A 576,716-nucleotide genomic window follows, 5' to 3' on the forward strand; every position below is an offset into this window, starting at 1 on the left:
TACAGATGTGTTTATAATCTTCATATATCATTTAAAACCAAATAATATTATGACACCAGGTAGCTTTTCTTGATATACATAAATCTAGGAATGGTGTCCATATTCTCTTCCCCTGAGGCACAGAGAAGTTTAGATCCTCAACTTCTTTTCAGCTGCAGCCTAACTGCGGTAGCAACCGAGTACCTGAATTTGCATTAATAAAAAAATCATCACATTTGTGTGCCTGTGCAACAGCATAACTACCCAGCAGTATAACAAACAGCCTGTGGTCTGGGGGAGGCAATGCTCATTCTCACAGGTTGTTTCTTCTCAAGTCTGTCTGTAACAGATGAACACATTGGACTACTGTCCCCTGTTGTCAAGTATTTGGGCACAGGGGAGAGCTATTCATGCACAGGGAAAAGTAGTGGGGAGGAAAGGAAGATGCTGATGAGTGCAGATCTTGTATTTCTTAGAGATATGGCCACCAGAGGAGTATGCCCTGACTGCTCTGAATTAACTGTCACCTCTTGAGATCTCATCTGAAACAAAGAAAAACAGTTTCATTTGCAGAGGCAGTGAATATATCTGCCTTATCAAAAAGATGACTTTTATGCAAGGTTACATAAAAGATGTTAAATACTCCACTGCCATATCAACATTAGCTCAATATAAGCAAAGTTCTTGCGGCATAGGAAGCACATCTTGGGTAATGTGATGTACTTTCACTGTCAGAGAGAGAGATTAGCACAAGCCAGGAAAGGCAGATGCAAGTAGGATAGAATGAGGTAGAAGGTGGCAGAAAGAGCAGGTATATCTTTTAAAGGGGGAACACGCAAAAAGTGGCAACAGTAATGGGCAGAAAAAGGCATAACTTTCCTGGAATTCTTCCTGCACCCGTTGCAGTAATTATATGACAGGACGAAGCTGCCAGCAGCAATGTTTGTTTTCTATGCAACAGCCAGGCTGTGGTATACATAATTAGCAAGCAGATGGCTAGAGTCCCATGGGGACCACAGTTTGTGACGACTTTTGCACTCCACTGCTTGTGCCATAACACTCTTTTTTAAATAGTGCATGTGCCAGGTCTGGGTAATGGTTTAACAGATGCTTCATCTTGGTTTCAGGACAGCAGATACAGGAAAGTTTCTCTGAGAGCCAGGAAGGAGATGTTCATGATGCTATGGATGTTCCAGTATGTACAACCTTGTACAGGTGTACATACAATCCTTTAGCCCTGAGAATGCCAGGGACATATAGATTTAATGTGGGAGTTGAAGGAGGAGGAAGATGCAGAAGATAGTGGGCTTGTCTCTTCCCATGAGAGCCCAGTACTTTATGGCTCACCTTAAACAGTGAACTGACTGGTTTCCTCAATTTTTGGATTGGAGAATTTGGATCTGAGATCTGGAGGCCAGATGCTGTTTTAGAAGATGCTGGAAGGTTGATCAGGCACAGGTACAATGTGCCTTCGTTACATTGGCCCTCTTACAGAAATGTGAAGGGTCCTCCATTAAAAGTATTATTAGTAACATCCTATGTCTATTAGTATTTTATCCATATTTCAGAGTATCTTGATCAACTACAATAGCTCTCAAGAATAAAAAGCTTGCACAGAGAATGAAAGAGGTAAGAATGAATTGGCAAAGTACAGTTGGTCAAGAGGCTTTTGGTATGCTTAGATACAATACTTGTGTAAAATAAAGTCGTGGTCTCTCATTTAAATCTGTGACATGTATCAGCATTAACCTGACCTGTGTGTATAAGCCATTACATTCAGATGGCTCTGCACCCTTTACAGACTGCTCTGGCTCTCTGCTTTTCCTCACAATTTCTGTTCAAACCCCCAATTACTTTCTCCTCTTTTCTTTTCAGCTGTATTTTACCTTGAGTTCATCAGCTGAAGTTTCACCTTTTCTCCATGTTCCCCACATTGGCCAAAGCTTTGAGGTGTAACTGTCTCACCCTTTCCTTAAAGTGAGTACATCTAATCTCTAAAGTGAGTTGGATTAGAGCACAAATTACAACAATATAGCTCTGAAAATAGACAAGATTTAAATATTCTGGGCAAGACATTAAAATACAAGGCCCTCCCCTTTAGAGGTCCTTCCTTCCAGCCCTGATCTTTTTCTAGCAATTTTCAGTAATTTTATGGTTGTAACAAACTCTATCAACTCTTCTGCATCACCAGGAAATGTCTTACCTTACAACCTCTCTTTGACCCAGCTCTATCCAGTGTTTTTTCCATCCTGCTTCCTGCCCCCCCACCCCAGTGCACACCTCAATATGCTCAATGTTAACATCTGAGAGGGAACACCACTCTGATTCTCAGGCAAAGGTAGAGGCATTTGCCACTTTTCCAGGCCAGGACACCCTCCCTCCATCCCTTCCCTCACTTACCTTTATCTCTCACTGTCTTCATGCAGGTCCCTCTTGCTGATCCAACATTTTTATTTCCAGTTTTCCAACCCTTTCCCATGCCCCCACCCTCCATTTGCTCCTCTTTTCTCCATCCCTTTCTCACTCTATTTCCCTTCATATTCTTTGTTCCTTACCCTTCTTCTGTCCTGGGTCTCTTTCAATTGTCACTTAAACATTCTCCTGATTTCCATCATAATTTTGTATCTAACAGGGAGGGTCTTACATGCTTTAAAAACCATAAGCAAGTCTAACTTCATCCTAGTTAGAAAAATATCCTTTAGTGAAATCCTTTGATTTTGTAGTGCTACCTACCAAACTGGCAGACTGGTGTAGGTCTGCAGAAAGGACCTGGGGCTGTTGCTGGGTTGGGAACTACGATTCCGAGAGCACAAGAAAAGACTGTTCTGCAAATCTGAGCTTGTTGCAGCTTCTTAGGTAAGAAAGGGTGGGCTCTTAGACCAGCTACCTCTGTGCTGGGAAGGCAGTAAGTATTTCATGCAATGGGAGTTTCACAGATGGCATAGATGCTGAAGAAGTAGTCTTAAGCTCTTCTTGCTCTACTTTTGACACCATCAAGTTCCCCCTTCAGATGCACAAAAGCTGCACCTGAATCATTAAACAAGGCTGCATATGAACAACAAAGTCCGTCGCTCAGAAGAAAGAAAAGGAAGACAGCCTCTTCTCTTTGAGTACTTAAAAATTATCCTACACATTTCTCTGTCAGGTGCAACACTACCAGACTTGAGTTCATGGCCTGCAGTAAAGACCGAGTATGACCTAGTTTAATAAAAGGGAACTGTGGAGAATAGCTCCCTTTTTTGGAAAAAGTCAGGAAGTTTTCAACTAACAGCAACCAGCATTAAAAATTACAAGAACAAAAGAAATGTTATTACTTTAAAATTAGCCACTGTCTAAACATTTTTTTCTGCAGTTGAAAAAAACCCATTTTTTCCCAATCAGCAGGAATTTTCTTCTCTTTTGAGCTACATACTGCAGAAAATAATTCAGCTCTGTCATTCCAAGCGTGAAGTGGATCAAACCATCTGAAATAGTTAATATAATTTAGTGCAAAGCAATTACATCTATCGCCATGAGAAGCACAATTTACTACCGCAGGGAAGTGAAAAAGTCCAATATGTCATAGTGAAGTGCAGTTTAAGCTGCACATAAATGAGACCTTCCTCACATCTCTGCATTTTTCTCTTTGGAAAGGGGACCAGAACTCAGGATCACACCTCCCCAGATGAGTGCCCTGCCTGCTGGGTTACAGAAGCTTGCACCTTAATCTGTGTTTACTCTCCCTCCTCAGCAAATCTGCCTCCTCCCCTCGATAGTAGCACAACCTCAGCAGGAGGCCAAAAAGTGCTGCCATTCACAGCAGCCTCTTGAGATGAAGAAGGAAGCTTCGACGCTGCACCCAAGGGCTCCGGCACATGCCGAGGCAAAGAGGAGTAGTTGCTTAAAGAGCGTGCAGCCCCCCTGGCTATCTGCCCTGCCCCTCCCATTCTTCCCACATTGCTGCTGCTCCAAGGCTGGCATACTAAACTAGCCCCCTTCAGGGGCTGCTGGCATTAGAATGCCACACTGTGACCTGTGGTGCAAGCACATATTCTCCTCTGCTGCTTCTTCTCAGGGGGTAGCCCTGAGCAGAGAAGGGGGACAGGCAGGAAACGATACCATCTAAAAACCTAGCTGCTCTAGGAGCTCGCTTGTTAAAAGAACATTTCCCCCTCTGGGTCCAGTGCTATAATCAACAGGCAGTTAAATAATGGGGTCACTCTGCCTCTCCCCACTTGGAAGTACGTATTTTAATAGAAATGGAAGCTGCCACATCACTTTGTGAAGAGACTGGTCTGACTGCCCTCTAAAAATGCACTACAGCATCAAGCCTTTCCCTGGACCAAGCAGCCTTCCTCCCGATTGGAGGCCCTCTGCCTACATGGAGAGAACATCAGCATATATGGAAATTTGGGGTATTAAGGACGTTTAAAGATTTACAGCCTTCAGATTTGGTGACAGACAGAAGACTCTTTCTGTGGTTGCTTTTTGAATCTCTACTTTGTTTAGTTACCTAAGTCTCATTTCGGATACACTTCTGTGATACTAGGATACCTTTTGCTTCAAAGACTAAGAGATGGGGTGACTGAAATGTGTTAACTACTTATAGGTTGTCTTTGATTATACTGTATTGGCATTACTTAAGAAAGAAAGCTCAGCTCCATTACTAGCACATACTGTTTTTCTTTTAGGTTTAAATTCAGGATTTATTTTTAATTCAGAATATATTCTCTTATTTTTGAAATACTGTTATTTCCTTTAGGAAGAATTTCTTTCTACAATTAATAGTCCCTACAGGTAGATGATTCCACTATTAACAATATGAGTATCACCTATATGGTGGTAAATGTGTTTTCTTCTTAGGGGCTAGATATACTAGAAGACTTTAAAAAAAAAAAAAGTTTATAAAACTTTTCTGAAGTGCCTTTTTCCAAACATCTGCCCAGTAGATTTGACAGTGATCCTAACATGTCATGTGTTTCCTCTGTTAGCAAAGCAAGGAACAAGTATACAAGAAATCTCAAATTACAAATCTGAATTATGCCCAGCTTTGAAGGCTGCAAACATTTTGCTGTTTAGCACCTTTCAGTTCAGGATTTCAGCATTGATCTCTCACTGAAACAGATGTATATCATGGTCATTATGTCTCCCAGTAAATCTCAACTGGCTGCATTTAAACCATGAGAAGCGGGAGTGCTTCTAATTCCTTTTTCCAGATTATAGACAAAGGCCAGACCCTGACTCTGTCTTGTCCTGTCTAGGACTGAAAGCACGTGTTACGTATCCCTCTCTCCATACCTTGATTTCCACAGCCAAAACTGGTCTTCAGGGCTGAAGGAAGCTGCTGTGGCCAGGTCCCCTCGCTGGTTGATCACAAGAAGGACGGCAGGCTGCATCATGGATCACACCTAGGCTTCGTCACAGGAACTAGATCAAGCCAATGATGATTTATTAAATGAAAGGTGAAATGTGACTAAGTCCTTTACTGATCCAATTACAAAACTTTAATTTTAAAAAGTAAGAAACCCACCAAATCACTGATGATAAAATATAAACCTCAAATAGCTGCTAACAAATCCCTTATATTTATTTCATAAATGAGAAAAAACCACTGATGAGCAATAAATTATTTATTAAAAAACATCTATACAAAATAACACTCTTGGAGATAAACACGTTTACATTTTTAAAGTGCATTTCTTCATTGCTACAATATTTGATTTACTAATTTACACTGTGCATTCATAATCTATAAAAAAAATATTTGGTGAATATTTTTCCAGTTGGATGTTAATAACGGTGACAGGGAGCACATATTCCATTATAGAAATCACTTTTGAAGTGTGTACATATACAAACTATTCATATCCAGATGTAAAGACAACACTGTGACAATAGCAAGAGTATCACTTGAAAGTGGAATTACAGTATACTGTACGATAATAGGTTTTCTTGTTATAAAAGGTTATTTAAAAGTGCAAAATATATACACTCTGCCTTTATATTACTTCCTATTTTAATCTTTACTACTTATTAAATCCCTTTCTGATCTCCTGAACTGAACAAATAAAATTACAGTAATTTTACACTATGTAAATCTACAATCATGCACATGTTGCAAGGCTGCATTTCCAATAAAAAAAAAAGAACAAAAGCAAAGCTACACACACAAAAAATACTGCATTTCAGATGCCCTTTTTAATTTGCCAACTGAAATATATAAAATGTGTAACAAAATATATACCATTTAGATGTGAAACATATGAGTATGAAAAAATATTGTTAATTTTTCTTTGTTTGTTAATTATGGGATTACCTGTAAGTAGTTCCCTGTACTAAGATGATCACATTTATGGCATCATTTTGTTGCACAATATTTTGGCCCTCAATACAACCTTCCACTAAAAGGGAAAAAAACCTGCAATATGCAAAAACTCATAGAAAATCAACAAACATTGAATTGCCACATGGCCAAGGTGAACAACATTCAAACAGTCTCTATGTGTCTGTATAGAATTTTGATATCTCTTTAGGTTTGGCTCTATTATGAACTGCTGAACTAATGCATTTTTAGGACAGAGCTAGTGGACTGTCGGGAAACATTTAGTAAGATATAGTTATTGGCTGCAATAGAGTATACTAATTCAAATGTTTTTTTTCTTAAAAAAGAACTTCTGAGTTTATGTTGTGTAAAGCTTTAAAACTGAAAATCTTGTGTTTCCTGGTGTAGCTCACTTTTTGTTTTTTTTTTTCCTGCACCAGACACTTCAATATACTTGATCTTTCAAAATTTATGTCAATTACTGAAGAAAAGATGATCTTTCCCTTTCAACAAAGAAAGATCTACTGGGTGCAAATAAGAACAAATGGCAATTAGAGGGGAAAACCTGAGTGTTAATGTCACCACTGATGATTTAATCCTAGAAGCCCTGAGTTCTTAGGGAATTCCACCGATGCCCACTGACTTTCAAAGGCATGTCTGAAAGTGGTTTAAAACATTTCCTATAAAGTGTCCACTGGATATTCATGTATCTTTTTCTTCTTTGGGTGAGAAAAAGAAGACATTAAAAAGAATATCCGAAATATACACTTTTTCCAATGAACAACAGTACGCAGCAATCAGTCTTGTGCTGTATTGTGGGTTGCTGATCAGAATGTGAACCAACTCTAGACATCATTGTTGGTGACACTGATACACAGGAGAAAAGCACTAATTTCATTAAAAACCTCCATACTTCATGTCCATAATGTATTTGTGCAAGTTTTCACCAAGAAGTGGCAATTGCCTTTTACTTTGCAAACAAGATTGCGTGATGGAGGGGAGGAGAAGCAATGGCTGCATATTTCAAACTGATCATTTTGGGATGGAAATACACACTGCTGTAGTGTGTGGTTCTGTTACTAATGGTGTTTGCCACCCACAGTGGACAAATTTACTGTGGTATTTGAGATAGAAATTCCTGGAAATATTGGTATAAAAGTACATGTGGGAATGCTATTAATACAAATTTCAAGGACACATAACAACTGCTTTTCTCAAATACATAGAAGTCAGTTAGCTTTCCCTTATTTTTACTTACCACTTTCACAAAGAATAATGTCTTGTCTCCATTTTTTTACAGCTAAGTGAAACCTGAGCACATTCTGAGAACTTTAAATCCCCTTAATTTGAAATCAGAAGTGATTTATGGAATGTTATCTTTACCAACCTAAGCCATTAGTCATGTTTCTGTTGAAACAGGAGTAGTATTAGACTAACGTACTATGAAAGATGCCAAAATACTTGAATTAAAAATTAAAACTCCCAAACTTATTGCATAACATTTCATTAATTTTCTTGGATTTTCCAGTGCATATAAAGGGAAATACAGATTTGAGCATCTAACATTATAAATTGTTATTCCTGTTTTTATAATAATGGCTTATATAACAAATACTCAATCTTTTTAACATAATTCAATAAAGATAATACAATAAGCATAAATAATTAATAATTTATGTACATCAGATGGTATCATGTCAAAGTAAAATTTTCAAATAACTGACATTTTGTATGTCAATACAGTGAGCTATCAGAAAGGTCAAAAAGGGGCTAAACTCCTATCTCCCTCTGTCTTTGAGAGATTTAAGTACTCCAAAATATGGGCTGGAAACAGCGCAGAATGTTTGGTTTCCAGGGGAATGAACAGAGGCACTAGACCAGATATTAAAAAACCCCAACAACCCAAGGATGCTGATATAGGTGAATAAATACAGCCAGTAGCAGAAATATGACTAGTGAACAGGCACCTGTGGGATGAGCGAACACAAAGGAATAAGATCAGAAAACTTTCAGTGACCAACAGTGAATCAACCTCTTGAAGAATGGAATTTCATCCTCTGAGAGAATGTTAATAATGTCCCCCAAAAGGGATGGATGACATTATAATCTGGGGAGCAGGGTAGTGAGATATAAATTTACATGCTTCAAGAAGAAACACAGAAAGTACTTCCAAAATCACTCACTAGAACGAAAACAAAAAAAAAAAAACCAAAAAAACCAAGACTTCACTTTCTCTGATAGGACCAGTGTTACTTAATAATTGAGCAGTATTCTCCTCATGCTATGTAAGGTATTGTTGCGCAATTCTCTTTTCGTGCTCTTCATGTGTTTGTAATCATGTACGCTGCCTACTCTAGTCTGCGCAACAGCTGCTTAGGACACACTCAGCGTATCCCCAAGCACCTGGCTGCATGCTGTTCCAGTGGAGCTCACTAGTTTGCTTTTTTTTCTGTTCACATCCCTCTGTTTTTCATTTGAGAGAGTGTTTTTACAGTTTAAATATAATTTTCTTTCCCACCATTGAGTTAATATTTAAAATTACTTCTAAGTATCAGTGGTCTAATTGACTGTTTATGCAGTAGAGTATGCAGTCCTGCTCTTTATTACAAACATTGCACACAGCTATGGCATATAGAAAAGTGATTCAACAGAAATAAGGATATATATAAGAGGAGGTTAGAAGTACTTATATATGCTTTTGCAAAGCTTTGTGGTCTACAGACAAGAGCCTTGTGAATGCAGTTATATGTCATTTACAAGATGGTTTTACTTAAGTTTTGTTTTTCTAACTGTAATCACATGTTGTATCGTGAATATTGTTTTCTCACAAAAAAATTAAGTATGTAAATATTAAATGTTTGAAACTAAATGGCAAGTCATTCCAGATGAAGTACACTTGTCTCTCATTATGAACATTAAATTGGTCCATTTTTGCCTGTACACAGTGAACAAGAGACAACTGCACACATTTTAGGCAGTGAATTAACCGAAGATGTTTCACTCTGGAAGTCTTCTGCATTAGGCACCATTTTCAAAGAGGAGAAAACAGTGGTGGGTGCTCGATTATCATGGTAATGAACAAGCTCAGGAAGCACAGCTGAAATCATGGAATAATACAGAACCAAGATGATTAGGGAAAACAGAGAGAAAGAGGAGAATCAGATACCTCTCATTTTCTGTACTTCCTGACAGCAAATTAGTTTCTGCCCTGATCTGCAGTATGGGAATTGTTAACGAGAAGAGGGTATTTCTCCGTGCCTGGCTGGTCAGCCTGAAAGCTCTGCTATTATTAAAATGGAAGAACCTGGAAACATCTTTATAATCTAGGGCCTGTTTTCTGAAATGAAGCATGGTAGCAGGAAAACTGACAGGTTGAGAATTCCCCAAGTGCTGGATCCCAGAGCCTCAAGTCTCTGCTGTCTGGGTTTAGGCAGATTGATTGCTGGATGGGAGGAATTGCCACGTGTACAACAGTTGTGCTGGGATGCACGGAAATCTACTTTGTTAATTCATCCCACTAAGTACACTTCCAAATTCAGCTTATAAATCATGTTAGGGTATCAGAAAAAGTTTTGTTTGCGGAGGCAAATCAGTTCAACCAGGGAAAAAAGCAAACAACAAAAGTTAAGTATAGACAACCAAAAAAAGTAAAAGAAAAAAACAAATTAACATATGCTTCCCTACCAAGATTCATCCTCCTTTTCCTTCTAACCTAAAATCATACCTTTGTTTCAGAGATTTAAATACAGTTCCTGGTCTCCCTTCCTTTCTCATCTCGCACGACCTCTCCAGCAGTACTGTAATATGTTGCTGACTAACTCAGAGTTTTACTGAATACCTTCAGGATTTAGATGCTTTAGAAAAATATATTGGAGAAAGAGTCTCTCCTGCAGAAGGTCTGTGCTTTACTTTAACGCTTCTTCTATTGTCAACAATATTTCTGCCTCTTGGCAATCTTGTGTGTGCTACACAAAGCCACTGAATAAGTCATTGTGCCTTTTCCAGTTTAAATGATCTGTTAATCAAATCATTTTCTGTTCAGCTCAAGCTCAGCCTTCCACTACTTACATTTGTGCAGGGACAATTGAATTTGCCCTTTAAAGCTATTACAGTGACATCATGTTTCCTATTCCTCACTGAATTTTGTCAGAATGGTATTTACTGGAGTGAATCATTTTATGACAGAGAACAAGGGACCCAGCAGTCTGCTGAACACGTTTCACTGCTGGGTAGTGAAACGACTCTGTGTGTGTAGAAGGCTGGGGCTGAGGCCACGCTTGCTTGCTAGCACCTAGCTGATGTGAACTGCTTGTAATCCTGTTCAACTATTGGAGGCTTGGGGGGCATAGAAAAGATTTAGGAACTCTGTGCTAAATGAAAGAGTTTTTTTCCCCTTAAAGACAGCTTTTCAGAATATTTGACCCATTTTGTTTCATTTTTAATTCAAGGAAGGAAAGCATTTTTCTTCTGGGACTAAACATAAAACTGTTTCTCACTCTCAAACAAAAATCTGAGACAAAATACATATAAGAAATAGTGAATCTTTGCTTTCTGATGCAGCATAGGGAATGTGCAGGATTTAGGGCCTCCAGCAGTAAGAGTGGTAATGGCTTTGGATAAGGCCACAAAGGAGTTAGGCATGTATTTTTAAAGAGAGAAACATTAAGCAATGATGCAAGTGAACAGGCAGATGCTCTGAATGACCTCTCACATTTGAAAATGCTACAGTATTACAGTTTAAAGTCTGACTTTCCTACTCTGCATAAGTATGTTGCCACGAGTACAAAATAAATGACTTTGATATGATTAGAAATTATTAGAATTTAAAAAATAAAAAAAGATAGCTTTTAATAGACTTCTCAAGTGCATCAAGTGTGCTTATTTTCTGATTCTTCTACTCATAATGTAACTACTTCTGCTTGCTCTTGTCACACCAAGAATATTTTGCAGAAATTTTTCTATATTCTTAATTTCGTTTCAAACCCACCACTGAAGCATACTTCTAACAGGGCTAATCTATTTGACCTGAAAAGTCAAAGGATAGATTCACAGATAAACAACCACAGGTAAGCAAGCTATTACAGCTTAATGACTTCCTCTCATCAGCTGGGGCACAGCAATCATCTATACACATACACCCAGCCTGTTGCGGATACTACATGAAACATGCTCAGTGAACAACTGTGAAGGTCTAAGAATTCAAAGTGGGTGTCTGTAATGAGTAGATGGTTGCATACTTAGCAATTTTAATTATTAGGTCCATTTGGGGGAATCTAAATAATCACTTACATGTAATAATAGAACAGCTAGATCTTTTTCCCACTGCAAGATCTGTTCATAGCAAGGAGGGAGCTGGTTATGGATCTCGTGTCTCCCAAGCTGCCTCTTGGGTGTTTTAACAGCCTGGAGTCTGGTCTCCAATGTTGTCACTAACTACAGTTCACAGAGAAACTACAGTTTTATTGATACCCGACCCTGGTTCCTAGTTACGTAAGCTTTTTTTGGGAGTTTTAAATACATCATGTTCTTGTTTTTTGTTAGCTGGTGGTTGCTCTCTGTTGGGAAATCCTACAGGCAGTCTGCAAACAGATTGCAAATAGCATACAGTGAATGGTGTTGGGTTATACTGTCCGGTGCTAGAGTTGAGCTTTTAGAAATCTTATATGCGGTGCTTTAAAATGATGGGGACAAGAGGTCTGTCTACACAAGAGATGATTGTTTGAAGAGTTGAATCAGTCTGGGAAACTCCTTCCTAAGTATTTGATACCGGTCCTTGGCTTTTCTAGGTTATGCAAATCTTAGTCAGACACAAAATAGTAGTTCTTATAGCCATATGGTTTGGATAACTTCTGAATATAACAAAACCACATGTTTCATACTGAGATATTATCTCTTCCTTATGCTATAAAAATATTCCTAGTTTTTGCAATATTTAATGTAACGCCCATTCCCTTGGTTTCAATTTTATTTGGAGTTCAAACTAATTAAAGTACATCTGCACACAGTTCTGGCAATTTCTAAACTCTGTGGTGTCAAAGAATAGTGAACACTGACCTGCCCTGTGTAAATACTTGTGGGCGTTTTTCATACAACTTGAACTCCTAACATTCGATTTTGGAGGGGACATTTTCATGCCACAGGGACATAATTAATCCAATTTATCTTCTAGAAAATGCTGGGTGTGCTTTGAATGTCAAATTAAAAAACGAATGTGGGAAAAAGAAGAGTAGGATGGAGCATACCACTAAAAATTCCAAATCTTAACTTTCTTCTTTTTTTTTTTTGTCAAAAAAAAAAAAAGAAGAGAAACAAAAATAACATCAATGAAGCAAATTGTTTGAGAACAACAAAGATTTTTTTTCAGGTAGTTGAATTTTTTCAGACAAAGAGATGAGAATGTAACTATAAAAGAACAAAGGTTGATTGATTTTTTTTGAAAGAGCTATGACAAATGAACGTAATGTAATCTTTCAGAAAAATGACCTTGAAAAAAAGTGAAGTGACATGATAAATCAAAGGGTAATGTATATCGCAGATAAAGATGCACCAACAAAATTGAAGCGATTGATTAGGAAGCATTAGGGAAAAATGGGACCCACTATTACACACAGTTTAACATACATGCACTTTCAGCCAAAATGCTTTTGCAAGCACTGTTGGAAAAGTTGTACGGCTATGGATGGTAGAGAAAATACTGTGCTTATTAAAAAGTATATTGAAAATAATTTTTAAAAAAGAACGCCTATACCTTGCCTACTTGCCTGTATTGTTAAGAAACAAAATATCAGTCATGTCAAACTAGAACATTTCCTTTGAAGGCAAGGGAGCTAAGCAATTCTGAGTGCAAAGAACCATTTGATGATGTTTGGCAAAGCTATTTAGATAAAGAAAGCAAAAAAACCCCAGGAAACTTACATGCCTCTTAGCTAGATTAAGTAAAATCATAAGAGAGCATGCCATATAAATGGATTTACTAATGATGAAAAGGCACCTATTGTTGAGGGATGTATACTAATTAGCAAAGGAAAAGACATACTTCACTGTGCCTACTAGAATATACCAGACACGAATGAAGTATGGTGCAAGTTTTTCCAAGAGGAAAATCAGTAAAAGATCTTAATGATTACAGCAGAGAAACCCTGTTTACATCCTTTTCATATGAGCATTCAAAAACTATGGCTTGTGGGATAATTTCCTGATTGCAATTGCAGACCTTTCTCCACAAGATATAAAAACAGTGTATGAGAAACTTATTGAGTGATTAAAGGGAAATACAAAAAATATCGAGGGAATAGAAATGGTTAATGTGGCAACAAAAGGCATTAGAAGTATTTGGCTTTATAGAATTAGGATGGAAAAGATTGTAACGGAACAAAGGAATATTTAAGAGTATTTTGAGATCTTTGTAAAACTCTAAAAAATTAGAGTGCAAAACAATGCCACAAGCAAGTAAACTCAGGGAGATTAATAACAGGACTGGGAAGAAGTTAACTCTGCATAAGTTAAAATGACTGTGAACTCAGAATTTGGCACTGTCATAACAGCATTCTCACCTAATGTATGGGTGAGTTAATTCAAACCCCTCAGTGCCTTGATCCAAACGAAGGTGAAGGGCAAATTAAATACAAATTTGGTTATGAATCTAATTCCTTTTCCTTTCATCCTGCTATGAATATCCTGGTGATGGGGAGAAATAAATCTGTAATAAAGCTAAAAATGCTGATAAAAACATCATTGACTGCCACAAAGAATTGAAGCCCAGAAATTTCTTTGACATTCAACCCTGCAGCTGTTTTGATGTTACTAAGTTTCCTACTTCTCTCTGACTGCATACATTTTCCCCATTTGAGTTCTATGAAAGTACTAGTATATCTCAAACACCAAGATGCAATATGTTCTAGTAAGTGCTGGGGCTTTTGTGGAAGCCACTGTGCTTTTAGTAGCAGGCAGATGGGGAAAACTGCTACCTTTACTCTGAAATTCGTCATAATATTGAATATAGCTGGAGTACAAGACAAATGCAAATGATAGCACTTCTCCAAGTCTTGGTGTGAAACATTTAAGGCACAAGGTTTTTTTCCAGTTTTATCCAACAATAAAATAATCTGACTAAACACATTGGTTCAGTAAAGCATTTCTACTTTAAAACACAGGGAAAGTTTTACCCCTAAAGCCAATTAAATATTCTTATTAACTCAGCTGGGGAATATTTGTCCAGCTTCTGTGCAAAAAGAAAACAGTGAGCTGATTATGTACTCATGGATGTTGTAAGGCAGTAATTTAGCTCTGTTCTGAATGTTAATTGAACAAAGTGCTTTAAGACACAGTAGAATGTCTCTAATATTTATTTTTATGAGTAGCTTGATATTCCAAGAATCAGTGTATCCGCTGGGACTTAGAATCCGTCTACAACTTAATACAATTTCTCCTGCCTCATTTTAGAAATATTTTCTACTAAGCACTACGTAGTAACTGCTAGCTGTAAAAATAGGCTAAGGCTTTTTCTTCCCCCCTCTGCCTGTTTAAGGGGATGACAAACTTCTGATTTACACTCTATTCACTTCAGGATTGTTTTATTTTATTCTCATAATCCTCCAACATTGCTCATGATTGCTACTTTTTATTGTATTAGTATATAAATCTGACACTAATACTATATAAAGGAAATTGAGCTGTCAAAAAACTATGCTGTAGCATAGCAAAATGTAGGCTAGTCGATGGAGAAAGATGTCTGTGTTTTCAGAACGTGATTCAATCCACTAGCATCTATTGCAGGAGGGAGTAAAGCACTCCCTAGAACTGCCAGTCTCTTTCCACCGATTACAGAATTGAGACCAGCTGATTAACACAGCCTGTACACCTAATTTCTACATTAATTCATTAATAAGCATAGAGTATGATGTTTTCATCGTATCTGAGGATTTAGAGATGTGTAAAAACCTGGCAGCTACCTAGCTTAGGAATATAAAAGAAATAATGTTCCCAGAATAATTTGTAACCAAGAAAAAAAAATAAAGTTCTTCTTACGTTTAACTTCCTTCGCCTGCTTGGTTGTCTGGCAATCCTGCAGATCTATGCAGCTGAGACCCTTCTGCCACTCACAGCTCCTCATGTAGTGTAGACTTGCACAATAGGTCATGTTTTTGCACTGAAAAAAGTCTGCGATACATCTAGACTAGAGGTCTGAAAACCTGCATAACTGCAACTCCTACAGGGTACCATGGCAGCCTTTCCAAATAAGAGATTACAGCTTTCAGTCCAAATAGTTTGAGTTTGATTCCTTACTGAAAAGTCAGCATTTTTTTCTGCAGGAATGAATCCTTTTACTGACAATGTAGGCAGCTGTGCACCAAGGGAATATTAGAAAAGAAAAGAGTTTTTCTTCCCTGTGGATTATTTAAAATTGTACATCTTTTTGCCATTTTTCAGGTTAAGTCCCATTTAAGTCACTGGGACTTACAACAACAGTGGATTTTGGTTCAAGTCCGTGGAATGTAATAACTTCAAATTTAATGAAAAGATTTTACTTGTAGAGTTTTTCTAGTTGAACCAGATTAAAACAGATCTGCAATTTCATCTTACATGCTACACAAATCCCTTTTGTACTTTCTAATAAATTTACTACAAGGTCTTCTACTTCACATAAGATAACCTCTTCTCTACATGCTTCAACACAAAAGTACCTAAACATTTTTGAAGTATAGGTTAAGAAACAAAATACATGATTACATGATATATTTTACATTATTTTCTTTGAAATATTTTCCTGCTCGGCAGCCATTACAGGCTGGATCGATGGGCTGAGGCCAATTGTATGAGGTTTAACAAGGCCAAGTGCCAGGTCCTGCACTTGGGTCACAACAACCCCAGGCAACGCTACAGGCTTGGGGAAGAGTGGCTGGGAAGCTGCCCAGAGGAAAAGGACCTGGGGGTGCTGGTTGACAGCCGGCTGAACATGAGCTGGCAGTGTGCCCAGGTGGCCAAGAAGGCCAATGGCATCCTGGCCTGTATCAGAAATAGTGTGGCCAGCAGGAGTAGGGAGGTGATCGTGCCCCTGTACTCGGCACTGGTGAGGCCGCACCTCAAATCCTGTGTTCAGTTTTGGGCCCCTCACTACAAGAAGGACATGGAGGTGCTGGAGCGTGTCCAGAGAAGGGCAACAAAGCTGGTGAAGGGCCTGGAGCACAAATCTTATGAGGAGCGGCTGAGGGAACTGGGGTTGTTTAGCCTGGAGAAGAAGAGGCTGAGGGGAGACCTCATTGTGCTCTACAGCTACCTGAAAGGAGGTTGTAGCGAGGTGGGTGTTGGTCTCTTCTGCCAAGTAGCTAGCGATAGGACGAGAGGAAATGGCCTCAAGTTGCGCCAAGGGAGGTTTAGATTGGACATTAGGAGAAATTTCTTTACTGAAAGAGTGGTCAGGCCTTGGAACAGGCTGCCCAGGGCAGTGGTTGAGTCACCATCCCTGGAAGTATTTAAAAGACGTGTAGATGAGGTGCGTAGGGACATGGTTTAGTGGGCATGGTGGTGTTGGGTTGACGGTTGTACTCGATGATCTTAGAGGTCTTTTCCAACCTTAATGATTCTATGATTCTAACTCAATGAGTAGCAATTTAAAGTAAGAGAATGAAAGAAGAATTCCTCTATGAAATTCCAAGAGTGATAGGTACTTTTAGCTTGCATGCCTAAGTAAAGGAGGCTTTTAAGATTGCACAGTCTGTCTGTCTGTCCATCCCTCCCCTGCTTCCATTTTTGCAGTGCTTTGGTCCATTTCCCATGCATTGGAAAGAGGGACAGAAATCACCGCTGACTTCTCTTCCCTCTCATGAGAGAGTGGAGGAAAGGGTTTCCTTTCTAACGTTCACCCTCTCTGCCCTTAGAAGCTTACTGGAGGACACGGGCAAACTATATTAAACCAATTATCAACCGCAGCAGTCAACAAAACGCAGAAAAATTGCATTGCCATTACACACACCCCACTTTGAACACCGTAATAGAGGAGATATGCAGGTGGGTGGGGAGGTGTTATAAAATACTGACAGTGTTTCAGTAGAAGCATTTACGGAAATCTATTTAAAAAGAAATTCAGGCAGTTTTAAATACTGCTTATGCCACTACAAAGATCACATTACACATTAAAGGTTCTGTGGAAAAGGCATGCCTTGTCTGAAGTTACTTATGAATCAATCTAGTTCAGATAGAAGACAGGATTTTAGATTTATGACTGCAAAGTTTGTCAGAACTTAGCCCTCCCCCCAAAAAAATTATTGTTTAAGCCTCAGGCCTACCAGCTCAAGGGTAGAAATCATTTTGAAACAATTCTTCTAAGATCCTAGTGTGAAAAGAATTAAGTCAGATTTCCAAAACTTGAGCTTTGGATCAGCACAGCCTCAATGTTATAATTCTATCCTTTATGATTATATGCAAAAATAAAATTAAATAATATAGGTCAGATACAGTGGGTGAGGCCCTGCCCCCACTGAAGTCAGTGAAACGCTCTGGCAACATCTAATTTTATAACTAAAATTGTCAGGGCCTGTCTTCTATCCCTGAGGCCATCTGGCAGGGTCTGGCCACATCCCCTCTATTAAATGCTCTGGGGTTTTAAACGGGGTAGCACAACCAAGCCACTTACTGGGAACAGACCTGATCTGACTCTAGCTCGATGGTGCACAGGATTTTTTCTGCAGATTTTAATCATTGTAGAGCGAAGAATGCCAGAAACTATTTTAACAAATCAATAGTATGATCCAGTGACCAAGCCCATGCTGTACCACTCCTTAATTTCTGTGTCACTGATGACCCCTTGCTCTGATTTATATCAATGGTACTACTCATTTGCTCAAAATCATGTTTGCAAATGGGATTATTTTTAGTTTTTTAACCAAGTTTTGAGTTTAAATTAAAGACATCAAGATAGTCTGAACATATAGAAATTATCCTGGTTTTACTCTGTTTCTAGTCATGAGTGCCTACCTTGATTTTGTGATGGTGCACAATTTCCTAACTCTATGTTTGTATGCTTCTTTCCTCAGCTGCTGTCTATGGCTCTGCTGTAGCAAATGCCTCTCTCCTCCTACCCCTCATTCAATTCTGGTACCACTTCATCTCCCTAGAAAAACTAAAGGAAAACTATTCACAAATGAATAATGAGGTAGTAAGACTAAAGCTTAATATATCACAAGTATGTAACAAAGCATACTAAAATTTGTTTTTGGTTTTGATTAGCAATTAAATATTGGACATTCCAGCTGCCCAGTCACCATAAAACAACTGTCCTCTGCCTCAGTGTGCAATTCCTGAGTGGTGACTGTGGAAGGTACCTACCCACCAGCAGATCTATTTGCCGTTCGTGAATCCTACTATTTTGAGGTCTTTAATGAGCTGAAAAGTGCTGCAAATACTCAAGACGTTTAACAGGGAAAAATATATACATGTTAAATGACACAGACTCTGAAGGCAATGATAAAATAATATGCTTTACTGACAATAAAAAAATGTAATAAATGAACATAAACAACCAAACAAATTGGAAGCACAACATTTTCACATATAAGGTATACGTTACCCTGTTAAGAGAACTACGAAGAAATGCAAGGTGCTATGGAAGTCCTGTACAACCTATATAACAGCTGAGTAACTAGCAGTCTGTTATCTTTTCCCAGGCTCTTGCAACTTCCTCAGAAGACTGGCCTTTAGTCCATGCCTTGAAATTGTTGCACAACGTGAAAGGAAGGAAAGAGCAAGTGAGCTAACAAGGATCTTCAGCTTCCTCATTAAAAATACATTTGGAGAATCATTTCTAAAATACCACCCTAAAATCCAGAGGGTGAATTTATATGAAATTTTTCTCTAATATTCCTTGAGATTGATTTAGACATATCAGAAGAAAATTGCCATCGTGCAAAAATGGTAGAGAACATAGCTCACCAAAAGACTAAAAGATTTTAGAAATTCCATGAAACAAATCACAAAATTACTTCAAATTAGTATAAGCAACTTCATATAAAGGTGGCTCATGAAAATGTCCAATATCCAGCTGCTCTTGCAAAAAAAAAAAAATTTAATAATGCTTATTTTGAATCGCAGAACTTTTTCGTACAAATGAAAGATTATTTAATAAACTAAGCTTAATTGCTTTTAAGTTTTTATTTACAGTATTTGGAGAGATTACGCTGTGTTTTTAATCACATGATACTTAAAACATTAAGTCTAGAGGCCTGACTGTAGTATCAGTTCAGTATTAGCCGGTACAGTTTTCTACTGTTCCATGTTAGCGTTGAACTTCGTATATGAGAAAATAGCAGAAAATCAAAATTGAAGGAATTCCATCATTCTTCATCCTACAGACACTCTGTCATTTATAATAGTTCATGCTAATAACTGAGAATTGATTGTAAGAAAGCTATTTTAATTTTAATGCTATAATTTGTGAACGTTAAAATCTCAGTAAATACAAAGAGCTAAAAATAAAATGGAAAGCTGAAAATTAAATGAAACATTTTGAATAAAAGCATGTGTGAGAAAGACAATTTTTTGACTGATTTTTAGGAAAAACTGTAATATAAAATTGAGATGATATTTGTTAAAAAAATACCATAATGGCTATAAATATTTATTTACAATTAATAAAAATATTTCTTATCTTTGCTAAATACTGTTTTAACAGGAGTTAACGCTCCTACTATGCCTCCTTGCAAACAACATTAGAACTGTAAACAACACTGGAATTGCAAACAAAGTCCCTACTGTTCAAATGAATTTCTCTATGGATAACACTTGGCAACAGGTAATCCTTATGGTAGGATCAAATCACCTACTTTAGGCACTATATTTGTGCCAAAGCTTTAGGTGGACAGATAAGCACCTATTTAAAGTAAGTGCCTGAGGCCCCATTGCAGTCTGCCAAGACAGCTAACTACCTTAAGACCTGAGAGGGGGAACTTCTCTGACTAAATTTAAGCACTGAAGTTATGTAAAAACACTCCTCACCTGAGAGCTTTTAAAGGCACCTACCGCTTTTCCTTAGGATACAGTAACTTTAGGCTTTTACTTTAGCAGGACACTTTACTAGACTCCTAAAATTTAGGGAGGACTTCGATGAATTCGCTCCATATCCATTGTATCTATTTAGGATATTCTTCTCGCTTGATTTTTTTATTGTTTTATTTTCTTGAAAAAAAAAAAAAATTGCCTGATGCTGCCTCAAAACTGCACTTGAGAACAACTGAGACTTCTATCACAGAAACCTGCAATATTTGGTATTACTTACAGGGAATATGCCCTAAGATTAAAATGTCTCCATTTTATATAATTTTTCAATAGCAGGAAGTATTTATTGTGCATATAAGAAGATGATTTCAGAAGGAAGGTCAGGAATATGTCAAAAGTAGAACCATATTATTTCCTTAGCAAGGACAAAACTCACTTTGCTTGTGTATAAGTCAAGGTTAGAGCTGTAGGAAAAAAAAAAACGTAGATGACCCAGAAAAATCTTTATGTTTTGTTGTGTTCACCCTATAATGGGAGCATCCTCCTCCAAATCAAAACTGTTCTTAAAGAAGCTGTTCTCAACCACGGAGAGCATCGTATCAAAGGATTGCGTCAAGGCAATCTATGAATGAATAAATGAATGATTCATGGAAGCTTTATTAATAGATAAGAAAACCCTATGGCAAGTTTTCTAAAACTGAGTGCCTATAGTTGGGCTCCTTAGCAGACTCTAAAGCTCTTCAGTTGATCTACCACGATATGTAGATACATACTTAATATTACCTTGTGCATACACTACTTTATATGCTTAGAATCAAGTGTGTGCTTAAGTCTTTCCCTTGATCTGAAATAGAGTACTTAGTGTTTTAACAGAGCTAAACTCTCAGGCTTTGAAAGAACTGGACGGCAGAACTATTATTTTTCAAACATATCAAAGCAAGATAGAAGTCCAATTCCTATGATAGTCGTTTTCAATTATTACTTCTTTCCTACAGTGAAGGCTGTAGAAATTGTCTCTGTGCTCAGCACTTTTCAAAACAGACTTAGAGGCCAAATTTTGGACAGACACTTTTCAAATGTTATTCCATGTTTCTATGTAATATGGGGGAGTATGTATGACCATGAGAGCAGAAACCAAAATGACATCACAAATATTATTGAATGAATATTTACTTAGAATTTTATATTAATGCTGAAGATGACAAACTGATTCAGTTTGACTTAATATTTGTTAACTCATAGATTTAAAATTTTTAACGAATTGTGAAAACTCTTAACGTTACAGATAACACAACTATAGACTTCTTATAAAATCACAAAGTTGCAATATTGTGCATGAAATAACTAATTTCTTTAAGAAAATAATTTATTTTCCATAGTCACAACATATAATCTGATATCAGTTACTGTACATGTATTTTCTTGCAATGCTCTGACTGTCTATGAATACTGGATCCACAGACGCCACTTTTGCTGCTATAAAGGAGTGAATACAGTGTAAAACTGCCGTCAGATCCTGAAATTCAAGTTCCTGAAAGAGGAAGTAAGAGAAGAAAAAAAGAAGAGGAAATGTGAATTCATATTCAGGTTTATAAACATTTTACATAAATACAGAACAGACTAGTCAGCAAACAGCAATGGACTTTAAATGAAAATTTGAATCTTTATAGGGAACTGTAAAGTTAAAAGTGTTAACAATAAAAGATGTATATCCGTACCTCGTTCACTGTCAGTGCCGCATGTCAATTTAGTTTTCACTCTGTGCTACTTTATTGTTTACGTTTTACTCAGCTTGGACAACTAAAGCGTTCAACTTGCAAGAACATTGAAATATTGCAACATATTTAAAAATATTTGATAAGTTAAGGATGTTTGGGGATGATGCAGTGTCAAGTCACAGCCGGGGAAGGTGAGGAAGACGCATACTTTGGCAGCCTCTGAAGGAGAGTCAGATAAGCAAGCTGGGAGGCCAGAGGCAGGGTGGAAGCTAAGGTAAAGTCACACCACAGCCTGCGTACAGAAATATGGCTAGGTTTGAAATTCATATGCCCTAATTCACAAAGAAAGGCAGAGTTACTCCTAACCAGTTCTCAAATTCCCTTGACTTTTTATAACATATTTCATCTTCTGTGCACAAGTTAAACTTCTTTTTCCCGATCTCCCCAGACAGAAATGGAGTGATATTCTGACACAATGACAACAAATATAATAAACATGTTCAATTTACGTGATACTACTATTTGTAAAGTAGTTGGTTATTGAAAAGCAGCTGGTAAATATATTGTGGGGACATTTGGGACAGTTTTTGGTTTGGGGAGAAGACATTTGTTTTCAACAACATGTTGGCTACAAAGTAGTTTATTGAGGCACACTTCATATGCTTGCCTTTAAACAAAAAGCAAACCACTGGACTTCTGCTTTTCCTATCACAGTATTTTATGGTATGTTCTCAACAAAATTGCCTCAAACAGAATATCTGGAATTCAAGGTTACTGTTCCGGAAAAGCTCACCATCACACCATTTTGCTATCAAAGGCCATGTATTTACTAGGCAGGAGTGGTTTTACTACAATGAATGTCTTTAATTGTTCATTAGTATTTGTGAGGCATGATTTTGTGACCCTGCAGTGGGCGTAACTGGGAAATTTTTGGTGGTGAGGGGGGCTGCAGGGCGGCCTCTGTGAGGAGAGGCCGGGGCTGCCCCGTGACGGACACAGCCGGTTCCAGTCGGCTCCAGCCCACCCACCGCAGGGCACGGCTCAGCCCCACAGCCGAGCAGGGGGCACCTCTGGGAAAACTCATTTAAGAAAGGGCAGTAAATTCCCAAAAAAGGCAACAAGGCCAGTGCAGTAGGAGGTGCTCCATGGCAGAGCAGGTAACACCCCCGAAGGGACCGCAGCTGATGGAGGAGCCACACTGGAGCAGAGGGAACGAGTAAGAATCAACGAGCAGCAAAGGAAAAGAGAAACAAGGAGTGGCAGAAAGAAACCATTACACCCTGACAATATTTGAGGGCTCTACTTCATGATTATGAGGTTCTACTGATTTTTTTTAAAAATTGCGCACAGTTTCTTTACAACCTCAGGCACATATAGTTTATTGTCTCAGGGATTTTATTTCCCACTAAGCAAATTTATTATTCCCAAAAAAATGTAATCTTCTGTTACTGTCTACTCTCTCCAGCATAAGGTGACAATAAGAAATATTACTGGACAGTAAGAGTAATAGAATGATATTCAACAAGCTCCCAAGATATGCTCTTTCCGTGGTGTAACAGGCCTTACAAATGCCTTTATCCTCTATGAAACACCTACAAAAACTACAGGGAAAGACCTTCCCAGATACGGTAGCCTTGGAACAGCAAAAGTTTTGGCAGCAAGCTGTCCTCCTTATAGTGCTTGCTCAGTGCACACAGAAGCCTAAGAGAACAATACTTTCAGCCCCTAGGTCCTGCAAAGAATATGTAAGCAGAGATTTTTAGATGCGTATAATAATTTGTCTTGGGTGGGTCATCATCAGACAAATTTTAACTCCTTCCAGAACCTAGAAACACAAGAATTTCTCAATCAAACAGCTTTAAGAATGTGTTAACATAAATGAAATGACTCTCCCCTCCCTTCAAAAATTCTTCCCTGAAATTACTGACTGGTTTTCCTACAACTTTCCAAGAAAAAATAGCTGAATTCAGAAACAATGTATAGACATTTTTGATGACAATAGTTGAAGTAATAAACAATTTAAAACAGATTATTATAATACGATATGTTATACAAATCACAAACTGACACGTCCAAGATTATAAAAGAACAGCAAATACAAACCACTCCTAATTAAAAAAAAATAAGGGCATAAACCAATATAACCAATAAGCAGAATGAGCTATTTATTATCATTCATACCTAAATAAGGAGAAAATAAGGTAACATTGAGGGAAGAGGCAAAACTCTCTCAAACTTCTGCTTTTGCATACTTGCTAGTCAACAAATTAAGAAATAATTATCCTAAAAGAAGAAAAATCTATTGAGAACTTGTATCAAACTAAGCACTTAGGTAACTGTTAATAACTGGCATTTGGTTGCTGAAGAAATCATTTGGGCCTCATACTCAAAATTAGATCTCGTTGTGAAAGAAAAATGAAGCGTGAATATTGGTTAAAATCCTTTGAGGAATTTAAGCCCATGTAATCTTTATTCTGATTTTTGGGGCATAACAAACCTGCTTTTTCTATTTCGATTGATAGTTATTTGATAGCAAGTATGGGGATAAGTTTCTTAAAATATATTTTGTTCACAATAGAAGTCTACTGTACATATTAATATAAAATGAACATAAACACTTGCAGAAAAAAAACAGTGCTGTTATTTAACTCTCATTGTCTAAGTTTTATAAAACTAAAATGAAGTACACATTCATAATTATTAATGAAATAAAACTCAATATGAAATAATACGGGCCTCAGTATATCAGTTCTTGGCTCGAGTGAAAGGTTTACATCTCCTGAATTATCAGCTTTAAAAAAAAAATTCTAAAATATAAACCCACTTACATTGATCTTAGATTTGCTCCAAAATCAACTGAAATCATCCAACAATTTCACCTCAGGTCCTGACATTCAACACACTGACCGGATGCAGCCAAACAAACAGAGAGAAGACAGCCCTTTACAAAGCTTTCCGTTCCTCTACTCTGGCTTTATACACTTCTAATCTATACGTTTATCAAGATAAGCAATCAGAGGTAACCTAACACAGATTGTAGGCAGGGTTTCAGACTGTTCTAACAATGTTATGATGTGAAGAGTTTTGGGATAAGAAAAGAGCAAAGACAGGAATGTCTCATCACTGGGAGTCAGTCCTTCCCAATGCCCCTACTGCAGAGTCCTCTTTGTTTCTATCAGAGCTCAAAGTATGGATCAAACTGCAGTAGCCCCTCTTGTGTATCTGAGAGAAGTTGCCTAATCTGTTGTGAATAACTTTTTGAATGCTAATAATATGTTCTTATTTCTATAAAAGATAATCTACATACAGTTGAAAGAGGAGCAGTATTGCTAAACCTATGTTTTATGTGAAGACAACACTATTTTCTCCAGTTAATAATGCAGGTCCCTCAGTCAGGGGGATTATTTTCAAGAGTGGTGCTGGTTTTGAAAGTTGTTACAGAGCTGGGTAGCCAAATAGGTGTCATGTAAGCACTCCTCATGCAGTTTTCCAGCTGGTTCGCTTCCCTCATGCTGTCTCATGTCTTCACTATTTTATATTAGGTTATCTGTGGGGGTGAGCGATCATCTGGGATCATAGAAGTGGAGCAGAGCTCTGGAGGTGTCCTCTTGCAGGGCTCAGTTAGATGTCATCAGCTATGGTGGTATCAGAGAGGTGGTGTCCACCTGAGACCTCATGCACCAGAAACTCCCAGAAATGCAGATGATCACACTAGTATTTGACACAGGAGACCACAAATGGGGGTGAGGCTGCGGTGTTTTGTGTTTGATGTCTGTGCTGGCTGCCTTCACAATCCTGAAGCTAGCTAGTCAGGCGTAGATGTTGGGGAATAGTCACGTATATCCAAAGCAGAAGTTGGGGTACAGATTTGTGCAGGCTCTGGATAGAGGTTGCTCAGAGAACTGGTGTTCTGATGGTGGATATGGCTTGCATGCAGATTACAGCAGTGAAAGAGGAAGAGTACTGGGGGTTAGTTTGGAAATACGGATTTGGTAAAAAATAGGGATGGCTTTCTGTCTTGCGGAAAGGTAGATGTTGCAGAGCCAGAGGACATGATGACAATGTTTCTTAGCAAGAGACCATCTAGAATTCGGTTTTTAGGGTGGAATTTGGCCTCTTCGGGTTTAGAATGTAATGTGAATTTTTCCTAGAAAATACACCAATGTTGCTTCTTTTAAACAAATACATTGCTCCGATAATTTATTTTTCTTTTTTTTAAGTAACATTTCTCTCCATACCCAGCCAGGCAGATGACTGATCATTTTATTTGCTCTATATCATCTAACACCACCCTTCTGCTTGCTTGCCTTATCTGTGATTGCTGCTTTTTTCTTTAATTAAGATTATCAGTTTATTTTAGGCGTATTTAGAAGAATCTGTGCATGTCTAACATTTCAATAACCAAAGCTATTTCAGTTTACTGTATGTATCCTAATTTGTGGATTAAGTACAACAAAGGCACTAGAAGGAAGACAGCAAGAGAAGAACATAAAAGATTGGATTAAAGCAGTGGGAGGACAAGACTGCAAAACTGCCTGCTGGTAGTGAGAATATAAAAAATGTGCACACTGCACTGACCTTGATCACTATATGTGCACAGCCAAGTAAGAAAAATGTATGTTCTTGTTTCGTCCACCCACCTATGAGAGTTGGATTTATTGCATATCATAAAGAGCTTGACAGGCCTGTTGCATCATTACCACGCACACACTTAATTTTATTGATTACTTCCGAGAGCTGTTGAATCACTATTTGAACGAGTCATGAGCCTGTATCACATAAAAGGCAGATAATGGAGACACTGACAGACAGTGTTATTGTGCCCTGTGCATTTCATGACTTCTTTAAGGACATTGGTAAGCCTCGCTGTTTATTAGTTGTTGACAAGAGCACAACTATTACTACTGTATTCTTCAGCATATTATTTCAATCAGATTGAAATGATAACCGTATCTTTTGTAAAAAAAGAACACATAAAGATATCTAGGTTTTAGCTCCAGTCCACATGGAAGTCAAAAGAGGAGAGGAAATTCTAAATTCAGTTCTGTATCTCAGCAAGTATACCAGGGCTTGGTTGCCATATCATGGTTGAGAAGAACAAATATATTAGTATTGTACAGCTTGTTAAGACTGTTATAAACACGCAAAGATGAATTATCAGCTACCGTATGAAAGCTTCTGCAGCTATAAACTTTTATTTGGCCTCCTCTTTGTGGCTGTCATTTGCACAAACAGCAGAAGGATAAGCTAAAATGGTGCTCTTACTCTGCAAGCATAAGAACCAGATCTATGATGCCAACATTCAGTGCCAAATGAATTGCAACTCTATCTATCAATTGTACTTAAGCCTTTTAACAGTGTTCTACAGGGATCTGGAAGAGTCAGATGGCTTTTCAGTTTCAGCTTGAGTGATTCCAAATGCCACTGTCTACTGCTAAATCTGGAACTTTTAAATGTTGCATTGGCAGATGCAAACTTTGCTAATGCACAAGAAACCCATCTGAAAAGTTGTTCTGGAGATGCTTGTCTAGGAGCAGCCAACTAAATTCACCCATTCCAGCAAATATTAAAATACATTTCCAACAGCAATCAGACTCTCCAAAACTGTCACACAGGCAAAATCTTAACTCTTATCTACCATCACCTTGCAAATGTTTTTCAAGCTCTCAAGATGTTCAGTAGTAAACTGCCAGACTTCAGCGACAAAAGACCCATGTTAATAAAAATACAGAAGGGCTTGAGTCCTAGATTACGCTTTATTGATGCTAGAGATTAACATTGCTGTAAAGAGAGAGCTTGGCTTGCATTCTCCTTAATTTGCCATATCTCTCAACAGTGCTAATATGGAATAAATGTCCTCTCAGATGAATACAGTAAATCTAAAGAAAGAAATACGGTTGCTCACCTGTCCTTGATCACTCTCAAGGATTTGCTGCAAAACTGCTGCAGTCTAATTGCAAAATCAGATCACATTGTACCACTGTACCACTGTGAAATTACAGAAGAGTTGAGGCTTGAAGTCAGTGAAGAAAGAATACTGAATGCACTCAGATAAATATGCTCTTAAGTTATATGTGTAACAGACAAGAAATGTATGAGACCAGCAACATTTAGTTGAAGCTTCGATATGGCTCACAATAGTCTAGCGACACTATGATTACTTTTCTTTCTTTCTTCAATGAAATATTTGAGACCAAGTTAGTAAAAGAGAAAATGTAGTGAAGAAAGATATATAAACTCTATTTCCATTCTTAGGGTGAATGAATTGTTAAAATATAATTCCATCTTTTCTTTTCCACATAGTATAAAAAGAACTAAAAATAAGATGAGAAGAAAAGGGAAATGCTCAATTAAAATATGCTTGGGAAAAAAAAGTCTTATCTTCCAGGTAGCTACAGTTTTCCGCAACAGATTACTTTTCAAAAGAAAATTTTGGTCAAAATGGTTTGCTCATTCCTGAGACTCTGAAATTTGGCAGGAAGATTAGTTTTGCATCATTTACTATTCCTAAGAGAACTGCTCACATTTGTTCATTAGAAAATGTACTTGGAAAATTTGTATTATATAAAGATATAATTTTCACTGAGCATGCTCCAGTTTCAGACTTCCACCAGGTAGGAAATTAAAGAGGTGTGAATCTGGATCAAGCAAATTTGAGTATGTTATATTCTTCCATTTTGCAAGCAAATGATGGAATCTACTTTTAGAATTTCTTTTTCAATCACTCTTAACTTTTTTATGGTAACTTAACTTAGGTACTATTTACCAAAATTATTTGTGAGAGCATCATATAGGACTATGTTTAAGCCTTAATAAAGTCAAGACAGAGCACATGTTTTGTTTCCCTCCAGAGTAGTTAGCCTGTCATAAAATGGAAATGAGGCAATTTTGCTATAGTCTCTTCTCAAAAATCCACCTTGAGTGTTTCCTATCACTTTCTTATTCTCTCTATAATTACAAATTATTTATTTAATAATCTTGGTGTTTATTTCATAGTCTTGTTATTTTTCTACTATTGAAGTTAGGCCGACTGGTCTATAAGTCTCTATGTCTCCCCTTGATCCCCTTTTTTTTAAAAGCAAACAAAAAACCCCAAAAAAGCTGTTATGTTTTCTCTCTCTGTAGTCTTACCCATCTACTTGAACTTCTCAAATACGACTTTCACTAGCTCCTAAATACTGCAAAAACTAACATTTAAAAATATTTTAACCACCTTCCTTCCATATTCTGTTTTGCGTTTATAACCCCTTGATCTTACTTGTAATGTGGGATGTAATTTCATTTTTTTGATAACTGGAACAAACCAAAAAGCATGTAACCTATCCTTCTCATTCGCTATTTGTTGAGTTTCCACAATAAACTGATTTATTACTTGCCTTCATGCCTTCAGCTCTCTCCTATTACTATTCAAAGATTTTTTTTTTTGCTTCTTGTTTTCATGTCTTTTTTTTAGTTGCAACTGTTAAGAAAAGACAAAAGCAAGTATCTCTTTGCATATGAACTTCTTATGTGTAAGAGGTGCATGTGTGGTCAACATCCTCCATCTGGCTGAAGAGCACACAGGTTTAAGAGCCCCCCACCAAAGGGACATGAAGAGGCATCTCCAGCTCACAGAATTCCAAACTGCTGATCCGAGGAAGAGTTGACCATACAAACTCCACATTAATGCCACAATCCAGGAATACTTCAAAATCAACCACTCTCCTCCCCCTTTCAAAATGATCGCAGAGCTACTCCTTCATATAAATCCATTTACATGCTATGTTGCAATTTCAGAATTTTTAAGTCTCTCTTCTAAAAAAATACGTCTGATTTCCTACAGAAATAAAGTGATGAAATCACATATGTGTGCATGTGTGCAATTTTTGCCCTATTTGTCGAAGAGGTGGACACCTCAAAGGAGCTGAATTTCAAGAAGCGTGGCACAAGTTGTTGGCAGGGATTGGGATGTCCTGTTACCACCCTGCAGGGAAGTGAAGGCAGGGAGAGCATCGTCCTTTCCTGCCTCGACTAGCAGCCGGGGCAGGTGTTGCTTGGCCACCCATTAGACAAGGCTTATCTAACCAGGTAATACACACATTCCTACAAAACAGCTGCAACAGCTTTTTCCCCATTGTCAGGCTGGATAAAACCATGCTGGGAGTTGGCAGTAATATGAATGCATTGCAATGACTTGTGGGGGATTTCAAGGAGTCAAAGTGGAGTTATTACTGGAAGTATTAAAGGCAGGGAAGTACTGAAGCGGGAAACTATGAGGGGAAGTTGTAGGGAAGATGAAGGACCTGAAGGAGAAACAACTGACAGGAATCTAGGCCTTATCAGCTCCTTCGAACAGAAGACTTTTTAAATGGAAAAATGTATTGTTCTTCACCTAAAACTGAAGTGCACAGGAAGAAGCACTTGGCTTAAAATTTATAGAAGGAGAAAAAGCATCACCTCTAACTAGTCACCAAGATGCAAGAATAGAATTCCCAAATGTGATTTTTTTTTGCCCAAGAATTTATAAGCATATAAAATTAGACATAATTCGGAAAATTCTTTTGCAGCGTTAACTCTACTGTTTACTGCCAAGTGAACATAAGTCATCTGTATCAAGCTTTATTTCACATGTAGTGGCTCATTTACTCAGGAAAAATGAAACTTCTATTATTTGATGACATTTTCTGTTTCTCAGTATTGGCTGCATTTCACCGTACAGCACCATCTGGCTCTATGAACAGTACAACAAGCTGAGGCAGATACTGTACTATACTATGGGTATTAGTGTTGGTTATTTCCCGACTAGTCTGTAATTCTGAAGTCTAAGAAATAAAACCATTTAGGTGTTAGGCATATACCTGAATATATATACCACTTATCTGAAGTGGAGAGGCTGCACAGGTGTATCCCAATCCCTTTTAATGTGAAATCCTAGTGGGTACACTGCACTGTGCAGAGGCACTTGTAAAAGGTATACACTGAAATCCTGATAAATCCTCAGCTACTTAATATCAGCCTTTCCTCTGGCCTTTAATGAGCTTTTCCTGGGCTCTTCCAGCATTTATAACAAATATGTACATTTAAGTACATATATACTTAGAATTCTGTATGAACCGAACGTATCATCTTCCATCTGATAATTTCAAGGCACCTCACAAATATTCACGAAAACTTTGCCAACTACAAGGTGTTTTCATTAGAGCTACGCAAAAGAATAATTTTTAATGTTTTAACAAATCTGCCTCCTGGACAAAAGTTGCTGTAAAATTATCATTAGGACTCACTTTTATAATTATTTTACAGATAATCAAATTTTCATAAAAATGCTAAAATTTACAATTTTTCTATCTAAAGAGTAAAATACAGGTAAAATCAATTAAAAACAATTGAAGTGAGCACAGAAATAAAAATAAAATAAAATTTAAAAAAATCAGGTTGTTTACCACAACAGAAAGAGGAATGATCCAATATTAAAGCAATGGAATTCCATTGCAAGCAATGGAATTGGAGCCCTTGGCCACTCACACACGTGGATTATCTAATGATTTAATACACAGATTCAGAGATTCAGATTATGGTTTTTGCACCAGTACCATCTTCCTGTCTGACCTGGAACAAGTTATGTGAGCTCTCTGCAACAGATGATCACACATAAAATGATGATAGTAGTCCTTTTCTGTCTCCAAGGAGTACTGTGAGAAGTGAAGTGTAAATGATCTGCTACTATGGTCAAGTTATTATAGTATTGTACCTTTTGTAACAGATATTATAATATCTTTTACAGTAGAGCCAACAGACAACTCAGGTTAAGTTTGCTGATGAAATACTGAATAATTTACTAATATAGATGTACAAAGACATATTGCATTTGTTGTAACTTCATGATAAACAAGGAAGGTTAGAGATTTTCTTCTTACAACTTTTTTTAAACATTAGAAGGACAGGTAATATATAACCTTTGTGTATGGTCACTATAAAAAAGTATCACTTCATAAGTGACTTGACCCTGTACAACCCCAGGTAAGAGTATTTGAGAATTTTCATAGATCTTCAGATATTTTTCTGTTGTTTTCATTGGCTTTTGTCCACTAAATCCCAATTGAACGTCACTCTTACCTTCCTCTTCTCTGTCATATCACATCAAAGTTCTCCTCATTCTTTTTAAAACCGCATAATTGAAAAATTATCTTTCTATTTATTTATTCAGCATCAAGCTTGGGATGACAGGGCAGAACCAGCGCAGATTAAGGCATTACAGCCAAGCCTCCAGATGATGATTCAAACTACAATCCTGAATTGATTCAAACTACAATCCTGAATTAGGAACTGCTGAAGTTCAGTTGGGAATCTGAATTTTAAGTTTCACAATTTTATTTGATGATTGCTAGAGGAAAAAGAAAGATACACCAGTAATACTTCATCTATAGTAGTGACTGGATGTCTCCACAGCTTAATTCCATATCCTGCAAAGCACTGAGTGCTCTTAATTCATGGTAGAACCAACAGGTTTCAGGGATTGCTTGGCCTCTTGCAAGAATATTCCCTTTTTTAGGCTAATAAATGTTACACAATCTTCTATTTTATCGGTAAACCTTAAGCACATATTTGCTTAAAATTTTAAGTCTACTATATAGCAGCTTAAAAATGTATTTAGCATTTAAATAGTTTTAGTTTTCTTTTATCCTTTTTAAAAGTAGTTTTTAGATATTATATCTATTATAGGTTGACTAAACAACTTCACAGAAATCATCTTTCTGAAACAGTAAAACACCATCGTAACACAACTCAGTAACAGGCTTGTACAAATAGTGTAATAAATCTATAGATACTACATCACTTCCGTTTATTATGGAGTTTCTAGAGAACAGGAAAAAAAAAAGATAAACTCTGATGTGGAGTTCACCATATGCATGTGCAGTAGTAAATCGAATTTTGATGGCTTGATAGTAATTCCATTTCATTTTTTACTAAACTGAGAAAGAGGATGTTGCTTACCTTTGTCTCAATTTGTTTGGTGTCTAGATTCTGAAAAAGCAGCTTTACTCTTGTTTTCCCATCATCTGAAGAGCCTTTGAGCTGAGAAAATTTAAACCTCCACAGCACGTTCTAAGGAGAAAGAAATTTGATTAAGGACTGTGTTACACACTCTTACCTAGAACTATACATTGATGATCAAAGTTTATGTATTAAGATAAAGCATTAGGGCAGTAAACATAGCACATGGTAACAGGCTGGTTGCAGAGCAAATAAAATTAACATCTCTGTATCATATGTGAAAGCAAAAGAAGCAATATTAATATTCACTAATTAAACAATTATTTAGAAATTCTCTGAAATGTAAATGTTTCAGTTGCTGACATAATATCAAAATCCATGGCAAAAGCTTAATTTTAGAAAGATCCATGAGGATATTTTTATCAGTTTCACTTATGAATATAATTCCGTACCATATCTCAATCTTTCATATTTCAGTTGGCTCATCTGCATAACATATGTAATAAGGTCTTACACAGATGTTGCAAAGCTGAATTTACTGATGTGTGTAATGTGGTTTGAAATCCTCAGATAAAATAAGCTATAGAAATGCAAAAACGTTATTATTGAACGTAGTCTCGCAAACCACAAAAATATGTTCCACATTACATAGCTGTCTGTAAAATATATAAGAATTCTAGGCTTCTTGGTCTCCTACAGGTTTATGCATGGCATCTTACTACTGTTGGCAAATCCTAGATTGACAGGTATGTTTTAATAGTTATGGAGATACTTTTTTAAAACAAATATTGGGAAATTATTTTTGAAACCAATGTAATTTTCTGTATTTATTTGAATGTTTTCTACTGATCGCCTGAAAATGTGTAAGTTTAAAAAAACACAAGGTAACAACTTGCATCCGGACTTCCTGCTGATGTTTCCTTAATGCCTATAATCTTAATGAAAATTCTATGCACATGTTGAAATGTGATTCAGTCCCTGGACACTGCTGAGAAAACACAATTTAAATACTTTGAAGGCTATTTCAAAAGCACACACAGAAAAAAGTTTGCTATGTTCCGTTTTCCAATATACCTCATCACAAAATATTTTTTTCCTGTAGACCAGAGCTACCAGTGGTCTTCTGAACTCTACTCAGTTTGAAAGGGAAAGCCCTATAAATAAAAAAGTATTTACAGAAGGCACAAAAAGCCTGATTGCATCCCCTGATTCCGTGCAGACATAAACGTCATTGAATTCTTAGACAAATACAACAGATGAAATAAAACCCAACTATGCTACAGCATTGTGATGGTGCTTAAACTTTACGTTCATGAACAGATTTTAACTGGGTCCAGGGGGCCTAATTAGACCACCTGAAAAGTGTTCAAAGCTTAAACGAGTTTGGATCTAAATAGGATAGATTAATGTTTGCTATATAATATAACTGCTAGGGTGGAGATGAAACAAGAACTTAGCAACAATTTAGCAGTAATAGGCATTGCTGGAGTCATCATCGCTCTCAGCAGTTGACACTGAGTGGAAAAGAAGAGAAATAGATGGCTCTGGAAGGTGGAAAAAAATGCACACTTTGGGATCCCTTTATCTTGGATGAGCGGCTGGAGGCACAGGATGGGGAAGATGAACCAACCAAGCCAACAGGATAAAAAGAATCTCTACGATCAGATATAAAGCAGCTGCAGGCCACAAGAGTATCTCTGTGATGGGCCTAAAATGGTAACAGTTGAGTGAGTTAAGCCTATGATGACCCTGGAACAGAACATGCAGTAAATGAAGTAATTCTTTCAAATAAGTTTAAGAATCCCCCAAAACTGTTCTAGAAAAGAGTTTTCTAAAAGACACTTAAACTCCTTGTGTTGGGTTTCCATGGCAAGGTTTTGGTAGTGGGGGCCTACAGGGATGGCTTCTGTGAGATGCTTCTAGAAGCTTCCCCCATGTCCAATACAGCCAGTGCCAGCCGGCTCCAAGACAGACCTGCTGCTGGGCAGGGCTGAGCCCATCAGTGATGGTGGTAGCACCTCTGTGATAACATATTTAAGAAGGGCAGGGGAAAAACGTGCAAGAGGAATTGCAGCCAGAGAAAGGAGTGAGAATATGTGAAAGAAACAACTCTGCAGACACCAAGGTCAGTGAAGAAGGAGGGGGAGGAGGTGCTCCAGGCGCGGGAGCAGAGATTCCCCTGCAGTGTGTGGTCAAGACCATGGTGAGGCAGGCTGTCCCCCTGCAGCCCACGGAGGTTAACGGTGGAGCAGATATCCACCTGCAGCCCGTGGAGGACCCCACACCAGAGCCGGTGGATGCCCGAAGGAGGCTGTGACCCTGTGGAAAGCCTGCACTGGAGCAGGCTCCTGGCAGGACCTGTGGCCCCATGGAGAGAGGAGCCCACTCTGGAGCAGGTTTGCTGGCAGGACTTGTGACCCTGTGGGGGACCCACGCTGGAGCAGTCTGTTCCTGAAGGACTGCACCCTGCAGAAACTGGGGCAGTTTGTGAAGAACTGCAACCTGTGGGAAGGACCCCACGCTGGAGAAGTTCATGGAGGACTGTCTCCTGTGGGAAGGACCCCACGCTGGAGCAGGGGAAGAGTGTGAGGAGTCCTCCCCCTGAGGAGGAAGGAGCAGCAGAGACAACGTGTGATGAACTGACCGCAACCCCCATTCCCCGTCCCCCTGCACCGCTGGGAGGGAGGAGTTAGAGAAAATTGGGAGTGAAGTGGAGCCTGGGAAGAAGGGAGGGGTGGGGGGAGGGTGTTTTAAGATTTGGGTTTTATTTCTCATTACCTTGCTCTGATTTGAATGGTAATAAATTGAATTAATTTTCCCAAGTTGAGCCTGTTTTGCCCATGACAGTAATTGGTGAGTGATCTCTCCTTGTCCTTATCTCGACCCATGAGCCCTTTATTGTATTTTCTTCCCCTGTCCAGCTGAGGAGGGAAGTGATAGAGCGGCTTTGGTGGGCACTTGGCGTCCAGCTAGGGTCAACCCACCACACTCCTAAGCAAAAGTTCTTGCCCTTTTTATTTCGTCATTTATAATAAAAAGGTCCTTTTTATATTATTTTCCAGACTGTAAAGAAGAACATTTTTTAATGAGTACATGAGCTGGTTGCCCCAAATCTGAGATCCAGGCTTAGAGTTGTAGAGCAGATGAGGGACTGGCCTTTATTTTAATAAGCCTGTATGAACACCTGCTGTGGTGTAAAAGCACTCTTTGCATCAACAAGTGACTTTAATTTGATATTCATTATCTTGAAGAAAAAACATTTTTTTCAGCAAAATTGCTGTATCCCTGATGAACTGTTAATTGCTTGACCACTTCAACAATCTATTCAGTGTTGGTAGGAAATACTCTGAAAAAGCTATGAGTATGGGGCAACATAGTCAACTCCAGCTGACAATTATGGGAAGTAAGATGAACTGTGGAAGCCACACATTACTGCCTCACTCAGGCTTGAGGATGCAGAGGACATCTCCATCTCCCACACAGATGAACGATAAATGTACTTGAGCTGTCCACAATTTTTGCAGTTTAACAACAGAATCAATCTATCTGATGGTATTCTGTATTTCTTCTTAGGTAAGCAACAAAGGTTGATCTAAATCCTCATCATCATCAATACTGAAGGTAGGCACTGTGGCTCAAAGTCCTATCAATAGAGAAGTTCATAATTTTAAAGGTGGGAGTACACCCAATCAATCTTCACATTGAAAAGAAACATTTTCTATAGCCCAAACTAATGAGATTACTTTCTACGTTAATTTGTGGCTACACACAAAATGTGTACAAGTTACAAAAAGCACAATTTCAGAATGCAGTATCACCTGAGGCAAAGAAAGGTATGCAAATGTATTTCCTGAAATTTTATACACCTAATACAATTAGTCTAAATTTTCAAATAACAATAATCTTGGTCATTATTTCTCTGCACAAAGATTTCAATAAACTTGTGCATTTTGGCCCAAAACCCCCAAAATACCAACACACAAAAACTAGATCCTGTGTCAATATTTCAAAATGCAGTATGTTTCTCTAACTCAAAATGACTGACTGAATTTCTTCAACATACATTTTAAAATTCCTTTCAGTTTGGAGTTGAAGACCATATTTCAGAGGACAGACCTTCTACTGTACAGCTCTATTGATGCAGAAACATTTTTTTAATGTTTACTTCTACTGGCAAACAAGTGTATAAATCCATTTAGAATAATTTAAATCCATTTAGAATAATTATATATAAAATAGTAGAATTATAGACAGGTCTTGGAAGTTGGCATGTTTCATAAACCATCCCCTGTAGGCACTTTATATACAGCCACTGTTTTGCAAGATAAGTGAATTTAATCTTATAGATTATGACTTTGAAATGCATTTGCCCTTGTTCTGTTTATTTTAGACATGGCCTAAATTTCTTATGATGGAAGAATAATTAATCCTATTTTATATTTGTAGCTTCAAAACAAATAGAATCAGGTGACACTTTGTTCTTTTCATGACTGGTAATCTTTTAAAAATCTCGAAGTTTCTTCATTATAAGAAACCAAGTTCTCTGCTAAATATAACCTTCCTTTGCTTTTATTACTTGAAAAGGAAATTACTTTTTTTATATCTTTCTCCAAAATTTATCTTTATGCTAAGGCACAACTGTAATTGTCCCTTTCAAGTCCCAAACTGACTACATTTCAGTAGTGCTATGTAAATAAAAAGTACAGTACGTTTGAGGAAGAAATATTCGACATCAGTATAAAAAATTATGGTTACTGGTAACTTCAATAACAGTAAAATAAAATAGAGTTATGTTTTCTTTTCTTTTTCTTCTTACCTTTGTTTTACTGTCAAAACAGGTAAATCCCAGAGCAAAGTCGACTGTGAAACACAGGGTATCCCCTTGCCAACTGCACATATATGTTTTAGACTGGAAAAAAAAAGGATGATTTTTGAGAGAACAACCATCATCATCATTTATCATATAAAAATAACATTTTATGCAGTTTTCTTGTGTGGGAAGACACTCAGCTGGCAACACTGGTACTGCTTTATATTATTACATTTTAAAATTGTCAAAAACTTCTGACTGTAAGTCAGTATCAGATCTGTCAGCTAGACATTAACTGGAGGTCTTCTATATTTCAAGTCACTCTTCTACAAAATAAATACCATATTCTTGGAAACCATCCCTTACAAAATGCAACACAGAACACACAAAGCCAAATCTGACTATTTCAAACTTTTGGAAAACTGCTTAGACCTGACCTATTAATGACTTCTGACATCATTTCCAGCAAATGTGCAGGTAACAGTGCCTAAATGTTTAGTCATTGTAATCTAATTATGAAAAAGCTATCTATCTATTTGACCTCTCTGTCTGATTTAAACTTTATAGTTAAACTTTTTGCAACACTTTTTTATTTGTAAACTTGGGTGACATGCCAGTGCAGCACTATGTTAGTTAATGTTAGTTAATGTAATTTAATAATAAGAACTAATAACTATCATTAGTTAGCACTGATACTTGCTAGACAGTGCTATGTATACACCAATTCTTTGATCACCTTTCAGGTTGGAAAGCAAAAATCAGTTTTATTAACAAAACCCAGAAATTCCGTTTAAACTTCTGAATAAGCTTTACAGTAAAAAGTCATTTAATATTCTTCTTTACATGTGTTTTTAAGGCTAGCTAACTTGGGTATATGATGGATTCTGAAAGCACATGAAAAAGCTTCTGCTGCTGCTGTAATATGAAACAGCTTGATGACATTCACCATTCACCATTAATGGCAAAAAGCCCAATGCCTTCAGCATGAGTAGAAACCAGATCCTGTCTCCCGCCCTTCCTTGCCATATCTTACCAGCCATTTTTAAAATGATAGCCTTGTGCCTTATGAAATCTTTCATTTTTTTTTTCTTCCAAGGGAGCATTACTTTGCTCTCATTGATATTTCATAAACCGCAATGTTGCCTCACACTTAGACATTTGTTTACATGAAATTTTTGTATCTGGATAGTTTCTTTAAATTCCAAAAAAAACCTTTAACACAAGAATGGCCTAGAGGAGATTGAAAGCATTAATAAACTTGCTTAAGTTGAAAATTGTCCTTTTAATTGTTTTTTAAAGATTTTTAGTATAATCGAAAACTTCCACATTTAGTAATTGTAAAGGTTTCCTCACTGCACTATTAATAAAAATATTTAGAGTTATACTAAAATAAGCATTTCTGAGTTACAGATATGACATTTTACAGAGGATTTTGAAAGGACTGGGAATGAAATTAATTTATTAGTACAGATTAGTATTATAATCAGCTCAACAATGACAGAGGTGTATTTTATTTCTGAATAAATTATTTTGCTCATTGGTGTTCAAAGATCATATTATTTGGCATTTAAAAAGATTTCAGTGATTGATATTCAATTTAAATATCCCTACATTTTATTCAGTAATTATAAGATGGCATTAAGCACCAGTCATAACTTATTCTCCATTATTTTCCAATTAAAAAGGTTATACTAGCTGAGCCTGACTCAGCAAAGCAATTTTTAAAACATATTAAATTAGATTCCCCCAATGGATAAGCATCTAATTGCTCAGCCATAAATGGTGAATACTAAAATGAACTACGCACAAATAATTAGCCTGGAGTATTTTACAAATATTTGAAAATATTTGCAAATAATGGAACTGGTTTGGAAATTATTCACAGATGAATACTAGAAACAAACAGAATATGTTGTATTTTCACTGTGATAAACATTACAAATAGATATATACGGTTTATACTTACAAAATACACTAATAATATTTTCTTTACAGCAGAATTAGTTTGGGTTTTGCCGTATGAATTTAAAAGCCTCAATGACTTTGAACAGGTTCTCAGACAGCTCTGTGATAAGGACCCCGATCTCCACTGATTAACACTAGTACAGAGCACTATCCCTTTTCATTCTTGCCTTTGGAATAAGTTTCCCATACACTTGCAATTGTGTGATCACCCTTGGTTATCTACAATTGTTTACATCAAAGTTTAACATAAGAAATCTAGGTTTAGCTGTCTTTTAGTGAATTTTGCTGTAAATAAAATAGCACTGCATATTAGCCAGCTTCAGAACTCACAGTTTAAGCAACAGAGAGGAAAAGAACAGGTTATTTAAAAAACCTTCCTTACTGATTGGAAATGAGAGTTTTTCTGAGCTTAGGTCTAATACTAGCTTATCACAAAACACTTGTGGATTTTCAGCAGAGGTACGAGAATCTTCAAGGTTATCTAACTTAAGATATGCATTAAAATATTTTCCGATCATACAGCTATACCCTAATAGCCACCTTAATTTACATAGGTCATACATGTATGAAAATTCAAAACATTAGCAAATGTGGTAGAGTGACCATCTTTGGCTTGCACTCCTCCAGACAGGATGTAAAAGTTTTTCCAGCTCTAACCTTGGTGATTCTGAACATTATGGGGATGTAGACTGGGAGTTTAAGCCTGATGAGATTCTTTAGTCAAAGTATTAAGAATTTAGCTGTTAAAAGGAAGGCCTCATGTCTGAACTGCAACAGCTAAGAAAATTGTAGTATACATCCTAGATCAATTATTTACTGTTTTCCAAGCAATGGTGAAATGATCTGTAGAATAATTATTTGTAATAAAAGACAATTACAAAAGTCTTACCTGTGTAATTTTTCAGGTCTCTGTATCTCAATGCATATACCTTTAACTCATGAAAAGATCATTAATATTACTGTCCAAAGAGGAAGAACAGCGTTTCTGACTCATTCATAGAAGGAATTTCTTAGACCTCCTGTCCCTATTCAGAAGCATAGCACTGGTTTATCTTTGGCCCTGGTATCTGTCCTCCCAGACTTTGAGAGGGCTTAATAGTTACAATGACTACATATATACACTCACTATCTTTCCCATAGACATAGAGATTTCCCAGAAATAATTCACCTTTGATCTATCCTCCTCATTTAGCAGACAGGATCCTGGGGCTCCTGCCCTCCCGATGGCGGGTTCCATTGGAGCTATTCTGCAGAACCAATGGATGTTCCCACTGTTTCTTTGGGCAGATTTGTGGTGGCCAGCGTGACACTATCATGCTAGCACTGCACTGTAAATGTAGGCAGTATCACGCAATACTAGTATCATTATGCACTAATTAGCATTATCTCACATACTGACAATACCAGCCTTGAGCAGTCCTGAGCACATGTACTCTCTGCCTATCTCTGCCTATCATGCCTCCACACTGGGTCCCCTTCACCGGAGTAGCTCATGTGAGAGCGAGCAAGCCCTTTTGCTCCAAAAGCAGAAGGGGAAAGTTAAAAGCAGGCCACAGCATTTCCTTCTTGCTAATGAAATTCCTGCCTCTCCTCAGCAAATTGCTGACACAAAGCCGAACTCTTGGCTGTGCACGAACTGCAGGGGACTGAGGTTCCCGGAGGGAAGTAAGAAGGCTGGGTAGGGCAGACAGTTAGGAAAAAGAGTCCTAGAAGCTAAATGATGGGAAAAGAGGGCCTGCATCTAGGAGCAGGAGGTGTTGGTGAGAGTGTCTTCAGAATGAAATTCAGTCCCTACACTTACCCTAGGGCAAGATTTCAGCCCTCTAACAAGGTCACATCAGCTGGTCAATAGTTTGGCTCTCACTCCCATCTACAAAACTCTTAACACTTCCATCCCAGTGTGATCCTACAATTAACTAATATTGTGAGGCTTGGGGAACTTAGTCCTTTTTTTTTGTTGTTGCTATCCACATCAATATCTTCCATGACTACGCACACATCTTGGAATCCGCAGAAGGTAATTAGCATGGAAGGCTTGGGTTAATGACCTCTTAATGGAAAAAACAGAAAGGCTTCTTTCATGCTTACCTTCCATCAGTTTTTACAACAGGTAGAGGACAAAGGACAGGTTGCTTCAGTACTCTAAAACCAAGACCAATGTAGGAGTCTGTCTAACAATGAGGAAAGACTTCACAAATATGCTCAGTGACAGGCCAATTAATTTCAAACCCAGCTTTTATGATCATCAGTTATGATGACTCTTTCCCTCAGAAAGAGGGAATGCGTTTGTGAAGAGATCTGCTAGCCTAACAAGAACAGCTTTAAACTTGGTTCATGGATGTTAGGTACCCAAGTCAAGAGGTGAGTAAATGCTAAAACTGGAGAATGAATGCACGGGAAAAGACTACAAGAAGACTTTCTTATTTCCACTCAGAGAGGAGGGCATAAATACACCTCAAATATCTGTACAGTGAGAGACAGAGCCTGGGGAACAAACAGAAAGGGGGACCATTTCAGGTGTAGTCACTGCCCTATGACATGGTTGGAAGCACAAAGACTTGGTGGGTAATAGGCACCATCGCAGCCCAGACACAGGCTGCTTAGGAAGGAGAGGCAAGAAAGAAAAAGAGGACCCCTCCTCTTCTTGAGTTGCCCCCTTCTATGTGTAGGGGTCCTTGGCCACACAGAGCCGTAGGATGAAGGCAGAAGGAAGTGAGCATGCCTGTCAGATCAGAGGCCTTCTGATTTTGGCACAGACATGTGGGTCTCCTGGATAGGCTGAAGCCATAAGTAAGTTTGGTTGCTTCAGGGACTGTGCAGTCCAAATAATTCTAAATAAATCTGGACATGCAATAGATTTTTCTGGTTACTGGAATATGAGCTTATTGAAATGCTTTAGCTGGGGGGCCTAAATTTGCCTAAGTTCTGTCATAGGTGTCCAATGTAGTATCTCTGGATTTTTTTTGAAGACATACAATCTTTTAATGTTACTCTGATGTGGGATTGTATTCTGTCCAAGAAATAGGGGTTCCACTTGTTTATGTTTTTCAGTAAAATTCTTTAAAATCATGATTACTAATAATGCCTCTCAGTTGAGATGTTACATTCTGAGATTACCAACAAAGATTCATAGTAATAAACCACCATTTTATATCACTTTTAAAGAATCAGGGTGGTCAGTTACCAACCTCTTCAGTCAGTATTCCTTTTCCTAAGATTTCCTTTATTTCCTTGGCAAATAAAGTTTCTAAGGAACAAATGAGATTCAGTGATGTTGCTCATGTAAGGGCAACACAGAAAAATGACATAGTGTATATTCCTTTTAATGGAGTTTACTTTTATAACTCTAGTGCTGTTGTTCCTAATGCCTCATCAAGCTTACAGTTTCAAAAATTCAGCTGATGCCTGGCTACATTGTGGTTAATTATTGTCTTGAATGAAGAAAAACCTCACTTTTGCTTCAACTACAGCATTCATATGCAATATATTCATCCATTTTGGACTCAAATATGTTCTGTTGAGCTGGAGTTCTAGTGTTTTTGATCAGCCAAAATATAGAAAAAAATACTGGTCTTCTATTCTAAATGAATACAAATTTGGTACGTACATGATTTTGCTTGTTTATTTTCCAAAAAGCAATTGCTTTTGGAAATTAAGCTCTTTACTGCTTAAACTACACATTTCCCTGCTACTCTGTCAACTACTTTATGGATGTATACATAGATTTGCTCTAAGACGGGCTGTAAAGGTTTATTACATGTAAGTGGGAACACGGACACTATTTCTCACAGAATGTCATTTCTCTGTATAGAATTCAACACATACTTTCAAAAAATAAGTGATAAAAATAACCAGACAACACAGCATTTGGGCAGGAACCATATCCATATCCATATGCATACAGTATACATATTGCACACTGTATTCATATTATTCACTTATGCACTTTAAGTTAAAATATTTGCTATGCCTCTGTGTGGAAATAATATGCCATCAATATACTAAATGCTAAAATCTTAATAAAACTTTGACTTCGCTTAGAACAAGGGAGTATTTCCACTAAAATTAAATTAACATTATTTTATTAATCTAATGAATATATTTTTGGAATACTGTTTTCCAGAGACAAGTCATCCCTTTTACATGTAAAATAAAACAATTGATGAGAACACAGTTTTATTTGTTCAGTAAAAACAGTACCTACTTCATATCTTATAAAACAGCCATCATCATCTAGTTCTGGTCTTTTTCCTTTTTTATAGTTAACTACCAATGAATATAATTACAATAACAATAGTGCATGCATTTAGCAAGTTTAATTTAGTGATGACCCCAAAATCTACTAAAGTTAATGGCAAAGCTCTTTTGAGCAATTCAAGATTTGTCTGTTGTTATTTAATGTAAAAAAAAAAAAAAAAGCTAATTAGTCACTAATTAAGTGACTAAAATCTCGAACAGAATAGCTAGAAATACCCCAAATTGAGCACTTTTCCCTATTAAAGGAGTTGACTTTTCAACAAAGCCCATGATCTCACAAAGACTTAAGAGAGTGAATTGTATACAAATGAGGAGGAGAGTGGAATTCTAATGGGCTAAATGTATATGAAGCGATTTGTTTGTCATTCTCTATTAAACTGGAGATTAACATAATAATTGAATTTAATTATAAGAGTTTTCCCTAGAAATCAATTACTGGTCAACATTTCAATCACATTAACAGAAGACTCCAGTGTTGCCAATTTGAACTGATAAAATTTTAATAGCATCCAAATATCACTGATACTTGTTTCTTCTTATTTCTGAGACTAAATCCCACTTCAAATTACATTTAATTTTTTTTTTAGTTTTTCTGTCAGTGTGGGCATCTGTAAAAAATGGAAGAAAGTTTGTAGGACTTGTCAGAGGAACTTAAATGCTTGAAATAGAGAAGGACCTAAATGATGTGCTTTTTTATTATGCATTAGAAATAAAATAATGCACAACAGCATTTAAAATACAGTGGGGGTAAGGAAAAAAAATTATACCAATAGCAGACAGTTTGGAACATGGATTCTTGCATTAAGACTTTATACAACAGCTTTTTACAAGCTATTAAATCATACAGGAGTGACAGTAGTAAGGTTTCTTAATGCATCCAATGTATTTACCAAAACATAGAGTTTGGTAAAAGCCTTAATATGGGACCAGCTAGGTCAAGAATGAGCTTTTTTGAAAATTCCACTTTTAGCATAAAAAAACTCTGAGTAGGATGTGGAGATGATGATAAGAGCAACTAGAGTTGTTATGGTTGTACTGAGAAATATATCTCAGCCCACATACCGAGAGTGTACTAGGAGGCATACAAAATTAAACCCCTTAATTCTGAAGACAGCCTGCAAAATCTTCAACAGTCTTTCCGCGTAGAATTACTTGTGCTAAACAGAAGTGCTTTTTAAACTCTTTGAAATTCAAAACAGTTGAATTAAAAATGCACATACTTTGGCTTTCTCATATTTTAAAATTCTAATTGTTATTTTAGGATAAAATATTTTATATTGTATATCACCATATTTTTTTAAAGCAAAGCTTTCAGAAGACATTTATAAAGTACATTGAAAGCATTCTCACTCTGAATCCACATTACATATGAGAAAATGAAATGACAATGAAGTCTGACATTCATCAAAAGCATAAGAGTTTTCAGAAATTTCATCCAGAACAGATTTCCGAAGCTCAGGTGTATTCCTGTTCCAGATAACTGTGCAAAAGGATCAGTGAAATAATTTCTGTGAGAGTGATCGAATGAATACCATTGTCACTTACAAAATGTGGCAGATCCACTCATTTGGCCATACCTTTAAGGAATTCATCATGTCACAATTAAAAGGTTATAGAACTGTGATAATTATGGATAAATACAATTAAAACCACTTTATTGAAACAAAACAGATCTGATTAAAAATCTTGTACATTCCTTCAAGATCTGCAGTTGCTGCAATCGAAGGAATTGCATCTTAATGCCCTAAAATGACTCTTTTTTTACACACTTGATGGGGTATTAGTATAAAAAAGGACATTTTCTTGTAAAAGATGGTGCTGTAATCTGATGATTTCAAGAAGACATTATAATTGGTTTTTTTAAACATCGATGCACATCTGCGGTTCAGAATATATGTATGCAGAAGACACACTGGCACTAAAAGTAAGATTTTTCAAAGGACTCAAATAATTGTTCATTATACATTCACCAAACTTCAAAGAAAGCTTCTATTGATTTCAGTAGAAGCGGTGCTAGCTCAGTGCTTAGTGCTTTAGAAAATAGCACCTATGCTTAATATATTCATGTTTTAAATGCTGGCTTTTTCAGGATACTGCTATGATTGAAACTTTTGCCTTTAGGTCATCTATTACAATCTGATGCACACTCATAAGTAAAATTCCAGTCACACAACAGCTGTTCTAACTGAAATAAATATCTATCTGCTCTAATCTATTTGCAATTTGTAATGCTCATGACATTATAGCAGCTAACTGCAAAAATGGTTTTCTTAGTAGAGCTCTCATTGGACAGACTGCCTTTTCAGAAAACTTCAGCATAACTGGGATTAAGCATTAAACCACTATCACACAGAGACTAGGGCTACATGCACATGTGGCCTGAAGCAAATGTTCCTCTTCAGGGAATTGTGTTCCTATAGGGAGACTGATAGGTCAACTAATTTCTCCTAAACCGTTGTGGGTTCAGCTATTACTCGGCAAGATGAGCAGATAATGCATTTATGGCTGCCTACTCATGGCCTCTGTGATATGAACCTATGGCTAATGTAAATCTGACAGAAGAGAGAAGACTTGCTACCTCCTCTGCTGAACAGGCAGAATTGGCTTAAATTGGTTGTAGGAAAAGGGAGTGAGAGAAATGGAGATAGGAGGACAAAATCAAAGGCCAGCAGCTTAGCAGTGGTCATCCTCTAGCGGTGAAAATTCAAAGTGCATTCTTTAGCCTTGGCTTCTGTCAGCAACAGATTGTGCTTCCTCATCTCTGTGCCTGAGCAGCAGCTTTGTGGTTTTGTAGCAACTCATTTTTCCATAGAGAAAAGCAAGATACAACAGTGCCTTGACTGTTTAACAGTTTCCTACCTGTAGATTGTCCCAAGTATATTTTCACATACCTGAGGAAGATTCTCAGTAGCAATCGTAGTAATCAGCCTGGCACCATTCACCTTAGTGGAACTCTACTGGTTTACTTCAGCAAAGGCACTGAATTGTTTTTGATACAGTTTATTATTATATAATAAAGGTTTTTTCTTTTCTGGTGATCTACAAATTCTGGAATTTTGCAGTTGAAAAAGGATTTTAATTAGAAATGTCAACAAGAGACATTACTGAGTACAAAATTCAGTTCTGAATCAATGATGCTTGGTCTGGGATTTTGTTTTTCTACCTGATTCTTATAAGGGAATCACGGGCAGAGAATAATAGGGAACACCAACTTTTGAAAACATAAAATAAAATATCAAAATTCTAAGGTAATATTACTCTATAAATTTGAAATTCCATTAGAGTAACTTCTTGACAGCTTTGTAGTTTCATCCTTATTCAAGTCTATAAGATCCTCTAGAAAATAATAACAAAACTAGACTCACACCACATAGTTGTTATCTAAATCTTTGGCTTTATAAATAAATATGAATATATTAAGAGATATATATATAAAAGTCTTTGGATTTACCCTTTCAACATGAATAATTTCTAATTTTAAGAACATACTACCATTTTTAGAAATATTGGTGTAGCTTCATGAAAATCAAGATTTTGTATTAATCATGTTTAAAATACAGAATATGTAAACAAGATTTTGTTCAATAGCCTTGTAAATTGGTACATTCTCTTGCTTTTTTAAAAATTATAATAGGTGCATTGCTTGATTCTTACCTGGTATCTGAATTGTTGAATTATTAATAATTTTTACAAATGTATTTACAATTAATCCGTACGGTTCTCAGCATCTTTCTTTGGGTTGGAGAATGGTGAGTTTTTTGCATCAGTGTGAAAATGAATTAGAATCTAATAGCATTTCTAAAGATGACCAGTTAAATTGGAATTGTAATGAGCTTTCTGTACATAATGAAAACAATCTAAAACTTAATTGTGTAATTAAACCGAGTGCTTCTCGTAACAAACTGATAAGTATCTTTTAATGACCCTATAAATCTAACCTAATCTAACTGCTATTTAATATCTCACCTGAATTTAAGGATATTCACTTTGCTTATTTGTTTGTTTCAGCAATTAGTTCTGAAATTAGCATATGGTGGCGTTTCCATTTTTAAAGGGATTCCTATATATAATTCTGTTTCATATATGCTTTTTCATCATCACAGAATATAAAATCAAGATAGCATTGCCAACTGTATTTAACATTTTTGCATTTTAAATATATTATTTGGAGCTCACAAGGATTATACTGTGATCAACCAATCCTGTTTTATTCTTCCTCTCAGTTTACCATGAAGAATTAATAGATTCATAAGCTAGAAATGACAATTACTTCTTATTCAGACTGCCTAATTTCTGCTAGATTTGCTTATTTAGGTGGACTTCTTTTGCTCAGTCTCAGAGGGTGATTTAGACTACCATTTCTCAAGCATCACTTAATTCCCAAAGATGCCTAGAAACAATGAGTGTGTTTGTTTTGATCGCAGAGTTACTAAGACACCCAAAGTCTTCTGAGTATCTCAGAAATCAGGTAGTCGGAAGAGTTAGGCTAGCTGTGATAGAAAGATGAGTGAAAAGATACCTAATCTCTGCTGAAGTCCCAGTGGGGACATAGTTGCTAAGATCTATTCTGATTACATCTAACTTAGCTGTAGTAAGATCAATTAAAAATGCCACTGGAGAATGACTAAAAAACACCTTTTGTGTAACGTTGCAGGAAGAAGACCCAGGAACTAAACTTCTTTTAGGCTGCCTGGATCAAAACATCACAAACTCTTTTATTCAGTTTTTCTCTAAATCCAAAATCTTCAATTGGACTTGTACCTTTCATGCTAAAAAATAGTTTCAGATGGGGCTAATTCCACACTTCCTTGCATCACTGACCAGCTCACATCACTGTTCACATTCTCAGTGGCTTGCTGAACACTCAACTTTAAGCATATATAAAGGAATGTTGCTAAAATGTGCATTGATGTTCAGTGGCAAAAGTTGTTTAGAAGCCATTTGAACTTTTATGTAAAGGAATTTCTCCAGCTGGCTCCTAATTTTGAAATCATGGGTTTGTTATTATCTCCAGTGGACTGAGAATAAAAGCCCAAATACATAAATTAATTTTGGCTCTTTCTGGAGCTGCTCAAAATATGGGAGCTATTTATCCATTTAATTTGGTGAAAACGTAGGTTTTAAAATGTCGGTGCAGTTTTGCGCAGTTCTTTCTTTTTGATCTCTCATCGTTATAAGTGATTTTACACATGATAGAAGCAAGTGGGTGATTTGAAATATAAGCATTACTTTCCATGTTATAAACCAGTTATGGCTTATGACAGGTTAGGAAGTAGTACGTATGCATACAGTCACTAATATATTGATATTTTATACAATATTGTCAACTGAACGCTTTTAAAGGGAAATTATGAGAAAGAACTTGGAGAGGTTATTGAAATCAGCTGAAAGCAACCTATTCACGTCTGTATGTTTTCAGTTAGTTCTAGTGAACCCTTTCAGAGGATTTTTAACAGAAATATGCATGCAAAATTAAGTTACAGTCCAGAACAAACAGCAAGCGGTTGTAGGAATGAGAACATTGCATAGATTATTTCCTGAGCTGCAGAGGAGGGATGAGAGGGAAGCACTACATGGATAAGTTATATAATGAAAACTTTAAAACCATAAATGTTTCCTAGAAAAACAAGAGGTGAAAACCAAAACCTGTCAACAGTACGGATCCTGAAAGGATTGGTACAATAAACAATGTATGTTTCATGGAAAGCAACTTCATCTTTCTCAGACAAGAATATTATGAATGGGTTAGAAATTAATTAAAACTGATGAACTGGTAAAAACTATGACAAGATATTACAAGGAAATTAAAAAAGATGAATAGAAGAGAGGATATAAAAAAGTAACCAGGACCAGACACTTAATCAGAGATAGTCCATCAAGCAAAAAGGGAAAGAGATACAAAGCTGAGAAAAAGATATTCTGTAAACCACTTCTTCAAAATAATTACGTGATTTTTTTTTGGTTTTGTTTTGTTTTAATTGTCAATAAGGTGGTTGTAGACTCCTCAGGCATTTCATATAGATCATCCCAAAGAACATACAGTGTATAGAGGGAAATGTTAAAGTCTGGAACAGGAAGATGGCGAACTAAGGATACTATAAGATATGTTACTCTCATGTCTTTCATCTTTCATAAGTGTGGAACATTGCTCATGCTCACAGATGAAAACAGAGATTGGCCAGACCAACCGATATTGAAAAGGAATTCATTGTTGCTTACAAAACAGAAAAGGAATTGATTAATTGCATTTATTTTAACTATTGTTTCTTTTTTAAGGAATTTTAATCATGGTGGTTTAGCAGCACAATATTTGTGGGAAGAAAAATGAAATGGGAATCCTATAGAAACAAAGCTCCAGGTTTGCATGCACAATTATTCCCAATAATTATTTTTGCATTTATCCAGGAACAGACATAATCAGCAAGCAATTCTGAGCCACAATGAGCCAGTCTGGCTTACATGTTCAGCATCAAGAATCTCACTATAAAGAATGGTTTGTTGTTAACTCTTAGGAAGATAAGTAAATATTAAAAATGCATACAAAAAGATAAAACATCCATAGAAGCAGATACATGTTAACTGAAATGTAAAGAAGGAAAACAAGGGATAATTGCATCATATATTTATGTTCATTATAAACTGTTTTTGGATTTCCAATAATGTTCACATGACATGGATTTAAGTGAAATATTATTACAACATTTGTGAAAAATTTTTTTTTTTGTTATTTTTAATGTATATTCCTCACAGGAGGAATTTGTATCATTCCAGAAACATGAATTTTACTGCTAACATTTCTCTTAGCACAATACATTCATATCCCTGTCCTCAACAAATACATATTATATTTTTATTTCCAGGGTTTTTTGTCTGTCAAGATCAGTCATTGAGTTACAGAACAAAATGGAAAGAAGTTCACTAGAAGTACTTACCTTTAAGCACAGAAAATAACTATGCAGCAAAACTTCTTGATTATTTTGTTATGATTGAGTGGAGTCTAAATTCTGATCTATTTTAATTTTTGCAGTAACTCATATTAAACAACTTTTTTTGTTCAAGCAAAGTAAATGGTCTCATGAAACTAGGTTATTCAGCTGTATGAGGATTTGAAAGAGCTTGCAGTATCTGCATCACAGCTGGAAGCACGAAGGGAAAACTTTCTTTCCTGTTTAGAAGTTGCTAGATAAACAAGGAGAGCATGTAACCATGTCTCCTCACTATATACACCAACTGCAGGTATTTCAGTGACAATGCAATAGATTATTTTCCCCCTGCATGTTTTTTTCAGTCTCCTGAGAGCTCTTCCATCTTGTGAAGCAGATTCCTCTTCTCTGTCTTCTGCCATCCATGTAACAAATACAAAGTTTTAAGATGCCAGAACAGTTAGCCTAACTTTTCTACAGCTGACAGTAAAATGTATTACTGTCACTCTTTCCTCTGTCCACTACCAAATACTATTGCAATATCCTTCTCTGTCCTTCTGTGGAAGAAGACTGAAGACCCCAAAGATCCAAATCATCCTATCAAGATGTTTCTGCGTTAATTTAACAATCATATCCAAGACTCAGATGAGTCAAGATAATTTCCTTTGCAAAGAACAGTTTGAGGAGAAGGAAGAATATTGAGAAAGTAATTTATAAAAGACAACATTGAAAAAACATGGAATAAAATCCCATAGTACTGACAAGACTACCCTGAAGGGTCAAAGAATTAGTAAGAAATCTGGAAAAAGTGCTAGCCTTTTATTTTTGAAGACTGTCTACATTGTAAAAAACTTAAAAAAAGAAAAAGAAAACGAAAAATTACTTCATCTGAGCATCATTAATTGGTCTTGCACTGTTTAGGATGTTCCAAGTGAGACAGAGAGGCTTGCTGGGATTTGTGGGAGATGATTGAACTTCTAGTTATGATTGAGAGGACTTCACTGCCTATCTTCTTCCATTGCAATGCTGACTTTTGTTACCAACCTCATGGAAATACTTTTTAACAGCACTTTTTCTGCCTTTCAACTGCCTTCCTGCCCTACTTCTATTGCATTTTTATTGTCCCCATCTGTCCAAATTATGCCATCAGTGACTTCAATATTTTTTATGGGAAGAAAATATAGATATTTTTAGCACATGGATTTAACATAAGTTTGCTTGCTATAATTGTTTGTAAACAGATTCATTGTATCAGGATCACTGAATTTCACAGTTTCTTGGTAGACTCCTTTTTGTAAGCATTTGCAGCTTGAAATATGGCTTTAAGATAGCTGAAAGGGGAATGATATTGTGAGAGGGATTTCCTTCTGCCTTATTGCATTCTTTCTGTCATTTAACACTGCTGCCATTTTCAGAAGAAATGTATAAAAAAAAATCACACAACATGGGCAGTATAGAATTCAAAAGCACCTTTGAACGTACCATTGCACCTTAACATTTCTTTTCACAAACTGTGTAAGGACAGAATTTTCTCAGAAATACAACTCTTCTTATAGAAACACCAAACATCAAGAACGTGTACAGGATAAGGTTAACAACAACTCCGTGAAAGACAAGATCCTAATGACCCACAACAGTAAACAGAACCAAGCCACATTTAAATAAGAATGGCTGAAATGACACAATGCAATCCAACACCTGCCATGAATATTGTCCAATCATTTATGAGTAAAATGAATTTCCAACTGCAATTATGGTTCTTCTCCAAAAGAAAGATTTTTTATGGACAATCTAACCTACCAGTGACAACCTTCAATCTTCTGGATGCTGAAATGCCAGTTCGTTTTCTATGGCTTGAAATAATCTATGTAATGTTAAGTTGCACCTCATTCATACTGCTCTTGATATCCTTCTGAAAAGAAGGACATTCAAAGCAGCATTTATGTTTTGAAGGAAGAAGAAAATAGTGGAGTCAAAAGATTTTTCACTGCTGGAGAGTGGCCACAGTGCTTTGCATCCTACTGACATACTGGTTTACAACAAACCTGAATGTATGCAACTGAGTGAGAGAAAACTAAGACATGGGAACACACATAGAGACATAAGCAGTGTAATCAGGATTTTAATTGAATGCCTCTCCTGGAGTTTCAGATAGGTTAAACCACAGATGGAAGAAATATTAATGTCTTTTGTGTGATACCGGTCTAGAAGATTGTTGAATTCAAATGACAAAAGATCATTGCACAAGCAAAGAATCATCCCTTAATTTTAAGATTGTTAGGTTGTAAAAGAACAATAAGTTTTGAGATTTAACAATAAATACTTCAGAAATCGAATCAGCTACAGAACCAGCTAATTTCTACCCTTGTTATACTTAATTTTAACTATATATTATCTGCTTTTTATATGCATAATAAATAGGATCATTGAATGGTTGGTCAAACAGTCGTATCATAACTTCTTGAAGAGTCCATGTGAGAAAATACTTTATGCATAGTCAATATGAATTATTAATCCCTCCCTGATGCCCAGCAATTTTTCAGGAAGAATCAATTTTTTTCTGAAGAACTGCATTCCTTCTCAGAAGTGCAGGAGCAACAAAATCACCATTACAAAATGTTTTTTGTTACCTCATCAGTCTGAAGAGGCTAAGCAAGCACCTGCAAACCTGTTAAGAATCCCAGAGATTTGGAAATCTAGAAGAGCTGATTCAACACCTGTGCTAGGTGTTGCTCATGCTCCTTGCAGGCTGTGCTAATGCAATGCTGTGATCCAGTGCTCTCGCTATTGTAAACATCTTTAGGTGGTCCTTGCGAATCCGAACATACGAGGTCAAGTTTGCATTTGTGCTAAACTGTGTAAATATGTTTTTAATTGGAGAAGGCCTATACGTCTAATCCATACATTCCCATACCACTGGTCCAGTTCACCTAGGAGCATGGATCTAGATACTCAGCAAATAACTTGTTTATATAACAGTATAGAGGTTCTTTAAGTTGCAACTTATATCAAAATCAATTTATCTTCTCTGTTTTCATACCATAAAATGTCTCCTTTAGAAGAAAGTATCTGCTTTAGGATAAGCACAATCATTCTTTGGACTCCACTCACTGATTCTAATCAGAGCTTAGTCACCACAATGCTAACAGACACCCACATTTAGACAACTATACCAAGAATCTTGATCTTAAATTTAAAACCATCTAATAGGAAGTGCACCCTCAGATCTGAGAAAATAATTGACTTGAAAGAATTTTACTAGCCAGTAGAAAGTGATAATCTGATGTTTAATTTTGAGAATTTACGACTGTCATAAACTTTCCCCTCATTTTTACGCTGAGTCTTCAAACTCTTCCAATGTTAACAAGGACAAACCCGATTTACAATTAACAATGTAAGAGCAAAATATTTCTTCCTTGAAAACAGAACTATTCTGTAAAACATTACAAATTTACCTTATGTGAGTGGAAAATAAGCTTTCTGGAAGAAACTGTTTAAGGTGGACTAAAGAATCTCCACAGAAATTGTTTTCTAGTGGTAAAATGTATTCATTTCCAGTTTGTTATAATCAAGGTCAACTTGAATTTTCAAATCGTCATAACACGCTCAGAGACTGTTATTACATAGTCATTGACATACAAATATGGATGTGATGATGAAGCTTTCAGAAGCCTTCAGTGTATTAAAGTGTACTCAGGTCCTTAGTCATGGAGCACATCAATCTGATGCAATTATTAAACACACAAATTATCTAAAAATTTGTTATACTTATTTTACTGATGAAATGGCTCCAGGATTTAAATTATTCATTACTTACCCCTGTTCTTTGAACTTCCAAGAAAATTGCTCTTTGAAATGATTTCTCCCACATTGCCAACTCGCTGCCCAGCTCTACATTGAAATAATGACTCTTGCCATGTCCAACCATAACACTGAAACAATATGGCCTCTGGTCTTCAAGATCAAAGTCCTGATGAATACCTAAGTACAAGTTTGCTTGTAGCCAGCAATCATCAGCAAGCCAGAGCTGAAAGACATGTTTCAGTATGTGATTCTTCATCTAGCAAAAACAAACAGTTAAAGCAACGTTGTCTTCTATAAGTGATAAGTACTTGGATACGTTATGTCATTATGTTAATAATTACCTTGAAGAAATGTTCTGAGAATTAAGTAATAACTTCAAAGACAACTTCCCTCTTTGCTTCTTATTCACTTTACCCTGTATCATGTAATCCGAGCTACTTCTGCAGTTCCAAAATACTGTGAAAGTTACCTAAGCAATACATACATAGATACATACATAATTTAAAAGGAGTTTGTAGCAATATATTGTTTACAGTGAAAAAGAAGGAAATCTTTGAATTGTTTGAATACAATTCAAGAGCTGTGTACCAGCTTTACAGGAGAATATAGCTACTCTGTTCTAATTGGGTTCCAATATGCTAAACACCAAGGGGTGCAGTCATTTATCAAGCTCTCAAGGGCTAATTCTGGAAATGACAATGTGAGCTTTCAAATGTCCCCTAATAGCTGCCAGTGCTGCTCTGCAACTACTAGGGGCGTGAAGTGACATCCTGCCATCACCTTCAAGATGAAGAAGAGAAACTTCATATTAGTCTTCCATAATAAAAAATATTCCTGTAACGGTATGTTTTGTAAATGAAAACAAATTCTTACAAGAAACTTCCCTAATCTTTCAAGACTTCATTGATTAGCATAAATATAAAGAAAAAGAAAACTCAATAAAAAAGGTACTGCTTATACATCTGAGTACTTTCACTGACTGAATTCCAAATTACACATTTTTTAAAATTTCTGTTTATCAGATAGGGCCCTTTCCTATCTCCATTTCTCTATGATGGCATGGGGCAGAAAAAAATGAAAGAACAAAAAAAGTAATTTGCAAAGAGAATGTTATTTCTTATTTTCTGAAGTCACCTGCAAACAGAATTTTCTTTCTCGAGCACTCCAGGTTAGGTTTAGAAGACTTGCCTCTAGTCAAGCGGATCTGAGGCAAAAGCAGTCATGTTTGACTGGACTTAGGTGGCTTTGAAAAGACCAGAATGCAGCTTTGCAGTGGTACCCAAGTTCTAGAATCTTGTAGTCAGGATAAGCCTTATAAGGATTTAGAACTTATTTTTCCACAACCTCTAATAGTCCATCATAGCCTATTGAGGCTACAGTTGAAACTCCATGCACATGAAAACAAACAAACAACTGGAATTTGAGCATCCAAATGTAACGTAAAATATTCCAATACATGTAAAATAAATGCTTAAATGTTCAGGATCTTGTGTCCCTCTTGTTCTAGATGCACACACAACCGCCCTTGCAGGACAGCAGTGAAGATCCACTTTTTAGTAAAGAAAAGCAGAGGAAACAAATGCTCTGCTAGCACACCCTCCTCTGTGTACTGCTCTCATATTCACAAATAGCATGAAAATATCAGATGGGAACTGAAAATTTTGCTTGTGTTGGTGAATTACTGAATAACATAAAGCTGGCAAATGTAACTTTATGCAATTTACTCAAGTCTAGTCTGTTAAGCTACGGATGTTTTGTGGGGCACCTCAGAAGCAGGACATAATGCCACCAGGGTACACAGCACTTTGCTGTCAAAAATGGCCCTGCAGCTACCTGAGGAGAGAACAGTCTTGAGAAAGTTCAAAGTTATTTTACGATGCTCCTTTGAACTGGTGAAAAGGAAGATGATCAAAAAACCTGCGTATCATCTGGTGTTCAGCAGCCACGGAGCGACAGGTATTACACCTACATCTGCTTCAAGACTCAGTACTGCTCATCCTGGCTCATAGACTACTATATTAATATTTTTTACTTTGTATGTGAAAATGTGATGTGTGAAAATACCGAGCAATAAAAGAAAATAAAATGGTTTTAGGACAGGTGGCTTTTAAAAATGCACCTAATATTCTTGCCCCTGAAAAATACAGGTTTTCAGTAACAGTTCCAGTAAATATGGATTATGAGGCAAGGTATAGGAAGAAACACACGAGATAAAAGAGATCACATTTTCAATCATCTGGTTGTTACCTCTAAATGTCCGTGAATATGCAAGTATGTGATATATTGATGAATTTTAATTCATACACTTGCATATGCATGTCTGTGTATGCAAGTGTGTATTTGTACGTATGTATAGAAACACACAAATCTAAAATATAGCAAACATTTTGTTTTAAAATGCCATTTCCATATTGGATTCTTATTTTCTCTGTTTAACTCTTGTGTCATTATAAACATAGATGAGAAGCTTACAATTAGGTGAGTAACAAGTGCACCTTGCCTTAAAATCCACCCTTCGTGGGAAGATACAATAGCACTCTCCACAGCTTTGCACTAGTTCTAACCAGCTTCTGAAAATCCTTAAGAACACCCTCCCCAAACAGCAGTTTTTACAACATAAACTCAATCTCTAAGTCTGCAATGTAGAAACCGTAATGTCTTAAGATTTTTTTCTATCTTTTTGGATTTGCTCAGTTTGCCTCATTGTCATGTATACCAAAGAATCAACAGAAAAGAGGTTAAAGTGTCGAATTTGAGCTTTTGCACTTTAGCTAATGTATTCATGAAGACTGGCAATTAGGCATTCATTTATTAAAATGTCAAGAACATTAAAGAGTTGAATCTTGGGTAGTTTATTTCATACTTCTATTTCTTAATGAAAAAGTATCGCAGAATTTGTTTTAAGGATAGATTGCCCTTGAAATTACCAGAATATTCAAGGAAGGACTGAGTTTCAAATGAATAGTAACATTTCAAGGAGAAAAAAACAAAACCCAAACCATAGCAAAATCTTTTCAAAAGGCATAATGAGTATATATTTCATTGCTGCCTGACTTATTTAACAGGAAAAAGTAAATTTTAAAAAAGATTAAGGAGACAGAACAAATAATCTGGGACTGAGCCTCTGCTCTTTGCTGATGTCTCAATGATGGGCAGAACCTGAAGTTGCTCACGTGTACCCAGCTGGAGACATGGTCACATTAAAAATAATACTATGCCCAAAAAAATATGGCTGTGCTCCTGCAGCCTGCGCTCTGGAGCTGAGCTCAAGTCCTGAACTCCACGACTGCTATTTTCCTGGCTGACATGGCACTGCCCAAGACCCTTCCCTCTCCCCACTTTTGCCAGAGAAGGCAACCTTCCTCTCCTGCCCAGTGACAGCAGGCTTACAACAGAGAAAAAACAGGCAGTGATGGGCTGCAAAACTGACAGCTGACATCAGCAGAAGCTCTTTTAGCAGCCACTTAATGGAACTGACACCTCTGTAAAATGCAGGTGTCAGCTCATGTTTGAGAGCTATTTTTCCTAGATTTCTGTCAAGTTCTGTCTGCTCCTTGCTCTGTTGGCTGTAACTTCATCATGTTTTCAATTTATCTTTTTTTTTTTTTTTAAATCACAGTCAACAAAATTGGTGTAGGAAACATGCTTATGTTGTTGAAAGTCAGTTTGGGACAAATAGTTTGAGCCGTCAGGACATGGAAACTCCCTGCCATCCCATTCTTTGAAGAATTTGGTCACTTAGGGCTACAGAGAACTCCCCTTTATGCTGAACGGGACAGTAAAAGGGAATGGAGTGTTATCATCAGGTCTATGATTTTTTTTTTTTTCTTCTTTTCACTTTTCCTTCTGTAAATTGTCCTGAATAACTGTGTTGCATCAGAAAACAAAACAAAACAAAACAAAAACCAAAAAACAAACTTAAGCAGTTCTTCTTTGGCGCAATGTTAAGCCAGGATCTGTACAGGTAACAGAGCGACAACCTTGCTTCTCCACAACATTAGTACATGGTCAAGGAGGAACAGCAGAGAGAAGGACAGCAGTTGGTGAGAACTAAAGCTGATATGTGATTTTTTAGTGAAACAGCATTTTATCTGAAAAGACTGATCTTTTTAGGTTTTTTTTTCCCCTGATAATACGTTTGTTTTTACTTCTCAGGCAAGTAGGCTCTCATCTAGCCTTACCTCACCTGCAAAGCAGTTTTTAATTAGCTGGTAGAGAACTAAATTAATCTTTCTGATGCAACTTATTAGAAAATATCTTCTGTAAGTCAATTATTTAAACAGACTGCTAAGGTTTTGCCCAAAATCCTTGCTTGGGACAAGCTAAACAGAAAATGTGACACTGTCTCTAGGTGGTGGAAAAAAATGAAGAATTCTATGGTACACAAATGCACCATGTTGCCTTGTAAGGTAAAATATACTATAATATTTGCAAATTACACATGATCTAAAAAGGACATAATTTTATACTTCTAATTACTGAAATTAAGTGAAAGTATCTTTATATATATAAGGAATTACAGCAAAAGCATTTTTCATCACATTCACTCAAAAATCTGAACCACTAAGAAAAAAGCAATATCCAGCTTCATTATGCTTAGCTGTGTGTCTCACCTGTACTTCATATAACCAGCTCTAATATGGAAAAATTTCTTCAATATGGAAGCATTTTAGTAACTTGCTCACTTGGAGCTTAATCCATTTTCCATATTCTCTTATACTTGCATAGCTAATGCACTAGCCATTACAAATAGGTTTTTTAACAACAGATAAACTATTTGAATGTTGGCTACTCCTAGTTAAGATTAACTTGAGCTTATCATTAACAGGAAAAGGCAAGCTTTCTTTACTAAATAATATCATTATAATCATTAGGAAACCTACCTTGTGAATTTTAAATAGAACCTCACAGAGGTTATAGATTTTTTCAGCTCGTACCCAGTCTAGTGTGCTTACCTATAATATCAAAAGAAAATATTAACAACACATTTTTTATTCTAAAATCATGTACAGATGAAAAAAATTAAGAAGATTTCACCCATCAATATTCTACTGGATGCTCTAAACATAGGCATATTACTACTACTACTACATTTAATATCCAACATTTAGAAAAGATGTCAGATAGCATTCAATTGTTACAGAAATAGCATCTACAGGAGTCTTACTGTAATTAAAAGTTACTAAATAATTTCATTGATTTTTTCCCCACTATTACTACAGTATGATGGAAACCTCTTTGTAATCTCTGTGGTAAATTACATAAGCATATTCATTTTCCAATATGCTAACACAGAAAACCCAGAGTCTCAAACCCAGAGTCATTCAGCTTCATGTCTCAATTTAAAAAAAAGAATCTTACAATCAACAGACCAAGATGCGTTCCTAAATTCAGATTTGAGTTTACATACATTAAGGCACCAGTATCTTAATATTTATATTAAAAACTGAAAAGAACTATGTGACAGCAATATTTGAAATTAAGAAGAATGTCAACTGTGTGCTTAATAATGAATATGAAAAGACATATTTTTTTGTTTTCTTTTGATTTTGTTACTTTATCCTGTTGACATGACAGGCTGTTAAAATTTGACAGTTAAAATGATAGTTGAGGTTTTTCCCTAAATTCTAGTTCATGATATAACGTAATAATCTGTTTGCTTTTAAAACCAGTACCTAGGCTATGTAGTTCAAGAAAAAAAAGAACCTATACATAAGAAAAATACAAGGGGAATACACATTATTTTGATTATATATTTTAGAGCAAAATCCTAGCTCTTGGTGAATGCACAGGAATGGCTGCATAGATATGAAGAATTTGACTAAGTAGATAGGAAGAATTTCACTAAGTTGTAACTCCGAGGCTTTAGCATATGGAAATCAGTGTTTGGTGACTCTAATAGCAAACTTGGATACTTTAAAACACTAGGGCAGATGCAGTTTTGTCCTGTTCCCACTACCCTCCAAAAAGGAAGAAAGCAGAAAAATTAAATTAAATTATTTAGGTAAAGCAAAATTTGGCTGTAAAACATGTGGCTTCTGTGGATGAAACTTAACTAGGAAAAAACTATGAAGTTCAATAACAGATGCTTTTTCTCTGTATTCACAGTAGCATATAATTCACCTGTAATAATCAATCTTGTTCCTGATGTTTTGCATGAAGATCAACATGATTTTTTAAAATTTATTTTTAAGTTGAATTTCGAAGTCTTCATAAATTCTAAACCATTAAGCAAAATGGTAATAAGATGGTGAAAATCTAGACCACTACAACACTTAGCAGCAGACTAATGTGACTTCTACTGGTTATTAAATCTTACTTCAGAGTGTTGTTGGAGGAGTAATGTGAACTTGGTGTTAGCTTCCTTCTAATCTTGTATGCTCTTATGTCCACTTCAATTGAAACTAATGAACATTGTTATTGATTAGACCCCACAGCTATGTGTTTCAAAGCAGTTTCAGAATTTACCCGAATTCTTTCTTCTTAGTGTGGAAAGCATTCCACCAAATTTAGACATCAGAAGTAACATCTTAACAACCTAATCTAATTCTTAATAATCTAATCTGAATTTCACTATATTGTGAAAGAAGAAAAAAGAAAGAAAAAAAGGCAGTGCTTTCTCTCAGTTTCTCTAACTTTAGATTAGATCTTTAACTTCTAGATGACTAAATTTAGATGAGATGAATCACCTATTGCAAATGGCGTTCAAGACCTCTAGAAGAGAAAGTTCTATCACCACATCTTTTCAGGATATAAAGAGACTTATATTCTAGGGTTCTCCATTTGACAGTTTTTATATTTTAACAATCAAATGACAAAAAACACTTGAATACAATGCATGTGGTAGAATATGTAAAAGCATGTTATATACTTTCTCTTTCTGTTTTATTATGAGCAATTTCTCATCATAAATTAAAGCTACCCTTAAAAGTACTTAGCACTACTTTAAAGGAACTTTGTCAAATTTAAATCTAATGTTATCTTTTTTAGAAAATTAACTTAAAGTAATTTTAGATATTATATTATATTATTATGTCCTCCCATCACTTCATAAAATGTAGCAAGTTTTAGAGTCATACATTTCTAATTTTTAGATTTCTGTTACTCTTTTCCTCCTAGTAAGGTCCATTCAATATTTTATTTGAGTTTTGCTTTTTAATTATTGCTAAGAGTAAGCAATAACACAAATGTAGAAACAACTGAAACTGAGGAGTTATAAAGCCGATTCATAAAGTAGCATTATACATTTAAACATGCTCACATAGAGCAAGTACTGCAGCTCTTTGCTTAATCCTTATTTACAGAGAAATATTTTTTACTTTGATGGCTGTTTTGAAAAGAAAATAATTAAATAATACTGGGTTTAGCCCGTTACTGTTGATCCTTAAAAGGGATCTTCATGCTTCTTGCAAAATAAGGTTTACAGCCCAGAATGGTGGCTAATTCATTATTTGGTCTTGAATTTCTTGAAGGGAAAGATTCTTTCCAATCTCGGTTAAAAGCAGGAGAATCCTTCATTCCTATGAGTGGCTAGACAAGATATAAAAGCATAAGCACTGACTTAATCTGCTGTTTATGAAACTGAATTTAGTGACACAGGCTATAACCTAAAAGCTGTTGAGACATGACTGAACTTTCATTTGCTAATATCATTTGTTTTGATTCCTGAGGATTAATTTAAACTGTTGGGGTTCTTTGCTGCTATTAATGATGCTACGATGGACAATGGTGACACTGCTATGCTATTAAATTCACTCTGAATACTTCAGCCTTCTCCCCATTATCCTGTGCATCTCTTTCATCCTTTGACTCTCTGTAACCTCTTATGACTTTTTCAGCAGAGATAGCTAGTGATGATGATAACTGTCAGCACCTATATAAGCCAAGATTTTCTTTTACTGTGTATGTCAGAGAAAGGCTACCATACTTAAAGCCAAGAGTGAAACAGTCTGAATATCATAGTGTGCAAGGAGAACATGAATAACATGTTGAGAGGGATTTTGAGGAAGGGAAACAAACATGCTACAAAGGGGTACTAGAATCCAAAGAGACAGCTGACATTATTTATAGTTTTCTCAGAACTATCATAGTATGTCTAAGTTTAAAATGTTATTGTTATGGGCTGCATTGCTTTAAAAAAATTACAAACGATCATATACTTCAAGTCAATCAGAAAAATTGGAAAGAATCAGAAAAGTTCACAAAAAGTGCAATATCCTTCATTTGCTTTAAAGGATGTTTCAGTTTATTGCAGGCTTATCCATCATCACACATTTAATAACTGGGTAATGATTGGTAACTAAAATAAATGAAATACTGAAATATATTCCTTAGGCAATAAAAATTTTTTTCTCATTCTTTCTCCTTGGAATTGTTCCTGTAGGTATTCTATACATTGCAATTTCTTGGGTTTATTTTAGCATGACAAGATAATTATTTTTTAGTAAAGCATTTGACAAAATGTTTCGAAAAAGGTATATTCAGAATGGGTCACTTAATGAGATATACTTCATTCATATGAATTTAGTTTGGACAAAGTGTCAAAAATAGTGTCAAAATACAAGAAAGTACCAATTAGCATTCACCGAGCTTCCAATTTAATTTGTGTTTGTCTAATACATGAATTTATGACCAACAGTAGCTGAATGCTATTATTATTATTGGAAGACCAACTCCTTAGCTAATTCAGTGCATTATGTGATGTATTGAATACCTGGTTTTGTAGATATTTGGCTATATGAATGCTTTCAGAAAGATTGTAAAATAACACATTTGTAAACTCACTGATAACACTGAGCTGATCACAGATAGAAAAATAGAATCATAGAATCATAGAATCATACAGGTTGGAAAAGACCTCTAAGATCATCGTGTCCAACCGTCAACCCAACACCACCATGCCCACTACACCATGTCCCTAAGGGCCTCATCTACACGTCTTTTAAATACGTCCAGGGATGGTGACTCCACCACTTCCCTGGGCAGCCTGTTCCAAGGCCTAACCACTCTTTCAGTAAAGAAATTTTTCCTAATGTCCAATCTAAACCTCCCTTGGCGCAACTTGAAGCCATTTCCTCTTGTCCTATCGCTAGTTAATTGGGAGAAGAGACCAACACCCACCTCGCTACAACCTCCTTTCAGGTAGTTGTAGAGCGCGATGAGGTCTCCCCTCAGCCTCCTCTTCTCCAGGCTAAACAACCCCAGTTCCCTCAGCCGCTCCTTATAAGGCTTGTGCTCCAGGCCCTTCACCAGCTTCGTTGCCCTCCTCTGGACGCGCTCCAGCACCTCCATGTCTTTCTTGTAGTGAGGGGCCCAAAACTGAACACAGTATTCGAGGTGCGGCCTCACCAGTGCCGAGTACAGGGGGACGATCACCTCCCTACTCCTGCTGGCCACACTATTTCTGATACAGGCCAGGATGCCGTTGGCCTTCTTGGCCACCTGGGCACACTGCCGGCTCATGTTCAGCCGGCTGTCAACCAGTACCCCCAGGTCCTTTTCCTCTGGGCAGCTTTCCAGCCACTCTTCCCCAAGCCTGTAGCGTTGCCTGGGGTTGTTGTGGCCGAAGTGCAGGACCCGGCACTTGGCCTTGTTGAATCTCATACAGTTGGCCTCGGCCCATCGATCCAGCCTGTCCAGGTCCCTCTGCAGAGCCTTCCTACCCTCCAGCAGATCAACACTCCCGCCCAACTTGGTGTCGTCTGCAAACTTACTGAGGGAGCACTCGATCCCCTCAGGATCCTGAGTTAGGAACCTGAAGTTACAATTTTAAGTCCATAATGAGAGACTGAAATAAGTATGTAGAGATACAAAAGTGCTAAGTCTTGCAGAAGTACTTTTTAATTCAGCATGAGTTTCTGTAAGTTCCTCATGTTTTAAAAACTGGCATTACAGTGGATTTCCGAAAATAAACAAACTACTAAAATCTAGTTTTACTTAGTTAGACCAAGTGATCTCAGCATCAGTTCAGGCTCATATTCCAAATATACTTAGTTTTAAATGTGTGTGTTAATCATTGATTTTTCTTTAAAAAGTTATGATTTAAAATAGAGAGAAAACAATAAAGTTAAATTCATTTTAACACATACATGTAGTAAACAACAAACTGAAAAAGTTAATCCCTAGAGAAGACAATTCTGCAATTATAAAATAGGCATAAAAGACTTTCATGCCTATTCAGAGATCAGCACTGAAGGATTGACTAGACATGAGAAATAAATATGGAGTGCATATAAATGAGAATCACACTTCAAAACTCACTAATGTCAAAGCGAACATAACATACTCTGACTTCCTATGAACACTGAATCTGATTCTAGAAATCTCAAGTGTCCCCCAAAATATTAAAACAGTTTGAATACATTTAAAGAGTAAAACTTAAGGAAAAAAAAGATCAAAGTGGCTGTAATACTTATTAGTGGAATACAAAGAATGCTGCATTATCTGACAATTCAGCAGAAGCATCCAGCCCACCTAGAAGTATTAAACAGGTCTAAGCAAAAGATGAAATACTTTTAGGTCAAGAGTAATTAATTTCACTGGTCTCTTCACTCTTCAATGAAAAAAAAGAGCCAAGTATAATTTTAAAAAATTAAGAGATGTTAAAAAGGAAAAAAAAATCAAGAAATGTTCTTGAGATGAACTATGATATAGCAGTAAAAGAAGCCTAAATATGTCCAAAACAACTCAAACTTGTTGGTACAAAACACACACTAAAAAGCAGTCAAAATAAATAAAAGAAATAGAACAAAATAAATAAACACTTGTGTGTAGAGTTAGAAAGTTCACCAAAAGCATTCATCATCAAGTCTATGCCCTCCAATTCATTGCCACCTCTTTCCTAATATGTTACATTGACATTATGTGCAATGTAAATTACAAATACAAGTCTTTAGAACTTACATAGCAGTACTCTAACATTCAAATCACTGCTCGTGCTAATTACATTATGCAAGATTTTCTTCCCTATAATGTTTTTCAAAAGTGGAACTATATCTGTTACTTTCACATTATTCTTGTATTTATTCCTTTCCTTAAAACTATAAGCAGCATATGCAGTGATTGCCTAGCTGCCTTCACGTAAACCACTTCAGTGTTATTTATTTAATCAAGTTGAAAAAGATAGTTTTGTAATTAAGGGTAACACAACAGCTCCAAAGATATGGCTACTTTAAGACTTGAATTTAAAAACCATATTGGACTATGAGGAAGACATAAAAAATCAAACAGTACAATCCTCCCCTACATAAAGCCCATATTCCGTAAAACCAAAACATTTCATTTTTCTGGAAATTTTCAGTGACATAAAAAAATAGTTTGTTCTTGAATGACAATTTTGAATAATGTCTCTCCAATTTCTTTTAGGATATGAATTCAGAACCTTTTTCAAGATCTGAAAATTGACAGAAATTTATTAGATGCTTTTAGAATGTAATAAAATACTGTTTGTATATTAACATTGACAGAAGAATTTCTATTTATGCAATGGTGTTTTTCACATGTGCAGTTTTCAGAAATGTGTCACAACTCTAATATAGCAATCTGTAAATGAAATCTGTAAATTTCTTAAATACAGCTAGATAAGCCACTTTAGGGATGCAGAAAGACTATTCTCTGTTAATCATACCGTTCTTGGCATTTACTTCTATGGTGAAGCTTATACATTTTTGGAAATACCATCTGAGATATTGTTGAAATGGAGTATAAATAGAATATTACTTGCCATAGTAATTTCTTTCATATTATAATATCCACATTTTTTCCACAATTTTCTTTATTTTTGCCCATGGGTAACTATGTTTTCCATTCTTACGGAAGTTAGCAGCTGTATTTACATTCATATCATCTTTTATACACAATGAAGTAGAAAAATGTCTCCCCTATGAAGAAAGGCTGACAGAGTTGGGATTATTCAGCCAGGAGAAGAGAAGGCTTCAGGGAGACCTTATTGCAGCCTTTCAGTACTTAAAGGGGGGTTATAAGAAAGATGCCAGCAAACTTTTTAGCAGGGCCTGTTGCGACAGGACAAGGGGTGAACTTTAAACTAAAAGAGGGTAGATTTAGACTAGATATAAGGAAGAAATTTTTTACAGTGAGGGAAGGAAGAAATTTTTTACAATGAGGGCGGTGAAACACTAGAACAGGTTGCCCAGAAAGGTGGTAGATGTCCCATCCCTGGAAACATTCAAGGTCAGGTTGGACGGTGCTCTGAGCAACCTGATCTAGCTGAAGATGTCCCTGCCCCTGCCTGTGGCTGGGGGGTTGGACTAGATGACCTTTAAAGGTCCCTTCCAATCCAAACTATTCTATGATTCTATGAAAAAGAGTAGAAATTGTACCAGATCCTTTTACAAACAGCTGTAAAGTTATGGGTAAGGTCATTACAACTAAAGATAACTGTATGACTTGTAGGTAATCTACTCTGTGCACATTACAGTGATACACTGATACACTACATTGATTCAGTATGCAAATAGCAATACCATCACAGAAACATCTCTAAAATAAAACATAATGTTAAACTCGTATCTTCTAAAGATCAAGCAAGTTAAAACATCTGTATTTTTGTGATAGAACGATCCATTTTTTAATGTTTCACTTAACACAGTAAAAAAAAGTCAGTGGGAGTAATGGTAAGAGCAGTACCATTAAATATCTCTAAAAATAGTGAAACAGCTCTATGCACAGCTTTGTGTGGGGAACTGTGTTTCCAGTACAGAGCTGGGACATGTGACACAGAACCAGAGTCAGGGCACAGCGTGGGTTGGTGGCTCCCTGGGTGCCATAAGAGCTCCCCTGGGGTCTGGCAGGGCAGGGTCCTTGCCAGCCAGGGCCCATCCCATCACCCTGTAGTGGGTTGACCCCATCCAACAGCTAAGCACCCACACAGCCGCTCGCTAACTCCCCATCCCCCCTGCAGTGGGATGGGGGACAGAATAGGAAGAGCAAAATCAAGAAAACTCGTGGGTCAAAATAAAGACGGTTTAATAAGTGATGGAAAGAGGAAAAAAACCAAGTTGATGCAAAGGTGATCGCACCCTGCCCACCCCAAGCAGACCAATGCCCAGCCAGTCTCCAAGCAATGGCTACTTTTGAAGACCAAATCCCTGTTTTTTATTGCTGAGCATGATGTTTTATGGTACATAATATCCCTTTTGGCCTATTTGGGTCAGCTGTCCTGGCGGTGTCTCCTCCCAACCTCTTGCCCATTCCCAGGGTAAGCAGTGTGAGAAACAGAGAAACGCTGTGCAAGCAAAGCTCAGCAACAGCCAAACCACTGGTGTTTTACCATTGTTTTAGCCACAAATACAAAACCCACTGCCATATTAGCTACTATGAAGAAAGTTATCTCCATCCCAGCCAGGCCCAGTACATGCCCCAGGAGCAGGGCAGCCATGGGGACTGGGGGCAGCCCCAGCTCTGGGCACCAGGCACCTCCCTGGTGACAGGGACGGGCTGAGGCTGGGCCTGGATGGGGGCCTGTGGGTGGGCCTGGCTTGTTGGGGCCCATGGCTGGGCAGGATAGGGCTGTGGGGAGCTGGAGACTGGCCCTGCTGTGTTGCTGGGGCAGGGGCTGATGGCCATGGGGGGGCTGCAATGGGGTCCTGGGCTGCGGGAAGGGTGGGGGGAGCCCCAGGGAAGAGGGTCAGGGATAGTCAGGGCTGGAGGTACCCTCAGGACATTGATAACTATCTTTGAAGTGTGGCTTTTGATCCAGGTTTGAATTCTCCAGGTGGGTGATTTTTGGAAATTGCCAATTTCCTGGGGTTTTTTTCCCCCTAATATAAAGCATCTGTGGGATGATTAAATAGCAAGAAAACTGGTCAACAGGTTTTATGATTTATAATCTGTGTCAAACTTACTGGTGTATCTGATTACTGAGATGACATAACACATCGACCAAAGTGGTCCCCTTTGTTCATTTTTTTGAAAAGCCATTGTTTCTATGAAAAAAATTGTGCAGAAACACAATAGAGTGTAGTAGATACTGACAAGTAACAGTACGAATACTACCAAACATTCATTCTCACTTGTCTGTTCTTAGTAGAGTGCTGAACATGATAAATGAAGTAGTTTATCCCCAATTAGTATCATGTAGATGGATAGTTTTAATTATATCAAAAATGTTTCTTCAAAAACAGGTCTGAAAACAATAATTACAATTTATAAAGGAAAAGCATTCATGTGGTGTGTTATTTATTTGTTTAATATTTTTGTATTGGTTTTGCATTTTAATTGGATTGTAGTAATTGAATCAAATTTTAGTTCCTTGACTTAACATATAGACAAATAATTTTTTGAAGGGGGAAAAAAAAACTTTTCCCAGATGTGTTGTCTCATTTTAAAAAGGGACTACTGGCCATTTAAAAATGCTTGGAATCATTGAATTTAGAATTTCAATCTAGAGAGAGATAAAATGTTACTGATTGCTTCTCAGTGAGGTTCATAAATAAGGTTTGAAGAGTATGTACTTCCCAAAGGTACTGCAGATGGTACATGTGTGAAGGATCAGATTTTCTTTGGATTAGCTGAAGAAACTGGAGATTGACCACCTTCTGAGCAAAACCGTAAGGAAGCTGTAAAATTGAAATTGCATTCTAACTCCACATTTTATTCTTTTTGATTTGTTTAAAGCTGGAGAAAAAAGAAAGAAAGCATAAAAAAATACTATGTGGTAAGTATAGGTCACTTTTTAAGAGTCTACAATTCTACAGCTCAATTCGGTTTCATTCTTTTAAATTAATTTTTTTTTTTTAGAGAAGTATTAGAGAAGTCATCTGTTGTGAAATAGAAGTCTCATTACTAGCTATGTAAATTATCAAGGCAAGATGATGTCATTTGTTCAAACTGTACAATTAGCATTGGATTCTCTGTAACAGTTCAATCCCTTGCATGTGTGCAAAATCCACAAGTATCTACTGATAGCATGGATGATGTATTTCGTGATGTATCTTGTCTTTAAGAAAACAGAGTAACTACCAACTCATTAAATCTACAAAATAGTTTAGAATAAGTAAGATAAGAAATATCGGGCCTAATGAACCAGAGAAAAATCTGAACTTAACAACTTTAAAAAGTAAAACACTTACTCCCTATTAGGAATTCTTTGAACTATCCAGGTACAGTAAGATTTTCAGAGGACCTTGAAAGAGGTTAAATATCTAAAGCTTACTGAAATTCAGTGGCATCTATGGCTTTAACTTCTTTTGAAATCTCAGCTGACAACTTCATTTGGTAAGGAAAAACAAAGCCAGACATAACAAACAGATTTCCATTTACAATGAAACGGTCACAAAAAAATTTTTCTTTTACCGGTGGAGTACTGAAAATGTAGAAGGATGAACCCTTCAGTGCCAGAAACTTGAATTTGTAGAGCTGAGATGAATCAGTTCCTTCAAGTCTCTCATTTACCCATCCCATATGTATGACCTGTAAAGAAAATAATTGAAAATTAAAGCTTTGTTTTTCAGTGGTGCATAAGATATATCTGAATAGGTCAAGTCTTTCCACAAGGAAGAATGATCATATTAGAATAGGACGCATCATCCCCTTTTTCACGTTTGCCTTCCCACCACTAGCATACTATTGAAGTGTATGGTATCATGCCAGTGTGTCAGAAGTCCTTGAAGAGACTTACAGAACACGTTGAATCTTGTCTGAAATAATCACCATTTTAAAAGCCACCTATGTATGTCTCAGCAGACTCTCACTTGAGCCAGCAGAAAAACTAGGTGTACTGAAATAGTTCAGCCAGCAGTTTATAAAAAACATGATCCTAAATTATCTACAGCACAGTCAAAACTTGGACATACTGAAATTTCTGTTACATGTACCTCTAAAGAAATACAACTGAAGAAATCACTAGATTTACATGAAAACAAACAGCTTTTTGTATGCTCACGTTTGCCACTGTTAACAAAGTGTCTTTGTCACACTGATTGTCTTTCACAGTTTATATACTTTTTTTAATATACACTTTATCTTATGACAACAATTTATGTTTTCATAGAATTAAATGTCAAATTCAGTTGTTACACAATTTTGCTCTGAGTATTACAATACATATCTTTGTATTTCAGATAAATTAATTATAAGAAAAAATAAAATAAAGAATTAAGACTGCATGCTTCCTTTTTGAGGTAAATGCAAATTTATAAAGGAATAATGCCATAGTGTGGTAGTAGAATATCATGATATATAAAAATAACAAACGTAAACATTTTGGGCTTCTTTTTGCATACATTAAGAGGAACGTATTGCCCTTGAAACAGGTACTCGAATCTAGACTGATTCACCAATCTGAATATACAGCTATTGCTGATAAGCTTGCTCATTTTCAATTAAGGCTACACTTATGGAAAATATTGAGTTACACAGAGGCAGAAATGTCATAGCATTTGTGAATATACTGAGCCCACAGAGCTTTGCTGGAAGTCAGTGGAAACAGCCTGAAGAAGGCATACATTAATTTGCATGAAAACTTCAGCATTTGTTCTACAGATAGATTTGGGAAAAATGTGATGATCTCAGGAATGCTTTTCTATTGAAAGCTCAACGTGCGTACCTGTAGTTATTACCAACACAGCACAAAGGTGGAAAAAATGGACAGGGAGTAGCTAATAGTATAGATGCATGCTCATACTCTTATATCATGAAAATATCACACATTGTTTTCTAATTTTGTTATTTAATGTATCAATTATGTCTCTTACCAATCAACTTATTCAGAAATAAATAATAAATCAATATGTTGAGCCAGACAATCCTTCTCTATACTCTTTTACCAAGCTCCAGCATGAACATTTTAAGGAGATCTAAGAAACAGCACAATAAATGCAGTAGCCTTTCCAATTCTCACTTTGCCATTGTGTAAATTTAATAACTCTCACCAAAACAATGTTTCTATAGTACTCAGCAAACGTTTAAAAACAGGATGTTCAGACACTTCATTACTTTAACAAAATATACTATAGTATTGTTGATAATCTACTACAAACTATATTATATATTGAGTTTATCAGCGTGGTAATATAATATCAAATAATACAGACAAAAAGAATAATGTCCAAATCACAGGGCACAAACAATACAATATTCTCCTTTCCATTCATAAAGTCATGTTTGCTGACTTGCAAATGGACACCATTTATTAACCTGTAACTATTAAAATCTTTACTGATTAAAAAAAAAATTACTGATTAAATTGATAAATCGATAAGCAAAGGATATGGCTCTCTATTTTGTTCTCCATTCATCATCATTATCATCACCATTTATTCTTACAGCACCACTCACCAAATAATTTTGGAATTATCCACAATGCCAAATGGCAAAACTAAGTCACAGATAAAGTCTGCAGCTTGCCCAGGTTATTCATCGAACACTATATATTAAAGCAAACATGACACATTCTGAGAAATATAACTATGTATCTTCTTGCAAACCAAAGATGTTGATTTAATATATTAAAAGAAGGAATATATGAAGTTCTTAGTTGAAACTCAGGGCAGGATGGTATCAGAAGACTGGAATTCCACTTGTCAAGATTGTGTTTTCACTTCAAAATACACACGTGATTTCTTGTGATTGACAGGAAAAACTTGACTTATCTAGTTGACAGAAACAGGTTGGCCCATAAGCACTGGTCCTAAGGTACCAACAGTAGTGCAAAAGACAACCATACTTTCTTTGCATAAAATTCTAAATTTAGAAAAAGGGCACTGAATTTCTCTAACTGAAGTAAAATGAGATTTGTTTTTCAATGAAAATGTACTTTATGTCAAAGTTTTCCATCTGTGAAATGGGAATAATTTCCTTTACTTATTTTATGGAATTTGTATGAAGGCCCTATCACTGTTGTATTCTTATCTATGGCTGCAAGATGTGATAGGAGTGCCAAATGTTACAGCCTCAATTTCATGGAGCACTTAATCTTCTGGATAATTCTCTTGAGTATGTATTTAGCTACAAACACAAGACTGCATTTTCTAGCCGAGACATATTTTTTGGGCATGTGTTCTAGATGTTTTACTGAAATGGAACTGTGGTAGATCAGAATCAAGAGACTTGGTTTGAAGTATACCCTTCTCCACATGACAAACAGATTTTTATAATTATTAACAGCTATAAACTCAATGTTAAGCTGTTCTGCATGCTGAAATCTCTTTCAACCTCAGACAAAAAAAAGAATGATACAAAGCCACATTCACTCAACTAGATTTTGGGGGGTTGGTCTTTCTACTCACTGAATTATTACAACATCGTAATATCACTCTTTATTTATATGGATTGTGATAAGGTCACTTATTCATTCCACTTCATCAAAGTCTACACAAAACCAAACAGCAACACTTCAGTTACATTTTGAATACATTGCACTGAATATTACTCTGCTTGATTGAAATGACTAACAAAAACTCCAATTCCAGGAAAAAAGAACTGCAATCAGAAAAAACCAAATAATAGATCATCAAAGCAAAGAGAAAGTTTTAGAACCCTTAAAAATATAAAAAGACCATTTTTGTTTCTAAATTTGATTATAATTCCCAAGATATATCAGAAACTGATTAAAAGTTTTTCAATTTTCATTTTCTTTAAAACCATTACTTAGCTTTGCATTGTCAACATAATTTGTGGAACAAGGAAACAGTTATATACCTCACAACAGAAATAAAAAAAAATGGTCTGCTGATTTATATCTTACATAAGAAAATAAAAACTTATCAGGAAAAACTAGCTAGTATATAATAGTTTGATGTCATTTAGAAAAAAAAAGTAAAAACCCTTCCAAAAGCCTTTTAAATTCCAAGATTATGGTTTGTATTTTAGCACCATGAAACACTTACCTAAGTATCAAAGGTGCTAGTAAACAAAATGTTGCAGCATTTCCTGAACTTTCTAAAAGACACCTATAAAATGAATGCCTACATCAACTTGTTCCATTTTTTTTTAATGAAGATGTGAAAAAATTCAACAAGTAGCACATCTGTAGATCAATTTAAAATTTGGAGAAGAGTACCTCTGCAGAATACTGACTGAAGTCTCAGTACATATATACATTTAGGAGGAGAAATATAGTACAGCTAGAAGACACACAAGCTTTTTGTTTGCTCATTTATCTTAGAATTTTTGTATATTTAGGAGAAAAACAAGGGTTGAGTTGATTTAAATATGGATTGCTCCACCAGATATGAAAAACTGAATGAGATACTTTCTTGGGGAAGAAGCAATAGTCAGGCTACGTAGCTGAAGAAGGATTGCTACTGGAAGATAAGTGGTGAGCTCAATAGGTTTAGAGCTGCATTACTGTCATTTGTATGGGTTGGGGATAACAGGATGGCAAGCTAAAAAGTAAGTACTAATGAATATAAAAAAGAAAGAGTAAACAACAAAGCAAAAGACATTTAGGAGGAGAAAGAAATCAATTTAGTATGACTAAAAATAAAGAAACAGGAGAAAATATGAAATTAAAATGAAAAGAACAAAAGGAAGGACACTATACAAGTATATAAAGAAGGGAAAAATCAATGGAAAAATATTTGGGAGGAAAAAACAAAGAAAAGAGAATTCCAAATGTATACTTGCCTATAAAGACACAAAGTCCTTAAAAAAGTAAAGATGGAAAATAGAAGAATTTCCTTTCTCAGAATCAGTGTTTGATTAACTTATGCATATATTGAAAAAAATAATAAAATTATGCATCTTTTTATAGAGATATTAAAAAATCTAATACATTTTTTATTTTCTTTCCACACATCTTTCTTATTGACTGGTTTATTTAACGGTCATTTAGACCATAGAAATGGAGAAAGAATAATTATTCAGTTCAACAAAAGTCTGGATGGGATAAAAGCAACTAAGTGTTGGTAGTCTATAACAAGCTGTTTGTGGTTCATAAGTAGGCTAATGAGATTTTAATTGGGTCTCAGTACATGGGTGGGAATATTAGTCCCGGGATAAAAACTGTTCTGTTATTTGGATTGGAACCTGCCATTTGAAGTTTTAAGGAGTGCTCATAAGGCATAACACTACAAACTGTCCCATTCTCAGCACTGCTTTCACCACTTTATTCCCATACCGCATAATCAATTTGAGACTGCTTTTTGAAACTGCATGGAAAATTACCCATACATCTGGAAAATTACCCATACGTCATCAATGTATTATTAAGTTTCTAACATGTTCTAATACACTTTCCAAAAGTTCCTGTAGGAACAAAGTGAGCAATGGCACTCATTATGAGGAAATAAAACAAGTCACTAACAAAATGTAATCCAATCATAGCAGATAAATGAAAGTTCTTATTTGCACTTAGTGTTTTCCTACAGCAATAAAGTATCTAGATGCTGCAATGACTGGAAACTTAACATGTGTTACATTTAATAAAGCAATCAGTACATATTGTATATAGTACTTTTAGTTAAATAGTTATGAAAAGTAAATGATGCAAAACACTCCAGAAGGAAATGAAGAAAGAAAATCAAGTAGATCTCTGATGTATGGCATGTCAGAACAGATGGGTACGCTTATGTAATTAAAGTGGGATAAGAATCTACAACAGATGCCAGCTTGGCCTGCAAGTTAAGAAACAGTGTCATACCATAAAGCACAAAGGAACAATACAAAATTAAGAAAGCAAAGAGAAGTACATCTTGAGGTAGCTTAAGTACTTTTTTTTGGTCTTTTCCAAAGCAAGTGGTAGACTGCATGTTTTGAAAAGTTGGGGGGTGTGTGGAAATCAGTCTTTTCACATACATAATGATTAACTAAAAAAAAAAAAATTTGGAATGCTAGAAGTTTTGATGCATTACAGTAATGGTTTCCATTGTACATTAATTGCATTCAGTCATGTCTGAATGGCTGCTATTTAAAACATAATGTTTTAGAGATGAAACTACAGAGGAACTTAGAAATGATGACACTCAAGTGTTTTATGTGCTTCAGCTCAGGAATGAAATTTGTAAGCCCAAGCCGGGCACAGATTGAACGCCACAAATAGCAACATGTCCATACTAACCCCAAGGGAACTATGAAGACAGGTATGTATCTGAACTTGTGTATCTGCACAGGAATTAGCTGCCTGTGAAAAATTTGGATTACTAGTCCTTTTGGGCAGTGATAATTGTTTCTCCTCTTTGTTTGCTTGTTTTAACAAGGAGGCTGGGAAAATTGGGGCTGATATCACTCACCTTTTCTCATTATAGCCTTCTTGTTCAACTTAGGATTCAAAACACAAAACTCACTCTTGAAGACAGGTACCAGTAAGTTGCCTTACTAGTTATGCATTCTTATATTATACTAAATCAGTAGCACTATTTGTACAGCAGGAACTAACCAAACTAAATAAAAGTGGAAAACTCAGGTCCTTCACAATTTTTTTTTGTCTTATATGTCTACTTTATTTTTTAGCAATATTACAACAACAATAAAACACACCTAACAAGCTATTCTGCTCCTCACCAAATAAAGACTAAATTGTTTCTTCTGCAGTTTGGGAAAATAAAAAAAGAAAACCTTTCAAATTATAGCTGTTTGCTATAGCTGTTGCAAAAGAGTCCTCAAAGAAGAAAACTCAGTCTGGAAATTCAGTCTCAGTTTTCTTCTACATGTTATCCCCCAATCAATAAAATGATAATTCTGCTTAAAAATCTGTTAACATAATTTTAATTGGAGAATAATCCTGAAGAAGGACTGATCTCATAGTAGTAATCCCATGAAATCACAGTTCTGTAATTTGAATGGAAAAGCAATGGGTTCTAAAAGCTGTGAAGAGCAGATGCCTGTGCAGAAAATTATATACTCCAAAATCTTTCTCACAATCCACAAGGCAGAAATATACAAAGAAAAGGAGAAAAAAGAAGAGTTGTTAATATTTTTTTTAAATACTCTAACAGCTAAGGGAAGCTCAGAAAGACAGTTTAATCAGAGACCATGATTTTTCACCGAAGACAGAATTGACTTATACCACTCACTGCCAGAGACACCATAGACCCAGCTGATCGCTGGAAGATGTGGCCAACATATTAGGGTAAGAAACACTACTTAAATATACTCTTTTGTACATTTTTCCTCAAATAGGGATAGGTTTCCTTTGTCTGACACATTCTATAGAGTTTCTAGAATCCGATGTTTTGAAGTCTTACAACTTCAAAGAGTAAGCTAATATAAACCATTTCATTAACACAAAAAAATGGGACATACAAATACCATGAACATACTGTGAATGTATTTGTTTTATAAAGCATAGTGAGATTTCATTAAATATGTTCAGAAATGCGACCACACTTTTCAGAATTCTATTATGTATAGATTTGTTTTGTTGAGTTTGGCAAATCTCTCGACTTTTTTTTTTTATTTTGCAGTTTGCTTGTCTTTAAATTCAGTATAGTAGTAATAGTTATTTATCTCACAGGCACTACATATGAGCTAACTGACTAGAGGTCTTCCGTTAGAGTAAGTTTTTTCAGTGGAAGACCTGAAGTCCCAGAAAAAAATCTCTGAAGCAGACCAACCTCCCATATAAATAAAATTAAAACAATTACCAAGGAAGATCTCAATTCTATCTCTACATAGTCACTTTATGCTTAAAGGAATTTAGTCCTGCTCCCTTTTTACAGATGTAAGTTGTAAAATTATAGTCTGCAAGACTAACAATTAGGAGAAAGTAATTTTATTGCTATATGATATATTTTTAAAACATTTTTCACTGTTTTTGAGAAAATGAGAAAAAAAAAAACCAAACCCCCAGAAACTGATCTTACAAGAGTATGTGCAGGATTTCTTTTATTCTGCAGGATGAAGCCAATTGAACATGTTCATGGCATACCTGGGGCAGCAGTTCTGCTATGAGGAACAATGGAAAAACCCTCCATATTTGAAAAGTTCCTTATTTAGAATTAAGATCATATAATTATCAAAAACAGAGTGGAAAAGAGGCTTCTGAGAAATTTAATACATTACCCTTTCCAAAATGCAGTACCCATGATACCTATTTTGTTTCTAAAGAATGCTTCCTTAATGTCCTAAGGATCTCCAGTAATGGAGACTTCATAATTTCTCTCAACAATCTATTCTAGCACTTTATTATCTTGATTAGTGGTGAGGAAGTCTATTCCTCATGTCAAACATGAATCGCTCTTGCTGTAACCACAATTTAAGACTTTTTTTGCCCTATCCATTAAAGACGCAAATGATTTTGGCCTTAGACTGGAAGAGTAAAAAAAGCTTATTCAGTTCATAAATGGAGCAAAGATCCGTGAACAAGAATATGTAGCTTGTTTGGCATCATTCCTTGCTTCTTTTCACATGTTTTTCTCTGAGCATGAAGTTATAATTCCTGAATATTTTTTTCATTCCTCCCTCTCTGTCTTCCTTTCAAAGTGTCTGCAGAGGCCACGGAAAATCTTTGGTCAATATCTTTTTGGAAACATAGCGCACAAAATCAGGTGCAGTACTCCTGCCAAGGCCTTACAGCAAAAGGAACACTTAGCATGTCTTGCAGTAACTCACTTAGGTACAGCCCGTGATGCTTGCCCCTTTCTCAAACGCCACAAAGGAGACATGGTTGTTATGGCATGCAGGTAAATGGTCAGCCCCGGCATGATGTTAAACTGTCAAGGTAACAATGTGAGAAACTGTTGGACATCATTGCATACAATGCAAAGGGAGAAGTTGGCTGGCTATCTCAAGGCTGTGGCTATACTAATAAAACAATGAGGAGATAAACTAGCAGGTGAAATATATGAAAAGGAAGTGAAGAATGGGTGAAGAATGTCAAAAGGTAATGAAAAAGGGGTGCTGACTTACAGACAGTGATGGTGGTATCACAGATTAAGGGCGAAATAACCAAATAAGCATGTAAAAAACAGAAAAAATAAGGGCCAATGGAGAAGGAGTAAAATGTGGGTGGGTTCCTTATTTGGGAGGGGGAAAAATGGGGGGAAAAAGGAATATAAGGTAAACCATATGAATAGGGCTTTTGGGGATCTCTGTTGATCAGCCCCGTGTACCTGATTACCACAGGCTTATGTAATAATAAACCATAATAATAAATCATAACAATGAACCTGTTGTTTTTCTTATTATCTCTATCTGACTGGCTTCTGCAGTCAGGGGCATCTGGGATAGCCTCCCTAAGTGCTAGCAAGGCAATGGAGGATGGACCAAACCTCCCTAAAAGAATTCATATCCCCAGATACTTTTCAAGTATTTTCCAGTAACAACTTCTCCAGTTGTTTCCCACAGCCTCTCACATATGCTTGATTATTCTTGCCTATGTGCTGTACCCTAATTGGCTTCCACCCTGTTTTTCAGACTCATTCTTCAATATGTCAAGATCACTGTTATGTATAACACTGTATTTTAAAGCTTCATGTCCGCAAAACTAGCAGGCTTACTTTTACTAACACACCGTAAAGGAAGTATTCAAGGGAATTGGATCCAGGACAGACCTTTTCAGGACTTCTAGTCAAATGTCAGTTTTGCAAGTGAATCATTTATACCTATTAATGGATTATCCAACAAAGTCTGTACAACCAAATCCATATAATACTTGTTTAAAATATTTAAAAATACTATGTCAAGAAATGTCATAAACCTTACTGGAATCAAGATACGTTGCAGCAACCACCTGTCACCCATCCACAAGATGTGTTATACTACCACAGGAGGAAATTAGATTGGTTGTCACTATTCTTGACAAATCCTTCAGGGCGGTCATTCATCTGTTATCTTGCAGCTGCATACAAATATTTTGTTTATTTATTTCAAATTTCTTTCTAGAGATTGAAGTTAAATTGACTAGTCTCTAATTCTCCAACTTCTCTTTCTTTTTCCATTAACAGCCATGATGTTTGCCCTTTCCTAATCTTTTGATATGTCACCTGGCAGACACAAATTCCCTGAAATATCTTGATAATAGCTCTGAGATTACTTTGACCAGTTTTTCAAATATCACCAGGCATTAAAAGCATACATACCACCAAAACTTCCCTTTGTATTGTAATCTGAGATTTTACTGGGTTTTGCTAGTATTATTTGCAATAACCATCTTTTGCAGTTGACCTTTTTAGTGAAGGCTGACCTCTGATATGCTGAGTAGAAGACAAACATTTTCCTTTGTCTGCTTGCTATTAATCTACTTAGAGGGTGATTTTTTGTTACTGATCTACTTCTTGGTGGTTGCATCTTAATCTGTGTCCTGGCCTTCGTGGTACTATCACATGCTATGCTTTTAAAATCATTGCCTCTAGATTTCATTTTCCTCTGGAGGTCAATGAAGAGGTCACTGCAAAAAAACCAAAACAAGGGAAGAGACATCCTAGGAAGTAGTGAAAATCTTTTTTACAGCATCACAAGAAAAAATATACATAGTCTTAATTAATATCTGATCAATATTTTCCTATTTCTACTGAGAAGAAACTGTATTGTTTAGTGGAGGAAAGGAAATGATCATATTGGTCTTAAAAACATAAAAAAACACCCAGCAAACAAAATAAAAAACCTTGCAAGTAGTTTTTCTGTACAGAGAGCCTAATTTACTGTTTCATAAAAAATATAGAGCAATTCAGCAGTGTGTATCTTTTTGAAAATTGAGTCCCAAATCTAACTACCTACTGAAAACACAGAATCAAGTGCTTTCAACTCTCTAGAGCACTGTAATAAATTATATCAAGCAGAATCAAAAGTTATAGTATTTGGAGAATGGTGGCTGTAAACATCCTCCATGCTCAATAAAATAATGTAAAAACTGGCTCAATCCCCCTCTCTACTTGTGGAGCACCAATATGCTCTAAAAGTAACCAGTGCGTAGATGCTGTGTGCTTCGTCGTCTACACAGGTTATATATACATTTAGAGCCAGAGCTTCAGCAGTGGTACTTATTTAATACCTTTCAAATTCATGTAATCCCTGCATATTTGTTAAAACCTTGTAGTCCTTGACATGGACTAACTAGCGTGACATGCCCTGGGATAACCAGAACTCTCCAAACAATTCCCAAGGACAGTCTGGGAGTTAAGCATTGGTGGGAATCATTTCCAATAGGCAGTTTAAATGCAGACACCCTGCTTTGGTGGGAGAAGAGAATTTAAGAGTATGGAATTAGCCAGACCACGCCAATTAGCTTCATGACCTGATATTGTTTAACAGTACAAATATATTCATAATAACTACAACTACTACTACCTTTCCTACTACCTCTTTCTAACTTTGGATCATAGACACAGGGCAAAGTCCAAACTCTTTGTTTGACATCTTCTTTTGGCAAAGAGACCCATAAATACAGCTGGGTTTAGACCTTTCACCTTCCAAATTGCTTAGTTGTATACCCATGGAATTCATCATGTTCTGGAGAGTCAGTTTCCAGTAAAACCCTTCAGGGGCAATATGAAAGGCAAGGAAGAAGGCCAGATTTAGCAAAGTAATTTTTTACATTCTTGACCCTAAATCCCAGTTTGTTAATGATCTATGAAAAACAGAATCTGAATGAAATCTATCCTGATCCAACCTCGTCCCTTTATGAAACATTAAGTTGGACTCTAAAGGCAATGAAGAAAACTCACTGCAGGCGACACAATAATGAAACTCTGAGGACCCGTTTAATTCTTCAGGAATGTCCATATTCAAAAGCAAAGATAAATTTGCAGCTATCACCAATTTTACTTCAAGGCAGCTCTTCAAGTGACCTTCAATCTCTAAATTTTAAACCACTTGCATTTACAAGAACTATTCAGGTTTGTACAAACATTATGTAACTGACATTAATAGGCTCCATTAATCTAGGGCAGATCAAGTCCTCTTCTGTTTTCAGTTACCATTGCCAACTTTTATTTTATTCCTTTGTGACACATATATATATATATATATATATATATATATATATATGAGAGATTCATATTTTGGTTGCTTTTAAAGCAAATTTTCACACGACATTTTAAAATCTGAATTTCTCACATTTGCTCCTTTAGTATTTTTATGTTTGCCAGTTTCATTTACTTGATCTGCCCAATCATTATAAACTTTAATTTTTCTCACTTTTTGGCAAAGAACAATCCAATGTTTGTTGCTGTCAGTCCCACCTTAAATTTTCAACTCCTGAAATTGAGGTCCTAATTGTATCTTCTCTTCTTTTTATATTTGCAATTGAAAAAGTGGGATACATTTGTACTACCTAACTTTAGGCACCTACTTTAGATGATACACTAAGAGGCTACTTTTCTTAGGACCTCAGTATAGTCAAGACAGAAAAAGGGGCTCCTATAAAGTATGATTTAGATATCAAGTTCCACATTTGAACAACTCTCTGGAACAGAATAATTTTCTGCACTGACTATCTAGGCAGTTTACGGAGACTAGCCCATTTATTTAGGAAATCAAATTAGGTAGTGAGTGATAGGTTGTATGACTATCCTCAATATTTTTTAAAAATTGAGGAAGAATATCTCTTCCTTTTTTCAACTAAACCTATTATGTGTGCCCAAACTGATATGAATAAACTTTAAATAGTTACTAAAGTACTTGTAGTAGAGACTTCATCCAACAAAAGATATCCAGATTCAATACCTTTTCCCTTGGCATTCATAATCACCTGGTTTTCATATCAGTTTAATTAATAATTAAAAACTATGGCAGAGTGAGTAATTAAATGTTCCCTTCTTATACAGAATAGGTATTTATTTTGGTTTTGGGGGTAACTTGATTATCTACTATACATAGAATTAAAGTCTGTAGTGGTTTTTGAGGTGTATTTTTCTCAAAGTACTGACCCAAATATAAGAAAACAGTTTCCTGTGTAAGAAAATGTCAATGGTTAAATATTTTTAATAACTTCTAGAAGAGTCTATAAATGTCCAAGTACATTTTACAAATAAGATGATGAAGTGATGACATATGAAAGAATATACAAGCTGTCAAACTAATAAATATTTATTTCATGCCGATATGAAGAATTTTTTGACTCAGTCTTTGACTTCTGTAATAAAATTCCATAACAAATTCTTGCAGCAAAACAGTATAAAAGACACTTAATTTTCACTTTTATAATCTACAAACCCAGCATTTTTGGAAACAGCAGGGATTGGACTCTTTGTTCCTGAGTAATGATTCAATGCCAGATTGATGCAATGAAAGGACACGTAAGTGAAACTTACTAGTTTTATAACACAAGCTTCAAAGTACTTCCCAGAATTACAGAATTAGCCTGGAAAATGTTACTATTATATTTTACAAAGTAAATTAAAAAACTCTTTGCAATGCTACAAGAAGTAAGAATACTTCCCAATGCAGTAAATTCATCTGGGTCTTCAGGACATTTGGCTAGTTGGAGCAGAAGAAATATCTCATCAGGCTCCTGAGCTCCAAAAGTCACAGACCAACAGTCACACGGCATGACACATGCAAAACAAATTGGACTTGTATGCTACCTGTGCACCACATGTGATGTAAATACAGAGTTAACTTGTCAGACTCACTACTGCAATATTGCATGCAAACAAACAGTATGCTTTCCAAGATCTGGTTATGAGTTCCATTCTCCCCCTCTCATTTATTTCATGGCTCCATCTAATCCACTTTTTAGGTCTACAGCGGAAGATTGTACTCATTAATGTGGATTAGTAAGAATCTGCTGTATTAAGTAGGTCATTTCAGAACTTCAAACCACAGAAGACTTGGTTTTAGAATTTTAAAACTGACTAAATGTGTGTATGTAAGCTCTACAAATTTTGCAACTTAACGCAATGACAAGAACTTAAAAAATTGGATAATATAATGAAAGTCTTACCTGGTCTGAGGGAGAACAGCATTTATTTGCCATTTTCATCTATGAAAGAGAGATGGAAGAATACACAGAGTTATTAATATGCTGAAGAGTTTCTGTGATGCAATTAGCATTGTCTTAGTTATTGAATACTGTATTAATACTTCCAAATTACATTTATAAGAAATTAAATCATTCAGTGCATAAATACTAGATTTTTACTATTACACTAAATTTACAAAACCAAGGACTCAAAAGATGGATAGCCCTTTATCAGAGTTTTCATTAAATCCTTCATAAAGATTTGCATTTATGAATTTAACTTTGACACTCAGTGAAAATATTATACTGTACTGTAGAGACCTCACTTAGGTCTCAGTTAAACAATTGCTTAGGCAGATCTATAAATGAGGCATGGGATTAAGTACTTGCAAAATGAAGGCCATTTGAAGGCCAGAGTGTAAGACCTGTTTAAAGATGAAGGGAATATTGTTTAGGCTTTCCTTTTAGTTTACTCTTCAAGATACATATCTTTCTTTTTCCTCTCTGTTCAGATAACAAAGAGTTTTGTTGATTTTGGCTTTTCTTTGGCAGTTACAGTTTGCATAGATGAGTGGTGCAGAAACCCTGACAGATATTCCCTTCTTTAAAGTGAAACTCTTCTTTAAAGTGCAATATTAGTAAGTGTAGTAACGATATGGAATCTAAACAGAAAAAGATTAAATGACTGGAAAGATAGATTCCCCTATATGCAAGGATATAAGCTGCAAACTGTTCTACAGTTGATGAGTACTTCCAAAGGATCTTGTTGTCAAAAAGCCTGTTTTATAACAAATGAAAGGCTTGTGATACAAGACCAAAAGCTATAGCTATGCACAGGGAAAACTACAATTGCCACAGGAAAAGAGCAGAAGAAATCCAGGGCTATCGCTTGTATCCTTGTCATACCAGATTTGTAAGATCAAATCTGTGGATAATCTTTGGAAGCAGAGTGTGTCTGCAGCCATGTAGCTCAGTAAATATGGTGATCCATTGCCTGTTGTGGTGGGTTGACTCTGGCCAGCAGCTGAGCACCCACACAGCCGCTCACTCCCTTCCCCTTCCCCACAGGAAGGCTGAGAGAATAGAAAGAGCAAAAGCAAGAAAACTTGTGGGTCAAGATAAAGAGAGCTTAATAAGTGAAGGAAACAGCAGAAAAACAAGTGATATAATGGCAATCACTCACTGCTTCCCACAAGCAGACCAATGCCCAACCAGTCTCCAAGCAGCAGCCACCTTGAAAGACAACCCCCTACCTTCTTTGTCCACTACATCACTTCTATTGCTGAGCACCACTTTATATGGTATGGAATATCTCTTTGGCCAATTTGGGTCAGCTGCGCCAGCTGTGTCCCTTCCCAATTCCTTGCCCATCCCTCGCTGGGGGGGTGGGGCGTGTCAGAGTGAGAAAAAGTCAAAGCCTTGATGCTGTGCAAGCACTGTTCAGCAACAGCCAAAACACTGGTGTGTTATTAACACTGTTTTAGCCACAAATACAAAACATAGCACCATATGGCTGCTATGAAGAAAGTTGCCTCCAGCCAGCCAGACTCAGTACACCTGTAAGAGGTCAATGTGTTATGCCAATGACACAGGCCTCAGGATGTGTCAGGGTTTGTCCGGACCTGTCTTGGACTGTCTGGAGCTGTATTACAGCTTGTTTAGCCGTAACATAAACATCTAATGACCATGAGACTATTGCCTACTTTGTTTTAGCAAAGTACAGCTGTGGGATGTAATTATATAAACATATACAAAAGCTACAGGTGTGTATATATATATATAAAGTATATAAAGTATATATAAAGTATATATACACACACACACACACACTTGTAGCTAATAGATGGCAGTAACAAGTCATTATTCTGCATAGAGTGAATTATCTATGACTGTAAACAAAATGACCCTAGAATAAAATGCGATGTGGAAGAGTACAGGATGACAGCAGGAGCCTTGACTGTACGGACACAGGGTGATACCAAGGCTCAGGGCTGTAGGAGCTCACTAGTCAGTCCTAACCCATCATGGGCCATCAGGGCTCCTTCTCCCCCATATGTTCACTTTTGCAGCCCATTTGAATTTAATTGTGTGGTCAAATGGTGTAGGTGTGCTGGTGGGTCAGACAGAGTGCTGGGAGTGACTGAGGCTCTGGGGGTGAGGTGGCCAGACCTGCTGGGAGCCTGGGGCATCTGCAAGGCCTGGCTGTGACCTTGGGTAGAGTGCTGGGAGAGCCTGCCAGCCCCTTGGAGGGGCCTGCCATGCTCCCCATCACCTCCCTGTCACCCCAGAGGAGGAACGGGGACCACCGCAACAGAGGTGGGTCACAGCCTGCAGGGCCAGGCACCTGCACCATAGCACAGATGAGGACCGATGATGAGGATAGAGCTGACATGGAGCTGCCAAGCAGATGTGGGGGCCCCCAGCAAGGTTCCTCGCAGCTCTCGCACACAGCTCTGCCTACAGAAGCCTGACCTCAGGCTGCACGGCTGCACCGTGCCAGAGGCGGCCTGGAGCACCCTGGGAGGGGGAAGAGGTGGCACAGCTTCTTGGTGCTCTCGGGGCCCCAACAATAGTAAACCAGAGAGAACTCAAGAACTCCACTCTGTAACTTGGATAAAACAAATTGGTGACATGCCCAGTGCTGCAGAAGGAAGCAGACCTCACCAGTCTGATTCAGTAATAGACTTAATTCTGAGCAGTTGTGCAGGACATAATGAAAAGGCACCTGGAATACTCTGCCATCACACCCTGCCCATATTCAGCTCCAACCTTTCTCCAGTGCTTCAGAGACAAATACATAAACAAAGTATACAGAAGCCATGTAATACACACAGAAAATATTTCCTTGCAGGTGGCCGAAGACATGCTGAATAATAAGATTACTACAGCATAAAACAGTGCAAATAAGCAGGGCTAGCAGTGATCCTATCTCCTTTCACCCTCCTTTTTGTTTCAAATTACTTAAGCTCTCTATGTGATAGGAAGAAAATTTGTTACCCTACTTTTTATTTTATTGTGTTCATATGTGCCTGGAAACATGTGTGTGAGACTGGCCATGCAGTTTTTCTGTAGAGTGAGGGTAGAGTATTGTGAAGAGCATCCTCATAACCAGTCCAGCTTCCCATTGGTAAGAGCAATAGGGAAGAATGCTTTGGACTCCACAGCTATTCACTGCACAGCCTTAGCTCATTCCCTATTCAAAGCAAGGATGGCTGTAGCCCTGATGTAACTGTGGGGAGAGGAAAGATCTCCTTCTGCATCACATTCCGTCCCTATGTCACGGGGCTGAGGAGAGAGAAGTATGCACTCTCCACTTCACCTGGCACCATATGTTCTCCACATGCCTCCACAGCTGGTGCAGAGAGACAGGAATGCAAATGGGATATGCTACACCTTGCAGGCAGCACACGAGCTTTCAGCACTGCGGTACAGTAATGGGAGCTGGAGACAGCAGAGGAACTAAAACCAAAAACCTGGATCTGCAAAGACTGCAGGCAACTTGGAAAAAGAACTATTAAGCAACTGCAATTCCTATACTCTGTTCTAAATGACTACATATGGGGCAGGAACAGAATGCAGATGAAATCGTTCAGAACCACATACCTAAATCTAAATACCTCCGAGGCTGGGATTTATCTCACATAACTTTGGCAAGCCAAAAAAGGAAAGAGTTATACATCTGATATACCTATATTCTATTTCCAGACAGCAGAGAGAGAGAAGGATCTTGACAGGCACCTATTTTTTTTTCCTGTACCCATAAGAGGATCCTATGCGACTGATTGTTGCTTGGCTAAATTTAGGTGATGTGATTCCTACTCACTGACTTCCCTTTACAACCTCAATGGTTTGAACTGTGGTACTTTCAAATGGAAATTTTTGAGTTTAAAAACAACAACAAAAAAGCAGCAGCAAAGAAATATTATCAACTGTTTTCACCCTGGGAATAAAATTGTTCGTATAATCATTGAGGCAGTCAAATTTGTACACTTCTTCCTACACACAAGAATTTTGTTTCCATGTACATATACCCCATATTCTGCTGTATAAAGAAAGCAAGACCTTCTCAATCCTCTTTCTTTTTTTTATATGCATGTTCAAAGCTCGTATTTCATAAATGTCTCCCTATTCAAACAGAAATTTCACTCCACTGCGATACAGAGTATGACTTAGATGTACATGTACATGAAGGTGTAAAAGAAAAGGTTTACATACTATGACATACACAATTAAAAAAGCTGTCAAATATGATCCAGATTAATAACCCTATTTTGAAGGCAAATTTTAAGTTTCTACCACCCTCCAATGAAACTGTTGGAATGATTTATAAAAATCATAAATAATGTTTAAAGTGGAACAACTGCATCTTAACTCGTTCTCTTACCTGCTTATGAACTACTTATTTATTTGTGATTTTTTTTTTAAATAACACCATTAGAATATACTGGAGAAAAAACCCAAACCTTCAGAACATTATAAGAAACAAGTCCCTATAATGTAAATGAGCTGGTAGCATTACCTTTAAGTGTTTCTACTGATTATTACTACATTAATGTTCAGTGTTATAGAATCATAGAATCATACAGGTTGGAAAAGACCTCTAAGATCATCGTGTCCAACCGTCAACCCAACACCACCATGCCCTCTACACCATGTCCCTCAGGGCCTCATCTACACGTCTTTTAAATACCTCCAGGGATGGTGACTCCACCACTTCCCTGGGCAGCCTGTTCCAAGGCCTGATCACTCTTTCAGTAAAGAAATTTCTCCTAATGTCCAATCTAAACCTCCCTTGGTGCAACTTGAAGCCATTTCCTCTTGTCCTATCGCTAGTTACTTGGGAGAAGAGACCAACACCCACCTCATTACAACCTCCTTTCAGGTAGTTGTAGAGCGCGATGAGGTCTCCCCTCAGCCTCCTCTTCTCCAGGCTAAACAACCCCAGTTCCCTCAGCCGCTCCTCATAAGGCTTGTGCTCCAGGCCCTTCACCAGCTTTGTTGCCCTCCTCTGGACACGCTCCAACACCTCAATGTCCTTCTTGTAGTGAGGCGCCCAAAACTGAACACAGGAGTCGAGGTGCGGCCTCACCAGGGCCGAGTACAGGGGCACGATCACCTCCCTACTCCTGCTGGCCACACTATTCCTGATACAGGCCAGGATGCCATTGGCCTTCTTGGCCACCTGGGCACACTGCCGGCTCATGTTCAGCCGGCTGTCAATCAGCACCCCCAGGTCCTTTTCCTCTGGGCAGCTTTCCAGCCACTCTTCCCCAAGCCTGTAGCGTTGCCTGGGGTTGTTGTGGCCCAAGTGCAGGACCCGGCACTTGGCCTTGTTGAACCTCATACAGTTGGCCTCGGCCCATCGATCCAGCCTGTCCAGGTCCCTCTGCAGAGCCTTCCTACCCTCCAGCAGATCAACACTCCCGCCCAACTTGGTGTCGTCTGCAAACTTACTGAGGGAGCACTCGATCCCCTCGTCCAGATCATTGATAAAGATATTGAACAGGACCAGCCCCAGTACTGAGCCCTGGGGAACACCGCTCGTGACCGGCCGCCAACTGGATTTAACTCCGTTCACCACAACTCTCTGGGCTCGGCCGTCCAGCCAGTTTTTTACCCAGCGAAGAGTGCACCTGTCTAAGCCGTGAGCCGCCAGCTTCTCTAGGAGAATGCTGTGGGAGACAGTGTCAAAGGCTTTACTGAAGTCCAGGTAGACCACATCCACTGCCTTTCCCTCATCCACGAGGCGGGTCACCTGGTCATAGAAGGAGAGCAGGTTGGTCAAGCAGGACCTGCCTTCCATGAACCCGTGCTGGCTGGGCCTGATCCCCTGGTTGTCCCGCACATGGCTCGTGAGCACCCTCAAAACCAACCGCTCCATGATCTTCCCTGGCACCGAGGTCAGGCTGACCGGCCTGTAGTTCCCCGGATCCTCCCTCCGGCCCTTCTTGTAGATGGGAGTCACATTGGCAAGCCTCCAGTCGTCCGGGACCTCCCCAGTTAACCAGGACTGCTGGTAAATGATGGAGAGCGGCTCGGCAAGCTCCTCCGCCAGCTCCCTCAGTTACGTTTCAAAGAAAATAATTAAGATCCATGAGAAAAGCTCCACATATTTAATAGCTGGCTATCTGAATGGTGCAAAACAGAGAGAGAAATATAAATTATTCCAAAGAATTCTCTCTCAAAAAACCATCTCCAGCACAGCATTGCCACTTCAGCCTACAAAGAACCCTCTAGCTGAACAAATTAAGAACAGGAGCAGTGAGAAGCACATGCAGATCAACTTGTTTCCTGTGCTTCTTGTTTTGTCATGGCAGCTTCACTGCCAGTTCCTGTTCCGTCTCTCCCCTCAGTTTCTTCAACTGTACCTCCTTCTGCGAGAAAAGAGGTGTACGAAGAAATAAATGTGAAGTGCTGATTCATCTCTATTTTCTTCTGCCAAAGGTAAATATGAAGAGCTTTGAGAACATTGAGGAGACTGGAGATTGAATCACAAAGGAAGATGACAGGGAAGTTTCACACTGGTAGAAAAGTATGTGAAAAACAAGAATATGAACAGAGTGATGAATAATTTGAGGCAAGGGTCCTTAGGAAAAAAAGTAATCCATACTGCTTGTAAAGCTGACAGTTACTAGGAGATTTTCCGAGCCAAGCATACAAGGCATATATCAGTAAGGAGGACTGAAAAGATATCCTTACATCTTTCTCCATGTTGCAGTATTCCCTGTGCTCCTCTGTCTTATAAGAATTAAGTTTCTCCAGGCTAGTATCAGAATCGTTATTTTTCATCTACCAATTAACACTTTCTAGATATGCTAACATGCACGGGTAGCATCCTTACGCAGTGACGACTTCTCACTACTGAAAGATGACTCCTCCTTCACACTTGATCTCCAGAGAGCTTGCCTTTGCATAGAAGTTAGATGTTTCAGTACTTCAGAAGAGTACTCTGACATAAGCAGAAGTGTCACATTGTGGCAGAGCTATTTCTGTACTGCCTACATTACGATTGTCTTCTGGCATCAGCAGGAGATCTGACAAAGAGCTGCCAGTTGTTGAACGAGACTGTATTAGGGTAAAATAGCAAAATAAAGTATATTAGGGTAAAGTGATACATGAAAGAGGGTATACTGTAAGAAAACAACTGATCTGTATCAGGAGCTCTTTAAGAACTGAAATTCTGAAAGAAATGGTTCAAAACGGTATGCAAACGTGTACGACAAAGGATGTATATAAGAGTAGCACAAATAGGCACAGATGAAGTAAGAATGACTAAGGTGCAAGAAGAGTTGCTAAAGTCAAGAAACAAGTATCAGCACGAACAAAATCTAAAAATGTGTGGAAGTAAAAACTGAACAATGGAAAGTATTGCTTAAATACTTAGTAATAGGTCAGGTAAGAATGCTGACATTCTTTATGCCAACAGTATCAGCAAGAAGGTCCATTGTGACCACGTATCTAGCAATTAATTTCTGTACAGAGATGATGGCATAGGACAGAATAGGAAATGAATAGTTTAAATATTTGGAGAAGCAATTGAACTTAGAGTCAGCAAGGACTCAAGAAATTAACCCGTAAGTAGATAAGGGATTATCTGAAATAATCTCTGAACCAGTAGTGGTTATCTTCAGGTACTCCCAGAGAATGGGGGAGACACTCTACAGAAGTGGAGAAGTGCAGAAACAGGAAAAAGCTCTGAGGAATTACAGATCCGCTCCCTAGCATCAATTTCTGAAGTATGGTAATGAAAGAATCTGTGGGAAACTGAGGGAAGATTGGCCAGGAAGATTGTAAACATGCTCAAGTGACTTGCAGCTGGGATGTCGAAAAACACATATATGATACTAATTTTTGTTTGGCCTTGTGTGTTGGACAAGTAGAACATCTGGATTTAGTAACACAGGCCTGTGGTAGACTCAGAGGCACCCTATCGAACATGCTTGAGATTCCTGCCCTGCTGTGGGAAAGATCAAAGCACAGTGGTAAACTACACCTGCGTGAATCCCTGATATACAGGTGAAAACAGCAGGTTCAGGGATCTTAGCTGAGGACCGAGCTCCGTGGTTCCTGCGTTCCTGCTTGTGTGCCTCTGCCTGGGTGCTGCTTCGGGGATCCCCCAGTTCGCAAGGTAACTAAAATAAATTTACTCTTTGCATTTCATCCCTGGTTTTGTGGTTCCTGCGTCCTGCCTGTGTCGGCTTACACATATAGCGTAGTCGGCAGGATCCAGGAACAGCCATGACATGGCTGGCAAAAAAGTCAGGGACTGGGGAGGCCACAACAGTGACTCCCCATATTCTGGGATGGCCCAGTACTGAGCACTGGACCCCTGTGGCCACTTTCCTGGCTACATGGGCTTCGCCGGAAGCATGGTCTGAAATAGATGACGGGGCAGTAGTTGCCCCCCAGACAACTGAAATGGCTATGCGCGCATTGCCATGGAAAGTGGCATCGGATTCTTCTCGCAAGTTGGTGGGGAGATTGGGATGGTTATTAGTTACCGGTCTTAGAGCTCTTGACCATGAAGTTGTTGCATTACAGAGTACAATGAGAGAATTGGAAAAAGAACTTTACAAAGGCCTTTACAAAGGCCATCATGCAAGAAGTAATTACTACTCAAGCAGAGCGGTGCCATGGGCTGCAAGATACCGTAGAACGGTTGATAGTGCGTATTGCTAATAAATGGGGAGAGGGAGTGAGCGAGCGGCTGTGTGGTGCGTAGTTGACAGCTGGGGTTAAACCATGACAGTCCTTTTTGGCGCCCAATGTGGGGCATGAAGGGTTCAAGATAATGACAGATTTGATTGGAATGTGCTAGATTGAATTTATAGCTGCTATTGCTGTTTAGCTATTAACCGGCAGGCTTCTGTGTTTGCATGGGGCGTGAGTGGCTGCTTTTTGCTTTCGCTGCTTGCTGTACTGCTGTACTGCTTACCACCTTACTCTGCTGTGCCTGGGAACATTTTGGTAACAGCAATGGCTCATGCGTTGGTTATGGGATCCAATCCAGACAGGGCAGCAGTAATGAGAAGTATCAAAATGCAGTTTTTGAGATGAGCGCCCGCCTCACTAAAGCCCTTGATTATACCAGCAGTGACAAATGCTACGGTTAATGTAGGCGCCCCAGCAAATACCTTGAGGAAAATTGGGGCTGTAACTTTGGGACCACCTGTGAATAAAGGAAAGCTGGCAAAACCGAAAGGAGTTACATCACGGGTGATGAGGAACCAATGCGGAACGATCTTGTACAAGTTGGTGTCCTACAATCATAAATAAATGGGATTACAACGTCAGAAATGTTTCGCCGATGGCAAAAATTAGCGCCTATGCAAAAAAAGCTGACCACCCCTGGCCTCACCACCAACTCTGTGCCCACCCTCTCCTCCAGCCAAGCGGCCAGGTCCTGTGCCTTCCCCTCGGCCTCGGCCTCCCGCTTGAAGAACCGCTGCTCCCGGTGGAAGGCCTGCCTCCGGGCGCGGCAGCCAGCGCAGCACACCGCCAGCCCCTCCCGGGGGCACCCGGTGGGGGTGGAGCCTCGGCAGGAGGAGGCGGGCTGAGGGCCGACAGGGGCGGGGCCTCGGCTGGCAGGGACAGGGTCTCCTCAGCCTCAGCCCCGCCCACCTGCCCCTCCGGGGGGAGCCCCGTGGGTAGGCTCCATTTGGGCCCTTCCATTTGGGGGGCGGGGCACTCCCGCCCGCACTTGAAGTTGAAGTTGCTGAGGTCGCGGCCGGGGCCCAGGAACCGGCTCAGCTCGATCTTGCTGTGAAATTTCTCTCCTGGGGATTCTGGTAGTATGTGTCAGTGCAGCCGCAGGTGGCCCCGGATTTTTGGAAAGCTTCCTGCTGCTTCCAGCTGGGCCTCAGGGCGGGGCACTCCTCCCAGCCCTGCGCCATGCTCTCCGGGGTGGGGTGGCCATATCACTCCTGCTTGTGGCGCAGCAATGGCTGCCACTGGTGCGAGGGCACCGCCGCGAGGGGCGGGGCAGGGCGGGGCCACAACCTATTAGTCTAGGCGTGAAGATTCATATAACAACCCCTGAGAGCGCCGTGTGGCTCTGTACCCCAACTCCTCTTATTTTACATCCTCTATTGATACCACATTCTCGAGTTCTTGTATTTCAGGTATCTTTGATGAATACCTGTGCCTTATCTAGAGGAGATCACACTGGAATGGTGTAATTGCTATCGCGAACCCAATATCGAATTGAAGTTCGATCTGAAAAAGCGCAAGCCATACCTCTTCAATCTGTGTGGGCAATTACCCCCGAGCACAGAGTCATATTAGCTGAAGGAGCTGGAGCAATGGTGTATGTGTTACTGGAAGGAGATGATGTTCCTGGTTTTGTCCCTTACCACAGGTTGGCTCGTTGTGCTTTGCAATCTTGTACTACAAGCACATGCCCTGGACACATTTCTGAGAGATCAACATGTAAATCCTTAGATTTGGTTAGCCTCTGCTGTAACTAACTCATCTGCCTTTTGTATTAAGAGAAGATGAACAGCTGCAGGTCTTTTGATAGCGTGTTTCATTGGCATGCCAACCCCAGTAGCTGTATTACAGAATTATACTATGCTAACTGATTTTGATATTAATGTTTCTCATTGCTATTTTTTTGGCCAATGAACATTACAAAATCGATTGGTGGTGGACTATCTTCTTCTTCGACACCATAAACACTGCTCCGATTTTTAAGGCTGATGAATCAGCCAACGTAGAGGACGACATTCAACATTTTCAGGACTTAATGCATGCAATGAAACAATCTACTGGTGGTGCCTAGCTGGCTGAGTGGTTTAATTCCCGGACAGGATGAGGGGGACACCTGTTTCAAAGCATTATTGTAGAGATATGTTTATTCCTTTTTCTATATATGTTTATTGGATGCCTCTGTAAATTACCCTGCTCTACACCCTGCAAGCCCAAATGGACACCTCCTGTGGTTGTTCCTTCATCGTGCCTGTGTTGGCTCACAGAATCATTTTGTGAAAGGACCGTATTAAGGTAATAAAAAGCATTCAGAATGGATTTTCAAGAAGCCTAATCCAAAGGCCTTGACCTAAGCACTGTGGATGTCAAACAGCCTGTGTGCTCTGGCTGCCCAGAGGCAGGGAGCGCTCTCCAGCCTTCTTTTGCTGTACACTTTAGTTGCACTCCAGCCTCACAGTCCTGGTCTTAAAAAATGCTTTGCAATAAAAGGGATTCTCACTGACTATTACATCTCCTGTTCTGATGATCAGTAATTAAAATAATGCTCTGGCCAGACCTTTTCAGTTTTACCACAGGCTGCACATCTGACAAAACATGTAGAGCATTAACTCCAAGCAAAAAGTTTACTCGCTTCTCATATGATCTGTATAGAGTTTACTCTGTATCTCACCAAGAACACAAAACATGTGAATTTATCATGGCTGTTGTTTCTTAGACCCTTCCCTGGAACAGCCACTTGTATGAACACCAGATGGACTGCTTTGTTTACAGAATTCCCTATTGTGATTGATAACGGAGAAGACCAATGCAAGTACTCAGTATATAATAAAATATTGCTGCAGACAGGGCACAACACAGTGAAGATACTATGTCAGGACACATGCTAGTGCACATAGTGCCTTTGAAAAAAACAGACTAGAACCCTACAACTAATAAAACCTGCTTGCATTTACAGCCACTTTTGTTGTCTTATTCATCTATATCCTTGGAGTGGCTTTTATTCAGTGGATTTCTTTAGAAAGCAAAATAATTGGACTTAGTAACTATGAACTGGAATTACTCTAAAAATATTACCATATACTTCTTTTTGCTATTCACACAGAAGGAACTATGAAATTTCATGAATAATTTACATTGCTTTCTTAGAATTATCAAATAGTAATACCCTGTAAATGATGTAAATCACTAAATAGAGAGTAGACAATAGGGGAAATTTATAAAGAATGCATCATAAGGAAAAATGTTCGATTTTGTCAAAGACATTGCTTAAGCAATTGAATATTTAAAAACGATTAACGTAATAAATGAACTATTGTGATCAAATGTGATTCCAAGCAACTTTTGAAGACCAGAAAAAGAAATTCTATTTATAATCTGTTTTGACCAAAGATTTATGTTGAAATCCAATACAAATTCTACAAAATATAATCTGAAGAACTAAGCAACAATTAACCTAGAGTATGAAATATAAATTAAAGACATGCTACTAAATCATAATTTTCAGCTGTTCTTTTCTGTTTTCAGCTGTTCTTTCTTGGAATAATAATGTGCTGTCCAAATAATAATTTTCTGTTTCTCCAGGGATTATTTAATACTTCTGCTTGTAATAGCAAATGCTACTTATGAATTTACAGGAATAATTTAAAACAGCATAAGCACCTAGTTCTAGGGAGAAAGATGGAATAATATGACCTTAAATAAATCAAGTCCTAGACATCTTAGAGAGGTAAAAATACTGTCTCCCAATAAGTCACACTTCACTAGCTACAGAATTTCCACATGCCTACTTCAAAATCAACAAATACTAATTTCAAGCACATTTTAATTACAAAAATGTAAAAATGAAATATTTGGTCACATCTAAAGCTCCGTGAAATGACCAGAAAGGATAAATATTTTGCCTTAAAAAGTCTTTAAAATAATAAATGCAATCTGATTTTCTACTACTCTCTGTTCTATAATAACACTGCAAGTTTTGAAAACGTCTTGATACTTTTGATTGACCAGACAACCTCTCCCTGTTCTTTCCTTTCTCCTTTTCCTCCCCTATACACGTGCAGTTTATATATTGTATCTTAAATGTGAATTATTTTCTACCCTTGGAAAATTAGAAATAATTTTACAATAGCATTGACAAGAAAATATGCAGAAAGTAACATACATTTTGAAGTGTCAAATCACTGATGTTAGTTGATATTGCTCTCAGCCAGTCAGCACTCTCCTGGGCTGTATAAAACTGAAGTATCCCAGTACTAACTCCATCGAGTGCCAGCACTTCAAATGCATTAGATCTGCAGTAAGAAGAAATATATCCGTAAAGGAAGATACGTCAATTTTCTGAAACTGCCCAATATTTCTCAGTGTTCAAGTGACTTTTACACCTTTTGAGAAGTTTTGAGTCTTAACTTTACAAATCAAAATAAAGGCAACAAAAAGGAAGATAATAATGGGTAGTACCAGGAGCAACACATACAATACGTACTTTCTCTGTTCCAGCATATATATGTGCTGATCATTTACTTCCCTTGAGAATACATATTATGTTCATAATTACTGCATTTCAGGTAATGTATTCAGGAAGTATGCATTAGATCTTTTTGAACAAACATGAAAATTTTTTAAACCAAAATGACTATTTTCTTTATTGCATTTTGGTTTCATTTACTAGGAATGTATTAAGTTGCAAAGAACTGCCTTCCCTAGTTTTTAATTTCTTGGATTCCTGTACTTTTCTACATAACATTCTAAGCAATGTTTCCTTTAAGCTCTTTTATAACAGGAATTTGAAAAATGTACTTAGAAGTTTCTTTAAATAATTTTTGAATGTAGGGCCCTTTCTCAAAACAGCATTGACACATTGCTAATGTGCAATTGCATTTATTCATTTTTATGGATCTTTTATGTGTTTATAGCAACTTTATTCTGCAAATGCCAATGCTTTCCTTACTATCTGCAGTAAGTTAAGCACTGTGTATGTACCTCTGAAATCCCCCAGATTTGGATGCTGGTGGGATATGCTGTTTTAACTATGAGATTTTTCAATAGGAACAATAAAAGTTCATTAAGTAGTGGCATGAAAGTACACTGGTCTAAATTTTAAACATGACATGCAATAGTTTCAGCAACTAAACTTCAGAAAGCTACATAGATTATTTAAGTGTCCATGAGTGTCACGAGAATTAGATTTTAGTCATATATTATTGTGAAAGACAATTACAATTATCTGAATGATTGTGCATATGTTTGTTTTGTATATAATTTGGAGAATATCATGCTACCTTCTACATTTACAAATTAGATATTTATACTTATATGCTATATTGCTTTCTTTCTGGTACTAACCTAGAAGAAAGCAAACGACCGAATCAAGAATACTGCTCTATGAAGTTACTGAGTTTTCTCTGATCTAAGGTGAAGTCCTCTACCGCTTAATTTATGATATATGTCAACATGAGCATTCTAAATGACACATAGAGGTTAATAGGCAGTTACTCCTTCATGACTTACTGAAAAAGTTATTAACCTAACATTTGTCATTTGTAGGGAGTTTGATGGTGAACATGAATACTGAACTCTATATACTTGCTAAAAAAGGTCATATACATCACACACAATATTAACAAGACAAAGTATCCTAATAGATATATATACATTAACTGATATGCCTTACTGGTAAAAGAGTCGTAAAGCGTTATACTTGCCGTTCGCAAAAATAATATTCTTGGTCTGAAGACTTAAATATATATCAGCCGATTCCCTTGTTTTCCTTTCATGATTGAATTATCATGGTAACTACTAAAACCTGATGGCAATGGCACAATTCTGTGTCACTTTCATTTCAGTAAATCTGTTTCACCTCTTCAGAAAGAAAGAAAAGGTCAAAACAAATCCTTTTATTGTCTTCGAGTAAACTGTCTGAAATAACCACCTCTCAAGCATACTGTTCCTTTTACCTAAGGCTCTGACAAAGATCCCAACAGTGCTGTAATGGAATGACTTATGGTATGATCTCTTCAACATCCCACTGAGACAGTGAAGATCTGTCATCCCCTATGCATTGATACACAGTGGAGCATGGAAACAGACTTAATTTGGTGCCATGAAGAGAAGCCATTCACAATGACTAACTTAGACATCAAATTCAAATATCAAAGCTGAGATGCTAGAATCCTTACAGAGACAGAGAGGACAATCCAGAGCATTTAACAGAGCCAAGAAATAGTACGTGCTCTCCACTGAATCCACAGGGTGCCTAGATACTAGCTCAGCTTCAGTAGATGCATAAAGGCATGCAGTGCGAATGCCGTATCCAAGTGGCACAGAGTAATACAAGTGGCTAATGAAAGATCACAGAAGGGATCTCCTCAGCTAACAACTAGTGCAACCAACACAGGCAATCAAGATTAAAAAACAACAAGTTTTATTATAAAAATTAACCAATCTTTTATAATTTGAAACACGGTGCTGGCAATAGTGCAGATTATACTAAAATTCCTGTTTTCCTTTACCTTATTAACATATGGTGATCAGTTATAAAAAACAGTTAAGAAGATTCAAACAAATGCATCTAGAGATCTGAACACTTCACTGACAGGATATTTGCACGGAATCAAATAGGGTGTGAGGGATCCTGCAAGTCCTCTAGTCCAGCCTACTCACTAACTGGTTTAAAATACAAATCTCTTTCCCCAGGAAGACCAACACTGGACACAGTATTTTAAATGCAGGTATTTCACATGTGGCCTCAGGAATGCAAAGTAGAGGAGAATAATCACTTCCCTTGATCTGCTGACTACGTTATTACTAATGCAGCCCTGTGTGGTTACCCTTCATCACTGAAAGTGTGTACAGCTGACTCATGCTCAATGTGGTGTCTGCCAAGATCCCCAAGCCCTTTCCTGCTGTTCCCTTGTCCCTGCAGACTGACACGAGGATGTCCTTCCCCAGGAGCTCTGTCTGGGATTCAAGGCTTCTGATGTGCCAGAGGTGGTCACACTGCGTGGCACAGGGGACTGAGACCTTTGGGGCACCACTGTCCCCACTGTGCTGACTGAGGCAGTAAGCTAGTTTTACCAGAAAGCAGTTCAGTGCATTAAATGAAATAGGAAAAGAGCGAGCCAGGGTTTTTCAAAGTTTACAGATGCCAGCCACAAAGTCTGTGCTAGTAATACAGTGATTTTGCTCTCAACCTTACTAACTTTACTGTGATTATTTCTTACCTTCAGTTACAATAGTTTCCCTCTACAGATCTCATAATATATTGTTACATGTATCACGCTGTGGTCTGAAAGGCATAGTGTGTATAAGGCTACAAGTAAAAACAAATATCCAAACTAAAAATAAAAGCTTAACAAAATGAATGCTGAGGCTTTTGTTTTTGTTTTAAGTGAAACAATCAATGCAAGCACCAAGAGAGCACTGGAATTCAGGAAAAAATAAATTCTAGAGGCTTAAATACCATGCCTTTCTCCATTTCCTCAAAACGCAGAAAAGAAAAAAATAGAGAGGCACAACTAAGCACCTACTCCTGTTAGCTGACAAGGGTGAGCTTTCCATTTAATACCAAAGAGTAAGTCTGAGAGGTCTCAAGATGCTATGAAGTCATCTCATCGCCACAAAATAAGATGACACGCCTTGGCATTTTTTTTTTCTCTGAAGCTACAAGCCCATTTTAAAACACAGTTAGAGGAAATTCCCATCTCTTCTACTCCTGCTATTACTGTAGTGACTATTGCAACTAGAACCAGAAATTAATGTTTGCTTTTCCTAAATTCTAGACATTTGGGCCGAATTACCCTCACATTTCTTATTATTTTCAAATTTGTCTCCCAATCTGTAACTTTCTTTCCTGCAAGCATTTCCACTAAGGAGCATGAGGCACTGTTTTCTATACTCAGCCTCTTCTATCTCACTTTCATGGTGAAATGATGAATGGACCTACATTCCTGGTCTCTTTTGGGTTTTGTTTACTGCATTAATTTCTTTTAATAAAGTAAACACTGTCTTTGTGAGAATGGCAGTCAGAATAAGAGATGGTAGACTTAAGTTCTCTTCCTGACATTGACACTTTTAAACAATTAATATTAATTAGTATTAATAAAGCACATTTTGCCCTACGAGCAGTTAGCTACTATAGAGGTGTTAAATCCCAAAACTTTTCTAAGAGAAAATGTATTTTGAGTGCCAGCTGAAATGGGAAAAGCTGAATTTTTACTTTATTGGAGGCTAAGAATTTCAGCAAAATATATTTTAAGATTTTCAGTATCTGTGGCATGTGAAACCATCTTTCCATTAGACTTACTTCAATGTTTTATCGTATTTCCTTAATAAAAACCTAGATGCTTGTCTGACAGCAGCTGTTTTACCTGAAGTTTACCACCATGCTGATACAGACAGACAGATTTGATCAGCTTTGCATCTTCCCAGGTCCTAAATCAGTCTTCCTTCCTCTTTGTATGATTTTTTGATGTCTGACTTGAGTTTTTATTGCTTTTCTTACAGCATTTTCTAGAGGCTTGTTTATAGTACTATATGGACCTCTTGCTAGAATTTCTACTTAGCCTGAAGTTTTGTGGACTATAGGTAGATCTGAATGGAAATTCCCCCCCAAAAATTATCTGAATTACTTAATGTCTTTGAAATTCTGTGTTAAAAATAATGGGATTTTGTATTGTAAATAACATATGGCCTCGTATCTTAAAAAATGTTCAAATTTGCTTATATAATTGGACTATTAACAGAAACTATGTAGCTAAAAAGATATCAAAGTATTAAACATAAACTTGGATTGCATTTCATGTTTTTTTTTTTTTGTGAACATTTTGCTTCCAGTATTGTAACTTCAGTTTATTTTGTATTAAACTTGGAGTAATGAAGTAAGATAACTGAAGTAACACAGACATTATGCTTCTACAGATGTTTTCTTAACTGTTGTGGCAGTAGAAGCAGCTGTATTCCATTAGATTTGTAATAACTTGTGCGGAAGAAAAGGATAGTGGGAGAGGGGGCAGTTTTAGCATTCATGAGACCTCTTATCCTGTTCCCTATGAAGTCACACAAAGAGTTAAACTGGCACTGCTGAGGAGAAAGAACAATTGCCAGCCGAAAGAGGAAAGAGAGCAGGATACAGGTGTGAGGTATTTGGCTTTGCTGCAGACAGAAAAATCTGAGGAATTACAGTCTCAGCATGCTTTATTTGTATGGAAGAAAGAGGTGGAGGAGTCTTGCAGGGTAATAAGAGTAGCTTGAATAACTGAAAGCTATGTGCAGTATCAGTGTACTGCTGTCCTCTCTTGAATGCAGAGGACCAGTCACTGTGGTGGGCTGGAGAACGGAGTGTATATATACTTATTAACATGTGTTTTATAATTCCAACACAATTATCAGTTAGTGGTAATTCAACTGAGATGGATTTCACCCCATTCAAGCATATAAAGTTCTGTTGTCTAGGTATATGGATGACAGGCAGCAGACACAAGCTGGAACATGGCAAATTTCAGTTCAACATTAGATTTTTGTTTTGTTTTTTTCCCCACGAAGGGGATCAAATACTGGCACAGGTTGCCAGCAAGGCTGTGGAGTCTCCACCCTGGGAAGTATTCAGGAATTGACAATATGAGCAATATGATCTCATTAGACGTGCTTTGAGCAGGGAGCTGGACCAGGTGACTTCCAGGATCCCTTCCAGCCTGAATTATTCGATGATTCTGTAAGTGAGTCACGCTAAACTCAGGAACTATTTTGTTTTATCATAAGCAAGTGCACAAGATAGGTGAACTGGATCATTCTCTGGAGATGCTTATTTCTCTCCATTGACTCCAAGGTGAGTCCAGGGATTTAGCACTTTTGTAGGTGAATGACTATTAGATGTCTACAGTCAGGTGAGATAAATCGCATCCATTAAACTCCAATCCCACAAAGATTTTAAGCATGTGAATGGTCCCACAGAATTTAGGTGGAATGTCATTTTGCCTTAAGTTATTGACATGCAGATTGTCTTTTTAGATTCAGAGCATAAGTCACATGTTAATTCTACTCAGGAAGTACAAGAAAATATTAGAAAATATAAATTAGCAAATCAAACAAGATTGATTTCACCATCTTATTGAATGCATTGGCAAAATTATTATTCAAGTTAAAAACCCTTCAGCTGTATTTTTAAAAAGTCTTAACTTTTGCAAGTATTTACAATTTATTTTAATCGCTAGGATAATAAAGATGCATGTTATTTTCTAATTGCTCCTTAAGCACAATGGAAGTGTGCAGGAGAGGTTAAAACTTTAAATAATAAATCATCCCACTGTATTTCACAGTATTCCTTGTAGGAAGACTGGATTTATCTTAATGATGTCTTCAGAGCTGATTTGATATGTCAATGGCTTCTATCTCCAGTATAATACATAAGTGTCTCTAGGAGTTTTTTGACACATATAAGATGGCTAACAAAATCTATATTTGGATAATAATTATTGGACTGCCTGCCACTGTAATGCCAGTTCAGGTTCAGGTTCAAGCTCTGTAAATCTTTTGACATGAGGAGAGTCTATAGCTCACAACAAGAAATCTTTGTCATGACTACAGAGGTCTTCGGTGTCATTATATTTAAATTACATACAAAAGATTACTTCTTCAAGATGTTCGATTCTCCACATGATTTAAATATCCAATTTATACTGTCTATGAAATTCAGACATGTTTGTTAGGGAAAAATAGATGTCCATGTGCTTGACTTACAGTTAGTAATGTGGTGGACTTCTTCGAAATCTAAATACCCTCTGCTTTCAGAAGAAAGAGCAATATAGCTTCATTATTATTATATTATTATATTATTATTATTATTGATATCATAACACAATGCAAATCTTTTTTTTTTCCCATAACACTCCTCTGAAAGTATGTATTTCTTGAATAAATAGGTATTTTGTAAAATAACAGCAATAAAGGTAAATAATGAGCATCACAGATTTCAACATATTCAGCTCGCCCCAGAATTTTTTTTCTTTTTTGGTGTCAACGTTAGTGGGAAGCAAGCAGGTCTGCGCCTGAAACTCAAGGCTATTTATCCTGAGGCATTTATTGAAGACATCTGGGAGTAGAGTCTTGCTGAGCTAATCCTGGTGGATTAGAATTTAGTATTTTGTCAGCAAGCAGAAGAAAAGACAAAACAAGTCTCAACTTATCCAGAAACAAACAAAAAGTAGTAATTCTTTGAACTCAGTGGTAATATTAATATGAACAATTCCCTGAGAGTAATAATCTGTTTATCTTTTTGGGGGGACAGAATTTATTTTGCCTTTTCTTCTGTTTGCTGGCAATATGCCATGGTGTGATCCACCATTCTGTCTTCTAAGGGATGCTATTTACTAGAACAAACAAGAGTGAAGAGGTGTCACATCGATTTTCCAGAGCAACACGTCATCTTGGGGGGAAAGGGGAAATGGTTCCTGAATACACGCATCCTGAAAAGAATGGAAGTGCTTCATTTTTGCCTGTGCACTTAGTTCCAGTACACATTTGAAAACCAGAAGCTAAATATTGTGAGGATGAAGATTCAAAAAATAAATGAGCTCACTCTCCTTATGTTGGCTTCACGCTACTGAACAGAATTAAAAGGATGTGTTTAAGCATATGAATACATTGCCCTAAAGCACAAAGAAACAGCAATTTCCTTAGTTTTCATGTTGCTGATTTCTGATACACTTTTAGACTGCAAGTATATTGCATCCAAAAGTATGTCTAATTTCAGGCTAAAACATTTTGCGTCACTTCTCACATAAGGAACAGGTGCTAAAGTGGTCCCAATCTCTAAGAATCAATATTCAGTGACGATCTTTTATTCTGTGTGGCATAGCTCCTGTCTAGCTTCTTTTTCCTGCCTATACCTTGATTTTTCTCTGATTTAGCAGCTAATTCTAGCCAAGGGTAAGCCAGTCTCTTATTGTGGAGAGATCTGCAGAATGCCTGGTTGCTTCTTGGGTATCTTTCTGTTTCCATTCTGTTGAACAGATCTTATTCTGTAGCCTGCATTTACCTGATCCCTTGCAACTGATTTCCAGAATGTCTTGCTGCTTGAGCAGAATTGTGACAAACATACTGGAAACATTTATTTTAATGATGCTTTTAAAGAAAAACACACATAGCAGTCTTCAGGCAGTCCTTAAAAAACTGTACATAGCACATTTTTTTAAAAAAATCCACTAACTTCATGGCTTATTCTTTTTACATATCACTTGAACAATGTAGTAAAAAACAATAAATTGTCCTGTGCCTCATATTCCTAAATACATAATAAAGTGCTTTCTGGAGTGCTTCCAAGATCAACACATTCAGAACAAAGGTTACAGAATGGACTCCCACACAGGCAGATGCTAAGCTAGTTCTACTACTTCGTAACTTGTCAAAAAATCAATATGCATGGTAGAAATAAAAAAACATTGCCCACAGCAAAATATATCAATTTTATTACAAGGCTATTGGGTCTAAAAGCCATTGAAAATGAATGTCACTTTCCAGCTCTATGCAGAATGGGAAAAAAAAAAAAAGTTGAAATTCCTTAAGTGCCAAAGGAAACCTCAGTTGCCAAATCCTAAAATACTACAGCTAAAAACAGGAGCAGCAAGTGACAGTACAATACCTTTTGAGAAAAGAAAATTTCCAATAGAAAATTTTATGTTTTAATTTGAATAACCATGTGCTGGTTTTGGCTGGGGTAGAGTTAATTTTCTTCATAGTAGCTAGTACGGGGCTATCTTTTGGATTTGTGCTGAGAACAGTGTTGATCATACAGGGATGTTTTCGTTACTGCTAAGCAGTGCTTGCACAGAGTCAAGGCCTTTTCTGCTTCTCACACACCCCCTTCCCACACACCCCCAGCGAGTAGGCTGGGGGTGCACAAGAAGTTGGGAAGGGACACGGCTGGGACAGCTGACCCCAAGTGACCAAAGGGATATTCCATACCATATGACGTCATGCTCAGCATATAAAGCTGGGGGAAGAAGAAGGAAGGGAGGGACATTCGGAGTGATGGCGTTTGTCTTCCCAAGTCACCGTTACGCGTGATGGAGCCCTGCTTTCCTGGAGATAGCTGAACTCCTGCCTGCCAATGGGAAATAGGGAATGAATTCCTTGGTTTGCTTTGCTTGCATGTACGGCTTTTGCTTTACCTGTTAAACTGTCTTTATCTCAACCCACGAGTTTTCTCACTTTTAGTCTTCCAATTTTCTCCCCCATCCCACCCGGAGGGAGTGAGCAAGCGGCTGTGTGGGGCTTAGTTGCCGGCTGGGGTTAAACCACGACAAACCAGAATTATGCATAGATTCTAGACGGAGCCTTAGCAATGTTTGTATAATGGTTTTAATGCTTCTTACTTCTGGAAAGTGTTTTTCCTGCTATACTCTAAAATACCTATTTCTCCTTTGTAAGCCTGCAGGACAGCAGCGTTTCCGAGCTATTCTCTGCCTAACTGCTGTCCCCAGTCTTTGCCTTTCTCTACTGCCATCTACCAAAAGGCTCCACTAGGCTCCCATGAAAAACTATTTCCTAGTTTTTTGTTGTAGTAACAATCCTTAATGTCATCCCCCTGCACTTTGTACTATTGTGTTGCATCCCATTTCCAGTAGTTCCATCCTTTCACAACATATTGTGCTCTTCTTCTGTACTGATGATGCTGATTCTGTGTCACCAATGATTCTAATTAGTGTACTGTTTTCTGCATCATCAATGAAATAGCCCTTAAGGCACCCTATTAATAATATCCCTCCAAACCTATACTTTATTTTTCATCTTACCTTTTACCAGATGTTCATCTCTGCCACTGTCTCCCACCCTATTGCTCCAAATCAGTTTGATGGTGGTATCTTTCAGGTACATACTAGTTCTTCTTACCGTCATGTTCAACGTAATCGTTACTGAAAACCGTGAGCAAATACTCATTCAGTTTTTGTAACTCAGAGAGATTGTGTTTAATTCCTATACCTTTCTAAAATGGTTTATTCCATTTCTTACTTTCCAATTTATCTAATTAAAGGCATTTTGTTAACTTGCTGAGATGCTAAAATGGAAAAAAGAATCCTTCAGAAAGATTCTGTTAAGAAACCAGTACACCAATTTAAACCACCCCCGCTGCCCCCCAAAAAAAACATTAAAAAAAAATCACAAAATACTCTGTAGTAATTGCAATGGCCAGAATACCGAGAAATAAGATGTGCCAACCAGGCACGAGGCACTGCTGGACTTGCTACTCACAAACCAAGAAAACCTGCTTTGTAATATCTCGGTTATTGATAGCCTTGGCTGCAATGATCACAATATTGTGGAGTTTGGGATCCTGCTGAGCACGCTGAAGGTTAGTACTAAGACAAAGGTTTTAGATTTTAGAAGAGCAAGCTTCAGCTCGCTCAGAGCTCAGCTGGGAGGGATTCCATGAGAAGCTTCCATGGAGGATAAAGGAGCCAGTGAGTGCTGGGAGTTTTTCAAGAACGCTCTCCTGGAAGCACAAAAATAGTTCACCCCCTTTAAAGGTAAGGGAAGTAGGCGGAGCAAGAGGCCCCCTTGGCTTGCGAGCTTCTGCGTCTGCTCAAAACCAAAAGAGAAGCATACCAGAGACGGAAAAGCGGATGAATACCCGTTGAGAATGACAAGGGCATTGCCAGGGTGTGCAGAGATGCAGCTAGAAAAGCAAAGCTGAGTTCGACTTGAAATTGGCCAGAGATGTCAAAAACTACCAGAAAGGATTCTTCAGGTACGTAAATAACAAGCAGAAGCAGAAAGAAAATATTAACCCACTGCTAAACAGGAGAGGTGAATTAGTCACCAACAACACTGAAAAGGCAGAGGTTCTCAACACTTTATTCACCTCTGTCTTTACCAGCACAGTTGGGCCCCAGGCCTTGGGAACATAAATCCAGGCTGATGCAAACACAGACCCACCACCAGTGAAGGAAGAGTTGGTATGTGAACTATTACAGGAGCTTGACCCCTATCTTTGAGAAGTTGTGGAGATCGGGGGACATCCCAGAAGACTGGAAGAAGGCTAATGTCACCCCCATCTACAAGAAGGGCTTAAAAGAGCATCCAGGAAATTATAGGCCCATCAATCTTACTTCAGCCCCTGGCAAAGTTATGGAAAGAATCCTCCTGGGGGCTATCACAAGTCAAATGAAACACATGATTGGGGAAAGCCAGCACGGATTCACCAAGGGCAAATTGTGCTTGACAAACCTGATCACCTTCTGCAACAAAGTAACCTGCTCAGTTGATGTGGGGTGAGCGGTGGACATTGTCTACCTGGATTTCTCCAAGGCTTTCGATATGGTTTACCACAGCCTCCTCCTAGAGAAACTGATGCGTTATGGGCTAGACAAGTGGTCCATGCGGTGGGTGGGGAACTGGCTGACAGGCCACACCCAGAGGGTGGTGGTAAATAGCTCCTTTTCAAACTGGCAACCTGTCACAAGTGGGGTCCCCCAGAGATCAATATTGGATGCAACGCTGTTTAATATCTTCATCAGTGATCTGGATGATGGGATCAGGTGTACCCTAATGAAGTCTGCCGACGATACCAAACTAAGGGGGGAAGTGGACACTTCAGGAGAGAAAGCTACCCTGCAGGAAGACCTGGATAGGCTGGAAGAGTGGGCTAACAAGAACTTTATGAAGTTCAACAAAGACAAATGTAAGGTCTTGCACCTGGGAAGACATAATCCAGGAATGCAGCACAGGCTGGGACCTATCTGGCTGGGGAGCAGCTCTATGGAAAGGGACCTGGGGGTCCTGGTGGACAACAAGGTCAATATGAGTGAACAGTGTGCTGCTGAGGCAAAGAAAGCCAACAGGATGCTGGGTTGCATCAACAAGGGCATCACCAGCAGAGATAAAGAAGTCATTACCCCACTCTACTCGGCGCTTCTCAGCCCACACCTGGAATGCTGTGTTCAGTTTTGGTCCCCGCTATACAAAAAAGATGTGGACAGGCAGGAGAGGGTCCAGAGAAGGGCCACAAAGATGATCAAAGACTGGGGAGCCTGCCATATGAGGAAAGTCCGAGAGAACTGAGATCATTCAGCCTTGAGAAAAGAAGGCTTAGGGGAGACCTTATCACCATGTTCCAGTATTTAAAGGGTGGCTACAAAGAAGATGGAGACTCCCTTTTTACAAGGAGTCACATACATAGAAAAGACGAGGGGTAATGGGTACAAGTTACTCCTGGGGAAATTCTGATTGGACACAAGAGGAAAAATTTTCACAATGAGAACAATCAGCCATTGGAATAATCTCCCCAAGGAAGTGGTGGATTCCCCAACATTGGACACTTTTAAGATTCATCTGGACAGTATGCTGGGCTATCTTGTGTAGACCATGCTTTTGCCCAGAAAGGTTGGACCAGATGATGCTTGAGGTCCCTTCCAACCTGGTATTCTATGACTCTATGATTCAAGTAAATATTCAGAGAATGGCAAAATTAGCAAATTAGTCAGCAGGATCCATGATACATTCAGGGGAATTGTCACGGATTCATTCAAATGACTTTAGATTGATGGCTGAAATGTGAAAGGAGGATTGTTATCTAGACATGTCACCATTTATACTTTTAGTTGCCTGTAGGTTTTATTTCATGCAAATCAGACACTTGATTTTAGAGAGCAATTACTGAAGACAAATGTTGGGATTTATGCTTATACGAACATGGGGAAATGTAAAAGAAAGGATACAAGTGGGATAACAGCAAGAATATGTACATGCATTTCAAAGGAGGAGAGAATAAGAGCAGTCTGGTATCCCTCAGGCAAAAATAAACACCTTTAGTACGAACATGGGAAACACCTCATCCGCAGTTAATCTCAAGGTGGTATTCCTTTAATGCTCATATAGATATTCTTGTTGGTTTACCAAAACAAGCAAGGAGCATTTAGTAGAACTAAAGTATCATGGGATGGTTATAAGCTTTATAGAACAATTTCATCTTCCTTTAGAGTGTTTACAACAAAAAGGAAAAAAAAAACAGTAATAAAGGAGTGCTATGTATACTAAATATATATGGGAGCGATGTGCATCACAAGATAGTATGTGTCTCCAAGACTGAAACTGAAAGCCCTAAGCTCCTGAATCCTTACAAGAAAAATATACCTGTGATGGGTTGATCCTGGGCCAGCAGCTAAGCATCCACACTGCCTCTCACTCCCCCACCACTCTCCAGAGAGAATAGGAAGAGCAAGAAAACTGGTAAGTTGAAATAATGATAGTTTAATAAGCAAAGGGAAGAGGAAAAAAAACAACAAACCAACCCACAACAAAACAAGTGATGCAAAGGCAACCACTCACCATCTCCTACAAGGAGAATGATGCCCAGCCAGTCTCCAAGCAATGGCTAGCTCGCCCCAAACCCCCTCTTCTCAGTTTTTATTGCTGAGCATGATGTTACATGGCACGGAATATCCCTTTGGTCAATTCGGATCAGCTGCCCAGGTTGTGTCCCCTCCCAACTTCTTGCCCACCCTCAGCCTACTCGTTGAGTGGGAGCAGAGCAGGAAAAAGAGAAAGCCTTGATGTTATGAAAGCACTGCTCAGCCACAACCAAAACACTGGTGTGTAATTAACATTGTTTTAGTCACAAACCAAAACATAGCACCATATGGGCTGATATGAAGAAAATTAACTCCATCTCAGCCAGACCCAGTACAATATCAGAAAGTGTTTTACTTCAAAGAATTCTCAAAATGCACATGCTGCTGTTTTGGGAACTGAAATCCCTTGGGATTGCTCCATGTAATGCATGGAGTGCACAGAACAGGAGTGAAACTGCTTCAAACTATCAGGGTGATAACCAAACTCAGAGGTTTAAATGTTCTATCTTCTTCCACTTATCCTTTAAATTTAAGATCATTGATAATAAGTTGATGATGAGTTGATGTCTAAATGTGCACACAGAGATTTGCTTACTTAATTCACAGGAGAACTTCTAAGCCTTGAATGGTTGGAGGCCTGTGATAGATGGGGAAGGGTTGGACCACATGAACTGGTCAGTTGAAGTAGGAAGGAAGAAAGTGGTGGAGGAAGTGATGAGAGACTAAATAAAATGTAAGTAAGAGTTCAGACAGCGACTGTGGAAGAACCTAAAACTTTTCCGGACAATTTATTATTATTCACCTGCGATGCTTTGCCACAAAAGCTGGGAGAGGAGTTGCCAACAGATTTAGGAGACTAATTGCTCTAAGCTAAAAGCAGCATAACTGTCCTACTAGAAAAATAATGTTTTTCAGGTCATTTTCAGGAACAGGTAACAAATCTGGCATAGATCAAGAAAGGTATACCCATGAATTTCTGGTCTCTCCTGGTAGCAGGTGACTTGTATAGCTGATGCTTCAATAGAGATTCCAATTCTCTCATTAACAAGAATTAGAAGCAAACAAATATAGGGCAACCCATAAGGAAAATGGAAAATAACAACAGTGAATGAACTCCTGTTCTCATACATATGGAGAACTGTGGACCACAACTACTGGTAGATTTGAGGCAGTCCTACCACGCAGAATGGTTTGCAGAAAAAAGCTGATGCGTGCTGCGATGTGTTAAACCTTTCTCAAGCACATTATTTACTGAAGCTTTATTAAACTTCACTTTTGCTTTCATCTTTCCTGAAGTCCAGGACAATCATCTCTGACATCCTATTGCACAGCTACTTTATGAACTATTACTTAGGTCTCTGAGATGCAAAAAGATTTTATGATAAAAAATACAGTATTTTGTACCATATACTTTGCCAAAATCTCTTGTTTCTGTATGACAATGATATGCAGCACAGTCATGATGATTGTGCACTATGTTATCATTTGTAAAGTAAAAGGAGAATTAATTGACAATATTAGAATTTGGAAATATAGAAGTATTCTATTAGAGATATGGAATGAAATGTAGTACCTTAAATTTAGTTCAAGTAATGCCAAGCTTAACCTCTGTACTAGCTGCTGATGCTAACTGAATTCCCGAGATACAACAGATTATAGAAACGTATTTATAGGAGCTATATTTATTGTATTTTTTTACTTTGTCTTTGGTAATCACCATTAATCTCAAGAGAAGATGGACTGCATAGTTTTTAATAAAACGACTTTCATATCTCCACTCAATGAATTCTTATATAGCCAACACTCCATAGCAAAATATTAGGTACAGATAGCTAACCCAGTGCTTCCCCTTTCAGATTACAAACCTTAATTTATCTGTTCCAGCTTTGTACCTCGAGATTCGAGCCATTGACAGAGGAACTGATAAGGTGTCTAGCCAGCGCTTCTCGTATTTTGGTTCATTAGCTATGGGTGAAGAAGGTGATGATGGAGCCTGTACAGAATAAATGAGAATCAGTAAGTGCAGTTTATCAGACAATATAGTGAAACAACCATGAATATGCAACTCTTGCTCTGCTTGTCTCAGAAGTGAATAATCATAGCAATAAAACTATTCAAGAAACTCAGGATTTAGTACAGAAATAAAAAGAAGCATTCATGTAAAAAAGAATGCTAGCTATCTTGGTATTATGCTTGTGACAATTTTAGTATTGCCTTAACATTAAAGACCTTTATATTTTTGTTAATATTTATAACTGCCAATAAAAAGGAAATAATTGTTAGTCATAAATGTCCTGAATTTTCTCTAAATGCAACATAAAATACATTTTTGGTTTAAATTAATTTGGTCTGTGCAACTCTTCTACATGTTTCAAACAATCAGCAGAGAAAAAGACACAAATAATATCCTAATGTAAAGACTACATCACAGAATACTGGTTTCTTATTTGTGCATTGTGACTTTTATCCATAATGTTGTTTAATAGTTTAATAGTAGATCTGAAATTCTGATTTCTGTGTTATCACTATCCATATACGGACTGATAAATTTTGAAATTTCATCTTTGAAGTTTCCTTCAAATGCTTCTACTAGAAAGGCAAGATTTTTGATACTATCTAAGCAGTAAAGGATGGCCAGATCTCAGAATAGTGAAAATATATAATTTTACAATCTACTCATTTCATGTAACTACAGCATACAAAAGAAAATAACCCTAAATCAAATGTGTACAAATGCAAATTAAGTTAGGGGAATTAGCTTGGATATATAGCTATTGTTAAAAGGGACTACTCAAACCTAAACTAGAGCTTATATGCAGACTGTTCAGCATGCTTATATATGTAGCATCTTATGTATCACAACTAAATAGTGCATGAAGGCACCAAGAATGAAACATGATAAAAAGAAAATATTTATGAAATTTTAAAAGTTGTCACAGAACCACTAGCACTAAAACATTCAGGAAACTGCAGAGAGATATACATCTTAGTCGATAGACACTTGCAGAATATGCAGTTGTTTTCTTGTGAAATAATATTCAGAGGTTTACTTCATTGTATCAATGACTGAAAGTACAGAACTATGCCCAAATTGTCAAAAAAGATGGTAAGTGTTTTTTTTTCCCAAATGATTTCAAGACAGTGTTTACAGGCAAAAATCAATTAAATTAGAAACAGATTAGAAAATGCTGGAAACTACTGCTCCGTGTACCAACCCAGACTTAGGAGCATGATTATGAGCTTAAAAAAATGCTTATTAAATAAATAATAGAATGAGCTAGGAGTTTCTTATAGAAAGCATAAAAATAATAAATTGAAATGTTTTTATTAGTACTTATATCTCCGCACTACCATGACAGCCAAGCATTTCACTTTTATAAAGATAGCAATACTATTTACAGAGAGGCAGCTGAGAAGGATTCACAGACATAGATATTTAGGTCAAAGTTAGGAATTTGTGATGTCTCTGAACCAAAATTATTTGTTCCAGGTTGTACAGAGAACTTTCCGGTACAGAGAACTTTCCGGGGTTTGAAAGCTGGTTATTTTTATACGAGCTGTAAATATGTACTGAGTAGTACTTACAAAAGCAAATAAACCACAGAATGACCTGACTTCAGCTCTGTCATGCCCAGGTGTTCAAAAGCCATAAAACTCAATCAAAATAAAGAGCATTCTGGGAATTGTTCTATTTCTATTTCTTTTTCTTGCTCGTAAGGATTTAGGGTTAATTTCTTTACCCTAAAGCTCTTTCTTACAGTCAGCAAGGGCTGATCTTTCTATTTACTTCTTTGAATAAATCAAAATAGTGAGTGTCACATCCTAACAGGATGACTGAGAGTTAGTGATTGAGGGACACTTTTCTAGTAAATGAAAAATTTGTAATGAAATTGCCAGAGTTCGTAACACTAAAGAATCTTTTAGACTGCAATCTCTTTGGGGAAAGGAATTTCATTTGGAGTATTTGCAATCCCTAGAACAATCCACCTTTCCTTTGATTGAGATCTCCTGGTGTTGTTGCAGTATGAATATTTCATAATTAAGTCCATAGACTGATTCTATTTCATAGAATTAGCCACAAAAGGCTAAGGTGTCTCCAAAGCTTAGCATAATTTAATAATATCATAGTGAAGAATCTGATGCATATTTTAGAATTCTGTACAAATTAAAATAATTGACAGAAGAACATGCAATCTGAAGTTGAAAATGATCAACATAATCTAACATGCCTGTCTGGAAACTGAAATGTCTAAGAATAAAGCAGAAGGTAGCTTATTACATTCAAACATAAATGCTTGAATATGATCACTGAATTTAAATCCAAGAATCAGAAAATAAAGGAACATAAAAATTCCTCATGCACCTTCACCTATTGTTCCCATCCTCTCAACTCTCAAGATACAGAAAACATCTAGACAATTTAAATACAAAACCATATCTTTTTCTTGTGAACTATTAGCTGTACTTCTTTTAGCAGGCTGTTGAACAATATTCTGTAATATTCTAGGCAATTTAAGAGCATTTGGCAGCAAAAAATTCATGAGTGGGTCACTCTGGCAATTTAATGTTTCCACTTGGTCCCTTATACTTCAATCAAATGCTTTAGTAGGATACCAGTGTAAAGAAAAAATATCTCAATGTAAGTAAAGATCAGAATTTCAGAAAATCTACATCACAGCTATTCATTAGATTCATGAATTGAAGGGGGAAAAAATGATCAAAACCACTTAGTCAAAATCTATTAACCCCAAAGTTAGATACTACAGTATAGAAATATTCCTGCCAAAATGCTAAACTGCTACAACTGATGTAAACTCCTAAAGAAAATGTGGCTTTTCCAGACAATTTCAAAGTTTTGATATTTGAAAAACACACTAGAAAGAGTAGTTTATTTTTTTCCCCCCAGTTATGGACTACTTATACCTGCAGAAACCCTACTGCATGATCTGAACATTAATGATCAAGAACAGGCAAAGGATATGAAGGGGTCAAACTGGTCCAAGTTTCAAATGTCTGTTTCTTACTAAGCCATATTCATACCAGTTTATGGTGGAGCAGAAAGTTGGACTGACCCCTCTTTATCTTCTTAACAATAAAAGAGGGTATACATACGGCCATAAGACCATTGCATAGAAACAAAATACTATCATAGGACCAGTAGTTCATTTTGTTCAGTTTGCCCTGCATGTATTAACACTTCAATCTGAGACAGATCCTTTGCTGTATCCCCTTCTCAACACATAGATAAAAATAACAAACTGGGGAAGAAGCAAATCAATACAACTTTTGCAAACAGAGGTCACACCTCACAAATCTTTTAGAATTGACCAAATTGTTAATTAATATAAGAGAACCAATTGCTAAGGCATACTTGGGTACCCAAAAACCTTTTGTCCCTCACAAAACTTTCTTAACTGATTTGCTGTGAAATAAGGCAAAGTCCTCACACAAATTAATGATTAGCTAAGATATAGCAAGGAAAACAGAGCAGTTAAGAACGAATTTTCACTGCGGAGGGGCGCTATCAGTGGACTCCCACAGTTACATATGCTGTTCAGCATATTGATTAATGGTCTGGACAAGATGGTGAACACCAGACTGACCAAGTTTACAACACACAACAAGTAACATAGAACAATAAAAAGAAAACCAAACTGCAAAAGCTGCCGAAGAAGCTCATGATACTGAACGACTGAGAGATAAAAGGACTGCTAAAAATATAGTAGATAAACATATAGTAATGCACATGAGGAAAGACAATATTAACTTTCCCCATACCCATATCCCCATGGGATATGAACAGGTGATTAACACTCAAAAATAAGATCTTGCTTTTGTGGGTGTCCTGGTTTTGGCTGGGATGGAGTTGATTTTCTTCCTATTAACAGGTATAGTGCTGTGTTTTGGATGTAGTGTGAGAATAATGTTGATGACACATTGATATTTTGGTTGTTGCTAGGTATTGTTTACTCTAGTCAAGGACTTTTCATCTTCCCATGCCCTGCCAGATGTGCAGGGGGCTGGGAGGGAGCGTGGCCAGGATGGCTGGCCCAGCTGGCCAATGGGCTATTCCATACCATATGACGTCATGCTCAGCATATAAGGCTGGGTGAAGAAGAAGGAGGGGGGGCGTTCGGAGTGATGGCGTTTGTCTTCCCAAGTAACCGTTACGCGTGATGGAGCCCTGCTTTCCTGGCGATGGCTGAACACCTGCCTGCCGATGGGAAGTAGGGAATGAATTCCTTGTTTTGCTTTGCTTGCGTGTGCAGCTTTTGCTTTCCCTATTAAACTGTCTTTATCTCAGCCCACGAGTTTTTCTCACTTTTACCCTTCTGATTCTCTCCCCCATCCCACCTGCGGGGGGTTGAGCGAGCGGCTGTGTGGTGCTCAGTGGCCGGCTGGGGTTAAACCATGACAGTGGGAAAAGTAGATGTTGAAAGGAATGGAATGGTTTCCATGAAAATAACGATTAAGTAAACAAAGATTCATTAGGCTGGAAAAGAAGTAGCTGAGGGAATTGTATGACAAAGGTATGTAAAAACATAAATAACAGAGAAAGGGATTAGGAAACCATGGTTCATTTGCCCTTTTCATATAAGAAGCAGGGATGTTGATTAGAGATAAAATACAGTAGGATAAAAACAAAGAAAGACTGAATTTCTCTATATAGCAAACTCTGGCTCAGGAAGCCCCTATGCAAGAAATCATTGGAAGTGCAGGAAATATACCATATAAATAATTTTACATATTTCCTCTGTTCTTGTATTCTTGAGGGCGTCTGCTGGGGACAAGCTATTTGGCTAGATGGTCCTTTGGTCTGACCCAGTGTACTGAGCTGGCTGACCTTCAAGCCTTCTGTCTACTAAACAGCTGCTGCTGCTCACGTTGAAAACTCTCCATACTGTTCCTCCAACGCACTAAAAAAATTTGGCTGTTTAGAGATCATCTCTGCAATCACAGCTTTTATCCTCTGGTTCATTTCACACCTTTGGCTTTCTGCTGAGAACGCCAACAATGTTGCCAATTAATGCCAATTTGTTTGCAACACCTGTCCATTAAGAAATGGATTGAACACAAAAATCTCATTTTTGACAGAACACTGAACAAGAATCAGGTTGTAATGACACATAATGACGACCCACCTGGGACAGCTGTGTACTGTTGACCTGGAGGAGGGCCTGATTCTGTATCCCATTAGCAATCATTGACCTATGAAGGACAATGTAGGCAAGTGCTTTGTTGCTTTTTTAAACAGCTATATAACAACTCATTATAGGGCAACCAAGAAGTCTTCCCATAAGTAGAATGAGTCCAGAAAGTCCTCCACTAAGTGAAAGACCTAATCAGACATGTCTCTATAATTAAGTTTCCACTAAGAACATAGGAAGGAAGGCAAAAGATCACAGCTGGCTGGGATTGTCAATTTTTCATCTTTTTGTGACATACGATTTGCAGAGCTTGGGAAATTCAGTTATTTTACCTTACTTTTTTTTAAACTGTAATTGATTCTAAATCTCTGCAAGAAAAATGTCATGTCCTAAGAAGAAGTGTTTCTGAATCCTCCCTAGTAATTTAATTTGCAATTTCTGCTGGGGCCACACTTTGAAAGTAGTCACAGTGATATTTTAGGTTGACATATCGCTCTTTCATTAAACATGGGCTTCAGGCAGGTTGAAGCTGGGTTAATTCACTTTTGGAGTCAGAAATACTCAGGGCCATATTACTCAGCATGCTTAATCTTGCTTTTAAATATACTTTTCATCTCATACTACAAACACTATCTGGTTTGCAGAAAGGCAAGTCTTCATAGTGGATGTAGATGAAGGATTATACCTGGAGCAGCAATATATCTTTTGCAAACATTCTCATACAACAATTAAGCAAAGAGGCAACAATAATTGATACAGTTTATTTTTAAAAGACTAATCAGCATCAATGATTTCTTCCCTTGAAACAAGCTACTTCTTTTCTTTGCTACCATGATGCCTTGCTGTTGTCACCAGCATTGAGAAATAAAGAGAGGACAGGAGAACTTCTTACAAATATCTGAGCTTTCAACTGTAAGTGTAACCACTGCAAATGATTTCACAAAAGACTTGTGTTCTATAAGCGTTTCATTTTCTATCAACACTACTTAATTTTTGCAGTTACTTGCTAAATTGCATGTTTGAGGGTTTTAAAAGACTGGGAAGGTATAGACTTGTAAATTTAACTTTCAATGAATTTAATTTATATGAATTAATAAATTTAATTAATTGTTATTTTGGTGAAGATTGAAAGGTAGAACAATCTGAAAGGAAATAAAAGGTTAGCAAATGTGACGCCCATCTACAAGAAGGGCCAGGAGGAGGATCTGGGGAACTGCAGGCCTGTCTGTCTGACCTTGGTGCTGGGGAAGGTTATGGAGCAGATCATCTTGAGTGCCATCACGCGGCACGCACAGGACAACCAGGTGATCAGGCCCAGCCAGCACGGGTTCATGGAAGGCAGGTCCTGCTTGACCAACCTGATCTCCTTCTATGACAAGGTGACCCCTTTAGTGGATGAGGGAAAGGCTGTGGATGTGGTCTGCCTGGACTTCAGTGAAGCCTTTAACACTGTTTCCCGCAGCATTCTCCTAGAGAAGCTGGCTGCTCACGGCCTGGGTGGGTGCATTCTGCGCTGGGTAAAAAACTGGCTGGATGGCTGGGCCCAGAGAGTTGTGTGATGAATGGACTTCAATCCAGCTGGCAGCCGGTCACAAGCGGTGTTCCCCAGGGCTCAGTTTTGGGGCCGGTCTTGTTCAATATCTTTATCCATGATCTGGGTGAGGGGATTGAGTGCTCCCTCAGTAAGTTTGCAGACGACACCAAGCTGGGCGGGAGTGTTGATCTGCTGAAGGGTAGAAGGCTCTGCAGAGGGACCTGGACAGGCTGGATCGATGGGCTGAGGCCAACTGTATGAGGTTCAACAAGGCCAAGTGCCGGGTCCTGCACTTGGGCTGCAACAACCCCATGCAACGCTACAGGCTTGGGGAAGAGTGGCTGGGAAGCTGCCCGGAGGAAAAGGACCTGGGGGTGCTGGTCGACAGCCGGCTGAACAGGAGCCGGCAGTGTGCTCAGGTGGCCAAGAAGGCCAATGGCATCCTGGCCTGTATCAGAAATAGTGTGGCCAGCAGGAGTAGGGAGGTGATCGTGCCCCTGTACTCGGCACTGGTGAGGCCGCACCAGTGTTCAGTTTTGGGCCCCTCACTACCAGAAGGACATGGAGGTGCTGGAGCGTGTCCAGAGGAGGGCAACGAAGCTGGTGAAGGCTCTAGAAGCACAAGTCTTATGAGGAGCGGCTGAGGGAACTAGGACTGTTTAGCCTGGAGAAGAGGAGGCTGAGGGGAGACCTTATCGCTCTCTACAACTACCTGAAAGGAGGTTGTAGCGAGGTGGGTGTTGGTCTCTTTTCGCATGCTAGGACGAGAGGAAACGGCCTCAGGGGAGGTTTAGATTGGATATTAGGAAAAACTTCTTCACCAAAAGGGCTGTCAAGCATTGGAACAGGGAAGTGGTTGAGTCACCATCCCTGGAGGTATTTAAAAGACATGTAGATGTGGTGCTTAGGGACATGGTTTAATGGTGGACTTGGCAGTGTTAGATTTACGGTTGGACTCGATGATCTTAAGGGTCTTTTCCAACCTAAATGATTCTGTGATTCTACGATTGTATGAAATAAGAATCAAGTGTGATACTCGTTAGGAAAAAATGTAACCTTTTACTGATCATTTGGAATTTATTCATTTTTTTGCTTTAAAGGATTTATTATTTCAAAGTGTATCATTAAAGTCTTGAGCCTGTTCTGTAAACTGGTATTTCTACCAAGCACATATATATGTAAGAGGCATGACTAATTCTAGATTACTGTCTTTGTTGATACTGGTTCAAAAAGAGGTTATTATGATGATGCTATTATTTATATCTCGAGGTATTTTTACTATTTCCGCTTTAGTGAACATTGCTGAGAATTTCTGAGAAGAATATAAAATATTTCTCTGTAAAATATGTATATGAAAATGCTAGCAACATTAATATATTTGATATTTATATATTGAAATATTTTCCTAGTTAAAACAACTCTGAGGTTAAAATAATAGAATCATAGATTCATAGAATCATAGAATATCTCAAGTTGGAAGGAACCCATAAGGATCATCGAGTCCAACTCCCTGCTCCTCACAGGACTACATAAAACTAAATCATATGACTAAGAGCATCATCCAGATGGTCCTTGAACTCTGAAATGCTAAAAAACAGCTTGTCATAGCTTAATTTCCTTAAGCTATAACTGAAAACATCGGCCAATAAGTTTTAATGTATTTTGGTGAAAAATTCTAGATTAGTAAATACTAAGTTTCTTGCATCTTTTTGATGCAAACTGGAGTGCATCTTGTCAAAACTCCATTACTAAAAATATTACAGCATACTCAAAAGAAAGCCCTCAATATAATATACTTTTCAAAGTAGGCAGATTTGTCTTACACTTATTCTGGAGGAAGAGAATTAGAGTTATATAGTTTCTTGCCACAGCACCAGCAACCATTCAACTCACAGTGAATTGGGTGAGCTCTCTCTATACTTTTCAGTCAGGTCTGTGACTGAAATATATGTATATATTGTGTATACATATAGTATATATATTTTTATATATAGGTAGGATTAGTTTTCAGTCGATCAATGAACTGATCTGACCAATGTATGGCTGAGCATTTGCTAATACTTATTCCAGGGACAGACAGGAAACAGAGGCTGTAGACTGGTTGGAGAAGGAAACAAGACCGATTCATTTAGCAGTAAGAGAGTCTCACATTAGCTTACTTTAATTGTGGAACAACACAATTAACAAGTGTTCAGCTGGGAGTAGAGACATGAGTGAAACTCTTGTGATGCCCAGCTAAAGAAACACATTATTGAGATATCTACTTGTAAACAGGAGTCAATTAGAGCATTTGACTTGTCTTAGAATTCAGAGGGATTTAATGATGATATCAAAATACCTGCGTTCCTTTGATGCAGCATCAATTCAGGAGAGGGTCTGTGTTTATTTATTTTTAATGGAATTCTTAGATGCAGGTGCACAATTCTGTGACAGCTTTAAGAAGACAGTAATTATCTGGTGAAGTATGCATCACCAAATCATTTAATATATAAAGACTTCTATACAGGAAACAAGATCTTCCAGATGAAGTAACAATTTGGACAAGTAATTTGATGTCTTTAAAATTCAGTGAAAGCAGCAAATTTTAATTATACAGCTCTATTCTACATTATTTTAGTTGACAGACGTTGTTTAATTAAATGGGAGGATGGTGAAACAGCATGTGAAACAAGGATACTACCCCTCCCTTTCTATCACAGAAAAGAAACTTTTAATTCTAATGCTACATCACATGCATGCTTTTGAAATTTAATGACTGCTCTTGAAGACATTTAATGCTTTTTAATTAATGGATGGTTTTGCAGACACTGAGCACCTATATGTGGTGTTTACATGGAGAGTCTGTATAGCAGTACGTGTTAGGGACTTACGCTGCCCTGTACACTGCAGTTGCTATGAATTTAAATCAATGGGATTATTATTCTATCGGTGAGGAACAAATTAAAAACCTTTCAATTATATAAGTTTCTCTAGAAGTGATTTACAATGGAAATATTAATGAATATTTCATTACAGCTGTGCTGCTAGGTGCTATTACATTATTATTTTTTTAATGAACCAATAAGGTACAAGCCTGACTAAGGTATTTTTAGAGAATACACATGGACTATTTGACAGAATCTTGCACCTTTTTCTTTAATTTGTTTCCCTCAGGCTAGTATGTAATTGGTTCCTGAGTAACCTCAACAACCTTGCCTGGAACACCTTTCGAGATATATTCTTCCTTTGGGGGGTAGGGGACAGGGGCCAGGGTAGTTTATATTAAATCTCAACACAAAAAGCAGGATGTAATTGTGACTCTTCTCAAACTATAACAGCAGTCAGAAATCAAAACCCAACATTAAAGGTATATAAGGAAAAGAATAGAACAAAATACAATGTTGAGATTATTATGGCGTTACACTATAAATGCAAATGTACCCAAACAGACAGCTTTTGGCAGCCTTTCATATCCCCAAATGGGGTGTGCTGTCCTTGCTTAGAAAAATTAGCTCAAGGTTAGGGAAATTCTTTAAACTCCACACACACTGCACATCCCTCAGGATAAATCTGAGGCTTGACCCTTGCTTGTATCACTAACTAGGAGCTCAGCAAGTATCAATTTGTTGCAGGAATTTGTGGAATGACACTGGATGCAACTTTGTGGGAGAACTCATTGCCTCAATTTTACTATCATTTTTCACTATAAGCCATTTATAGCATGTACCTGAGCTGCTGGAGTTCATCTATGCTAGATGAACATCAAATCTAGAAGCAAGTCATCACTATATGCCTCGCTGTTTCCACGCTGATCGTTACCAGGGCCTGGTATTTGGAACAGTAATCGAACACTAACTGGGGCAACAGTAGATGGATCTTTCTAGTTAAAAAAAAAAAAAAGAAAAAGCTTGCTTTCATTTCTTCTAACACTTCAGCTTCCTCATTCAGTCTTCAATCTCATGAATGCCACCACATGTACTTCCCTCTAACCAAGGACTTCTGATATTCCCTGCTAATACACATGAAAGATGGCTCCTCTTTCTGTTCACCACGTTGGCAACAGGTGAGAAATCGTCATAATTTCATTTACTCATACAACAGAGTTTCAAATTTCTAACTTCTCTTTATAAACCTGAAGTGGTCCATTTTGCACCTTTCTAGTCATAGACAGGAGAACAGATAATAAGAGAAAAAAAAGAGATGATTTTGTCCAAGAATCAAATGCAAATTTAATTCTTCCGCAGCTCTCATTCTGCACTCCTGAATATCATAGGCCAAACAGAAGAGCATCATTCATTAATAAATAACACCGCTCCTCAAAACTCCTTTGTCTGTCTGGGCAAATGAAAGGTACTGAATGCACTCGGTGCAACCTACAGAGCAATACAACTCTCCCTAAAGCAGATTCCTGGTGACTAGTCAGACGAATTGCTCCCTATGATTCATCAAGTAAGCAAAGGCATCAAAATATTTTAATCACAAGTTTAATTAAAAAAAAAAAAAAAAGAAATGCATGAGGATAAAGAAAATGACCCAATTTCTATCAGAAATTATAAAAGAAGTAATAAATTGGGCTTTATTTCCTAAGCCATGTTCTTTTTGCTGCTGCTGCAAGCTAATATGAACAAACTCGTAAGAATTGTAAGAAACAATGCATTCACATGAAAGGGCTGTGTATGGGAAAAATATCTGTAATTAAAAAATGAAACCAGATACGTGACAAATGCAAGTTACTGTTTCCTACTTGGCATATTAGTTCCATTGTGATCCTGCTGCACTTTTTTCTGAAAGACAAATAGCAAAGCTGTAACCTTTTATCTGACCTTTCTTGGTCTTTGACTTTTTTTCCAGTGGAAACAGACTTGGATTTAGGCCATCCCCACTTAAAAAATTGAAGCCGCCTTCTTTGACAGTGTGTGAATAGCAGATTAATTTTCAGTGTTTTAAGTAAATACTTTTAAAACTAGTATTAGATGTCATAAAACAGCAAATATTGTTCAGTGTTTATTTATTTAGCAGCTAGTAAGACTTCCTCTGTATTTTCAATGCCATATTTCCTTTCACCAGCTTTTGTTAAGGCTCTAACTTAAAAAAAAGAAAAACCACCTAAACCCATATTTGACTTCAACTTTACTGGGAAGAAATTACCAACCTGATCAATCATATGTTAAATACTACAAGAAATGTCTGCTGAAAGGATTAGCAGTGACAGTGGGGATCAATACAACTAAAGATAAGACTCTTAAAGATATCTTTATTCACTTCATTAATGTCATAGTGAAAGTCCCAATCGACTCTAATCAGAATTAGAAAAACACAGCAGTTTTGAACAGCTAAATCTAAATTAAACAATTGCAATACTGAATATCAAAAGTATTTCCTTAATAATTCTATAGTAGGGGAGTAGGAAGGTGTTATTTAATAGACTTTTTCCAGCTTCTATTGCTATGATTTCTGAAAAGTGTAATTAGAAACAGAAAATTTGGATTATTTTTCCCTGTAGGTGGAAAGGGGACAGTCACTTCATATTTTATTAATTGAGAAAAAGGAGCACACTTATTTGCCGTGTGTTTATCTCATTTCATAAAGGTCCTCAGCAGAGCAGCAGTCCAAAATATTTAAGTGTAGCTAGTTGTGTTCATCTATTTTAAGTTTCTCTTCGGCAAATAAATGGAAGACATTGTGATGATTACTTTTATGAGAGTAACCAGCGCTGTACCTCTAACTGAGCTATTTTTTGTATTTATTAATTACATTAATGACATTTTCTGCATGTACATTACCAAATGATACACTGTGAATTGGAAGTCAATTTAAAGTTACATTGCTTTCATATTCAGCGAGAAAATAATGGATTTTCAGATCAAGAGTTGGCAGAGTCTATTGGTATCACATGCTAAACCATTCTAATAGAAAAGGTATTGATCTGAAATCATGAAACTTTTCTTCTTTAAAGTGAGCTACAGGATGATAAAAATGAAGAATAAAATAAAACTTTAGAATGGACAATAGTGTGTTTATACTGACTTGGAAGACACTACAGGAATGTTAAAAAAATAAAACTATTGAAGCTTTCAGATGTAGGGCATCAATTCAATCTCAATTCAATGGTCTGGTCACACACCACTAAAGTATCTATCAGAATAGCTTTTACTCTCAGTAAGAGGGTATCCACCCCCCTTTCTTGGATTCTCTTCTCTTTTTGCCTGTACACGCTTGGGATTGAGTCATATCATTCTCTCACGCTGGAACCAGGACTGCTATAGACGTTAAAGATTTAGCATCCTACTGGTCCCACAAAGAATTTAGCATCTGTATTTTTTCTTTTTAAAAAACTGTACTTGTTGATGAAGTAGGCAATGTCTTTTTTAAAGCAAAACTTTTTAATTTAACAGATGAAACAAAGCCACCAAGAAAAAATATTTTAAAGCTATTTAGAAAATTTTAAGTGCCTGTTTAGTTTCAGGTAACCAACTAAACTAAACATACACTATCAAAACTAAATTAGAGTTCTTAGCTTACACGAACACACACAAAATCATGATTTACTCTGGTCTCACTTCACTTACTAGAACATCACTTTTAGACAATTCAGGGAAGCCGGATTTTCAAATGAATGAAAACCTACTGCATTCTCCCTTTGCATTGTAACTATCATATTATTCAATGATGTCTTAAACAGGAATTTGTTTTATTTCCAGTCTCTTTTTTTTTCACCCCCAATTTCTCCAGAGAGCTGGCCTGGACATCTAGGATATTTGGATACCTAGGAGAATATCTCTACAGTATTTTCTTCATTGTTTTCTAGTTAGAATCCTTCAGGTAAGCAACCTGTAATCACTAGCCTAGAGACCACCTCCTCTGAACGTTTTATGTTCCCCTCTGAAACTTCACATTGTGTTTAATAAACCACTTATAAGATATAGATGAATGTATCTGCCACTACCAATCTCTATAGTATTTGTCACAGTGCCCAGGCACAAAATAATTAGGTGTGAAGAGAGCACTTCAGCTCATTTCTCTGTGTTCCAGAGAACCCTGTTAAAGTGCTATGCTGCAAACTGCTTTGATATTATGGGGAGGATGTATATAAATCCCGAAGATGATATCACGTCACACATAACAGATGCTTCAGAGCAGAGGTCATAAAGATATATCTAACAGAGGCAAGCTAGCACCAGAACAGAAAATGCTATAATCATATTAGGCAGAAGCAGCTTGATGTTAACATAGCTAAACTACTGTCTATATGATATAAGCTTGTGTCGCCACAACATATTCTATTGAGTCACGTGAATGTTACAGCCTGAATACAGCATTAGCTCAAGTGTCTCTGTATTATTGTTTTTCAGAACAGACATGCTGAATGACAGCTTGGTAAAACTGGCATAACAGTAATTCCTCACCTTTCATTCCTGTCCTTTCCTTTACATTGTGTGCTTTTTGGCGCAGCATTTCCCCTCATAAATGTATGTGCATTGTCTAATATGGCATGGATCTGACTGTGGTTAGGAAGGTACATACAAATGCAACACAAAGTTACAAGATGCAATATTCAAAGTAAGTCAGATCTCCCCTATCAAGGTGACATTAAAAAGGCATTTAAATATCCTTAGCCCTACTGGGCAATATCATTATAGGAAATGTCAGTTCTGCTCTTCCTTTACCATAAAAATGAAAATATCTCATTAAAAAAAGTAGAAGCACTCACTAGCTGGTAGTCGAAACACATTTATAACCACTTTTGAAGATCTGATCACAGCTCAGTTACACTCACAGCTCACTTTGATAAAAGTTTGACCACACACCTCCAGCGGACCATCTCAAAAGCCAGTCATTTCTGCTCAGAATACTTAAAATCTTGCTTTTGCATTTCACAATAAGAATCTGGCAATTTTTGATTTTGTTTCCTATGAAGGGAGATCATGACTTTTTTACTAGGCTAGATATAAGGTAGATTGTTTTGCTTTATTTCACTTCTAGGTCATAGTGTCTGAGCATATATAGTTCCTCATGTGACTTTATGTCAAGCTTCAGAAAAATTAAATGCTGTATAAAAACAAGCTAGTACCTTAGTATTCCCCTTTCTTTACTTTCTGATTTTCCACTTACATTTCAAGCTTATGCAGAGTCTTTTGTGTGCTACCTTGGAAACTAACTCTAAATTACTCTGTTACAAGTCTAGAAAACTCCAGCGACTTATTTATGTTTTTATAATGCGTAGAATTCAAAGCGTGCAATTCCCACAGTACAGTCATAATGATTATTGAAGGTTAATATGGCATACTCATTCTAGCACTTAATATGCATTAATTTACTAAAACATGCTAATGCAATCACAGGCAATCATCTGACCATAACCCTCTTCTTACAATGTAAGCTCTCTGCACAAAGGACTTTGTCTGCAGAGCACCAGGTAAGACAGGCATTGCAGAATGCTGGACCCTGGGGACAGATTGTAGTTATTTAGTAAGACAACAATACAAAGTAAATAAAGGTAATAATTACCCGGATCATTAAAAACAAATAAACATGAAACTTTCTGTATCTATGCTCAGTTTGGACCCCAAGCACTAAGATACAGGTATCAGTGCAGAAAAGCATATTTCTATTTATTTATTTATCATATAGAATCATAGAATCATTAAGGTTGGAAAAGACCTCTAAGATCATCGAGTCCAACCACCAACCCAACACTACCACGCCCACTACACCATGTCCCTAAGCGCCTCATCTACACGTCTTTTAAATACTTCCAGGGATGGTGACTCAACCACTGCCCTGGGCAGCCTGTTCCAAGGCCTGACCACTCTTTCAGTAAAGAAATTTCTCCTAATGTCCAACCTAAACCTCCCTTGGCGCAACTTGAGGCCATTTCCTCTTGTCCTATCGCTAGTTACTTCGGAGAAGAGACCAACACCCACCTCGCTACAGCCTCCTTTCAGGTAGTTGTAGAGAGTGATAAGGTCTCCCCTCAGCCTCCTCTTCTCCAGGCTAAGTAGTCCCAGTTCCCTCAGCTGCTCCTCATAAGACTTGTGCTCCAGGCCCTTCACCAGCTTCGTTGCCCTTCTCTGGACACGCTCCAGCACCTCCATGTCCTTCTGGTAGTGAGGGGCCCAAAACTGAACACAGGATTCGAGGTGCGGCCTCACCAGTGCCGAGTACAGGGGCACGATCACCTCCCTGCTCCTGCTGGCCACACTATTTCTGATACAGGCCAGGATGCCGTTGGCCTTCTTGGCCACCTGGGCACACTGCCGGCTCCTGTTCAGCCGGCTGTCGACCAGCACCCCCAGGTCCTTTTCCTCTGGGCAGCTTTCCAGCCACTCTTCCCCAAGCCTGTAGCGTTGCATGGGGTTGTTGTGGCTGAAGTGCAGGACCCAGCACTTGGCCTTGTTGAACCTCATACAGTTGGCCTCAGCCCATCGATCCAGCCTGTCCAGGTCCCTCTGCAGAGCCTTCCTACCCTCCAGCAGATCAACACTCCCGCCCAACTTGGTGTCGTCTGCAAACTTACTGAGGGAGCACTCCATCCCCTCACCCAGATCGTTGATAAAGATATTGAACAGGACCGGCCCCAGTACTGAGCCCTGGGGAACACTGCTCGTGACCGGCCGCCAACTGGATTTAACTCCGTTCACCACAACTCTCTGGGCTCGGCCGTCCAGCCAGTTTTTTACCCAGCGAAGAGTGTACCTGTCTAGGCCGTGAGCCGCCAGCTTCTCTAGGAGAATGCTGTGGGAGACAGTGTCAAAGGCCTTACTGAAGTCCAAGTAGACCACATCCACTGCCTTTCCCTCATCCACTAGGTGGGTCACGGGTCATAGAAGGAGATCAGGTTGGTCAAACAGGACCTGCCTTCCATGAACCCGTGCTGGCTGGGACTGATTCCCTGGTTGTCCTGCAATATGTATATAATATATTTATATTATCAGATATATATATATATGTATCAGATGAAAACAAGCCTTAAGGAATAGTGTAGAGAGACAGTGCTCAAAAAAGTGCAAAGCTTGGGAGAAGTACAAGAAGCAGCAGACACTGACATCTCTGGCTAAGTGGGAAAGAAAGTGAAAAACAGAGGAGAGGAGAAGCCTTCACTCCATTCACTGGGCATTCCTTCTGTAAAATTTAATATCCAACTGAAAGACTAGAGCTTCAATTTGTTAGGAGCTAAACAAGTTTTGATCATGAAGGTCCATGTCCTTGTATAGCTAGTATTTACATCTTCAACCTTCATTTTTAGACGAGCAACATTGTCACCTACTAAGACATCCTATATTCTTGGGCTTTGGTGACTAGTATTTTTCCTGGAGGAAGGAATTTCCCCCCCTCAATGCTGCAATTAATTCAATCATAGCTGTTCACTGCAGAAAAAAGAACTGAACAGCCTCTGGATTAAAGAAACAGACCTTTTTTTTCCCTAAGTCTGCTTTCCCATTTTATTTCTTTCTCTTTTTCTCCCTTTCTTTCCTATCATGAAAGTTTTCTTCAATAATTCAACTTTACATTATTTTCTGAATTCCATGTACATTTCAGCATCTCTAGCTGGGCTAAATCCAATAGTACAATACTACAATTCAGCAAAGTAAAGTATGACAAAAGTTTACATGAATTCATGCCTAAACAATGATTAAATCTTACTATACTCATTCCTACAAGCTTCTCAGTTGCCTCAGAGTAAGAACCTAGCAGCCCAGGGCCCCATGTCAGCTAATTTGTAAGTACAGAATTTTGCAGTATATGCACTTAAATATCAATCAAACAAACAAGCAAACAACAGCAGCAAAAAAAATACGGGTAGTCTCACAGTCCAACACTAGCATTTGGAAGCTCAGAATGGGAAGAGAACACCAGGTTTTTATTATTCATTTGCTTACAGTGTTAGTTGAGTTTCCATTTAAATGTAAGCCACTGTCAAAGAGAGGTGATGAAGCTCCACTGCTGTGATCACTGGATGGTCCAGGGGAACCTGCAAATCAGATAATGAAAAATAATTGCTTATGTTAAAAATATATGCATATATCAGACAATATATCTATTCCAGCTGTAAAACACAGGAAGTGTTTTTAATAAAAATCACCAAACCAAGCCAGAAGTACTACTTGCATGTTAGAATGACAGCCAATAAAATGTCCATATGCTATACTTTATGGCTAGAAAGAAAAAAGGTAGGTAGAAGTCATTTTACAGAGACTGTGCTCATGGGAACTACTTGTATGCTTAACTGTTTGCAGGATTAAGCTTTTTTTCGCTGACAATGAGATATTCAAAACCAAGTAAGAAATTCAGTTACACAAATCTCATTACTTTAATGAATAAATTTCCTATTGAGTGTTGAAAGTCTCACCTTAGAGACTGCATTTATAAACAAAACTAATAAGAAACTCTAAGGCAAGTACTAACTGTACACATACATACACTTTATTAATGGATATATCTTTCTCTTAAAATGCCAATTACTTTCAAGAATGATACACCTTCTCAAACTAAGAAATTAAAAGTAAACAGTCACCGTGAAATGTTGATACTATGTTAATATGTTAAGATTACACAGTTATATTCCTCAAGATATCTCTTCCTTTAGCAGTTATGCATCATGATCCTGCTTTAGTACTTAAAGTGACTCCAGGAAACCTTAATACTTTTGTAACATACAATAATGGAAACAGCACAAAGTCACATCATTGTGTAATTTTTGCTTAAATGTGAAATGTTAACATATAGTAATAGTAATATACAATTACTGTCAGACAACACTTGGTCTTATCAATAAAGAACGTAAAATCAATTTCACAGCATTATATTCATCATCACTGAAAACTCATTTTTCCATCTGAAGAAGTCACCTGAAATTGCTTGTAAATAATTTCACATTAATAGGTCTGTCAAGTCTAAGATCACAAAAGTCAAAAAGTCATTCTTGGTCATATATTTTTGTATGTATCTATTCCACATATCTGGAGGATTTAGCAAAATGGTACTTGATTTAACAAAAGCTCATTTTCTCCATAACAAATCTCAGTCAGTTCAGTGCTGAGGTCTCAGAATTATACACTCAATTCTGAAGTTTCAGCATGTTTTTATTTGGAGTCCTTTCTGTACAGCGGTAGATGATGTCAGCAGAAGGAACCGTAATGCTTTGCTTGTATGGGTCTAACCCAAGCGCCGACTTTGGTAGCTAGTTACAACATTTTGTAGCTACTATGTACGTACAGCAGACTACAAAAATCTATGTTCAGACTCATAGATGACCACGGTGACTTGCTGGAATAGAAGATAATTTCCCTTTTTTTTTTAATGAACATAATGAAATAAAAAAGTTGGCATTAAATTCTCCACTGAAGAGTCTACCTGTTGGGGAATCCCAGTCTTCAGCAGCAGACAACTATGAGTTGGTCCATGAGCCAATCAGATTCTTAAAGTGGAATTATCCCACCACTTCCGCAATTTGAGCATATCAAAAGACATGAATTTAGGTATTTTCAAATATCTAAATCCAGGTTTTACCATAATACAAAATACTACATTACAATAATTTATTTTTTTTTAAGTAGAGAAAACTGACATCCATTGCATGGGAAAGTTAAGAACAAAAGGTTAAGGAACAAATTTCCTTCTTTCCATGGTGTCCCTGCAGATTTGCTTTTCAGTTCAGCAGCTTTCTTTGGTTTTCTGAGTCACAACAAACTACACAGCTTCTCAGGTTATGCCACCTGCAACCACTGCAAGCAAGTTCACAAGTCACTTAGTCTGCTCCCTGCCTATTCCGCCTCACTCACTCATAGACTGCTCCTTCATGGCCTCATTCAGCATTTTGAAAGCTCCCACTGTATACGCTCAACTGCTTTCATGGAAGATGCAGTGCTCTCGTCTCTCCAAGGAGCTCTTTTTGCCTCCCCACATGGCAACCCTAGAGCAATCAGGTAGTCTTTCCTCCCTGTTCTTAGAACAAAACACAGTATGTAGACACACAGGATATACATGATACAAAATATACTAACACAAAATAAATCTTGTACTATCTGCTTCTGTAGCCCTTGCCCAAGTAGATGAGACTCCAAATCAAGTATTAGGCACCAGTCCAAACTCTGGAACATTAGTTTGAGAAAGACTATCAAAAGAAAGTGTTAATGTAAAATAAAACATCTGCCACAGGTAACTCCCCCGTCCATGACCACAATACAGTATCCTAATGGGTACTGATGCCAGAAAAAAGGTATTTGGTATGTGGTGAGATTTCCAGCAATCATTATTGCCTGGCTGTCCTCTTATCCCACCCAAATCATAGTTAGATAGCCAGCCTATGAGAAATGCAAACCTACACTATGACAGGCTTCATCTGTTTAATTTGCTTATTCTGAGCTGTGGCGTTATTGTTCTCTTGAGAATCATAGAATCATTAAGGTTGGAAAAGACCTCTAAGATCATCGAGTCCAACCACCAACCCAACACCACCATGCCCACTACACCATGTCCCTAAGGGCCTCATCTACACGTCTTTTAAATACTTCCAGGGATGGTGACTCAACCACTGCCCTGGGCAGCCTGTTCCAAGGCCTGACCACTCTTTCAGTAAAGAAATTTCTCCTAATGTCCAACCTAAACCTCCCTTGACGCAACTTGAGGCCATTTGCTCTCGTCCTATCGCTGGTTACTTGGGAGAAGAGACCAACACCCACCTCGCTACAACCTCCTTTCAGGTAGTTGTAGAGAGTGATGAGGTCTCCCCTCAGCCTCCTCTTCTCCAGACTAAACAGTCCCAGTTCCCTCAGCCGCTCCTCATAAGACTTGTGCTCCAGGCCCTTCACCAGCTTCGTTGCCCTTCTCTGGACACGCTCCAGCAACTCAATGTCTTTCTTGTAGCGAGGGGCACAAAACTGAACACAGGATTCGAGGTGCGGCCTCACCAGTGCCGAGTACAGGGGCACGATCACCTCCCTGCTCCTGCTGGCCACACTATTTCTGATACAGGCCAGGATGCCATTGGCCTTCTTGGCCACCTGGGCACACTGCCGGCTCATGTTCAGCCGGCTGTCAACCAGCACCCCCAGGTCCTTTTCCTCTGGGCAGCTTTCCAGCCACTCTTCCCCAAGCCTGTAGCGTTGCATGGGGTTGTTGTGACCAAAGTGCAGGACCCAGCACTTGGTCTTGTTGAACCTCATACAGTTGGCCTCGGCCCATCGATCCAGCCTGTCCAGGTCCCTCTGCAGAGCCTTCTACCCTCCAGCAGATCAACACTCCCGCCCAACTTGGTGTCGTCTGCAAACTTACTGAGGGAGCACTCGATCCCCTCGTCCAGATCATTGATAAAGATATTGAACAGGACCGGCCCCAAAACTGAGCCCGGGGGAACACCGCTCGTGACCGGCCGCCAACTGGATTTAACTCCGTTCACCACAACTCTCTGGGTCAGGCTGGGTTAGGAAGGATCCTGTGGGAGAGGAAAAGATCGTTGCCTTATCTTTACCTGAGCAGTAGCTGAGTATACTCAGAGAAAAAAAAAGAAACAAAAAACTTGCCCTGTAAGGTGAGAAGGGGTCAGAGAGAGAGAGCGCAAGGATATAGGTGTCTGCAGTTCACAAAAGAGACTGAGACGCCCCTGGGGGTAGCAAGAAAAAGAAAGGCAGAACTCCTGTGAGGTGAATTTTCCCTCACTCCGAGGTGAGGGAAAGAAACTTTGTAAGGATCACAGGGGATTTTGCAGAGCTAGCAGTAACTCAGGAAATCACCAAGGTAGCTGACACTAAACCTAAAGCAAGAACTCATTTGCGGTGGTACAGGTAGGAACTGTTTATAAATTCTTTCATATTCTTTTTGACAGAATCACTGAGATTTTTCAATTTAAAAGGTTAGGTATTTTACTACTTATTTTAATAAAGCCTGGGTTTTATTTTTAACTTTAAAAGCCTTAAGCTTCCTAGACCTAGAGAGGTCTCTATTAAAGTTCTGGTAGAGTCCCATCAACAGGTGGTTTTTATTTCAGTCAGTGAATTACATTAAATCTCTAAATAACAAACAAAACCCCCAAAACACAGGACAGCAGATCAATGTAAAGCAAGTAGTCAGCAAGACTTTATCCTTTACAACAATTTGTCTTATGATCATCATTGCTGAATGATACTGGAGACCTCTTGTGTATAAATAAATCTCATTTATCTAACTTGCTAATTATGTCATAAGCAACCTCCAAAAAGTCCATTCCAGAACAACCACAAAATTAAAATCAAAAGAAACACTCCTGGTGATTTTTAATTACACTGCAAGCTTTGTAACTTCAGAATATTCTATATATTTGGTATAACTATCAAAAATTCTGAAGAGAGCCTGTTTTAACATAAAATGTCCTGAAGAGTATTCCCAGCAGCAGTGAATCTTATCTAAAGGGTCCTACAAGCCCTGCTCAACTCTAGGATGGGTAATGGACTTAGCTTCAGAGAATCCTTAATGACAATACCCAAGAGCTGATGCCATAATTATTCTGTAACAGGCTAACAAATAATCTTCATAACCACTAACAACTTCCTGACCCAGCTCCAAAACCCAAAATTCCTTCCTTTGGTTTCCAGAAACACAAATCTATCCTCTCTCTAGCAGACAGTAACTTTAGAGCAAACCACAGGCCATGGGATGAGGAATCATCCTAGCCATGGAGCCAGACAACCCAATGAAGGAGACAGTTAATGAACCTACTGGCCCATGCTAACTTCTGATCCAGGCCTGATAGCTTTTTGAGAAAGAAGTATTTGCCCTATGAAAAATTATGCCAAGTATTCTGCAATATTTTATAAAATTGCTGATCAAATTCCTATGGCAGAGAATATTTGCTGGCATAATTTAATTTACTATTATGGACAGTCTCATAATAGTCTAGAAAGGGCCAAGAGTCCCAGGCAGCTGTGAAAAAGACAACGATCAATACTGGCATACCACCCTGGTTAGAGCCTCCTCCAAACACAGAAACAAGCAGTCCTTCTCTCATCCTTAAGTGCCAGTTAATCAGTATCCATGTCTAAACCCATGCCAAATCCTATATTTGTTGTTCACAATCCATGAAAGAGTGAAGCAAGCAGAAAAATGTGGTGAGAACTGTAGGCAGGTATTTGCTAGCCATGGCATGAGATAGCGTAGGGATGGAAGAAGTATGAGAAGGAAGCAGCAGAAGCAGATGCTACTCCTGATGATGTACCTATAAGAAATAGTAATAATACTGGTTAATAGGAAGAGACAGTATGGTTGCATTTAAAGTGAACACACCACAGTACTAAAACTGCCAGCATAGCAGCTGGTCTGACTGAGTGCTTGAAGGTAGGGGATCATGTGCCTGAGTCTTCTGGGATGCTAGGAAAGGCCAAGATACTTCAGATTTATGCATGTATGCACTTAAGTCTTGCCTGCAGTGTGAGTTGGGAAGTCCTTTATTGCATAGTAGGATTGCTACTTAGCTTGTTATATGTGCCACTGATGCTCCATGACTGGAATTCCCTTTTGTGCATGGGCTTGTGAAAAGCTCTTCTTGAAATGGGATGCTTTGTCCCCACCACTGCCATTCTCCTTAACGACAGCGTATGGCCCTAAACCAGACCTATTTTCCATATTTTTCTATACCTTATTTGCTTATTTCCTCACCACAAAAATGAGTATTTATGTCAAGTCACATACCTATGATCATCTCACTCATTGAGCTTGGTTTCAGCTGGTATTGGATGGTTGCACAGAACATCCTGGAGAGGAGCAGGTGAGCTCTGTGCTGAGGTCCATGTTCAGTTCAGACGAAGGGTCATTTCTTAAGTTCCTCAGCTCTCTGATCATACTTAGCAAGTCCTTTTGTTGAGCATTTACTATAGGACTAAAGGCGTAAGATCATACATGGGATTGGGCAGGGTAGTACAATGCTTGCCAAAGACTTCCTCATGCTCTGCGGAAAGGAGGCAAGTCTAATAAGCTGCCCAAAATGAGCAGTTTGTATCCAAGATGTCTCTTTCATTTAAGAAGCATTGCTTCTCTGCTGTGCTTTTTGATAGTCTGTGATAGCTTGTCTAAAATGGCACTGTCTTCCCTATTCCAAACAGGTTTTCTTTGAACAACAGTGATCAGGGGCAGACTCCAAATGGTGCTAGCTGGCCACAGGCCATGAAACAAGCCCTTTGAAAGAGAATGGAGGTTTTTATAAGGTGAAAGTTCCTGGTTCAAGTGTTCACGGAGGTTATTTACCTACAGAAGTTTTGCACACACCTCTGGTCAGAGGAAGACAGAAGACGACCTGGTCTCCCTGCTAATCACTGCTTTCTCTTTCCCGAAACAGCACTTTATGGAAGCAGTGCCATGATCTCAGCTTCCCAGACAGGAATGGTTGCAGTGCCTCCTGGTGAGAAAGGCAACACAGGAGTCAGCTAAGTTCCTCTTCTCTCCCATGATGTACCAAGAGGGCACCAATATTCCTGGACCTGCATGAACTCCTTGTGAAGGTGGCAGCTATCTCACATAGAGTGTGTACTGGGTGTAAGTGGCAAGGTTTTGGGAGGTGGAATGGCCCCAGGGGTGGGAGATAGTCAGGGGCTGCCCTGTGCCAGACACAGCCGGTTCCAGGCAGCTCCAATAGACCCACCGCAGGACACAGCTGAGCCCAGCAGCCCAGCTGGTAGCACCTCTGGGAAACTATTTAAGAAAGGGCAAAATGCTGAACAGCAGAGAGAGGAGTGAGAAAAAAAGTGTGAGAAAAAATCATACAAACCTCAAGGTCACTGAAGAAGGAGAGGGAGGAGGTGCTCCAGGCGTCAGAGCAGAGATTCCCCTGCAGTCCATGGAGAGACCATGGTGAAGCAGGTATTTCCCTGCAGCCCATGGAGGACCACGTCAGAGCAGATACCCACACTGCAGCCCATGGAGGACCCCATGCTGGAGCAAGCGGTTGTGCTCTGAAGGAAGCTGCAGCCTGTGGGGACACATGCTGGGGCAGATTTTTCCTGAAGAACTTCAGCCCATGGAGAAGACTCATGCTAGAGCAGTTTGTAAAGGACTGCAGCCAGTGGGAAGGACCCATGCAGAGTAAAAGTGTGAGAAGGAAGGAGTGGCAGAGAAGAACGTTGTGTACTGACCCCAACCCTTCATTTGCCATGCCCCTGCACCACTTGCAGGGGAGGTAGAGGAGTCAGGAATGAAGTTTAGCCTGGGAAAAGGGGTGGGGGGAAGGTGTTTTTTCAATTTATTTGTCTTTGTTTCTCACTGCCTGAATCTATTTTAATATGCAATACATTTAATTAAGTTTCCCCAAGTTGAGTCTATTTTACCCATGATGGTAATTAATAAGTGATCTCCTTCTCTCTATCTTGACCCAAGAGCTTTTTCATTCTATTTTCTCCCCATTTTCTGTTTGAGGAGGGGGAGTGAGAGAGCGGCTGGGTGGGAGTTTGGCCCTTAGCCAAGGTTAACTGACCACAAGTGATAGAGTCCAAGTGTGTATATGATGTCAGTCAACAAGATGAGATAAAATTGCTAATAGGATTGTCCACAAATGAATAGGGTCTACAACAGAAACTACTGGTAAGACACTGCTAGCTTGCCAAAGTCACATCTAAGCTTGGACACAGTTATTCAAGGCATTATAGATATTAGTGTATAGTTGTCTGATGCCTTAGGATAGAAAACCTGAAGTTTCATTATAAAAGACACTGACCAAACAAAGATCTCCAAATGTAAAGATAAATTTCTTCAAATTTAGATTCCATTTTCAAATGGAAATGATATGCAGTAAGAACTGAAATAATGGTTTTAGCATGAAATGTATAGTTCAGCTTAGTAGAGGCCCATCAAGTTTGCTTTTAATAGATGTAAGAATCTAGATGAAATGACAGACACTCTTCTAATGACAAGAGCTAGACCTATGAGACCTATGATTCTGCTGAAATCAAGAAAAAACAAGTATATAGTTGAGCCCAACTTACCTAAATCCCCCAAACAAGACACATTTTAAATCTGTTTTGCTTAATTTGGAAAGAGAATCATATGTAAGATCAACTGGTGCAAAATTATTTGGTCTGATTAAGTTAGCTGATATATTATGTACACTTTTCTACTTGAAACATTGATTTCAAGTGAGTATCTTGAATATTTATATTTGCTAACCAGAAGAAACAAAAATTTCCCTCATCTGCATTGTTCATAAACAATTTAGTATCGCTGCTCCTAAATTACTCAGTTGTCACATCGTAATTCTGCCCTCTGACAAAAATGATCAAAATATCAAAGTAATTTACGAAATATGCACAATTAACGTTATCCATTTGTTTCGTAACTGTCCTGAAAATACCTTTCAGTGTGGATGTATGATTCAAATGTTTGTAAACACTATTTTATTGTATTCAGGCAAAGCGTTTGTAGAAAAACTTTCAGATATCACCTGATGGTACTGCATTTTAATGAGGTTTTCAGTTTTATTTTGAATAAACTACACAGAAGCAGTCATGCAGTATGCATTAGATTCTTATATATTAAGCAATAAAGTACACACGCAATTTTTTATTTCTTCCTGTAAAACACTCAAGGAATGAATTCCTATTTCTGTCACTGTCATCTTATTATGAAAATACTGCAAAGAGGAAAACAAATTACTCCTATCCATTAATTTCCTCTTACCTAATGGGAGCTTTAAAAATGATGGAGCTTCCCTGAGGTACTGAACAGTGATGGTAACTTCATCGCCAGCATTTCGCAGTAGGTGTACCTGTCAGTGTGACAAATAACAGCTACTTTAAACCAAAGAACCACCAGTCATGGAAAGCACATTACTTAAAATGAAATCAACATCTCTGTTGATCTATAAGAAACTCAGTATGAACATTTCTGACTGGGAATGAAGAGTATCTTGAGGGTCAAGCCACACCAACAATGCATAAGAGTAGATAAGACCAATGGAATAACCTGAATAAATAATTTGGTGGACAACCTGACTTTATATACCAGCTGAACACAACTTCTACAAGCAAATTCATTTTATAAAACTGTCATAGGGTGTTTGTGTAGATATAATACATTAATTGTGTGTGTATACACATAAACAGACACATAAATATATATTAATACATCATACATATCTAGATTTTAAGTATTTGGTTTGATTCATTTAGGTGATAGATTAAGCACATTTCTCTGTTTCAAATACAGTCTTCATTTTTGTGACTGTCTTCATTATCTGTAAGTATTTGCTAACCAGAAGGGAACAGGTATACACACACATATGTGTAGAGACACATATTTTCAAACATCAGAATTCAATTAAAGGCATAGCACACTACTGCCCAAGGAGCTTTTTTAAATGCAGAACTTCAAATAACATCTTTGATGGAACTTGATTTCTATTACAGGGCAGAGGTATTCCCCAGTTGCATACCCATGACACTCAGGAAACAGGTATTGCGTTTGGTTTGTATGTGGCCTGCACGCAGGGTCTGCAGCCCTGATCCCGTTTGTCAGAAATGGATGCTTACACCTGTGGCCTCTAATCTGAGCACAACCAGAGCATGCATGTATTAAGCAGAAAAGTAACTAACCACAGCAAACTAACTCCTATAGATGTATTTACCGGTCTAGTGTTGTTCTTGGAGGAAGCTGGTGCTCGTGTGGCTTCAGACCACTATTTTAGCACAACGTCACATTGGCCAACATCATGAGATGCAAGATTACCTCAAACATTATAACTCTTCCTCTTCTGCACGTGAAATAATGCTTCCACCAGTGACTGATGTATTCACTACATGAAAACATCAAGCTTATGCCTGATGGATATGAAAACCCAGGACAGGTGAAGAAATCAAGTAAGCAGTCACACAGGCTAAGAATTTTAGGCTATAAAAATATGCTGGAGAAGAGTGAGCAAGAGAACTGATGATAAAACCCCCAACACTAACACTGAAGAAAACATTGTCTGGACAGGGACATGTTCTGATTTCGTTGATTAAGTGAGCAGTCATATGAATCACCTATATAAAGTACTGCTGCTGAAAGCTTAGTTTGCTGTACCTGTAAAATCCATATATTTAATAAATACTTACAGTGTCTGCCTCTATCCCCCCCACCCATCTTTCAGTCCGTCAAACAATGACTTCCATTGCTAACAACCTGCAGTAGCACTAGTGACCACAGATCAGTCCCTGCGAGGGAATGGTAACATTTTATACTCACTAAATTAGGAAATCCAGCTCTGCAGGGGAGAAGCAAGAGCTCAATAAGGTCAGAGAAAGCACAAAACAAGCAGTCCGATCAGATTAGAGAGCTTGAGAAATGAGGGTCCAGAAGCAAAGGGATAGGGAATGCATAAGAGAAAAAGGTTAAAAAAAAAAAAAAAAGGAAGAAGAAGAAAAATAAAAGTGTCTACAACTTAAGCAAGTTTCCAAGAAAGGACCTGCATTTCCTTTCAGGTTCTTCCTTCCTGATGGACAGAATCCTCCCTCTCCCAGGGCCGCATTTCTCTGCTCTTCTTGTTCTCCACTCAAGCATTTTTACTTTTTTTTTAACAGGCTCAATCCACATTTAAATTATTTATTACCAAAAATACAACAGCTAGTGCTACCTACTCATCCCCAGTACTCTGATATGAGGTGTTCTACTCAAGTCAAAGATTTTGTGGACAATTGACTACAAGAGAACCTGAGGTCTCATTGTGGAAAAAAACATTGTGGAAAAACCCATTATGATCCTTGATTTCTAACTAAATCCTCTCAGGATGATCACAGTAGGAATAACCAGCAACTGAAGCACAGCAAAATTAGAATGCTTCTTTAAGGTCATACAAGAGTGTGTCAGGACTGCAAAGCAAACCAACGTGTCTTGAGTTCTAATGTATAAGAACAACTATGTCTCCTGAAACCCTCTGCCTCTTATTTCCTGCAGTATTTTAGACATTATTTATTACTTACTAAGCACTGAAGATGATTGGTACCTCTGCTACTTCTACCCTACTGTTACAAAGATAGTTCTTCCCTTTATCTGCAGCCTATTATAGCTATAAAATATATATGAGTTATATATATCACAGTCTATTTGATATATACAAAGGCCTATTTTATATATATTAAAATAGACATATATACACATATGCAAAACTTTTAGTCAAGATTCAGTTATCGCATTATTCTTAAATACTTCTGAAATTCTGCAGTAACTGGATGCTTTGTTTTAAATTTAGCGCCTGATTTAAAGATTCTGGATTTCTACATTATCTTTAATCATAAGTTCTAGATTATCTTTAAGTGGGGTAAAGCTCAATAGTTTAAACCTAATTAAACTAAGTTAAATTAAAATAGAATTAGAATACTAAAATAGAATGTTTGTTTTGTGTATTTAGACCAGCTACTTTGCACAAAATGCTCAGAAACTCATGAAACCTATGTCAACTCACATAAACCTTTCCTCAAAAGTAATGTTTTAATATTAGGGTGTTTATATATATCTATTATCATCACATAATATTTGGATGCACTAGCAAGATTAAAAATGAATATTCCTGAACATAGTTCTTTTTTGGAATACATCCATGATGAGTTGAATGGAGCTAAAAAAAAGCACGTCTTATAGACCTTCACTATCATTCTGCATATATAGGTGAGCTACATATATATATACATACATATATATACACACACACATATACAGGTTATGCTTGCTTTGTTCAAAAGCTGGAACAGACTCTTATAATAGTCATATTGGACCATATGTGAAAACATAGTTCAGATATACATACAAATTTGTATGTATTTCATATATATGTATATCTCTATATAAACTAATCTAGAGATGAAAAATGCCTACGATAAAAATTGAAGAAACTGTCAGTATATCCTTGTATATATTTAAATTAGACTGCAGTCACTTTTCAGTCTCTGGTTGATGAAGTTGTCTTCCCAAACTTCATTAATATCCGCATTAGGCCTTGAAATGAATTAATAGAATCACAGAATCATAGAATCATTAAGGTTGGAAAAGACCCAGCCACACCACCTAATGACTTTGCACTGTTTATGCTAAGCTAAATTGCAATGGAGCCTTCACAACTACATCAAACGCTTTTAAATGTGACCAAAATGTTTACAAAAGACAGTAAATCTTTTTTTTTGCCACACTGTACTGATAGAACCACTAAATTTTGGAGTCATCGACCAATAAAGCTTAATTGGAAATATTTTCTATGAGTATATGTATAAAGTTAACAAATAATGAATTACTTTATTGTCTTAAAAAAAAAGTAATTAGTTATGAAATTACATGTAAGCACTTGAAACAGCAGACGTGCTTCACTTCGTAGTCTTGCACGTGACAGTGAATATTATTATAATTAAAAAAAATAGTAAGTTGTTTAAATTCGTGACCCCTACATGAAAGTTGATTTGGTCCCAGAAGTGGAAACACATTTGGCCTGATCCTTGAAAAAAATCCAAGCTCAGGCCAAGTACGTATGGCCGCAAAATGTTCAACAAGTAAATATCCTGCAGGCAGCCGCACTGACATCTGCAGCATATAGGGGGTAACAAATGACCTGATTTGAAATTAGGAGGGTAACGCGCGTTACTGGTACGTGTACGGGGTGCAGTGCCCAGGCGCTGGCAGGGGGGCTGCAGGGCAGCCTCTGTGAGGAGCGGCCGGGGCTGCCCCATGCTGGACACAGCCGGTTCCAGCCGGCTCCAGCCCACCCACCGCAGGGCACGGCTCTGGGGCGGAGGTAGAAGACTCGGGAATCAAGGAGTGAAAAGCGGTGGGGGGGAAGCTGTTAGTTCAATTTTTTTGTCTCTGTTTCTCACTACCCAAATCTATTTTAACTGGCAATAGAGTTAATTAATTTTCCCCAAGTCGAGTCTATTTTGCCCATGATGGTAATTGGTAAGTGATCTCCCTTTTTTTTTGACCCATGGGCTTTTTCATCCTGTTTTCTCCCCCTCTCCTGCTGAGGAGGAGGAATGAGAGAGCAGCTAGGTGGGCATTTGGCTGCTGGCCAAGGCTGACCCACCACCGTGGGTTCGAGAGAGATTTACACAAAAAAAAAAAAAAAAAAAAGTTAAAGGAGTGTAGCAATGCTATCCACATAGTCTAGGTTCAGCCTGGGTGCAACAATGCCAAAAAGGTGATATGGTAGGAAGAGAAAAGGACACCCAATGTATTCCCTTCCAAAGAAAAAACATCAGAAAGTCAGTACCAGGGCAGGAGGAGGTCAGAGATGTAGTACAAGATCCTATCACCGAATGCTGCTGTTTCTTGTGATACCATTTTACTTGTCATTGTGTGATAAATATATTAATAATGCTGACTTCAGCTTACAATCCGTGTAGCAACATCAGTATTTTGTAAAATCCAATAGATGATTTCAATACCAACAAATTTATAATATAGTCACAATACTGTACCGAAATATGTAATGGGAAGAAATATAAACCAAATAAAATTAATACTTTCTTATTTACATTTGACTTTTTAGAAAAGCCACAAATGTGAACCATTTTAATTCTTTGACTTGGGTATAACAAGGAAGAATTTTAACTTCCTAATAGATATAAACATTTTGAAGAGAACTTTCAAACACAGTATAAGAACTATGTTTCCTCTTAATTAAGCAAAGAATGTTCACACACAAACATTTATATTTGTCAAGAGATGAGAGGAGACAGCATGACAGACGTACTGCCTAATGTACTTTTGGAAGAGCTTAGTCAAATATTACAAAGATACATTCAATCCAGAAACTGTACAGAACAAAACAAAACAGTAGATCAGAAACTGCTGCAGAGCGTGAAATTTGATTTTTATTTCAAATGATATTTTGAAAAGGAAAGAACTCTAATATTAATGCTTTGGTTTAAAATTACCAAGCAGTAATACCTTAAAAGATACTCATACTGTATCATACTCTCCTGGAGCTACTTTGTATTCTTAGGCAGTGTCTGAAGAAGTGGTAGTATTGAACCACACACATACTAAGAAAAAAATTAATCAATTTCAGTGCTCACAAGAAGGTATTAACAGCATGGAAGGTCACTAAATAATGCACTGCTCTGTGGTGCTGAAGCTGTTGCACAAGTCCAGTAAGTCCAAAAAGACAAATCCAGTAGCTTTGGAGTAACATTCACTGTTGCACTGTTGCCTTACTGTAGCATTAATATAAAAGGACAATTGTAAAAGTGAGTGGGTTTTTTTTTTTTAAATAGTTGATTAAATACATTTACTGCCGCTAACTCTGTGTTTGTATGCACTTGTACGTTCATGTGTGCATGTGTGTGTTCATACTTATGAAGGAGAAAAAGACATCAAAGGAAATGCTTGCTTTTCATGCTGGCTCTAATTTGCAGATTTTGCATATCTCTTAAGTGCGTTCATCAAGCCAGGGTTTATTATGCTTCTCTTTTTCACATGCATTTCTCAAGAATAGAACAGAGAGAATGTTAAAAATATAAATAGGAGATTCTAGATCTCACTTAGCTAAGTACAGTCCAGAGGCTGCACAGAAAAATATGACTCATATTTTAAGAAAACCAAATGACTTTTGCTGCCTCATTTTTACTGTCAACACCCATTTTAGGGAAATCCTATATACCTAACTCAGGCAGGCAAGTCAATGGCGCAATTTGTAGCTGATGTGCATTCTTTTTAAATTCTGGTGCCTTGTGTTTACCGTGGCTTGCTCTAAACCTTCAAACATATCTGATCATTAATATTCACACTGTTCAGAGATTTAGACAGGGTTTTGGCTGTTTGAATCAGGTTCTGTCTTATCAGAAGTAAGATCAGAACTGTAACGGCAATTAAAATTGAAAAGGAGCATGACTTTGATGAATGAATTCACCCATATGGTCCTTTAGTTAAGATCTGTTCCAGGAGCAGAAGTCACATCATTTAACTTTGGCCATTTAAAAGATTCAACTCTGAAGTAGTTGTCAATATTTTTCCTAGAAATCAGTAAAGATCTTAGGATAAAAAGGAACCATCACCGGCAGGCATCTGTCTCTAAATAAGGAGAGTCTGGATGATAACCTTAAACTTTAAACATCTGAAGTTAGATGAAACGAATCCTCTCTCGCATCTATAGATGAAAATTTAAGATTAAACACCTAACTCAGACTAGAAGTCTGAAGCAAAAATTCTGAAGTAAAAGGAAGTGAATCTCCTGATGAATGTCTGATCTTGAAGTACAGCATTTCACAAATAAAACACTTGAAATTCACACGAAGTGCAAGCCTTGGGATTGACAAGCACCTGGGTGGAAGATTATGTACAAGCCTATAATGCAGCAGGCAAACAACCAAGAAGTTGTAGTAAACATATGAAGAGAATTAGATCATAACATGTAATAGTAAAAAAACCAATGAAATCTAGAGAACTAAAAGTTTTAAAAAATTCTTAAACCCTCAGAATGAAAAAGGAACAATCGTACTTAATACTTAAAACGCCTCCTAGACTAAAGCATGTTTGGAAGTTTTTTTTGAAATTTGCAGTTTCAGCTCAACCCATCTGAGTAGATCTGCAAAATCTGATATCGTGCTTTTATGTCTACGAGTAGGCAAGGAAGATGCATGAAAAACAGAGACCTCACAGTACAAATAGTCTTTAAAATGACAGCGGAAGCAAAGTGGCTTTAAAAAAAAGTTTATACAATTAAAATTGGATTGCAAACAGTATTGGAAAAGCATGAAGCAAAATTAAGTTAGTTCAAGAAATAATGATTTCTTGACACTTGTCTCTTTTCCATTGGTCAATTATGAAGTGGTTTCCAATAAATATTTCTGATTCTTATCTTCCTTAGCCTTGCAGTATTCAATGAGCAATACTCTCTTCCTTAATGCTTAATTGGCTACTCCAAAACAAGCATTTGTGTCTGAACAATTTATACAAATATGCTAGGAAAGTGACAGTCAATTTATTAATTCTGCAGTGACTTGCAACACTCTTCCAGTCTTTCCATTTTCACTTAGGTATCTTATCCTCTAATTAGAACTAAAATGATTTTTACAGAAATCTATCATAGATATCCTGCACAATTATATACCATGACTCAAATAACTTTTCCTTATACTTTATTTTACCAGTATTATTCTCTGACATTTGTGTATGTGCCTGAAGAGATTTGTAGGTTTCATAGTCATTGAGCAAATCACAGAACTAATTACACAACTTGGTATAATATTGCTAATGAGTCCTTTTTTGAAAATCTGTCCACCGCATACATGTTAGTAGCTTCTTGTGGTTGTATTTCCTCAAGATTGTGATGAATAATTAGCTTAAATTACTAGTTTTTATATGGCTATTGGAAGATAATCCACATACATATATATATTTAAAGAAGAGTATATATTTAAAAGAGGGATATGTTTCTATATCACTCTGGCTTCTTCCTATCATGATATGAAAGATTCAGGGCATTAGTTTTGTGACAGATCCTTACTGTTCTGTAATCTGTCTTTACAAGTGGATTGACTTCTCCCCCCTTTCTGTTCTGCAAACTGAGCCTTAGAATATTGTAACTAACAATTTCAGAAAGCCATCAGCAGCCTGCACAATATACGCACATGCCCAAACATAAGATATGCATAAGAAAAGCTATAAAGTAGATAATCACTAGCATGACTGTGGCAGTGGTCTCTTACCTCTGTTGTTTATTCTACACTTTTTATCTGATCATTAGATGAATACTTATGTTACTACAATTTTGAGAAATATTATTTTACCTGTCATTTTGCAAATATATAATATAGTCTCTATTTTAATGAACTAAAATTTAAAAAGATGAGACAAAGCATGGGAGAAAAGTGGTGAAGTAAAAAATTATTTTTATGGAGTAGTTTCCGCCCAGAACATTGACACTGCTGTAACATAGCAATGATAATGATACAGTACTGCACTGTTACTGATACCACCCATAGATAAAAGTATTGTACTCTCATCCCTCCACTGAAATGTAAAGCCTTCAAGCAACAAAAAAAAGACAGAGCTGACCAGCATCAGACATGTATGGACACTTCAAAATTTTCTAACTACCAAGAAAGATACAGAGAATAATGTTGAATTTACCAAGGATGCTATTAATGATCACTTCCAAAGTAAAATGAATTACACTCTAAAGGATGGCATGACTGCAGACACAAGAAAGTTAACTGCAAGGTTACAGTTACAAAGGGAAAGATGGCCCTTATTGTGAATGGTTTTTCAACAAGCTGATAACTATATACTTTATGTTATTATGAATGAGTAATACAGATTATTAAATTACGAGTCTGTCATGGTTTAACCCTGCAGGCAGCCAAACACCATGTAGCTGCTCGCTCACCCCCCCACCCCCCGCCCCGCACAGTGGGACAGGGAGAGAATCAGAAGGGTAAGAGTGAGAAAAACTCGTGCATTGAGATAAAGACAGTTTAATAGAACAGAAAAGGAAGGGATAATAATAATAATAATAATAATAATAATAATAATAATAATAATAATGATAGAATATACAAAATGAGTGATGCACAATGCAATTGCTCACCACCTGTGCTGACCGATAACCAAGCAGCGATCGCTACTTCCTGGAATGTGCCTACCATTCATATGCTGAGCATAATGTCACATGGTATGGAATACCCCATTGGTCAGCTGGGCCAGCTATCCCAGCTATGCTCCCTCCCAGCCTCTCGTGCGCTTGGCAAGCCATGGAAGGCTGAATGTCCTTGACTAGCAGGGTACTTAGCAACAACTGAAAACATCAGTGTGTTATCAACGTTCTTCCTATACTAAATCCAAAACACAGCACTAGGAAGAAATTTAACTCTATCCCAGCTGAAACCAGGACAGAGTCCCATGCAAAGTTTGTAGTTAAAAACAGCACTTGCATACCACTGAACTGGGCTTGCTATGTAGTTACCAATCAGAGGTAGAAGAGATTGGAAAATCTTGCTGAAGTGATCAATTTCCTTGAATAAAATACAGAGATGTTATACTTCAGAAGAAACTATAGGAAGACAGAAAAGAAAGATCTTAGGTGGGCAGGCAGCAATTCTCCAACCTGGGCTGCATGTGCATTTTGTCAGATATATCTTACTGGGACAGATGTCAGTGAGTAGGTGAAACATTTAGACTTCGATGAACGAGATTTCTAGCGCACCATGAGCTCTGCACCCAAATCACACTGCTGCTCCACTCCTTGCCATAATCTAGGAGCTTTCTCATGACATTCTTGTGCTTCAGCAGGAACTGGGGTTCACAGCAAGCTTTCACCACAGCTCATAAGGCACAACTCCCTCTATGGCTATAGGTGTATAAAAACCCATCAAGTATAACACAACTGCACTAAGAAAAGCCATAAAGTTTTTTGTTTGTCAAAGAATCAGATATAAATTCAGAGGCAGAAAAGGTATTCACTGGAGACAAAACACACAGAAAAGTAAAGCAGAAGAGGGATTGGTCCTTCTCCCATTTCTCCTTGTGCTTGTTTGGTTTTTTTTTATTATATTCACATGGATTTGCGACCACTGACATCTTGCCAAACACCCTTTGGTTGGGTGAATATCTGAGGAGTCCCTGTCATGGAGGATATGTAACAGCAATTGGTATGTATGTCCCAGACTGGGCAGTGAAACTATAGAGAATCTGCATCTTCCAATTCAAAAATAAAATTCTCTGAGAAACGAAGTCCTACGTATTATCACATTAAAAATGTACCCTCCCCACTACCTATCTATCAAGAAAATGCAGCTTATGGAAATTTTCACAGATTTAAATTAAACTGCAATTTCTCTTAGTTCACTCAATTAGCACTCTTCTCTTATTTCCACCTACAAATACAGTAAAAGATGTTTTTAACCACAAAGCTTCATTATTCATTTAAACAAATAACACTGCTCCTGTATGATATAATTACCAGGAATTATAGTCAAAAAAGGAAATTATTTAAATGTTTTTTCATTATTTTGTACATTATTTTTTCTAATTAATTACACAGTCTGTGTTTCATTTCAAAACAATGCTTACACAAGTATCTGGGATATGAAAGATACCGATACATATTGTGCATTGGAAAATACATTCTGAGCCAAATCAGCTGTTCCCTGAAGCAATGGAAGTTTAAATAAATTCACTTAAGGCCAACTATTATCTGAAGCATGAAGACCCATCCCTGAGAAAGTAACTGCCACCCTTCAAAAAATTCCAAGAATATCAGAGCATTACAGGGACTTCTCTCTGGAAATTCAGGTCAGTCTCAACTGTTATCAATGTGCTATAATTGAAAAGAGTTCAAGGCCACAGAACTCATAATTTTAGAATATGCAGTATGTTTTATTGTTTATCTACTGTTAGACATTACTTGTAAAAAGAAAGAATTGTCTCAGGTATCACAACAGACAGAAATGGCCAAATTACCAGAAAAAACCCATACAATTCTTAGATTGAAACTTTATTATATCATTACTGACATATCTGGTATGCCAGCAACACATACTATAGTATCAAAGTGCCACTTCCAGTTCAAATATACATACACATATCTGACTGAGCGTGATTGGAAATGCGTATGTTTAAGTGGAATCAGAATCTGTAGAAATGCAAACATTTCTACCCGAAATGCAGGCCTTTTCAAGCAAACAAATTGGAACAATCTAACCCTGCAGGTTCCTATTCTTCAAATATATTTGAAAATATTTCTAGATGATAGTTAAGTGATTGTGTCTAATTGGCACAGATTGAGCTAAAAAGACTAAATGCAAGTTTTCATGTAGCTGTCACTGTTCCAATTTTCTTTGTCAGTGTTTTCTTGTATTCATAACATACTTGCAGAGTTCTCAGAGAAGGATTTTATCTGACTAGAAGTGCCTCTGAGGAGAGAGATATCAGTCAGAAAACTTCTGCCATCGTCCACTGGCAATGGTATGAAATGATGATGAAGGTAATTTCAGTTGAGTGAGACAATATTTAATGAAGGCTGCCTTGTGCTACCGAGTCCAAAAGCTAAACCAGAAGCTTTTGAAGTTATCGAACCCAGCAGGTCATAGGCTGCGTTCTCTGATTTAAGAAATTGTTGACAATTTGGGCACTGCTTCCTTTTCTTACAACAAACTTTTCCACAATGATCCTTTTGTACTAAGTCTTCCTAGCCTAATAGACATTTCACAGACATCCAGAGTTAATACAGGACTAAATGTGTAAGAAGCACTGAGAACTGCTTTTGGTGTCTACACATTCACTGCTGAAGTACAAGATAGAAGTCCTATGGACTGATCAGCTCAACAGACTGCCCTTCACTTTAGATCAAGCATAGAATTTATTTGTAATCATCCATATGTTCACCGTTTCAGGCTTAAAGAACTGGGGCACCTAGAAAATAAAAAACATTCCTCTTGTACACTGAAATTCTTAGAGCATGTAGAAGAACATAATAGGACAGTAGGAATATCTATGGACAAAATTCAGCACTTTTCATAGTAATAGTACCACTGTATGTCAGTCTTTAATGCTTTTGTTTCCACAACTCCCCAAGCATGAAAGTGCTACTATCACCATAAAACAGCAGATCATCTGCAATATTCAGTACGCATCAGAAAGAAATTTGTGTTAGGCAAAGTCCCATACCTGAACCTTCTGCACACTATCTCAGGACTCCAGCCCATGATTCCTTGCAATTGTGCTACTGTACAGGCCAATATTTATTCAGCACATGTCACCATAAAGTATATTTATTTATTCAATACTAAACATTCCCTGTACTGGACAAAATCGTTCTAAGTGATGAGGGGAACATCATGCAAATCTCATCGACATGTTACAATCTTCTGAAGAATTAGTTTCTCTTCCCCCAGAGTACTGATTACAGCTAGAGCCACATTTGTTTAAATACAGGGCTATACTTTTTTCTGTTAGACTTTTTGCTGTCTAATACCATATTAGACAAAAACCAACAACAGCAAAAAAACTTTTGATTTCCTGATCCAGTTCTTTAATAGTTTTGATGCAATGTACTAGCTTATTTGCCATCTGAAGTGTATGAATAGACTCCTGCTCTATGAGTTAAGTGCTTTGTCTGCTATCTACAATAAGGAACAAGAGCAGGTACCATTATCCAGCCTCAATTCAGTGGCTAAACAAATGTGCCTGAAATATTACCGACACCTATAAGACTCGTTCACTTGTTTAGATCACACTCCCATTAAGTCAATGACTTTCTGAAGAGAAACAATACTTATGTACAGCTCATACAGTGATCTCAAAGAAGTTTGTTAAACTTCCTTTTGATCAGAAATATAACAACTTTATTAATGAGTTTATTTTATGTGGGTGTAAGTCCTCTATATAACTTACATTTTCCTTACCATTTCATGAAATTTACAAAATGCAGCGTAAGTCTCATCTTTTACAAACACATTTATTTAATTAATCTATTCAATATCACAAAGGTGTACACTAACTCTTTATTAGCTTGCAGCTTGGTCCTTTTAATAACATTGAGCTAGAGTATATAGCACTCTATATTCTGATGAAATCCTGAGAGTCACCCAATATAAGGTAGTGAATTTGTCAAAAGCACAAAACATTGTTTAGATAGGAAAAGGAAGGGGGTGGGGGGAGAAATGAGAAAGAGAGGATACTGCTTCAGAGAAGCTAGCTCAACCAGAGTGGAAATGCAGCAGAGTGACCAAAAATGAAGACATAGACTAGTTCGTGCACAGGATGCAAGGATCAAAGGAAGCAAGAGTGGACAGGTCTTCCCAGCGATTGTCAGGGATAACAAGGGACATCATACAGCACTGTTACTGAATCTATCAAGTCCTGTTGGGAGGAGGAGGTGGAAGAAAGAGCTCCTTTATTTACGATTAAAGAGGCTAGTATAATTTGTTATAAATCCTTTGTAGGTCTTTCAACATTTATAAATGAAATAAATATAAAATGAAAAGGGTTAAAAGAGACACAGATTTTTTAAATTTTTTTTTTTTAATCTTAACTCCTTTTACCCTTAGGAAGTACTGCTTGAAATTGTAGCTGTCCAGCCGCACTCTCTGTTCTTTATCTAAGAAGTGCTACATTTTATATCCATAGCTTACCAAAGACTTAAATTCTTCCTATAGCTCTTTTGTAAAGATTCTTCCATCAGTTTTAATTATAGTAATTCTCCTTTTGTGCTCAAAGATTATGCACATTGTAAATGCTCATAATGCCAGAGTACTTGCTGCTTCTCTATTAAGTGATTGTGAAATAGGTGCAGGTAAAATAGTAGTACTGCAATCTGAACTACTTAATTGTGGATGCTCTCTTAACATGTTCAGAGCTTGAAAGAAAGTCGATTTCCACAAGTACATTACAGAAATTATGCAATATTTTTAAGTATACATTTAACACAGGTACCATAATGTGTTACTCCATTTTTTTAAATCTTTCTCTGAAATTTTGCTATCCTTTAGAAAAGCACAGTAAAGGTGCAAAAGGGTACAAATTTAAATGGCAAAAATATGTTTTAAAGCATGTGAGTTTTATCATTTGCATGTAAAAGACACTGGTAGACCAAAAGTATACTATAACTTGCTTCTTAATGAAGAATGCTGCCAGATGCATTCAGTGATGAAATAATCACATTTCTTCAAGCATCTGGAAACAGCGAAGTTGAATCATACATCCCACAAAATTTTAAAGTTATACTGTAATTTGCTGACTTTATGTAGCTTTATTTTTATGCAGTGCTAGGATACAGAATACATATGGCAAATTAGCACCTGGAGAAATGAAATTAAACTCAGATCTTTTTCATCTAAGCAAGCTGAAAAACTCTTTTTAATTATTTGTCTCACTGTCATGATAACAGGGCTGCTGTTCTACTACGGCCAAATCCCCAACAAAATAGCTCAGACAAATTCTATAGGGTAACTGAAAGAATAGGAAAACCACGAACAGCAGAACTTCCCTCTGCTCTCTAGGAAATTAGAGTCAGTCACAAATTACCATTCTTGCTATTAATGTTTATTTTTTTCTCTCTGTTACTGGCCACCTACATAGCAGCAGCAAATTTTCTGAAATACATGGTAAGTCTTAACTAATGAAAGCAACTACGTTAAACCAATTAATAAATGCTCTCCAATAAAAGAGTTCATTCACTTCTTTCAGCTCCTGCTTCAGCTCTTTGATGCATGCAGCTGTTCTGCAGCTATCTACTCACCATAACAGGTATTTGCTGTCCACGTAATAGATAACTAAAGCATTCTTTTGGGACTGACTGAGGCAAAGACAAAGGAACTCTGTGAGAACTACCAAGATGAAATTAAGAAAGTAAAATCTTCAGAAGCTTGATATCTTTTTTTTGTCTCTCTAGTCCTAAAAATACATTAAAATGCTTTAACTAAACGGAAACTTTCACGGTTAAAGAGTTTCTTCATGAAAACTTATTTATAGAAATGTTGCAGTTTCTCATACACCTGTATCTGAAAACTGCATTGTGTTTGAAAGTGACTTACAAATCTACATGCCTGCTTTGGCTGATCCCAAATGTAAATCTCCTAATAATGGGGAAAGCAAGCGGTTAGAGTCTGAGATCATTTCAGCAAGTTCCCTCTCAATAATATTTAGGGCTGATGGATTCTACCCATGTTGTTTCTGTTGGTATGTCTGTGTGTAACTGGAGATGATAGCCTCTTAGCTTGGAGCACATCGAAATCTTATGCCAGTCAAGATAAGACCCCTTAATTCCATGCCCCAAACTGCTCATTTAAAGAAATAATGGTAACAGCAACATATTGGGAAGACAATACGCCTATTCACAAATTAAATAAATCGTTTCATACACAGAAACTAGTCATAGAAAAGCTGATAGATAAAAAGCTCTACATTTCTTTTCCAATATCCAATAACAATGTAGGTCAGTGTTGGCAACCAGCTAGAGTAAGAAAAGTACAAAATGCTAAAGATTTTGGCTTTGTTCTTTTCAAACACCTTTTTATTTTAATCTTTTTTTGAGGAAACAACTTTGAAACTATCTAAGAAGAAAATTCAGAAAATGATCAAACTATCTTCAAAAGATTAAAAGCATTTCACATAAAAATACTTTGGAAAAATAAAGGGAGACTCAGTGGGTACCCATAAGGATGGATCCCCCTAAGTTATTTCACAACATAGTCCTGCCAAGTTGTTCTAGAGAAATCTCCGTCATTTTCCCCTTCCTCTCTCTTCAGCTCTCATGAACAGAGAGGATCTGGAGAAAAGAAGTGGTAATGTCAAGGTTGTGAAAGTATGTACCTCGATTTTATTTCCTCTACAAGTTTTGATTAATTAAGCTCTCTAAAAACATATATATGAGAAGGAAAGCCACCTTAACTCTAGGTTAGTCAATTGCATATTTTAAGTTTGGTTTTTTTTTTTTTTTTTTATTTTTATTTAATAGTTACTTGAGTGAGATCAGGGAAAGCACCAGAAAAAGCCCTTTCAAAAAGTCGCTGGAACAGATTTTCCATGCTTTCCTACTGCTCTTCCTTTTCTTTCCTCGCTGACATTTTCCTGAGACTTGTTTGTCATCTCGCTGGAAGCACAATGGCTGCTTTGTTTGATTATTCTATTTCACATTTCTTTAGGTTTCCCCTGACAAAACATACACCCCCACAGAAATGTACACACACTTCTTCTCTATGTGTTCAATATAATTTTTACAGAGATTGATTTCTTACTTCCACTCTACTGCATCTGCATTACTTGAACACATGGCAATTCCCGGAAAGAGAGTGTGATGTTGAGGTGACTTAGGACACTACTGTGCAATACCACATACTTTTTTTAACTTGCATTCAAGTACAGTAAGGTGTAATTCCAGCTAAACTTTGCAGTAATGTATATAGACTATTTCAGAAAGTGTGTACAATTTTATTGCTTTTTTTTTTCTTTTTGGTAACTGTTTATTTTTAAAATGCTTTTTAGTAGCATCCACCTGTTCTTCTAGTGGGTCTAAAAAAAGAAAGAACGGGAGAAACAGATTGCTTTTGTTAGGGTGTGTGAGTGAGGCAGCAAGGGACAGGGAATACAGAAGCACAACTTCACTTAGATGAAAACCATTTATAACATCACTTTTAAACTCTCAACAGAAATAATTTACTAAATTTACTAAATGAAGAAATCTAAAAGCAAATTTTGGAGAGTACCAAGAAAATGGGAGAGTCATGCAGCTGAAGGAAAAAAATCAAACAGTTCCATGACATTCAAAGGAATCAGACAGTCTTCACGTGATGTGAGAAAATCTCAGTTACTGGTTCTTCTGGATCTGGTAGAATTGCCGTTCCAATATTAGAAGAATATTTCTTCTATGTTGACAGAACAACAAAATTGCAGTACAAAGGACTAACTATTCCAGTGAACAATGCAGAGTATTGCTGAAAGTACTGACAATATTCTTCTTGGCAGCATTAAGATAGATCTCCAAGAAATGAAACATCCACAGTCTTTCTATGTAGAAAAATACTTGTCTTTTCTTTCGTTTAACTGGTCAAACTCTCATTTTATACTTGTCATATTTCAATTACACTGTTCTTTTTGACTTCATAACATTTTTTCTGTTGGGTGAAAGACCATGTTCAAACTGAAAAGCTTCCTGCAGGAAAAACTGTAAAAGTTCAAGGAATAACCTGAAGTTAAGTGGCAGTCTTGGGTCAGAAATGTGTGTATGTGTGTAAGGGTATCTATACATTTTAATGTAGCAACTACCTGGGCAATCTAGCAAAACAACGAGCATTTCTCTTGAATTTTGATTTGTACTGCTGATTATTTCTGGCAGGAATCTTAAGGTATTAAACACTCTATGGATATTAAATGAAAACTTTATTTTTACTTTCTCCAAATGTCATAAGGTTGTTGCCTCAAGTATTACTGAATTACATAATCAAATATTAACATGTAGTTAAACCTACAGAACATAACATTGCAGTTTTCACATTGTAAAAATATATCTTAATTTATTTAAAGATAGAAGTACGTTAATGATTTTAATAACAGCATAAATCAATAAAATCTACTCATTAATATGACTATGAGATATTACTACACAGTAAAATTAGCAAATCACAAGAATGTATTTTTGCTACTTCACAAGCATCTGTCCATTTGACAAGTAATTTTATAGTTCTTTTTATGAATTTATTGATTTTATTAATTCATCACTATAATTCCATGGTTTTTATTATCTCATAAAATTTGATATGAGATTTTTGTTGAGTAGTTAAGCATTACGTACCTTTTTAGGTATGTATCTTCCAGTTTTTTTCTTTCTGATATTATATGGATAAAATTCATAATCTATGTTCCACCACTTATAACTGAATTCCAGAAGCCCATGCAGAGAACTTTAATTCTAAAATAGCTAACACAGAATGGATGATGGAATAAGGGATGAATGAAAATAAAATTTCAATATCTCAAGGAAGAGAAGCAATTTTCAGATTTATTCCTGTGTCTCAATCAGAGCAATTGAAAGGGACTCAACTTTTGTAGGTCTTACCCGTGCATGCACTGAAAAATAGAAAATCTAGTTAATGTTTTGCTACCTATTTCTAAATATGCACTTGTGTGAGAACATGGGGATTCCTGATGGGAAATGTATAAAGGAACACAGTTATTTTATTTGGTGAAATGATGTAACAATTTCAGTTGTGCCCTATTTATATTTATGTACCATACACATTATTGTTGTGGGCTGTGGTGCACTGCACAGTGCTGCTGTTTCATGTTAAGAATTCTCAAGCGTTACGGAAGTACAGATAGTAATAACAATAGCATACAATGTTACACTTAAACTGTTTCTAAATGCTGGGACAAGAATAGGAGGAATCAAGAAAGCTGTGGTGTTATATGTTTTTAAATTTCATCTTATTCTGTAAATCATTTTAAGATGCTATTTATCAAATTTTGTGGAAGTTTTGTTTATTAGGAAGCGAGAAATGTCCTTACACATTGGCTCTTTTTGAATGTATCTATAGGACTAAGATGCACTTCCTGTCTTCAAGCCTGAGTGCACATATTGGACACATCCTAATTCCTAGCTGGTACTCCCAGAGGATATAAGGCTATAGGTAATAAATAATCATAATAAAGAAATCTTGTACCTAATAAGACCATACCCACATGCAAGAAAGAGAAGAATACAGAAAACATACAAAGATCTCAACTTCAAGCTCAGAGGAGATGAAGGCACACACCTCTGTATCTTGGTTTTCATGGGAAAACCAGTGTGTGTGGATTGCTATGACACACCGAAAAGGCCCCTTGCCCAGGATTGTACCACATGCTGTGGAATGCAGTCACAGTTCCTGCATAGCTTTTGAATCTGGTGATGTTCAGTTTAGAGGAGTCTTGAGACGGAAGAATGGAATTATGGTGACCAGTTCTAGCATGATATGCTGACTCTTGCTGGTGCATTAATTTTCATGGTAATGGTCAAGAAATGGACCAAGGTCTTCTAGTGAGTTTTTTATTTGCTTAAAAGGAAAAGTATTAAAATGTTTTTTACATTGTTTTATAGAATTAAGATGGCAAGGACTTCTCTTGGGAAAAAAATAAAATAGGGAACTATTTTCTTCTTCTTAAGAATGCTACTTCTGTAGCATTTTCAGTGCTTAGATGCTTGCAGACAAACCTCAAATAAAAAAGCACGTATCAATAGTTAATCTATATTACCTATCAGAGTTTAGACAAGACGTAAGCTAGAAGTTGCTGGCTAAATTTCCAGAACATTTTTACCATCACATGTTCTCCAGTGGGCCTAAGATTAATATCTTAGACCAATGTTCTGGCAGCATTCCTTGCACTTTCCTCTCCACTTCATACTCTGCCCCAGTTGGAGACTACTTCCACAGCAACACTCAGACTAATGCACTGAAAAGCACAGAGGATGGGAGATGGCTGGGAACCTGTCAATTTTGGAAGCCACTGAAACAAATCACCGGCTCTTGAGAGTGTGTATCCAAATGGCTCCTAGCAATAACATGTTTCATAGCATCTGTTCCCTGTGCTACCTACTCTCATCCGAACCACTGATACCTCAGCCCCATCTTTCTCCTATATATCATTTCCAGCAATTCTATGCCATATAGTCTTGATAGGCCACTGCCTCTGCTGCAGTGATGAATGCTGATTTGGTAATGGATAGCCTAAAGGTTAGCAGCTTCAATACTTTTCTAAGGATTCTTACCTAGTCTTATAATTATGAAAATTTTATTGGATTTCATTTGAAAATGTAGCGGACACTTGCCATTCTCACCGACTTAAAGAAAAGCAACAGTCAATAACATGCTTTTTTTTTTTTCTCTTTTACTCTTCCAGTTATTTCATGCACTTTTGAAATAAAGTTTACGACAATGTTTGGTCTAACCTGAAACAAAATAATTTATTGAAGAGCGGTTAGTTTTTAACTGGTTTATTTCATTTATCAGATTGACTGTATGCGGATAAAGCCAGTTCACATTCACTCCATGTGCAAGGCAGTGTAGATAAAAATTGTTACCCCCTGTTGCCTGTTTATTGGCAGTTATCAGTCGATTCACTGACAACTGTATCTCAATAGCATCTTTAGAAACCATAAATGACATGGCCTTTGTCAGTCTTCTCAGCAAGGCAGAAATTACATGGGGAAAGGAACTCAACTTGCTTTTATTACTTGGAGGTGGTCTCTCTAGGTCAAGATAAAATGCAGCTGCATGATCTTGTGATCCCTTTCTTGGTGTTGATTAATACCATCAGGCCGAATCTCTAGAATAATTACAGACAATCTCAGTAAAGCACAGAGTCAGGTCTATTGTGTATTGCTGAACTGCCCTTCTGCTGCTTGTATTGTTATCGCACGTACAAAAATCTCAACTTCCTGAAAGTTATTCCCCACAAAACAGTAAGTTACATCCCTTAAGGATTGTTTTGCAGTACCAAGAAGCGCTCCAGAACTGTCGATGTAACACAGCTATGCTGCAGTGGTGAGGAATGACAGAGAAATGCATAATGCTGCTCTTTGCCCTGTACATGGGAATCCAATAGAAGCATTAAACAAAACTTCCTGGAACAACTGTAGGCCATATGGCTCAAGGAAGCTCCAGAAGGAAGAGAGATCTCAATGGGTCAGGAGATAGATCTGCAAAGAGACTTTTCTACTACCACAACCCACTATCATAATCAGAGTGGAATTAGATAAATGGGTGAGGTGATGGAGGAAGGCCCTGATTCTGTGAGATTTGAGATGAGGTGGGCTATTGCCAAAGTTCCTGAGAGAATGGAAGATGTTTTATTTTATTTTTATCAAAATTATGCCATTGCATTTTTATGAAATAATGGTTGAGATTTCTCATCCAAAATAAAAATCTCCTTATTTGAATATGGTGTTTTTGCAATTGAAAAGAAATGCTCCAAAAAGAAAGGTTCATTTAATGTCCCTAAGCTTTCAGCTTGTAGGAATCAGTTGTTTGTCAGTAGCTGCTATTTGTAAATGGAATATGTCAATGATGATGCGCTTGGCTGCTAGCTGTCAGGAGGTTAATATTTCTCATCTCATTTTTGTTGCGATTACAGAGGTCCAGAATGTGTGCACTTGCACACAAACATGGCACATAAACATCTAAAGTGAAATTTATATTGAATTTAGGAACAAGTCTGAGCAATGAATTTAATTTTAAGAAGAAGGGAAGCTTTCAGCTTACATTCTTGAGGGTCCACGGATCCCTATGTCTTTTTGTTTGATGAAAGCGGATGTGTTTAAACTTCCCGTATGGCACAGATCCAGAAATGCAATAATGTTTGCTTGAAAAAAGGGCTTCTTTCATATGTAAGGTTTTTAAGGTATGCAAAATAGGAAATCCCTCCTCTAAGTTCCATTTAGGGTTCAGAGACCACATAAAACATCAGCTTTGAGTTTTACATACAATGCAGTAGGTTTGGGCACCTAGAAACAACTCTGAAGAAGGTAGTGTTACAATGTATTAGGATATTAATATAGTAGCTTAGGGATTAAGGGTACTTGTCCAGAAAGCGGGAGGTTAAGGATGGAGGACTCATCTAACCTTTAGGAAATCATACCTGCATCTTTTACCTCTGTAAAGAGTGCCCTACTTTCTAAGTGTGTCAGTCAGGTTAGGTGAAAAGCACTCCAGCAATTCTGTTCAAAAGACACTCAGCAATGAAGCTTGGTTAGTCTCAATTCACACTGGGTTGCAGTTTACACTTACCATTGTTAACATCATACGAAGTATTTAATCGATGGGAGCCTCTCAAAGATTATTGAGTAATTCTTTTGCCTTGCTTTATTTTCATCTGGCACCATGATCTCTTACATATTCAGTCATCTACTTCAAGATGGGACTTCTAAAACATCATCCTCCAATATAGTTTGAACACATTTCTTCTTGCTGCTTGCATTCTGGGTGGCAAAGACCTCTTTTGTAAATACCTAACTCAAGATTACGAATTGTATTCTATGATCCAAGTGACTATGTACTGGGTCTGGCTGGGATGGAGTTATATGGTGCTGTATGGTGCTGTATTTTGGTTTGTGACTAAAACAAAGGGGACACAGCCAGAACAGCTGACCTGAACTGACCAAAGGGATTTTCCATGCCATATAACATCATGCTCAGCAGTAAAAATTGTGGAGAGTTTTCTGGGGGAAGCAGCCATTGCTCAGAGACTGGCTGGGCATCAGTCTGCTTGTAGGAGGTGGTGAGTGATTGCCTTTGCATCACTTTTTTTGCTTTTACCTTTGTCTTTTCTTCACTTATTAAACTATCTTTATTTCAAAGGTTTTGTTGCTCTTGTTCTTCCTGCTCTCTCCCCTGTCCTGCTGGCAGGGTGGCTGTGTGGGTGCTTAGCTGTTGGCTGGGGTCAACCCACCACAGTACTAAAAGAGATGCTGGTGGCAAAGGTAAAGATACTGAATTACTTCACTAGTGCCAGCCATAGTGTGAGCCATTAAGAGACAGAAGCAACTACATGCTTCTTGGGTTTTTTGGTGTTATGGTGTTGGTTTTTTCCTGTTTGTTTGTCTTTTGGTGTTTTGATTATTTTAATTTTTTTTAATTGTAGCTCTAACAAATGTTTTCAAGAATTTTCTTTGGGTTTTTTATTTTGTTTTGTTTCACAATGGCATGTCTGGATACCTTGGTGTTTAGACTTTTTCCCCTTTTGTTCTTAACTTGTACCATTTAGGAATATCTGCTGGTTCAACCTTATAGCATGTGAGGAGGTGCACTGAATAGGCACAAACTCGGATAACCTGCATTTTACTAAATGGAAGACTACGTGTAATTGTTTGTCAGTTTGGCTCACAGGTGTTAAAGACTTAAGACCCACTGGGGTAAACACATGGGAGAGAAGGCTACAAGATCTGGGAATTGTAGGAAAGGAGGCCAATTTGTTCTGTCTGCTACCTACCATCTTCACAACTGGCACTATGGAAATGCTTATGTGGATAGCTGATCCTGATTGTACCAAATACATAGTTTTGTTTCTTGACCCTTTAACTTCTAGCAAGGTTAAAAGGTGATTACTTCTCTGCAAGACAAACAACTAGCTGGTCTGTCACAAACAATTTCACAACAAATTGGCACTCCTGTTTTTCACTGCTTATTACTAGAATTTGCTTTTCTTCACAATTCTTCAAGCTGCTATTATCACACCTTAGTTATGGCTAAGGGTATGGATAGAAACATAAATAACTCAAAATCAGGACTTAGGAAAATCCTGCTTTTACAGGCTGTAATACAATAGACTGTGGAAGATTTAAAATAATTTATTTTCCTTGAAAAATAAGTTTATTTTTAGAAATAGTGTATTGGTGTGGAGAGACTGTGAATACAGAAAATGTTAATTCGGAGATTAATATAGTTTCTGTATTGCTCATCTGAGAGGAAAATTAATTTTGTTTCCCTGGTGGCTAATCAGGTTATCACCCTGTACAACACAAAAGGAACAGTCAGTTCTCCTGAGGGGAGAGAGAGGGGGAAGCAGAGAGGAAGAGTAATTCGGTTGAAATTCACGATGAAGGGATACCACTTGGTATCCACTTGGCTGGGACTTTGGTTTTCAAGATATTGACAATAAACTGTGAAAGGAAATGAAACACAAGGTGACAGTTTGCTGATTCAACAGAATTTTTCAGGTTAGTAAGGATCATAGAATCATATAAGAATCATAGAATGGTTTGGGTTGGAAGGGACTATAAAGAACATCTAGTTCCAGCCCCGCTGCCATGGGCAGGGACCTTGCACTAGATCAGGTTGTTCAAAGCCTCATCCAACCCGGCCTTGAACACTTCCAGGGAGGGGCATCCACAACTTCTCTTGACAAGCTGTTCCAGAGTCTCATCACCCTCACAGTAAAGAATTTCTTCCTAATATCTAGTCTAAATCTACCCTCTTTCAGTTTAAAACCATTACCCCTCTTCCTGTCACTACACTCCCTGATAAAGAGTCGCTCCCCATCTTTCCTGTAGGCCCCCTTTAAGTACTGGAAGGCTGCTATAAGGTCTCCCTGGAGCCTTCTCTTCTCGAGGCTAAACAGCCCCAGCTCTCTCAGCCTGTCATCAGAGGGGAGGTGCTCCAGCCCCCTGATCATCTTCGTGGCCCTCCTCTGGACCCGCTCGATCAAGTGAAGAATAAGGGAGAGCTGTGAAGACTGACAGTAGGACTCAGTGATTCGGTGGCAATACAGTAGAAGGTGATCTCCTGTACGGATGGCAGGATAGACCGGTTGTCCAGATTGTCTTTCTTCTACATACTACCTTCTGTGAACAGCCCTCTTGTCCACAGTGTTCTCTGCAACAACATTTGAGGGAAACCCAGGAAAACCCCCATTAAAGGCTACTCCTGAGAATACTTCCTTGTCTGGCATTTTGTGGTGCGGGCTGGGTGCTCTTCTCTGTACTTAGTGGAAGAGGGAAATAAGATTCAGAAAGATTTTAGTGAGTCCCCGAGGTGAGAACTGCCCTATGATGAAATGCACTAGAAGCACCTATTTGTATCCACCATAAGCAAAACGTAGATGACATGATGGTTTTTCATCACTGGAACTTTTCAAGATTTGATCGGGCAGGGTGTTAGATAATCCCATCTAGGCTCCCCTTCCCATGAAAGATTGGGCCGGATGATCTTTTGAGGTCCTTCCCAACCTGGGCTGTTTTATGATTCTATGCTTGGGCCCCTCACTACAAGAAAGACATTGAGGTGCTGGAGCCTGTCCAGAGAAGGGCAACGAAGCTGGTGAAGGGCCTGGAGCACAAGTCTTATGAGGAGCGGCTGAGGGAACTGGGCTTGTTTAGCCTGGAGAAGAGGAGGCTGAGGGGAGACCTCATCGCACTCGACAACTACCTGAAAGGAGGTTGTAGCGAGGTGGGTGTTGGTCTCTTCTCCCAAGTAACTAGCGACTGGACGAGAGGAAATGGCCTCAAGTTGCGCCAAGGGAGGTTTAGATTGGACATTAGGAGAAATTTCTTTACTGAAAGAGTGGTCAGGCCTTGGAACAGGCTGCCCAGGGACATGGTTGAGTCACCATCCCTGGAAGTCATGTAGATGAGGTGCTTAGGGACATGGTGTAGTGGGCATGGTGGTATTGGGTTGACAGTTGGACTCGATGATCTTAGAGGTCTTTTCCAACCTTAATGATTCTATGATTCTATAATTAGTTCAAATGTAAGTTTGAATGAAATGAATTTCAGGATAATAAATGGTTTATTTCCATTAGCTAGAAAAGGCAGAAATGAGGGTCTAGTTATATAAAATGAAGAACTAGGTGCTAAATGATATTTTCTCTTACTATATCTTATTCTTACATTTTTATAGTAAATCAGTGTGTTTCACACATTTTCAGTATTTCACACAAATGTTATTCTAATTGGAATTTTATTCACTGACCCAGGAAAGTACTTAGAAACATTTCTTTCTTTTTATTTATGAGTAGTCTCACAGAAGGGAATCACTAAATAAACAATATCCATTAAAACAGAGGATCCATTCAATGGGGATTGGTTTAGATTTTCAGAATTTGAACTGCTTTTAGCCAGTAGTTATCAAGCATTTTTGTCAGATCTTTGATAGCTTCAGATGTTTATTGTAATACTATTTAATGTGTTGTTGGCGTGTGTGGCAGGGAGTGATGAACTTGTGCTTCAATAGGCTGATTCAGATGGCAATCAAAGTTTTTAAATACCTGAGCAGGATCATGACACTCACCCCACATATTCTAATTTGTAAGTGCTGTTTTTACAGTAGTTTAAATCAGATTCTTTACTAAACTAATTCAATCCCTGTTCGTGCAATGCTAAGAAGGTGAGAATTTTATTACCATTTAAATGTACTACCACAGCAGGTGAACCCTTTAGGAGCACCTGCAATCCCAATGGATCGAACTATACCAAAGGCATAATCCATAAAGACTATATGTGCGCACACACACGTATGATATATATACATATGACATGTTATATATACATATACATTTATATATGTAAAAGACTATTCAATTTATTTGCAACCCCTGAAATACTAATTGTGATCACCCAAAGGACATTCCAGCACCTACAATAGCATCATAAAAAAGGTAATGTACGTTTTTCATATTTTCACCATTAATTCTTAAATAGTAAAGGACTTTTAATTTTTTCTTTGCATTCTATTTTATTTCCATGGCAAGCAGCCCAGCATACAGTTTACAGGGAAAAAAAAGAAAAGATGATGTGTTCATTGATAAAACTGATATAGTTCCTATTCTGGGAAGAGCAGTTGCACTCCACTGAACAGAACAGAGGTAACTACCAGGATTTTGCATTTTTGCCTTATTTTGTGCTTTAAAATACTTATTTTACCTAAGGGGTGTAAAAGCTATAATAAACAATGATGGAGACTCAACATTGGAATAGTACATTTGTGTCACAAGTGCATGTATCTTACTAGGAAGAAGAGTCACAGTAAGAGTGCAGAAACTATAACAAATACTAACAGCCAAAATTAAGCTTTTAATAATCACATGTATGACAAACCTGACTATAGCACTATGTCTTTATAGTAAAAAAGAGTAACCTCATATGAAGCAAGGCTAGAGACAGAACAGTACAGACACAGGATATTCTGTATACTATTAAAAAATCAAAGTGGAATGACTTACCACTTCTTCATGGGTAGCACTTTCTACATTTATACCATTAACCTAAAAACAGATACGATAAGGAGAAAATGATTTGCAATGTGTAAGTTAGTTAATGAAATAAACATAAGGCAAGTATGAAACAAGTGTCTGTGGAAAAAGTGAATGTTTACTGACCTGTATTATTGCATCTCCTATAAATAACATTCCTGTTTGGTCAGCTGTGGGATTACAGAAGGAGTACAATTTAATTGAAAGTAGTACTGAAAAATAATGCTATAGTCTCTTCCAGCAATTGGTTTAGCATGCTGTTTGTAACCTTCATCTGAAACTGATTTGGTTGTGAAAATACCAATGGCATAGCAATCAGTATTCGTCCTATAAAGGTAATAGATTCCTAGCAATTTTAAACAAATTAAGAGAGTTATTTTCCATGCACAAAGAACTTATTTAATATGGAATACAAATGTCATTTCTCACTAATGAAGGATTTCATTAAATTATGTGGAAAGTGTGATTCACACTTTTCATTACTCTTCCACAAAAGGGAAATAGGAATTTCTGAAACTACTTAGCAATTCTTTTCCCCCTGAACAAATTTACAGGCACCGCTATAATTAAGGAGGTTCTGCCTAGAATTTAATACAACTCTTTAACACGAAGTTTGAGTTAGCTTTGTTCCTGTGAATAACAAAATACATTATTCCAGTCTGTAATTTGCATGTTTCCTGCCTTACAGAGTTAATGGGAATAATGTAATGAAACTGCAACAGATACAAACAATGACATTTTGAGGCGTATTTTTATGACATTTTTAAATTTTTTACTTTTTAGTGGAATTTGAGGACGTTTATCCCTTGGAATGTATTACTTAATTGAAAGTAAGGATCTGATCCTGCAAAGACTGATATGATTAAATAAGGCATATTAGTCTTACAGGGTCACAGCTTGAGGCATTGAAGAATGCAATAAATGTTAACAAAGACAGTATTTTGAGAGATGGAAATAGAGGTAGAAAAGAAAGAAAAAACTGCATAGAGTATTCTCACCATTTCTGCGATATAGCTGTTGCCACTACAAATGTACCTTTGGTACAAAATAGCTTTTTTTATATTAAATTTATCTTTCTAATAGATTCTTCATCACTCTTTTGGCAGATAAAAGATAACAGTTCATTAGTCATACTTTTATCAGTACTTAGGAAAGATTTCACTATTTGTTTTAAATACCATGCTACAAGTTGTATCGAAGGTCTTTACACCACTTCTTACCTTGTTTTGTATTTAAAAATATGCACACAATTTGTAATAGCTGGTATAGAAAAAAGACATCCTATGTATAGAAATGCAACTGAATTAAAGCAGTTAAAAAACATCACAAAGCAATGTGAAGTAGCCTATATTGGGTGCTGAACATTAGCTTGGGCATCTCAATACTAAACTTCTGTTTAAGATATTAGTAATACATATACCAATAGTGAAAAACATGTGAATCATTTTTAATTCAATGCTTATGTTAGGCCATTGGGCTGCTTTAGGAAACTGGAAGCATACTTGAATTGGAGATAGAAGGAAGAGGGTGTGTTTGAAATTCCAGTTGCGGGAAAGTATAAAACGATAAAGTCAAAGGGCGCATGCCTTGCCCACTGACTCAGAACTGAGTGGAGAAATTTTGAGTATGGCTGTATTAGCAAGTGATGAGGCAGAACAGAGATAGATCAAGAATCAAAGCAGCTGGGGCTGAGGCTCCTTACGCCCACACTGTATGGGTTTCAGAGATTTTAATTCAGATCAGTTAGACTGGTCTCCCAGTCTGAATGCTCCCAGGTGATGTGAAGCTGCCCAAGGAAAGCTAGCGCACAAGACTCTCTGTTTTGTGGGCCCCTAAGCAGCCCACCTTAAAGCACACCAGTGCCACACAGTGATGCACTCCTGCTGCCAGTAGTAGCTGTAACAGGCCATAATACGCAGAAGCAGACCTTCCTTACAAGTAATGCAATGGTCCCTGCAACCTGAATCAGTGCAGAGCCTGGACATCAATTGAACGGGGTGTTACACAGGGAGAGTGGGTTCTCAACCTGCTTCAGGAGGACACCCCTGATACGCCAATCCTAGGATATTATTCTGTCTGTGTGGGATCGCAGTAGGACTCACGCTCCAACTCACTGCAGCAAGGCAGACATGTTTATTTATACTTCAACAAGTACCAGTCAATTAATCTGCAGGCCACAAATGTGATGAGGATGGCACATGTGGGCAGCAGGCAGCATTGTTCTCCTGAGGCCCTGTCTTGTTGGCTCTTCTGGGAGGCCAAAGCAGCTGTCACCATTGGGAAGATCAGTTGGAAACAGCAATATTGAAAAAGAAGCACAGTAAAAGAAAGAGGGGTGGGGATGCGAGAGATGAGTTTGGAAAGAATTTCTGTAGGAGGTGAAAACAGAAAAATGTAGGGCTGGTAAGAAAAGAGCATACTGAGCCAGAAAATGCTTGAGTGAAAGATGAGATCCTGATGGAAGAGTGCGTCATGAAGATTTGCAGGCAGGTAGGTATCACCATCCTCCTGGATGTTCAGCTATCCATGACCCACTGCATAATGACACAACAGGACGGTTGTGTAATTTTGTCTTCTGAGAAAATTGCTTAGTTCTAACAAAAGTTATAATAAAATATGTAGACTAGTATCCATGCAAAATAGGAAAGGTAAAATTCCAAACACAGGTAAAATTCTTGAGATAGGGCTAGTTAACAGCTCAAGGCTTGAAGATGAAAAGTATTGACATGAAAAGGTATATAATCTCAAGGAAGAAAACCAGGTAACTGGAGGATGGTAACTCAGCAGCACCAAAGACAAATCCCTTCCAGGGAGCAACGGAGGCTGAACCTTTCCCACCTGACTGCCAGGACAGCAAAGACTCATTGGTCATTCCACAGGGGTGATGAGTACTGCAATATCCCCTGCTACCTACTGTATGTGTTAGCCAATAAATTTTATAGTTTAAGAGCACAAAGCAATTATATCCTGCCTGCAGAGCCTCTACACACAATCAAAGCTGTCCAGATAAGTAAATAAGAAAAGGAGCATTATGTGGTCGATACCAAATGCTCTATGAACTGAAACAAAGCACAGAAAATGAGGACAATTAGGGCATTTGCTCCAAAAGTGCATTGTGCTCGAAACTAACCCAATAATGTAGACACCTCCATGGCTGCTGCCATCACGGCCAGTGACGGTAGTCTGGCGAACTGTGCTTGCAAGTCTGTGATGAAACACTTCGGTTTTGGCCAATTGTATATAATTTAAAATCAATGATGACTTCTAACAAAAATATTTTCCACAAATCAATATGTAGAGGACATGTCACTACTATGCAGAAGTTACAATATAGTTTACAAGTATATTAGAAATAAAGTGATTGGAAAAACTCCTTGGAAAGAGACAAAAAGGCAGTCTTGTTTCTCTCAGGCATACTTTAAATCTGAAGACAAGACATCTGCTGATGTTTTCATTAAGTCATATGTTCTCTATATGACAAAAACATTAAGTAAAATGTTCCAGGCTATGTGGGACTTTTTCTCCCACTGGTAACATCCTCATACACAAGGGTGTCTATGAAAGGCTGCTCTGCAATTACCAGTCATTGCGTGAATCAGTACTAAAAACAGAACACTTGAGAAAAAGCTTTGGGATACCAAGGAGCATATAACCTTATTCAGAGAAACAGTAAATATAACTTTTTTATAATCCAGTATGCCTCTTGAAGTTTTACTTGAAATAATATTTTAGTAGCAGTGAATTGAACATAGTCAAAAAAAGACTTTGAAAAAGAAAATAGGCACAAAAGTAGTGATAAGCAGAAATGTACCAGGCTGTAAAAAAAAATGAAGTGTGTGCTACAACAATTAGTGCTACATCACCTTTACTCTACATCTTAATTATCTTTAAAAAGGCTTAATATTGATTAAATGCTGTACATCATTGATTAAATTCACAAGTGATACTGAAGTAGGAGGAAACCATCAGGGAAACACAAGGGAGCTTATGTTGAAGAAATGATAAGAAAATAACCATTAAAAAAAAAAAACTTATTTTTGAGAATATTAGACTTGAAAAACTTTTCCAAAAGCAAAGGATCCATCATTCTAGTATTTAAAAAAAAAAAATCAGGCAGAGCCATGAACTATGAAAAATTATTTTGCACTCAGTGAGAAGGGAAAAGAACCAGTAATTCTTTCTAGCTTTGCCTTGTTTCCTTTTCCTATCCATTAGGGCCGAAGAAGGGATGTATTAAATTTTCCAAAATTTGCAAGACTGTGAAATGATAAATTTACTGAACAGACTCTTGGAAAGTTCTGACTTACCACATGTTAAATGATGCACAACTCTATGCAGATCTGAGTCTGTGAATAATTTGATGTCCTTGTATTTTTCAAGATTGATCACAATACATATTTTCACTCAATTTTTGTTGAATTCCTGAATCACAAGAAACATACCAGGTACTGTGTCCTCTGACATTATTAGTGATGCATAAAAACATGCTGCTTAAAGCACACAATGAGCTGCATTGACTTCATGGACCTCTCAATTCATAAGCTTAACTTTAAATATATGTGTAAGTATTTCACTGCATAAAGAAAATCTACAGGAATAGTTAAGAAACTAGATGAAATAAAAAGACTGGAGAAATTGGTATATAGGATGCAAGAGACTTCTCAAAGCTATCCACATGTATTTTTCCCTCCTCTGACATAACTACAGTCAGGACTGTAAAGATACACCTGCTGCAATTTGCTTTTTTTTTTTTTTTTTTGAAGACAAGCAGTTTGACATTTTTAATCTATGTTTTAAAACACAACTATATTAACTCAAACATTGAAAACTGCCTTGTTAGGGAAGTTTTTAAAACTGAACATACTGCTTACAGGACTTGGTTAAATTTCATTTCTTTGTTTAAATTAAAAAAAACCCAAAACAACAACTTTCCAAATTTCTATTTTTGACCATGAGTTTTCCTTAGTTTAGTTTTCTTCCTCTTTATATGTGTCCAGTTTATCATCTAAAGAAAAGCTGTAAGTCACTCAATAATACAATGCGTTTCATCAAATACCCATGTCATTATTCTAATGTGCCAGGTTCCCCACACTGAATTAAGTGGTAGATGGGGAACTGGGACTTCTCTCTCCACTTTTTCTCAGTGCCTATGGAGCAAGTAGAAAAAGATTGTTTCATGTTCCTAAACATATTGTAGCTACCCATCAAGAAGTCACATCCAGATCTAAGCGTACACAAGCCTGAAGCACTGAAGCTCAACACATTGCAAAATACACAGGATGAGAGAGGTGAGACAGGTAGTGGACACAGGAGTAGGCAAAGACTGGATGTAGCAGGGAGCACAGGTTTGGAGAGATAATAATGGGCCTTATGTGAATTAAGGAGTAGGATATTCAGCAGTGCTACTGAAATTGCCATTGATCCTCTCAATACCCTGATCATGAATGCCTTAACGGCAGAATGAATCTCCTGCTGACTCACAGAAAATCAGTGAATAAAAATGCTACTCTGGGAATAGGTTATGGGACTGTTGAAAAGCTGAGGCCATCCTGCAGAACAGTATTTTAGCTGGCACTTTGCATAGCTGCATAGAATACAGCGTTGTATCTGCAAAGTTAACACAAGATAAAACTGGTTTTCTCTTCAGCTTGGACTATATGAAGAACAACATGAACTATAACAGTGCACAGGCACCACGAGCATCACCAGGACAGACTCTACCTTTCATCCAAGCATCTGAGAAAGAACTGATCACTCTGGACATGTTTTCTTTACAGTTTGGCATACGGCAACACGTGCATGCAACTTATACCAAGAATTGTCTAGGACAATATACATGCTAGCAACTGTCAATTTCTTCTGATTTTGTTCCATAAAAGATATACTAACAAACCCAGTCTTTTTCTGCTCTATCCACTGCACCAGATAGGGTCCTGTAGACAACGTAAGGCTGTGTTTTTCTCGTAACACTGTAATGGCTGGTAAAGTCACAGGCAGGGATCCTAGCTGGAAAGCTGATGCGTGCAAGAGGTGGGGATAGAGACTGAATGGGTACATTGGCCAAAAGACAACTACTGCAGCTGCTCTTAGAAGCGCTAATACGGGAAAATCTAGGAAACCACAATTTATAGTAAGGAATTGGCACTCCTGTGTTCAAAAGTGAAAATTATTATTTTGTTCCATATAAAAAACATGCAGTTATTAGGATGGCAAAATCAGGGGGAGCATACAAAAAAAAATTATATCCTTTAAAGAAATGAACACAACTAATTAAATGTCATTTCTTGCTGCTCTGTGGTGACAGTGAAGCTGAAAGCAAAAATCTGGACTGCGTATTTAAATTAGGAATTGCCTAATTTTACTTTCTGCTTCCCTTCTCTTTCCCACTGGCACATAATTCAAAATAGTTTTATAGCTCTTATTTATTTAGTTACTGCCCCGAGATTACTCAGTACTAAGAAGCTACACAGACAGAAGCTAAATGTATAAAGGCAACTAGAGGACAAACATATGAATCTGTAAAATCAAGAGACATTACCTGACATAATATTGCCAAGAAAAAGAGGAAAAAAACTGTATCTAACTACTGTAAGTTCTGACCTTACACTACAACAAAATGAATCTCGGTATTAAACCTTTTACCATATCATGATATGTAGTTGCATCAGATTCCAAAAACTAGACAGAATTAGGATACTTGAATACTTGGATAAGAAACCCATAAAATAATTGCTGCTGCAAAAAGTGAGTCAGTAAGTTTTCTGAGTCAGTAAGTTTTGCTCAAGACATGAATTCATTGTTAAACTAATGCCTTACCATGAGTTTAAGCAAAAGTGTACTTCCAGAAGACACTATGCTATTTGAGATGCAACTGGAATAAATTATGAAGAACATGAGATGATTTATCACTTTTTACAGTGATAGAAATGTTTGTCTCAATAGTTTAGCCAAATTCCATACTAGCTTATGACATTAATTTCTGGCTTTATTTCACTGAAAATACCACTATTGGGTTCATCATAATCTCTTAGAATCTACTGTTAAATAAATTGATATTATTTACTGGAAAGGAAATGGCTTTTGCTTTGAGAAAGAGAAAGGCACTTAACTCATAACAACGGGACATGTTCCTGGAAAAGACCCATTTACAAAGTGTATTGTAGACTCCGTCATATTTTGGGTATACACAAGTACTGCTCTTATTGCCAAAAGGACATTGAAAAGGACCTGAGGGTCCTGGTGGACAACTCACTGGCCATAAGTCAACAATGTGCTCTCATAAACAACATCCTGGTCTGCATAAGGAGGAGTGTTGTCAGCAGGTGGAGAGGTGATCCTTCCCCTCTACTCAGCACTGGTGAGACACACCTGGAGTGCTGTGTCCAGTTCTGGGCTCCCCAGTACAAGAAAGATGTGGTCTTACTGGAGCAAGTCCAGTGAAGAGCCACAGAGATGAAGAGACTGGAGCACCTTTCATGTGACGAGAGGCTGAGAGAGCCGGGACTGTTCAGCCTGGAGGAGGGAAGGGTCAGGAGGATCTTCTCAATGTGTATAAAGACCTGACAGGAGGGGATGAAGAAGAGGGAACCAGACTCTTCTCAGTGGTGCCCACTGATAGGACAAGAAGCAATGGGCACTAGCTGAAACATATGAAATTCCATCTTAACACAAGAAAACACTTTTTTTTACTGGGAGGGTGACCAAGCACTGGCACAGGCTGCGCAGAGAGGTTGGAGGTATTCAAAAGGCATCTGAAGACGTTCCTGTGCAGCCGGCTGTAGGTGGCCCTGCTTGAGCAGAGGGATTGGGCCAGATGACCTCCAGAGGTCTCTCCTAACCTCAACAATTCTGTGATTTGCAAAGGTGCATACAGGAATATATTTAATATGCTTATATATTTTAGCATATTTGTTCAAAATACCATTAATTTGAAATAACATTAACCTATTAAGAAAGTATTTGTTATAAATAAAGATACTCTGAATGAAAAGAGAATTTAGTTTAATTCTCAGGTGTTGACTCTTCTCATGAGAATTATCCTTCATACTCTACGCAGCCCATCTCAGTTTCTGGATCTTTTTGCTGAGAGAAACCTGGGCTTTAATTTTCTAATTCCCATTGCTACAGAAGCAACAGTGACACAGGAACTGTATTCATAGAAAAGAATAAGCATCATGAGGAGCAAAGAATCAGAGACTGGGAGCAGACAGATTTTCTTAGAAGTTCTGAGTAAAACTTGCCAGGGAAAGTAAGAAGAATCATCCTCCAAAATTACACATGGATAGCAGAATCTCATCTGGAAAAAGGTAACCAAGTCAGGTTCCGCTGCAAAAAAACCTAAAGTGATGGACATTTCTAACCATATATATACTTCCTATTTTTAGTGTTTTATCTAGTACTATGCTGTCTCAAAACATGATTTCCTCTGTTCCATTATTGTCTTTTTTCTTCTCTTCCATTTTATCTACCTGTATCTGTCTATCTTTGTGATTTCCTCTCTCTCTCTCTCTATTAATTTTCAGTGTGAGTGTCCCTTATGGGCAGTTCTCTCACCTCATTCTCCACTCTATTCTCAGCTATGATCAGCAAGTATATAATTATTTCTGGAATTATGACCATCTTATGAGATTTTTTTAAAACAGAATTAGCTTAAACTGGGGATTTTACAGTTAGTAACAAAGTACATTGAAAACACGCGACATGAATTGCTAAAACTTTTACCTTTTTTCAAATGAAATGTTTTCATTCTAAAGAAATCAGAAAATATTGAACAGGAAATATGTTACAGAGTTGAATCTATTTTGAGGATAGGTGTTTGATACTGGCTTTGCTCCTTCACCTTCTCCTTTTAGATGACCTCAGCAAAAGATAGGTTTTCAGAACATACTGTTCACTAGAATTTTTTACGGATAAAACCGTTTTTCTGTCAATGGCTAGCATTGAATCCAACTTGAAAGGAAAACTACTGTAAAAACAAATTTCTAATATTTTTCACTGCAAACTATTAATGGGATAAACTTAGCTTTATTACAAATAAATATTGCTTTATATTTTATATATGTCAAAAAGTAAAATGAGGATGATATACAAGAACAATTAGCAATCCCAAAAGCATACCAACGGGCATTAAGGAACCTTAACCTTAAAAAACAAATCCTTTTATTCCCTGCCATGACTTTTAGAGGGCAGATAATATTATAACTGTTTTCTGAGGCCAATTTCAAAATATCATTTTGTTACTATTGCCTAATAATTCAGAAAGCCTATGTTACAGCCAAAACTTGCCATTTTTTTACTGACCTGGTGGGGACAATGGCTGCATGTATACCAAAACTGAGCGGACTAGAATCTGGAAAAGTCCCGGGTGTGACAGTATTTGTAATTAAATGTGCTTTGAAAGACAGTATGGAAAAAAGCTTTAAAGTTCAGTTTTATTTCTACCCATCTATCTCTTAGCAGTAACTAAAGCAAAAATGATTAAAAGGCTTTTGGATGGTTTTCTGATTGCAAACAGGTTTGTGTCATGAGTTGCATTGCCAGTTTATCACATGATCTGTAAATCATGTGATTTACATGTAAATGAACTGTGATTAAATAGACTTTAGACCTACTTTAGGAAACAAAAGGAGAAAAATTCAGATGGTCTGAGTTTCCTGCAGAAGTCCAGGTATTTGTATGTCTCGGTGCAAGATCCCTAAGCCCAACCAAATGGCAATGTGGTTCTTGTAGGCGTTTCCAAAGAAGTAACATTACAGTATGAACTCAGTGAAGAAAACCTAGACACAACAGATTAGTTCTTTAATTAAGGAAAGAGGCCTAATGTAGCTCAGACTAGCTTGTAGGTGTTGCAGAAGAGAGAGCCCACAGGAATGGTTATCATGATAAATTCTTACTAGAGAAAAATACTTCCAGTTTTACATGTATTTAGTAAAACAGTTCTTCATCATTTGATTTTGCCTTTATAGAAAAATATCAATTCTCAAAGTAAGGAAACAAAATTGGAACATTAATAGTGTAACTACTTTAAAATTTTGCCTTTTTAAGAAAAGTCACGACAACTAAGATATGACTACAAGAAAGGCAAAGCAGATTTTTTTTTTAAATGTATCTTCAGAATATTTAAAGTGCTACATTACTACTGTCATTTATTACTTGGGATACTTGCCTAACCACAGCTAATAAGTCTCTTGAGTTTGAAAATAAAAGTAAAAATACTCGTGCATCTTACATGGACAGAATTCAGAAATAAGTAGCAATAACTAAGAAGCCAAAGCAATAGTTATAACTATCAGTAAGTTATATTTTGTTTAAAAAAAAAAGTTCTACTAGCCAAGAATAGCTAACAGTCCATTAAGAGTCAGTGAAAAGCTATTTAAAATTGCAAAAATGTGGTATTTCTAGGAATACGGTTAGTAGTGTTAGAAGCTCTAGGTACTCTATGTGTATAATCAATCTAAACTTGATAATATTTTCAGAATTATTACAATATTTTTTCAGGTAAAAAGAGTTGTGTGCATTTTAAAATTAATTAATCACTAAGTGAATAAATTGACAAAGGAATGTAGTACAATGCAAAGGAAGATTAATCTGATCACACAATTGCAATATTCTAAGGCATAAAGTTAACTCTAATAGGCATATGATTAATATCACATGCAAAAGGCTTTCTGAGCTGAATAACATAATATAAAGTTAGACAAGTTATGAATAGGTAACGTTATATGAGGAAATAAATTATAATCATCTGGCATCTTCAATCTTTTCTTCCAAAATATGTTACTAAGTTTCCATTAAATTCTATTATAGTATGCCAAAAAATTTTAAACGCTGTAGAGGTGATAACTGGAAAACAAACTTGGAGACTAAGGGGGGATGCCAAAAGTAGCAGAAATACATGCTTTAAATGAGTCACAAGAAAAGAAGAGACATAGTTCCAAAAATAGCCTAAAAAGTCTTTAGTTCAGAAACCAGTAAGGGAAAGATAAGAACAGTGAAAAGACCAAAAATAGACCTTTTCTGAAATTGTCAAAGGATGTTATTAAATTTCTTATATTATTCCATGTGACATTATCTCTAAGCAGAAGGATCATTACATTTGCTCTTTCCATTAAATATTCTATATGATTCTTGACTGCTTCAGCCCCAAAATAATCTGAATGAGTTTTACTCTGATTTTAATTAGTATTTTTCAGTGCAATGGGAATCTTTGTTACAGCTAAAAGATGTTTTCTGTCTAGCTGCTTGCTTCTCCAGTTTCTGTTCCAAAGCACTGTGATAAAAGGAAACTCCAAATTCAAAGTCCAAAACACCATCCATCCTCAGAGGGACTTCAGGTAGTTCACTCCTGAACATATTATCTGAATGAAAACATACTACATAGTTCTCTAATTTCTCTGCACAGAATAATTATCATTAACCTTTTTCTTCAACCTAGACTATAGTGGTAACAAATTCCAATAGTAAGTTTAAGTGCTATTTCATTAGATTTCTGCAGTTCATAAAGGAACTACATTGTCAATCACAGGTAGGTGAATGGAAGAAAGAACAGAAACTGTACATGTCAGTGGCATCCTAAGGCCACAGTTTATTCACTCAACTGCTATTTGGAACAGATGACAACTAAAAAATATAATGTATTTTTCATACCTTTTTCTAGTTTAGACTACAAGAATGATAACCATAATATTATAGGTCCACTGAAATTACAAATAATGTTTTTCAGATTTTATATCTACCTTTTTGTTTCATAAACTGCAAAATGCACCTTCCAAAGAGAATATTCATCACAAAACCCAATAGAACTGAAATACAATTTCCAGAAACATTTTATATTTTAACATAGTTGTTAAGCAAAACTAATTATCTTTTATTGAAAGTTGATTTTCACATTCATGAAGAAGAATTTGATCATTAATATACTTTTTGAATACAATTTCTTTATACACTTAACAGAAAAGCGTTACTCAGTATCCGGAACCTAATGCACACATTTTTAGACACACACACACATATATATCTATATGTATACATATATAAAGCCTCATTTTGGGAAAGTACATAAGCAACTGCCTAAATCTAGAGCTGGACAGCTAATTCACTGTTTCTGTTTTTTAGCCAAACCAAAGGAATGAAAACAAATTTCAAATTGACCTAAAATTGTAATGCTTTGGTTTTCTCTGTAAAAAATGAGTTCTGGATTCATCAAGCTCTTAAATCCTATTAAAAAAATTAACACAAATTCTAAACAAAACAAAATTTCTAAGTGAAACTTACAAATATTTCACCCCACATTTTCTTCTGTACAGGAATTATTTATGAATAATTTTAATGCATAAAAATATGCATTTCATTGTAACAATGAAAACATTACCATCTTAAAAACATTTACTAGATCTGATTTTAAATATATGACTGTTCAGTTAAATAAACACTTAAAAAGTAACTCTTTGCATCCTTCTACCCAAAGAATTCTCTAGATTTAGGTCAATAATCTAAGTCTTTTGCTTCAGCATTTAACCCTCAAAACAAATCTCAATAGTATAAATTGTTCTAGAACCTCAACTCAAGAATTCATCTACCTGTATGCTTCTCACTAAATATACGACTGCTATTTGTCTCATTGGACTTTAAGTATGTTCTTAATAGTAGGTTGAATAAAAATACTTTCCTGAATCGGAAATCAAAGTACCTTCCTTTTACTTGTTGACTGATCTTTAACAGTTCATGAAGATGTCCTTTCTATTAAGAGGTACTGCCTTTTGCAGCCTGCCTAGTCTTGAGGAGGCAACAACAAAAAAAGAAATCCAAAATGCTAAGAATGTTCTTCTATGCCTTTTGAAAATAAATCTAGAGCTGGAGGCATAGGTCCAAGAGAGAGAACAGTGAGTAGATGCTATCTTCATATATCATTAGCTTTCCAGTAATAAAGAAAAATAACACTGGCAAAGATAATTAAAAATCAATGATAAAAAACATGAATAATCCTAAAAAAAATTGAAGAAATTTGTAAGTGATATTAGGAAACAGTGTACAAATTCGACTGGACATTAGGAGAAATTTCTTTACTGTAAGAGTGGTCAGGCCTTGGAACAGGCTGCCCAGGGAAGTGGTTGAGTCACCATCCCTGGAAGTATTTAAAAGACGTGTGGATGAGGCGCTAAGGGACATGGTATAGTGGGTATGGTGGTGTTGGGTTGATGGTTGGACTCGATGATCTTAGAGGTCTTTTCCAACCTTAATGATTCTATGATTCTATGATTCTATGAAATATTAAATAACATCCAGCTTCAAATGTCCTATGTTCAAGTGAGGCCTTTCTTATGTTCAAAGATGGCCTTGTGTTCAGTCTTCACCTTCATTAGCATAAGGCATCATGCAAATTTTTGATCCATTCTGACTTCCTTAAAAATGCAAATACCTCCATTTGGGCTTAACTCATCCTTAATCTTGACCTTGCTGGCTCAGTGGAATGAATCTCCAAGGCTGACGAAGCAAAGGTGAGTACAGCTGTAGGGATGAAGAACATCAGCTACAAATACAACCATGCTGTGCAGCTTAACTGGTAATCTCACATCATGCCCACCAACTTGTTCAGACTAGGCTTGGTTACCCTAGTTGTAGCACCCTTGTGGATGACTGAAGTCAACACAGAAAAAAACACCTATGGGGGAAGTATCACATATGCTTCTATACTAAATCATCTTTGCTCAGCATATAAGTGTAAGTGAAACTGTTAAAAGCCCTCATCAAACTGCCACCATGTCCTCCAAACAGATGGTCCTGAATGCAGGCAGCCAGGATGTGATACTTGGACATGGTCTGTGTTTGCAGAGCACATGGTTTTAAGCCAAGAATGTTTCAGTGGCTGAATCTCCTGAGTTTGTTCCAATCCTGCCAGGGTATACAGCATCGCCAGTCAGAAATGGACTAAACACATGAAATAAAAGATTTTTCAATACAGCAGAATGTGAGTTATAAGTCACCTTTTATCACAGAAGGTGGGAAAATGCTTTCAAATTAAGGTTTTAAGCAATTTTGGCTCTCAAGAGTGGACCTTTTTTGAAACTGGCAAAATGCAAACTATCCCTATTCTACCAGGTTTTATTTAATTTTATTTAACTATTTTCATGACGTTTCAGCGAGCTGAACCCACTGTTCTGTTTCACTGTTGCTGCTTGTCTGACTCCACCTTATATGAGATATGAGCAGAGCTCGCAGCAGTAGCCAGGTTATTACAGCAGGTCTCACAAAAATGGAAAGTTGCATTAAGGTAACAAAATGTGTTTGCTAACTTGATAATTCTGCAACACAACACAGAAATTTGATTGCTTGATGTTTGTACAATTAAAATTTCCAATACTATATGCAGTAAGTCACTTGTATGTATGTGAGGTTCAATTTCAAAGTTCGTTTGTCTTTACAGTCTCCACCCTTTAGATTCCTCAAGTTCATAAGGACTATTTAATATTAAAAATGGGAATAATAGATAACAGAAAGAAAGATGTAAACACATGAAAGCTCGTACACTTTATCCAGTGTAAGGATTCTTTAAAGTATATTTAATGGATCTGATGAAATATCTTATGGATTCACTGTACAACAAGTAAGCCTGAATAATCTGATCCTTTCAAAAGTCAGGATATTCAGTTACACATCTCTGAGAACAGGACTCTACATCTATTTGACTGTAAACCTACTGCAGTCTTTACCATAAATAAATTGTTAATACTAACTGTAACACATATAAAAAATAATACACACCTAGAAACTATTAAAAAAGCACCACTGTACAATGATTGACTCTATCTTAAGCCAGTTTCAAAAGGAAAAGCAGTACTGTATTAAATTACCTAGAGGAAGCATGAATCAGTCTTAGAAAATCTTACTGAGAAGCTTCAACATCAATAGTACTTTTCCATAATCTGGGAGATTATTAGTAATGTTGCTAATATGCTGAGTCAACCAGATGATTTGACATATAGGGAGGAGAAAAAAATCCTTGCTTTGGAAGTGAAATAATTACCTACGGGATTAAAATTACTCTGTAGCTAATTATATCACTTTACTTTTGAATTTATAAATCACAGAATCATAGAATGGTTTGGGTTGGAAGGGACCTTAAAGATCATCTAGTTCCAACCTCCCCTGCCATGGACAGGGACACCTTCCACTAGATCAGGTTGCTCATTGTGTTTGCATTTACTTGTTCTCATTCTGCCTGGCACAGGACTTTTGTCCCTCTGCAATTAACTTAAGCAAAAGCTTTGGTGGTATGAAAAAAATGTAACCTTTGTTAGAATCCACAGAAATGTACAAGGCCTAAACTCAGTGATGAGTCATTGGCACTAGCAAAACTTGCTCTTACTTAATACTGCTGAGGAGGGCATGTGCTCAGGAAAAACTCAGGGCATTCTTTACTGCGATTTGTAATACATTGGACATTAGTCTCCAGCACTGAATGACCACTTAATCTTGTCTTTCAGAAATGTAAAGTTATGCTCTCGAATTGAGTTTCTGTGTGTGTTTCAGTGAACTTGTTCAGGAAAGTCTTAATGAACAGAGTGATCTAGGATAACTTCATTTGAAAGTTATAAACACAGTGATCACAGCTGAGAGGTCTCTAAGCCAGTCAAACTGTAAGAATAGTATTATTACCACTGTTGATACAGAAGTGCTTGCGTTGAATAATGAAATCAAATACAATTGAAATGTTCACCCTGTCTCAACAACTGAAGTGCAAATGCTTCAGCTGCTGCTTAGGTCAATACCAACAAAACCACTTCTCCTTTATTTGAAAAATTTAACGAGTACAAAGATAGCTACTAATTACATTATTTAGGATAGCACAAAGGTTATACAGATATAAAAAAGAAGCAACTGTTTTATTCTATTATACTCCTAGCTTTGGAACTATAAAATAGTACTGTATCCAAACAAAGTAAGGTTGGAAATAGGATTTTGCAGTGCTGTCCTATAATGGGCATTAGATTTCACAAAAAGTATCATAACATTTTAGGAAATCAGTAATTTAGTCAGTAGGGAGAATTTTACTCACGTAAGTTTGGATATTTTACTCAAGGACCCAAAATAATAAAATCCCTCATAGTAAAATTCCTGATAAGAAATCCCTTTTTTATCAGGTACCTGATATATCTTCAAATGTTACTGCATGATACAACTTTTTCTTTTTTTTTAAAATTCAGTATATTTGCTTGAAGCAGCAACTAATCTCACTGCTTAACTCAAAGTCATCTTTGAAGCTAGCCTATCAGTTTCACCATTATTAGTACCTTGTATAATGAAAGTCTATTGGTGATTTATTCACACTATGAACATACAGATGTTCAGTCCAAAATGTAGTTAGAAATAAATCTCTATGAGTCTCATCTTTCCATCATGCTTAACACTTCCTCTCATTATATCCAACACAAATATTTTTCTAGATATCCTTTTATACACAAAAATATATATATATATTTAAGTATGCATATGTGTGCATTCATATATATATATATGGGGAGAAAGAATGCATATATTTTTAGAACACTGTTGTTATTTTCCCTTAAATAATATTACCGGATTGTTTCCTCTAACATTAAAGCACTAGAATCTTAAAACAGAAATATTCCCTCAAGGTCATCTGTGAGTTAAATTTGGACATATTCTCTTCATTACTATTAATTACCAATTAAATATGATACTATCAAAGTAGTGCTGTGGATAGCCTTTGTTATTATCTTTTTCCTATTCTGAATAACAGCAACATTTTGCGATTTTTGAGATCATATCAAAAGAAAAAGATTTGCACTATAGGAAGGTTCTAGATTTCCAAAATTTTTCTCAAAATCTTTTGATTCTTTTTATAAATATTCATTTTCCAGAAGAAACAACTAAACAAAAAACTCCACACTGTTTTTTCTTGCACAGACATTCAGTAACCAGAATGGCAGTGCAGGAATCAACATGCCACAAAAAGTGTTCATATCACTTATCTCTGATCTTTAGCATCTGCAGCGCTAAATGAATTGCAGAATCACTCAGGCTGGAGGGGACCTCAGGAACTCACCTGACCCAATCCCAACACACGCTGAAAGCAGGACTGAGATTCTCTTCTTCACGCCAGTGGCGCAACTGATACTATATAGACTACTTTCTCCATACCTTGCCAGGTGTGTCAGCGCCTTCATGCCATTCACTGATTCAGCCAGGAACATTGCATATGGGCTTACTGTGATACAGCACTGCCTCTGGTTACACTCACTCCAAAGTGAGTAGCAGTTCCTCACTTCCTTGGGCAAAAGGTTACAAGATCTTAAAATAAGTATCTTCTGAGGAGAGATTTTCAGATTTGAGGTAAACAGCTGAACCCATAAAATTGTTGTTGCACTTGTTACTCTACAAATAAATGCAGTTCATTAAAAACTACCTTCAATGTACAAAACTCAGCACGTAAGTATTTTATATACAAACTCACTACTAACCTTGATTAAAAGTACTACATCCTAAGAGGGCAGGAGATAGCTTTCCTTGTTGGCGATTAATTTCCTGAATTACTTTCTTTAGACCTGAATGCTTATATTCATTTTATTATTATGTAGTATTTATTTTCTTAGTATGGTTTATTATGCTGTGTATTCAAGGAACCTATTATTGTTCCATACACAATAACACAATTGGCATAAAAACACCTTCTCTTCCTCACTGCAGAAACAGTATTATAAAAAGAACTATCATACTGAAATGCATAGAAGTACTGTATACAGGAAACTTTAAGCAGTCTTTCCGACAGGGTAATAGCATAGCCAATTCATTCAATATTCACTAGGTATTAGCTGAAAATGGATTACCAAGTTTGGGTATTGCATTTCAAGCAAAATAAGGACCCACTGAAGAAAATGCAGAGGAGAAAAACAAGCACAGTCTGCAATCTAGTAAAGCATGAGGCTGAACATGGTGTCAAGCAAATGTGCTTCATCTCCACTGCAACAAAGCAGGAAGAGAGGCTGATGAGTTCAAAAGATCATGTCAGTGGCTCTGAGTCCTAAGACATGCACTGAGGGTCACAGTGCAGTGCTCTGTCTTTTCTTGCAGGAAAGGTTACATGAAATGGGTAGATTTATTTTAGAGAAGAGAGGAAACACATAGAAGCTTACCATAGAAACGCAACAAATCTTCAAACATGTAAAAGAATGCCTCAGCAAAGAAAAGAACAAACCAGTCCCCATGTCCATGTCCACCAGAGAAGAAAATATGACTTTGTTTTTCATCAGCTAAGACCCTTAGTTCACCTTGCAAAGCACTGCCCACCCAAGTGCAATGGTTCTTCTTTTCCTTACTGAAGGGCCCCTTTGTTTTAGAGAGCAGTTCTCCAATTTGCCAAGATCAGTCCAAGGTCTAACACAGTCCCCCAAAGGTTCCTTTTGCTAGATAAATGTCAATGTAATACTTAACTGGGTTAGACTACACCGACTTAGATCTTGTGTTATCATCACCATAATAACACTACAAATCACTCTCTGTTTGCAACTAGGCACAATTAGTCATACCATAGAGCAGTGAATCACTGTGTGGGGGAAAAAATATGTCTGGATTATATTTTTTTATCCTCTGGGTTATAAAGTTAAGTACATCAATAGATTTCCTATGTCATAGTTTTGTTTTCACAAGTAACTTTAAATATTTTGTTTACAACACAACTGTCTTACTGCAGTAAAAAATATGTTTTCTGTAAGTATTACTTACCAGTAAAATTTCAAGTACAGGTCCTAAAGTCTTGAAAAGATTAGAGATTTTAAATTCAACACAAAGGCACATGGACCATTTGGACATTTATAGAAAGGCTTAAAGATAGCGTGAGGCTGAAAGAATAAGTCATACATACGTTTTAATTCTCAGTTTAAAGAACACTTAATTTTTCAAAAAAACCCACATATACTACAGTACTATATAAGTAAATAACATAAATATACATTACCTGCTTGGTCTTTAAATATTTTTGATATGACGACAGGCACTTTGTGCTCAGCACCACCCTGTAAAAGATGCGTATTAACCATGAGATCTCAATTAAGACTGAAGTGAATTAGTCATACTGAAAATTAAAAGAAGAAACGAGAAGTTTTCCATACCTTTATGCTTAAGCCCAAGCCACCAACTGGTTGTCTACGAAGTGTAACAGTTCTGTGCTTTAAAAAATTGCAGAAAAAATAAATTTAGGTGAAAACACAGTATCTGAATAAGCATAGAAGATGTTTCTAAACTGTTTTTTACTTTTAAAAAACTAATTCTCGAAGGTACTCTAGAATCTGAGTGATCAAGTTCAGTTCTGAAGTATCATTCAGCACTGATTTACTGGCACTTATTTAATTCTTTAGTATAGAGAGCAGAACTTGTGTGCGAATTGCGGATGCAGACTTTTAGTATGTTTTTCTATCGCTGAAGTGATATTCTTCCTAAACAGAAATTTTTGCATGCTTTTGGTTTGTTTGGACAAATGTTTTCATGAGAAAACTATATGAAGAGCTTTGAGATGTGCATTTTCATAGATGATTTACCTTCTTTAAGTGCTATCATGTATGCATATGATATTTATTCTCATTTTTCAATCACAAATACCGATGTTTTCTAATCCGTATCTTCAGACCTATACCAATTTTTTGCAGCATTTGCCAAAAGACTTCTAGTGATAGTTTGCTTCAAATGGTTATTTTCTTGCATTTCATGTTTAAGTGCATAAAGAAGATAGATAAACATTTATCAATATTTTTCTACAGCAACCTATCATATGTTTAATAGTATGCTGAATTTGACATTTCATTAATGTGTAAATCTTGGTGCCTGACAACATAATAATAGCACTTCATCTCTTGACAATAATTATAGAGTTGAGGGGAACTTTTTTGCAACATGCTGAACAGTATTGCATAGAATGCTGTCTTTCACCACCTAGAACAGTAATTCCTGAACATGTAAGATTTTGTTTTGTTTTGTTTTTCTGTACAACAGAAATTATATATTTGAATACTCCTATATGTATACTTCCTGACTGGGTATTTCATGATTTCACTAACTCCGATAAATGTAAATTTTGATTTCAATAGTCAAGCCCATAATCTTATATTAAGAAGTTATTTTTAGCTTTTTTTCTAACACTCACCTTACTAGACACATGTTCAGATTGACTCAGGGGAAAGGGGAATACAATAAATCATAAACTTCAGTCTCATTTTAGGAGGGTAAAACTAATGCATATGGTAAAAAAAGTTAAGAATACTTTCATACTTTTCCAAAATTTCTCTCTTCTATTCCCATGAACATTATACTACACCAGTCTGTGCTAAAAATGGAAAACTGTGATATTATGACACATGATACCTGATAAGATTTATATGATTCAATTTCAGATTATATAATTCAGCTTTACTGAAATCTGTGCTAATTCAAATTGTTTCATAAGTTCTTTTCTTCATTTTGAACTGCATCAAAACTTTTGATCAAAATTATCATAGGCACTGGGAAAGTTCAGATCCAATCTGAATCAGAGTATGTCTCTACCTTTAAATTCAGTGACTCATTCCTGAGAGTCATTTTCTATGACATAAATCCTCTCTGCTTATTTAATTCATGTTTCTCTCCACCTATACTTACATCCTGTAAACAAATTATCCCAATATATCCCATCACTTTGGGATGATGGAATAAATATTTTTACAGTTTAGATTAGCTTTAGCATTATTGGACAACAAATATAAATACACTACATGGATAGCTTTAGCCATTTTATAAAAGACAAGCAAGGTATTATTTATTGGCATCTTACATATTCAATATTGCCATCTTATACATTCAATAACTAACATGTATTTTTATGCTTGATAGGTACATTTCAAATGATAATACTGATGATATAATAGAGTTTGTAGCCCTACGAAGCAATCTATTTGCATAACATATTGTAATAATCTTGATATTTATATTTTCATAGTTCATAGAGTTGCTTATTACAGAGCTTCAAATATTCCTATTAAAGGACACTTTGAAAGAAGGTATTAAACATGTACCTAAACGTTTCCTACATAGCAGCTTTTTTAATTAAAGCTACATTTAATAAATGCAAAAACTTCCTACTTTTAAAGATGTTCAAACTGCAAAATAAAATGCTAAAAGCTAATCAAGTGTCATAATCAAGATCATTTACACAAACCTATTTCAATCCTATGATCATATATCATTTGCTATGACTATGACTAGCGGTCATACAAGACCAAACATCACATTTCATTTTCTATAGATAGATTTTTGTTACTGATTTTGAATTTTAAAAAATTGAACAGTGTACAATTCCAGAAGATTAGAAGAAAGCTAATACTGGGTCAATATTGAAAACATAAATAGAGTCATGGATCTTCATTATATTACAATGCTTTAAGGTCAGATAATCATTAATCTGGCAATGAACCATCCATTCCATTATGGAATAACAGTAAAACCAGTTCATAAGGATTTAAAGAGGAATAATTTTAAAGGGGAAAAGTGTTATGGAAAATATCTTTTCAAATGACATGAATACTTGCTATGAAATTTCCAATCTTGATGACAGAGTATCAGTGTTGTAATAACCCTTATAAGGCAGTGATCTGATACCCCACAAAAACTTGATTAAAAACATAAAACTATTCCAACTAATATGGTGTATTTTAAGCACATGTAAATTGGCTAACTAAAGGATTCCAAATCAAAAAGTAATTGAGATAAAGCTACTATTTAGTGGATATGCTTCTTGTGGGATGGTGACAATACCTGGGTTATCTAAAAAAAAAAAAAAAAATCAGTGATCAAAAAAAAAATCTAAATTAATTGCAATAATGTTTGTAAGGGACACCACTTGTGATAAGGTAATGATGAACAGGACAGGTTCTAAGCATGCAGCAATTCAAAATCAAGGTCACTTAAGGTCATCCTTGTAACAAGGAAAACAGCTCAAACAAATGGAGAAAAGTACTCCATCTGGCAAAAGGTGGTCTTGCAAAAAAACTAAGTATGTGAGTCATGCTGAGTATGAGAAAAAACTACATTCCTGCATAATGCCATGGTCAAAATCAATAGTGCAATCCTACATCATCAGGAGATTATTAAGAAGGAGCAAAGAGACTATAAATTATTTCTGTATCTGGCAGTGATGCACACACTTTAAATAATACAGCTAGTTCTGATATTTTTTTTTTTTAATTTTTAAAATAGTAATATGGCCTTGAGACCTTACAGTGTACAGATATTTTTTTATCTTTATTTAAAGCACGATCTGTCATGTTATTTCATGAACACAATTTAGTTCTAAGTGTAGTATTACTAAAATACTCATGGGCTTTTTTTTATGCTAGTAAGCAGTACAATATTCAGGTACATCCACATAAATGAAATTAGTTTCACAACCTGCCAAAAGTGTCCACATTCTACAGAGCAAGAATGGAGGCAAACAAAGATTTAGGGACAATTAATTCTGTTTCAGTGATTTGAAATGCCTAAATGCTTTTTCTAAGTATTTGTATGAAATTTATCTGTTTAAAGTATCTTGTTGACCAGCTTCAGCCTTAGCTTTGAATGTTCAGGTTCAGCATTTTAACACATCATAATTTCACATTAGAAGGTAAGATGCACCTAATTCCTGATCAGCAGTGTTAATTTGGTGTTAGTTTATGTACATGACACATCTAGGGTTATACTGCACCTCTACTCAGGGCAAGGATCATTCACCACTAGATATTGAGACTACCCTTTTCTTCCTGTAACCCCTCAACTCATTCCCTGCATAGCTTCCAACACAAAAGGCAACACAAAGCTAAGATTCAAGAGACAATAGCCTGCGTATTTCTAACTTTCTAATATTTGACTTTGCAACTTTATTTTAAAGGAAGAAATTAAAAAACAATTTTGGGGGAAAAAAACCCACAAATTCACATAGTTCACTATAGACTAGTTTCCATTTAGTCCTTCATTTGGACCCTTAAATATATATATAGATGATCACTGCCTGAGCCAAAAAAAAAAAATTTGTGGGTAATTTAGAGGAGATTCAACATTAGATACCTGCTGAAAGCAAGACTCTACTGAATTCAATTTCGGGTTTTGTAGGGAAATGTGCTAAACAGTAATTATTCTCTTTTATTTGATCTCTTCTCTCTGTCCCCTCTAACTTATCCTGTTGTGGTCCTGTTCTCTTCTCAGGACCCTTCTTTGCTTTTGCTCTTCCCCATCTCGTAACTCAAACTTCTGGAAGGTATTTTTCATTTCTCCTTCAAACCAAAGAACAGACTATTTGTCTTACAATTCCAGTCTCACAAGCCACGCCTATGCTAAAATAAAGCAGGCTGGAGGTTTTTCTCCCATCCACACTGCTAAATTTTGTTTCCTTGAAAACATTATAATGACCATCCAAACTGCCTAACTGGGACACTACATGACACATGCCATCTCCTGATTTAGTCTGAGGCATTGTTTAAGAGAGTCATAACTGACTTTGGCCAAAATCGAGACAGAGAGTACACCAACACCCAGTAGATACAATTTGGTACAAGTCAAAACGTAACCAGGGAGCACACTCACATACAGTATAGACAATTGTGGTCAATGTTTAATGTGTGCTACGGCTGTGTTTTATTTTCTAGTAGAGATGAAGTCACATAGACTTGTGTATGACGGATCTCACAATAAATAAACAGAAAGAAAGAGGACACCAATATACATTAACTACATGCACAGATTTAAATTAAAGTATTTCTAATTATCCCTACAAGTACTGGTAGCATTGGTAGTCATGTACAATAAAAACATGCATGTAAAATGACATACATCTTAGTTTTAGATTTTATTTAAATTCTGATAGAAAAGCATGTAACATTCTGACAGCTGTCATAGAGTGAGACAAAGTCCTTGGTCCAAAGAACATTAAAAAAATTTCTCTTAATATACTCTGTATGATGATGCTTCTATAGCTGGCACTATAGATAGAATTGTAATAGTGTCACACTAATAAATAATTTTATAAAATATATAATAAATATAGTAATACTGGTACAAACAAATTCTTATAATTGTGAGTCAAAAGTTTAGCCAAACTCAGGTTTCATGAAAGTAAATGCAACTAACAACCCCACCTGCCAGAGCAGAATTTGCTGGTTGTGCACGAGTGACTACTGGTAACACAAGTCCTGAATGTGTGTCCTGAATTACTTTACTATTAATTCCGTCTGCTTGCCTCTGCTTTTTCCTTCAGGCTGTCAGCTGTGCAGAGTTGGAAGAACAAGACTAACTGATGATATTTTATCAAGAATCTTTTGTATTAAAACCTTTCTATACAAATGTGGATTAAATACCCAACCAACAGGTTTCAGCATAGTTAAGACCTCTGTGAAAACACAACGGTGTGCACTTACAGTATGTTTCAAATGCAGTCTAAAATAGAGAACTGATGTTCATTTATAGTGGTGACAAAATAAAGTTTCCATCAAATATTTGATTCTAGGCACGTACACTGAAATTCATAAAATGATCTATAGGGAACAGAAATCGGTAAGAATGCTGATGCCCAGCCACGGGTGTAAAGCAAGGAGGCAAAGGCAATGACAAAAGCAGATGTCTGGTTGTCCAGAGAATGTGTTAGTTGGGAAAAGCCTGGCAGACCTTTACTGTTTGCTGGTGCTCAACAACAGAAAGAGAAAGCTGCAAATCTCTTGAACACAGAAATCAGCTTCAAAGGGCTGTCCTTCCATCTTTTCTCATAGAGGAAATGAAGGCAGAATCATGGAAGATGAGAGTTATCCAGGTTCCTGTGTTAGTATCAAAGATCTCAGTACCCTCCCCAGAGAAAGAGGGCATACATACCCAGCTCATTGAGAAGATTTTCAGGAACATCATACAGCAGAACCCGCAAGACACATCTTCTGGTAGGATGCAACAAGCTGATGATGTGGGAAGTAATTCCATTGGTAGTTCTCATAATGGATGACATCAATGTATTTTCCTAATGCGAGAATGCCCTTCTTAAAACAGCGATCCCAGACAGTTGTAATGGTGGTAGATGACCACCAGGCAGATAGACAGATATATTTATAACTCCAGGCAGAAGAGTCCAAAATGTTTGACCAAATATGTGCAAGGTGGCACATCCCACAGGAATCCTGCTCAGCCCAAGAAGCACCAGGGAGGTTTGGTCCGCATTTGTACCAAAAATGTAGGGAAGTACAGGAAATAAGTCCTAGGGATGAAAATTAGGTAGCAAGAAGGGAAGCTAGAGACCTGGACTTCTATAGTGAGGTTCTCCAGAACTCTTCCAGTAGTCCCTGCAGATCTGGGGAGACAGGCAAGGTTTTAATGGCTGCCTAAAGAGATGACTCAAGGAACATGGATTCAGGTTCATCAGAAACTGGGGGCATTTTTTCAACAAAGGGAACCTGTACAGGAAGCACAGACTTCATTTGAACTGTAAAGGACCCAAAGCTGCTGGTACTTAAAATTCAGAAAGGCCACAACTAAAGTTTTAAACTGTACCGTTGGAAAAGTTGACAGGTACGGAAGACAGTATAATTATGGATGATGTTTCCATTATGGATATAAACAGAGATATTCTGTATCCTGAAGTGAAGGACAGGTCAGGCAGGGAATAATACAAACAGGAAATGTAAAACAGACTGCCAGGAACAAAGCCAAAATTGCACTAAATCTGAACTAAACAGAGGTATAAGCACTCTGGAGAGGTAGAAAAAACTCTAATATTGGGGTGCAAAGTATATAAGAAAGGTAGAATAGGCTAAATAAACATCTGAGTAAATGCCTTGTGCTACAGAGAATTTAGACTCAAATAAAACTAATAATCCAATTACCTCAACAAGTAAAACAACAGATTCCAGGTTAAATGCAAGCAAGAGTCTGTATTAGTGACCACTCAACTAGGATGATAATAGTGAGATATGCAAAGAGGCAACAGGAATGAGAAATGTAACGGTGGTAACAGACTTCACTTAACCTCTGGTAGATTGGACAGATACACATAAGGATATAATGCAGGCAACAAAAAGCAGGTCTCTATCAGTCACTGCTTCATGGAGCTCACAAGATTAGACTCTATACTTGCCTTAGTCTTGAGTATAGCATGCAGGATTTAGTTAAAATTTTCACAGCTGAAAAGATACTCTGTAATAGCAAATGCTATGTACTTTACATTCAACATTTATGCAACTGTGATCCCAAGAAGGGAACTATGCAAAAGTGAGGAATCTTGTTGAAAGGTAAAATAAAGGGGGCAGCTAAGAAAATTAAAACTTTATAAGCAGTGTGAAGAGTACTTAAGGGTACCACACTGGAAGCACAGAGCCAATGAATGACACTTATTAGAAGCACTTAATTAAGAGAAAAAGGAAAACTGCATGGCATAAACTGCATTGCATAAACATGCAAGAGGAGGTTAAGAGAGGTTATTACATGTAAAGACTGATGGACATTATATTCAAATGAAGACAAAAAAAAGGAACATAAGCAAATATAATTGAAAAACAGAATTAGGCAGTAACAGTAAAGAGAGTTCTAGCAACTGCCAAAAAGAATCAAAATTAACAATAAATCTTCAAATCTATCAGGAGCAGGAGGTCTGCCAAAGAAACTGCAGGGCCGATTTATGATCAAGATATAAAAGGCATACTCAAGAGAAAATAAGGCTACTGAAGGGAAGATAAATGAACACTTTTCATTAGTGTGAAAGAAACTAGAGACGTTCCTCCAACATTCTTTGTAGCACAAAGGATGTATGGATCTGTCTGAATTTGAAACCACTTTAGAAGCAAATTGACTAAATAACAGTAGCAAATCACCAGGGTCAGATAGCATTCACCCTGATCTTAAAGGAACTCAGGGATGAATCAAAGCAGGAGCACTGGAGTGATACTTCTCAATAAAGCCTTGATACATGAAGACTATGACATTGAAAATAAAATCCCATTTTTTTATAAAAGGTTCCAGTTAAGGTTTAGGAAACTTAAGGCCTGCACTAAACAAATTAGAACAAACTATAGGGGAAAAAAAGATCTCTAGACAGTGAGAGAAACTGTAGCAACAGAATTGGCAGGCACTTTGATGAACTTGATCTATCTTGGAAGAGACCGTGTATTTTTTAAAGATGAGTTATGGAAACAAAGGAACCATGAGGGAACAGTCTTGCACAGTTATATTGCTAATTAAAATTAGTTAGAAAATAGATAGAAAACAAGGGGATGAATTAAATGTGTAATTCTCTCAATGGAGGAAGGTCACCAGTGAAGTTCCACTGTTGTGTATGTTGCAACATGCATTATTTAAAATACTCGTGAAGAATTAAAAAAGAAAGGTAGGAGCAGTAAGATTAACTTCGCTGCTTACTGAGACAGGAAGAATAAGTGAACTGAAAATATTTGCAGAACATCTTACAAAATAGTAACCAGACAACAAAACAGCATACAAAATACAATAGCAGATCAAAGCTAGTGAGAGAGATTGTTTTTCCCAGGTACATTATTTATATAAGGAATTAGGATTGATTCTGAATCAGTCATTTCTATTAAGGAGTAAGACCTTGGGGTTAAAACAGATGGTTCCCTGACATCATCAGTGCAGTGTTCAGTACTGGTCAAAAAGACAAATCAAATTTTTGGAAGCCTTAGCAAAAGAATAGAGACAAAAAACATCATTATACCACTGTAGAAATCCAAAGTTCACCCCACCTTGAAAATTGTATACTGTTTTGGTCCCTTCATACCTGAAACTGCTAGAAAACGTTCAGAAAAAGCCGATAAGGATGATGGAAGCACAAAACCACTCCTGTACAAGGAATAACAGAATAGGCTATAACTCTTCATCCAGGAAAAGGGACAGACTAGGAATCAGGAGGCTCTTACAATACAGTAAGTTGCACAGAGGACAGTGAATGGGAATGACTGTTTTTATAGCCTTTTCCACTACAAAAACTAGGAGGCATCAAATTATACTATTAGGAACTAGAATCAGAACAAACAAAAAGAGGCAATTTCTTTGTGCAATGTGTAATAGATTCTAGAGTCTGGTGAGAAAAAAATTCTGGACATTGAATGTCTACATTTATTCAAGGGGATATTGGATAACTATAGCAAAAAAAAACCCGTTAAGATCTAACACAAAACTGCATTTTGCTCAAGAAGACACCGAATAACTTGGGGTAGGGAAAGTGTTAAGAGAAGCATCGCTCATTCTTGCCCTGTTTGGCTTTTCTAGGGAAACATTAACAGCTGCTGTTGGAAAAAGGACAGTGGGCTCAGTAGATTTTAGGTCTGACTCAGTTCTGAACTTCTTATGCAGCGAAAAAATTTCATGACTACAAAATTTGGACAGAAACGCACACTAGCTTTGCAAGCAACTATGAAAGAAAATTCTACTCCAGAATTTCTTGCCAAAACTGAATTGCAGTATTTGTGGAAAAAAGCCCTATCTTTTTGTGACATTAATGATAATGTCATTATCATTATGCACATATGCAGCTGAAAACCCAGTGTTTATGTCTCAGTCAAACATACAACCAACTTATTTCACTTTTTAGTTGCCTGCAGGTTATATGTAATTTTTCTTTTCAGATTAATTTATTTATGGTTTGAGGCTAAAGTGAGGCAGACATCTGTATCGGTCTTCAAGAAAAAAAAAACCTAAAAAAAACCCTACAGAGCTACAGTTGACTATATGATGGCTGTGTAATTTTATTTCGTTATAGGCAAGCAAAACCCTTTAGAAAGTGTTACTAATTATCAATCTGAACAGGAAAGCTGAAATTAATACTTTTTTTGCTTTTTAACTAGCATTTTTGCTTTGCTAATGATATCCTTTAACAGTATCTACAGTTTATTAAAACTCTTCATTCTAAAGGCTTTCAAAGTACTCGATGTGTATACTAGAACGATCACTCATTCCAGTTGTGTTACAAAACAGAAGTAATTATGTACCTCCCACAGCACACCACACAGTAGGCCTGTTTTGTTTTGTTTTCTGTTTCTAGGAGATTAGAGGAAGAATAAGTGCCCTGCATGAAACTTCAGGATACATTTAAATAGACAGAACGTAATTATTAAAACTGTAATTGGCCAGGATACCAACATGAAATATCCCTATCTTTCTGAGGCCTTTTATTGCAAGTTGTCAAGGATCTTATTATCATCCTTACGTCATGGATTTTATTATTTGTTTCTCAAAGGGATACTGGCTCATATCTACTGCTGTGTTTAAGAACTGGGGTAACAATTTGGCCAGGACATTCTCTAGCATCTAAGTACTGAGAAACAAATGCATTGACCAGTGTCAAATGTACCAGCAATGGAAAGAGAAGGCAGATTTACCCGCTAAATGTTTGACAGGCAGTTTGATCTGCTTGGATGTCAAGCAGTTCTTTGAGCAGGTAGGCTGGCTGTCACATTTGGACTTAGTCTATGGTGGAAGAATATGTATTTTGGAAATGTATTTTCCCGTTGAACAACAAATTGTAAACCTGAGAAGGCCACTAAAATTTTCACTTTTGTAATGCTTTAATTATTAAAGGTAATTCATACTGACTAATTGCACATGTCTGAGTAAATCTTTTGTCTTGTTCTGATGCATGAAAACACTGGAGCAGATAGGTGTTGACTGAACAAGCTTGCATATCGACAAAGACAACTGAACTGCACTTAAGAAAGCAGCCTACTCTTTGTGAAAGACTAAGATTTACAGCCACCGAGCCACTACCTAGGTACAAAATCAAAAGCACTTTTTAGGGATGAAATTCGCATAGCTGCAACAGTGGAAGGATAAAATTTAAATTTTGGAAGAAACATTTAGTTGTGATCAATCTGTCTTCCTCTCCGTCACTATCACACTCATGGGATAATGTTTACTCTGCAGGAGGGCCAGAGCATGACCAGTGGGTTTGTATCTTGTCAAAGCATACAGCTTGGAGATGGGCTTTATTTCAAAACAATATCATGTTCTGTGCACTGTGGCAAACAACTGCACTGCAGAATAAGCTGTTAAAAATGTGAATAGGCAGAAAAGATTTTGCCCCAACTTCAGATGCTGATAGCCGTAGTCCACAGATCAAAGCAGTGTGAGTAATATATTCTTAAATTCAGCCTGTATCTTTTGCTTACGTGTAGTTCCAAAAGGTGTTAGAATCCAGGGAAAGTCAATTCCAGAAGAGCTCTGGACTGAAACAACACATATAACTATATAGATAGGGGGAGGAGCGCCTTAAAAGGTCTCAGTCATCAATATTGAAATATTGAACCAGTGAGACAGAAACTTTCAAGAACTCCAGGAAAGATGCCAGGCAAGAATATATTGAAAGACAGATACAATACAAACTTTAAAACATATAAGACAGACATCATACAAAAGAACACCATGCCAACAACTGTATAGAGAAGAGACTGCTTGGAAACAGGAGGTGTAACGCTGCTTATAACAGCTACTAAGAATGATATAGCTGAAAAAAAATCCTATAGTTTTAATAGTTCTCTAAATTACATTTGAAGGTATCAATTCATTTTGAACTTATATGGTCAAATACCCATCTTTCAGGTATGAGATAGCTCTTGACAGAAAACTTTCTAGATTCTTTTAAAACACAATGACTCAACAGAAAATTGTGACTCTGGAAAGGTCTTTTATGTCTTTGTATTCGTTCATACGAAGTGACATGACTGGAGCTTAATGGGCAACATGAGAAGGCAATTACAGTCCTTATTTTTGGTACTGTTTTTTAGTGAGATTTTATATCCACCTGTCTCCCCATTATGTCATTATTACCAGGTTGTTAACACCTAGGACTGGCTCTTGTGGTAAAGGATCTTTCATTATGAAAAAGATTTTTTTTATATATCTATATATCTATCTTAACAAACAATGTACTACAGGGATTTCAGAAGGAGATTCTGCTTGAAGCACTCCACAGTCATTGATATAAACAGATAAATTTGGAAAAAGATTCTATGTATCATATTTCCCTTTTCTGTGCCAGTCTACCTGAAAATATTAATGAATGCATATATTATTTCCAAACATCAAACTGAACCACATGGTAGAAAATGCCAGGACACTTGAAATAGTCCATCTTCTTCAGATTTTGTTGAAACTATTCTAAGAAACAAGCCCATTCGCAACAGCTAGAATAGGTTAGAAAATAAAGATCACCAACACTTTGATTTATATTTATTCTTTTCCCTTCTATTAATCAGTAAATGTAAGACCACTGTACTGGCTTTAGCAGTGCCCTCCTGAGCTGCCCCGCCCCCCTGCCATGGGGCAGGGAGGTCATGTGAGGAAACACTGTGCTGGCTCCTCTCCTGGGTGGGCATCTCCCCCAGGGCTTGGATGGGGCTTGGATGCCGAGTGACTTATCTACATTAAATATAGCCATGACTAAACATGCCTTGGTACCTGAGCCCATCTAGTCCCCATGCTCAAACCACAACAGACTATTAACTTAACGGGTAACAGACTATTCCTTAAGCAAGGTAAGTGGCTAAATAGGAAGACAGGAAAATGTGAGCAAAGAAATCATTCATTGCTGCATTGTTCAGAGTAGTTCAGAGCACTTTTTGTTAGATAAACAAACTTTGTTCCCACTACTACAGTTGCATCTGTCATTTATTGGAAAGAGTAGTCTCAAAAGGCCTCCTTACTTGCTGAAAGTAAGATGTCAAATTTACTACAGGTACTAGATGGCAGGTTGACAACAGAAAATAAAAGCCAGTCTTAGGCAATGATGGCAATAACAGCAGAGCTTGCTACCCAGGCCCTTGGGAAACATGCAGGGGAAAGGAAGAAGCAAAACAAGAAAGTGCAAGATGAAGAAAGTGGAATATGGGGCCGGATGGGATACACCCGAGGGTACTGAGGGAGCTGGCCAAGCTGCTCTCCATCATTTACCAGCAGTCCTGGTTAACAGGGGAGGTCCCGGACAACTGGAGGCTCGCCAATGTGACGCCCATCTACAAGAAGGGCCAGAAGGAGGATCTGGGGAACTACAGGCCGGTCAGCCTGACCTCGGTGCCGGGGAAGATTATGGAGCGGTTCGTCCTGAGGGCGCTCACAAGCCATTTGTGGGACAACCAGGGGACCACGCCCAGCCAGCATGGGTGGGATGAGTCTCACCATGATAGTGATGATGAGGTCGAGTACTTGTGGGTAAGGATGAGGGGGAAGGCCAACAAGGCAGATATCCTGCTGGGAGTCTGTTATAGACCACCTAGCCAGGACGAGGAGGCAGATGAAATATTCTACCAGAGGCTGGCAGAAGTCTCGCAGTCGCTAGCCCTTGTTCTCATGGGGGACTTCAACTTTCCAGACGTCTGCTGGAAATACCACACGGCAGAGAGGAAACAGTTGAGGAGGTTCCTGGAGTGTGTGGAAGATGATAATTTCCTGACACCGCTGGTAAGCGAGCCCACGAGGGGAGGTGCCTCGCTTGACCTGCTATTCACAGAGAAGGACTGGTGGGAGATGTGGTGGTGGGAGGCCGGCTTGGGCTTAGCGACCATGAAACGATAGAATACTCAACATTTGGTGAAGTAAGGAGGGGGGCCAGCAAAACTGCTACCAGGGACTTTCGGCGGGCGGACTTTGGCCTGCTCAGGACACTGGTCAAGAGGGTCCCTTGGGAGACAGTCCTGAAGGGCAAAGGGGTCCAGGAAGGCTGGACGTTCTTCAAGAAGGAAGTCTTAAAGGCGCAGGAGCGGGCTGTCCCCATGTGCCGCAAGAAGAACGGGCAAGGAAGACGACCGGCCTGGCTGAATGGGGAGCTCTGGCTGGGACCCAGGAAAAAAAGGAGAGTTTATCACCTTTGGAAGAAGGGGCAGGCAACTCAAGAAGAGTACAGGGATCTCGTTAGGTCATGCAGAGTGGAAATTAGAAAGGCAAAAGCCCAGTTAGAACTCAACCTGGCCACTGTCATGAGAGACAACAAAAAATGCTTTTACAAGTATATTAATGACAAAAGGAGAGCCAAGGAGAATCTCCATCCTTTATTGGATGCGGGGGGGAACGTTGCCACCAAGGATGAGGATAAGGCTGAGGTACTCAACGCCTTCTTTGCCTCAGTCTTTAATAGTCAGAGCAGTTATCCTCAGGGTACTCAGCCCCCTGAGCTGGAAGACAGGGATGGCGAGCAGGATAAACCCCCCATAATCCACGAGGAAGAAGTTAATGACCTGCTACGCCACCTGGATGCTCACAAGTCTATGGGGCCGGATGGGATCCGCCCGAGGGTACTGAGGGAGCTGGCAGAGGAGCTTGCCAAGCCACTCTCCATCATCATTCTCCATCTCCATCAACAGGGGAGGTCCCGGATGACTGGAGGCTTGCCAATGTGACACCCATCTACAAGAAGGGCGGAAGGAGGATCCAGGGAACTACAGGCCGGTCAGCCTGACCTCAGTGCCAGGGAAGATTATGGAGCGGTTCATTTTGAGGGTGCTCACGAGCCATGTCCGGGACAACCAGGGGATCAGGCCCAGCCCGCACGGGTTCATGGAAGGCAGGTCCTGCTTAACCAACCTGATCTCCTTCTAGGACCAGGTGACCCGCCTCGTGGATGAGGGAAAGGCTGTGGATGTGGTCTACTTGGACTTCAGTAAAGCCTTTGACACTGTCTCCCACAGCATTCTCCTAGAGAAGCTGGCGACTCACAGCCTAGACAGGTGCACTCTTCGCTGGGTAAAAAACTGGCTGGACGGCCGAGCCCAGAGAGTTGTGGTGAATAGAGTTAAATCCAGTTGGTGGCTGGTCACGAGCAGTGTTCCCCAAGGCTCAGTTTTGGGGCCGGTCCTGTTCAATATCTTCATCAATGACCTGGATGAGGGGATCGAGTGCTCCCTCAGTAAGTTTGCAGACGACATCAAGCTGGGCAGGAGTGTTGATCTGCTGGAGGGTAGGAAGGCTCTGCAGAGGGACCTAGACAGGCTGGATCGATGGGCCGAGGCCAGCTGTATGAGGTTCAACAAGGCCAAGTGCCGGGTCCTGCACTTTGGTCACAACAATCCCATGCAACGCTACAGGCTTGGGGAAGAGTGGCTGGGAAGCTGCCCGGAGGAAAAGGACCTGGGGGTGCTGGTCGACAGCCGGCTGAACAGGAGCCAGCAGTGTGCCCAGGTGGCCAAGAAGGCCAATGGCATCCTGGCCTGTATCAGAAATAGTGTGGCCAGCAGGAGCAGGGAGGTGATCGTGCCCCTGTACTCGGCACTGGTGAGGCCGCATCTCGAATCCTGTGTTCAGTTTTGGGCCCCTCACTACAAGAAGGACATGGAGGTGTTGGAGCGTGTCCAGAGAAGGGCAACGAAGCTGGTGAAGGGCCTGGAGCATAAGTCTTATGAGGAGCAGCTGAGGGAACTGGGACTACTTAGCCTGGAGAAGAGGAGGCTCAGTGGAGATCTCATCGCGCTCTACAACTACCTGAAAGGAGGTTGTAGCGAGGTGGGCGTTGGTCCCTTCTCCAAAGTAACTAGCGATAGGACGAGAGGAAATGGCCTCAAGTTGCGCCAAGGGAGGTTGGCAGGCTGTGAATCTTGTAATTAACCAGGTAAACAATCAAAGAATGTATTGAAAAATAATGTAACAGCTTTTCCATAAAACTACATTGAGGGTGGAGTGTCAAGCAAAGAATTTTATTACAAATAAGATTTGCTCTACTGTTGGTTATAACATGTCTGGCCTTCAGGAAAAACTTTTTGCTCAAAGGGTGCCTGTATAAACTTCAGTCCCAAGTCTGTGTAATTTTACTAGACTGTTTTATATTCTTAGAAATAGTTGCATTGCATAAAAAGGCAGCATAACTCGGAAAGTGGAACAAATTATTATGACTATGGAAATGTAAGTCAAAAAACCTCAAGAAAGGGAGGGAAAGACACAAATTAGTCCTCCATGGCATCATGTGATGCCTCATTCTCCACTTCCATGAAGAAGAGGCAAGCTGTAATAAGGAACACGCAGACAGAAAGGAAAAGATTATTCTGAATGGGAAAGAGAGTTTTGAAACTTAACTCTTTGCATTGCACAGGATCTCACCTTTTCCCAAAAGGAACAGGAAGAATGCAGCTATAAAAATCGACCGAGGCATGCCAGTCGCTGTTGAGTTTTGTATAGAGACAAAGCAGAGCTTTTCACATGCTAGTGAAGATCTGGGACAGCTGCACAGAATCCTTACTAAATATGGTATAATAATATATTTTTATTGGTTCATCTTATTATAACTGTTTCCACTACTGTAGATCAAAGATTTTTTTGGGGGGAGTGTTTTTGTTTTTTTTTTTAAATAGAGTAAAATGAAGTTACTAATTTTAGTTTCACAGCCTGCCAACCTAAAGGAGAATTATACAAAAGACAGAACCAGATTGTTCTCATGGATGCACCAAGGAAAAAAGATGAGAGGCAACACTCACAACCTGCAGCAAAGGAAATTCCAATTGAGCATAACAACGTGAAATAATTCCACAGTGAAAGCAGTTAAGCATTAGAAGAGGCTGCCCAGAGAGGTGGTAGCATCTCCATCCTTGGAGGTATTCTAAACGTGAATGGACAAAGCTCCAAGCAACTTGCCCAAACTTGGAAGCTATCCCCGCTTTGAGCAGTGGGTGGAATTAGATGACCTCAAGAGGTCCCTTTCAATCTAAATTATTCCATGTTCTATTCTAGTAAAGATGACTGTGACAAACCCCACTGTAGTTTATGCTCCAGGGTGTGGTGATCATATTAAACGTGTCTGAATTAAACACATTCAGTCTTGGTATGAGTTCTCAAGAATCCTCGGGAACTCCTCCACTGAGTTGTAAGATGCTTAATTTGGGACAGGGGTTTTCTTTGGCAAGTGGTATGAGAGAACTCGGGACTCAGACTGTTCTCAGACTGATGATACAGATTAAGTTTATGCAGATAATCCACAAATACGGATTTCCAGAGATACTAACAACATACATAAGACCCTGTGGCAAGATATGATTATACTTCTTTCTTTTTGCATTAAAAATAAGCTGATTTCTTTCAAGTAAAAAGGCATCCTACAACAATGAATTATAGCTAAATCTTGCCAGAACACAACTGTTCTTTATTTGAGTAATTTCATTTGCATTCACTTTGCGTAACATTTCACATGTTGGCTGGCATAAAAACAAAGATGAACAGTAGAGGCTGCACCCATCAATATCCTACGCGCCATAACTGGAAAGGCATATGCTTCCATCACAGTCAGATATTTTGCCCCTAACTGTTGAAGATTTTAAACTGCTACACAAGCTCCCACAATATATACAGTTCCAATTTACCAATCCTGACAGTCTGTCATGGCTCCATGTATAACAGATTAATTGGAAATTTAATAAAGGACACATATGTTGTGTACATATGCCTCGTTTACCATGAGTAACACCAATGTTGTGCTGCCTTTCTTTTCTGTCTTGTTGGTATGAATGCTTACCCTCAGCTGGACTCTTCCCATGTCTCAGGGAGAGATTATTTTTCAGGGATACCCATAATGTCCTTGGCATTGTTCTATTCTGTTACATTCATTAGCCTTTTTACTTAAACTACTTACTCTTTTAATCTTTAGTAATAAAGTTTTTTGACATACTGATGAATACTTGTATTTATTATTTATTTTGTGATACAAACTTTTAACTGTTCTCAAAGTGACAGAAACACAAGCTTATGATCTTTCATAATAGAGATCCTAAGGAATTACTTGATAGCTATCTTCTAAATATCTAGGTCAGTTTTCCAGAGCATGGAAAACAAATAACAAATGGTTAAATAATGTATTTTTTCTGTACAAGTGATGTTAGTTTCAAAAGGAAGAGTCTTTCGTTAATCACCCACTTGAAGTTTCCAGAAAGATAGAAAACGTTAATCATTAGCTTTCTTAAAAGTAATTTTGGACTAAAATGCCATACCAACGATGGTAGAACAGGCACTGAGCAAGGAGTAATATTAGTAGTTACCTAGACAGAAAATTCCTTGGGTTAAAAAAAATTAACTTTCAGACTTTAATGCAGACCGTTCCCTAGAGGTTTGCTAAAATAACATTCTTCTCTGTCCTTATTAGCATCTGAGTTATAAAGAAAAAGTCGTAACAGTCTCATCAGCGATTTAAACAGTACTTTCAGGCACTGTTTCTATTTTTGGAATCAACAAAACAACTAATCTTGCTATTTTTCTTCCCTTTTCACCTACCTTGCTTCATTCTGATAAAGTCCAGCTAAGACGCGGCTTTGAAGCAGGACAATTAGGTCCCCAGGATGCAAAGGTTTTTGTTATTTTAATTCTACTAGACTCACATAAGCCTCTGAGGAGTCGTCTTCCAATCAAGACGCCAGGAGCCTGCATTAGAAACCTATTTGCCCAACCACTGACCAAGTCAGAGACAATTCAGCTCTATGAGGACTGATTTTGAAAAGTCAGACGCATTTCTTTTCTTTTTCTTACTTTGCAAGTGGAATTACCAGGAAAAAAAGATACAGAAATATAACACAAAGTAAAAGAAAGAAAACTTGCTTATGAAAAGAGGAGAGGCATAAAACTGTGGGCTGACAACAGGAGAAGGATGATAGCAATATACATGGAAGAAAAACAAAGAATATTAAGGGAGTGCGGCACTGTATGTAAGAAATTAATTTTAGCATGCGGAATGACAAAAAGTTAAAGCAAAATCATCCCTTAGTGAAGCATGAAGTATAAAAATGAATGCCTCCCTGAACTGAAAAAGGATCTCTCCCTGTCTGTCATACAATTAATTCCCTTCTGTGAGTATTTTTAAACTTTAAATCTGGGGGCATAAAAAAACCCCTTCTGTTAAAAATACTTAGAAGAGAGTGAAAAATGTCTATTTATTTTCAATACACCATTTCTGTCAATACCTTTGCACTTGGCTTCTATGAGTGTGCACCAATTCTGATGCACTCATACATTCTCCTTTTTCCTACGAATCCGAAAACCCCAAACATAACACTGTGTCTTGAAGACTTGCTTAGAATGCTTGGATTTGCCAAGTAGGAAGTTCTGAAACACATCCTGGTGGAAAGATCACACGTTTAATCACATAGATATAAAATATATAAATATTATATATAGTTACATATAAATTATTTCTTTATAAACGTAACAGTGTAAAATAAAACACTGGAAAATATTGTTTCCCACAATGGTTCCACTTCCAGAAGGATTTTTATAGATATTTAAAAGCCATCTTGTCTACTGTGAAAAATGTGAAAACTAAGGAAAAGAAACAGTTGCCTTTACATCTTGAATTTCACGAACCATGCTCTTCTCTCTCATTACTCTACATCCAAGTCCAAGATAGCAAGAACTAGTGAAATGGGCCATTAAATTACAGAAAGCCAGCTCTACAATTTCTCATCAAAGGTGAAGCTTTCTGAGTGCTTAAAAGTAGCACCTAAATGAACGGCAGATGGCAAAATATGAAACAAGAATAGATCTAGATGATGGCAGTAAAAGGTATTTTATAGTGAGAGACTTTTATCCTTGGGAATAATCTCTATTGCTGAAAGTCCAACCCAGGACAGTAGCACTAGTGATCACTGATGTCTTTGCCAGTCCTCACTGTAGCGTTCAGAACGAGATGGGACTAGCAGAGCTAATTATGCACAGCTGCAAATCCTGTCCTCAGTAGTTCTCAGGATCAACAAATCTGTCAGTGAAAGGGAAGCAAACGCATCCCATGAATGCTGTCCCACAAAACTGGCTGGAGAACAAAGTATTACCACAAGTAGACACAGAACTTTCTTTTTCAATAATTTTTCACTCACATATCCCACCTAAGAAGAAAAGTTACTCTAAAAACAAAGATTTTTTTTCCCCTCCTACTGTAGCAGGTGCACCCACTCTGATAAAAGACCAGGGCCATTAGGGCCACAGCGTCCTCACTTTTCACACCCTTACTTTTGTGCCTTTAGGGTGGCGTGTGCCGACCATCATGTACACATTTTGGTCGCGTGTGCACCTTGGGTGAAAAGTAGCGAGGTAAGGCCCCCAGCCAATCAGAGTTGACCACAGGTCAGATTCGACTGGCTATAAATGGAGCCCTGCCAGAGCCGGTCCTCCTCAGAGCAGTGGGTCTGCGGTCGGGGACTCTCCCCTTGGGTTGGGATGCCGCCCAAGGAAACTTCCCAAGGTTGAGAGCCCTCATCTTACATAGGTGAGTGAGTGTGCACATATTCGATCCTCATTTCTAAAGACGTCCGTAGTATCAATTCCTTGTACACCATCCTGAACCTGTGTTTTATTGATGTTGTCAGAGTGTTAATTTGATTATTGATAAGCCTCATTTCTAGTTAGTTTTCTGCTAAACAACTTTGGTTTAAATAAAGTTCATTTTTCTATCATCTGCCTAATTTGATTTTGTGAGCCTCCGTGACACCTACATATTTGAGTTGACTACAGAAAGAAGGCAAACAAGTTATTTCTATTTTTGTTGCAAATGAACTAGTTTGATGAATGCCCATGTGTAAAATAAAGATTAACTATGAATACCTGAGAAAGAAAAGGTATAGAAAGAAGGAGAATAAATCAGTAAGACAATGTGATTGTTTATGACTGCTATAGAATTGACTTTCAGGTTACAACTTTCTATTAATATTTTGCATCATACAGCACAGGGATGAAAATTATTTTCTTGAACCACTTGAAAAGTAAAGCATTTATCTCTTTGGAATTTATCTTGTCTAGCTGTAAATGTAAAACTTCAGAATTACCAAAAACAGTGCTAGAGAAGTACCAGCGATTTCAGCCTGATTTCAAATTCTAGTTTTGAGCTCCTATATACTATCAATTTATATACCATAAAAACGACAGTTTTCATCTTCATGTTACCCTCGATTGGCCTTTATATTAAATGCTAGTGTTCCAAAAGTTTTTATTTGGTTTAAAGGATAATATAGAAAAAGCAAATATTGCCATGAAGCCACAGTTTAGGGTGGCTTTTCCATTTTTCTCAGATTTAACAACAGAAGCTCAGGAGGATTGAAGATAACACTTCCAGAAAGCAACATCTTGAGGAGATCTTGCAAGGGACACAGAAAAACAACAGATCAGAGCCTTAAAATTTAGTTTTCAGATCCTTCGGCGAGAAAACTTAAGGAAAATAAGGACGTAACGTTAACAATGTTTTCCAGGAAAGGTCATCTTGGCAGGACTGCCCACGCTATCTATCAACAGTATGAGGTGGGAGAAACCCCTTCTGAATGGATTTCATATCTAGAGCCACACAATACTTTGGAAACCTAAACGTTAATTTAGGTATGAATTATACTTCAAATTCCCTCACTTTTACACATTAACACTACTTCTATAACCTGGAAAAACTGTCTCCATTTGACGTAGTCCCAGGAGTCACTCCTCTCCAGGCCTACCCACTGTGTAATCACTACTGGTCATGAAATACAACCAAGGAACTTCAGCTCATCTTGTATGCAGTGGCTGCATATCCCAGTTCTGCCTCCTCTGCAGGGATTCTTACTTTCCAGAATGTCTTTCAAAATCCAGCTCCTCAAGTATTATCAGAGCTTGTCTTCCTATCCTGTCTTCCACCAGGAAATTCCACAATTTAGGGTACCCATAAAATGTAGGAGTAAAATGCATCAAAATCAAACTCAACCCAAAGTTTGATATTAAAAGGAAGAGTCACTCCTGGTGGGTTGTTTGGGGTGGTTTTTTGTACTGTTTTAGTTTTGGGGAGGTGGTGGTGGGGGTGTTTGGTTTTTTGGGTGGGGTTTTTTGTTTTGTTTTTTGGGTGTTGTTTTTTCCTTTTTTTTCTTTCTTGAGTGATCAAAGAGTGATGATAAATATATATACAGGTTTGATACAACATTATCTCAGATGGCGCCAGCCTGCGCTGATTCAATCAAGAAGTAATCTGGGACTAGGTAGGATAGAATTTAGATTCTTTTTCTATGAAAGTTTATACACAAGGCATTTAAATACCATTGAGTCCAGAGCAATCATGTATACTTACATGCACAGACATCATATATTGCAGTCACATATTTTAGTATGACTCTTGCAACCACAATTTGCATACAACTTATAGCACTACCAGCAATGTTTGCAGTTAAAAGCTGCAGTTTTTCATGCTTCTCGGTGAAGCAGAAGTATATGCAAGCTGATTATTTTTGACCGAGGCTTATACTTATTTCAGCAAACCAACCAGAAATGGACATGCCTTTCACTTCACTGAGTGGCCTCCCACTAGTTGCCAACTGACGCAAACTTTTGAACATTTTTAAGAGCAAGTCATGTTCCACAGAGTTCCTGTCCTGGTTCCGGGTGGGACAGAGTTAACTTTCTTCTCAGTAGCTTGGGGGGTGTGCTATGTTTTAGGTTTAGTATGAAAGGAGTGTTGATGCTTTCATTGTTGCTGGGTGGTGCTTGCACCGGGGAGGGGGAGCACAGCCGGAGTGGTGGACCCAGCTGGCCAAGGGGGTATTCTATACCATGTGACATCATGCTCAGTATAAAAACCAGGTGTGTGGGGGGGCTCGCCCCTCGTTCGTGACACGCGGTCGGCGGTCGGTGAGCAGTTGCATTGTGCATCGCCTGCTTTGTATATTCTGTTATTGTTGTTGTTTTCATTGTTATTCTTACTGTCGTACCTCGTTTTATTTCAATTATTAAACTGTTTTTATCTCAACCCGGGAGCTTTCCTACTTGTACCCTCCCGATTCTCTCCCCCATCCCACCGGAGGTGGGGGTGAGCGAGCGGCTGCGTGGGGTTTATTTGCTGGCTGGGGTTAAACCACAACAGTTCCATGGACAAGTTTTGAAACTAGTACATAATGTTTCTAACTACTAAAAGCTATTTCAAATTATTTTTTGTGTGATATTAAACAATTTATATAAATATTTACTATGACAGGAATGAAACGTATTTGTGTTATATAGGCAGACTCCCTCTCTCTGACATACTCACATATGCATATACGGATACCCGCTATATACTTTTTTGGCTCCTAATTCTTAGCAGAGTATCACAAAGTCACTTGATGTCACCTAGTGCCAGATTTTATGTTTACATGACATGTGCAATACAGCAAGCAGACAGAAAGGCTCCCCCTTGGCCCTCTCTGAGGAGGCTGCCATGAATTGTTCACTCTAGCAAATACCAGCACAGTTAATGAATTTTTTTTTACTCAATAAAATTTGGGATACCTACACTTAGTTTTAAGAGGAACGCTGTATATATGAGGAAATAAAATACACTATTTTGGGACATCCATAACCTAGACACCACTGCTGTACTGCTTATGCAAAATGCCACCAGTTTTTCTAGTGGCATTATTAAATGGTGATACAGAAGATTCCCCTATAGCTTAGGAGCACCACATGTTTTGAAAACGCAGCATAACTGAATTTTGGGGGAAAAAAGTACCACATACATGCTGGCACTGATTAAGCCCCATCTGTGCCTGAAAGAGAATTAAAGTGAAATAAGTGTCTGTCAAGTGTTCTCTCAGCCAGCTCTATGCCCTTGAACAGACATCCTGTCAATACTTGATACACAAATGAAGAAAACTGGTGTATTAGTTTCCTCTTAAAACGCTTTCAATGGGAAATACTCTTTTTTCTTCATTTAATGGCCTGACAATATTTGGTGGAAGAATGCTGTAATCTCAGTATTTATAGACATCTTCTGTCTTGTTAAGGTTACATATGTCAGAATAAAGGATATATAGCACTGGCCAAAAAAAAAGTTTTTATACGCAAGAATATAGGCATGCACAAAAAACTCAACAACTGATCATAACATGTATTTCTATTACCCAATAAAAACTCTTTCACTCTAATACCATAAACTCATCTCTGCAGAAGACATTAAAGTGCACAGTCGAAAGCATAGAGATATAGAAGCACTTACATTTGCACTGTGATCACTTCCACTGACACAGACGACATCTTGTTTTTGAATTGTTAATACCTCTTTTGTAAGCTTCAGTCGGATGTCATAAGCATTTTCAGATACTTCATCATACAACAATGCAATACCAGTTTTAGTCTGTGAAAGCAAAGCACAGAAACAAAAATTTAAGAATATGAACGTTTCATAATGATAAATAACAACCTCTATCCCATTCAATACCTAAAACACATATAAATGAGCATTGTTTACAGAAAGTGGAAAACTGGTCTGCTTTTCAGTCTTCAAATGGATTAGACATAAGAAGTCTCTTCTGTACTGTAAAATATGGGCTAAATGGTCTTTGAAGTAGACATTAATATGTAAAAAAGACTAATAAAAAAGAATATAATTCTCCATTGTAATGTTCCACAAAGGATTGTTGCCATTGAATTATGTCCTATTTGTTTTTAATTGTACGACTTATTATGAAACTGTATTAGAAGCAGATAGGTATGTATAAATGTAAGTGAACAAATTTTCTAGTTTCAGCAAGAAATGGAGAAGTGCAGTGTTGTTCCTGACTTAGAGATGTTCCTTCCACTGTGTCAGAAAAAGTCCTGTACCCTTCATAAACATTGCCTTTAAGATACAGAGTTCTATTACAGTAGAAAATTATGTTTTCATATTGTAAAACACACAAATAAATACAGGTGTTACAGGATTTCTATTTTTTTAGGTTAAGATGGACATACATTTCTGAATTGACATCATCACTGGACTAATAACTAGTAAACTCTATAGGATAGTCAAGTATTTGGTATAAACAATGTCTTCTCCATGAGTAGTAGAAAGGAAATTATATTTTAATTTTTGGTTTATTTTCTTACATGCAAATTTCCCACTAATATTCAGTCAGATACTTCCTTAAACAAAAACTGTGGAATTAGGACTGCTTACAGCTATTTGTTAAAATAAGCAGACTAATGCAATTTCAGAGCTTTACAGTCATTGCACAGAAGAGAAAAAGCAAAACACCTGTTCTGAAATGGATGATCATATTTAAAAGTAATATTTGTTTATTATTTTATAATGTATATAACAGCATCATCACAACACTGCACTTTCCTCTATGCAAGTGAAGAATAATCAAGCATAATTTAAGGTTTAGCTGCAGCATTTGTTTTTAAAAGATGATTTAAAATCAAGTTGTCCATCTATGTTTTGTTAAATAGTAGACTGTGTAAAGAACAGAGCAATGGAATTAAAGAAGAAACATGTCCTGTGCACTGAATGAATGCTTGAGGGATTTCAAAATAAAATTAAACATGGAACATGATCTTCATAATAATAATTTCATTTCTATAAAATTAGGGAGAAAGGTCTGTGCTGATTGTCAGTAAAACCTTTTGGTCTGTAAGGGCAGGATCAGTTTAAGCTTAAGGCGCTTAAATTTAGATGTGGTGTAGCTCTATGCAGCAACCAAGTGTCAAAGCCTCCCTTATAGTAGAAATGAAAAATGCAGCCTAGAGAGCAATTCAATTTACCCTGAAGTATCTACACAGCAGTTGCTCAGCTGGATTGCTCATGTGATTCTGCTGTCCCTGGGCTCAAAGCAGTTGTCCCCATGTAGGCCACTGCTGCCACTTAAGACACTTTAGGACATCTAAGACCTCCACACATGTAAGGCTGATGCAGGTTTTTCAGGACATCCGGGTCCTTCTCTAGCTGGAGGCGAGACCAGATTTCCATTATTATAATGGGATACAGACATCAGCCATGCCAGCAGACACCCGCATGTAGGTATCTTCAGCTTGAAATGGATCTCGCCAAAGGCTTACAGTGCAGAAATCCACATCTAGGACTGTCGTTTAGATTCTGTCAAGCCAGTGGTGAGCAACCATTTGCATGGTTTTGCAAATCATGCAAATCTGAAGCATGATTTACCTTTTATACATCCATATAGAAGGGAACAAATTGCATCATAGCTCTCTACTTTGACTTAAAAAATAAATATAAATAACAACTCAGACACAAGTGTCTAATTCTGGGCAGATAAATCTTGTCTGTAGTGTTTTCTGGGAATGCCTAAAGGAAACAAAGTTCAGTGAGGGTGTAAAGCCTTAATCATTCTCACTTGTTTGGAAACCAACATTTCTTCCTTTTCCCAAGGTTTTGAAATTTTTTCAATTTCCAGCATGTGTGGATATTTTATCAATACAATTTTGTGAATGACAACATATGAAAACTGTGCCAACATCATCTGCTTAAAAGCCATGCTGCATAACAGCAAGTATTTTCAAAGAGCAGAACAACTGCCTTGAAAAACCACTGTCCCTGCATTTTGCTGCTGTTCAGAGGTTGTGCATCGCTATCCCACCCGGACTGGCAACCACTGTTACTTTTGGTGACGGACCAGAGCATGCTTTACAGAAACACCGAGAGAACAGATCTCTAGAGAGCTCTTTATACAGCCTAAACCCAGACCATTTTTCTGGCTAGTTATCGTTACGTATGTTTAGAAGTAACACAATGAAAAAAACCCTGAACTTTCATTTGTAACAGATGATGAAGTAACGAATGAAATATGTAGAGTGACCGATTAAATAGCTTAGCATTTTCCATCACACTACTTAAACTGAAAGTCTCACTGAAGCTCATCTGTTCCTACTAAAATCCAATACCTACCTCACACTCCATCTAACTCCTGACGTGATCCGAGATGACGTGCAGCAATACCTTATTTGCTTTCAGAATCAATAAGATTAATCTAGATTTCTCTCAGTCTTTCAAGTCGGCTTTTTTTAGACCATTATAAATGGCTTTGAAACAGAGTTCAGCACATTCCCTTGTTCTTTGTGTTAAAGAGATGGCATACGTAACTCTTAACAGGCAAATCCCAGTCCAGACAAAATGCTTCTTCAAACAAGGATCTTTTAATGTACATGCATATCCAGCATTTTAACTATGCTATGTTCATCTTGATTTCTCATCTAAAAACTGTCTATACAGTAGCCATTCTAATAACTACTATCGGACAATGAGGACTCAAAAGTGGAAATAACTCCCCAAAATGATGTAGTAATGTAGAGATCATATACCAAATTTACATATGTTTTATAATAAAAAACATGCAGAAAGTACATAGGGAGTTGCATCTCAATAGGATTTAAGTGCTTACAATGAGAGGTAGGGGAATATAAATTTAAAATCACTTGGGCAGATGAGGAAATTAAATGTTGATTTTCATCTCTCTGACAGTTTCCTAGACACTGGCCTCAGGAAAAGGGGTGTGTGGTGTGCATGTGCACGTCCACGTACGTGGTGGGAGGAAGAGAAAAGGAGATCAGTAGCACAAGCATCACAGTAGCTATGACTTTTAAGAAAGCTTAGTCATTGCTGGTTTTGAAAGAAAAAAACACTGAAACCTACTTTCTCAAGCAAGCTCAAAAACTGTCAATACCACAGAGAAGGAAACATCACTCTCTAGAGGGAACTAGAATTGCAGATGAATCCTTTTATCAGTTCTATTGTTGACTACTTAAGGCAGGTCCCTAGCCAGTGTACTTGCTTCAGAGCGCTCCCCATTATGCATAATGTTTTGGGACCCTACTCAAAATACCGTAACTCTTTCAATGCACTGTATCTGCAGCCTAAAGCTCACAGTTGCAAACTCTGTTTCAAAGTAGGCATTTCTAAGCCAAACTTCGGTCTTAGTGGCATAAAATACTTGTCTTCACTGCTGTGAGTTTTATTTTGAAAAAGCTTGCAAAAAAATGAGGCAGAGTTTAAAAGTGGTGTTGAGGGGTACTAGGTTTCCTATAGAAACTATTTACTTGTTTACGTCCATTTGTTTCTCAAATGCACTAGAGCAGTATTTGTCAGGCTTTTCATCAAGACTCTTACATAGATGATCAGAAAATTCAGATGAGATTCATAATAAAATCATATAATATATTTGTACGCATTCAGAGCAGATGTCAGAGTACATGCAGTGCAGTGGTACTATTTTGATTTAAACTGTGAAGTTCTTGGTAACTCCAAACCTCTCTTTTATTCCCTCTGCCTAAGTGTATTTTAGCAATTGTGATTACTACTGTTGCCAACTAAACGGACTATTAGTGTCTTAGACACTTATAAAAATGGATTATCTGGAGTTTCCCCTACTTTATCCAAAAAATCCTCTGCATTGAGTTACATTGATCCTCCAGCAGAAATCACTGTTCGCTGATCTTCATCCTTAAATATATGCATAGCTTCAATGGCATGACAGTTCAATTTTTAACTGCTGAAATGCATTTATAAATGATCTTTTTTCATTTGTAAATAAAATTCTTTAAGCACTATATTTGAAACTTTTTTCCCCACTGAAATTCCACATTATATTTCCAGACAAATATTTTATCAGCACTATTTACACCTCAGAGGTCTACTGATAAAATCCTCTAATCCCATTTCAATTTTTTTCATAACAACAACTCTATTGAAATTCTGCATCTGTGGTATACTGATGGTTGGAACACTTGCTGAAGACACATGAGAATTGGAGTCACTGATTTTTATCCTACATCACTTCAGAGTAGGCAGAAAGAGAACTACAGGCGGTCCCACATAGCCAGTGCTCTGACCACTAAGTTACAGCAGGGTCAAATTTACGCTCTCTCTCGTAACTGGTTTGATATGTTTTCTACACCACATCTCCTATCGTGATCAAAAGACAAAGACATTTGCTCAGAGAAGAACAGAATTCAAATTTAAAATAGCCTTGACTAACATAAAAAAAAGATTTGAAAAATGGGATGAAGTGTAACAGAAAAAAAAGTGCAAGGTGCTACACTCTAGGAAGAACAGTCACTTGCGTGGAGGAAGAAAAGCTTTTCTTTCCCATTTCTTAAGGAAAGGAAACAGGTAAGTAGCAGTGAGGATTGACAGCAAAATATTGGCATCAATATCTTGTTGTTGCAATAAAGGCAAACAGATACTTTGACTGCTCTCCTTTGGATTCTTTCCTACTGATTTGCTTTTTCTCAGTCTCACAAGACAGTGCCCAAATGTAAACACAGTTCTTCAGCTGGGTAGTACAGAAGGTTCCTTAAACACTGATGAATGTGAGGGAGGAATAATTTCATGACCATGAAGTAATCCATCACCAGTGTTGCATTTAATACATCCCAGTATATTGTTTCCTTTTATACAGTATTATGTTAGCGTTGATTCATGGCTACACTACATAGAAGAGGTAATGAACTGAAAAGGGTCATGAGAAATACAAAAAAATTCAAAGTGACCAAAGATCTGGAAAATAGGACCTATGAGTAATTCTGCACAAATCTGGGTTGTTTAGTTTAAAGATAGAATACAAGAGGACATAATGACAGTTTTAAGTACTTCAGAATCTATTGCAAAGACAAATGGAACAATCAGATAAGAAAATAATTCAGAAATCTCCTTTTAACATATTCCAGCTACAGGGAAACTAAAGTCCTTGAACAGATTGCTGGGACAGATTACGGACATCCATCGCTAAGGGATTCTGAGAAAAAACTGAACAAACATCTGCCCAAATCATACAGTACTAATCCTCTCACAGGGCAAAATCCCAGAAAAGACAATTTCTTTCAGATCTATTTGTCTCTGATGCTAATATTCAGAATTACGTGACTTCCTGCATATGACTGAACCTCTGCATCCAGGAGAAAGCCTGACTGGCTTTAGAAGGACACCTATACTGAACAACTTGCAACTGCCATAGGAGAGATGAAAAGTAACTATTAAGACCTGAAGAAGTTTATCATTTAGGGGCCTTAACAATGGATAAGTGACATTTACAATAAAATTTGTTAATAATTATCATTTTTATAGCACTTAATCTGAAGGAGGACTGTACCCTAAGAAGGACTGTACCTTTGTCTTTCATAATGAGAAGATAATTCCAGGCTTATGGGGCCTTAAGTGAGAACACAAATACAGGCTTTTCAATGGACCAACATGGGACAAATGGATAAGGACAGCAGATATGTAGTGAGAGCGGTAACACAGCTGTGAAACGCAGAAAATTAATGATTCCAGTAGCACCATAAGCACACAAAGAACCATTCAGTAAAACTAAAAGCAGATACAAGACAGAGATTAATTAGAACTTTCTGAAATTAGTTATACGGAGCTCCCTTACAGAGTATCTTTTTCCTGTAAATACACATGAAGTTGTCCTTTTTCTCAGTTTTAGCATACTACGGCTTTTACACCTACTGACACTGTTTCACAACTGCTGAGACAAAAATCCTTAACCTTAATATTCTTTCCTTTAAGAAATTCTGACTATAAGGAAGCACTTAAACAGACTATTGGGACAGGTTACGGTTCCCCAGTACTAGGAGGGTGGGGGTTCTACAAACAAGTCAGAAGAACCATCTGTAAAAATGCTGTGGAGCACAAAATGGTATGGATTTGTCTCGTATCTCAGAGTACTTCAAGACTTCTGTAGATCAGGAGAGAAAACATCATTTTACCATCACAGGTAGGAAGGGACCTTGAGAGGTTTGAAGCCCAACCTCAAAGCAAGGCACCCATGCCGTCAGCCTCTAAGGATGGCTCAACCTTGCTGAGCAACCAGCTCTACTGCTTGACTGTCCTCATGAGGAAAAGCTTTTCCTTGTATCCGATTTCAAGTTCTGCTTGTTGTCTCCTGCCCACCCATGCACCATTGTGAAGAGCCTGGCTCCATTTTCTTGATATCCTCCTTGTTGACATGGAAAGGCTGCCTTTGGGTCCTGCTGAAGCCTTCTCCAGGCTGAACAAGCCCAGCTCCCTCACAGGGCAAGTGCTCCCAGCCCCAATCAGCTTTGTGACTCCGCAGTGAACTTGCTCCAGATTATCAATGTCTTTTTTGTATTGGGGGAACCAAAACTGCATGCAGTATTGTAGATGCAGTCTAGTGAGTGTTGAGTAGAGAGGGATAATCCCTTGCCCTGATCTCATGGTTGTGCTCCTCTTAATACAGCCCAGGATGCTGCTGACTTCTGTGCTGCCAGGGCTCACTGCTGTCTCAAGTACAACTCACTGCCCGCCAGGACTCCCACCACCTCTTCAGCAGAGATGCTCTCCAGACAGGCAGGCTCTAGTCTGTATCATTGCCAGGGGCTCTTCCTTCCCATGTGTAGGACTTGGCATTTGACTTTGCTGAATTTCATGAGTTTAGTTCATTAATTTCTTGAATTTCCTGGCAGTCCGTTTCTTAGCCTGCCTGGGTCTCTGTCAATGGTGTACTGACTGCACCCTCCAATTTGGTGTCATCAGCAAACTTGATAACCAAGCTCTCTGTGGCCTCCTCCAGGTCACTGAGAAAGATGTTAAAGAGGATGGTCACAGGATAGACCCCTGAAGAACACCACTTGCCACAGGAATCCAGGTATAGGACAACCCGTTAACCACTACCTTCAGTCTGAGCATCCAAGCAGTTGTCCACCCACCCATCTAGACTGAGGCTATAGCAATAGAGTAGCAAACGGGTGTATTTATTTCCTTATGTCAAAATAGTAATAAAACCAATAATAAAGTTAGTAACTGACATTTTTTTGTTTGTTTTGACACATGAATGCATAAAGAATTTGGCAATCTAACTAAAAAAAAGATCAGAAGAAAAATCATTATCACTGCTTATAGTCACTACATTTACTACAGGTAAAAATTCAGAAGTCAGAAGATTATATAGAAATTATTTGGATGAGGTCAGTGCTTTGGATCAGACACGTTTCTGCTCTAAAGTACTTCTGCCCACCATCACCAGTATCATGACCATCCAATTTCTATGTATAGAAGGATGCAGCAATGCCATTACATTGGCAGTGGCCCAGCAGTGCTGCCATTACATCCATTAGGCCCAGCAGTCCTGCTTACCCGATCTAGGAGCCCAAGGGCCACGACTATGATGGACACACCTATGGTCGTGGCAGGGGCCACAACCCCCATTTCAAACCCTCCACATGCACACAGACACGTAGCCCACCACCAGCTGCTTCCACCTCCCTTACCAACAAGGAGAAGAACTGCAGCGGGGACCGCAGCACCAACATCTCGCTGCACCATTGCAGCTGATGAAACTTGTGGCTGCCCCAGCAGTCCAGCCCTTCAGCTTTCGTCTGTGTCTGAAGGGAAATATTTTAAAGTAGCTTGAAGGGAAATATTTCAAAGTAAAGTAAAACCAAGTTAAGTCTGAATTTCATTCCAGTTGGAAAGCAACTGCCAATGTTCATTTTTAACAGTGGATTATTTTCAATATTGCAAAATCAACAAAAAAACCCCCCTTTTAATCTAGAATAATATGAAACCAAACTGACTTAATAGCTGCCTAACTTCTAAGATGTACTTGGAACATACGCATCTTCTTTCAGCTCCTGTTTAAAACAAGCAAACCCTCAAGCCAAACTCACCAAAAATTCAGGAAAAAATCCCCAACTGCTTTGTAGCCTCAATGAGTAAGCAGCTAGTAAGAGTACTTATCTTTGTGTCAAAGTCTCACTATTTTTTAAAATACTCTGGAGAATTTCAAGACTGACATTAGATTGTGCATTTTTATTAGAGCTGTAACCCTGTTTCATAGTGTTCACAATTGCTGTTCTCAGTCAGTGAAGAAGATCACAAATTTCTGATAACCCATTTTAAAGAGGTGATTCACATTCACAACAAAGCCAGTGGAATATATCTGATGGACATCACTGATTCCAGGATAAAGATACTGAATTACAATATATTGTAAATTCTCAATGCAGTATATGATAAGAATCAGCATCAGAAATCAAGATGGTCAAGAACAGATATTTAAGAAACATCTGAGTGCATTTTTCCCAAAAGCACAGATTATATCTGAAATATGCACCTTGGAAATAACTGTTTTCATAAAGATTGTTCTGCATTTATTAATGACAATATTACGGATTGGCATTTCACTACATACAGTTATAAAAGGTATATTAGCATTACAAGTTTTCAGAAGATTTTAACTGCAGCATGACAATATCACTTTCTAGCAATTCAGAACAGAGTTTTTTCCTAAATTTTTAAGTGGCATATAGAAATCTACAAGCAAGAATATTAACTCAAGGTAACAGAAATTTGAAAAGTCTATTTTGTTGCTTACGTCACAGCCTGTCCACCAAAAGCTCTGTTAGAAATAGCCTTAGGGGTAGTTAGTTGGGATTTTCTGTTAATGACATTAGCCTTACAAGAAAAGTGATTAACAGTTGGCTCTCAATCTGTGTGATCTTAATCATTATAAAGTAAGCAGTAATGTCTTGTTTAATTACTGCAAGCTTAGTGTGTCATGAGCTAATTAGATATGATTGATTATTGTCATGCTCATGCACCTCTCAAAACATCAGACACAAATATTTGAATCCTGTAATGCATGTTTAGAAAATGGAACTATCAGAATGTCACGTTGAATAAAAATTTCTGCTTAAAAATTCTAATCAATGCTAAATAATAATGCCACATAGTTGAATATGTTAGAATACAGATTCTATCCCAGAAAACAGCCAAGGCACAAACCATTACAAAAATTGCCTAGTTTTATTTTGATTTAGATAACACCTTTAAGTAAATTGCTTGCTTATTACTACACCTCATTTTTCAGGCAACTGGACAGTAGCACAGAATTAAATAGCCTAAGAATATAAAGATGCTCCTATGCTTACAGCAGGTTCATACCAGTTAAACAAGAAAGCATAAATTTCACACTTCAAACTAAACCACTTAGCAACAGACAAAAAAGACCACAAGAACATTCTCTTTGGAGATTATTTAAGAAACAGCTAAGAGATTATCAGAAAATTAATGCGATCATTTCTATTGCTGGTACCATGCAGCTTACCCTGGTAGAACTTCAGCTGATTAATAAATATTCCTGTTGATATATCAAAAGGTAAATGAAGAACTGGGAGTATAATTAAAAAAAACCCCACCCATTTTCTTAATCTACAATAACCAAGTATGGCCAATATAAAGGCAAGATGGTTTTTTGTAATGGAATAGCAGGTTTTGATTCATCCCACTCTTGCTGTCCTTCCCCTTTACACTGATACAGCTCTACCACATTCATTATTTTTCAAGCTTTTGCATAAAATTGGGTTTTCTTCTATTCTATTAAACTGTGTTTTGTTGTTCTGCCAAAACCAACTAAGCAAAGCCATATCTAACTGATTAATTTCTGAATAACGTGGCTATAAACATTTCTAGCTTCCTTCTAAATTTAAAGTGGCAAAATTAAATTCTATGGTTTCATCACCCTAATGTGAATTCTGCAGTGGCAAAGAAATCCGTATCACCATTATAGTAAGAACTTCTCATACTGTATTGATTTCTAGTGCTACTGGACGTAGCAAGATTTAGGCAAAGATTAATCACAGGAATACAACAGGATTTAAAATAGAGTTCCTAAGCATTAAAGTAAGTCTAGGGAAAAAAACCCACAACTTTTACTTACATCTGTAGTTATTGTTTTTACAGGCCAGTTGCTCAAATAAACACAGAGGTTAGAACTGAAAATCCTTTTAGCCATGCATTTGGCTGCTAGCTTGGAAAGAAACAAGACAGTCCAATTTCATGCTTTACCCAAAGGCTTAATGGCATGTTTAAGTTTAACCTCTGTTAAACCTTCTTCTTCTAGTCTTGGTAGCAATTCTCAAATGTAATTGTGATGATCAGTAACTTTTTAATACTTTCTGTATTTAACGAACAGAACATTCCTGAAGTACATAAAACTGGCTGAAACACCGAGTATGGGGGATAACTTTTCAATGAGAAAAAAAACCATTTTAATTACTGAAATTAATAAAGAAAAAAATTATAGAGGAGGAAAGCATAAGCTACATAACAAGATGAAAAATAAAACTGGATTAAATTTATGAGCCTCTATAAAAAGTAGTGGAATTGGCAGAGAATGGCCAAGTAAGACAGGAGCCAGGCAGGATGATGGCAAGTTTCTAAGAAGTTACACTTTAGATGGCAATCTCATATTCAAAAGCAGAAGTCAGAGCAGCAGCTAGACAGCCATTATTAAAAGGCGGAGAAAAGTCTCATTTATAAACTGATTGCATGTTATCCCATGAAAAAAGATGAAACAGTCTGTTTGCACGTAAATTTCAAAACCAAAATGTCCTGTAACAAGAGTGCATTACTGACAAACACCTACAGTTACATTCTGTTCTTAACGGAGGTTCCTTGGGAATAACGTCAACAGAAAAAATCCAAAAGGTACATATACAATTTGTATATAGTTGATTAGTATGTTATAAACTTTACAAAGAATGGACTTTTTCAAATGGATATACAAGATTTCAACCAGTTAGTTTCTGAGCTTGCTGGGACTTCTCCATGGTACTTACTGAATTTATTAAATCATCATATCAGTTAGTGGTAAGCACACCAAGATGGGCTAGTCTTAACGGAATCTTCTGCAACAAGAAAGCCTTTAAACAAGCAACTATTATATTAAACCACTGTTAAGTGCAAGTCACTTCCATAATCTCTTAGAATCGAGCCTGAACTAAAAAGTAGTGTTGAGAATCAACTATAAATAAATAGATAGATGTTGACAAAATGCAGAATCTGGAAAGATACCTGCAAATATCAGACATGGAAAATAAAAGTCAATTCCAACTAGGAAAAAAAGTACTAAAGCTTACCGCTGGGGACAAAAACTAAAAAAAATGAAGAAATAACTAGATTCAAGATCTTAAATGGGTATCCTGGAAGCTTATAAAGAAAATATCAGAAAAGAAACAGGAAATCTGGGAACAACTGAAGGTCTTCTGGAATACTCAGTAACTGAAGAAAAATTGCAGGTAATGTAAGTATTGAAAATTAAGTGAATTCTCTGAAATAGACTTCTTCAGATGAAGATTTCTTAAGATGAAGAATATGCACTCTAAACCATTCTTCAAAGGCAATAAAAACATGTAATCAGAGGTGGCAAGTAGAGATGCATGTTCATGTCTAATTTTAAAAACAATAAATGGTCTGGGATGAATAAATGTTTGTGCAGAATTCAAAGAAACTCCTATTTTTAAAGCATACGGAGTCTAGTCTCATTAGCATCAAGACAAAAAAGAAGATTAGTGCTAAAAATAAAAGTATTCTGGAACTGGTGCTAAGTCTGATTTTGGCGGTTGCATATAAAACTTATTTCATATCTTGCTTAACTTGAAGAATTTGCTGATTGACAACCAGTGCAGGCAACTGACTGTGATAAACAGGCACCATTTGGCTTATGCCTATGGAGGTACATTTACACATCTGGATATATGTACCAAAGCACAAAAATAAAACTGGTAGGAAACAATCAAACAATAAACAACTAATGCTGAGTACAAAAGCATTTGAAGGTAAGCTGCTTGACAAAAAACTTGGACATTTCAAGGGTTTTGACAAAATTTTGACAAAAAAAGCTGTGTTTCAGAGTGATAAACTTGCAGCAGAATTTGCTTTTTATCCATAACTGTCCCTCCAGTGTCATCTGTCCCTCGCTACCGTTAGTCACAGAGCACTGGACTGGCACAATATTTGGCTGACACCACATGGAAAACCCTCACTCCCGTAGGCTGGGGGTAAAGATGATCTATATCATCTACTGCAGATCGATGCCAAGATCTCTGAATTAGCTCTGACTGGATTCATAAGTCAGCACGGCACAGTAAAGGACTGGGCAGTCACTCTGCTGGGCCTGCAAGCAAGATAACATGAAGAAAGCAGACAACAGAAGGAGAAGTATATCAGCTTTACTAAACACATGTTGAAACAGGAGACAGTTCCTGCACAAAGTAAAGCAGGAATCAGTGCTTAGCAGGGAAGAGCATTAAACAGAAGTCATCTAGACAAGAGGCACCAGAATTTTTAACTCAAGGATTTTAGGAAATCTTGAGTTAACCTTGCTGTCAGAGAAGGGCATTCACCAGAACAGTATGAGCAGGACAGGGGAGGAAACTCATATTATTGAGAAACGGCAGGGAGAAAAGGAGGGGACTGAGGGGATTTATTTTAAGTTCAGAACATGAAGCAAAGAACTAAAACAGAGTCAGAAACAGACAAAAAACTACAGTTAAATGGAGAGAAAGCAGATATTTTAACTGTTCCGTTCCTGACAACATCAGCAGCATCATGAAGTCATACCAGTACTGTAGTAGAACTACTGCCAGATTATCCTAATGATATTTCACAGCAGAAATGCCAAAGGAGATAACACCCATGTCTGCACAAGTATTTTGGTGATGGGACAGTATGAATACAAAATCCTGTGTTGTGTGTATTTGAAGCATATTTGTGAAAGGCCTGTGCTCGTAAAAGGTGTATGACCTTAAACACAGTATCAACAGTTTCACATTTTTACGCAAGTATAAAAGTTAGATTTGCAGGGCAAGAGACAAGATTGTTTTTACTTTGTGAAGGAAAGCACGAGAGTAGAGGTATGGATGCGGAAAGACGGGGGAATGGTTCTTGGCATAACACAGCGTTGTTAGAGAAGTGGAAGAGAAGACTTAAAATAAGAATAGAAAAACTAAGAGGAATTAACAGTAAAGGGAAAAAAGGATAAAAATGGAAAAAAGGGATAAAGATAAAAAAAGATAAAAATGAAAGAAAAGGAATATTGGGGAAAAAATGATAAAAGGCAATTTTTAAAATCGCATGCTTAAGAGAAAGAGTAGCTGACCATCGACAAACACATGTATCTTTTGCAGGGCCGATCACCATAGGTTACTAATCCATAAAAGAATCTGACATATTAACTCTGCTCAGAGTATTAACAATCTGTGTGAAAAACGGAAACAGAATTTACAAAAGCTGTACTTCGCAAAACTGCTACCCAAAACAATTGAAAGCGCAGCTAAATAACAAGCCCATAAAACACAGCTGGTGGTAAACAGGATCCTGCCTGATTACCATCCTCCTGATCCTGCAGGTTTACCACCGCTCCTCCCACTGCCAGAAGGCTCACTGGGATGACCATTAACGCAGACTGCGCCATCGCTTCCTACTTCTTCCTTCTCAACACATGCCAGCACGCAGATGGACGCGCGACCATAAGGATCACTGTTACAGCTGATCATCTAGTATTTAACCCCATTTACCCTTGCCACAACTGTACTATTTACATATGTGTGTTTTATATTCCTTTTACATACTGTCATATTTTCTATTACCCCTATTCTGCACAGTAGAAAAACAATGTACTTTTCTATACAAATGTTAAAAGGTGAAACAGTGAGAATATTTACTCTTTCAGTCCTTCTGTAAACATCTATTTCCTTTGTAAATAGATGTAAACATCTATTTGACTTACTGGTTTCAGACCTAACTATTCCTACAACTGAAAACTTACTGTAGTTTTTTTGTAATGCCTTTGCACATAAGGCATCACATGCAAGGATTTTCTGGTTTGCATATAAGGATTTTTTGATTAGAAGGGGCAGTACAGGGCACTTCCCCTGTTCCTGCTTAGGTTTTCTTCATTTCATAAATGTCAAAGGCTTACTTTAGCCTTTGTTACCCTCCTTTGATTTCTGTGCTACAGGGATACACATTTTCTGTATTCAGATTATTTGCACTGATGTTAACGGGCCATTAAAAATCCTGGGAGTAATCTTAAATAATCTCTCTCCTTTCCTTGTACCTGAAACTAAGCTATTGTTTTCCCCTTATAAAAGAGAAACAGCATTCTAGCACAAATGCTTCAAAAAAGCCTAGGGATTTAATTTTAGCCCAAATGAAGTTGAAGTCAATTGAAAATTCTCAGTCAAGTAAGGCTTTAATTGTAAAAATAATTAGTTTAAATTTTGTCACAAATGTTGACAGCTTTTCAAGTTGTAACAATCATAGCATAGTTATTACCATAACTATAAAAATTCATGCAGAAGTACATGTTTCAGGATTCTGCAAAGTTTTTTAGATTAAATCCATCTGAACCAGTTTTGTCAACTGATATCAAGACTCCACAAACTATGCTGGTTTTCATACCTCATTAACAATTCCTTCAAGTTCCTGAACAATAAAGGGTACATTATCAAATTATAAACATATGCAACTTCATCATTTAGAAATAAAAATGATATTAAAAATTTAAGTTGTATCATTTTAAATTTTACTATTTTCAAGACAATCTGAGCATATCAAGGGCCAAATTAAACACTAAACATTCCAGATTAGAACAATCAAAATATTTGCTAAAAAGAATGAAGAAACAATCACACAAAAAAGTAGCTTTAGTAGCTGTCTAAAAAAAAGGTGAAAACTGAACATAAAAATGAAAACTATACGAGACAGTACAGGAACCTTTTAAAAAGCTAGAGTTGAGATATAGAATAGATTTCTATGGAGATGCTCCAAACAAAGTTATGAAAGAAAAACAAGGGGGAAAAAAAAAACCAAAACAAACCACTAAGCATACTGAGTAATCTATTTTAAGATATGCATAAAATCCATGTTAGTAGCCCACTGCATTGCTTGTTTTCCTGATTGTGCTACTTTTCTTGAGAATGATCAACTAATAAAACAAATGCAATATGGATTTTTTTTTTTTCTGAAATCTGATTATTAGAAGCATGGACATGCTAATCACGTTCATTCTTCTGCTCTCACAAGTGGGGTTTTTTTGTTTGTTTGAGAATGTAAACTTAATAAAAGAAAAACTTACAGGAAAACACTAGGGCAGAAACACAGAAGGGTTAAGGTTGGAAGGGGCTTCTGGAGATCATCTAGTCCAACCCCCTGCTCAAATCATGGTCAACTACAGCAGGTTGCTCAAGATCATGTGCAGTCAGGTTTTGAGTAATTCCAAGGATGGAGACTCCACCATCTATCTGTGACCTGTTCCAGTGTTTGACCACCCTCACTGCAAAATAAACAAACAAACAAACAAAATTATCCTCTTTCAACAGAATTTCCTGTATTCCAATTTGTGCCCATTGCCTCTTTCAGTGGGCACTACTGAGAACAGTCTGGCTCAGTCTTTATTGGCCCCTGCCAGTCGGGAATTTATCCATGTTGGTAAGACTCTTCTGAGCCTTCTCTTCTTCAGGCTGAACAGTCACAGTTCTCCCAGGCTCTCCTCATATGTCAGATGCTCCAGTTCCTTTATCTTTGTGGCCCTTTGCTGGACTTAGTCCAGCATGTCCATTTGTCTCTTGTAATAGGGAGCCAACAACTGGACACAGGACTCCAGATGCTGCCTCACTATGCAGTGCTGAGTGGAGGGGAAGGATCACCTCCCTCAACCTGCTGGCAATGCTCTGCCTAATGCAGCTCAGAAGATTGTTCACCGCCTTAGCCACAAGGCTGCATTACTGGCTCATGTTCAACTTGGTGTCCACCAGGACCCCCAAGTCCTTTTCAGTAAAGTTGCTTTCCACACAGTCAGCCTCCAGCCTCTATTGGTGCCTGGAGTTATTCCTCCCCAGGTGCAGGACTTTGAATTCCCCTTTCTTGAACTTCACGTCAGCCATTCTCCAGCCAGTGCAGGTCCCTCTGAAAGGCAGCACAGCCATCTGGTGTTATCAGCCATTCCTCATAGTTTTGTATCATCTGCAAACTTGCTGAGGGTTTTCTCTGTCCCATCATCCAGGTCATTACTGAGGATGGTAAACAGCACTGGACCCGTTATTGATGCCCTCAGTACAACACTAGTGACCAGTCTCAAGCTGGACTTCATGCCACTGATCTCAACTCTCTGAGTCTGGCCATTCAGCCAGTTTTCAATCCACCTCTCCATTCATCTAGTCCATACTTCATCAATTTGTCTATGAGGATATGATGGGAGACAGTGTCAAAAACTTTGCTATAGTCAAGATAAACAACATCCACTCTTAAACCCCCATCCACCAAGCCAATGACTTCATTATGGAAGGCTATGAGGTTGGTCAGGCAAAATTTCCCCTTCATAAATCAATGCTGAGTACTCCCGATCACCTTCTTGTCCATCATATGTTTGGAAATGGATTCCAGGTGTATTTGCTCTATCACCTTTTCAAGGATCCTGCCAAGGATCCAAGTTTCTCACCCTTCTTGAAGACAGGCTTTCCTCCAGCCTGCAAGAGCCTCTCCCAATTGCCATGACCTTTCAAAAATTATAAAGAGAGGCCTTGCAATAACATCAGCCAGCTCCCTCAGCACTTGTGAATACATCCCATGAGGTCCCATGCACTTTGTATGTCTGGTTTGTTTAAGTGTTCTGTAACCTGATCCTCCTCCACTGAGAGAGTCTTCCTTGCTCCACATTTTCCCACTGGTATTGGGCACCTGGGATTGCAAAAGCATTAAAAACCATTAAAGGTGAAGAATGCATTGAGTACCTCTGCCTTTTCCATGTCCTTCATCAGATTCTTTGTCCCACTCAGCAGCGTCCTTTTGCTGCTGATGTACCTGTTGCATCCTTTCTTGTTGCCCTTCATGCCCCCATCAGATTCAACTCTAGGTGGGCTTTGGCTTTCAGAACCCAATTCCTACATGACCATACAGTGTCTCTACATTCCTCCCAGGTCATTTGTCCCTGCTTCCACCTCTTGTATGCTTCCTTTTTGTATTTGAGTTCAGTAAGAAGCTCCTTGTTCATCTTTGCAGGCCTCCTGCTGCCTTTGCTTGTCGGGATGACCTATTCTTGAGCTTGGAGGAGGTGATCCTTGAAAGTCAATGAGGGGTCTCTCCTGGACCCCTCTTCTCTCCAGGACTGTATGTATCCCATGGGATTCTTTCAAGCTGATCCCTGAGCAGGCCAAAGCCTGCTTGCTAGAACCCTGAAGTTAGGATCCTGCTTTTTGGCTTTTTCTCTCCTCTGAGAAGCTTGAACTCCCATCATTTTGTGGTTAAGTAAGAGAAAATGAAGTGACTGAGAGTATCATCATCAGATATGGAGATACTACAAATGTTTCTTAAAACTATCTTAAAACTTAAAGGAAAATGCCGATTTTCATCTGGAAACAGGCAGTTGATGAAGAATTGACAGAAGCTCTTGCATTTGGAAGAACTATGATCTTCTACCATTTTTAAGTTTAAATTTAAACTTAAAGTTATTTATATTATTTACTGCTACGGCTGAAAAGGTAAATCAAGTGAAATGATGCAACTGAATTAATAAATCCAAAACAATCTATTAACTTGAAATAGCCACATGAAAGGCTGTGAAAAAATAGTTATTCTCTTAGACGTTTACCGGTCTAATTTAAAGAACAGCCTACAATATAACAGTGGTATAGAGATCATGCAAATATATAGGCAGTAGAGTGGATAATAAAGTATAATGTTCTAAGGTCTGATCCCTTACTTAATGCATACTCCCATTTTGGGGGAAAATCCTTCCCCCAAAAGTTGTCTGTGAAAATGCTGTTTTCCACTCTGGTCAAAATTATGGGGATGGGTCTTCCTACAAATTATGGGGATGGGTCCCCTCACTACAAGAAGGACATGGAGGTGCTGGAGCATGTCCAGAGGAGGGCAACGAAGCTGGTGAAGGGCCTGGAGCACAAGTCTTATGAGGAGCGGCTGAGGGAACTGGGGTTGTTTAGCCTGGAGAAGAGGAGGCTGAGGGGACACCTCATCGCGCTCTACAACTACCTGAAAGGAGGTTGTAGCGAGGTGGGTGTTGGTCTCTTCTCCCAAGTAACTAGCGATAGGACAAGAGGAAATGGCCTCAAGTTGCGCCAAGGGAGGTTTAGATTGGACATTAGGAAAAATTTCTTTACTGAAAGAGTGGTCAGGCCTTGGAACAGGCTGCCCAGGGAAGTGGTGGAGTCACCATCCCTGGAGGTATTTAAAAGACGTGTAGATGAGGCCCTTAGGGACATGGTGTAGTGGGCATGGTGGTGTTGGGTTGATGGTTGGACACAATGATCTTAGAGGTCTTTTCCAACCTGTATGATTCTATGATTCTATGATTCTACATAGTCACGAGTCAGTCATATAAAGACAAACTGGGAGAATGCTACAATTGTGGATGCAAATACATGACTTGAGAGATTATCTTATCGTGCCATTCATATCATTATGGAAGAGAAACTAGACATACTGAAGTCCTGGCTACAAAAAGAAAAAGAGGAAAAAATGTCTGCATAGAATTAATTCCTCTCCCTGCTGAAGCCTCAAAGCGGTTCCTAACTAGTTTGGTTACACCATAATTTTGAAATACCAGTATCTACAAAGTCAAAATAGGCACCAACTCTTGCCATTCTCCTTCAGGAAATAAGCAATGAACATACTGATATGCGTAGTCCTACTGTTTCAATAAAAGAGACTATAACATTTTCAATACGTGCATATATACGCACACACACGTCTGCATCTACTTTTTTCCCACACAAAGATACACATATATGGGATATACATAGGGTAAAGTAGCTAAGCTTTATATGAACTTCTTAGGATAGTGAAAAAAGATTAGCTCTTACAAGATGATGAATTACACAGACCAGTTTACCCTGTTGAAAATTTTGTCCACTGAGAGCACCATATTGCTATGACTAGACTAGGTCAGCCACTTCAGCTCTTCACGTAGGGACCTTTGTCTAACTGCATATGAGGACAGGAATTCCTAAGTTTGAAATCACACCTGCGGACTCCTGTGGATTGTTATAAGCATTATGTTTCAGTTTCCACGTTCTTACATGAAGACAATGCATACATTAGTGCATTGTTTTAAATAATTTTGAAATCATAAAAAATATGCAAAATATGGTATAGCTGTAAAAATATTTTCATAAAATTTTCAATTTTATTTCTAAAAGCCACTTCTAAGTTCATAAATTGCCTGCCAGTTTATAAGTGAAAGGCAGGTTTTCCTCCATGTTATACTACTGTATAATTGTGCAGAATTCTTACTTTCTTCCAAGGGTCATAAATTGGCTCCCGTCATACAGAAGATAATGGATAAGATGGATAATTATCCCTCTCTGAAATGGCTCAGTCTATGGTACTATGAGCTGAAGGATAAACCAACTAGCAAAACGTGAACCTGAAGAGTCTTTTTTACATTAAGTAATAGTTAGGACTGTCAGGTAAAACGAAGGATACAGCAGTTGAGAACAAGGTATTACTCAATAAAGAGTAGATTGGAACCAACAGTTAAATCCTAAAACATCCCGGTGGAGTCTTGGTTTGTGCTAAGCAGCCTAACTGCTATTGACCATTTCCCTGCTTCATCATCAGGAAGAGAATACTCTAGACTAGATACAGATTTTTCATATAGAGTATGCAATTAAGTAAGTGAATAAAAGAGGGCTTTCAGGAGTTAGGTAATAGAAACCTGTTCAAGTTAACTTAGGGTAAAATTCTGAAATAAACCTGCAAGGAGACACAGATTGCCTGGTTGCTCTAACACACTAGCAAAAACTGGCAAGTCTCTTCTCAGTTTTTCAACCAGGTGTCTCTATATAAAGTATGAGCACAGAACATATGGAAACAAGCCCTGTGGCATAAGGGTATTCTCTCACCCATTAAAGATCAGGTTTTGGAAACTCTGGCTTGAGGAAGAAATTAGAACAGCTTATTTACTGTTAGGCAGCAGCTTTAAAACAGCTGACGGATAAAATTGCAGGTTCCCAGGCTACAGAGGGGCACCAAAACGGTATACAAAGTGTCAGTGGCATCTACTTAATGAACTATTTGCCCTTCTGACAGATATTTATTTACATTTTTTAAAAAGGGCTTTCAGCATAAATGAGTATTTGATTAAAGGTGGGAACTGTGATAAGAGTTAGAAATTATTAAAAAGATCTAGGAACATTTTCATAAGTATGTATCTTACAAAATGCAGTTCCTATTTAAATAAGACATTATTGAATTGCAGTTACAAAATTAATTTTTCGTTTTCCATTATATGTGTTCAACATATCTTAGTACTGGAACAGTTAATGGTTTGTGAACAGCTTCAGTGCCTTTTACAGTCAAAAGCAATACGAACAAATCTTTTAAAGTTACGGAGGTAGAAAAGGGATTACTAATCATCCTGCTAAGTGGATTTACTGATTGTACATTGTATGCAGTAACTGGAACCTTAATTATGGACCAAAAGCCCTTGTTCTCTCTGTACAGAAGGTACTAAGATATCATAGCCCAAATTCATCACATCAAATTGTAGGTACTTTGCTGAAATCCCTAAGATAAGAACATATTTATACTAACCTCCCTGAGATTTCAGTGATCAAAGATAGTGATCTCCAAAGGACTCAGAGATTAACCACCCTCTGAAGGTGCCTCTTATTCAGCTATAGATCCCAAACCAGTAGCCCAACAGAGAAATGCTGTAATAGAAATTTTTGTAAACACTTCCCAAACATTGAGTAGTTGAGCTTTAGGGAAGCTCTTTTTTATAATGAGCCCATTCAAAAATAAAACTTAAAAAAATATTGTTTGAAAATATACAGTTGTGAGGAAAACAGAAGTTGGCATTATGATCTGATGATTGGCAAAGGCCAGCTTCATTACCAAGCGAGACGGAACAGGTAAGACAGCAACAAACACTGAACAAAGAGGAAAGTGGTCTGTGTTTGACACAGTACAAAAAGGAAGAAACAGTATAGAATAGAAAAGGGAAGAAGAAAGCAATGGCATCTCACAGCCTATTCATAAATCACAGGCCTCCTTAGCTCAACCACTTTGTGTCCTCTTCACATAGAATCCATCTGACTTGGGTCTGCCACGGCTGAACATTCCTAATTGTGAAGATCCGGTAAAGAGGACAACATATGGTTTTCACTTTCTTCAGACATGTTTAAGTCACGCTTACTGCGTAGGGGAATCTTCCCAGGGTAGAAGATGAGCTGCGAACCCTGTCGTAACTCCAATTAAACCAATACAACTATGCTAGTTCCACCGGCAGTGCACTTTCTCTAAGCATATGTAGCCAGTGACAACCCTCTCATCATTCAGAAAAATAACCCTGAAAAACTTCAGCTGGACGCAGTGAAATGCAAGTGAAAGCTTGAAGACTCAGTACTGTCCCAGCTGTGACATCCATGCCATCACCAGCATCATAAACATACAGTCTTAACACATACAAAAATTCAATTTTTAAAACTATGAAAATTAATAAGTAGAAATCTTCAGAAGTTACATACACATATAAATAGCCACCGGCTACCATAAATGTAGCTTACACTTCTAGCTGTAAAGGCTTATGTACACTTAAAATGCAGGTGTCCACAGAGTTTCTCAAAAACCAGCTACAAATTAAAACATTATATAATTCTAATTTTCATACTAAATTTGCTTATACAACTTCCCAACTTAATGACACCTAAAGATGTAAAAGTGATGGTCAGATGCCATAAGCTGTCCTAAATAAAAATGAGCATTCCCCAAAAGATAAATTATCTGTTAAATTAAATTTTCTTTGGTTTATACTCAGAAAAGCAGCAAGTTTCCGCCCTGGCAATCTCCAATAATATATTCTCTCCTGCTTTTCCTAACATCTTTTTACCAAAGCCTTTATTTCATTTAAAGACGGTGTCTGCATAGTTACCTACACCTACTCCAATGTAAGTTGTCTCTGTTTTGTTTTTGTCCTGGTTTCGGCTGGGATAGAGTTAATTCTCTTTCTAGTACCTCGTCTGGCGCTGTGTTTTGGGTTTGGTATGAGAGGAATATTGACGCACATTGATGCTTTAGTTGTTGTTAAGTAGTGCTTACACTGGTCAAGGACTTTTCGGCTTCCCATGCTCTGCCAGGTGCATGAGAAGCTGGGAGGGAGCACAGCCAGGACAGCTAACCCAACTGGCCAGCGGGGTATTCCATACCATATGACATCATGCTTAGTATATAAACTAGGAGGCGTGGTCTGGGAAGGGGGATTCACGGCTCGGGGATGGGCTGGGCATCAGTCGGTGGGTGGTGAGCAGTTGCATTGTGCATCTCTTGCTTCTTATATTCTATATTGTTGTTGTTGTTGTTATTATTATTACTTTATTTTATTTCAATTATTAAACTGTTTTTATCTCAACCCATGAGTTTTCCCACTTTTGCCCTCCCAATTCTCTCCCCCATCCAACCAGAAGGCGGGGGGTGAGCGAGCGGCTGTGTGGTGTTTAGTTGCTGGCTAGGGTTAAACCACAACAGTTTTGTTTTGTTTTTTTTATATTATCACAAAATGTCTCTGTCCTTAATTGCATAGGGTGGGTTTTCTTTTTTGGCAGACTTCTTTCCACAGTCTGTAAAAATGAAGTTGTTTACGAAAGGACACAGTTATTTGCCTTTCAACATGCTGGTATTTCTGACTCAGTCCTCTCCCTGTTAAATTAGAGATAATTCATATTTCAGAAGTACAAAAGTGCATGTTTTTTTAATCGGGACATTATTTTGGGGAATTGTGTCTTGTTTACACCAGAAAACCACCCCAAATTATTATGTAGGCAGAAATAAAAGTATAGGCATTCTTCTGAATATTTAAATTTGTCATGCATGAAATCAGAAATGTCTTCCTATTATAATTTGTGTTATTCATATAATTGGCACTGAATTCCAAAACAGGAGTGCCAAATTAGAATATAAGCAGATATACTCCTAATTTTTTTTTTTTCCCCCACTGTAATGCTGAGCTACTGGCATCATTCTCTCTGCAGTACTTATACTGCCTCAAGGTGGGTATTTTCTTACAGGTTTTGTTTGTTTCTTCCAGGGAAAACAATATCTTTTTGTGTGCTTGTTTGATATCTTTCTATAGCCTTGTTTTCATACATCTTGAGATAGGAAGTAGTTTGGCAAGAAAAAAATAAGCAAAAAGAGACAGAGAAAAGAGAGATCATCATCCCTATTGAAACAATACCACAGCTTACAACCAGGGGAGACTCACTTCTTCACAGACAAGGAACTGACAGAATTCTTTTTGGAAGATACTGATGACACAGCAATGGGGTCCCCACTCTAAGAAAGAGTAACCCTCCTTAGGTTGGCAAATCCACCCTTGCAACACAGCTACTGGGAAGTAGAGATCACTTCTACTTGGAATCAGTAAGTTTAAGCTGATTCTTTTAAAGACGTTTGTGTGAGGGGAGAAAATAAGATCATAATAAGCAACATATACACAGACATGAATTGTGTTCTCTTAGACTACGTAATTTTGAATGTGAATTTCATTAGTGCCAAAACACTTCTTACATCTGAGACTGGAAAGAATACAGATTTAGAATACTGAAAAATATTCTGTGCTCTGCAGCCTGTTCTCAGCTATTAAAAAGGTTGTGGAAGACCAGCAGTAGGATTTGGCCCTTTACATTTGTGTTTTCACGTTTTCTGTTTTAGGCTAATACTGCTTTCCACAGTGAGACATGAGGAACAGCATTTGATGAAACGGGTAGACAGGTTGCTTAGCTTAATGCTCTCAGATGCATTATTATGCATGACACCTCATTCCTACCTGGTAGGATAGCCAACAGCAACTGATAAACATGTAATACTAGCATCTGCAAGCACACAGCCAAAATTCATTAAAATGAAGCTAACAGCTCTCTGCTGCTTTCATTTATCACCTATTCCATTTTTTTCTATCTGGAACCACTTCGCTAGTTAAATTGCAGTAGTGTCTACAGTAGAAACCCATAGCACTAAGGAACTGATTATGAATATTACTCTATAAGAACTACCTCTTGTTTGTATAATAAAATTTAAGTATTCATTATTTGATATTCATCTTTCTAATGATAAGAAATTTATCATTATACATACAGTGAACACTTTTTTCCTCCCCATTTGCTATAGTTGAAAGTCGCTATGCACAGCAAAAATTTCAGCAAGCCTATTTTTTCTAAAATGCTCCCAGTCACCAACAGAGAATTTACTTCAAGTATTTAAAATTTTCTAAAAATTAATTATTAAGAAATTATTTTATTACTAAAAGGCACTACACATTACTCAGTTGTTAAAACATCAGTATCCTATGTCAAAATACAGTGGGATGATCAAATTATTGACTGGGGAAAAAAGAAATAAGTTGTGAGTCATTCTTGTACACAATACAAATTGGACATCGGTTTATTTAATTTATCTTCTCAATATTCCAACACCGCAATACTAAAAAAAATCACCATCATCATCATGTAAATGTGATCAAAACTGCCTTGCATCAGTGACTGCTGCCTACCTAGGTAAAAGGGATCTATCTTTCAGTACTTGTTCTGTGCCTTCAGAATCACCAACTATTGGTAATAAAGATATCATGAGGCATATAACAATGGTTAAAGGACCAAGGGAGATTATCTAAGACGCTATAACTTCTATATGAAACAAGGAATAGGTAGCATGGATAGAAATGTAGAAAATGCAATTAAAATTAAGGATAGTTTCTAACATTTCAATATACCTTTGATTTTGGTTTCCACCTTGAGTGATGTACAGAGATTTTGAATTATACTCCAACATGCAATTTCCACATTTAGCCCACTGTCTGCCAACACCTCCGTAACTACTTTTACACTGCATTTAGGTAGCCAACAAGTTAGTAGCACCAAGCTAAAAACTTAATTGTTCACACACTACAACGTTTTCTGGCAAAATGGGGAAGACAGGATAGACTCTGCACATAAATTCACAAACCGAAACATATGGTTTTAGAATGGGGAGAAGAAAGCCACCTCAGATCACCTACATGCTCCACCCTCAGTCTCTCCCCCGTATATCCACTTCCACACGGTGTAAAGCACATCAGTGTAACTGATACCCCTGTACCAGTGCTTCATTCCTGCGACAAAACTTCATAGGTCTTCATCAGGTACTGAACCAAAGCTCAGATCTGATGTGCAAAAACGAATAAGAAGACACAGTATACATGCTGCCTGAATATCTGAATTTTGCAAAGCAGTCTCATGGATTTATTTCAGTAGTTTAATTGTAACATAACGGTAGCTTACTGTGGTGGGTCAGACCGGAGGTCAGATTGAGCATGTGTTGACAAATCATTTTAGGGGATTAATTTAAAAACAAAGTGAGCATTATAAATTTTATATAACACTAACCTTAGTAAGGTCAGGTTTTACAGTCAAGTAGAAATCTTTCCCTATCTACAGATAGGCAAATTCCTAAAATCATGGTAACTAATTCAGTTATTATGGGGATATATAATGGCTAAAATGCAGAGCTGCCACTGTCCTAAAAAATACAACAATTTGAGTATGTTTACACTGAATGGGAAAATAAGGCGACCTGTAAAAAATAGGTGATCTAATAAAATAAATGACCTGTCAGTGACTCAAAACTTGCTCAAGACCTAACTCAGCAAACCACTTTAGTACATACTCAGGATTTAGCAAGAGCATTCCTGAAGTCCAGTCCTACTGCTGAAATCAACAGGTTACTGCAGGCCACCACAGGCCACCTGTGCCTGGCCGGGTGTGCCATGCGTGGGGTCCTCCACGTCGGTGGTCCTGCAGGACCTCGAGGGGACTTCTGCACCAGGACAAGCCCCAGCAGGCTGTGGGGAGCAGCAGGGGCACACACAGAGCTGGAGCATCCACACCTCCAGCGGAGATGTGAATGTGTAGTGTGTAAATAAAGGCTGATTAGAATCTTGTGGGTCTCTTAACATTTTGGTAAGTGTCCACTATTGTGGTTTATCTGCTGTATTGCTGATATTGATCCTGAACACACAATATACCAATCATCAGTTAATTATGTACCATTAATAAATAAACTGCTTCATTCTTGGTTTGATTTAAACAATGCAAATGAGAGTTTTTCCTGCAACACCTCTCCAAGCTCAGTCTCTGCCAGCTCCTTGTCAGACATACTGACACTGAAAGGATAAGGACAGCCAAAAATGACAGACCTTGTTGTTTTGCTTAAACACTCAGGAGCAAACTATGCTAACGAAAGAACAAGCCTTATACTAGAGAACATACCCTCTAAAAACACATGAGCAAATTAATTGACAGTAAACTACTTCAGGGTGTTCAGAGCTCCTGTTCTGTAATTTTGCACTCCACTTGATGGATTGTTCATAAAGCTAAAGCCTAACAGAGAGAAAAATAGCTGGATAGGAGAGGGGAAGGATGCTGAAAGGAGAAGCAATGACAAAATGCAACTAGATGGCAGATCACCAGCCTAACAAGGACAGACGAGAGAGGTCACGAGTCCAAAAGAATGAAAAAAGACCAACGTAAGGAAAAAGTAAGATTAAAGTCTATCTTGTCAAAGTAGCTATTAAAGAAAAATTAAAAAATCTAACAAATAGGAAAAACATTAGAAATTAGCAGAAATCAGACTGTAAAAATCACAAAAAGCTGAGAAAGGAAAATAAAACCATAATGAAGACAGGCTTTTAAAATTATGACAGTAGCCATCAGATAGCAATACAGTACAACTCATGACACCTCAGGCCACTGACATTAATTATTAACAAATCATGGAATAGCAGGAAAATTCCAAATTACTATAAAAAGCACAGTGTCACCCTTTGATAAGCAAGTAGGATATCCCAGGTAACTACAAACTGATTAGCAGATATTATATACAGGTAAAATAATCATCGTCCTCTGACATTAACACATCGGAAAACAAAAAAAGTCAGTCACCAAGGTTAAAGGAAAACCAACTTCTCAAAAAATCCCGTATTTCTTAGAGAAATTCACAAGTTAGATTAATAAAGGTGAGTGCATAATATAATTTACTTACCCTATATATGGTGGTATACCTGAAAATCTGCAGTGGCCTTGTAAAGCAAGTGGTTCCATGAGCAGCAAAACTGATGTTATTTGGTTTTACACAGATTTCCATCCAATATCCTTATAAACAGCCTTTTTTTATGTTCCCAGTTCACACTGCTCTCCCTTCCCACTATCCCCCAGCATTCCTTGGGTCCCACTCCTTACTTTGGGCTGGTCAAGCGGCTGGACACAAGCATATGCACCAGGGTGTCCACAAGAGTAAGCACCACACAGCCACACCATCGGGCATAACAGTCATGTAAAAGCACTTTATTTCCCCTAGTAAAGTAACTAGTTGAGCTTTCTCTAACACGTTAAATTTTTACATATTCTGTATTTGTTTGAAATTAACTATTAAACAGTTATGAAGGAAAACCAAATGAAAGGGGGAAGATGGATTAAGGGACAATTAGATCAATGGACTGAAAATTGGCAAATTCACATATACCTAATATTTAGGGTAAAAACAAAGGCTACCAAAATAGCTTGGAAGAAACAAAACATAATTTACTGAACGATTAATAAAGAAAAAAACTTCATTGGGCAATTATAATTGAATAGTGTGATTTTTAATAAGTTTTGAGGATATATAAAGTTATATATCCAAGAACATGTATAGCACAATCGAGAAGTTACTTTGGGAAGAAGCAAGTTATAATGGTTGTACAACTCAACATTAACATCCAATGCAAGACACCTAAAAGAAATCTTTTATATAACGAGTGACAGCAGGTAACTACATATCTCTGCATAGCACCTGTAAAGCCTAAACCACTCCATTAATTTATGATGTTCTGTGTTAAAAAGAATTAAAATTAGAAAAAACAGGAAAAAGCTATAAAAAATGCATTTCTTCAAGAACTTAAGAATGAGAAAAACATGAGAAACTTCTGGAGTTTAATCTTAGTCTATTAATCAAAAGAAGTTTAGAGATCTTGACTATTTTGCATAAGTATCTTTAAAGGTGGGAGGAATAGCAAGACCAATGGCTGGCATTTAAAAGTAAGTGAAAGAATGTTTGACAGTAACGTAACTGAAATGTGCAGACAGATTTTTCTTCCAGGGGTTGTCTTGTACCCAACCACAAAACAAGTACTGAGTTTAATACAGAGGTAAGTGGGTACAGGAAAACGCTATGATATATGTGAGATCAGAATAAATGACTGATTGTCCTTTACACCGAAATGCTATGAAATTCCAAAAGTAACTAGTGTCTTCTGTGTCAATCTTCTACTAATAGCTTTAATCCAGAAAAACTACAGAAAAAAATCACTATGCACTAGTTCATAGTTATCTCTTTCCTTTTAATTCTTATAATTTATACTGGAGAGAAGAGCTAGGAAGATATTACTTCAAGTAAGTTTTAATATCAAAATTACATTTAGAATTGCACTTACGATAAAAAGAGGACTGTTATTTCTATGCTTAACAACATGGTCAAGTGAACTTGACTCAGTTTTTTTTAATACTATTATCTATAAAACACTATTTTTAATACACTACCAAAGTTGTGTTTCAGACAGATACAATGAAACAGTGGTTATATAGATTATTCACGGGAGTACATGAACTACGCCACTATAACGTACTGTTGTCCAGATTTACGGTGGCTCCTTGTAAGAAGAATTTAATAAAAACTACTTCACTTTGGTGTCACAATGTTTTTCTAATAACATCCTTAAGTCACTACAAAGACCTTTTTTTTTAAAGCCATAGTGTAACTCATTCTTTCAGCTTTACTTCCTATGTACAAAGCACCTTGCTGATTTCTTTATAGAGCTATCACATCAGCAATGCTGGCGTGTTCCAGGACACTCTAACCTCACCCTGGCTACATGAAATACATAAAATAGAAGTTCCTGGACTGCCTTCCTATGTATCTTAAAAACATACTCCAATACCATTCAAGACTCAATAATCAGTAACCACTAAAAATTTCAATTTAATAAACTTGAGAGATGGTATTTCAGAAAACCATTCAGATATATTTCCACTTTTTCTTTGACTTTATATATAAATGCACGCTTTCTCATAAAATTCTTGGAAGATCAGAGGTTCAGCAATTCAAGTTCAAAGTCCCAGTAAACCATACTCCTGTCAAGAGGCTGAGATAAGTAGCTAGGGCTTAACTTCCAAAATGGGCGTCTCTTATTTTTTCAGTATTTATGTGAAAATTCTGTGGGTCCTGTCCTCATTCCTGATGCTCACCTGAAAAATGTCAAATGTCTGCTTTCATGACCAGAATTTTTCCAGAATCTGCTAATTTTTTTTTCCCATTTTTATCTTCTACTTTGCGAAGCTCTGCCAATTTTTCTCTTCATCTAGCTATCCAAAACTGAATTAAGAAACGAAAGGTGCAGTTAAAAAAAAAAAAAGATGGTTTCTCCAAGAAAGAAACACTACAGAAGTTCATAAATCTGTGGAAGAATGATGATGAGAGTGATTTCAGCATGAATGCAAAAAAATAATAATTTATACAGTGATCACTGTGCAACTGAAAGCACCAGGCACAAACAGGTGCAATACACAGCAGCAAAAGTATATTAAAAAAAGAAACTTGATTACAATTGATAATAAACCTATGTAGGATTATATTGCATCAGAGGACAACATTTTTCCAATCTTGTACACAAGATTTAAAATACTAGGGAAGACTGATTTTCATATGAAGCCCTCAAAAACTGTTGCATGAAGCTTCTGCTTAATAAAGCATTACATTAGTCATATTAAAAAGCAACCTAAGCAGTGAAAAAAAAACAAAACTGCATGCTTTGAAATTACTTTGCTTCACTTCTAGATGTTTTGAAATTGCAAATTACTTGATCAATTGCACATACCACCAAAATGTATATTTGGACAAGTTCCCTAACCTTAATTAATCCACTAGCAAGAATCTTCCTTCTTTAAAGAAAATTCAGGGATTTCTCTTTTTTTTATTTTATTACCTCAAACCACCTCTTTCCAAAATAAACTGGTCAGAGGAAAGACTAGAAAACATAAGTTGTCCCTTAATTGTCCCATAGCACTTATTTGCTAGCACTATGTAAAACTGTACAGCATTATCTATTAAGGATTAATTCAATTTGATATCATGAGCTCAGTTCTGTCTATACATATTGCTGATAAAGCGGGATCATTATTTCCCCTCTTTGGAGCCCAATTGGTTTAACTTCAAAAGGCTTGTTAGCTCGTCCATTGGGCTTATGCTGTGGTGACCGCAGACACCGGCTCTGAACTTTCAGAAACACCTTCTTACTTTAATTGGGTTAGAGATTGAAAATAGATATTCTTACGTACTGTAGGCATGTCCTATTTAATAAGCACAGGGAAAGTAAATGCCTTCTTTTAAGATCTAAACAATACCACATGTTTAAAAGCAGAAACCACCTGATGCGAGCTGGTATAACAGCAGCTTCCTTTAGGAAATTTATCCTCTCCTCCTGTAACACAGGGAGTGGAACTGTTTGGGTTTTTTTTTTTTAATGAAGACTTTATGTCAGCATTTTTTTAGATGACTGCAGAGATGCAATGATACAACCTTGGGAAACCATGCTGACTAACATTAGATGAAAAAGACGCCAGAGTTAAAAAAAAAAAAAAAACAACCCACACATTGAAGAGCTCAGGAATATCCCTGAATAAAAAACCTGAAAACTTAGATTGTCAATATTTCAGCAATACTTCAGTAAATATCCCTATGAAGTGATTTACCATTGCATTTTACATTTTCTGAATTCCTTACACAAACAAATAATTGCCATACTGAATTTTGCCTTTACTTATTTTTGTAATCTTTATCTTTTCCTTTTGTTTCAATTCATCTTTATTGTTTCTATAAAAAATAGAAAATAAGTTGACATTTGAAATAAAAAAAGTCAATTAAATTTTATTTATTCCTATCTAACTTGGAAATAAAGACTAAATTTTGTTGGCAAATTTTTAAACTGAGTACATGTCCAATTTGGAGGATATTCCTCACCAGCAGGGGTCAATTCTAATAAAAGTCAAACCTTGACAAGGTTGACAAGTGTCATTTTCAGTAACAGGTATTTGAAATACATATTACTTAGATAAGGTATTGAAAATGTAAGCTGCATTTAGAAACTAAATCTGAAATAAAGATGGAATTTTTAAATTTTAAGTGATAGGTAAAGTGCAGTACTGCAGCCAAAATACATATTCAGGGAGTGAAGAAAAGTAGGAACTGAATGGAACAGACACATACTTCCTAAAACACCTGCCTATTCGCTATTATTTGCAAGACAGATGGGAAATGAAATATGGCTGTACCGTACTATTTAAAATTGTTGAGACCTCTTAGAAAATTATTAGTTTCCTTTAAATACAAATAAACTTTTACTGAAGATCTTGCCTTAGGAAGAAGAAAAAAGTAAGAACACTGCTCTGTCAAAGAATCTACGTGTTATGATTTATATACATATAGTTTTACGAGGTATGAAAAGAAGCTGGAAAAAATATGTCTTCGTGGATATTATGTTTTTACAGAACAGCCAAAATATGCCAAAAGTTGCTCAAAAATCACATTGAATAGCCAGTCCTGTACATTTCATAGAGGTTATGTTCACCCTGAAAGGTCATTATAGTGAATATGGACTAAGGAACCCTGCAACTGAGCAGGACAACAAAATGCAAAAAAAAGGAGTTAGGCACTTGGATGGATTGTGTCCACTGCTTCTCTCAACAGGGCAGACAAAGTATGTCAAAGCAGAAGGAGGACTGATGATAGTCTTCACCATTATTTCAATTACACAAACAGCATTATCCTACGACTGCAGGAAAAAGGAAACTACTTTAACTAATAATTTTCTAATCCGCATATAAAACACTGACATTTTCCACTCATGACCTCCAGGATGCTGTCATGCAGGTGGCAAGAGTCCATATCTGAAGCCCAAACCAACAATTTTCTGTGAGAGAACAAAAGTCAAGGACAAGCCCCTTTCTTACTCCGCAAAATCCCCCGAAAACCTGTGTTTTCAGTTCTCGCTTATCTGCACTTCAGTTGGCTGCTGGCTGCTACTCCAGTCACTAGCCTTAAAAAACAGGGCTTTTCTCATGGGCTTAGAGATCCTTTAAGTGCAGGAGGAGCAAAGACATGTAAGCCAAGGTGATGCACCACCATTCCCTTTACAGCTTTTGAAGTCTGCCTGAGGACAGAAGGCACAGCAACCCGGTTTATCTGCAGATGTTCCCAGATCACATCCATTAGCTTCACAGGGCTTCAAACTCTGAAAAGTTTTAGTGAAAGTCTTTTTCATTGATGAACATCATAGTCAAGGATAATCTGAAACCCATCACTGCTCAGGAAAAAGAGCTAAGTGCTTTGGACTTAATTCTATCATTTCTCTTTTTACACCTCCCTGGTATTTTTATTCACGTGGTATTCGCTGGATAACCAAGTAAGTTACAATAAGTACGTTAGGAAAAGACAGATCAGATAAATCTAGCTGTTATCAAAAGAAATAATAAGTTGTTTTCTGCATTGAAGGCATTTAGTCTAGAAGAATTTGCGTTATAGCTTAATTTAAAACTGTCTTTTCAAGAAGTAGCTTGCCATACTTAAAATGAATCATTAAAAAAAAGGAAGAGAGCAATCCAGTGTGTGTTGAGGCAGTTTTCAGTTCTGCTTTACCTTTACGCACACAATCAAAAATACTAACAATGTAACTTAACATCTCAGTATGAGAGCAATTAGAGATTAATAATAACATGGTCAAGAAAGAACTCTTGGTATATAATACAGTGGAATATAATTGGCTTTCATATTTCTGTCACTTGATCAATTTGTAAAAGATCACACTGAATCAAAAAGTCATCCACCAAAATATAATGAAGACATTGCAGCAGGAAACAGAGAACCAATGCTTCACTGACACTGCAACAGCACTATAATTATCAGCACTCTTCTCTTCATTAATCTTTCTCCTTCCAGAACAAAACACTTGGATACCCCTGTTTTATACCCATCCATGGTGACAGCTGCCTGTATTTGCACAACCATTTGCACTTTGTCTAAAAGCTGTGTTAGAAAGTTGTAATGGAGTTATTCAATGAAAATGTTACTATGAGCTAGCTGTCACCTCGTTTGGGCACATGACATTGTCATCTCATACTCCTGTGCTTGTTTTACTGTCTTTTTATACTGCCAGTCCCCAGTGTGGGAGGGAACCAAAGAATCTTTTACCCATTAAGATTTTTCACGGACCAACGTTAATTAGCCTTATGGTATTTATTTGTATAATCCAACTTTCAATTGAAAACACTTTAAAGGTCAAGATGCTTCCATGAGCCTCCGTGTGACCAGACCAAAGTTTGGAAACTACCGCTGCAAGCACTACAGCCAGAGCTTCCCCTTCAGCGCTGTCCTGCAGCGGGACGCCGCTCTCCTCGAGGGACCGCGGCAGCCACAACACTGGGCTTCACAGCCCTTCTGTGCCACTGCAAAAAATGCCCAGCATACTCCCCTAAAACAGGACAGGGTGTGTCTGGTAAAACTGCACTTCCATGATAGCACGAATAGATGGTATTATTCACCTGACTCTTTTAAAATTAACTTCTAGAATGAAAAGGAATTATTTTGTCACACATATGGAAAAACTCACCTATATTACTCTAATACACTGATCTTGAGTACCTCCATTACTAAATTAACAGACAGATTCAAATAATAAGAAAAGTATTTTCATAGAAGTAAGATGTTTTTAGCAATATAAAAAGGAATTATAATAAAAAGTTAGGTATACACTGAAAAGAGGATAGTGTACTTCTTTGTAAAATGTACTAAATCCGACCAAACCACTCTTCTATTAAATACATCACAAAGGATCTAAAAGACCATATTAAATATTTGATATAAGCTTGTAAAGAAAAAAAAAACTTCAATCTGCAATACGGAGCTATGTGCTATATCACCATACAATAGAAAGAAACCAGCAGACTCTTTCTACCTTTTCTTTTAACTGTCGATACTAATATTTTCTATGCTCCAACATGGTTTTTCAAAGTGTAACTAATGCTGCATTCTTCAAATTAAAGTGAGAAACACTGATTATATTAGATTGTATCATAAACTTTGCATTTTCAAAGTGTTTTACCATCTAAGGCTAAAAACCTAGCACCAGCACTCATAATACACAAATACAGTAATATAATGCTGCACATACAGAAAATACAGTATAGCGTGATCACTGTATGCCCTGCTAAAAAGTAAGATCATTCTGCGCGCGTGTGTGTGTGTTTTACAGTAATGCCTGGAAACGTTCAAGGTTTTACTGGATAACAGTTCACAAAAATGCATACATAACAGTTCCTGTTCTGGAAAACATACTACTGCAACATCATTAAAGTTGGAAGAAAGAAAAATAACAAACACTAACTAATTAATAAATTGCTAATTTTCTGTCACAAGCTTCAAGAACATCTCCTAAATTATACTACCCTTCCAAACACATCACCATTTTCATTACTGGAATGAGGACATGCAAAGTCTCTAATTTAGTCATCCATATTAACAAATTAAAACCTACTGAATCAGAAAGCATAATTTAAATATACTGCAGCCCTACCGAAACAATAGTAGGGTGAAAATGGCTACAGAGAGCCTGAGAAGCAACAGAGAAAGTTCAGCCACAGCCTTTAAAAGTCTTATTCCTCAGGAAAAATGATTAAACGTTACAACCAAGTCTCACTCTGCTACTACCATATTAGGTATCTCCTTCAACTCTACTGCTTTTTATTTCAACAGAAAAAAAAAAATTACTTTAAAATTGTCCCCTCCCAGTCACAACCTGAGCACTGCTATTCTCAGCATGTGAAAACATGAGGAAGTCTAGATAGGAGTCTACAGTTTAACAGCTCCTCCACAGCAGTTTGCTCACTATTGGCTCACTATTGGTATACTATTACCCTCAAGTAAACAGAGATAGGTTATGAAAAGAGATAAGCCACCATACATTCATCGTAGTGCAGAACGACGATGAGGCAGAGTTACTGTGGAATAAATCACCCATTTTAAATTCACATACTGTTTGCACCTTCAAGGTTAAAAAAACTATATTCAACTGTAAACAGCAGGTTGTATAACAACAGTTAATACTCCAGTAGGAAATAATACTGAAAACAGTAATTCTGAGTTTACAGGTACATAGCAGAAACAATCAGTGATGTTGGTCTCAAATATTTATTGAGCCTTTTATCATTCCAGCTCTAACTACCCTTTGCAAAAGTAGCAATGCTGTAATAGGCACTATTTTGAAATAATTTATGAACAAAACAGCTCTTTGTGTATATCTGACATCTCCACAAACCATAATTAACAAAACTATTTTTGACATAGGTGTGAATGCAGGTGTATGCACTCTGTGAAGCCCCCCCTCCCACAACACATGTTCATACAGCCTCCAAAAGCCTATATAACCCAGACAGAAATGCATTATTCAGCATTTGCTGGATTCACCAGCAAGTTGTCTAATTTAGACCTAATAATGTGAGGCTCTATCACCCTAATGAGCATCAGTGAGAAGCTGATTGACAGAAGAGAATGAAAGCAGCCGCAGAGCAGCCCAACAGATGGGGGAAATCAGCATGTTTCAAGGTCGAGAGAGCAGCTCAAGTTTGGATGGGAGCATCTCCTATACATACTGAAGTTGTAAAAAGGTTCTGCACCACTAATTTATATAAAGCATGTGTAACTGTAAAGCTTTAAGAATTACTTTTGATTGCACAATACAGTATAAAACATGCAGAGGTTCTTCTGAATAAGCATGATCTATCTCTACTCTCCCTGTCCATACCCAAATGGACTAAGCAGCTTTAATCTTATTTCTGGTAACTGATTATTGCAGAGCCTCATAAAGAAAAACACCATAATACAAATGTCGTGTATTAACGTGGCAGGCAGCCAAATACCACGCAGCCGCTCGCTCACTCTCCCCCCACCACAGTGGGACGGGGAGAGAATTGGAAGGGTAAGAGTGAGTAAAACTCGTGGGTTAAGATAGACAGTTTAATAGAACAGAAAAGGGAAAATAATACTAATAATGATAGAATATACAAAATGAGTGATGCACAATGCAATTGCTCTTCACCCGCGCTGACCGATAACCACATAGCGATTGCTACTTCCTGGATCACGCCTACCATTCATATACTGAGCATGACGTCACATGGTATGGAATACCCCATTAGCCAGCTGGGCTGGCTGTCCTGGCTGTGCTCCCTGCCAGCCTCTGCTTGGTAGCATGGAAGCTGTCCTTGACAGGGTACTTAGCAACAACTGAAAACATCAGTGTGTTATGAACATTCTCCTCATACTAAATCCAAAACACAGCACTAGGAAGAAATTTAACTCTATCCCAGCCAAAACCAGGACAACAAACATGAAGTTTCACTTCAAAGAACAATCTTAAAATGTCTTGCGTTTCACCAGTCAACCAACACGTCTTCACAATCCCTGAAGGAAATAATGTGCAGAAATCTTATTGAGTGTACACCGAGGGCTAAGGATCCTGTATGTGGCAAGTAGTTTAGCTGTTTAAATTTACAGAAATATTAGACTTTTTGAACTTTTATCTTTCACTCTTTTTGTGAAATATTGGTACCGCTTTTGTCAATGGCAGTATTCTCATTGAGTCACGATCTTGCTTTTAGTACTTATATTGCTAATGTTAAGATTTTGCCGATGTTTGGTTTTAGGCTTTATTGCCTATAAACAGATGAGTTTGATTTGCTGCTCATTTTATAAGAAAAGACCTAATAAGTACCTATTAAGTTGCCCCGCCCCCAGTCAGGCTCTGATTTTAAGTAAGTTTCAAACCCCTAACACATAAGAATCAAAATTAAAGGTATTGCAAAGGTAAATATGTAAAGGTTTGTAAAGTCCCAGACAATATTCAATGTAAAAAAAAAAAAAAATTTAAATTGTTGGTTATAGATGGAGCCGTCTGACACAACAGATGCCTGTTTTGGCATTTCTGAATGAACCAGCAAGTACTCAAAATTTTACAAGATCACCCAGTGTTATGCCGACCAGACCCATCCCAGAGTGAAGTCTGCTGCCTCCCTGAGGCCCAAGTTAGAGACATTACTAGGAAACTCCTTGGTCTGGTATGGCCTTCTGATTACTACCCACTATTGGTTATACAGGCTGGCAGCGAGGAGGTTGCAGAGAGAAGTCCAGAAGCAATCAAAAGGGACTTCAGGGCACCGGGGCAATTGGTGGAAGGATCGGGAGCACAGGTAGTGTTTTCCTCAATCCTTTCAGTGGCAGGGAAGAATACTGAAGGGAACAGGAAAACACACCTGATGATTAACACCTGGTTCAGGGGCTGGTGCCATCGGCAGAATTTTGGCTTTTTTGATCATGGGGAGGTCTACACGGCACCGGGCCTGCTGGCGACGGACAGAGTTCAGCTGTCTCACAGGGGGAAAAGGATTCTTGCTCATGAGTTGGCGGGGCTCATCGCGAGGGCTTTAAACTAGGTTCGAAGGGGGAAGGGGACAAAACCAGGCTCACTAGAGATGAGCCTAGGGATGGCACGCCAATGTCAGGGGAGAAATCGGCAGCCCAGCTCAAGTGCATCTACAGCAATGCACGCAGCATGGGCAGCAAACAGGAGGAGCTGGAAGCCACTGTACAGCAGGATAGCTATGACTTAGTCACCATCACAGAAACATGGTGGGATGACTCATGACTGGAGTGCGGCAATGGATAGCTAAAAGCTCTTCAGAAGGGACAGGTAAGGAAGGAGAGGCGGTGGGGTGGCTCTGCATGTTAGGGAATGTTTCAATTGTCTAGAGCTCAACGATTGTGATGATAAGGTCAAGTGCTTGTGGGTAAGGATGAGGGGGAAGGCCAACAAGGCAGATATCACGCTGGGAGTCTGTTATAGACCACCTAACCAGGACGAGGAGGCAGACGAAATATTCTACAAGAGGCTGGCAGAAGTCTCGCAGTCGCTAGCCCTTGTTCTCGTGGGGGACTTCAACTTATCAGACATCTGCTGGAAATACAACATAGCTGAGAGGAAACAGTTGAAGAGGTTCCTGGAGTGTGTGGAAGATAACTTCCTGACGCAGCTGGTGAGGGAGCTGACTAGGGAAGGTGCCCTGCTGGACCTGTTGTTTGTGAACAGAGAAGGACTTGTGGGTGATGTGATGATATTGGAAGTCGTCTTGGTCATAGTGATCATGAAATGATAGACTTTTCGATTCTGAGAGAAGTAAGGAGTGGGGTCAGCAAAACCGCTACCATGGACTTCCGGAGGGCAGACTTTGGCCTGCTCAGGACACTGGTTGAGAGGGTCCCTTCGGAGACAGTCCTGAAGGGCAAAGGGGTCCAGGAAGGCTGCACGTTCTTCAAGAAGGAAGTCTTAAAGGCGCAGGAGCGGGCTGTCCCCATGTGCCACAAGAAGAACGGGCGGGGAAGACGACCGGCCTGGCTGAACGGGGAGCTCTGGCTGGGACTCAGGAAAAAAAGGAGAGTTTATCACTTGTGGAAGAAGGGGCAGGCAACTCAAGAAGAGTACAGGGATCTCGTTAGGTCATGCAGAGAGAAAATTAGAAAGGCAAAAGCCCAGCTAGAACGCAATCTAGCCACTGTCATAAGAGATAACAAAAAATGTTTTTACAAATATATTAATGACAAAAAGAGAGCCAAGGAGAATCTCCATCCTTTATTAGATGCAGGGGGGGAACATTGCCACCGACGATGAGGAAAAGGCTGAGGTACTGAACGCCTTCTTTGCCTCGGTCTTTAATACTCAGAGCAGTTATCCTCAGGGTATTCAGCCCCCTGAGCTGGAAGACAGGGACGGCGAGCAGGATAAAGCCCCCCATAATCCAAGACGAAGCAGTTAACAACCTGGACACTCACAAGTCTATGGGGCCGGATGGGATCCACCCGAAGGTTCTGAGGGAGCTGGCGGAGCAGCTTGCCAAGCCACTCTCCGTCATTTACCAGCAGTCCTGGTTAACTGGGGAGATCCCGGACGACTGGAGGCTTGCCAACGTGACGCCATCTACAAGAAGGGCCGGAAGGAGGATCCGGGGAACTACAGGCCAGTCAGCCTGACCTCGGTGCCAGGGAAGATCATGGAGCGGTTCGTCTTGAGGGCGCTCACAAGCCCTGTCCGGGACAACCAGGGGATCAGGCCCAGCCAGCACGGGTTCATGGAAGGCAGGTCCTGCTTGACCAACCTGATCTCCTTCTATGACCAGGTGACCCGCCTAGTGGATGAGGTGGTTCTATCCTGTTCTCATTTTACGTTTTAGTTTGCTTATTCTGTCTAACAGAAGCACAGCAAGCTTGACAAGCTTCTAGGGGTGAACTGCAGCCATGCCTAATCATGGGCTCCTCTTGGTTGCCTTGTCCTGCATTCCTAGTTTCCTTTATTTCTACTACTTCTCAGTTTCATACTCCTATATTACAGAATTCCTTTTTCTGAGTTACATTGGTCAGACTTTCTATCTGCTTTGCTTCAGCCTATCATTTTTCCTATCTTTTGCCTTGCTCTTTCTTGTTTGCCTTCCCCCGACTCCTGCCACCACTTTTGCTGTTTCACAGAGGGTGCTGTCCACGGAAAGTATTAGCCATTAGCTTTATCTAAAAACTGCAAGCAATAAAATTCTGACTTTTCATATTTGCTAGGAAATGTGGAACAGAATTGGTGTAGGGAACTTTTTGAAGGGAGTTTAATGGAATTCTAGTAGAAGATCGTATCTGAAAAATAAGCTTCCTAAAGCCCGTGTCACAAATCCCCCCCACTCCCTATTTATTTAAGTGTGACTTAGTTTGTGGTGCACTATTAATTTCCACACCGGCAATTAAACAAAAGGAAACTACTTTGGTGCCAGTATTCCTCAGTATCTGTATTCTAGCACACCTCCTACTACATTCATGATCTTTTACCATTCATGATCATGCAGGAGGAGGAGTTTGCCAAATGAATTAAAATAATTTCTCTCTAGTTGTCTTCGCAAAATGTAAAAAAAATCTTTGGTGGGTCTAGGGGGAAATTAACTAGAATTCAAGGAATAAATACTGGAGTTGCAGTACAGATGACTGCTTAAAGGGACTGTAATAAGTCATCTATACCCGGCGTGCTTTTGGAATCAGGGCTCAGGATGGGCTGCACTTGTACCTAGTGTAGCTGCTAGATGGCTTCTACATAATAACTATTTTTTCCAATGTTGTCACTTTTCTGCCCTCTTCTTCTGACAACAGGAGAAAATCAGCATAAAACAAACACAGAAATTACGAACTGATAGTATCAGACCACCTACCTAAAGTGAAACCATTACAACAATAATTAAGCAAACAAGAATTAAAAAGTAGAACTCACCACACAGAAAATAGCCACTGTTTTGAAATAGCAGTGGCCTCTGCCTCTTCCAGTTAGTTACATGATTTGCTATGTAACTGCCTGTATGATCTACTGTGAAGAAATTTAAGTCCTACTTCAGTCAGCATCAGTTTTTCTGCATAAAAAAATATTAAGCCCAGATCCCTATTTCCCTACTGGGGTGTTTAACTTGGTGAAACTAGTAAGATTGAGGTAGTAACTAGATGGCAAGGCACCTAATGAATTTATTTCTGTAATTACGGGAACTGCAAAGTTTTCACAAAATGTTTGTCCGTAGGCTTCGCAAAGAGTATGAAATACAAAGGATTATATTTCTATACTCTGATGATCTCAGTAGTGCTTCTTATTTAAGAAGAGACTGTAAAGAGGTAATTAAGTAGGACATATGATTTGGAAAGTCTTTTTTTTTTTTAGTTTAGAGGTGTATGTTGGATCTCCCAAAGAACTCTCTAGATTTTATTATTTCCTGATGAAAATGTGACTCTTAATAATATATATAGCTAGTACTTCCTGCAAAATTGTGCCATTTACTAAAAAAAGCCTGTAAAATTTTCCATTTAGAAAAAAGGAAAGAGCTGTTTTGACAGGTTTATGTTGCGATGTCTGACTAACTTACATGGCAGATAGAGGCACTATGGAGTGATTCAAGTTGTGTTCTCAAGACCTGCAAGGAGTTTAAGGGTTTTTTTGTTGTTGTTTTTAAGTAAAGAACATTCTTTTTTCTCAAATACTTTTGATATAACTTTTTTATATTTTAAAATACCATTTCACGAAGAGACAGTCTCTTTCTTTGTGGAAATTGACTTTTTACTTCATTGCTCTGGGGGAGACCCAGTTAGCACATGAATTCAGCAAAGGCCACCACAGTGGTTGGGGTGGGCCCTGTGGGGAGAGGCTGAGGGAGATGGGCTTGTGCAGCCTGGAGCAGAGGCGACTTCAGTGGGACCTAACAGCAGCCCCCAGTGCCTACGGGGAGTTTAGTGAGCAAACTGAGCCAGGCTCTTCAGTGGTACACAGCAGAAGGACAAGAAGAAATGGGCATAAATCAGAGTAAGACAGGACACAAAGCAACACTTTTCCCCTGAGAACAGTCCAGCAGTGGACCTGGCTACCCACGATGTTATGGGGTCTCTATCCTCAGAGGTTTTTAAGAATTGACTGAAGAAAGACCTTAGAAATCTGGTCAGATCTCAGAGCTGACCCTGTTTCAAGCAGGAGGTTGGACTAGACCCTTTCCTGAGATTCCTTCAACTTGAATTACCCTGTCAACCTACAAAAATTGAGAAAGCACTCTTCCAGATGTGTCTGTGAAAATATGCTAAAAGAAACAATCAAAACCGGCAAAAACCTGTTTAATATTAAAGTGACCTGCAAAGTTTGTAGAGTATTTTATGATATTCTGATATCTAAGAGTTATTTTATCTACACATCCTAAAACTAACCTACTAGTAATTTGGTATCATTGGCATATAGAATTGTGGTATTTCTCTCAGAAAATAAATTAGTCAAACACAACCTCACTGCACTGAGCTCTTCACAATATAGCAGACAACTAGAGGCATCCTTTAACTTTATTTTCATCTGCAGCTTTTCTGCAACTGAGCACTGAACATGAGAGCAACTTTCCAGTTAACTACAATCTGATACCAAGTAGACTCAGGTATGGTAACAGCACTGGTGTTTCACACTAATCATGTGATGGTGGGAGCTGATGAGCATGCAGAAACCACTACAAAAGCAAAGCACTGCTTCATTATCCCCTGCCATGTTATGTGTGGGCAACCCTTTATATCATTGTAAGCATCGCCGGTAAGCCCCGTCCACCCCCTCATTGCTATCACCTTTAAAGACTGAAGTTCAAAGCATATTTCTCACTTTCTTCTTTAACTCAAATCTTAATGGCCTCACTGGATCTGTGGCAGGTGATGAAAATACACAGCTGCTTAATAAATGAAGCTGGTAAAAACTTTTTGCCTTCAGACTACAGCACTTCAGAGAAGCACAGTTAAACTTACCAGAGCAAAAGGTGGTCTAAGCTATTTTTCAGGGCCTTAAAAAAAATCCTGAATCAGTACCTACTCCTTTGCAATTAGTCCCACCCTCTTGAAAGAAGTTTTCCACTAAGTTCTACCACTTTATCTTCCTTAATTCCTGTAGGAAGCAAGCACAAACCACAGATACCTATTCAGCAGCAAGTAGGTATCTGTGATCCATTTCTTTGTTGAAACTCGGACTGCCCCGATTCACCACGGGATGTGCTCATTCTAATAGTTATATGAACAGCTCACCCAGCTATTACAGCTGCCTGCTTTTAGTGTCTGAAGAGCCTCTCTGAAGAGCTATTTTTTATCCAAGCCCAGCAGCTAGTGTACAGAGAACTATTACCTCCTGCCTCAGACCTTTTGCTGAGCAAAAAAGCAATGTGAGACCTCATGAGATGGCTTCTCTTTACCTTAATAATTGTAGGAGCTCATCTTGTACCTATTCTGTTTGGAATTAGTCTTTTCAAAACACGATTAAAACAGCACAGTATGTGATTTATACAAATATACTGCAATTGCTAATATAAACTTTTTCTCCACCTCCACATTTGCAATTTCTGAGTTTCAAGCTTATAGCTATGTATATATAGATATTTTTTTTTTTCCCCTTAAAATTCATTAATGACGTTGCACTTTTTTTGCGTTACATTTCACCCTGTTTCATTCTGTGACCCTTAGTCATCAAGGATGTTCATGTTATTCTTATTTTCCCACATACAGATTTAATACCATCTAACTTTGAATCATCAGTAACTTTACTGATTTCATTGGCAGATTCCAAAGTTCTCTTTCTTAGGTCATTAATGAAAACATTAATGTCAAGATAAATACTACAAATACCTTTCCCTAGAAGAGTACTTAGCCTTTCAGCCACTGGTGTCTTCTGCACAACTAGTGTCTTAGCACTTCTACAATTCTTCTGAATTACAAATTCAATTACAAACTTTTTCACCCTAATTTTTCCATCTACCATATTATCAAAAGCACTCTTGTAGAGCTGATACACAAGTTCCATAACTCAACCCATACAAGTGCTTTGAGAGGAAGTAGGTTAACCTTACATAATACCAACATCATATAATAGACCTCAAAAAAAAAAATCTTTGCCAAATTCCTTGGCAAGGCACCTGGCACTACAGGTGACAATATCATAGACAATATAAAATCCAATTAAAAATTAAATTATTTTTTATTTTAAGAACACCTCTGAACTAGTTTTTCCTGAGTAGATCACAAAAAGTTTCCTAACAATCTGAAACTATCTGTTTTCCTCTTGTTAACCATCACAGCTTTGGGATCTTGATCTCACAATTTACACATCCAAAGAAAGAGAAGCCAAAGACATTCTTTGTAGAATCCCTGGAGTCCACTAACTCAGAGTCCATTGGTAACCTGATGGCTTATCATAGAATCATAGCATCGTTTAGGCTGGAAAAGACCCTTAAGATCATCGAGTCCAACTGTAAACCTAGCACTGCCAAGTCCACCACTAAACCATGTCCCTAAGCACCACATCTACACGTCTTTTAAATACCTCCAGGGATGGTGACTCAACCACTTCCCTGGGCAGCCTGTTCCAAGGCATGACCACTCTTTCAGGAAAGAAATTTCTCCTAATGTCCAACCTAAACCTCCCTTGGCGCAACTTGAGGCCATTTCCTCTCGTCCTATCGCTAGTTACTTGGCAGAAGAGACCAACACCCACCTCATTACAACCTCCTTTCAGGTAGTTGTAGAGCGCAATGAGGTCTCCCCTCAGCCTCCTCTTCTCCAGACTAAACAACCCCAGTTCCCTCAGCCGCTCCTCATAAGACTTGTGCTCCAGGCCCTTCACCAGCTTCGTTGCCCTTCTCTGGACATGCTCCAGCACCTCCATGTCTTTCTTGTAGTGCGGGGCCCAAAACTGAACACAGTATTCAAGGTGCGGCCTCACCAGTGCCGAGTACAGGGGCACGATCTCTTCCCTACTCCTGCTGGCCACACTATTTCTGATACAGGCCAGGATGCCATTGGCCTTCTTGGCCACCTGGGCACCCTGCCGGCTCATGTTCAGCCGGCTGTCAATCAGCACCCCCAGGTCCTTTTCCTCTAGGCAGCTTTCCAGCCCCTCTTCCCCAAGCCTGTAGCGTTGCATGGGGTTGTTGTGGCCCAAGTCCAGGACCCGGCACTTGGCCTTGTTGAATCTCATACAATTGGCCTCAGCCCATCGATCCAGCCTGTCCAGGTCCCTCTGCAGAGCCTTCCTATCCTCAAGCAGATCAACACTCCCACCCAACTTGGTGTCATCTGCAAAATTTCTGAGGGTGCACTTGATCCCCTTGTCCAGATCATTGATAAAGATATTGAACAGAACTGGCCGCAAAACTGAGCCCTGGGGAACACCGCTCGTGACCGGCCGCCAACTGGATTTAACTCCATTCACCACAACTCTTTGGGCCTGGCCATCCTTCTGCTCTGACTGTATTCAGTGTCTTGTCAGTCAGATAACCAACCCAGCAAAGCTTTTAGAATAGAACAACATAAAAATTACACATTCGGTTATGGACTGAAATGGACCTAACCACATTAACCTATGAACAGAAGACACAGACAAACAAGGTCCTTTTACCGCACGTAAAGACAATTTGGTATAGTTGCAAGCCTTCGTTTGAGTGGGAGAACAGGGCCAGCAGCTGAGATGATAGTTCACTGCACACGTTTTTCTGACGAGAAAGAAAGCTTGCTTCTTGGCTTGCTAACTATGCACACCTGTGCCACAGAGACCACTTTGGAGACAAAGCCTTCTTCAAAGACACTTTGGAGACAAAGCCTTCTTACTGTTAGAGGTTGCTGACTGAAGTCTCTCACAAACAACTTTCTAGTAAGATAGGGTCAGTCTCATTTCATCTTTATTTTGAGTACTGAGAATTCTAATACTATGAATCGTTTGTTTCATTTTTGAAGATCAGCCAGGGAAGCATCTCTTGGGTTTCAGCTGTCATAGGGCAAAGAACCTATGCCAGAATCAGTGATGTCTTTTTTTTTTTTTACCTATTTCTAACATGTTAATCGTTAAGTCAAAAGATGTTCCTTTACAAGCTGTCCATCATTTGAGCATTCACTTAATCAAATTTAAAGATATTTGAATGATGAAGACCTCAGCAAAAAAAACCCGAACCAAAAATGTTTCTTTCCTTCAAGATAGAAAAGATTCAATACATGCAATACTGTTTAACTACAATATAAAAATCATGGCTGTTACATTTTCCCCTCGAATTCTAAATAAGAATTCAACATCTAATGTATCACTTCACATAAGTAACAACTAAAAATATGCCCTAAAGACTGTTAAGAAACAAAATGATTATGTGGTTATATCAAACCCTATAACTCTAATTTTATTTTTTCTGATTGCTAGTCTCCATTTGCTCCAATTTAACTTGATGCTAAGTTCCCAGCCTATTTTCACAGTGAAGCAAAACCACAGTCTGTTAGAGGGAAGATATACCTCCACCAGTCCTATTAGCTGAAACTTTTTTGGGACCAGCTAGAAATTTCAGCGCATCAGTTCTGCTTGTCTTTATTCCTTCTGTTTTTCCTCTTAATCCATTTTACACAAGTGTCATTGTCTATCATTGTGGCAACTCTGCAGTTGTCAAGGAATTATTTTCACTGTTTATTTCATAGAATCAAAGAACATCTAGTACTCCATGTGGAGTATCACAAGAGCAGAGTAGAGGGGGAAGAATCACCTCCCTCAACCTGCTGGCCATGCTTCTTTTGATGCAGCCCAGCATATGATTGCCAGCTCATGTCCAATTTTTCATCCACCAGTATCCACAAGTCCTTCTCTGCAGGGCTGCTCTCAATCCATTCATCCCCCACTCTGTATTGATACTGAGGATTGCCTCAGCCCAGGGATGGAACCTTGCACTTGGCCTTGTTAAACTTCATGAGGTTCACACAGGCCAACTCCTCAAGCCAGTCAAGGTCCCTTCGGATAATATCCCCTGCCTCTAGCAAATCAACTGCACCACTTAGTTTGGTGTCATCCACAAACTTGCTGATGGTGTGCTCAATCCCACTGTCTATGTCATTGATGAAGATATTACATAGTATTGGTCCCAGTACGGAGCCCTGAGGGACATCACTTGTTAGTGGTTTCCACTTGGACAGTGAGCCATAGACTTTAACTCTTCAGATGTGGCCATCTAGCCAATTCATTATCCATCTAACAGTCCATCCATCAAACCCATATCTCTCCAATTTAGGGTAAGAATGTTGTGGAGGGACCATATCAGGCCTTGCTGAAGTCCCAGTAGATGACATCCGTTGCTCTTCCCCTATCCAGTGATGCAGTCACTCCATTGTAGAAGGCTACTAGATTAGTCAGGCACGATTTCCTCTTGGTGAAGCCATGTTGGCTGTCTTGAATCACATCCCTGTCTTCCGTATGTTTTGGCGTATCTTCAGGAGGATCTGTTCCATGACCTTACCAGGCACTGAGGTGAGGCTGTCTGGTTGGTAGTTACCAGGGTCCTCCTTTTTACCCTTTTTAAAAATGGGTGCAATGTTTCCCTTTTCCCAGTCACTGGGGACTTCACCTGACTGCCACGACTTTTCAAATATGATGGAGAGTGGCTTAGTAACTACATCTGCCAACTCCCTCAGGATCCTGGGATGCATCTCATCAGGTCCCATGGACTTGTGTATTTTCAGGTTCCTCAGGTGGTCTCAAACATGATCTTCACTTACGATGGGATGGACTTTGATCCCAAAAGTCCCTGCCTTGAGGTTCAGAGACTTGATAGATGTAGGAAGAGTGACTATCAATCAGTAAAAACTGAGGCAAAAAAAAATTGTTGTGCCTTCATGCTGGTTGCCACTCGTTCTCCTGTCATATTTATCAGGGGGATACATTTTCATTAATCTTCCTTTTCTGACCAATGTACCTGTAGAAGCCTTTCTTAAGAGGTGGTGAATCACTGAGCTAAAAAAATCATGTGCAATGATGGCATGAAATTTAACAAGTCCAAATGCTGGATTCTGCACCTAGGACGGAGTAATGCTGGGCAGAAGTATAAACTGGGAGAGGAGTGGCTGGAGAGCAGCCCTGCAGAAGGGGATCTGGGGTAACTGGTCGACAGCAGGATCAATAGGAGTCAGCAGTGTGCCCTGGCAGCCAAGAGGGCAAACCGCATCCTGGGGTGCATCAAACACAACATAACCAGCTGGTCAAAAGAGGGGATTATCCCGCTGTATTCAGTGTTGGTGCGGCCTCACCTGGAGTACTGTGCAGTTCTGGACTCTACAATTTAAGAAAGATGTGAAGATCCTTGAATGCATCCAGAGGAGGGAAACAAAGCTGGTGAAAGGGCTGGAAGGCATGCCCCATGAGGAGCAGCCAAGGACTGTGGGCTTGTCTAGCTTGGAGAAAAGGAGGCTGAGGGGCGACCTCATTGCTCTCTACAGGTTCCTGAGGAGGGGAAGTGGAGATGGAGGTGCTGATCTCTTCTCCCCGATATCCAGTGACAGGACGCATGGGAACGGTTCAAAGCTGCACCAGGGGAGGTTTAGACTGGGCATTAGGAAGCATTTCTTTACCGAGGGGGTGGTCAAACACTGGAACAGGCTTTCTAAAGAGGTGGTCGATGCCCCAAGCCTATCAGTGTTTAAGAGGCATTTGGACAATGCCCTTAACAACATGCTTTAACTTTTGGTCAGCCCTGAAGTGGTCAGGCAGTTGGACTAGATGATCGCTGTAGGTCTCTTCCAAATGGAACTATTCTATTCTATTCTAATTCAATTTTTGCCACACTCCTGAAAAAGAAGCATCACTTCTATGTGTGAATTATTCACTACAGCAACAGACCGCTCAGCATAGTCCAGGTCTTCAATTGTGTTCTGAAGCATGTGCTTGCAGTGGGATTAGAAGAGACACAACCACTGCTCAAAGGACTGAATGATTAAAAGAACAGAAAGAATGGTGTAATAATTTATGACGTTTTATAAGCACTTGGCAATACTGAGCATGCATAGTACATGTTTTCTTGCCACACCTCCCATAGCTCACAGAAAGAACAGTTTCTTGGGGATGATTAGATGGGGCTCTCACAAGCCAGGAAGAGAGAAGTGTATTTATGCATTTTCAGACTACCTCTTATTTCTCTCTTTTAACATCTTATCTTTTTTCCTGGTAAGAAATATTTGGCTTCATATCCTACTCAGAACAACTTGAGGGCTCTTCTAATGAACATGAAATGTTGATGTAAAAACTAGGTCAGGACTTGCAGAGCACATTCTACCAGACTCCCACTGTAACAACACATTCAGAAGTGTCCCATTGTTACTGAAGGGAAGTAACTAAAGGGGAAGAAAAACAGTGTCACAGAAGCAGCCATCAGTGGTATTTCATAAATTTCATATTTTTCCCCAGTGAGCTTCATCTGAAGTCTTTTATAATAATTCCTGAACTGGGACATGAAAATTATTCCAGGTTTTATCATACAAATACAGGGAACAAAGTCTGTGTGGTTAAAAAGGCAGGAGGAAGTTTCCTGATCTCATAAATCTAACTTACGGTTTTTACTAAACGTTTGAAGATTTTCTCTATTCCAGATGATTTCCAAAGGGGATAATGTTGATATTCCTAAATATGAAAACAGCAATTCCAATATTGTTATAAAAATTGCAATACAAAGGTTAATGATTTGTTAAATAATATGATGAACGGAACTTGTTTTGCAACTGTAAGTATAATGCTATTTCAAATGGCACCTGAAAAAAGGAGAAAATGATCCAGACTCTTAACTTCTAAGTGTGACACAAATTTTTAATTTACACTAACATGAAAATCAGAAAATAGATAATTAAGAGAAATACAATGGCATTGTCAAAGTTTTTGAAGAGCCTACAGATGGTAGTCTAATGCTTATTTCACATTATATACAAATAGATAACGTAGTTTAACATAAAATAAAACTTGCACTTGAAAGACTTCACTAATAGCTTCCATGTGTGAATCTCAAATATTTATTAAAATAACTTCCTCAGTGCTTTAATTGAAATTATTAATGGTAAAAAAGTGGCTGCAATACTTGAAGTTATCTTTCCTTTGGTAGGATATTTTATTATATTACAGTTATGAAAAGGTGTCCTGGTTTTGGCCGGGATAGGGTTAAATTTCTTCCTAGTGCTGTGTTTTGGATTTAGTACGAGGAGAATGTTGATAACACACTGATGTTTTCAGTTGTTGCTAAGTGCCCTCCTAGTCCAAGGACAGCTCCCGTGCCTACTGACTGAGCTAGGTACACAAGATGGGAGGGAACATAATCAGGACAGCCAGCCCAGCTGGCCAATGGGGTATTCCATACCATGTGACGTCATGCTCAGTATATGAAGGGTAGGCGTGATCCAGGAAGTACCGATCGCTACTTGGTTATCGGTCAGCGCGGGTGGTGAGCAATTGCATTGTGCATCACTAATTTTGTATATTTTATCATTATCATTATTATTTTCCTTTTTTTTCCCTGTTCTATTAAACTGTCTTTATCTCAACCCACGAGTTTTTTCTCACTCTTACCCTTCCGATTCTCTCCCCGTCCCGCTGGGGGTGGGGGGAGTGAGTGAGCGGCTGCGTGGTATTTGGCTGCCTGCCAGGTTAAACCGCGACAGTCCCTTTTGGCGCCCAACGTGGGGCTCGAAGGGTTGAGATAACGACACATCTGACCCGAACGGGTTAAAACAAATTTGTTATAGGCATTCATTATATCAATTTAGTACTCGATGTTCACAATGTTGATTTATTTGCTCTCAGAGTTTTTGGATCTGTTCTTGCAGTTGTGGTATATAGCACCTTACTGGCTGTCTATACTGCTGATTATCAGTTTTTATGTGGGGTTGGTCATCTCTGGGAAATGGATTAAGGTCATTGCTTTGCTATACTGTGTGACCTGGCTTTATGTTATGATAAAATTATTGGTGACGAGCCTGTACTCAGCACTGCCATCATTCCTGTTCTTCAGGAGCTATCTTTTGGAAACTATTAATAATTACACTTTTTACGTCTTCACCTCAGAGGATGAATTTAGGGGGGAGACAGGATGGGACACTTTCTCCCACTTGTTCACCTTCCCCTCCATATCTTCAGAAACTCCTTTTTCTTCTATCCTCTTCATGAAGACGTCTACAATATTCCCTGAGAATTTTGAATACCCTTGGGATGTTCAAACGAGCATGTTCATATTGCTATGTCTTCTGAATGTGGTTCAGGCCTTGTTTAGAGTTAAACAACTATTCAGGAATACTGTCCAGAGATCAACCCCAGCAACAGATACAGTGACTACTCAAACCCCCACGACAGGCACTGTAGCTCCTTCAACCCGCACGGCAACCACTGTGGCTACTCAAACCCCTGCGACAGGCACCGTGGCTACTTCAACCCCCACAACAACCACTATGGCTACCCAGACCCCGGCAACAGTCACTACAGTTACCCCAACCCCCGCAACAGGCACTGCAGCTACCCAAACCCTCGCGACGGGTACTACAGCTGAACCAGAGGACCAACCGTCGCTGGTATCCGTCGCCCCTGTACAGAAGAAGAAATCTTTGAAGCGGAAGTCAGGTCGTGTAGAAAAGGATGATGGAAAAGCAGGGCCATCACGAGGAGGGGAGGAGGAAGAGGAAGAACTCATAAACGAGACGGAAACCACCCGATCCTTATCCCTGAATGAGTTGCGAGATATGCGGAAAGATTTCGGCCGTCGTCCAGGCGAGCATATTGTTACCTGGCTGCTCCGATGCTGGGATAATGGGGCCAGTAGCCTGGAATTAGAGGGGAAGGAGGCCAAACAACTGGGATCCCTTGCTAGGGAAGCAGGTATTGACAAAGCAATTGGAAAAGGGACACAGGTCCTCAGCCTCTGGAGGCGACTGCTGTCAGGCGTAAAGGAAAGGTATCCCTTCAAGGAAGATGTTATATATCGCCTAGGCAAATGGACCACTATGGAGAGAGGTATCCAGTACCTGAGAGAACTAGGCGTGCTGGAGGTGGTTTATAGTGACCTGGATGACCCCCTAACATCCAAAGATCCAGATGACGTCCAGTGCACGCGACCCATGTGGCGGAAGTTGGTACGGAGCGCACCAGCATCGTACGCCAGTTCGTTGGCAGTACTGTGCTGGAAAGAGGAAGAAGCACCAACGGTGGATGAGATGGTTAGCAGACTTCGGGATTTTGAAGAAACTATCTCCTCCTCCCTTGTCTCGGCTGTGGAGAAACTGTCCCGGGAGGTCCAGCAACTCAAAGAGGATATGTCTTATTCCCCACCTGTACGGACCAGTATCTCAGCCATTAGGAGTCAGCGTTTTTCTCCTCAAGAGAGAGGATATCGAAAGTACACACCACGGGGCACCCTGTGGTTTTACCTGCGTGACCACGGAGAGGACATGAGGCAGTGGGATGGAAAACCTACCTTCATCCTAGAGGCACGTGTACGTGAGTTGCAAGGAAAAACAATCACACAAGGGGGTTCTCCCAGGAAAAATGCTGCTCCAGTTGTCAGGAAAAACCTGTCTCACGACGGTCCAGTTTCCAGTGAACAGTTCCCCAGGCAGAGTAGAAGGGCTGATCTTACTTTGGATTGTAATTGCAATGAAGAAATTCTTGACTCACGTTTGCAAGAAGTGAGAGATGGATACTATGACCAGAACTAGAGGGGCCCTGCCTCCAGCCAGGTGGAGGAAAGGGACAACCGGGTTTACTGGACTGTGTGGATTCGATGGCCTGGCACATCAGACCCACAGGAGTATAAGGCTCTCGTAGACACCGGTGCACAGTGCACCCTGATGCCATCAGGCTATAAAGGGGCAGAACCCATTTGTATTTCTGGAGTGACAGGGGGATCCCAAGAGTTAACTGTATTGGAGGCCGAAGTGAGCCTGACCGGGAATGAGTGGCAGAAGCACCCCATTGTGACTGGCCCAGAGGCTCCGTGCATCCTTGGCATAGACTACCTCAGGAGAGGGTATTTTAAGGACCCAAAAGGGTACCGGTGGGCTTTTGGTATAGCTGCCCTGGAGACGGAGGAAATTAAACAGCTGTCCACCTTGCCCGGTCTCTCACAGGATCCTTCTGTTGTGGGGTTGCTGAGGGTTGAAGAACAACAGGTACCAATCGCTACCACAACAGTGCACCGGCGGCAATACCGCACCAACCGAGACTCTCTGATCCCCATCCATGAGCTGATTCGTCGACTGGAGAGCCAAGGAGTGATCAGCAAGACTCGCTCACCCTTCAACAGTCCCATATGGCCAGTGCGAAAGTCCAATGGAGAGTGGAGACTAACAGTAGATTACCGTGGCCTGAACGAAGTCACGCCGCCACTGAGCGCTGCCGTGCCGGACATGCTAGAACTTCAATACGAACTGGAGTCAAAGGCAGCCAAGTGGTACGCCACCATTGACATCGCTAATGCCTTCTTCTCCATCCCTTTGGCGGCAGAGTGCAGGCCACAGTTTGCTTTCACTTGGAGGGGCGTCCAGTACACCTGGAACCGACTGCCCCAGGGGTGGAAACACAGCCCTACCATTTGCCATGGACTGATACACACCGCACTGGAACAGGGTGAGGCTCCAGAACACCTGCAGTACATTGACGACATCATCATATGGGGCAACACAGCAGAAGAAGTTTTTGAGAAAGGGAAGAAAATAATTCAAATCCTTCTGAAATCTGGTTTTGCCATAAAACAAAGTAAGGTCAAGGGACCTGCACAGGAGATCCAGTTTTTAGGAATAAAATGGCAAGATGGACGTCGTCAGATCCCAACAGATGTGATCAATAAAATAACAGCCATGTCTCCACCAACTAACAAAAAGGAAACGCAAGCTTTCTTAGGCGTTGTGGGTTTTTGGAGAATGCATATTCCAAATTACAGTCAGATCGTAAGCCCTCTCTATCACGTGACCAGGAAGAAGAACGACTTCAAATGGGGCCCTGAGCAACGACAAGCCTTTGAACAAATTAAACAGGAGATAGTTCATGCAGTAGCCCTTGGGCCAGTCCGGGCAGGACAAGATGTGAAGAATGTGCTCTACACCGCAGCCGGGGAGAATGGCCCTACCTGGAGCCTCTGGCAGAAAGCACCAGGGGAGACTCGAGGTCGACCCCTGGGGTTCTGGAGTCGGGGATACAGAGGATCCGAGGCCCGCTACACTCCAACTGAGAAGGAGATATTGGCAGCATATGAAGGGATTCGAGCTGCTTCGGAAGTGGTTGGCACTGAAGCCCAGCTCCTCCTGGCACCCCGACTGCCGGTGCTGGGCTGGATGTTCAAAGGGAGGGTCTCCTCCACACATCATGCAACTGATGCTACGTGGAGTAAGTGGGTCGCGCTGATCACACAACGGGCCCGAATAGGAAACCCCAGTCGCCCAGGAATCTTGGAGGTGATCACGAACTGGCCAGAAGGCAAAGATTTTGACATATCCTCAGAGGAGGAGGTGATACGTGCTGAAGGAGCCCCACTGTATAATAAACTACCAGAAAACGAGAAGCAATATGCTCTGTTCACTGATGGGTCCTGTCGCCTTGTGGGAAAGCATCGGAGATGGAAAGCTGCTGTATGGAGTCCTATACGCCAAGTTGCAGAAACTGCTGAAGGAGAAGGTGAATCGAGTCAGTTTGCAGAGGTGAAAGCCATCCAGCTGGCCTTGGACATTGCTGAACGAGAATAATGGCCAGTACTTTATCTCTATACTGACTCATGGATGGTGGCAAATGCCCTGTGGGGGTGGTTGCAGCAATGGAAGCAGAACAACTGGCAGCGCAGAGGTAAACCCATCTGGGCTGCCGCGTTGTGGCAAGATATTGCTGCCCGGGTAGAGAACCTGACTGTAAAAGTACGTCACGTAGATGCTCACGTACCCAAGAGTCGGGCTACTGAGGAACATCAAAATAACGAGCAGGTGGACCAGGCTGCAAAGATTGAAGTGGCCCAGGTGGATTTGGACTGGCAACATAAGGGTGAATTATTTATAGCTCGGTGGGCCCATGACGCATCAGGCCATCAAGGAAGAGATGCAACATATAGATGGGCTCGTGATCGAGGGGTGGACTTGACCATGGACGCTATTGCACAGGTTATCCACGAATGTGAAACGTGCGCTGCAATCAAACAGGCCAAGCGAGTAAAGCCTCTTTGGTATGGGGGACGATGGTTGAAATATAAATATGGGGAGGCTTGGCAGATTGATTATATCACGCTCCCACAAACCCGACACGGTAAGCGCTATGTGCTCACCATGGTGGAAGCAACCACCGGATGGCTGGAAACATACCCTGTGCCCCATGCCACTGCCCGGAACACCATCCTGGGCCTTGAAAAGCAAGTCCTGTGGCGACATGGCACCCCAGAAAGAATTGAGTCAGACAACGGGACTCACTTCCGAAACGCCCTCATAGACACCTGGGCCAAAGAGCATGGCATTGAGTGGGTCTATCACATCCCCTACCATGCACCAGCCTCTGGGAAAATCGAACGATACAATGGACTGCTAAAAACTACGCTGAGAGCAATGGGTGGTGGGACATTCAAACATTGGGACACACATTTAGCAAAGGCCACCTGGTTAGTCAATACCAGGGGATCTGCCAATCGAGCTGGCCCTGCCCAATCAAGACTTTTACGTACTGTAGATGGAGATAAAGTCCCTGTCGTGCATATGAGAAATATGCTGGGGAAGACAGTCTGGGTTACTCCTGCCTCTGGCAAGGGAAAACCCATCCGTGGGATTGCTTTTGCTCAAGGACCTGGGTACACTTGGTGGGTGATGCGAAAGGATGGGGAGGTCCGGTGTGTACCTCAAGGGGATTTGATTTTGGGTGAAAATAGCCAGTGAACTGAATTTTGATGTCAACTGTTACATGATATTGTATGTCATTATTTCTATGATATAGCAGTGGTATAGCAGTGAAAATCACCCAGATTAGTGAAGAATGAACTAACTCCAATGAAACCGAGCGAAGTGCAACGATGATAGAACTGGACGAGCGCAGCAGTACCGAAATGAGAACTGGCTTCAGGATGCAACGGCCCAACACCGCACACCATCTCTTCGGCCCTGAAAGACTGTTATAACAGATGGAGCCCAAAGTCATGGACTAAATGAACTCAGTGGACATTTTAGAGGGATAGTCCATAGACCGAGGGAATGATATCTGTGCGTGCATATATATATATGTGTGTGTATATATAAAGAAAGATAGTGGTGGTTAATTGAAATGTATTAAAAAAGATGTGAGACCTAAGCACGACGTAAATGGTATGGAATAAGGGGTGGATACTGTCCTGGTTTTGGCCGGGATAGGGTTAAATTTCTTCCTAGTGCTGTGTTTTGGATTTAGTACGAGGAGAATGTTGATAACACACTGATGTTTTCAGTTGTTGCTAAGTGCCCTCCTAGTCCAAGGACAGCTCCCGTGCCTACTGACTGAGCTAGGTACACAAGATGGGAGGGAACATAATCAGGACAGCCAGCCCAGCTGGCCAATGGGGTATTCCATACCATGTGACGTCATGCTCAGTATATGAAGGGTAGGCGTGATCCAGGAAGTACCGATCGCTACTTGGTTATCGGTCAGCGCGGGTGGTGAGCAATTGCATTGTGCATCACTAATTTTGTATATTTTATCATTATCATTATTATTTTCCTTTTTTTTCCCTGTTCTATTAAACTGTCTTTATCTCAACCCACGAGTTTTTTCTCACTCTTACCCTTCCGATTCTCTCCCCGTCCCGCTGGGGGTGGGGGGAGTGAGTGAGCGGCTGCGTGGTATTTGGCTGCCTGCCAGGTTAAACCGCGACAAAAGGTTAGAAAATAGGTGATACGTAACATCTGATTGCAAAAGAATTTAAAATGATTGGCCCAGTATTAAATACTTTTTCCTTAATATAATTAGCAAAATAATTTATTAGCTGTTCAATATATTTAATAAAACATTACTCTAAAAATAGAACTTTGCTTTTATAATAGTCTCAAATTCACTTGACTTCTCTAAGCAAAATGATTTTTACTCCCCCAGCCCACCCAATTCTGATTTCTCTAAAAATCAGTCTTTGACTTCAGACTTTGTGCATTATTTATATATACACACACATATATATACACACTATTGAAGGCAGTAACCACTGCTACAAACAAGTACTTCAGAAACCTAAGAACATTTTTCCTGCAGCAACTCAGTATGAATACAAAAATACAAGCAAAACACTAACAAGAAATTATGGGTCACAAGGCATCACCATAAACTCAAATTACAAAGGAGACGATCGACACAAAGGCACATTTGTGTTCTAATACAGTACAGTAATTCATGTACTTCACCTACTGACCACTATAAAGCCTTATCAAAGAAACTCAAAACCTTATTGTATAAAGACTGCTCCTCTAATGGTCTCAGCAGTGTCATACCAGATCCCTCTGTGACTATTTTATTATTGCACTTCTGAAACTGAGACAGTAATTATATTTTAATTAGTAAAGTAAGCTTAAACTAGTCAATTGTCAAGTCCACCCCTAAGGCAACAAGTCTGGTTGTCTTCAACTCCCAAGGGATGGGCAAGAGAGGGGCTGGAGCATAATTCACCAACTCTAGGAACAAGTTAACTGCACTAACAAGGACAGGCCCAGATGCACTTAGTACCCATATAAAGTTCTACATCAGCTGTTAATAAAAATGAATATATTAAGGAAAAAATCATTCCCCCATACAAAGCATCACACTTATCTAAAAGAGTGGAAAAGTATGAACTGTTGCTAAATGTTACTCAGCCCAGCTACATCCATCTCCAGCAACCAACCTTTAGTTTTATGGTAGTACTGCTCAATGGGGCACTCCTACTTCCACGTCTTTCTTTGTCTCCCCTCATGGCAACACCCTGCTCAGTCCCATTTCTGTATCACCAGCGTTAAAGGTTGTATTGTCCTAAACCCAATGTCTCCCAAACCTAGGGAGAACAAGCCTTGCCAGCCTGGCTGGAGCAAGTATTCCCCTACCAGTTACTTCTCCACTGTTTTCTTAAGCCCCTTGGTGTTTCCTGGATTGTAGCAGCCATATTCAATCCTGTTCATAACTGCTTGTCTCAAACACACAGACTCCAGCAGTCTCCTTTAAATCCTCGCACAGAAACAGGTAGGCAAATATCAAGCATCTGACAGTCAAAAAATAGTACACTGCTCTTTTCTTCATAAATTCTTACAGATGAAAAACAAAGCCATTATACTCTAATTAGCTTTCTCTGAATAACACAGACCATACTATTTAATTCCAAAATACATTCAGCTGCATGTAGCTCTGTTTGAAAAGCAGCCTTTTATGAAAATCACCAACTTCTCCGAGCAATTTTTGAAGATACTATATGAAGATAACTAAGTTCAATTTAAAAACACTAAAAGTTACAACAAATCAAAGTGGGTTAGTCATCATTAACTCCTTTCATATAAAGAGGTATAAAGGAACCATTTGCAACTTATTTTTCTTTTAAATTCATTTACGTTCAGCATCTAACAGTCTTTTTGGTTAAGAAATCCAACATTTAAACTTAGTAATATTTTCTAGTCAGAAATGGACAGCTAATTAAGTTGATTGGAGCCAAAAATTTCCCCTTGTAAGAGAACTGCAGTGGAACAGAAAAGAAAAACCATTGCAATTCATGTGAAAGTAAATCACTAAAAAATTAACTGCTATACTAGCCATTGAGAAACTATGTTGAAAGATTCTGCTCTTTGACAACGAATTCAATGTGTCTGTTGTCTTTATAGAGTCACTTCTTCATTCAAGTCATAGCTTGGTTCTGAGGTGTGTACTGGTTCAGTTCACAGGAATATTGCATTTCCATTCATTTCTCCATGAGAAGCTGACATTTATACAGGATGTAAATACAGTGACAGTACATACAGATCTGCTCCTTTTCCAAGTTTTCAACCTCTTTCCCTGAAGCTGATATCTTGCAAATTGCCCCAGTCTTCTCATCCTTGCAAAACAGAATTATGTTAACTCTCTATCCCCATTCACATCCCTTCGGAAAAAAGAGTAGGCCCTGCACAAAGCAGAGTAAGTTGAAATATTACGCCTACAAAATATGTTGTCACCCACATTTAACTGAACCTCAGTAGTTTTTTTAATTAATTACTTCTTAATAGACACCCTTCAAACAGTCTAATCAAGTAATTTGTTGTTCTTTATTGGTAAGACGGGTGAAGGGGATTAATATTCTGTATTAATATTTGTAATTCTTGTGAGCCCTGACATCTGATTACACACTATTGAGGAAAGCCAGTGGAAAATACAGATCAATTCAAGATGCAGCTGAGGGCACTATAAATGTAGTACACTTCAGAAGCCCGACTCCATTTAATGTCTGTTTATGAAGTTTGCCTCTAAAGCAGACAGTATAATAGGAACCATGGCAACTGCTCAACTATGGCAAAAGAGGCAAGAGCATGAACTATAAATATTCAAATTGCATGCAGCTTATAATTTTACTTTTAAATATATGAAGAATAGAGAACTATTTAACTTCATACAACGTACGTTTTCCTGCAATTTCCACTAATGCTAAAGCCTCAAAGTTTTCAAATGCTTCCGAGGCAGAGGCAGACACAAGAGCCAAAGTGCCAATGAACCAAAGTGGCTGTGAACTTATGAAAGCCTTAACCATACAACATACCAAACGTTTTATAAATTAGGTTCTTATCCTATGAACACCACACATACACAGCCTAGGACACCCTAATCAATAATTAGCTAAGAAGCCAGAGTTTCTCCCCACCAGCAGAAGGCAACAGTTCAGCCCAATGATGCCCTTCTCCTCCGCCCTGGTCACTTGCTGTAGAAGCTGAAATCTTCCTCTGAATTTGAACTAACTGTATTTACCTGGCCTCTTCCAGTTTCTCGACGTTCTAAAAATAAAGAACTTCCTTAAAACTAGTCTTTTGACTGCATTATTTAGAAATTGCATCTCAAAACACTCGACTGTGGCTCTACAACAGCTTAAATGTATCTAAAGCATTCTGCTTCCACATGCATATTCTGCCTCCTCCTTCACACTAACACTACTGCTTTGGGATCAGACTGATGAAAGAACACTTACGTTTTTCTAGGTTTAATTTTCAACCAGACGAATGCTCTGGACTGGGTCACCAAGAAGTTGTACAACTTGACTGCAATAGTTATCTCTGAAAATAGGGAATAGCTTCATTGAATGAGATCTGATATTCTCAGAATCTAGATTAAAGTTATCAAATTGTGATTTTTTTGTCTTTTAAGCAACTTCAATTGCTTTAAGAAATAAAAATTAAGGAAAAATTACATGAGTTTATGCAGGTCAGGAAAGCATCCCATATCCTAATATCTGCAGCTGCTAACACAACCAAACCAAAATGAGACTCATTTTCCTACTGCAGGATGAGATGACAGATCAGCTATTTTTACAGATGGCAATTCATCTTCCAAAGGTATACAGGATGACTAGTTTAGCGTTAGAAAAAGAACATTTAGACACCTAAATTAGGATTACAAACAAATTTCTTTGGAGCAAAATGAGGCACTATTTTTCCGTGTTCAATCCCACACAATTTTCCCAAAGGACCCAGAATAGAAAACTGGTACCTCCATTTCATGCTTGGTATGAAGGATCTTCAATTCAAGAAGTAGTATCATGTTCAAATAAGAAACTTCTCAAAACATAGAGAATTATTTTTAATGGATTATTTTCTTGTGTTGTTTGTAATTGGCTATTTAAAAGAATTCTATCTTGAAACATTTGTTCTTTAAACCTTCTAGGACTTAAATATTTTTTTGGCATTGTTTGGCATTGGGAGTACTGGCCAAAATTTAACAATGGTCCTTTCCTGTTTTTAAAATCAAAATACTCAGTATCAGTAACATTTCTCATTTTTATAATTTATCTCCAAGTTGTGCTAAGTAAATAAATTGATACAATTCCACAGAACACTTATGAAACTCATGGAAATAATTCTTCAACATAATGAAGGATTGCAAGCAATTCTCATTATTACTTACTGTCAGACATGCAACATTTCTTCACTAGATATACACTTTCAGTAGGAATAGCTTACTATAAATGACCTATTTTAAAGTACAAACACTCTCTCCTAAGAAGCTTTCTGCTTAAGTATACTTACACAGAGATTCTAATAGACAAAAGAAACACCACAGTGTACACTGATTTAACATCTAACTCCTATCCAGTAATTAGACATATGCATTAGTGTTTTATACAGTAAAACATTGTCAAACACGTATCTCTGAGTAAGCAAATTTTATTTAAGATGAAAGTATTTTTAGAATCCCAAATTCAGTACAGAATCAGTCCTACACTCTTAAACATCATATGCAGTTAGACCTGTACACAAATATGCACTGCAAGATAATCCATCACCTAATTCTTCACCTAAGAAGCCTCAGATACTTCAACACACAAATTTTGCTCAATGCTTAAGTTCCATTATAAATGACCAATAAAATTTAAGCAGATGACCACAATCAACTTACCTCTTCAATCTGCTTATGACCTTTACTTTGATTTACAGTACATTTAATACAAAATATCCTGAGTCATGTTGTTTCTAAGTACTCTTACCTATTTCTTATTTTTCCCTTAACAATCCTACTCCATCTTATGAATTTCTTTATGTGAATTATCAAACTCAGCTTTCACTCACATTATCATAATAACCTACAACACAGTTCTTGAACATTATTAAAAGGATATTCGCCTGCTATAATTTGATCACTAATAATCCCCACTAACATCAGCCATATTATGCTCCTAGACAGGAGTCACGCAGTAAATCAATACATGATACACTTCTAAATTACTAGTCTATAGCACAGGAACTTTAATGGCTGGCAGTTCAGCAGAATATCAGGTATCTTCTACTTGTGAACGCAAATCAAACTTCTGTAAAAGGAAGCTAGTGTTTCACGTTAAGGACTCATTACCTGTGCTTCTGAATCAACGTAAATGACTATTCTACTGCTACAGAAGTGATAAAAGAAATGGCCTTTATTACAAGAACATCATCATAATTGATGAAGCACTTATTCTTCTAGACTTGGTGTTCCCTCTAATTACACTCAAGACAATTAGGATCTTTCCACAAGCACAAAGGGTTATTTTTCTGCTCGTTTGCCAAGATGGCCAGACAGCAGCCAACCCTGGCTGAGGAGGGCATTTGGCTACTTTAGTAAAGTGCTGTACTCAAAACCTTTCAGCAAACTGGAAACTGTTTTTTGCTAACGAAATTATACTGCTTGCACAATGAAGCTGGACTCTCTCTTGCTGGCACAGACTACAGATAATAGCAACGCACATTTATACCTACCTGCTAAATGTAACTTTATAAAATCATTGGCCTGTATTCACAGAGTAAGTGGTTTGGAGAGCTTGATTTTAACTTGTGCCATCTCTCAATTTTATTTATGTATTTTTCCTAACAGTGCACTGTAATGGAGCCCAATATACAAACTCCCTCCTGGCTCCATCTTTGACAACAGTGTTCTGAACGAGGAAGAAGAATCAGATACGGAGCAGACAGACAGTAAACAAAACTCACAGCTTAGTTCAATACTGTAACCTGCTGAAGTAGCCAGACAAAGAGTTAATTAAAAAGGCATTAAGCAAAAAAATATTTTTTTCCAATGCAACGTTACTTTCATGGTACCTATTAATCGTCAAGGCAGACAAAGCCAGTAAGATCAAGGCATAAAAACACACTTTAGATGCAAATCTGACTGCTTTTATTCTAATGCTTCCTTCCTTGTACTCATGTAGGTAAAAGCTTGTTTCCTATCGAGTTTATTCAATTCTCTGCCTACATGTGCTTCATCTTCCTGTTACATACTCCAGTGAGACTCCAAGCCTTAAGGAAGATGAGCTGGGCAGTGGCTGGAACAGTAGGGCAATGCTGATGGACAAGGTTTCTGTTTCTACTTTGTGTAACAGAACATTGCTGTCACAGTTTTGCAATGGGTCTTTAGGCATCACTTTAATTTACTAAAGGCATAATTCTGGAGAATACTTTTCTCCAGAGCAGTATAAAGCTTATATTTTCTCCCCTGGTAAGTTTAAGAGGGGGTGAGGTAAAAAAAAAAAAGAGGAGACATTTCTATGCACATCTATCTATAATATATTTACACATGCACACAAATACAGAAGGGCTGAGGTTTTTCTAGTTATATTTGCTCAGTCAGTATAGTACAATGTAAACTAAATACATGTCAAGAAATTTGAAAAGAGTATCCAACTCTGTTAACCAACTATACTCCATCTGCACTTTTCCAAGGCTAGATAACTGATAATTAACAGTTTTTTTGACATGCAAGCTTGCATTATTATGGGATGTTTCAGTTATAAAAAATAATTACAAGCAACACAAATTATGTTACCCCACGAATAATCTTTTATACTCTTCTTTGCTTGTACAGAGAGAGCTTAGTTGTTACAGGTAATCATGCAAGTTTATTTCTTTTATAAAGATTTGGAGAGACTACCATGTATGTACCTTCAGAATGAAGGTAATGGGCAAGGATGACATCTTATTCTGACCTCACTGATCATGCAAGGAGACAGTACAATTTATAAAAGCAACAATTAAACGACAGGGTAAACACAAAACATGATAAAACACATTATCATTATAACAAAAACTACCTTATATAACTTCATTTGATATATACCCTGTCATTCTAGATGACAAGTAGTTGAAAGATCTAACCTGCCTAGATGTCAGTAAAACAAGAAAATAGAAAGCAGGAGACAAGTAAAGAAAATAATGACACGCTGCACTGAAGGGAAAAGATACAAAACTAGAGGAAGGCTACTTGGGGAATTCCCCAAAGAATAATTTTCTGTCCAAATGTACATAATGCTGTATTTATAATTTATTATAAAGGTCTGTTAAAAGAAAATTGATAATGGCACAAGGGTAGGAGATACTGTCAGTACAAGAAAGGCTGAAAATATGAAGAGCAAGGACTATACTTCCTTAAGGAAATAGTTAAGATTTGGTAGTATGGTTAAGGCTATGAATGTCAAGACTAGAAACATTAAGATCTCCGTGGCTGGAAGAGAAGAAATGCTGCAGAGAGTTGCTCTGAACCATCAATGTAGCACGACCACAGCACAGACAAATGTCACAAGGATATTTCAACTGAAGCACAACAAAGATTCAAAATTGAAATACTGTGCTTAATTCTAGTCACTTTGGTTCAAGGAGGACTGAATTAAAGATAAGAACATTACAAGGAAATAATTCATTTTGCATAGCAAGAAGACGGGAGAGGAAAAAAATAGGATTGCTGTCAAACACGGCTCAGGTTGAGGGAACATGCAGGAGGTAAGAGCTAGTCAAGCTGAAGGCAGTATTTTCATCAGAACAAGTGATACAAAAAAGCAAAATTAAGCAGCCAACCCAACTTCAACACAGAAGTAGCAGCAATAGAAGAGGACCCAAGGACTAGGAAGTTTCATTCTGTTTGATGTTCCTACCTATTCAAACATAAACTGTAATTGTCGACTTCCTTGCAGTGTTTGTAAGCCCTGGCAGGGAACTGATCTGCCTCTAGTACACAGAATTATCTCACCAATTCCACTGGCTGGCTGGGGGGTGGGCAGAGCAGCGTGCAGGACTGAGGACTTTGAGGGATTCGTTTAAGCTTTTACTCTTACAAAACTTGTTTTCAGAGTTCTTCAGTTTCATCAGTATTTTCCTCATATGAACAACAAGAACTAATTTCAAATGAACAAAAATATATATTCCTGCTTCCACCATCTTCTCTGACCTAAATGCAATCACAATGTAAATATTCTTAAGAAGTTATTATTTAACTGGAAGAAGCAACGTCTGTTAACAGTCAGAAGTTTCATTTTTTGACACAGAACGTTTGATAACGGCATTTTAATGAACTAGTATATATGGACATTGAATAGATGTAGCAATAGGCAATGCTGAATACACCAATTTTTAAAAAGAACAAAACTTTATACAGAATAGTTGGAAACTATTTACCAAGGATTTATAAATCAAGTATAATTTATTAGTCTTTATTTTGAGCTTAAAAGAAGAAAAATAGAGAGCAAATTTAAATACGTATTCATGGATGCTAGAATTGACAAAATAGAAACTCCAAGCTTCACTCCTGGATTCTTCAAGCATTTCTTAATCATCAATATTTAAGTTTAGTTAACAAAGTATCACCAGCTTGCTTTGAATATTGTTTCAATTCTCTACTTTCCATATATTATAGTACTTTAAAACATCTGATATTATACTACTATCAATGCTCCTCATGCAAATATACTCCCAACAGCAAGGTATCTCATCTCCACACTCAAACTAAGAAAAGCACAAACTTAGAGTAAAGTCCAAGAAATGAAACAAAAAAACCACTTGACCTCAAGAAAACTAGGGTTTTCTTCAAAACCTAAGAAGGCATTTAGAGCAAGGCAACATCATTAAAATTTCTAAATTGATTTTTTTCCTTATATTAAAAAAAACCCCTACTTCAATACATTAAAAGCACACAGTCACACCATGACAGTAAACTTGGAAAGATGAAATTAGGATTTACTACTAGTAACTACAAAGAATAAAGCTCATTGTTCTACAAAAAATAGTTTTACATTTCTCTTTTGCTTGGAGACATACTACTGAATTGATATGAAACAATAAAAACAAAAAATAAAGTTGTTTTTTTTAAAGTTTTATTTTATTCTTGCTGTGGTTTCCACACTGGAAATTATAGGACCGCGTGCCTGAAGACATTTTAGAATGCGAAAAAAGAACTTAAGAGAAAACAATAAAGTAGCTGCTGTACAACTGTGATTTAAAGGGTCAACAAGCTTTCATAACTACTAAACTTGAAAGGACAGCAAACATTTACACCATTTCTTTCTCCAGTAAAATCTATACTTCTACTCTTTTGGGAAGGAAAAAAAAAAAAGTATTTTATTTGTGTGAGTTATTGCCAATCAGAACAGTGCATTAAAATGACATTAAAGTCAACACCCCTTAGGAAATTTTAGATGCTATTTTTGAAAATGAAAGCTTAACTGACAAGAAAATAAAACAGAAACGGACTACATGCTAAATGTACTATGAAAGACTGAGACACTTTTAACTGTATCAAACCATGTACTGCCATTTTTCATTTAAGACAGTAGAAAATTAGCTCTAACTGCCTCTCACATGGTGAAGAAACAATCCACTACTACTGAAATTCTCCGATAGAGCTTCTGTTCTCTTTGTACTTCAGCAGTACTTCTTAAATCTTGACAAGCATCTGGAGGACTGTGGGAGTTAGCATCAAGTGGCTCACAAACAGCAATTTTTGCCCACTTTTCCAAGCAGCAATGTGCTCAGATGTATCTCAGATGCAAGGTAGCACAAGTTAAAAGGATGTGGAAAACAGCCAAGAAAGCATGCAAGAGAACAAGGCACTGCAGGATGGGATCCGGAGAGGGTGTTAGGCTTGTTAAGGAAAAAGAAAACTAGACAGAGCTCAAAGTGTGGTTACCTAGGTAGAGACGTTACTCATAACTCTACCCCACCACAACAATCACAGTCGAGTTAAGGCTGGAAGGGACCTCTGAAGACTGCCTAGTTCAGTCTACTCACAGCAGGATAAACTAGAGCAGGCTGCACAGTGCCATGTCCAGACAGCTTTTGAATATCTCCAAGGATGGAGACTCCACAACCTCTCTGTGTGACCTGTCCCAAGGTTTGACCAACCTCACAGTAAAATGTTTCTTATATTTAAACAGAACACACTATGACCCAGTTTGTGCTCATTGCCTGTCAGTGGGCACCACTGCAGAGAGCCTGGCTCTGTCTTCTTTACTCCCTGACAAGTGGACACATGGAAACGGAATGAAGTTGTGTCAGGGGAAGTTCAGACTGAACATTACCAGAAGATTCTTCTCTGAGAGAGTGGTCGGTCACTGGAACAGGCTCCCCAGGGAAGTGATCACAGCACCAAGCCTGTCAGAGTTCAAGGAGCATCTGGACAACGCTCTTAGTCATATGATTTAGTTTTAGGTAGTCCTGCGAGGAGCAAGGAGTTGGACTCAATGATCCTTATGGTTCCAACTTGAGATATTCTATGATTCTATGATTCATCAGGCACTTATACACATTGATAACCCACCCTAAGTCTTCTCCAGGCTGAACAGTCCTAGCTCTCTCAGCCTTTCCTCATATGAGAGATGATCCAGTCCTTTCAGCATCTCCATGGCCCTTCATTAGACTCTCTCCGGTATGTCCATGTCTCTTGTACTGGGGAGCCCAGAACAAGACTCCAGATTCAGCCTCATCAGTGCTGAATAGAGGGGAAGGATCACCTCTCTCAACCTGCTGGCAACACTGCTCCTAATGCAGCCAACGATGCCATTGGCAGCCTTTGCTGTGAGGGTGCATTGCTGTCTCATGTTCAACTTGCTGTCCACCAGGACCTCCAAGTCCTTTCCGGCAAATTTGCTTTCCAGTCCCCTCCCAGTACTGGTACTGGGGTTATTTCTCCCCAGGTGCAGGACTTGCATTTCCCCTTCTTGAACTCCATGAGATTCCCTTCTTCCCATTTCTTCAGTCCTCTGAATGGCAGTGCAGCCATCCGGTGTATCAGCCACTCCTTGTTTTATATCTGCAAAGTTGCTCAGGGTATACTCTGTCCCATCATCTAGGTCATTAATGATGTTAAACAGTACTGGCTCCAGTATCAACCCCTGGGAACACCACTAGTGACCGTTCTCCAGTTCAACTTCTTTCCACTCATCACAACCCTCTGAGCCCAGCAGTTCATCCAGTTTTCATCCCAACTCACTGTCCACTTATGTAATCCATATCCATCAGTTTGGGTATGATAATGTCATGGGAGACAATATGTAAAGCCTTCCTAACGTCAAGATAAACAACACCCACTCCTAACCCCTCATCCACTGAGACACGGCTATAAGGCTGGTACGACCAGACCAACCCAAGGACAGACCCTTCATAAATGAATGCTGAGTACTCCCAATCACCCTGCTGTCCATCATATGTTTGGTAGTGGTTCCAGGATTTTTCACTCCATCACCTTCCCAGGAAAGGATGTGAACTTGACTGTCCTGTAGTTCCCCAGATTCACCTGCTTGCCCTTCCTGGAGATAGGGGTGACATTTGCTTTCTTCAGTTCACAAGAACCTCCCCTACTAGCCCTGACCTTTCAAAGAAAAAGAGTGGCTCCATAATGACACTGGCCAGCTCCCTCATGGGAACTAGTGGGTACATCCCATCAGGTCCCATGTTCTTGTGTATGTCTAGTTTGTTTAAATTTTCCCCTAACCTGATGCTCCTTGGCCAAAGGAAAATTCTCCTTGCTCCAGACTTTCTCTCTTGTCTCAGGGACCTGGCATTCCTGAAGGCCAGTCTTACCAGGGAAGACCAACTGAAGATGACATTGAGTACCTTAGCCCTTGCCATGTCCTGCATCACCAGGTTCCCCACCCCATTCAGCAGTGGGCCCACATTCTCTCCCTAGGCTTCCTTTTGCTGCTGATGAAAAAATTTTTACAATGAGAGTGGTGAAACACTGGAACAGGTTGCCCAGAGAAGTGGTAATGCCCCATCCCTGCAAACATTCAAGGTCAGGTTGGACGGGGCTCTAAGCAATCTGATCTAGTTGAAGATGTTGCTGCCCACAGCAGGGGGGTTGGACAAGGTAACCTTTAAAGGTCCCTTCCAACCCAAACTATTCTATGATTCTATGTAGCCGTGGAAGTCCTTCCTGTTGCCCTTTACAACCCTCGTTGGATTCAACTCCAAATGGGTTTTGGCTTTCCTAACCCTGTCCCTACATATTCAGTGTTTCTATACCCATCCCAGGTCACCTGTCCCTCCTCCCAACTTTTTATGTTTGAGTTTAGTGAGAAGCTCCTCTGCTAGTGGCCTCCTGCCATCTTTGCTTGATTTTCGTTTGTCAGAATGAACCATTCTTGAGCTTGGAGAAGGTGATCCCTGAAAAGCAACCAGCTCTCCTGGATCCCTCTTCTCTCCAGAAACTGCATCTCATGGGATGAATCATCCCATGTTGATCCCTGACCTCAGCAGCAGGTCCCTGAGCAGGCCAAAGGATCTGGTCTTCAGGGAAGCAAACCAGATCCTTCTTCATTACCTTACTTCTTTATTACTTTCCTACCATAAACCCAGATCCTTCTTCGTTACCTTACCACTTCTCACCTTTATTTCACCATCTATCATTCTACTCAAAATGAGAGATGGATTGGAAAAATACACGATTGCTCTGCCAGCTTTTCTCAAGCAGCATGAAGAAAAGTCTTAAAATCTTCCTGCCTTCCTAGCAAGAGACAATTAACTTTATTCTCCCTCCCTTACTAGTCACCAATCTTCACTAACCCAGTAAACACTTTACTATCTTTCAGATCTCTTCCAGATTTCAAACTAGACACTGATTTCCAGAACCCCTTGGGTAGAAAAGGAAGAAGTGACAGAAAGTGGAATATCAAGTGGAGAGAGAAGGAATGGTAGAGAATTTTTCATGTGAAAAATTGTGGCAAAATGTTGTCCAGAGAAGTCAAAGAACAATCGAAAGCATTACAATAATTTTGCAAAATGGAAAATTTTCCTTTAGCGTCAAAGTCTTACCTTGTTGAGACACAGGAACTTACAGAATTACTCCACCTTTTAGAACTTCTCTTTTGAAATTTTGTGCCATAGTAATTCAGATGCTTCAAATTTCAACTCCCATTTTTTTCTGGGAAAAATAAAACTCATTCACTGAAACATATTATTGACAAATGTTTATTTACAAATTAAAGCCTCCTTGCTTTAAAAAAAAACCAAACACAGAAAGAAACTCTGAATTAAAAGGACATGTTGTGCGACTTGAACATAAAAATTCTGAATATTTTTGTCTGCATAGAATACAATACTACAAGACACTAAGTGTAAAAATCTTTACTAACTTGAAAGGTAAGAAATAATTTCAGATTATTCTTTTAACAAGATAAAAGATGGGAGTAAATTTTAAGTACTTTGGTCAGACTGATTATCAAAAATTTATGTTTTAATATTACACGTGTTATTTATATGATTACAACGGGTACTTAACAGACTCATTTCAGTACATGAAAAGAAGGATAAAATTTTCCTCTTCTGCTCAGCTGTAAGTAGATATATTTGTAGGCACACACACACATATATATATGCACACATTTTAAATATTCACAGCACCTTTGTTTATGACATGTGAATATGCATAATCAAATGACAGGGATGATGGCAGAGAGATGTGTAAATGAAATAGCTGCTCCAAGATATAGAAGGAGATAGTATGCAGAGGTATAAATACACTGAAATTGCTATGCTTCCATTGGCAACTGCTGTCTACTGAGCCTACATCACTTCTCTCTACAAGACAAAAAGCCTCAGCTCTTTAAGCTAATAAACCTAGATGCAAACAACCATTAAAAGTCTCCCTTGATAGGATATTTTGGAGAGAAAAGGGGAAATACCCCAAAATCCAAATTGTGGCTTCATATAACCTCAGCTTAATTTCTTGCAAGGTATTAAAACGCCTAAAAAGACAAAAAAAATCCAAAGAATAGAAGAAAATAAAACATAATGAATCTAAATAAAGTACAATATATAATAAGTTGTAATTGTAACAGAAAAGAGAAATATTTTGCCTGGCAATTTCAAAAAACACCTAGTTAGGTAAAGTTAGTTAATGCAATTAGTTAGACAACCCCTATGCCTTCTTATATTGTTTGCTTTGGTATAATTCTTGAATATATCAGTTTTCTTAAAAAGTGTTTTCAACCATACTTCACTTCAAAATAATTTAACTAAACTTTACATATACTGCCTCAAAACCATTAACACCTAAGTTGTCATTGAAATAAACTTTTAATTTACAGTGTAATAATTCCACAGCATTACAATGAAAAGTGTATTCGTCTTTACATTGATTTTCTCTGCCAAAAATATGAAAGTAACAGATATGAAACTACCATACACAAGTGATTGCCTTGTAAGAAGTCACTGGATCAGTTCTGAACAGAAATTAACAAAATTAGTGTTGCCAAAAAATGTGTTAGGTTCTTAGGTACTTACTCCTTCAAGAAGTTCTAGCTATTGAGCTGGGAATGAACTGATGCACCATCTCCTCCGATTTTGGGCTTGTTCTGAAATTAATGCATGTGAAAACAGTCTCTACTACATAATCTGAAATGTTGTATTACTCAAATACAGAAACAAGGACTTCTAAATACCAAACTTGAGATCATCCTGTGAGAGACTGAACTGTAGAACATTAATCTCAAAGATTGCTTATCTAAGCAAAGTATCCTCTGAATATGATTGCTCTGAATACAATAAGAGCGGCTTGCAAGGCCATGGAGACCTCCGGTTTGCAGGGGCTGCGCTGTGTGCAAGTCTCAGTTGAGCACAGGAACGGAGCAACGTGCCGTTGCTATGGAAACTACAGCCCTTGAACAGGAATAAAAGGGACTGCCAAGACAACCCAGGTGTCGTCACCCACCGCCAACCCCGGAGCGCGTCACCCACCAACCCGCCAACCCTGCAGCGATCGCCCACCGCCAAAACACCGAAAGACTTGGACCCCTGGGACGCTGCGGATCCATGGTGGTGACTATTCTTGCAACTCTATCCCGAATGCTTGCTTGATTTCTATCTTCATTCTGATCTATCCTATCGCTACTAATTTTTACTTTTGATAATAAAAAGTTGTTTAGGATATGTGCCATTTGACCTTGTTTGTGTCTTAATCTTGCTCTTGGGATCATATCGAAACGTCTCCCAACATTGGATCGGGTCACATCCTCTGGCCTCTATTTGCTGGGCATCTATACCATAAGGCATGCAACAGACTACACCAGTCTTATTCTCAAGTCTCTCTAATGATAAAATTCAGTACATCCATACCATGAGTCCTATGTGTAGTTCCAGTCTCTATCTCAGGGAAGATACAGCAGAGTTAAAAGTGTAAAGCCAAGGGCGTGGAGCAGCTGCCCTTCAAAGAAATTAGGAATTTGGAACTCTCAAAAGTGAAAGTCTGGGGAGAATATGAGCAAGGTTTATAAGATCATGAAAGCAGTGGATAAGGTGAATATAAAGTGCTTTTCACCAAGCCCTGTGCAATACTAGAACTCAGCATCAACTAGATCAGCTTTAAAACAAACAAAAATACCTCATTTAGACAGCAGGTAGTGAACTTGGGGAATCTTTCATCACAGGAGTTCTCCAGTCAGACAGCATTATTGGGTTGAAAACAGGAATTAGATAAGTTAAAGGAAAATAGTTTCCAAAGTTAGAATATGGAACAGCATCTACTATTACCACTGCCAGAAACAGACTGGCTGCTCTGACTCCAGTAAGAAGCTTCTTCTGCTTCTATTTTTAACGTCCATTTTCTTATTTTACATTTGAAGCATACCTATAGATACTGCAAATCTTGAGCACACAAAAATCAGTTTTCCATCCTTGACTTCTGGCCTTCGTTGTAGGGAGACTGCTAGAAAGGCCGTACAGGATTCATTTTATTACAATATTTAAGAATTGAGCAGCACTATATGAAGGACTTCATCCTACTATGCAGCCCACAGTAAAGAGACTGGCAGCTTATCTGCATCAATCTTGCCTGAGCCTAAAAACACCACCACAGTACTGTAGAGATGCTCTTCATGACCTCCAGACAAATTATTTTCTAACTTGCATTTAGATACAACAAACTGCAATTGTCAGTGTTGTTACACCAACTCATAGGAATCCTCCTCATTCTCCTCCAAACGATTTTCACAGGGGTCATTCAACCAACTGTGTGGCGACTCTGTGCACCAGAGGCTAAAGTCTGAAACAGTAGGAAACAGATCTGTTTGTATACACATTCATATTATCTATTGTTTAGGTTATCTCACACAGAAATCTGTGTATCAAATCTTGATCCTCAATCTGTTCTCCAGGCTGTCTTGTCAGATTGCTTTTTAGTCTCAGGAAAGTGTTCCCTCTAGGGTTTTATCTTAGGGCATTATTGCAATAGAAGATAGGAAGACTCTGATTCTTGTCCAAACCTCTGCAAAGATGAAGGCTTGAGAAAGCTCATGTAGTCACTACATTCTTAATTCCTTCAAAAATCTAAGCTTATGACACCCAAAAGCCTCCTGACAATGCCAAATAGCAAAAAGTGCCAGTTTCTTTGCTGTGGGTTGAACAGAATTAAATGTTGATGTGATCGGCACAACACAGATAAAGTAAAAAAGTAAAATATTCTGAAGAAATGATAAAAATTACTTCCTGTGCTCCAAAGTATTTAGTATGGAAAACGGCTCCATTAAAAACATTTGACTTCACAACTCTATGAGAGCTGACTAAACTAAAAAGCCTTTGGGGGGAAAAACAAACAAACAAAAAAACCCCAACCGATAACGCAAGAGAAATACAAATATTCAAAACTGTCCTCAGCAGTGAAAAATATAATTTTTCAAGCCATTATTAGTATGCTATATAAAGTCTGTGAGGTATACAGTTTTCTGCAACAGTCTGTTTGTGAAAGAAATACCTCTGCAGATAGAAGATGACTTTATACAGGAAAGATTTCTGAACTTTTGCTTCAGAAAAGGAACAGAGTCAATAACGAAGATACTCATTAAAGACAGTTTATGCTAATGTATTATTGTTTTAGTACTGTTGTGTGACAGAGCCAATGAGTAAGAATTCACTACCTTTCAATGGTCCATCCCTTCCCTAAAATTCATTTTTACTATTTCAGTTTGTGCTTAGGGGATACAGTGTAACGCCAAACTCTCTTTCAGCTAGAGGCAATATGATTACTTAGATTTTTTTTTCATATTTGTAGTCCCTTTTGCAAAGTCTCCACAGTAACTCCAGGTTGTGGCAATTAAGTAATTAGGAAGATTGATTATTTCTTCTTTTTCTCAGAAATTCAGATTTCTGAGAATGTTCAGAGCACAAAGATTACTCTCCTTCCTCAGCAAATATTCCAGCCCTGGAGGATACTGTTTCACATTCCCACTTGTTCCATTGACAACTGAAACAATAAAGATGTTACACAGCCATTTTATTCTCCCCGAAGTTTGCATTGACAAGTTGCATACTATGTGCTCCACATATTATGTGTATTATCCTCCTAAAAGAATATTTATGGTATCATTAACTCAGAATAACATACCAAATCCACTATTCTTTTCTGATTACTGTAAAGCACACTATGTGCAGCATGTATAATGAATGTAGCTATAAAATACTTACAGTACAAGGAGTTTTACTCGCACTAGCATTCAACCTGTATTACCAAGAAGTGATATCATATTCCTCCACTGAGCTAACAGCTATGATAAAGGCCAGTAGCAATGAAGCAGAGATTAAACCTAAAGATGAAGCAAAAAAAATGAGCAGAAAACTGATTGCCAAGCTCCACTCAGTTATTAATGCAAGACTGTACAAGCTTCCAGAGATGTTTCTGCAGATATCCATTCTGGCTCAATATTGTAATTCCATAATGAATACACAGAAGACCATACTAGAGTGCCCATAAGGAAGATCATTGTATCACACCCCATAACAAACATTTCCCACTACATTTGACTTCATAAACAATGCTAATTATACCATGTAGAAATTGCCTGCAAGGATTTCCATCCCTCTTGCAAGTGAGCTATTAGCAAGCAAACCATTGCCACATGATCTATCTTCACTTGAAACTTATACGATTATATCTCTTTTCTAGTCCTTACCATACATAATCAATGAAAAATACTCAGAAATGAGTAAAATTGCAAACAAATTATAAAAATCCTACATGTCATTCATGGTATCACACATCTTATAGTTACTAACATCACAACAACAATATGCCACGTAACTGTTGGAAGATATATGGACATAGGCAGGAGTACATACATGCTATCCTTCAACTACAGAATGCCACAAGACAAAACCTCAGTAATCTCACAGGGACACAAACTACTTTTTTTTTTTTTTCCCTTTTCAGTACATAGCCTGCATTGAATGCAAGGCAAGTAATTATGATGCTAATAAGGCATATAATTTCATGCATATAACCTCTGTCCTAAACCAGCAGCTTCAGGCGAACTCCCCCTTTTTTTAAAATATCTGATAAACATTTTGTCTCCTTTTCTTTTTTCCAAATTCCCTCCCTCCTTACTGTATTTTTCGTTTCTCCCCCATGCCCTGACAAGCTCTTACTGTCTCCACTGCACACCTTTTCTATGTCTTCAACTACCCGTTACATATTTTCTCACTGTATAGTCCGTCTGGACAACTTAGTCCAGATTCACCTAACTTATAGTGGAATTATCACAAACACTTTTACAATTCTTAATATCTTCAGGTAGCAAGAGAGAAGATGCTGTCAAAGTAAGACCACGCTGGCCAGTCATCTGGAATTACATAAACCCACGGCTACATATAAATACATACCTATAATTCAATGAATTTAGTGAAAGCAATTACACTTCACAATACTAAGTTCAATTGTTTATCAAAACATTTTCTAGTACTCCAGCATTTTATTTTTGAGAAAATCAGAGTACGACTATATCCAACTTGAAATCTGTTTGGACCATACAATAGTGCACAAAATCAACACTACTTTTTAGTCAGTTATTATGTGGCAGAAAACACATGATGCAAATTTAAAAATGATCGATCATACAGGTATTAGTTAAAGGTAACTATACATAACTGCTGCACAAATTATTTGGGATTCTCTAATAAGTAACTTGGCCCAAAAAATACCTTTAAGAAAAGCTGAAACGTTTTCCCATCAAATTTCTTTCATCATAAATGCCTTCTCATTTGCTAAGAATATTTTGTTTCTCAGTCTTTGATAGAGGTGCCTAAAGGAATCTGGGGAAAAAAAGGGGAGACTAGATGCAATATCATAAGAATTTTATTAACAAGTCTTGCCGTAAGCTTTAGCTAATAGATCGGTAACAGTTATAATTTATCAATACTTACTGAAATTATGATTATACCATTCATAAATTAATTAAATATTTATACTGTTACCATACAATGCAGACAAAGGCAAAACAGGTAGATTATTAGCAAAAAACACTCGGAAAAAACATGGTACTGTTGTGCCCTATACAAATGCAAGATGGTGAAAAAGTAACATGAATACATACTCATTCTAAAAGCAGTCTTTCTAAGTACTACAGTTGGACATTGTTAGGTAAACAGGACTTCAAGATTTAATTATAACTTGTTTGGTGGCAAAGGCAATGTAAGAATGCAAAGCAACTCCCCCATCCCCCGATTTGCAGCCTCTTCAGTTACTTCAATACAATTCTTTATGGGGCCAGGCTGTAAATTAGATTCTTGAAAAGAACTGGTCAGCAAGAACTCAATTTCACATTATTGCCAAAGAAAACAGAATGAGAAACTATACTATTATGCTCAGATTCACCTTAATTTTTATGTCTGGGCACATACCTACACAGTCCTGCTGAAGTTAAGCCAAGACTGAGCTGCTGCCTTGGAATTTTGCTTAAGTATCTCATTGCACAGCCACCTTTCCTACTCCTCTCTTTCTCCACAGAGAAAGCAATTAACTACAGCCAACCCAAACAAAGGAAAACTTAGATCATGAAGTGCTGTAGATGAGAAAACAGAATCCCTTTTTCTTCTTTGGTCTACAATTCCACATACCATTTAACTTTAATATAATGGTATGCTTTACTATGTTTTCTATCTTGGATGCTTTTTTTTTTCTTTTTTGAATTTCTAAAACCAATTTTACTTTGTTCCAAAAAGTTCATTCCCTCTGTGATCAGTAATTGAACACTGGTGAACTGTTTATAGCCCTGAGATCTGTGTATCATCCTCTTGCTCGCAATTTAATTCGCTTACTGTCATTCCATGCCTCCGCTCCTCTAAGCTACATCTTTCTCTTACGGTCATAGACAGTTCATCCTATGTGGAGTAGTTTTCCATTGTATGAAATTCAATGGAAAAACATGGCTTTTCACTACACAATCCTACAAAACTAAATTAAAACCAAAACAGATAAGGAAACAATTTCCTGGTCATTATACAATTGCCATTACAGTTGAACAAGCTGTAACAGCCCCAGGCAAGCCTAAGAAAAGTTCAGACAAAGCATGCCTGACAAGCCCCTGTCAGGAAGCCAAGTGAGGCAAGACAAGCCTGTAGCCTGTCATGGACAATGAAAATATTTCTTGTGATACAGGCATGAGTTTGCTACCCGCGAAGGGTTCCTGGTTTGGAACCGGCACCTGTGGGACTGTGAACAACTGGTCTGCAGGCAGTGCAAGCACAGAAAATAACACCATAGATTTTCGACAATCCTGCTTGGCCAAAACTAGTCCTATCCACTTTTAACACTGAAGTACAGTTATATGTCCCATAGCTGTACTTAATTGGATGCATACCAATCCCTAGCCACTGGGTGCACATATACTTTTTCAGCCAGTTAAACTAAAATGTTCAAAGTTAGGCAGCTATTCTGCCTGCAACACAAACCCCAGAGCACTCCTAGCAACTACTTCCAACTTGAATCTCCAGCAGCAGCCAGAGTAAGGAGTTACAAATCAGGTTTGCTTTTTGGTTTTAATGCTTAAAATAGGAATACTTCTTTAATCGAGGGTCCCTTCCTGTGCCCTTCGTACCCCTTCTGTCTTCCGGATTGATTCACCTTTTAGCAAGGTAGCTATTTGACTGTGAGCAAACTAGCCACATCAAGTGTGGTAAAATATTTCTTGCCAAACAGACAGAACATCACATTTCCTTACTAATTGTACTAATTCATTCCCTATTCATATCGGAAAGGGCTGACAACAGAAAAGACTTCTGGAAAAAATAAATCAGTTATGAGAGATGAGCATCTCTTATTTCTTCAAAAGAAAGTAATGTAAGAATACCCTTTTTTACCTTCAACCACTTACGTGGGAAAAATTGTTAAAATACTTATTTTGCAGCCAGCAGTAGACAAGGAGAATGGCAAATTTCAAGTGAAGATAGACACCTACATATTCTTCTAAATCCAGAAGTATCCAGAACTTAAATTTCCCCACACTGTCTCTGCTGAATACCAATAGTGTTTGCTATATGGATTTTGGCCTTTTTCTTTTTTTTTTTTTTTTTAAATCTTTCAATTAAAGGAGCAATGTACTTTTTTTAAAAAAAATGAGTACTCATTTGAACTAGAAACAAGGGATTCAACAGAAAGCTAGTTCTACACATAGCAAATCTGCAAAAATCTTAATAATTCAGACAGATTGGTCTGCAAGGAATGCAAAATCATTTGTCTCAAAGAGATTATTGTTCTGAATCATTTAAATATCCACACTCCATTTTTAAAGCAGTTATGTTTTTTCTTCAAAGAAAAGCAAAGTAACAAAAATATCTGGATCCACATACCTGATGATTTTTTAAAACTATTCAAAAGAGCCAGCTAATACACTTACAAAACTAAAACATATGCATGTTTATAAACTTACAGTTCAAGCGATCAATTACTAGGTCAGCAATCACATGCATGAGCAGCTGCTAAATGGATCATATTGCCACATGAAAATACTGTCCAAGAAAATAATTTTTAAAGGCTGCTCTTAATACAGCAGGTTTTCACAAGGAGAATAACATTTAAGCAATTTAATTTTATCTGTCAGAACCATGCAACTTGCCAAGGATTAAGTTCTTTCCTTCAGCATAAAATGAAATGTATTTTACTGAATGCCTGAAGCCTTTCTATATTTATCTGTTATTCAGAGGAGCTACTGTTTAGTAGTCAGTGGTATGCACCATCGCATATGTGAGACAAAAGTGGGCTCTGAGAAGGTGCCCATGTCCATGAATTTGGATGAGAAAAGGCAGAATGTCTGAAAAATGTTACATTCTTTTGAGAAAAATGTTTTCAGCATTAGAAATCTATTCCTCCAGATGATCAGCTGACCTTATAACCTTCTCCTCTAGCACAGAAGACAGCTTTCCTGCTCTCAGTTCTCATGCCCAACATCACAATAATCTCCAACAAAAGAGGCACTTTGGGAGACGTTAAACTTGTTCAACTTTGTGTGTTACTCCATAGGAAAGCAAAAGCACTTTTTCTCCCAGGTATCACCCTTCCCAACTTCAAATCATTGAAAAACTACATCCTCCCAAAACAAGCATCTTTCCAGTAGTTTTTAAAAAGATCCTGTACATGGGTGGCAGACGGTCTTAATTTTGTGATGTCTGTGTACTAGTCCTGCATTCCAGTAGATACGGATTCCACGAAAGCACATATAGATAGTTCCTCAGATTTCAAGACTAATTAAAACTTGCTCTTCCGCAAAAACAATTTCCTATTAAACTCGATTTACTTTTTTGTCTTGTTTTCTATTCTAATTCAGGGATTTTGCTGATGTAAGCAGGAGCCATAATTTGACTGCACTGCCCATCCAACATATGGGATAAACATGAGTCTCCCCCTGATGTCTTCTCTTTATCTGTCTTCCCTTTATGTCTGCATGCTACCGGTTAGGTAAATGGATTCTTCAGTACTTGCAGTTTTCTAAGTAAATGAAGGATATTTTGCTCGAAATATGAATTGCTAGTGACCAAGAGACAAATAGCGTTATATTTCCGAATGCTGTTTATTCTCTCCCACCCCCATGTAACTGCATCGTGTTTCCATGGGTGGCCTTTCCCAATCTAAAAGCCCAGTATTGCCTTACCTGTACATTCCTACTACTGCTCGGGCATTAGCAACCAAGGGAAAGTCAGACCAGGTCACTAGTAAATTGAAAATGAATAGTTAAAAAACCTATTTTCCACTGGAAACATTGTATGCCTCTGAAGGTCAGACCTAATATGGGAGGACCTGGGAATACAGGGCTCAGGGGGAGAATGACCATGCTGGGCCCACTTCTTCCCATGGGAGCCCACTGAGCAATAGGCTGATCTGTGTGACTACATGACTGGGGTCTGGCTGGTCCACTTCAGAATTACGACACAGGATCATGTCAACAATAAAGACCTTTGGAGGTCTGCTGTCCGACCTTGAGCTTTAAGTGGGAGTATGTCCAGCATGAAGTCACCAATTCAGCTATTGCTTTGTCTAGCTAAGTCTTGAAAAACCTTCCTGGAAAGAGGTTTTATAGCCTTTAAGCAACCTCCTCTAGTGCTGCACTACCCCATCCTCCAGAGGGAATTTTTTTCCCAACTCTCAACCCAAACAACCCAAGCTGCAATTTGTGCCCTTGTTGTGGTACCTGGCAGTACTAAGGTGATTTTGGCTCCATCAGCTTTGTAATTGCCCCTCAAATACTTGTAGGCAGCTACTAGATCACCCTTTTGCTTCGCCTTCACTGCTGTTTAAAAGTACAAAAGCAACACAACCAACATTTTCCAGAAACCTGAATTTAGACCCTTCAGAACCTTAAATGCATATCGGCCCGCTACAGAGCCTGGGAACATGCAAGTTGTTTATAAGGATTTGGAAACTTTTACACTGAGTGTAGTAGCCAGTGTCATCAAAAAAAGGAAGGTACGTATCTCTCACAGTAAGGCTGCACAGTCTTGGAAGAGATCCGTGCCAGAGCCATTTGAAAACATGAGGACAAACAGCAGAGTAACTGGAGGCTGTAAGTGAACCGTGACAGCAGATGGTTATACATACAACTGAGCTGATTAGACACTGAGTAAATTACTAGAACAATTTTCTCCAGCCACAGAGGCCGTGTCTCCACTGGTGAGCTCTCTCTCCATCCTGGAGAAGCTTTTGCTGATTTCTGCTACCTTGCAAAGAGTCTCTCCTGAGATCCTCTGCAAAGATGCAGCTGGCTGCTAGAGTAAGGTTATACCTAAAGCCTTCAGGAAGTCTTTTCCACTGAAGTCACTGCTAGCTTTTTGAAAGTAAAAAAGAGTGAATAAATAAATAAATGAATTGTTTGAGATAAACATACCTAACATTAAAAAACATAACTATAAACTTTGTAGAAAAGCTTACCAAAGAGCATAAAAGCACACAGTTTAACTAGTAGTTGTAGCAGATGTATCTAAAGCAGAGCTATAATTTCTTTTTTGGGAGGGAGAGGACACTTCTGCCAAGGTATAAACAACAGATTCAGCCCATGTGTTGTTATGCTGGCCCATATTTCAGGGTCTTTGTCACAAAATGAGGTAGAATTAATTACTGTAATATAATTAACACACTATAAACTCAGTGCCAAATGATCATTTCTGCTGAAAACACTTTTTAATTAAAGACAAAAATTCCAAATCTGAGCTGACTTTATGTAATTCAAATTAATATGGGATTAACTATGTAGCATGTACAAACAAACTTGGGAAAAGGATTTTTAAGTTTTATTTGGCAGTGGTTCTCTTTTTCATGAGAAGGTTATTTACATGGCAAAGAACGGTTTGTAACTAAGTCTAGAAACACCAGATAAAACTGGAATCACAACACAGACTCAATATTTGCTATTCTAGGACATTTTGCCACTCCTGGTTGGAGGGAGGTGATCCTACAGCCATCTATTCTATGGTAAGAAACTTTCTGAAGGAGTTGGGAATAAAGGTTAGCTGGCAATTAATTCTATTTGTTCTCATCTTCTGCATCCCCACCAGTCAATTCCCCTACATAAAACTAGCATGGATATATTAAATTAGTATTCTTTCACATCCTTCTTGCTGACCAGAAGTTTTTAAATTATAGAAATAGAACTGAAATTCACAAGGAGAAATAAGATTCAGGTATTCTACCAAAACTAATCCCAATTCATTTGTAAAGAACAAAATAGATTAAAAGTTGGCAATGATCAGAATACATGATTTATAGTATATTATTAGAAGTATAGTAAAGATTATTTTTGTTGTTTTGTATTAGTGTATTTTTACTGACTTTAGCAGAAGGCAGAATTATTCATTTGAACTCACTGATGGGACCTTGTTGCCAAACAGAACAATATTCATGTGATAAATGAGATTTGAGAGCATCATAAGGGACACTTCCATACTGTTTACATCTGAAACGTTAAAACTGTATAAGCGAAAGACTTGCCATACAGGAGATGCGCTACTCTTCCCCTCTAGAAAGAACTATTTCAAGGCTTTGGTTTGCATTTTCTAGTTTACTACAAAGTTTTACATAAAGCCTACATAGATCAACACCACCAATTACTGCATTAATCATGGTAATTAACTGATACACTTATTCAGTCAAAACCTCTCTAACCAAACATAACTTTTGCTTAAGACTGCAAAAATGCATAACCAGCATGGTCTGTGTACTTGAATTTAGCTATTTTAGATTCTTAAATGCATTCAGCCATCTATGGAATTCAGAATATGAGAGTTGTTTATATTGAGTTAAGAATATATGAGATTCTAATACTACTATTTCCTAAATAGCATAATTCTCTTATGATTTCTATTTACACTGTATGCTTGGTGGAAGAAAAGAATTAACCCAAGTCCAAGAGACGTTACTGCTTCTCCAGAAAAATAGGGTAACCCCAGGACCAAGACATTCTGGCATGAATGCAGAACCCCCTATGAACACCAAGTAAGTGCTTCTAAAGAGTCAAACCAAGTCAAAAGGGGCAGACATTTTTCCCCCTACTGCTGGGGGATGACCACGGTGAAGATTAAGATTGGAGTAAAATAAAGCATGCAAGTATTTTCTGTTTGAACCCAATAATCCTCTACCAGGTAACGTAATCCTCTAAACTTTTTGGACTATTAAACTATCTCGGAGAGAAAGGCTGGTGTCAAGAAGCCAGCAGCATGCTCAGGGCGAGGTACAACTTTTTCATGGTTGTTTTCTTCTGAAAGCAAATGCGCCAGCATTTCAAACTGGCTTCTCAGATTTCTGGCTATTAAATTGAGAATTTTAATGTGATCAGAAACACATCACCCTTGTGTATCAACAAAAATCTGCTTAGCACAGGAATAGGCCTTTAACAGTCTGCAAGTATTTTCAATAAACAATATGACTAAAGATCTCTTCAGAATCTACTGGGAAAATAAGTATTTTAACAGTGTAACCAAATTTTTCAGTTGGATACAACAGTTTTCAGAAGCCAATAATGTGAATTTGTATTGCTCTAACATATCCTCTCATATCACAACTCTTCTGTTCAGGAACACAAACAGTGTAACAATGGGAAAATTCTATTTCTGTTATACTGTTAAGATTTGTTATACTCATCGGGGGTATCATACAAACGATAAAACAGGTTAAAAATATATATATGACATCTCCCTAAGCATAAAGAGTAAAAGCTGTCAGGGATCTCTCCACTATTCCCATAGGAAGCTAACAGACACAATGGGATAAAACCCAAATGAATTCGATGGAGCCATGATCGTCCTCTGTCACTGAGGCCAAATGGCAGGGAACAGCTCAGATCCACCTTGCCGATCTATTTTACTCCCCCAGAAGAGGAGGAAAACATACTTGTTGCCTATTGGGAACAGCCCCCGTCCCAGTGAACTCCTGCCCCATGCGCAGGATGACAAATGGAGAAAGCCCACACCAAAACCAAGCCCGAGATCCTTCCAGCAACCCCTGAAAGCAGAGGGCTGACCTGTATGCCCAGAAGCATACCCTGGGCCAGCTCACCTTCCTACAGCAGACATCATCAATGGAGCAGGGAGGTGACACATTGGCAGAAACAGCACGGCATTCAAGCACTTTGGTTGGCAGTTGTAACAACTTCCATTATTTACACAATTTTCCTTTACCACAGTAATAGCTTGCTTTCTATTTGTCAGTCCATATGTCTTTTCTACCATATCATATAATCCAAATGCAACTCCTGAGGAAGGGTATCTTAAAAATAAGGCTAGTTTAGTTTTGTATATATCCCAATTGTCCTGGTTTCAGCTGGGATAGAGTTAATATTCTTCCTAGTAGCTGGTATAGTGCTGTGTGTTGGATTTAGTATGAGAATGTTGATAACACACTGATGTTTCAGTTGTTGCCGAGCGGTGCTTACACTAATCAAGGACTTTTAGCTTCTCATGCCCTGCCAGCAAGAAGCTGGGAGGGGGCACAGCCAGGACAGCTGACCCAAACTGGCCAAAGGGATATTCCATACCATATGACGTCATGCTCAGTATATAAAATGGGGGGAGTTGGCCAGGGGGGAAGGGGTGGACCGCTGCTTGGGAACTGGCTGGGCACCGGTTGGCAGGTCATAAGCAATTGCATTGTGCATCACTTATTTTGTATATTCTTTTTTCTTTATTATTATTATTGTTATTGTTATTATTTTATTATTATAATTATTTTCCCTTCTTTTTCTGTCCTATTCTGTCTTTATCTCAACCCACAAATTTTACTTTTTTTTTTCTGATTCCCTCCCTCATCCCACTGAGAGGGGGGAGTGAGCGAGCTGTGTGGTGTTTGGCTGCCTGCTGGGTTAAACCACAAAAACCCTTTTTGGAGCCCAACACGGGGCATGAAGGGTTGAGATAACAACAGATCTGACCAGAGCATGTTAAAACAGATTTCTTATAAGCATTCATTATATTAGTTTAGCAGTCACTGGTCACAATGTTGATTTATTTGCTCTCAAAGGTGTTGTATTTGTTCTCAGAGTTGTGTTATGTAACACCTTACTTGCCGAATATACTGTTTATCAGTATTTATGTGCTGTTTATCAGCTCTGGGAGCTGGATTAAGGTTATCGCTTTGCTGTACTGTGTAACACTGGCTTATGGTACGATAAAACTGTTGGTCATGAGATCAATCTGGTATTTGTACTCAGAATTGCTGTCACCTCTGTACTTTGGGAGCCATCTATCGGAAATTATTAATAATTTCACTTTTTCTCCTCAGAGAGCCAACCTATGGGGAAGACACCTTCCTCCATCTTCCCCTTCTCCTCCAGGCCAATTACAACAGCTCTTGAGAATTTTTAATATCCTTGAGATGGTCAAACAAGCATGTTCCTATTGCTATGTCTCCTGAATGTGGTTCAGGTCTTGTTTAGGGTTAAACAACTATTTAAGAATACCATCCAGAGATCTACTCCCATGACAGGCACTGTGGCTACTCAAACCCCGGCGACAGGCATTGCAGTTACTCCAACTGTTGCGACAGGCACTGCAGCTACTCAAACCCCAGCCACAGTCACTGCAGCTGAACCAGAGAATCAACACGTGCCGGTATCAGCTGCCCCTATACACAAGAAGAAATACAGAAGAAAATCAGCTCGTTTAGTAGTGGATGAAGATGAACCAGGGCCATCACGACGACAGGAGGAGGACGAGGCAGAACCCATAAATGAGATGGTAACCACCGGATCCCTATCCCTGAATGAGCTGCGAGATATGCGAAAAGATTTCAGTCGTTGTCCAGGCGAGCACATTGTCACCTGGCTGCTCCGATGCTGGGATAACGGGGCCAGTAGCCTGGAATTGGAGGGTAGGGAAGCCAAGTATCTGGGAACCCTTTCTAAGTAAGGGGGCATTGACAAAGCAATTGGAAAAGGGGCACAAGTCCTCAGCCTCTGGAGGCGACTCCTGTCAGGCATGAAGGAAAGGGCTCAACTTTGCTCCCAATGTTCTCTACCTCCTCCCCGCCCCCATGGCGCAGGGGGATGGGGAATGGGGGTTGCAATCAGTTCACCACACATCGTCTTTGCCGCCCCTTCCTCCTGAGGGGGAGGACTCCTCACACTCTTCTCCTGATCCAGCGTGGGGTCCTTCCCATAGGAGACAGTCCTCCACGAACTTCTCTAATGTCAGTGCTTCCCACAGGCTGCAGTTCTTCACAAAGTGCTCCAGCGTGGGTCCCTTCCACAGGGTGCCGTCCTTCAGGAACAGACTGCTCCAGTGTGGGTCCCCCACGGGGCCACAAGTCCTGCCAGAAAACCTGCTCCAGCGTGGGCTCCTCTCTCCATGGGGCCACAGGTCCTGCCAGTGGACCTGCCAGAGCCAGCCTCCAGTGTGGGCTCTCCACAGGGTCACAGCCTCCTTCGGGCACATCCACCTGCTCTGGCGTGGGGTCCTCCACAGGCTGCAGGTGGATGTCTGTTCCACCGTTAACCTCCATGGGCTGCAAGGGACAGCCTGCCTCACCATGGTCTTCACCACACACTGCAGGGGAATCTCTGCTCTGGCGCTTGGAGCACCTCCTCTCCCTCCTTCTTCACTGACCTTGGTGCCTGCAGAGTTGTTTCTCACATATTCTCACTCCTCTCTCCGGCTGCAGTTGCTCTGGCGCAGCAACATTTTCCCCCTTCTTAAATATGTTATCACAGAGGTGCTACCACCATCACTGATGGGCTCGGCCTCGGCCAGCAGCAGGTCCATCTTGGAGCCAGCTGGTATTAGCTCTATCGGACATGGGGGAAGCTTCTAGTAGCTTCTCACAGAAGCCACCCCTGTAGCCCCCCTGCTACCAAAACCTTGCCACGCAAACCCAACAGAAAGGGGTTTATAAGAAAGATGGGGACAGACTTGTTAATAGGGCCTGTTGCGATAGGACAACGTGTAATGGTTTTAAACTAAAGGAGAGTAGATTTAGACTAGATATAAGGAAGAAATGTTTTACGATGAGGGTGGTGAAACACTGGAACAGGTTGACCAGAGTAGTGGTAGATGCCCCATCCCTGCAAACATTCAAGGTCAGGTTGGACGGGGCTTCGAGCAACCTGATCTTGTTGAAGATCCTGTCTCTGCCCATGGCAGGGGGGTTGGACTAGATGACCTTTAAAGGTCCCTTCCAACCCAAACTATTCTCAGATTCCAAGATTTATTAATATCTCTTATCAAATCTGGAAAAAGAAGTCAGCCTTCTCTAATACAGCTCTTTTCGTCCTCTCCTGGTCTCTTCCTCCTTTCTTCAACTGGAAACAGAAAAGCACTGACACTATTGAGACCAGTCTGTGTTCTGAACTCTTACTGCAAGATCTCTTTGTATTTCCATACCCATCATTCACCAGCAAAACACCTTCCCCCATAGAAGATGAGCTCAGTCAAAATTAAATCATATACGCTCCTATTTTTCTGTGTTTGCTTCTTTACATTTTTTCACTTGGAAATATTAAAAGGCATTTTCCATCCACAGTTACACTCTAACTGAATTAGACTTCGGCATTAGACAGACGCTGGGGAAGATCAAAGCAAATACTGACACTAGAGCTATCCCTTAATTAAGCAGAAATCCTCTCAAACTTTCACTTTCCCCATCACATGCAAAAACTCTTCCTTTGTCAAAGAAAGTCCCAAATGTTAATCCAAGCCAGTTGCCTATGAGCAAGTGCCATCCCCCACAAAAACATGCCAAAAGGTTCTCATTTATTCTTAGGGTTTGACTTCACTGACAGAAATGCAACAAACTCTATTGCATGAGTTCAATCTTTTGTTCCTGCTTAGTTGCTTTTCCAGCTTTCCACAGGATTGCTCCTCTTACACCCCAGGCCCTCCCACCTTTGCTAAAATCTACATGTTATCATTTACCTTAATAAATCACCAAAACATTCATATTTTCCCAGCAAAAGCTACGATTCCTTAAGGAATGCAAACCAAATGTTAGGTTACCTCTATAGTAGTAAACTAAACCCTTCCAAGAGCCTTTCTCTGACCAGGACACCAAAGGGTGTGGTGTGGCAACATCTGTTTCTCCAAAACCTCTCAGCCTCCATCCAAACCGCCAAGTGTAGACAGCCTTTGGCCAATGCCAACACCTAAACTTGGAATTGTCTCCAGTCTAAGTCCCTGTACTGTTTAATTTACTAGTATAATGTAGACTGTCACTGCACTATTGTACTGATAATCAGTGATGCAAATATAGGACATTAGTAAAATGTACATCTGCATTTAGGTCAATTTTCATAACCATACAGACATATACATGCATACAAATCTCCAAACTAAAAATAAAGAGGTTAACAACTCCAAGAGATCTAAATTAAGACTCAAAGCTTCGGAATTTTTATTACAAACAAACTTTCAGAACATCCTGAATCTATTACCTTTTGGGTGGAAATTGCTCAATGTTTTAATCTGTCTAGAGGAAAGCTGTTTAGAAAACATGCCAGGTGTTAGAACTTTACAGGGTACTTCGAATTGTTTTCATACTTTCATAACCGAATTTGAGTACTAAAACATTTGAGATAAACACGGAAATCTGATCTTTCAAAAAAACTGCAATGTCTCTCCTCAGAAATGATCTAGGGTTTTCTGAAACAGATCTTAAAACATCTGATTTCGTAGACGCCTATGTTTCAAAAGAATGTTTGAGGCAAGAGATTTTATGAAGACATTTAGATATGCTGACCTCACTTTGGAATGAGTTCAGTGGTTGCCCCAAGCTCCTCACAGTTATTAAGACACAAATTAGATGATGCCAGGTATCAAAATGTAGCATCAGCATGTGCTAGGTATGACACCTGACAGCATTAGGAATTAGATAAGGATGTTCCTACATTACAAAATCTGCAATCAAAGTCTGAGCATCACCAGTATTGTAAAGCCATAAGCTAAATCAGACAAGCCTTCGTAAGAAGGAAGTAGCATTTAACTGACTTAAAAGAATACAATTATTTTCTGAGAAACTGACTCAAAAAGGTGTTGTCATTCAACTACAAAAGTCAGGCTTCATTTGAGAAATTTCACTGTCTATTTTTGGTCATTTTAGCAACACATAAAAACCTAGCTCAGAAAATTCAGATGTCCATACAAAATTTTTTCACCTCCAAAAATAGCCAGAAACAATGCTAATCCACTATGTGTCTATGTCTCATACCAAGTCAGATCCACACACTATCTACACTAGCATCTTGCTCTTAAAGTTAACCAAATATTTTGGAGGAAGATGCAAGAAAATTTAAGATAATCCATATAGACCACTGCCTACTAAAAATGCTGCAGTGGAGATCACTGGATAGAGCTTCACCGCCTTTGAAAGAATTTATTGTTAACTGAGTCTATGTATTTCCATTATCTTTTAAAATACAAGGTATACGTCCCAAACTGGTCTGATCAGGGGCAACAATGAAAAGAATTAGCTGTGCAGAATTACAAGCAATGATATTAGCTGAAAAGAAGTGAAATTTGCCATGCAGATCCTGAGTCCCAAGCTTTTAATAAGAAATCATCTTTTCCACCAGCAACCAAAAATTAACATGGAACTCCTCTCGCAGTACACAAGAAATCATAATACCATTTTTTATAAATTCTCTTTGCTTACCAAGTGCAACTCTCAGAATTTAGGACTGCTTACTTCCATAGGTTGAAACCTGTTAGATCATGTTCATTACTTGAGACACTTGATAAAACAGCACTGAGTCTTTTTGAACCCATTCTTTGAAAGGAACAAATATAGCTTGGCATTATTTTCATGCATGTTCCTCAATCTATTGAGTGTAAGATCTCAAAGGCCAAGTGAAGCCCTAGGGTACTGTCTTCACAATTTTAGTCAAGAAACATGCAATAGAAAAACATTCAGCAACTAATTTCTATGGAGATCTAATTTTCTACATCTCACATTTTGTATGTTTTGATATGCTCATCTATAAGATATTACAGGGTAAAAGAACCACACATTAACATTGAACTGCATGATATAGCGTCACAGAAGATCTTCTAATATCATGTGTTACAGAGCACCTACCACATGCTCTTCAATCCCATTAAATGACCTCTGTGTTATCTGTGCTTCTAATGCTTCTAAGTAGTCTCTGTATCTAAACACAAAATGGTAAGGAAAAAAAAAAAAGAGATTGAAACTACTTTTCACTTTTCAGGTTGTATGAGGCATCGGCAGAGAAGGCAATACACTTTTACACGTTCTTTTTTCCCTTCAAGAAAAGGTGCATACAGAAACACACCTTTATTCAAGAGGCACAAAAAAAGTCAGAAAGGAAAAGGTCACAATAATACCATTACCTTAATGAAGAGTAAACTAAAACATACTCGAAAAAATTGAATTCCAATTAGTTTAAAAATACAGTGTGTGGAGGACAGAATATTAATAGCATGCAATAATATCTTCCATAATTTTTCATGGTAATTGGTAGCAGTAAGAGCAGAACTTAGTTTCCAGCAGGATTCAAAAGCTCAAGGACTTTCAACTGTTTCCCCAAAACCAGAAGTTGTTGTCATGTAATGAAAGGAACCTCCTGTCCATCTTACACCAGTGGTCACTGGTTATTAAGAAACACATAAATATGTAAAGTGAAGGAAAGATTCTTCTCTCCTATAAGGCATACTTTCTCTTCTTCAGTGTCAAAACAATTTGTGGCAGGACAGCTACCTGTCAATTGCATTTGTGCTACCAAAATGAGAGAGTTCACAATATATATCAGACATTTAACAAATGAACTAACTGTTGTCAAAAATAGTATTATTTTTACCAGCGTCTGGCACAATGGATTAAATCAATTAAAAAAAAAATCTAAAATGAATGAAATCTCTGCATAAATACAACTTAATAAAATCTCTACAGAGATATGCCATTTATTATCAGATCCAAGTATGCCACACAGACTCTTTTTTTCTTTTTATTGACTTCTAATAAGCTTTAGCTCAAACAGACTTCTTTCATAGCTCTATTCATAACTTCTCTGTAAAAAAACATGCTATGCTTGGACATGCGCAGGCCACAGGCAGCCTTCGTTGCAGTGACTATCAGGTGGTAGAGTTCATGATCCTGAAAGAGGGAAGAAAGCAAAAAGCAGGGTGCTAACATTGGGCTTCAGGCAAGAAGACTTGGGCCTGTTCAGGGATCAGCTTGGAAGAATCCCATGGGATACAGTCCTGGCAAGGGAAGTCCAGGACAGCTGATTGATTTTCAAGGATTACCTCCTCCAAGCTCAAGAAAGGTCGATCCTGACAAGCAAGAAGGCAAACAAAGGTGGCAAGGTGCCTGCATGGGTGAACAAGGTGCTCCTGAGAGAGCACTGAGACACGAGAAGAAAGCATCCAGGAAGTGGAAGCAGGGACAGGTGATCTAGGAGGAATAGGGAGACACTGTCCAAGTGTGCAGAGATGGGGTAAGGAAAGCTAAAGTCCATCTGAAGCTGAATCTGGTGAAGGGTGTGAAGAGCAACAAGAAGGGCTTCTACAGGGCATCTGACATTACAAGATGCTGAGAGAACTGGGACTGTCCAGCCCAGAAAGAAAAGGCTCAGGGGAACCTTATCAACATATATAAATACTGATGGGGGCATGTCCTGGTTTCGGCTGGGATAGGGTTAAATTTCTTCCTAGTGCTGTGTTTTGGATTTAGTATGAGGAGAATGTTGATAACACACTGATGTTTTCAGTTGTTGCTAAGTGCCCTTCTAGTCCAAGGACAGCTCCCGTGCCTACTGACTGAGCTAGGTACACGAGATGGGAGGGAACATAATCAGGACAGCCAGCCCAGCTGGCTAATGGGGTATTCCATACCATGTGACGTCATGCTCAGTATATGAAGGGTAGGCGTGATCCAGGAAGTACCGATCGCTACTTGGTTATCGGTCAGCGCGGGTGGTGAGCAATTGCATTGTGCATCACTCATTTTGTATATTTTATCATTATCATTATCATTATTATTTTCCCTTCTTTTTCCCTGTTCTATTAAACTGTCTTTATCTCAACCCACGAGTTTTTCTCACTCTTACCCTTCCGATTCTCTCCCCGTCCCGCTGGGGGTGGGGGGAGTGAGTGAGCGGCTGCGTGGTATTTGGCTGCCTGCCAGGTTAAACCACGACAGGGCAGTAAGGAGGACAGACCCAGCCAGATCCAGAACAGACAAGAGGCAAGGAGCACAAGTTAAAATAGTGAAATATCAGCAGCAAAAGGAAGATTAGGCAAGAACACTGATTAGATACGTGAACTGCAAGGTGGACTGAAAAACAGCTGAACTGCTGAGCTCAAAGAGTGGTGATGAACAGCATGATGTCCAGCTGGAGGCCTGTCACTAGTGGAATACCCAGGAGGTAAGTACTGGGACCTGTACTGTTTAACATTATAATTTATGACCTGGCAACGGCACAGAGCACACCCTCAACAAGTTTGCAGACTACATAAAGCAAGCAGGAAGGGTGACACACAAGATGTTTGTGTGCCATTCAGATGAACCTTGAGAGGCTGGAGAAATAGGTCAACAGGAATTTCATGAAGTCCAGAGGAAAGTGCAAAGTCCTGCACTTGGGAAGGAATAATGCAGGCTTGGGGCAATTGGTGCTGGAAAGCAATTTTGCAGAAAAAGATCTGGGGGTCCTAGTGGACACCATGTTGAGCATGATCAAGGACCATGAGCCAGCAACATGCCATTGTGATAAAGAAGGCTGGCAGCAGCCTGGGCTGCATGAGGAAGATTGTCCCCAGCAGGTCAAGGGAGGTGATGCTTTCCCTCTCCTCAGCACTGGTGAGACATCTGGAGCCCTGGCTCTAGCGTGGTGCTCCCCATAGAAGTATAACATACTGGAGCAGAACTGCACGAGGAGACACAGACAACTGGGACTGTCCAGCCCAGACAAAAGAAGACTCTGGGGAGATCTTATTAATGTATATAAATCCCTAAAGGAGACAGTAAGCAAGACTGACCCAGACAGATCCAGAACAGACAAGAGTGAATGAGCACAAATTGAGGTACAGAAAACTACATTTAAACATCAAAGAACTTATTTTACTGACAGGGTGGCTGAACACTGAAACAGATTGCCCAGACTCCCTGAGTCTCCACAGCGGGAGATACTCAAAACCCAACCAGACACAGCCCTGAACAACCTGCTGTAGTTGATCCTGTTTTGGGCACAGGGGTTCGACTACATGATCTTCAGAGGCCCCTTCCAACCTGAACAGTTCTGTGATCATTATGTAGGTGTTTATTCTGTCTGTTACCACTTAATTATGCCTAAGCTAGAAGCAGTAGTTTCTTTGGATCTGGAAGCATGATTTTTACTATAGTACCTACAGCATTTTGAGGTGGAACACATACTTCCTATATTCACTATGAATATTTAATTCATCTTTTATATAAATTATTCATTTAAAATATTTTGCTGGGACTTGCAATCTAAGCCTTTCTGAAAAAATCATGATGCCAGAAATGAACTCTACAGTTACTGCTTTTGAAATCCTCTGTTATATTGACCTTAAAAGATGTTGGAGTGTTATATCTGCAGGGAGAGTTTGCTCTTTTGCATACAACCATTTTAAAATGTAAATCTGCTGGAAACAATAAGGACATAGATGTATAAACCAATGAAGTGAATAAATGCCTAGTTCATAAATTTCTTATCAAGCGTCACTACTCTAGTTACTTCCTTGTTGTTTATAGCTATCAGATCTTTCTCATGTTGAACAATATTTACCTTGTACACTATCAGAGATCCATAATTTGAGTTGCAAAGAACAAGCCCATAAACAAGCATGTTTAAAGTGACAAAAATTCAGTATGTTACAGAAGGCCTGTCATTTTAATGGACAAGGCTTTCGTATCAAACAATGACAAGAGGCTGAAACAATCTGAGTCAGATACATGCTAAAAGGGATGACAAATTCTAAGAAAAATCTATGACTTTTCCCAAAGCATATCCATTCTAACAAACGAACCATGACTGGGACATGGACAGAAATCATCCATACATTAAATGTCAGCTTACTCCTCAGTGCAGTTTGGCCTGTGCTAACTAGCATTCCTCAGCAAATGCCCCAGCCAGGTCAGGAGACAGCACTGACGAAAGACTGTGTCTAACGGGCAGTATGTGCAGGGCAGAAAACAAACCAGTTGCTTTTAAGTGAGCTGTCACTCATCCTTAGGTAGCATCCTCACAGCATTCATTCTCCACCCCTTCCTCCCTGCTTTTTTTGGTCGGTACTTAGTCTCACTTGCACCTCATAACTCTAGAAAATTCAGCCACACAGTTGCATCAACCCCAAGCATGACACAGGAAATATTAAATGTACTATCTCTAATTTTTAACAGAAATTTTAAGTTAAAAGTGTGCAGTAACCATTTAATAATTTGCAGATATATTTACCCTTTTCCCCAAATTTTTATGAAGTAACTGCTATTTCAAAAAAGGAAAAAAAAACAACTAGGAACACTGCCCTTCTATGAGGCAGTAATGGAAGTAAATTGGAATTATAATCTCTAGTATGGTGTATAGCTCACTAAATATTTATATTTTAGCATTTACATTAAATGTTAACAAACATCATGCTCCTTATTTATAAAAAGGCCTTGTTAGACAACAATCACATTAGAGAATATAAAATCTCATTGCAACATATTAAGAAAGTATATCATGCTTAAACCTTACAAAAATTAACACAATGCTTTTACCAAACAATTTTAAAATATCAGCATGAACAATTTAGCCTGAAGAGACGTAGGAGGACCCAAAGCTAAAAAAAAAAAAACACCAAACACAGAATTCTAGTCAAAACAGAATCCGGTTGCATCTTTAATGGCTCCCAAAGTTTTCTTCAAAAACCCAGTCCCTATTAATTAATATATGCCAAATGTTCTAAAGTCACTATAGATCTGGACTGCTAAACATTTTACATACTCAATTAGCAAATGGATTCCTCAAAACTGCAACTAAGAATCAAGCTAGAAGAATGCATTGGCATATGTTGGCTTCATTTGCAATTAATGTTTTATTGAGGACAACTCCAACCCTATTTTCCATTTCATTTTTAGAGGAGTTTGTAAGCAAGGATTACTTTTTAGTTCTCAAAAAAAGTGAGATGGGCATATTTTGACAAGGAAGGAATTCAGCTTGCCAAATAGCTGTGCAAAAGCTTATTCACAGTGTCCCTTTGCCAATTAAGATCTAGATTCTGTCATCTTTTAGTCTGACTCTGTGGACGTTTTCAGGCAGTCCTTACAAAATATTTATTAACATCTTTTAATTAAGCCCATACATTTCTTTTAGAGTTGTTTAGTTCAAAGGAACTAAGAATTCCATTCCTGTACCCTGAACAACACAAAATAGATTACAAACTCCCCCATCAGTCTTAGACTTCCAAAAAAGTCCCTTCCAATTAAAAAAAAAAAAAAGATAGTGGAATTTGCAATCTGAAGCAAAATATAGAAGTCTTCCTTGTCTACATATTATCTGAGCAAGACAGCACAACATATGGCACAGGCATTATGTTTTCAAGATTAAAGAAAATTAATGAAACAGATGATGCCTGCTGGAAAACAATGAATATAATGAAGCATCCATTAAAACAAGATGTATGCAAACTTTTTCATTTACTGTAATGCCAGTCCTAATTAGCACCACATGTTTGTTTATGTATATTACAGATGCCTGGAAAGAGTTGCCATTCTAGCATATCATTCTCCCATCACTATGTTATACCACCGAACTATAGGTTGTTATCTAATTCTATAGGACTCCTCCCTTTCCCATTATCATCTGCTATATCTTCCTTAATTTTCAGCTCTGCGAAGAGAATGGCACTTTGAAGACCTAATACCTTAAACCTTCACTATAAGTCCAGAAGATAGAAAAGCCTTATCATATTGCTGGAGGGATTATGAAACACGTTATTTTTGTTCCTAGTGCCAGCCTCAGAAAATAATTTGCAAGCACATTCATAAGGACTTCTAAGAATATCCTACAAATACCTTTAGTCTACATGATCTTAAAGAAAAGAGTGTGTTACCCAAAGAAGTAATTAGTCAAGAAACAAGCTACACTCAGTGTAGTTTTATTATGAGCGGCTGACTAAAGTGCAGAGAAATATGCAGACCTCAAGGGAAAACACTCCCTCAGGCACACTTACACCTGTCTTGGGTGGCTGGCCAGGCTGGGCCAAGGGACCTGGAGAACGATCCAACAAAGCCAGAGCTGATCACCTTGGAGCAATGCCATCCTTTCCAGGCTCTCCTCCCAGTCCGTCCTGGTCCCAGCTTCAGTTTGCTCCATCATCCATCCCCACTTCCTGCATCACCGGTAGCTGCTACATCTCCTCACAAGAAGGCCCGAGCCCCCAGCCTGCAAGAAAACCCAGTCTACTACCTACGGCTGAAAAAGTTAGTCCTTCTCTATTCAGACCTTATATATTTATCTTTCCTAACCCTTTTCCTTCCTTAGCTGGAATGAGCAACAGCTGACATTAAAATAGCAGCTCAACTGTCAGCAGTCCTGTCTCTTCATGGACACGCCATCGAAGAGAGGAGAGCTGGGCAGGATTATGGCGTTGGAAAGGTGCCTGAGCATCTCTACCCCTGTCCTGGGAGGAAGCAAGAGTTTTTAAGCAGTGATGAGCACACCCCCAGGACATGTTACAGAGAAATTTACTGTGTCAAAAAGGATGGCGTTTGGCTTCCCAGCTAACTGACTGCTGCGCACCAGTGCCCAGTGCTCATGTTTTGTCTTTCAGCTAGGAGGAGTTCACTTGCTCCATTTCCACATCAAAGTACTTTGCAAGGTGAAGACGACTGTAGTCAGCTCTCATTTAAAGCAGGAGTGACATTGCAGAAGTCTGTGGTCTGTGCATTCCTTATCTACTCTGCTGGCTGCTGCCCAGAGTATGGCTTCAGTCCAAAAACTGTGTCTAGACTCATGAATTAAATGTGCCAGGACTGTTCTCTGGCCTGGAGCCCTGCTGACATGGCCTGTGTCCTTACTATTAAGCTCTCCGTCTCTGTCCCAATCACAGGGGCCTCACCCAAACTCCTCCAGCTCTTACTAACCTGTGACTCTGCCTGAGGAGGGTTTGGGTCAGCGCTAGTTGGTTTGGGTCAAACACTGCTAGGCTTCACGCTGACAACATCCCAGTGCAGACTATCAAGGTGCAATGCTCTGGAAGATATATCACTGTAACAAGATGCTGTACCTTTGTACCCGAGCAAGGAGAATGGCATGTATGATTTGGCAAGATATCAAGACCCTGCCTCTGCATAGACTATTATACTAAACAAAGCAAAAGCCTAAATGGACCTTACTTGAAAAAGTTGCTAAAAAGTTGCTACAGTTTTACTCGACTGTCATTCTGTTTGGTGCTTTTGTTACGGCACCTTTATTACTGAGTCAGTGTTAAAAACAAAAGTAAATATATAAAAAGGCAGCACTTTTCAAGGCCATATATAAGGCTTGAAACACACAGGGCTTTGGAAAGAAGGATATTCCACATCCAGGTATGCTGGCATCACCAGCTGAACAACTTTGTTCCCTGGCCTCAACCCACTGCACTGAGAGTTCATAAACTGTAGAAGGACGAAACAAGACCCCCACTGTGCCATGGATATGGCACCAGAGTCCACCCATGTGTGACACCCATCAAGCAGCCTTCAGTCTCCTGCATCTAGAAAACATCCAGATGAAAACATGCTGGGGATTTCTGGGACAGCCCAGAAAATAGGCTTTTGTCTTTCTTCTTTTAAAAGGTCACAGAGTCTGCACTGACCTGATGATGTTGAGTCTCTGCACTTCTAAGGATTTGGGTTTGTCTTGGCCTGAGCTTATTTGAGCTTGTTTTAGCTGTGCTTGCCGATGTCTAGCATTCAGATTATTGCCAGGTTAACTTGGAATCGCCATTACAGCCAGGGTCTAACAAACTTGACAGAGTCAGCCTTGGCAGTGGCCAGTCCCTGGGCAAGGCAATGGGTGAATATGGGTCAGGGACCATTCCCAGGAGGTGGCTGGGGAAGGGAGAGTTTACCAGCCCAGCCGCGGCTGGCACCCAGGGGCTGGCACCAGGGGGCTGGCACCCAGGGGCCAGGGATGCTCCAGGCACTGGTTTAGATGGAAACTGACACCAGTGCAGATATGCAGCTTAAGTAATTCCACGAGCTTGTCCTGCTCTTCCTGCGTGCACAGCACCTTGCACAGGGACATTTAAAATACAGTAGCAAATGAATCCAAAAAGAAGTGACTTGCTCCTAACTCCAGCTCTGGACTTTCAGGGAGTGTCATCCCTGGGTCCTGGCTTGCTCTGGAGTTGCAATGGTGTCCTCTCCTCAGCCCCCAAATGTCTGTGCTGCGTAATCTCCAGTCTTCTGCCTAATATAACAGCATCACTGAGAACTTCACCATGAAGCGCTGGGCTGAGAAGCACCTGGTTTCATCACCCTAATGGTGGTGATAATAAATCTCAAATGCAAACAATACACTCATCTGTGAAAACCCTTTTTCCTAAAATGTGTTTAGTTGGCACATTTTTTTTTAAATCTTTTCTGTAATTCAATCCTGGCTTGCATGCTATCAAGAGTTTCACAGAACTAACTTTAGTTTTAAAGAATTATGGAACACATATTTGCTTTTCTACTTAAATCTTAGAGTCACACGGATAATGAGTATAAAAAAAACAGGTAGATAGATTGAGTGAGTGGGAAGACAAAACCACATTTCAGACTAAATATTCAGTCTATCTCAAATTGAGAGTGCAAGACCAGGACAGCTTATATTTATCCAAAGAGTGGCCATAATTTCACGTTACATCCACAGAGCTGACTCTCACAGCAGCAACCAACCTCATATATTCCGGAAATTTGTTCGTGTTTTGTGCGGAACAGTAATTAGTTGCAGTATAGGAAAATTTTAATTTGGAAATATAGTCCCTACATGAAAACAGAATTGTTGAATTAAACAGTCAGGGGTAGGCCAGATAGACTTTACAATGTGTTAGAATTTTTTCATGACAGCAATAAATACATATCTCAAAGGTACACATGAAAAAATATTTTTGGCAAACAGGCAATAGAAATCAAAGTTCAAAACGGAAAAGTTAAACCATGATGTAATAACAAATCTTGTCTTAAACCATGATGTAACTGAACAAACTTGCAAATAAAAATATAACATATCTTAAATCTGATTTAAAATCTACTTTTTAATTTTTTATATTTTTAATGAATTTCAGACAAAATTATTTGATAACAGCTGAAATACCATCTGCATCTCTTTTCCTAAAAATGTTACATAACTGTTGTGGTTTAACCCGGTAGGCAGCTGTCCTGGTTTTGGCTCTATCCCAGCCAAAACCAGGACACAGCTAAACACCACAAGTTTTTAGAAGACAACAGCAAAAAGTAATGATGTAACAAAACAGTTCAATTCTTCCTGGGATATTAGATTTTCTTCCTGAAACTATGTGATTTAAGAGAGACAGAGAATTTATGTTGCTATTACAGGTGGTATATGACTTCCTTGCACAATCAAGCTGTAAGTAACAACGGCTTATTCTGTACCATACGCAGTTAAAATTTGTTCCTTTCTTCAAATTTAATTTTGTCGTATTGCAAGTAGAAATTGTTCCACTGATGATGTTTTCCACATGCATTTGTGCAAACACCTGATCTCAGTTTGGGATCTTAGAGGTCGTTGTAAAATACATCACAATCTGTTTTTTAAGCTAAGAGTTATTTCAGCACTCCAGGCAGGGATACTGTCACAAGTACAGACTTAGAAATGGTTTGATGATTGTCCTGGTTTCGGCTGGGATAGGGTTAAATTTCTTCCTAGTGCTGTGTTTTGGATTTAGTATAAGGAGAATGTTGATAACACACCGATGTTTTCAGTTGTTGCTAAGTGCCCTCCTAGTCCAAGGACAGCTCCCATGCCTACTGACTGAGCTAGGTACACGAGATGGGAGGGAACATAATCAGGACAGCCAGCCCAGCTGGCTAATAGGGTATTCCATACCATGTGACGTCATGTCCAGTATATGAACGGTAGGCGTGATCCAGGAAGTACCGATCGCTACTTGGTTATCGGTCAGCGCGGGTGGTGAGCAATTGCATTGTGCATCACCCATTTTGTATAATCTATCATTATCATTATTATTTTCCCTTTTCTGTTCTATTAAACTGTCTTTATCTCAACCCACGAGTTTTTCTCACTCTTACCCTTCCGATTCTCTCCCCGTCCCACGGGGGGGGCGGGGGTAGTGAGTGAGCGGCTGCGTGGTATTTGGCTGCCTGCCAGGTTAAACCACAACAGTCCTTTTTGGCGCCCAACGTGGGGCTCGAAGGGTTGAGATAACGATAGATCTGACCAAAGTGTGTTAAGGCAAAATTGTTATAAGCATTCATTATATTGATTGGTCACAATGTTGATGTATTGACTGTCAAAGTTGTGGGGCTGGCTCTCAATGTTGGGTCATGTAATACCTTGCTTGCAGTATGTGTTCCCTTTTGTGCTGTTTATCGTTAGTCGGAACTGGGCCAAGATTATAATTTTGCTGCTGTTTTATGAGGTGATAAGATCACTGGTCGTAAGTCTCGTCTGGTATCTGTACTCGGCACTGCCATCATTTCTGTACCTTGGGAATCACCTCTTAGAAATTATTAGTAATTGCACTTTTTTCTCCTCGGAGAATGAATTTAAGGGGGAGAGAGGATGGGACACTTTCTCCCACTTGTTCATCTTCCCTTCCATATCGTCAGAAACTCCTTTTTCTTCTATCCTTTTCACAAAGATGTCCACAATATTCCCTGAGAATTTTGAATATCCTTGGGATGTTCAAACAAGCATGTTCATATTGCTATGTCTCCTGAAGGTGGTTCAGGCCTTGCCTAGGGTTAAACAACTATTCAGGAATACTGTCCAGAGATCAACCCTAAGGAACAAGAAAAGAGGGAGGGCAAACGGTGGTGCCTCGTCAGGGCGGGCGGAGCGGTGAGTCCCGGGGGCGGCGGGCAGCGGGAGATCAACCCCGGCAACAGACACGGTAGCTACTCAAAACCCCACGACAGGCACTGCGGCTACTTCAACCCCCACGACAACCCCTGTGGCTACTCAAACCCCGGCAACAGTCACCGTAGCTTCTCCAACCCCTGCAACAGGCACTGCAGCCACTCAAACTCCGGCAACAGTCACTACAAATACTCCAACCCCCATGACAAGCACTGCAGCTACCCAAACCCCAGCAACAGGCACTCCAGCTGAACCAGAGGACCAACCCTTGCTGGTATCCGTTGCCCCTATAGAGAAGAGGAAATCCTGGAAGCGGAGGTCAGGTCGTTTAGAAAAGGATGATGGAAGAACAGGGCCATCACAAGGAGAGGAGGAGGAAGAGGAAGGACTCATAAACGAGACGGAAACCACCCGATCCTTATCCCTAAGTGAGCTGTGAGATATGCGGAAAGATTTCGGCTGTTGTCCAGGTGAGCATATTGTTACCTGGCTGCTCCGATGCTGGGATAATGGGGCCACTAGCCTGGAATTAGAGGGGAAAGAAGCCAAACAGCTGGGATCCCTTGCTAGGGAAGGAGGCGTTGACAAAGCAATTGGAAAAGGGACACAGGTCCTCAGCCTCTGGAGGCGACTGCTGTCAGGCGTGAAGGAAAGGTATCCCTTCAAGGAAGATGTTATATATTGCCCAAGCAAATGGACCACTATGGAGAGAGGTATCCAGTACCTGAGAGAACTAGGCGTGCTGGAGGTGGTTTATAGTGACCTGGATGACCCCCTAACATCCAAAGATCCAGATGACGTCCAGTGCACGCGACCCATGTGGTGGAAATTAGTACGGAGCGCACCAGCGTCATATGCCAGTTCGTTGGCAGTACTGTGCTGGAAAGAGGAAGAAGCACCAATGGTGGATGTCGTGGTTACCAGACTCCGGGAATACGAAGAAACTGTCTCCTCTTCCCTTGTCTCAGCTGTGGAGAAACCGTCCCAGAAGGTCCAGCAACTCGAAGACGATAGGTCCTATTCTCCACCTGTATGGACCAGTATCTCAGCCATTAGGAGTCAGCGTTCTTCTGCTCAAGAGAGAGGATATCGAAAGTACACACCACGGGGCACCCTGTGGTTTTACCTGCGTGACCACGGAGAGGACATGAGGCAGTGGGATGGAAAACCTACCTTCATCCTAGAGGCACATGTACGTGAGTTGCAAGGAAAAACAATCACACAAGGGGGTTCTCTCAGGAAAAATGCTGCTCCAGTTTTCAGGAAAAACCTGTCTCACGACAGTCCAGTTTCCAGTGAACAGTTCCCCAGACAGAGTAGAAGGGCTGATCTTACTTTGGATTGTAACGAAGGAATTCTTAACTCACGTTTGCAAGAAGTGAGAAACGGATACTAAGACCAGAACTAGAGGGGCCCTGCGTCCGGCCAGGTGGAGGAAAGGGACAACTGGGTTTACTGGACTGTGTGGATTCGATGGCCTGGCACATCAGAGCCACAGGAGTATAAGGCTCTTGTAGACACCGGTGCACAGTGTACCCTGATGCCATCAAGCTATAAAGGGGCAGAACCCATCTGTATTTCTGGAGTGACAGGGGGATCCCAAGAGTTAACTGTATTGGAGGCCGAAGTGAGCCTGACCAGGAATGAGTGGCAGAAGCACCCCATTGTGACTGGCCCAGAGGCTCCGTGCATCCTTGGCATAGACTACCTCAGGAGAGGGTATTTCAAGGACCCAAAAGGGTACCAGTGGGCTTTTGGCATAGCTGCCCTGGAGACAGAGGAAACTAAACAGCTGTCTACCTTGCCTGGTCTCTCGGAGGAACCTTCTGTCGTGGGGTTGCTGAAGGTTGAAGAACAGCAGGTACCAATCGCTACCACAACAGTGCACAGCGGCAATACCGCACCAACCGAGATTCCCTGATCCCCATCCATGAGCTGATTCGTCGACTGGAGAGCCAAGGAGTGATCAGCAAGACTCGCTCACCCTTCAACAGTCCCATATGGCCAGTGCGAAAGTCCAATGGAGAGTGGAGACTAATAGCAGACTACCGTGGCCTGAACAAGGTCACGCCACCACTGAGTGCTGCCGTGCCGGACATGCTAGAGCTTCAATACGAACTGGAGTCAAAGGCAGCCAAGTGGTACACCACAATTGACGTTGCTAATGCATTCTTCTCAATCCCTTTGGTGGCAGAGTGCAGGCCACAGTTTGCTTTCACTTGGAGGGGCGTCCAGTACACATGGAATCAACTGCCCCAGGGGTGGAAACACAGCCCTACCATTTGCCATGGACTGATCGACACCGCACTGGAACAGGGTGAGGTTCCAGAACACCTGCAATACATTGATGACATCATTGTGTGGGGCAACACAGCAGAAGAAGCTTTTGAGAAAGGGGAGAAAATAGTCCAAATCCTTCTGAAAGCCGGTTTTGCCATAAAACAAAGTAAGGTCAAGGGACCTGCACAGGAGATCCAGTTTTTAGGAATAAAATGGCAAGATGGACGTCGTCAGATCCCGATGGATGTGATCAACAAAATAACTGCTATGTCCCCACCAACTAGCAAAAGGGAAACACAAGCTTTCTTAGGCATTGTGGGTTTTTGGAGAATGCATATTCCAAATTACAGCCTGATTGTAAGCCCCCTCTATCAAGTGACTCGGAAGAAGAACGATTTCAAACGGGGCCCTGAGCAACAACAAGCCTTTGAACATATTAAACAGGAGATAGTTCATGCAGTAGCCCTTGGGCCAGTCCGGGCAGGACAAGATGTAAAGAATGTGCTCTACACCGCAGCCGGGGAGAATGGCCCTACCTGGAGCCTCTGGCAGAAAGCACCAGGGGAGACTCAAGGTCGACCCTTAGGGTTCTGGAGTCAGGGATACAAAGGATCCGAGGCCCGCTACACTCCAACTGAGAAGGAGATATTGGCAGCATATGAAGGGATTCGAGCTGCTTCGGAAGTGGTTGGTACCGAAGCACAGCTCCTCCTGGCACCCCAACTGCCGGTGCTGGGCTGGATGTTCAAAGGGAGGGTCATCATGCAACCGATGCTACGTGGAGTAAGTGGGTCGCACTGATCACACAACGGGCCCGAATAGGAAACCCCAGTCGCCCAGGAATCTTGGAAGTGATCACGAATTGGCCAGAAGGCAAAGATTTCGGAAGTGGAAAGCTGCTGTATGGAGTCCTATACTCCAAGTTGCAGAAACTGCTGAAGGGGAAGGTGAATCAAGCCAGTTTGCTGAGGTGAAAGCCATCCAGCTGGCCTTGGACATTGCCGAACGAGGAAAATGGCCAGTACTTTATCTCTATACTGACTCATGGATGGTGGCAAATGCCCTGTGGGGGTGGTTGCAGCAGTGGAAGCAGAACAACTGGCAGCGCAGAGGTAAACCCATCTGGGCCACCGCGTTGTGGCAAGATATTGCTGCCCGAGTAGAGAACCTGACTGTAAAAGTACGTCACGTAGATGCTCACGTACCCAAGAGTTGGGCCACTGAAGAACATCAAAACAGGCTGCTAAGATTGAAGTGGCTCAGGTGGATCTGGACTGGCAACATAAAGGTGAATTATTTATAGCTCGGTGGGCCCATGACGCCTCAGGCCATCAAGGAGGAGACGCAACATATAGATGGGCTTGTGATCGAGGGGTGGACTTAACCATGGACGCTATTGCACAGGTTATCCATGAATGTGAAACATGCGCTGCAATCAAACAAGCCAAGCGAGTAAAGCCTCTTTGGTATGGGGGACGATGGTTGAAATACAAATATGGGGAGGCCTGGCAGATTGATTATATCACACTCCCACAAACCCGCAATGGCAAGCGCTATGTGCTCACCATGGTGGAAGCAACCACCGGATGGCTAGAAACATAGCCCGTGCCCCATGCCACCGCCCGGAACACCATCCTGGGCCTTGAAAAGCAAGTCCTATGGTGACATGGCACCCCAGAAAGAATTGAGTCAGACAATGGGACTCATTTCCGAAACACCCTCATAGACACCTGGGCCAAAGAGGACAGCATTGAGTGGGTGTATCACATCCCCTACCACGCACCAGCCTCTGGGAAAATCGAACGATACAACCGGCTGCTAAAGACTACACTGAGAGCAACGGGTGGTGGGACATTCAAGCATTGGGATACACATTTAGCAAAAGCCACCTGGTTAATCAACACTAGGGGGTCTGTTAATGGAGCTGGCCCTGCCCAATCAAGACTCTTACGTACTGGAGATGGAGATAAAGCCCCTGTCGTGCACATAAGAAATATCCTGGGGAAGACAGTCTGGATTACTCCTGCCTCTGGCAAGGGAAAACCCATCCGTGGGATTGCTTTTGCTCAGGGACCTGGGTGCACTTGGTGGGTGATGCGAAAGGATGGGCAAGTCCGGTGTGTACCTCGAGGGGATTTGATTTTGGGTGAAAATAGCCAATGAACTTAATTTTATGATGTCAATTGTTATATGATATTGTATATAATTATTTCTATGGTTGCTATCAATGGTATAGCAGTGAAATCACCCAGATTAACGAAGAATGAACTAACTCCGATGAAACCGAGTAAAGTGCAATGATGATAGAACTGGACGAGTGCAGCAGTACCGAAATGAGAACTGGCTTCAGGATGCAACAGCCCAACACCACACACCATCTCTCTGGCCCTGAAAGACTGTTATGACAGATGGAGCCCAAAGTTGTGGACTAAATGAACTCAATGGACATTTTAAAGGGATAGTCCATAGACTAAGGGAATGATATCTGTGTGTGCATATATATATATATATATATGTATATATAAAAAGAAAGATAGTGGTGATTAACTGAAATGTATCAAAAAATGTGAGACCTAAGCATAACGTAAATGGTATAGAATAAGGGGTGGATACTGGTTCCATCGACCTCTGGGTTATGGTCCCAGCACGCTTCCGCTGCGCCACTCTGCTTGAATGATTTGCATTGGTTTGGAATAACCAAAACTGGGGAACAATTCCAAAATATCATAAAGAATAATTTATTCATATTTTAGCTAGAAATAATAAAGAAATTGTAGTCATTATTACAGAGTATTTTTTTAAAGACCAAAATCATAGTGACTAGTCATTTAAAAAACCTAAAACACTAGTATAAAAGAAAATATACATCTAATGAGAGTCTTACATACTGACACATTCTACAGCAAAAACATATCATGAAAGCAACTTTGGCCATACCTTCATCAACACCCAAGCAGATGTGCATTCTTCATCCCTTTTAAAACCGTCAGTATATCATACCAATGTGCGAACTCAATGGAAAATGCGTCCATCTGACACAAAGTATTTGGATGTCTACATGAAAACAGTGAAACAGCTCACAGCTGTGTTGGGATGTAAGGAGCAGAAGACAAATTAAATACTTCAATAAATCTCGGTTTTTCTTTGCATCTTGTTTTTCTTATTTTTTTCAGTTTTGAAATCAACTCAGAAAAACACTTTGTATCTAATCCTGCTATATATAGAAAAAAATTCACTGAGCTGCAGTGACAGCAAAGCCCACTTAAAGCTCTGCAGGATAAAGTATTACTGCAAACTTGCTCGTAAGCAAACTCTGCTGAGTATCTTCATAGAGATCAGAAAACAGTTAAAACTCTACATGCCAGTTAAGTAGGATTTGTTTGATTTTCATGACTGCTCTGTTGGAATATATCCCAGGGAATCAATTTAATTTCATAATTATGGAGAGTAACATAAGTGCTTAACTGAGAAAACATTTCCAAAATACATATTTTAAGCATCCAAGGCCTGATTTTGAATGTAGGCCCCTTAAAAACAGGTATTTGGTATTCTGGCCAAAAATGGTGCCTTGGAACGAGCAGAAGTCAATGCTTAGGCTCTCAGTGGAACAGGAGAGAGGTACTTGAGCTAGCTTGGCTCTGAGAAGCAGCATAATATTACAGTGGCTCCAAAATGGCTAAAGTACTATATTTCTCAATAAGGATAATTGGTTGAAGGACACTAATGCATCTGTATTGCTTTGGGACCTAAAATACCTGATTCAGCTAGAGCAGGTATCTCTTCAGCAAACTGCCTTCCCTTCCATCAAAAATTCTTCAGAAGTGGAGTCCAGACCAGCTTTGTTCAGCTACACCAATGGAAAATGTTGGTGTTTTAACATTTACAAGTAAATGTGAAAGACTATTCCACCTAAAGCGTGATCATTTTCAGCCTTCATAATTCCTTTTCTACCCTCAAGTACACTGAGTCTTTTGATCCCAAAAGAAAACAGAACAAAGCCTTCAGTCTGTAACATACTGAACACACAGTTCTGAATTGGTGGAAATAAGAATCTTAACCTTCAATACATGGATGTGCAAGATATGCTCACACAGACTAAGAATTACTTAGATAAAACAATTTTTCTCCTGGAAGCAACCATCATACAAATGATACACATTTTTCTACTTAACAAGTGATAGCTCTCTCTCTCCCCAGTCACTTCTCTTATCTACTTTCCCCTATCATTTTTCTTTCTCTCCACCATGCTCATCTTCATATTTTTTATCAGACATCCAGACGAAAATTCAAATAACCACTTTCCTCAAAATCAGTGATAACAATCTTATCCACTGAATTACTGACTTTTTGCTTACTGGCAATACTTTCTCTATCCTTCTTCTGTGTGTAGAGTAAATGTGTGTTCATAATCAACTTTGTAGTGTATTTTTAATCATTTGTTCAATCAAACCAATTCAAACTAGCAAAAATATTTTCACTTACTACAGTTGCCTCAAATCAGGTGTACCCAAATATAGTGCAGCTACTTTATTACAATATTCCAAACAGAAAGAAACATGTCCTGAAGTCACTAATTTCATTATCATATCTACTCCCAACCATGTCATACAAACCCATGCATATTTTGTACTTGTTTAGAACTGCCATACTGAATAAGGACTTCATCCAGTCATTCCAAAATGATGCACCTGTTCATGGTGCAGTCATCCTCTTCTCTTCTGATTTTATATATGACTGAGCTTATTTTTGAGAATTCTGGGAATCCGTATTCACCATTCTATTGATTTTGCGTGGTATATAATTTGCATATTTAAGTTCCTACTTAGAATTTATTTTTAAATGCATATCATTCTTCTTGCATATGTTCTTCAACACCCTTTATATATATATACAAGGGATCTATGCAATGCAAGAGAATAAAAATTCTTTGTTTGGAAAGGAAAAGTACAGCATAACAGCTTAACACCTTTTTCCATAACATTCTGCTTATTCTCTCTACGTATTTATATCTACATTATTAATCTCTGTACATTCTCTCTCTCTTATTAGCCACAGCTTCCTTTTAGGTACTACAATACAGTGTTAAGCATACTCCATTACTCTCAGCCTTATTTTGCAGCCAAGAATAGTCGAAGAACTAGCACACTGCTGTAACTCATTCAGTTTATTACATTTAGAAATCCTAGACTATTAATAGACTAATTTTGCTCTTCTCTCTGCAGGTTTGACTGTTTTCAGAAAAGAAATGCAAATTAAAACAAAATTTATATATTAAATAAGACATTTTTCATTAGGCTTGCTTGAAAAGACTGGACACAGAATAAGAGTCATAGGCATACAATAAAATCTTCACCCAGGATAAAAGTGGTGGGAGAAAATACCAAACAGACTTTCTTACTGAGAACGTATTTTACATAAAAAGCTAAAAACTATGTCAATAAAAAACATTGTAATTACTTTGGGCAATATCATTCAACAACTGACACAAAAAATTTCTAAATTTCAATCATCTCATTCTTTCAAAGTCACACTGAAATTCCATTTTAAACACAGACAGACAATCTTCAGAGATTCAGATTCAAATCTGAATGTATTTTCCTTGTGGTCATGTTCAGTGTCACTTTGAGGTTGCTCTCTCAGCTACTTCAATACTACATACATTCACAACTGGCCCATATGACGCTGAAAGTTAAAAGGCAACATACAGGTTTGCCCACCTCCACTGCAACCCTCTTAACACAAAAGATTTCCCACACTGAAAGGAAAAAAAAAAGTGGTTTTCTTATTCTGGTTTTCAAAAAAAACCCTGTATACCTGAAACTCTGAACGGACACAGAATATCTGTTCGAGCAAGGTTAGCTGAATTTCACCCTAACCTGTATTTCAACCTCTTGTCTGTTCAGGCAGCAAGTTTACAAGTAGGTACGTAACAGGTATGCTCTTTCTTATACCACTTACCTTTGTGATTAGCTGCTCTTTAAAAATAACAGTGCTTTGAAAACTGGTATTTTTGGAAGGTTCCTTACAGTGTGAAAGTTGTGAAATAAAACATAAAGAACTACCATCCTGTCAAACACTTTCCATTACCCTTCTTGCGGAGAAGGGTAAGATTTTATAGGAGGCCCCAGGGATATGAACAATACTTGAAAACATACAAAAATAGCATGCAAGTTTCTCTCTTTTCCTCTTCTGTCAGAACCACAATAATTATATAGTATGATTATTGCAGCTCTCTTTCTTTTTGAGGTTCTTGGCACCCAAATTCCTTCCCCTAAGCATGTTAGAAACGCTTGTTTAAAGGTTCTTGTTTTCCTTTCATTCTGACTTCCAAGTAATATTAAAGCTTTCCAAACTCCTTTTTCATTGGAGAAGTATAAACATTTTGTCCTTATTCTTTACACTCCTAATTTTTTTTTTCCTCCACAAACTTAGCCACTCAGACTTCTGTGCAGCCTCCCTCTCTGATCCGCTCTGCCAGCAATAAGAGCACCAGCAACAAGACACTGTGTCCAACAGCACAAAGCAGTCTCCATACATTTTCCTATACTATTCACAACGTACAAGAAGGTCTTTCTGAGCACAGCTGCTCTCCTCTGTTGATGACCAAGAATATTTGACTAGTTTTACATTACTGAAATGACTTTGTGGACATGAAATCAAGCGTGAGACCCAAGCGTGAGCTAATCTAAAACACTGTCATCCCCATAAGGATTTAAAAGGACCACCACAATAAGGCCAAGCGATTCTAATGACATGTGGAAGAGAAACCATCACTATGTTTTGGGGAAAAAGAAAAAAAGCATGCAGCAGTGTGACAAACCACACCGCAGCCCTTTACTTAAATTACAACTGAATATAGTAAGTAAGGAAAAGGCTTACTGTGTATAAGGTAAGTAGCAAGTACAGTTATAAATTGCTGTGGCCCTACTTTTGGTCATACTGAGATGTACCATCAAGAGGTTTACTGTGAGGGTGGTCAAGGACTGGAAGAGGTTAACCAGAGAAGTTGTGGAGTGTCCAGCCTTGCAGATATTCAAGACCTGAATGGTTGTGGCCCTGAGCAACCTCCTCCAGCTGATTCTGCTCTGAACAAGGGGTTGGACTAGAGGATTTCCAGAAGTGCCTTCCCACACAAGTGATTCTGTGACTCTAAGAACTGATGCAACCTCAACCACAGCCTGCCTCAAAGACCTCACTGGGATGTCTCCCCGTTGGCTCCAATGGGCTTCAGTTCAAATGTCTACAATGAGCTCCTGAAACACCTCTTTTTTCTTTCTACAGACTTCTAATGCCTTAGACTTTACACCATCCTTTTCTTCTTTGTCTTCTTAAAAGGTTTCATTTATAGGCCACTAAGATTAAAATATAACTACTTCCATTATTATATTACCAGCAATTTTCCTTTCCATACTAGAATGTAAGTTCTAATCTGTGAATGCATCATTTGATCGTGAAGATCAGATGTTTATTTGTTTTGCATATAAAGAAACTGTATGTAAAAAATTTAAAAAATAAATTTTTCTTGTAAAAAACAAAACAAAATTTAAACAAAAACAGTATTGAACCAGCAACATGAAGATGTTGCTGTATAACTCAAGTAATACAAGCAAATAAATAGCTAGGAATAAGCATTCATTATGTATCTGGATGCAAAAAGTCTTTCAATCAGAAGTCACTCTAACTCAAACTTAAGCATGGAGTTTCCAGAAATCCAGACTACTTTCATTTTTAGAACAATTCATTTGTGTAATGTGCATACATTTCAATAACTCATAGTTTAAATTTCCCAATGCAATCTAAAATAGCTGCAGAATGACTTAAAAACTTTGAAAAATCATAGACTAATGTGCAAATTTACTTCCTAGTTTTAATTATCTAAGATTATATTCTGCAGTCACATATACATGATGGTATATCGTACAAAATATTGAAAAGTTAGTAACAGAAGACCTAAAAGCAGAGCACTGTTGTGAAATCTTTTCTTAGAAAGAATGAAGATGTTGAATTTTGTGTCTGAATTATAGAGGGGGCATTAGCAAGTTTCTGCCGCATGCATATATTTTCATCATTTAACAAACTACACAGAGACCACATGCTCTTTCCCCAACACTGAAGAGAGACTGTTTTCCTGGTTGCATTTTATTTCTTGCTGAATTTTAGATATGCTAAACTGGCATTGTAAAAAGTAAAACTACAAATAAAATTTGAGCACAACAGTTGCTCGATTGCATATTGAGCCTATTAGTTCAGTACAATCTAGAAAAAAATCCCAAACAATTATATTTAGAGAATTTGATAAAGTCACAAGGGTCTTTACATGTAATGTATAACGATATATTAATGGTTTTATAGAGGCCTCTGGAGATTTCATAGCAGTATACATAATTGAATTCTTCCCGACATTTGATACACAAAAATGCATTGAAATGTTTAATGCTCCAGTGGATCTGACACACATTCAGAGTAGCCAAGTTTCCTATCCGAAACCTCCATGTCAGCCAGAATGGCCAATGTTCCTCCCTTTTCACCAAGTCAGAAAACATTTTGAGAACATCTGTATATACCTATGCTTTCTGAAAATCTAAAATCAATGGGTATTGGAGTCAACAGGAAGATTCATACTGATGTTATGCTGGCTTTAGACCAAATCTGCAATGTCAAGTTTGTTCAGCATCAGCGGTTTCAGATTATCTAATGTTAAACATAATGATTTGTGAAAATTAGAACGTTTGGTGTTCCATCTTGTTTTTTCCTTTGTAGCTCATGCCGTAAGAGAACCACTGGTCAATAGGAAGCAGGCAAAATAATGAGCATATATTACATGTGGGGGGAAAAAAAAAGAAAAGGAGAAGAAGAAAATGCTAACCTTGGTAATATTCATTCTTTTAAGTTGGCAGGTAGAAATGTAAAATTTTTCAAAGATTTAATCTAAATCTACAAAAGGCAGAGCAGAATGTGCACCAATGCTATGTTTTAATGGACTTAAAATGAATTTAAAAGGAGCATTTTCTTTTAAAACAGACTGAATAATAAAATATTCATCCCACATTCATCAAGCAAAAGCATTCTGCATGTTTCAATTTTTTTTAAGTACAACTCAGCACATCCAAACTGCCATTCTGTTTATAAGCACCTTAGCAAAAACTGTTTTTCTCATAAAACTGTAGTCTTAAAAAAATTGAAGCATTTAAGTTGCAGAATGTTGCTAAACATGCTTTCCCTTTCTTCCATAAAAATAAAAGTTTAATAGAAACTACATAAATAAAACTAAACTGTCCTCTTTAGATACCATTTAACGTAAGTGCTTTTGGAGTAGTCCAAGCTGAAAGAAAACCAACCCAAAAACCTGCCTCGTGTGAAAAAAGATACTCCTGAAATTTCTTTTCATTAGAGACATTGTGTTGTCCAAGTTATACATCAGTCACACAGAACAGAACAAACAAAAATCCCTCCATACCTCTTCTAGCTCAGAGTTTAATATTTTCATGAAGTTTCATGTGACAACACAGGAGTACTTTGGCTAATTTTAATTCACCATTAAAGAAAGAAAAATTTACAACAGCCCTCCCTAAACTGACACAGGTTTTCCTTTCCAGGAAGAAAAAGGAACAAAACCGACAAGAAGTGACAAAACACAGTTGTTTGTCACGTCATTCCCCTAACAGAGCTGGACTGAAAAAAAAAAAGTTTGGGTGGTTTTTTAAGAAAAAGCTTAGTTTTTAAAAGCTTGAAAAAAACTTCAAAACCTACTTGCTGGCATGAACTAAAGTAGGTTTACAAACAGAAAACATGTGAAAGAAATATAAAAGTGCTGGTTTCTACACCAAAAATATCATGAGAAGTTATTCCTGACATTCAGAACACATTGTAAGGCAGTATTTTGGTGTGCATTAATTGAGGAAATTGTCTGGCAAACAGCCAACAGCTGGAATAAAATACAGGACATGATAATAGCTTTTTGACTCGTGCTGAATATCTCCATTTACAAACTTGAAAAACCACAAATCCAACCCTTGACAGTGATTACAAGAAGGTGGGAGTATCTGCACTAATTCTGCAGGATCGTCCCCACAGGATGAACAGAACTTACCATCATTAGGAGGAACAATACCAACCCCAGTGAAACTAAGATCTCTCCCAGGTAGCAACTCACAGATGTATCAGCTTTTCTTTGTAACACGTTAACTCTCCATATATTTTTTTTCCCTTTTTAGCTCTTGAGTAGCCATCCAGCACCTCTGTCAATTAGGAACCGAGAATGATTCCACTCTGCCTTTCTTCCACCTCTGTAAGAACTGTGTTGATGGAAGACTAGAAGAGCGATGAATTAGGCTATGCATCTTTTTAACAGCCTATTCTGTCAAAAGCAAATTGTTATCTTTATGAAAAGTATCAATAGCATGAATATATCTTTTCTTCTATAAAATGTGTATTTTCCTATTTTATCACTATTAAACAATACAAAAATGCTGTTTATTACAAGCATCTAGAGTATAACTCATAAGCCTTTGAGATGCATATTAACCAAACAACATGTTTCACTAAGATTTTATTGCTCTATTCTCCCAAAAAGTATTGTGATGTTCTCTTTCAAAAACTAATTTAAATATAAAAGAAAGTCTCTTTAGAGCATTTTTCACTACAGAGATTTTGGTATTTGTTTCTAAATGAAACACAATGCTTTTTTATTAAAATAAAACAGAATATTTTCATAAGGAATTTACTTTTAGTCACAATATGGCCTTAAAGGATTGCCAGAAGTATTGTACTTAATCATAACACATTAGTCTTTCATTGGATTAGCAAGAAAAGCCTGAGTGACAGCCACAATAACATAGCATTACAGAAATTGCAACATTCATATTTTTCATCTTCTTGGAAAAGTAAGACTGATCCATCAAAAATTAATTTAAATTTTTCTATTTTAAGCTGATTAAGACTTGTACCTGGAACACTCAGTTATTTTTCTGTCTATGCAAAATCAGAAGGACAGTTCACTAATCAAAAAAATTTCTGATTAAAAGGACAAAAGAGAGAGAAAAGTCAGTAAGAAAGATACCATCTTCCTGAATATGTGAAGAAAGTACAAACGCATTATACATCAGCAATCCCTCATGTAAGGTACTTTATAAACCCCTTTCACACAACATCTAATTGTTTTACAGTCTTGAAAGCATTACACACAATAGGCTTGTGAGGCAGAGTGCTGTTTGCTAGCTGTGTAGATACCTAGACAAGGAAGGAAAGGATGGGCATGACTGCTGGCTACTGAGCAGTCAGACACGAGCTTTCTCTGCCTTGCTCCAAAAGGACCTACCACAAGCACAAAATGGTACAGATGTAGTTAACCTCAGAGCCATTCCCAAATTTCAAAATAACCGTGGTTTCAGCGCAAGCACTGACAGAGCTCTACTTTAAAATTTACCTTTGTTAAGAAAAGAAACTGTGCTGAATAATTACAACTCACAGTTCTCTGAAGTATCCAGGCTATACCTTCACCAAGGAGACAACACTCTCACTTCCTTGTAAGTGGAAAGACTCATGAACCTTGCACAACTATTATCAGATTTGATTTTTAAAGCTGTTTTGCATGATTTTCAGACACATAAGATTGGTAAGCAGCTGACTTACATAACTGTTCAGTGTGAGAAACTGGATGTGCATTATCCCAAATAATTTGACAGAAATTATATGCAAGGAAAACTGGGATTTCCAGCTGTACAAGAGACTCTGACTTGCGTGTTTTGATCCTCCTTTTACAAAAATCAATTCACTCAATTCCATTTAAATCAAGATTGCACAGATTGTGCATAAACTTTTCCCACTGCTCATCTCTTTTAATCAGATATTCATGGCTACTGTATCTCAGTCACATGTTCTGATAAGACATACAAAATCCTTGAGAGGAGGGCACCAACGGTTAACCATACAAATCTTTTTTTGATGTCTGTAATGGCAGCTGAAAATTTATTCCCCACATTAATCTTGATCACAAGTTCCAGAGGGCTATAAATCCAATTTTACTAGTACAGATTTCTTAAGTAAAAGATATGATGTTTAATGTTTATTCCGTCTTCAATTTTCTTTGAAAAAAAATTCTTTTAAAGTCTTTCATGTTAATATCACTGTAGAGAGGCTAATCCTAACGGATGAGACATTTTTATTCCAAATCCCTATTTTCACTCACTTCTTTTTTTCTTTCTTTTTTTTTTCTCCAAACAAGCAGCTGTCTGCACACAATCATCTCTGGAACCAGAAAGGAAAGAGGAGTAAGATGACAGCAGAAATGCACTACTAGAACCTACTGATGATGTAAAATCTATGGTTACCAGCAGTTAGGGCCTTCCAGGAAGATGCTAACAGCCTGGTATAAAAGGTAGGCTACACAATTCATTAAGACACATGGCAGGGCCATACAGCAGGGACAAAGAAAGAATTTCTTCTCTAAGTTTACTCATTGGACAAGAAAGTAATATCATGAGAGTGGAAGTTATAAAACCCAAATATCATTCTGTAATATCAGACAAGGATGAAAGCCAGATGAGTAAACACTGGTAAAATGTCATCTGCATGTCAAAATTTTGGCCATATTAAAGAAAAATGAAGTCAGATTAGAACAGATACAGAAGCTTGGTAGGAGGAAGATCAGAGGAATGGACAGTGTTTCACACAAATCTGAAAAGACTTGGCTTTCTAGCCTAGGAAAAAATGAAAAACAAGTATATTGGTCATTCCCCACAAATACACAAGAACGATCTGCTCCATGTCTGGTGACTTTTATTTCTCCTAAAACCCACTATCAGCACAAAACTAACAGGCATAAAATAGTCTAAAAATTCTAAGATTTCTAATCAAAAAATGATACAGCAGATTTCCAGAAAAAGTGTGGGAGATAAGGAGAAGCAAATCCCCACCTGCAATATGGTGTTTGATCATAAGGGTACTGCAGCTTACCTAAAGTTAAGAAAGGAATTCAACTACAGTAAGCTTGTTTGTCTTATTTATTCACTGACAGCAGTTGTATAAAATATCAGATATCCACACTGTACAACCTTAAAATGAAACTGATGTCCAAATAACAGTTAAACTAGCCAAATATATTTAGTAAATGATGGCACTTGAACATGGTAAATATGGCTTTCTTAAACATTTCAAACATGGGTTTTTCCTTACATAACATTTTGTCTTAAGCAGTATATTTCTTTGATTCAGACACCTGCTTACTGATAGTTTTAAGAATAAAAAAGAGTGCTGATTTTGTTTCTTAATACATTCCGTGGTCTTAGACACACAAGTAAAAGTTCTTATCCTTCCTTAATCAACTCTTTTTTCCAACGTAACAGTGATACCTAGGACATGGTGTTTCAATTGCCAACTGCTTTTCCAATATCAGAGACATGAAGTGAAAATTTTACATATTTTAATGGAGATGGAAGAGATGTCATTTTCTGCTGAGCATTCTTGCAATAGCACAGCCTTACATGTGGTTGTCTGATCTGCAATTACATGAAGCACTGCAGAAGTTTTCCAAATCTGCAGTATATCCAAACACGGGCAACTGAGATAGCCGAAGAGAGGATGTGAGATTTCAGTGGTGTAGCTACTTGATTTAGAAACAGGATGACCTGAAAAAAATTGATGTATGAGTTTCTCTTCAGAAGGCACTGGCATGAGTTAGTGTGCACAGAATTACGATATTCCTGTCTGTTTGAAGCTTCATTAAAAGCTGGCTGCATGGTATTTTGCATATAAGAGCTTTACCTATCAAAATTTTCTCATTGACCATCTCTTAGACTGCAGTCTTCACACAGTGGATATCCTGTTCCCGAACATGTACAGTGGCTGAAAAAGCAACTTACTGTTGATGCAATAAAAATTAAATAAAAAAAGTTTAATCAACTATTTACTTTCACAACTAACTGCTTAAGTGCTTATTAATTCAGCATTAATTGCATTTGTACTTTTAGTGGGGAACACACAGAATTCTATAACCGTGATCACATTAAGAGTCTGAAGAAAATAAATATTCTCTCCAAAGCTGTAACAACCTTTTTTGCACTGTCTCACAGTGGGAGAAAATAGACACTGAACTTTCCTACCATTCTGTTTTTTCCTTCTTGAACTTCAAGCAACTATCAGTCTGCCCCTGTGAAATCAAACAAAATACCATCTGAACTCATGAGCTAACAGTGCATATGAATGTAACAGTGCATATCTCAGTATAGCCCACACCTACTAATCGGTGTTTCAGTGAAAGATGCAAGAAAAATGCAAAACCAAAATGCATAATTTTATATGCCTCTGCCATTATGGAAACCGTACATATTCCTGGCAATGAGTCAGAAAAAAAACATCGTCTGCCCTGGCCATAATGCTGGGTTTCTTGTGCAGCTGCTCACTCTCACTGCCGCTACAGTACACAGGCTGAAGCCCAGCAAGCCCGGCACTCTGCTGCACCAACCCTGTGCTAGTAAGAAAACCATATCTAAGTGATACTGCCTTAAACACGCTGCATACATGTTGGTGGCAGGCCATTTCATGACACACAAGTTGCACTAAACAAAACAGTTCTTGGCGTCCACCCCACACATTTCTGAATTTGGGTCATTTCACAGCATCACAGTATCAAAAAATTTTGTTTTTCACAGCATTAATACAAAGTATCACTATACCAGTATTCACAATGTTTTCTCAAAGTAATGTGAATTGATGTGAATTAACAGTTATTTCAAGGTTTCAGACAGATATAAAGACTTTTCTAGAGACATCTATATCTTATATCCTTGTTGCTTCTTACTGTCTATGCGTAACAAGAAAACCAGGAGAACATAGGCTTTTCACGCGGCCATGAACAGGACCTCCCTGTGATGGTGGCAATGAACCTCTATATCTCACAGAAGCATCCTCAGACACCTAATGCAACCACAGTCTACAGGACATCTCTTAAACAACAGGTGAAAAATCTGCAGCTGTACATGGTCAAAGTGAGAGATAACAGTGAGGACAGTCCTGATAGCACATGAGGAATCCTGCAAGGAGGAAATAACTGGCCAGGGAAGTTTTCAATAAGCACTGGTAACAGAGGAATATCTGACAGTGAAATAGAAGCAGCCCACTCCGTATCACCTTAAGTCACATATAATTTTGTTGAAATTAGGATTACATGACTGAGACAGAAAGGAATAAAGTGTCATAACTGTGTCTCAAGACATTTATATAGAGAGTACATGTAGGGCTTATATAAATGTTGCTTTAACAGATGTTATCATTTTCATAAAAATTATTCTTTTCTTTGCCTTAAACCCCCCCGCAAGAGTACAGTTCCCAAATGACTATGTGAGTATCAACCATTCCTATTCCATGACATGAATAATAAAGTTAATCTATGGATATACATTTACTCAATTTAATCAAGTCAAACTCAGCTAAGTTTATTATGAAATGAAAACAGCTCCCGGGAAACACAGCTTATAAAAATGCCCTACTTCTTTCAGATAGCCTACAGCATATGCAATTACCCAGCAACACACTAGGGATAGAAAACAAACAGAAAAAGGTTAAATCTTGCTTCAGTTGCCTGACTGTATTCCTAAGAAATTGTTTTTACTTATCAACCTTTACTTTGTCTCTTTCAGTAGTTGTTACCCAATTGTGTTAGTAAAACTCACAACTATTCTGCAAATAAGTACAAAACACAAGCACTGCAACCATCCCTTAAGATACTTCTAATTTTGTGTTAACTACTATGTTGTACATATGTTAAGGAGTCTCACTCCAAAGACACTGAGTCAGCTTTAATTGTTTATGTAGGGTTTTAGTAACACGCTTTGAAGCTAGACAGCACTCTCTGATCTTTAAAAGCTTAAATGAGAGACTCAAGTGTATATCCTCAAACCTGCAGTTAATCTGAATTATGACTCAAAATGAGGGACTGAGTCACATTTCAAATGAATAAGGCATTTTAAGATGACACTGGCTAACTGATTAGTCCCCGAAATATGTCATTCTTAAAGAGAAATAAATCCTAAGAAACATTTATGCTGTAAATTTTTTTGATAACATTTTGATATAAAGACACTCAAAGGGATGCATTTCAATTCTTCTTGGAGTCAATAGACACTACAAAGTATTCAACTATTCACATGACAGAAGAACTTAATAACTTCAGCTTTGCTCTCAGAACACAGCTAAAAGAAGGCAGCATTTCAAAATTGCACCAGTGCATTTCACATCAATGTCGAAAATTCCACTATAACTGAAAAGTAAAATATAAGACTAAGTGATTTTTTTTTTCTTTACATAATGGTAGTTTGATTTTCTCCACATTATTTCCAAAAGGAAAGAGGTTCCTTCACCTCTTTCCTCTTCCACTTCCATAATTATGTCCCAGCACACACACACACACACACACACACCCACACACCTTTTTCAAATTATTAAACCAGCCACATCTAGGTTTGAAAAAAGATGAAAAGGACACTAGTACAATGATTCCTGATATTTCAGTAACATCACATAATACTCTTGCTTCAAAAGGACAACACACTTGGAACAGATGTGCTAGTCTATTTAAACGTGTGCCTGGTAGGCTCAAAGGAAGCACACACAGGTATCTGGATTTACAAAGAGACTGGTTAAGTCTGCAAACAATCTTAACACAAGAAAGGTGAGCCTAACAGTGTCCTGTCATGACTCAACTCTTGAATCTTGGGGACCCAACAATCTCTCATCAGTGCAAGAAGGAGACAAGTACGTTAGACTTTGCCAGGCAAACTGAGCATATGATACGGCTAAAAACAACAAGCGAAAACACTGAGGAACAAGGTCTATTCAAGAGGATGGGTGGATACACAGACACACACACAAGCTGATCTGAAACTGCAGAGCTGCTGGCCCCCTCTCTGAGTCGGGAACTCAAGAAAAGCCTCTCTCCTCAATCAAATGAGGAGACCATATCTTATACTGAACAACAAGAAAAAGATAAAAGCATTCATCTGATTTGAATCTTAATATAGGTAGTAGACGCTATAAAAGAAGTAAATAGTTTGAAAGAGAGGAGGATAGGGGTCTACACAAACACCTGGCTCGAAATGCTTTCTCAGTCTTTAATCACCTTTGCTGGAGGAGTACCACAGGACTTCTCTCAGATGCATTTAATATACCTGCACCTACTTAACCATATTCCTTGCTGTGTAGTCTTTTTTACATGCAACACGTGGGACAGTAATCCTAAAATCCTCAACTTAGTGTCACCACAGGGCCACCAGTTGACACTTACTTGTGCTACAGATGCCTTACACGCTCAGCACTGGCTGTAGTCTTCAGCATTTAATCATACCATGACTGCAGAGCCATGTTAATATAATGTGTACCCTTCAAAAATGAGATATAATCCCTTTATTTGTCACTTACTGCAAAAGTCCTGAGAAGTAGCTTCCAGTTTTCCTCTACTGTAGCTAGTTTCCTACTTTCTTCTTTTTATTTTAATATTAAAGCCTTATGATCCTGACAAGAGGAAGATAGAAAAAATACTTCAGTTGAGTATTCAACCAAGTTTCGTTGACCACAGCAGGTTATGAAAAACACTTGCATGCTCAGCGTAAAATAAAGTTGTATTATCAATTACAGGAAACATTATTCATACTTACACATAACTGATTTCAAAATATTAATTAACTTTAAAATGAGGACTGTATAGCTCCTCCACACAGAATAAAATAACTATTTTACTATCCAGTGAGACTTTTTTGGGACCTCTACACTGCTAGCTGACAGTCAGACACTGCAATCACATAGAATAGTTGTGGCCTCAGATTCAAGATCTCCGCACTACATCTGTTACGGTGCTAAGGAACATCTGTCAGTCCAGTGTAAATTGGATGCTCTTTGAATCACAAGACAGACTTAAAAAATAAGTCCGAAAAGAACACACAAGCATGTACGGTAGTCACTGTTCATCTCGGTGGGAGTTAGTAATACAACATTGTTACTGACATTACTAGGCTTCAGAACGAATTTCCTGCTAAAAATAGTAAGATTATACATTATAGCACTGTCCTCAGTTGCGGTGCTAACTTTGGGCTCCCATGAAAAGCCAACACTACCCTATATTTGCCCTAAGCATTCTCATCCGCTTTTCACATCTCCCAACCTATTTCATGAACTTGTGAATTTTCAATTCAAGGTGTTATTCTGTTATACAGAAACAACTTGAAATGATCAAAACAGATATGCTGTATTATTTGCAAATGTCAATGAATACCAATTTCCATTATTTAAATGAGGAAAAAAAAAAACATACAGGTTGCCTTCTCCTGGATTTTGGTCAAGCCTCCTCCAGAATACAGGAGATTTGCAATCAAAAATATTGCTTCTCAATGGAAACACAAAGAGGAAATATTCCTCATTTGACTCCTTATCTCCAACTACTGTTGTAATTTTATCAGACCCTTTACTGGACAGCACAGACACCTTAGAAAGACAATTCTGATGGTAGAGTTGACAACTATTTTATAATGTACCATTACAGATTTGAAAGAAAATCAGAACCAATTAATTTCATTTGTTCTTAATGACAGAACAAGAGGCAACACTTCAAGCTGCAGTAGGGTACATTAGCATCCCTACCAGAGGAAAAAATTACAGTCACCAGATCATTAAACAAACTGCCAAGTGAAGTTACAGACTCATTATCGTTTGAAACATGACACCTATCAGAGGAGCCAGAAATAATAAATCTCTCTTGCCAAAATGGTAATGGGTTGTCCATAAATTCCAGAAGAAACACATTCCAAAATTGAAATGGTTTGATTAGATTACAAGAATTACTTGCTATTACAATCTGCATTATTTTGTTTAGTCGGTAATAATGAACACGAGAAGTGCTATAGCAAACAGCCTCCTGAAAGATTACTCGACAGTGTATTTAATAAAGCTTTTTGTTATAAACCTTCACTACTTCTGTAACTGTTTTGAAATTCATAACTTCGGAGAATATAATGCTATTTGGGGCACAAAATAACATCACTTCCGTTGTATTTTTTGCATATATTTTCTATACATGTAAACAAAATCAATACCACTTTCTTTCCATTTATCCCGCTCTATACGTTATCGGAGGAAAAACACTAGGGAGTACAGGACTAAACACAGCCTCAGGCAACCACGGAAGCAATGGCAGCCGGCCAGCTGCCACAGCCAGCTCCTGCACAGTGGGCACTGGGTGTCGGGCAACAGCAGGAGGAAGGGGTGCTCCTGAGCGGGAGGCAAGCTGGCAGCGAGGGTGGTCCTGGCAACAGGTCACCCAGCATCAGACAAAGGTGCAAGCCAAGGCCAAGCCAGGAAACCCAAACAATAAGTCAGGAGGAAAGCTGGCGCCAGCCTGTGCCAGCATGGCTCAGGTAGGGATGGAGGGTGGCGGGCTGGGCTCAAACGGGGTTCCTGGGCCTTGGGCAGGGACGCTGCGGCCCACTGGTGCCCTCAGGGTTCAGATGCTCGAACACCACCACCAAAATGCGTTGCTTCTGGTTTTGAAGGCATAAGGGCTTTGTGAAATGCCATACTGTAACTTAGATTTTACATTCTGCTCTTTCTCTCAGCCTTAAAGTAAGTTGTATTTACAATGGCCTGCTAATTGTGAGAATTAAACTATTTCAGTACAACAGGGCTAATCTTTGTCAGCATGGCACAGCCATTACAGTACAGAGCTGAGTCGTGCTTAAAATGAGCATCTCTGCAGACTTTTGGCATGCTGGGAGGAGGTTTCCTGCATGCTTTAGTGATTTAAATAAATGACATAGAACTCTAGACAAAACAAAGTTAGAACTGTGAAAATACTAAATTTAGTGGCATGCATACATTAATTTAGAGGGAAAGAAATTAGCAAGGGCAGTAACTAGTACTACAGCAGTGACAAGCACTGCCTTTGAACAAGTTTCCATAGTTTAGGAAGGGGAATATGAGGCCTGATATTTAACCCTAAAACTCATCAATTTTATTACAGAGATCTCAGGCTGCACATTAAATGGCTTTCACAGACAAAACACCAGAATACGTGCATCAAAGCTCCAACGCCAGTCCTCTCTCGAACAGAAAAGTGATTGGCAGGCTGGCAAAGAATCGATCTCGGTCGAGCAGATCACCCACTTCAGTTTCAAGGACAGCCCAGAATAACATTTTGAAAAGACCATGAAAAGGAAATATGTCAAAAAAATTAAAAGATAAAATCTTTTGCATAGAAAACTGCTAGCTGTAAAATAACATCCAAAGTTACAAGGATTGACAATTTAGCAAGGTTCTTTCTTCTTCTTAGATATTAAAGTTAATTAAAAATGGTGAGGTCATGGAGTCATTTGTGACCTATCCTAAATGTAATATAATCTCATCTGAAAAGCATGAAATTACTCTGCCTATATCTATTACCTCAATTCTTGATAACTATTATAGTCATTCAATAATCCAATTACTATAAATTACATTGCAGAAGTAGGTCTATGCAATAGCTAAAATAGAAAAGATTTGTGACATTGTCTGTACAATATCAATGGACCAAAAGAAACTTACTAGGTAAAACAAACTGGAAAAAACAAAACTTGCTTTGACTTCCCACAATATGTATATCTGAAAGTGTTTGACTTGCTGCAGAATAGGACACTCTATGAACATATATACAGTTACCATTTTCAAATGCAAGAGTCAAAATGTATATTGAATCTAGAATGTAATGCTAAAATCAATTTTTAACCTAGTTTGGTAGGTGCTAAGTTTGACATCAGTAAATAGGCACTCTTGGATGCTTGCCAGACAAACTTCCTAGAATGCAGGAATACTCACTCGTGTAAAGCTCCATTTTCCGGTGCCCAACACAGAAGGACTTAATCTAATACTCAAGAGCATGGAGCCATTGACAGTCAAGCTTTGCATGCCAATCCCCAGCAAGGAAAAGGTTCCCCGAGGAAGGGATAGGTAACGAAGACAAACACTGGCGGTCACTGACTACCTCCACTGGTTCAAAATCTGTTTGCAGTTCAGAGCTTTTGAACACCAATAAATATTTATCTTATGTTTATAAACACAAGGAATAGTTTATTTTGGCTAGAGTCTAGCCCAAATGTATGAAAAAAATCTGGCATTTCAGTGTCAGATCAGGGATCAAAGTCAAACCCACACATGCTATGGGAGAAAAGATAATATAATCTTAAGAGTACAAGAGCGCAAAATGCTTGACTGAAAGGGTGGATGAAGGAAGGAGAGTAAATCAACAATTGTTTCATTTTCCAAACACTTTCAATCAAATTTAAAAATGCAAATTATATTAAAAAAAAACAAAACTAGCTAATGAATCAACTAACAGAGTATAAGCCCGCCTCATAAACAGTGAGTTTAGAAAAATCAGCAGCTATTATGCAAAGTTGGAGGAATGCCAAATAGTAAGAAACAACATTTGTATATATCCTCAGTTTTGCAGCTCAGGTTATGAGGATGCAACGTTCAAATGAACAGGTCACCGAGCCTGATGTAAACCTACTGTCATTGCTGTCCTCACCCATGATCTGACGGCTCACATCTACAATTAGAACCTCTAAAACCCAGTATTCCCATCCAAATCTACTCAGCACTATCTTTCTTCCTGGTACAGAAAAACATACTAAAGTTATCCTTAAAAAGTTAAGACCATCCACAATTTCCTTCTCAGCTAAGACCTACAGAGAAGTACTTTGTAGAACATTTAAAACAGTCCTGTGAAACAGGAAGAATGGGGGTTTTATTTATTTTGTTTACAGATGAATGGAATATAATGATCACACAAATAACTTTTCACTATATATTTCACTATATAGAACTAACGAGTTTTGTAAAATCCGTATCCAATAAAAGAAAACTTCCAAACACGCTAGGCATTAATTATCATCATTTGCAACAGAAAAAAAATTATTTCTTTTCCTCTTTGAAATTACAAGTAATTTCAGGCAAAAATCTGGATTGCACATTTTTTGAAAAAATAACTTTTCAGAATTTGTTGGGTGTTGTTTACCAAAAAAAAAAAAAAAGAAAAGTTGAGTTTCCAAGTTCTATTCAGCTGGTTTATGATTTGAGTACTTCTATTATAATGAAAATCCTGAACAGCACAACACATTATATCATATATATATATATATATATCTTCTCAGCTACTGTCGTGGTTTAACCCCAGCCAGCAACTAAGCCCCACACAGCCGCTCACTCACTCCCCTCTGGTGGGATGGGGGAGAGAATCAGAAGAGTAAAAGACAGAAAACTCGTGGGTTAAGATAAAGACAGTTTAATAGGTAAAGCAAAAGCCACGCGCACAAGCAAAGCAAAACAAGGAATTCATTCACTGCTTCCCATCGGCAGGCAGGTGTTCAGCCATCTCCAGGAAAGCAGGGCTCCATCACGCGTAACGGTTACTTGGGAAGACAAACGCCATCACTCCAAACGTCCGCCCCTTCCTTCTTCTTCCCCCAGCTTTATATGCTGAACATGACATCATATGGTATGGAATACCCCATTGGTCAGTTGGGCTAGCTGTCCCGGCTATGCTCCCTCACAACTTCTTGTGCACCTGGCAGAGCATGGGAAGCTGAAAAGTCCTTGACTATGTAAACGCTACTTAGCAACAATTAAACCATCAGTGTGTTATCAACATTATTCTCATACTAAATCCAAAACACAGCGCTATACCAGCTAATAGGAAGAAAATTTACTCTATCCCAGCCAAAACCAGGACAGCAACTATTTTAAAAGATCTGACACTAAGTAATTAAAAACTGTAACAGCAAAGCTGGGTTTGAATTTGAAATGTAGTTTTGTCTGTCCCCAATAATACATCTTTAATAAATTTTGCCTACTTTAAATTGCTAATATGAAAATAAAAATTAATTACTGAATGCTGGCATTTTCAAGGTTTTAATAAATGAATTGCTGCAGAAGAGCATCACACATTTCACATTATAGAAAAAAGAAATTAAAACATTAGCTTTCAAAAGTCTCCTAGAAAATACTTTCTCCATCCCATTGATATATATCCATAAAGTTAAATCTTTATATTAGAAAATAAAATATTCCTAGTTGTTGTGTAGTAACACAGTGTCCATCTGTTGTGGTATTTCTGGACTAATGGCCATTTTATTGTGTGTCTTTCCCATGTTTTGACCGGGGATTAGATCTCCTTCTGTCCTAATTCATTTTATTTCCAGCATCTTCGGGAGCAAGAGCCTTAATGTAACATGACAGTTTTTTTTTTTCACTGACAAAAATCAAACATTATTACACTAATTAGTATATTACCTGAAAAGAAAGTACTGGATACAAATTCTGTAATTCCATCCAGGTTATCTTACTTATATTTCACTTCCTGGAAGCACCACAGAGATTCATCCAATCACAGTATGACTGAGGGTGGAAGGGACCCTCTGGAGGTTCTCTAGTGCAGCCTCCTGCTCGAAGCAAGGTCAGCTATGACAGGTAGAGTTTGACCCATAACCACTATCCCCAGAGTCCAGCCATTCAGTTTGTTTCTCACTCAAATGGTTGTTCACCCATCCAGACCATAATGTACCTGCGTCCTTGATACAAGAATATTGTGGAAGACAGTTTCAAAAGTCTTACTAAAGTACAGGTGAAAAACATCTGCTGTTCTCCCCTTGTACGTAAATCCCATCATTTTATCATAGAAGGCAATCAGGTTGGTCAGGCATGATCTACCCTTGCTAAGTCCACACTGACCGTTCACAATCACCTTCTTCTCCTTCATGCGCCCATGAAATCTTCACACATTCCAAGGGGGCTCACTCCATGATGTTGCAAAGGCTCGAAGTGAGGCTGCCATATTTCCCCATATCACCCTTTAGGCCTGTTTTTAAGATGGGTGCAACATCTGCCTTTCTCTACTCATCCGGAAGCTCCCCTGATGTTTATGATCTTTCAAAGATGATAGAGAGTGGCCTTGCAAGGACACCAGCCAGTGCTCTCAGCACCTTTGGATGCAGCCCACTGGGTCCCATGGAGTTCTTGCAAGAAAACTCTGCCTTGACCCTCACCCACTACTGGTAGTCCTCCTCCTTAGACTATTCTAAAAAGCAGAGGCCTGGAACATCTGATAGCTGAAGACTGAGGCAAAGAAGGCATCAAGTAGAATCATAGAATCATTTGGGTTGGAAAAGACACTTAAGATCATCGAGTCCAACCATAAACCTAACACTTCGAAATCTACCACTACACCATGTCCCTAAGCGCCATGTCTACACGTCTTTTAAATACCTCCAGGGATGGTGACTCAACCACTTCCCTGAGAAGCCTGTTCCAATGCTTGATAACCCTTTTGGTGAAGAAATAGTTCCTAACATCCAATCTAAACCTCCCCTGGTGCAACTTGAGGCTGTTTCCTCTCATCCAAAGCTTTGTGTCCACTTTCACCTGCCCCATTCAGCACCAGTTCCACCATTTCCCTTGTTCAGCCTTTCATTACTAATATAGTGATAGAAGCTCTTCTTGTGCCCTCAGTGTCCCTTGCAAGTCTTAACTCCAGCTGAGCTTTGACTGTCCTGACACCATTCCCACACAACCATGCAATGTTCATCATGATCAATTCAGTTGTGAACCTGTTAATAATACCCAGAATATGGTGATTATCCACAGAATAGTGTTCACTTTGCAATCATATAAAGGGATTCTGCTATCAAAAAGGCTGTAAATCCGGATGCTAAACAATACAGTCAAGCACACCAAACCATTTTAACAGAAAGAAACAACTACAAAAATATTGGAACCTTTTTTTTTTCCATAAAAGAAATTGGAGGATTAGGGAAAATCACAAGCTGAACATAATTCAATCATCTATTTCATGCTCTAGGATGTGTAATTATGAGTCCTTCGTGAGATAGGTCTAGAGCAATCCTGCTCGATTCAGCATATTGACCAGGCCACAGTTGGAGTCCCATAAACAATTTTTAAAGACAGATATGGGCCAACTGAAAAAAGTTGATAGCAAAGAAAATGCATGATTCAAAGAGTCAGAGGATTGATACTGCTTATACTACAGAAGATACAGTCTTCAGATACACAGAAAGCTGCTGCAAAGAACACTATCCTACTGCAAAGACCAAACAAAGTAACAGCAGACTTCAACTGCAGCCAAAAGGAGTAAAGCCAAAGGAGTGAAGAAATGCAGATTAATCAACTCAATCTGATCATGATCAGCTTGGGTCTCCCGGTGCCCAGGAGCAGCAATAGTGGGCTGCTCCACCAGGGAAGGTAAGCAGGGAGCTCAGGGTGGTTGTGAGGCAGGCAGGGGCAGTGTCCTTACCCACCAGGAGTGCAGTTCCACAGTACATGAGCAAGAAAAGTAGAGCAAAGCGCCGGCCAAAGTACAATATCAAACCTGACAGAATAGTGAGGAATGTTTGTAAACAAACACAGGTAATGCATGAACAAGAGACGTATATTCTCCTTAAACTTGATCAAATCAGAAAAGTTCATTCTCCTAACATTTGGTTGATCCATAATGAGAAAACTTTGTGTCGTATACTCACTTCTCTTCACTACCACTATAATCAAACTGTTGGCAGACTAACAGTCAAGATACTAGCAAGACCTGGCAACTTGCAACAGGAACTGAGAATAACCAGGAATTAAGTTATTAGGGCACTGTGAAATGTAGTCACATTTATATATTGCTTTTTGTAGGCAGAAAAAGCCCTACGTTACTGCTAGGTTATGGGTGTTATCTCTTGTTCAATGATGCTTTAAACCAGAATTGAAGTGCCTGAAATATTCTTTTCAAAAGATTTTTTTTAACTCTAATCTGCCCCCAATCTTTAGTTTATTTCCTAACTTCTCGTGATGAATTAATAGGAAGAATAATTTCCCTTAGCAAAAAGCAGGGTATTTTGCATGCCTCAAAAATTACCCGTGTCTACTGCCAGGAATATTCTTCACTAATCTGCTCTGCTTCACGATGAGTATTCTGCAGTCCATGAAGAAGAGCAAAACAAGCAAGCAGAAGTTCTTTTCTCTACAGTTCCTCAATTTGTGTAACTAAGGGAATTTGCAAATTGAGGGAATGTTTTCCATCTTGCTTCTCATAGCACATCTGAGAATAATACTCCAAATCATACACTCTCAAATGTAAGAAAATTGAGAAGGAGTAGTAAGAAGGAGGAAAAGAAAGAGCTGTCAACATTTATTCTTTCAGCCTGATCTACAGTGCTATGCATTACACTAGAGCCTAAATATTCTAAGGAAAGTGGGGGTTTAGCGGGGGAAGGCAACGAAGAGACAGGTACTCTCCTCATTTGTACACTACTAGAGAGAGAGAGCGCACAGATAATAAGAAGGCTGCATCTTTTAATCACATTTGGAATATAGACGAATTTATGCCAGACTGACTAGTAATGCATTACAAGAGTAGATCTGCAGAGCAAAACTGCTTTTGTCAAGGATGCAACACTCCTACCATGGGCATTTTGGGGAGGTTTTTTTTCTGGACTGAACCCTCATTAGTGGCTGCAATTCATCAGGTGCATCTATGAAACACCTTTCAGTTTAGTTCCATTTGAAAGACATTCAGCTTGGATGCTTCTGTATCATCATTTTAGTTCACACTAGAAGTAGATTTTTGAAGCAAATCTCCCCGTCATTCCCACTTCTCATGCTGTGGTCTCCATTGTAGCGTGATCTCAGAGCACATGAGCTGGAGGTATGCTCCAGGGGCAAACCTAGAGAGCCCAACCACTAATGGGCATTCAGTCCACAGGATCAGGCTAGAGCTAATCTGAAATAAAACCCCAGACATTCACAGAGCGTGCATGTTCAGTCCCTCTGTTTTACTCCACAAATCCACTCGTATTTAGATGCACTACTTCCCAGCATAGGATGTACCTTTGATGCACTCCAAACCACTTTACAACATAGACTACACGATAATAAATACGGATGATAATGAGATTCACCTGAAAACCAAGTCCCTATTCCAAAGTAAAATATTAATGCACATGTCCTAGGTTGAAATAAAGATTCTCTGGAATAGAATATTTTCCATCACCATTTTATACGTTGTTCTGCAAGCCACGGAGTACATAAATATTTGTTTGTTTTGAAAAAAACAAGTCCTTTACTCAGCTCACTGGTGGTAAATTGCCCTGAATAAAAGAGTCAGCAAGTCTCAAACACTTGTGAGCACATCAGGTTAGTATCACTGACAAACAGAATGGCTACAGTGAAGAGGACAAGTCTAAGCGGTAGCATTTATGCTAGCAAATAAAGCAGCTGAGGGCCTGGAGCTGGCACAGCTCGTATCAGTGAATCTATGCACTTTTGCCCTCCCTGAAGACATGAACCACAATCGTGCTACCCACAGGAACGGTCTGAAGTCACAGTCTGGATTTTGTTTGGAAGACTGCTAATTAGCCTAGGACAAAATTATGCTAAGGAAAATGCTAACAGTTTAACAGCATGATCAAATGCATTTTAGTACTTGGAGCTATGCCATGTCCTTCTTAGTGTAGTTGGTAGCCAGTAATTCCCACCTACAGAAGGTAAAAGATACCAAAACCTATCTTCAGAAGGGTATGATCTGAACGGAGTATTATTCTGCTTCTACAGCAGTTACTTGACCATATCCAACCACACCCAGACCTTGAGGTATGGCTGTACCTCTAAATCATAGGTTACCCTGTACCAGCAGTGGAGAGAGTGGAAGACTTTTAAGTCTTGAAAAACTAAGACAAGTCGTTACGTTCCAGTTAACTGAAACAGTCATAAAAAGTATCTGTAGAGCTCATTAGTAAAAGCACCTTAATTTCACAGAAGAACATGAAATTAGTTCCACAAGATATTTGATCTGTAAATACCAACCAAGCTGATGACAGACTATTTAGATTGCAATTTACAATTAGCGTATCTAAATTTTTATTCTGTGCAATAATGTTCAAGATGACAATTTTCCATTATATTTAAGAAATAAAATACTTTTTAGTATTTCTTGCAGATTATATATAAAGAACACAGACTATTTCTTGAACTGTTAAGTCACATCCAATTAAATCTAAGATAGAGAATTAGCTCTCAGTGAGCAGAAGCCCTCCTAATGAAACATCAACACCACAAATAAAAGCAGAGCTCATAGTCAGATAAGTCAGTTACAGAGAAACACTATCCTTAGCCCTAAATAACGTTCCCTCCTCTTTCATTTTGGAGAATGTTTTGATTACTTAATTTAAACGGAAAAGATCCCTTCTCCTAGGACAAGAATTTTTCAATTTATATTGATAATACTCTCTTGACCGGCGTCTGTTTGCCAAAGTTTCACAGAAATACTTGAAAAATAATGATGCTCTACAAAACAATCTATTTTTTACCATTCATAAATTCCATCCGAAAGGAATTTATAGAACTGCATGATTTTCATCTCACACCTCAGTGCCATAAGCCATGGCAATAGGTTGGTGGGTTTATTTTACTTTTCTTTATCTTACTCCTGCTAGATATGCTGGGCTAAGTGATAACTTTTGTAAGGCAGCATAGTCTAGAGCTAATTTTCAAAATATAAAAATATTTTTATAGTTCTCCGAGAGCAGACAGCCCTAACACTAATTGCTTAAAAAATATAGATGAAGCACTCTTCACACTTTTTTTGTGGCAGTTGGCAATGAATCACATATTGGACTAATAGAGGGGAAATTTTATAAATTTTAAAGATGAAGTCTTCGTGTTATGCTATAAATTGATGAGGCGAGATGTTTTTGTGGAACAGTATTAGACTGACCCTGGTCAGATTAAAATGACACTAGAATTACGAGAATTAGAGTCAACTCCAGCAGGTTTACTACATTTAATCATATTTAGCTATGAAAACTACAGCCAATAGACATTAAGTTAACCTTACTGACATTCATGAAAGTCAGTCAAACTGCTGAAAGCTGAAAAGAAGAAACAGAGATAGCAGAGACCAGTATGGACTTTTCCTACTACACACAGACACAAGTTACCCAGAAAAAACAACCCAGTGCTCCCTGAGGTCTAGGTAACACCTGTCTGCCTACTCACTCCTTTCACATCTATTCCCTTTAATAACTACCCTATAATGTTTCTGTTCTTTTTAAAAAAAAAAAAAATTTCTCCTGTCTTCATTTTTGTTTACTTCTTGTCAACTGGTGTGATAAACTGTGCAACGGAGCATGAGTACATGTTCAGCTAATGAGAAAGCCTGAAAATCTTTTTTTTTTTTTTAGGGGTAAAGCAAGGATTATAAAGAAGTAGAAACGAGTGCAGTACAGAAGTAGAGGGGTACATAAGCACAATAGCACATAAGCACAATTAGTCACACAATAAACTAAAAAATGAAGAGGTGACCAAATTGAGTCAGGTTGTTAATTGTGGTTGGTTTGGGTTTCTTCCTGACTTGGAGTCAGTAAAAGATTACCCATTCTTTCCTCTTTCCTGACATGTGAAAGAAATATTCTTGAGGGTATTAAGTCCCTCAAGATAATTAAGCATTAAGTATTAAGATGGTTCCAACTGCTACAAGTTTGCCCTTGGTAAGAATTACAAATCTAATTTTTGTTTTCTTACTCTAAAGGTTCAATTAGAGGTAGTAAAAGTTAGGAGAAAGAAGCATTCTTCCAAGCTACAATTTATATTGTCTGACTGTCATAAGCAACAGAAAGCTCTTTGGGGTTGTGTATGCAAATCAGATCTAAACAATTTCAGTTCATTAATTCTCACCAGTAGGTTGCTGTGGTAGCATTTTGACAATTCAGGCTTCAGACTTGCTTCCTGGACCATCTACCTTTAGGAATACCCACATATTCCTAAGCTAGATATGCTTAAAGCACACTGCTTTCTTGTTGGATTCAGTATGTTTTCTGAAAAGATCACGTTGCTTTTGAAAGTCCTTTGAGATCAACACATCCTGCTACATCTCCAACCTTGATTGCTTAAACTGAGTTGTGACGGTGCCATGCTTTTGTTAATGTCCCATTTAACAAAAATACCACTGCTGTTAAAACTTCTGGAAGTCTAATTTCAATAAGGAAATTAATTTTTTGAAAATGGAAAGTACATTGGATAGATTTAAGCCTCATCTTCTGAAACACTGTAAGTAAAAAGGGTGATACATACCGAATTTCACTTGATTGGGAGCAAAGCTGTATAACTGTAAACAGTAAATAAATTGGCCCATATCCAATTTCTGCCATCCTTCCCTTGGAGATGACACTATGTAACAAATTAGTAATCCAACCTTAAACTGGTGTCAGTTGGTAATTTTGGCTACGTAGATTTCAGTAATTTTCTAATGTAAAATGAGTGTGAAGTTTGTCTTAAGTATACCAAGGAAACTGGAGGTTTGTGTGGAGTTAGATACAGTGGGTTGAAGTATATCTATTACCTATAGGTTATGTGAAGACTGAGAAGGTCTTCATTTAGTGTTTGATAACCTCGGAGGATTTATAATTTCTATAGACAGGAAGAATAAAAATTTCTTGCCTTATGAATTGTAAATGGTACTAACCATAATCTATTCTGTGATTATCACTTGGAAGAAGTATCATGTAACTAGCCCATGTATAATAAAGTTCTTGTCAGAAAATAGTGTCTTTTTTTCCCCTCTATTTTTCACATATTACGAGTACAGACACATAAAGGTATGCACACTTGTTCTAGTAGAATCAAAGATTCCTTTAATGATCACAAAATCCTGAATAACAGACTTGGAGATTTTAGTACAGTAAAGTTATTCTTCAAAGCACACTAAAAAGTCTAATCCTTTTATGTAACGTCATTTTTCTCTTATTATTTAAAAAGACTATTCTGTTTAGCACATCCAGCATATGCACCATATGACGCACCAGATGCCTTAGCAATTAATTCATCTTTTAAATGAAAAGTACAATAAATAGTTGCATAAAACAGTGTGTTGATGCAACTGATAACTACACTGACAATTCAAAACTGGAAAAGGAAAAGATTTTATAAAAAGCAATAGCTACATCACAAAACAAGACTGTCAGACTGAACTGGCAACATATGCTTACTTATGCTTCAACTGTATTCTGAAAATGAGCACACAGCACAGATTACCGTATATCCTTATATTGCCATTCCATGAGGGCTTGTGATGGGTGGCAGGAGAACATCTAAATGCTACATTTACAAAAATGCTGCATTAGACAGCAGGATATGTTGAAAAAAATAGAGGAAAAGACACATCATATAAAATTAGATTGTAATGCCTGCTTGAAGAGAGTAGAATATTTTATTAGTGTAGAAGAAACTTTTATTTTATTAACACAACACCACCTATGAGTAATGCCTTAAGCCTTTCTAAAAACATGACTTAATACTGTTAGACAGGATTCGTATGGAAAGATATGTGCCTATGAATTTCCTTGCAGTATCTACATCTCAGCTGCAGCCAGTGAAACAAATGAAAAATCTCTTTGCCTGTTGATTGAACAGCCTTTGCTGGAGAGGAAGATGGCAACACATGCTTGTGACGAACAGTTTTCAAATATGCATGTGGCCTCGTGATATCCAATATGAGATCAATTCTTCTGACACTTTCCTCCAATAATAATAGTTTTACATACACCTAGAGGAAGAAGACAGCTTCTATAGGGGAAACAAAATAAATATTCATTACTGTCTCCCATATCATTTAGCACTGTTTTGAATGTGTATGCTTGTTCTTCTGTATTTTTCATGTTACATATTAGCTATTATATAAGCTACATAATATAATATATCCATATTCATGGTGATGCTAAACTATTCCTTAGTTACACAAGCAGCAAAAGCAAGTATGTTTGTGCTCATAAGTTAAATGAATGAGTATTCTCCAAAGAAGTCCACGTCCATTACTGGATGGCACAGGATACTGCATGATTTACTGAAGAAAAAAAAAACAAAAAAAAAAAACAAAAAAAAAAACAAAAAATCTAATTGAGATACAAAAAAACCCTTTAAAACTGAAAAACATTCTCCACATAATGTTTGGGGAAGTTCCATCATGTATTCAGAAAATGTAAAGTACTGAAAGACAATTTACTCAATCCAAATATACAATCAAAACCTTAACTAAAACCTCTTTCTCCACCGCCTATAAAAAAAGCTACTCTGGATGCAGTTTGCACAGCAGATCGCATTACACAGAACTTGCCTTTTCAGGGGAAAAGTTCCTCCTCAGTTTTTATTCATCTGGTGACTTAGAAGTCTAATATAAACTGTGCAAAGGTAAAAATCCCAAAACAATAGTCATAAAACAATCATGCAAGTTTGGCATGGTGGAGGGAAGCATTATAAGGTTAATGGTTTTACGGTATCATACAGTACGAGCATGTACTATGCCTCTTTAAATACAGTACAAAACAACTGAGGTTTTGCATTGATTTTCCTGCCCAGAACTTCTCTAAATACTAGAAATGCATTTTGTCCCTACTACAATCTGAACTTCACAAGGAGATGATAAATGAGATAATATTGTTTAGATTGTGCTAAAGGGTTCCAGCTCTTCAAGGCTATATCCTTTAGAGAGTTTTTAAATCTCATTACAGAAATCTGCCTGCTGATATACATAAATAAAGAGTGGCAGAAGAGTTCCAGCATGACAGCTCTCACTGGAGTCACACTGTTCTTCAGATAGAAAGTTCAGACAAGCAGGTACAGAGGAGTTCAAAATGGTAGAATCAGCCTGCCTTTTCCAAAGAAAACAGACAAAAAAAGATTTAGATCATATCTGGATTAAATGAGTGTTACTGACAAAGGGTGTCTGGAGTGAAGCACAATCTTGGGCCTCTGTTGGCTTTAACTGTCAGCTTCGTCAGTAATATGAAGGACGAGCAAATCCACTAAATTGTTCCAAGTACTTTACTTTAACATGCAGTTTTTATAGACTCTTAACTTCAGATGAAAGTCAGCATCAGCCTTTCCCTGCTCTCGGTGGGGGGGGGGGGGAAGTACATGAAACAGCATGCAAAAAAGCAAGTACAATAATCTGCTAAATTCCCCTCAAGTTACGCATTCATTCTTAACTAATGGTGGAAAAGAAGAGGCACTTTTACTAGCCATCTGCTTTTTAAAAACTCTCATTGCTTAGGATTTCTCTCTGAGATATCGGCAGAGAGGGGAGGAGAGTAATATTGAAAAGGACCAGGGATCCTTCTGTCCTGGTGGACAGAAGGCTGTACAGAGTCCCCAGTGCACGCTGCCAGCCATAAAGGCTAACAGCATCAGAAACAACAGAGACGCGATCCATGTAATCATTTCCCTCTACTTGGCGCTCATTAGACTGCATCCAGTTTTGGGCCCCGCTTTAGAAGAAACACACTGACAAACGGGAGCGAGTCCGATTGATGCCCACCAAAATGGTCAGGGGGCTGGAGCACTTCCCCTGTGAGGAGAGGCTGAGTAAGCTGGGCTTGCTTCAACCTAAAGAAGTGGCTTTGAGGGGGAGCTAAAAGCAGCCCCCCGCTTCACCGTGAAAACAACCCAGCAGGGAGCAGGTTGCCCAGAGAGGTTGTGCAGTCTCCATCCTTGGAGGTTTTAAAGATGCAATGGGAAAAGACCTGAGCAACTCAGTCTGAATTCAACACGGTCACTGCTTTCAGGGGAAGGTTAGGCTCACTGACCTCCCTTTCAACCTGAATGAATCTGATTTGTGTTTGCTGACTCTATTATCGTGATGCCACTGACAAGCAATATTAGGTGTCAGTGTTGCAGGAACACGGTCATGCCCTGTTCCTTCTGCTGAGCTCTGCTACCATTTCTATTCTCAGCAGTCTCTGCACTCCCAATTGAAAGTGATTCTTTTTATATTCATCTCATAAAATGTTTAAAACATCAGAAAAAAATTGCTTACAGTATGAAACACAGATCTGAGGTGTAAAAAGAATGCCAACGCTGTTCTTTTTCTGAGCTCGGACATTGTTTTTCAGAGCAGCAGGTGGGCACAAGTCTTATTTCCATTAAGACGTTAAAGCCATAAGCTTGAATATGTTTTTTATCAGTTTTATAACTGTTTTCATGGAGATATGTCCAGGTAGAAGCAAGATTCAGATTTCGTTTGTGACGATAAAGAAGCCAAGCAGAGAAACATGAAACATTTGAATACTCTGATATTTAGTAAGTGCTTGGTAAATTTCTTCCATAGGCTCTTGAAACTATTAATTTCACAGATTTTTAGGGGAAAAAACATCTTCCCAAATTAGTGGGAAGTCAACTAAAATTTACACTGGAAAGTAATTATTAGGCTTCACACAACGGAATACATGGACACCCCCTCCCTATCATGAAGCTCCACCATCTGTTTTCTTGTGTTTTCCATCCCCAAATCAGGAGACATATTCTGTTCACTTCATGACAAAAGTTTCTGAAATCATCTTTTGCCCAGCAAGGAATTTTAATAGAAAATGAGTGTGTGGGAGGAAAAGCTTCAATTAATAAATATATCCTATTGATTTGTATTGTGGCGTAGACAGATCTTGGAAACAATCTTGAAATCCATGCCACTTCAGTGCCGATATAACTTTTAATAAAAAATATAGGAAAGTTGAAGCTTCTTTCAGTCACATGCAGTATGACTGAATGCAATCCAAGCCTGCCAAAATACTGGCATGGAATATTAATAGTGATCATCTATTTTAGGAAAATGGCAAGATTAAATGTTGACCCTGAAAAGATAGATAGGGAAAAGGTAAGACACCGACGTTTGTGGTAACATGACACCTAGTGTTCACTTTCAGGGAGCTTCTGTATTGGTGGGTGTCAAACTCTGAAAAAACATCAATGCCCCAGGACTTGCTTCCCAAAAAAAAAAAAAAAAAAAGGTAAATCTTTATATTAACAGCGCTATGCAAGTATCTAAATTACGCAGACATAGTGGGAAAAAAAGAGGCAAGGAACAGAAATGCATGAGCTGCATTTCCTCCTCTTTCTGAGTTCACAATTTGCGTAATTCCAGAAAAGACTACTATCCAAAAAAGTTCCATGTCGTCTTTTTCCTTTGGGTTTCTGATGGGAAAAAAAAAGTCTACTGGTAGCTTTTTTGTGGTTTTGTATGTAAGTTATTAGAAAACTGGGTCTACTACATATAACATGCACAACAGAAGTTTAAGAGAATAGTCCCTATTCTAGGAAAAAAAAAACCAACACTAGTGACAAGGTTTATGTATACACAGCAATGAGCTATACACTTTTATTTCTTCATTTAAAATCCTGGCATATCAACAGTACGTGTGACTGTAAGGCCATCATTCCCTTTCATGCTTCTAGCAACACAATGAAAACCACAGTATCTAATGCATACTAGATCAATGAGACCATAAAATCCACGTAAAATCATGGCACATGGGTAACAATTTCTAAGGGATTTGACCTCTTGAGTATTTCTAAGGGCAAAGAAGGGGAAGAATTATATGAGAAATCAGAACAAAAAGTTCACTACAGATACAGGAAACATACGCTGCTTTCTGAAATTCGCTCAATAAGAATATGTGTCTGATCCCGAATGAAACATATATCAGAAATTCCACTAAGAAGAGACTGGCAAAACATTAGAGACAAGGTCTGACTGAAACTTCAGTTCTATAGAACAGAACATAAACAACTGCACTTCAAGAAGGTTATAGATATATTGCGAGAAACATTCTTAAAAGAGCTTGTTAGTGTTAAAAATACAAGCATACAAAATACCTTAGTATTGTATTTCAAATCTAGCATGTTGTCTTTAATTTAAAAGTATGCTGAGTTACTTTCCGAGGAGTAGTATTTAATTGTCATCCTTCTGAAGAAAAAAAAATACATGTACCCTTAAGTATTAAGACTGCCTAGCTACCACAATCCCAAACAATGAATTGGACTTAGCATGCAATATTTAGTAGTTAAATGATAACTGGTATTATTATATCTTATTTCTGAGAAAAATGTGCACAAACACAGTCAATATACTGATACTAAAATATACATTTTTCTTTTAGTAAGGTAAACAGACCTAGATTCCAAAACTGTTAAATAACTCAGGAAGATCCAAGTCAAACACTTATCACACTGTTAATTATAAAACAAGTCCTTATTTTTTAAGATGATGTGAGCATACTTCTCTGCAGAGGTTGAGTACGTGGCATCTCTGGGTAGCCAGGCAGTTATGAACTCACCTAAATAAATATCTGCCATAAGATGTCCTTGTTGAACTTAAAGTCTATATGGCTTTTTTTTTAAGACTATATATACATGCCTTCTTTCAATCATACACCTCTATTTAAAATACTCTGGAAAATGAGGCTAAGTTGTTCTGTGTTTATTGGAAACAGACAGCTTGCCAAAGCTTTAGATTCATGGCACTATTTCCCATTTAGGGTCCAGGTAAACTATATAGCCACAAGACTTTAGTTCCTACTGCTCTTGTCCAAACGGTCAGTTCACCATTCATTCAGTGTCTGGTTCGGCCCCAGGCAGAAGTCCCATGAGCATGAGCAGGAACAGCATGTCCTATTGGCCTTAAACGCATGCATTTAACACAACCACAAGAATACCAGTCACAAATTTCACCTAATGATAGTGATTATTCCTCACCTTTAATGCTGAAATATTCTGAACTGCCATACAACCTACTCAGCTGTTAACATTTTAGGTAATTGCTGCACAGATTATTTTTGCAGTTCAGGAACGGGTCTTACAAATTAAGAGCTGTGGAACAGCTTTAAAACACAGAGGATTCTACAGCAGGTTTAATTTAATTACTTCCTTTTGAATTACAGAAATTCTAAAACCCCAAAGGTTGAAGGTTTGTATCTCTTCACACACATTCGAAAGAGAGATGCAAACATACAGTGCATACAGTGCAAAAGCCAGCTAGGACAAGACAACAGTTTGTTTCCACAGATTTCCAAGCAGTTCTTGTACATGCTTATGATGTCAGGTATCCTCTACCTTTTGCTCCTACACTTGCATCTTCCAAATATTTACTCTCAGTCTTAACGATTACGGAGGCTCAAAGCAGTTATGAATTCACTGCAAGGGGAAACACGTCTTTAAGTCATCCTTCATGCAGCTGAAGGGAGACTCCTTCTAAATAACACTGGATGAAATATGAGGAAGACAACACAGTTTTCCTTTAAAAAATGCAAGGCTGTGGTCACATAAATAGCTCGAAGGACAGGACAGGAAAAAAAAATTAAAGGGCTGTTTATTTTAGCACTGCTAAACTATTTTGTATAAATGCAATGAATAACTTTTTAGATGGTGACTGAAAAACACTGCGATTACACTTCAACAGAACAACTTTACATGCCAAAAAGAGCGGCACATTAAACCACACAATCAATAGATTTTAAAAGGTATGCAGGGCATACCTACTGTATTTTATATAAATCAGGGACAACCGAGAACCGCCATCAGAGGGCATCATTCATAAGTGATTTTCCACATACGCTGCCGTGAAGTAGCAAGTTATTTTCCAACTCCCTCACGGGCTTCTCTTAAAAGTGCGTGAGGTGCTAAATACGTCGAGGTAGCTATTTTTTTTTTTTTTGTCAGGACAGGCTTGCAGCTGGGTTACAAACCGAGCGATTCAACGCTGTCCCCGAGAAACTCAACACTCACGCTGCAACCCGTCACGACGGGTTGAAAATCGCGATCACAGCAGGTACAACCCCCACAGCGCGGGGGACAAAGCCCACCCGGACCGCGCTCGGACCGCCGGTGCCCGCCCGGCTCCTCACCCCTGCGGCCGGTGTCGGGCTGAGGGAGCGAAGCGCGGGAAGGCGGGCGGCCCGCCTCAGGGAGCCGCGCTGAGCCTCGGCGGCTGCCGCCTCGTCCCTTCGAGAGCCCCTCGGCGTCGTGCGGGGCTGGCAGGCCGGGCCGCCGTGGCGGGCTGAGGGGGGGAGAGCGGCGGGACGGCCGGCGTCCCGCCGCTCTCCCCCCCTCAGCCCGCCACGGCGGCCCGGCCTGCAGCGCCCCGCTTCCCGCTCCCCTCACAGAGGCGCCTCCCTCCCGCCCTCCGGGCAGCGGCGCCGGCGGGACCCTCCCCACCCCCCGCCCCGCCGCGGGAGTTGGTACCGGGACGGGCTGAGGGGAAAGCGGGTACTTGCCCAGGTGGGAACGAGGAGGCTGCCGGGGCGCTCGAGCGGTGCTGGAGGAGGCTGTTTCCCCGCCACGCTCATCTCCTCCCATGCAGCTGGCGTAGTCCTCTCAGACGGGCGGCTCGGCGGGACGCGGCGCCTCAGGCACCGACTCCCAAACGCCCGCCCCTACCGGCAGCGCCGGCGTCCCGGTTCCGTGGGGCAGGCTCGCACCGCACCGCTCCGCGCTCTGCCCCGCTGCCCGTGCTGGGCGGCAGCACCGGCAGGGCGAGCGGGGACTGGGACGTGGCGGGGCTCGCCGGAGGCTCGGAGCCAGAAGGGGAGAGGAAGGCAGCAGAGTCGCGCTGGCTATTTAACTTCGCTCTTCTCCGGGGGGAAGGCGCCGCCGCTCTCGCTCCCCTCCCCTCTGCGGCCGCATCCCGACAGCCGGGCTCCGGGTGCTGCTACGAGCGCTGCCGCGCTCCTCCCCGGTACGGCACTGCACGGTACGGCTCGGCTCGGCCCGGCCCGCCCGCGCCGCCCCGCGGGGCTCCCGACCTCGGCGGCCCGAGGCAAGGGCGGGTTTGAGCTACGGCTTCCCGCACCCTTCCCCCGTGGAGGCCGTCGGGCAGGTGAAGTTAAGCCCCTGGGAGGGTGGTGCGGGGGTTGCTGCCCCCCGGGTGGTGCGGCTGTCCCCCCCGCCCCGCCCTGCCTGCAGGCCGTACCGGGAATTGCGCCCGGCGTTGGGGTCATAAGCCACCGCCACAGTAAAGCGCGCGGCCCTCGCTGGTTGATCTCCAAATCAAAACCAAGAGCGGTTTGACATCCCTCGAGTATTCTTGGTACGCTTGACATTGGATAACACAGGGCAATCCTTCTTTCGGCGGGAAAGGTCTCCACCCCTGAACATTGCCGTCAGGTTTTGCTCTTCGGTTGATCTTTGGCCTTCATCCAAGTTCCTAACCACAGCCCATGGCTTGAGCCATTGGTTTTGGGGGAACTTTTTATGGGTCTGTGGTGGCAATGCTGAGGCTGATCCTAAAGAGAAGAGTTTCAACCTGATCCTTGACATAGTACTCTATTAGTAGACATACTTTTCTTCTCTGAGGGCAGAGAGGGGAAAGCTCTTAACTTTTCCCATCAGTTTATTTAAGATCAGTGTTTCACACACATACTCTTCTGTTTTCTTATCTAAGTGTAATTTGAAAAGACACCTCTATTCCCTTTTGAAGCCTCTGCCTTGTCATGCAAGGATGAGAAGCTATCACACACAAATACATAACAAGAAAAAAGGGTGAGTGGAGCTGGCCAGACTTTTTCTAAAGTTAATTTTAAAGATTTTCTCTACCTAATTTTACTATTTTGTTTTGCAAAAGCTTTTGGAAAAGCTGCACAAGAGTTAAGCAGGAGAGAAACGTGCATCAGCTACTTGGAGGTAACACTGCCTGCCACTGCTATATTTTACCCTAATATGAACTCCTCTCTCCCCAGGTCTCCCTGTCCAAAAATACGTGACTTCTCCATAAAACCGCATCTTACCACAAGCAAATGCTGCTTGCCATCTCTGTCTACTGATTCACCTTTGCACATACCAAAGCCCTGCAGAAGATGGGGAAAGGTGGACAAGAGGGCAGTTTGCTCTGCGGGGTTATGAGGTTTCAGTTGTTCTCCAAGGGTGCTCGGGGCCCTCTGTCTGTGCCTGAGTTGTTTTCTTTGCGGTGCCCGGAGGCTTGGACTTTGCCATGCAGCAAGCAGTCAGTGCCATTCCTCTAAAGAGGTGGAACTCACACTCAAGCCAATCTGCCCCAATCCATCCTGTGCCTAAAAACCATTTATCTCACTCCATGCCTGTAGAAAAGTGTGCGGCAACACGCTGGCAGTGTGAAATGTTAGAGGAGATAAGTTTGGGCCATAGCCTAACCGTACAAACTTATGTGCACGTGTGTCTGTCTGCTTAAGGTTAAAGACAATCAAGGAAAGCAAAGCCACACAGATGGGCTGCAGCCTGTTTGGAGATGGATTGCCCCAGGCTCCAAGGGCTGGGAGTTGCCAGAAACCAGCAAATAATAGCAGCTGTCCTGGCGGATATTTGCTAGTATGGATAATAGTTTTGCTGTGATTATAAACTTGTTACCACATCCAGCTTTTCTTCTCATGGTTCTTCATGCTCTTCTTTCATAAATATGGTGTATAAGTGGGGATTAAAAAGTGGAGATGCGAGTTAGTGTAAATACAAAATAAATGGCATAGCAGTATGGTAATGTACAGGGAACATATACGGGAAATTACTTACAGAGATAAGTAGAATAGAAAGTCCTTACTTTTCAGAATGTTTCTATTTATCTACAAGCTGTACTTTTTAAACTTAAAAATCTTTGTCAATTGGGTATAATAAGCCTTGCACACAATATATAACTTCCTGAGAAGCTTATCTTGACATTGACAATTATGTAAATGATTTATGGAATTCCCTGAAAACTGCATAACATCAGACAGCTAAGGAACTACTAATGCTTAGTTCTTTTTGGATTTAATGAGTATGCTTCACAAAATTATATTCTCCTATGGTATTGCTGTACTGAAAGTAAGTGGGTACATATGATTTGGAGGAGGATTAGGAAAAAATAAATTCATTATTTTGTATGTAATTTGAGCTAAGCCAATTTATGATAGTCTTATCTAATGTCTTTATCTTCAAGGGACACTCAGGTTTAATAGTTTAAGAAACCTATGAGCTTTTTAGGAGTTGATGCCTTGTTCAGTTTGTTACTAGTGAAAAGCATTTTCCCTTTCTTCTGTTCGTAATTTTTCAGTTTCACTGCATCCCTGATCCTGAAAAAGGTTTTGCTTTTGCCATTCCTGAAATATAACAAATGGAAGCTAACTGTCAAGTAGCTATTTTAGTGATGACAGCTTTTATTTTTCTGGATTACATTAAATCCTGTAATTTGGAATAAGGCAATTATTTGAAAATATCTAACCCTTGAGATTTCATAAAAATCTACAAAATATCGAGAAAGTAATCGTACAAAGAGACAGTAAGTCAAGAGAATACTGAATGTCTTCAGTAATATACCATTATTTTAAGTCATACTCATGATTTTGGGGTGTTATGTTAGATAATGCCCAAAAAGTTTCATTAAGATCTGACTTAGCTGACAATAGGAAAATTGCAAATTGTGCAAAAGACTTGAATAAAATCGGTATTCATGAAAACAGGTGCGAACTGCTGAATTTGGAAGATAACATATTACAGACCTGTCTTTATTTCCTTCTGTTTTCATACATATGCTTGCATTTGTACATACAAACACACACCCAGAGATGATACTTGGCTTAGAGAATGGAAACAGAAGACTATTACCACTAAAACAATAAATAATTTATTTTACTAAGCCAAATAGATGTCAAGGTTAAAGGCTTTTTAAAGAGAAGGGGATGAAAGAGTATAATTAGATTTTCCAGGAAATGTAGGTATGTCTTATGCAGACAGTACAAACATTTCCCTGTCTATAAAAAAACATTCACACAGCTATTGAAGTCAGGTTGTTGTCTTAATATAAACTCCAAAATTTGCACATGTTCCATTTTTAGTTTTTATACATTAGTATTTGCTGTATTCGTCAGGAAAAAGGCCTTTTTGTAAAACTTAATTGTTTTGTGAACTTCATTATACTTAATATATATACTTAATATATTAAGTATAATGCTCCTTCATTTAATTTTGTGTTGTGGAGAGAGATCAAAGCTGTGGGGAAGTAGAGCATACTTTTCTAAGGAATACAAGTCAGAAGTTTCTGAGTTGGAAATCACATGTAAAACAAGGTAAAAATGCCACGTGTCGCAAGGAAACTGCTGCCTGTCTTGATGAGTATGCTGCTATTTAGCCATCCCCCAATTTCGGATAAGGAGTAAGGAAGACACTACTACACTGACAATCAGCATTAGACCCCTATCTCCATCTACGCTTCACTTGTCATGTTTATTTTACTGTGTATTAAGCTCTTGAGTAAGGGGCAAATTACAGGGAGTAACAACACCCATCAGAGCACAGTAATGTGCCAGAGTCTGCTTAAAATATACAATGATAAATCATAAAAATTTCACAGGTATGTTATTTTGCTTCAAAAGACAAACACTTCCTTGCTCTCACGAATCTATAATGTGCATCAAATACCCTGTAACTTGCTGTCCCAGAAATTTCCTCAGTTCATTATATAGGTTGAGAAACTGTAGCTGTTCATACGGCAGTAGCAAAATGGAAAGAGGCAGTAAAATTATCCATAACATCAAATGAAAGCAAGAGGCTGCTGTACTTCAAACAAACAAGCAAAAACTTTCCTTGAGCAACTGTTCACTGAAAAAAGGTGATTGAAATAAGCATCTAATGATTTTACAGCAGATGACTTGAGCAGCGGTTGGGAGATACAGTGAGGAAGTTTGCCGAACCGTCCCTCCCAGCTCCTGACCCCTTTTTCAGGCACAGGTACACCTTACCATGGCACCCCGCTGCCAAAGTCAAGGATTGACTAGGGCAAACCTGTACTATTTTGGCTGTCACTATTGCAGGAATGAGTATTGACTGCATCAATCAGGAGTTCGACATCCCAGGCTATTCAAGAGAGCAATTCGTCATTGCTGCCCTGAGCAGGTTCTTATGAAAGACTAACAGAAATGGGTATCTGAACAACGGGATGTCTGAAAGATGTATTCTCAGCGGGTGTTTATAGAGGGATATTGGACTGATCAGTATGTATTCTTACTTCAAAATCAGACAATTTTTATAACACTGAAAACATCAATCTAGACTTCCATTGCTCATCACCAACTGAGGAAAAGAAGCAAGTAGTAAGTGGCAAGCAAGTGGCTAAACGGCTCTGTGGAACCAAGCAGGATTTTAGTACTGTTTCTTGAAACTGCTGATAAAATACTCGTTCTTAAGCACTTTTTTTTTTTTAACTTGCCTGTCCTTGAAATTTGCCTTATATTACCAAGCGGAGGAGCTGATGTTCTGCAAACTGTAGTATTTTATGTGTGCTGGTTCTCTACAGACAGCAGCATGCTAAGATGTTCTGTGGAAGCTATGCCAATATGCAAGAGGGAATACAGTATTTTGTGGCCAAAGAAAGCACAAACAAGTGCTCAGCTTATGAGAGGGGGAAGAGCTGAGTTCTGGAAACCTACTGCCACTACTCAGTTTTATCCAACAATTGCTTGGCACCAAAATAATTACCAGTTCTGAGAACAGGCTCTAGGATATAGAAAACCCTCCTTCTTGGGAAGTGCCTGTGTTACTGCGATAGCGTGTGGTGCTCCTTTCAGCTTTCCCTTTCGCTCTGGTTTCTGCTCATTACATTTGGTAGCCAATGTATAAGCCTAATTATGAGCTATTTGTCGTATCACATAGCTTGTTTGCTTAGATTCATTATTTATGTTTCAACAGTATTTGACCAAAATCTATTCAATCATATGAATGTACTCAAGTAGCCAAGATTCATTTAATTAAGAAAGAAAATGTGTTTCACAAAGAAAGTAAACTTGATTGTAAGTCGAAGTACTGGTAAGTTATAATCAATGAACAGAGGCAATGTTATGTGGTTTGGGTGACCAATAAATAAATCAGATAGAAACTTAGGAGTACATAATTCATGGCCTACTTCTGCCAAAAATTCCATAGCCTTGTACGTTGAATAATTTCAGTACTGATGGACATGATTTTTATGGATTTATTGATTCATTTGTGGGTAATTCATGAGCAGAATCAAGGGTGCAATACATTTCTTGAATTGTTCAAGAAATTGCTATACTAATACTATACTATACCTTTTTGAATCAATTCTCAGCTCATTTTCAAAGAGAAGTGGCTGCAGCTTCATTTGAGACAAACATGCTTTGTCACAAAAAAAGTAGAAGTGGACAATTAGAAGAAAGTAAGAATTTTACTGCTGGTTTTGTTGCCTGAAAAATGCTAGGAGAGTCTGTCTTTAATAATCCCCATGCAAAATAGAATAGGAATTAAAAAAAAATGTTCATTGCAATGGTAATATCCCTTTTCTGCTCATCTTTCTACAACAGTGCAAAAATTTGTGATGTGCTCTGACACCACAAAATGTTCTTTTTTTTTTTTTTTAATCCAACTTTTCTCTACCTTTTTAAGCTTTAAGGTTTACAGTCATACTTGTATTCTAAGACATAGGAAAAAATGTGCCAAATATTCATACCAAATGACTTTTCCAAAGACATTTAGCTACCTTTACCAAGTTATTTGTAATTTTATTTTCTTTCTGTATTATTCAGTCATACTCATAGAATGGACAAATAAAGCGTTGATTAAGCTTATTTCCTATCATTACACAGGAATTAAATGCAAAGATTAAGTGAAGCTAAACAAAAGCAACTGGTATTTTTATACATCTTTGTACTGTGAGCAGCTGACCACAGGCTTTCTAATAAACTTAACAACTAACTTCAGGACTTTTCAGCAGTTTTCTTGGGTGATTATGGGTCTGTAACAGCAAAATTGCCTAAGAGTTAGGAGGCTATTGCCCAACTTGTTTTTGCTTTAGCTTAACACCGACTCTGCAATTGTATGGTCTAAGTATAGTGATGAAAAAAATAAGTGGTCGTTGCATAACTAACCTGAGGGAATAAGAAGAGTCAGGACGGTCAAACAAACCTGCATAAAAATAACCCTAAGCAGACCCAAGAGCAGAGAGAAAAGCAAGAGCAGATTCTTCTCAGCAGAGAACTCAGGTCGCTGGTGACTCAGTGCAAACCCTTCTTCTTCTCAAGTGAGGCTGACATTGTCAATTTTAGGATCCTGAAGGTCATGGGAAGGGTAAGCGTAACACTAGTACGGTTAGATTGCAGAAAGTCAACATATAACTGAAAGAATAAAATTAATGGTGATTAGCAATAATTGGATAATTTGGAATACATGTGTTAGTATCATCGTAAATGGATTAATATATGTCTTTGTTGTATTAGGCTGCCAAGATGCTAATTAGACTACTAATAAATTCATGGCTCTGCATATGACGAGTGTTCTGTTAAGCCAAAATAAATTGCTTGTGGTTTAATGCAACGAAGTGGTGGAGTATGAAGGCAACGTAGGCAAACCTTGAAGGACTTACTGAAAATTTGAGAGGGGGAGAGAGCAGAGAGAGAGCTGTGGGAAGTCTCTTTTTCATTGATGAGGAGGAGTGATCAGAAGAACCCCTTTTAAATGTCCTTGGCCAAGGAGCAGAGTCTTCTGCCTCTTCCCTAGAAGAGTGGAGCTCTGAATTTATAGAGGAGCCAACAAAGCTCAAAGAGGTAAGAAATGAAACCCTATAGCTCTATAGAGGAGATAAAACGTACAAAGGGGGAATAAAGCTCAAGGGGATAACCACCCTTTCCACTGTACAGAAGCGGAAATAAAACTCTGCTGGATCAGCATTTCTGAAGAAGCTTCTAGGAGATTCACTCTGTCTCATACACACAGTCACACACACACACACACAGAGATGACCCGGTTCAGTCCTGATTTGGGAGGTGGGGGGAGCCTTTTGTTCTGGAGAACGGGCTTTTTCTATAAAGTAAGGTAGAGACCAAAAAGCTGGGTGCCAGCTGCAGACACTAAAATGTCTCTGTACTAATAGTAATTGGGGATGCATATGTGGAGCTACCAAAATATATTTGCATGCAAGCAAGATGGCATCTGGTTTAGTTACATTAAAAATAGTGTATGGCGCAGTATGGCCCAAATTATCTTAGTACCCCAGTGAAGGTAGTTATTCAACCAAAACTATATGAAGTAGAAATAACTTTGATAGAGTATCAGGGAAAGAAAGTGCCCTCTCAAATTCAAAGTATTTTATATGAGATGATGTTCTCAGAGTTTTACCATTTCAAGTGCGAGACCTGTATCCAATATGCTGCAACTACACAGATATCCTGTATGAGGAATGTAAAACCATATAGGTTTTCTAAATCCCAGGTGGGATTTAAATAGTAGAGGCAGGGCTTAGATACAATTTTGAGTGCATATCACAGCAGAAGTTCTAAATTCAGCCAGTATAAAGAACCGTGTCTATAATCCTGTTACTTGCTTTTTTCCCCCACCTTTCTGTGATTTCCTTTACAAAACTGGCATATTCAATAACAGATTTGTTCCATTCAGTTCCTTCAGATTTTCTTAGCAATTTTGTTTTAATGTACTGAACGACAATACATAAAACTAGCCACTGATTCAATTGCTACTCTTTCTGTCAGAGGTGAGCTGTTTACTCTGAATTCTTATTAACATTTATGTCCAAAGAAGTTTGCAGTGAGCTTCAGTGAGACGAAGATCCAGCTGTTAATGTCATACTTTTTGTGTAAAGATGCTGTTACTATTCTGATCAAGTCAGTGGCCTCTTCTCCATACACTCAGATGTAGTTTTTATTAAGCAAGAGACAATCATTTAGTTAAAATAACCTGCGTATAATTATTATCTGATGTTTTATATATACTTTAATTGATCACTCATGACCTTGAATTCTTCTAATTCTTCTTGTAATCATCATCCACTTTTGTGGTCTCTTACCAATTGTTAGCCGCCTTCTACTTTTGATACCAATCGGAATTTATGGTTTTAGGTGGGTCTGAAATTCAATCCAATTCGATATATATGAATAGGCCATACACTGTAAACAGGAAATGAGAGAGCCGATTCTGAAGAATTCTCTGCTCACCAAGGATATATTACAAAAGCCATTGTTAATGTTTTATGCAAGAGGATCATTTGGGCAAAAGGTAATATAAATAAGGTTCTTTTTGACTTAGAATTTATCTACTGAAGAATGAAAGGGGATTGTATGGATTGTTGTTTGTATAGTAAGCAGAAAAAATACTGCTGCAAAAATGACAGCACTTGTTTGTTTGTTTACTTGCTTCTAGCATTCTTCATTCTATTTAATTTTGTTTCTTTTCTTTTGAAAGTGAACTATTCTATTTCAGGTTCTATAAATTAAGGAACTGCTTTAGTCTTCTATTGCAATATTTAAAAATGAATGCAGTAATATGTTTACCTGCATTATCATTGTGATAGAAATAGAAAGGAAAGTGTTTTTCAAAAGCTCAAATGTGGTTTTGGCCCTGCAGATACTACTGTTAATTATGCCCAGAGAAAAACAGTGTCAAGAAAGAGGAATCTGAATTAAAAATTAAGTATTATAATATTATTTTTGAGGTATTGTAGAACTCTGGAAACAATCTGGGTTACTAAATAGTTCAAGAAGATCTACCAACCATGTATAGTTTGGACTTCTTCAAAGTGCCAAACAAAGTGAAGTTCAGTTCTATGCTCCTACAAAGAAGAACAAGAAAAGAGGCTCCAATTCAGGTAGTAATACACAGTAATAAAAGAGTAATCAAATTTTATTTGGAACTGAAATTTTTTTCTGTCATGTATAAGACTTCAGTGTGTGTCGTTTGTCACTCATAGACAGCAGTCAGTTACAGCAGAATCCCCCTATGGAAAAAAAAGCTCAATACATGGTAAAGAAAAAAAAAACAGCTTGTTTGTTTGTTTGTTTGTTTGTTTTAAATGCAGTCACAACAAAGTTTCTGATTTAATTTATGATGACGTATTTAAACGTGATTCTAAAATTCCAAGGGAGGGTTGAGGAAATAACATTGCAATGCAAGGAGAGCTAAAGAAGAATAATGAAGAAATCTTCTCACTTAGAAAAGTGTCATTGACTTCTTAAGTCTCAGTGAGCAAACCACTTATTATTTTCCTATTTTCCCTCTGTACAATTTGGCTTATTTTTTATTAGAGGAGGGTTATTAGGATAAATAAACTAGGAATTTTGAGGAATAAAACTAACTTCAGGACATAGTTAATGGAATTAGGTCAAGACACTTATTACATTAACTAGTACAGAAATTAATGTGCTCTGAGACAGTGCCTGCAACTTTACATATGTGGAAGAATAGGAAAAAAAATCAATAACAGATTGAAGAGAAAGACATTAGCATAGGCTGTTTAAAATTTAGGAGTAACAAAATAATGTTAAATAGGATGAATTACTGAGTAAAGTCATATGATTCATTCAAAAGCGAAGGAGCAATCTATTTATTTTGGGTATGTATCCTATATATGTACCTAATCTGAAAAGGAAAGTTTTGTAAGGTGAGAAAGCCTTTTTAGTTTTAATAGCCGTGGCACATGAGTCCATAGTTCCACAATGAGAGCAATTTGGTGATAGCACATGATTATGAAACTGCCACATCCATCCTGTGTGTGCTACCCCTTGGCTTGTACCAAAGCAATTTTGTTTATATTGCTGTAGACCACATCCCTGAACAAATCAATGTTAAAAATTATTTAGTAAAGGGGAATGAGCTACTAGGGAAGCAGGTAGAACAGAGAATCTCCAAAGCTAATATTGCTAGTAAATCCCTCATAAATTGAAACTTGAGACAAATTATTTGAGTGTGTCCCAGGAAATGGAAGATTTGAAATGCTGTAAATAAAAAACAAACAGCCAACCCAAAATATCCCCTAATCATCACTCCTTGAATTTACCAGTTATGATTACACAAGCAGTAATGTAGTTAGTATGGTCCAAAAATATGGTGTAGAAGTAGAGAACGGATGTGAAGACCTTATGCCTACACAATACATCTTTCAAGGAGAGTAATTTTTGTCTGGTCTCCTGAGCTGAATGCTCCAGTAGTTGGAGAGCACCTTTCAATTTATTTCCAGCCAACACGTCATCATCCCAGATGAATACCCAAAAGCAGTTTAAGCGCTCTGAGACTACTCCACAGTACCGACCCAAGCATGGTACGTCAGACGATTCACATCAGAAGAATCCAAACTAAAACTTTAATGTAGACGTATCTTTCTTCTTGCAACTCTCTCCTGAGAAATTATCAAAAGATCTTGCAATTTGCTTAGGGCTTTCCTCTAAGGTAGGAAGGAAGATCCACAAGAACAGCTCTGTGTGGTGAACAGCACACGAGTGAGAACTAACAGTTCATGCTCAATGTGATCTTAGTGCAAAGACCTTTGATAAATATAATATACATTGGTAAACCTCTAAGCTTGTCTGAAACTGAATGATGACCTAAAAACCAGATTTGTGCTCTCCTCTTGACTAGGAAGAGAATTCCAGAGCGGAGGAGGCTGCCTTCTGTCCTCTCACCTTTACGGCGTTTGACCATAGGCCATCTCCAGTTTCGCAGTGTTTCAGAGGAAGAGTGAGATGGGCTGATTCTGTTACTCAAGGGTTATAAATATTGGGCAATTTAATGAAGATGCTGGAGGCCAGGTCAATGTGTTGGGCTATGACTTTTAACCACCCAATAGAAAAAGATTTTGAACGATCTTGCTACTCTGTTCTGTATTATCTGCAACCTGTGTTTTGTTCTATACAAGTTTAAAAATATGATACCACACTGAATGAAACCGATATCATCACTTTGAAGAAATTATAAGTCACCTCCTAAAGAACTATGTCTGTAAAACTACTTCTCTATACATCTATGCAGTAGCTATGGGGTACTGATTAGGCAACGTATCTGTCCAGGTTAAATTAGCAGGAATTTACATGAACCATACATTTATTTGTAGCGAGTCAGTCATCTGCACTTTTAAGAATCTATTCGTGCAATGCAGTAATTAATCAACACTTTTCCTGTCACTGGGATTTTCCTAATTTATTTGTGTAACTGCCAATGTCAAAGATTACTCCTGAAATAAAAGATCATCCCATTTCATAGCAGAAAGAATTAAAACATCAAAGTTTGCTAGTGGTTCAGTAAATTTGTATGTTAATTTTTAGTGCCTGACAGAAATGCCTCACTAGGTCAGAATTTTGAAGCTTTTCCAGAAAGGAACAGTTTGCCTTACAGAAATATAGAATAATTAGTGCTTTCATAATTAATCTATTAAGTAAATATTTTACCCAAAAGAGTTGATGCCAACCTAGGCCAAGTGATTTGATATGCTCAAAAATAATTTGTTCAGTTTTAAACTGAGGAAAACTATGAAATACCGAGTACATCTTTGATCTCAAAAGTGTATTCTTTATAGCATAACAGGGGCCTCAGTGTATCATTAAAGAAAGTTCAAGACACAACATCAAGACAGTCTTCTTATAGAAAGGTCAGATGCTTTTGTTAAAAAAAACAAAACAAAAAAACCCCACTTTTGCTTTAATGTAAAGACATCTAGTATAATCAAGCATATTTGTCCATTGTATCATAGAATGAGAGCCCAACCCTAGTTCCAGCACATATAGTATGGTAACCTGGTTCATGAGGTTTTGCCCCACTTGTATTTCAGGATCATTTAAATCCAAGAGCTTCAAAGCAAACTACAACTAAAATTGTTAAGTTTTGTTTCCCTAACCCGCTTCTTTGTATTTGAAGCTGTTCTCATTTGTCAGAGAATCCAACTTTTGCCTCCAACTTAGGGCCTGAGATCTCTAAGAAGTAAAAAGTAAAATCTGAAGCCAATGATCAGCTACTACTCTCTTTACTTTAAAAAGTTTGGGGGAATCTGATCTTTTCCTTCAATATTAGAAACCAATAATATTAGACCGTTCTACTAATATTAATCAAGCCAGTCCACTATGATCAGGTTTTGAAATGGGTCAAATTTTCAAAAGTAGCCTCTAATTTGCAAGCCCAGTTTTGTGTGTACCATTGATAGTATCTCTGAATCTGCAAATTGTGCTTTGAATTGTGAAGTCTTGTGTCTAATTTATGCTATTACTGTTTTGAGTAAGTGCTAATGTTGGTCATAAAAAACCTTCCAGGAGCTGTGTTTGGAAACCCAGTGTAGGTATAATGTTATAGGTAATGCATTTTGCATTAATATTAAAAATTCTTATGATTTCTCTACTATTTATCTTGAAACAGACCTTTCATGGTGAAAAAAGTGTGAAAAGACTGCTCCTCCTTTGAAATTCCAGTATTTTTGAAAAATACTTTTGGGCCTCTGTGTTCATTTGCTGACATTATCGCAGTTCAGTGTGTATTACAATTTAGATTTAAAATGTAACAACCAGTCATTGTTATTCCATTTTCCACATTCTGCTTCAGCTGAAATAGTGTATTAATTTGAATAAACTGAAAATAATGATGTGTCTTACAGAAATTTACAAATAGGCCCCTAACTTATGTAGGATTAAAACAATCTGGATATTATAAAAAAAGCCACCATAATTTGTTATCATATTAGCTAGCAAGCTGAATAATCACCCTAAGCAAGATTGCATTTGTTATTTAGGCAGGTATTTTGTATGGAGATACTACCCCATCTAGCTCCCAGTGCCTGGCAAAGGGAGTTGACAAAAAGAATTGCAGCTCCTCCAAGGACTTTCTCCTCTCCATCCTTGGGGAATGCATGGCATCTTGACATATGCAGGTAGAATCATAACTATAATTTTAGCTATGAGTAAAACTGGCACTAAAAAAGAGAATGTATGTGCAATCTCTGAGCCTTGCAATCTTTCACTGTGGCAGAATACCTTTTAAAAAACACTGTCGTTTTTGTAGGGGAGAAAGGAAGTGGAAAACACCAGGAGGTTTGGGTTTTCTTTTTTTCCTTTTTACATGGGATGTTGCCTCTGCTTCTGCTGCTGATGATAATACTTCATCTTTTTGGCAGCATAATAATATTTTTCTCAGCATTATTACAAGTAGAGATGCTTAATGATGAACATAGTATCAGTCAGTGACAAGAATTTTAGGCCTTTTTATCTGCAGACTTACAGTCATTTTTAAGTCTATCTCATTTGGTGGATTTAGAATTAGTTAAAATCATGTAAAAGTGGTTGCCTAACTAAAAACCATTTCTGTTTTTCTCTACTTTCAGCCTGCTCTCCTGTGTAGCAGAAATAGATATTTTTTTGTGTGAGAAGATTTGCAGGGAGTTTACTTTTCCCCTTTGGTACACAGAGGCTCAAGTAAACAGCATCTGTAATATCTGACCTTCTGTGCAGAGAGATTCCCCAGTGTGCCCTGAATAAACCAAAAAATCCAACCCTTTGTATTTAGATCCCTCAAAGTGCAGGGATATGCTGAAAGTCAATCAAGTTCAAAATATTTAAATAAATTCTGATTATTTGAAAATTAAATAAAAGAAGTAAAATCCATGGATTTTCTTACACTGTCAGAATTTGTAATGTGTTTCAGAAAGGTCTGCTGAAAATCGATTTTTTCATTGCAGAAAGCAGTAACTGCAATATCGTCTCAAAGCACATATTTCACTTGCCCATCACTTTCCTAAACTTCAAACTTTGAGGGACAGTTTCCTAGACCTAATCCCTTCCTACAGGCTTGTTCTTGATCTTCAAACATAAATTAACCAACTTTTAGAACACTGAAAAGGAAGAGTGAAATATGTTTCTCTCACACTAAAAAACAAAGCAAAACAAACAAAAGGAAAAAAAAAACAGTTGCAATTCTTTTTAACAGAACCACTTCCACTGCTGCTGGTATCAAGTGCTAAAACTTGGCATGGAAAGACCTCTTGCTGTGGAAAAGTGCCTCTGCATGTTCTAGTAAACATTTGCTTTGAGTTGACCAAGCTGTGAGAGTTTACAAATCGCATACTGGGTATGTACGATGGGCTTACTTTGTACATTTTTGCTGAGTTTGTAATATGAAGGTTATCTCCTATGCTGCATAATGAAATGTATTCTGCAGGTGCACAGATCTGAGGAAAAGCTTCGGCAAGAGTCCTGCAGTTGGTAGCATTCGTCAAGGAAAATCCATCGAGTGCAATGCAGACTGTGAGGTCTGCAGCAACTGAGTCAAAAGCTCCCTTCTCTCTTCTTCCCAGGAAGCCTCAAAACTCACAGAGCTGTCGTTCTGCTCCCTTCCCCTCTTGTGTAATTTGGGAGTCCCGTGGATGAGAACTGTTCTTGTGGCCCTTTGCTCACTGGGAATATGTGCTTATGGCGTGTGCTTATCGCTGAAGATGCCTCCCAGCTTGACAGCTGTCTGCAAGGATGCCCACAGAAGCCAAGGCTGGGCACCTATTTCAGATACATAGAGGGAATCCAGATATTCTTTCTCTGTTACATTAAGAAATTCACCTGAAGTCTCTACCTAAGCATAGGCTTGCTTCATAGCTACTTCTGTGATACCAAGTGTGGCCCTGAGACAATATTCAAGATATATTGTAGAGATATCTGATACAAAGGCAGGGGCAGAAAATAACATAGATACCACAGCACTAGTGAGAGTTTTCTATTAATAAGGGTTTCCTCTCAATATTTTTATTTGGCAAGACTTCTGCTTCAAAACTTTTCATTCTTTGTTGTATCTTGACTGGAATTAATTTTTTGTGTGCAACTGGTGTTGTAAGACAGTTGAAATATTTCAGCCAAAACATACAAAAATTTCAAGTAGCTGTTTGAATGTATGACTTGTTCAAACTGCTTTAGACATGCTCTTACTACTCTTTCAAGGACAGGTAGTGTTTAATGAATGAGGTCTGGAATGAATGAGAACATACTTGAATATATGAAGTGTATTAGATAAGTGGAAGACCTTAAATGTGGAAGCCATTGACCACTTCTGTGCTGAATACTCAATGAAAATTTTTGCATGTCAGTTTTGAACAGTGTGCTGATACTTACTAAATTCTACAACAATGTTTCATCACTCTTCTTTTGAAAGTCGCATTAGAGGCAATGCTTACAGTAAGGGAATTAATACCTTTGTCAATAAAAGTGTAGGAGGTCTTTAATTTTATCTTTTGTAATCAGAGTTACAATCTCTTATTCAGCCCTTCCACAATGTAACTTTGACCAATCTGGATATTAAGATTTTTTTTTTAATTATTTGTATTATGGTAGTGTATAGAAGCTCCCAATCCTGTACATAGACATGTTTTAATACACATCATATGGGAAAATGTTGCTCTTGAAACTTAAAGAAAAGGCAGACAGACTTGGTAAGAAACATCTTGGCAGACAGAACTTTCAATAAGCTCTTAATTGACTTAGGATAAGAAGTCCATTAATAGTGAAAGGCTTACGCATTTTTGGAAATTACACACGTGGCAATTTCCCTAAGGTTAAACAGAGGGATAAAAAAAGTTGTGAAGTGTACCCAAGCATTGTAACAGACATTAAAATGATGATTTGACTGGAAAACTATTCATATAATTCACATATTATCTGAAAAGTCACTGTCAGGAAGCCAGCTGTCCTTAATGCATCATAGGTATGGCATTAGCTAGAAGTTAAAGGGGGGCTATCCTTATCTCCTTTTTTCTTTTCCACATGACCTATAAAAGTCACAAAGATATTGTGCAGAAGCTACTAAAAGACTATTCCCAGATAGTCCTTCAACATAAACTCAGCTGGGTTTATGGCAGCTTTGTCCACCTGGAGTGGGAATAGAAAAAGAAGCCGTTATATTCTTGACCTGTAATCCAACCCTGTAGCAAACAATGATGACTGCCCACCAGTTGGTAAAATGTTTGGGGCTCTTTGCAGTTCTTTTTTCCTGCTGGAGAAAAACCCACAATCCAAGGGGTTTGCATTTGCTTAGTATCGTTTCTTCTATCTCAACACACATAACATACGCATTTATATGAATCAGCTATCGAACTGAAGTGATTGCAAGCACTAACCTTTTCAGGCATCTGTGTTGATATACTGAGGGCTGGATCGCAGAGGAAACTGTCTACAAAATTAGCTCTAACACATTTAAGGCAAAGGTGAAACTTAATCTTGGAGGCATCAGCTCCTTATACATCAGGAAGCTAACAAAATAATTTAACAGATTAAGTAGCTCCTTTAACTTGTAAAACTCTAAAGCCTACAGTAACAGAATATTTGAATAGATAAGGAGAATATTATGACCTGAAACTAATATAAAATTTTATTTAAGGAATTGATTTAAATACAGTATTAATTTTTAAAAATGATAAGGTCAAATATTTCAGTGTTTCATGTAAAGAAACATTTTCATGTAGAGATAATCATCATAAATAGAGGAAATACAGAAGCAGAAACAATAAACAAATCACCAAAATAACCTAAAAGAGTAATCATACAGCACTATCAATGTTTTTAACCTCAGTGTCTCAGCAACAGGATGCCTTTACTCATGCTGGGATAGGTGCCATGCAAGAGATTATTGCTCTTTGTCACACTGGCTCACACTCAGAGCTGGGGAGACTATAGTAATGTTCAGAATACTACAAGGTTTAAGATAAGAAAAAAAAATGAGGAAAGTGAGATTAGCACTGTGGAAAACCTGCATTTTTTAGTTTTATAACAGTGATGCAGCAAGTGGAAGCATGAAATCCCCAGAGAATATGCCAAGAAGAGGAAAACAGAATGAATTAGGAAAGAAAGATGAGATGTACTTACTGCTGCTCTGTGACCAGACTGTATTTGTAATCCCATGAAAGCAAACAGGCGCGTAGGTGACCTCTGGGGAAAACAGGTAATGGAAATCACAAGCAGCAGACTGAGAAGTGTAATGACTTTAAGAATATTGAGATTATAAATTAATTATTTTTCTGATACTTTGGGCACAATTAGGAAATGACGAATATTTTTGAGGTGATCTGTTTAAATATTTGGAACTCAAGAACTCTTAAATAGAATGAAAAAATGCACCCATCAGAGAGTCCATTAACATTTTTTGTCTGTTTATTTTTAAATGTGACTGCTTTTTATGACTATTCTTAGGACTGCAACAGACCCATCAGTCGCTGAATTCAGTTCCTTTCTGCCAAAGCTGATATAGTAAATAGAATGACATAGGCAGTTTTATTTAAAAAAACCCAGTAAGTCTGAACATGACAGCAAGCTTGATAGGCTTGAAAGAAATACACAAGCACTATCTTCCAGTTCCTTTCAAAATGTTTAGCTGTTCTCTACCTTCTCGGTCTACCAGCTTGCTCTAATCTCTTACTGGTCCTTATCCTGGAAAAAAAAATGTCACAAAGTTAGTTTTAAGTATCAAATTAGAACCAATGAGTAGCAAAATACAAGTGCTATTTAGTTCAAATGTGTATTATTAGACCTAAAAGAGAAGAAACGCGTGAAGGTTTATAGTCCATGATTTACAGGTTGTCAAGCTATGCAATTTCATGGCACGTTTTAATGTTATGTTTCGCTGGAACTACTAAGAGATGCAAATTTCAACATCAGTGTAAGAAGTTTGAAGGTTCAAAGCATATTCAGTATTCAAAGGTGAGTATTACCTGATGTGAATGTTTCACCTGATATTTTTGACTATGCTTATGGTTGTATGGTATCTCTTATTAGTCAAAAAGATTTTAAAATCCAGGGATGCAGTCATATATTTTTAAATATAACTGAAATGTTATTCTCTAAATTGACTCATTCGCTGAGGATTATGTACAACTAAGCACTTTGGGGTGCTCAGGATTTCTAATTTTAGAGGATTAACTGTTTCACAATATGACTTGCCTGTAACAAAACTTCCTTTGTTCTTTATCAGTGTGCAGAGGAATATCAAATCTTTTAAGATACGTAACTTCCTAAGAAGTAATTTTTGGATGTGATGCTTATATATGTGGTATACACACATCTCCACAGTAGAGAAAGTAACCTCACTGAAAGGGTTTTAGATATTATTTTGACATCACTGTGGCAAGGTTTCATCCTGCTTCAACCATCTAAAAGCTTGGTACCTAGTGCATGCCTATCTAAGCCTTCTCGATAGTCAAAGGAGAAAAAGACGCAATAAGTGCCAAAGGTATGAGACTCATTAGACGTTGATATGTTTGTCTGGTGCTTGCAGACAAACTGGTGGTTGCTCTGAGATAGCTAAAGGTAGGTTGGACAGACCATTGTAATCTCCCTTCTCTGATAGCGGATTGAGCTGGGGAAAACACAGATCACAACCAGAATTTCTTAGAACCTCCTTTAGTCATTAAGCTGTTATTAATAAAATCAAGCTGCTCTTGTTAGTAGCAAGCAGCTGCTCACACAGTACGTGCACTTCTTCACTCACGCACTTCACTGGCACTCTTGCACACTGGCTCGGTTACCCGCTGGTACGCGGCAGGGAGGACAGTCCCAGCTGTTTGCTCAAAGCACAGAGTTAAGTTATTCTGTAGCAGATAGCAGAAAATAGCCTTCGTAATGCAAAATCACCTCTCAATCATGAAGATACCTCTCATGAAAGAAAGATGGAAGCCTACACTTTTCTATTCATATATGCAGTGTATACGTGTACTACCATCTATTTATTATCAAGACAAATGCCTGATCACAGCTAGATGTATGACAGTATCTTTCACAGTCAATATTATATAAATAGCATGCAAGATTAGTGAACCAGCAACTGTAGTTTATATCAGCTGGGACAAACTCATTTTTTTCTCCAAAATCTATGTAGCAGTTATAATGTTTTTATGTAAGAGCACTTTGGAAGGGTTATAGGGTGAATGCAGGGTCCTGAGCACCAAAATTTTCCCTATGGGTCTGCTTCCCACTTGCTGATATGGACACAACCATTGTGCTGTGCTTAAAACCATTCTCTTTTGCAAAATATTTAAATTCTTAACAATCTAATTGTGATTTATTTCCTGTCATTATCAAAGTTGGAATCCATGTCTGGTAGATATCAACGTTACACACTGGCCTGCTTGTTTAACAGCTGCTTTTTCAGGTCCCTAAAAAAACCCTAATGTGAGATAATGGGAATAATAATCCAGAAGCAGGGTGTAATTATTTCTTCAGCATAAATAAACCTATGCAAAACTTGGAGCATAGATCTGACATTTCTTGAATGGATTTTCACAGAGAGTTTAAGATTCTGATTTTTCTTCTTTGTCCTGGGCTTTAGCATAATCTTACTAACTTATTTGCTATGGGATTGTCTTCCCTCTTTCTATTTTTAGGCTTTAAATTTCTTTCATTTAATTTACTTTCATTTAGTTTGTTCTCTTAAACTGCATTTATGTTTTCTCTATGTATGCCTCTTGTTTCTGTCTTCATGAGCTCCTGTGATGCCTGAGTTAGAATATGTTTGACTAATGTTATACAACTTACGTAAGCTACATCTGCGTGATTCATATGGCCTTTTGCAGTTGATGCAAAGATGGAAAGAAAGTAATTTCTAAGGTGGAGTTCATCTCTTCTTAAAACAGGCATTTAGAAGGAGTTAAATGAATTATGTTTTTAAGATTAGCTATTTTTCCAACACTGCCTGCCTGAGTAACTTGAGGGACCATCTCAGAGGTGTAGCGTAGGTGTTCGCCTAAAATTGCATGAGATATCCAACCCTGAAAGTTTCCCGAACAAATTCTGTGAAGAAGTGCAGATGCTGATGCATCTAAAATCATTCCTGGTGATCAGAACCTCCCTTGATTGCAGCTGCTGCCATCTTTATGCAGCCTGCTGGTGTTCTGGGCGGTGCTGCTTCCTCTCTGCAGAAAACTTACGCTTTGCTTCTTTGTATGCTGTTCCACTCTGAACATTTTAACAATCTTCCTTCCAGCAGTTCTATTTAAAGGCAGGACGCTGAAACGGTGTTTTATTCCACATCTACTGTATTAATTGTCTCTTGCTGAAAAGGCTAAGCTGTTAGTATTTTGTGCACTTACCGGAGTAAATGGCTGTGTGGGAGCCTGATTTTCCGTTCTGCAGCGTACTCCTCCTTTTTGCCTTGCCAGAACATGCAATCCCAGCTGAGTGAATTGCTCTGGCTTTTAATTCACTACGGTATAGTGAACTTACATCAACCTCTTCTAATGTCACTCTCTTAGTCTTAGGCTACTGAGGCCCATTAATATCTGATCCCAAGTAGGGCCTAAAGATTCATCTGGATTAAACTGGATGTTTAACTCAAGAACCCAAAAATCTGTTTTAAATATTTCAAATGCTTTTTACCTTTTCCTGCTTTATGAAAGGAAAATAGGATCTTTCAAAAGCTTTATTCTTGTTAGGAATGCAATGATGTGCAAACTTCTGTGGCACAGTCTGATAACTTGTTCTTCCTGACTTAATTGAAGGTAGTTAAATGTCTCACAGCCAGCAATTTATTTTAAAAAATATATTTATGCTATTGCTTTTTGTGACTCCTCTCACCTTCGTGAAGAGATCAATGAGGTTTTTTTTTCAGGTCTTTATTTCACGTGCATTCCCAGTACTGTATTTGAATTTTAAATTGCTTCCACATTGTAATTGCTTTTTCTTCTGTGCCGACGTTTCCAGATGCTTTCTTCTGTTTCTGCCCTTTCCACTTTTGCTTTAACATCACAGTTAGTGAGGTTTTTTGAGGTGTTTATGAATGAAAAAGGACTGTAATGTACAAACAGTTAAGCTACGAACATGGATAGCAAGCTTTTAAAATGGAAAGATAAGATCGGTCGACCTTGTCTTTGCATATTACATCTTGTATAAACCAGGAAACTAATTTTAAGAGGCCATTCGAACACTTTGGCTATATATCGCCTCCTCAGGTCCCTGAGGCTGCAGAAGCTTACTTTTCAAAAATCCATTATCCTTATTTTCTATGCACTATTAAACAAAAATACCAATTGTTATATATCTGTGCGTTATAAATACTTGAGGGGTTATTTCTTCAGCACAATGAAATGAAAATACTTTAATTTGGGAAAATACAGTATCTCTATGCTTTAAGCAGCGCTAAAAATATTAAGCCATTTTATTTTACTCCAGAGGGACAATGTTCTGAGCTCACTAATGGCCTTATATTCCTTTACCAGAAAATTAAAGTTGTAAGTATTGGTAAGCCTATTGCTGTTTTTGTTATTGCTTTATGTTTGTGTTGGAAATAATTCATTGGCTAAAGTACCATTAAAATCTTATCTTCAAGAATCTGAGCATGATATGTGGGATATGTACTTACAATGCTATAAAATAAACTCTCTGCAGAATTACTGTGCTTTACTTTGTTTTACTTTAGAGCTGTGTTCCTCTGGTTTCTAATCAACATATATAGATTTTTAAATAAATCAGTAGAATGCTTTCAAGCCATATTTCAAATTTTCTTACATTTAATTATTGGCTGTGTGTATTACAATCCCTATAAGCTTAAAGAATCACAGTAGTTCAGATGACGTCTGAAATCTGCTATACTTCTGACAACACTCTTTATAGACCCTCTGGCTATATCTATACTAGCAAATTAAATGTGCCAAGTACCATTCTCTGGCACTGAGACTGTTAGCAAACAACAATTAAAAGTTTAGCCTCAAAATTGGGAGGACAGGTGGGGGAGGCACACTTCTTTCAAGTACTCATGAATTCTTTGGGAGATCTGTTACCTGACCTGGACCAAAAATATGCCAAAGTCTGGTAGTTGGTTGTCTACTGGTTCTATACAGAGAGTTAGTGACCTGGACTCTTTTCTGATGCTGGTATAGATGTGACCTCTGAATCCCAAATCAGGAATTAATTCTGCTGTAAATATGTTGGGCTCTTTCCTGGCTTTGAGGAATATTCTCATCGGTCTCTTCGTTTCTGTTTAACCTCCTGCTTACGAGGACTGCCGCATGGCTGTGCAACATAGAAATTTTGCTGTGGCTGAATCTGGTATTTTCAGAGATTTTACATGACTTTGCAGAACTCCTCTGATCCTTGTTAATGGGAAGCCACTTTGACAGCTATAAGCTTTCTGAAGAAACTATAGATGGCAGGATGGCATCTACTTTCAGAAATCTCTGCTATATGCAACAGTTGTGCATACATGCAATACTGGTTTAGCAGGAGAAAGTGTGAGCTCAGATGTTTCAACACCTCATATAGTCACATGCTAAGAATTAAGTCAGAAGCAAGTATTAAAAGCTCTAAAAATGGGGATTTAAATTGAAAGAGTGAAATAATTCTAATCACAATGAGGCAAATATCACTCAAACTGTGCCTCCAGCAGTCTTCAGCTGGTGAGGATTCCCACTGGGCAGTGCAATCTACTTCTGGCAGTGTGTACATCTTGTCCTGGTATGTCGTGGTGCTGGGCTCAGCGCTGACGTGTGCCATCCATGCTTAGCAAGGAGGGGAAGCAAAACACAGTAAGATTTGATTGAGGGTTAGGAAGTTCCCGTGGGGATGGACCCCACTGCTGTCCAGATAAGAACTGCCCCTGCATTTGAGTGAATATCTAAAAAAAAACAGTGAAGGAAGTTCCAGTGAAAGACAACATTTTCTAGTGACATAGACAGCTAACCTCTACTTATGAAACAAAATAAATGGTTTCTTAGGCTACCTTTTTTATTTCTGATGTCACCTCACTATTATTAGTGATAATGAGTTCTAGAAGTAGGGGAAAGCACTGAGGAAAACCTGTGGGAATTGCTCACATAACTTACTGTCGTGGTTTAACCTGGCAGGCAGCCAAATACCACGCAGCCGCTCACTCACTCCCCCCGCCCCCCCAGCGGGACGGGGAGAGAATCGGAAGGGTAAGAGTGAGAAAAACTCGTGGGTTGAGATAAAGATAGTTTAATAGAACAGAAAAGGGAGAATAATGATAATAAATAATGATAGAATATACAAAATGAGTGATGCACAATGCAATTGCTCACCACCCGCGCTGACCGATAACCAAGTAGCGATCGGTACTTCCTGGATCACGCCTACCGTTCATATACTGAGCATGACGTCACATGGTATGGAATACCCCATTAGCCAGCTGGGCTGGCTGTCCTGATTATGTTCCCTCCCATCCTGTGTACCTAGCTCAGTCCGTAGGCACGGGAGCTGTCCTTGGACTAGGAGGGCACTTAGCAACAACTGAAAACATCAGTGTGTTATCAACATTCTCCTCGTACTAAATCCAAAACACAGCACTAGGAAGAAATTTAACCCTATCCCAGCCGAAACCAGGACACTTACATTACAACTTATTTTACCACTTCAAGCACACTGGTATGGGTATGTCTGTCTAACAGCTGAGGTCAGCCTACTTCCTAAAATGCCAGTGCTCTACCTGCAGCATAAAAATATTCATATTTTTACATTCATCCATTGCAACTAATGTTAAGTAGCAGTTTCTCCTGGAAGACCAGCTGTAGAGTAAGCTGAAACTACCCTAACTCCAAGAAGCCCTAGAGGAATGATTCTGAATACTCTTTGGGGACTGCTGCTCTCTAACATGTACGAGTCTTGTGACAGGCTAAAAGCTCTGCTGTGGTAATGTCAGTACAATCCTTTAAACACCAAATTTGAAATATATATATATATTTTAAATATATTATATATACATATATATTTCAAATATATTTGATATATATACTTGAAATATATATGCCTTTCAAATTCAATGAATATATTCAAAATACATATATATAAGCCTATATATATTTTTACATTTTTATATTTCTCACATAAATAGCAACATTTATTTATTCAGCTTCTTGTCTAATAGGTGTGTATTTCTTAAACAGACACAACAGCTGGTCTCTCGAGAAGAGAAACACTGTGACTGATGCTATTTATAGAGAAATATTAAACAGCAACTCCTTTCAGTTAATGCCCTTGGCTAATTTTTGCAAGCACCTCTGTTTGCAGAAATGGGATTTTCTTTAAAAGAGCAATGTGAAAGCAGCAAATTTTCAAACTGTAGAGCTCACAGCTGAACACTAAAACCTGAAGCAGCAACTCAGAAAGAGGGGTGTAAGGAGGTTCCCACCTACTGCTAGTTCTCTAAAAATAAAGCACACAAGAAATAGCTATGAACACTTATTTTAAGCAGCAGAAATACACAAAAGCAGCAAATATGTAGAAAGAAATAGGAAGATTTCTCAATAGAAGTTGAAAAGAATGCTTTATTCCTGATGAGTGATTTGTAATCTTTCTGCCTCCAAGTCTGAGACCCTATGTCTTCTCCTCCTGTCGTTCCATGTACGGCTTCCTCATTTCTCCCACACTAGTGCATGTGCTTTGACCCTTCCTTTCCTTGCCTGCAGACCACTGTCGTTGCCATCCCACTCTCTGCCTAGCTTACACTTCCATTCACATCACCATTGTATGTCAAGCTGCCACATTAAATTCAGATTGGTAGCATGACTTTCGTACAAAATGGTTTTATGGTTTAGCTATGTTTTTCCTGGGAAGTTTTTTTAATTATTTTTCTAAATTGTTGCAATATAATAAGCCAAATACAACACTTGAAGAAGCTAAATGAAATTTTAGATCACACATTCTCATGTTCCATAAAAGCAAGTTTGACAGCTGGTTTTGGTCACCATTTTAAAAGCAAGCTGATTTTATTCTATTTGACTATAATATAATCCATAAATGTATGCCACACTTGCCAATATTCCTTATTTTTGGTGACAGTTTTCAGAGATAAATAAATAACTTCCTATCTTATTGCTTATGGAGTCCTCCTTTTCATCACGGCAAGAAACACAGCAAAATGCCTACAGCACCTCAGTTGAAGCAGGGATTAATTAACTGCATCACTGCTTTGTGAAAGAGTAGGATTGAGCATAACTGAAGTCTGAATAAAAAATCCTGAACAACAAATCAGGTTGCATAACAACCTTGTATTAAACAAAGCAGTCATCTAAGTTTCTGCTTAGAACATGTTCCAAAAAACTGTGGGCTTATGTAGGAGAAGGAGCTAGCAGTATGGACTAGGCAACACTGGTCAGAAAGCACAATTGGCTTCACCCACTACATTTGGTCCCACTTTCATAAGGACTGAAGACAGTCAGGGGCAACTTCTCCTTTTCCACATAATTAATTCAGTGGCAGAATGAAGTGCAGAGGATTACTTACCTGACTTTTTTCCCAAGATTGCTGCAGCTTTCATCAGTTCTGGCTTTTCACAGTGAATCTTGCTGATTCACTGGCTGACCTGCTAAACTATGCCAAAGTAGTTTTTATTTCTTACTGAAAGAAATAGTTCCCAAATATGTCAGTGGGCTGCAATAATAGTTAAATATAGTTGCATGCTCTGGAATTAATTAACTCACAAAACAAAGCTGAGCTTGGAACCATTTAGCTTCAGACTTGAAGAAGGACTTGGTTCTTAAACCTTATGACATTTGTCTCCTGTGGTGACTGTGATGACCATAGTTACCCAACAACTAATTTAATGCAAAATTGTTTAAAATTCTAGAATTTCAATTAAAAAATTGCAAAATACATATTCCAGGTTTTTTAGAAAACATTTTCTTTTTTTTCCACCACATCTTATTAAGAATCTCAAAGGTTGGATATAGAAACAGTTACCTCTCTGAAAATATAGACTAAGAGAGGAAAAATAATCTTAATCAAAGTTGCATTGTGTGTACAGAGACAATTGCTTTAATGTAAGCATCTATGGCACCATACTGCCTATATTGGTGCCATTTTTCCAGTGATCATTCAGTATAATTTTTTTTTTCCAGTTTATATACATTTTTAATAGATTTATTTTGATCTTGATGTGTCTTCTTGAGTACTGTGATAAGAAGATGATGGAGGGTTGCTAAGTCCCAGTAATAGCAAAGGAATCAAAAGGTCTGGGGAAATTAAAGCTTGACCTTGTCTCCTCTCAGCTTCCTTGAGGTGCTCAGTGAAACCCCTGCCATGACCTACTCAGCCACCTTCAGGATGGCAGCAGTGAAGCCGTACTGGAAAGAGCTGGGGTGGAAGAGGTCTTCACTCATTTCTGGAGTCTGAAACAGCTCTCTACATCACAGCCTATGCTGTGCACCAAGGGAACGAGGTTTTTGTCTAACAGCCTCAGATGCAAACTTTTTTACAATTTTGTCTGAAGAACGGGCAGTGCTGGAGTTGAAGGATCAGATTCAGGGAATAAAGGTGGTACTGCCAGTGCCAAGTTGCAGGAGAAAGGAATTTGGCTGGGCAAGGGTGGCTGCACGTTACCAAGGCCTGCCTTAGCACCCTTTTCCTCCCAAATCTCTTTCCTTCAGGGATCACTAGAAAGGAGTGAGCAGCCTCAGTGGTGTGTATGAGCCCTGACGGTGTCGTCTGGAGTCCCACAAGCAAGGTTGTACCTCAGCTGGTCAGAGCAGGTGGGATGGAAGTTTTGTCTCTGCTTTCTTCTCCAGTGAGTGGAGGCCAGCCGAGAAGTGAGCGGACATATCAATGCCAGCTGAGCCTCACTGTGGGTTTACCACAAATTAATTCATTAGCTGGGATTCATGGGTCTAGACATGGGTCTTGAATGATTAGTAGTATAACAACTGCACTGCAACCACTCAGAGGGTGCTAAAACCCATATGGATTAAACAGTCCTTCTGAGCAAAATTCTTGGTTTTAGTCTGAGATCTAAGAAAGTTCTTCCTCACATGGAGGTAGATGGACCCAGGCTAAAAGGAGATAATTTTCTACTGTTGCTTTTGTGACTCCACTCACTTGGCACCATGGACAGTACCTAAAACGCCTTGCTGTAATGATTCACATATCCGGGAAGCTCTTATTTGAACCAGCAGGAGGGCATGAGGAGTCAATTAGAATAAGCAAAAACATAATATAGCTGAGGAAAATTGGCTATTAAAGGTTATATATTTAACACTGAAGGAGATCATCTTTGAAAGAGGATTTTGTTCATAATATTTTCTTGTCTTTTATACATCTAGTGCCTGCTGACTGTGTTTGTGTACCTATGCAAATATATATCTCCATGTCAAGAATGTACAAAACTAGCTGAGCATTTATGCACAAGTAGAGCTCTCTACAAGAAAAAGTGGGAGAATTTGCTACCAAAACCAGTAATTTCAGCAGGACTGGTGGCTGTCTTTCAATCTTATCTATCTTGGTTTTTAATATAAGAGTAAAATAAGTTACATTTATGAAGTATAACTTCTCATAAATTGCTAGAATCATCATGATTTAAGGAGGAAAAACATGTTAGAAATCACATCCCTGCAGGATGGAAATCTGTGAGCCAAATCTGCCTGGGAGCACATTGAAAATAAGACTAATTTTTTTTCTTTCTTTTTCCCCATGTGTTGTTCAGATTTTCATAAAATAGAATTGAACCTTTCTGAGTCTTTGATGAGAATAAACATATAGCTGAAAGTTAGGCTACTCTTGTATTCATCTCAGTGGTGTGCTAACTCTGAAAACAAATGGTGACAGATTCACTGCCAGTATTGTTTATGTATGTAGTTTGATTTAATCAAAACTGCATAATTACTAAATGTCGAGAATCATTTAAAAGCATATTTCAAGTTGATGAAATGGAACATACAAATCTGTTTTAAATGACTGTCATTTAATATTGAGTTCTTTTGTCTTAAGCTTGATAAGATCGCATTTTCTACTTTATTTGGGTAGAATAGTTTCAGAATATTTGAAATTTCTTAGGTCATCATAGCCAGAACTGGTAGTGGTTGTGAACAGTCAAAGGCAAAGGGAAGAAGAAACATCTAGAAATGTGTCACTGACCAGCTGCTGTAGATAACTATGGAAAGCAAGGGCAGAGGACATTAAAGGGACTGCCACAGCCTCATCTCTTGAAAAAACAAGCTTTAGACAATCATGGTGCACAAATATAAATGTTTCCCTACATTTCTTCCTCTATTTTTTAATATGCCACTCAATTGCAATTAAAAATTAAAAAATGAACAGATTTAGCATGGAATAGAGAAAAGAAACTGTACTTTTGCCGTAGCTGAAGGACAGTTAGACATCAATGATCTGATGGGTTATAATGCCACAACCATGGCAAATATTTTTCCTAAGTTCAAAGTTAGCCAGCAGGCACAACTCTAAAGGAAATCAAACATCGCTGGTTCCAGTGTTTTGCAGAACTATATGTTTCAATTTTAAGAAAAATGGGGGAAAAATTATTGCTTTTGTTGAATCCTGCGGCTACAAATTTAAAGTATGGATCTGTGGTACTGAAGTAAAATCTCTATGGTTCAGGCTTTCTCTAGCTACATTCTCTAGCTACATTCTCTAACTACAGCCTTTGATCTATACGTGTAGATCAAATGTCCATACAGAATAACTCAATATCCTAGCTCAGGTACTAGTCAGCAGCAGGTATTTAGGGAAAGAGTTTAAGAACTATGTGAAATCTAGAGCTTGATAAACCTTCCTGTCTTTGAACAAGTTGTGCTTTAGTGAATTCATAATCCAGAGGTTACTCTGGATCATCAGACTTCAGAGACATGACCAAGTCCCATCTTCTATGAACATCCCGTCCCCTTTAAATGCATATATACTTTTGGGTGATATCCTCTGGCAATGAATCCTGCAATTTAATCATGTGCTATTTGAAAAAACAAGCAAACACAATGTCAATTGCAGGTTTTAAACCTACTGCATGACCTTTTATTTAAGTGCCACCTACTTCTTGTGTTACAAAAAAATGAGTATTCTTTTCAACTTTTACCTTCTCTATATTTTCATTGTATCCCAAAATGTTTCTCTTTTTTTTTCCAGGTGCAGAGTTCTGCTTCACCGATGGTCTTTCCCCATATAGAGGCTGCTCTGTAGCGCTGACCACCCTTGCTGACATTATCTTCACAGCACTAGTTTCAGATTTTAGAAATTAAATAATTTTCATTTCTCTAATATTGCCGGCATTAGATACAGCCCTAATTCCTAATTGTTGAAGTTCATGTAGCTCCTGCTACAACTAAGGATGTTGCAAGGAAGGCGTCATCCAAGAGCCGCAGCAGGAGAACTGAGAAATGAAGGATGGTGGAAATATGTGAGTCAAAGGAAATGCTGATGGGCCACCTGCCTCAGAACAGAAGCAAAGAGGAACCGAAGTTTCTGCTTGAAAAATTTATACTTGCCAGGCCCATTCAGCTGGACGTAGGTGAGCTGCCACTGAGTACTTACATCTTCATATAGTCATTTGGCTAAGAGGAAGTTGGAATCCAGCTGTCATTACTGGCCAATACCAGAAATAACACTTCCGCTTACTTTCACGGATTTTACTCCATACTACCGAAGAAAAACTTTCCATTTGAGTTTACCTTTGCTCACCAACAGAAATAGTTAATAGTTAACTCTTAATAGTTATCATCTTTTTTAAACTTTTTTGTTTTATCTGCTAGATTTTATCCAGTGTGATTTCAAATAAATATTATTGCCCACATGATTCCTGTGAATTTGTAACATTTGTACAGTTATTTAAGTCACTATAATTGGACAAGGTAATATTATCACTATCAAGGCGTCACTTATTTTGCATTCAATCCAAAGTGATACTATGTCCCAGAGGAGATCTTCCTACGCTTATCAGCTGTGCTAGGATTTATGATTCTGGTGCATATCAGAAATACATAACAAATTATACAAAAAGCAGCACTAATTAATTAATTAAAAAGGAAGAAGATCTAAATATTTGCAGCACTGAATAGATCTCCACAAGAGCCTTGAACAATGCTTCAGTGACTTTAATTTGCACAGCAGCTGGCAGTGCAACCTCTCCTGTTAACTAAAATTTTATTCACCATGAAACTTTCATTCTTGTACATCCTAAGAATATGTGTATAAATTGTTACTGATGATTTGTTGATAAGCTTATATTAGCTACTGATGATAACTGCAATACAGTAAAAGAATGAACATGAATTGTATTATAGGAAGGGGGAATACAAAATCTGTCTACTATCCCTTTTCATGCAACCGAATTAAATTTCTGGACAGTTCAATTACAACTTGCTTAGGCATGGCATTAAATCTTTTGCATTCTGCAACATGCCGCCAAAATGAGTGACATCTCCAGATCATTAGATTTAATTTAAAATAGAATTTTAGCAGTGTAAAATCTGTGCTACCATCTATACAAATATAATTATTCATTATAGAGTAACAGGGTTTTTATAATGAGGTCTTTAGGATATGTTAATTAAAATAATACAAATAAACTCTACTGTACTTTACTGACAGCTTTACCGCAGTAAAAGTGCCAGGGTGAGGCTCTTACAAAGCTATAACATGTTTTAAAACATGACATAACATTCACATATTTTCCAGAGTAGTCATTTTAGTTAAAATTGAATTGTCAGATTGTGTCACTTTTAGGAAAACTCACTGACTCACAGGCCAAACTTATTCATGGTAAAGGAAAAGGACAGAGAATGTTTCACAGAATCATAGAATACTTTAGCTTGTAAGGGACCTCTGGAGATCACCTAGCACAGCCTCCTGCTTGAAGCAGGGTCAGCTAGAACAGGTTGCTCAGGGCCTAGTCCTGTTGAGCTTTGGTTGTCTCCAAAGTTGGAGATCCCACAAGACTTCTGGGCAGTCTGTGACAATGCTTAACCACTCTATGGGGGGAAAAAATCTAGTAGCAACTTGTGTCCATCGCCCCCTGTCACATTGCTATAAACTTCCAAGAAGTACCTGCCTCTTTGCTGTCTATCCTCCCATCAGGTAGATGAAGACCACAGTAAGATACCACCGATTGCACAGATATTTATTGGTTGTTATATTGCAGTAACTGCAACTTCCTTAGATTTTTATTTTCTATTTGTAAAGTAACCTCCTTGGCCTTTGTCAGAATACGTGTGTCTCAGCCCCAGATGCTATGGAATTTGCTGTTCAGACATCACCCTGCCTATAAATGAGGCAGCAAAAATAATCTTTCAAATTCCTTCTCAACAGCCAAGGATTCTGGGTTAGGGACCCCAGAACAATACCTTTTCCCTTTAGTCCACTCGCATCCAACAAGGCAAAAAGTGAAAAGTAGGCTGCTCTGGAAGGCTACATCTAGAAAAAATTAGACTGGAGGATAAGAGAGAAATATGGGAGACCTAGATACCACTTAAAAATGAAAAAGAGCAGAGTGTCACCTCACCAAACATAGCTATTAGTCAGTCAGCCACAGCCAGAAATTTCTCCTATTGATACCCCTTAGGAGGAAAGTTCTAATAATGCTTTTTGAAGATCTATGTAGGTAAGGACTTTGTTTAGATATGATAACCTTCTATATAAAATACTATTACTCAGTAGTGATAGCGTACTAATTCTGTTAGCAAAACATTCTCCTATCTGAAAAAAGCATATTTATAGCATGATAAAACAAACATTATATTCTTTTTAAGACAAGTTTTATATATCCATGGATTAAAAGGAATTCTTATTAAAAAAAAAGAAACCAAACATAAATATACAAAAATATATACACACATTGTACTATGAAGATAATACAATATTTGAAACTGTGTTAGAAGCACTAGGCACACAGGCAGACTGTACCATATTTCTTGTCCTTTTTCACATATACTCAGGAGTGATTTTGCACACAAGACATCCCTTCCCCAGAAGAGAAGTTGCTACAGCTTTGCAGCCTGTGCATCCCTGTTAACTTGAGCCTGTTGCCAGTGTCTGAACATTCGATGATTTAGCAGGTTTAGGTATAGACCAGGGAATCAAGGCTGTCAGGGTGTCTAACTGAAATAACTCAGCTATAATGTCCACCAAAGATAGATAGACAAAAATCTCAACCCCACAATGCACTAAAAAGATAAAAAATGCTATTAAATTTCCATTACCACCATCTTACTAGTAACAGGTATACTTCGGATGGATGCATGATTCATGAAAATGAGTAATTAATTATAAAGGACTGTCTCAAAATGCACTTAGCAGATGTCATCACAATTATTTAAGTGCCACTTTGAAGTGAGTAACATCAGCAGTCTAATTATCCCATGGAAAAAACTTTCCATGTTATTCTAAGAAATACCTTGTGTTGAACTTCGTAGAGCCTGACTGCTGGGTTGTAAGTATATTCTTCCGTTAACCTTTAGACAGATCCTTGCGTAACTCTCCCAGATGCTACACATAACACTAAGAAACCTGCATCCTGGAAATGTTTCCCAGGAGCAGAGAGAAGATGGAAAGTTACTCAAAATTCGCTTGTTCTGAGTATTTGAACAACATTGTGGTACTTCATTGTAGTACTTGTGCTGCCTAAATACAAGGAACTTGATGAAACAAATTACGCCTACTAATTTTAGTGCCTGCATGGTCTGCACTGATTAGGCACCGTATCACTGTTCTGCACCGGGGCGGGGGTGAGGAGAGAGAGAGATGGTGCAGGGTTCTTGCCGGATCTCAGTAAGAAAGGCCCGACAGCAAATGGCTTAATAAGATAACTGCTTTACTGAGACAGAATAAGAAGAGGAATATAGATAGCAAGTAAATCTTATATCCCTTCAGATGCTGGGCACCCTGCTTTCCTGCAGCATCAGCTGGACCCCAGATGGATTTTCCCACAGCACACTGCAGATCCTGTCCATGGAGGGAGGTTCCTCCTTTTTGGTCATTTGAGCTGTTATATAATTTTTTTTGAAGAAAACGACTCTGTTCATAAAAGATGTTCCCATGAGAACTTCTGCCTTCACTTTTAGCTAAAGGCAAGACTACGGAGGTGGCATAATTGCTGGTACCAAGTGGGAGCTGCCCGCAGGCTCCTCCTGAGGTTGTCCTGCAGCCGAGGCATTTGTGCAGCACAACACAACCTGAAGGCGCAGCACAGACCTACCCAGGTTAACTGCTATGTGAATCACTGAATCCTCCATATGCAATGGTCTTCTGGTCAGGATCACTGCAATCACCTCTGTGGACTTTTATTTTGTGCAGACGTTTTCAATAAATGGGGTGCGGTCTTGACTCTTCTAGGTACTGTAGCAGACCAGAAAGCTGAACCACCCCCGTTCTGGAGTGTTTTGGCTGAAAGCAAGGAAGGTTTCCTTTTTGTTCTTAGCACTGGAGTGGTGGAAAAATCCTTCTGTTATCTATAACACCGGAGGACAACCCTGGAACTGTGGTCTGGCATTGACAATGATACAACATTGATTATGCTCTGCTTACTCACCAAAAGATTAATTAAGGACTTTTTGGACTGTGGAGCAAATGGTCGAAGGCTGAACGTTATGAAGTTCAGTGTTTTTTCTCCTTATGTATGTCAAGATTGTCTTGTGCTATGGAAGTGTACACATGGAAGTGAACCTTTTGGTGGGGCTGAACACCTTGTTGTATAGCTGCGCCTAAGTTTTGGTGACAGAAGGCTGTATCAAATAACTACTAAATAAAATCCAGAATATTCCAGTAAACTCCAAGTCTATTAATGACTTCCCAACAAATGAGAAAATGCACCTTATTAAATATTTTACTGTTAACATTGTGAAGAAAATAAATGACTGAAGGAGACATAGATAGCAAAATCTGATTGAATTTTTAGGTTTGAGGAAGCCAAAGGTAATTTCACACTTTGTACTTTAATGTCATCTCAAGACTGTTTGGAAAGTTGTGATTTGGTTTCTTTCAACTGTTTTTCTGCAATATGTTATTTTTTGTCAATACTGTCCATCACCACGTTGTTCAGATAAAAGGTAAATATTCCTTTGTAATTTCAGCTAATAGTATTCTAGTGTTCCTCCCAAGTTTGAGTCCATTTAGATGCATCTGCTTTTTTAATTAATGACTTTGTAGATTTAACAGTCTTGCTGTGAAGTTAGTCTTTGTCACCACATCTAGACCTCCAGAGAGATTATTTGGTTCAATGATCTTGTTATTCAGCATTTTCTATTTCTGAATATTGAAATTCTAAGCTGCCAGTCTCACAGTGGTGTGCAGTATTTTGTCATCTTCACTTTGAATGCACAAATAGCAATATAACTATGCGATGCATTTTTTAAAGACATTCAGAGAACTGTTTGAGAACTGCTTAGGAAGTGAATTATAGTGTGTGATGGCTTTAAAGGTAGATGAGGAGCTGGTCTCACCAGCTGAACTAGCTACAAACCAGAAATCACATAATTGCATTTGTTTGTGACTCATACTAAGCTTCTGCAGTTAAAATCGCACAATGACAATGAATGGACCCTGCCACCAATTTTCTTGGTTGTGACATTTCTCATTTTTGTATTTGTACAAGTTCTACCTAGAGAGCACTTTGTTCTTTGTCTTTTCAAGCTGTTTGCTTTCCCTCTATTGAATGCTTACTCTTTTGAACTAAAGGGCCCAAAAATTTTCACTGTGAATGTGCTGTTTCACTTATATATAGTCTCAGGTATCTTGCCTCACCCATGATCCGACCAAGTCCAGAACTCAAGTGTAATGGCAGATCTTCTGTGCTTGCTTATGAGAGTGTCTACTAGTTCCTTCACAGCTTGGTTCTTATTAACACCACCTATTCTTCAAAACTGTCAAAACCCCTGTGTTATCGCGAATTGCCTCCGAATCTACCGAAGTTATGTAAAAATACAAGTAACAGATGTAAAAACAAAACTGGTACTATAGCATTAATTTCCATGTTGGTGGCAATCTTGGAATGTCATGTAGAATGGGAGAAAATTCTGTTTGAGCTTGACATACCTGTGTCTACGTGTATGTGGCAACAGGTACACTGGGTGCTTGACTCACCCTCATCAAAACTTCTAGTGCCACTTGAGGTGACCTGGAGTTTTCTGCTGGTGTGCAGCTCAGAAAGGTCCACATCCACCCTAGTCCCTATGTCATGTTACCAGCCACATGTACATGTCTCCAATATTCTAGTGTTACATCAAATGGCATTGACACTTCTGTCTGCATACCAAAATCAACCCCTGTGTCTAAGAACTAAGAACAATAGCGTTCTAGTCAATCCAGACAATAGAGCCTTGAGAGTAATTCAGTTTACTGTCTAAAGAAGACACTTTGTGACTGGACAGATTATTTGCAGTGTAAACTCATTGCTCTGTACTGGCTTAAGTCAGATGCTTAAACACGGAGGTTCAATTCATTTTCTTAAACATATCCATCTGGTCCCACTTGTGATGCCCAAGAGTTGCCCACATGGCTTTCAGATGGAGCTTTAAAAGGGCAAATATCTCTTGTAAGTTGTGTGTCAGATCTGCCAATGCCACGCAGTTATTTCCAGTACACTGGAGCATCTCAAATGACACCAGATGCCTACATTGTGGCAGATGAAACTCAGCCCATGATATCCAGTGGGTAAAATAGGAGCTTAGACTCATGCTGCACACGTAAACAGCTATGTGCAAACACCTAGATATGGGTGTCATATTGTGGCCCACTCTGTCAGCAGAGAAGAACTCTGCTAAGCCACAAAATATACTTGACTCATATTCTGATACCTCTGAATGTATCCGCCCAACTCGTGGATTCTGAAGAATTAAAAATGAACCAGAGAAGCAGGGCTGGAGAATTTTGCCCAGTGTAAATGACCCATCATTAAATAAAGATTCTATTCCTCTTCTTGGTTCTGTCACATGGTTATCTGGTATAAAGATTCTTTAAGGAATTAGTTTAAGGTATTTTTACTCCATCAGGCTCACAGCATAATGCCAGGTATAATTGTCGAGTTCTTTTTTTGTGGTTGCAAAAATGTTGTGAGCTCAGTTTATACATGGTGAAAGTTAATTTTTCATACATGTAAAAGAAATGCTACTAAAAATTTTAGGTCAAAAATACAGCTTATACGGTGCATTCGTGAAGAACAATTTATGCAGAAATATTGAACAATTCAAATGCACGGATTATGGGACAACTCAAGATACCTGCTGATGAGATATTGATTCTTAGTACATCCAAAGATCCTGCAATGTGTGGAAGATATTCAGAGAGTTGTTTCTGACCCCAGATTGCTTAAGAAGAAAATTGTAGGGCATGCTGACATTGTTTTGATAGTAGATGTGCACTAGCTTTGTCTGTATTCAAAGCCAGGAGCCAACTCTGAACTGCCAAGCATGGAGATGTGTTAGTAATGAATCCTAATATAACCTGTTTCTCAGGGTGGGTTAGTTATGCTCAGCCACTTACAAGCAGCTTCTCATTTTGAGCTGAATCTTGACTTCAAAACATGGCAGCTTGCTTGCGTTGGAAAGCAATTTTAGTGAAGTACCAGTGATAGAATCTTAGAATTGGTTAGGTTGTAAAAGACTGTCCTGGTTTCGGCTGGGATAGGGTTAAATTTCTTCCTAGTGCTGTGTTTTGGATTTAGTATGAGAAGAATGTTGATAACACACTGATGTTTTCAGTTGTTGCTAAGTGCCCTCCTAGTCCAAGGACAGCTCCCGTGCCTACTGACTGAGCTAGGTACACAAGATGGGAGGGAACATAATCAGGACAGCCAGCCCAGCTGGCTAATGGGGTATTCCATACCATGTGACGTCATGCTCAGTATATGAATGGTAGGCGTGATCCAGGAAGTACCGATCGCTACTTGGTTATCGATCAGCGCGGGTGGTGAGCAATTGCATTGTGCATCACTCATTTTGTATATTTTACCATTATCATTATTATTTTCCCTTTTTCTGTTCTATTAAACTGTCTTTATCTCAACCCACGAATTTTTTCTCACTCTTACCCTTCCGATTCTCTCCCCGTCCCACTGAGGGGGCGAGGGGTGGTGGGAGTGAGTGAGCGGCTGCGTGGTATTTGGCTGCCTGCCAGGTTAAACCACGACAGACCCTTAAGATCACCAAGTTCAACCGTTAACCCAGCACTGCCAAGTCCACCACTAAACCATGTCCCTAAGCACCACATCTACACATCTTTTAAATACCTCCAGGGATGATGACTCAACCACTTCCCTGGGTAGCCTGTTCCAAGGCTTGATAACCCTTTTGGTGAAGAAATTTTTCCTAATGTCCAATCTAAACCTCCCCTGGCACAATGTGAGGCCATTTCCTCTCATCCTATCACTTCTTACTGGGGAAAAGAGACCAACAACCACCTCGCTACAACCTCTTTTCAGGTAGCTGTATAAGGTCTCCCTTCAGCCTCCTTTTCTCCAGGCTAAACAACCCCAGTTCCCTGTGCTGTTCCTCATAAGAATTGTGCTCTAGCTCATAACGCTTACCAAAGTATTATGTATGTCTGTATCATCTAATAGTCCACTCTGTTTGTGAGGTGAGCTATTCAGTGACCCTTGCACAAGGGTGAATGTATGATTAGAATGGCCTAGTCATTTAGTTATGTCATAGCAAGTCACCTCTTAAAGGCTGTATAAGGAAAAGTAGGGACTACAAAAGGGACCCCAAAAAGTACAAGGACAGGATGATAGTGGTGGCCATGAAAGTACAAGTATAGGATAACACCAGAGGCCCTAAAGGTATAGGTGTAAATTGCAACTGATCAATTACTGATCACTTCAAAAAAGCAAAACGAACCCTTAGAGAGCTGGGTAGGACCAATTTTAGAGTACAACTTGAACATGTATAGAATTGTGTAGCAACCAATTGCTTTCCATGACTGGCAACATAGGTAGAGGCATCTTTAGATTGACAATAATGAAAGCCACTAATTGTGCAGGTGCCTTAATTCAGAACTGGCTATGTAAAATTGGTCACTCATATCTAGTGTTGCTATACATGTAAATATTGTTATTATCATCAAAGAGAAGTATATATTCTATTGGTTCTGTTTGGCTTAGCCTTCAATTGCTTTATTTAATCTGACACCCTGCCCTGGAGGCGTGGTTGCAACTTTTATGCTATATTCTACAGAGAAATCCTTAAATTTGGCAGTATGGGTGAAGGTAATAAACTGTCAAGAGACAGTATTATGCTGAAGGTCGAAGAACAAAACCACATTTACAAATGAAGGAGAACATTTTTTTTTTGTTCTAAAAGGAGAATCATATGTGGCCATTATGAAAACAACAGGTCAGTATTCACTGCACATGGAAGGGAAAAGCTTGGTTTTTTTAAATAGTGGACTTTGCTTGCTGAAAAGTGAGAAAGCACGAGCAAAGTGAGATTTGGCATGGGAAATTCTGCTTAGGTTTACCACAAAAACTATTAATGAAAATGAGTTTCCTGTAGTGCTGCTTCTGAGTGAGTAAAGGTCCCCAATCTAATGACAAACCATATGCTAGAAGACTTAGCCTGGAGGCTGAACATGGCGATAGCACTATATGCTAAATTTCTTTTTATTCAGTCAATTTATATATTAGTCCATGTCACAGATTAGATCACATGATGTTACAGCTGTTTCTGACTTTCTTTAAAGTAATTCTTTCCTCCCTTACTCTATTTAGCATTTGATTATTCAGAAGTTGTAGCACATGATTTTTAACTGCCTAAGAAGTCCAATGTAATTTAAAGCTGCTATACTGAAATATATTACATCAGCTTAAAAATTGTTTTAAAAACAAAGATCTGTTTTACAGTCTTGAAAAAAAAAAAGGATATCTGGCTAAGTCCTGGTGTCCTGTGTCCTGGTGGACAGCAAGTTGAACATGAGCCAGCAATGTGCCCTTGCCGGAAAGAAGGCTAACGGTATCCTGGGCTGCATTAGGCAAAGTGTTGCCAGCAGGTCAAGAGAAGTGATCCTTCCCCTTTTTTCAGCACTGGTGGGGTCACAGCTGAAGTGCTGTGTCCATTTATGGGCTCCCCAGTACAAAAGAAACATGGACATATTAGAGAGAGTCCAGTGAAGGGCTATGAAGATGTTGAAAGGACTGGAGCATCATTCCTATGAGGAAAGGCTGAGAGAACTGGCACTGTTCAGCCTAGAGAAGAGAAGGCTCAGGGGGAACTCATCGATGTCTATAAACACCTGAAGGGCGGGAGCCAGGTGCTTAGTGGTGCTCAGTGACAGGACGAGACAATAGGCACAAACTGAAACACAGAAGGTGCTGTCTGAGCACATGGAAACACTTTGTTACTGGGAGGGTGGTGGAGCACTGGCACAGGTTGCCCAGAGAGGCTGTGGAGTCTCCATCCTTGGAGACATTCAAAAGCCATCTGGTCACAGTTCTGGGCAACTGGCTATAGGTGGTCCTGCTTGAGCAGGAGGGTTACACAAGATGACCTCTAGAGGTCCCTTCCAACATCAACCGTTCTTTGATTCTGTGATTTTGTGTTTCTAAGAGTTGTGTATCTGAGACAAATTCCCTTGATTAATAAATTCAAATAGTATTTTTCTTCAAGATCTTTCTTCATCCTATGCTAATTCCACAAAGAGTTGTAATATAATTAATCACAGAAATACACTTTGTATGAAAAATGTGGAAGGTATTATAAAACTCACATTTTGAGTGACATGAGCTTTCCATTGATGGCAGCAACCCTAATTCCAGACTGAAGACTATTGTCTTTTTGAATTATTCACTTATCATTTGTTTTAATTGGCCCAGTAGAGAATCCGTGTGACTGAAGTAAGCTTAAGCATATATCATCAGGCATCTTCGCTCACTTGCAAACTTAGTGATAGTGCCAGAGGAGATGATTGTTCCTCTTTTGGAGGTGCAAACCACCTGCAAAGGTTAGTGCTTCCCAGTGTGCTAACTCAAGGAAGAGCACATCTGTATTTTCTTTTTTCAACTGTAAGTCTTCAAGAGAAGGAAGCGCAGCATGTTTTCTAACACCCTTAGTGTAGCAGGGCCTGGTAAGAATTACATAGTACTACCACAATATGAATAATAATAACAATCAGTGAAGCCTTATTACATATTTTTTAAGCAACACCAAAATATGAGTGGAAAACAACTTCTGGATACCAGCTATTGGTTTTACTTGCCATAAATTGCCCAAAGAGATAACGTTTTGTGAATTGCTCAAAAGTTTGCAAGTCTGCATTCCATAGATGCAGGAATAAACAAGCCAGGTGCATCACTTTGTGTAACAATTCAAGTAAAAAACTTGAATTTCAGCACTACCCTGAAGGAAAAAAATGAACCAGCTTCATGTGTGTGTCAAGAACAGATTATCTATAAAAGCATAAGCAATTGCAAACTCTAATCCTACCACAAAGATTCACACAGCAATGTACAACGTTTGTACCTTTGCTGTGAAAATTTTCTCAAAGGAAAAAATATCCTCCCTCAAAATGTGCTTCATAAAAAGTAAAGGAAAGTAGAGTGGCATTGCTGAAGTTTCTGTGCTCTTTTGAAATGCACCACTGTTTCTAGAAGAATTTTGCAAATACAGAACTAAATTCATGCTGGGACTTGTATAGGTCTCTAATTTCAGACATGAACTTACTCTCAGTCAGTCAATATGTCTGTGTGTATATAGGAAGTTAGTAACTATATTTAAGTGTTTTGCTGAATTGGGATTACATAACAGCAAACCAACCAGAGCTCAGTTTAGGCAGATCTTAACTACGAACTCTCTTAAGAGTTGATATTGCTGCTGCAGCTGAGAGAGACAACTTAGAAATTGAAAAATCATTATGAAAGCTTAACATTTTTTTAAATAAAATTGAACAAAATCCCTAAGGCAGGTAACTGTGGAAACTTTCATGAAACAAGGAGAGTTGAAGACATGATTCTGTTTCATCACTAAGGACAACAGTAAAACTATAAGCCTTATGCTGGTATGGCATAGCATAATATATTAAAAAGAATTCTAATGTCTTTTTCTCTTTCATCTTTTTTTCATGTTTTCAAAGATAAGCACTGTATGAGATTAATACTAGAATGACAGGAACACTGAATTGGAAATTCATTGGGGGTTTAAAATACCGCCTTTCAGGATTTACTGAAAGGATGGGGAAAATAAAACAGGAAATGGCATATTCAGTGCAGTGGAGCGGTGAGCTGCTGATATATTGCCATTTAGGTTGAAATAATAGGCAAAGCTAAATAGAAGTTAATAGTAGAAAAAAGGCCTACTAAAGGACCTTTTTAATTATTTATTTATTTTAGTAGTAATTCTAGGAATCTTTATACCCCTAGAAAAATTAAAACAGTGGTAATAATTCAAAGTAATAGAAGAAAGCCTTTTAAAGAAATCAGAAATTTAGATTGCCTTTGAATAGGCAAGTTTGGCTTTTTCCATAGGCTGCAGTAGTTTGGTTTTGTGCAAAGTTTCTTAAACAGTTTTCATAGGAAGAAGCTATTTTAGAAACAGTCATAGAAATAAAGGAAAAAACCAAGAACGATGGAGGAAAAATGAATGGTGGGGACAGACAGAGGAACATATACCTTTACTGTATGAGACAGCTCTTGAAACCGGCTGTGTGGGAGGCATAAGGATGAAGTACTCTGAGACATGCTCTGCTGTGTGTAGATAGTTAACATTTTTCATTCTAATGCCCATCAGAAAACAACCAGAAACTCTGAAAGTAACTCAGCTTACAAACACCTTACCTCCGGCTCATCATCATCAATAATTTATGGCATTCTGTCTACCCTTACTGCTGACTTACACTGTCTATAATATATATGTGTAAAAATATGTTCACATATATTCAAGAACTTTGTTATTGGGGTTCTTTAGGAACAATATTTTGTAACCAGAGCTTTGTAGGCTCTTAGGTAGGAACTCTGCAGGTGGGAGTAGGCAACAAGGAAAATGAAATATGAAATGAAAATAACTAATAAAAGCTGAAGATATATATGTATATTTCATTAATATATTCTGAATGTATATATACATACATATATGTGCATATATACGCACATATGCCTTTTAATAGTGTTTGAACAGACAAATGTAATACTGAGGGGAACACACTTCACTGAATTACCATATGCTACAATTCTTCAAGTGTCATTAGTGCTGCTAGTTAAATTATTCTCTGGGAACCAATTCTTGGCTGAACTTTTTTGGTTTTTTGTCTTCTTTTTTGTTCCTGTTTATAAAGATTATGCAAAACTACCCTCTCTTTCTGGCTGATGTATTCATTATTCACACAGATAAAATTAATGATTTCTCAAAAATTTTCCAGCTATGTATTCTTTGCAAAATACATTGACTACTCAGTGAGTGTGATATGTCTTGTAAATCAATTTATATTTTTATTTTCTTTAATTGGATGACTGAAACTTTTGAAAACTAGAGAATAGTAAACGGCAAGTAGTGAAGGAAAACAAAACACAGCTAGAATGAATTTTTGATACACCCATGTTTATGCTTAATTTTGTAATGCTTTAGGGATTTATGAATATTTTCATGAATAAATAACTAGTCATAAATGACAAGTAATATGACCTAGCATATAACAGTATAATGTTTCTTCAGTATAATATTACTGAATTAGTTCTTTCTGCGTTTGACCAATCCAATCTACACACAGAAATATCCCAAAGCCTTAGGCAAAAGCTATTAAAATTGTTGTGACTGTGGCATCTGAGGAAAGTTTAGCATGGTAAAAAAGACTACTTTTTTGTACTTCTACTGTAATTTTTAACTTTTCAAAACTTCACATTCAAAGTTTATAACACAAGAAGTCTTTTCCAAGATATCTTTAACTAGTACATCTGGCCATCTTAAAATCCCCGTTAAAAAGTTGACACAGAGGTAGCTTTGGCATGTTTGCTGTTTGCTATGTTTTAGGGTTTTTTTTTGTTTGTTTTTTTCTTTTGAATGTGGATTGCTGGACTACATCATAGGATCATAGAATCATAAAATCATAGAATCATTAAGGTTGGAAAAGACCTCTAAGATCATCAAGTCCAACTGTCAACACAACACTACCATGCCCACTAAACCATGTCCCTAAGCGCCTCATCTACACGTCTTTTAAATACTTCCAGGGATGGTGACTCAACCACTGCCCTGGGCAGCCTGTTCCAAGGCCTGACCACTCTTTCAGTAACGAAATTTTTCCTAATGTCCAATCTAAACCTCCCTTGGCACAACTTGAGGCCATTTCCTCTCGTCCTAAATGGATAATACTTCACAGCTATTTTTGAATTGCAGGATCAAAAAATAACACTGCTTCCAAAGATGGAATAAAAGTAACAACAAAGGAAAAGTGTAGGTTTGTACAACGCAGTTCAAAGATTGCGTTCGCCATGGACCGGTCCCTCACAACTTCAGAGATTGCTTCTCTTTCCATTCAGCTGTAGTTTCTGGCACAGGTGGAGAGGTCAGCCAGTCCTGGGAGGTTCATGAGCTTCTGAGGACAGAGCTGTCATTGTGGACAGGAATTGATGCCCACTGATGCAGCAGATAAGAATCACTTAAATTTTAACATGTCCTATAATAAAAACAACTTTTATTTCTTTTACGTATTTTCCCTTTGTAACTCCCTGTCACAGCAGTCCAGCTGTGTCTCCTTCAGAAGGGAGATAAGAGGAGAAATGCAATTAGATATGTTACTCTGTTTAAATAGTTGGGAAGCAGTTAAATACTGAGATGATGACAGCTATATGAATGCTTACACATATAAATAGGTGATACTTTAATGTGCATGATAAAGAACAGATTTGTTTCATTATATGGATTATTTTTTTCTTTTTAACAATAATACTACTTCATTCCCTTTGAGAGTTATAGATTGAAAGCGTGGTTTTCAAATCTTGAATCCAGGTTAGCAGAGCTTTTTGACCTCAGAGTAAAATATTAATGTAAGGTTTTCAAACTACAAGCTGTCTGCTAAGTAGATATAAAAATGATCAGAAAAATACTAAAAGGAGAATCAGGGACACAAAAATACAATAATCACTGAATTGCAGAGTGCTTTTCAGCTAATAGTAAATTGTTCTTCAAATATATTTACGCGAGACTGAAGATAAAAAAGAAAATTGCTCCACTGAAATTATAGCTGAAAAGGGATAGAAAGGATAAAAGAACAGCAGATTTGCTGAACTGGTACTTTACTTATGTCTTTTCAGAGGAAAATGAGGATGGAGTGCAAACAAAGACAGGAATCGTATTTCTTGATATAGCCAAGAACAGACGTATTAGATACAGTGTGGATAATTATAGAAACAGTGTCAGATATAAGATAGATGACACTGCAATTGATAGTTTATTGGTTTTCTTTTTATATATGCATTATATTTGTACATATATTTTGTCTTTTACTTGCCACTGTCCTTGAAAGCCTTCACTAATTTAAATTTGATGAATATTTACACCTGAAAGAACAGTTAAATTAAAAATATTATAAGTAAACTACAAGTATAATATACATAAGAGATCCTAATGAAATTTTGCAACAATAAGAATGGTATTGGCAAAATTCCAGCTTGTTATTTGAAAAAGTTCACATATAAATTTTATTTGCCAGAATCAGAGTAAAAATGCATGTGCATACATGTTCAGTGTACTGCAGTGTAATCCTGGATCCTTTGAAAGAATGATTTGTTGAATTTGAACTGCATCTCGTTTTGTGTGTAATGCTACTCTTAACTTATTTTTCTGATAGATAGTAAAAACATGGTTTTGCTATAAACTTATAGAATAACATATAAAATTGAACAGGCAATAATATCTTCCTACTAATCAGATAAATTTGGAAAACTGATATTAGCCCTCTTAAAAGGAGTACATAAGTTCAGACACAGAAAATAATCACTGAGTAATTCTTTAAATATCTTTTTTCATTGTCTTTTCCCTTTTTTCTTTTTTTTATTTCTTCTCTGCTAAAATGAAACATGAAAAATATACTCTTGGTTGGGGAATAGTGTCCTAAAATTCAATCTAGGCTGGCCGAAGAAAAATTACTACAAGTACATAAGCAAAAGATGGTTTCAACTCCCTCATTCTTAGACAGAAGTTTAGAAAAAGGTAATTTATTTAGACCCAAAACAGAGCAATTTGCACAGTATGATCAGACATATAGCTACTTGCATTGTGCTTACTGATAAGATAGCCTTTGATTTGTTTATACTGTAGAATGACACCACTGATATAATAGTATAGAATGTGTTATGTAACAAGTTGGGGTCAGCTGTCCCAGCTGTGTCCCCTCCCAACTTCTTGCGCACCCCCAGCCTACTCGCTGGCAGGGCAGCGTGAGAAACAGAAAAGGCCTTGACTTTGTGTAAGCACTGCTCAGCAATAGCTGAAACATCAGTGTGCTATCAACAGTCTTTTGGTCACAAATCCAAAACATAGCACCATACATACTGCTATGAAGAAAACTAACTCTATCCCAGCGAAAATCAGCACAAATTGAAAACATAGCCCCATACTAGCTACTGTGAAGAAAATTAACTCTACCCCAGCCAAACCAGCACATACACTAAGAATATTTCCAATTTAGATAAGTGGTGTATCTGCATCTTCATGTCCTTTCGCTGGAGTTGTTCCAGTAAGTCCATATCTTTCTTGAACTGGGGAGCTCAGAACTGGACACAGCACTGCAGATGCAACCACACCAGTGCTGAGTAGAGGGTAAGGATCACCTCCCTTGACCTGCTGGCAGCTGTCTTCCTAATGCAACTAGGAGGCTGTTGCCTTTTTTGCCACAAAGGTGCGTTGCAGGCTTATGGGCACTGATCATGTTTTCCCGATGTGGACATTTATTTCCCCACGTAAACTTTCCCAGGGAAGCTGCCAAGGAGATTGTAGGCCTCTTTTTAGTCCATATAGCATGCAACATACAGATATGACCATGCCACAGGTCCCTATAGCTGGTGCTCTACCTTTGAGATGTACTTTCAGAAGAGTGCAAATGATATTCCTTTTTATATGCCATCTAACTTCACCATCCTCTTGCCCTTTCTTCAGATCTGGTTTTTGACTGCTACTTTTGGCCTTTGATGTTCAACTAGTGCAAGTGAAAACAGAGCCCGTGGTAGGATTTTATTTTATAATATATTGGGAAATTCTAATTTATTGGGTTAGAAATGCTGATGCAATGTATGATGAGTCAGATTATGTTAAGCTTCTGTAAATAAACATAGAAAAAACTGTTGTCATTAGGTGAATGTAGTTCTGTTCCCAGTAGTTTTTACACCAGTAAAATCAGAGTAACTTCAGGGAGTCATTCCAGTTTTATCTGTAGCTGTAGGTCTGACGAAAGGCCTGAAGTTATCTTACAGTTGCATACCACAGAGACCAACTGTGTTGCTGTAGAATAGCTGAGACAAATGTTATAGAATTTTACGAGAAAGAATAATTTGTTTCATGTTCGAAGACTTTATGAAAATATGAAACATGAACAGTCATACAAGTTTCAAAGAGCAAAAAGGCAGAAAAACTTTGAATAATGATGAAGGCCCCTGAAGATCAGGGGTATAATGAGCACTTACTTACAATTCTGGATAGTTGTCCAGCTTATCGAAATTCTTAGAATCTGAGACCTTGCTGAACAGATGGTAAAACAATTTTCCATGACTCCTCATTTCATGTTTGCAGAAGAGTCATAATAAACTAGAAATAATCATGTTTTGTTTTGTTTTGTTTTGTTTTGTTTTCTTGAGAACTTAGGCTTATGGGATGGCAAGGATGAATCAGAGGTTGAAAATAATAGTCAGACTTACATTTGAATACTAACATATACAGAGTAATAAAATCAACTTGGATTATTCTGAATACCACTAAAGCTTACCAGCAGTCACTAGCCTGTAGTATTTGTAACAGGTCTATGGATGAGAAAGGTATAAAGGTATTTCCTTTGCGAACTACTTGAATCTTCTGTTGAGAGCTATGTTTTATTATAAGTAGGAAATGAAAATTAAAGAGCTGTGTCATTTTAGGTGTGACTGCATAGTAAAAACTTCTGGTAAATATTGACTTTCCAAATTGCGTGCTTTATTTATCTGAGAACGAGATTCTCAGTAAATGAAACATGAATCTCCTAGTCTTTTATTCAAGGTGGTTTTAGTGCAAAGGAGGAAGGTATCTTTAAGAGAAAGGATGAAACTTCGTTATAAATTAAGCTCTGGAGGCTTATGAGTTCTAGTGGCTCTTTTCTTGAGTTACTGTGCCACTTTGAGAAAACACCTAATTTATTCTCCATTCTGCTGCCAACTCTCCATTCCAATTATTTTCCATTCTGCTGCCAACTTTTCAGTGGAGTTAGATTTAACTAGGATAGTGAGGATTTTCACACCACTTTTCCCACAAATCCACTAATTCCTTTTATGGTTCTTCAGTGTTCAGTGTCTAGTATTTCATACTCCCGCTAGCTCCTAAAGCCTGTGCACCAGCTGTGAGGAGCCAGAGAAAGCCTGCATCACTGCGTAGAGCTGAGGAAAGTGTGTTCCTCCCATCAGCACTTGCCTGTTAATGGCCAACATTTGTGTGATTCTACATCATGACAGGCCTCTGTCCCAGAATGAAATTTCTGGAAAGAGGAAATTTTTTAGTCCTTTACAGATACTATGCTACATCTAACTTGTATAAATATTAATGATGGAGCCAACTGAATGCATCTATTTTGGTCAGTGTTTTTGCATGTGTAAGGTTTTAAGATGAAATGGTAATCTTAGCAGGTGGAGCCTCCATTCTTGGAGATACCTCAACCCAAATGAGGTTGGAGGAACCTGCTCTGGCTGACCCTGCTTTGAGCAGGGGTTTGAACAAAATGGGAAGTCTCTTCCACCCTCAATCATTCTGTGATACTGTGTAAGCGATGTAAGTGTATGCCAGCAGATTTACATACATTTGATGTATATTATAGATGTATTGTGAAGCCTGGCATTATGAGCATTTTATTGCCTCACTACTGGAAAAAATAGTATTTATAGGAAGTAATACAACAAGAAACATTTTACTGATGAGATTAATAGTAATTTCAAACATTGCAAGACAAGCCCTTAGTCCATGCTCCTCTGTACTCAACAACTCTGTAAGCTTGAGGTAGAGCTTCCTTTGGCTCTTTTCAAGAAAATTGCACTGAAATTAATTCGCGAGAATTTCACCTCAACCCTCTTCCCACAGTTTTCAAGAGAAGAATTCTTTCTAAATAAGTAGTCTAGATTGTTTTGAAAAGTTATTAAGTATGCTATCTACCCTTTGTCATTAGAAATTATTTTTAATTATGAGTATTACAATTTCTTGTTGATATTTTCTAGTAATACGCTGTAATCTCATGATTGATACATTGATGGATGATTCGTTTCTTGTTATCATCTTTAAAGACAAAAGTCAAAAAAACCTAAAGGAAAAAAAGTTTATTCATGTTTATGAGCTTTTAAAGTGATTTAGATTCTACGAATGATTTCAGGACACATAGTGAATACATTAAAATATTTTAATTCTGAACTTCATTGTCAAAAAAGGTACTAATTTTATTTGATATAAGAGATGAACTAACCTTGCACAATAATACACTAAAATAACTTTCATGACATACTTTTTCATACATGACATACTATATAAACTGGAATATATTTTTGTCTAAAATGATGAAACCAATTTACTTATTTTATATCAGGCCTTGATTTAATTGCTAATAGTCTTTTATTTTTATAATAGTGTTTATTCTGTGTAAGCAAAGTCTAAGAAGGTTCAGTTTTGTTTCTATTTTTTCAAGGAAAAATAAACTTGAAGAAGAAGGAGGAATGACAAGCCATGTTTAAAGCAAAGCTAATGCTCCGTCTCCAGAAGCTCTGTCTTTCTGTAATAACCAAATGTTATGGTATATCTGCAGAGAATAAATCACACAGCTGCTCAGTTCTGGACAGTAATCTTTCCTGACAGTACAACATTAATACTTTCAGGGAAAGGTAGGAAGACTTTTATTTTTAACTTTCAAAAACAAATAGTGTGTTACACTCTCAAAAATATATTCTCATCATGCAGAAACAGGGAAATGCTACGTTTCTAATTCAGTTCAAAGAATTTTGTGCTATTTTCATAACAAATAGATAATACCTACTAATATACAGACCAGCTTGCACATCGCGGACAGTGATAGTGCAAATGTGAGGAAAATGGATAAAAATGTATAAATGCTCTCTATTCAGTGAGAATGTAATATTCATCATATGAATTTTAAGAATGTCCAGTGTCCATCTTAATTTCAAATCCACTAGTATTTTATCTTCAATGGAATAATGAAGGTAAAAGTTAATGAAGAAGTGCATGCAGGAAGATTTCTCTGTGCACTTATTATGATGGTGTGCATGACGTTTCTTTTCACCGCTTTTTTAAAGGAAAAAGAATCAGCTGCTATTGAAAAAAGCATCAAAATTAAATTCATTGTTACTGAGAGAATTTGAAAGGATTTTTTTCTGAAGATAGGTTAAAAACTCTCTGTAATTACCAAATCTTAGCTGTTATTTTATTTTAATTGGTTTTTGGGCTTGGGTTGAAAGATGAACATTCTTCAATTTCAATACTGCTAATGAGCAGAAATTTTCGAAGTCTCACCCTGCACAGAAAACAGCCAAAGACAAACTAAGCAGTTATAACGTCTTTTCATCACTTCCATGATGATTGGAATTACTGCCTGCAGTGAATATGAGACTAAATGGGGATCTTCTGCCAGATAGATTGTGCAATATTTCAACAGCTCTGTGTGAGGGGTAGAGTTTTGGGGCCTGCGGTGGTAATCTCAACTCTGTGCCTTTTTCTGATCCACACATACCTCTTTGCCCTCAGGTACTTGCTTTCCAAGGTCTCAGAGCTCTCCCACAGCAAAATGTTGCTGAGAAGGGCTCTCTCCTGCTTAACTACCTTCAATAGTGAGTGAGATCAGGAATCAAGGGAAAAATAAGGAAAAAAAGATTAAACAAAAGTGGAAAAGCAAATGGTCAATATAGACAACAAGGACTACAGTGACATATGGCTGCCTACCTTTCCTGAGAGGCATTTTCCCTGTGTTTGGCTGGGCAAACTGATTAAGGAAACAGAAAATGTTTCTCTGGGAAACTCTTATCTATTCTACTGTAATTCACTTCTGGCTATGTCGTTGTAGTTACAGAGGCAAAGTTTCTGTCAAAGGCACATTGGAGAAAAGTGTGGAGCCACTGAACATCATCCATAGATGTCCAGCCTAAAGTGAGAGGAGTTAGAAGTTCACCCCTTCAAAGAAGCAATACCTACCTTCTATGGTTTGCTCAGAGGTGTTGCATGAAGTTGTGAATCCTTTTCAAAACATTTCAGCAAAATGTCACAAGTAATGTCTATATCCTCTACTAAACAATAAATATGTACTACAAAAGACTGCCCAGAAAAGCTTGCAGTTAAAGTACATAACCAAAGATGAATATGGATACCATAGACATATATTACACAAGATAATAAGGCCTGTAATGTTTTTCCATGCTTGGCACTTTCTGCCTTTGTCAAACAGAGATGTTAAAAATTTTAAATTTTTTCTTTCCAAAAAGCTTGTTGACAAGACTTTTAATATCTTAATAGCTTTTTTTTTTTTTTAAATGTGATATGGTGCAATAAACACTGTCTTATACAGGCATTCCCTGTCTTATACAGGCATTCTACTGCTACAGCCAGAGCAGGTTGCACAATTAAAATCCTACTGCTCTTTCTTCAGTATTTCTGGCACCCTAATTACCAATTCAGCTAGTGCTATGCAACAGGTGAGCTTGTTATGGCTTGTGAAAATGTGAAGATAGTGGCAAAAAGAAACCGAATGTAAGTGTATGCTGCTTAAATTCAGCATGTCACTTAACATTTTTGTCTGGTTCAACTATCTATAGAATCTAAGTAGTATTAAGGATCAGGTTAGACAGAAATTACATCCTTGATACATGAGCCTCTCTCCTGCACAGTATTAAATGTTTCATATCTCAATAGGATTATCTCCTCCTGAGAGGGAAAACCTTCTCTACATCATATGAGCATGCTGTAAAGAACATATAAGGGGCAGAAGAGCAGCTGATTGATGAAAAGAAGTATCAGCTGGGATAGGCAGTATATATACCCACTAATAGTGCTTTAAGACTACTGTATATTGACTTGTATTGCTCCTATTTGCAGAGGTGCTATGTCAGATCTTACTGTCTTCAGGAAAGTGAGGAATATGTGATAGGTGTCATAAGCAAGGAAATATTTCCTTGCTTTTATAATAAAAATTCTAGGGATTAGGAATGTAAACTTCTCTGGAAACCATGAAGGCAGGAGGATTAAGACTTTGTCAGAGTTAGCAGCCTGCAGTTGCTATTGATGTTACCCTTATGGGACACTAAGGGCAAATTTACCATGATTAATCTTTCCAGAGATTCAGTCCTACTACCTCCTCCATTAGGACAAAACATTAAGCATGCAGTGAGCTATACAGTACTAATGATAGAATGTATCATACCATGATTTAAAAGCAGAAGGGAAGAATGTCTGGTGTCAAAGCTAAAATTAAAGCCATAGCAGAGGATGCCCATCCAGTCACAGAGGGGAAGGTACAGTGACACCCCTCTTCCCTCCTGCCCCAAGTACAATCTCTGTTGCCGTTGCCTATGCCATCATGTCCCCTATCCACTATGCAGCTAGGGGAGACACTAAAGAAGTGGGAGAAAGAAGAGTGCCTTTTGGCAGCTGGAGGTTGACAACTCCTTTTTCATTATCTGCTTCCTTTCCAATGTTTCTTCCCGCTGCAACGACAAAGGAAATAATGAAGGAAGTGGAGAGTACCAGTCCTGTTTGTTTCAGGCATCAAGTCCTTCTCAGGACAATTCCAGGCAACAAGGGTTAAGTTGCTGGAGGAAGAATTTGTGAAGCTGGAGATACCAACTGAGGGTCTTTCATTATCTACCTCTACACTAAACCCTTGCAAAATATGCTGGATCTGGTTTTTGTCAGAACTCTGAACACCTCAGCATATTCCTTCTCTATTGCCTTCCTTGTGTTGGGAACGGCAGGAAAAGGGGAGCTGTATAGAGAAGGACTCATAAGGAAGAGTCAGTAGCATTAAGTGTGGGATACAGAAAGGTTCTTTGGCAAAGTGAATAAGGGCAGTTGGGAAGTGGTAGAAAACGAGTGGAAGCAATGAAATATTGTGCAGAAGCTAGTTTTGACGATAGGACATTTGAAGCAATACAGCAGGTAAGAGGAAATCAGGGAGAAGGTCACACCTAAATAACACAGTTAAATGAGTTTATCGGATTACGAGCTGGCAATGACAAGGTATTTCAGTAATGGTCAATGTTAGCACAGAGAGGAATCTTATTAGACTTAGGAATACAATAATACAATACCCAATAATTACTACTTTTATCTAGAATGTCTGCATTACCTTCATCCTTGTCTCAACACATTTGTCTGTCTATTTTTGAAACAATTTATTTCAGACAACAGTACACATCTCCTCAACCTTTTTGTTCCTTCATTAACAAAGCTACTGATTAACAGTTAAGTCCAATACTTATCAAGGTGATAGATCTGTTCTTTGAATTGAGCCGGGTTCAAGGAAATATCTGTCTTTTACAGAAAACTGAAAAAATCAATGGGACAAATGCAAAGATGTCTGTGCCTTGAAGACAAAGTACCTTTATGCTGTCTTATGTTAGTGTGCTGCAGTACAGAAATCAGGTATGATTAACAGTCAGATTCTAGAACAATAAAATGACAGTTTAGCTTGGAAAGGACAATTACACCATAACCAATCTTATGTCAAAGACAAAGAACATTACCCAATGTAAGTAAATAACCCTTTAGAGAGAAGAAGCATAAATATGCTGTAAACATCTATACCTCACATAGCAAATTCAATTTAGTCTGCATTCCACTCTGGTATAGCAGGCCATAGATGAATGCTCCAGAAGCAGAATAGACTTGGCCACCAACGGATGAAGGCTGGCATGCCACTCCATTGGAAAGGGATAGCTGGGAGGTAGTAATAGATTACCAGCTGAACATGAAATCCCTGTATGATGCTAGAGTGCACAGGAGCGTTAGCTAAGTAAGCAGGAGAACACCAGGAAGAAATAGATAATGTTGCCTTTTTCAACTACATGAGTGCAACTGTTATTTCATCCAGTTATGAACTCTAAAGTTGGAGAGATTTTGGAAAAATCAGAAAGGGTTCAAAACAGGTAGAAGAAAGAATATGGAAAAAAAGTGGGGGAGAGGAGAGACAGTGTTACGATGTTCAGTTCAAAATCTAATATGTGGCTTTTTTATAGACAAAATAATTCCATACAAAAAGGCCCTTGTGATAATAAATCATCAGGTCAATAAATAGAATAGCCAGGGATCAAAATGTTTGGGCGGGAATCTAAAAATGGATGTTAGAGGAATAAGACAGGAATAGACCACAGATACTGGCAAGGTTCTCCCTAAGCGATATCCCCTATTGCCTCTGCCAGGGACAGACTACTGAGCTAGAAGGACAGCTGTTGTAAGGCAGTATGACATTTTTTGTGTTTACATGTTCCTTAATCTGAAAAAAGGCCTTCCACAGGGGATAATAGTAGAATGATAAAACAGTAGAATGATAAAAAAATAGGGCATAGTTTCTAATATTGATGATAATTAACACATCCTGACCTATATGGGAGATTACATAAAGATCCATTTTATAGCAATTACAAGACATTAATGGAGCTATGAAACTGTAACTCAGCAATCAGGTTGCAATAGTTTAAAAAGAAAAGATCATTCTTTAAGATAACTATGACAAAAGTTCATGTGTATTCTTTTAGGCTGTGGTAAATGAAAGGAAGTTGATCTTTCTTATTTCTGCTTTGCTGTGTTAATGTCGCGAATGAGTGGTTTAGAGGCCGCTTAAAGAATCACCATCAAAGATATTAGCAGAAAGTGATTTTAATAGAGATTTATAAAGTGCGACCTAACAGAATTCGATGGCAAGGTTAACTCTATTACTTATTACATGGATGAAACATATAAAGGAAAATCTTTTTTTTTTAAACTATTGCAACCTGATTGCTGGGTTACAGTTTCATAGCTCCATTAATGTCTTGTAATTGCTATAAAATGGATCTTTATGTAATCTCCCATATAGGTCAGGATGTGTTAATTATCATCAATATTAGAAACTATGCCCTATTTTTTTTATCAATCTACTTATCTACTTATTACATGGAAAGGCTGTGGATGTGGTCTACCTGGACTTCAGTAAAGCCTTTGACACTGTCTCCTACAGCATTCTCCTAGAGAAGCTGGCGGCTCACAGCCTAGACGGGTACACTCTTCACTGGGTAAAAAACTGGCTGGACGGCCGAGCCCAGAGAGTTGTGGTGAACGGAGTTAAATCCAGTTGGCGGCCGGTCACAAGCGGTGTTCCCCAGGGCTCAGTTTTGGGGCCAGTCCTGTTCAATATCTTTATCAATGATCTGGATGAGGGGATCGAGTGCTCCCTCAGTAAGTTTGCAGATGACACCAAGTTGGGCGGGAGTGTTGATCTGCTCAAGGATAGGAAGGCTCTGCAGAGGGACCTGGACAGGCTGGATCGATGGGCCGAGGCCAACTGTATGAGGTTCAACAAGGCCAAGTGCCGGGTCCTGCACTTGGGTCACAACAACCCCATGCAACGCTACAGGCTTGGGGAAGAGTGGCTGGGAAGCTGCCCAGAGGAAAAGGACCTGGGGGTGCTGATTGACAGCCGGCTGAACATGAGCCGGCAGTGTGCTCAGGTGGCCAAGAAGGCCAATGGCATCCTGGCCTGTATCAGAAATAATGTGGCCAGTAGGAGCAGGGAGGTGATCGTGCCCCTGTACTCGGCACTGGTGAGGCCGCACCTCGAATACTGTGTTCAGTTTTGGGCCCCTCACTACAAGAAGGACATGGAGGTGCTGGAGCGTGTCCAGAGGAGGGCAACGAAGCTGGTGAAGGGCCTGGAGCACAAGTCTTATGAGAAGCGGCTGAGGGAACTGGGGTTGTTTGCTCTGGAGAAGAGGAGGCTGAGGGGAGACCTCATTGCGCTCTACAACTACCTGAAAGGAGGTTGTAGCGAGGTGGGGGTTGGTCTCTTCTGCCAAGTAACTAGCGATAGGACGGGAGGAAATGGCCTCAAGTTGCGCCAGGGGAGGTTTAGATTGGACATTAGGAGAAATTTCTTTACTGAAAGAGTGGTCAGGCTTTGGAACAGGTTGCCCAGGGAATGGTTGAGTCACCATCCCTGGAAGTATTTAAAAGACGTGTAGATGAGGCGCTTAGGGACATGGTGTAGTGGGCATGGTGTGTTGGGTTGACGGTTGGACACGATGATCTTAGAGGTCTTTTCCAGCCGTAATGATTCTATGATTCTATGATCTAAGGGTTTATATTTCAGGGACTATATGTGTTTGGCAGCAGTGTAGGTTTCATTCACAATTTAGCAACACTTAATTATCAACTAATCATTAACAAACTTTAGTAACGCCTAATCATTAACTAATTCAATATTTGCAAAGTGAGTTAGTAAGTCTACTACAATCACAACTTAATTACAGATTATGCTTACTATTAGTTCACACACCCAGAGAAACATATATATATATAAAAAAATATACAGAAGGTACCTGTTAAAAATTCCCCTCGATTTCAGTGAAGAAATATTCACGTCGAATGTCTAGGCATTCCTTCTCAATGGGTGAAGGGTTGAGCTTCGAAAGGGACTCACCCAGGACCCAGCGGTCCTCCGAATATCGTAGGCCTGAAAGATGGCAAGCTCTGAGAGGCGTCCCACTCAGAGGGAGATGCTGGGTGCAGCCGCTGCGGTCCAGGAGGGCTCAAAGGGCCTCACTTAGGACCCACCATTTATAAGTTCGCAAGATGGTTGGCTTTAGTCATCCGTAAATTTCCATCCTGGCCACAGTCCCAGGTGGTAATTACTAAAAAATTCTCAAGGCTTCAGTGTTGTTCTACTGGACACCTGGGCCAGGCAGTAGGAGGATGTTCCCAGCCTCAGCTGTGCAGAGTTTCTGATACAGTCAAGGAGCGCTCAACTGCCAGACCTCAATACACCAAGGCCGAGATTTCATGGAAATTTCTGAGATCAACAAGCGGCCCAGATCAACAAGTGGCCCAGGGAAAAAAGGGGGGGTATGAATGAACCACCACAGTTAATAAGTAGAACTACAGTAATTTTTTCTTTGATTAGATGTGGATAACTTTGATGGAGCACATAAGGAACTAAGATTAGATTGGATAGGATAATAGAACATGCTTGCATTGGAAAAATATGTGCTTTTTCCTACTTTGTTTAATCCTTAGTGTTGAAGAAAGGAACCACCATTGTTTTTTTAAACAAAGTACTTTGTCTTTAACGCTATTTTGATTCAGGTCTATAATGGTCTTTGTCTTCGTGTCGTGTATCTTTACCAATGAGATGTCCTCAGTGATAGATGCTCTAACTGTTAAGTGTTGCAGTAAATCTGGGAAAGTACTGCTTTGTTTTGTGTTTTGTTCTGACAGTACATTTCAACTTTGTAATGTGTTTTCATAAAATTGTGGGTTTAGTTCATATCTACCAATTACATCACTGAGCTAAATCACACAAGTCCCTGACAAACAAGGACTGTCCCTTTGTCTGACTCTGGGGGTTTTCACAGCTAATGCCATAAGTAGTTATGTAGAGCAGTTATCTTCAATTAGTTAAAGCCAAAGGGAAATAAAGTTCACTGTGAAGGAACTTCAGAGATCTACAGCTGTAGGAAGGAGATCCATTAATCTACACAATGTCTAAATACCATACAAGCAAGGATTATAAAAGTTAATCTTGTTGACATAAATCTTTAATATTCGGAGCAGACTGCCAGAATGCCTTTGCTATTTGATTAGTGTTTGTTATAAGATTAGAGAATTTGTTATGTGGAGTACATAAACTGGGCAATAATGTCAAGGAGTAATGCCTTACAGGTTGAATAAATTACTGAGCTACTGAATATATGGTCTATTAAGACACTAAATGAGTTTGTAGCATTCTGCTAAGGTCAATGAAAAGAGCCAATATATATAGAAACAAGCTAATTAGTGGAACTGATGAAGTTGTCAATGAAATCAGTGGGTATGTAATATATTATGAGTACAAAGCACTATTGTGTAACAGTGTCTTGTATTATTTTAAAAGGGCTCACTCTATATGGCCCATGTTATAGCACATTGATATTATAACAGATTGACAGAAATAAATTCATTGAAGAATATGTTTTGTAGTGAAAAGTAATGTCAGTCCTAATTATACAAATTGATGCACATCTAACATGGACAAAACAGATATGCCACTGTGATGATGACCCAGTTCCAAATGGTATGTTAAAAACCTGAAATGCACAGACAGCCACCACCTTCACCTTCACATCTGGAGTGCTGTGTCTGGTTCTAGGCTCTACGGTACAAGAAACATATGAACTTAATAAATTGTGTCCAGCATAGAGCCACAAAGATGATGAAGGGACTGGAGCATCTGTCATGTGAGGAGAGGGTGAGAGAGCTGGGGCTTGTTCAGCCTGGAGAAAAGAAGAGTTGGGGGGAAGCTCATGAATGTGTGTAAGTACCTGATGGGAGGGAATGAAGAAGAGGAAACCAGACACTTCTCAGTGGTGTCCACTGGCAGGACAAGAGGCAGTGGGCACAAATGAAAACACATGAAATTCCATCTAAACACAAAAAACCTTGTTTTGTTTTGTTTTGTTTTGTTTTGTTTTGTTTTGTTTTGTGAGGAAGTCAAACACTGGCACAGGTTGCAGAGAGAGGAGATATTCAAAACCTGGATGTGGTCAAATGGTGACTATTTGATTCAAACTAGTTTGTTTATTTAAACTAGACGAGTTCCTGTTCCTACTTGGAAAGAGTTCTTATTTGAATGACAATTATAGTTTTACAGATCCGGAATTCATAACGTTTTGCATGTGTGTTGAACTATTTTCTTGCAGCCTCTTTTCTTACTTAATATTATGAATGACCAACAGGCATTCAATTGGATCAGTATGTGAAGTTTTAATAATTTTAATCAAATATTGTTTCTTTGAATTGTTTTATGCTTTATACCATTCAGTGTCTGCTGTTAATTTGTTTTGTAATTCAGTGTAACAAAATAATTTTTTAGAAGTATAAATAAGCTTTTCCACAATAAACATTTCAGTTAATTAATGAAGAGCTGATCTGCATACACTCCTCAACATAACTAAAAATCAAAAGCTGACATGGCACCACACGTTTATTCACTTTATAGCTGGCTTCCTGAAGAAGTAAGCATGATCAAGTGAATGTAGGCTGTGGCTGCCCAGCATCACAAATAATCAATCTCAGTATTATCAATCTCAGTATTGCAGGATACTGTTTTCTATATCATAAAACAAGGGCTATAGAATTAATTATATGAACCAGCGGATCTTTGAATATGTTTTGTTTCTTTGAAAAACAAAATAACACCTTTATTTTTTAATCCATTCTAACACAAACTATACTTGTTTTTAAGCTACTGTTAAAGACACTCTGTTTGTAATGGTTGTAATCAGTTTTGAGTTACCTTATCTTGTTCTGGTTATATCTTGTTTGCAAATAGCTATCCTGTGTGAAGGGACAGGGCCATTGCTCTGCGTGTCCAGGAGCACGTTGTGTCTCCAAGGGACAGAAGGTAACAGTGGGACAGCAGAAGGCATCCCACCCAAACGATGACACTTTCAGTCATTTTGTCTTCTTGATACCCCATAAGGAGCCTGGACTGCAGTCATTAGCAGTCTAGTAGAGAATTAGAAAATCATCCCTGCAACAGAATTGTCCTGAGCAAAGCTGACCGGAAAACTTCCAGGAAAAGGTAAGTTTTGTCCTAGAAATGTCAGATGTCTCTGAGCCTTTGGGGTCTGACAGTCTTCAGCTGAGAGGCAGATGGGCTTCTGACAGAATTACCCTGATTCCCTGGCCAAACGCATGAAGACAAGGCACCTCAAAACCACCTTGGCCCTGCTGTGGAAACAGTGCATCTGGTGATGGCACATCGGGATTTATGGCTCCAGGATAGGTTTGCCAGTGTGACTGCAAAACTGGGGGCTCAGACACTACAGCTGTGCCCCAGCTCCCAATCTGCCGGCTGTGATGCTGGGGCTCCGGACAGGCATTAGCTGGGTTGGACCAGGTGCTGGACCTACAGCATGGACACCAGCTGTGCTGTATTTGTAAACATGAGCCTAGACTAGTACATAAAATGGGCCTTGCATGATTCCCTGCTCATGGGGGTTTACAGAATACAGCTAAATGCTTTTTTCCCCCAAAGCAGTACAGACTCATCATGGATAACAGCTTACCATAACTTGAATCCCTGCCCTGTCCCTGTGCAGATTACTAACAGAGATGTAGCTACCGAGAAGCCCAGGCAAACCCCTGCTCGCAGCATTTCCCGCTGCGGTATGAGCCGTGGAGCCGGGGCTCTCTGCAACAGGGCCCATTGCTCTCAAACCAGCTGCAGAGAGAGGGTATTCTGGAGCCACAGCGCCTGGGTAGAAACAACGTAAAGGACATTCCCAGCTGGTTGCTAATAGTCTTTTAGGTCATAGCAGAAGGACGAGACTTTCAGCAGAGGGTTACTACTTATAAACACCAACTGAGAAACTTGCCATATTATATGTAGTAACTTCATGGAAGTCTTTAGATTCGTCAGTCACTTGAATTGTCTCCAGAAACTAGAGATGGAAAACTATCAAGCTTGTCTCCTAGTCTCTTGGCTCTCTTCATTGCTTTTTACAAGAATCCCCTGTCTGCTTAAGCAGGGTGAGTTTCTTTGAGGGAATGGATTCAGTACACTGAGTAGAAAAAATCGTGAAAATGCGAGTTTACAGTCAACATAAACAATGTCTTAGTTCATTCACTGAAGTTCAGTCATTTTATATCTGTTAAAGCTCTCCTTGAATACCTTCATTCTAAAGCTGGTATGAAGAACTTCCCTCATGATGCTCCTAGCTAATTTTTAGCTGTCTGTCCTGTAGGTTTAAATACTTTGCATTTTAGACTTATAGTCATAGCTTATCATGAAACCTGGCCTTAATTTCATTATAAACAAGACTAAATCTGAAAGTGTTCTCCATTTGCACATTTTCCAGATTTCTGTGGAATTTGCATAGGAAATTGGGAAATCTAAATGTAAATGAACTATCTGGCAATTTTATCTATCGTATTCTTCTGAAATTAGTGAATTTTGAAATTTAGAATTCTGAAATTCAGATAGTAAAACTTTCAGGAAATTTTTGCTTTTCTAGAAGACCATATGTCTTATTTCATTGTTTATATTTGGTAATAACAGATAGCCTACATCTTATTACTAAGCTATTTCTTTCTTTCTTTTTTTTTGTCTGAGGTGACTACATCCCTAAACATATATGGAAAAACTGCCAAGTCTTTAGATACAGAGATGTAAACAAGTGATTGCATATGGTACTCTTAGAGAAGACTAGGACAATATAATAGTATTCTAAGTTGGTGGTTTGTTTGTGGTTTTTTGAGATACAGACACTTAAGTATGTATAAACAACAAGAATAACTCTAGGACAATTATGGATTATTCACTATTAGTGTTAGTGAAAGCAAGAGAGCGCATTCATCAGGGTTTGTTATTACACTCTTCCTAAAAACCTGAAATTTTTCTCTTCTGAAAATCTTTCTCATTAACTCGTCATCACTGAAAAAGTAATTGACATCTATCAGTATAACCAAAAGAGAAATGTAAGCATCACTATATATTTATGATCCCTTCACAAGTCACAGATCTGTTCTTGGTAGTTTTTGAGGATGCGGAAGGTAAGATATTTAACTTTAATCAGATGTATTTTTGCACAGACTTGCATAGAATTACTTGAGTGATAAACCCTGCTGAGATTTACTGAATTGCAGCTTTTTTTGAAGTTAATAAATAAGAAAAAAGTCATACTGAAATGATAAGTTTTATCAGTAAGTTGACTGTAACTGAACTGATAACACTAATTATTCTAACTCTTTTACTCTGAAGTACTATTCATGATTCAAATATTTTTTAACTATTGAAATACATGCTATTCACAAGATAGCATGGACAAAGTTGCATACTTCCTTGGCAAAGAAATATAATTATAAACTGTTAATTTGCCTAACATAAACTATGTGGTGTGCATAAACAGCGTAATATCCCTTATCCTTCCTTCCTTCAGACTCAGTCTTACATCTTCAGAGACTTAACAAATGGCTCCTGGTATTGTAAAGGAGGATCTTGGCCATGCAATTTATTTTCAGTGATACCGACTTGTTTAATATATTTGGTAGGAGTGAGTCCGTAGTTTCACTAAAGTTAGTCCAAGTTTTCACTAAAAGGAAGCATCAATACTGTGTTAGAATTTTAAAGATTAAGTCTTCCAGCTTTGAGATGATAAAGTGTTGACAACACTTTATTCAGGTAATAATATTACACTACCTGAAATATATTAACTTCAAATGTGTTTGCAAAAGTGTCTGCAACTTCCATGTGAAAATCCGGGTGTGTGCAATTTGAAGGTGGTATGGAGCTCATTAGAGAATTTAGCTTGGTATAGGAGAGGAAGTGGAGACATATTATTCAGAACAGGTAAATACAAGCTTTTTACATTCAGGTCCTACAGATGTAAATCATTATTATAATGTGTGATTTTGAGTGCTCTGTGGGTATGTTTGCTAGTTCTTCAGGCATAATTTATACAGTCTCCTTCTGCTTTTTACTTTTCTCCTCATAGGATAAACTTCTTTCTTCAAAATGCAATATGTAACAATTTATACTTTGATGCCAAAGACAATTCACTGCAATAGCAGCATATACCTTTCACCATCAGTTGAACATGCAGAATCCTCCTTATATGATTTAATGAGCCCCTCTGCCTCTGGGTCCCATGGAGTTTTCTTCAGCCAGTTGCTGATTAAAGCTATTCTGGTTTGAATGAGAAAAAAACAACTAATTATAATAATGTTATAATTTTGGCTTTTAGGTTTTACAGAAACTGTTTGGAATACTTTCCTGGTTGTTAATGATCCTTAATAGAACAAATGGAATTCTCCAGTCTGAGCAGAAGCTGCAAAAGAGTCTCTGAGGTGTATGATGTGTCATTTGGTTCACAACTGCCGGAGTAAGCCAGAATAAATCTAAGAAAGAAAGATGCTGAGGGGCTTTGATTGTGTTGCTGAACTATTCCCTATCTAACATGCGTTGTGCTGCTAATTTGCTGACTTGGAAACACCGGCAAAGAATTGTATTGGGAGTTTTAAATTTTAAGCATTACAATATTAAAGAGGTGGCATGCTGAGACACAAAACTTAAAAAAAAAATGTAGAAAATCTCCATCTAAATTGCAGCTTTAATGCACTCTAAGGACTAATACTCACAATCACTCCAAAGGCCAGCTGCCTGATTAAAATTGCTGGTCCAGACCTTTGTAAATAACTGAAATGGCTTTATATTAAAATAATAAAATCATAAAACTCATTTTGGCAAATTCAGAGACTTCTGAAAATTATGACCTCTAAACCTTTGTAGGTCATAATCCACCAATGAATATAGACCCAGATTCTCAGTGTGTATCATCTGGCTTGTTAGGTACCTAGATGCTTAGATGTCATTCATACTATAACCCCTATGAAGTGGTTCCTTTTTAAAGATTTAGGCACTTAACTTCTCTAGGCAGCTGCTTTTCATTGTCCAATCCCATAAACACACAAACTTTCTTGGGCACCAGCAAAACCTTCTTGGAGATCTAGCTCTCAGGTCATAAAGAGACATCGTCAAAATAGGTCTTTCCACTCTGTTTGGGCAGAACCTGTAGGCAACCTTACCACACATGAAAATGTGCATTTGATAATGGGATCTTTCATGTAATATTGGAGAAGCTGAGGGTCAAATCTTTGTTATATAAACCTGACTTAGGGCTCCCATATTCTGACAAACTAGTATCCTGGCCATGATGATATTGGCTATTGGTGAATCTTAATCAATACTTCCTTTTCAGTGGCTCCCCAAAGATATCAGAAATTACAGATGTATTGAACCAAATAGGGAGCCCAAGACTCTTAGTACCTGTTCCAGTGTTCGACCACTCTCAGAGTAAAAAAATATTTTCTTGTGTTCAGGTGGAACAACATGTGTTTTCACAAATGTGTTTTCATTTGTGCCCATTGCTTCTTGTCCTGCCAGTGGGCACCACTGAGAAAAGTCTGGTTTCCTCTTCCTCATTCCCTCCAATCAGACATTTACACATATTGATAAGGTCCCTCTGACCCTTCATGTCACGAGGCTGAACAGCTCCAGCTCCCTCAGCCTTTCCTCATATGAGAGGTGCTCCGGTTCCTTCATCAACTTTGTGGCCTTGTGCTGGACTTGCTCTACTAAGTGCATATACTTCTTGTGCTGGGGACAGAGCACTCCAGACACAACCTCACTAGTGCTGAGTAGAGGGGAAGGATCACCGCCCCTGACCCGCTGGCAACACTCTGCCTAATGCAGCCCAGAAGGCTGTTAGCCTTTTTTGCCACAAGGGTGCATTGCTGCCTTATGGCCAGTTGTTCACCAGGCTCCCAAGGCCTTCTGCAGAGCTGCTTTCCAGACAGTCAATCCACAGAGTGTATAGGTGCATGGGCTTATTACTCCCCAGGTGCAAGACTTTTCATTTGCCCTTGTTGAACTTCATGAGATTCCTCTCTTCCCAGTTCTCCAGCCTGTCCAGGTCCCTTCGAAAGGCAGCACAACCTTCTGGTGCTCCTCCCAGTTTTGTACCATCTGCAAACTTGCTGAGGGTGTATTCTGTCCCATAGCACAGGTCATTAATGAAGGTATTAAACAGTACTCGATCCAGTATCAACTACTTGGGTACATCACTAATGAGTTGCCTCCAACTGTACTTTGTACCACTGATCACAACCCTCTGGACCTGGTTGTTCAGCCAGTTTTCAGTCCACCTCATTGTCCACTTATGTAACCCATTCTTTCTCAGTTTGTCTCAGTTTAAGGGAGATAGTGCCAAATGACTGGAGGCAGCGTCAAAGGCTTTACCAAATTCAAGGTAAACAACATGTACTGCTTTCCCCTCATCCACCAATCTATTCACTTCATCAGAGAAGGCTGTCAGATTGGTCAAGCATGATTTCCCCTTCATAAATCCACACTTTTACCATACTCAACAAAGCAATGACTTAAGATTTATGAGGATTTAAAAATTATGTCTTTTCACAAAGAAATTACTTAAGTATCTCTGATACTGAATGTTTGCAATGTTTTCCATCAGTGATGAAATAGAGAGTATTGAGCTCTACGTAGCATCTTCTCTTGTCCCTCGTCAGAGGCAGGATCCTGCATCTCATGAACATTTAGTCTGGCCTTCCTTGTGTTCTTATAAATTTTAAGGGCCACTGAATGTTTTCCTTATAGTGTTCAGTCATACTTATTTACACAGTCCAAGTTTGTTTAGTTAGAAATTATTAAAAAAGAATGCTTTTATACTACGAACAAAAATTTAGGTATTTCACTGAACCTGAATCAGTGCGTCTTGTTCTTGGATAAGTACTTTTTCTCACCAATCAACCTTTCAAAATTTCCTAATAATGCATTAACATACATTCAAGGCTGAGAATATGCTTTATTTTCAGATACGCGGCTAGTAACAGCGGATATCTTTAGCTGGAGTAATCAAGGTTTATAATGAAAATGTTAATGAGCCCTGAACTATAGCAGAGCAAATTGAAAAGTCAGCTATTATAGAAATTAAAGTTAAAATATCATACCTGAGTAAGCTTTATGTTTGTTGAATACTTCTCCTATAAGAGCCTTAAGTCATAAACACTTGCAGAAGAAAGGATTTTAAAAATATTTGCTGTATGCAAAAAGTTAAAAAAAAAAAATTTGGTTTGTGTGGGATTGTTCTGAAGTAATATAATGAACTTTAGAGGGCGCTGTAAATCTGGCTCCAAGGTTTTCATCCAAGAGATGAAAAGCTTCAATTAAGTTATCTAGAGTAGCCCTTTGTCTTACAATACTGACCTGGCCATGAAGATGTGAATTCTGTTAGTTTAAAATCTTAGAAGGAAGACATAGTTTGGAAAATCTAGGCATATCTGTTCCTGCCATACAAGCTTTGAAATGCAAGACCTATTAGTGGGAATCAGTGTAGCTTCCCATAGGAAGGAAGAGATTAAAAAATAGTAGACTTTTATAATTTAATTTAACCATTAAATCATCTGAAAGAACGATGTGCTCGCATGGCTCTCCTTCCTGCTCAGACTCTTCCCATGGATATTTGGAGCTTCTGCAGGATCAGCTGGAGCAGAAAACAATTATTTACACCCATTGTCCACTTCTGTGTCATTCAGATACATTCTGTGTGTGATATCTCTAAATTTATGTCACAAGGGAATCACTGAGTCCTGGTCACTTAGCTAGGAAACTTTCTCCAGAAAGGTCTTCCCTAGATTAAAAGTAATGATTAAAATAATTATTAAAAACAGTAATTCCAAGTAATGTTGAAGAAAACTCAAAGCCGTCATAAGTTAACAAATTTTCACATAATATTCTGTGAATGCAGGAGCTTCACTTCTTTGCAGACAAAGTGATTATCAACTATTTCTTCAATGAATCTAACCAAAGAAGTCTCTCTTTTCAACCAATTAAAGAATAAAATTGATATTATTCAAAATATGATGAAAAATAATGAATTGCATATATTTGTTATATTTCTCCCAAGCATGAAAATTTTGGAAAGGGAAGAAACTATTCTCAAAAGTGAGGTGAGAAGACAAAACTGGTAAACTGATTTGCAGGAAGCATCATCTGGTTTTACACTCTCTAAGATCAAGGATTTTCAGAAAAAAACATTCTGGTAATATAAATCAAAAGAAGGAGGAGGAGAAGGAGGGACACAAGAAGAACTGTGAAGCATTTTCCACTACTATACAATTTATTTCTGAAATAATACAAATTGCTTTCTTAAAAAATGCTGGTTAACTTTACTTAAAATATCTAGTAGCCTAGGTGTGGAAAAAAGAAGTAATAGGAGTTACTAAATTCTATCTCATAAAATAAAACTACTTGTATGAAATACTAGAAGTGAACAGTTTAAAACATTTGTAGTTTGATATGGCCTTTGATCTTTTCAATAAAGGTTGCTCTTCTTTCAAGGCCTACTGTCCCATATGGTTATATGTGGTGTTTTAAAAACAACAAGTCTACTTTTTTCCCCCCAATATTAAAAAAAAAAAAATAGATTTTTATTAAAATCCCGAACTGTTTCGTATATGTCATAGTTTAACCCCAGCCAGCAACTAAGCACCACACAGCCGCTCGCTCACTCCCCCACAGTGGGATGGGGGAGAGAATCAGAAGAGTAAAAGTGAGAAAACTCGTGGGTTGAGATAAAGACAATTTAATAGGTAAAACAAAAGCCACCCACACAAGCAAAGGAAAACAAGGAATTTATTCACTAATTCTCACCGGCAGGCAGGTGTTCAGCCATCTCCAGGAAAGCAGGTCTCCATCACGCGTAACAGTGACTTGGGAAGACAAACGCCATCACTCCGAACGTCCCCCCCTCCTTCTTCTTCACCCAATCTTATATGCTGAGCATGATGTCATATGGTATGGAATATCCCTTTGGTCAGTTGGGGTCAGCTGTCCCGGCTGTGTCCCCTCCCAGCTTCTTGTGCACCCCCAGCCTACTCGCTGATGGGGTGGGGTGAGAAGCAGAAAAGGCCTTGACTCTGTGCAAGCACTGCTCAGCAGTAACAAAAACATCCCTGTATTATCAGCACTGTTTCCAGCACAAATCCAAAACATAGCCCCATACTAGCTACTGTGAAGAAAATTAACTCTACCCCAGCCAAACCAGCACATACACTAAGAATATTTCCAGTTTAGATAAGTGGTGTATCTGCATCTTCCAGGAGGAGTTAGTAAAAACAACTGTCAGGTTAGCATCCGTAAAATAGCAGTCTACAAACACTTTTCCTGTTTTCCCATGGAGTCAATAAAAATTGACAAATAGCATGTATACAAGTAAGTAAGGCTGGAAAAATGTTAATTCATTAATTCTCTTCTGATGAAGCAGATCAACTTGAATAATGAGGTGTACCATTAAGGTGAGCCAAGCCGAATAAACTCTTCTTGGCAATACATTGGTTTTGTTGGGTAGGTGCTGGGAGGTGCAGAAGAGTTGGCAGCAGCTGGGGGTGTTGTGCAGGAGCAGGAAGGAACAGTGCAGGAGGTCTACAAGGTGACAGTCCAATGAAATACAGTAGGAAAACAAGGTGTTCTTTGAAATGGAGCAGGAATACAAGAAATCTCTCTCTGTTACAAGCCTGCTGCCTGGCCTCATGTGCTCCAGGTCTCTGGAGACTCATCTTCTCTGTCTAGCTTACCTCTAGGATAAATTCTGTAAATTTCCCAAGGCAGATTCTGTAGCTTTTTTTGTGCTCTGAGTACAGTAGTTCCCTGATCACAGAAGCAATTTTGATTTTACCCTGTTTTTCAGTGGTTTAGGGCAAATGTCCTGGTTTACCTAGAGTCTCTGTACCATCTATGCAAAATAGAAATATTTTCTTACTCTTCAGGTAATAGAATAGTAAAGTAATGAAATAATCCAACGCAATGAGAAAATACCTCTGTACACATATATATGTAGATAGGATAAATATCAACATGCCCCTACTCTAAAGTGGTGACAACTTAAGTCAATCTGACCTTTTTTAGTGTATTTTGTAATGTCTTCTTTCAGATTTTAAGTAAAATAAATAGTTTCCAGACCAAGTTTAGAATGTAGAACAGTGAACTTTAGAAAATGTGGTGTGTTCCCATTTGTCAGATGTAGTGGCATTGTATCTTGATAGGTTTTTCTTCATGCTGTAATGCAGAACTGTCTGACAAAGAAAAAGGAGGGTCATATGGGAAACATTCATTTTAGTAGACATATGCTTACCTGCTCCAGTCATTTAAAATAAAAATAGTTTAAAGCAATAGCATATGTTTGCAAAGTGGTCAGTGAATAATAATGCTTTATATCTCTCAATAAAAGGCCTCAAAAGGCTTTGAACTTCATGATGGCTCTGAAGCTGGTATTTTGATATTGTTTTTGCTGATAGATAGATGGATCTCAGGGGTTTTCAAAGCCATCAATTTTAGGGTCTCAGTTGAGAAATGCTGTAGCAATTCCTTGCTTACATTTCTTCTTAAAGGCAAATAAGGAGAGGGAGAATTCTGATCTTTTACCATTTTCCTGTTTTGTTCATAAGCTATTCCCAGTCTAACAGAAGGCTAACACTTCATTTTTGGAAAAAAAAAAAAAAACCATATATTTAGAGTTTACAATTTTAAAATAGCATGTTCAAATTAGGAACCTTGAAAAGTTTCACTGAAACTTGTTTCAGAAATAATTTTCATTATACCCCTTTTGGGAAGAATATGTAATGCCTTCAAAGGAAAAAACGTCATTAGAAATCTAACAAAATATATATGCATACATATAATGAATAAAATGATTATGAAATTATTATGTAAAAGTTTATATCTTATCCTTTTGGAAAAAATGAAAACTTTCTCAAAATCATCCAGAGGAAAGGAAGAACAGACGAAATGTTTTGCAATCAATAGAAATTATAACATGAATGCAAAGTACATAATGAATAATCTATTAAACTATCAACAAAAGATGTAGTCTGCCAAACCAAACATTAAGCTCTGGAAAATAATGTAGAGGTTCTCTGAGTGGTTCATGGAAGGGCTGCATATTTTGTTCTTTTTAGCTTCCTTTGAATGATACAGAATATAGCAATTTCTTTACAGATGTGGGCGCCTGGTCTCCATCCTGTAGCTGGCCCTGCTGTAAGATATCTAGGTATTTATAAGGAAAGTGAAAATGCATCTGCTTTTTGAGATGTAGTAATTGTATTTAACGTGCTCTCTTTTCTCACAGAACCAAGACACATAGCCTAGCATCCTTAAATGTAAAAAAAATAAAAAAGATAAAATCATTAGGCTGTGGTTTTTGAGCATAACAAATATGTCAGAATCTACACGTGGTATACACAGTTTCACTTCTGGGCAGCTCCTCATATAATCTTGTCCCAGCTCATTTTTTCTATATAATTCTTCTTTTAACATTTCTGCAACAGGCCTCTTGTTTTTCTTTCCAAACTAAATAGTATTGATTTTGATATTTTTCAGTATTGCCTCTTTTACCATAGCAAATAATTTGTCTTTTACCATTACCAGTTAAGAATCACTAAGCAGAAAGAGAAGTTACTTACAATTATCTTGGACCCATAAGCCCTGCTGTAAATACACACAGAAAATGCTCTTTGTGGTGAGAAAGCAACAAATAGAAGTTTTCACGTCACTGTTGCAATTGCCTTTCTCCAAGGGGAAAGATACAGTGGCCATGCATCATTGAACATGGATTCAATGTATTTCTATTACAAGGAACAAGAACTTCATTATTCCTACTGCTATAAATTGATGAGACAAAAAACCTGAGTTTTTGAAATGATGCTTTCTAAAATGAACCCTTAGGTCATTACAAAATAAGAAACTCTGTCACTATCTCTGCCAATCAGTGTCGACAGACTGTTAAATCTAGTTGCCTTGTTATTTTTTGTGTTGACATTTATTATTTCCCATCTGATAAATCAGGCTCCTTTCCTCTAGAGATTGATGGTCCTCCTGGAGTTTGCATCAATGTAACGTTAAGGCAAATGATAAATGTTTCTGTTTTTCTTTGTAAGAAAGATGCTACATTTTTGATAGCACAATTAGATGATTCCCTTGAATAAATTCCTTCACATGAGAACTTTGAAAATCTGTATATATGAAATATTCTTTCCCTTGAAAACTACATCAAGTCAGCATTTCAGTTTCTTTTAACAGAACACCATTTTTTTTCTTACTGCCCTGTGATGGGTCTGATTTTACAATAGAGTTGTTCAAAGATGCCTGTAAAACCCTCATTGAAAGTCATTGATATGATACATCTTTTTAAGAAGACACTATACAAAAGTATAATGATTACTTTGCTTGCTACAGCCTCATTTCCTGTCCTCTAAATCGCACGCACCAAAAGATGTAGGTAAAAAAATACATTCAGAGTTTTACATTTTTTCCATTCATCTATCTATATTAATGGACCGACATTTACTGATATATTTATAATGGGAAAAACTTCCTGTCCAGAAAAGTCCTTAAAAATTATTTCACACATATGATAAGGCAGCACAGAAGAGGAACTGTTCTGGGATTCAGGTTGCTGGTCCATTCCCTGCCTGCTATGCAACTTTGTACAAGCTCCTCATCTCTCTGACCCTCTGTTTCTCTGTCTTGTTCAGATCATAATCACTGCCTGACAAGGGCTGTTTCTTTCTCTGTGCGTGCGTGTGAACTGAATGCCCAATACAATGGAGCACTGAGGTGCTTTTGCATATCTACGCTACTGAAATACAATAGTTAATTATAATTAGGCAGGAGTTAATAGTCTGAGATATTTTTACAGCTCTCCCCTCGTAGGAAATGTCTTGGTAATAAACAAAATCTTTTTGTTAAAAGCAAATGATAATTTAACATGACAGAGGTATTTTTAAAGGATAAAAGTCAGTAACACTGGTTCCAGTAAAAAACATGAATTACATTTTTTAATATACAAGACTTGCTTACGGATGTTGAGATTTTAATATATAATTCACTTTCAATGCCTTTAGTTAACCTCTGTTAAAGACTTAAAGGAAAGGAAGTTTCAGCCATTTCTCTGGAGTCATATAGATAATAATTCACCTTTCTTAGATTGCATTTTTCATCTGATCTCTGATTTCAGGGATCTGAGGCTATAAATATTGTTCATGTTGCAGTTTCTTCATGCATATTGGTGATAATGAAACAAAACTTCTTTTGTCTGCATTTGGGGAATAGCACAGTTTCATTCTGCCCAACCAGTCTAAGAAACTCCAACTTTGTAACAAAAAGCTGATAGTACATAAGCTACAGATCACTTTCCCACATCAGAAAATGAGGCCGGTGTTTACACATCAGCTGTCTGTTCCAAGGGATTCAGGAATAGACACCCATCCTGTTTTCTGTCATTTCCAGGATAGCTGTTTGCAGTGTTTGAATGCCATTGCAGTAATCACAAATGTTTTCACCTGCAGCTGCCCAACCAAATTTCTGAGAGATAGCTACCTTTGATCAGGACTGTCTAACAAACTCCAGCAAACCAGTGATAAAGCCTTTTCTGATGTACAAGGCTTGAACTGACCATGGAAGGACTCTCATGTAGTTTTTCTGCTTCTTTTCTGTGTTCAGCATCACCCAGCAGTGATGAACCTGGTGAATGGAGATAAGCAGGGGTAATCAGTGACAAGTGAGGATGCCAGATGCCTGGGAGCAGGAGCAACTGTGGGAGAGGGGGATGCTACTGGGAGGAGTGCAGAGGCAGGGTCCTGGGGCTTTTAGAGGAAAGGAGGGTCGATACTCCAGTGACATGCCTGGGATGCTCTCCCCAGCCTACCTGCTGCATGGGGCCACTCTGTTGTCATGCATAGATCTGGTCTCAAGTTCATGCAATGGAAAGCTTGTGCTAGGTGTCTGGGTCAAATTTTTATTCTGTCAGTTATCACGGCTCTACTGATGTCAGTGGAACGATGCCAGTTTGTGTAACCTGTGCCCTATCTTTCTTTTGAACATCTCATGTTTCAAAAGTCTTCATCCTGAACAACGCTGAGTGCCTCCCCTCCCACAAATGCCATTAGTGATCAAATGCTTAGAAGATCCAGGCCTTAAATCTGCCCTGTGTTACCCTTCCACCTCTATCATCTCATGCAAGGGCAGTCCAAGAATCAGGAGCAAGATGGGTACACTGAATAAGCGCAGTATTTAATACTCCTCTTCTACATTAGTTCTCATAGAATTTTCCTCTTACCATCTCAAAAAATGAAGAGTATTAAAACATTTTAGGGAGCTTTCAAACATTTATTCCTACAGCAATGCTAGTCAGAAAATATTGAACTTTTGCACTATTCCATTTAAAGCTTGTCAAGAATTTTTTGACTAACCAGTTTCTGTGATAAAATGCCAGGCTGACAAAATGAAAACGTTTTTTCCCAAATGTGACAGTTTCACCAGCAATCAAGTAAAGAAAGATTTCTCAGGTTCAAGATAGATTTTTCTGGTCCAAATGGCAAAGGGCAGCACTCCAGTAATTACTGGCTTAATGGTTAGCTCCCCATCCAGCAAATGGGAGAGGCATATTTAAGATGCAAATAAGATCAAGTCAGTAATATTTAAGCAGCACATTCCTTGTACAAGAGGTGCTCCCTCTCCCTCCATCCCTCCCTCCCTCTCTCTCTCATTTTGGAAATGTTCTATTGTATAAACATAATAGTTAGATATTCAGCAGCCCACGGAAGCTTGTTCTGCCTCTGTTAAAAGTGATGGAATCTAAGATTACATCCCTGCCTCCTTTTATTTTTAATGGAGAACATAGAAACTGCAGTGTGAGAGACTGTCGGTGATACCAGCCTGTACCTGAGGATGAGTGCATCCCATCATCATGCTAGAGAGCGACAGAGAGAGGATTTGATCTGGAGTCTCCCACATCCCAGAGAAGTAACAAAAGCACCACTACCATGAGGTGAGTTCTTTCAATACTCCCTGGAATGGGAAAACTGCCCAGATCCATGGGATACTATATGTTACAAGGCCCATAAAAGTGTATTTCAATATACTTACTAACACTTGAAAGGCTGCCCAAGCCTAACTGAATGGATTTATTTGCCATAACAACAGATATAGTGTAGGTAACCTTGAATTCTGATATTGAATGAAAATAGAAACATGGGCACAGCAAGAAATTAAACTCCCAGCTCCCTCAGAGTGAGAGATTGTTTGCAGCAGCCGTTTATAAGTTGTTTATAAGCCTTAAAATGTTTACTATTTCACATTTTGTGTTGACAAACTAGTCTGTCAGACATGATCAGTGAGGTGACAAAAACTAATCTTCTTTTCTTCCATTCAATACCCTCCCTCAAGCCAGAGTAGCTGAGAGAAGGGTTTTCTAATGAGAATTGGGTAGCATTTTCCTTGACAGTTATTTTACTCTTCCTTTCCACAAAGCCACTTATGATCTCCCCCGCTCCCTGATTTTCTTTTTTTATTCATACTTTTAACAACTGAGTTGCTCTTTGAACTGAATCAATTAGCATATAAAGGATAACTTTTTCATTCAAGGGAATTTTTAAAATTAGTGATGCTGTGCCCTCTGGAAACAAGCCTGCTTTTACAGCTTTGCCTCAGAGCTCCAGCAGAGTGCACGTTGCTTTGCTGACGTTTCGTATCAAGGTGAGCTCTTTGTTCTGCACCTTCCTGGACAGATGTAATAGCTTGGGTTCAAAGGATATTTCTTTTGTCCTATTAATTTTAATGAGAACTTCATTAAAAAAAGAGATCCAATGCCTTCTTTAGGGTCATCTAATGTTTTATTGTAGCAGTATGTGATTTTCTACCGCCATCTGAAACAACAGGCAACAGAGAAGCCAGAAATAAATAATTCCTACCGACATTTTAGCTCTTTTCCCTAGTTATTCTGGTTCCTACTTCAGCTTTGTGAGTTTCATGTTTTAATTTGAAAGTTACGGAATTTTTTTTTAGGTCAAATATTGGAATACACAAAATTGATGAAAACATTTAGTCACTTTTAAAGTGTATTTTTATTAATTCAGGAGATCCCAAACAGTTTGCAGTGTAACAAAAAACATATATTTTTTAAAACCTGCATTTTTGCATTTCTATCCATTAAATATCACTTAGCCTGACAAGAACTGATAAAGCTGGGATTTAAGGTAGCCACTGATACATTTTATGTAGATAAGCCTGATATTAGGAATTCCTAGAATTATCAAAAGTTACGAAGTAGAATTGGAAAAAAAACCCTCAATGCATGACTTTCTTATTAACACATCATTTATGGTCTTTGTAAAAGTCTCAAAGTAAACCAGAAGCTATGATTTTGGAAAAAGATATGCACAGAGAGCAAATTTTATGCTCATTAAAGTTGGAAGGAAAGCAGTAATTATTAGACACAATGGGAGGGTACACCTTGAGAAGCCTACAGGAAGGACAAAAGTTCTACTTGCTACAGCAGTTTGTAATGCCCCAGCAAAGAATGAAGAACGAGGAATGTTAATAGTGCTCTGTGTTACTGAACCTGCATTAATCTATGATAAAGGGACCAGGAAGACAGTCTTGAGTTCAGCAAAAATTCTACCTTGGAGAAAGTGAGGAGAAGGTGCAATATGAGGAAACGCTCCCCAAACATTAGCTGTCCTAGAGTCAAGGAAGTTCAAGTGCTATGGGGTCAGGCTGCTGTTGAACAGACAACACCTCACATTAGTTTATGTTTGGGGAAACTTGGAACAAGTAGAGAAAATCCAAAGGCTAAGGATAACCAAAAAAATCAATTTTTTTTTGTTTACTTTTCCTTTTTCTGATTTTCCAAATTTTATAAATTTCTAAAATGTTCAGAAACTTAACCTCTTCCTTCTCAATCAAAACATATTTTCATTTTAAGCTTAACTAGCTTTTAAAATGAACCTGACAAATCTAGGATCCTCTTCCATGTGAAGAAAGCAAATCTAAATAAAGTGAACTGTGAAGACAAACCTTTTTTAAGGTTTCAAGTGAAAATTTAGAGCATCTCTGTGGGCTGGTTACGACTCTCCATGTTCATGTGAATGAAATGGACCCTCAGAGAATGCACTAGGAGATATTAAAAAATCTTTATTTGTTTAGTTGTTTAGTCAGTTTAATATCTAAAATTTACAGCATAATTTTCTTCTGCATTTTGTAAGTGTGGAATTTAAGATTTAATTATATTCAAATTAGGATTTCATTATAACAAAATGATATTACATGTGATGTGGAAGAGGACACTATTCAGATTTAATAGGTCCCAAAAAAACTGAACTTGAGCAAACCAGGTGATTAACATGAAAGCTATAAATAGAAAATAACAGTTCAAAATTAAAATAACAATGTACAACAATGTATGCAATAAGAAATAAGTTTCAAATTTGTGCATAAATTGGGCTTATTCTAATGAAGTCCATAGTGAAATTCATACTGCCTGTTACTAAATTCTTGTTCTTTCCCTCAAAATCTTTTATACATACTGTTAGAATGAACAATACTGGCATGACCTTAAATTCAAAATTCTTATATTGACTTAACTTTGTGTTTATCCATCTCCTTTGATTAGTCATCCAAGATGTGCCTCAATTTATAAGTGTTAGGCCAGTAGAATGTTGTGTTTCTTCTCATTACTGAAGTTCAGCGTGAGCCTTGAGTATTTCATGTCTTGCCTACTCATCTCTTGACTCCTCCAAACTGTTTGCATAAATCTTCCAAAATATTCCTTCAAGGATTATAATGATTTCTCATATTTTGGTTAATTACACTGTCTTTAAATAATTCAGCAATTTTCCCTACTATCTTAAACTCAGGTTTCTTCTTCCTACTGTATATTGTTACTCGTAGTAGTAGTAGTCCACCTATAATTCTTTTTTAAGTAGACAGGCTATTTTGAATAAAAACTATTTATGGAACATTGCATAAAACAGTTTTACAGAATATTTATCTGTATCTTATCTATAGCAATAGCTCCCTTGAAATGTCATGTATGTTATCTATGAACATTTTCCTTCACTTTTATCTGTAAAACTCATTTAAGAAATGTATATGTGATCTTTAAAATAAAATACTGGAACAGTTCCATCTTTGAAATATCAGTTCCTTTAAGAGACTCATTTTAGGTAATTTACTCTGGAAGATTTTACTTCTCATACTGTAGGATTATTCCACTTTTTGTTCAAACACTGAAGAGAGACTATTTTTCTGATATATCGTGGACCTTTTAATCATGTTTTATGGAAATAGTAAAAGTGGGGTCACTGAGCTATATTGAGTTGATATTTATCACATCTGTTGCAAAGGTAGATTCATTACACTCAGTGAATGTGATATAAAAAAGCTATTGTAACTTGGTTTTGTTCTAATTGCCTGTTATGATAACAAGTACCTGATAAGCCCTACAAAAATAGCATTTTGAATTATAAATTCAGTATACTATTTCTATTTTGATGATAGACCTAGCACAATTTTTGATGGTCATGATTTAAGTGAGGAGCTCAAATTGGCATTTTATGTATTTTTTTTTCTCTCTCTCACCATGTTAGGCTACTCTATAACATGATTAATAATGCTTCTCTTGCAGTGGAGAATGAAGATGACTTTTGTTTAAACTAGACATGTGATTGCACTATAAATGGCTCTTAGTAACATCAGACGCTTCACTTTCCATAATAAATGTTGTCAACATTATCTCTTTAAAACATGTGGAAGAAGAAGAGTCTTTGTGGTCGTTGCAACAATGAAAGTCGTAATTCTGTAAAACTTGTCACATTTTTTTTTGTTTCCCAAACTGTTTTCAAAGAACTGTATAAAATTTTTCAATTCAGCTAAAGCTATTTCCATGGGAAAAGTTCTAAACAAAGGAAGCTGCTGATAAGAGACTCGTTAATGTACAGTTCATATATTAACCCCTGTCTTGTGTTAAAAGCCCATGGAAATTATTAATTGTGTAGATAACAATTTCTGTGTAAACTGAAGGCCTTTGCAAGATCTGGCCTAGAAAATAAACTCTCTCTGTCTTTTCAAGCTATTCTTTATAGTTGCAGACCTGTAGGACTATTTTTTTTCATTATGGATCTTGAAGACCATTTTGCAAGTTGGTCTCATAATTCTATTTCCATTGGTCTCATAATTCTATTTCCATTGCAAGTATTTTAAGAGAACAAATAAGTAACTTATTGCCTCTATTTTATCAAAATTACCAAGTTTATTAACAAACCCACTGACTGAAAGATGGAATTTTCAGCTCATATTTTGAATTCTTCAAGAAGCTAAAGTTCACTCTTTTTGTCACACAATATTGTATGTTGTTACTATCAAGTTCATGGTCTTCATAACTGATCAGAGAGGTTGTAGATGCCCCATCCCTGGGAAACGTTCAAGGTTAGGTTGAATGGGGCTTTGAGCAATCTGATCTAGTTGAAGATGTCCCTACTTATTGCAGGTGGGTTGGACTTTAAAGGTCCTTTAAAGGGACCTTTAAAGGTCCCTTCCAACCCAAACCATTCTATGATTCTAGGATGATTCTATGATAAATGAGTAAGCCACCATAGATGTTAATACACACAGTTTGCATGAAAATTATTCAATAACAGTAAGTGTAACAAAGACAGTATCTTCTCATGAGGATAATATGTCTTGTTCAGTGGAAGTGAACAGTAAATTAGTCTCAGCAGAACCCAAATTCAATGTAGATGAGAACACCAAGTGTGTTGCAATAGGTAAAATGAGAATAATTAGACATTAGCATAAGTGAAATACTTGCTAAAATACTTGCATAAGTAAAAAGCACGCTACTAGAAGATTTTCAGATAATAGATAATATGGTTTTAGCATTTGGCCCATAAAGGTTTACCCCTTGCTAACTGATCTACCTATAGATGATGCTATTAATACTAATAAATATTTTATCAGTACAACTTCTGTCTCTGGTTGGATACCTATTTCCTCCTATATGGAGGAAGATATTTATGTGAAGATTTTCACATGCAGATTTTGACGCTATTTTTTATGCTATTTTTAACATATCCTTTGAATTCAAACACATTGGGGAAAAAATGTGATACTAGCATTTGTTTGGAAAGCTTGTTGCAAGAATGGCATAAACTTTATGCATACACACAGAATCATAGAAAATAAAGCAGATTTTCCAGGAGGATTTTGTCAACACTTTTTATTGGGTTTGAGTACGAACTCCTTAGAAGACAACGGAAGGCGAGGCAAGGCAAAGGAATGCAAGGGAATGGAAGTCAAGGGAAGGAAAAAAATGGTTGTTAGACAAAAAGATGGAAACGTATTAACATTAAAAATGCAGGGTAAAGTTAGAGTATCTAAGAGTAACACAACATACTGAACATGTTAAGTTGTCTTCAGAAGGATTTAAACTGGTGGCTATCAATCTGAGTCTCGATTTTCTTTGGAAGCCATTCACTTCATCAAAGGAGATTGTCTCCTTTAGCAGATAGACCATCATGGGAGCTCTTTATCTCCTTCCCATTCTCCTCTTGTGAGGAACAGAATAGAGGAGGAAACAAAATTAAGTAGGTGGGAGAGGAAAAGCATTTGAGAATAGGAAAAGTGGTCACTAAGTAACCCAAAATAAAAGCCTGAATATAAATGTTTAGTGTGTCATACTGTGCTCAGGAATCTTCAAAATATGATAATATCTGTAATCATGACTGTACAAGAGCATAGACATGATTATGATTATACTGTGGAAGTATTTTGGAACTTCATTGTCATATGAGCTGAATGGAGAGAGAAATGAAGACCCCAAATTTATAGAAGAGAGAAATGCAGAAAGTGCTCTGAAGATCACGATAGATTGTTCTGTAAAGGCATGAGGGGAAGGGGAAGTGTCTCCCACTCTTTTTGAAGAAAAATATTTTACTTCTGAGAAGTAGCCAGTGTACATGAAGTATAGTGGTTCTTGCCTTGGCAACAGCAGCATAAAAAAGCTCAGTTAACTTATACTGTGCCTGAAAAGCCTTTCTGACACCTAGGGGATGCGTTTTAACAACTATACACTCACTGTATTTCACCCTATTGTGGCTTAGAGTAAAACAAATGTGGTTTTTTTTAAAGTACTTTTTACCTATATAAATACAAACACTTCTATGTTTCAGTAGCAAAATCCTACCTCAGAAAGATATAAAAGAGTAATAGTCCATATTTCCTCTATCTTGAGAGTTGGTTCACATCATTAAGAGTTTTATAATCTTGGTCATAAAGCAAGCAGTTCTTTTATTAAAAAAAAAAAAAAATTGATTTTGCTGAACTTGTTAATGTCCACAAATGTAAGCAGTTCAAAAATATGGTTTTTTTTTGTTAACAGTATACTGGGCCTCCAGGCAAATAGTGAAAGTGGTAAGAACTTGCCAAAATAAAACAAAGTAAGAAATGACAGAGTTCATGTTCACACAGCTAAGTGAAAACATAGGTTCCTTTTTGTTTGTGAAATATGAAATCATCAGACAAAATAGTTTAAAACTATGCTAAAACGTTTTGTAATGAAACTAACAATACATCAGCAATGATTTTCAGGCACCTTGTTTTTCTGAATCTTTTTTTTTTTCCTTTTGTAGCCCCAGAAGAATGGTTCACCTAAAATCCTTTTCTCATTTTGAGCAAAGGAGACAGAACGGACTCTAAAGGAAACAAGCGATTTGGGCAATGGCTCCACGAAGCGTGCATGATAAAACATCATCCCTGGCGTGATTTTTTTTTTTTCCCTTGAAGCTGAACGAGGCAGCTTACCAGAACAATTATTTTTCCATTTTTCCCCCTCTTTTTATTTTTACTTTAATCTAACTCTTCTGCCCAGAGCTTTCTCTGGTTCCTCTCCCCATCCGCTCCAGGATGGGGAGTACCCTTGGCACTCCAGGGTAGCAGTACACTCTACCCGTATGCCCAGAGACAGGTGCTTCGTGCTAAACTTATTAAGAACAACGGTGCTATGCATCTTTTTGTTGTTGTAAGTTTGGGCTTTTTTGTTGGAGAGATGTCAGATCTGTCTCAGTGATATAGCTTTAAGTGGAGCAGAGAGTGTAAAATTGTTATTCTGGGTGAAAAAATGGAACATGCAGCATTGCCTGAGACAGCTATTAATGTTCTGTTTACTGGCTCCTGGGAGATGCAGCATCTCCATCCTTTCCGAAGATAGCTGAATGCAGAACATCTGAGAGATTAACTAGGAAAGACCAGGAAAAACCTGCAAATGAACACACAATGAGAAATGTAAGACAGAGTATAAAAATTAAATCAGCTGCAAAAGAGGAAACTTAAAAGGAAAATAAAAGGAGAAAGGAAGGCATCAGAAATATCAAGAAGTCAGATATGTGTTACTACACATAGGTGCACGATACCCAGCTGAGTGACAGTATTACCATATCCAATTACATCCTTGCTTTCCATTCAAAGAGTTTCACTGAACAAGCAGGTACTTTTGACTGTACGTTGTGACTGATATATTCAGTGCTTGTTTCTTCTCTTATCTTCTGCAGCTTCTTTTTCTTTTGACACTTAAAAGCACTATTTTTAGTATTTTGAGGCAAACAACTAATGCTTCCTTTAGCTGCTATTTTGCTGAGGTACCTCGGGGTGGGATAGACTTTACACCACAAACACCTACAGAGCTCCTGTTGTGAGCAGGAGGGAAGGGGCATCTTCCCACAAATCCCTTGGCTATCACAAAAACAAAGGTCAGAAAGTTACAAGTCCTTGTTCCAGCATTTTGCAGCTGCTGGATGTGACCTGTGTAGTTTTAGTGATGGCAGCATCAGGCTCCTGTGCTTGGTGCAGCTTGTGATTTTTTGACATTTTAGTCTGACTTTGTTAGCTTATATCATCACGAGCTGCTGATCTTGAGTGTTAAAACCGTGAGCTTTAGAGATAAATAATTTGTTGCAACAACTTGTGAAGAGCTAATAATTTATATCCATGGCTTTTATTCACAGGGTAGATAATGAAGTAAACATCTATTCCCTTCCACCAGTGAATAATGTGCAGGAATGTTTTTCCTCCAGATGGAACATTGCCAGGATCATCCTAGCAAAGTGCAGCAATCAATAATGAGCTAATCAATACCCAGTGACTGCACTGAGATTCTTTGGTTTACATCTCCACAGACGTGAATTTCTTCCTTAACTTATATCTCTCTATATAATACCTATATCATATGTATATACACGTGTGTATACATCCACACACACACACATAGTCATAAACATAGGTGGTTACTAAATTTAACCTTTGAAACTTCTTTTAAATATAATTTCTGTAGCTTCAGCTCAATGCATATGCTGCTATCCCCAACAGCAATTGAAACAAGCTATTTCTTTTTCTACATCTACAAATTCAAGTAAAGCAGAAAATATCCAGAAAGCCAAAACAAAATCTGGTTTGTAGTAAGCTTGATAGTAGTATGTAGCTAGATAGCTAGAAATTAAGTAGTCTAAAGTATAAATATGCATCTGTGCACTGAGTTGCCCTGAAAATGATCAATGAACTAATACAAACTTATTTTCAGTGGGGGGACTGAACGTTAGAATAACTGTATGTATTAATAAATGTGTTATATTAAAATGCATTATTTATTAATTTTGACTTACTGATATATAGCAATTATTTTACAAAGTTACTGCATGCATTCAGAAGAAAGCAGTAAACCAAAATTAAATATTCATATCAATACAGTGATTAATCTATTAAACATTTATATTTAAATTGAAAACTATCTTGCCTTTCTTCTTTATAAACAGTAACAACAAAAAACCTCAAAAGCAGAAAAAAGAAGTAAGAAACAAAACTGAAAGACCAGATTAAAGTAATTCTACATTAGAAAAAAGTGAAAAAGGAGATAATTTTCATTACAATTAATAGTGGAACAGATTAATTCTTTAGACTATTCAAAGCACTTTGGTATCATGGTGATTAGTTAAGGAGTGAATTATTAAATATCTATAATTACTTTCAAGTTTCTTTTAGGAAATTCATCAACAGATAAACTATGTAAATAAAACAGGTCTGTCAGCACCAGTTTTGTATATAACTTAAAAAAGATTTGACCAAGTTAAGAATCCTTTGACTCATGGTGGGATTACCAGCATGCTTTGATTTCTTAAAAGATCTGAATTTTCAACTGGACCTTTGAAGTGTACAGCAGGAGCAAAGAGAAAGCCCAGTGGAAAGTTGTCTCTGAATAGTTAGAGGCTAAAGTGAGGCTAAAGCAGCCTGGTATAAAAGTTTCTGCTTATATTCTCTAGTTACTTTAATATTTCAGTTCCTCTTTCTGTCCTTTCTTTTCTCAAATTATAAACTTTAATTAGGACAAAAGTATTAATGAGGGTTAATTAATTACATAGGGTTATGAAATCACTCAGTTTTATTATATTGCAAAAAGATCATCACCACCACCATTCCTTTCCCAGAACAGAGGGTCTGGGTCTTACAATACTTACTGCCTTCCCATGGCAGCACAGCATTTCAGGAACAGCAAAGCCATTATCGTTGCCCATTTTTACCACTGCTATATTTTATACTTAGGAGTTACACGTTACAATTCCATTTGTGTGTGTCATGTATTCAGTAAGCAGGCTTTGAAATTACAGTTTAACTTTAAGCAGAGAATGCAGTGTCAAGTAGTCTTTCTGTCACATGTACTTCATAGCTGAAAATAAAAAGGACGCTTTTAAAGAAATGTTAATCTAACCAACACAGGGTGGTGCCTAGAACTAAAGTAACCTCTCTTGCGGTCAAAATACATGAAGTTATAAACTAAGTGTCTTTGTGTTATGTGGTACTGAGCTCATGAATAGTTAATGAACCCAGCCCCAGTCCCTTTTGTCACAGGAGACTATACCTATTTGACCATATAAGCCAGATGCTTTTTTTGCCTGATTTCCCTCCCCTGTTGTGAATGTTGTGGTTTTGCCCAGTTTCAATAGGAGAGGTGCTGTGCCTTCTGCTTGACCTGACCTGTACAACCTGACACTCTCCTGGAATGCTGGGCATGCATTTAAAGGTAACCTGGAAGATAACTTGTCCTTCTTGATTAAATGCTTTAACTAGTTCTATAGCAAAAGCCCGAAGCCAGTATTGCCTCTTCCAGTCCTGTTTTTGAGTCAGTGTGTATTGTACAGATCAGAAAGATGTCAACATCTTTTTATGCATACCCTGAGAACAGCTTCTGGAAGAGCTCTTTCAGGGAATTCGGGTGAAAAGATGTCGTTTTTGTGAATCCCAGACTTCTTAGGAGGCCACCACTGTTAGTGAAATTTAGCTTTCTAGTGAAATCCCAGTTTTATTGGGATTACTCCTTTGAATCAGGATCTAAAATCACTCTAAGTGCTACTGCTAATACCTTTATGCTTTGTCTGGGTCCTCCCCTAGCTGACTAATTGCACAGCAGTATTCTGACTGGGGTACTCTTGGGCATGACCAGTAGCAGACTTTGAGATACTTTGAAACCAAGAGTGTTGAAACTGGGGACACTCGGAGATCTCAAGAATCTCTGAGAGTAGGTTAGGTTAAAAGCAAGTTTTGAAATTGGTTCCCTAACCTGTTAGTTACATGAGCACCTACATGATATTTGGATCCCTACTGTTCAAGAACAACTCAGTGTAAATTCCCTGGATACTTTTTACTGCGGTATTTTATGTAGTCGTAAAGTGTAAGACACAAAATAGTATTTTTTAAATATGATCAAGATTGTTTTTGTTCTTATTCTCTAACCTATGGAAGTCTCATTCGTCTTAATCTGGTGAATGATTTTCCTGACACACCAAGTTAATTGCATAAAGTTTCAGTAAACATGATACTTTATTTCATGACACTAGCATCCAACTATCCAAGAGTGAGGAAGTCAAGGTCCTGGAGTCAAGTTCTTCTAAAATGTCAATCTAATGAAAATGGCATACTAAAAATAAACAAAAGATTGTTGATCTGTGGGCTTCTTACTTTGTATTCAAATATTTTAAACTCCTAGGTACCAGTGTTCTGACTCTAAGACACAGTAATGAGGTCTGACATAAGTAGACAGCTACGCTGTAATGAGGAATAATTGGCTGTAATATGTACTCAGTGGAAACTGCAATTGTGCAGAATAAAATGTATTTTGCATTCAACAAAGTATTAGACAGTGAAAAGTTTGTAATCTGCGAAATGACAAGTAGAGCCACAAGACACCATAGACAACATCAAAAAAATTTGCAATACTCATTATAAAGAAAAAACTGCCAATTCTATGCTGTCTTCAGAGAAAGCTTGCCTGGTTCAGACCCTTATCAGTCATGTGAATATTCATTCATTCACAATTAGAGATATACTTCATATCTTTGCTTGGTGGACACTGACAAATAAAGTTTCTGATATAAAAAGCTCTCCTTATCTCAAAAGCACTAAAAATAAAGATTCGTAGGTTTCAAAGGACGCTTTTAAAAGGAAAATATCTGTTCAGAATTATTTTTCTAAACAATATTTTTACTCAGCTCTACCCAGACAGATTCTAAGAAATAGTGGAAGTGAAGAGAAATCCAACATCTGCTAAGAGCGACTCGAGCTCACCAGTTTGTTCTGAAATATTGATGATGAAGAGCTACCAGAATATTGAAATTCTGAATGTAAAGGTCCCAAAAATATTTCACCTACAAAGAAGCAATATATCCACATGTTGGCTTTTTTTCTGTTGTATCTGACTCTGAGTTTTTTTTCTGTTACAAAAAACTTGCTCTTGTTACTGCTCTAATCACATCTACCTTCAGCATTAAGGGCTTCTTTTGCTGTTGCAAGTGTTCTTACTGTAAGAAAAAAGTACAGGAAGATCTGCCTGAAAACTGTGGTTGAGTTTCTCAAACTCAGCGCATCATACAAGAGTGGATGGTAGAAATTGTTAGTAAATTCGTTTTTCTATACCTTAGAGACTGACTTTGAACATCCGTTACAAGATCTGAAGTGAAGTCTGGCATATAGTTTTACACAAGTATGCAAAATCGTGCTTTGCAGTAATTTGGAACTGTCTCTTACTAAAATCTGAGTATGAAGGTTTGATATAATACATGGAAGCAAAGAAAAATCTTTACCGATGCATGAAAGTTGTTTTTGTACAAGAACAATGAGAATTGTTCATATGAAATTAATTGCACGGGTGAATAGAGAACTTACTTGGTAATACTGACCTTGAGACTCATCAAGGACAACAGAAAGACATTTCTTGAGTGGCTTGCTATGAAGAATTTCTTTCAACTAATGCTCAAAGTAAAGGTAAACACATAGTTCTCATGATTTAAACTGAAAACTAAAATATATTCACAGTGACACAGGGATCAGCTGTTTATCCATCTCTGTTCTGAGGTAGTTTCTATTTGCAGGATGGAGAAGGAATTAAAACTTGTTTGAAAGACTTAATACTGGAAATTTACAGGTTCATGTCTTTGGCTGTTTGGAAAAAAAACAAGTTTTTTTGCTTTATATGAAACAGAAACAAAAGCAGAAAGAATTTTGAGTAAGGATTTGAAAAAAAAAGTGTGGGTGTTGGGAAAATAGCTCATTAGCAAATCAATTGATTATATAAAACATGAGTTTTCAGGAGTATTTTTGTAACCAATAATTGCCTCTTTTTTGCACAATTAGGGAGAGAGGGTCATTTTTAAAGTACAGTAATTTTAATGGGAACGGTGATAGTGCCACTAATTAAAAAAAAAAAAGAAAAAGAAAAAGAAAACGATTTTTTTTGCCCTGTATCCCTAAGACACTAATTCTCCAAAATCTTGTCATTTAAAATAGGTTTGCACATTCCTCTTGCTACTCATGGAATTAATAAATAAATAGGTAAGTATTTACAATATGCACCATTGCCGATAGTGATTCTTCTGAAACATTAGCATCTTTTATATTTGAGAAAAATAAGTAGATTTTTCACCTGAGTAAGTTTTTAATAGGAATAAGCAAAAGTCCTTTTTCTTTATAGCTTTCAATTGACCAGACCATTTATTTTCTTTTCAGCTGCAGCCAACATGGTTTATCCTACACCACATTTTGGATTATCTCCTTATTGTTCCCTTTCTCTCTTCTTTGTCATTCGAAGAAGCCTGTAACATTCTGATCACAAATTTGCTGACAACCGCTGTATCCCATCCCAGCTGTACTGGGGTAAACTTCAAGCAGTTCTGTTTGAATTAGCATCAATACATTCACATACTCATTCAGACTTCTGCAAACCTTTTAACAGTCTTCTCTTTTCTTTATCCGTCCCACACATACCTTCCATTTACTCTTCTCCAACTTTTTTATTTTATTTTTTATTTCAAATGTAAAACTTACATCCTTCTTCAAGAAACTTTCTGTGAATTTAGTCTGCTTTGGCTTTTTGTATGGTATAAAAAAATAGGAAAGACCTATTAATAAGACTTAAAATCTGTGGGAGGAAGGGCAAAAGGAGATTGCTGACTCTGTGGAATTTTCTCAGCTGAATACTGTGCAGTAGTGCTCTGAAAGATTAGGGTGAATAGCTGGTGAGTTTAAGGAAATTGTGGTGGGCAACTGTTTCTTATGACAACATATGTGCTCTCCAGCAAGGAAAGGCAGGGAGTCACAGAATATAACTTTGGGAATCCAGGGCAGGAGGATGGTTGCAATAACGCTTGTGTGTAGCCACACAGAGGAGGAGGATGCACCTTCAGAGTTCAGTTTAGGGCAGGAGACCTCTTATGTTACCTGAATTGCCTTCTGGAGGAGCTCATTGCTCTCTGCTGACCACAGAGGGAGACATGCCTTAGGCACAAAGGTTAGATGGCAAAAGACAGGCAGTGTGAATGCTCCTTAAGAGAACACGTGGACTGCTTTCTCTATCTATGTGTCTCGTGCTGCAAGGACAGGTATTTGTGGGTCTTGTGGATACCATGGCCTTCCTAGTCATTGACTCCCATTTTCATACTGATGCTGTTTTGCTGGGTGAACTGGGGTAGCTCTGTTGGGTTCAGTGGAGTTGTGCTAATTCATATGAACTGCGGCTCTAGCCCATGGAGCGCTGCGAGTGCTTTTAGCTTTTCTGTGGGTGCTCCGAGTGTTCAGATATCTTTTTCTCAATCATTTGCAATGTTAGAACAAGGCTTGATCTGGTCATGGACTTGAAGGCACCTACATCTGTGCTGGCTGGTTGATATTAGCTGTTTGTCAAAGTTTCTGTTTCTGCCGCAGGCAGCGTGCCTTCACTCGTTCTTTGTAGAGATTCTCACTGCCTCCGTCACATTCCTGTTCATGCTATTAAATATGAGAGTTTCCCCTAAATCCTCAAATCTTGGAACACTTCATCTCACTGATGTCTTTAAAAAACTAGGGAAAGAAAGGAACACAATTTCATTGAGGATATTTTCTTGCAAACTCTTAAAGTTACCTCTGTAGCCTTATTTTGAACTGTCAGAGATGTCGTGAAAAAGATATATAAGATTTTAAAAGCTGTCTAGGATCATTAAGACATTCAGTACTCATTAAAATTAATGGTAGTTATGCCTCTATTACAGTCATTTCTGAAAATCACAACCATATGTACTTTTAAGGTTCGTTACCCAGAACTGCTTTGTGCTGTGGTCTGAATAAACATTTCTTCCCCGTTTCTGTCCCCAATTACAGCCATAAATAATAGATGGACTGTTTTACTGCATATATTATTTGTGTATCAATCGACAGGTTCCCAGATTCACAAATTACTTTTACATAACTCGAGACATCTGATTTATTCATAATTTTTTTCAGAAATACCAGGCATATCTTTCTATTCATCAGAGGATCAGAGCCTACTGGAGAATTTGTATACTGCATATTTGCATATCTACTGATCACTTTGCATTCTACCTTAGCTAATAATAAGAGATATTTTATTTTATTTTATTTTATCTCATCTCATCTCATCTCATCTCATCTCATCTCATCTCATCTCATCATCTCATCTCTTTTTTTTTTTCGGTGTTTGCCTCCCTCCACCTGTTTTTCTCTTCATATTAACACAGTAGTTGATTTACATTTTAAAAGCAAGTTTTCTTTTGAAACTCTCTATGGAAAAGAAGAGTTCTTTTTGTATTTCTGAGTTGCATTTTCTTTGCAGGCAGATAAATGGCAAATGTGGAAAAAATGGAAAAAAGAAAAGGCAATGACCTTGATTTGTTTTGCAGTTTCTACACCCCCAAAAAAGGTCTTGATCTTTCTGTTCAAATAACAGGGTTCAGTGCCTTTCAGTAAACACGTTGGTACCTATGGGAAGACATAACACTATACAACATTCAGACTAGCTCTTATTTCTGAGTGCTCCAGAGTGCTTTGCAAAAATACCATAGCTGTAACAACTACAATGTTTCCTGTAAGTTTACTTATGCTTTCTATCATTGGGCTACAGGCTTTAAAAAATAATCTATTCAGGGCCAAACTTGCAATTAGCATGCAAACAAAGACCACACAATCTGATTCTTAGAAATCACATCAATGATTAAGTGTGTTAAGGACAATGTGTAATAATCAGCGTTAGCTTGTTATTATGTTGGTATTACTTTCCTACTCCTCCACCCATCCCTTTCCCATCCATGGTCACACATTGTCTCAGACTGTAAGCTCTTTGGGACAATAAGAGTCTTTTAATGTAAGGGAAAGCATGCAGTACAGTGGGGTTAGGATTTGTGGTACTTGCTATCTCAGTAAAAATAACAAAGAAAATGTTCCTGGTGGAACTACAGATCATCAGGTTTGTTACTATTCCCAGAGATATTTCTGGCCCTGTATTTTCCTAGCACTTTGAATACTTTTCCTTCTTTAACTTTCTTGCCTAGTTTTATGGTTTATGATCAATGAATAGCTTCTACTTTATTATTTCATTTAAATGTGATGTTAAATTATAGTCCTAAGTGGCTAACACTGATTTTTTTGGTTTTTAAGATGTTACAAATTGAAATGCATAAACATGAACTTGGCTTTCCTCTGTTTTGCAGTGGTTTCCTGAGATGTTGCGAACAGATTTGGATTCCATTATGAATTTTTCTTCTATTTCTATATTAAAGTGCTTCTGCCACCTTTGTGCTTAAGTGGAAAACTGACACTATTTATAAACACGGCATTTTAGGTAGTTTAACTAAACGACTTGTGTTACCTCAACTCCTACGCCTCCCTTTAGACTGACAAAAGTGCTGAAATTTAATCTGTGTCCATGAAAGTCAAAGACTCCAATTAATATCAGCCATGAATATCAAAGACTTCAGTTAAGACCAGTGACCTTTGAATCAGACTTGAAAAGCTACACGTGTTGCTGGCATGAATGGTCAAAGGCTTTCTTCACTGTAGTGTATTGGCCTATAAAATCTGTGTACCTCTGGGTTCTGGATGAACTTCACACTCATTGTCAGCAGTTCACTTGGGGTAAACACTGCAAAGCCTGGAGCTCTGAACCACTGTATATCATTCATATTTCTTTTCTGTATCCTGAAAAGTCTCTTCTGGTCTCCCTGGTAAAAAAATCTGTAGTATTTGTGCCTTTGGAGCTATTGTTTTCTATTATCTAATCTCCTATGTTGACAAGTATGAAACAGAAGGGTTATAACAAGTATCATATGTGTCATATTCCTATTGAGCATTACTGCAAAGGCTTCCACAATTGTGAAGTAGATGGAGCTGTAGAAACAGACCATTTTCACAAGATCGTAGAGTAACTCAGGCTGAAAGAGACTTCAGGAGGTTTCTAGTCCAACCTCCTGCTCAAAGCAAGGTGAGCTATGAGATCAGAGCAGGTTGCTCAGGGTAGGGCCTCATCCAGTCTGTTCTTGCAGACCTCTAAGATGGAGACTGCAAAACCTCTCCAAGCAACCTGCTGGTGGACTGTCCTCATGGGAAAAAGGAAGTTTCTCCTTATATTCAGTCTGAAAGTCTCATTTCAACTTGTGCCCATTGTCACTCATCCTTCCAGCACATCTGGAGAGTGCCACATCTGAAGAGTCTGACTCCATCTTCCTGGTGACCTCCTTGTAGGTACTGGGGGGCTGCTGTAAGGACTCTCCAAAGCCTTCTCTTCTCCAGGTTGAGTTGCTTAAAGAAGACTTCATGCACTTCCCCACACTGATCGGGTGGTCTGTAATGCACTCTCCAAGATATCACCCTCACTGGCCTCTCCTCTGATCTGACCCACAAGCTATCACTCAACTAGTCCCATACAAGAGGTCCATAAGTCTGAGCTGCTTCTTCTCATGGAGGGCAACCACTGCCCCATCCTTGTCTTCCCATCCTGTCCTTTTTGAAGAGCTTGTATCCATCTATACTAGCACGGCTGTCAAGTGAGCTGTCCCATCTCATCCCAGCTGTACCTCTGGTTGCTGTACTGTGGGAGCTGTGCTCTTGCCTACTGCTTATATACACCCCTGCCCTGCCAGCCCCCACTGCAGTGGGTGAATGTGTGCTTGAGACTGCCTCATCAGCAGTCATCTGCAGGCAAAAGGTATAGGCACTCCCTAATCAGTATTGTCAATGGTATTGATAGCGATAGTGCTCTGGGAATACAGTCCAACAGTGGCTTGTTGAAGTAAGCAGCAAATGTATGGAACCAAACCTATTTTTACCTGTGATTGGTATTCAGTTTTACAGATTCTAGAGGCCACTGCGCTAATCCCATGAGATGGATGATTCTTAAAATGTGTAAGCATTTCCATTTGTATATGTCAGTACAATCATGTCCTTAAAAAGAGAATTCTCTGAGATTTATTTTCCACATTGAATAGGGTATATTGATGTAATTAAAGCCCAGCCAGTGTTTTCCGTAGTAGGCAATAGAGTTTTGGAATGTATATTTGTCAATAAGGCCATTAAACAGTGTTCTACTGTTTCACGGTGCTGTATATCACAGGGCATGCCAGCTGATAGTTCCAGCTGCAACAGATGCTCCCTTACTTCCAGAATCAGACAGAAGAGATGCTGAAATTTTATAATCCCTGTTACCTATCTTTTAGTTACAGGGAATGAGAATACTTGTTTTTGCCAAGAAATAAAAGTTTGTCCTTATTGCTGGTTTATTATACTTATTTGAAAAAACAGATAGTACTTTTGGATTTTAAAATTCATTGCCTAAAATATTATACATCATATTAAAGAGGGAAAAGCCTTCAAATCATGTAGGAGAAGAAAATTATACCGAACAGACAATAATCAAATTATACCCTCAGCAGTCTTAAGGTATTTTAATGCAAACCACATTCATTAATTAGAAACTACATAGCACTTGTCCAAATTTTGTTGACATTTATTTAAGCTTGCGTTTGACTTGAACTGCTGAAATGAGGGGTGTGATATTATCTCCAGAAAACAGCAAAATGTCTGCTTCTAATTTGCTTACAGATTTCAGAGAAGGAAAAACTTTTAAAGGCTAATACCTACGTTGCTCACTTGCACCTCTGTAAATTCAACATCAATGAAACTAGTACATATATACCCCCGTGCAACTGAGAACAGTAAGACCCTGCAATGAACAATAAGCAGTTTATCACAGTCTGATTAAGACACAGCATTAGTGCCTAGAAGGGCATACCAAAAGTGATGCTACCCTCCATTTTTCTAGGTGTCAAATGTTTCAAATAGACCACCATCTGGACTTTGAAACAGTAAGGGAGAGATGTAGCTTAAAGAATACTGACAACATGATCTTCATAACAACACCTTTTCAAGGGACATTATATCCATCTTATTGGCCTTTGCTCATTTGTTTAATGAGTTCAGTTTTCCACTTTAGTTTAATCAAAAATGCCTCTGACAGGCTGTGTGCAGGTGGTGATAAGTGTGGAACAGATACCTGAATGTGGACTAGGACAAGTCATAAAAGAATGTTGGCTAGAATGCTTTTTAAGTACAGCTGTGGAGAAGGGTTTGTGCATATGCTATACAGAGGCAAGACTATCCTGGGAAGCATTTTGACTCAGATATACAACACTGAAATGCAACTCCTTCTTTGCTATTTCATTGATTTACATTTAATGCTGGTAATAATTTGTTTCTAGACTAAAGTTTCTGATCAGGACCAGAATTCCTACCCAAACATTTGGTTCCTACAAACTACTACATCTACAAAGCTACTTCGTCCCTTTAGTGGGAGTAGTAACCCTTCATTCAGAGGTGAGAATACATTTTTGACTGTTCCTTTTCAGTGGGATAGAATAATGGATTTTTTTGCTGTTTGTGTTTTTTTTTTTCCCTTTGCAAGGTGGAAGAAATGGTTAGTTCAATGTGGGGGGAAAAAAAATCCCAAACCCGAATGTCTCATTTCATGTAGCTTTTAAATTCTGATGGAAGTGAAATCAGAGAGGATTTTATATCAAACAGTGTAGGGAGTGTAGCTGGTGGTAGTTCAATCATAAGTGTTCAACCATAACCTCCTGTGACTCTAGGTAAAGTCTGCTGAAGCCACCTCTCTCCCTCATCTTCAGTTGCCTAGATGCTGGCACAAAATTTTTCAGTTTCTTCACTTTGTCACTTTTTCCTAAAAAACAGCTCCACACCAAGGAAAACATAAAAATGATTGGCAACATTCTCTCACTTTTTTTCTGGCAAATACCCTATTTAGAAGTTATGATACTCCTCTGAATGGCACTTGGGTCCAGAGGAAGCAGGAGGCATTAGCGTGATGCTGGTGCTAAGTGCTAGCACCTGGCAGAGTCTATCCAGGCAGGAACAGTAGGATAAGGAGTAGCCTTTTGAAACCACTTGTGACGGTGGAGTATCAACACAAACAAGCAGGGCATATTAGAGTCAGATTTTGACAGAAAATCACAAATCACAGTCAAAGTCTTTTTTGTGGCTGCACTGTCTTTGATCAACAGATTGTGGTGAACTGCTTATTGTTCGTTGCAGGGTCTTATTCTTCCCAGTTGCACAAGGGTATATACATACTAGTTTCACTGATTTTGAATTTACATAACATTATTGTGCAGCCCTGTGGTGGTGTAACACAGTGTTTCCCCCTACCTTGCTAAAAACATAAATAGGAATAACCTGGATTATATTTGAGTCTATACTTGTAATATCTAGCAAAACAGGTTTGTGGGCATTAATAGGTCTTTAGTCTCTTTGGAACACCTTCTTTATTTCTATTATTTCTATTACCTCTCTAGCCCAGAAACTGTACTAATGTAAACAACATTCATCAGTTCTTGTATATTTTGGTAGATAAGTGGATTTTACATTGGTGAGGTAGATATAAACTTTCAGGTAAGAGATTATGGTGTTAGGAAGAGCTAATAGCGGCCACTAAATTTTATGAATTGATACTTTGAGTATTAAAAAAAGTGCAAGTAAGATTTATATAAGTAAGTCAATTCAGTAAGCCATACATTGAATTCAATCTTTTAAGTAGCTTTGTGCTAGTCTGTAGTTCTTTTACAAAAATCAGAAATATTTTATTGCTTTTTAGGCAGTAGTGAAGTTACAGTCACAGTGAGATACAAATTGTTTTTCTTTTTTATATGGTGATGCTTTTATTTGTTCTTCAGAAACATGGCCAGGTAGTAGTACAAATTTTCAAATAACATTAAAGAAAAATACTTAATTAAAGACACACCATAAACATTAATGTAAACCAACATTTTAAAAATACAGCTTTCCCACTAGCTGTTTAAGGTATGAAACTGGCGATTACCCTACCACAAGAATACAGCTTGGAGGTAAGAATGATCTTTCATCAAAACAGTTTCTTAAAATACTTCAATAAGAGGTAATCTAATTTCTAGTGTGCTATTTTATGAATACTTTATAAGCTGAAAATATTCCTATGTGTATTTTAACCCTGAACTTTGATGTTTTATATTTCATATTAAATAACCAAAAAATGAGATAAATTTAGGTCTTCCTCCTCATTTTGCTTGACAAAAAATATTTTAATTAAAAGGTATTTTAATAATTCAATTTAGCTTTTACAAACAAACATGAGTTTATCTTTGTCTGTTAGTCATTTAGTTCTTGATCTTGCACCATGGTCTGTGAAACTTTTCACATACCTGTAATAAAATTATGCTGAGCTATTTGCAGGATCAAGGCAATAAGAAATGATTTCCTATAGATGTACAGGGATCTATCCAAATCTCTTTCACTTGAATCATATATGTTAATCCTCTGTACATTAATGAAAGAAGAGACTTTTTATCACATAGCAATGCCTGTTCTCCTTAATATCTCATAATAAAAAGAAGCTTATAACGAAACAGTTGTGTCCTATTGACAGTATGATTTCCCAGAATTGTTGTTAAACGTATTATGTCCTGAAAGAAAAACTTTGAGTAACATTAAGTCATTTTATTGTGAAATCAGTCAGCCCAGTTTAGTGTTACTTTTTAGATAGGTCTATTATGCTCCATTTTGATTAAGACACTGCATGGAAATTTTTAATATCTTCCTAGATGTTTGTTGCAGAAGACATGTAATAAAGGCATAAACCAAAACTACCTTCTGTTCTTGGAAGGTAATATTCTTACTGATACGATCTGGAAACCTTGTTTAGGTAGTCACTGAGAAACAAGTTTTCCATTTTTCTGATGCTAATATGATCTTGCAAGAAAAATGTCCCGGTTTACAACTTCCTAATGTAGAATTTACTATGTACTCTAGAATCCCACTAAGCAAGTACTTGAATGGATTGGGCATTGAAGCTGAAGGACTTGCAAGAAAACAACTGCAGACCAGTAGAAGCAAGGGGTTTTCTAACTTCCAGGTACTGGAAATGGTTGTTAGGAAACATAAACTTCTGTTGAATGAAGAAAGGAAAGTAGAGAAGCTCCTGGAAAGGGAAAAATTTTGGGAAAGAGGTTTTGAAGGGGTAGAAAAAAAATTCAACAATGAACTTGAGTTTGTTAAAGTTCTGTCACTATAAAGCATGGCTGTATGTCCCTGTCTCATACACACAATAAATAAGACTTGCTTTTACTTGACATAAAATACTTTGCACAGGCTTTATAAATCACATATGGAGGTCCTGACTGTTACATCAGTCGCTGTAGATGTAAGAAGTCACCTTAGGTATAAGAAGAGAATTGGAGAGCTGGCAGACTCTCAGAAGGTTACCTAATGCTTGGTCTGGATCCTGATTCTGTTTCAGCACAGGATCAATGATGCTATTTCTAATAGATGTATTTCTGGAGATTCCAGAGGCCTTTAAGAATGGGATAGACAATCTTTTCCAGTGTTTCACCATAAGCCGCCTGTTGAAGTGGAATTCCACAGAGCTCTGGAAACAATGAAATGGATCCATTTGAAAAACTTGGAGCTTGGTCTGATCTTAAATGTATGGCATCAAATTTGATTATCAAACACTTGTCTTTATGCCAGATAGATTATAGAAGACATGAATGAATTTCAGGATAGAAAAAACATTTGTATCATGCCATCATACCGTCTGGATTTGATTTACAAATCACACTTAGCACTTCAATGTCTCTGATCTTGTGGAACATTACATATGATACACTTTGTGAAACTACTATTTACTGATCCTGTCAAAGTGACATCAGCAGGAGATGGATTATTCATGTGAGTGCATTTGCTTGTGAATTTGCATGCAGTTTGTGAGAAGATCGGGATTCTAACGCACCTTTTTAAAGTAGCTCTTTTAGAGCAAGGGATTCCATCCTATTGTTCATTACTTCAAAATGACATTAAAAGACATCCTTTTCCTTCTACCCAGTAGCTGAACATTTCCTTCTGAGGCTAGACACATGCCAATAAAGAGCTGGGAGTAACTGCTGCTGTGGTGCCATACAATTTCTCTCAACAGCGGTAACGTAAGAATAAAATGAGTTTTGAAATCCCCTTCCCCTCTCTCAAAAGAGAGATTTGCTCTTTTCACTTAAATTGATTTCTAGTTGGGATTAGAATATTATATTAGATCTACCACCAAAACACATAACACTATTTCTTTCAAACTACGATTGGAATGTATAAATGCCAAAAGACAAATTCTGCTGTGAATTGGAGAATGACAGATACATATTAGGAAAATTCTGCTTTTTTTTTTTTTTAATTCTTTTTTTTCCTCTCAGTTTTAAGTGTAATTATATTATGCTTCATACTTTGGGATCAGTTACTGGCTTTAGAGCTGTATGATTTAGAAAGGTACTGTTAAATATGAGTGCAAAGACCAACATATGCAATATTTTGCAAGCCTTGTTCCTATTCCTACTTGGAGAAATCTAACCACAAGAAATGTGCTGTGGCTGAAGTGAAGGTAAGTATTGAAATACCTCTGAGCCAAGCTTGAGATAACAAAAAGATGGGCTAATGGCTTCCAGCTTAGCAAGAGGTGGGCTTTCACAGCACTCAGCAGGAGCTGGAAACCAGGAAGGGCTGCATTTTGAAGAGTCTATTTGACTCTGTGAGAGTCCAGGACTCCTGCTGAGTTTTGAACTGTATTACTGCCTCCCTGAGCTCTTACGGTTTTTGCTGAATTCAGAACAAACTGGGAATTGTTGTGTGGGAGCCATTCGCTTTAAAGAGAAAAGAGACTGAACCTGCCATGTTCCTGTAGGGAGGGATTCTGAGTACAGTATTCACTTCTGAAAAAGTTAAGGGGTGAATGGCCATCTTTTAAAAGTGTGTGGGGAATAATGGATGGGGGGGCAGGAATAGCATGTCTTCTCACATCTCTCCATTAGGAACACAGGCTGCAAACACATTTAACAGAAATCCTTATGTGCAGAACTGAATGTAGCCTTGATGTTAATGCCCAAACTGCACAGTGTCATGAGCAGTCTCATTGTGTGACTAGCAGTTACCAGCAATGCTAAAATGGAGACTAAGTCACTCTGATACACCCTCCTCATAATCTTTTAGTCCTGCAGTAAGTCTGTGCCTGGAACAAGTAGATATTTTCACTTTATTTAAAAAAAAAAAAAGGCTTCTTCAATTTATCTTAGAACATTTAAGAAAGTTTTTAAATGAATCAGAATACATTACTCTTGATATGGAATGAAAGTGTCTAAATGTGTGTTTTATACCTGTTTAGTCCAAAAATTATTTAAGATTAAACCACTTGAACCCAGATGAAGTCAGACATATTAAAAAGCTGGATGACTCTATAGCTGTCCCTGCCAATGGTTTTCTCTAATTTGTCACAACAGAATGAGATAAGAGACGAGACAGACATGCCAGTGGACAAACTCTGGCTGGTGACTCTTGTGTGCATTTTTCAAATTAAAGCACAGCAATCCAGTATCCCAGCTCATTTAACTCAAAATAGTATATCTATCCTGGCAGTTGCTAATGTGATTGCCTCTGAGGCCAAATAATCCTTGCTCATCTGACATACTCTTGCTTTCAGGCATTCTGCCTTTTGCTCAGAATCTCCTCTTATTACTCTGCCAATAGTGTGGTGGAATTTAGCTTGGCAAAGGTGATTGTAGAAAAGACGGCTAAGCTTCCTAGGGAGAGCACATCCTTGATGCATCTTCTTCACTTGGTGAATGGAACCCAACATACTTTTGACACAGTGCTATACCATTTCCTGAAGAAGGGTCCCAAGGACACACAGCTCTGGCCTTTCTGCAGTGCAGTTAAAATGCTAGACCAAGATTATTGTTTTTTCTTAATTTTTAGTTCCTTAGAAATAAAGTAAATATTTGTCACACACATCCTCATACAGTTTAAAGTCCAAGTGCCAAAATCGGACTGCAGTAAGATCAGTGGGAGAACTAATGACCATGCCATGTGAATAAGTAAGAATATGGCTGTCAGGATCTGTGGAAGATAATGTGAGTTCTGCCATGGATTCCAGTAGACTCATGTGTAGCTTGGTGTGATCTCTGCAACTTTAGAGAACTAGTCACAATTCAGGAGAGGAATTCTTCAGAAGAACCATCACACCAAAGGCAACTTATATCTGAGTGTCAGTGGTAAAAGGTTGCAAAACTGCACATTTTTTCTTCTCAAGTTGAGAGAAAAAATACTTCCTTCTGGACAGATCTCACCGATGAACCTTCTGTTTATCATCTGCTGACTCTGTAGGTAGTATTTTGTTGTAAAAATTTAATCTGAAAGGTGATGCTTGCAGTATGCCAGAAACCTTAGCTGTTAATATGGAAGTTTAGGATATGCAGTATTTCCAGAGGTCATTTGGACAAAATAGATTTGGACCCAAGAACTCAATAGGGCACATCTTAAGTCTTATGCTTTGCAATTTATGAGCATAGATTCTATGATGAGAATATACTGTACTAGTGGTCACTGAAGACAGATGAAAACCTAAATGAACTTAGTAAAGCAGAAGAGTGCTAACATGCCAACATGTCATTAAGGTGAGAAATTTCTAAGTAAAAGTGGCAGTGTCAACTAAACCTGTTGTCTCCAATATTGACTTTCTTGACCTTTCCTTCCTTTGCTGGTTTACACGAACTTTGAAATAACTCCTACTAGTGACTTTGTCCTATTTCTGTAGTTTCAGATAGAAACATGTCTCAATTGCATTATGTTTGGAAAAACTTCGAGACCGGAGAAGTTTACTAGCCAAACCTAATTTTGTCTCTAAATACTTCTTGCATTAGATTAACACTTGAAATGAGATGCCTCAAAATATGAACACACATTTTTCCACCTTTACTTTACCACTGATCTGAAAAATGTATATTTACGTAAGTGTACAGAGAAAGAAAAAGATGAACTTTATTAATGTGCTGGTTTTCATTTTTACACTGTCATTGGAAAACTGAAAAGGAATAAAGAGAGTCTGGGGAAGGGCAAGGATTTGTAGAATATTTCAGCCTTTGTGTAAGAGATCAAAAACCCTTCTGGTTGGTATACATTAACAGCTGTTACTCTCTGATCATAATAGTGTGATTTATATACAATCTAATTTGTAATATTATTCCATTTGTGACTGGCCAAGATACTTTAAAAAAAAAAAAAGTCACTTGCTGTCATTTACATTATGAGACTGATTTTCATTCTCAGAAAAATGATTCAACGGGCACTGAAAAAGCCTGATTTTTCTCACTCATGCAGATGACCTTTTAAAATCAAGCATAGAGCAGGTTATGACAGAGGATTTTCTACAATTCAGTTTTCTTGCTGTACTCCTCTGTGGACAGAAATTAGCTTTTCTGTATAGGTCTACTTACTTTGTGCTAAATAACGCTTATTTTTTTTTAATGTTGAAAAATGTGATAGGAAATCTGTTTACATACAGAAATTTTAAAAGCCTCTCTATATTTCCTGAGGGAATCTTCACTGGTTAGTTCAGCCTCTAGCTGCATAACCACTGCATTTCTTATCTATAAATTTTTGCTTTCATGTACCTCTAAGTTTCAATCTTTCAAAAAAGTTTTTGTCTTCTTAATAGCCTTGAAAAAAAATCTTATCTTTTTTCCTGGTAAAATATGTAGAGCTTGTTGCTTACAAAAAAATTCTGCAATTAATTTTCTGAGAAAGTTATGTTATATTCTAGGTATTCAAAAAAAAAGGAAGGTGAAAGTAAAGTATTAAAAGATGCTGCCATGTGAGTGTGTATTTATTCTATTAAGAATAGACATATTTTATACATGTGTGTTTACAAATATTTAGCTGGAGGGGTGTTCTGGTTTCAGCTGGGATGAAGTTGATTTTCTTCCTATTAACAGTTATAGTGCTGTGTTTTGGATGTAGTATGAGAATAATGTTGATAACACATTGATGGTTTAGTTGTTGCTAAGTAAAGTTTACTCTAGTCAAGGACTTTTTATCTTCCCATGCCCTGCCAGGTGCGCAGGGGGCTGGGAGGGAGCGTGGCTGGGACAGCTGGCCCAGCTGGCCAATGGGCTATTCCATACCATATGACATCATGCTCAGCATATAAGATTGGGTGAAGAAGAAGGAGGGGGGGACGTTCGGAGTGATGGCGTTTGTCTTCCCAAGTCACTGTTACGCGTGATGGAGCTTCTGCTTTCCTGGAGATGGCTGAACACCTGCCTGCCGATGGGAAGTAGTGAATTAATTCCTTGTTTTGCTTTGCTTGTGCACGTGGCTTTTGCTTTACCTATTAAACTGTTTTTATCTCAACCCACGAGTTTTCTCACTTTTACCCTTCTGATTCTCTCCCCCATCCCAACCAGGGGGCATGAGCGAGTGGCTGTGTGGTGCTTAGTGGCCGGCTGGGGTTAAACCACGACAAGGGGGAAGGGGAGAAAGAAGTATGTTTGTATTGCTTGAAAAAATTCACTATTAATTTCTATTGGTTCAACTCTCTCCCTCTGGCATTAACAATAACTCTAGGCAAAATTATATCTTTAATTTTCTTGAGATGCTTTTACTGTCTGTTGATAGACAAAAGGTCTAACTGCAAAGCAGTAATTTATGTTTCAATTTTAATTTTAATTTTTTTTTCAATTCAAGACCTCATAGCTTGCAAAAAGCATGCAGATTAGTGCTATCAAAATTTCAGGCAAGAATTGAAAACCAAACATGTTAACCAGTCCCCTTATCTACACACTACAAAATGCACCAATGCCTGTGTTTTGCCATATCTTTCTTACACTTGAGACGATAATAGAAGTGGTTTTGTGGCACAAAGCATTTTTTAGTCGTTCCCCAGGAAAGAGTGTTGTTTTTGAACAGTGACATAGTATGATTGCTCCATACCCATGTAAAATGCAAAGCAGCACTGGCTGGTTGGTGTGCACTGGCAAACCACAAATACTTACCCTTACTTTTCCCTACCTTCCTACCCAGCCCTTGAGTTCTCCAGCCTGTAGTTTGACGCAGTTACTGTGTCTTTAGATCTCAGTCCCACAAAGACGGCCTGTGTGGACCTTCATACTGCATTTATGGAGAATTTACGTAAAGCTTCTGTTAAAAATTCAGTGCTGTCTTAATGTCTCAGTGCTAAGTTTACAAATCCCTGAGAAAATTCAGGGAACAAAAGATTTGCTCTTCCCAATAATTCACATGTGGAATAAATCCTTACAGGGTTTGTTTTACAAATCTTAGAGAAATGACATGTTATTCCAAAACATTGTATTTCAGATTAGTAGATAATATATTTTTTTAATTTCCAAAATAGAATAATATTTAAGCATTTCTGTGAGTATAATGGGCTCTGGATATAGCAAAACACAGTTTGTAGGGAAAGATGAGATTTTTTTTTTTTCTTAAAGGATGCGTGCTCAAAAGCTTTTCTTTTATTTCTGTATGTAACAGGTGATTTGGCTACCTCTGTATGTAGATGTAACCTCCACTTATAAATCTTGTTTCTTGTCTAATGCTGAGTCTATTAAAGCCTTATTCAGCTCATTGAAATGAGCAAAGTAACTAGAAGGATAAACTGGTCTCACTCAGCTTAATATTTCTTGTTCTAGAAGTTCAGGCTGATGCCTTTCATGGCTGCTTCAACCGTCAAGATTGACACAATAAGGCTCATCGCTCTCTGCTTATGTGGGTGGTCGCTGAGCTAGACAAAGCCAAAATTGTGCTAAGCGCTAAATTCAGCACTGGAAAACAGCCAGGGAACACACCAGTACCAAGATGGTTACGTATATTTTATCCCGCATTTAAATGGTAAGTTGACCCAGTTAGGGATTTTAGGGCATTTCTAATGTAGCCACAAAGGAGGATAGCCAAGAATAATACCTGGATAAGTAAAATAAAATATCCTCCAAGGGATGTGTATGATTAACACAGAACTGCATTTTGACTATGTCTGTACCATTTTCATTTTTGCTTTTGGAAATTTTAAGGGATTCTCTTTTATTCATAAGGATATCACAGAATCATAGGATAATTCAGGGTGAAAGCAACCTCAGGAGGTCTCTAGTCCAGTTTCCTGCTCAAAACAGGGTTATCTATGAGATCAGACTGGGCTGCTTAGGGCTTTGTCCAGTCTCATTTTGAAAAACTCCAAGGATGGAGACTGCACAACTGCTCTGAGCAACCTGCTCCACTGCTGGAGTGTCAACATGGAGAAAATGTTTCTCGTTATGTCCTGTCAGAAACTTCCTATGACAATTTATGCTTGCTGCCATGCACCGCTGTGAAGGGTCTGGTTCCGTCTTCCTGATAACCTCCTTATAGGTACTGGGGGGCTGCTGTTTGGTCCCACCCAGAGCTATCTCTTCTCCAGGCTGAACGTGCCCAAGTCCCTCAGCCTCTTCTCACAGGGCAAGTAGTCCAGGATCTGACCATCCTGGTGGCCCTGTACTGAACTCTCTCCTGTTTATCAATGTTCTTCTTGTACTATGGGGCCTAAACTGGCTGTGGTATTATAGACATGGTCACGAACTACTGGCCATGCTTCTGTTAGCACAGCCCAGAACGCTGTTGGCCATCCCTGCTGCCAAGGCTCACTGCTGGCTCGTGCTCAGCTCTCTGCCCAGCAGGACCCCCAGGACCTCTTCAGCAGAGCTGCTCCCCAGGCAGGCAGGCCCCAGGCTGTATTGCTGCCAGCAGCTCTTCCTTCCCAGGTGCATGACTTGGCATTTGTCATTGCTGAATTTCATATGGTTCCTGTTGCCCCATTCCTCCAGCCTCTGCAGGGCTGTCTGGGTGGCAGCCCTGACCTCGAGAGTATTTTATGTGTCAGCTACTGAAGTTTTGTGGTGAAGGGCAACAATATCTATCGGACAGTATAAGGGTTTGCACGCAATTATTGGCTCTCAGATGACTTTAGAGTCACTGTAACTCATTTTATAAGTGTGGTAACTTGCCAAGGCCCTATAACTCAATGATTTGTCCGTGTTAATGGTTAAATAGATCTCTGCCTGTGGGGCGATTTGAACCTCACAGTACATTTAAAAAAAATCTCATATTACTCTGGCAAAGCTGGGCACTTTTTTGTCAGAACATGCTTCTACTCTAATTACAAGCTTCTATCCACGTCAGTAAATCCCCTTCCACTCAGTTTAACGAATGGAAGTGTTTTAAAAACACAGCAGAAATTCCCTTTATTCTGTTTCTTTTTAGTAGGGAAACACGGGTTTTAGAATGAGTGGGAAGGATTTTAACTCAGCAGCTTGGAAAAAAACAACCAGCAACTTTCAAAAACATCCATTATTTTATCCATTTAAATAAAATATATCCAACCATATATAAGACAATATATATATAGTGAATGAGACAAATGATCGAGGGTTAGAGTAATAAAGGGCAGGCAAACTGAAAAAGCTGTTGATAAGGGAAAAATATAGGAAATGTAATGTCAAAATGAAAGACTATTTGGCATCAGTGTAAAACCTTTGCTAGAGAACAGCTCACGTCCGTCAGTCTGCCCGTGCTGAAAAAACAGAAGTGGAGGTGCAATACATGGTAAGTGCTTTGATAAAAGGCAGCAGACCAACAATTATGCTTGATTATGCAAGTGAATATTTAAAAATGACTTTAAAAATATTAAAGAAAGACAGTTTCATGGTAGAGATGGAAAAAGTTCTGCCTATACTGTAAGATTCAGGACCTATAAGAGAATGCATCTTGACTAAACAGATGAATTTCCAGAACTGCACTCAGGTATCTATTTGTCATTTAAATGTCAGTTTCATACACTCACTCAAATGCAGTAGATAAAATATTTGTTATGTTTTACTTTTTAAGATTGGTGACTCAAATATACATAATTCCATGCTTGATAGACATAATTTCTTGACAGAAATCATTCCAATATCTTTTTCTGTCAAGAGTTTTCCTGAACCTCCACTGTAATTCAATTTCCCATTTATTTTTTTTGATGCAAAAACTAAGAGACGTGTACTGTTAGGGCTGCAGGCAGGTGACTAAGCCACTGCCTAGTCTCTGGTCTAAGGTTAAGCTAACCGAACAGGACATAAGATACAATGAGGAATGACATGAGAAATTGCCAGACATGACAGATAACCATGCAAGAAACTGACAGAAGTTACAGGTAGGACTGCGAGTGATACCTTAATTTCAAAGGTGGTCATGGGGGAGTTATATGAGAAGCAGTTGTGCTTCCCAAGTAGTTGAAGGGGAGTAGTGGGGACCTGCAGGGTAATAGACACTTGTGAGGCTAGTACTACTTAGATAACCGAAACAGTAGTACTTTTTATATATATAAAACCCAAGATTATTTGTGTGATTATATTAAAAATACTGAATTTTGGTACAGATGTAGCAAAAATCGTACCAATGGGGAAAAAGTACTTAGAGGGCAGATTGTTTATTTGGGAGGAGCCTCGTGCAGGGAAAGGAAGATGAAGAAATGGGAAACCGCATGATAACGTGATGGGATGGCGTACTTTCCTGCCCAGCAAGGGAACTGCTGGCATGGCAAGAACAAGCACCCTGGAATCACCGTGGCAGTGCCTGTTCTAAGCCTTTTGATGTTGACATCTGTTGTGGTTTGCGACTGAACTGACAGTGTGGGGACTGGATGGGCTCAGGTACCAAAGCATGTTTAGTCATGGATATGTTTAATGTTGACGAGGGACTCAACATCCAGGTCCTGCAGTGGGGGAGATGCCCACTCCAGGAGAGAAGCCAGCACAGGGGATCCCACACAACCTCCCTGTCATGTGGCAGGGGGATGGGGCAGCCCAGGACGGTGCTGGTAGCGTCAGCACAGGGGTCTTGGCCCACAGGCAGGGCTATGGCATCCTGGCCTCCTCTGCCATGAGCCCTTGGACACTGAGACCACTTCCTGTGGGCTTTCTGTTGGATGACCCCAGCAACCCAAGACCCTATCACTTATGGGATTGGGCAGAGAATACCTAATACCCAGATTCTGATTTGCTGAAATTCCTGTGGCACCTGGCAATTGGCTGTTGCCACGGGGTGCTCCCAGCCTGCCCCTCCAGAAGGTTCTCTGCTCTGTGGCAACTGTGCTGCCATTAACAGCTTAGTTATGGGAGAGCCATTGGAGGGAAACTTGCAACCCGTCCTAGCCCTGCATCAAACTGCTACGACACCTCCCCAGCTGCCCCCAAATGCACTCTGTCCCTGCAGCTGACCTGGAAGTTATTGCCATGTGTGATTTTAGAGCATGTCTCTCACAAGGTCTTAAAGTGGGGACACTATTATAGGATTACAGGCATCTCCTATTTTTCCAAGATTAGTTGACTGACCATTTAGCTAATGGGAACATTTTACTTATGAATATATGTCTAAAAATTTATAAGTGCACTTCATTAATTTCTCAACTGCCTTTCAAAGGCCAGTAACTTTGCGCACTCAGGTGGGTGCCTGTGCAGCTCATGGAGAGCACTCTTTGGTCTCTCTATTTGCCACCCTCTGAAGGACATGAAGTTTGCAAAAGATTAGTTATTGCTGAGCAGACAGTTATTTTAAACAGTCTGTGAGATGTCCCAAGAGGCCATGACTGGCTGGGGACAGAATGACCTTCCTTCCCCAGTGCACACAACTTTGGGTGTCCCATGTGATGGTGTGGTGGTAGCAGTGTAAGGCTTGAAGGCCATTAGCTGGAGAAGCAGGCAAAGTCATCATGGCTCAGGAGTCTAGGTGCGGCTGGATCTACCCCTAGTCTCAGACTTTGACAACGGTTTATATCTAAGGGATTATATGTGTTTAGCAGTAGTGTGGGGTTCATTCACAGTTTAAGGTAGATCATAAAATTTTAGCAGCACCTAACCATTATCTAATTTAACATTTATAAAGTAAATTAGTAGAGTCTACTACAATCACAACTTAATTACAAACTATGCTTACTCTTAGTTCACACACACACTCACAGACAGAAATATATGTAAAAATGTACAAAAGGTACCTGTTAAAAATTCCCCTGGAGTTCAGTGAAGAAATATTCACGTCAAATGTCTAGGCATGTTTTCTCAATGGGCGAAGGGTTGAGCCTTGAGGAGTGAAGGATTTCAGCCCAGGTCCTGTCGTCAGCTTTCAGGGACAGTCCTCTGAATATTGCAGACCCAAGCTCTGAGAGGTGTCCCACTCAGAGAGAGACTTTAGGCGCAGCCCGCTGCGGTCCAGGAGAGCTCAGAGGGTCTCCCTTAGGACCACAGTTTATAGGTTCGCAAGATGATTGGCTTTAGTCATCTGTAAATTTCTATCCTGGCCACAGTCCAAGGTGGTAGTTACTAAAATTTTCAAGGTTTCAGTGTTATTATGATTGAGCTACGACTCAGATAAGATGACACCTGGGCCAGGCAGTGGGAGTACGTTCCCAGCCTCAGCCATGCAGAGTTTCTGATACAGTCAAGAAGTGCTCAACTGCCAGACTGAGTGCACCAAGGCCAAGTTTTCATGGGAATTTCTGAGATCAACGAGCAGCCCAGGAGAAGCGGGGGGGAGGAATGCACCACCACAATAGGTTAGTCTTACAGCTTTTTCTCTGTGTGTGTGTGTGTGTGTGTGTGTGCATGTCTTCAAAGCAGATACTGTGATAGCAGCAATCAGAATATAAATGTTCCCCAGCTGAACTGTCAGGATGAGGATGTCCCGGTTTCAGGTATGTGATCCGTTCCTTCACAAAAGGTATGAGAGCTCATGTAATTGACAGCGAGTGTGGCATTTTGACAAGATGCGAGACATGCCTATCTTCCGTATCTGAGCTATAGATGAATGCCTTATAAATAATGTGTGTGATAAACAACAAATAGCTTAAACTCTTGTTTCTAGTCAGAGTTAGCTCAGCTCCATCTAGCAGTGTTGAAAAAAACCCACAAAAACCCAGCAGATGAGACATTTTAGTTTTGATTCTGTTCTCATAAAAAATTTAGCAAGAAGAGTAGAAAAAGATATGACAGATATCCCTGGAGAATGAAAAAGGACACAGATTTCCTCAGGCAAACTGTTTATTTTAAAAGTACACAAATAAAGTAGAGAGTGACTTTTTTGTAAAGATTAGCCAATTTTTACAGTAGTTTTCCATTCATAATGCTTGCATTCTTATCTAATTCTTCAGAGCACTTGAAGACATCACAGATGGTAGCCTGGGTCACTGTATGACAGAGATATTGCATAAATTTTAATTAAGTGTTTAGCTTTGCATCAGCTTGCTAAGTAATATGTCCAAATTAAAACCCTTAAATAAGTGACGTAATAACAAATGACCTAATATGCAACACATTCTAGTATAGGACACATCTGGTAGATAATATAGCTAAATTTTTTTTTTTTAAACATAGTGGTATAGACTAATTCCCAGCTGCCACCATCCTTACTGAAAGTACATATGTCAAAGGCATAATTTTTTTCATTTTTGTAGGAACATAAATAAAACAATACATCACACACTGTTATTGCAGTCTGAAGTAAATAGACTTTTCTCCAAGCTTACCAAATTTACTTTTCCACTATTTACCATTTTCATTTCAATTGCACATAACATTTACATGAAGAGCTATCTGTCTAGTACTGCAAACTAAATTTAAAAGGATTGTAAAAATGTGGCCAGAACACAGAAACGCTTTTGTTAGAGTCTTACTCTAATTATCAGAAGGCAGAAGCTCTGACTTTTCAACTCATTTCTATATTGCTATTTGTTTTCATTAAATCTGACAAACACACTGTAATAAACAAAGTCTCAGTACATGACTCCTTTTCTGTTTCTGCAACTGTATTGAACAGGTCTATCACCAAGCTCATGGTACACAGCACCTTGCAGGCCTAGTCCCTAAAATAACACCTCCTTCCATAGTTAAAAGGAGGAGAGCAGTCTTTTTCGGTTTACTTGAAGAAATAATGCTACGTCGTTAATTTTCCCATTCTATGTTTCATTGGAAAATGCTTTCGTTTTTGCTAATGACTATTTTGTTGATTAAAAGAGATTCTTTTTACAAACTCTGATTATTCAATACTATTCATATTCTATTGTTCTCCTTTGCACCCTAAATATAGATAGATTATTAAAATGGCTAAAAATACCTGTGTATTATCATGTATTCCACTGACACCTATTACACAATGGCAATTGCTAAAAAATGCCTGCCACTTTTCAGGAAGCCCTTCCCTCCGCAAATACTAAAATGCAATTTTCATTTAAAATTTCCAGTGAGAACCTGAATTCCTTCCATACATTTAGCAGTCACCAAGTTTCTTCTGTTACTGGCAGGGAGATGGGCATACACTGTCATTGACAATGAACATTTCATTCATTTCATGGCTAAAGTAGCACAGAGTATCTGGTTGGGCTACTGTTTCCAGGATTCCTTTGTAAGGGTACACCCCTCATTTCTCCAGGTGATCCTCTGGTCATGAGCAATAACAGTAGGGAGGTAACAGTCCTTAGACGACATCATATTTTGATCAGACTTTACACCTGTTCAATGGCATCAGTTTTATGTTTTTCATGTTCTGTGGCTTGAGCAAACCCAGAATTTCACAGATATCTGCAAGCCAAGATTAGAGTCGCTGTTCTTCCAGGGTAAGGGAAAGACTGGCGTTTGTATCAGTTTTAAGCTAGAGGACTTTTTCACTTTTGGAAAGATCAGCCATGCAGTATAGAGTTTTTCAAATCTAAAAGGGAATTTTTATTATCGCTCACCTCAGTAAGTGGATGTGTATGTTGGATAGAGGAGTCCTCATTTTTCAGGAATTTAACTTACGGAAATAGTCTTTTCTCAAACTTCAGTTACACAGTGACTTAGATTAGCTTGCTCATTCAAGTTGGTTTATTATGTTTCCCCTTAGAGTTCCTCACTCAGGACTTTGTTTTCCAACCCAGGCTCTGGAAAAAAGTCTTTGGTCTCTCATCAGAAATATACTACTATATACTACTGTTGAGTTCTTTAATGCTCTTCTTCTGTAACACTTCCCAAAACCACCAGGAACTGAACATCCATGTTGCAAAGATCTAGCCAGCAGAGCACAGGAAGTTGGGATTTGGGAGACAATGAGAATACGAGAGTCTGGAATGGTAGATGGATTGTGATTCTGTTGTCACTCAATATCTTCTATCTATATCTATTTTGTAGCATGCATCATTTTGTAATACCTATAGAGCCCACTTCAGAATTTACAAAATAAGTGAGAGAACTTTTAATCTTTTTTTATTGTTACACATAAATGAAAGTTAGGTGAGGTTCCACATGGAAAATAAGAGAACATAGTTTGAGATAAGAGATAGGTACCTTGCCCATCCTCCTGCATTCTGGTAGAATGGACTTGATTAATTTTAGAATACGTGTCAGATGTCTTGACTAGATTGCACTTGCATTTCTAGTGAAAGTTTCTAAATGATCTCTTGTTCACTTGTTTTGCTGCCTGATGCACTAATACAGAGATTTCCACACACCCCCCCTGCCCTTGAAAATATGTAACCTAAATGCAGCTGGCTATAGCTTTGTATCACTGTTTCTGTTATGGGCAGTTCAGTAACAGAAGTATCTAAACCTTGTCATAGAATCCCTATATCACCCTTTTCTGTCTTTGTGGGTAGTTATTTCCCCTCTTTTGTCTCTCTTCTTCCATACTGAATACACTGATCCTTCTCATGTTCCCCCACTGGTCTTATTTTCCAGATCATTTTATAGCATCCTTGACCCCAATTACAGTTTAGTCGCACATACACAGATCTTAGTTTTATAACCCTAAGCTAGAGAAGGTGGAATATGCTTTTGCCCCCATAGAAACGGGTAAAATAATTTAAAAGTCTTTTAAAAATATGAAAGTAAATGTATTGTGTTTCTCCAAAAAGGTGAAAGACCTTTTTTCTTAGTAATGGAATCTGATTCCACTTTCTAGTTAAAATCAGAGCACTATCTGAACTTCGTAAGACTAACCAGGACCACGTGGCAGACATAACTTTATTCACCATCTCTGTGCAACAATAATTAGGCATCAGCTTTGAACTCCAGGCATAGCTACATTCACTTGACATCTGCCAACTACTGGGATATAAGATAAAGTATATGATTTTGAGTGGACTAAAAGAGTCAACGGTATTAAAAAGAATGTGATAGTAAAACTTAAGAAAAAATCATAGTAGATTAGATAAAAAGTATATATTTTATTGCTCTCTACTTTTCAACTCCTTACATTTCCTTATTTTTCTTTCATACTATATATAAATAAAATAAAGAATTCAAATTTTATAATCCACTTTTTTAGCCAGGCTTCTTTTTTTTTTCGTATTCTTATTTTGATAAGGCAAATGTTCTGTTCTGTTCAGAAGTAATTCAGATAATTTGGGTGTCTCAGTACTCATGTGCAATTCAGTAGATTACACTTGAAGCACTACCATGTAAATTTTTTTTGCAATGGTGTGAGGAAGGGAAAGCCAATCTCCAGTAACAATATAGTCCAAAATTTAGTTCTGGTTTAGTTGCTTTTTAAGGTGGCCAGTTGCTGCCATTATAGAGGGCTGATACATAGGTTTGACTATGAGGCTTAACTGAAATAGAAGATATTGAGGAATTAATGGAATTTCATCCAAAGATTTTTTTTTTTTTTTAATCCTGTCTGTAGTTCATACATATACATATACGTCCCACAATGCATGAAAACATACCCAATGTCCCGCAATTCACCTAAAGTTTTAGGTATTACAGATTAAACCGCCCAATTTAGAAATTTGCATTTAATCCTGTAAAGTTTTGAGGAACTGACATTGATCCAGGGAAGATCCTATGGGTATGTTTACCCATACACGAACAATGCTAGTCAAACATTTAGGACTATTCGTTTGCCTGTATTTTGAAGACTGCATGCTAAGCCATAGTATCCTAGTAAAATAGAACCTTATTTTTATTTGACAAAATGTTATATAATTTAAAAAAATTTCCATGTAAAACTAATTAAAGATAGGTTTCATGAAATATCACAGAGGACCAGGGTTATGTTTTTGACCCAGATTCTAAAAAAGGTGAATGGTTAATAAATGGATGTGGGAATGAAAAAGCAGCAGTGGTACTAGGCCAGAATTTTAATTTTGGGGAAAACAGTTCCCCCTCAAAGTGGAAGTTACTTGTGCAACCAGAGGATGTCTAAAAGGACTCTAACAGGAGTCATGAAAGAATGTTAAGATCTGAAATAAAAGAATAACGTGAACTAATTTGCTACTGTAATACTGTGCCTTCAATCTGTAAGACAAAAAGCAAACTTTATTCAGTTTATCTGTCATACATAACATCAGGATTTTTCATTTTTATGTGAAATTAATTTGTATATAGTCTTAAATGAAGCACAGAGAGGAAAAAAATCTTGTTATATGAAAAATGTTGTTTATTTTCATTTTTCTTATATTAATACTATTTTTTGTTATTTTGAGTATATGTGATTATGAAAATCCCTGTGGAATATGTAGAAGCTTTTTGTTTTACAAGGAAATTAGAACATATAAAATAAATTCTTCTACTGCTGATTATTTCTTTTGGTTTGATTCAATCTTACTAGGGATGTATTTAAACAATAATTTTTCTGTGCTACAGAAATGACATTCAACCTTGTTAATTATCAGGGTAAAGAAGCTTTATTATGTAGTTCAACTCTATTGAGATGTTATTTCAGGTGATAATTACATGGACTGTGGACAGTGAGTTGAACAAAACTCCTTTTAATTATAACCACGAAAGCTATTAAGCCATTTTTCTATTTGAATTGGAGCTTTCAGTTCCTGGTATTTAAAGCCCTTTATTACAGGTTTCTTTGTATAGAAAAGTTGTGCTACACCACAGGAACACAGCAAGTGGTCTAAAATGTGATTATATCAAATGTTTTTGGGTTTTTTTTTCAAAACTAGTAATTTTCTTGCTGATGTGCCCTATTATGATTTCTGTGTATTGATTTTAAAAGAACTACATATACCCCCTTTTCAGATTTTAAGAAAATTACTTAAGATCTAGTGTTTCTTTAGATGAGATTTAATATCAAATTCAATTCTAGAAAAAAATGCTGGGAAGAAGTCATGTTATATTCCCCCTTAAAGACAACTGATAATTACAGCAGTGTAAGAGCATCTAGAACATAAATATATCTACCAGCAGGTGCTTCATAGATTAATTTTTAAATAATTTACTGTCATTGCAAGAGTATGTTTTTGCAAGGGGCTGAGTCTGCTTTAAAATCTTCAAACAGTGTAAAAGAGCTTGTTGTATTTGATAAAAAATTAGCACAGTAAAAATATGTTATTCTATGCCATGAAATGACACCTTTTGAAGAATCTGGGTGTTTCTGAGCCATCACACAGTTTGCTTTATTTGGTTCTCAGAACTTCAAAGTAAAAGCAACTATTTCATACAACCCTGTATAAAATTATGGCAGCCTGAGGCTAGAAATGCCATGCAATAAACAAACGCAGAGGTGATTCTATGCATCTTATCCTCCATTTACACAGATCCAGAAAAGAAAGCTCATGAGCTCATTTATTACAAACAAAGCTCAGACAGCAGGTTTTGTCCTCATTTTTCAGAAAGCCCAAGGAAATGTTGCACATTGGCAATGCTTCTGTTTTGCTTAGCATATTACAGCTTTGTCGTCCCATGAAGTCAGTGGTGCTCTAGGCAGAAGTAGTTTTCCACCCACGTGGAGTTTACAGAAGCATCAGTGTGAGTGCTGCAGTAATACAGTATTACCTTCATGAATATATTGTCTCCTAGAGAGAGAAGGCAGCACTGAAGAAGCTAGGAGAAAGTAAGAAGAGAAAAAGGATTTCAAGGCAGCTTTGAAAATGTCTACAAAAAAAGAAAGAAAGAAAACAGGAAGAAAGGAAGAAAGAAAGAGAAAATTAAAGTGAGTTTTAGAAAAAAAATCCACTGATTTTACAGGTGTGTAACTTATCCTTTAGAACGCACATCTGCCCTTCTTTATTTTATTAACCTGAATCTCACTTTTTCCATTCAAATTTAGATCATATTAAGCAGGAAGACAGCAATATTCTTGAAGGTCTGATTATCCAAAGTAAAGACTTTGATCTTGTCCAGTTAATGTAAGACTTTTTCTATTAAAATGCTGTGTATGTGTGGGGAAATAATCCAGCCCCCAAAGCCCAGACTGGAAAAGTCTAGGTTTTTTCTATCTTATCTAATTGTTTGTTTATTTAGTCTATTTATCACAAATGGTGGATTGCAAAAGGGAAGAGATTTGGTAAAACAAGTATCTTTTTCATTGTCCTTTTCACATGTAATTGCTATTAAGAACTGCTCTAGGTGTCTAGAAATTGCAAGATGTCTGTTTGAAGCTGAACGGATGTCCTCCTTATCCGCACTGTTTCTGATGCTTAGTTGTTCAGCCATGGTCTAAATCCATAGTGTTCTTTTTAATGGTCAACAGCTTAAGTAGTATTGCTGCCAGGGTTTTACAATGGCAGGCACGGATGTTTCAGAAACATTCATTTTTCATGTCTTACTCCTACTGACTGAAGTATTTTGGAATTTTTCCCCATACAGTGTAGTACTCTGGTATCTTTCTTAAAGTTCTCTATGAGGGAATGCAAAGTGGTCCTCTTGATAGCTATGAATCATTTTCTTTCTCAAGAGTTCTACATTTCTGGAACAAAAAAGATATTTTCATAAAATAATACTCAGCAATGAAAAACATTTTTTAAGTATTACTGTAGAACTATACATTCCTTACAATCCAATTCTAAATATCTTCAAAAGTATCTGTGATTGGAAATGGGCATAACCAATCTCATAAAAAGCAGAAGTAGTTTCTGGCTAAATCTCGAGATAACGTAAATAGTTTGACTAAACATTGTTTACTCATTTAGCATTCTGTAAGGTGCTGAAAAGATAGAGACTGAACTGTGTAAAGTTTTTGCACATTTACAATAAAATTTGTCACTGAATCAGCAAAACAAATGATATGTTGATTATAGACTAGGCTTTAATTCCAAGTCTGAATGTACCTTTGCAGGGGAAGAATTGGCTGTATGATCCATCTACCTTCCTTTGAATTCCACAAAAGGGACCAAATTAATTCTTATTATACCACTTTTGTCCCCAAACCTGGTTCCAATTTATTGCCTTCTGCAACTAACCCTTCATTGCTGTAACCAAGATGCAACTGTGGTCCAGCCATATTTCTTTCTCTGGGATGCCTGCTGCTCCCTATGCCAGTTATGCTACAGTCTTAATTGTATGTCATGCATGCCAATGATCTATGAGTGGGGAGTCACATTTTATTTCAGGCTCCCTAGCAATCTATTTGCTATTTTTCTGCCAGTTTCTTCTAAAAGTGTTTTTGTACTGTGGGTCTAAAACAGTGGCAGAGTCCTTCCAAGTAAAGACTTGATAGTATCTTCCCATCTGTCTGTGAAACATAATATGCAGTGCCTCATGCAATTCATACCACCATAATTTCTTTTCTTTCATATTAAAAGGGCAGTAACACAGCTCATTAGTGACTGAACATGCTCTTCTACACTTCCTGTGAATGAAAGACCAACTGTATGTCCCCAGTTCCCAAGTTCCATTCTTCTCACTTCATTGTATTAAATAATATTTTGTATCCCTCTGTTCTCCTTAGCTTATTCCTAACCACCTACTCTTCCTGTTTGGATCTAAATGGACTGTGAAATTTCTACAGCAAAGATGCAATTTGAATGCTCCTTCTTTTTCTCTTTTAAATCCCGAAATTGTAAATATTCTTCATTCCACATATATCCATAGTGTGTACATTCTTTGTTTACCACACGGTGTTCCACCTGTATAGGTATTTTTATGTGAACTGCTTAGATATTTATCAGTCCTCTAGGAAGAAAATATGAGAACAATTTTTTTAATATAATTTATCATGTAAATATCTCTGTGTGAAACATTCAGCTCGCATCCTGCACAAATGAAAATACCAAAATCCATTAAATAGCTCTTCTTAATAGTGTTGGTCTTTCACAGTTCTTTGTTAAAGGGTGTGGAGAAATAAAGAGAGGGATAGTGGCAGCAAGAGAGAGGGATGTCATAATTTCAAGATATGTTGATTTATGTAAAATAAAAGAATTTCAAGAATTCTATAAACCTGCAGGTTTTATAGACTTTTTATGAGTTTTAAGCTTACATTTTACAATTACATTTTTTGGTATCAGAGCCTCAGGACTTATAGCAGAAGTTTCAATATTTCCAAAATATCTGTGTTGCTTTTGAAAACAGCATTGCTTTTCCCTGTGAATGCAAGATCTATAATTTTTAAAATTTTATTTAAATAATTCCCATATTAACTGGATTAGCAATACATAAAACTTCTATCTCATAGAACTGATGATTGTTTCTGTTAAACTCCCAGGGACTAGGATCAAGCTATTAGATGGAATATTAGTTAAGAACAGAATGTTGCTTGGTAATGCCAGGAAGCCAAACTTGAAAATGGAACCTCCCAATTTTTCCTAGCAGCAAAGTTTGTGATTTTCTCAGGCATGATTTGTTTTTGAACTCCTTTGAACTAATTTTTGAAGTCTTAAAGTTGGCAATACTGGATTCCCTCACAAAAATTTCCAAAAAAATCCCAAACCCAAACCACACCCAAAACCAAAAGTCCAAAGTAAAAAGTATTTTACAGAAGCCGCTTGAAACATTAGACTTTAGAACACAGGGAAAAGCATTTCCTGGATCTTGAAGATTCCTTTTGGAATCTTACTTCTTACTACTCAGTAGGACTGAAATGAAATCACAGTTTAAATTTCAATGCTGTCTTGTGAATATGTTTCAACAAAATTAATCCACCTCCACAAAGCAGTGGAGAAGATTTATGCCAGCATTATATAGGTTTGATGTTAAAATTATGAAACTTTAAATCTCAGAGTCACATGCCTTAATAGATTTAACACTTATAACCCTTTTAGAACGACACAAAACGACATCATGATTATACAATTATATCATCAAATTTTGAGGATTTCTTCTTCAAGATCTATAATTTTTTAAATTTTATTCAAATAATTCCCATATTAACTGGATTAGCAACACATAAAACTACTATATATACTTATGGCCATTGTAAACCTTTGAAATATTTGCAAACTCTTGTATGTTTACATATGCATGCACTTCCATATACTATTTCAGTTGCTATCATGAAGGATGTTTTGTGTGTTTTAATATAAAATGTACATATAGATTCATACGTATCAGGAGTATTTATAAGATATAAATGAAGTCCACAGTGACATTTTTGTAGCATAATCTGGCATTGTGGATTTTGCAAATGAAATTAGTACTGCGTACTTGTTGATAATTGCATTAACTTCACAGACTCATGAAGAAGTAAACTGTAAACAGGCATTTTGACACCTGATTAAGTCTTGACAAAGTTTTTAATGGCTGAAATCCATTTATATGAATTTTAAAAGGTGTTGATTACATTGGGTAGAGCCTATATTACCTATCAGTTTTGGTCTACTTTTATTTGGCTACACATTTCCAGGTTTGCTAATCATTGTATTTTTGAGAATGTGTGTTTTCCTGTAGTTGAATTTGGTTCATCTCAGTGTTTATGCTATACCAGTACAGCACGCAGTACTTTCAAGTGTTCTGCTATTAACAGCAAGTAGCTCTAACAGTTGTGACTTAATTATCATATCTGTAGAGACAGTAAAGTGTTCAGCCACTAAAAGTTGATCATCACTGATGACAGATGGAATATTTATTGGATATGCTACTGCACTTGTGGTATTTTTCATGTGTCTATGACATTTTCTTCTTTAGCCTTTTCTGTAAAGGATAAAGTTGTTTCATAACCTATAAATGCATGGCATATCAGATATGGTAAGATGAACCTCAGTATGTAATTTATATTAATAAATTAGAAATTTTTTTTTTCAGTGTCAAATACAATGGACAGTTTTCCTATTAAATGACAGCTTCAATATTAAAACTTACTAAATTATAACCAGCACTCCACATAACAGCCAGTTCAGTCTTTTTCTTTGGTCACTATCCTGTTTATACCAAAGTATATTACTACTCGCCTGCTTAAGGCTGACATTTTTAGACACCTTATGTTTTGTGCAGGTGACCACAACATGTTTTAACTAGATGGAATGCAGATTAACTACTGGTTTAGAACTCTTAAATGTCAAATCTGCTAAATACAAGAACAGTTGTGTCTTAGTGTCACTGTGATGAAAAAATAACTGGGCCCAGCCAGTTAGGTTTTCATAATTTGTTTTCTAGATCTCCGTCTGTGATGTATTCTGTTGATATCTCTGAAGAGAGTCTGATTTACAAACATCAAATCATAACACTGAATCTCAGCACGGTTTACAGCTATTCACTGAGACAGAGCACAACCTTGTTTGATGCATAATTCTGAATGTCATATTGCTGCAGAGGGCATAGGATATTGATAACTGTATGCCATGAAATACAGTATCAGCAGCAAGTTGATCACAACTTGGTATTTTATCAGATCGACTTTATTACCTCATCTCAATTTGCTATTTTTAAGAGGGAGATGGGGGATATAACTGTATTTTGTGATAAAAGAACTTGTATTTGGCACATTCTTTCTTCTGACAAGGTAAGAATAATCTCTGTAATAAAGCAGCATCCTTTTTAAGGAGACATACATGATAGCTCTTTTTTAGCTAGTTTTTTAAAAGAAACCAAATATGAACATAATGTTCCTGAAAATTATGGAAAATATTATCCTTACAAAGCTTTTATAATGTTTTTGACTAACATCAGCAATTACTCTTAGACATTCTATAATGTTCATATATGTTACTGAGAATGACTAAAAAGATTGGAATTATGACAACATCAGTAACAATCATTGCTGGGAAGCACTTAAATACCAAGATAAGAAGTTTGATATAAAACTTCAGAATGGCATTCAATATGTGTGTATCATGATAATAAGTCTTAGGAGATTTACAAAAAGGAATTGAGGATTTGTTAGAGTATTCAGATTTTAAGCAATGAACCACATGAAGCATATTAAGTTGTTTATGATTTAGATGAGTACTCAAAAGCCTTCATAAATGGATTCCAACTGGCATCTATGAATAATCTCTGCTGCTGTTGCGGTGGAATGAATTACAGTAATCGGCATAGTAAATCCTCCCTATTTTCATCATTTCATTGTCATTTATTCCTTCCCACCGCAGTCTTGCTTTATCTTGAATATTTGTAGCAAAATCAAAACATGACATTCAGTCTCAGATGTTCCTACTGATTCTAAGAGTCGTCTTGGAGAATCACCATAAGAAAAGGAATTTTTTCTTAAATTCATTTTCTTAATGACATCATTACTAAAAGCAACATTTGAGAGTGCAGAGGGATTTTCTCCTGAGGTGACACAGGGACATATTTAATGTCTTTTCAATGTAGATAAATTGCATTTTAACTTAGACCTAAGACATTTTCTTCTGATAATGAACAAGATGGCCATTACCTCATTTACACCACTTAGCCAAAGTTGAGGAGGTGGCATTTTCAGTCCACTGAGTGCATGGAACTTCACTGCAAGTTACACATTTTGTCCCAGCATCAGGGGGTGATGAAAAATTCATCTTCATGGCTCTTCAGTTGCTCACTTATTGTCTGACAAAAAGCTAAAATATTCCCTTGGCTGTAAACCAGATATATAAGAAATATTTTCAACTCTTTCAGACAAATCAATTAGAACGGCTATAGATCGATTTGCCAGTTTAATCTCATTTAATATATTTCAGAACTCACACTTTGTTTATATTTCACACCATTTTTTTGGTATACAGAGAGAACTTCCATCTACTGGGTATTGGTTTTGAATAACATATTTGCTAATGCAGGCTACATTGAACAGACAGTGATTTGGTGCTTGCCATCTTACACAGACTTTAGTAAGAGAAAAAAAATAAATTCAGTTTAGAGCAGCCAGAGGGACTTAATTATTGACTTCCTTCACTTCTAAGAAAATTAATATGAAAGATATTTTAATTCACTTTGTTATAAAGAACAGTTCCTCATGTACAAATTTAGTTTGCATAGATAAAACAAGTTGCCCACATAGAATTAAAAACCAATGACATTTTAAAATTACCCATTATAAATCAAAACATAAAAGTCTATTAGAGTTTCAGCCCATAAACCTTTCACAGAAACACAGAATGGTTGTGTTTGGAAGGGACCTCTGGAGGTCATATTGTCCAACCCCCTGCTCAAGCTGGCTGCCCAGGACCATGTACAGAAACCTTTTGAATACCTCCAAGGACTGAGACTCCACAACCTTTCTGGACAACCTGAGCCCGTATTCGGTCAGCCTCACAATAAAAAAGTTTTTCCTTTTATGCAGACAGAACATCCTACATTCCTGTTTAAGAAGAATTCATACCTTTTTTCTCCCAAATATATTGATTTCTGCTAAAAGAAAACAAAAATAACTCCTCACAGCAAAACACATTACTAACCAGCCAGTTATTTCATGCTGTACCCTTATGAGCAACTTTTCCATTTTATGTATACAACATTGCTTTGCTTTACTTTTTAGTCACAGATGGAACGGAAATGGGACATGTTCTGTTAGTAGAAAGACCACAGTTTTCCCAGAAAGAACTTTGGGTTTCCTTGTCTCTCCTAGGCTGAGTCCTGCCTGAACAGTAACCAGAGTGGATCTGAATATTGTTGCATGAAAATCAGCATAGTTCCACTGACATTAGTTATTTATGCTAGCTGAAGGTCTTGTTTAAAATATATTCCCAAAATGACTTTATTTTTATTCATTTGGAACGGAAGGCAAAATGTATAAAATGTAAGTTACTAGAAGGCAGTGCACTGATCTAAAACTGTGGGAATAGGGATAGAACCAGGAAAAGTGTGGGAATAAGAACCTGAGGCTGAGCATATTCTAAGGTGATAAAACCGTTTTCTTTAGTAAAGCAATCAATACAGGCCATGCAATCTGCCCATTTGTTTTAAGCTCAATTTAATATTACCAGACTGAAAAGCAAGAGACTTTTATAATCCAGAGAGTGTAAAATAAATGAGCAGAAATGCACTGTCATGTCTGATTTCTTAATTAAGACAATTCCTTTAAAACGTCCCCACTGTGTTTTCAATTATTTTTAACAAGAGAGATTGTTTTATTCGGAATTACATTATTAAACACATTATGAATTACAGTGATAATATTAAAATATTTTAAAAGCTCTAGGAAGTGTCCCATATGGTTAGAAAATGAATAATTTTTTACAGTGATATGGAATTAGAAGACAGTTTTATAGGAAACTGAAAATACATTATCAAAAGCCATAACACACAAATTAAAGGAAATACCAACATTATTATAGAATGAAACGTTAGTTCTGCAATCAATTAAACAGATGTTAGATTTTGAGCAGATAGTAATCCTACAAAGGAATTTGTACTACTTATATGCTGAAAATGAAGCTCAGGTGTAATTGGTGGCAAAGCTGGGACCTGTGTTTTTTGTTTTTCAACTTAAGCATGCTACTTTAATAATGCTAAAATAAATATTTTCTGTGTATCCAGGTAACTTTAAGTATGGCTGTATGTCTAGCCATAAGTTAATAATGGTGTGTGACACATTCAGATAAATGTTTGAAGTACTTAAAGATACATGCCAATGGCTGACAAACAGTTAAATATAGAACACAACATGTAAGAGGAAAATATAAGAAAGAAATCTTGGAGCAAAACCCAAAGAAAGGATGTAAATATTTCCTATTAAGGTAAAATTACATATTAAATGTGAGACTTTTAGGCAATAATATTACAGCACCATCCCAGGAGCATCCTGAGCTTGTGCCACTACACTAAGACTATAACATGAAAGAGAGAGCTTATTTTCATTGTCTCAATTACAGCAAGCATTGAAAATAACCCAGTTTGGAAAACTGTATTCAAATAAAAATTCCCTGTGATTTCAATGAGAGTTTGTCTAAGAAAACAGTATGAAGTAGGAAAAAAAAAACGGGAAAAATGAAAACAGGAAAAAATAAAACCATGTCATTTCTACATCTTCATAACCATGCCTCATGTCCCACCTGAAATCAGTGACAGAACTGGATGTTACTGAGCATCCTTTTGAGCAACCTTTTGAGCTGGGATAGCTGAAAGAAATGGGTAGGCAAAAGCAGTATCATGAGATGCACATTAACCAGTAAAGGCTGTCATAGGAAGCAGAAGAGTGACGGTGAGGACGGTACAGCTCTCAGAGTTCTCTAGTTCCCAATGCAAACTCCAAACGTAGCCCACTATGGGACTACAGAGTGCAAGATAAGGACACCCCCACAATACCTCACAGTCTCTCTTAGTCCACATCAGGGATTCAGTCGCTCTTCTTATGCATTTTTTGCTTCATTTCATGTAGTTTTTTATTCTTCCATTGAGCTGAAAGGGAGAGAATGCCAGCCACAACAGAACTCTAGGGAATTTCCTTACTGTCAGCACAGAATTTCACAGCAGCAGTGGGGTTTCAGTAGTGATTAAATTAAAGAGAGAGGGAAGAAGTATACAGGCAGGCCTTTGGGCACCACAGTTGCAGGGGTGCTCTGGATGGTGGAGGGAGCTTCCCTATCCCTATTCAGGCTGTTTTGGCTTTAATGTCCTTCAAACCTCTTTGTTTGTTCCTCAACAAGCCAGTTTCCATCCTTTAGTAAGTGCAAATGATGGGACCTATTTTAGGCTCTGCTCAGAGTGCCCAGTAGGAAGAGAAATTCTTCTCCTCTATTCCCATCTCTCCCCATTTGTACTGCTGTTCTCTTGGCAGGGACAATCTGACACAGAATCAGCAATTCTGTAATACTACCTTCTCTAGCTCTTTACACACTTTCGAAAGCCTGTATGGTGCCTTTCCTAGATCCCCTGCTATTTCCATCATTATTCATAGCTATAAGGTATATAGGCTCAATACCTTTACCATGTTTAATAGACTACTTTGAACTATCTGCTCTGGTACAGACAGAAAGCCCCTAAACTTTTGCTGTTCCACAGTTTTTAATTCTCTCCACAGGAAAATTTACTGTTCCTTACTCTCTGGGATCTGACCCTCCGTTTATTTGTATGAATAGTGAAGCAAAGAATTCTTTCATGCTGTCAGCTACAGTATCTGTCACTAGCTTCCCACTCATCCTTTAATGGCCCAATCAATTCCTGGCAGAGCTCTTGGCTTTCTGTATATTTAAGTAGAAGAAGCTTGTCATGTTTTACATTTAATTCCCTTGCAACACTATTTATTATTTTCATTCCTAATTTTGCCATTCTGCATTTCTCTTGCATAACTGACCACAGAACCCATGAAAGAATCATGGACATAAAAGCTAGAGATATAAAACCTTAAAAATGTTGAACAAAGAAGAAAGGTAGTGCAGTAAACAATCAGGCAGATCAGAATTCCTGTTCTTTACCTAGGTCCTTAGGCATTCCATGCTGACAGCAATGAATGAAGAACCAGATCAGATAAATTAAAACCCTTTCAAACCCTCATTTCTTTCAGCCTATTTTAGATTAATTTATGGAGAAACTTCCATAGATTCTACAAAACCTTGGAGAATCCCTTTTTCTGAACTTCATTTCAGTTCAGAAACTTTCAGTAGGGTTTTTATTTGGTTTGCAACAGAATCTACAGAACCCCTAAGTCTCTAAGAATAGTGCTTATTTTTCATAGTAAGGACTGACTTCATGTCAGCTCCCTGCCTTTCTGCAGTGTTTCACAGTCAGTCAGCACATGCTCAACAAGTTCCCTCCTGAGGAGGTATCACACGATAGCCCTCTAGGAATGTCTTGCATTTAATCTCAAGGAACAGTCAATCTCCTTCTATGAGTTCCACCTGTCCAGGGTGCCCCAGCCAAAACACAGCAAACAAACAGTCTTCCCTCTGGTGCTCAGCCATACCCCTTTGAAGGAAGATAACATACAGTAATCTACAAAAAGGGACAAAAAATATCATCCGTGACAGGAGTACCTTGTAGATTTAGTGTAATTCAAAGATTTTGAGTCTCTATGTATACTTCTGATTTTTATCTCTAGATAGAACTATTAAAAAAATACTGAGGCCATGATAGTTTTTAGATTTCTCCTTCTTCTTCTCAGTTCTTATCGTGTACTTCATACTACCTTTTGACAGAGCTACTATTGCCTTTTTATAAGCTGATACATATATTGAATAAGAAAGCTATACAAAATTATATCCAATAATACAGCTCTTACCTGATTTGCTTTGTGAATGCTACCCAGAAGCAAAGTACAATTTATTTAAGAGATTTTCAAAGCAGATTTTACAAATATCATGCCTTAGAGTAATTCAGGGAAGTTATTGGATCCTACTGATTTTCCCCTGAAGCGTGTGAAAGACTATGAAGGCCTATTAGGAACACTGTTTAGTTTGTTGTCACCTTCACTGGTGTGTATTTTCTTATCTTTCCATATGACTTTGATCAAGTTCATATACTGATAGAAATGAAGCAGAAGAAAGAATGAAAATCAGAGGAAGAGATGGTAGAAACTTCATCTAAACCCCCTGCATTTTTCAAGTTTATCTACAGATGAAATCAATGATTAGATTAAGTAATAAACAAAACCCCTTGTGGCACAAAGGAAATAATTCTGAATTGCTGCCAAAGTATTTCTGAGAGTTGTACTCTGATGTCTCATGGATGCTTTTCTCTCTTGGGGTTAGTCTTATGGCCAGAGGTACTCCTATGGTACCTTCCTTTTTATTATTACTCTAGAAGTCATGGAAGACTTGCTAGTGATGGAATGTTTAATTCTTAGACTATTGTCCTACTTTAAAGGAGAATTAGCCTGCAGTATTTTGCTTTTAAGCTGAAATATTTTTTTTTTAAATGAAGTGAAATATTTTCCAAAATATAGGGTTTTTTGTAAGTTATAAAAAAAAGTTCTGTCGTAAGATAGTTGTGACAAAAATTTTGCTCTTAGTACTACTTGGAGATTTCCTTGGTGGCTGGTAAGATATATTATTTCCTGCCTTATTTCATGCCCTTACAAAAAATGTTCTTTATGTCAGGTCATGAATTTTCATTGAAATATTTGGCCCTAATACAGTTCATGGTTAGAAGAACTACAAACATAAGAGCAAAGCATGATAGGGAAGCGAAGAGTTATGCTGAACCAAAAGGTGCATCACCAACAACATGTGACAAGACAATGAGATTTCCATTGTAGACTCCGGATGTTATGATTATAAAACTAATTGTGGGTTTTGTTCTTACTTTTTCATGTCAATCCCTCATTTTTGCACATAATATTTGTAGGTTCAGAGCAGGAACTGTCCCCTCCACTAGAACATTTGTACAGCCTCAAGAACAATAGGTACTTAGGATATTCTTTTTTAAAATTAACAGTGGAAGTTAGGGAGTAAGTCTTCAAAGCACTAAAATTATCCTTTCCTGTTATTTAAACCTTACATATCTGACAATGAGTAGTTAAATACACTCCTTTCTGCTGCTCAGAATTTTTAACATGAAAAAGAAGGACACCAGACACTTTGAAGATTTTACTACTTGGAAAGATTCAAAAGAAACAAAACATTTTTTTAATCAGTGGTGCATGATTTCAAACTGAGCACATCTGAATGCTTTACCATTCCTGAGATTTCCTAGACTTGGATTATGGCCTGCTCTGCTTATAATATCTTTGTTGCCCTTGACGTAAGTGTAAAAAGTTGTTAATAGTTAAAATTAGTTAATAAGTTAAAATGAGTTTATCTTGCATAGGAAGCAATAATTCACTTTAGTTTTGTCCTTAATAGTCATACTGAGACCATCACAAACATCTGCTGTCTTGCATTCACTAACTTATCTATATAGTCCTATGCATTTTTCTCTTAGGAAATCATAAACTTGGAAGTTGAACACATTTAAGTCTTTCTGTATAGAAGATCAGATTCCCCAGCATGGTATGGTTGCTTTTTTCTCTGTCCTGGCAAAGGAAAGCCATCTTAAAATTAATCTGGTTTGTTGAACTTAAATTGTAGTTACAAGTCTAGTTTGCAAGAATGCATACGTATACTCGGCATATTTGTAGAATTATGTCTGTTCAGGAGTATAAATCTAAATCTTGTAAAAAATTAAATTGGGTGCAGTAGTGCAAAGGAGAAGGTGTGAAAGGATAGGTTGTGGTAGAGTGAAGTCTTTGAACTGGTGTTATTTAATTTCTCTTAAAAAAACTGCATTGGTGCCAGTGACAATATACAATATATATCACAGGTTATAGTGAGGTCTGACACTCACTGGAAACAACCTGCATAGCTGCAAATGAATGCGTAGGTTTTTTTAATGTATAAAAGATTTTTGGCTGCAGGCTGAAAAATAATACTAGAAATAATCATTTATTGATTGAAAACTGTTTTTAGAAGCCAGGTTGGACTATGACAGTTGAAAAATCTGTGCATTTTTGACACTGACTGCAATATATTTCTATTATCCTCTTTTACTATTCACATTAGTTCCACTGAAATCATCATCTGGGCAAAGGAAAAATACACATACATGAAAAATTCTTTTGTGATTTATCAGTATATAAATCACATGCATTATCCCGCTCTTGTGGCCATTCAAAGACAGGTGGAAACTGTCTGTTCAGTTCTATTCAGAGTTAGGGTAATTTTGTGATATCGCTGCAGACAGAGAATAGAAATGGAATATAATTATGGCTGGCAGGTTTTTTAAAGATATTGAAGCATCTAAGTTAGGAGATAAGTTACTTGCCTCAGTTCTCCATAGGTCCAAGGAAGGGAAAGAGGTGAATTCCCCCCAGGAATAAAGGGAGTATTAGGCAATCAGCTTCCCAATTCAGACCAGATGAATTCAGAGACCAAATTAGAAGTGTGTTGGTTTTACACATAACCTTCTTCTACAGTTTTCTTTTACCATTTGGTGTACCTTAGCCAACTTAAGTCAATCAATGCTTTACAAAGCAATTTGGATATCAGATATGTTGGATTAATCACCTGCTTTTGTTAGCACTAATATTGTACAGTTTGACAATCCCTCTTGCCCTGAACTACTATTTTAAGATAACTCTTTTTTTTATTCCCTGAGTGTATGTCCAACAGTAGATTATGCTCTAGCTTTTATACTCGTAGTCTCTTCATTAACTGCATGGGAGTCTGAATATGATATCACCTTTGGATTTTAGACCATTCCTAATTTATATTTTCAATGCTGTGTACTGAGTCTTGTTCTTACATTTTTCAATTCTTTAACGAGTTTCATCTTTTTAAAAGAAAAAAAGTATTTTTGACACATACTGGTCAGCAACCTTGTCCTGGTTTCGGCTGGGATAGGGTTAAATTTCTTCCTAGTGCTGTGTTTTGGATTTAGTATGAGAAGAATGTTGATAACACACTGATGTTTTCAGTTGTTGCTAAGTGCCCTCCTAGTCCAAGGACAGCTCCCGTGCCTACTGACTGAGCTAGGTACACAAGATGGGAGAGAACATAATCAGGACAGCCAGCCCAGCTGGCCAATGGGGTATTCCATACCATGTGACGTCATGCTCAGTATATGAACGGTAGGCGTGATCCAGGAAGTAGCGATTGCTACTTGGTTATCGGTCAGCGTGGGTGGTGAGCAATTGCATTGTGCATCACTCATTTTGTATATTCTATCATTATTTATTATTATTATTTTCCCTTTTCTGTTCTATTAAACTGTCTTTATCTCAACCCATGAGTTTTTCTCACTCTTACCCTTCCGATTCTCTCCCCACCCTACTGCGGGGGGGCAGGGAGTGAGTGAGCGGCTGCGTGGTATTTGGCTGCCTGCCAGGTTAAACCACGACAAACATGTAAAAATCTTGTCCTAACATCTACTTGCAATGGTTTCTTTAGCATGAAGGCACACTAATATGATGAAACCATCTGATAAATATATTCCTTTATTTTTTCTTTATTTTCAGGAGCTTTCAACAAAAAAAGCCCTTGCCTATAGAGATCTAGTTTTAATTTTAATTTGTATGTAAAAATCATTTTTATCATGACACCTCATCAAATTAGTATTTAACTTCCATCACAACAATATTACAGTAGTTGATGTAATGAGCAGTCTTTTGTTAATGGTATTTGGAAGTACCATAGATAGGGATTTGTAAATGAAGAGTGGCATGCATTGCAAGAAATATACAGATGCAAATAGAATCAGTCTGCATTGCTATTCTATAAATATGTTCATTTTTTTTCTCCAGCAGAAGTATGAAATTGGGGAGAAACATGGAAAACAATGAAATAATGAGGAGAAATTAAACATTTTTTCATGTTATGATGATTATGTTTTATAAAGGTATGCATTCTTCTTTTCTGACAATTAAAGGACATTATGAAGTTCTGTAAAATAGAAATCAGCGTAAAGAAGGATGCATGTTAGAGGGTTGTTTTATTTTTAAGTTGCCTAGATAATGCAGTGTACAGAAAGGAAGGAAGAAATTATCTTGCTAACCCTTAGTTTCTAATTGATGTGCAATCTGGAGGGCAGGTTTGTTAGCATATCACAAGCAACAAAGAAATTGAAATGGTCATCTCAGCTTTAATTCAACTTATGTGGGTATCCATTACTGGAGTTTCTAGAACTATTTAATTTGTGCCACTGTCTCCTAAAAGGTCTTAAAGAGCTGATGTTAATAAAAGGGATAAAGCAATAACAAAATGAAAAGTAAGAAAGATGAGAAATATATTCTTCTTTATAATACCAATTTGTTACAAAAAAGGAAACTGCTGTAGTAAATTTCAACATTTAAGAGAATCACTCTAGTCTTTGTTTACAGTCAGTATAGAGAAATGGGCACTCAGAAGTAATTTTGTCTCCTACTAGGATAGATACCTTATGCAGGTCACAAGAATTAAATACTTTTTAGATAGTTAAAGTTAAGTGAGATTAATTATACTCATTGTTTGGAATAATAATAATTAATTGAGTTTCAGGGTTTTTTTATTTATTAAATGCACCACATAGGCTAATTGAACACACTCTTAAAATAGTCTTCTATCACCTAATAACTAAAAGAAACAAGACTAAAAGAGTATCTTCTCTTTGTATATAGACTTTTATTTATCACCAGCCTCAATTGTAGACTTTGGACAATGGTTTTAAAATTCTAGTGTAATGATGTATGACATCTTTTAAATAATGTGAGAAAAATATATGCATATATATTAATTCTGAGGTACCTATTAACAGTATTTAAGATGATAAGCTGTCTTCAACCGTATGAACTGTAAGTAGTGCTTACCAGATTTTAATTCTGGGAACTCCCCATCTCCAAGTGCTGATGGTGTTAGCTATTTTGTACTAGTCAAGAAACAAAGTTTTAGAAGCTGATTTGGTGCCTAGTGAAGTTCTTTGATGGCTCCCAGGATCAAATCTCAAATTTCAGCATTGCTAGAAGACCTGAATAACCAGCAGTTACAAATGTTGTTCACTACCTCATTTTTACTTGGGAATTGCTTGTCAGGCTTCTTGCCATTCTTCAACAGTTATTGCCCAAGCACAGAATAGAAGGTTGTGTCCCTATCCTCTGCCACATGTAATGACTCCACTTGTTCTCTGGAAACTCCAAACATGCTACTGCCCAATGCAAAAAATCAATTTTCAGATCTGATTTGAGCACCAGGCACTGAGTAAATTCCATGATGTTGAATCCCCTTTTTCAAGAAAACCATGTTATATTAATGAAAGGACTGACAAGAACACACTAATAAGTCTATTTTTTAGTTCACCATTAAGAAATTTTATCAGGCCATCACTGATGTATTTTTTTCTTACTTTGATCCCTTCATTAGTACTTTTGCACTTAGATAAAGAATCCTTCATTAAAGTATCATTGAGAAAACACTGGTGTCCTGTTTATGTATAAATTTGTTATTGATAAATGAAACAAAAAAATTGGAAAGCTGGTATTGCTACTTTGACAATAGTAAATAATATTTTACAATGAAAAGAAACATCTCTAATACGTGGGAGTTTAACTTGTTAAACTGAATATGTTTAATTGCAATCTATTTAAATAAGATTTTTAATCAGTTCTGGGAAAACTAACACAAGTTTGCAATGGACCAATTTAGGATAAAAAATAAGGAAAAATTAAGGGAAGATTAGACATAGAGGGAAACTGGTGATGTGGCCTCAAAACAGGAGGCCAATGGCAACTTCAAAAACCAGTCTGTATCTGCCAGGAGAAATTAAAAATAAACACTATGAAAGCAGAGAGAAGACTGAAGGTCAGATATTTTTATTGATTAGTAGTCAGAAATACCCATTTATGTCAATGCAGATTTCTACTTAGAACAAGACACCATGATCTCACCAGTGCTAGAATTGCATGGCACATGCGACTGTTGAAAGATACAACCAAGGTCATCCTTACAACTTTGTGAGCAGTATTTGTCACCTCTCCAACCCCCAAATGTGCAGCAAGGTCCTGCAAATTTTTAAAGTAAGTGGAATACAAAATCCTTCCGGCAATCTTTTGAATGAGAAGACTTAGCACCTCTCCCGCTTTGGAAATGGGACTTGACATTTTGACAGATGTTTGCCTGGATGTCAGAGATATCTGCACCAGTGTAAATGTAATTAATATGTACTCCAGTTGTAAGTCTCTGAACAATCTTCGTTTACATAAGCATAGTAGTTATCGATTGAATATCAGCTGGAAGTCAAATTCTCTGATGATTTTTCCAGTAATGTGTAGGCACAATTATAAGAAAATGCTGGAACAAGGAAGTAACATTATAGCATAAGGTACCAAAAGGGAATGATTAGCAGGGTAGAGAGAAAGGATACGATAAGTAGGTGGACTGATGGAAGTGATGAGAGCAGAATCACAGAACAGGCTAGTGTGGCAATAAGGAGTAGATTTTTGAATGCTTTAATAAGTATTAATCTTAAGCATTTATTCAAATGCCTTAAGTACTCTTGTAAAGCTTCATTCAGAAGTCAAAACATGTTTGTAATATAATCTTTACGCTTACAGTGCATATGAAAAGATTCCCTAAAGTGGCATACTTTCTCATTTCTGCTATAACTTCTATTTTAGTTTTCTACTGCTGTGTGTGGTGGTGGTGCATTTCCTCCTTCCCCTGGGCCACTCTACGATCTCGGGAACTCCTGTCCGGCCTTAGCCATTGTGTAACCAGTTGGGCTGTTGAGCATCCCTTGACCATACCAGGCACTCTTGCATGGCTAAGGTGGGGAACGACACTGATCATACAAGGAACACCGGCTACCTGATCAAGGTAGGGAAGAAGAGCAGGGGATAATTCGTCATCTCTGACAACCCTGAAGCATTCCTTACCTGGGTCATAGCCCAAGTGAAACGATATCATTGTTACCGTGGAACAATACCATAATTACTACCCAGGACCACCTGGGATAGTGGACGAGATGGAAATTTACTGATGACTAAAGCCAATCATCTTGCAAACCTATAAACAGCGGTCCCAAGCGAGACCCTTTGAGCTCTCCTGGACCGCAGCAGGCTGTGCCTAGAGTCTCCCTCCAAGTGGGACACCTCTCAGAGTTCACAAACTCTCAAGTTTGTGATATTCGGAGGACTGTCGGAACTTGGGCTGAAACACTCCTCGGCCGAGACACTCCTCGGGGCTCAACCCTTCGCCCGTTGAGAAATGTCAAGACATTTAACATGAGTATTTCACAGACTTGAGGGCAATTTTTAACCGGTATCTTTATCTTTAGGCTATAAGCTATAGGCTTTTGTCTTTCATGAATTTACCTAGCTATGGGCCCTTGTGTGTGAATAGATCTATTTTGTGTGTGTGTGTGTATTGATTTAGATAACTAACAATAAGCATAATCTGTAATTTAGTAATTGTAGTAAACTTGATTAACTTGCTTTGTAACTGTGAAATTAATCAATGCTTAAGTGCTGTCAAAATCTTATGATCTACCTTAAAACTGTAAATGAACTTTAAATTGCTGCTAAACATGCATAACCCCTTAGGCATAAATCGTTGACCAGGTCTGATACTAGGGGTAGATCCAACTGCACCTAGACTCCTCTCTGAGAAGGAGTTTAGAAAGCAAGGGGGTCTACTCTGAACCTCGTAACTCGAAGGGAGGGTCTCCTAATCCCTTTTGTATTAAACACAAACCATTGTCCAAGTCTGAGATTAAGACTGGATCCAGCTGGGTCTTCTCTGAACCTCGTGACTCAACGGGAGGGTCCCCCCTTTACCCTTTTATCCTCAATCTCTGCACAAATCATTCCAACAGAATTCTGACATGATTTTCCCTGTGTATACTTAATCCATGTAACGAGTAATAGAGTGAACTTTGCCATCGAATTCTGTTAAGTTGTGCTTTTATAAATTTCTATTGAAATAACTTTTTGCTGATACCTTTGCCAGTGATTCTTTAAGCAGCCTCAAAACCACTAATTTGCGACTCTGTGGTAAATGCCTTCTGCAGCAAAGTTATAATTTTCCATGGTATTGATAAGATCCCACTTCAGATATTTTCTGTCTAATTTGGGCATCTTGCTACAAACTGAGTATAAATAAAACAGAAAGATGAAAATAATAATTTAAGTAAATATGTTTAAAATTTACTAATGTGGAAGACTCTTATCTATGGTGAAGAATAATGAGGTAACTTGGACAAGAATTTAGTTCCATGAATAAGGGAAATCAAGTATTTCTATCATGTACTCCATTGAAGAAATGAGCAGAGAACACAACCGATGGAGCTGAGAATTAAATCTTGGAAGGGAAGAAAAAAAAGTAGGAGGAAGAGTCCGTGAGAAGTACAGATTTCAGTATACTACTGCTTCAGGGAGAACAGTTACAACTATAAAGGTGATGGATTTGAGATGAATCAAGTAATTGGTTAAAGCAAAAAGTAAATGGAAGGAGGATGTTAGGGAAAAAGATTCAGGTCTGTTTAGGAGGGGGAAAAAAACTACAAAAAAAGGGATAGTGAAGGGAGAGTGAAAACTCAGGGTCTTATCTCTTGTTAAGTAGAAAAACCTATTTATATTAATGAGGACTTCTGCTTAAAAATTGATGGCATCGTCTTGCCCACAGTAAGAATTGTTAAAGTACCATCAATAGCAAGGAACAAAAAGAGATTAGGTCATCACTCAGGAAGTTACTCTAGATCTGTTCTCTCAACCTTTTCCAATGACTAGTTTCAGAATCCCCTCACCATCAAACCATAAAGAACTGGAGCTATCATAAACCTCTGCACATGGCTTTCACATTCAAAATTTGTGCTTTTGACAACCTGCATCACTTATAGGCTTTACAGATGTGACCTATGAGTTCTTTTCCTTCCATCCATCACTTTTGCAAAATCTCGGAATCATAGAATAATTCAGACTGGAAGGGGGCCCAGGAAATCATCAAGTTCAACGTCCTGTTCACTCTATTATTTTTATATTTGAACATAGGCTACAATTTCAAAAGACAATGAAAAGTCAAAAGACAATCCAAAAATAACCAATACTCAGTTAAGCCAAATTTCCCAAGCACTGTTGATAGTACATATAAAAACATTAAAACATTTCACCCTAATATGGAAAGTACATGGCTTGAGACTCAAGTCAATATAAAACTGACTCTAGTACTTGGCTGACTATGCTGGAAAATTTGGGTTGATTCTGGACAGTCTAAATAATTATTTATTTATCTATTTATATAAATAGCCAGCACCCTCACATATCTGACCTAGGTTCACAGGAAGCAAAAAGCCTAATATGTTTTTTTCTGTCTATCTTTTAATTTCTGTTCTTGGGGGTAAGGGGATATTCATTCTTCTTACATATTTCCTACTGACACAGTAGGCAGTATGGGAAGTTATGCTCACCTGGAGGAAGTTAGAGGTCTTGCTGGAAAGCCAGAAGATGAAGATTCTATTTCTAGGAATTTGGAGGGAGTGATGGATTGGATTGTGAAAATAAGGAAATTATCTCTGTACTTCAGAAAACAAAGCATGTTAGAAACTGTGGAATAACTATTTGGATAAATTGGAAGAAAGTTAAAAAATCCAAATACCATTGTAAATGGTGTTTGCAGTGCAAATGCAAATTCCAAATGCTCCAAATACCATTGCAGAGCAGAGAACTGTCCTAAGACATCTATAGCAAAGCCTATTACTTTATTTATAATTTATTATAAGAAAATTAAGTTTAGGGAAATATTCCAGTAATGGATTTTCACTCTTGACACTGAATCTCTAGAAACTTTGCTTTTCAAATAAAAACTGACATTTTTGAGCTACTCCAGCAATTATTATTTTTTTTTTAAGTGAGAAGAAGCAAAAGAAGAGGAATTAAAAAAATACAAAAACCACAGCTGGTCTCTTATCTATTCTTCTGTCAATACTTTAATGAATATGCAGTAATATCCAGTAATTTCACAGTATCTAACATACTTTTTTCTCAAAGGTACAGAGATAATTTCCTTATTTTTCATAATGAGATCCATCACTCCCTCCATAATCCGTACTACTTTACCAATATCATCAAAGAAGAAAATGTTTGTTTCTAGGTTTCTGAGTTTAAGACTAACACGATAATTACAGGAGCATCCTCTTCTCTTCTACAGAGCTCCCTCTTCTAGTTAACACTTTGTTTCTGGAAAGATCATAGCCTGTTTAGAGTAAATAAACTGAAAAACAACATTCAACCTATTGAGCTTTTATAAAGATGCTATATTTAATACTTACAGACCAAATTCTGTTCAAGAGTGTGGTAGGTTAACTTTGGCTGGTTGCCAGATGCCCACCCAGCCGCTCTCTCACTCCCCCTCCTCAGCAGGACAGAGGGAGAAAATAAAATGAAAAAGCTCACGCGTCAAGATAAGGACAGAGAAATTGGTCACAGATTACCGTCACGGGCAAAACAGACTCAACTTTGGGAGGACTAATTTAATTTATTGCCAATTAAAAATAGAGTAAGATAATGAGGAGCAAAGGCAAAACTAAAAACCACCTTCCCTCCACCTCCTTCTTCTTCCCAGGCTCATCTTTGCTCCTTCTTTCCTGTTGTGGTTTAACCTGGCAGGCAGCCAAATACCACGCAGCTGCTCACTCACTCCCCCCACCCCTCCAGTGGGACAGGGAGAGAATCGGAAGGGTAAGAGTGAGAAAAACTCGTGGGTTGAGATAAAGACAGTTTAATAGAACAGAAAAGGGAAGATAATAATAATAAATAATGATAGAATATACAAAATGGGTGATGCACAATGCAATTGCTCACCATCCACGCTGACCGATAACCAAGTAGCGATCGGTACTTCCTGGATCACGCCTACCGTTCATATACTGAGCATGATGTCACATGGTATGGAATACCCCATTGGCCAGCTGGGCTGGCTGTCCTGATTATGTTCTCTCCCATCTTGTGTACCTAGCTCAGTCAGTAGGCATAGGAGCTGTCCTTGGACTAGGAGGGCACTTAGCAACAACTGAAAACATCAGTGTGTTATCAACATTCTTCTCATACTAAATCCAAAACACAGCACTAGGAAGAAATTTAACTCTATCCCAGCCGAAACCGGGACAGTATCCACCCCTTATTCCATACCATTTACGTTATGCTTAGGTCTCACATTTTTCGATACATTTCAATTAATCACCACTATCTTTTTATATATATACATATATAATACATATACATACATATATACATATAATACATATATATACATAAATACATACAAAAATATATACAAATGTCCATTGAGTTCATTTAGTCCACAACTTTGGGCTCCATCTGTCATAACAGTCTTTCAGGGCCAGAAAGATGGTGTGTGGTGTTGGGCTGTTGCATCCTGAAGCCAGTTCTCATTTTGGTACTGCTGCACTCGTCCAGTTCTATCATCATTGCACTTTGCTCGGTTTCATCAGAGTTAGTTCATTCTTCGTTAATCTGGGTGATTTCACTGCTATACCATTGATAGCAACCATAGAAATAATGGTATACAATATCATATAACAATTGACATCATAAAATTCAGTTCATTGGCTATTTTCACCCAAAATCAAATCCCCTTGAGGTACACACCGGACTTGCCCATCCTTTCGCATGACCCACTAAGTGCACCCGGGTCCTTGAGCAAAAGCAATCCCATGGATGGGTTTTCCCTTGCCAGAGGCAGGAGTAACCCAGACTGTCTTCCCCAGCATATTTCTTATGTGCACGACAGGGGCTTTATCTCCATCTACAGTACGTAAGAGTCTTGATTGGGCAGGGCCAGCTCGATTAACAGACCCCCTAGTATTGACTAACCAGGTGGCTTTTGCTAAATGTGTGTCCCAATGCTTGAATGTCCCACCACCCATTGCTCTCAGTGTTGTCTTTAGCAGCCCGTGGTATTGTTTGATTTTCCCAGAGACTGGTGCATGGTAGGGGATGTGATAGACCCACTCAATGTTGTCCTCTTTGGCCCAGGTGTCTATGAGGGTGTTTCAGAAATGAGTCCTGTTGTCTGACTCAATTCTTTCTGGGGTGCCGTGTCGCCATAGGACTTGCTTTTCAAGGCCCAGGATGGTGTTCCGGGCAGTGGCATAGGGCACAGGGTATGTTTCTAGCCATCCGGTGGTTGCTTCCACCATGGTGAGCACATAGCACGTGCCGTGGCGGGTTTGTGGGAGTGTGATATAATCAATCTGCCAGGCCTCCCCATATTTATACTTCAACCATCGTCCTCCGTACCAAAGAGGCTTTACTTGCTTGGCTTGTTTGATTGCAGCGCACGTTTCACATTCATGGATAACCTGTGCAATAGCGTCCATGGTTAAGTCCACCCCTCGATCACGAGCCCATCTATATGTTGCATCTCTTCCTTGATGGCCTGAGGTGTCATGGGCCCACCGAGCTATAAATAATTCACCCTTATGTTGCCAGTCCAGATCCACCTGAGCTACTTCAATCTTAGCAGCCTGATCCACCTGCTGGTTGTTTTGATGTTCTTCAGTGGCCCGACTCTTGGGTACGTGAGCATCTACGTGACGTACTTTTACAACCAGGTTCTCTACTCGGGCAGCAATAGCTTGCCACAGTGCGGCAGCCCAGATGGGTTTACCTCTGTGCTGCCAGTTGTTCTGCTTCCACTGCTGCAACCACCCCCACAGGGCATTTGCCACCATCCATGAGTCAGTATAGAGATAAAGTACTGGCCATTATTCTCGTTCAGCAATGTCCAAGGCCAGCTGGATGGCTTTCACCTCTGCAAACTGGCTCGATTCACCTTCTCCTTCAGCAGTTTCTGCAACTTGGCGTATAGGACTCCGTACAGTAACTTTCCATCTCCGATGCTTTCCCACAAGGCGACAGGACCCATCAGTGAACAGGGCATATTGTCTCTCATTTTCTGGTAGTTTGTTATACAGTGGGGCTTCTTCAGCACGCGTCACCTCCTCCGCTGGGGATATTCCAAAATCTTTGCCTTCTGGCCAGTTCGTGATCACCTCCAAGATTCCTGGGCGACTGGGGTTTCCTATTTGGGCCCGTTGTGTGATCAGTGCGACCCACTTACTCCACGTAGCATCGGTTGCATGATATGTACAGGGGACCCTCCCTTTGAACATCCAGCCCAGCACCGGCAGTCGGGGTGCCAGGAGGAGCTGTGCTTCAGTACCAACCACTTCCGAAGCAGCTCGAACCCCTTCATATGCTGCCAATATCTCCTTCTCAGTTGGAGTGTAGCGGGCCTCAGATCCTCTGTATCCCCGACTCCAGAACCCTAAGGGTCGACCTCGAGTCTCCCCTGGTGCTTTCTGCCAGAGGCTCCAGGTAGGGCCATTCTCCCCGGCTGCGGTGTAGAGCACATTCTTTACCTCTTGTCCTGCCTGGACTGGCCCAAGGGCTACTGCATGAACTATCTCCTGTTTAATTTGTTCAAAGGCTTGTCGTTGTTCAGGGTCCCATCTGAAGTCGTTCTTCTTCCGAGTCACTTGATAGAGAGGGCTTACAATCAGGCTGTAATTTGGAATATGCATTCTCCAAAAGCCCACAACGCCTAAGAAAGCTTGTGTTTCCCTTTTGCTAGTTGGTGGGGACATGGCTGTTATTTTGTTGATCACATCCATCGGGATCTGACGACGTCCATCTTGCCATTTTATTCCTAAAAACTGGATCTCCTGTGCAGGTCCCTTGACCTTACTTTGTTTTATGGCAAAACCGGCCTTCAGAAGGATTTGAATTATTCTCTCCCCTTTCTCAAAAACTTCTTCTGCTGTGTTGCCCCACACGATGATGTCATCAATGTATTGCAGGTGTTCTGGAGCCTCACCCTGTTCCAGTGCGGTGTGGATCAGTCCATGGCAAATGGTAGGGCTGTATTTCCACCCCTGGGGCAGTCGGTTCCAGGTGTACTGGACGCCCCTCCAAGTGAAAGCAAACTGTGGCCTGCACTCTGCCGCCAAAGGGATGGAGAAGAAGGCATTAGCAATGTCAATTGTGGCGTACCACTTGGCTGCCTTTGACTCCAGTTCGTATTGAAGTTCTAGCATGTCCGGCACGGCAGCACTCAGTGGCGGCGTGACTTCATTCAGGCCACGGTAGTCTACTGTTAGTCTCCACTCTCCATTGGACTTTCGCACTGGCCATATGGGACTGTTGAAGGGTGAGCGAGTCTTGCTGATCACTCCTTGGCTCTCCAGTCGACGAATCAGCTCATGGATAGGGATCAGGGAATCTCAGTTGGTGCGATATTGCCGTCGGTGCACTGTTGTGGTAGCGATTGGTACCTGCTGTTCTTCAACCCTCAACAGCCCCACAACAGAAGAGTTCTCCGAGAGACCGGGCAAGGTGGACAGCTGTTTAATTTCCTCCGTCTCCAGGGCAGCTATACCAAAAGCTCACTGGTACCCTTTTGGGTCCTTGAAATACCCTCTCCTGAGGTAGTCTATGCCATGGATGCACGGAGCCTCTGGGCCAGTCAAAATATGGTGCTTCTGCCACTCATTCCTGGTTAGGCTCACTTCGACCTCCAACACAGTTAACTCTTGGGATCCCCCTGTCACTCCAGAAATACAAATGGGTTCTGCCCCTTTATAGCCTGATGGCATCAGGGTACACTGTGCACCGGTGTCTACGAGAGCCTTATACTCCTGTGGCTCTGATGTGCCAGGCCATCGAATCCACACAGTCCAGTAAACCCGGTTGTCCCTTTCCTCCACCTGGCCGGAGGCAGGGCCCCTCTAGTTCTGGTTATAGTATCCGCTTCTCACTTCTTGCGAACGTGAGTCAAGAATCCAAAGCAAGATCAGCCCTTCTACTCTGTTTGGGGAACTGTTCACTGGAAACTGGACTGTCGTGAGACAGGTTTTTCCTGAAAACTGGAGTAGCACTTTTCCTGAGAGAACCCCCTTGTGTGATTGTTTTTTCCTTGCAACTGACGTACACGTGCCTCTAGGGTCAAGGTAGGTTTTCCATCCCACTGCCTCATGTCCTCTCCATAGTCATGCAGGTAAAACCACAGGGTGCCCCGTGGTGTGTACTTTCGATATCCTCTCTCTTGAGGAGAAAAACGCTGACTCCTAATGGCTGAGATACTGGTCCGTACAGGTGGAGAACAGGACCTATCGTCTTCGAGTTGCTGGACCTTCCGGGACAGTTTCTCTACAGCCGAGACAAGGGAGGAGGAGATAGTTTCTTCAAAATCCCGAAGTCTGCTAACTAAGACATCCACCGTTGGTGCTTCTTCCTCTGCCCAGGACAGTACTGCCAATGAACTGGCATACGATGCTGGTGCGCTCCGTACCAACTTCCGCCACATGGGTCGCGTGCACTGGACGTCATCTGGATCTTTGGGCGTTTGGTTGTTGTCCAGGTCACTATAAACCACCTCCAGCACGCCTAGTTCTCTCAGGTACTGGATACCTCTCTCCATAGTGGTCCATTTGCCTAGGCGATATATAACATCTTCCTTGAAGGGATACCTTTCCTTCACGCCTGACAGCAGTCGCCTCCAGAGGCTGAGGACCTGTGTCCCTTTTCCAATTGCTTTGTCAATGCCTCCTTCCCTAACAAGGGATCCCAGCTGTTTGGCTTCATTACCCTCTAATTCCAGGCTACTGGCCCCATTATCCCAGCATCGGAGCAGCCAGGTAACAATATGCTCGCCTGGACGATGGCTGAAATCTTTCCACATATCTCGCAGCTCACTCAGAGATAGGGATCGGGTGGTTTCCGTCTCATTTATGAGTTCTTACTCTTCCTCCTCCTCTCCTCGTGATGTCCCTGCTCTTTCATCATCCCTTTTTAACCGACCTGATCTCCGCTTCCAAGATTTCCTCTTCTGTACAGGGGCAACGGATACCAGCAAGGGTTGGTCCTCTGGTTCAGCTGGAGTGCCTGTTGCTGGGGTTTGGGTAGCTGCAGTGCTTGTCATGGGGGTTGGAATAACTGTAGTGCCTGTTGCCGGAGTTTGACTGGCTGCAGTGCCTGTTGCAGGGGTTGGAGAAGCTACGGTGACTGTTGCTGGGGTTCGAGTAGCCACAGGGGTTGTCGTGGGGGTTGAAGTAGCCGCAGTACCTGTTGTGGGGTTTTGAGTAGCTACCTTGTCTGTTGCTGGGGTTGATCTCCTGCTGCTCACCGCCCCTGAGACTCGCTGCTCTGCCCGCCCCAACGAGATAACGCCGTTTGCCCTCCCTCTTTTCTTGTTCTTGAGGGTTGATCTCTGGACAGTATTCCTAAATAGTTGTTTAACCCTAAACAAGGCCTGAGCAACATTCAGGAGACAATATGAACATGCTTGTTTGAACATCCCAAGGATATTCAAAATTCTCAGGGAATAGTGTTGACATCTTTGTGAAGAGGATAGAAGAAAAAGGAGTTTCTGACAATATGGAAGGGAAGATGAACAAGTGGGAGAAAGTGTCCCATCCTGTCTCCCCCTTAAATTCATTCTCCGAGGAGAAAAAAAAGTGCAATTACTAATAATTTCTAAGAGGTGGTTCCCGATGTACAGAAATGACGGCAGTACCGAGTACAGATACCAGGTTAGACTTACGACCAGTGATCTTATCACCTCATAAAACAGCAGCAAAATGATAATCTCGGCCCAGTTCTGATTGATGATAAATAGCACAAAAGGGAACACATACTGCAAGCAAGGTATTACATGATCCAACATTGAGAGCCAGCTCCACAACTTTGACAGTCAATACATCAACATTGTGACCAATCAATATAACGAATGCTTATAACAATTTTTCCTTAACACACTTTGGTCAGATCTATCGTTATCTCAACCCTTCGAGCCCCACGTTGGGCACCAAAAAGGGACTGTAGTGGTTTAACCTGGCAGGCAGCCAAATACCACGCAGCCGCTCACTCACTCCCCCCGCCCCCCCAGTGGGACGGGGAGAGAATCGGAAGGGTAAGAGTGAGAAAAACTCGTGGGTTGAGATAAAGACAGTTTAATAGAACAGAAAAGGGAAAATAATGATAATAAATAATGATAGATTATACAAAATGGGTGATGCACAATGCAATTGCTCACCACCCACGCTGACCGATAACCAAGTAGCAATCGCTACTTCCTGGATCACGCCTACCGTTCATATACTGAGCATGACGTCACATGGTATGGAATACCCCATTGGCCAGCTGGGCTGGCTGTCCTGATTATGTTCTCTCCCATCTTGTGTACCTAGCTCAGTCAGTAGGCACGGGAGCTGTCCTTGGACTAGGAGGGCACTTAGCAACAACTGAAAACATCAGTGTGTTATCAACATTCTTCTCATACTAAATCCAAAACACAGCACTAGGAAGAAATTTAACCCTATCCCAGCCGAAACCAGGACAAGGTTGCTGACCAGTATGTGTCAAAAATACTTTTTTTCTTTTAAAAAGATGAAACTCGTTAAAGAATTGAAAAATGTAAGAACAAGACTCAGTACACAGCATTGAAAATATAAATTAGGAATGGTCTAAAATCCAAAGGTGATATCATATTCAGACTCCCATGCAGTTAATGAAGAGACTACGAGTATAAAAGCTAGAGCATAATCTACTGTTGGACATACACTCAGGGAATAAAAAAAAGAGTTATCTTAAAATAGTAGTTCAGGGCAAGAGGGATTGTCAAACTGTACAATATTAGTGCTAACAAAAGCAGGTGATTAATCCAACATATCTGATATCCAAATTGCTTTGTAAAGCATTGATTGACTTAAGTTGGCTAAGGTACACCAAATGGTAAAAGAAAACTGTAGAAGAAGGTTATGTGTAAAACCAACACACTTCTAATTTGGTCTCTGAATTCATCTGGTCTGAATTGGGAAGCTGATTGCCTAATACTCCCTTTATTCCTGGGGGGAATTCACCTCTTTCCCTTCCTTGGACCTATGGAGAACTGAGGCAAGTAACTTATCTCCTAACTTAGATGCTTCAATATCTTTAAAAAACCTGCCAGCCATAATTATATTCCATGTGCCTTCATGCTAAAGAAACCATTGCAAGTAGATGTTAGGACAAGATTTTTACATGTTTGTCGTGGTTTAACCTGGCAGGCAGCCAAATACCACGCAGCCGCTCACTCACTCCCTGCCCCCCCGCAGTAGGGTGGGGAGAGAATCGGAAGGGTAAGAGTGAGAAAAACTCATGGGTTGAGATAAAGACAGTTTAATAGAACAGAAAAGGGAAAATAATAATAATAAATAATGATAGATTATACAAAATGAGTGATGCACAATGCAATTGCTCACCACCCACGCTGACCGATAACCAAGTAGCAATCGCTACTTCCTGGATCACGCCTACCGTTCATATACTGAGCATGACGTCACATGGTATGGAATACCCCATTAGCCAGCTGGGCTGGCTGTCCTGATTATGTTCCCTCCCATCTTGTGTACCTAGCTCAGTCAGTAGGCACGGGAGCTGTCCTTGGACTAGGAGGGCACTTAGCAACAACTGAAAACATCAGTGTGTTATCAACATTCTCCTCATACTAAATCCAAAACACAGCACTAGGAAGAAATTTAACCCTATCCCAGCCGAAACCGGGACATTTCCCAACTCTTCTACCTCCTCCCCCTGATAGGCATAGGGGGATGGGGTATTGGGGTTGTGGTCAGTTTATAATACTTCATCTCCACCATGGGCTCTCCAGGAGCTTCAGCTTCCTTCAAAGCACATCCACCTGCTCCCGTGTGGGGTCCTCCACAGGCTGCAGCGTGGATATCTGCTCTGACATGGTCCTCCGTGGGCTGCAGGGGACAGTCCGGTTCACCATGGTCTTCTCCACAAGCTGCAGGGGAATCTCTGCTCCGAGACCTGGAGCACCTCCTCCTCTCCTTCTTCACTGACCTTGGTGTCTGCAGAGTTGTTTCTCTCACTCTTTTCTCACTTCTCTCTCCAGCTGCTGTGCAGCTTTCTTAAATATGTTTCCACAGAGGTGACACAAGCATTGCTGATGGGCTCAACTTTGGTCAGTAGTGGATCCACTGAGGTTACCATTTTAATAGTTGCAAAATTACAGATTTTCTGTCTTGTGCTTTAATTTCCTCGTTAGACAGCCAGGTGTCTCATAATTTATTTAGACCTGATTGTGCTAGAAACTTTCCTTCGAGATTTTGCAACTGTGTAGAAAAAATTTGATTTAGGATGCAAGTCTGAGCTTGTTAGAGTTACACTCTGCTAGGAATTTACAAGACTGATTACAAGCTCCTTGAGTGGCCTTCATCAATTTAACAGATATTAAAAGTCCAGCAGAGGGAATCTGAAAAGATTTCTTAAAACAGCAGATTCACTTCCTTGTGCTGGATAAAATATTAGACTGGTTGACATGAAATAAAAAAGTGGCTTTTCTTATTAAACTTTCTTACAAGAACACCACATACATATCTTAAATTCTTTGTTCCTGAAATCTCCTGTTATTTCATTGACTTAGGTGTAGCTTGAAGCATTGGTTGTGAATAACAAAACTCTTTTGAAATTTGCTTTTGTCATTCAGCAAAAACACATAGCCTGTAAATGCAAATATTTGAATGTTTTCTGAATGTTTTTCTTTTCTTTCACTGAAATAATTTTATAGAAAGTGTATAAGAATTTATGATTTTAATTGATCCATATTATTGTGAAACCAGTTTCCAAAGAGGGAATAAATCTGAATGGATGACACACATGCACTGAATATTCTTAAGAAGACAGAGATAAACTGTCTTAATTCTGATTAAGAATCAGAAGATTTAATTTTTATATAAATTTGTTTTATCAGAACATTTTAAAGTTTTCATAAAGTCCTTGATGATAAAGTTTATTGTTAGAGCTGACAGTTTCATTCAACACTAACTAATCAACAGTCAAAATTTCGAAGTACGAATGCACAATATTCTCTTTGAATCACTCATGAATAATCCAGAGACTAAGAATTAATTACTAAATGTATTCTGAAAAGTAACTGTGGATAAGTAAAATGTAGAGAAGGCTTTAATCTATGGACAGACAGTACAAGTACAGCAAAAATGGGGAAGTCAACTGAATGATTTTTTTTAATGAATTATCCACTTGGCCCTACAGATTATATGGTCTAACAAATGAAATTGCAACCATTTGTAATTCTGTAATATTATCAACAGGTGATTAGCTTCTGTATTAATTCATATAAGTGAAGCAGATTTTCATTTTTTAAAAGATTTATTGTACTGAATGTTACAGGAAAATTGAAGTGACAACATCTGAAGAGACAGAATTTTCAGCCAACAGAAAAGAGAAGACAGCTATGCTCTACGCTCATACTGGCATATGAGCTACTCTGTATTTTGTGTATATTCACAATTTGTCAGCAAAACCTAAATTTTCACATGGGATATTACCTTTTAGAGAGAAATGAGGAAGCCAAAGTTGGGTTGGTTTTTTTTTTTTGGTGGTGGGGGATAGTATTTTGTATAAATTTATGTAAGAGATGAAGGAGCAATAACAACAAACATGGCACAGAGATACTAGAGTGACATCTATAGGACTCCAGTAATAAGAGGTGTCAGTGTTTCTCTTCTTCTGCTGAGAATGGATGTTGGTGGACAAAGCAATAGTTTTTTACTACTCACAGCCCTCTGTTCTTAATCAGAGATATCTATCATTAGTTTAGGAAGAGGGAGATTCCTGTTTGAGGGCATCACATGAAAATGAGTTTGTTGGTACCACTCTAGCTTCTGGAAGTCATAGACTGATATCAAAGAGCATTCATAGTTCCCTGCGAAAAGAAAGATGGGAAAGTTAAAGTGTTATGTTTTACTTTATTTCCTGGTCTGGAGAAAGGAAACAGAGTAAAATATAACACTTTAATTTTCCCATTTTTTTCTTTTACAGGAAAACAGATTATTGTTGACACTGAAAGAATGAAACTCCATTATGAACTTAATTCTCAGAAACAGAATCTGAAAGTGTTGTAAATTCATGCTGAAACTTGCTTTAACTTGGATTTGCACAGAATCAAGACAATGAAATGCAGATGAGGACAGGCAGAAACTAAAACTAGATATACTCTCATTTTCATGTGCTAGTAATAAAACCCCATAGAAGGCAATGCAGAAGGATAAAAAGAACAGTAATAGCAGTTGAATGCATCAAATTATTTCTATTGGCATTTCTCTGTCTGAATTATTCTGTATTCTTCTTTTGTGTTGCCAGATTGATATGATTAATGAAACAGCTGAAACAATAACTGCAGTGTAAATGGGCAAACAGATCCTGGATTGGCATCAGAAAGGCTAAGACTTCCATTTTTCTGTTATTTTGCCCACGGCATACTCAGTGACCTACAGGAGTATATCCAATGGTCAGGACAGAGGTATCAATCTAAACAGGAGTTATACATACAACTTGAAGAAATCAAAGGCAACAGGCTGGGGACCCCCACTGCAAAACCTAAGTAATCCTACCTCACCATTATGTATAAATCCTACAGGTGTATAAAATGCATCCTTTGAAAGAGATTTAGAAAGAAACCTGGAGGTTTGTATGTCCATTCACTATGCAGAAATGGCTTGGCGATTATAAGGAGATGCAAATCTGGTAGGTATTACATTATCAGAGAGCCAGTTCATGAATAAACTTTCACATGTTCCTGCACAGAATGGCCTGTAGTGCTGTTATTCTGAGAATTTTCAAACTAAGCCATTTATTTAAATACACAATGTATTACCTAACCTTCCCTTAGGGTGAAACTCACCCTCTGCAGAGGACTTGCACAAGGTTATGCATCACTGAAGTCATGTTAATGCTCTACTTTCTTAGTTGGAGTGGGAGCTAAATGGTGCATAGACCTTTGTACTGTTCTGATGTAGAAGGAGAATTACACTAATCATCCAAATGATTCTCTGAAAAATGTTGGACATTTTGTAAATATTTGCAAGATTCTTCAAATTAGAGGACCACAAATAAGAGATGTTTTATTCAAAATAATTAAAATTTCTGCAGATATTTTATGCTTTTTTTTTTCTTTCTGTCTCTTTTATCACCTCTCTGTTGGTTAAATAACGAAGGAATCCCTCACAGTAATCTTCTCCTTGAAAGGATGTTATGGGGAAAAAAAAGATGGAGGAAGAAAAGTTTTAGCAGTTAAGCATTTAAGTTGAAATACAGAGTTAACTTACTAAGGGAATTAAACTGTATGAAGTCTTATGAGGAGCGGCTGAGGGAACTGGGACTGTTTAGTCTGGAGAAGAGGAGGCTCAGGGGAGACCTCATTGCGCTCTACAACTACCTTGAAGGAGGTTGTAGCGAGGTGGGGGTTGGTCTCTTCTGCCAAGTAACTAGAGATAGGACGAGAGGAAATGGCCTCAAGTTGCGCCAAGGGAGGTTTAGATTGGACATTAGGAAAAAATTCTTTACTGAAAGAATGGTCAGGCCTTGGGAAGTGGTTGAGCTGACAGGGAAGTGGTGGAGTCACCATCCCTGGAAGTATTTAAAGGACGTGTAGATGAGGTGCTTAGGGACATGGTTTAGTGGGCATGGTGGTGTTGGATTGACGGTTGGACTCAATGATCTTAGAGATCTTTTCCAACCTTAATGATTCTATGATTCTATGATTCTAACCTGCTGGGTACAGGGGGCTATCAGATAGGAAAAGGTATCAAGGGAATAGAGTAGAAATTTCTGCTGAAAACTTGAGTCTCTGAGCTACAGAACTACTTGGTGATTTTTTTAGGATATATGTCATACTATCGATACATTTTGTAGATATTATAATGTGGACTAAATTCTCTCATCACTTCCAGTAGTTTAATGCCAGTGTTGTCTGCCATTATATTATTTTTTTTTTTTCAGCTTGTTGTTATTATTATTACTATTTAATTATATTACAGTAAGACTTGTGGATTTCACATCAAACCTTGTTACACTGTACACTCTGGAAACAAGTAATACTATTTAAAAAAATACCACATATGTGAATTTTCTGGGTTAACCTGAGTATGTTTTATTTGTGACTAGAAAATGGCAGTAGAGAGTGTAAACTCCCATCTCTACTGCCTGATTTAACCAAGAAAGGAACTGCTTGCAGGTGAACTTCAAGGAAGCTATAGATGAGCAAAAAGCCATTCCAAGTAACTTCCAAATAATGAGTTTTCTCCATCATTATATTAAAGTCTGTTTAAGGAAAACTTCCAGTAAATTATGCTGATTACAGAGTTAGTCATTCATTCATATGGAGACAGCCCTGGAAAAGGAAATAGAGTGCCAGGAAATCCACCTTTTCTCCATTTACCATGTAAGGACTCTCAGAAATGCTTTGGGGCTTTGCAGAGACTCTTTTGTTTGGCTGATTTTTTTTTTCTTTTTTTTCTTTCATTCCTGTTCTTTCCTTTTTCCCTTAGGAGAGAGTGATGGTGCTGCTACTAGGAACCCTACTGAATCATTCTGTGCTCTGCCTTGCATGCTGCTGATATCCTCACCCAACAAGGCTATTGGTACTACCGTGGTGGTTGTGTGTATGTGAATCTCTGCTTCAGCCATTGTTTTGCTGAGCAAGTTCATCCCAAAATGACTCTGCCCTAGGGGCAGAGACCATGCTAACAGATCCAGGAGAGAATCCTTGCATGTGCAGCCAGTAGGTAGCACATGGAGGCTCAAGCATTGGCAGTCAAACCATCAAACTGGCTACATGTTTTAGAGTACAGTCTGAAAAAACTGTGATAGCTGCTACAGCCAACTTTGCAAACCCCTGCAGTGACTAAAAGTTCAGTCTTGGCAACAGCTCAGTAAGACTCAGGAATTTATACAGTTGAAGCTAGCTAAGAGTTTACTGCCAGCCTAATAAAAATTATCCATCCTATTGAGATGCCCATCTACAAATCTTTCAGGCAAGCTCTTAGGATCGTCCTTCTCAGTACTGTAACAACTTTTTCACTACTCTTCTGCACTTTTGCCCTATATTGCAAAGCCTCTCTATCCCCCTCCATTCATGCCTCCATCAGTTCCCTTGTCTTCCAGAGATTAACTATTTGTCTTTGCTTTCCTGGTCCTTCATGATTTACTCCTGGGCAAATTAACCTTCCAGTCATTACCATAAATGGTCATTTCCTACCCTTGGTCAATCTTTGATGATAGCCTCTCCCAAACTTGTTACACTTTCAAACTTCTTTGACCTCTGTAAATTCTTCTAGATATTTGCAAAGTTACTTCATTACCTTGTTTAAATCCTCCTCTGATCTCCTTTTTGATAACTATGCTGCTGAGATTATGGCCTCTTATTTTAAATATAGATAATGTTTATGGACAGTGTAAAGAGGTTCAAGTTCTGTCCTGATTCAAAGCTGACTGTATATGAAGCAGCCTTAAGGATGTTTAGCCAGTAAGTACAGGTTGTTGCTTAACCTAATAAGCTTTGCTAAGAGGCAGGGTATGCTGCTTACATAGATCATGATATGCATTTAGTTGTATGTGTTCCTGAGTGGATCTAAGAAATGGACAGCACTTTTTTCCCCCCTTCTTATCACCTCCTATAAACTTTTCCATTTTTTCTCTGTTACTTTCTTTTCCTTATACTCTATACTCTGTTTCTCTATACTCTGTTTTGTCCTTAGATTGCAATTGTCCTTGCCCTTAGATTGTAAGTGGCTGGAGCAGAAACCATGTGGGTTTTTTTGGGTTTGGTTTTTTTGCCTGATTTTTGTATATGAACTAACACAACAGGATTCGGCTCCATTGCTCTGGTTCATAGGGGTTCTAGCTGTACAAATTCAGAATAAATCATATCATGCTGATTATTAATAATAAGCTAAAAAGATTTGCTATCCAAACAGCATTTTAATGGTTATTTAAGTGAGCATTTGTGCTTCTGTGCTGCTTCTCTGATTCCAGTAGACATTGAGTCTCCTCAACTAGAAATAAAACCTTTGCAGAAAAGTGCTGCTAAATTACATGACCATGGTTGAAGCAAGATGGCCTGAGCTTTTCAGTGCCAAGTCTCAACTGCCCATTTGGGGCACCTTTCCAGACGATACACAAAAACATAATATGCTTTTCCTGTCATGTGGGCAGGGTGACAGCCTATGACCAGATGTCTCAACATGCCCACGCATATTAGCATAAGCTCAGCAGCTGTTAAACTTCACACAGGGCTGAGAACAGGTTCTAGTCCCAGTATGAGGCAACAGTAGAAGGTATTTGACATCTCTGCCAGACAGGATGCCAGCTCAATTATTTACAGCTGGAACATTTTCTGGTACCTCAGATCCAAACCTACAAAATGTGTGGACAACTCCTGAGGAGCTCTTTGCACTGACATGGTGCAGCTGCTAAATATGCATATAGCACGAAAAAACCAAACAGATTTTAACACCAGCTCTAGACTAAAACAAAAGCAACAGCACAGAGTTCTTTCAATTAGGTTTCCTGTGGCACTTGGAGTCATCGCTTGTACGTACTTTTGGCTACCACAACTGTAACTGTGAGATAGTAGTACAACATTGACAAAAGTTGTATAAATCCCTAACAAATGCTAACCTGCTGCCTTAATATTCTGGCTAAGTCAAACTTGCTTGGTAATTCAAAGGTTAACAAAATTTATCTGGACCTAGAGCTTTGTAAAAAGAACCCCTATCAATATCCAAATCAGATCTTATTACAGATACACTTAGAAACAATTGTATTTGTTAGACTGACTGCTGACTCCCTTATTGGTCACTTGTAATTTTAAAGTTATCTTGTTAAATAAGTCAGTGAGGAACATGTGACAAAGATTCTGAAAAAAAAGCATGTGATGAAATGGGATGTGATTGTTATGTAGCAACTTACTGCAGGAGTACCACAGACACAGAGTGAGTAATGTCTTCTGTTGTTATCCATGCAGGTGTAGACTTCTATTAACATTTGTATCTGCCCTAAAGCAGCAGAATATTCCCTGAGAACAGAAAGGAAACTCTGGGCATTTTCCTCTTCTTTCCTGTGGTGTATTTTCTGAGAAAAAAGATAATTTAAAAAGTAGTACCATCATAAATATCTGTTAATCTAGCAATGTTGACCTAAGACTAATTTCCCAAATGTCATGAGCTGGAACAAAACCTCTGAATCTATTCTGTATATCTTGGGAAAGGAGTGATAGCTAGTATCAACAATCATTGTTCACAAAAATGTCGTACAGAAGGAAAAATAGAACCATGAGTACAAAGTTATGTATTTTCTATGTTCAGTTATCGCTAACACTTTACTGAATAAATCATATGGCATTTGTGTTAAGGAAAAGAAAAGGCTACTGGAGAATAATTGGAGAGAATACATTCTAAGTGAACTGATCCTTGTATTTTCATCCAAATCCTGATTCTAAATGTTGGTGTTCAATTAACCAGAAACACAGAGCTATAATTTTCTATTGAAATTCACTGGGAGCTGTGTGTCTAAAAATGCCCTTATAATCTATATCCTACTGCTCAACTATGCCTTGAGGGGCCAAGATGATTCTATACTATTTACAGAGGGTGCAAGAGCTGTATCACTGAAGGCAAACCAATGAGTTAAGTTCTGCTAGTACTTACCTGTAGATTTATTAGAACACTCAATATATGTTCATTTTTACTATTTAAAATGAATAAATATATTTTTAATAATCACTAGAATGAATCAAGATACTGAGAAAAAATTCCAGCAGGCAATTCCAGATCAATAAAAAAGGATTGCGTTTCTAAAACTTCTAATTCAAATCATTCTTTCAATGCTAGCTGTCGTGGCTTAATCTGGCAGGCAGCCAAATACCACGCAGCTGCTCGCTCACTCCCCCTGCCCCCCCAGTGGGGGGAGAGAATTGGAAGGGTAAAAGTGAGAAAAACTTGTGGGTTGAGATAAAGACAGTTGAATAGAACAGAAAAGGGATAATAACAATAGAATATACAAAATGGGTGATGCACAATGCAATTGCTCACCACCCGTGCTGACCAATAACCAAGTAGCAATCGCTACTTCCTGGATCACGCCTACCCTTCATATGCTGAGCATGACATCACATGGTATGGAATACCCCATTAGCCAGCTGGGCTGGCTGTCGTGATAGGACACTAACTTATGCAAACATAATCAATTAAATCCAAATCAACTGTAAAATTATAAGGACTGCCACAGTAATTCTAATGCAATAGATTTTATTTGAATAAGCAACCTGGAATCTGACACAGGCTTCTGAGCTTGGAAATAACCAAGGAAAGAACAGAAATATAGCACTGGGATGATTATCAGGATGAAATGAGTCTCTGAAATAAATTATTGTCTTGTTGGAAGGGAAAGGGATCAACAAAAGCTTGCTTTATATTGCATCTACCTTATGCTAAGCAATAGCAAAGACACCATCTAGATGACAAGGTGATAGAGTGTGACTTTCAGACCTTTAGCAATAGAAGCCAATTTCAGTCTCTTTCAGACTATAGAATCACAGAATCATGTAGGATGAAAAGGACCTCTGGAGGTCATCCAGTCCAACATCCTGTTTGAAGCAGGGTCAATGGGTCAGGTTGCTCAGGGCATTGTCCAGATGAGTTTTGAGCATCTCCAATGATGGAAATTCCACAACCCATTTTGGCAGCCTGTTCCAATATTTGACCACTTGAATATTTGACCATTTGCATGGTGAAGTCTTTCCTTATATCTAACAGAAATTTTCCTTGCTCCAAGTTCTGGTTTTTACCTTTTCTCTTGTTACCGTGTGCCTTTGAGAAGAGTCCAGCTCCATTTTCTCTGCCCTTCCATTAGGTAGCTGAAGACAACAATAAACTAGCTAACTTCTTAAGGCTGAACAAAACAAATTCTCTTGCCTCTTATGATTTCGTATGTGTGCCAGCCACCCAGAACATGAGTACCTTGATCCTTGGCTATAGGTTGGAGCACATGGCGTGGAAGAACATGTTTTAAGATGTATGTATGTCTGAGAAAGCCTGAACAGAAATATGGGTGTATGTCCTGTTGACTGACAAGTACTGCACAGGTACTGCACAGACAGTGTGCACAGGTCATCTACTATAAGTTTGCAGAGAATTCACACTAAGTGGAAAAAGAACAGATTAAATGTACTGCAAATCTGCAGATCAGCTTCTACATGTAATGGATATTTGCCTAGGATTTGTGGGAGCCATGCAGCACATTCAAAACTATTACTACTGTAAATGGGCTGTTTGGCATTGAGAAATCCTGGACAGACATACCATATCAAGCAGGATCAAGGAGAGAGCTATATCTACTTAGTTCCACTCCACTACATCTTCATCTGCCACCTATCATTACTGTAAGTGATTAGAGCTAAGTATAATAATAACAATAACACATGGTTTACAACTATTTTTATTTCTGTGCAGAAACTTCATCTGAATTACGTTCTTCTGGGTGACTATACTTTTTGCCAGAATTTGTCTATATTTGCTTTCTATTCTGACATTTGAAATTTGAGGATGTTGCTTTAGTATCATAAGAACTCTTCTATTTTATGCATAACACATTTGGTCAGAGAACAGACACTATAGCATCTCATGTAATAAGGGAAAAATACATTTTATAGACAATATATGGGCACATAAAATGTCCAAAATAAATAGTTTTTAACCTGTAATTCAAACACCTGTTGTATAACTACACACTGTGATTTTATTTACATTATAAATTTGCAAATCTTAGTTAAGGCCGTAGATAATCCTCAACATTGAACATTCAAGCACAGAGAGTTCACATATCAAAGGAACAGAACATTCTGAGCGGAGAGGACCATTCCATATAAACATATTGATACAAATCACATCATGGAATAATATAAGTATATTCTATCCTGTGGAACAAGAAAAAGAAAATGAATATGCATTTTTAATAGTGAGTGGAAAAGTAGCAAAAAATGTGATAATGAGGAACTTATATAAAGCTTTTGAATGACAGCAATATGTATAATATGTTTTCATTTTCTCTCATATATATATATACATACACACACAGATATTGCTACAGTATTGGCTGAATCCTGTTCTAGTGTTTATTGTCATTTTTTTCTTCTGATGAACCTACTTTTGTATCCCACATGAGGAACTTAAGGTTAGTTCTTGGTCTCTGCTCCTATACATATATTAGACATGAAGTCATGTCACTCAGTCCCAACAGGAATCTCGCTCTTACACAGCACAGGACTCATATCTATACAAGAGGTACTTTTCAGGTGCGTTTCTTCCAGCTTTCCTGGGCCTGGCCTAACTACATGGCCAACAGAAGTAGCAGCAGGACCAGCCAGCATATTCGTACTCATATGGTTACCTCTGAGGTATCTGGAGCAATGCCCTTTAGGCTTTGCTATGATCTATTTTGGATAAATTTTCCATTCCTCATTCTTTCTTCTCCTGAAGCCCATCAGATTTTGTTAAGGTTGTGAGTTAAAGGAAAATCTCTGCTTACTTCTACATTCTAACATTTGACTTTGTTAGTGGTGATGCCATTTCCCCCTTTGTTTTTACAGCAGCTGCCATTTCTGTAGCCTCTCTCTCTCTCCTTTCACTCAGATGGTCTATCAGAAAAAAATGCAAAGCCTATGTTCAAGTACTCATGGAGATGGGAATGGGAAGAGAAAGACTCCTATCTTCTCTCCAAACAAGTTTCTGTAAATGTAACCTGTTAATTTGAAGGCAAAGGCAGATGACAGCTATTCTTGAGTGCTCTGCTGAGCCTTTCCAGACATACATCTCACTCTGTGCCACCAAATGGAAGTCCTAATCCACACTGCCAATGCCACACAAACCTAGAAGGTATAAATTGGTAAAGATATAATCGTTAGTTCTTTCAGAAAGGGCCAGAATTACTTGGTGGAGCTGGTCAATTTTTACATTTCCAAACTTCTGATTAAATATTTCACAATGTTTTCAGAAACCACCTTGCCAGGTGAAACTCTTGCATTCCTTGCTGGGCAATGACCCAAATGTCATGGCTATGGAGTCCATTATTTCAGGACAACTTAAGACTGGATGCCAATTCTAGGTTTATTGCAAAAGAGAGCTTTTCCTTTCCACAGGAATAGTGTTAATTCTGTTGGTTCCTCCAGTTATACACTAAAAAACTGCAGTAGTTATACTGAACATAATCGATCTTTATTTCAATGCATGTTGAGTGAAAATATTGTTTTAGCTTTTTGGTTTGTTTTTTTCTTTTTCACTATTTCTCTCCTAATAGTCCCTAGCATTTAGTATGCTTTTCTGGCCACTACTGAGCACTGAACTAGCATTTTAATAGAATTACCAATTGTAATGCCAAGGTTTCATTCCTGAGATCTCAGTGCTGTCACTGCGTAGATGAAGTTGGCTCTTTTTTCTCCATTCGCATCGTTTTGCATTTAATCTACACTAAATTATTCTATCAGTTACTCAATATCCAAAATTTTTTTCACAGTTCTTCCTAGTCAGACCTCAACTTTACTACCCTGAAAAGCTTAGTATCCTCAGGAAATAGAATTGGACCCTTCTCCATATTATCTGTGAAACCATTCAATGGTGCATGCTCTATTTTTCTTTATCAGCTATAAAGGGAGAACGTAAAATGGATAGATAGACTTAAAATACTACATTTGAATAAAATGCTATGTCTTCATAAGATTTCTTTTACTGTTCAAAATTCCAAGAAATTAGAAATGAATTGTGAAATGGTCTATTTCAGGCCTAAACAATACTCAGCTTTCATGCTTTCATTAACATTCTGTATCCAGTTTAATATTTGTGACTGCACTGAAACAGTCATCCAAGGGCAGAGTAGAAAGGCTACCAGTACTTTTTCTTCCACTGTGTGTTTAATGTCTGTTCTAGATAGATACTTTCAAAACAAAAGACCTATTTCTATAATTTTATTTATTTCAGGAGGACCTCTTCTATTTTCACCCTGTGAGGTCTCCTTTTTTTTTTTTTTTTAAAGCCCTCTCAGGGTTGTGCAAGCAAGTTGCAGAAGAGCACCAGGCAAAAGAAGGACTAGTTTGTGGCAGTGACTGGAAAACAACACAGATGCACCAGAAATAGGACATAAAAAGAACAGTAAGCCAAAACAATACACAATGCACTGAGTATCAGAGTGCTACATTTCTGATTCCGATTCTGATCATTTGACATGAAGTTGGTGTGCTGCTATATTGGGCCAGGTAGTATAAGTCAAGGGAACAGTACATTTATGCTAAGAATTTTGAAAGCACACACTAGTAAGCAACAAAATGTAAATATTTTCCCACAACTGATTCTGTGTTTTTAGTTATCTTCCTCATGAGTTTCCAGAAAACTTGGTTTCATACACATTGGAGAAGGAGTATTCCACTTGTGCCTGGCTCATTCATACAGAAATAATAGTCTTTAAAACCAAAATGAAAATATTGTTCCTGCACAGACATCTGAGTTTATAGATATTTAAACATATTTATTATCTTACTATAGATCTAATTCTTAGATAAAACCATACATTTTCAATTTCCTTGACAGAATACCCATAAATGGCAAAACAAAATCTTATTTTGATGAACTTGTAACTTAACTACTCTTTTGAGAAAAGTTGAATTTTAATGAACCCCAGGAAAAGAGAGGAGTGACCACCAAAACGTAACATGCTTCCTTATCTGAAGGTTCTCTGCAGTGTGCATATAGAATATGAACTAGGACCTGAGCTGTTAAATGCTTGGGATATTGTTACCAGTTGTCAGAAAATGGGGGTGAGGGAAGGCCTTTTGGAACTGACCTTTGGTAAAGTTAATTAAACATGGTTACTCTCTTCCTTGTCACCTGTGTCCTTGAAAGCTCATTACATATTTTGTGAATAAATGCTTTCATTTGTTTTCATTTTAAACTGATTTCTAAAAGGTGATCACAAAGTACCTATGAGTAAACATATCCAATGGGCCTTTCATTTCATACAAGTGATAATCTTGTTCTAAGCAGACTTTTGGAGCACTTTTTCAGTGGCTAGGATTCACATGGATTATTTTCACGGTATCCAATGAAAAATTCTATGCCCTTCCAGTTAACCAAATGAGGTGCTTAGAGAGCCACTGACAGAGAAGCTGAGGAGAAAGGAGTGTCTTCTGCTAGCATGTGTAAGCAGAAAGGCTTTCTAGCATAGCTTTCTAGCATAGAAGAATAGGGAAGCTCTTAGGGAGCTTATAACACATACTTTGGAAGGAAAAAGAAAACCCCAGAGTTTCCTTGTTTAGAAACTAAAACTGTCTTTCCAAACAGTTTTGTGCTTAAAGGAACTTTATTTCTCCTAAGACCAAAATCACACAGCTTATCTGACTGTCAGCTTGCTTTCTGGTTCATCCCACATATACTCAGATAGTCAACTGTAATCAAAACAATGCCAAAGCCATCAAAATTGCAAGAAGTCTCAGAGGAAACTTTTCAGACTACATGGCTGAGCTTCCATTCAGACTTCGCCACGGTGGTCTGTACCTTGGGAAAAGGATCCTATTGTTCCAGCTATGATTAAATAAAAATTCATTTAATTGCTTCTTAATTTAGTATAAAAGCAGAGGAAAAACACTTCTGTATGTGAGATTTGGATACATCCATTAACTCACTTTCCAGAAGGCTTGTACGTTCCAGCATAACAATTACATCCTGGGTGTACAGGCACAAGGTGTTTACTCAGTCAAAGAAGATTCAAGCTTTTCAATTGCTTGCATAACACTATCAAAACGGCATTCAAAAATATCTACATATATTTGCTAATGAGAAAATTGTGTCTTATCCAAAAGATTAATCCAAATGACTATTTTAAATATATATTAGGTAAATTCCCTTTCTCCTGACACCTTAGTTCCTCAGCCCCACAGTGATGTGGAGAATGTAGTAGATTTCCAGAACATGGTGAACTCCTCTGTGATGGGCTGCTGAACAAACTGAAAGCCCTTGAGAGATCTCAAGCTCTGCTCCTGGCAGAGAGGAGCTGAGCATTTCAGCTACTATCATGAGACTCAGCGTTGAGAATTAACTTCATAACACCAGTATGTACCTTTCTCTTCGGTTTCACTGGAGCAAATTTGCCTTTTGCCAGGTTGATCTGTTGGAAAAACTACATTTATTATCATTTGCATGATACTTTTCATCAGTAAAATTCAAGAACTTTAAAAAAGCCAAACTGGAGGCAGTCTTAAAATCTCTGAGACGTCTTAGAAAAACAAGCAGTGTGGAATTGTGAACACTGAATTGCTCACAGATTACACAAAAAACTCCATTAGCCCTAATTCTGTGCCTAAAACATCTGCCCAGTAAAAGACACAGGAAGAATTGTTCCTACAAAAGAGCTTCATTAACCATTTTAGTATCCTGAAAGGCATGTGAAATGCCAGATGCTAGTGGTGAATTACACACGTTGAAGATTCCCTCTATTCCAAAAGGAAGAGCAGAGAAGGGAGAGGTTCAGAAGTCACACTCCTTTCATTAGCTGGCCATAATGCTAATTTCCTGTGCCTGGCCTTTTTGTAAACTGCTGAGTGAGGTGGAAGGGAGCTGTGCTGGTTTTGGCTGGGATAGAGTTAATTTACCTCATAGTAGCTAGTAGCTAGGCCTATGTTTTGGATTTGTGCTGGAAAGAGTGTTGCTCATACAGGGATGTTTCCGTTATTGCTGAGCAGTGCTTACACAGAGTCAAGGCTATTTCTTCTTCTCACCCCACCCCTCCAGCGAGTAGGCTGGGTGTGCACAAGAAGCTGGGATGGGACACAGCCAGGAAGCTGACCCCAACTGACCAAAGGGATAGTCCCATATGACATCATGCTCAGCAATAAAACTAGGGGTGAGGTTGGTGGGGGGGCTGCTGCTTGGTGACTGGCTGGGCATCAGTCGGTTAGTGGGGAGCAATTGTTTTCATTTGCATCACTTATCTTTCTTGGGTACTATTTCTCTCTCTTTGTTATTTTCCTTTTCATTATTTATTATTATTATTATTATTATTATTATTATTATTATTATTATATTTTATTTCAATTATTAAACGGTTCTTATCTAAACCCACGAGTTTTCTCACTTTTACCCTTCCAATTCTCTTCCCCCCATCCTGTTGGGGGAGGGGAGTGAGAGGGTGGCTGTTTGGTGCTTAGTTGCTGGTTGCGGTTAAACCACAACAGCAGCTCATGCATCTCTCACCTTTTTCTTTGCAACAGCTTAAAGACAAGAAGACTCAGAATCTATAGTTGAATCGCGTTGCTTCTGTAACACATGCTGCTCATGTAAAGGAGAAGATTAGGTGCATGTTTTTTTTGCTGGTGCTATTGCTATGGATGAGAATTAGACTAATAACCCTGTAAGGCAACGTGTATGTTGCTGCATGTAGACATAAAGTAAATAGTATTACACTGATGCAATGTAAAAACTGTCTTGTCTCAAGGCAATACAGCACAAGGAAAATTTTGCACAGCAGTTAGGCAGTGATGGTGAGAGAGAGGGACAACCTTAATGCATTGTATTACATATTTTGTGCTCCTACAACGTCAGATACTTTCTTTGTTGAAGTATTTGCTCTTTGGCCAGCACAGTCTTCTTGCCTCTTTGCTGATATTTTGCTGAGTTTATTGATGCTTTAGTCATTCTGCTTATGTATCTTCATGGCCAGACTGTGCAACACAAATTACTTGCAGATTGTCTACCCTTGACAGAAGGAAAAGAGACAGTTACATATAGAAAATAATGTTTAATATTTTTAAATATGATGTATAGTCATTTTCATTTTCAGCTGAAGCATGTTAAACTGGCTTACTTAAGAATGTACAGAGTGAAATAGCAAATCAGTGTCTGAATTACTGTATAAAGAACTGAACAGTTAAGAAAGCTGCCAGCTACCATAAGGAAGCTATGGTAGAATATGTGATAAATGTTTCTTAGCATTCCTGTCTAAAGAGACTTTGTTGTAGAGTAAGTTGAGTTGAATCTCGGTCTCAGAATCCACTTTTAAATATTTTAAGAGAATGTTGCGTAGAAGCTCAAATCTAGATGATTTATCACAATGCCTGACAGAGGCAGACTGTTAGTCCTCTAAAAAGAAAATAAAATGTATATGAAATAGGTAGGCATTTTCAGGCAAATGCAAATTCAAAATCTTACTGAATTTTATAGCTTCCATTTATATCTCTGTTTCTAGCACACTCATTTGTTGCTGGAAAATAACCCTGCCCATATTCCATTGATTTCACTATCAAGGATGCATGAAGTGTAACTCACAATAGAGTACAGATTCATTGTTTTTCTTTTATAGTACTGTAAGACAGCTCCCAAACTTCACAGTGAAAATGTAATTAGGATTTTAACTTGAGCAAGAAAAAACCAATCGTTAACACGTGCTATTCTTTTGGTATGAAATTAACTATATCTGAAATTCTATTATAGTCACATTCAAAAGATATTACTGTAAATATACTATGTATAATAACAAGTGAAATTGCTCTTATCGTTTTCCCAGTGCTGCTTTGCATCTGGTGCATGACACATGACATAGAATAGCAAGAAGAAACAAAATGGAATATGAAGAAATGTAACACCTTTATTATTTATTTACTATGCAATTATTTTCAATAATATCATGAGCAACCCAGTACTGATAACACGGAATTCCCTTTCTTCAGAAACCATAAAAAGAATCACTGATGTAAATAATATTACCCCAAGGCTCACTATCCCCTTTCTGAACTTTCTACATTGGGAATAGGCACCCAAGACTGGAAGTATCTGTATGCCTGCACTTCGTTGTATGAAATGATTATAATTTACATAGAAAGTAACTGTAGAAATTCTCACAGAGATGTTTTTATCTTCCAGCAAAGAAATACTGTCTATAGCTACATGAAAGTCAGCAAATTTTCTGGGAATTGTCATTAATTTCCTGAAAGAAAGATTCATTATTTTGAAATATGCAAAGTCTTTGTGTGTCTGTGAAGTCTTTAAAAAATGTTATATTTGTTTGTTTGTTTACTTGTTGTTGCTGTTTTGTGAATGAGAGAGATCAGAGTGGTAGATGTTTTCATCTTCTTATTAAGCTCTTTTAACCATTACCTCTAAAAAGAATGCATCTTTTCCAAGATATCATGGAAGTGCTTAATGGACAAGGATAAAACAAAAATTAGATTATTCAAAATTATTTAAAGCAATTTTTGCTTCACAAAAAAATTTATATTTGGAATTTTTTTAGAGAGTAATAATTCTTCTGAAATGGTCCAGTTATACCTAGGTTACAGTAGATGCCTTAAATAAGAGAGTCAGTTATAAAAATATTTTAAAGCTAGTGCCTAGATTATGTTTCTGAGCAAGTAAAATTAGAGTTATTTCTGAAGGAACCACTAGATGCAGCTGTTCAGATTTTAAGATTGTTAGGTTGTTTGGGATTTTTTCATACATCTATCCACCTCATTTATCAGAATTGGTTCTTAAGCCACTGGGTACTACAATATATAAATAGCGATAAGTTGGATTCATACAGGATTTACTGTTCTGTTTGTTGTATTATTATTATTATTTTCAACATCTTTGAAAAGGATAAAATATGTGTCTTCATATTACAGTAATTGAGAGCTTCCTCAGGTCTTTACAATTAGCTGACATGTAAACATATCTATATTGGGAGTTGTATGACGGAGAATACTTCTGGGTGAAAATTATCAATGCTGAAAGAGGGTGGTAATATAAATATGATGTTTACAAATAACCTGTCACCCAATACACATAGGAAATGGCAGGAAAGTATAAATTAGAGGGGAATAGAGAGGGAATATGTGAAGTTGTGAGGTAATCATATAAATCTCAGGAGAGGTTTATACATAAACATTTTTTAAAACTAATGAAAATGCATCATTTGCAGTTTCACAAAAGATGCATTTTAGAAATGGTAGCATTTCAACACTCTGTACAATAACATCTGTATAACCCTACACTGTATGTTTACTACCTAAGAAGGACAACAAACGCTAAGACATAAACAACAAAGAAAACAATTGCAGTATAGACTTAGCATCCCATTGAAGTCGGGAAGTAAAAGTGTGGCTTTAATACTTGCTTAATAGGTCGATTATACTTCCCCAACTGGAAGATATATGCTCAAAAAAGAACATTTCTGGGAGGCTTTTTTATGAGAAGGATAATGTTAAGGGTTCAACTGGATAGTTGTCTGCATTCTTAAAATATTTTATGATTGTGTTGTAAGATATATCTTACTAAGCAGTAAGTGTTATGTAGGTATCTTTGTGTGCAAAATTTAACAAACACTGGTAATAAGCTGATATGGGAAAGCATACTGCTTTTTCCTTCAAGCTTGCTAGGAAATTCAGGAAGATATAGTTCATGTTTACTTGTTTTCTCTGCACCGGACTTATGCTGGTGGTAATGAACTAAACAGCAACCTTCTGCTTGTTTTAAAATCTCAGTGGCTTGTCTGAGGTTTGCAGAAGTTTTTACCCATAGAAGTAGAATGGGCAGAGAAGAATGTAGATGTTAAATACGTAGAGAGAGAAATTTAAAGAAAATCTGCAGGGCTCTGGAAGCAAAATTGAGAGACTGACCATCTCCTTTAATGTTTCCTTGAGGCAGGTAGGGGAGAATTTGGAGGAAGGGACTGTTTACATACATTTAGGTTCCAGGATGGCCTATCACAGCAGGATTTGTAGGAATTCCTACTCAAAGCATGAGACCTTGCATCTTCAGTATTTTTGGAGTGCCAGAGCTCAGACTCCGCAACTCAAATTTTGAGTTAACTGATGATTCTTCTGTGCAAAAGACATGCTGAAGCATTTTGAGAGTAGGGTATGCTGTCTCTGCAAGCAAAGACATGGAGTTCAGTAGGAGCTTTACAGGGTCTGCCCTGCATAAGTTATTCAGGCAGTCAATTGCTTTCCTGCAAGAAATAAAACATATAAGTGTAAAATCATAACATCATATAAAAGGACAAATATAGCTACTTATTTCAAAAGCATCACACCTCCTGTGCCTCTCACAATGCAAATCCCACTCTCTCAACGCTCATTTTAAATATTGTAAGATAAAGACGACAGTGATGCAACTTTATCTCGTTATATCTTGGACTGAAACATAGTCAAAGAGACAACATTTCACTTCAATCCTAATATTTATTCTTTAGACAATCATTTCAGAGAGCATTGTAGTGGTAAAAAATATGGGACAGAAGGAACAGTGAGGAAAAAAACAATTGTATGTTGTTTTTAGAGACTTAAAAATGCATAATTTTTCCTTTGAATAAGGAAATATTTGAGAAATATTTATGAAGGGGCACTTTGAATGAAAAACCTGAGGGGAGAGTGGGGGAAAGGAAAAGGAGGAATGCCTGGTAGTTGTTGTACATTATATTCCTTTCTTAACAGTATTGTTCTCATGGCTGGCTAAATGGTTGCTGTACCTAAATACTGCCATCAAATAATGTTTGGGTTTTTTCCCTCTGAAGACAAAGTAACCTGAGGACAGAAAATGATGAAACTTGCAGAGATATAGAAAATGGCAAATACCAGATACCTTACAAAATTCAGTGCAGTTATATCACCATTTGTTTTGATTTATTTGGCTGCAGAATAAACAACATAATGCAAAGTCTACTAATGAGCTATCAACATGGCAACAAACAACATATACTAATGAGTTAGGGTGGATTCATCTTTTCTAATTTATACATCTAAAAGTTAGACAATCAAGACTTCATAGTCAGTAGAGAAAAATGGGCATCTTCATAGGGTGATTCATCTCATCCTGACATGTGTCTGGATCATGCAGCATGAATTGTGCTTCAGAGCACAAAGGGATCCAAGGGTGCCTAGCTGAGATTCAGATGTTTCACTTTTGAATACCTAAGGATAGCTGCGGTTACCTCTATCTATTTTACATTCAGTAGGAAAAGACTGTCATACAGCAAAATAGTGTACAGTCAGATAAGTAAACCTCTTCACTTTTTGAAAGAAAAAGAGAGTAATAACTAAAGTACCAGGAATTCTCACAGTAGCATGTTAGGACAATAGAATTTTCATTTTGACCCTGCAGGCATAATATATGTCTTCAATGCACAAGGTAATAATTTTCTTATTTGTTATCCTATTAAAATGATACTATATGTTCTTTCAGATCTAAATTGTTATGGTTTTGGCTTTGCTAACGTTCTAGGGTACTTTACACTGGGACTCAAATGAACCATGAATTCTCCTGGGACAAATCCTCCTACTTCCCAAAACCAAAAATTATCTGTATTAACTATTTGTTAAGTGTAGGCTAATGTATGTATTTAAACTCATACTCATGGGTTTTTTTATAACCTTTAGTGGCTACTTTTTTAGAATTTGTCTGTACGCATAACGTTTTCACTCAGTTGCAAGGGAGCTTTTTACCACACCAAACTTTTACACAAGACATAGATACTTGTATTGAGGTGCAAAGTCCAAAACCAGACGTGGTACTCTAGATGCAAAGCCATTGTGGCTTTCTACAATACTGGTGAAAAACATGTTCTTATTTCTATCATTGGTGACAAAATTCTTTTCAGCTGAACCTACCACTAAGTATGCCACAATGCTGTCTCACATGTGGTCTAGGAAATGAACTGAGACCATCAATTTTGGACATGAAAAAATTACTAAAAATTGTTCAGTGCTGACCTAGGATGATTGAAGCAGTGTTGTAAACTTGAAAGTTCCATCCCTTCATACATTCAGGTGTCTGCTGTTATTTTGGCAGACAAATGTATTTCACAAATTATGTTTCAGTCACAAAGACTTCACAGCAATGAAAAAATCCAGCATCGTTAGGGGAATTTGTAACATTGCTGAGAAAGGTAAGAATTTGGAAAGAAGGGCTGAACACATCTAACAGAACCAAAAATGGCTCATATGTAAACAAAAACATGGTCAGTAAAGATACTAACTGGACCAAGTTTTACGTGACTTATGAGTATTTTCCACATCAAAGTCACATGGTGTGATTGACAATAAAAGGATTAAAAGAAAATATCTCAAACCTATGGAATAACTATAGGATTTAAAAGAAATCAGAAAGGCAGACACATTTCACAAAGCATAAAGCATCAAACCTAAGAAAGCCAGAGACAAGAAATAGAGAAAAAAATCTTTAAAAAATATATTTCAGGAAAGGAAACATCAAAACACTGTCTCTTTGCACCTTGTCAGGAAGTGCTTGATTGAGTTATACACAGTGCGTACATAGGAATTTGTTTTCTGGAGAATAATGCTTTGAACAGTATGTATTAGAAAAACCCTTTCAACCTTAAACATCACAGCATTACCTTTGTAATTGACATCCATGCTCATTGAGAGCATGTGGAGGCAAGAGAAAAACAACCCTCCAACTCCTTTTTAATTTCAGATGTTCTTGTAGCCTTTGATTATTCTGTGAGTTCTCTGAATTGGGATTTGCTGTAGTTTTATGTTAATCTGTCAAATCAAAGTGTTTTGTTTACTAAGTATTTTTAATCAAGATATCAGACCAAAATAATCCTTTATTCTAATTTAGGTTTCAAGTCTTTCACTATGATTTTCAGCTGTAGAGACTTTATAGGAAGTTTCTGTAATCAGGTTTAATTTGATCACCTCTAAGCAGCATTGATATAAAAATTATTAAATCCTTATTATGACAGTGAATTTACCAGTCAAAAGATTGAGCATAGACAGTCCAAAGATGGGGTCTATTCCAAAGCTAAGTTTAAATTAATAAAAAAGTTTGTGTTTATTCTGATGGATTTTGAACCAGACCTTTTGCACACTGCCCCCACTCTAGTAATTCATCATTGGCTGATGAATGGATTGAGAGCAGCCCTGCACAGAAGGACTTCAGTGGGTGAAAAATTGGATATGAGCCAGCAATGTGCACTTGCAGCCCAGAAAGCCAACCGTATCCTGGGCTGCAGAAAAAGAAGCGTGGCCAGCAGGTTGAGGGAGACTCCGCCGTCCTTCTACTCCACTTCCCCTCTACTCTGCTCTCATGAGATCCCAGCCGGAGTACTGCATCCAACTCTGGGGTCTTCAGTACAGGAAAGACATGGACCTGTTAGAGTGGGTCCAGAGGAGGGCCAGGAAAATAATGAGAGGTCTGGAACACCTCTCCTGTGTAGAAAGGCTGAGGGAGTTGGGGTGGTTCAGCCTTGAGAAGAGAAGGCTCCAGGGACACCTTATTGTGGCCTTTCAATATATAAAGGCCACAATATATATAAGAAAGATGGAGGGGGACTTTTTACTAAGGCCTGTAGTGATAGGACAGGAGGCACAAGTTTTAAACTGGAAGAGGGTAGATTTAGATTGGATATAAGGAAGCAATTCTTTACGATGAGGGTGGTGAGGCACTGGAACAGGTTGCCCAGAGAAGTTGTGGATGCCCCATCCCTGGAAGTGTTCAAGGTCAGGTTGGATGGGTCTTTGAGCAACCTGATCTTAGTGAAAGATGTCCCTGCCCATGGTAGGGGGGTTGGACTATGTGATCTTTGAAGGTCCTTTCCAACTCAAACCGTTCTATGGTACTATGTGATAAACCTTAGCCAATACTTATACTTTCTTTAACTACAAAATCTCACTTAGTTATTTTATAAAGTAACTGCAACTCATTGTCTAGTAGTGAATCTCCATGTACTGTTTTTAAAGTCCAGCACAACAGGAAAGGGACAGCCATTGCTTCAAAAGTTCTGATGGCCATCTTGTTGTAAGGCTGGAAAAATATCAGGAAATGGGATTCACACCAGCCAGCTTAGTATAATCTTTGTCTAGATCTATGAAAATTAAAGGAGTAGCTGCCTATTCTTCTCTCTTTTTTTTTTTTTTTTTGTCATCTGTTTTTAAAACAGACATAGGATGTGCTAGTAGCTTTCTGTAAAAACACGATAGTTCCCAAAGGGAGTATTGCAGTATGCAAGCTGTATTACCCAAATGTTAAAATAAACATAACAAAACTCTTCCCAAGAGTTCATTTTCCATAATTAATATTGCAATAGACACAATACAAAGAAGAGACAAGTAAAACAGAAAGGGTTTTTTTGCTTGTTAGCTTGTTATTCAGAAAGAAAAAAAAAAAACAAACACAAACATTTTGTAAGCTGACTGGACATTATCCTGCCTCTTTCAGCTACTTTGCAGTGAATACTATGATAAAAGCATTTAATTCACATATTTACTGTATAACAAACTTCACTTTATTTGCTTCTTCCATGTTCCATCTGCTTTGGGTAGAGAGTATGTAGTTTACAGCTGGGACTGCCCACCGCTTTAGGTTTTTACAGTACTTAATTGTAAAAGGAATCGTGTAATGACTGCTGTTGTCTTGTAAGCTGAGTTTTGTAGCACACCTTTGTTCAGCTACCGGGCTGAAGTCCTCAAATGAGAAAGGCAAAGATAAAGCACTGCATTGCTTAGCCATGACAAGCCTGATGTGCTTCTGTGCATGTCTAGGAGCAAAATGGTAACATGTCCATTTATTTTGAAAAAGTGGGTGCACTTAGAGCTTATAGGAGTCTCCAGAGATAATGACAGCTGAATGGGAACAGTACGACTGCAACTTTGGATAGTTTACTTGAATTCCATTGACTCCCTTCATGTGGATTAACCTCCAATTTATGTTTCTTAACCTCTTTTTGTTCCTCACCAGTAAGGCTTGAAATGTAGTAATCCTGTGGTGTGTTCGTTTAACAAAATGAAGATTGAATCTTTGTGTCAACCTGAAAGTGTTACTCAAAAGAAGCATTAATCATCTTCAGAGAGCTGCTGTGGAGAACATTTTCACATGGATTTACTCCTCTAATTAAACCACCTATCTGAGACATCTCAGTTAGGGGAACATCGTTAGGTAGTCCCTCTCTCTAGCCAGTGAAGAGAGACAGGCAACACAACTGGGTAATTCACATTGATCAAATCAATGGTTTGAAAGAGGGCCTTCTCTCTGAGAACACTATCAATCAGAAAGGAATATACTTCTCATTAAAATCAACTGTATAATGGACTAGCTTCCCTATCAGTAAATCAAATACCTTCATAAGTGCTTTATTACCTCAAGAATAAAAGATATAATAGGAAAATCATTACTTTACAATATATGCCAGCAAACTATCTCTTGCTGTGAATTAAGTACATTTAAGCACAGAGCTGATAACAGATTCTGAGATTCAGCTGGATGAAAACAGCTTTTACTTCAAATCCTAATCCTGCTATGTAAATTTAAAAGAATTCTTACAGCTCATCATTATGTGAAAGACTTTGGGTCAGGTACATTTGAAATATTAACAGAAGTGTACACTCAAAATATGAAATCTATTTAGCTTTCTGTTAAAAAAAAAAGGGTTCTAGAACACACTTTCTGAGATTCAGCTTGTATTCCTGCTATCACTTGAATCAACAAAGTCAAAGCAATGTCATGTTGTGACCTGCGGATATCAGATTGACGAGAATGACTATCAATAGCTGAAAAAGCTCTATGATTTTGAAATATGGTAAAGTAGTGACAAATGCTTGAAGCCCCTACATCTGCTGGACTTTGTCAGACTATTTTTTCACATTTTGAAAATAAGGGGCCATATCTGCTTACATATCTGAGAACTAAGGCACAGTGCTGGAGAACAATTTTTGTCTATTTAATGTGTTTAAAAGAGATATTACGATTTGTGATGGATCTTCCTGGAAAGCTTGAATAATTCCTTTTATTTTCCTCATTCTGTTTCCCCTGTTGTCATCGTCCTGTTTGGGGCAAAAGAACCAGCAAACCAGCCTAAGGTTCTTTGGCTGAAAAAAATAGGGAGTGAAGGGTGGTTTGTTTGTTCTTTTTTTTTTTTTTTTAACATTTGCGAATGTGATCATATCTATCCAACAGAATCTAAGATATTGCCACACAAAACAGGATGTTAAACTAGATTTTGTGCTACAAAGAAGTGTCTTAAACTATTGGTATGGGCTTACAGGCAGAGTCACATGTTCCTGTATCTTGGCTTATGTTTTTCCTTCTGTTTAGTTTCTAACTTGTTTCTATGAAAATAAACATTAAAATTATGTACACCAACTATTTCCTCCTGTTTAGTGCTTTTCCTTTAACTGTATAATCCATACAGAAAAGACTCATGGTACAGAAAACATAAACTTACTTGTAATACGGAACGAGAAACTACATCTGAAAACATTGATGTTGTCATTCATTATGGACCACCTTCGGATAAATAGCCATCCTTGGAGAGGTACTAGGATAATTAAGGTTAAAATTTATTTTTAATACATTCTGTGAAGTTCTTTTGTAAGAAATAATTTCCAGTACCTCAATTAATATTTTGTTATATAATTTTTTTGTCTTTAATTATGGATTTTTTTAATGACATATGTAAAGCAAAAACGTGGACTCCAAAGACAGCATTCAGCTAGTTCTTGGGCATCTATTAAAGAATGTATCCTGCCACACAGGTTTTTACTACCCATGAAAAGCTATAATAAGCATAGATACATTGTGATAAAACTCAGGTTTATAAAAAAAAAATCAATGGGCATATTTAATCTAGCATAAAAGATTGATAATGAAAAAGTATTAAACAGAACCATAAGTTAATACAAGAACATAATTTTGACAAGAAATGCACTTTCAATGTTATTTACACTAATTTGAATGACCACAACATTGGAGTTACACTATTGCAAAATAGGCATCCGTAAGATTGAAATATGAAATCAAAATTTTATGGCACAAGGGATCTCTTTAAAATTACGATGTGGTATCTCATTTATCTCTACCCTTTTCCTTCTCTGTTTGTCTGCTTTCCACAGTTCTACAGTTTTGGATTGGCTACAGGACACAGGAAGGTTATTTTTTATATCCCTGTTTTCTGGTATTTCACTAGGAATTTTTGTGAAGATAAAAAGTCACTCTATGATTGACTGCATACCTACAAGGTATACCTGAAAAAATTAATTGTAAACAGTGTCATGAAAACTCAGCACGTTCATTCCATAAGTCTTGCACCTAACCATAGTATTTGGACATTGACTATGGTAAAAATTAACTGCAGCAAGTGAAATAACCCAGATTGCCATCAGTTACTAAAAAGAAAAAATCAGGCAAGAGTCTATGTGTATTGTAACAAAAATATGGTAGATGTGGAGAATATAGCATTTGTAGTATCTATGTAGATTTTCATACAGCATTTAATGCCATATCTCACAAAATTTAACTTAAATTCATTCAGAAGGATAGGGACACTGTTACTGCATTGATTAATGAAGGAATATCAAAAAATCTGCTCTGTGCCAGACTGAGAGGTAGTATTTGGTGTGTGGGAAGTGTTATGTTAGATGTGATTTCATTTAATATCTCTACTTGCTATTATAAAATAAAGTGATATAGTGAAAAAATGTCATTTGTGGATTCACAGGGACAGATTCTCATGCACGGACACACAGCACAGCTTCATTGTAGGCTGTCTCTCTATAGACACATAAATTGTGTCTAAATTTAACACAAATTTAGAAAGTTGATCTAGCATTTTTCTGGCAGGCAGCCAAATACCACGCAGCTGCTCACTCACTCCCCCTGCCCCCCCAGTGGAACGGGGAGAGAATCGGAAGGGTAAGAGTGAGAAAAACTCGTGGGTTGAGATAAAGATAGTTTAATAGAACAGAAAAGGGAAAATAATAATAATAATAATAATAATAGAATATACAAAATGAGTGATGCACAATGCAGTTGCTCACCACCCGCGCTGACCGATAACCAAGTAGCGATCGGTACTTCCTGGATCACGCCTACCCTTCATATGCTGAGCATGACATCACATGGTATGGAATACCCCATTAGCCAGCTGGACTGGCTGTCCTGATTATGTTCCCTCCCATCTTGTGTACCTAGCTCAGTCAGTAGGCACGGGAGCTGTCCTTGGACTAGGAGGGCACTTAGCAACAACTGAAAACATCAGTGTGTTATCAACATTCTCCTCATACTAAATCCAAAACACAGCACTAAGAAGAAATTTAACCCTATCCCAGCCGAAACCAGGACACAACGTCTTGTCCAACTCAGACTACAGAATATAACCAATAATTTACTGCAGAATTTGTCAGCTTTTAGCTGAACTAATGATTCTTTCTAGAGAAGCAACCAGATAATGCTGAAGTGGGAGGACAGTAAAAGCAGAAAAATCAAAGAACAAGAAGATCAGGAATATGAACAGAGGGATGGAAAAAATCATGTAATAATAAGATAAGAATGACTGGAAATAGAGGATAGTTCAACATTTTCAAATCAATAGTTTCATGTCAAACCTTACCTACAAATCCAAGTTACTTGACTTACTGCAGTTCTAAATATTACATTCCTTGCAGCTTCTCAAGTCAATGTTTTTTCTTTATGTTTTTTTCAAATGCAGGCTTTGCTCAAACAAACCTACCTCAAAGACAACAGTAGCTTTCCTTCTTCTTAGGTAATATCAAAATTGCCACAAACAACAAAAGGATAGCATTTCTACCAAACAATCTTCCTTTTAAGATATCTAGATATTAATAGTCTTCTCCAGTGGAAGACTGCTCCAGGTCAGACAGTTTGTCACAGGTTTGACTCAAGGTATTTTGGAAACTGCATCTAGGAACCTGGATCTAGGAACTGCATCAAGGAACTGAATCTAGGATAAACACACTGTTAGTAGGCAAATTTTCTGCTTCCCAGTGACAAAAAGTTGCTAGGAAAGCAAGCCCTGCAGGGATCTTCCTCTGTGAAAGCCTGAGAAAAAGACGAGGAACTAACAGGCTTGGGAAAGAATGATCGTAGGTTTTATCTTGAAGGAAAAAGAAATGAAAGGCAGAAACAAGTTGGAAAAGTCCTTATAAATATGCGAGATAAGCTGGGTTTGGTTAGGAGTAACAGTCAGAAGAGGCTGAGAGAGGAAGACTCTGAGACAGGAGCAGTGAAGAAGTCTGATATGTGGGAAGCAGTACTGTTGGAAGGATCTGCAATGAGCCAATTAAAATTGTTGCTTTTCTAGATTAACTTGTACAGTCCAAACCTGAATAAAAATCTGAATAAAGATCTTGGATCACTGGCAACAAACAGGAAAGGGCTGATGACTATACGTTTTGTTCTGTGCATTGCAGCAGAATTTGCAGAATCTAATGGGAAAACACTTTATTTTAGATGGGTTTATCTATATTACAGTTCACATTAAAGCAGGAATTTAAAAAGCTCTTGAAAGACATAATTAATTAGGGGTTCTGTTATTTGTATAATAGAAATAGATGCAGCATAGGCTTCTTTAACATCAGTGGAGACAGCTGCTGGAAGCAATACCAACATTCATAACACACAGAATGTGATGTAAGCCTCTGGAAATGACATCTTCCTGCTGACAACAGAAGAAAACTAGGTTACTGATTGAGATGTATTCAATAACTGAATGTTAGGTGAGACGAATCTCATTAAGATGATGTTTATGAAGTTAACACAAAACATTTTAAGACACTTGCCAGATTAGGCTTTGAAAACTATGTATTTGGTTACTGCTATGTATCTGTTAATGCTGAAACTATATAAATGTAATGTCTAACCAGCTGAGTAAGGTGTTCCAGCATACTAGGCATGCTACATAACTATATAGGTAAGTCACAAAACAATATGAAACTGTCTGCTCCCAGAAAAATAAATTTTAAAAAATGACTGCTGTCCCTAAATCAGATTTATGCTATTCACTATTTCCCTGACAAACCAAAGGAATTAGCAGCAGGAGTAAGAAGTCAGAGGTTCTGCAGTGCTAGAATGCTTACGTGATTTTAGCAATGAGAAATGTTAAAGCTTAAAACTCATTTGTTCCTGTTGCACAGTCACAGTGTTCTGTATATCTGAACTTTAAAAGAAAAAAAAAAGAGAATAATTACTTTGTCTACCTTTTTTCTAATGATCCAGCTTTGGACTTGAATGAGAGGTGGGGAATGCTCACCTTGCCCACTCACTTTTAAATCATGACAATATCGCAGAAACTATTTAGTTTGAAACTCTTGCAAGTAAGGCAAAATATGTTGGGTCACCTCAGCTTCAGAAAAGGAAATATAAAGAAACTTAACACCCATGAGGATGCTGGGATACATTATTTTGAGCTTACCATCAGTGTCTTACTTCCCTCAGAAGAAATTATCTGAAGCACGCTCATTTAGCTAAATTAAACTGCTGTGCCAGCTTGGTGGGCATTCATGGCCTGGACAGACTAAAATAGTTGAGCAATGCTTGATGAAGATGCAGAGTCAACTGTACTAATAAATATTTGGTTACAATATTTTGTCCTGTGCTAATCAAGCACCAAATCTCTCCATTATTGTTCTACAATAAACAGCTTGAGAATTTGAGAGATCCATAAATGCTGCTTTTTAATTAAAAACTCTTGACAGAAGTAAATTAATTGTATATATGAAAACAAATAAAATTATGCTAAATTATGTCTTCAAGATAAGAAAATAGTCATAGCTGAAATGTGTTTTGTCTACGAAGTTGTTCTTTCTCCTATTTTCTGTAGTAAAACTGAATATGCATCTTTAGGATTTTCTTCTGAATTATGATTTAGAAAAATAAAAGAACAAATCAACACATTTTCTGATTCTTTTCATATTTAATGATTCTTGAATGAACTTTCTTCATAAAGCAACATAAAATATAAAACCATACACCTGCTGTATGCTCTAAGAATTCAGTTTATTTCAACGTTTCAAAAGACCTGCAGATTCATACGAAGATTGGAAATTCTTTTTTTCCTTTAGCTATATTCAAATACATTAATTCTGGTAGATTTATTGAAAACAGGAAAAAAAAAAAAAAGACTTATCTGGTCCATCTATAAAGGATTCAGTGAAGCATCTTATGACACACAAAGCTCCAAACGAAAACAGTGAAAATAATACCTGTATTTAATACATATACCTATATATTTAATTGACAGGCAGCTATCAATTGCAAATAGCCTATTTTATCATAACTGCTTACATGTATATTGGGAGCAGAGATCAAAATTCCACTGAATTATTGATTAAATACTATTACGTTGTGCGTGGAACAGAGACTATTAAATTCACTGCTATGATATGTGTTTAAATTAGTTACAAAACAAACTTGTGCTATATACTTGTATATTTCCAGTATTATGGGACGGTACAAATATTACAATTACTTGGAGACATCATGACAACACCAGATCCTGTGTCGTACCCTAACTCATAAACACTCTAGTCCTAGAAATGGTCTTTTAGTACCTGACTGACATGGAAATGACTTGAAGTAAAAATGACCTTAAGAATTTATTTTCCGTAGTTTTCTTTTTGTTTGAGAATAACAGTGAGTATTAAGGTAAACCAGAAGACATTAATAGGGAATGACTGTCTTTATTACTGCTAAGGCTCCCTAATTTACAAAGGAAACAGCTAGTGACAGCAGGATATTTTAAAAAAAAAATTAAAATGCTCCATTAACCATTAACATGCTATTTGAACATGTAGAATTGCAGTGTATCCTAATGGTTTATGTGCATTCCTGGGGATTTCTTGCTGTGCCTTTCTTCGGTATGAAAAGGGTAAAGAAATAGAGACATTTTGAATGAAAGACAGAGGAAGTATTGTTGGTTAGAAGCTGGGGGGTCTTCCTCTCCCATGGCATTATATTTTATCAGAAGTCATAGTCTAGATTTCACACTGCTGTGGAAAAACATAGTCCCAGTGAAATTATATCTTCTCATGAGTGGAAATTTTTCGATAGGTATAACTCTGAGGGTAATCAGTGGCTAAATAGTTGCCTAGATTGGGTGTTGAAATCATAAGATTTTTAACTTTGAGTGTTGACACTGAAAATTAATAAAAGGAGCCAGAGGTTGTCATAAATTTCCCCTGCTGCCAAACTCAATGTAAAAAGACAAAAATAGGTGATATGAAACTTTCTGGCCAGGAAAATTGTTATCAGCCCTTTGAGGACAGCTTTATTGTTCCCTTGTGTGAAGGCTGAGACTTGAGGAAGAATAATGGCAATGTTACCATTGAAGTCACTGATTAAATGTAAAAAATACTCGTGATAACCGTTTTACAAATATTGAGGATTCAAATCCATGGGATTTTTTTGTTTGTTTTTTATGCTGATGATTATGCTACAGAAACCTTTCAACAGAGAGCTTTACTTTACTAGAGCTGCCAAGTTGATCTTGCTTCTTCTTCCCACCACAAACTTAATTGTAAGGCTGGTTTAGATCAATGCTGCTGTTATAAAATTTGACCTGGTTTCGGCTGGGATAGAGTTAATTTTCTTTCTAGTAGCTGGTATGGTGCTGTGTTTTGGATTAGGATGAGAATAATGTTAATAACACTGATGTTTCAATTACTGCTGAGCAGTGCTTACACAGAGTCAAGGCCTTCTCTGCTTTTCACCCGACCCCACCAGCGAGTAGACTGGGGGTGCACGAGAAGTTGGGAGGGGACACAGCTGGGACAGATGACCGCAACTGACCAAAGGGATATTCCACACCATACGACATCATGCTTGGTGTGTAAACTAGGGGAAAAAGGTGGCCGGGGTTCCGCTGCTTGGGAACTGGCTGGGCATCAGTCAGCGGGTGGTGAGCAATTGCATTGTGCATCACTTGTTTTGTATATTCTTTTATCATTATTATTATGTTCCCTCTCTTTTTTGTCCTATTAAATTATCTTTATCTCAACCCACGAGTTTTACTTTTTTTTTTTTTGATTCTTCCCCTATCCCACTGGGGGAAATGAGCGAATGGCTGTGTGGTGTTTAGCTGCCTGCTGGGCAACAGTCCTTTTGGTGCCCAATGTGGGGTTCGAAGGGTTGAGGTAATGACAAATCTGACCTGAGTGGGTTAAAACAAATTTGTTATAAGCAGTCATTATTAGCTTAATTGCCGCTGGTGGCAATGTTGATTTATTTGTTGTCCTTGTTCTCAGGGTTGTGTTATGTAACACCTTACCTGCTGTACATGTTCCCTCTTGTGCTGTTTATCTCTGGGGGCTGGATTAAGGTTATCATTTTGCTGCACTGTGTAACACTGGCTTATGATATGATACAATTACTGGTCGAGAGACTAATCTGGTATTTCAACTCAGCATTGCTATCATCTCCGTGTTTTGGGAATGATCTCTTGGAAACTATTAATAATTACACTCTTTACTTTTTGTCTTTTCTTGGGAAGACAACGGGGGACACTTTCCCCCACTCCTTCATCTTCCCCTTCTCCTCCAGGCTAGTTACAATAGCTCTTGAGAATTTTGAATATCCTTGGGATATTCAAACTAGCGTGTTCCTATTGCTTTCTCTTCTGAATGTGTTTCAGGCTGTGTTTAAGATTAAACAACTATTTAAGAATACCACCCAGAGATCTGCCCCGAGGCTGGATAGTTATGAGTGGCAGAGCGTGTGGGATAGTATGGGCAAGTACCTAGGACAGTGGTCACCTCCAGTGTTTTGGAGCTTCACCCCTGAACAAGTGCAGAATCCTGAAAAACTAGTAAAATATTTGAAAAAAGCATGCTGCAATGCGCTGGGACCAGGCTGATGCCTACCAAGCCCTGTTCAACACTATTCAGAACCCTCAAGGGGAAGAGAAGGTCTCTGGATCTGACAACAAAGCGACAGGCACTACGGCTACTCCAATCCCCGTGACAGGCACTGCAGCTACTCCAACCCTGGCAACAGGCACTGCAGCTGAACCAGAGAACCAACCCGTGCCGGTATCAGTCGGCTTATACACAAGAAGAAATGTTGGAAGAGAAAGTCAACTTGTTTAGTAAGGGAAGAAACTCTTCCCCTACTAAGGGAAGAAGTGGATGAGGCAGACTGAAGCAGGGCTATCATGGGAACAGGAAAAGGAAGAGTAAGAACTCATAAATGACATGGTAACCACCGGATTCCTATCCCTGAATGAGCTGCGAGATATGTGAAAAAATTTCAGTCGTCGTCCAGGCGAGCACATTATCACCTGGCTGCTCCAATGCTGGGATAATGGGGCCACTAGCCTGGAATTGGAGGGCAGGGAAGCCAAGCAGCTGGGATCCCTTTCTAGGGAAGGGAGCATTGACAAAGCAATTGGAAAAGGGGCACAAGTCCTCAGCCTCTGGAGGTGACTCCTGTCAGGCGTGAAGGAAAGGTATCCCTTCAAGGAAGATGTTATATGTCACCCAGGCAAGTGGACCACCATGGAGAGAGGTATCCAGTGCCTGAGGGAATTAGGCATGCTGAAGGTGATTTATGATGACCTGAACAACAACCAGTTATCCAAAGATCCATATGAAGTCCAGTGCACGCAACCCATGTGGCGGAAGTTTGTATGGAGTGCACCATCGTCACACACAAACTCATTGGCAGTAATGACCTGGAAAGATGAAGGACAAGTAGTAAATGAATTGGCTGGCCAATTCTGGCAATACAAAGAAAGTCTTTTCCTCCCTATGGGCCTGCATCTTGGCTGTGGAGAAACTGTCCCAGGAGGTCCACAACTCAAAGAAGATATGTCCTATTCCCCACCTGTACAGACCAGTATTTCAGCCATTAGGAGTAAGCGTCCCTCTGCTCAAGAGAGGAGACATCGTGGGTACACACCCTGGGGCACCCTGTGGTTTTACCTGCGTGACCACGGAGAGGACATGAGGAAGTGGGAAGGAAAATCTACCTCAGCCCTACAGGCACAGGTACGTGAGTTGCAAGGAAAAACAATCACACACACACCAGAGGCTTCTGCCAGGAAAATTGATGCTCCAGTTTCCAGTGAGCAGCTCCCCAGACAGAGTAGAAGGGTTGATTTTACTTCCGATCCTAATAAAGGGACTTTTGATTCGCATTTACAAGAAGTGAGAGATGGATGCTATGACCAGAACTAGAGGGGTCCTGCCTCTGGCCAGGTGGAGGAAAGGGACAACCGGGTTTACTGGACTGTGTGGATTCGATGGCCTGGCACATCAGAGCCACAGGAATATAAGGCTCTCGTAGACACCGGTGCACGGTGTACCCTGATGCCATCAAGCTATAAAGGGGCAGAACCCATTTGTATTTCTGGAGTGACAGGGGGATCCCAAGAGTTAACTGTATTGGCGGCCTAAGTGAGCCTAATTGGGAATGAGTGGCAGAAGCACCCCATTGTGACTGGCCCAGAGGCTCCGTGCATCCTTGGCATAGACTACCTCAGGAGAGGGTATTTCAAGGACCCAAAAGGGTACCAGTGGGCTTTTGGTATAGCTGCCCTGGAGACGGAGGAAATTAAACAGCTGTCTACCTTACCTGGTCTCTCAAAGGAACCCTCTGTTGTGGGGTTGCTGAGGGTCAAAGAACAACAGGCGCCGATCTGAAACACGACAGTGGACTGGCGGCAATATTGCACCAACCGAGACTCTCTGATTCCCATCCATAAGCTGATTCGTTGACTGGAGAGCCAAGGAGTGATCAGCAAGACTCGCTCACCCTTCAACAGTCCCATATGGCCAGTGCAAAAGTCCAATGGAGAGTGGAGACTAACAGTAGACTACCGTGGCCTGAACGAAGTCACGCCACCACTGAGTGCTGCTGTGCCGAACATGCTAGAACTTCAGTACGAATTGGAGTCAAAGACAGCCAAGTGGTACGCCACCATTGATATCGCTAATGTGTTCTTCTCAATCCCTTTGGCGGCAGAGTGCAGGCCACAGTTTGCTTTCACTTGGAGGGGCGTCCAGTACACCTGGAACCGACTGCCCCAGGGGTGGAAACACAGCCCTACCATTTGCCATGGACTGATCCACACCGCACTGGAACAGGGTGAGGCTCCAGAACACCTGCAATACATTGATGACATCATTGTGTGGGGCAACACAGCAGAAGAAGTTTTTGAGAAAGGGAAGAAAATGGTCCAAATCCTTCTGAGGGCTGGTTTTGCCATAAAACAAAGTAAGGTCAAGGGACCTGCACAGGAGATCCAGTTTTTGGGAATAAAATGGCAAGATGGACGTCGTCAGATCCCGATGGATGTGATCAACAAAATAACAGCCATGTGCCCACCAACTAGCAAAAAGGAACACAAGCTTTCTTAGGCGTTGTGGGCTTTTGGAGAATGCATATTCCAAATTACAGCCTGATTGTAAGCCCTCTCTATCAAGTGACTCGGAAGAAGAACGACTTCAGATGGGGCCCTGAACAACGACAAGTTGAACAAATTAAACAGGAGATAGTTCATGCAGTAGCCCTTGGGCCAGTCCAGGCAGGACAAGATGTAAAGAATGTGCTCTACACCGCAGCCGGGGAGAATGGCCCTACCTGGAGCCTCTGGCAGAAAGCACCAGGGGAGACTCGAGGTCGACCCTTAGGATTCTGGAGTCGGGGATACAGAGGATCCGAGGCCCGCTACACTCCAACTGAGAAGGAGATATTCGAGCTGCTTCGGAAGTGGTTGGTACTGAAGCACAGCTCCTCCTGGCACCCCGACTGCCGGTGCTGGGCTGGATGTTCAAAGGGAGGGTCCCCTCTACACATCATGCAACCGATGCTACGTGGAGTAAGTGGGTTGCACTGATCACACAATGGGCCCGAATAGGAAATCCCAGTCGCCCAGGAATCTTGGAGGTGATCACGAACTGGCCTGAAGGCAAAGATTTTGGAATATCCCCAGAGGAGGAGGTGACGCGTGCTGAAGAGGCCCCACTGTATAACAAACTACCAGAAAATGAGAGACAATATGCCCTGTTCACTGATGGGTCCTGTCGCCTTGTGGGAAAGCATTGGAGGTGGAAAGCTGCTGTATGGAGTCCTATACGCCAAGTTGCAGAAACTGCTGAAGGAGAAGGTGAATCGAGCCAGTTTGCAGAGGTGAAAGCCATCCAGCTGGCCTTGGACATTGCTGAACGAGAAAAATGGCCAGTACTTTATCTCTATACTGACTCATGGATGGTGGCAAATGCCCTGTGGGGGTGGTTGCAGCAGTGGAAGCAGAACAACTGGCAGCGCAGAGGTAAACCCATCTGGGCTGCCGCATTGTGGCAAGATATTGCTTCCCGGGTAGGGAACCTGGTTGTAAAAGTACGTCACGTAGATGGTCACGTACCCAAGAGTCGGGCCAGTGAAGAACATCAAAACAACCAGCAGGTGGATCAGGCTGCTAAGATTGAAGTGGCTCAGGTGGATCTGGACTGGTAACATAAGGGTGAATTATTTATAGCTTGGTGGGCCCATGACACCTCAGGCCATCAAGGAAGAGATGCAACATATAGATGGGCTCGTGATCGAGGGGTGGACTTGACCATGGACGCTATTGCACAGGTTATCCATGAATGTGAAACATGCCCTGCAATCAAACAAGCCAAGTGAGTAAGGCCTCTTTGGTATGGAGGACCATGGTTGAAATACAAATATGGGGAGGCCTGGCAGACTGATGATATTACACTCCCACAAACCCAGCACGGCAAGCGCTATGTGCTCACCATGGTGGAAGCAACCACCGGATGGCTGAAAATATATCCCGTGCCCTATGCCACCGCCCGGAACACAATCCTGGGCCTTGAAAAGCAAGTCTTATGGTGACATGGCACCCCAGAAAGAATTGAGTCAGACAACAGGACTCATTTCTGAAACACCCTCATAGACACCTGGGCCAAAGAGCATGGCATTGAGTGGGTGTATCACATCCCCTACCATGCACCAGCCTCCGGGAAAATTGAATGATACAACGGGCTGTTAAAGACAACACTGAGAGCAATGGGTGGTGGAACATTCAAATATTGGGATACACATTTAGCAAAAGCTACCTTGTTAGTCAACACTAGGGGATCTACCAATCGAGCTGGTCCTGTCCAGTCAAAACTTTTACGTACTATAGATGGAGATAAAGTCCCTGTAGTGCACATAAAAAATATGCTGGGGAAGACGGTCTGGGTTATTCCTGCTTTGGGCAAAGGCAAACCCATCTGTGGGATTGCTTTTGCTCAAGGACCTGGGTGCACTTGGTTGTTAATGTGGGAGGATGGGGAGTTCTGTGTGTACCCCAAGGGGATTTGATTTTGGGTGAGAATAGCCAATGATTTGAATGGTATGATGTTAATTGCTATATAATTATGTATATCAGCACTACTACAGTTGCTATTTGCTATATCAATGGTATTACGGTAAGAATCACCCCGATTAATGAAGAATGAATTTTGATGAAACTGAGCAAAGTGCAGCGATGATAGAACCAGACAAGTGCAGTGGTGATGGAACTAGCTTCAGCATGCAACAATCCAACACCACGCACCATCTCTCCTGCTCTGAAGGACTGTTATGACAGATGGACCCTAAAGTCATGGACTAAATTAACTCAACGGACATTTTAGAGGGATGGTCCATAGACTAAGGGAATGATAACTGTGTGTATGTATCAAAAGGCAGGAAAAGTGGTGATGATTAATTGGGATGTACTGGAAAGTGTGAGACCTGAGCATGATGTAGATGGTATAGAATAAGGGGTGGATATTTTCCGGGTTTTGGCTGGGATAGAGTTAATTTTCTTTCTAGTAGCTGGTATAGTGCTGTGTTTTGGATTTAGTGTGAGCATAATGTTGATAAGACGCTGATGTTTCAGTTACTGCTGAGCAGTGCTTACACAGAGTCAAGGCCTTTTCCTGCTTCTCACACCGCCCCACCAGCGAGTAGTCTGGGAGTGCACAAGAAGTTGGGAGGGGACACAGTTGGGACCCAAACTGACCAAAGGGATATTCCATACCAGATGATGTCATGCTCAGTGTGTAAACTAGGGGAAAAAGGTGGCCGGGGTTCTGCTGCTTGGGAACTGGCTGGGCATCGGTCAGCAGGTTGTGAGCAATTGCATTGTGCATCACTTGTTTTGTATATTCTTTTGTCATTATTATTATTTTCCCTTTCGTTTTTGTCCTATTAAATTGTCTTTATCTCAACCCATGAGTTTTACCTTTTTTTTTTTTTTGATTCTCTCCCCCATCCCACTGTGGGAGTATCGCGAATGAGTGATTTTGAGACTGCTTAAAGAATCACTGGCAAAGGTTTCAGCAAAAGGTGATTTTAGTAGAAATTTGTAAAAGCGCCACTTAATAGAATTCGATGGCAAGGTTCACTCTATTACTCATTACATGGATTAAGTATACACAGGGAAAATCGTGTCAGAATTGTGTTGGAATGATTTGTAGAAAGATCAAGAACAAAAAGGCTGAGGAAGACCCTCCCGTTGAGTCATGAGGTTTAAAGAAGACCCAGCTGGATCCAATCCTAGTCTCAGACCTGGGCAACAGGTTTATGCCTAAGGGGTTATGTATTTAGCAGCAATTTAAAGTTCATTTACAGTTTTAAGGTAGATCATAAGATTTTGACAGCACTTAAGCATTGACTAATTTCACAGTTTCAAAGCAAGTTAATCAAGTTTACTACAATTACTAAATTACAGATTATGCTTATTGTTAGTTATCTAAATTAATACATACACACACACAATATAGATCTACTCACACACAAGGGCCCATAGCTAGGTAAATTCATGAAAGACAAAAGCCTATAGCCAAATAAAGATACCAGTTAAAAATTCCCCTTGAGTCTGTGAAATACTCATGTTAAATGCCTTGTCATTTCTCAACGGGCGAAGGGTTGAGCCCCGAGGAGTGTTTCGGCCGAGGAGTGTTTCAGGCCAAGTTCTGACAGTCCTCCGAATATCACAAACTTGAAAGTTTGTGAACTCTGAGAGGTGTCCCACTCGGAGGGAGATTCTAGGCACAGCCCGCTGCGGTCCAGGAGAGCTCAAAGGGTCTCGCTTGGGACCGCTGTTTATAGGTTTGCAAGATGATTGGCTTTAGTCATCAGTAAATTTCCATCTCACCCACTATCCCAGGTGGTCCTGGGTAGTAATTATGGTATTGTTCCACGGTAACAATGATATAAGAAGGGCCGTAAGGAGGATCTGGGGAACTACAGGCTGGTCAGCCTGACCTCGGTGCCGGGGAAGATCATGGAGCGGTTGGTTTTGAGGGTGCTCACGAGCCATGTCCGGGACAACCAGGGGATCAGGCCCAGCCAGCACGGGTTCATGGAAGGCAGGTCCTGCTTGACCAACCTGATCTCCTTCTATGACCAGGTGACCCACCTAGTAGATGAGGGAAAGGCAGTGGATGTGGTCTACCTGGACTTCAGTAAAGCCTTTGACACTGTCTCCCACAGCATTCTCCTAGAGAAGCTGGCGGCTCACGGCCTAGACAGGTACACTCTTCGCTGGGTAAAAAACTGGCTGGACGGCCGAGCCCAGGGAGTTGTGGTGAACGGAGTTAAATCCAGTTGACGGCTGGTCACAAGCGGTGTTCCCCAGGGCTCAGTGCTGGGGCCGGTCCTGTTCAATATCTTTATCAATGATCTGGGTGAGGGGATTGAGTGCTCCCTCAGTAAGTTTGCAGACGACACCAAGTTGGGTGGGAGTGTTGATCTGCTGGAGGGTAGGAAGGCTCTGCAGAGGGACCTGGACAGGCTGGATCGATGGGTCGAGGCCAACTGTATGAGGTTCAACAAGGCCAAGTGCCGGGTCCTGCACTTGGGCCACAACAACCCCAGGCAACGCTACAGGCTTGGGGAAGAGTGGCTGGAAAGCTGCCCAGAGGAAAAGGACCTGGGGGTGCTGATTGACAGCCGGCTGAACAGGAGCCGGCAGGGTGCCCAGGTGGCCAAGAAGGCCAATGGCATCCTGGCCTGTATTAGGAATAGTGTGGCCAGCAGGAGTAGGGAGGTGATCGTGCCCCTGTACTCGGCACTGGTGAGGCCGCACCTCGAATCCTGTGTTCAGTTTTGGGCCCCTCACTACCAGAAGGACATGGAGGTGCTGGAGCGTGTCCAGAGAAGGGCAACGAAGCTGGTGAAGGGCCTGGAGCATAAGTCTTATGAGGAGCGGCTGAGGGAACTGGGGTTGTTTAGCCTGGAGAAGAGGAGGCTGAGGGGAGACCTCATCGCGCTCTACAACTACCTGAAAGGAGGTTGTAGCGAGGTGGGTGTTGGTCTTTTCTGCCAAGTAACTAGCGATAGGACAAGAGGAAATGGCCTCAAGTTGCGCCAAGGGAGGTTTAGATTGAACATTAGGAGAAATTTCTTTGCTGAAAGAGTGATCAGGCCTTGGAAGAGGCTGCCCAGGGAAGTGGTGGAGTCACCATCCCTGGAAGTATTTAAAAGACGTGTAGATGAGGCACTTAGGGACGTGGTGTGTTGGGTTGACGGTTGGACACGATGATCTTAGAGGTCTTTTCCAACCTGTATGATTCTATGATTCTATGATTCTATATCGTTTCACTTGGGCTATGACCCAGGTAAGGAATGCTTCAGGGCTGTCAGAGATGACGAATTATCCCCTGCTCTTCTTCCCTACCTTGATCAGGTAGCCGGTGTTCCTGGTACGATCAGTGTCGCTCACCACCTTAGCCATGCAAGAGTGCCTGGTACGGTCAAGGGATGCTCAACGGCCCAACTGGTTACACAATGGCTAAGGCCGGACAGGAGTTTCTGAGATCGTAGAGTGGCCCAGGGGAAGTGGGGAAATGCACCACCACTGGGGGTGTGAGGAAACGGCTGTGTGGTGTTTAGCTGCCTGCTGGGTTAAACCACAACAGAATGTCTTGACAGTTTCATTAAGTATCTATATATAATGACTAAAGTTGAAAAAAACAAGAATTATCACAGAGAACTCCATGCTGACCTTCTGGAGGTCAGCACTGAAGATCATCTTGATTACAGAAGCAAAACCTCATTTGAGTAAAATTCTCTATGCCTTGTTATAAACCAATAGAGTAATGTAGGATTTGTACTCACAACCAAACGTGCACATATGTGCACACGCACACCTACCTAGTTATCTATGCAACACGTGAAGTGCATATATTTCATTATGATGTAAGAAAGGCAGTTTCATAAACTTGAAAACAATTATGAGCACAACTAAGTAAAAAAAAAGTGTAAACAATAATGTGAATGTTGATTCTGGAACACAGAAATCTTTTGACTACCTGGAAAGATTTTGGAGAAGAGCTATGTACCTGCTGAAAATATAGAAAAACAGGCTCTACAGTGAAATATTCTAGGAACTCTGTTCATTAAATTTATGAGAGTTGTGTATATAATACATGTTGACAAGAAATGGAAGAAGGAAAGTTATAATGAGAGCCAATCACTGGAATAAGAAATTAGACAAATTAAGATGAGCAATAAGGAAGAATAATAACTGCTTTTCATAGCAATTAGGATAATTAGCCATTGAAAAAACTACCATGAGTGTTAGTTGGATCACCTTCAGTGACAATTTTTAACCTCTGTTTGGAAATATTTCTGAAGGATATGTTGTACTTGAAATGGGAAATAATCCAAGAAATTAACCGTAATATTTTTTTACAGAAGAAATCAGTCTAGATAGATCACAACTGCCCTTGCTCTCTTTATTATCTTTGAAGCTATAAAAATGATTAAGGTACAAATATCTGTTAATCATTATTTTTGTAAATTGAGACTCAAGGCACACACATCTAAGTGTCTTTAAAAGTCACTTTCAAAAGAACAAATTGCAGTAGGATTTCTAGTATACTAGAACTGTTGTTCACTCTATAGAACATGTATAAAACTACTACAAGGTAACTTCACTATTTTCATTGCATATCCTGTAAGATAGGATGCTGAGTTTGGTACATGAGTGCACTGATCCAGAATGGCAAACCAAACGTTCCTAGATTCTTTTACTTGTTTATTTTATTAAAATGGTGACTAAACTGCCATGTAGAAAGAAACTCAGCAAATGTCCTCAGTGCAGAGATTAAATTCTTCGGCGCAACCTTAAACAGGATCGATGGTGCAGCACTGTGCAGGTAACATCAAAGGAGATTTGCAATAAAAGCAGTAGATCTTTTTTTTTTTTTTTTCTTGTTCACACAGAGAAATTTGTCATCCATTCTCAGTTGTGGAAGAGCAGAAGATCTACTTATGGTAAGAGAAAAGAGCTTGACTCAGCATTTCCTCCTTTTTTTCTTAAAAGATTACAGTATAGCCTGGAGTAGCATTATAATAAGGCATGTTACAGTTAAGAGAATAATGTCTCATCTCCTACCTGTAAGTCTCAGGGAAGTAAAAAGTATTTCTCATGGTTGCTACTTATCAGGTACAGTTCTAGAAGGAATTCCTGTATGTTCCATGCCCCCCAAAATACATATTTAGGCTGTAAACTAGAAAACTTTCTTTGCTTTGCTAGTACGTTTGATGTTCCTCTTCATATTATCAGATTTTTTCTCTGCATTGAACACCAGACACCACCTCACTTTTTTTTCCTCCACATGAATATAAATCGTGAAAAAAACAATAATGAAAATAGAATAGGCTGGGGATCATAAACAACAGATTTTTATGGACCTTTACCATTAAGTCTTGAAACAAATGGTATAAGGGCTGATCAATCCTGGTACTGGATCACTGCGACCATTCCTGAGTTTGTACTTCTAAAAGGCTCACAAAACCCCCCCAAAAAACAACAAAAAAAAACAGTCAAAAGAGAGAGAGCTCAAAAGGGAGATCAAAAGGGTTCAATGAATTCAGATTATCAGGATTAAAAAGTGACTTGATTAAAGAATGAAAATAATTTCACAAAACAGAAATATCAAATACCATAAGGGCAATAATTTATTGATAAAAGCTGTCATAGCAATATGGAAGACAGACAAATTCAAATAAAAAATAAGGTGTTCATTTTAGTGGTAATGAACCATTGGAAAAAGTACCAAGGGGAATGAAGGATTCTTTACAGGCTGATGTCTTCAACTCAAAGTCTCAGGATTTTTGGAGGATACTTGAAGTCAATGACTTGGCAAGCTAGAAGCTACCCATAGGGTCACCTAGCTTGATCTGTGCATAGTACAGAGTGCCTTGCATTAATCTCTTTTTGGAATGGATCATAGTTTTACTTACAAAAAAGTAATTTAATTTAAAAAAATCTATTTTATTCACATTTCTAATGATGTAGTGTAATTTCAGCAAATTGTTCTAACAGGTAGGGTCCCTCACAGCTGATTCCCAAAAGAGTGCTGTTTTATTGCAACTGTGTGGATTTATATATATGTGGGCAGGATAGGGTGGTGGAGCTAGTATTGAGATAAATTGCTGGCAAACATTTAGATTTCTTACATAGCACTAGATGCCTGATTTTAGTAGATAAATTGTATCACTCAAACAATGCAAAAGATGTTTGTTTAGAAAAATTCCTACTAGTTTGTCCCCATCAATAAACCAAAGACATACTTTTTGTAAGGGCAGAGAATATTATTTAAGTACCAAGCCATAAAAATCCTAGAGGAAAAGAGAAAATGTTTAAAAGTGCTTTTGTAATCTGGAAAAAAAAGGACCTTGGGTGGCTACAATTCTCCCCTTTGACTGGCATAAGAGACAATGTATGTCATTTTATCAGCCTGTAGTTATTATCCTAAGATGAATGTCTTCCAGAAAAGATATTAACAAGAGTGGTAACAGACTATGTGAAGTCCTCTCTATAGAGGAAAGTTTAGGCAACACAGCCTTTCACCAAAGGATCACCATTCTGAATGAGACTGGGAGAGGTGAAGGATGGAAAGGCATCATACTGAACAACTGTCTTAAGAGCGACTATGCTAACAAGTTTGTCTTCGGCTGGAGGTTTTTCTCCCTCACCTGCTACGCATCAGAGGAATAATCATTTGAGTATTACAAGTATGTTTATGTTCAAAATCTGCTAAATGACTCAGAATAAGCTCTATTATGAATGAATGCAGGTTAGGATTGTTACTTGGAGGGAATGTTCATGAGAGTGAGTGAAGGAAAAAATAGCTGTGAAACTTATCTTGAGAATCAAATTTCTCCTACTCTGTTTTAAATATAGTTAATGTTTTGAAGTTATATTAAAATGAGGTTTTATTCCATTTTAAGTTGTATAGATTGGGTTCTTTGTCTACTGTGGCCTTCTCATTCTCAGATTTTTACAACAGCTGCCAAAATGCTCTTAAAAGATTTGACAATGATAATTAACAATATTCAATTCAAAACATTTTCAGTGATTTTTACCCATGATTGATTCCAACTAAGGGAAAATGTCACGTTTATAAAGCACACCAAAAACATGTACTGTTTTCTTTCCTACTATCAGAGGAAATAACATAAAGAGATCATCCTTTGTTATTCCTAAACTATCACTAATTTTAGTGGTCTGATCAAATTTTCCTTGTCTGTAAGAGAAGGTTTGATACAAACTCTTTGCCTGGCTGTAACTTTTTCTGCACTTGAAAACTGACTGCTATGGTACTTAGATATTGTAAGGCTGTTTGAGTACCTGCAACATGTAAATTGAAGCTTATGCCATTCAGGTTGAAGTGCCAAAATATAAGCAGTTCATTTCCCCCTATACATCACAGATAAAGGTTTGAGAAACCGACATCCTGTTCTCTGGTGTGATTTGGTGGTTTATAGCAGACACCATCTAATATCTACTATCTTATAGTTCATATGTTAGAATACACAGATATTCAAGATGATTCCTTCTGAGCTATCAGTGATTTGGAAACAGATAATGCCATATTTGACACAGAATGACTCTCCCAATCAGTTCTTTTTAAAGAGTTCATACCTATTGATTTTTAACATCAAGTCACACAGATCATGTCTCCAAGTTCTAATACTACCCAAAAAGTCATATCTATGCTCCTAAGTGAGAAATTCCAATGCGTCATATCTTTTATCCAGGATCATGGTTTCTAGTGAATAAGCATTTAATTTTTTTCAATTTTTTTTTTTTTGTAATTTTTTGTCCTTTGGTGCCTCTCAACTAATTTTGTTCACAACAGCTTGAATCTGTGCTAAACATATGTTCATTTATTTAACACAAAATAAGTAATGGTTTGATCAAAGACAAGTTACTGGCTTCCTTAAAGGGGAAACAGATGAAATGTAATAGTTTCTGATGCACGTGTAACATCTAATGATCTCTTTCTATCATGACCTCTGTAAGTAACTAGAGAAATAGACACCCATTTTCCATACAGAAAGTTAATCCAACTTACCTTTCACTCAGCCCCAGCTGTAGTTTCTTTCTGTGGCTTGAGCAAATTTTCCTTGGTGTGTAAGTTAGTTATAGAGGAAGCAGTTTGCTAAAATCTCCTGTGAGATTTTTGTGTTGTTTTAACCTTCTAAATTTTACTCTGTGCCCTGCATTGCAGTCCTCACTGAGAGCTCCTACTAGCATGGATGTGGGTATACAGAGATTTTGAGAGCCCCATCTTTCATGAGGAACATATCCTTGTTAAGACAGTGAGAACAGAAATTCTGTGAGATGAAGACAGAACTACAGCCAGCCATCTGACCGTGTGGATGAAGGATCCAGAAATCACAGGATTTTCTATTTCTGTAAAACCTAAGCCAGGAAAAGTTACTTTATGACTTTTAGTTATAATCTTCCATAGCAACTACTTTATAAAAACTCTTACTCAGAAAGTTACAAATATATAAATTATAAAATGAATTCCTAGCTCCTAGCAATTTAGAATAATACAGAAAGTTAAGCTGTAATATTTATGATGAAATAAACCATTGGCAATACATACTCCCAATCCACTAACCCTCACAGACGTATTTCTGAAAGCCTCCATGATTTGTTTCAGAACCCTAATAAATAAGGGAGATTAGTGAATTTCATCTTAGTGTTTATTTACTGTGAACACTAAGTGCTATTAATATGTATCATCAATTCAAAAGTTCAATCTTTTGAGCAAACAAGCTACTTTGAACTTCAGCATTTTTCTGTGTTGACAGCAGTGACCTTTATCAAACAAAGCAACTCATTAAAATTAAAATTAAATATTTGGGATGTTAAACTCACAGCAAAGAGAGCCTGACTTATCGAGGACAAAGCACTTTTGATTTCAGGTCTTTGTTGGCGATGATCATTGTGTGCTGTTGATAAATTAAATGTAAGGTCTGAGTGAGCAGAGGTGCCTGCACACTGGAGCAGGGAAGGCACATGGCTCTTCCCAGCACTGGTGAACCACCACTGGGTCAGTTAAGGGAGCCAACAACCTGTCGCAAGGTTTACATCCTGCCCTGCACAGCAGCAGTCAGGAACCTGTGTGGCATCGTGTTGCCTGGATCTTTCCCGTGGCAGTAAGATGATGTGTGTCACTCACTGACCTGTCTCCATAGCTGTGCTCGCCTACTGTCAAGGTTGGCCTGGGGATCATCCTCTCCCCCATGCTTGTAACCCTGTGCATACTGCACACCAGACCTCCTAGCTAAAGTGTGGAGCCCAGATGTACAGAGCCTGTGGCTTTTCATGATTTCTTATGAAAGGCCCCTCTGTCACTCATACCCTTGCCCTACTTGTCTACTCCACACAGGGACCATGAAGTCTCCGGCAAGGGCCTGAGGGAAAGAGAGGCAATGTTCAGATTCATCTCAAGAAACTGCCCGCTGGGATGGTCAGAGTCACAAGACAGAGCAGGTCACTGATTCAAGGGGAGTACAGATGAACTGCTGAAGTATTGCCTAGCGAGGTCATTCCTGCCATGCTTTGATGGGTCTGAGTATACCTGAGAGTAGGATGTCAGGAGTCATCTTGAAATTATCCACACATATGTACAGACACAATGGTGATCACTGCAGGGCACTGAACCAGAGAACTGCAGTGATTAACTGATTGTGTGTGTAGTGTGCGTGTGTCTGCACAGGTGGGAGGACAATTTCAGGGTTCAAAAGGTCATCTCCACAGCCCTTTCCCAAAGCCAAGGTTACTTCTGCAGGAACAGGAATATGTGTTTGGAAATACGTAATTGAGTGAGTTTCACCCAGGAAACATGTAAGTTCCTCTGGTGACACTGTTATTTGTTAGTGCTTTCTCTCTTTGCCTGCAGAGCTCCAGGCTTTGGGTATGAGAAGGGGGACTGAAATTATTTGCAAGCACTTAGCACCAGGGGAGCTAAGAAATACGAAAGGGCAGGAAAGGTGAAAGATACACAGTAGATTGCTACTTGCAAGCATTTTAAAGGACTGTCTATAAAATGACTCATGTGAGCGCAACATAACCTGAAAATATTCTTGCTCAAGTCCAAAACTGTAGATAATTTTAACATCATGCAGTGTTATATACTGATCAAATATACCTAGAGGGCTACAGTTCAAGCATTAATCTAAGGTCTAAGTGAACTATGGAATTTTTTTTGTGGATGGAAAACATTTAGGACACTTTCTGGAGTTCAAGAGCACAGACTCTGTAGATATAGTCAGAAGTCCATTAAGACTGAGTGCACACAAAGTGCTCTTTGGATTATACTCTGAGGCAGAACTACTCAGAAGAAGGCAAGGAAGCTAAACACAGGTCATGTTCTTTGGATCTTAAAGTTAAGCAAAGTATCCTTAGGGCGTCATTATGTGTCCAGAGAAATAAAGAAAACAAAGATGCAGATTACTAGTCCTTAGCATCCTTCAAGTCTGTGCTACAATGAGTTGTTTTTCTATAAGCAGAAATGGCCACTGAGGTAATTAATTAAAAAAAAAAAAATCAATAGAATATATAAATGGCAATCCTTATGTTGGTCCTTTCTTCTGCTTAGCAAACGACTTTGCTCTCTCATCCACTAATCCTACAGTGACCACTTCAAATGTTGAAGATATTAAAGATAACACTCTGTGGATTTTTCCCTCACATGAGCACATATCTGATTGGATTCTCAGGGCTTGGATTTATTGGCTGCACCTGTATCAGGAGATTAAATGTACCAAGGACTGTCCTCTGGACTTAAGCCTGGGACAGAATGGTCTGCATCTGCTCTTGGCTTCCAAGATGAAATGACCATGTCCAAATGGCCTGTTTGGAAGTTCCTGGGTCTAACTCCTAAACGGCACTGGGGAACTGTTTGCTGTCGTGTAAAACTAAGCCAGGCATGTCTAACAATTTAATAGGATAGATGATTGCATGCTAGTGCTCGTTCTCTAATGTTGAATATAGGGGTAGAGGTATGCCTTCAAGTCAGCTAACAGTCCAGGCTCTGTTGCCTCTTCTTGGCTGTTTGAAGGAGATATGGAGCTTTGGCTGAGGCTGGGCCATCATGGACATGGAAGAGGACATCGTGAAGGCTGAGTTTGTGCTGTATGGATGATCACTTTAGAGTGTGCAGCCTGGTACTAATGTATTAGTGGACTTGAGTATCAATGTCTGGCTCTTCCTGTTGTACTTCCAAATTTGCCTCAGAAACAATTAAGAATTCATTTATATCTAGTGCTTATTATCATTTCCCTTTCTTTGGTTTTGTCATGAGCTCTCAGATCAGGATTCCCCTTCTTGAAGATATGAAGAGGCATCTAGTAGGTCAGGGTCCACCTTCCTTTCAGGTTATTCAAGAAATCCTAGCTACTGGATGGAGAAGCAAATGCCTACTTAAACCTCTCCTTTTTTGTCTGAACACTCATCAGTACTTTTTTGTTTCTTTATATAAGTATAGCAAGCTTCAAAACTGCCTCAATTTCTAAACTGAAGAGTAATAGGTAATGAATGGCTTTCCCCACAGATTTTGGTTGTGCTAAGGTCTGAAGCAGAGTACTACCAGGAGAAAAACTAAGGAAGTAAATGAACAAATTTGTTTGAGCAGTGTAAAAAACGGTTTATGAATATGATTATCCTTATCTTTGGGATTAAAATGTCAGGTTTTATTTTTCTTAATGTACAAATAACTCTAAGTAGAAATTTTTTTACTGTGATTTTGTATTCACATTCCTCCACTTCTGGGAGTGAAGGAGAAAGATTATTTAAAAACTAATTGAAATTTCTGAGCTGGCCAGAAGACCTTAATCAAAAAACTCACTCGTCTCCCCCCCATAACATCAGAAAGATTCATTTTTAATAGCTAAATATGTCACCACTGTTAAATGTTCAATTCTGCCTTCCAGTACTGATTTACATACAGATGATGCAGAACACACTATGCCAGAATATGCTCTGACAGAATAAAGATGTCTGAGTAAAAGAACCTCTTTAATTTTAAAAATGTGTATCATATCAACTTTATATGCAAACTGTCTTTATCTCAACCCACGAGTTTTCTCACTTTTACTCTTCTGATTCTCTCCCCCATCCCACCGGGGTGGAGGGAGTGAGCAAGCAGATGTGTGGGGCTCAGTTGCTGGCTGGGGTTAAACCACGACAAAGAGAAAAACAGTATGTGTAGGAGAAAGGATTGAATATGTTGGCTGAGATTACTGCAGCATATTTCTATTTTCTGCCTGCATGTCTCAAGCTTTTCATCTGATGACCTTTTAGAAAGTGTTTCTTCTTATTATTTTGAAGATGGCATGGATTCTGAAAGTTTAAATATGAAGGAGTTTATTAACGTGATAATCTTGCAGTAGCTTTGATAGAATGCAACAGGCAATGAGAACAAATGGGAAAAGGCGATGTGAGAAGGGCAGTAGAGGGTTCCTTTCTTATCAGCTAGTGCTGATCATTATGTGATTTCTCTATGTAGCCATCTATTCAAAAGTTAAGCTAAAGACATGGATTCTTATGCAGTCATAACCACCTAGTCAATTATCATTAGTTCCAGCCCTCATCCAAAATTCCTTTCCTGGGACTATTAAAGAGTAGGAATTCACTACTCATAAACCCATACAGAGTACATCATAAGGAATACTAATAAGCTAGAGTGAAAAATAATAGCATTGAGATGGGAAAAAAAAGGAGCAACATATCTAAATACATGAATGACAAATAATTTACATTAACCCATTTCTGGTAATAATATTTCAATACCAAAGTTCTCATGTTCTGATGTGAAATATTCATCATTTCTTTTCCCTTACCAATCCAATAAACTCTATTCACAGTTCAAGGCTTGTGAACAGGACAATCTCAGAATCCCGGCAGACATTTAAGCAAGTAAGTACTCAGTCCCTTGGCCCTGCATGTGTTCTCTGCAGCTTCACCAAAGATCTATAATGAATAATATGAAAAAGCTGCTTTGCATCACCTTGCATGACAAAGTCCTCCTGGTAGCAGGGCAGCCTAGTGACTAACATGCAGAAAAACATCCTCGCCATCACGTGGAAGCTCTTCTCCCTTTCTCTTTCAGTTTTATTCTGCACACACTGTTCTCATGTTCCAGTAACTTCAGAAATGTCCTTGAAGAAAATTAATATAACAGCTTTTGCTATATCTCTGCTTTCCTCTGTTTGATAACAGGTGGGACCAAACTCCTTTTTTCTTTCTGGGGCTGCTTAGACTTCTGAACATACCCGACAGACAAAAAAGGTCCATGGCCATTCTTCCTCCCATTTCCTAACAAAAAGGAGTAGAGTGCTCCCTACCCTCCAGTACTTCAAGATTTATGCATATATGATTACATATTCCAAGTATATAGTTATAAACTCAATAAATTGAGTTGAAAGAAGAAAAAGTATGAGCAATTAGGAATAAGTAATGTCAGCAGAAAGGTTGACCTAAAAAGCTGGAAGGCTGAACTTGGAAACGGGGTGTTGATTTCAATAAACTTGAGAGTCAAGGATAAATTTTGGTCTTCCGGCAAACACAGGAATAGAATACAGGACTATTGGCTTCTTTTTCCCTACAATCTTGCTTGTGAGTAGTTATGATTTTAGCTATTTAAAGGCAACAAGAATAAGTCTTCCTTCTCCTGAATCCAGCCAGTCGTTAAATATCCATGGCAAAATCTTAACTTTAGCCAGAAAGTGCATGGCCTTGAAAGACAGAAAAGTGTGCTAATGATGCTGTATCCCAGGCATGACTTCTTCAGTCCTGAGTGCAAAACAAATGACATCTTGCTGGACTGCAAATATGTATTCTGTTCAATAAATCCTTTATAAAATCAGCTTAAAGGGGATAAAGTATAATCTTATTCTGTTTTGTTGTACTATCACTCTTCGATTATAAACCTGAACTGCTAATTAACAAAAGCATTTTGAAATTTTAGGCTGAAAAGCCACCCTTTGATTTTGTTACTAAATGCTATGAGTTTGACTGACACCATACTGAGGAGATGGGAAGAAGTAATGAAGTGTATATATTTTGTTGTACTGTCTTCAAAAATTATAGACAGCACTTTTAATGTGTGTCTCTAACTGGGAGTTCAGTCCAATTCAACTGTCTTGCTTGTATTATTAAAGTAAAGCCAAAGAATTTTTATTTTTAACAGAAGCAAAAAGTAATCACAAAAGACTGGCCCAGAAATATCTTGAAGTGCAAAATATTCCCCTATGCCTTAATTGTTGTAATTACGGTTCAATGAGGAAATTAATTATAGCTGGTTTCATGAGATGAGACAGAGGAGCTAACATTGTAGTATTCACCCCACCTTCACTCAAAAAATTTCCAGCAACAGAATCTATTAACGTTATTTGCAATATACTGATAATATACAGTCTCCATTTGCATTTCCCCTTAAGACTGTTTCTAATTCATTTTAAAGATCATTAAAAGCAGGCCAATGATTTTCAAATATGTATTCATGTTTATTGCTGTTAATTATTTAAGTAAAACTAATCATGTTTTTCTTGTTCTTTCTTTGCATGCATGTTCAGTTCTGAACATTAGTGCTCCTTGCAGGACTGGGGCATCTACTGAGTTGCTTAGAATAATTTTGTTTTCTATACCCAAGAGTGATCTGATGATGACAGATACAGCTTCCTACTTTTCAAACCCAATGTTTTCAGAATGAAGCAGTAGTCCTGTTTAAGTCAACACTTAAAGTGAATCAGTTAAATCATGTAAAGCTGCTATATGATTCATTCTGCACATACTATGTGTTGACATTTCGATCTAAAGTGTCAGCTAAGGTTTCTGCAGTGTTTGTGTGGGAAATTGTTCAGTATTTCTGGCCAGAAGATGCTGGAACTTTTTTTCATTTTATAAAATGACTTAGTTGTTAGGTTAACTGGCAATCTTGTAATAAACTCAAAAGGAGGCTATATAGAGGGGGAGTAAGTGACATATAGATCTAGATTGCTTACAGATACAGATAGTTCAACTGATTTAACTACTACTAGAAGGGAACTGATATGTGTAACTGGGGTTACCCCCAAAAAATAATGAATTATTTTCTCTAAACTGAGGTCTGTGATACTGAGATCACTGATCTGTGTTCAGTTTCCTATTAACTTTAGACTTCCTTAATGATTCTGGGCCGAATTCACAAAGTAATTTAAATGCATACGTTCCAGTGCAGATTCCTAAACCAACATTTAAGCATCACTGAGATACTTGAAATTCCCTGTTCTTAAACTGCCTGTATCTGATATCTTAAGGGCTACAAAGGTGTTAGGGACTCAAATAACCTAAGTTCCACTTAGGTGTATTTATATTACCTTCAGTAGGTGTGAGCACTTACTTTTCTGGTATACTGAACAAAACCACAGCTACCCAAGCCTTGACATTCATGCATTATTTAGCCTGAAGCTCCAGAAACTTTAAAAATTAAGCTTTCAGTTGCCTATAATACCTTTAGTAGTGGCTTTAAAAGTGGTGGGTTTGCTCCTAGGTAGCGGGAGGGGACATCCATTCCTTAAGCCAGAAAAACCAATTTCAATTAACAGGAAATGTTTTGGGTGGGAAGAACACATGTTCTCTCTAGCCTTCCAGACTGAAGACTACAATAGGGCTGGGTAAGATGAGAAAAAAAATATCTGTTTGGAACAGAGAAATGAGAGGGGTCTGGAAAATCCAGATATATACAATATATGTCCTGAGACAGGATATCAGGTTTCCCAAATGAACACTCCAACCAACAACCTGTAATGATGCTCACTTTTTCCTCAGCCTGGTGAACATACTAGTAATACACCCACTCAATCTGTGTGTATTGTAAATCATGGGCTTTGTAAAAGACAGAACTGGCCTGCCTTAAATCTCCAAAAATAGGGAAAAAAAAATACATGGCTGAACGGTATTCTGGTCTAAAATAGATTCATCTCCTCAGCATTTTCTATTGATTAGTTTATGTACAAAATTTTTCAGTCTATTAGATTCTGTGAAGGTTTTTGTTTACTTTTTCCCTGTTCTTTTTAGGAACTTGACCACTGAATTTAAGGCAGAAGATTTAATTTGGTGACAAGAGTGCCAAAATGTTTGCTACTGAAACTGTTAACAGTGTGACACTGGTACCTTTGTAGAAATTCTCTTAATTTATGACTTGAATTAATTCCCCCCCGTTACAAAAAACATTTGAGACATTATGAAAATGAGGATGATGTGGGAAACAGTAGCTAGAGAGAAATAAAATATCTTGCTCTAAATGCATTGTGTTTCCCTATTCTGGCATGATGAAAGATTAAAGAACCCTTTGTATAGACTCATGCCTAAATTGATAATTTTTTTTTTTGCAATAATTCCTGTTATTCAGTTTATTTAAAGCAGGCAACTTTAAAAGTAGAGATGCTGTCTTAGAGTTCAAACCTGCAAAGTACAGACTGTTGTCTAAGGACTGCTTGATTTCTACTGACTTCAAAGGGAACAGAAATCTCTCATTTTCACACTGATTCCTTGGTTCTTATGTGAAAATTTTTCAGCTGTCTAAGATTCTAACTCCCATGAGAACAATTAAACCTAAATAGCTTTAGGTATCTGGACTTTAGGCTAAAGTCTAGTTCCAACTTACGGTAAATAAGAACACTGATCCTTTCCTTGGGAAAAAAAGAAAAACATATCTCTTTCAGTGATTTAATGCATATATTTCAGCCTGGCTCTTCACTAACCACTATAAAAAATACTTCTGCGTTTTTAAGAAAACGCAGCTGGATTCTCTCATCATAGTTTTTTTTTGCTGTCTCTAGTGGAGATACACTTTAACAATGTAATTAATGCATAACAGCATTGACAAGTAACTCAAGTTACTTTCTCATCAAACATAACAGAATTGGGAGCTGAGAATAATGAAATTGTAATCCTCAGCATTCTTGAGGTTTCAAGTACAGATGCTCTTAGAAACAACCGATGCGCAAACAATTCCATCTGAATTATTGTATAGCACACAATTGTAATAGATGCTGTAAGCCCATTCAAGTCAATAGAGTTCCATCTGGGATGAATTTGACCTATTCTGTATATGATTTCAATTTTCTAAAATTTGTTATTTTAGACAGTCTTTACGTAACTTCTAACATTATTACATTTCCTGCCTAAGGGATGTAAGTAGGTTGAATGCTTTGTTTCCTTTGAAGAGAAGTAACTCAACAAGTGATTGCTCTTTTCCATTAATAGCCTTCCTTTTTAAAATGATCTTAACTTATAAAGTTTAGTTTCTTAGATATTTTAAGTACAGATTCTTTGAGTACAGTGTAACAAAAGAAGAACAATGGCAATTTTTTAATACAGTGGAATACTCTCTGTTCAGCAAGGAACAGTCAAAGGAAATTAAACATTATTTTTAGCATAAAACTTTCATCTTTTATCTCAAGCAAAAACACAAAATTCACTAAAAATTTTATGCTTATGTCTACTGCAGTGGCTTGCCTTGTGCTGTTAACTTAGCCTGACTCAGTCAGAAGAAAGATTCCCCCTATCAGCAATCATATTTCAATCACACCTCAGTTGAATAATATGATATTGAGATCCCCAACCCCTAGTTTTATACAAACTTTATGTGTAGACTGTTATAGAAACAGAAGGTCATCACTGAATAATTATTCTACTCCAAGCAGGATTTAATTATTTAGTAGGTGCAGAGGACTATCTGCTGTCCTACCAATCTTCATCCTCTTTAAACAGACTTTCAGGGACTGGATAAATGAAAAATTTTCATGGATATGGCACCAAACCAAATAATGTTCATTTTATATTTCAATGGAAACAGAATTTAACCTTTTTTTAATTATCAAATGCAAAATATGTTCTATTACTAGACATGAAAATTAAAGCTCTGGTTTATTTACTGATCCCTGTTGGTATTTAGAACATGGGACACAACGTAGCAAAACTAGTGCGGAAGGAAAAGAAAATAAAATCTAATTTCCTGGCCAAATTCATGTCCTATAGAGTTTTGGAAAGAGAAGTTTACAAAACTATTTTGAAAAGAAATTCTTGAAATGGACACTTGCCTTTAAGGTTATTTCTAACACACACTAAAAATAAAACAGACTCCGGAATACCTCTCCTGTGCTGATGAGCCTGCTACAACAAACAATGGCATATTAGCTGTCCCAAATCCAAGGCAATATCATACCTAGGGCTACAATTTATGAGGCAGTATTTAGATAGATTAGAAATGTTCATGATATGTTTGGCTAGCTGACATTTAAAGTGATATTTCATTAATTATGACAAGGCTGACATTCCCATGACTATTTGTTTGTTTGTTTGCTTCTTTTTCCAGGCTCTGGATACGAATGGAAGAAAGTGGAAGACAGATGATCTAGGACAACCTAGTTTCCTGGTTATTGGAAATGAAAAATATATGTAGCTATATCTAATCTGTAGGGATTTTCTTATTTTTTTTTAGAGTATAAAACTGCCACGTATAATCAGTGTCTGAATCAATAGCTATTCTTTTTTTTGTAAAGGTAGAATGACTTTGAAATACAGCCTCCTTCTATTCCCTTATTTCTCTGCCCTGGGCAGGCGTTTATGATTCAATGGGAACTGGAGCAAGAGGGAGTCTGAGTTCAAATCAGCTAGGCTTTCTACAGGCTAAAGCAGCATATTTATCTTCTTTCACAGTGCTGAACTTAAGCCATCTCTCGCCCTTTATGTTTCCTGAAGGAGTTTTTCCTGGAGCACCTAGTTGTGAAAAGTGTTAAGCACACACCGCTCAGCTGAAGACCAGTACCACTAACAGAGGTAAAGCACCTGTTTCCATGCAGACCTTTAAAATCTGATTAATTTTTCTTCAGTGAAACAGCTGAGGAGCCGTGGGCATTACTTTATTGGGAATATGATCAGACGTAAACTTGTATGTATGAAAAATCGTTCAGAAAACCTGGTTGCTGAAGGCATAATACAGAAGTGAAAACAAAAGACTGACATTCAGGAGCTAAATCCAGATGATCCATTAATTCCTCTAAACTGTAGCCAATACTTGAAGTTTTAATAAGTTATAAAACCATTAAGAGTTTTTTGTTGGAGAAGGAGAAGAGATGAAGGTTGGAAAGAATCTCTTAGCAATATGGTTTTTGATTCATCATTTTGGCTAATTACTGAAAAGTTTTTGTGAGCAAAGAGGCTTGATAGGGTTCATCATAGGCTGAAAGAATCTGCAATCAGATTCTTCCTGGAAACTTCACAAGCAGTTAAGCCCTGGAGTACACAAGGAGCAATTTGTCCTGTCTTTTCCACTCTTGTTTTCAACCTGACATGACCAATACCAGAAAGGTGTCCATTAAAGGTTGAAGATTTTCAGGGGAAAGAGTGTGGAAGTAATCAGACCTTATTTATACAGCTACCTTTCAACAATGTAAACTGAATTTCAGGGGGTATATCTACCTGTACAGTTTGTGTAATAAAAAAGAAGCAGATACAACCAGGATTAAATGGGTGAGCTGCACAGTCACAATATGTCTCATATAACATTGGAGCACATTCTTCTATTAGCCAATCTCAATGATGGGGAGAGTACCAAAATCCCCTAGTCTCCCTTTTTTCCTAGTGAGTGTGTTCCCATATGTTGCGGCTTATCATTAATCTTCACTATTGATTCTAGACTGTCAGACACTAAATAGGTATTTTGAAGCATTATATAGGCAGTATGTGTGCGTATAAGTGGAGGTTGATGGGGAAAGGAGAAGAATTTAGTCTGAATGCTGATCTAAGATCTTTGATCACTTCTACACTCAAGTCACAGGATACAAATAGGAACAGCCAACCTCCTCTTAGCCCAGAGTTATACAAATTACACAAACCAACTGCATCAGAGAATGCATTTACTGAAATTACTAATGTTGCGGTTACAAACTGCATAGTCAGGTTGCACTCTAATGTACATTAATCAGATTCTAATGGTAATTCAGGAACTCAATTCAGTTCTGATATTTTCTTTCCTGGCATCAACCAAGTCCCTATATTTTTGTTCCATAAACATATCCAATATACACCCTAATGATTCAAATGAAGAGGAAGTTTGCCCAAGGCAACTTGGTAGGCAATTTACTTTAGGACACAAAATAGCAGAAGCAATTTTCTCTTTAAACAGAGGTGCCTGCAAACTCAAGTTATCCACAACTTCATGAAAAAACCTCCTCTGCCAAAAGAATTCACCTGTCTGTTTCTGTTTAATTCAGAATTTCTGCTATTTTCATGTCTTTGGTCTCTCCTAATCACTTACCTTGGCTATGGTGATATTCCAGCTCCGGGTCTGGCCATATCATGCTGATATTATCAGTGACACTGACCTATCCTGTCCTCACAAGCCATCTAATTTTCTCAAAGAATCAAGCAGGTTCAGAGGGACAGCACCATTTACATGTACTCAAGACAGTAAAAAACGAGAAGTATGGCTCATTCACATACAGTGAGTACACACGAAACTAATGGTCATATTGCATAAATAGGAAATTCAGTGTGTTTATAGACAGGAAAATAATAAACTGTCATGAACCAGGGTGCTTTGTAAGTAAGAGACTTCTGCATGCTGTCATTGTAATTGAATACTAACTGAGACTATTTGTGATTCCCAAGTCAGTATCCATTAAGCAAACTCTTAAGCTGTACTGTGGCTTGTAATTTTAATGAAATAGTCTTTTGGTGTTGCACTCCCTTGGAGCTGGATACTCCCATTACTTGCGCTTTTTTTAGTTTTGAAGCTGAACAAAAGGAAAGAACAATCTTGTAACTAGTAAGAATTCTGTAGATTGTTTTTTCTCCGTGTGTGAGTTAAAATGCATATATGTAGCATCTCTGATGAAAACTATGAACAAAACACTGTCTCGATGCTCTTTGTTCTTTAAACTCTTTTTTTGTCTACAACTGTTAGATATGTTCTGTATACCTGAGAGAAATGCAGCTTTTGAAAAGGATGCAGATTTTTGGAACCAGGTCCTTCATGTCCAAGTACTTTGAGTTAGAAACTGAGGCAGATTAGAGCCCAAATGACTCCTCATCACTAGCTTTTTTATAAATGGTTGGATTAGTTTCTCTTGCATACAGTTACCAAAAAGAATCATCAGAAAGATGAGGGGATCTATGTTCATAACATGCCCCATTGTGGTTTGCCCTCATGGGCACCAGAGAGTGTGCAGGTTCTCAGAACCCCTATGCCTGAGGCAGTCCTTTTAACCTAACAGTGTTAATGGTAGGCAAATTTGGATGATGGCCGTCTTCAGATCCCTCTGGATGGAGTGTGGACCTCATCCTGGATTTCAGCCAGCATTAAGGATTTAGTTGCACTTATCTTTTATGCATTTCTCACAGGTATTCATTATTTTTATTATTTAGTTTTTCTCCCTTCTGATTTGTTCATAAAAGTTTTTAGCTCTTCAAAAATTACTATCTTAAAATACATTAGAGATCGAATACATTTGGTTTATTTAGATTTTATATGGTCTTCCAGCAGAAAATCATAACCACTTGAAGTTAAGCAACTAACTATTCATTCTCTGACCACTTCGTTTCCTCAATAAAAATAAAGTTTAATGTAAACATCTTTCCAAGAGTTTCTATCATGTGCAATTGTCCTGCAGGGACATTTATAAGGTAGAAACTGACTTCATGTTCCCAACTTATCCATTCTTATTTTCTTACTGTCAGAGTTTAAAATCTCAAGAGACAAAACTGAAGGAAAATGGTACTATTATCTCTATGTATTTTAGCTCTGTGAACTAGAAAAGAATAAGATGCATTCCCAGGATCTTGCAAGAAGGCTTTGGTATGGAACGCAAGACCATCTTCTCTCATATGTAGCATTCCTCAAGCACAATGATTGATGACTATGGTTATATTGAACTACTTACAGGCAGGTTGTGAGTTGGTTATATATTTGTTAAGCGTATTTTTCACTATGTCTGAAGCATCCAACTACCAATACAACAACTAAAGTTCATAGAGATGGCAGACCAAGAGCAACAGGATTTGAAACTATTCCTCAACCCACTCCATAAAGTCTTCAGTCTGATACATTATTATGAAGGAACTTATATATCCTTATCATGCTATATAAAACCCTGAGAAAGTTAAATACCTTCCTCCTCCACATATACTGAATACCAATACCGAATGTCAGTCCAGTTCAGCTGATATTATGCTTATGTATCTTTTCACAATATTTCTGTTGATGAAAACAGTGTTAAAATTAGAACAGATCAATATTTACAAATTCCATTATATAAAGGAAATTCAGCAATTTAACATTAATCTTCATGCCATAATAAGGCGTTTTTCATAGGATGGACATTCAGCACAGTGTAGCTTCAATAATGCTAAGGTGATTTTTAGTTATATCACAGTGACTGGATATACATAAAAATAAAACTTTTAATTTTATTTCCTTTCATTTTGTTTTGTTCAATTTATCCAGAAGACTTCATTTTAGTCTGTGGAATTAGTAAATTGTTTTTAACACTACAGGTCAGGACTCATCACCCGTTTGCCTCTGACAAGATTATATGTTATCTTCTGCTTTAGTCATAATGGCTTCCATCATGTCACATGTGATGAAAAATGTAGTCTTCCAGGGACCCCAAGATTCTCCAGCAGTTAACCACTGGGAAAGGCAGCCTAACACAGTGGTGAACTGTGAGAAAGTTTGTGTTTCAAGATTGAAATATCCTAATTCAAGATGATGAGAAATTTAGTGTCTCAAGATTAATAAATTATTAAAAAAAATCTGAATCTGTCAAAGAAAATTGTGTAGTGCTAAGGGATACAAATAATTTTGATTGAAAATTCTGCATCAGATCTAATTAATGCTTCTTTTAGTATTTTTAATTGGAACAATGTGGTTGAGATCATGCTAGCTGCATTTCCATTCATTCCATTGGTTTTTTTTTAAGATACAGCTGTGGCTTTATTCAGAATTGTTTGGTATTTAATATATATTATCTGATGTAAAGGAACAACAGCCATCCATTATGTGACTATTGCACCGGAGGCAATAATGTAGACATAACATTTGATAATGGGAGGACATAATATTTTGCCTGATGTGCATCCCTAATGTTGCCTCTTACTAGCAGAAAAGCAGCAAGGTATTTTAACTATTTATGTAAGTATATGAGACAAGAGTTAGCTTTTCAGTATGCAATAATCAAATACACCTGAGAGTGGAAAAAAGCAAACTTTCATGCCAAGATATGTGACCTTAGAAACACCCGGTATCACATTCTTGCATGTGGTCATCTGAGTTGTTGATTTATAGAAGTAATGATGCTGAGTACTGCTGACTCCCTATGTAACACATGAAGAAAGCTGATGATTGGGGCCCCACAAGAATTTGCTGACTTAAACGGTTGACCAAGCTTACAGAAATTAAAAAAAAAGCAAAACAAAATAGGTACATCTTGATCTTTTATATTTCTACATCACAAGCACCTTATATTGGGTGCCACTTAAGATATGCAGCCTTGAACTGTGTCAGTGAATAAGTCACTCCATATTTTTCCATTTACCTTAAGAATTTATTGGAATAACAACAAATCCAGCAGTTCCTTCTGCTAAAGATATGTCATAACCACCCGGCTAAGAATCAAGCTCTCTTCTTTTCTTTGATTATTTAAGGATTTAAATATTTAATGGTGTTATATGGAATGGTTCTCTGCAGAAAATCAGGAGGTGATTTATGTTAGAGGCATAGTTTTAGCAGACTCCTGAGAAGCAACTTAAGCTGAAATTCTCTCAAGCAGAAGTAGGACTTGATTTCAGCTCTCCAATGTCTTAGAGGCTATTTTACAAACCGTGCTCTGAGAGATTATCAAAATGAGCTGTAGCACTCAGGTGCATTGATGCCTATTTTGTGAACTTAGGTAGAGTTTAGTTGGACTGCAGGAAAAGAACTTCATTTTAAGATGAAAATGGTGTTCCATTTAAAAAATTAATTTAAAAAAAAAAGGGTTGTTTTTTTATTTATTTAGTATTTTCAGGGTTTCTGCACTTTTGACACGTTAAGGTAGATCTCTGATAAGTGTACCTGGAGAAAAATTCTGAAAGTTTCTGCTGATTTGCTGCAGGTGTAAAAAGGATGAAAGCTGTAGTGAATTCAGTCCTGCAATGAGCTAGTAAATCTTCCTGTAGCTATTCAGTAATAAATATTGTAAATTCTAGGCATGCTTAGCAGGGAACGGACAAAACAGCTAGCTCCATCTGCAGGACGGGATCTGTAGGATTCCCAGAGATATTGAATAATTGTAATCTCTGAAAAAAAAACTTTTTGTGTTTGTTTCAAATCAAATTTCAAACCTTTCAAATTTGAAGTTGCCAGTCTTTTTTCAATCAGCTGTAATCATCCGTTCGGGCAGTAGAACTGAAGTAGAACTGTAATTAGGATTCTGAAAAGAGCCTAATCCAGAGACAATTCATATTAGTTGGACTTTTCCTATTGGCTTTTTGGGGTCAGGTTCTCAAAGAGAAGTTCAATAAGCTTGGCAGCAAGCAAAAAAGACCAGACAGAAAACCGAAAGAAATTTGTTTTATTCTTTAAATAGAATGCGATTAACTGAGTTGCACTCTAGGACTATGCAATGTCATGAAAAAATGCTGGAAAAATAGTGGAAGAATATTCTCTCTTTTATAAAAGTAAAAGTTGGGTAATTATACAGTCCAGCATCTGTGAAGTTTTGCCTTTAAGTTTATGAAAGTCATCTACTCAGAGGCAGTCATTTATTTGTAAAGGAAAGTGTTCATAATGGTGTAGCTTGACGTCTGTGAGCTTAAAAAAATTCAGAGCTGGAGTCTAACTTGATCTAAAACCCTTTGACACTGCTTGGAAGTGTAAAGGGGGCTAGAATGGGCAAACCCCATCTTCTTAAGTTCCCTTGACTATACATTTGAATTCAAAAGTAAATTTCAATAGAACCGTAACATTGCTGTTTCATGTTTGCTTTCAGTATTCTTTCAAGTAATTGAGCCTTACTGGCATGAATAAGTACAAAAGGAAGAATTAAGTTCAAAGGCTTGAAAACTCAAACAATACAATATAAGGTGTAATAACAAATTCATAAGAAACAATAACTAAAACAGCAAATTTCTCATAAAATACTTATATTGCACGACTCACACAGAAAACAATTTTGTCAAAAAAATCACCAATCATTTCAACTGATAAATACAGTTCAGAACTTTGTCATCAACACAGATTAAAACTTGATTAAGTTTTGGTAATATGACTAAATATTTAACACCATTTCGCCCTGTGTATAAGCCCCATTGCCTCTCTGCTTCCAACCAGGAAAAGATATAAGAAATTTGACTTCTTGACAGAAATGACTTCTTCTCCTACCCTTTTGTCGTGGTTTAACCTGGCAGGCAGCCAAATACCACGCAGCCGCTCACTCACTCCCCCTGCCCCCAGCGGGACAGGGAGAGAATCAGAAGGGTAAGAGTGAGAAAAAACTCGTGGGTTGAGATAAAGACAGTTTAATAGAACAGAAAAAAGGGAAAATAATAATGATAATGATAAAATATACAAAATGAGTGATGCACAATGCAATTGCTCACCACCCGCGCTGACCAATAACCAAGTAGCGATCGGTACTTCCTGGATCATGCCTACCCTTCATATACTGAGCATGATGTCACATGGTATGGAATACCCCATTAGCCAGCTGGGCTGGCTGTCCTGATTATGTTTCCTCCCATCTTGTGTACCTAGCTCAGTCAGTAGGCACGGGAGCTGTCCTTGGACTAGGAGGGCACTTAGCAACAACTGAAAACATCAGTGTGTTATCAACATTCTTCTCATATTAAATCCAAAACACAGCACTAGGAAGAAATTTAACCCTATCCCAGCCGAAACCAGGACACCTTTTCATAGTGAGTGATTGTTCTTTAAAGAATATGTTTTTCATAAGGATTTAGTTTTAGAAAAATTTGGATACGTTGGCATACCATAATTCATGTAACTGCACATCACCAACCAAGTTAGTAAATCAGATTTTTATTGCTCCAGAATATCCTAAGCCATTTTTAACTGCTTTGATACCTATAATATATAAAGTTAAAAAGTTAGTGATGTTTAAACACTTTCATTATTATTCAGTACTGTGGGAAAAAAATGTAGTTATTGAACTTAATTGATAAAATATCTTGTAAACTTTTCCATTATTTCAAAGTTGCAGTAATGGTATCTGTATATATGATCTTTATAAAAAAGCATATAAGCTATGCATTTGTACTTCAAGTGATACTTTTTCCTGTTGAAAAAAATAAGGACAGCACAGTTTTCCAAACATCTGAAATTTTCCTAAGACACTGCATCTCATTAATGCCGTGTTATATAGCATTTTATTTTTATTTATTTATTTATTTATTTATTTATTATAATGTTTTAATACAGAATATACTTTTCTTGTTACTATTATTTTTCTATATCTACTTAAAAATCAATAAAGTCTCTATGACCTTAAAGAAAATACTTGGGTGAAGGACTGTGTTTGTGATACAAATATTTGTACAACATATTTATTAACTTGTATGCATACAAACACAAATAACGACTGAGTAAGCACACAAACATACACACACACACATGTGCATGCATAATGTAGAGCTGACTCATCAGACAATTTTTCAACACATATTGCCTCCATCATTTAGATTACAGCATATTAACAGGCAAAAGTTATTTTGTATGGAAATAGATGCTAAAGCAAGATTCCAGAAAAATAAATAAAATAAATGCATAAATGCATTAAAAAAAAAATTAATAACAGGTACAAAACCCAGAAGTTCAGCTGAAAAACAGGACAGTTTTGCTCACTCTGTTCCAAAACCTTCTATTACAGAATTATTCCTCTCTACTTTTTTTCATTTGTGTTTTAAATCCAAATTCAGATCCGATGCTCTACCTTAAAATAGCCTTTGCCATTGTCATAAGACCACTGAGGTAAAGGTAAAGTGAATTCAATTCCAAATTCATTTGTTATATTTATTACTTCAAACATAAAAATCTTCTTGTTGAGCTGTACATTTTCACAGCCAAAAACTAAACAAGATGAAAATCAAAGTCAGTAATAGTAACAACATACACATGCAATTTCACTCAAAAACTCAGCTTGCCAGAAATATAAGTGGCAGGCATCACAATGTCTCAGTGGGGGAACAATTATAAAATACCAACCTTTGATACCCCTTTTATCTCCCATGCATTCATTAGCTAACTAATTTTGGTATAAAACTCCACAACTAATGCAAAGTACCATAGATGACTGATTCAACGTGACTGCACTTACATTACATCACCCAATCTTTCCTTATCTTTTAAGGTGTATGCCAGCATGCAGAGTCCAATGGCTCTACCCCAATACATCTTGGTGGCTGCTAAGTTGTCGAGACAACTTTTTAGCTAATCTTAATGGCTTGACGCATCATAAAGTGTATTACTGTATTTATACTAGCCAACAGACACTATAGTCTTCTTCTAACTAACAAAATCTCTATGCCTTTCAAAAATCTGATACACCTTTAACACTTGATCAATTTAAGATAATTAGGATCCTAAAAGACACCTCCCCCTCAGTTGCCCATTATTGAGCCTCCTCCAAACTTCAAATCTTCTGTAGCAGGTCCTGAGAAGATTGCCTTTACACTTCCATAGCTTTCCCATGTGTTGATGCTGTTCAACAGGCAGCAATTCATAAGAGTGACAAAAAGACCCGTGAGCTTTGTTTTTTTTCTTCAGAAGAGGAAGATGGTCCTGTAGGTTATGGTACCTTTGGATTGAAGGAGTATTGGCTCTGACGCTGGCCTTCCCTCATTTGCTAGACATGTATGTCATATGTTAGGTATGTATATGTATCTGCTCATTTGCTCATTTACTTTGTGTTTTAGTCTCATTTCAATTGAGTAAATTTAAAATACATTTAAAATTACATGGGACTGAAGGAATCTTGCAAAATTTATTAAGCCTCTCTGAAATTTAGCAGGGAATCAGACAGTTATAATAGTGGATCCTCTGCCTTAGTTAATCCTGTATTTTTATTATTTAATCTTCAGGTTCTCTATTGTATAATTTATGTATATTAGGAAAAGAAGCAAGTCTGCAGCAACTACAGTTTGGACTAAATAGAGATTCTAGTCATTAGAGGAACCAGATAATTAAGTTCAATATTTCTCTCCCTTCAGCAACAGATACATGACAAAACCCAAATATTTTTTCATGACTGGGCAGTGGGATATTCAAAAAAGTTCACCTTAACTTCTTCTAAATGCACAGCTATCTAAGGAGAATATAGCTGTTGAACTGGGGACAATAACAATCAATATACTTTAGATAAAGCCTAGACTAATTTTTTTTCAACCAGAACTCCTCTCTTTTGCTGTCCAAAAAGTGGAGGAATGGACATGCAGCTTTATGATAAAGTCAAAATACAATCAGGAACAATATTGTACAGTCTTTCCTCACATCGTTATAACTGTCTTGTATTATTATATATCATTTCTCATCAGTGTGTATCAAAGTACATCACAAGGTTGGTATAATTCATTTCATTTAAAGAAGAAAAGGAAACTTTATCAACATTGCCCATCAGGCCAGCCAAGAATTGAGCAACGGATATTTAAAGCCCTTCCCAACAGCTTTGCTCTTAGGTACATTGTTTCATTTGGAAGCAAATTGAGTAGAACCCATGGAAGCAGGTGGAAGGCCATTTTCCTCTTACAGATAAACACAATTCATAGCTTAGATGCAATTGTTTAAAAGACCATCTAGGTTCTTAACAAAGCTTGTTGGAAATAGTCCAGAATTTCATCAAAAAGGTCATATTCACAAAAGCTGACTTAAGCTTAACATGGCTTATCTTTTTCGATGGCTTCTACAGTTAATATACTGGCAGCTACTCTGGAGACCAATTTGAAGCAGCAGCCTCCTTTCACTGCTCCAAACTGACTTCTGGAGGTGCCCATCCCTCTTTTTCCATTTCAGTCATCCTCCACAAACAAATTAAGTGTGGGTTTTGCAGTGTTTTTTTACCAACCTGTGACCAACCAGAACCAGGAATCCTGCTCCTAAAGATAATCTCTTCTATTCTTTTGTCACTAAGGGTGAATCTTTCTACCTGTTGGTGATAAGATTAATTTTTGTCCCACCCCCTGCCTCAGACTCTTCTTAGCTTATTTGGATCCTGCCTATCTGTTAATGCTAATCTTATCTCAATTCTCATCCCAGGTCTTTGCCCTCATCCAAATGGCCATCCCATTCTCCATTCAGTGGTATCTTTGCTAAAAACAATGTCTTCATGCACTCAACTCGCATGATAACTCTTCTTACTGTTCAGTTTACCTTAATCTTTATCTTCCTGCTTAATTTTGTCTCTCTTTAACTTATATATTACATAAACTACAGCTCCTTTACTGAATATTTCACTTAATACGCTTGAGCATACTGTATCAAAATAATCCTGTTATAAACTACTATAAACTACTTATAGATGTTGTCTCCAGTTCTACAAAGATTTATGCAAGTGTTTTATTTCATATGATTTAAGCAATACTGTTTACCTCAGTGGGAAGAGTCACTGTGCAAAAAGATAAACCCATAGGTAGCTCTTTACTAATTTGAAACCAAAGGTAAGAAAAAAGGTTTTGACTCTCCCGGACCTAATAGTGTCTGCAGTGCTTAGTGTTCTAGTTGCTTCAGCTCAACCTTCCTTCAATTTTATAATGAACATAACTTGGGACTCAGGAGTTTTCATAAAAACCACCCCTTCAAAAGTAAGCACACCTCTTTTAGCCTGTTTTAAATACTTAGTATCAAATATTGTCTCATTTTTAAATCTCATTTAACTCAGTGGACGTACTCTGGGTGGCAGAGTTTTCCATGGAAGGCAAACTTTTAGCCCTCTGTTCTATTCACCTACTGAAAGGATTCACCTACTGAAAAATATACATACTAGCAGCTGTCAGTGTTTCCACATTTGTATTTACTACATTGCATGGAGAGCTTTTTATACAGGTACAAGATATTTTTGCCATTTTAAGACACCATGAAAGCTAACCTGGAGATCCACATGCATTTCTCTACAACATAAATCCAAACTCTTTTCAATCAACTACTGTGCATGAATAGTTATAGACAACAGAAAAGCCTCATGGCAGTGATGAACTAAAAGCATGTTATCATGAGGGCATACTTTTGATTTCATAAAAAGCATTAGATCAGGAGACAATTCATCCTGCAGGAAACAAGAGGACAGTACAATTTCTAACCCTACTCCCACAGCAGACAAAGAGAACTCTCTTTATTCCATTTGGTTTTTAAGTAATTGATGTGTGGCAGCAGAAATTTGTCAATATTGGATGGTGTTCTACACATAAACTTGGCTTAAAAGAACAATGGCTATTTACACTGAGTAATTTAATGTAAAAAATTGCTTACACCTGACCCCAAACAGCCATTATTTTTCAGGATATTTTCCATTCTGTCTTTATAACTAATATTATTTTTATGTGAGCCTTCACAGATGAAAACAGCAACTTCCAAAACCATCTTGCAACAGCTGGTGCACTAGAAACCATCAACAGATAAAAATATGTCGAATGATATAAGAATGAAACAGGAATGGACAGGGATGTAAACTGAATTCATAAGGTCTGGTTTAAAAATTTTATGTAACTTAAACATCCTGGTATGGGTGGAATCAGCTGTATGTACCCATATCCTGTTATTTCAGTACATGTCTGTATTGGGTTTATGTGACAAGGTGTTGCCAGTGGAGGGGCTGCAGTGGTGGCCTCTGTGACCAGGGTCAGCCCCATGCCAGACACAGCCACTTCCAGACGGCTCCAAAATAGACCCACCACTGACCAAAGCTGAGTCCATCAGCCAAGTTGTAGCCCCTCTGTAAAAGCATTTTTAAGAAACAGTAAAAAATACTGCACAGCAGCTGTGAGAAAATGTGAGAGAAACAACTCTGCAGACACCAAGGTCAGTGAAGAAGGAGGGGGAGGAGGTGCTCCAGGCACCGGAGCAGAGATTCTCCTGCAGCCCGAGGAGAAGACCACGGTGATGGAAGTTGTCCCCCTGCAGCCCATGGAGGACCCTGCATGGGAGGAGGTGGATGTGGCCTGAAGGAAACTGCAGCCCGTGGAGAACCCATGCCAGAGCAGGCTCCTGGCAAGGGCTGCAGCCCGTGGGGGACGCAGACTGGAGCAGTCTGTTCCTGAAGGATGGTACCCACGGAAAGGACCCATGCTGGAGCAATTCTTGAAGAACTTCAGCCTTGTGGGAAGAACCCATGCTGGAACAGTTCATGAAGGACTGTGTCCTGTGGGAGGGACCACACACTGGAGTAGGGGAACAGGAAGGAGAGGCAGAGAGGAAGTGTTATGGACTGACCGCAATGCTCCATCTGCACCGCTCGGGGTGGGAACTAAGCAGAAAAGTTGGGAGTGAAGTTGAGCCAGGGAAGAAAGGAGGGGTGGTAGGAAGGTGTTTTAGTTTTGTCTTTGTTTCTCACCATCCTACTCTATTATTTTTTTTTAATTGGCAATAAATTAAATTAATATTCCCCAGATTGAGTCTGTTTTGCCCATGATGATAATTGGTAAGTGATCTCCGTCTTTATCTCGACACACGAGCTTTTTCATCTTAATTTCTCCCCTTGTCCTGTTGAGGAGGGGAGTGAGAGAGCAGTTGGGTGGGGGGGCCTCGCTGCCAGCCAAGGCTAGCCCATCACAATGTCACATACCTCCCAGGCCAGTTTAATGGCCCCATTTTAGGCAGAGAGATGGCATTTAGAGTTTAGAAATTCGCAAAATGAGAGAATAAGGAAATGAAGTGTTAACAAGAGGTATTGAGAAGGGGGGGGGGGGGGGGAAGGATCTGTGAGGACTCAGAAAGACCTCTGTATAAAAAGCTTCAGACAGGCTTTTATTACCACAAATGCAGTAAATTGATGTCTGTTTTGGACAACACAACCTATTCTGACCACCTTTGTCATGTATGCTAACCATCTTCTGTGGTGTTTCCCACATCCCTGTGACGTGAATCCTTATCCCAAGACGTGCTCTGATTTTGACAAGACTGGTTTATGCATTTCTCCAGAAGATCCTGGAGTGATTCTTCCTCTAGTGAAATCCTGGTCACCCCTTTTAGCACCGTGAAGCTGAGTTCCATTTGCAGCTCTTGCCTGAGTGTTACTGAAGGATTTGACTGATAATTACCTGAATCACAGATGTTGTATTTATAAAACATAACATTTGTGACAACTAGAACAGACGTGTTTCCCCTGTAATTACTATGCAGAAATTAGGGATTATATCTGACCAGTGAGTTAGGCTTCCCCTTTGGTCATCAACATGTTCAAAATGTTTATAAAAGCAAATAAAAGGAAAACTTGTGCACAGAAAGACGAGAAAGACTATAGGTTCAGAGGCTAATGGGTATTTAGATTAGCACTGAAGAATTTGGACTTCACAAGTCTGAAGGCAAAGGGGTGGTTAAACTGAAGCCACATTTTTCTAACATTTCTAAACTGGAACCCAGTCAATTGCTTTGTTTAATTAATGATCTTGTCAGATTTGTCGCTGGCAGCATTTTGAAAAATGGAAGTACTGGGAATGAAATTGAATCGTGTCTTTTCACTAAGCAGCTAACTGAAGAACAATCCCTCATCCTTGCTAGGAAAGGTCCACCAGCAAGTAGTCCTGGGACTTGCAGTTTCCAACTCATTTCATCCTAGCCAGACTTCCTGGGAATCTGTCAAAGGGTTTTCTCAAAACCTGTTCTTATTTTGGTAAGAGTTTCTGGAATTGAAGGTGCTTCAGATTAAGCATGTTTAGCTCAATGAAGCAACATTTTTCAACCTACTTAATTTGTCAGAAATTTTTTTAACAACTCCATGTTCAACACCTTGCACAGGCTGTTCAGTATTTGGAAAGGACAAATGCACAGATGTGAAACTTTTCCATGTGAGAACTTGCCTTTTTTTCTGAAAAAAAATACAGTGCAAGATATACTAGAAATGCTAATTACTAAAAAAAACATTTTTGCTTTTTAAAAGCAGAGAAGTCAACAGGGACTTTCACTAACAAAGGCCTTTAGTAACTAAACAACTTGAACTACAGGAGCATTTAGTTAAAACTACACTAACTGATCTACCATTAAATTTGTTACTAAAGACAGCGTAAAATCCCCTAAAAATCCTCCAGCCATAAAACCGCATGGTTTTATAAATAATAGTTATTTTTTACAGTTCTTAATACCATGGATGAAAACGAAAAAAATCCAATACTTTCCTTGGAATTAATGCTAGAAAAAACAGTTGGAGGGACAATGCCATTAACAAAGCAGGTACCCCTGAAGCCATGAAGACAACTCAGGATTGGGTGAAGCTTAAGACCATTAGATATTTTTAGATGAGTTCAGAAGCCCACTAAAGTCAGAGGGTTTTGTAATTCAAAGGAAAAATCTCTCAAGGATTAATGATAAGCAAATGTTTCAATATTTTATTGAAGTGTGTCATTTTGTCAGTCCTTTGTCAGACTGGTATTCCATAGATTTGATCATACTCCTGATATGTGTTGGAGTATATGTGATGAGGACGAAACCTTGCGAGAGAAATCCACTTCACCATTAACTGGAGTTACAAGTCAGATCCTACTGCAATTTCACATGAGTGACAACCATAGTAGTTGATCAGAACTGACCCTTGAAATTTAGGCCCTTTTCCAGTCTTGTTCCATACCTGGTATATTTTGGGTAGGATTTCCCACTGGAAGAAACTTTTCTGCCATACCAATAGCAATGTTACCATGTGGTAAAAAGAGCATTAGCTGAAGAATATTCCCACTATCATTTGCTACCTGGTGTATCTTTTGGTGAAGCATTTGGCAGTGTGAAAGTGGTTTATGAATCACTCCAACCCTAGGTATGGCTTTCTGGTCCTTTCTGGTCACCTCTGCATCGGACAACATTAAAGTAGAAGTAGATAATTAATCTTCAGAAATCCAAGAACTAACCAAATTAAAGCACTGCAGTGCTTAGAGGCAGAGATATATATACACATATATATCTAAAAGCAACAAGTACACTTTAGGTCGTCTATCTGTTTCACTTAGCTAACAAACTGTAACAATGCTGATATGGTTTACTGGCTGAAATCCCTTTGTATGGCAAGATCCACAGGCTGGATATTGCTTTTCTTGAGGGGAATCTGGATGGCAGGATGCATCTGTCTCTATATGCCCATTCTCTTTTTGCAGGTAACGTTCAGGCTCAGACATTTGTCCTTGTTGCTCCACGACTCTCTGGTAGTTTATCACTTAATCAGAATGTCAGTTTGTAACATTGTGCCTGTAGGATTATTGACTTCCCCGCCCCAACCTGAGAAGTGTTAATGTCTCTGTCTAGACAATAAATAGAAAGTGCTAACATCACTCCCAATATTTAAGGAAATCATTGACTTTTTCTGAGATAAATACTTCTTCCTGACCAGACTGAACTTTTGGTAAACAAACTTTTGTTTATTGTCGTGTTTTTACCCCAGCCAGCAACTAAGCCCCACGCAGCTGCTTGCTCACTTCCCCCTGGGTGGGATGGGGGAGGGAATCGGAAGAGTAAAAGTGAGAAAACTCGTGGGTTGAGATAAAGACAGTTTAATAGGGAAAGTGAAAGCCATGCACGCAAGCAAAGCAAAACAAGGAATTCATTCCCTACTTCCCATCGGCAGGCAGGTGTTCAGCCATCTCCAGGAAAACAGGGCTCCATCACACATAGCGGTGACTTGGGAAGACAAATGCCATCACTCCGAATGTCCCCCCCTTCCTTCTTCTTCCCCCAGCTTTATATGCTGAGCATGACGTCGTACGGTATGGAATATCCCTTTGGTCAGTTGGGGTCAGCTGTCCCAGCCGTGTCCCCTCCCAACTCCTTGTGCACCCCCAGCCCACTCACTGGTGGGGTGGGGTGAGGAGCAGAAGAGGCCTTGACTCTGTGTAAGCACTGCTCAGCAGTAACAAAAACATTCCTGTATGATCAACACTGTTCTCAGCACAAATCCAAAACACAGCCCCATACTAGCTACTGTGAAGAAAACTAACTCTATCCCAGCCAAAACCAGCACATTTATGTAAATATACAATTCATATAACAATACCTTTACAATCACACTTTGTAAAGTGGTGTTTAAGGAAATGTACACAGTTCATCAGATCATGTTTGAGAATGAACACAACAGTGAAAAAACTCTCTTGGGAGTGGTGATAGTCTTGGAGTAAGTGCCTGTAACTCTGGCTCTGAGGTATACTATGCTCTTTAGGTTTTGTGTGATCCATAAACATAAAGAATTAAAGCTAGGATATTATTTTCATGAGTACAGTAAGCCTGAACAATATAATTTCAGTCTCTTAGTATCGATATGAGCTAATTTCTTAGAGATCACTACCAGTAGTCTCAGGAGTACTAATATAATCCCTTAGGATCATTTTCAGAGTTTTGTACCAGTTTACCCGAAATAAGGTTAATTTACAAATGGTCCTTCTTTGGTATGTTCTATTCCTTACTGCCCTTTTCCCTAGCCTTCTGAATTTTGCTTTGAAACCTAGATTTCAGAAATAATAACATTGCTATTTTAACATGAGCTTTTTAATGAAAAACTTCAGATTTCTGCAGGTAAATGCACCTTGAAGAAAACAGAAATATGAAACAAAAATGGTCTAACTAATCATTTTCTTGCAGGAAAAATTCTTAAAAAATATAAGTCAGTGCATACCAAATTTCTTATTTCAGCCAGTGTGTTAAAAAAGGAAAAATAAATCAAAGCCTTAAGGCTAGAGTTTATTCATAATCATGAACTTCTAAACCAGGGGAAAAATCTTACCCGTGACTCCTTTGATACTTTTAGAAAGCCACCAGGGAGCTGACAGCTGTAGAGGGCGATGCTACCCCTTCCCTGAGAGGTGTCCCGGCTTGGTGTGCAGCAGCCAGGCACCTGCAGCAGGCTCAGCCTCTTCACCTTGCGCCTGGGGTACTCCAGGCACAAGGAGATGAAGTTGCACAGCATAAGAGGCAGCAGTTGCAGCACACTGAACAAAGAACCATGAACAAGAAAATGATCCCAATCCTGACTGGATCAGGTTCCATTTGTCAGGACTGATGGGTCGCAGTGGGAAACCTGAACATCTGACATCGGTATCAAACCACAGAGACCGGGAGGGCTGCACAAGCCGAGTGGCTCTGAGCAGCAGATCATTATTCACAAGTGTAGGTGGGCAGTCACAGAAATATTGGCTTCATTTCTGTCTTTTATTCTGTGTGCCCATCCTGTGAAAGTTTCTGACAATTAAAAAATGAATGTTTCCAAAGTGCTATGTAGGCACAAATATTCATTATGATTTCTACAAAGCCTTCAGTGTCTGGGGACCCAGAAACTTCAGGGGCTCCAGCTGTCTTAAGCACCGTCTCTTGCAAAGCTTTTCCAAATGCTGGCAACAACCAAGTGGCTTCCCAGAAGCTGCTGGATCCTGCTGCAGTGGTACAAGAGTCTTAGAGCAGAGAGCTGGAGGAAGAGCGGTCCATCATGACAAACACTGCAGAGCCATAATCCTTGCTTTAGCTGCATCCCTGAGCCAGTGAATTTCAGCTCTGGACTAATCATGAAAGCAGATAAAAGAAATATATAAAAATAATCTCTTTGTTTACATAATAGGAAAACACGAACTCATTGTCCCTCTTTAATATGTTTCCCTTAATTGCTATATTGTGTAACATGAAAATATGGTTCTCTGAAGTCTGTTTCAAACCCATGCAATTATAATTTTAAAACTGTAATGCATTCATTTACAACACATTCCGTTAATGTTCTCTTTTTCAGTGTGATACTTACAACAGAATGACTATCCAAATGAGAATAGCTATTGCCAAATACCATATGCAATAAGCTCAAGTTGGCCTCAGTAAAATATTTCTGAAGAGAAATTAGAAATCTATAAATTATTAGAAATCTATAAATACTGACATAGATATAGATACAGATACAGATACATAAACTTGCACACACAGACTATAGATTTGCTGAAGGAAGAGTATTTATAATTGGGAAAAAGAACTTTGCAAAAAAATTTTATTAAAGAGTGGACAGAAGTTAAATAGACTTTGGCATCTGGTTTAAAAATACAGATCTATTTCAAGAAAACCATAATTTTGGAATATACTTAGCATTACATTTTATATGTGACATTTTTTAAAAAAGCTTGGAATCTGATCATAAAAGATTTCTTAAATAGTTTCTGAATTTTCTCTTCAGAGACTAAGATTAGCTATAATTTCTAAAGCTGAGGCTGCAGTGTCATGGTTTAATGTTACGCGCTATAGGTACCAAAAACTCAGTAAGTATTATCGAACTGAACTTTGCGCCAGTAAGAAACAAACAGTGATTGAAAGACCATGCAAGAACACAGAAAAGTAACCTTAGGAGGACTCCAGATCCCGCAATATCAAGATAACACTCCTCCCGATGAAGAACCTAGGTGGATCATGACTTTATTGCAAACTCCCCTGTACTCAGTTCTCCTTGAGGAAGATGAACACCACTGCCTTTAGGGTGTAAAGGGATATCAAAACAGTGATCTAAAAACCATAGAAATAAATCTTAAAAACTTAACTGCATTGTAAATGAGAAATTTTTGCTAGTAATTAGACAATTAGTGCTATGACTGTTAGTATCCTTGTAAATGAAATAATAAATATTTTGTTTAATTTTTATTAAACTACTAATAAATTTGTGGCCTGCTTATGAGATGTGTTTTTTAGTCCTCATAATCTATATGAGGTGCAGTGATCAAAGTCTTTACAGCCTTTACAACTCAGTAATTTTGGTAAAGAAATATTGTTACCAAGTCCTGGTTCAATGCCCACTGAAATTTCTGTAATTTAAGTCAATGGGAGGGAAATGAGGCATTTTTTGCTGCAGTTAGTAGTGTCCTGAGAGCTGATAATCAGTGCATTTGTCTGTTAAAAACCTCAATTACCAAGACATGTAACAAAGTATTGCAAATAAAGGTGACTATTACGATGTGCTGGATGTCCTGGCAATGCTGGCAGTGTGGTACCTTCCTAGCATTCAAAGCTTGTATAAGCACATTCTTGCAAATGACCAAGAATGCCCACAATGAAATTGCTTTTCATTATGAAATGAAATTATTGTAATAATTGTTGGAACATTACAAAATTATTAAATGAAATTATTTTTCAATTTCATCAAACGTAAAAAGATGCTTGTAGTAAAATGTTAAATGGCTAATATACACTATCTTCACACTGAGTGGTTCAACTCTTGGTATGATGAGGTCAAGTGCTAAGGCCAAAGATACACAGAAGAGAAACATTTAATAAAGATGAGCACAAAGAATCCTTGTTGACTTTGCCCTGTGGAGGCCACTCAAGTAAGTCAGAATATAAGGCTCAAAAGGAAAGAGAAACAAAATTAAAACTCACAGAAAGATGATCTAAGGTTTTTACTGACATTAGAGCCCTTTACTCTCTTCTATTATAAGTGTTCTGGTTTCTTTAGGTAATTTCTAAGGCATCATCTAAGGATCAAGCCTAGAGTGCTCAGTGCAAGGAAAAAAAGAAAAAAAAAATCAACATGAAAAAAACCAGCAGAAAAATGTAATTTTAAATGAAATTAACAAATGACCTGCTCTTTATGTCAGTCAAGAACTGGGCAGTTCTTAGCATAATAATAAAAGCTGTTCTAACTTGGATTCAGTTGCCTAGTCTCCAAAGTTCCAGCAAAGGCACTTTTATCACATCTTATTGCCTTCAAGAACACTTTCTTTGCTGAACACTTGAATTGTACCAGTCAAAATCTTGTGTTGAAAAAAAACTGGGAAGAGGAAGAAGGTGTGATTACAGCAAAAGGAAAATCTAGACAGAGGAGGCAGTAGCAGGTATGCTAATTCAAGTAACAATGAGTGTATATCATATATTTTGTAACAATATTATTCTTAAAAATTAATTAGATCATATCTCAGGAGACATGCAATTTTCTGGAAGAAATTTAATGCAGGATAATGCTAAAAAATTAATAGTTTAGAAAATTTCTCAAACTTATGCTGTCATTGATACTTTTTTTCAACTATATGCAGAGGACTGTCTTTAAGCAGCAACATAAATATTAGGTCACTATTAATAGCGGTTAATGTTTTAAAAACAAATTATTCTTTCAAGGTATATTACATCCCAGTAGAGTGCTGAAAAGTGAAATCCCATGAAACTGAAAAAGACAGCATGTCTTTTTCCAACACTGGTGAGAAAAAGAAATGGTATTCAATTAGATGTCTTCTGTAGTCCAGTGATAAATCTGACACTGCTTATTAATCCACAGTAAGCAATATCATCTGGTTAGAAAAAAAGGCTATATATACAAAAGAACAGAAGGCAATTCTAGCTATATATATGGAAAGAGCTCCCTGGAAATTCTCTGTGCATGTATGCTGAGTGGAATCCAGCCAAAAAGGGAATTGTTTCCAGGAAAAATGCACACAGGAGCACCATTGCTGGGATCAGTTTCCCATCTTACTTGCCCATTAGTTCGTGAGACTATGAAAATCATTCAATCTGCGGTCTCTAGGGGAACGGTTTTCTTATGGTGGCCCAAATCCTCACCCCTCACTTTTTGGCTTTTGGTGGGATGTCCACTCTACCTATGCAGCTGGTGCTCTGAGCTTTTGAAAATATTTTGTGCTTATGAGAGAATCAAAGTGACATCTTTCAAACTGTGTGCTCTAAGAGATGATGACCAGGTCAAGGTTGTGAGCTCTGTACTTTCTGCAGTGTGCCCTTCAGTCTCAGCCCCAGTAAGACTGGGAGATCTGTCACCGTGTGCTGTGGCTGCCCCCGGCCCCTAAGCTCGATGTTATATTTATTTTCTTTTCTTTTCTTTTTTTTTTTTTTTCATATAATATTTGGAATCCATTCTTTGTCCTCAGGACTATTCCTGAATGAAATAGCCTGTTAAACTCTCTTACCCTTCAGATTAGGGTGACTAAGTCTCAGCTGTTGATTGGTAAGGACCAACAAGGACTTAAGAAAAGGAACACAAAAGGGCAACTAAAATAGTAGAGGGGATGGAGTTACTGTCTTATGAGGAGAGACCAGAGGAGTCTGTGGGGTGTCTAACTGAGATTTTAAAAATCCCGAGTGAGTATGAATATATAACTTGTCACAAACCTTAAATAATATAACTAAGGGGCACTCATTGAAGCTGGTAGCATACTAGCTTAAATCAGATTTACTTGTTCACTCATTGGGTATTGAACTTCTGAAATTCGTTGGCACAGGAGGTTGCAAAGGTGGATAGTATCTGCCGATTCAAAAAAGGATCAGAAATTTAACAACTAATAGGTCTGTAACAGACACTAAAAGATACATCTTTCAATACTCCTAATGTAATGATTGTGGGTGCTAGAGAAATTATGAAATAAATTGTCTAAATACAGCATCCAGGTTTGTCTGCTTGTTCCATCTCATTTTGACTTTTTTTGAAAAAGAATATTGGGTGACATGGATCATCCTGAGCCAGCAGGGCAATTCTGATGTCCCTACATCATTGTTCATCCTCTGCTAGTTCCCATACCATTCTCAGGGAAAGCCCGAGAGATTACTACCTGTCCTGGGCCAGGGTGTACCAGGCACCATTTAACAATATTTCAGTTTGGATGCAGAAATTCCAGAAACAAAGTTTCTTGACTGTGTATAATTTAATAGTACAGACATAGTTAAATGGACGAGCATTTATGAGCTCGAAGGAAAAACTTACATTCCGTATTTACTTCACATCATATCCATTAACTAAAAATTTTACTTTTCTTGATTCTTAATGAAGTTCATGTTGAAGATAACGTATTACTTTAAAAAGAATTTGCCATGTAAATACGGATTTCTCTTCAATTATCTAATCCATTTGCTGCTTTAGATTCACATGCTTTGCTAATGTCCTGTAAATTTTCTCTTCCAAAATTAGGTATACTATTTAGTTATAAAAAATGAATTATAGCTATTTCAAGATTCACTTCCAGTATAACAGATTAGCAGAGGATATCAGCAGATTAATAGAAGAAAAGTGACATTGATTATCCCTATTGATGTTTGATAAAATCTTATTTTGTCTTGTTATTTTTGTAGACTGAAATACTTAAATTGAATTTGATTTTGATAAAAATATTCTTAGTTCATTAAACAAAAGAGCTAGTAACATTATAATTAATAATCTTATAGTGCTCTTGCCTGATGAATATTTCAACGCCACTGCAATAATTCCCCAAGCTCTTTGATGTTGTCATGTAACTATCTTGTCTCTAGCAATCATCCACCCCATTTATACCAGAAATAAAGGAATCCTGCAAGTTTATGTAATCCTCATAATAAATACCCATGCCATTTCGTTGCTCTAGAACAATACACTCCAGTGTCACCATGAGTAGGTTCAGACTTTACCAGAAATCTCTTCATGCGCATTGTCACTCTTCCTTTGGTGCATGCACAGTCTTCCTCTACAAGTGCCCCCTGAGGAGATTCTCATGGAGAATTCTGTATAAATGAAAACGAAATCTCATTTGCTGGCATTTTTCAATATTGATTGTAAAGATGATAGGTTAGCTAAGAAAAATGAAAACAAACACTTAGGTCTCCTTAAAACACTGGGGATATCAGAAGATGTTTTGGAGAATATTAAAAATCTTTTAAGCTATCTTAATTAGGATCCATCATCCCCCAAATTCCATACACATACAGGGACGCGTAGCATTTTCATTCAGTCTCTCATCATACTGAAACACTAGATTCACTTTTATTTATTGTTGTTTGTATATAATAGCACGCATATGGCTGGTATGTTCTCCATAAGGAAGAATCCCACCAAGAGGCGTTTACTTTTCAGTGTTGTAAGATGATCAAAGAAACAAGAAAGAAGAAACAAATGGGCTGTGAGACTAAAGGACCGCGAGAAGTGCAATTGGACAGGAGGTAGCCTGGTGAGCACCCATGGAAACACCATTTGTCCAGGCTGGATTAAAGGACTGTTTGAGGAGATTGCCAAGTGTGTAAGACATCTGTGGTAGAAATAAACAGAAAATTATGAAAGTAACACTGAGATGATAGCAATCAGAGCGCAGAGCATGTAGGTAGAGAATGAAAGTAGAGATGTAGGCAGGGGCAACATCAATGTAAGACCCAAGGGCAAGCATAAAATGTTTGACATGGCATGTCATAAGCCAGGAAGCTGGATGGAAGACAGTTGTAGGAGTAGGAGAGAAAGTAGTTGTTAGCATGGCACATTGTCATACAGGAAAAAATGAAATTCGTTAGAGACAAGGAGTGCCAAGGTGAAAAACAACATGTCCAAATGGTAGTTCAGGAGCGACAAGTGGGGTGGTGTTACCAGCTGCAGGGTGACAGGAGCTCCTGCATTTCTCTCAAAGACAGTGTGCTTCCCTGAAGAGGTGAGGTCTCCATACAGGACATGGTACATCAAGGAAAGGAAAAGGAGACAGAGGCAAACAGCCACAGAGCTTCAGTGAGGTCTGAACTGGGGGCCTTGGTTAAGTTTGGGCTGAGAAAGAGGCAACGTGTGGCTAAGTAGGTTGAAAGACAAGAAGAGAAAAATAGAAGGGGCCAAATCACAAAGGCAGGAATTAAAGTTCTGGAAAAACTAAAATTTTGTCTTAAAAATTTGCTGTGGAACTGTTCTGGAAAATGTAGCCCCGCTGTGCTTGGGAGTGGCAGGATACATCATCCCCAAAATAAACAATCAAAACTTTTTTGGGTAAAATAGAGCCACAGTATCATCAGTAAATTCAGGGAGAAAGTAATAAAAATGTAATGCCAGTGGTGTCTACCTTATGTGAATTACAGTATGTGAAATGAGGAAGAGAGAGGATCAGTTATAGTATCTGGGACTTGTATGATGTTTTCATGGCACCAAGCAGAAAAAGTGTCCCACTAGTGACTATGTAATTGTGTCATTTAAGTGCTTTACAGTTATTTTTAGGAAGATATAAAGCGTTAATTTGTGAAGGGTCATGCTGTGACAAAGAAATCAAGCTAGCAGCAGGAAAGCCGCTTTTATGCCATAGGTAGCTACCAGTCACATAATAGGTATCTAACAGGTACACGTCTGTCTACTCTGTCACACTTCTATGAGCAGTCTACAGCTGAATTGATTTTTTTAGCCTTCCTCATTATTTTGTACTTCTGACAAGCCAGCAGAAGTGAAAAAAGGTTTAAGTAAGGATTCTTGAATCTGCCTAGATTTCCAGTTTCACGGCAAACTATCTGTATTTGCTAGCCATTTCTTTCACTGTTATTGTCTGTCTGTAGCTGAAATACAGGTAAGAAACGTAGTCTAAACAAAGTTTAGTGATTGCAGCATTGGCTGAAGATTTCAAGACTACTTTACTTTGGCCCCATCATTGGCCAGGAAGTATATTGAAAGATTATGTATATATCTTCTCCAGAAGTATATTGAAAGATTATGTATATATATTTTTCCGTATATATAAATATATATGTATATGTTTTGATGCTTTGCTTTTCAAATAGCTTTTTCCTACCAGACTTTATCTTCACGTGTTTTTTCTTACCCCGTCTGATGGGCAATTTTGCAGGTTTTGCAACAAAGAAGTTATTTAATGAAGAAGTAGTTGCTGAGGGCCTGCTTCTGATTTCACATCTGCCTGCATAAATAAGGAGCATCTGCACTGAAGCCAAAGTAAAACTAGTGTCCACTGTCATCAGCCATACACCCTGCAACTTAAGTTTCAACGCCAGTGGTGCCAACAAAGCCTGCAACTTAAGTTTCAAAGCCAGTGGTGCCAACAAAGTTAAAGAGCTTTGCTTCAGCTAGCAGGGGTCACTTTTTTCAATTGTATTATCTGATTGACGGAGAATGAAGAATAAGGAACGGTGAAGACCATGACCAGAACTATTAGACTTGACCATATAATATAAACCTAATATTTTAATCCATTTATTTTTCAACAGGCTTCTTGTTTCAGTACTTATTCAGCAAATACTCATTTGCAATAGTCTACCCAGGCCAAACATCAGAGGAACAAGAGAGGTGAGAGATAAGGCCCACCTCTCATCAATACTACCTGATGCAGCCACACCCAATGCCATACACCTGCAAAATGTTAAGGCTCTGCTCTTTTCCATCAAGGAGATGTCTAGATTTAGCTTCATTCTTCTTTTCCAGCAGGTCACATTCAATTCAGCTAGTTGACACATTAATCCACCTATTTATCTGTGCAATTATATCTTGGCATATACACATGTATGTATATATGTGTTTATATATATGACTTCCTCCTGGAAGTTTTTTCCTACCTATCAATGCCCCTCTTCTCTGCTCCCTAAGGTAGCAGGTCAAGATCTTTTTGCAGTTATAAGAATCCTCTATGTAAATTCAGGCAACATTACTCTATCACCAGAGGACTCCTGTCCAAAACATTTATTTCTTCCCATCAGCTTGGATCTGCTTTGTCAGTACAGTAGCCTTTTCCTTCAGTATGGAATTGCTGTCTGCTCTGTCAGATAAACTGATGTATCTTTAGGATCCTTTGTGAACATTTCAGATCCAAATTTCTCAGGTTTTGATTGGCTTCTCTTTCTCATCACTGTATTGAAAACCTCATTGTTCTCAGTATGAAAACATTACTTACGTTGCCCTGATTAGGGGCATTTCTGAGGAAGACGAAATAGCTGATACTAGACTTCATTCCTCCACGGTAAAATGCTCTGTATTTACCCAGGCCCAATTTCAGATGTATTAGTTGGAAAAAATACTAAATGTATTATACTTCTCTTTGAAAAAGCATTATAGCTACAGGGTTATTTATTTCAAATTAATATTGACACAAGTATCTCTAGGTCCAGTTGCTTTCACACTGTGCTTTGTATGATAGCAGAAATGATTATTTGCTAGACATAACTAGTCTGGTACACCCTATGTTTTGCTAGGTTTCTGTTAGCAGAACATCAGCACCTGAAATGACTGCTAACACGAGACCAGTACAATGAAGTTTGTGATTGCATGGTTCCATAACCCTTCCGCTATGAGAAGCCCTATTTGACTGTAATATGCCCTCAGTGAGGATGTGGAGGGGTCCTATGCTTCACTCCTCATCTTCCGATCAGAGAAGGCAAGTCAGAGGAAACTTGAAATGAAGATGCTCCTCTGCTCTTTTGTCACTAGTGGCCAGGCAAGGCCATTGGCAGGGCATCCATGGATTGCAAGGAGATAAAAATCAAGTGACAGGATGCAACAGACCAAAAAAAGACCAAAGCTACACAAAACTCAGGAGGATTATGCTAGTGTCAGTATCCCTTGTCTGTATTACGGTGATCAGGAGGTGATTTATCCTGAGACACTATCAGACACTATCTGATTGCAGGTACTGCTGAGATTATGAAAATTGCTCCAACAATTTACATGACCCTTACAAACAGATGATTTTATATGAAGCCCTAGGAATCTTCACCATGGAAGAACCTTATTTATCAATGAGGTAACAAACCACATTTTCTTTGAAGGGTTCTTTAGAATATAAGCATTTTTGTAATATCTTCCTAAATTAAATTATATTATAAACTATTAATGTATATACTCTTCCCCACCCTTCATGTCCAGTGGCTCAAAGACTGTTTTGTTTAGAATCAGTCACTAGCAGACAAAAATTAATAAGAAGCATTAAAAATATATCCATAAATAAAGCTATGCACATACAAAGCACTATCTTACTTTAAAATATTTCTTATTATAGCAGACATTCAAATACAGATCATGAATAAGAGAAATTCTACTCAAATTCTTATCTAATGATACTGAAAGACACAGACCAAAAATAAACATGTTTTGAACAACACGAGATTGTTTTTCTATAAATGAAAAAGTGACTTGTAACTGACAAAATATTAATCTTTCCTATCCATTTTTACTGCTATTAGAGAGACATGATTATTTCTGTAACAACACCTGAAAAATGAGATGGGTTTACACATTATATAAGGCCACCTGTATATGTTCTCTATTAGCTTTATTTTTTTATTTATTATTTACATTTATTTAGAATTGTAGTATATTAGTACATTGGCAGTTAACATCTTTTCTCAAGTATGGCTAGATCATTCTTCAATCAGAAGAATAAAGATGCTGAAAGATTGAGGAGCTGTATTATGTCAGCACAAAAGGACAAAAATCACAGGTGTTACCTGCTGCATCTTTGTTTCCGAGAGAAAATCAATTAAATAAAAGGGCATGGATCTCCAGCCACTAAACTTATTCATAAGGTGACCAGACATAGCAGAACTTCTCTTCATTAGCTGAGAGAATATGAAGAAAGAGGTCAAAAAAGTCACCTCCTCATAAAGGTTAAATTTGTCCGCTCTGTAAATTATCTATTATGTTGAATACTTCATAATACCAACAATCCTCTAGGAAATTTCTTACTCTACAGAATGAATTCCTGTGAATATCTGTAAGCTCCTGCAAAAGTCATCCCTTCTGTATAAGCTGTTTGAAATATTATGAGTTCAGAACACTTCCAAATTAGTAATTTCCATAGATGTTTTACAGACTGCAACAAAACAGTATTGCATAGATACATCATATGACTTTGATTCTGAATGTGTAATTTGATTTTAACATTTGAAAGCTGATATTGTGACCATCGCTACATCAGCTTGGGACAATAAAAATATTATAGGCAGAGGCATCTCATTCATATTCTACATTACTTTTCAGAAACAGAACTATGAGGAAGCCACCACATGAATGCCACATAAGTATGTAGGAGGGAATTTTTAAGTAGGAGAGGATAAACACTTTTAGTATAGTAAAAGAGTTGACTGAGATGATTTTTTTTCTGCTGATGTCAGTTTTCAACACCAGAGATTTAAAGAGTTTGGGACTGGACTGTACTATTGTCAATATTCACCAAGTGAGGATGACACACTCAGATTACACAAAGACTCGCGCTGTACTATCAGGAAATTAATAAATAACTAAAGGATGGAAGATATTTTATGGAAGAGAAACCTTGACAAATAAATCTGACTATGTGGTTGGCAATTATTAGTTTGTCTGAAAAAAGAAAATAAAGATAGTCAGACATTTTGAAAAACACTGACTTAGTAAAACATGGCATTATGATACAGAATTGGCACTATCTTATCTATTTAAGAATAGATTATATGATCTGCAATATAACTGTGAATACACAGTCACATCAATCTCAAAAGGGAGATTTTCAAGAGCACTGTTTTAGTCTTGATTCTATCCAATATTGTCATCAGTGACATGGAAGCTAATATAAAAATTGCTGCTGATTTGCAGATGGTAAAGACTCATATAATGATAAAAAAAGATTAATGCAATATTATTATGTTTGTACAAGTACTTTGGAAATCTGAATCTTTTGGCAAACAGAATTAATTCAAACAGATTCATTTTAGCATCACTGTCTATTACTGGTTTAGGCACAGGAAGGAAAAAAATATACATACTGTTACATGTGTGTATGTAGACAGATACTCATGCACGGATAAGTGAGGCTTATACCAGATTTTTGTGTCCACTTGTGATTAATTTGAAAATAACAATTTCAAACAAGACAGCATTAGAGCTACTTTGACTTTATATAGGGAGAACTTGGTAGACTAGTTCATGGTCCCTTTAATAATGTCTATAGCTTGATTAAGTTTTATTCTGATTCATCATTGATTCAGATACATTCCCACACTCAGTACTTGAGTTTTTCATCGTTTATGGGCAGCACATGGAAGGGTTCTTTTGTATGGTATGGTCTAAACTGGCCACACACATCATTTTAGGAAGCAAATCAAATAAAAATGCATAATAATATCAAAACATCACAGCAAAACATTTCTATACTAAATTGCTCTAGCCAAATCTGTTATAAGGAAACCTACAGAAAAACAAATGTTGCATTCTGGATCTTACTCTTAAAATAAACCACTGCTCAGGGACCTGATCTGCCACTGCAAAAAGACCTTCTAGATCTTCATCTTCATGACTCTCCGTAAATCTTAGTAGACAAACTGATGATATTTGGACTTTGGTTTCTACTAAAAATCCATTTCCAAAAGTTGAACCAAAGGTTTGTTTTACTGTAGTAATATATGTAATTGCCGGCTCATAAATCTTAACTTGGACTGGACCACGTGAAGAATGGGAGTCTTCTAAAAATGAAGCAAATGCCATTTCTGTAGTTGTTACAGAATTGCATACATATAACTGGTACAGAGAAACAATATGGTTAACATAAACAGTTCAGTACAAAAGTGTATCACTTGAAAAAGTAAACATGAAAAAACCCTCCTCCAGTGAGTGATAAGCTCATGTGTCTCTTATCAAAACACACAACTCTTTCTTGTATTTCATTTTGTGAAAAATCATCACTGACTGAACAAAGTTGCCAAACAGGTCAAGGGAGGTGATCCTACCCCTCTCTTCAATACTGGTGGGGCCACACCTGGAGTACTGTGTCCAGTTCAGGGTTCCGCAGTACAAGAGAGACATGGACATACTGGAGAGAGTCCAGTGAAGGCCCATGAAGATGATTAAGGGAATGGAGCATTTCTCCTATGAGTAAAGGCTGAGAGAGATGGAACTCTTCTGCCTGGTGAAGAGGTTAATGAGTTGAAGCCAAACCTGATTTTATTCTCCTGCATTTTTTTCAAACCCAGGCAGGAGTCATGTCAGTAAGAATCCTGTTTGTAAAGGATTTGCAGCAACATTAGGTTACAGACTGAGACCATTGGTGGCTCCTCTATGATTCACAGCAAGAGGAAGTCCATATCAGAAGACACAGAGGGGTTTAAGTTTATATTATCAACATGTAAAGACTATGTTAGTATTTCAACATTGGCAAAGAATCTCGTTGATCAGTAACTGCAGCATAGAAGAAGAAAGATGAAAGCAGGGATAGCAGTAGATGCAACATTGACAGATATATTTCTACACAAAAATCAAAAGCGAAAATGTTAACCTCAAGCCTATTATATTTTGCATGATAAAAAAAGGATTTCAA

General features: G+C 38.2%; 1 protein-coding gene across 1 annotated transcript; it reads right to left on the reverse strand.

The window, feature by feature from the left end:
* Nucleotides 1-21,668: 21,668 nt before the first annotated feature.
* On the reverse strand, nt 21,669-348,485 carry SNTG2 (syntrophin gamma 2). The gene is made up of 17 exons (XM_075145143.1): nt 348,414-348,485; nt 207,290-207,427; nt 183,486-183,542; nt 183,332-183,389; nt 164,485-164,528; nt 164,329-164,370; nt 137,863-137,950; nt 129,108-129,199; nt 111,432-111,559; nt 96,387-96,516; nt 83,501-83,539; nt 70,033-70,149; nt 59,604-59,675; nt 54,734-54,976; nt 37,778-37,870; nt 32,962-33,072; nt 21,669-21,800 (listed from the first exon to the last, which is right to left on the reverse strand). Exons 1-17 carry the CDS (start codon nt 348,483-348,485, stop codon nt 21,669-21,671), a joined length of 1,656 nt encoding a protein of 551 aa, XP_075001244.1.
* Nucleotides 348,486-576,716: the final 228,231 nt, after the last annotated feature.

The sequence above is a fragment of the Calonectris borealis genome, chromosome 3 (assembly GCF_964195595.1).
Source record: "Calonectris borealis chromosome 3, bCalBor7.hap1.2, whole genome shotgun sequence".
Lineage (NCBI taxonomy): Eukaryota > Metazoa > Chordata > Aves > Procellariiformes > Procellariidae > Calonectris > Calonectris borealis.

Excerpts from the sequence above, each read along its gene's own strand:
- SNTG2 (XM_075145143.1), bottom strand. The coding sequence starts at position 348,485 with ATGAGCGTGGCGGGGAAACAGCCTCCTCCAGCACCGCTCGAGCGCCCC. Across the intron at positions 54,977-59,603 it reads TTCTATTTAAAATTCACAAG|ATGAAGAATCACATACTGAA; the intron begins GTAGGTTTCCTA and ends TGTTTTTGCTAG. Across the intron at positions 33,073-37,777 it reads GTTTTGACAGTAAAACAAAG|AACGTGCTGTGGAGGTTTAA; the intron begins GTAAGAAGAAAA and ends CTTTCTCCTTAG.